This window comes from Microcaecilia unicolor, chromosome 2 (assembly GCF_901765095.1).
Source record: "Microcaecilia unicolor chromosome 2, aMicUni1.1, whole genome shotgun sequence".
NCBI lineage: Eukaryota > Metazoa > Chordata > Amphibia > Gymnophiona > Siphonopidae > Microcaecilia > Microcaecilia unicolor.
In genome coordinates, this window is record NC_044032.1 from 475,258,567 (window position 1) to 475,835,282 (window position 576,716).

The following is a 576,716-nucleotide window of genomic DNA, read 5'->3' on the forward strand; positions in this document are numbered from 1 at the left end:
TTTCTGCGCTTTGCAGTTCTGGGCCGACACTTCCAGTTCAGAGCCCTCCCGTTCGAGTTGGCTACTGCTCCGCAGACCTTCTCCAAAGTAATGGTGGTCATCGCAGCTTACCTCTGCCTATCTGGACAACTGGCTGATCTGAGCCCCCTCCTATGCGGAGTGCGGGAGAGCTACAGACAGGGTCAATGCTCTTCTGAGCTCCCTGGGATGGATCATCAACTGGGAGAAAAGCCAGCTGCGCCTGACTCAGTCCCTGGAGTATCTGGGAGTTCGATTCGACACCCAAGTGGGCAGAGTGTTCCTGCCAGACAACCGGAGCGTCAAGCTTCGGGCCCAGGTGGACCGGTTCCTAGCCTCCTCTACTCTTTGGGCTTGGGACTATGTGCAGCTGTTCGGCTCCATGACGGCCACGATGGAGGTAGTGCCCTGGGCCAGGGCCCATATGAGACCACTACAGCACTCTCTTCTGCGGCGGTGGACTCCAGTTTCGGAGGATTACGCTGTACGCCTTCCCTTGGATCCAGCGGTGCGAAAGGCGCTGAGTTGGTGGCTGAGGCCAGTCAAGCTGTCCGCAGGAATGCCTCTTACGACCCCGGAGTGGGTTGTCGTCACGACGGACGCCTGCTTGACGGGCTGGGGAGCCCACTGCCTGGGACGGATGGCGCAGGGCCTCTGGTCTCCTGCAGAGACGAAGTGGTCCATCAACCTCCTGGAACTTCGAGCCATTCGGTTGGCGCTTCTAGAGTTTTTCCCGGTACTGGTGCTGAGGCCTGTACAGGTCCTGTCGGACAATGCCACGGCTGTGGCCTATGTCAATCGCCAGGGAGGTACCAGGAGCGCCCCTCTAGCCAAGGATGCCATGAAGCTATGCCTGTGGGCGGAATCGAATCTGGAACAGCTGTCGGCGGCCCACATTGTGGGAGTCATGAATGTCAAGGTGGACTTTCTCAGTCGCCATACCTTGGATCCCAGAGAGTGGCAGCTGTCTGCTCGGGCGTTGCTGGACATCACAAAGCGCTGGGGCCAGCCGAGCCTGGATCTGATGGCGTCCTCGGCCAATTTCCAAGTGCCGCGTTTTTTCAGCAGAGGACGGGACTCTCGATCTCTGGGAGTCAATGCTCTTCTCCAGCAGTGGCCGGCACAGGAGCTTCTCTACGTGTTCCCACCCTGGCCCATGATGGGCAGAGTTCTAAGCCGGGTGGCAAAGCATCCGGGCCGGGTGATCCTGGTGGATCCGGATTGGCCTAGACGCCCCTGGTATGCGGACTTAATCAGACTCTCAGTGGACAGCCCTCTGCGGCTGCCAGCGGAGCGGGGCCTCTTGCATCAGGGTCCCATGGTGATGGAGGATCCCTCCCCCTTTGGTCTTATGGCCTGGCTCTTGAGTGGAAGCGTCTGAGGAAGAAGGGCTTCTCAGACAAGGTCATCGCCACTATGCTGAGAGCGAGGAAGCACTCTACTTCTACCACTTACGCCAGGGTCTGGCGTACCTTTGCATCGTGGTGTGAGGCAGGCTCTCTATCGCCCTTCATTTCTCCAATATCTTCAGTGTTGGCGTTCCTGCAAGAGAGTCTGGAGAAAGGTCTGTCGCTCAGTTCGCTGAAAATCCAGGTGGCGGCTCTAGCTTGCTTCAGGAGTCATCTGCAGGGGCTTCCCTGGCTTCGCAGCCAGATGTGGTGTGCTTTCTCAAAGGAGTTAATCACCTGCTCCTTTGCACTGATAGTGCCTACGTGGAATCTCAATCTGGTGCTACGGGCCTTGCAGAAGCCGCCCTTTGAGCCCTTGTCGAGGGCATCGCTGAAGGACCTGACGTTGAAAGCGGTCTTTTTGGTGGCTATCACTTCAGCCAGAAGAGTTTCCGAGCTCCAGGTGCTCTCGTGCAGAGAACCATTCCTGCGGTTCACTGAGGCAGGCGTGTCTATTCGCCCAGTGCCTTCCTTCTTGCCCAAGATTGTTTCTCGCTTCCATGTGAATCGGCAGCTTTGTCTACTCTCCTTCCATAGGGAGCATTACCCAGAGGAGTACCCTGCTCTCAAATGTCTGGATGTTAGACGAGTCATCATCAGATACTTGGAAGTGACCAATGATTTCAGGAAGTCGGATCACCTGTTCGTGCTGTTCGCAGGCCCTCGTAAGGGTCTGCAGGCATCTAAGCCTACTGTGGCACGTTGGGTCAAGGAGGCGATTGCGGCAGCTTATGTGGCTGAAGGGAAGATTCCACCTATTCAGCTGAAGGCACACTCTACTAGAGCACAGGCGGCTTCGATGGCAGAGTCCAGATCTGTCTCCTTGAAAGAGATTTGCAGAGTGGCAACTTGGGCGTCGGCTCATACCTTCTCACGACATTACTGCCTGGATGTGGCTGCTCGGGCTGAGGCCCAGTTTGGAGCTTCAGTGTTGCGTTCTGGGATTTCCATGTCCCACCCTGGGTGAGTACTGCTCCGGTACATCCCACCAGTCTATGGATTGATCGGCTTGATGATATGGAAGGTAAAATTATGTATCACACCTGATAATTTTCTTTCCATTAATCATAGTCGATCAATCCATAGCCCCTCCCAGATATTAGTATTTTACTGTTCTGGTTATATTTCAGGTTCCAGTTTAGTCTTCAGTTCCTGTTCATGAGGACTTCGTGTTCAAGTTCTTCCAACTGGATTTTCATCAAGTTGAAACGATTTTGTGTTACAGTGAGCTGCTGCTTCCTCTACCCCCGTTTCAGCGGTGGCTGGATTGATAACTAAATTATGCCGGCGCTCCCTCCCACTTCGTGCGGCTGTAGGTTAGCTTTGTATCCCTCCTGCTTCGGCGGTGTTAGGGTAAGCCAGCTCCTCCCGCGGTTGCGGTAGCAGGATAAGCCAGTTCCCCCCGTGTCGGCGGGTGTGGTTTCCCACCCACCACCCTGGTGGTGGTGCGCTGGAATATTTCCCCTCCCCCGCTTGGGCGGTGGTGAGCTGGGCAGAGTGTCCCTTTGTAGGTGTAATTCTCTAAGTGCTGAGTCCTGCGGATGGAGCTTTTGATATCGACATACTGAGGAGTTTCCGGCAGCACATGACCACATATAGGGAGGCAAAAGATTGCTCTCTATCTCCACCTGCTGGTAGATGGACACAACCCACCAGTCTATGGATTGATCGGCTATGATTAATGGAAAGAAAATTATCAGGTATGATACATAATTTTACCTTACAATGTTAACAGAATACATGATAGAATATTTTAATTGACAGTGTAGCGTATAAGCAAAGGTGGAATATATAGATAGGTAAGAGAAGTTAGAAAATAAGGTGACTAATTTAAAGAAAGTTGCACATGAGGTCAAAAAGATTGTTAACATATAAAGATAGGTAAGAGAGTAAGAGGAATTTTTAAAGAAAGGTGCACATGAGGTCAGAAAGATGGTTAAATATTATCTCAGCTAGGGTAGGAGTGGATAAACATGTCTTCCATATCATCATGCAGATCAAGCCATAGACTGGTGGGTTGTGTCCATCTACCAGCAGGTGGAGATAGAGAGCAATCTTTTGCCTCCCTATATGTGGTCATGTGCTGCCGGAAACTCCTCAGTATGTTCTCTATCTCAGCAGGTGGTGGTCACACACAGCAGCAGCTCTGGCTAGGTCTCCAAGCCTAATTGTTTAGGTTCTGTTGAGTACCTGGGTTTGAGAGATCTTTTGAGCAAGTGTAAACTTGGTGGTTCCAGGTCCATCCTTTTCTCCCCCCTCCCGCTGGCTCCGTTGAAAAAAGAAAATAAGAAAAACGAAAGCGCTATTGAATCTACAGCTTTCCTTGTAGCTGCTCACTGGGACATCCAATTCGTTGCAGCTCGGAGCGTGAAGCAGGTAATTTTACCTTTCTTGAGCAGGCAGGGGGTTCCCCGAACGTTCTCCTCGTGGCTAATGGTGTCGGAGGGTAAGGGCGCGAAAAGACGCTCTCCGGACCGCGTGCGCACGCCTAGCAGGGAAGCGGGGGGATCGGAGGGAGAGCCTTTTCGGAGTTGAGCGAGTTCGCTGGTTTGTCCTCCGGTTTGGTGGGTTTCCCGCCGTAGGCGCCCATCCCCCGTTGGCCACCTTCCGGTTTTCGCCGGCCACGCTGCTCGGCCGGCTTCTTCTTGGGCCGCCCTCGAGGTGGGAGACTCTAAAAAGATGGCCGCCCTTGACTTGGGCGGCGGTAAAAAGTTGGCGAATTTGAAGCGCCATTCTTCCCGTGCGGCTCCTTTGCCGAGCGACGCAGCGGACACCATTTTGAGTGCGCGCGCCTCCCCCGCTCTTAGGAGCGCAGGTTGAGAGTGCCTCTAGGGCTGTTGCCCAGGCTGCAGAGGGGCACAGGCTGGGGGGTTTTTCCCCTGAGTTCATTTTACTGCTGCATCAGGCATTTCTTATGCAAAACACTGCCCCGGTTCCCCTGTCTGACAAAGGGGATGAGGCGTCCATGGTTAAACGCCCTCAGGTGGATCTCCAGGCCCTAGGGGACTCTGTCTCCTCAGATGTAGATGAGGGCAGCTTATCTGAGTTTTCCCAAAGGTCCTTAGGGGATTCTTTGGAGGAGGCTGATCCCTGCTTGGAGAGAGCGGGTGACCCCTCTGCAGCACTGCTCTTTCGCTCAGAGGATTTGCCCAACCTGTTAGTGCAGGCTATGAGCATTTTAAACATCTCCTCTCCGGAGGAAGGCCCTCTCTCAGCCTCGGCAGGCTCAGCTATTATGCTGGGCACTAAGCGCCCTCCTAGAACCTTCCACGTTCATGAAGCCATGCAGACCTTGATTTCGGCTCAATGGGATGTCCTTGAAGCGAGCCTTAAAGTAGCTAGGGCCATGGCCCGTTTGTAACCCCTGCTGAAGGGTGAACGGAAGGCCTTTCTCTGGCCCACAGTGGACTCTGTAATCACTGCGGTGACTAAGAAAACGGCTCTGCCGGTGGAAGGTGGCACTGCCCTGAAGGACCTTCAGGACTGGAGGCGGCCGCCCTGAGTTTGCAAGCCTCGGTTTGCGGCTCTTATGTGGCCAGGGCATGCCTGACCATTTTGCAGCAGGCCTCCCCCTCGGATCCTTCCTTGAGGGCGGATTGGCCGGCCCTGGAGTCGGGCTTTGCCTATTTGGCAGACTTGCTGTATGATGTCTTGTGAGCCTCAGCTAAGGGTATGGCTCAGTCGGTCTCTCCCGTAGGTGTCTATGGTTTAAGCACTGGTCTGCTGACCATGCCTCCAAATCTCGCCTAGCCAAGTTGCCTTTTAAAGGCAAGCTGCTCTGGGGACGAGCTGGACAAGATCGTGACGGAGCTCGGCACGTCCAAAGGCAAGAGGTTGCCGGAGGTCAGGGTACGGGCTGGCAGTGCTCGCCCTGGTTCCTCCAAGGGCCGTTTTCAGGAAGCCCCTCGGTATCGCCCGGGCAAGTCGGGCTCCTCTTCCTCCTCCTCCTCCTTCAAGCGGAACTTTTCCCCCAAGCAGCATTCCTTTCGCAGAGATTTGCAGAGTGGCAACTTGGGCATCGGCTCATACCTTCTCACGGCATTACCGCTTGGATGTGGCTGCTCGGGCCGAGGCCCAGTTTGGAGCTTCAGTGTTGCATTCTGGGATTTCCATGTCCCGCCCTGGGTGAGTACTGCTTCAGTACATCCCACCAATCTATGGATTGATCTGCATGATGATATGGAAGGTAAAATTATGTATCATACCTGATCATTTTCTTTCCATTAATCATAACAGATCAATTCATAGCCCCTCCCAGATATCTGTACTGTTTGTGTTCTGGTTATATTTCAGGTTCAAGTTTAGTCTTCAGTTCCTGTTCGGGAGGACTTCGTGTTCAAGTTCTCCGATTGGATTTTCCTTGAGTTGGGACGAATTTGCGTTACAGTGAGCTGCTGCTTCCTCTCCCCCCTTTTCGACGGTGGCTGGATTGATATCTAAATTATGCCGGCGCTCCCTCCCGCTTCATGCGGCAGTAGGGTAGCTTTGTATCCCTCCCGCTTCGGCGGTGTTAGGGTCAGCCAGCTCCTCCTGCGGTTGCGGTAGCAGGATAAGCCAGTCCCCCCCCCCCCCCACGCCGGCAGGCGTGGGTTCCCCTCCCCCGCTTTGGCGGTGGTGAGCTGGGTGGATTCCTATCCCCCGCTTCGGCAGAGGTGAGCTGGGCAGAGTGTCCCTTTGTGGATGTAATTCTCTAAGTGCTGAGTCCTGCGGATGGAGCTTTGATATCGACATACTGAGGAGTTTCCGGCAGCACATGACCACATATAGGGAGGCAAAAGATGGCTCTCTATCTCCTCCTGCTGGTAGATGGACACAACCCACCAGTCTATGGATTGATCTGCTATGATTAATGGAAAGAAAATTATCAGGTATGATACATAATTTTACCCTGCTGCAGTATGTACAGCCCAGGTGTCACGAAACGTCTAGCCACCTGCCTGGAGTTACCTCATGACCACTTAAAGGGTTTATCCCCAGCACAGCTCAGGTATACTTGCACCAGCCGCTTGTGCTCTACATTAGCACCCTCCTCCCACCGACTGGGTCCCAACCGTCTCTGGGCAAGTCTCCCGCTCTCAAATTATCCCCAGTGATTTCTAGGTTACTGAGGTCACACTCCCAGTGGTTTCACAGTTCCCAGAAAGCACTCAGAGACCCAACACACAAACTACCAGGATTCTTTATCAGTCCAGATAGCAGCGGCAATAAACGGAAAATTGTTTATTGTCTTAAAAATATTGAACAATGAACCAAAAAAGTGTGATCAGCAAACAATAACAGGTAACTGAAATATGGATCAATTATAAAGATAAACATTTGTTTACTTTCTAAAAAGTACCTAGGAAGATCAGTGGGCAGTGGACCAATGACTCCAGGGAAACGGGAAAATGAATTCCAAAATACTACTTTAATCAATGACTCGACACAGTAACTGTGTTTCGGCCACGGCCTGCCTCAGGAGTCTTAAATGTGCCTTGTGATTCGAATAGGGGTGGAATCTTGAAATAAAATGGTCTTGAATGATCCTTATGGTTCCCAAAAAATTTTTGAAGTCGAGTGGTCTTGAAAAAGACCTTTGCGGTTCCTTGCTGACGTGGCGTCTCAATATATTCTGTATAATTGGCTTCGACTTCAAAAAAATTTTTTGGAACCGCAAAGGTCTTTTATGTGTTTTAATGTTGGCTTTAATGTGGAGCTCAAAAATCTGTTGATGTAGTGTTAACACTGCACATTACCTACTGCTCTAAACCAAATATGTAATTTCATATTAAGGGGTAGAAAAAGGAAGGGAGTACATCCTAAATAATCTACGGTGAAGCCCCAGGACACATAAGACTTGATCGACCTACCAACTAGAAACATATTTGAATCAACACAAACGTACCTAAACCTGCACTTCCCATGCTGCAAAGGACTCAAATACAAATCAACTTACGCATCCAGTTTTTCCTACATAAGCACACAACTGTGGAACGCATTACCAAAAGCCTTGAAAACTACATACAACCACTTACACTTCCGGAGAACACTAAAAACTTACCTGTTTAAAAAGGCATACCCTACCAATCCAACATAAATGCCTGATCTCTGCAACACAAAAAAAAACGTATTGGACATAACACAACCCTTCCGTGGCATGATTCCCTTATGTGGCTATACCACATGAACTTTATCTTACCACAACTTCACTATGTATTTGTTTACACCGGAGTCTGCAAACGCCTCTAGGTACTATGTAAGCCGCATTGAGCCTACAAATAGGTGGGAAAATGTGGGATACGAATGTAATAAATAAAATAAATGAAGTTAACCTGGGTAGTATTAACGTATATATGCCACAGTAATATATGTGGGTTTAATAGTGATAGTTTGGTGACACTGATCACACCACAGTGATGTCTAAAAATGAAATAAATAAATAAAAGTGAGGACACTATCCAGCTTATTTTCGAAAGAGAAAGACGCCCATATTTCGACCCAAATCGGGAGATGGGCGTCTTTCTCCCGTGGGCACCCAAATCAGTATAATCGAAAGCCGATTTTGGTCGTCTTTAACTGCAATCTGTCATGGAAACGGGCAAAGTTGACGGGGCCGTGTTGGAGGCGTGGTGAAGGCGGGACTGCATGGTTATCGGCCAGGGAGAGATGGGCGTCCTCGGCCGATAATCGAAAAAAGAACGGCGTTTTTAGCGCGAATTTGGATCACTTTTGTTGGACCCTGTTTTTTAACGAACAAGTCCCAAAAAGGTGCTCTAAATGACCAGATGACCACCGGAGGGAATCGGGGATGACCACCCCTGACTCCCCCAGTGGTCACTAACCCCCTCCCACCAAAAAAAAACCCACTTTACAAAGTTTTTTTTTTTCCAGCCTCTATGCCAGCCTCAAATGCCGTACCCACCTCCATGACAGCAGAATGTGTTCTATCCTGTAACAGCCTTTCCCTGGTTCTGATGTGGCTCTCGGGTGAGTGTGACACCTTTTCTGTTATGCACACTGCAGAGTCACATCAGCAATGCATTGTGGTGGGTGTAGGGTAGTGGGCTCCGTGATTCCACTAGCTTGTGTTCAATGCTCACAATGTTGGTAGTTGATAGGCTCTACTCCCATGGTGCTTTTCCCCCTGCGTACTGGGTCAGAGTGTGCCCTGTTGTGTTTCCGGTAGTCCATGCGGTAGTGGCCATTTTTATAAGCCAGTTTTAGCTCCCTTTCATGTGTTACCCACGTTACTGAAAGTGGGCATTGTATAGCATTCTGCCAGCTCTGACCTACTGCTAATCTCAGTACCAGGGAGACTCTTTGCCAGTGAGGCACAACCAGTGGTGTGCTGGAGCAGGCTCTCTCAGGCTCTTGAGAGCCGTTTGTTAAGTTTTTAAGAATTTTGGGAGCCTGTTCTCCATGGATACTTTAACAAATGGATCCCAAAATGTGGGCTTGGGCCCCTCCTGAATTCTCTTTTACTTTGCTGGTGAGAGAGAGCCCCCTGTTAACAATTTACCAGCACACCCCTGGGCACAACCTCTGATCTGCAGTTAACTGTCAGTAAACATGCTTATTCAAATAAAGGACTTTTTCCGAGAGATTAGTCTTCAGGTGTGGACTGGTGTGCCAAGGTTACACAGCAGCAACAAGTCCTGTCCCTGGAGCACTTTTAGTGGGTACTGCAGTGCACTTCAGCCAGGCAGACCCAGGCCCATCCCCCCCTCCCTGTAACACTTGTGGTGGTAAATGGGAGGCCTCTAAAACCCACATGTACTTGCCCCCTTCACCCCTAAGAGCTATGGTACTGTTGTACAGTTGTCCCTCCCACGACCAAATGGCTTGGATTAGGACGTTTCTGAGCTGGGCGTTTTTAGTTTCCATTATCGCAAAAAAAAAAAACCAAAAACCCTGCACATCTCAGAACCAAATCCATGGCATTTGGTCCGTACAAAAACCGTATTTTCGAAACGAAGGATGGACGCCCATCTTTTTCGAAAATATGGTTCAAACCGCCCCTTCACGTACCCATTCGCGGACATAGATGCCCATGGAGATGGGCGTTCGCATTTGATTATGCCCCTCCACGTAAAGCATGGGTCCTGGAATTCATTCCAATCCCTCTGCAGGGATGCAGCTTGTGGGCTGCTGGAGAAATTGTGAGGGTGGGGTAATACTGAGGGATAGGACAGTTTGCAGGGAGTGAGACAGCAGCAAAAAGGCAAGTTTTTGGGGTGGGACAGTTTGCAGGGTAGTGGGGAGCATGCAAATAAATTGTTCAGAAGGTGAAGTGTGGAAGATGTAAAATCATGTGAATGTAAAAGAGGGAAAATGGATAGAGCCTGGAACTTTAGGGAGACCTGACTATGGTTCAGAAACCATTCTGAAAATTGCAGAACTAGACAGTAGGGATGTCATGGAGAAACTTAACGGTTCGGGTCATCTTTCGGTTAGTTTTTGGCTGCCAAATAATTTGCCACCTCATTTCATTCATTTCCATTAAAGTCTAGAACAAACAATTTTTTTCTATCAGTGGGAGTTTCTATTCATTATCATTTAAACTTGATTAAAGCTTGTCTGGAATAGAGGCAACAGTACTGCAAGACACTGAGAGGGGCAATGGGCAGTAAGAGTATCATGAAGACTCCAAGGCACTGGGAGAGGAGCAAAGCAGCATTAATATTGGCTAGAAGACCCCAAGGCAAGGGTGAGTGGTGGGTTAAAGTGGTAGCAACATTGACCAGAAAGCCCCCAAGGCAGAGTGAGTGGGTTAAAGCAGCACTAACACTGGCTGGAATAGCCCAAGTAGAGAGAATGGATTAAGCACAGTTGATCTGCATGCCTCCAACTCATATTCCTGGCACTGGGGACTTCTATCCCATCATGGCGATCTGTAGCATAGAGCCCCATGGGCTGAGGCAAAATATATTCATGCCCTTCTTGGACAAGATCCTGTGAGATACAACACAGACACTGACTGCAAAGAAAAGTGGTCTCCTGTTGTGCAGTGCCTCCTAGCACTAAGACAATTCCTGGACTCTTACTTTCAATTCTGAGCCCGAAGAATGAATGACTGCTGAGCAGGTCAGGCTTTCATGATATGCTGTCAGGAAGAAAACAAGGCAGGGTGAGGGAGCGGTACTACTGGCTGGATGACCCCTAACGGTAGTACTGCAAGACTACCACTAGGAGTCACAGATCCATTTTGAATCCTGGCTGCTCTGGGGGAGGAGTGAAGAGGGACCACTCCCACCCTAGTCCACTAGACTACAAGGGAGATACCCAGGTGAGTCCTTGGAGTGCTTGGGGGACTTCTGTCTACGAGGGACTTGTATTTGTGGCAAGGGGGTTCTGATTGTTAGGCAGGACCTATTGGGGGGATAGGAGGGATGGTTCTTTGGGGGACTGGGCTGTTCTATTGAACTGATGGTGATGTGGCAGCATTTAATGTTACCTCCTTCTCCACCAGTGACCTGTCTAGATCCTGTCCCTACCCATGCTAAGCAGCTAGTGAGGGACTTTTACTGCACTTGCTGCTTTTAGTGTAAGGTAGCCATTAGCACAGGTGTGTTCTAACAGCTACGACATAACCATTCTAGCTGCTTAACATAATCAACATCACCCTAATATTTTATTTATTTGCAGCATTTGTATCCTCCATTTTCCCACACAATAGCAGGCTCAATGTGGCTTGCAAGTCACCGTATTTGGGAGCACCAATATGGCCGATGTTAAACAAATACAAATAGAATCAGGGTAAGGGAAGGTAGGGTTAAATGGGAACAATAAATGGCAAAGATATAAAAAAATAACAGTGTCTTTAAATCAGTGCAGAGTTGAGGCTGCTATTCAGAAACAGCGGGGTAGGCTGCACAAAACAGATAGGTCTTCAAAGATCGCCTGAATTGCAGATGATCAGGTATCGTTTTCACTGCTTTAGGTAATGCATTCCACATTTGCGTACTTAAATAGGTGAAATTGGACACGTAGATCGACTTATATTTAAGGCCAATGCAATTAGGATAGTGAAGATTCATATAGGTACGAGATGTGCGGATACTATTCCTGGCTGGTAGATCAATGAGGCCATTCATAGAACCAGGGACATCACCGTAGAGTATCTTGTGAACTATAGTACAAAGTTTGAAGGTTATGCAGAACATCATAGGGAGCCAATGCAGTTTCAGGCGAAGAGGTGTAGCACTAACATACTTTGTTTTGTTGTATATCGTTCTGGGCAGTCTGCAGTTTCTTCAGAAGCTGGACCTTACAACCCGCATACAATAGTCTATATGGCTTTGTAAATATACCTCTCAAGTCTTGTATACACCCATGGTAGATAAAATTGTGAGTAATTGTTTATTGATTGTGAAGCACATTGGATATAAAATATGCTGAACTAATACTGCACATTACAGTGCCTCTCACCCCTTTCCCAGAGGCACACTCAGGATGAAGGTGTACTAGATATATTTCCAGACAGTGGATCTCCAATATATGCAAATGTGTGTCAGGCATATTCATTGTTATGATCCCGAAAACCCAACTGGCTCGGTTTGCCTTCAGGAGAGAGTTGAGAAGCACTTAGCAATCCTATTGGTCTAATACTGCAAGAAGATTTTTGATTTTAGAAATAAAACAGAAACTTCTTTGTTCTGTCAGATTAAAGAAAATGTGTCCAGGGACTTGATTTCAGTGGCATAGCCATGAGGGGGCCTTCACCCTCACACTTTGGACTCAGACCCCCTCCAAATTGCAGCAGCAGTTTAATGGCTGGTGGGGATGCCTAAGCCCCTGCCAGTCAAAGAGGTTTCTGAGTTGAAGCAAGCTGCCACCCTCCTCGCTGCTTAGAGGCTCAGGCAATGAACCTCTGGGACTGACAAGGCGTGGGCATCAACCACAAGGGAAACATTCGGAACACTCCCCCTCCCACGGTGTATCCAAAGCACAACAGTCAATGTTTGGAAGTCATCCTCCACTGTAGGAGTAGCCTACAGGTTAGTGCAGTGGACTTTGATCCTGGGAAACTGGGTTTGATTCCCACGGCAGCTCCTTGTGACTCAAGGCAAGTCACTGAACCCTCCATTGCCCCAGGTACAAATAATTACCTGCATATACTATGTAAATCACTTTGAATATAGTTGCAGAAACCACAGAAAGGCAGTATATCTTTCTGTTGTGGTGGGGCTTGAGCATCCCCACTAGCAAAGGTATGCTTTTTAACATGGGAGGAAGGGAAGGGAGAAGAGCTTAGAGAAAATGTGGGGCCTGCCCTTTCCAGCCCCCCTCCCATGGATTTCTGGCTATGCCTCTGCATTTTTCACACCAGATAGTCTTTTCCATTTGCAGTCCTATGATATCCTGGCAGACTCCTTACAAGCAGCCAGTAAATGTAAGAGGTGAGATACCTCCTTAGACTTGCCATATCTGCACATTAGCATAGATTTTTGTGTTGAAACTCTATTGAACTAAGTGATATACATAAAAAGAGCTGTTACCACATGTGAAAAGTACTTATATGTGCAAACCCTCTCTCTAAGGCAGGATCTGAAATGGGCTGAGGGAGAACGCATCAGCAAGAGGTCTGTTATATTTAGCTTTCATGCAAAATATCATTATTGATTTTACTGACAACTTTTTCAGTAGTGGCTCATAAGTACATAAGTAATGCCACACTGGGAAAAGACCAAGGGTCCATCGAGCCCAGCATCCTGTCCACGACAGCGGCTCCAGGCCAAGGGCACCTGGCAAGCTTCCCAAACGTACAAACATTCTATACATGTTATTCCTGGAATTGTGGATTTTTCACAAGTCCATTTAGTAGTGGTTTATGGGCTTGTCCTTTGGGAAACCATCTAACCCCTTTTTAAACTCTGCCACGCTAACCGCCTTCACCACGTTCTCCGGCAATGAATTCCAGAGTTTAATTATGCGTTGGGTGAAGAAACATTTTCTCCGATTTCTTTTAAATTTACTACACTGTAGTTTCATCGCATGCCCCCTAGTCCTAGTATTTTTGGAAAGCGTGAATAGACACTTCACATCCACCTGTTCCACTCTACTCATTATTTTATATACCTCTATCATGTCTCCCCTCAGCCGTCTCTTCTCCAAGCTGAAAAGCCCTAGCCTCCTTAGTCTTTCTTCATAGGGAAGTCGTCCCATCCCCGCTATCATTTTAGTCACCCTTCGCTACACCTTTTCCAATTCTACTATATCTTTCTTGAGATGCGGCGACCAGAATTGAACACAATACTCAAGGTGTGGTCGCACCATGGAGTGATACAACGGCATTATAATATCCTTACACCTGTTTTCCATACCTTTCCTAATAATACCCAACATTCTATTCGCTTTCCTAGCCGCAGCAGCACATTGAGCAGAAGGTTTCAGTGTATTATCGACGATGACACCCAGATCCCTTTCTTGGTCCATAACTCCTAACGTGGAACCTTGCATGACGTAGCTATAATTCGGGGGGGGGGGGGGGGGGGGGGTTCCCCACATGCATCACCTTGCACTTGCTCATATTAAACGTCATCTGTCATTTAGCCGCCCAGTCTCCCAGTCTCGTAAGGTCTTTCTATAATATTTCACAATCCTGTCGCGAGTTAACGACTTTGAATAACTTTGTGTCATCAGCAAATTTAATTACCTCGCTAGTTACTCCCATCTCTAAATCATTTATAAATCTATTAAAAAGCAGCGGTCCTAGCACAGACCTTTGAGGAACCCCACTAACTACCCTTCTCCATTGTGAATACTGCCCATTTAACCCCACTCTCAGTTTCCTATCCTTCAACCAGTTTTTAAACCGCAATAGGACATTTCCTCCTATCCCATGACCCTCCAATTTCCTCTGTAGCCTTTCATGAGGTACCTTGTCAAACGGCATTTGAAAATCTAGATACACAATATCAACCGGCTCCCCTTTGTCCACATGTTTGTTTACTCCTTCAAAGAATTGAAGTAAATTGGTCAGGCAAGATTTCCCCACACAAAAGCTGTGCTGACTTGGTCTCAGTAATCCATGTCCTTGGATGTGCTCTGTAATTTTGTTTTTAATAATAGTCTCCACCATTTTCCCCGGCACTCAAGATGAGGTACTTTCAGGTACACTGGGTATTACCCTGTCCCTGGAGGGCTCACAATCTAATTTTGTACCTAAGACAATGGAAAGCTAAGTGAGTTGCCCAAGATCACAAGGACCAACACTGGGCACCGCTGGATATCTAACCATTTGGCTAGTCCTCCAGATCCGGTCAGTAAAAACAGTTGTTTGGATAATGAGTATATTCTAGTGAAAAGCATCAGTGCTAATACCTTTGAACTGCCCAAATCATGCCTAGAATAACCCTCTTTGAAACTGTACATCCAGTGGCAGTTCTACATAAGTACATAAGTAGTGCCATACTGGGAAAGACCAAAGGTCCATCTAGCCCAGCATCCTGTCACCGACAGCGGCCAATCCAGGTCAAGGGCACCTGGCACGCTCCCCCAACGTAAAAACATTCCAGACAAGTTATACCTAAAAATGCGGAATTTTTCCAAGTCCATTTAATAGCGGTCTATGGACTTGTCCTTTAGGAATCTATCTAACCCCTTTTTAAACTCCGTCAAGCTAACCGCCCGTACCACGTTCTCCGGCAACGAATTCCAGAGTCTAATTACACGTTGGGTGAAGAAAAATTTTCTCCGATTCGTTTTAAATTTACCACACTGTAGCTTCAACTCATGCCCTCTAGTCCTAGTATTTTTGGATAGCGTGAACAGTCGCTTCACATCCACCCGATCCATTCCACTCATTATTTTATACACTTCTATCATATCTCCCCTCAGCCGTCTCTTCTCCAAGCTAAAAAGCCCTAGCCTTCTCAGCCTCTCTTCATAGGAAAGTCGTCCCATCCCCACTATCATTTTCGTCGCCCTTCGCTGTACCTTTTCCAATTCTACTATATCTTTTTTGAGATACGGAGACCAGTACTGAACACAATACTCCAGGTGCGGTCGCACCATGGAGCGATACAACGGCATTATAACATCCGCACACCTGGACTCCATACCCTTCCTAATAACACCCAACATTCTATTCGCTTTCCTAGCCGCAGCAGCACACTGAGCAGAAGGTTTCAGCGTATCATCGACGACGAATGTGTAAATAACCACATTCTAAAATCATCATTTGCATGTGCATGCAAACTACATGTGTAAACTAGGAGTGTGCATTGATAAACACGCATTCATTTCATTTGAGCACCTAAAATTTTGAAGTGTGTACATATCGTGTATGCACATATGCCTCAATTAACACACGCACAATTGATTTCACATATGCAATGTGTGCCTAAAAATGTATAAGGTCAAATGAAGAAGAAATAATGCCTGAAAATCAGAAAAACAACTGTTGCAAAGAACCAAACTTTTTTATTTTTGGTCTGTGCACATCCCTAGTATAGATACCACTGTTTACACACACAATTGTCATACATGACATCTAAAATGGTTTTGAGTGTCACCTGTTAAGGGAGGCTATTATTATTAATAAATAATGTGCTTGATCATCCTTAGAACCAAAGCATATCAAGGTGGTTTAAAATAAAAGAACCAAGATTTGTTATCTTCCTACAGAAGACGTGCGGACATTGTAGATCAGGGAACAGCTGTGCTGCCTTCCCTAGATAATCCAGATAATGCTTGAGCAACCTCTGGTATAGATGAAGTTGATAGAGCCACTCTCCTAGTTTCATTTGGATTTTCACAAGATATTTATATGATTGTGAAATTGTATTTTTTGGAAAGCACCACACAGGTTTTCTTCTTAGGTGAAAGAATTTGGATTTTTCCTAATGCTACAAAGTTAACTCAACAATGCGGACATTTATTTTTTGCTTTGTGCCAACAGACTAGAGCTATTGGCTTTTCCTTTGCTTTGCATCTTCCTTGTGTGTAGTTAATTTTGCAAATCTATGATATGTTTTCTTTGATCCTGAGCAATTAAAAAAATATATTTTTTTACAGAATAAAAGGTTAGCCAGTGTGGAAGGAACTCGGGTTACTGGTTAGATCTTGACTTACTGTATAAAAATGTAGCAGGACCGTGTTAGGCCTTTTCATGGTACTTTCTTCTGTTACTGTCTTGTTTTTTTCTGTGATCTCTGCCCCCCCCTCCCCCCCCCAAAGTTTTAGGACTAATTTAGGAGCTGAACTCACTATTTTACCTTGTATATGGATCTTTTTCCAGATAATGATCTTACATGTGCTCCAACTCAATTTTTTTTCTTCTGTATCAATATACCTGTTATATCATTTTTTTTCAATGAAATATAATAAAGGACCCCCCCCCCAAAGATTATGTAATGAGGCCCTTCTAGCATGCAAGCTGTGACATAGAAGCGCTAGGAGCACTCTAGTAAATGGAAACGTTACTTCAGCTGAAGTGGCAGACTTGGGGCTTTTGTACAGTATCTGCTTGCTGACCCGTTGAATTTCCTAAAGGAACAGTCTGCATACTCAGTGCAGATTTCCCTTCAACAATTGCTATGACTGAACTGAATAATGTAGAATGTCAGCTGAGTTGGCTCCCAGTTCATTTTTGAGTTTCTTTCAAAATTTTGGTATTGGCCCAAAAAGCGTTTCACTCAGATGTTCCTGTTTCTCTCTCATCTTTGACTGTTCCTTGTACCCCTTCCCGTGCACTCCAGTCACTTGAGACCGATTGTTTGGCTCTTCCTGGGCCCCGGCAGGTATGTCTGGAATCCACACGACACTCTGCCTTTTATTTTATTGCTCCTAATCTTAGAATTCTCTCCCAGCTCACATCTGCTCCGAAGCCTCTCTTGCTCCATTTTAGTCTCTCCAGAAGACTTATTATTGTTCTTTAGCATTTCGGGATGGATCCTATAGAGTCTCTATCGGTAGTCTTGGCCTGTGGTGCCTGTTGACATTTCATTGTACAATTACGTTGATTGTGTCTGTGTGAAGATTGTTTTGCTTTCCTGTTTTAATGAAGTTCCTTTTCCATATTTTTGTGTTTTAGGTTGTAAACCGCCTAGTCCTCTTGTTTGGAATACGCAGTATAGTAAGATTTTAATAAACATAAACAAAGAAACAAACATGCCCTCACAGTATCAAATTAAGTGACCCTTCCATCCTTTCTCCTAGAGCAATGCTACCAGAAATGTGCTACAGCTGTACAGAGATTTCCCCCTTCCTCGAGCCTGCTCAGTTTTCTAGTTGCTTCTTGGAACAGATATGCCCAGTTTCACATGCTCAGCACGCGTGAAAAAAAACATTTGAAGTCAGTGAGGGGCCCTTTTACTAAAGGGTTGCTGTTGCCATGCACCAATCCAGAACTGTCTGACAGTAGTTCCCACCCCCAGCGTGCGCCATTTCTGGCGCTACAAAAATATTTTCTATTTTTGTAGTGCTGGTGCTTACCCAGTTACCACTGGGTTAGTGCAGGAGCCCTTACCGCCGCTTCAATGAGTGGCGGTAAGCGCTTCCCCCGAAATGGCCACGTGGCAAATAGTTAACTTACCATACAGCCGTTTCCTTTCCTGAACAAAGACAGTCTTTTACCTGCTACGGTAAAAGGGGCCTCAGCACACATCAAAACCACATGCTGACACTAGCACAGGCCCCCTTGTACCGCATCTTAGTAAAAGGACTCCTGAGTCTTTTCAAAAAGCACTATTCACTCTAATATAATCCACATTCTACAGTACAAATTAGCCAAACGCTTTTATGGACTGCCAGACTCGGGTAACTGAATGCAATCTCTGTAGGGAAATTAGCTTTGGTGGTTCTATCAGTGCCTCCCCTTTTTGCATAGTTTTTGTACTGTGAAACAATAGCAGTTCATCACTGTGGTGGACTTTCGGTAGTGGAACCAAGGTAGAAATGAAACGTGAGTACAATCTGGCAATTCCATGTTTCTCCGTTAATGTCTTAATAGTTGTGGCACTGAATTGATTTTTTAAAAACTATGTAGCATGCTTTATACCTCAAGCATTTGAAAACGCTAGAATGTGTACAGCAGTAATGCAGCAAAAACAAAATCTAGACATATCACATATGTAACAAAAAGTGTATTCCATTTAAAACCAGGAAATGCTATAAAGAACTTTCATGAGTCTAAAATGTGAGAAAAAGTAGTCTAGTATTCTACCTCACACTCTAATTATAAAAGTATAAACAACCCTAAAATATCCATGAAAATATCTTAATAATTAGAGATGAAAAGTTAAGAAATTCTAAAGTGTATTTATTTACAAGGAATCCTGGTTATTATACTAGATAGATCTACCTAGTTTAGTGTATAATAATGAGGATATCTAATACATGCAATAATTCCACCTGTCCATGATAACTAGAACTTTATATTCAATCTACACTTTAATTGACAAATACAGCTTTTAGCAAATGCAAATTGAACTTTAATTTCTATGAGGAGTAAATGGGAAGTAAACACTAGGGTGGACATTCAGTAAAGCAACCAAGGTAGAAATCAATTGTGAGTATAATTCGGTCATTTCATTCATATTGTTAATGTTTTAGATGTGTTTTTGTTGTTTTGGGGTGGTTTTTTTCTTTTTTTACAATTTTGTTCAGTTTTAGCTTTGAAGCCTTCTTCTCAGGTACTGGAAAATGCTAGAAAGTGTATGAGAGTAACACAGCAAAAGTAAAATATAGGCATATTGTATATGTATCAGAAAGCATATTCCATCTAGAACCAGGAAAGGTTTTTACATTTTAAAATGATGAAAATTCTTTATGAGATAATATAGTATTCTATCTCATGCTGTAATTATAAAAGTAAAAATGGCCCGATAATATCCATGAACATATCCTGGTATTAGGAGTGAAATAGTTTAGGAATATTCATGGTGACTCTGTCAAAAAAGACTCCTGGCTGTTACACTTGATGGATCCACCTAGTTACTTACCAGTGTAGTACAGTAATGAGTATATCTGATCAGTGTAATAATTCCATCTGTCCACAATAACCAGGAATATATTCCCTATGTATATTTTAATAGATAAATATTAATGAGTTTAATCTAAATCTAACTAATTTACTGGTATTCATATTTAACTTAGTAAAAATGTATAAAACATCAGATAACATGTAGAGAAGGATTTTGTACAGAGGGTGGATAGGAAGTAAGCACTGTGGTACACATTCGGGCAAGGAACCAAGCTAGAGATAAAAAGTAAGTAAATCTCCTCAGACATGTTATGCCCTCTCAGGTTTTCACAGTTTACAACCTTTTTAAAAATTTTACAAGGTAATCCACAGTGCCCCAATGGTCTTGGTACTGATTCAGTGTTGGTCTTACATGGCAGAGTTCAAAGTATTTTGACTAGAGACAAGATAAGGACTCTACTTTCAAAATGTGTTCCCTTTGAAATAGTCCAGAAAAAACTGACTTGAAAGTAAAGCCCTAGGTTTCTGTACATGTGGTAAGTAGAAAGCAGTCACTGTGGTGGACTTTCGGTGGAGGAACCAGCATAGAAATCAAACGTGAGTACAATTAGATCATTCCACGCATACTGCTAATTTCCCTAATAATTGTGGCATTTTATTTTCTTCAGTTTTAATTCTATTACCTACTTTATATCTCAGGTACTGTAAAGTGCTAGAAAGTATATGAGTAATGCAGCAAAAAGAAAATATAGGCATACTGCATAGGAATCAGAAAGGGTATTTCCATCTAGAACCAGGAAATGTTATAAAGAATTTTCATAACTCTAACATTTTAAAAAGGAATAAAACATTCTACTTCATGCCCTAATTATAAAAATAAAAATGGTCCTAGATTGTCTATGAAGTTATCTTGGCCTTAGGCATGAAATATGTCTAGTTTAAGAATATTCATAGTGAAACTTGTGCTTAAGAATGTCAGAAAAGGACTCCTGGTTATTACATTTGATGGCTTTACTTAGAGCTTCTTTTACAAAGCTGCGCTACCAATTCTCAGTGCGGCAAATGACAGAAAGCCCATTCAATTCCCATGGCCTTTTATTTGCCGCATGGTAATCGCCAGTTTCTGCTTTGACACTAGGATGCTTTCTACTCTTTTCTAATTTATTTGTGGGTATGTACGAATCAATCCTGACCATAAATTCTTAAACTGTTAAGGGGAGAAGTTATCAACATGAGCTGCTGTTAAGATGTGCGATTTTACTGTTAACCCCAATTATTGTAGGTCTCATTGCACGAAATGGGACCTGGGTTAAAAGAGAATGGATTAGTGGTAAAATAAGTTTTAATGGTAGCCCTAATTGATAACTACACCTCTAAATGTCCTTATCTTTAAGCAAAAGAATTAGATTGTGGCATCGTATGTCACTTTTCAGGTAAATCTTAACAGGGTTCTCTTTGAGTACAGAATTGTTTTGGTAGAGGAGATAGGGACTGAGTGATCAATGTGGTTCACTCTCGGTGACGGGACTTAAGTGAAGATAAAAAGTAAGTGTTTTCTCTCACTCTAAAACTGAATGCTGCTTTCAGTTTTGATAATTCACCTCATACATTTAGAAAAAATAATTCTTTTTTTTCTCTCATGCTCATTGTTTCATACCAACCAGTAGAGTAATTCCACATAATGTCATTGGATAAAGAGAGAGTCTATCCAAGAAAAAGTCTAACATCTCCACAATCTATGTTAGTACAGCTAATGAACTTGGCTGTAGAGGTTGTCAAATACAACTCTTCATAATCTCTCAGAACCACACTGCCAATGATGAGCTGAAATGGGATCCTTGGGCTCTCTGTAGCTCCTTGTTTTGTACAGAAACTGGTAGCAATAAGAGCCCCTTGATGATAAATTCATACCACTTCAGCATAGACTGCTGTTAGAAATACATCAGCGGTCTCTCGGGTTTGACAATGGATCTGAATTTTTAGTTCTTTGTTTCAGATCACTTTGGGGGAATGTTTACTACATGTTATCATGTACTGTCTGTGGCTGCACCCATGTTATTCCTGTGGGCACAGCAACAGATTGTGCATCATTTAGAAGGAATTTTTAGTAAAAACATATACTTTAAACTGAGAAAAACGGAACTGAAAAGGAATTTTTTTGAAAGGTTAATTCAGTCTGTATAAAAATCATAAATTTAAATATATATGGATAAAGTTATTATTCTGAATTGACTTAACAATAGAAGTTACGTTTTAACACCATAAAAATGTGTTTTGGTTATAGCTGAAGGGTTCGATTTTGTAATAAAAAAAACGAAATAATATTTGCTTAAAGTTTAAATCAGACAATTGGTGTCACTTTTAAAAGCTTACTGAAGCATCCAGATCCGTTATGCTAAATAAGGCCTTAAACATGAAGAGTAAAAATTACTAGTGATAGGAAATTTCTCCCTTATTGGCTATTTTGAATATAGACTGAGCATTTCCCATGTTAGTTTACTCATGGCTTTTCTTTTATAAGCTATATATCTAGTGCATACATATGCTTTTGTAGTAATATATTTACTCACAAAGTCCATGTGAAACATAAAAAGAATTATCTAGTTTAGTATATCACTGAAGTGGCTAGGAGTATACAGGGCTCCTGCTTACAGGTCCCTAACAACCTATTAACTTAAAAAAAAACCCTTTTCATTAAGTTTTTATCGTAGCCCTAAGATCTGTTATTAGGCTGGTGTTCTGCTCTACACCTCTTTGGACACCTGTTCCCCCGCTGTTTGGTATTTTGAGCATCAGCAGCTGTGTAACCAGACTGAAGAGCTCAAGAGCAGTCAGCCCTGGTTCCAGCAATTCTGACTGAGAATAATGAGCAAGAGAGGAGAGTAGGAGAGCAGATCCAGCCCCATTAATATACTAATTATGAGGTGCCCTGGCTTCCAAAGTCAATCGGTTCCAGAGCTGTGCAATACTGTTCTTTATTGTGTATGACTGGCTTAAAGTATTCACTGATAAAGAACACAAGAATGTGCTGATGATAAAAGTTCTTCAGACACTTTAAAAGTATTTTTACTGCACAAGATCTAGAGAGTCCGACATCATACAAGTTACAGTTTATTGAATTTACTACACTGCTAAGCTTTTAGACTTAAAAAGATCACAGCGGTATACAAATCTAAAAAAATTGCAAACAAGTACACATCTGTTTCAAACCAATCTGTATTTTCCTTTCATGTTATAGTAGAGCAGTGCTCTGATAATTGTTTCTCTCTGCTTGGGTTGTCATCTATAGTAGTTATTACAATAAAACTTCCATTTATCGCAGTCATTACTCCTAAGACCGCTGAAGCACTAAATAGCACTATTCTTTATTCAGGTTTTGCTTAAACTAATCAGGGGCAGCCCTGTCCAGTCCCAGCACCCTCATCATGGTATTTGTAGCCCAACTTTCCTCAGTCAGAAAAGATAAAATACAAAATCCCCTACATTCTCTCTATATATATTTTTAATTTTCCATCTATTCAATGTTTTTTGTCTTGGCTGTAATGCAGTTATTCTTTTATAAATTTCATACCCGGTATTACTGTCTGTCTGAACAGGATCTTGTCATTTCATTTTAATTTATTATTTAAAAAAATATGTTTTGTGCTTTCTTTTAGATGCAATTTTAGCTCATTCAGGGGATCTTTTACTAAGGTGCACTAGCGTTTTTAGTGCACGCTAATATTTAGGGCGTGCTAAACTTTAGAGACACCCGTAGGAATATATGGGCATCTCTAACGTTTAGGGCACGCTAAATATTAGAATGCGCTGAAAACGCTAGTGCGTCTTAGTAAACGAGGCCCTCAATCTTTTTGATATTATAGATGCCCTCATAATCTGTCAAGATCAATTCTCTACATTAGGTGGACTATTATAGGAATATCCTAAAAATTTGGCTGAACTTGGACAAGCCTGGTTTAATCCTTCCAGCAGGCTTTGGGGAATTGTTAAGCTTGAACCAAGAATACAATTTTCCAGTCCTTTCAGGTTAAATATAATGTACTAAGTATCTGGAGGGTCTTCTTGGCGCACATGGGTCCTTTTACTAAGCCGCAATTTAAAAAAAAGTGTCCTACGGTAGTATGGGCACGTATTTTTGGTGCACGGTGGGCCATTTTTTTATGGTGACTGGGAAAAAGGGCATTTTTTTTAATGGGCCGGAGAAATGGGCATGTGCTCAAATGAAACGTAGTGTGCGCCTATTTATGGCCTGAACCCTTACCATCACCCATTGACCTAGTGGTAAAGGTTCATGCACTACCTACACGGTAACCATGCAGCACGCGCCAACATGGCCATGCTGCTAATTATCGCCGGGAACGCTCCCCGGCACTAGAAAATTATTTTCTACCACTTGAATCGATGTACGCCAACTTCGAAAATACCACTGGGTGGGCACACTACCCGGGCAGTAGTGCTGATTTGACGCGCACTACCCTATGCATTAGCCCTACCACTGCTTTGTAAAAGGGCCCCACAGTGAGGAAAAGCCTTGAGGTCACCTGTATTCACTAAGGACCCTATGGAGTAGGTGTTTGCTCTCTTCTGCATTTGTGCAAAGTATCTTCAGAGAATACAGTCTTAGCTGTAACAGACATAAAACTTGTACTAAAGAGCTTTCATGAAAGGGGACCTTAATTTAATTTCAAAATGTTTATTCTTCCAGTTCAATGGCAAGAAAATATAGAGCAGGGTACAATAAGACATAGCAATAAACCTATAGTACAGTAAACCTGGATCCCCTTCAACTCCAAAGGAATGTTTTATATCTGTCAGTGCTACCTTAATACATATGCTAGATTCTTTTAGAAGCAGACAGAATATTATACATGGACACCAGCTCTGACCAGTTAGTTATTTATACCCATTGTTTAACTATCCACAATTGGAATGCATTCTGGTCCCTGTAGATAGGAATTACATCACTAAAGCCCTGAAGAATGCTATGGACAATATACTTTATAACAGAATTATTGACAAACCTGTCCTAACTCTAGCTTATTTTTTAAGACCATCTAGCAATTAGAGGTACTTGGAATTTATGTCTCTAGTGCAATGTATCAAATTATTAATGGTTTTGTAAGTGTTGTAGAGTGCATGACCCTTTTGTAAACATATAGCACAATGGGCCAGATTCTATATATGGCACCTAAAAATTCAGCACGGAAAACATTTCTGCCTAAGTGTATTCTATAAGCCTAGCCTAAATTTAGGCATGGTATATAGAATATGCTTAGTTGATATTATGTCACCTAAAACTATGTGTGGCCATTTACACCAATGAAAATATGGCATATATTCCTGCACATAGATTTATGCGAACGGGACCTTATTCTATAACTGCACGTGTAATTTTTAGAACACCCACAAAACACCCATTTCCATGCTTCTTTTGAACTGTGTGCAGTCATTTTGAACTGCACACTTTAGAATTTAGGCGCAGTTCATTACAGAATCGCTTTACGAGTTGTGCTCGTAAATTGTAATTATTGCCAATTAGTGCTCATTATTGCTTGTTAAGTGCTGTTAAAAATTTGTTAAGCAAATTAAGATATGCATGTGGTTATAGAATGTGCCTGGATTTCCACACAGAAATCTAGGCGCGCTATATAGAATCCCCAGGAATACATGTATGGAACACACCAGTAGGACAACCTTGGAAAATCTTTTCACCATGGAATACGTGTCTCATTCTGGCCCAGTTAGAAAATAAAGATACGACCTTTAGAAAAACTGTAAAGATGTGGCTCTTTAACTTAATTCGAGTACATTTTTGTCTTGATTATGTGGTCAAACATAGACATGTCCTTTAGACTCTGAGGGATTTTGTGTGAACATTTTTTTGTACTGTTTGTAGTTTGATACATAATTTTGTTTTCTGTTCCTTTTAATGTGTTCTGTTATAAGTGTTTGATCCTGATTAGTTAGTGCAAAGGGTTAAAAAAAAAATAATAATTACCTGGGCCGGGGGAGGTGCATGTCCGGAAGTTCCTGGGCCTGGTTTGGGGCGAATGGAACAGTTTGGGGAAGACTGGGTCCCCCTAGGATACTGACAAGTAGTTTGCACATAGCCCTATATTTTTAATTAAATAGTGATCTTTATTTCCAACAGTTGACTTGGAAAATAATCAGTAGAAAGAGGAGATGGAGGCAGTTAGACAAAAGACTCCATTACAAAGCTGGGCATTAGACATGCAGTAACTAGTAGAGTTGTTTGAAAATTGACCGTTGTGCAGGGGAATTAAAACCAGCAAGATTCACCCTCTCTCTATGGACCATGTCAGTATTGTGGGCAGTAAATATAAGACACTCAGGGTCCTTTTACAAAGGCGCGCTAACATTTTTAGTGTTCACTAAAATTAACCGCATGCTAAACGCTAGAGACACCCATATATTCCTATGGGCATCTCTAGCATTTAACGCATGCTTATTTTTAGCGCTCGCTAAAAAACTCTAGTGCGCCTTTGTAAAACACCCCCGAAGAAGTTATTTTTTTATACAGAGGGGAATCTGCAATGGCAAAACAAGGAGGGGGGGGGGGGGGAGACAAAATAGATGAAAAGTAAATAAGGGGAAAAAGAGTGAGTTCAAAGATCTCCAAAATCTTAAAGATATATAGTACAATGCACCATACAAATATTATTACACACCAATTTACAGCAAAGAAATTAGGGAAATGAAATTTGTTTTGACATTTTTAGGGATAATGCCCATCTTACAAAGTGGGAAATACGATAATTTCTGGAGAATACAGAGGAGAACAGAAGATCAAAAACACAGAGGTTGCTGTTTAGAAGCGCCTTAGAACTGACGATTTGTTTGCACAATTGTATAATTGTTGCTTTCTTCTCTCTACAATGTTTTTCATCATTAAAATGTTGCATTTTTATTTTATTTTAGCAGGAAAGGAAAATAAAGCACCTACTGTATCCATATTCCCACCTTCAAAAGAGCAGCTTGCTGAGGGGTCAGCAACTCTTGTATGTACCATTAACGGGTTCTATCCAAGTACCTTGGACGTGACGTGGCAGGTAGATGGAAAAACCATCAATGAGGGTGTGGAGAAAAGTGAGAAGATATCAGACACTGACCTCACGTACAGCCAGAGCAGTACCCTCACTTTCACTCGTGACAAATGGATGAGTCATGAAGCATACACCTGTAAGGTTGTACACGAGACTCAGGCATCACCTATCGTAAAGAGTCTAAAGAGATCAGAGTGTTCAGCATAGTTCTCTCAGGGAACAAGTAGCCATTCATTTCTTTCTTAGCCTTTTTTCTGCCTTTTTAAATATTACTGTATAATTCTTATCAGCAGTCAGAGTTAAGATCTTTGCTCTCTGTCAGTCGCTGAATGTATTGAATATAAGCTGTCTGCAATAGCCTTTAAAGTCTGTTTTCCTGTTTTTATCATGTAAAGTCTGAATAGTGAATACATGAATAAAAAGATGAATCTGCTCTATGTTTGTTGAATTATTTTAAGCAGGGAAATCAATGTTGTGTTATCATACTAGATATATTCTTATTATATTTATTTACCACCATGTTGTACCTTATTGGATACATCTTATGGGTGAAAGCTTTACTAAATAACATATGTTATTAACAATAGGTCCCATTTTTTGTAATGGGTCTTATTTACTAAAAATGGATGTGAGCATATGCTAATATGGTAATGCATTTTAGTAAGACTAGCTTTGAATTAAATCTTGGTGCCAAACCAAATAAGTGTCTATACAAAAATGTAAAATGATACAATAACCAGTTCCAAAGAACTCAAAGAATAATGTGAACATGATGGGAAATTCCTCTGTTACAGAGCAGTTTGCCAACAAGAGGTCTGTATTACTTGAAGGCAAATTTAAATATCAGACAAAAGAGAAATTGCAAGAAGCCCACAAGCCAGTTCGGCTTTTCAGTATGAAAACAGTACATCTGGGACTAAATTCTATAAATGTCGCTGAAAAAAATAGCGTTAAGACCTATTCAATACAGGGCACCTAAAGTTAGGCGCTATTTACAGAATAGCGCTTCCTGCCAGGAACCGAGACTGCATATAGGCCCGAGCATTTACACCAATGAAACCTTGGTGTACATCTCTGTGCATAATTTAGGTGTGGATCCCCTTTATTCTATAACAATGCATGTAAATTAAAGGAATGCCTCTGATCCACCCAAAAACCTCCCATGGTTGCGCCCCTGTTTGGACCTATACGTAAATTTTGATTAATTCCAATTAGCACCAATAATTGCCTGTTAAGATCTCAATTATCAGTGCTAACTGGCTTGTTATTCAATTAAGTTGCGCATGCAACTTGGGAACACACACAAATTTGTGCATGCAATTTTTAGCAACTTTTATAGAATTGGGGGCGGGGGGTGATATCCAAGGATTCAATTTCCTGCAACTTCAAGAGGAGGGGAAAAGAATCCTTGGAAGAAACTTGCAAAAGTAAAATCTTCTGCAAAAAGCTGTCTGATATCTGCCCGAGTGTTAAATTCAAAGATCAGGGAGCATCTCACAGCCCTCCTTGCACAAGTTGTATTTACATTATGCTGAACAGAATAAAGTAGCACATTTGACACAATAGATGTCATAGGAATAGTAACCTTTGTGTTCTCTAAAAGTCACTTAACAAAAGCTGTTCACTGAACGGGTGTGAAAAGTACACCATACAATCCTCCCATATATGAGCATGACACTCCCATGGGACAAAGTACTAAGGAGCTGATCCTACTGTTTGTAAAAGGCAGTTTGTGCCTGTGGTGTACTTTGGTGAGGCAGAGTGTCCATGTGTGGCTTGTACTTAACATGAAGCATTATACACAGGCCACAACTGACCAACATAAAGAGTATCAAAGTCAGTGGCCAACACAAAATGCAGGGAGCCTTGGATCCACCTGCAAAAGGCTATGAACCAGCTGATCTTGTATGGAACAGTGCCATGGCCAAAAAAAAAAAAAAGAGAGGTAGTAGGGAGTAGACCAAATGTCTGTCCAATCAGAAGATTTATTCAAAAATCAGTACCAAAGACGCAAGTTTATATAAAAAAATATCAGTGCCAAAAACCTACTGTCTGGACAGACATTTGGTCTACCCCCTAGCTCTCTTCTTTTCATATACACTGTGTGTTTTATGGTTAGGGGAATACTTTTGTTTGTTTTTGTGTTGTTACAGTGCCATGGCCAGTCGCAGTGGAAGTATAAACCGGGGGAGGGGGGCAAACACCATTCCCAGCACATGCCTTTGTAATGTACAACTGAGCCACCTGTCACTTTTGGTGGACTTTTATACTAGCTTCAAAACCATTTCTTAACAGCAATTGATGTTTCTGAGTTTGTGCCTTATTCGATAAAAGTTTGTTCCTTTGGCAAAAAAATTGAAACAGCTTATTTTGGAATAAGGCCCTTTTGTTTCATGAGATGATCAGACCCACTTCAGTAAGGGTCTCTCAATTTGTGTGATATGAAACAAAAGGAGATCTCTGCAAAATGGCCGACTTTCACAAGAAAAGTTCCCCAATTCCCTGCAATGCTTTGCTCTATGCCTCAAATGACCTTTCAAGGAGACAAATTCTACCTAAGGGAGATCATGTCAAGCATATCAGTTTCTTTGACTGGGTGATTAAAGAACTGAAATCGGGAGAACACTGAATGCTGTGCATTTAGATTTTAGCACTTTGATGAGACTTATTAGAAAAATGATAGAGATGGATTCTTAACTAATTGGTTTTAAAACTGTCCTAGACAAAGGTGATTATAAATGAACTTCAATCTAAGGAAAGAAGAGTCCATTGTGGAACGTCATCGGGTTCAGTTAAGGGTCCAGTTCTGTTTAATATTTTTATAAGTGACACTGCAGACAGGATAGTAGAGATGACATTTATGTTACAGATGATACTATAATCTGCAACAAGGTAGCAATACCAGAACGAGTCCTGAGCTAAGAGAATCTGGTAAATCTTTGTTGTGAAAATCTCAACCCCATAACGCAAAAAGTAGACATCCAATTAGAGCACAGAAGCTTAAGGGAACAATGATGTGCACCAAACATTAAAAGGATCAGTGAGTGATCATTTCTGATGATCTCAATGCTTACAACCAGAGCAACAAAGTAGTAGTGACTAGTGGCATAGCTACCGTGGGGCCTTGAGGACACAGCCCCCCCAATCTTGGCTCAGGTCCCCCAGTCCAGTGCACAGCATAGGTGCAAGGTATATAACTTTGCTTGCCTGCTACCTTACTCTCTCTCTCTCCCTCCACCCTAAGTGTCCAAGCTGGCATACAGAAGTTTCCTTTCTTGCATCCTTCTAGCTGCCACCAATGCTGGCCACAGTAATAATTACAAAGCACAGCCGTGGGGGACTGTGACTCTCTCCACACTGTGGCTGCTTCCTTCTAGCCAGCCCACCTCCTCTGAAAGAAGAAGTTGTACCAGAGGAGGTGAGGCTGGCCTGCAGGATGTGGTCACAGCGTGCAGAGAGCTGTGATCCCCCACAGCTGTGCTTTCATGGCCCTGGAGAGAAGGATTGAAAACTACTGCATGCTGGTTGGGGCAGTGGGCTTTGGAGGATGGAGGGAGACATTAACAATGTGGGGGCAGGGAGAAAGAGAGGGGGCAAGGGGCAGGTATAGAGATGGGAGCAGTGCCAGGAGAAGGGAGAGAGAGAGCAGTAGTGCGGGGTGGGGAGGGCATGGTGACAGAAGCACTGTTGGTAAGGGGCAGAGAGACAGGGGCAATGCCAGGTGGGGGTAGAGAGTGACAAGCAATGCTGATTGGTGTGGGAGAAAGAGATAAGGGATGGCATGGGGAGAAAAACAAAGGCAAATGCAATACTGTATAGGAGGAGGAGGAGGGAGAGAAAAAGATGGGGCAATGCTGGGTGGGAGAAGAGAGAGAGAGACATGGGCAATGTTGAATGGTGAAGGGGGAAGAGGGAAAAGAGTAGAAGATGGATGGGTCGTGGGGTGGGGGAGAGGAACAGTAGAAAATGGATGAGACTTGGGGGGGGGGGAGAAGGGGAACAGTAGAAGATGGATAGGACTTTTAGGGAGAAGGGGAACAGAAAAGAAGATGGACCAGACTGGGGGTGGTGGTGGGGGAAAGGGGAACAGAGTAGAAGATGGATGGCAATAGGGGGTAGGGGAGAGAAGGGGAGTACTAGGAGGAAGAAGAATAGGGAAGATAACCAGGACAGGTGTTGGAAAATAGAACAGAAGATGACTGGGGCTTGATTTAGCGGGAGAGTGTTGGGGAAGAGAGCAGGGAAATTTGGGTGGGAGAGATAAAGTGAGAATTTTGAGGTGATAGTGAGTACTTGGCAATTAGTAGGTACGAGTGGGGTAAGTTGATGGGCTGGAAGAATGAGTGAGGGTGTGAAATGGGGGCTAAGAGAGAGAGGATGAAGTGTGGGGAAAGGTTGAGACATAGTGTAACCTGGAAGAATGGAGAAAGGATGAGAGGCATAGGCGGTCGGTATCCCAACTGTTTGGGGAGGCTAAAGGGGGTGGGGTTATGGGTGTGGCCAGGGGTGGCGCTTACATCCATAATTGTCTGACAACACACAGAAAAAAAAAATAAGTAAAAATAAAATAGTCACAATTAATACCTTTTATTACATTTAAATATTAGATATGTATCATATGTCAAAGAATAAAGTGGTTGCTCAAAGCATATACTGTACCACAATTGCTCAACTGCAAAACACTATGCACAAATTTGTGCAAAAACACACTCAGAACCTTACTATACCATAAATATTACACTGGGCAGACCCTAATACACCAATATACCACCTATACAGAAAATGCAGACCATAAACAATATGAAACAAGGATCATAATATCACAATTCTCAGATAGAGCCACAAAACACCCTTTTAGGGTGGATAGTGTTCACAATAAGCTCCTTTTATTAATGACCATATGTAGATCCTTCAAGAGGTAGTGTGTCATGATTTAGGCTCTATACCCTTTCTGATGTTTTGGTGCCACCTCAGTAAGGCCAACATACAATCTCTCCACTGCAAAACACTATGCACAAACTTGTGCAAAAATACACTCATAACCTTACCAAACCATAACAGCAATAATTCCAAGGTCAGGACGAGCTACACCTTATGCGTGGAAAGGCAGCACTGTATTTACACCGGCCTCTAAAACACCAGTACAATACCTAGTGACAAAAAAACAAAACAAAAAGGGCTGCAAATACTACACACTAGCAGAATACTGCACCTTGATCACACATGAAAAACACATGACACAACAGATAAGACACAAGGAACTAGAAATAAAAAAAAATATGAAGGCAAAATACTGAACTGGAAAGTTACCTCAAGAAGTCAGACTCAGCAAGCAGCAATACTAGAAAAATTGAAACTTGCATGCAAAATATCACAGATGCACATTTCCAAAAGCTGACATATTCAAATTAATAAATTCTGAATAAAATACTTTTTTCTACCTTTGTTGTCTGATCTTTTAGTTTTTCTATTCACTTTGGTGCCAGTGTCTTCTGTTTTATGCAGTGTCATCTTTCCATTTGATATTTTTTCAGTCACCATGTCCACCATCCTCCTGTGTCCTTATGCGTCCTGTCAACCATCTGTAGCCCTGTCCCTGTCCTTCCTCAAGTTTCAGTATCTGCCCTCAAAATATTCCGAACCAGCCCTTATAGTCAGTAGTTTCCCCTCCATCCATATCCAGCATTTCTACTCACACCCCTCCCCTCCATCAATGTGCATCTACTTCCTGTCTTCCCTTCCCTCCATCCATGTCCAGCATTTCTCTTCTCTCCCTTCCCCTCCATCCTTATGCATCCCCTTCCTTTGTCTTTCCTTCCCCATCCTTTTCCAACATTTCTCCTCTCTTCCCTGCCCTCCACTCCATCCATGTGCATCTCCTTCCTGACTTCCCTCCCGTCCATCCAGTAGCACACTCCCTCCTCTTCAGTGCCACCTTCAAAATGGGCTGGGCAGGATGCACTGGGCAGTGCTGGGTGCTGCCCTTTTGAAGGTGGTGCAAAGGTACAGGAGGGCGGGAGAGGGGGGCCACTAGACCACCAGTTGGGGAAGGTTGGACTTGTGTCCTACTAGGTCACTAAGGCCTTATTTTTTGGGTGTGAAGGGGTGTTATTGGAGCTGGAGATCCGCTGGCTCTGATCATCAGGTGGAAACGCGGGTGATACTACGGTGCTATTGGCCTCTAGCGCTAGTGTTTGCTTCTGATCATCAGTCCATGGGTGATTTTTGTAGGCTTTGTATTACAAGTACTTCACAATATACTCGGAACTGGGGAGGGTCTATGTTTTTACTGAGATTACACTCAAATCAACTTTTGTCGTATGGTGAGTTCCTGGTGAAATGCCCTTTTTCTTTTTGCATCCTTTCTTAGAAATGAAGCTGAGGGTGCAAAAAAATATGTTTACATTAACAGCTTGATAGTCCAGTGTGCTGTGTTAGGGCAGGTATTTTTTTATATTGGATTTCTTAGGTTACGTGGAGGGGCATAATCGAACGCGAATGCCCATCTCCATGGGCGCCTATCTCCAAAGACGGGTATGCGAAGGGGCGGGACTATATTTTCAAAAAAGATGGGCGTCCATCTTTTGTTTCGATAATATGGTTTGTGGGATTTGAGCTGGGCGGTATCGGTTTTCAGCGATAATGGAAACCGAAGGCGCCCAGCTAAAAAACAAACAAATCCAAGGCATTTGGTTGTGGGAGGGGCCAGGATTCATAGTGCACTGGTCCCCCTCACATGCCAGGACACCAACCGGGCAACCTAGGGGGCACTTGTAAAAAGTAAAAAAAAAATTTAAAATAGCTCCCAGGTGCATAGCTCCCTTCCCTTGGGTGCTGAACCCCCAAATCCCCCCCAAAACCCACTCCCCACAACTCTACACCATTACCATAGCACTTATGGCTGAAGGGGGGCACCTACATGTGGGTACAGTGGGTTTTGGGGGCGGTTTGGAGCGCTCCCATTTAGCAGCACAAGTGTAACAGGTGGGGGGGGAATGGGCCTGGGTCCACCTGCCTGAAGTGCACTGCACCCACTAACAACTGCTCCAGGGACCTGCATCCTGCTGTGATGGAGCTGGGGATGACATTTGAGGCTGGCATACAGGCTGGGAAAAAAAGTTTTTAAAGTTCTTTTTTTTTATTGGTGGGAGGGGGTTAGTGACCACTGGGGGAGTCAGGGGAGGTCATCCCCGATTCCCTCCGGTGGTCATCTGGGTAGTTGGGGCACTTTTGGGGGACTTGTTCGCGAAAAAAAAGGTCCAAAAAAAGTGACCCAAATTTTCGCTTCTGGCGCCCTTTTTTTTCCATTATCGGCCGAGCGCGCCCATCTCTCGGCCGATAAACACGCCCCAGTCCCGCCTTCACCATGCCTCCGACACGCCCCCATCAGCTTTGTTCATTCCCGCGACAGAGTGCAGCTGGAAGCACCCAAAATCGGCTTTCGATTATACCAATTTGGGCGCCCATGAGAGAAAGACATCCATCTCCCGATTTGGGTCGAAATATGGGCGTCTTTCTCTTTCGAAAATAAGATGGATATTTAAACTGCTACTTCAAAGGTATTTACCTGTTTTATTAATACAGCTTTAAAAGGTGTTTATATTTGTTATAAAGAAAGTTGAAGGAATGTACCATTGTAGTAATTATTTTGCAGGATACTGTGACGTGTGTGGAGATGTTGACCAGACTCACGTCTAATAGCAAAGTTTAAGTTATAGGATAATGTGACTCTATGTCTGATCTGCGACTCTGAAAGGAAATGGCCCTGAGTACTTCAAGAATAAGATGACCTCTACACACCGCCCAGTGGTGTTCCTAGGGCGGCTGACACCCGGTGCGGATCGCCGATGCGCCCCCCCCCCGGCGAAATGACCCCCCCCCCCCCGGCGCATTTTTACCTGCTGGGGGGGGGGGGTGCCGCGCGCCTGTCGGCTTCATTCTTTCCATGTTCCCTCTGCCCCGGAACAGGAAGTAACCTGTTCCGGGGCAGAGGGAGCACGGAACGAGCGGAGCAGACAGGCACGTGGCACCCCCCTAGCGGCATGCACCCGGGGCAGGCTGCACCCCCCGCTCCCCCCTAAGAATGCCACTGACACCGCCAAGGACACTAAGGTCGTCTCAAGGACTATCACTAACCACACCCTCTCCAAAAGTCATTACGTGTGTGATACCAACCAAGCCTACTTCTGAGTATCCCCCTCACTCTGGAATGCACTGCCTGAAAGGCTCTGCTTAACACAAGACTATCTCTACTTCAGGAAGCAGGTGAAAACTTGGCTCTTCAACCAAGCCTTTAATGGAAGAAGTAAATAACTTGTTAGACTCACTCACACATACAAGGAGTGACTCGGGCTGCACATACCGCAGCAGGACATGTTTATCCACTCCAACCCTAACTGACATAATATTTAACCATCTCTCTGACATCATATGAAACTTTCTTTAAATCAGTCACCTTACTTTCTAACTCTTCTTACTCTCTTACCTATCTATATGTTACATCTTTGCTTTACCCTTCACTATCTATTAAAATGTTCTATTACGTATTGTGTTGATATTGTAAGTAATATACCACGCCATACTTTATTATTATTTGAATATTTTTACTGCTGTAATTGCCTATTGCTCATGTTTGATCTATTCTTACTATACACCACCTTGAGTGATTTTTTTCAAAAAGGCTGTAAATAAATCCTAATAAATAAATATTTTAAAATGTCAGTGTTTCCAAAATTTCCATAAGTGTGCATGAGGTTTATGTTGCTGCAGGGCAGCTGTTAGACACAGTGTTTACTTCAAAATCCATCAACTACACCAAGAACTAAGGACACCTAAATGCCTAGTCCCCCTCCCCAAGTTAAATCTGCCCACTCCCTCACCCCCCAAAAAATATCAGGTCTAGCTACACCACTGGTGGTGATGGTCAGAGTAATGCTTTGGTGCAGAGAGAAAAATCTTACAAACAAATAAAAGGAGGTTATGATACCACTATATAAAATTACTAGTAACCTAATCTAGAGTTCTTCCTACTTTCTTACTCATCTATATATTACAACTTTGCCTTACCCTTCACTACCAATTATAATGTTCTAGTACATATTCCAGCTTATTTTCGAAAGAGAAAGACGCCCATATTTCGATCCAAATCGGGAGATGGGTGCCTTTCTCTCATGGGCGCCCAAATCGGTATAATCAAAAGCCGATTTTGGACGCCTCCAACTGCAGTCTGTCGCGGGAATGAACAAAGTTGATGGGGGCGTGTCGGAGGCATGGTGAAGGTGGGACTGGGGTGTGTTTATCGGCCAAGGAGAGATGGGCGCGCTCGGACGATAATGGAAAAAAGAAGGGCGGCAGAAGCGAGAATTTGGGCCGCTTTTTTTGGACACTTTTTTTCACGAACCAAAAAGTGCCCCAACTGCCCAAATGAGCACCGGAGGGAATCGGGGGTGACCTCCTCTGACTCCCCCAGTGGTCACTAACCCCTTCCCACCAAAAAAAAAGAACTTTAAAAACTTTTTTTCCCAGCCTGTATGCCAGCCTCAAATGTCATACCCAGCTCCATCACAGCAGTATGCAGGTCCCTGGAGCAGTTGTTAGTGGGTGCAGTGGACTTCAGGCAGGTGGACCCAGGCCCATCCCCCCCCCACCTGTTACACTTGTGCTGGTAAATGGGAGCCGTCCAAACCGCCCCCAAAACCCACTGTACCCACATGTAGGTGCCCCCCTACATCCATAAGTGCTATGGTAATGGTGTAGAGTTGTGGGGAGTGGGTTTTGGGGGGGATTTGGGGGGCTTAGCACCCAAGGTAAGGGAGCTATGGACTTGAGAGATATTTAAATTTTTTTTTTATTTTTTACAAGTACCCCCTAGGGTGCCCAGTTCGTGTCCTGGCATGTGAGGGGGACCAGTGCACTACGAATCCTGGCCCCTCCCATGACCAAATGCCTTGGAGTTGTTCATTTTTTAGCTGGGCGCCTTCGGTTTTCATTATCGCTGAAAACCGATACCGCCCAGCACAAATCGGCACAAATCCAATGCATTTGCCAGGCACAAACCATATTATCGAAACAAAAGATGGACGCCCATCTTTTTCGAAAATACGGTCTGTCCCGCCCCTTCGAGGACCCGTCCTTGGAGATAGGCGCCCATGGAGATGAGTGTTCGCATTCAATTATGCCCCTTGTCATTGCAAGTAGTATACCATGCCATACTTTGTATTGTTCTTGTTCGAATATTTTTACTGCTCTAATTGCCTCCTGCTCATATTTGATCTATTCTTACTGTACACCACCTTGAGTGAATGCCTTCAAAAAGGCAGTAAATAAATCCTAATAAATAAATAGAGTGTTCTGGAGAATTTACCTACAAAAGAATATAAACAGAATAGAACCAGGCTAGAGAACTACCAGAATGGTATAAAGGTACCATAAATATGGCATCTTAATAATGGCTTATGGACTTTTCTTTTAGGAAAGTATCCAAACCTTTTTTAAACCCAGCTAAGCTAACTGCTTCTACCACATTCTGTGGCAACAAATTCCAGAGTTTAGTTACACGTTGAGTGAAGAAATATTTTCTCTGATTTGTTTTAAATTTACTAATTAGTAGCTTCATTACATGCCCCCTAGTCCTAGTATTTTTGGATAGAATAAACAAGCGATTCATGTCTACCCATTTCTCTCCACTCATATTTTATAGATCTCTATCGTATCTCTCCTCAGCCGTTTTTTCTCCTAGCTGAAGAGCCCTAGCCACTTTAGCCTTTCCTCATAGGGAAGTTGTCATATCCTCTTTATCATATTCATCGCCCTTCTCTGTACCTTTTCTAATGCCACTATCCTGTTTATTTTCGAACGAGAGGCCGGCCATCTTCCGACACAAATCGAGAGATGGCCGGCCATTTCCTAAACCCGGCCAAATCGTTATAATCGAAAGCCAATTTTGCCTGGCTTCAACTGCTTTCCGTCGCAGGGCCAGCCAAAGTTAAAGGGGGCGTGTCGGCAGGGTATGGAAAGCGGGACAGGGGCGTGGTGAAGACATGGCCGGCTTCAGCCGATAATGGAAAAAAGAAGGCCAGCTCTAACGAGCACTTGTCCGGCTTAACTTGGTCCATTTATTTTTAGGACCAAGCCTCTAAAAAGTGCCCAACTGACCAGAGGACCACCGGAGGGAATCGGGGATCACCTCCCCTTACTCCCCCAGTGGTCACCAAGCCCCTCCCACCCCCAAAAAAATTAATATCATTTTTTGCCAGCCTGAAATATCATACTCAGCTCCATGACAGCAGTATGCAGGTCCCTGGAGCAGTTTTTAGTGGGTGCAGTGCACTTCAGGCAGGTGGACCCAGGCCCATCCCCCCACCTGTTACACTTGTGGTGGTAAATGGGAGCACTCCAAACCCCCCAAACCCACTGTACCCACATGTAGGTGCCCCCCTTCACCCCTAAGGGCTATGGTAGTGGTGTTCAGTTGTGGGGAGTGGGTTTTGGTGGGGAATTTGGGGGGCTCAGCACACAAGATAAGGGAGCTATGCACTTGGGAGCTATTTGTGAAGTCCACTGCAGTGCCCCCTAGGGTGCCCGGTTGGTGTCCTGGCATGTGAGGGGGACCAGTACACTACAAATACTGGCTCCTCCCATGACCAAATGCCTCGGATTTGGCCGGGTTTGAGATTGCCGCCATTAGTTTCCATTATCACTGAAAACTAATAACTAATGCTGGCCATCTCTAAAGCTGGCCCAAATGTTGAGATTTGGCTGGCTCCGATCGTATTATTGAAACGAAAGATGGCCGGCTATCTTGTTTCGATAATACGGTCGGGACGCCGCTTTATGGGGACAGCCTTGAAGATGGCCGGCCCCGTTCGATTATGCCCCTCTATATCACTTTTGAGATGCGGTGACCAGAACTGCTCAAGTCTTGGAAGAGTGTAGGCATGACTCACTTGTGTGTGTAACTTATAGAACACTATAAGTTACATGCATATCTCTGGCACTTAGGCATGACCATTTACACCAGCTCTGTGGCTGGAGTGACTAATCACTCCCAAGCACATACTCATATAGATACTTGGTTAAGCTAATATCTTATACAGAAAAATAGCCATCTATGTTTCTTTGTAGACTAGACTCCCAACAGGCACCTTCTAAGAACTCATATATAGGTGCCCTCTTATAGAATTACCCTCCACTGGGCTCCTAAACCACAACTTAGTCTTGTTTGGGAATAGCTCATCATTTACCTAGCTGAGACCATTGATTGGACTTTCAGAACATAAGCAGGTTGAAACGGGTATATTGGCAAAACCACATGGTGGAACTTCAGCCATCTTCTCCCATGCCTGATCCATACTACTGATATTAGCATCTCCCTTTCACATACAATAAATTGATCTAAGTCAAACAATTAAAAAAAAAAGTCAATTAAACATGATGAGCCTGGATCTAAAAAGTAAGTAAAATGTGCATAAATCCTACATAGTCTTTCCATATTACAATGCCAAAATCTTTCCTGATTTAAGCTAGAAAATATTGAATTACTGAATAAATAACATGTTGCATACAAAAATTGTAGCCCTGATCTATCAAGCTTTCTTCTTCATAGACTAAGAATGGAAAAAGACCTTTAAAAAATCATAGGCCCTGATTTCCTATCACTAACACATTGAAGTATCGACAGAAACTTTACTATAGACACTTCTGAAACATCTTTCTGTTACTGAGGGTTTCAGATTGAATGGTCAAAAACGCTAAAAGAAAAGCACTATACAGCCCACAGGGAGAGCCCCAGCTATGAATATAGATGTTGCTATGCCAAAAGATAAAAAACACCACTCAACTATGAACTTCAGAGGAACTGAAAACAAGCCTGGAACGCAGCTGGGGTTACCAGAGCATGAAATGCACTCATCTCTTCACCATCCACACACCTGGCAATAGTTTCTGCTTCAGAACAGAGAAATGCAGGCATCTGTCAATCCACCCCTTCTCTGTACCCTTTACATTTCAATGGCATCACACTCTTTGACCTAGAAATGCTACTATTAGATTAAATTACATTTTTCTTAGCCACAATATAGAAAGATAGTATCAGACATAGAAGCTGCATTCATTTCTTTTATTAACAATATGAAATGACTGACTTTAATAACATATTCCCTCAGTTTCCAGCCAAGAAAGAACATACTTTTGGAAAGTAGATGTGCCAATATTTTGTGTGGGGCTAATGGGATTAATAATTATGTACAAAACATATCCCACTATGGTATATTTAACACTCATCTCTTTGATGCCCAAACACTTCACAATTATATTATTTTGTTTCCTTCTGTTTCCTCTTTTTTGTTTGTGTTTTAACTTTTTAATTAAATCCTCTATATCAGGGGTGCTTTTACCCCTACAGGGTGCAGAAAGAGCTCAAATGAGGTATGGAAAAGGATTGCGCAAAAAAATATTTTTACCAACAGCTTTTGATGATTTTTTATTCTGCTTCATCATGATGTTATTTATTTATTTTTTACAAGTTTGAGTTCAATGTGGCTTACAATAAACAGTATTGGATACAAACAAAGAATAATGCATAATAAAGTAGTTTGTTGATTTATTATGTACTGTTGATGTGTCTGTTTTAGTTGTGATATTGATATTAATGTGATTGTTATTTGGAGAACCGCCCAGAATGGTAGATGGTGTAGATTATACATTTTTTTAAATAAATACATTTCTATAAAGAATTAAGGCAGTTATTTTTCCAAGGAATTTGCCCGGGTAACATAATAGTTAGCTGAGCAAATTCCTTGGGCTGAAAACTGCACAGTATTCGCACAGGTACATTATTCAACAACATGATGTAGCTGTAGCTCTAAGTGTGACTTCTTTGGTAATATAACTATGTAGTACTGTAATTTAAGTGGCACTGTTAGTGGCCAATAGTCACTAGTGGACACATGGGTTAGGAAGGGGGTGCAAGGGTTTCACTGATCAGTTAAAAGGGTATGGAAACCAAAAAAAGGTTAAGAATCCCTGCTCTACATAATCCCCAGAATTCTATATATGACATCTTAATTTCCATGCAGAAATCAAAGTGTATTCTATAACAATGTGCATAACTGAATTGATTAGCTAATCAGCACTGTTAATTGGATGTTAACAATTATCAGCACTAATTGGCATTGATTTACACACACAACTTACTTGCCCTTGACCTGGATTGGCCGCTGTCGTGGACAGGATGCTGGGCTCGATGGACCCTTGGTCTTTTCCCAGTGTGGCATTACTTATGTACTTATGTATATTCTGTAACGTGGTGCACCTAAATTCTAAGTCGCGTGGAGGGGCATAATCGAAAGGGACACCCAAGTTTTGCTGGGGACGTCCTCGCAAAACGTCCCAGCGAAGGGGCGGGGAAACTCGTATTATTGAAACAAGATGGGCATCCATAATATCGATAATACGGTCGGGGACGCCCTTAGGTCATCCCTAGAGATGGTCATCCCTAGACTTGGTCATTTCTGATTTTTGGCGATAATGGAAATTAAGGACGCCCATCTCAGAAATGACCAAATGCAAGCCCTTTGGTCATGGGAGGAGCCAGCATTCATAGTGCACTGGTCCCCCTGACATGCCAGGACACCAACTGGGCACCCTAGGGGGCACTGCAGTAGACTTCAGAAATTGCTCCCAGGTACATAGCTCCCTTACCTTGTGTGCTGAGCCCCCCAAAATCCACTACCATAGCCCTTATGGGTGAAGGGGGGCACCTAGATATGGGTACAGGGGGTTTCTGGTGGGTTTTGGAGGGCTCACATTTACCACCACAAGTGTAACAGGTAGGGGGGATGGGCCTGAGTCCACCTGCCTGAAGTGCACTGCACCCAATAAAACTGCTCCAGGGACCTGCATACTGCTGCGATGGACCTGAGTATGACATTTGAGGCTGGCACAACATATTTCTTAAGTTGTTTTTTGAGGGTGGGAGGGGGTTAGTGACCACTGGGGGAGTAAGGGGAGGTGATCCCCGATTCTCATCAGTGGTCATCTGGTCAGTTCGGGTACCTTTTTGTGCCTTGGTTGTAAGAAAAACTGGACCAGGTAAAGTCGTCCAAATGCTTGTCAGGAACGCCCTTTTCTTTCCAGTATGGGTTGAGGACGCCCATGTGTTAGGCACGCCCAAGTCCCACCTTCACTATGCCCCCGACACACCCTCAGGAACTTTGGTCCGGAAAGCAGTTGGGGACGCCCAAAATCGGCTTTTGATTATGCCAATTTGGGCAACCCTGTGAGGACACCCATCTTCTGATTTGTGTTGAAAGATGGGCTTCCTTCTCTTTCAAAAATAAGCCTGATAGTTGAAAAGGGAACATGGCCATGGGTGGGGTGTGGGCACTTCTAAAATCTATGTACGTTGTTATAGAATACACCCATTCTCCTCTGGATTCTATACAGCACACCTAGAGATTGGCGCCAAAATCGGTGTGGATTCTATAACAATGTGTGTAATTTAACAACCCTAACAAGCTAATGAGCTTTGATAACAACACTTAACAAGCAATAATGAGCACTAATTGGCACTGATTAGAATTTAACATATATTAAATGAAGGCAGATTAAGACCTGTTCAGTCCATCCAGTTTGCCCAACAAGATAAACTCATTTTACATGGTATGTGATACTTTATATGTATACCCGAGTTTGATTTGTCCTTGTCTTTCTCAGGGCACAGACCTTAGAAGTCTGCCCAGCACTGTTCTTGTACTAAGTTCTGAAGCTAACGTCAAAGCCCCTTAAAATTTACACTCCAGCACATCCCTATCAATTCATTCACGATCAGGGTGTAGACCGTAGAAGGCTGCCCAGCTCCCGTTTTGTTTAGGCACACAACTCGCTAAGCATATTCTGTAACGATGTGTGCTGAACTTCTAATCTGCACAGGCAAAAAGGGGCATGGTTATGGGAGGGAAAATGGCATTTCATGGGTGTTCCAAAATTTATGTGCCTAGTTATAGAATATGGCCCAGTGAGCCTAAATCTATGCGCTGAGACTTATGCCATATTTTTGTTGGTGTAAATGGATGCACGTAGATTTAGATGCTGAAATATCAAATAAGCGTATTTTAAAATCAGTGCCTAAATCTAGGAACCAATTATAGAATACGCTTAGTCGGCACTGATTTCAACGCTGATCTTTTAGGCACCATATATATAATCTCCCCCTGTGCCTAATTTAAGCATATGGATTTATACCAAGTAAAACAAGGTGTAAATGGCCATGACTATATACATTTGGTCATGTGAAGAGGTACTTCGTGTTATGCTATATACTGTGCAGAAATTTAAGCCTATTCTATCAAATTTAGGTGTACTTTACAGAATACACCTAGGTGTATTTTTTTCTGTGTGGATTTTTCAGGCACTATATATAAAATCTAGACCAATATGGGAATATCATTCCTGTTTTTCTCTAAAAACATAGAAAATTATTTCTTTGATATTCCACTGATTCAAACAATATTTGTCCAAGAGGGATCACAAGAAAAGACATGTGTAAACATAAACAAAAAGTAATTACAAAGCAGTAGTTTTAGCACAGGAGTCAAAGACTAAACAAAGAACACATTTTTTAAATCTAAAAAAGTCTTCTTCAACCCAAATATTTACAGGTAATGCTAAAGTGTTGGGCTGCAAATGGAAAGGCCCAGTTGTGTGTAACAGTCAAACATTTCTGACTGCTGGGACAATTGACAAACTCAAACTAGTGTTGGCTGACTGCAAAGTATGAGAACTGACCTGGGGAAACAGCAGGAATTTCAAGTGAAGAAGGGAGTCAACCTATCCTGCTTATTTTCGAAAGAGAAGGGCGGCCATCTTCCGACACAAATCGGGAGATGGCCGCCCTTCTCTCAGGGCCGGCCAAATCGGCATAATCGAAAGCCGATTTTGGCCAGCCTCGACTGCTTTCCGTCATGGAGCTGGCCAAAGTTCAAGGGGGCGTGTTGGCAGGGTACCGAAGGCGGGACGGAGGCGTGCTTAACAGATGGGCACCCCCAGCCAATAATGGAAAAAAGAAGGCTGGCTCTGATGAGCATTTGGCCGACTTTACTTGGTCTCTTTTGTTTCATGACCAAGCCTCGAAAAGGTGCCCAAACTGACCAGATGACCACCGGAGGGAATCGGGGATGACCTCCCCTTACTCCCCCAGTGATCACCAACCCTCTCCCACCCCCAAAAAAATGTAAATAACATTTTTGTGCCAGCCTCTATGACAGCCTGAAATGTCATACTCAGCTCCATGACAGCAGTATGCAGGTCCCTGGAGCAGTTTTTAATGGGTGCAGTGCACTTCAGGCAGGCGAACCCAGGCCCATCCCCCCATCTGTTACACTTATGGTGGTAAATGGGAGCCCTACAAAACCCAACCGAACCCACTGTACCCACATGTAGGTGCCCCCCTCACCTATAAGGGCTATGGTAGTGGTGTAGAGTTGTGGGTAGTGGATTTTGGGGGGGCTCCACACACAAGGTAAGGGAGCTATGCAGCTGGGATCAATTTGTGATGTCCACTTCAGTGCCCCCTAGGGTGCCCGATTGGTGTCCTGGCATGTGAGGGGGACCAGTGCACTACAAATGCTGGCTCCTCCCATGACCAAATGCCTTGGATTTGACCGGGTTTGAGATGGCCGGCATTAGTTTCCATTATCAGCAAAAACTAATGCCGGCCATCTCTAAGGGCGGCACAAATATTGAGGTTTGGCCGGTCCAGACCCTATTATCGAAACGAAAGATGGCAGCCCATCTTGTTTCGATAATACACTCAGGTACGCCGCTTTCCCGGGCTGGCCTTAGAGATGGTCGCCCATTTAGATGGCTGGCGCCGTTCGATTATGCCCCTCCATATGATCTTAAAAATCAGCAGTAACACCTTATAATTAAGCTGCCAGTACTCCAGAAACCATTGCTGAGCTTTCAAGTGAGAGATAATGGAATCATAAGGGCTACAATTTATTATACTGCCCTGACAAGCCACAACACAGCCATTCAAATTTTTGTCAAAACTAAGCTAGCTCACTAGATGTCCTGTAGTCACTCTGTATTTCTTAATATGGAAGCCATTTAACATTTAGATGCATTTTCAAGCCTGTAGCAAAAGTCCAAAACACTATATCTCTTGATAAGTAGGAGATATGTTAAACCAGAAAAAAGTACTGTATTAATTTTGATCATGAATGAAAATGTCGTTGCTCTGCGGAGATCCAAGATGGCGTTGCTCTGCTAGGACGCTCTGAGCCTCATTCCCGCTGAGATGCCTAAACGAAGAGGGAGAGTAGCGGGCAGAGCTTCCCCACTTCCATCCCCCATATCGGGTCCAATAGACCGCTACACGAGACCAAGAGCAGCTGTACTTGATGGCGGAATGCCTCCGGTAGGGAACGCCAGTGAACGAGAGATTTTGGCTTCCCCCGGACTTGAAACAACATTGAGCCCCGCTGCACGCACTCCACCGCCTCAACCGCTCGGCGCAAGTTTGTTCCTCCTTGACCCGACAGGGTCTCCCTCAGAAGGAGTAGGAGACCCGGAAGAGCTTCGGGGAGAAGTTTCACTTTCATCGGAGGACGGAATGGAGGGCAGTTTGCCCATATCGTCGCCGAGCAACGGGGTGAGAGAAGCTGAGGGACAAAGCAAGACGAATGTAAAGTCTTCAGCAAGGTTTGTTTTTCCTACTGAATTAGTGACTAAACCAAAAGATGTGACTTTAGATTCCTTGTGGGATTTGATGTCTAACCTGGGACAATTTTTTCCTTAAACAATTTAATGAGGTTTTACCTAAGGTGAACAATATTGAAAGTGGCTTGCAAAAACAAGAGGAAGAGATTAAAGCTTTAAATGAAAAAATGGGGAAAATTGATCAAAAAGTTATGAACTTGGAAACGCAACAAACAACGATGATAAAGGACTTAACGAATATTAGGCAAAAAAATGGAGGTTTTTGATAATTATACTAAGAATCATAATTTGAGATTCGTTAACTTTCCCAGGTTACAAAATGTTCTTCCACTTGAGATGTTGAAACGTTATTTCCTTGAAACCTTGAATATTATGGAAAAAGATTTTCCACCTTTTTCTCAAGCTTATTATATCCCAGAAAAGAACACGAATCCAGAATCTGAAAAACCTATTGATGTTTCTCTTTTGCTTGAGTCCTCTGATTCTGAATTGGCGACAGCTGCCACTTTGGTGGCAACTGTCGCATTGATGCCTGACAAGAATTGGATTTTCCGTTTGTTTTTCCGTAATAAGGATAAACCCTTTTTGGGTTTTAAAGTAATGTTATTTCCTGACATCTCCAAGGAGACGAGACGACGGAGGAAACAATTTTTGCTCCTCAAACCTGGAGTTCTGCTCTTGGGGGGTACCTTCTTTTTAAGATACCCCTGCAAGTGCATAGTTAGGCTGGGGGGGGAAAGAAGTATGTGTTTACTGAACCTGGACATTTGTCTTCGCTAATCACCTCAGCTAAGATGGAGAAGCATTAAAGATAATGTATAGCCTCCTAGTAGAGAAGGATTTCCTTGTATTAGTTCCTGAGTTATAGTTCTCTCTACATTTAAATTCTTGGATCTCCAATTATGGACTTGAGTGTCTTATTAAGTGTAAAGACTTATTTGTCCTTTCCTTTCTTCTTTTTTTCCTGTTTAAAAATTATTTGTTAACTGACTCTTTCCTAAGCAAGATGGTTTCTTGTAAAAATTGTTTAAATGAATAAATAATAAATTTAAAACAAAATTTTGATCATGAATTACATCATGGGGATTTATTCAAATAAATCAGTTTTTTGGAGGTTTTCTTGTATTTACGCTCTCAACAGTTACTGTGTTTTGGCTTTTCAGGGCAGTATAAGCCTGGCTGGTTTTCTGCGTCAACTGGAGAACCCATGTCTCCTAAATCAAGCGAACTGCAATAGTCAATATGAGACAGAACGACAGGCTAAAGCACTGACCAGAAATTGTTCCTAGGAAGAATATACTCAAGCCACCATGCCAACTTTAGTTTATAGAAGGCAGTTTTATCTACTGCTCTAATCTGATTTTTTTTAAGTCAATTTTGAATCCAGTGTGATCCCTAAGTCCCTAACCTCAGAAGCAAAAGGAATAAGGAGTTCACCAGGAAACAAGTAGATAGTAATATCAGGCAGATGAAGGCAACTAACCCATAACATTTCTTCTTCCTGAGCACAAAAGAGTGACTTTGTTCTGCAACATCTACAAATGAACTCTAGCCTTACACTGAGAATAAATGGTTGTAAAGAAAAGTTTGAGTAGGATGAAAAAGCATGAAAAGCTGCACATCACCTCTATAAATTCTACAGTGGATATTCGGACATTGTAACAGCTGGCCCAAAAGATAGAGATAAAGTCTTGCAATACACCAATTCTAAGGGGTCCTTTTACAAAGCCACGGTAAAAAGTGGCCTGCGGTAGTGTGGGCGCATCTTTTAGGCGCACACTGGGCCATTTTTTACCATGGCTGGGAAAAAAGCTATTTTTTAATGGGCCGGGAAATGGGCCTGTGCTAATATTAAAACTAGAGTGGGCCTATTTACAGCTTGAGCCCTTACCTCCACCCACTGACCTAGTGGGTGCGCTGCCAGTTACCACCGGGAACGCCGCTCATGGTATAAAATTATTTTCTGTCATGGAATTTGGCGCCCACCAAAATCAGAATTACCACCGGGCACACGTGCTACCCCGTCAGAAGTGCCAATTGTGCACATGCTACCCACGTGTTAGCCCACCTGGGCCTTTGTAAAAAGGCCCCTAACTGACCTCCACAACTCATTCTTCTTCCCAATCTGAACTTTTGTTTTTCTACAGGACTCAGCCTACTTTACAACAGTCCCTGATATTCTCATAGTAACTAACCAAGCAACCAACATAGAGTGACTGACATGTCAAAAGGAGTGGAGATGTCATCACTGCTCCACTGTTATGAAGCCAGCACCACAGAGAATCTGACACAGAGATTTTCCATACTATGATTTGGACAAAACCCATCTAAAGCAATCAGAAAATCCTGGAGCTAGATTATAGCCTTCTTTGTCAATTTAGATAAATTGGAGTCAGAACAAAAGTTAGAAAATATGAGAGGATCTGGGGTGCAATGTCTCAAAATGGCTTAGTGTTGTGCATACCATGACAGCAATGAACTTCATTCCTAAGTCAATTTTTGTGGAATATTATCTTTATTATGGGGCAGACCGGTGAATGATGCATTAATTACCTTGGCAAAAGTACTTGTCAGAGGATCTACTAAAGTCCTCAATCAATAGCCTGGAACTTGGAATGCACATTTGTTAAACGCACTGGCAGTTATTCTGCAGAACTGAAACATGTGTAAAATCATATGCTTTGCAGTTCCAAGAACAGACCTGAATATCCTCTAAGCCTGCTTGAATCATTTTATTTCAGCATCACATACAAAATGCTATCATTCAAATATCTTCAGGTATTTGGTATTTACACAGCTCAGCAAATGTTTGCAGGATGGAGGTCATAATTCCTAGGACTGTGCACTGAAGCATACGTCAAGATTTAATTCAACTCCCAAATCTAACATTGTTACAGACCTCCAACACTGCCACTCGAGAGGACAAACGCATTATGATTCTGAGATCAGTGGCATTTCACAAGGGACTGTACAATAACGATCTAGAGGAAGAATCTGTACTGAAAGGAACCATTAGGGAAAAACACAAGTCATTTTTCAATACTGATATTACAACAGACAATGCCATCAGTAAGGAACAGTTATTTCTTTTTTAGAAAGGACTGGAGTGAGCATAAAGTTACTGTTCCATTACCATGTGAACAGCTAACAAATATATTACAACTGGATGGAAAAGTATATGGTCAGATATATTTAAATAAATCCATGACAACTGTCCTTTAAGAAATTAGCCTCACGATGGCAGACGTTTTCACTTAGAACAACAAAAAAAAGAGTCCAAATCTCCCGCTTTTACAGGCTTTTATTGTCTATGTTCCGTTTCGGATAGCATCAGCACTTCATGCCTTTCTACTCCACGAGAATTTTGGAGGAACATCCGTATACGTCAATTTGAAGACCCCTGAGGAAGGCCTTTTCGGCCAAAACACGGACCTTGTAGGGTCCCAATAAAACTTCTTTTGGTGCTCTTACCATCTGTGGTTTCAATCTGGTCTTTTTGGGTTTCTTCCGCTTTTCTAGACGTTTTTACTTAACATCTGCGGTAGCATTTTATGTTAAAACACTGGACATGGTTAATACTGATATTAAGATTTTTGGAGGGAGAGAAAGTTATCAATGTGGGCAACCATTAAGACGGGTTAGTTAACACGGGTCATTAGTAACTAGGTCTCATTGCATAAAACAGCACAAGTTGAGGTAAAATAATCCATCTCAATGGTAGCCCACATTGATAACTTTCCCCCTTGGCTGGAAATAAATGAAACCAAAAATCACTGTAGATTAAAAGGAAAACACAAAGAAACAACATGTGGAAATTTCTACACATATGACTATGCATTGAAACAAGAAAGCCATAAGCTATAGGAAAGAAAAGACAAGCAATATTTTATTTTTTTATTATATAGCAAGAGACAATATAGTTTAAAACAGAATGTGCTTTTGTTTTAGATACAACAAACCATATTGAAAATAATAAATCAACACACACATACAAGGATTCACTAAACTGGCAAAATCTGACTACTCAGAAATGAAGAGAAAGAATGCTAGTAAACAGAGTTTGACAGCAAACTTGACAGTGAGTCTCATGTTCAAATTCAAGTCCAGAGATGGTTACTATTGAGCCATTAAATGAACTTAAAAAGCGAATCTGTTTCCTTACTGCCAATGTATAATACAGAAAAATATCTCTTATTATTAAGAATGGCATAACAGGTATGTTTCACAGTTACAACAAAATACCTTTCGATGATACTCGGACTTTTTACCTATCATTTATATCCCAACTTTGCCCAAGGTGGGGCACACTAAAACATGTGAACAATATACAAAATTAAATGCATATATACAGCCAAGAACCTCAATTAAAAAATGACCCAATTAGAGCCAACACCCCACAGTCAGGTCCTATCCAAGTACTGTCTCATATGCTGCTCTAAACAGATAAGAATGTAAGAATAGCCATACTTGGTCAGACCAATGGTCCATCCAGCCCAACAGTGGCCAATCCAAGTCACAAGTACCTAGCAGAAACCCAGTTAGTAGTACATTCCATAATCCCAGGGCAAGCAGTGGCTTCTCCATGTCCATCTCAATAACAGACTATGGACTTTTCCTCCAGGAACTTGTCCAAACTTTTTCTTAAACCCAGATACGCTAACTGCTGTTACCAAATCCTTAAAGAATAGCTTAACTATTCCTTGAGTGAAAAAAATATTTCCTCCTATTTGTTTTAAAAGTATTTCCTAGTAGCTTCATTGTGTCCCCTAGTCTTTGTACTTTTTGAAAATGTGTAAAATTGAATCACTTCTACCATTCTACTACTACTACTATTTAGCATTTCTATAGCGCTACAAGGCATACGCAGTGCTGCACAAACATAGAAGAAAGACAGTCCCTGTTTAAAGAGCTTACAATCTAATAGACAAAAAAAAAAAAAAATAAAGTAAGCAAATCAAATCAATTAATGTGAACGGGAAGGAAGAGAGGAGGGTAGGTGGAGGTGAGTGGTTACAAGTGGTTACAAGTCAAAAGCAATGTTAAAGAGGTGGGCTTTCAGTCTAGATTTAAAGGTGGCCAAGGATGGGGCAAGACGTAGGGGCTCAGGAAGTTTATTCCAGGCATAGGGTGCAGTGAGACAGAAGGTGCGAAGTCTGGAGTTGGCAGTAGTGGAGAAGGGAACAGATAAGAAGGATTTATCCATGGAGCGGAGTGCACGGGAAGGGGTGTAGGGAAGGACGAGTGTGGAGAGATACTGGGGAGCAGCAGAGTGAATACATTTATAGGTTAGTAGAAGAAGTTTGAACAGGATGCGAAAACGGATAGGGAGCCAGTGAAGGGTCTCTAACACCACACAGGATTTTATAGATCTCAATCATATCCTTCCCCAGCTATCTCTTTTCCAAGTTGAAGAGCCCTAACCTATTTAGCCTTTCTTCAGCCTGGAGTGAAGGAGTAGCCTAGTGGTCAGTGCAGTGGACTTTGATCCTGCGGAACTGAGTTCAATTCCCACTGCAGCTCCTTGTGACTCTGGGCAAGTCACTTAACCCTCCATTGCCCCTGGTACAAAATAAGCACCTGAATACTTTGAATGTAGTTGCAAAAACCTCAGAAAGGCAGTTCCATCCCTTTATCATTTTAAAGCTCTCAAATATGGAGGTCTCGCTCGCAGTCTTATTGGCATTGATAAGTGGTTCCACTCCCTTGGTGCAGCAATCAGAAGAGTTCTTCCAAAGAAGAGAACTGTAGGTTAAGAACAACAAGCAATCATTCTCAATGAGAACAAACGATGATAAACCTGAAGCAATGATTTCAAATAGTGCAAAGAGGAATGGTACAATGCTTGATGCACCAACAATACCAGCTGATTACATTAATTCCAGGTTCGGTACTATTCAATGGTAATCTACACTGGATCTTAGCCATATAAATAAGGTATGAGTTTACTAGAGAAGTCCACAACAGGCCCAGAGGCAGGGGCGTAGCTACGGGTGGGCCTGGGTGGGCCTAGACCCATCCAGTCTTGGTTCAGGCCCACCCAGAAGCGCTACACCCAAACCAAAACATTCCCTCCCTTCCCTCCAACCTCACTCCCACATGTCCAGCACAGCGCCTCTTCCCTTCCCTCCACCCTCGCATGTCCAGCGCCTCTCACCCCTCCTGCAGTTCCGACACTTTCACATCTTTCTTACCCTCTCCCCATCCTTGCCGCGGCGCTTGTACTTCATGCTATCATCGCCAGTCGCACGGTACACCCAGCAGGAACTCCAAACAGTGCTGTGTCAGAGCCTTCCTCTGTGCCGCATCTCACGCAACTTCCTGTTTACGCAGTTTGGGTGGGACTCGGCAGCGCTGTTTGGAGTTCCTGCTGGGCAGTGATGATAGAATGAGCAAGCGCCGCGGCAAGGATGGGGGGTGGGTAAGGAAGACACTGAGGTGGCGGTGCCAGAATTGTGGGAGGGGAGAGAGGCGCTGGACATGGAGGTTGGAGGGGAGGGAAGGGGCCCTGGACATGCATGCTTGTGGGTGGGAGGTTGGAGAGAAGGGAGAGAGGTGCTGGGCATGTAAGGAGGTGCTGGAGGGAAGGGATAGAGATGTGGAACTGCGAGGGGAGGGAAGGGATAGAGTTGCTAGATACGTAGGGGGAGAGAAGGGATAGAGTTGCTGGATATATGGGTGGGAGGAAAGGGAGAGAGGTGCTGGATATGTGGGTGGGAGAGAAGGGAGAGAGGTGCTGGATGTGTAGGAGGGAGAGAAGGGAGAGATGTGCTGGGTGAGGGTGTGGGAGGGAAGGGAGAGAGGTGCTGGATATGTGGGGGAGGGCAGGCGGGAAGGGGGAGAGGTGCTGGGCATGCAAGGGAGGCTGCAGCAAAGGGAGAGAGGTGCTGGATATGCAGGGGAGGGCTGGAGGGAAGGGGGAGAGATGTGGACCTGCAAGGGGGGCTAGAACGAAGGGAGAGAAGTACTGGACCGATGAGAGGGGGGGGGGGTTAGTGTTAGAGGAAAGGGAGAGGGATGTTGGATCAAGGAGATAAAGGAATAGGGGGGGTCAAATGCTGAACCCACAGTGGAGAATGAACCAGATGCATAAGGGGGAGGGAAGAGAGGAGAGTTTCTGGTTGGAGTGGGGTTAGAGAGGAAAGGAACACATTGGTGTATGGGAGGGAGAAAGGAGACATAGAGAGGTACAAAGAAACAGAAGGGAGATGATGAGCATTGGATGGGAGCATGGGGACAGGGACACAGATGAGATGCTGTATTGGGATGGTATATGGGCACAGAGGGGCAATGCCTGACATGGGGGTGGGGAGGGAGATATGGGAATAGAGATACAATGGACATGGGGGGGGGGGGAGATATGGGAATAGAGATATAATGGACACAGAGGAGAGATACCAGACTAGAGGGAGAATAGGAACACAGATGGGAGATGCTGGGCATGGGGTACATGGGTGCACAAAGGAATGATGATGGATGCGGGGATATGAACACGGGAGATTCTGGATAAGGAAATATATGGACACAGAGATGGGAGATGGATGGTGGACATGGAGACAGAAGAAATGTCAAATGGACAGGAAAGACACAGGGAAGCAAAAAACAGAGACTGGGACCAATATGATATGAAAAATAAAATGACCAGACAACAAAAAGGTACAAAACATTATTTTTATTTCTATTTTGTGATTAGACTATGTCAGATTTGGCATATGTCAGACATGGCTGGGGCCCAGGGAAGAAATCTGGGAGAGGACCCCAAAGCCCATTACCAGGCTGCACCTTCTTCAGCTTCTGGCAGGCTTGGGGCTCTCTCTGGCCAGACAGCCAAGCACAAATGCCCTATTTGCACCCCCCCCCCCCCCCAAAAAAAAAAAAAAAATCCCTGGCATGTGATACCTTTATATTTTGCACAGAAGGAAATGCCTTTCTTTTTTGTTTCTTTACTGTTGTACTACATGCAAGGTCTGGTTTCTTGGGGTTTCAGTTTAATTTATATTTATAGAGTTTGTGGTCACTTATTCTGTATTTGGCTCTTGTGTTCTGTGTGCATGGCCCCGAGGTATTCTGTCACCATGAAGTTTCTATGTAGCATTCTGTAGTAATTTGGCTTGTTCAGTTTTCTTGATAGATGTATCAATATTTTAGAGCTGCTCTGTAATATTTAGGGCACTACGTTTTCATAGGTAGAGGATCCTTGTTTTGGAAGTTAGTGCTGGCATGGTAGATTTGCTCTAGATTCTTAGTAACTTTTTGTTTGTAGATTTTTTAAAATTACTTTACAACATGTCTATTATTGAGATTACCAGAATTTCTTTGTATGGTGAGTTTTATGGGGAAATGTCCTTGCTGTGCTCTGCATCCATTGTTGATGGAAGACCAGGAGGTTCTCTGGATGCGGAATGTGTTTGGCATTCAATGTTTGGCTTTCAATACCATATGTGTGTTGGAGGACCGTGGCTCAATGGGGGCTGAAGAAGCGTGCAGTTCCTTGTACTTCCTTTAGCTCTCAATTGGCCACTGAAGCCTGCACTGCTACCCTTATTGAAGTAATTGGGAGTGAGGTAGAGGTGGAGCATGGGGTGGGATAGGGGCAAAGCATGGGTGTATTAGGTGGCTGGGGTTTTTTCTCTTTCAAAAAGTTGGCAACTCTAGTGCCCACCCATCCAACTTGTTGGCCCCCCCCCCCAAAAAAAAAATTGCCTTCTGGCTACGCCACTGCCCAGAGGAACCAGACATGGTGACAGGTGTTGAGCTGACTGGTAAATAGAAGCAAACAAGTCATAAACAATCTTACAAAAGTAAATTAGGAAACCTTGCAGTCATTGATTTAGAGTTCTGCTGTGCTTCCACTAACTTGGTAAAGAAAATACACTGGGTAAAAGGTGTTAAAAGCTATGTGAATACTAATCACTAGCACATCAAGGCTTTACCATGCCAACTAAGCCCCTGTTTATACATCACAGAATGCCAGAGGGGGAAAACAGGTACCCACCCTTAGATTAAGCACTGGAGCTGATTGGGGGGAGGGGGCAGCAGTAGAGAGGACACTGCAGATGAAGGGAACATTCCTGCTGCAGATCATTGTTGTCAGGGTTGCGGTCTTCCCGCAACACTGGGCGGGTTTTCTGCGAGCAGCTGCGGAAAATTTTCGGCGGCTGCGGGGTGCGGGTTTGGGCTTTTTTTTCCTGTGGCCACTGTGCGCTTTTTTCCAGGGCTTCTATTGGTCCAATTTGGTCCAATAGAAGCTTTCCTGGGGCTTCTATTGGTCTGATGTGGTCCAATAGAAGCTTTTCAGGGGCGTGGTTGACATCAGGGGTGACGTCAGGGGGCGGGGTTAATGACGTGGGAGGCGGGGTTTGACTTGGGGCATTTTTTTGGGCGGGTTTAGGGCTGATTTTGGGCCCCACTGCAGCAGGACATAAACCACAAATATTTATAAAGAAATTTAAAACAAATAACTACATTAAGTAGACTCCTGAAGATAATGTGCTGTTATCTACTAAGAGTGAATCTGAGAGACTACAAACATTTCCAACACATCCTGGCATGGGATGAGATTCATACGCAAAGCACAGAAGTGGAAATGACCACTGCAATGAGCCAGATGAAGTAAAATAATTCTTTATTGTACAGCGCAGCAATATTTGCTTGAAGACAGTAAATCAGATAAAAAAAACAAGCTCGAGTGCAGCATGAACTCAACATGATCTATGTTTCGGCCTGTGCCTTCATCAGGAGTCCTTACAAAAAAACACAATGAAATAAATGTAAATATATGGTGTCCACAGAATTAAGAAATAAAATTAAATAAGTGAAATGAGAGGAAAAGTGAATTTGAGGAAAAACAGTGAACACTAGTAGAGTATGTGCGAGGTTCAAACCTTTCGTGGCATGTGCAAAATTAACCCATTTGATGTGTCAGTTTTATTAACTTCACCCCTTCCACTTCTAAATTCTTCCTAATGAGTAATGAATGCATCAGTTAAATCATCACTTTTTTCATTACAACAACAGATGACATGCTGCTGCTCTAATGCTAATGAATTAAGATGACAACTAGTGCAAAAAAAAGTCTTAAAAAAATCTAAACCAGGTGCACTGTCCAACAGGTTGCCAGAGATATTTGCCTCCATGCCCAACTACCTTTACTTCAAACCCACATTATAACATTAGATGTTTTATGTCTGTGAAGAGGACAGCTGCTGCATAATATGGTCTGGGGAGAGAAATTAGTCCAATTCAGTGTTACAGTATCTAAAGCAGTTTCTTACAGTATTATCCTGCTGGAATCAGTACATGACATCAAAATATGGACTCAAAGTGGGAACTACAGTCCTAGAAGTGATTCATTTGGATGGGGAGTGAAGTGGGTACCGGGTAGTCAGTGATTTGGTGTATTAGTAAGTCCTTTTTAAAAGTGTAAGGGTATATATGAAGAGATATATATGGTGTAGGGTGAATGAGTACGAGTGTGGGAGTGAATGATAAGGTAATGATATTGGTATTATGCGATTTTGTATTAAGGAATAAATAAAGGTGTAGCATAACTGATGTGGGTGTGGTATATCAAACATATAAACGGCGAGTGACCGAACTTACTCGCAAATGCGCAGTAAAGACCCTCTCTGTCCTGCCCCCACGTCAATACGTGATGACGGGGGCGGGACAGAGAGGGTCTCTACTGCGCAAGGGGAGGGACGAAACCGCCGTCGCTACCGCTTCCTCCCCCCAAGGTCGCCGCCGCCACCCACCCTCCACCTGGGCCGGGCCCTCGCTCCACTATAGAAACAGCGTCAACGCAGCACACAGCTCAGCTGAGCTGCCGTCGGCCTTCCTTCCCTGCCTGTGTCCTGCCCTCGCCCACGAGGGCGGGACACAGGCAGAGAAGAAGGATGGCAGCTCAGCTGAGCTGTATGCTGCGTTCCCGCGCTGTTTCAATAGCGAAGCGAGGGCCCGGCCTGGGTGGAGGGGTGGCGACGACTCCGGGGGGGCCGTAGCGGTGACCTCGGAGGGGCAGCGGCGAGCTCAGCGGCGGGGGGGCCTTGCAGCGGCGAGGAGAAGGGGCCTTTCAACCCCCCCCCGTCCTATACTAGCCCGTTTTTATGGGCTCAACGGCTAGTTGCTGTATATTTAAAGAGACGCACAAGGAACAGAATATGTAACAACCAACTTTCAAATAACTTCTTGGTAACATGCCATCGCCAACCCCACGATATTTATTAACAGCTTCAAATAATGGTTTCTAGAAATACTGCAGTTTGCTCAGCATAGAAAACAAGTTGTAAAGAACTGTTCTAAAATTAGATCACAGCCTAGTACTACCATCAGTCACACAGAGGCAAACAAGTACAGTTGTTTTGGGTTACTCAGGGGTCCTTTTACTGCAGTAGTGTAGGCGCATGTTTTGGATGCGCACATAATCATTTTTCAGTGCACCTGTAAAAATGCATTTTTTAAAAATTTTGACCGAAAATGGATGTGCGGCAAAATGAAAATTGACGCGCGTCCATTTTGGGTCCGAGACCTTACCGCCACCCATTGACTTAGTAAGGTCTCATGCGTTAACTGGGTGGTAAAGGCCTATGCACGTAGAATGCCTTTTAACCACCCGGTAGCGCCACATGCCAGAAAAGAAAAAGTATTTTCTGGTGCACATGGGGGATGTGCGTCAAAAATGAAATTACCACCCGGGCAACGCGGTAGCCGGGCAGTAATCCCAAACTGACCACATTGGGCACTCATAGGCGCCTATCAGGTTGAGTAAAAGGACCCCTCAAAACCCACATAAGCAGGCTACAAGTACCTTCTTGGGCACTTGACAATAAGTACATAAGTAATGCCACACTGGGAAAAGACCAAGGGTTCATTGAGCCCAGCATCCTGTCCACGACAGCGGCCAATCCAGGCCAAGGGCACCTGGTGAGCTTCCCAATGGGACAATGGGAGATGTCACCTCAGTATAGGTGTAATCCATGAAATAAACCAAACTATGCTATCATTTGTTTTTTAAGTACTCTGGACAGTATGCATGACTGGTATAAACCAAAGCTAACCCCAGCGGTATGTTCAAGGGTTCTTTCTAAATGATACAATATCTTTTATAAATTATAATAGCAAGTATTTGCAAAATGTGATCATATCTTTGAACAGGTTGTTCACTTTAAAAGAATCAAGAGGAACCGTGTGTGCTTAGACAAAGAAATAAGATTTTTTGACAAAATGTTATTTCATCAACATCTGATCACATAAAGAGGAACTGGTTGCATCAATTGCTTTCTAATTTAGATCTGTAAATAACTGACTTAAACTGTATCAATTTAACTTGAAAGTTAGCAAGAAATGAACCAATATTCAAGAAATCTTTTGTGAAAAATAGCTGCAGCTGTAAAGCTGGGCTCAACCATTAGAGTTCAAACTAATCACAGCAGATAAAAATTATGAGTGACACAGAGCATTGCGAAGACAATCAATTGGGTTTAGTCAGTTCAGACGCTGCAACAGCTAGACTATTAAATATAAAAATTCTTCTAGTGACTAATTTGTGGCAGAAGAGGAAGCATATTGCAGTTTGCTATTACCGGTGAAAATTCACAAAGGGGTGAGATTCATTCTAGCCAGTGTTCCTAATTCTCCCTAATAAATAATGAACACATGAGGTAAAAGCATTACTCACTCTTGTATTACAACTCTAATGGATGTACCCTAAAGGTTTACATAAAAAATGAGCACAGGAAGAAAGAAAACACAGCAATGGGTACTCATGGAAAAACGGAACCTCCATCTTGTCTAATAAAGTAAAAATTATTATGAAGGTAAGTCACAAGGAGTTTTAGATGTGGTGTGTGAGACTAGGCGGTAAACATTAATATTATTTATATGGAAACAGTGACAGGGAGTCTTGAGTGTGATGCGTGAAATTGGAAGGTATCATTGTTAGGATACATAAAGAATTATTGACTGCACTGCTACAATTTGGAAGTTTCACTATATGAATAAGTAATGGGGAGTCTATGATTGTGACAGTACATGATGGTCTTCTTAGCATTTAGCAAGCACTAATTCCGTTAGCATGCTAAGCTTTAGGAAAAGGTCACCACAGGCCGGAGATACAACAACAACATGCTGGATAGCAGTGTCTACCCTTATTTTCTATAGAGACATGGTAAACTTTATTTGTCTGTAGAATTTCCTTCTCTTACAAACTACTATTTTTATGTATAATTGCTTATTTTTTTTCCATTTCCTTTCTTCAGAGAATAATCTCATTTGCAATTATAACCCTTTGTATTATACAGAGCAGTAGATACATCTGTCCATTTATTTACTCTTTGTAAGGGGACCTACAACTCTCTCCCCTCTCTTTGGAGCAGCAAATTGTCAGTTATCTGGCTGTTAATGTTTAAGAGTCTTTTACTCACCTAACAATATGAGCAAAGAAACAAAGAAATATGTCTGAAAATGTATACAAAAAATAATGCTGACTTTTCACTAAGAACAATTTTTTTTTAATTTTAAATGCCTTGGGGTCTTTTTACCAAGCAGCAGTATAAGGTGGCCCACTGTGGTGTCAGCACGTGGGACTGCCGCACGCCAAGCAGGTAAAAGGATTCTTTTTCCCAGGAGGCAGTAGTCAGAAAAGTGGCGTGGCCATTTACTGCTGGAAGCAGTGAGGGCTCCAGCAGTAACCTGCCCGATTATCACTGGGCAAGCTTACTCCCTGCCCACCGGTGCTAGAAAATAAAAACTATTTTCTAGTGATGGAAACTGCACATGGCAGACCTGGAACTACTGCCGGGCTCCTGTGCGAGCCCAGCGGTAGGGCTGATTCACCACACACAACCCTGGCAGTAGCCCTTAATGTGTTGCTGTAACCTTCTCCTATTGGATAAGGGTCTCATTATTTTATATACATATATAGATATAGAACTAAATATAGATATATATTTAAATGGATTATGCAAGTAGATGTTAAAACAAAGGTATTAATTGCAAAGGAAAAGCATGTGAATTTTACTATACAAGAAACAAGTCTTTTTTTTGTAATTAAAAAAATTATAGATTACTTTTTTTACCAGCTATCCATATATATTTTACATGGGATTAAGTATAAAAACACTGTATACAAAGCATGGTCTGAGTAATATTAATTGCCTTTAAAATATTGCTGAATTTCCCCTGCAGCCTTTCTATGTGTCCTAGGTACTTCAGTACTACCATATTGTATCTGAATCAGGATACTGAAGTTCACCTTGGTCACTCCAAATCATTTATCGTTTATCATATTTGAAATACCGTTTCTCTTGTCAAAGATTTGTAACTGGGACTGAAAATCATTTTTGATTTTAAACATTCATTAGATCACTTGAAGCACATCACACTACGGCCCACTTCCTTTCCTTTATACAGAGTGATCTCACTAAATCTATTGATCAAGCATTCATATTTTATGACAGTGCATGTCATGACAGTAAAAAGGCATCAGTCAACAATGGATGGAATAAAGAAGAGAAGTGAAATAAGTGTATGGAACAAAGTGCTGAGGGCTTGCAAGATTTTAAGCAATGTCTAAAAATGTGGTTATTTGAGTGATGTAATTTGTATTAATAAATATTGATTGCTGTAGGACAATGAGATGGAATTATTGAACTGTTCTTGATGAGACCATAGGTATTTTATACAGTATTATGTTGGGGAAGTGGTTAATTTCAAATTGTATTTGTTTCATATTGTTATACATCTTATTTATTTGTTTATTTGTTTTATATTGTTATAAACCATTACCCTGAGCCACTTCGATATTCTTTGAAAGGTGACAGAGAAATTTATTAAATAACATTTTTTTAAACAATCAGGTTTTCTAAAAGTCTGACAACCAGCATGTTCACTCTTTTTAGAATGCTGCACATAATCAGCAGGCTTACAAAAATAGTTTTGGAACTTAACTTTTACATTGTGTGAAAGACATCCAATCTGATACAAATCTAGAACAGATCAACACATTGAAGGGGGTTAAACAAGCTAATGGAAAAAGCCATAAGTACATAAGAATTGTCATCCTCGGACATACCAAATATCCACCAAATGTGTAAAACTATTTTCTGTCTAAAAATGGGCCACCCAACTCTGCAAGAAAGGGTATTGTGTGTTGATTATATGCTTCACATATCGTTCTAACTATCTTAACATTGGTATGTCTACATGTATAAACATTTTGTTGATTTAGGACTTGCATACAGTATTCTTGAAATGGATCAGTTTTCACTAAATGTAAGCAGTGTGGCTGACAAGTTAGTCCACTTGAATGTATGGACATAAAGGTTAGCAAACAAAACTATATAAGGTGATAACATTTTCCTGGTCTATATTTCTTAACTAGTTTTCCCTACCTCAGTTCCAACACTGAAATCAAGTCTAGAAATGTATTGTTAGTCCAATAAAATAGAATCACTTTATATTATTTTGTTATGGATAATGTATAGAAAAAATAATTAATGACGGGAAATGCTTGTTAAACTGCACAAAGCAGCTAGATATATGAGTTTTACCATGTACTAAACTAGCCAGCATGAATTTAAAAAAAAAGTCAACTCTAGCTGCTTAGTGCAAGTAGGGACAGGTTCTGGATGGGACATGGCTGCTACTGACAACGCATGCAAGATGTTACCGTGTGCTACCTGTTTCAACTACCAATAATGCAGCTGCATTTAACCATACCTCAAGAGGGGGCATTAAGAGTAATCATGCTACTGGCAGTCCGGTGTTACTGCCACAGCCTCTGAAGAATCACCCCTCCGATCCACCCCAACAGAAGCCCCCACTTGGTTAACTCCAAGTTTGTGGATGGACATGCCAAGAATTGTTTGGGAAAGGTTGATTTTAAAAAGTTTAAAGTTGCTTTAAAGACTTATTTGTTTACTCAGGTTTTCACAGGCTGATGTTCTTGGGAAACACTGGATTTGGCACCTCCGTTTTCCATAATTGAAGTTTTGATAAATCTAGTTAAGGAACGATTGGTCTTGAATGAATGTTAACAGGTCTTTCCTATCCTGAAATGGAGTTCAAAAGTGTTTTGGTATTTTAAATGTTTTATTATTGTAAACTGCTTGGATTTGTAATATGTTAAGCGGTATATCAAATTTTTAAACATTAAACATCCCTGATTAACCTCCCCCCAATACAAACTCCTGATTCAGAAACGCACCCCCAGCAGAGCTCACCCTGGTAGTCTAGAGTCTAGTGAAAAGGTAGGAGCAGTCTTCCTCCGCTCCCACCTTAGAGCCACCAGGATTCAAAACTGTAGTTATGACCCCTAGTGATGGTCTTGTGGTACTACCACTAGTGGATCACCTTGCCGTAACAGGATGAAACATGGGCCTGTGCGGCACATTGTCGGGCCTGTGCAGTAATTTGTAGGACAGATGCTCGCATGCCCCCTGCATTTACCACATGGGCTTTGCACTTACCACAGTTTAAGTTTTGTATTTAGGATGCAGTAAGTACAAATATGTACTGAATTTTAGCAAATTGTATGTTCTAACAACTATACTTTTAATTGCACCAGCATAGGAATTACCCAGAGATCCTTCTGGACATGAGCTTCTGAGCTCACAGCAGTTTCCTGATTTACCAAGGTACTTATATGATCTCAAAAGTTCTTGTACAACATATCACACTAGCTCAGTGGTTGTCAACCTTTCATCTATTGTGACACACCTGGCAGACATTATTCACCTGCATGACACACTGAACACTACAATTCACAGCTGATCAAAAATGTAACACCCCCCATATATATAATTTAATTGCTGCTAACAATAATACAAGGAAAATACAGAAGCAATGATTGTGACTATAAGGAGGAGATGGAGTGATGCACGGGAAGCCTGCAACAACTCCATTTGGGGCTGGTGGCAGAAGGACTAATTATGAAGACGTCAAGCACCTGACTTCTAGGTCATCAACTCTTGCCAACCTGCTGTGCATACGATTGTTAAGGAAAGCACAACTCTGGTGTCAAATTTTTGGCAACACACCTCCCAGCTCTTGGTGACGCACTGGTTGAGAACCATTGCACTAGCCCTCTAAAATATATCACAAACTGTAAAGATTTGAGTTTTTGCTAGAATCAGCACAGCTACTGTAATTCTGCACCACTGGCAGACAAATACTGAAGCCAGAGCGCTGTGCAAGCAAACCCAGCCAAGATTGTAGCTGAATATTATATTTTGTTCATTCGTCTAATTTTCTACACTGCAAACATGAAAGATAAAAGGCAGACCACTGCACAATTCGTAAGTTATTTTGTTCCATTTTAATCTGATGCCAAACTACTAAACTTGACACACAAACATTAAACAATGTTAACATACATGAAGAAATTCATCAACCAAAAAAAAGGGGGGGATGTACTTAAGGCAAAACCCTTAACCTGCATTCAGTGACCTAAAACTTCCAAGTCATTTGAAAAATACAGATGACCGCTTTGTCTTGCTGCGTATACCTTGTAGCGCTATAGAAATGATAAATAGTAGTAGTAGTACTTTAACTTTGAGGTTGTACCCAGTTCACTCCAGAGCTCAGTTACTGTAATGCCCTCTGATCTCTCATCCAAGCAGTATCTAAGTTTATGATTTTGATATAGTAAAACTCTTCTTGTTTATATGTTCTTCTAATTACAGTCCAGACTTCTGAAGATTATTCGTATTTTAAGTTATAATGAGTGCTTTCTTTAATATGACGTGTACTTTAAGCGTATTTCAATTCTTTTTTTTTTTCAGGTGTCAGTTGGGAAACAGATGTCTCAGATGCAGATATCTGCTCATCAGGTTGAAGCTGGGGAGAATTTTCTGTTAGTTCTTTGTGGTTTTTTAACTACGTAAATTGGACTGATATAACTTACATCAAAGTTATTTATATCAGGTATGCTGGATTAAGAGAATGTAATTTATTTTAATCTGTTCTTCAATATCATCTTTATCTCCAGTATTCCAATAAACTCCAGAAGACCAAAGGCATAAAAATAAATGTTTCCTTGTTTTTGTTTTTTTTAATTTAAGGTTTATAGAAGGACTGTTGCCATCAATTCAAGTTTTTCTGCATGGGAGATGGATTACTAGTACACACTGTGGAAAAGGGAAACAGGTGAACTATGAAACTGAGAATTCACATCTTAGAGATCTTAAACATAATATAAAATATACACTATCTTTCTTATTGGTCCAGTTTGTCCTGGATAGATTGTAATCTGTCAAGCAGGGACTGTCTCTTATGTGCCGGTGTACAATGCTATGTACATCTAGTAGTGCTATAAAAATAAGCAGTCGCAATCTCCTTCAATCTGCTACCTAGAGGGACAAGGGCAGTAAAATATAGGTGATTTCTATATGGAGGCTAATTTTCAAAGCATATAGACTTACAAAGTTACATAGGTGACAATAGGGCACATTTTCGAAAGAGAAAAGTGTCTAAAAAGTGGCATAAAACAGCATTTGGACGTTTTCCTCACAAAAACGTCCAAATAGGTATTTTCAAAATATATTTTTCAGATGTTTTTCTATGCTTTTCATCTGCAGTGCATCCAAATCTCAAGAGGGTGTTTTTAGGGTGTTCCTAAGACTTGGACCTTTGTCAGCCATAACGGAACAAAACAAAACCTTCCAGGACTAAAACTAAGATGTTTTGAGCTAGACCTGTTTTTATAATGAATAAGGCACAAAAAGGTGCCCTGAAAATGACCAGATGACCTCCCCTTACTCCCCCAGTGGTCACTGACCCCCTCCCACCCCCAAAAATGTAATTAAAAACATTACTTATCAGCCTTTATGCCAGCCTCAGATGTTATACTCATATCCATTAGAGCAGCATGCAGGTCCTGGAGAAGTCTAATGGTGGGTGAAATGCAGTGCACTGAAGACAGGTGGACCCAGGCCCATACCTCTTCCTATCTGTTCTACTTGTGGTGGAAAATGTGAGCCCACTCACCAGGAACCGACTTACCCACATATTGGTGACCCTTCACCCATAAGGGCTATTGTAGTGGTGTACAGTTCAGGGTAGTGGGTTTTAGGTGGGTTTTGGGGGGACTCAGCAGACAAGATAAGGGAGCAACGGTGAGATGGTGAGCATTTATATGAAGTCCACTACAGTGCCCCCTAGGGTGCCCTACTGCTCTCCTGGGATGTCTGGGGGGGGGGGGGGGACCAGTCTAGTAAAAATGCTGGCCCCTTTACATCCCAATGGTTTGATTTTTACACTTTTCATTTGGGCTTTTTTTTTTTTTGTTTCAATGATCCAAAAAAACAAAACATACAAAGCACAAAACCTTGTTCGAGATGGTATTTTGGGGGAAAAAAACCAATCTATTCAGATTTTGAACATTTTGTGCAAAACATCCAAAGTCAGACATCATACCAAAAATGATCTTCTATATAATTTTGTAAGTCTATGTGCTTTGAAAATAAGCATCTTAATTTTATTTACATTTGTACCCTGTGCTTTCCCACTCATAGCAGGCTCAATGTGGCTTACATATTATATACAGGTACTTATTTGTACCTGGGGCAATGGAGGGTTAAGTGACTTGCCCAGAGTCACAAGGAGCTGCCTATGCCTGCAATGGGCATCAAACCCAGTGCCCCAGGACCAAAGTCCACCACTCTAACCACTAGGCCACTCCTCCACTTAATCTCGTTTCCAAAGGCATATAGAGGAAATCATTTCCAGCTGTGAGATGCAGCACGTTTCACTTAGATCCTGATAATATTCACTTTATACAGAATATTCTGCTTACAATATTGGGAAATAATTTGGAATTGGTGTATAATTTAGGAACTAGCTCCAAGACCTGAAGAAATGTACCTTACACCAAGGGGGCTTGAAAGTATGTAATGCAAGTATGTCTTAAGGAATATCTGTACCACAGTAGTCAGAAAAGTCAAAATGAAAAGAAAACTTTCTCAGTTCTGAATTATTAAGCTGCAAGCCTTCTCTCTCTCATTCCATTTGTCAATAGGCATGGAATGGTAGATGAGCCCAAGTTTTCAACTCTACTACACAGACAAAATCTGGATACAAAATAAAATAAATCCTTGAACACTATCCTCATAAGTAGAATAAGAAATTAAAGCTTGTAACGAAAGTGTTTTGTTAAACAATGGGAAGAAGTGAATGCAACTGCATATTAAACATACCTGTTATTCTAAAACCTGAAATATCTGTTGCTTAAAGTTTGACGTTTCAGAAAAAAAACATTCTAAGAGCTTTGAAATTATTCTTTACTGTACTAAAAGATATAATGTTAGGCTTTGGAAAAAAAATGTACACTGCACATGTACAAAGAGCATACCACAGAACAGAAGGTCTTATGAAAGCTGCAGCCTATATAGTCAAGATCTTTAGAACAGCAGTGCCTCCTACAGGATTGTCTCAAGAATCTGTTAAAATGTTATCCGTCACCAGAAAGATTTTCTGGATTTTTTTTTCCTTGCAACTTTAAAAAAAGTATTTATTGATTAAATTTCTTATTCTGCATAATACCAAAAGCATTCTAAGTCAGAGCCAACACAATATTAAAAGCAATATGACAACTAGAGCATTAAATAATAAACAGCATCAATAAAAAGACTACAGAGATAATATAGCAAGTCATCATCACATGCTCCAGAAAAATGCTAACGTAGAACATAAAGAGCATAAACAAATACAATACTTAATGCAACATTATCAAATGAATAACAATCATATCCAGAAAATCATAAATGCACATAAAAACAAATAAAACCACCTAAAAACTCATCTAAGTAAATAAAGGCTCCTTTTACAAAGCGGTGGAAAAAAGGAGCGGGTTTGCCACATGCCGAGGCCATCTTTTACTACCGGGGGTAAAATGATTTTTCTGGTGCAGGAAAGGAAATTGGCCATGGACTAAGCAAAGGCACTGTGTGCAGCCATTTCTTGGGGGTCTGCCCAGCAGTAACTGGGCAGTGTGTAGCGCTGTCGGATTACTGCCAGGCACACCTCGTGCCGGAAATGGCACACAGCGGTGATAGGCCTACTGCGCTTTGTAAAAGGGCCCCTAAGAGAGCAAAACTACCACAATAAATATGTAAGGGAGAAAACCAGCAGCAATAATAAACATCAGGATAAAACCAACCAACTAAAATCAGTCTCAAAACCGCATAGTTGTGAAAAACATCCGGCACCGGCTACCTACAATCTTTAAATCTAGAATTTAAGAGCATACTAAAAGATCATGTCTTAACCGGCTTCATAAAGACCAAACTGGAAGCCATCGTGAAAGCCGGATCCATTATCAAGGGCTTAAATATGATAATGCTTGATCATGGGTAGCCAAATGCACATCTCTCACAAAAGGTACAAAGCAAGTTCCTTGCAAGGATTGGAGAACACATCTTACAGCCCTTTCTGGTCAGCCCCAATGAGGAGGAAGATGCTCAAAGCAAATTTGGCTTGTAACATTTCATAAATAAAACATTATTTGCGGCTAATGTACAGAGGCTTTCGGCCATTGCTTTACTGATCACCACTGCGCATCCCCCCCCCCCCCCCCGGCCCGGCGCATCACCTCCATCTCTCCCATTGCTCTTATCTCCTGGGGGTTCTGGGAGCAGTCGTGTGGCTGTCGGCTCCACTGGTTCCCTGCCCCGGAACAGGAACATCAGAGGGAGCAGGGAAATGGCAGACCGACAGCCACGTGGCTGCTCCCAGCACTCCCCCTGCAGCGTGCATGGACCGCCCCATCCTCAGTATGCCACTGGTCCAGCATGAAAATACATTTCATAAACTGAAACATTTATGAATGGGGCAAAACAAAGGACATGGACATCTGTTTGGCAGCAGAGGAAAATCTATATTAAAAAATGGCCACGTGGCATAATCGAATGCGAACGCCCATCTCCATGGGCGTCTATGTCCAAAAACGGGTATGTGAAGAGGCGGGACAGACCGTATTATCGAAAAAGATGGGCGTCCATCTTTCGTTTCGAAAATACGGTTTGGACGAACCAAATGCCATGGATTTGGTCCCTTCTGAGATGGGCGGGTTTTTTTAAGCGATAATGGAAACTAAACATGCCCAGCTCAGAAACGTCCCAATCCATGCCATTTGGTCATGGGAGGGACAAATGTACAACACTACCATAGCGCTTAGGGGTCAAGGGGTACAGTGGCTTTTAGAGGCCTCCCATTTACCACCACAAGTGTTACGGGTGGGGGTGGGGGGTGAGCCTGGGTCTGCCTGCCTGAAGTGCACTGCAGTACCCACTAAAAGTGCTCCAGGGACAGGACTTGTTGCTGGTGTATAACCTTGGCACAGCAGTTCACACCTGAAGACTAATCTCGCTGAAAATGTCCTTTATTTGAATAAGCACCTTTACTCACAGTTAACTGCAGATCAGAGGTTGTGCCCCACTGGCAAAGAGTCTCGCTGGTACTGAGATTAGCAGTAGGTCCGAGCTGGCAGAATGGTGTACAATGCCCTCTTTCAGCAACATTCAAGGTAAGTACAGGGCACACTCTGACCCAGTAAGCAGAGGGAAAAGCACCATGGGAGTAGAGCCTACCAACTACCAACATCGTGAGAATTTAACACAAGCTAGTGGAATCACGGAGCCCAATACCCTACACCCACCACAATGCATTGATGTGACTCTGCAGTGCCCTTAACAGAAAAGGTGTCGCACTCACCCGAGACCCACATCAGAACCAGGGAAAGGCTGTCAGAGGATAGAACACATTCTGTTGTCATGGAGGTGGGTACAGCATTTGAGGCTGGCATACAGGCTGGGAAAAAAAGTTTGTAAAGTGGGTTTTTGTTGGTGGGAGGGGGTTAGTGACCACTGGGGGAGTCAGGGGAGGTCATCCCCGATTCCCTCCAGTGATCATCTGGTCAGTTGGGGCACTTTTTTGGGACTTGGACCTGAAAAAAAAGGGTCCAAATAAAGCGGACCAAATTCTTGTCAAAATCGCCCTTCTTGTTTCGATTAATAGCTAAAGATGCCCATCTCGGCCGATAACCACGCCCCAGTCCTGCCTTTGCCACACCTTCGACACGCCCCAGTGATCTTTGTTCGTCTCCGCGACGGACTGCAGTTGAGGACGCCAAAAATCGGGTTTCGATTATACAAATTTGGGCATCCATGGGAAACGGATGCCCATCTCCCGATTTGGGTCGAAATATGGGTGTCTTTCTCTTTCGAAAATAAGCTGGATAGGCATCTGTGTGAAAGAGTAGCCTAACTGTTAGAGCAGCCTGCAAAGAAACAGGACATAGATTGAGAGATTGTCGGTTCAAGTTCCAGTGTTCTATTGTGACTTCCCTTATTCAATTCAGTGGAGAATTGATCAGTTGGAGTGTCTTTCTGTAACCTCGATATACCAAACAGAGAGTGCCATGGTAATGAGAATTTTTAAAAAAATTATGCAGTAATGGTAAGATGTTATGCAGTAGTACTGCGGGAGCAGGGACTGCCATTACTTTATCCCCCGCAGTAATGGAGATAAAGATCTGGCCACCCTGCTCCCCCCTCTGAGCCTACCTTGACTTGCCCTGGTAATCTACTGGCCTCTTTGTGGCAGGAAAGAAGCCCATTCTTTCCTGCCCGCTGCTGCTGCTCTGCCTGAAATGGGCCACCTCTTCAAAATGGCTACTGAGACTTCAAGCGGAAGTCTCACAAGGCTGCTGCTTGAAGTCTTGGCAGCCATTTTAAAGAAGTGGCAGTGTCAAGCAGAGCAGCAGTAGCGGGAAAGAAAGAATGGGATTCTTTCCTGCCACGAATTGACTACTAGACCACCAGGGTGGTACTGGGCAGAGCAGACACAGAGGACAGCGGCTAGCAAACCAGCAAGTAAGCCAGCCAGCCAGCCCAGCAAACAAGCTAGCCAGCCAGCTAGCCAACCCAGCACAGTAAAAAGGCAGCCAGTTAGCCGGCCAGGGTGGGTGAGCATGTTATCCGTTTTGACTATTTTGTGTTATGGGAGTGGATGAGGAAAATGTTTAGATATTTGATCAGAGTAGATGCTTCGAACATTTACACCTCCTTTCTAAGCTGCTGATTCCATGGTTCCCTTTTTCCAATTTCCTCTACTAAATTCATGATTTGTGGTGAGAAGGGTCCATTGTTGCAAGAGCTCTTGTTGCAGTATAATTTGGATTGCTTCTATATCAATAAGATTTGGGTGTCTGCAGGTGTCTCCTTAACACGACAACAGATTAGCCTAATATGGCATTGATATTGTACTTGGTCAGTGGCGTGGGGGGGGGGGGGGGGGGGAATATTGATTGTTAATTACCCCAGAGCTCTCCAAATGCCACATTCTTTGTTGATTGTGACTGCTTTGATATCTGAATTGTGGATATCTTATGAATTGTTTGTGGTCATATGTGATTTTAACCTTAATTTGAATACCCAGTTTGGGAGTACAGGGGAATTTTTATGTCATATGCAGGATTTAGAGATGTATTAAATTGTGAGTGAGGCTACTCACTGGGAGGTTGCATGTTGGATCTGGTACTTGTTTTCTACCTCTTTCAAAAATTCTACACGACTATGGATTTTTTGGTATATATTTTTCTGTTTCTGGTCTCACTATGGCAGTTCACACATCTGTTCTGAAAGCATTTATGTACTACCTGGGATCACTGAATGGGCCAGCCACCCAGCCAGCCAGCAAGCAAGCCAGCCCAGCCAGCCTATCAGCAGTTCCACTGTTCCGTACAGAGGTGTACCCAGTACTGCTGCTCTTTAGCAACAGTCGTCTCACTTTTCTCACACCCATTCCAGCAAGTTATAACCAAGTGGCAGTGAATAATTACTAAATGATAACCGTTATTTTATGTTTCAACATTTTTTATTAAAGTTAACAGTGCAAACAACATATAACATGTATTAAGTACAAGCATGAATAAAAGTCTGGTTTACACCAAGCAAATGCCTTTTAACAGAAGGCGTAAATTTTTTGTTTTTTCCCCTCCCCCCTCCCCTCCCACTACCCAGCCCACCCTTTGTTGTTGCTTACATGATAAGTGTTCCCGTGCCCTCCCCTCAGTCCTTCCCCCCATCCTTTACTAATATCGATGTTCAGCAGTGACTATACCTAGAGATGACATCAATAGCTCACTTACATATAAATGCCAAAATAAGCGAGTGCTCCGTGAGCCATTTATAGCCCTCTAGTCTCAACCTTTCGCAAATTCCTTCCCAACTCCACCTCTTTGTACTCTTTCGATGGTTAATGAACAGGATAACACAGTCCAACATTGTAAATTGTACCTATAGAAGATGCAGGAGCAAGTACGAGGTCAGTACACCTCTACTAAATACCTACCATCAACACGGTAATTATGACTTGTGTGTTGTTCCCACTCTCCAACTCCCCCCCCCCCCCATCAGCCTACCTATTATCTATTCCCTTACTCCCCCCCCCAAAAAAATAAAAACTATAGGCCATTTAATATTGAACTGCGCGCGCTTGGAGACAGCGACTGAATATAAGGGCCCCAGACTTCTAGGAAGCGGGTTCTTTTCTTTGGGGAGGGTCCCACCGCCCTTCGCTCATGCAGTAATAGATCATGGAACCTATTCCTCCAATGCCAAAAATCTGGCGGGTCCGCTCCTACCCACCCATTCATGATCACTTTCTTCCCCATCAGGCAGGCCTTGCGGATCAACTGTCGCGGGCCCCCCCCCTTGATAGGCAAAAAGCTCGTACTTATCAAATATAACCCCCAAGGGAGTGCAGCTAATGCGGGTTTGTAATAAGCCCTCCAAATACTTCATAATCTTGTCCCAATACCGATTTATGAAGGGGCACTCCCATAGACAATGGTAGAGTGTGCCTTCACTCCGTTCACATTTGTAGCACAGGGGATCTGGCGCCCCTCCCATCTTAAACACCTGTGGTTTAGCCATATAAGCTCTGTATAAAATTCGAAATTGACATTCCCACAAACTTGCATTTACAGAAATCCCAGGTATACGGGAGACCAGCTTTGTATAATCTAACACCAAATCAGGTTTCTGCATGACCCGTGCCCAGCGTTTGGTAATTGCTGTTGTGTCTTTTTGCGGACTTCTAGCCCATAGTAGCTTATGTAGATTCGATATGGAGAGTCGTTCCCCAGGTATTGCCTTAAAAAATTCTCTCATTTTCCTCCCATGCCCCTCATTCAGATGTGCCATGTCAAGCGACCGAACATAATGTGCCAGTTGCTGGTAAGCAAATTCATGGCTTGCGCTAATGCCTACTCCCAATGCACCCAGGTTCAACAGGCCTCCTCTCAACCCCATAACATGTTCCAATCTTGTGATGCCTAGACATGCCCATCTGTGGAACACCCTATTTTCTGAGCCCGGCGAGAACGTAGGATTACCTTGCAGCGGCATGATATCTGATATGTCTGCTGCCACGCCCCATAGTCTAGTTAGATCTTTCCAGACTGCCCGCATTGGGCCTAAGAGTAAACTGCTCTTAAATTGGTTTGGCACCGAGGTCCGCGGTCCGTGAAGTAGATAATGCAAGTGGAAAGGTGCAAAGAAAGCCTGTTCCAACTTTTGCGGGGTAAAGTCCTGCTTATCTAGCAGCCAGTCTCCCAAGTGTCTTAACAAGCATGATTGGTTATATTTCTTTATATCGGGGAGCCCTATACCCCCCTCTTTCCATGAGCCCGCCAGCAATTCCAATGGCATTTTAGACTTTTTCCCTCCCCAGACAAAGCGTCTCAAATATTTATGGAATAGCTTGACATCTTTATTTCTCAAGTACAGCGGTAGAACTTGTAAGGTGTATAACCACCTGGGGAACTCTGTCATTCGGAAGAGTTGCACCCTCCCATGCAACGTCAGCGGTAGTATGGCCCATTTTTGCAACCTGTGCCTCATATTGTTCAGCAAATTTTGTATAATTAAGGCTATAAAAGGCCGTTGTTTTCATGGCCACCTGTACCCCTAAGTAAGTGAGACTGTCTTTTGCCCATTTCAATGGAAATTCCTCCCCCCATTCCCTTCTCACTGCATCTGTGGCTGTTAATGCTAAAGATTTTGAAAAATTAATTTGGAAGCCAGCAAAGTCCCCATACTCCCTGAATAATTCGAGTAAAGCCTCAAGCGACTTCCCAGGGTTAGTAAGGTGCACCAATATATCGTCCGCAAATACGGATATCTTAAAACCCATTTTACCCATTTCTACTCCAGTGATTTCTGGGTGTGTCACTATCTCTCGGACCAGGGGGTCCAACGTCAGAACGAACAGCAGCTGGGAAAGAGGGCATCCCTGTCTCACACCTCTCCGTATTTCTAATCTCGATGACCGTGCCCCGTTGACCCATAGAAAAGCTTGGGGGCTACAATAAAGAGCCCCGACCGCCTTTTGAAAGAGGCCGTCAATACCTACTCTTTCTAATACAGCAAACATGAAGTTCCATGCCACCCGATCAAAGGCCTTCTCTGCATCGAAACTTACTAGCAGAGAAGGTTGTCTCCGTTCGTCCACTCTCTCCAACGAGGCTATAAGGGCCCTCATGTTGCTTACCACTGATCTGCCCTTTACAAACCCCACCTGTGGTGACGCCACCAAGTCCGGTAACACCCGGGCCAGCCTATTTGCCAATATTTTTGCATATAATTTAGCATCGTAGTTTAACAATGATATTGGTCTATAGGAGCTTATATCTTCCGGGTCTTTGCCTGGTTTTAACAGCAGTATCATTTTAGCCATCCTGAAAGTCTCTGGAGCTGAGCCTGAGGTCGCCATAGAGTTGTATAAGTTCAATAAGGATGGGGTCACCTGTTCCTGCAACAGTTTGTAAAAGGCCATGCTATAACCGTCCGGCCCTGGTGCCTTGTGAATATCACTCTGTTGCAGTGCTAGAATTAATTCCCCTTCCCCTATAGGGGCGTTAAGTTGTGTTTTCTGTGACTCCGACAACACTGGGAATTTAATGTTGTCTAGGAACAGTGCGCTATCAGATATTATACCCGTGTCCTCCCTATAGTGTCTTGCGTAATAATGCCTAAAACTTTCTACTATATCCTTTTCCAGTCTGACTAGTTTTCCAGAGTGGTTTCTTACTTGTAGAATTTGAGTTATCCCTTTCTTCCCCTTAACTAAACGGCCCAGCAAGGCCCCCGCCTTATTCCCATACATAAATAACTGGTGCTTATAGTATAGGATAGATTTATTTGCCCTCTCCTGTAAAAGTTCATTTAATTCCCTCTGAGACTCCAGAAAGGCTAACTTCTGCTCTTCTGTCTGGGCAGCCCAATATTTCAACCTGTGCGTTCTAGTTTCTCTTTCCAGACGTAATATCTCGTTATCCCTCCGTTTCCTCTTCCATGCCCTATATGCGATTATTTCCCCTCTCATAACCGCTTTTGCTGTCTCCCAAAACAACCCATATTGTTCTTTATGGCCGCTATTATAGTACTCATAATCTCTCCATTTTTCCTGCAAGAGTTCCTGGAATTTTGCATCTCGGTACAACTCAAACGGAAATGTCCATCCCCCTGACCCTCTTCTACCTCCCACCGCCTCTAGCGTCACCCAAACTGGGGAATGGTCTGAAATCTCACCAGGCCCAATCTCCGCCCCGATCGTTTTGGAAAAGAGAGGCTTTGAGATAAATATGTAATCAATCCGGGACAAAGAAGAGTGGGCCCGGGAGAGATGTGTATAATCCCTACATCCCGGATGTAATACCCTCCACACATCAAGCAATTCTAAAGTATCGCACAGAAACAGTAGCCCCCTCAGATAGTGTCTGGGCCCCAGACCCCCTTGGCTAGTCTTGTCTATCTGCGGGTCGTAAACCATGTTAAAATCACCCCCTAATATTACATTGCTCCTCTGATATGGAGTTAACAGTGTCACAAGCTCTTTATGAAATTTCTTATTATATATGTTAGGTGCGTATATATTGCAGAGTATGTAAGGAATCCCCCCCAACTCCACCTCTACCAATACGTATCTACCCTCTGTGCTTCTCTTAATCGATTTTACAGTCAACTGCAGCCCCTTTCTAAATAGGATCAATACCCCCGCCTTCTTTTTTTGAGCAGGGGAACCCACCACTGCATCCACCCATCCCCCCTTGAATTTTTCATGTTCTGTAGAGGTCAAATGCATTTCCTGGAGGAACGCTACATCCACTGCATGGCGCTGCAAAGCTTGTAGAAGTTTCTTCCGCTTTATAGGCGATGAACCCCCCCCCCCCCCACATTCCAGGACAGCACCTTAACCTGCCCCAGTCTTCCAATTTATTGCATATCGCAGCTTTAACAGAGTTCTATTCTGTGGAGAGTGTACCCCCCAGCCCTTAGGTACCTCCCCTCATACTTGCTGTATCTCCCACAGCCCCCCTCCAATGCGCAAAGCTAGCAGTCCAATAGCTTCCAAAATAATAATAATAACATAACTAAAATAAACCCCCCAAACCCCCCTCCCACCACCCCTCCCTCTCCCTTCCCTACCCCGAAATCTGTCCGGAGCATGTCCGGCACCCTTCCATTCTAGGCTTGAAGCCCCCTAATACCCAGTGTATGTAAATAGCTTCAATCCCCCTTATTACCCGTCCTATTCAGAAGTCGTCTGTAAGCAACACAGACAATATACTTGCTACCCCCCACACATTGCCCCACAAACCCCCATATATCCTATCAGATGTCTTCCTCTTATGTTATTCCAGTCTTTGCAGGACCATGTTTGGTAGCCGCCTACCCTTGCTCCAGTCCTTCTTACCAAACTTGCAGTGAGTTTATCAAGATCTAGTTATTCCATTATATTGAGAAGGAAGCAACTATCATACTCAGCCGTAGCTGTCCACAGCCTGAGGTTTTCCTACTCTTATAGGCTGACACATCTCCTACCACATGCATACTTCAAACTGTACGCTTCCAACAAGCCGCAGCTGCATAAACTTTCCTCCAACGAATGTCCAACCAACCAAACTCTGTGCCATATCGCCATCTTCCAAGGTTCAATATTTCTTATGGGCCGCAGCTTATGTATCTCGCTCCCTCTCAGGTCCTGGCGTCCCCTGGGTAAGTTCACCTGCCTCCAGTGGCATGCTGCAAGTATTCCAGCTTTGTTGCGTGTGGCATCTGCAATCCATGCCTCCCACATAATCAAACATAGAAGGTTGCCATGTTCCCATCGAGGCAAAGGCGCCCTCCTTTAAGGGCTGCAAAATGTTCAACGACTTCAAAATGCTTTAACTAATCTTGTGTGTGCCCGAGTTACAGCTCGTAGCCTCTGTAAACATTAAAGTTTTAACTGATAAGTCCATCCATTTAGTTATAACAATGTTACCAGCCATGTAGACATTCGTCCATAATCCTAGCAGCTTCGTCCACCTCAGCCGCTGCTCTCCTTTTTTGCCAAATCGTCCAAGAATGCATTAGCGTCCTCCACCTGCTCGAACATGTGCGCCTTGCCATTAGCTGTTATTTTCAATTTTGCTGGATACAGAAGACTGAAACGAATCTTCTGAGCAAAGAGTTTGGAGCATACCGGTACAAACGCCCTCCGCGCTGCTGCTACCTTAGTAGAGTAGTCCTGAAAGCAGAGGATTTTGTTATTCTGGTAGCGCAGATGCTTGCCACCTCGGAGCGCCTGTAGGAGCTGTTGCTTGTGAGCATCGTTGAGTATTTTTAGGATTGTCACCCTGGGGCACGATTCTTCCACCCTTCGCGGCCCCATTCTGTGTGCACACTCCACGCGGAGCTCTCCCGCCAATTCCGGTAACTCTGCGGCCTCTGGCAGCCATTTTTCTAAGAAGCCCCTTAGGTCTCTCTCTCCCAGGGATTCCGGGAGGCCCACCAGCCGGATATTATTCCGCCGCGAGCGGTTCTCGATATCCTCCAACTTCTCCTCCAATTCTATTACTCGCTTTTGCAGCGCTGGGGCCTCTCCTGAGATTTTCTGTACCTCGTCTTCCACACTGCTGATTCTTTGCTGCACCTCTTTTAAGTCTGTCGCCATAGCCGCATACCTCTCCTCCATGCCGTCTAATTTGTCCAGGATTTGTTGAAATTTACCGTCCACCGTTTGTTCTACAGCATCCAATACTTCCCGTATAATCTCCGCCGCCCATTGCGAGCTCGGAGTCGGAGACGGCGGCTGGCTCTTGTCCGCCATCTTGGCCTCCGCTCCTTGCCCCTTCTCACGGCTGTCTTTTTTTACCGCTTTAGACGTCATGTCTATCAATTCTTTGGTTTTTCGCGGCTCTTGTTCACTACTACACACTGCAATGGATAGATTTTTCTTTTCGGGGGTATTTCAGCAGGTTCTGAACAATTGGCTCTAACGGGCGCTTCGGAGCAGCGTGGCCACGCGTCCTCACTCCTCCATAACCCAACCGGAAGCTCTCATGATAACCGTTATTTTAATGGAAACTGAGCTTGTTAATGGAGGAGTAGCCTAGTGGTTAGTGCAGCAGACTGCTGGGCAACTAGGTTCAATTCTCACTGCAGCTCCTTGTGACTCTGGGCAAGTCACTTAACCCTCCGCTGCCCTAGGTACAAATAAGTACCTGTATATACTATGTAAACCGCTTTCAATGTAGTTGCAAAAACCACAGAAAGGCAATATATCAAGTCCCATTACCATATCGTGCCTCATATACAGATGTAGATATCGCACAACTGCCTGTTACAAAAATAAATGGAATGGGGTCTTCTTGTTCAGAAATGAAGAAATTTGCAGAGGTACCACTATCAACTACAAAAATTTAACTTTAAACTGAGAACATATATATCTAGCAATTGGGCACCAGCAAGAATTTGACTCTCTTTACCTTGCATTGAATCAAATAAAAAAAAAATTGTCTGGCTCTTGTACCCTAGAATGTCCTACCATACCACACTCATGTAGGTTCCTTCTGCTTTCAAGTTTCTAATTCTCTCTCCATCTTATTTGTCCACATTATTCCATCCTCCCACTAATCTCTCTAGAATTGTCTCTCCATATAGATGGTCACTGACTGCAATGTTGAATATTGTGGAGGAGTGGCCTAGAGTGGTGGACTTTGGTCCTAGGGAACTGAGGAACTGAGTTCAATTCCCAGCACAGGCAGCTCCTTGTGTCTTTGGGCAAGTCACTTAACCCTCCATTGCCTGCCGCATTGAGCCTGCCATGAGTGGGAATGCGCGGAGTACAAATGTAACAAAAAAAAAAATGTTGAATATAGTAACATCATAAGAGGCTTAAAAAAAAATGGCCCAAGGAGTCTACTCAGAAAGGCTGCCAAGGCTGCACTTGCCATGCAGGTTACTTTTGCTCTTGGGGATGTACTTGCCACCCAGTGCAGGTTACTTCCCCCATGATTTATTAGAAATGCAAAAGTCACTTTATAGCTGAATTGCTCTATGAAGTGGTTTGCATCTTGCTTTTTAGGGATCCACTGTGTATATCGCGCTTAATTTTTAATTTGTGCAGTATTTTTGCTTCCACCACCTCTTTCCAGAGGGCATTCCAGGCACCCACCACCCTTTCCATATTTCCTGATGTTTTTTATTCTACCACCTTGTAGGTTCAAACTATGCCCTCTAGTTCTAGAGGTATTCCTCATTTGGAAAAGTCTCATTTGTTCAGTAATTCCTTTCAAGCATTTAAAAGTGTGAAATAGATCCTATACCCGCCAGAATTCTGCAAGACTGCGCAGTGCAGAATTTGCACAGAGTTCCACAGTCACACAGAATTTGCATTTTTCCCCGCAGAATCTACCGTGGTCATACCACAGGAATATTGCCTGGCTGGCTGGCCCCCACCACCAAGCCTCGGTGGGCCCTCCCTGGGCCTACCTTAACAAGCCCTGGTGATCTAATTGTCTCAGTAGAAGAAAAAAAAGTGAGGTGGATCCAAGGAGGATAACAAGAAAGTATTTATTAGGAATAGCTAAAATACGGCCTGAAGGCCTGCCTCAGGGGTCTTGATAAATCTACATAAAAACAGACATGAATATGTAACATCCATTAAATAAAGTAATCCAATTAAAGTTAAAATACTAAAATGTGATAAAAGTTTTGGGCGATAAACATACAGAAGCAGAACAGTACACATATTGTATATAGCAAACCATAAATTAAAATTGAATGAAACAAATTTGAATGGAATTTGAATGAAACAATGTGACACAATTGCAGAAAACACTGATGCATAAAAACTACATAAAGTTAATACATAAACCTATATGAAATTATCTAATATAATAATTTGCTCCTCCAACGTTCCAATGAGGCTACCTGCGTCAGTAACCATCTCCTGACGTCACAAACGCAGTGAGAGACATTGGAACGTTGCAGGAGCAGCTTCAGCCCTTCCTCCACACGCACCAACATCTCCACCCAGGGCTGCCGAGAGACTGGGCCGGGCCTGGGGCAAGGCCGTCCCCAGGGGCCCCGCCCTGCCGCCCTCGCCGCCATGCCCCCCCTGTCGCTGCCGCCGCTCACCCCTCCACCCCCCCCAAGGTCGCTGCAGCCACTGCTCCTCCCTCCACCCCCCAGGTCGCTGCCGCTACCCCCCTCCGTCCGCCCAGCCACTTTCCATCCAGGCCCGCCCACCCAACACAGACCTGCTAAGTCCCCCGCAGCGCCAGCTACCATTTCCGTCCACTGCTGCTTCTCCTGTTGAGCAGCAGCAGCCGCTACAAAAACAAAAAGAGCTAATTTAAACAACCAAAACTGTTTTCAAAAAGCAAGCGCGGCACCGCAGGCAGCCATCAAGCACTGGCTGTCGGCTCTGCAGCCGCTTCTCTCGCCTCCACGTCACTGCCCCTGGAGCAGGACCCCGGAGGAGCGCAGCGACGTGAGAAGTGAGAGGAGTGCCTGCAGAGCTGACCGCCAATGCCTGATGGCTGTCTGCGGTGCCGCACTTGCTTATCTTTTTATCCGGCTCTTGGAAAGCGGTCGCTAGAGCTGTTGCCACAACACAGATAGCTCTCGGCACTTAAAGCCGTGCGATTTAGATTCACGTTTTACCGGAACCCCTCTTAGAGTGTATGGCGGGCGTCTCACTCGAGGCAATGAGCTGGGGGCGCCTGGATTTAATGAGTAGCACTGTGGGTCTGGATGGAAAGAAGGGCATAGAGAGAGATACACTGGATGGAAGAATCGGGAGAGGGGGGTAGACGGATGGAAGGATGGGAAGAAAAAGAGAGAAAACAGATGGAAAGATGGGGAGAGAAAGGGGGAGATGGATGAATGGATGCAGAGAGAAAGGGAAGAGACTGGAAGGAAGTGGAGAGAGAAGGGACACTGAACAGAAAAGGGTATATATATATATATATATAGAGAGAGAGAGAGAGACACTGGGTAGAAGGAGGGGAAGAGAAACATTAGATGGAAGGATCAGGAGAGAGGGTAGATGGGTGGAAGGATGGGGAGAGAAAGAGGGAAGACGCTGGATGGAAGGGTAGGGAGAAAGAGGGAAGACGCTGGATGGAAGGGTAGGGAGAAAGAGGAGACACTGGATGGAAGGATGCAGAAAGAAAGAGAGGAGACATTAGAAGGATGGGGAGAGAAAGAGGGGAGACACTGGAAAGATGGGGAGAGAAAGAGGGGAGACACTGGAAAGATGGGGAGAGAAAGAGGAGAGCTGCTGGATGGAAAGGGGGAGTAGAGAAAGACTGGAGAATAAGAGGAAGGGGCATGGGGAGAACAAGGGTGAGAAAAAGATGAAAAGCCATAGGTAGATGAAGGAAAAAGAAGGAAATTAAACCCTGCCCCCCTCTCAGCAGCTCCACTCCCTCCCAGTTCAGCAGCACCCCCCCCAGGGGGGAGGGGGTCCTGAGACCAGAGATGGGGGATGGGGTCCTGAGACCAGACAGTGAGGGGGGAGGTATCTCTGTCACACACACACACTCTCTCTCTCTCACACACACACTCTCTCTCTCTCACAGTCAGTGTCTTTCTCTTTCTCACTCTCACACACTGTCTCTCACACACTCTATGTCTCACACTGTATCACATTCACTCTCTATATGTCACACAGTCACTCTCTCGATCTCATACACTCACGTTCTCACAGAGAGTCTGTGTATCGCATACATACTCTCACACGCTATCTGTCTCACACACACTCTCTCTCTCACACACACACTGTATCTGTGTGAAACACACTCTCACACTCACTGTGACTCACATATGCACTCGCACACACTCTCATTCTCACACACACACTCTCTCACAGACACACTCGCACCCACACTCACTCTCTCTCTGTCACACACACACATACACGCACATTCATTCTCTCTCTCACACAGTCACTCTCTCAAACATATACACTCCGAGGTACTTTGTCAAATGCCTTTTGAAAATCCAGATACACAACGTTGACCGCCTCACCTTTATCCACATGTTTATTCACCCTTTCAAAGAAATGTAGTAGATTGGTAAGGCAAGATTTTTCAGTCGACCTCTCCCCTGCACCCACACATAGCATCTACCTGCATCTACACTCACCAGTGTAATGTCCTACTGTGGATTAAGAACTGGTTAAAAGATAGAAAACAGAGAGTAGTTAAATGATCAGTACTCTCACTGGAGAAGGGTAGATAGTGGGATTCACCGGGGTCTGTGCTGGGACCGCTGCTTTTTAATATATTTATAAATGATCTAGAGATGGGAACAACTAGTAAAGCCATTACATTTGTTGATAAGAAAAGTTATTCAAAGTTGTTAAATCGCAAGAGGATTGTGAAAAATTACAAGAGGACCTTACAAGACTAGGAGAATGGGCATCCAAATGGTAGATGGCATTTAATGTGAGCAAGTGCAAAGTGAACAGTCACAGCAAAGGAGACAAGATAGATTTATTTATTTATTTATTGCATTTGTATCCCACATTTTCCCACCTCTTTGCGGGCTCAGTGTGGCTTACAATAAGATATGAATAATGGAAATACATTTGTTACAACTTGGTTATAGGTTACATTGTACAAGTTTTGTGAAACCATCGAAGTATCATTAAGAATATAACAATGGGACATCAACATTGAAACGTTGGAAAGAGACAATGGGAAGCTTAAAGGGCAGTGTTAAGACGCAGAGATATATGGTGTACATATTCCTGTGAGTAAATGTATGAGTGATGTGGAATTACAGGGGATGAGGGTTAGGAGTGGATGTATGGAGCATTGATGTTCAGTGAGTGTGGACTCTATGTGTTTTAGCTCTTGCCATAAATTGTTTCAAACAGATGAGTCTTCAGTAATTTGCGGAAGGAGGCTTGTTCGTAAATCGTTCTTAAGTTGCGCGGCAGTGTATTCCAAAGTTGCGTGCTCGTGTGAGAAAAGGTTGACGCGTGTAGCGTCTTGTATTTCACGCCCTTGCAGTTAGGGAAGTGGAGGTTGATGATGACAAAAAAACTTCTACTGGACTCAAACAGTTCACAGCAAAAGTTTAATAATGAAACCTGGACTCGACACGAGTCGTGTTTCGGCCACTCCTGCCTGCCTCAGGAGTACCTAGCACAGTACAAAACACATACATCATAAAAACAGTAAGTATATTAGCAAAAATCAAAATTAATCAAACAACATGAAATTAATAAAAAAAGACACAGACTTATTGTGTTTAAATTAATAGAACCTTAAATAAAATACATGTATAAAAGGTAGAAAAATAATAATCAATATCTCAGAATGACATTTGCATACATAAAATCAAATTTGTACACAACAATAATATATTTATACATAAATATCACCATAATGTCCATAAACTCTGCAACACAATGAAACCAAAGCACATAATGACATAACATAACTCTTCCGCTCTTCGATTCCCTAATGTGTCTATCCACATGAACCTTATTTTACCACAACATCACTTTGTATTTGTTCATACCAAAGTCGGCGAACGCCTCTCCGGTACTATGTAAGCCACATTGAACCTGCAAATAGGTGGGGAAATGTGGGATACAAATGTGACAAATAAATAAATGAAAAATAAATGAAAAACTAGGAAAAGTAAATATTCATACTGTACATATATAAAATGTAAGAAAGTAAAACAACACTGAAAGTATGCCCCATATTGAAATAAGGAGAATTTTAAGAAGTGGTCTATTAACATTGCAGATTTTAAATCTTTAGAAATGTCACTAATAAACTATGGAGTATATATAACTAAAAGTGTATAATAAGGTACCTATATATTATTTCTCTGGCAATTTCTGGAAGAAGGAATGGTCCTCAAAAAATGTGTAACTATCAAACAGAAAGGAAAATAAATACAAGGAAGTGTATAAAAATAAAGTTTATCACAACAACAGAAAACAACTAAGAGCAACAGGAGCCAGGGAAAGAACTGGAGATCAATAAATGCTCCGATGTTAATTGAACAGGCAGCAGTGGATTGCAAAGTCCTCAAATCCTAAGTAGATTGCTTCATGATGCTCTCGTGCAAAATATACACCATTTGTAAAAACTAGAGACATAAGGAGTGAAAAACACCCTAAAGACAGCAGAGGCATCTAAGATCAATGTTAGCAGTAGTAACTCAAAGGTTTGGATAATTTTCTAAAGCCATTATTATGATGGACTTGGGGAAATGCTTATTTCTAGGATAAGCAGCATAAAATCTATTCTATTGTTCTGGGATTTTGCCAGGTACTTGTGACTTGGATTGGTCATTGTTGGAAACAGGATACTGGGGTTGATGGACCTTCGGTCTGTCCCAGTATGGCGACGCTTATTGCTTAAATTATGTTAAGTTACAACATAAGAATTTGAGATAATAAGCTTGGAAATAATTCTACTCAGAAAGTGTGCTGGATTCATGGAATGGCTTTCAAGCCTAGGTGGTGGAGAGAGAAATAATAAGCAGAATTAAAGGAAACACAGAACATTACTAGATACAAAGAAGTGAAAGGAAAGAGATATAAACCACACTTTATGGGAGGACTTGGCAAACCCTGAGCAACACAGATAGTCCCTGTGATCAAAAATGTAGTCATGATGCATAGGGCCCACATAATCAAAGATGATCAGCAGCCTATTCGTCGAAAATAAAAAGCCTACTAGGCCAGAAAAAGGCATCCAGGTCAATGTGAGGAGCAGGAGGAAGTGGTGACATCAACACTTGGACAAGAAGAAAAGGAGTCACAGTTAGCAGCATGTTTAGGCTCAAAAAACAGTACTTAGCCTCTCCCCTTTTCCCATCACTACCATCCCCAAGATGAAACCACTGATTTTTTTTTTATTACTGTAAACCCCAGCTAAAAATAAAATATCAGACCCATTAGGCCCTCCATAGCAAAACTACCAGCTCTTTAAAATGGACATTGCCCCCAACAAAAAAATATGTTAGAGAGCATTTAAGTTAATAAATATTGTTTTAACCTAGCTCATATTATTATTGGCTGGAAGAACTTCCAGCAAGAAAGACCATGTTTGTGTGTGTGTGTGTGTGGGGGGGAGGGGGGGGGGGAGAGGGTATGTGTGAATAGTGAAAAAAGTGAAAAGAAGAAGACTGGTTGGGGGTGCCTGAGGAAAGGGAAGGTGTGAGGGGCAGTAAGGTGTTTCAAAGAGGAGGATACTAGTAGGACAAGGTGACAGATTGAGAAAGGGAGGCTGGCGGGGAATAGGGTACGAATTCAGAACTGCAGAATGAGACTGGTAGGTACCACAGCAACAGCCCCTAAGATTCATCTATCAGGGACAGTTGACACAGGCAGAGCTTTGTTCCCCATTAGCTTCTCTCTATTTCAACATAGTTGAGTTCAAACAACATTTGATAAGTACCTGGAATCTGGCCAGGAACTTGTGGTTTAGATTGACAACTATCAGAAACAGGATACTGGGCTTCATGCCATTGTGAAAGAACATAAGATGTACCATGAGGCCCAGCATCCTGTCTGACAGAGAGTCACAAGTGCCCAGCTAGATTCCAACATCAAAAGAAGTAAACTGCAGGTTAAATGGGCCTTACAATCCTTATCTGCCTATAACAGTCTAAGTATCTATGATAGAATCAAACATCTCAAAGGTATAAATACACATTACACAAGCATTTTTCAGAGGAAATGGCATTCTAGAGCCCCACCATTAACTAAGGAAATATTTCTTCACAGAAAGGATGGTGGGCAGTCTCCCAGCAGCAGCAGTACAGACAAAAAAGTATCTGCATTCAAGAATGCATGGAATAAGCATTGAATATTCTCAATTGCAGGGAGGATAATGCTATAAATCAAGTAGCCTCCATGGTATTTCAAGAGGAAGGAATAAATATTGACTAGAAATGTCTTGAAGCTTTATCTGCCATCATATTATATACTTCTATGACAAGGCATACCATGCCCTTAATGTTCATCACCCATAGTGAAAATTCCCATCACCTTGGATTTTCAGCAAGTTCTAAAACACCACAGATGTATGCTTATCCTGAAATAGTGATTGGCTGGAAAGAAAATCCCTACTGATAAGATGAATTCCATTAAAACTATGGCAAATTCACTGTAAGTAGATTCTAGTGTATTTGAAGAACAAATTTTTCATAAAAACAATTTTTTCAGAAAACAAATGTGCAACATCTGTGTAACCCCTGAAACCTTCAGGTTTAGAAATCACAAAACTATGAAAATAATCATTTTTGTAAAATACATCAGTTCTGAGTCACTGAAACCAGTTGACTAGGTTTCAGGTGGGTTTTTTTTTAAACTGCTTAACAAAACTGACACGTATCCTAAAGCAGTCAGATACAATCAAGTTGATTTATATAAAATGTTTTTTCCTATTTTGTGAATATAGGAATAGCTTGTTATTAAAATCAGGCAAAATCACTAAGAATTTACTCATGAAAATTTCTGGAGCTGGGTCAATGGATGAGTAAGTAGCGGCATGCTCTGATCAATAGCTTTTCTTTTACAGAAACAAAAATAGTAGACAATTTTAATTTATTGACACTGAAAATGTATTAGGACCACATAATTGAAGAGGAGATTTCTTTTATCGATAAATTCTAGCTCATGTTCCATTTCCTTCCACTGGTGCCTCTCCATCCTTCACTACCCTCCCCCTAACACCACAGACCTTTCATATTGTCCCTAAAAAAATACTTCAATCCTCAATGCCCCAATATTACATATTATTAATTCCTAAAGGAAGTTCTTTTTGGTACGAAGCAAGTACTATGGTAAGTGTTGGCAGTACATTTGAGAGACTGAGATCATACTCCACATACCCTGGCCTAGGAGTGAAGTTTGTTGTTAAGCACAAAACTAACTCATTTGAAGAAATCCCCCCACCTTTCTCAAGTCCCCCACCACATACAATTTCCCATTCTATTTAGCATTGTGCTCTTAATTCTCCCCATTGCTTTCACCAGCAATTGTTTTTCATTTTCACCTTGATCTAGGGTTACCATATGGCTCCAGAAAAAGGAGGACGGATTGAGCCAGCCGGGTTTTACTTCCATTGCTTTCAATGGAAGTAATTGAGCCAGCCGGGTTTTACTTCCATTGTTTTCAATGGAAAGCAATGGAAGTAAAACCCGGCTGGCTCAATCCGTCCTCCTTTTTCTGGAGCCATATGGTAACCCTACCTTGATCCCAATAAGATCTTATTTTAGGCCCTACACACCAGACAGATCAAAAGTGATTTCAGAAGCCTGTCTCTCTTTTCATAGAATAGATCTTTAGCTACTGAGCTTCCATGTTTTATTGCGGAGTCTGCAGATGCTGCTGTCACACTAGCCGTGACCCACCTGAGGGGACAAGAAGGCAAACTCTTTTATGTGTTCCTCAATGGGAGAGATCAGAAATGGAGGAAAACAATAGGATAATGGCCCAAGTCCAAGGTCATGCAGGTATGGCATGTGCAATAGAATTAATATCATCATTCTGAGGCGATTAGCAGAGAAGGTGCCTAAAAGAAATGTCTTTGACAATAGGAAGTACAAATGTGTAATTGCAGAACTTGATGAGGGATGGCTGGCTGGCTTGCCCCGCCCCTATAAGCCAGTTTGGAAAGCAATTTTGGACAATCAGAATTCTGGAGGGGGCACTGTAAGTATCTTTACTACATGTGATGAATATCCTTACATCCATTTTTCCACAAACTGTACATACACTATAAATTTAATGGAAAGTATTTTGACAGTGTTAAAACAACAAAACAAAGCAACTCATTTACTAACCTCCGCTGTTAACATGGTAATTAATGCAGCACCTTGGCAGTTAATGTAGAAATTACCACATATTAACAACTAAATGACAGCTGTTTAAATACGCATGATGCTTTGATCTTCCTCATAGAATTCATTGCCTGTCAAGCTGAGATTTAATAAAAATCCTTACCTTCCCAAAGCAACAAAAGGCTCTTATTTAGAAAAGCTTTTCCATCATATTCTTGAGTACAGATGATGTGATAATTTATCAAGCCATGCTAGCTGCTCCCGGTGTAGTAATGCTGACAAAGTCCATTCACTTTAAATGAGCTCTGTCGGCATTGCAGCGCAGGAACTGCTAGTGCAGCTTGATAAAAGAGGCCCTAAATCTGATGCTTTTTGCTTTGGATACAAGTGCTGAGAAAGCATGATGGTTTTTCTGTAGTGTTTATATTTTATTTATTATTTTACCCCTTATACAAAGCCACACTACTGGCTGACGATGCAGTAATGCAGTTTTGTAAAAAGGAGGGTTAATTTGTGTGATTGCTTTGTGTGTTTTAATTAAGTCTCATATTTTTACGTTGGTTGTCACCTCCTTAAATATTTAAATAATGCAAGCTATAAAATAAATAATTTCTCACTTGTCTTGTGTCTCTTGAATAGATTGTAAACTCTGTGAAACAGGAATTGTTTAGTTTAATTTTTTGGTAGAGTGGCTTTTGAACTGAACAAATCAGTTCATCAAGCAATATAAAATCACTGCGTAAATCTATCAGCACTAAAGGAAATAAGTAATAGTAGCAACACAGAATGGGGTGGGGAAAAGGGTAAGGACTGCACCTCACAGTTAGCATGGAAGTAGTTACCATACATTATTTATGCACTCTTGTATCCCACTGTTATCTGAAAGACAGGTTTTCGGTTCAAAGTGGCTTAAGTTTACATTTAGTGAAATTACATTAATGTTTACATTTAATGCGTAGGAACGTCATCCATAGCTCGTGTGGTTAGCTGTAGAATTTTTTGAAGAGGTAGGTTTTCAGTTCTTTTCTGACCAGTAGATAGTTAGTGATATTTCTTATGACTTTTGGTATTGAGTTCCACCATTTGGAAGCCAGTAGCTAAATCCTGCTGATTTATTAAGGCTTCTAAAGTCTGAGAAATCATCCCAGATACTCATTCCTACAGAAACGTTGAACTACTGAGAATTATCCCACTAAGTTATAGGGATCTTCACTTCCACTAAAGAGGCCATTAACAATTAACACACTTCAATAGGCTTAGCTAATTGCACTGCATTATCTGTAATTCAGTTAATGCATGATAAAGTATTTTCTGTGTCTCTTCTGAACAGGAAGATGCTTAGCGAATAACCCCCTGAGTCAGTTGAAGCCTTATGCTTAAGGTCTCATTTGTATGACAGACTAAAAACAAAAACTGGAATTTGATTATGGAATTTTGAGGGGGTGTGATTTATGCTGTATTTAATATTTCAATTTAAATGTATATAACGCATTTAACCAAAAGAGAAATGACAGCCACAAAACAGCCATAGTGAAACAAGTAATGCATATGCACCACACACATACGTATGACTAAGTAGCTGCCAGATTCCTCGATTTCAGAATTTTATTTTATAATTAACAAATAAAGTATAGAGCATGCAGGTTTAAAAGTATACCAGCCCTCTTGCATATTTTGGGGGCTCTTTAGACGCCTTCAGCACACAAGAAACATGCAGCTGAAGTGTCATGAGACCCGAAGGGGCTTTCCCATTCCTGAATGTATGGTTCTGAGGAATAGATCAGATGGTGGTGTGTCAAAACCAGATCTCAAAAATGCAGCTGTTAAAAAAAAAAAATAATAATAAATAAAGTTACATTCCCTAAGCTAGTAGTGTACTGTTTCACAAAGCACCTACAGTCCCACCTACATTTTATGGAAAAAAATAACCTGCACTCAATTGTTATCACACTGTTTTTAAAAACATGTCTTTGATATTTTCAAGTCTACTTTTAGGGAACAAAATAAAGAGATAAAGCACACTTGCTTAAGACATTTACTATTTTAGATCTAATGTGCATATCTGAATATAAAAATAACTCAGATGACTACAAATCGTTTTTAGATGTATATAATTTGCATTTTTGCTTTTAATAAGTGGTCTATTACAAATTGATCTACTTAGCAAAACAAACAAATCTTTAATATACACAAGTAGAAATGTATATGAATAAAATGTTGACAGAATTAAACTTGATCACTCATTTTAATTCCAGGCTTCGGTTGCAACAGAACTGCACTGAGTGACCTTCTGTAATATACAAAGTTAGAAGCTGCTGACACATGATTGATGGTTATGTAGCCCTCCAGCTCATATTGGCTCAGTTTTCCAATTTGTAATCTATTTCCTGGGTACCAGAATGCACAATGTTTAGAACAGGAATCACTAAGATGCTCATTTATTAATAGCTTGTCATAACATGGATTAACACAGGGCCTGTTGCATAATATAAGCCCCATGATCAATAACGCAGATTAGAAAATGACCCAAAATGTGGTATGCTTTCTACAGCAATGGACATCACCAGTAAGATGAGGAAAGTGGATTCTTCTCAGGCTGTCCACTCCTTTAAGAGACTGTTATTAAGAAGTATCCAAAAACTCTATTGATAAGCTTTCAAGATCACTTCCATTCAGTTGTGACAACTTAAGCATCCTATCAACCAGCCCCCCTAAAAGGAAAAAGAAAAAAAAAAGAATGACAAGCCCATGGCAATTCTGTTCCTAATGATGCCACGTGGACAAATGCAAAGCAATGAACATTGGGAAGAATAATCCGAATCATAGTTACCTGATGCTAGAGTTCACCTTCGGAGTCAGCACCCAAGAAAAAGATCTAGATGTCGTCGTAGACAATATGCCAACATCTTCTGCCTAGTGTGCGGTGGCGGCCAAAAAACCAAACAGGATGCTAGGAATTATTAGAAAAAGGGATGATAAATAAGACCAAGAATATTATAATGTCTCTGTATCGCTTCATGGTGCAACCTTACCTTGAGTATTACATTCAATTCTGGTCACCATATCTCAAAAAAGATATAGCAGAATTAGAAAAAGTTCAAAGAAGAGCGACCAAAATGATATGAGGAAAGGCTAAAAGCTAAGAGGTTAGGGCTCTTCAGCTTGGAATAAAGATTGCTGAGGGGAGATATGATTAGGGTCTACAAAATTCTGAGTGGTGTAGAACGGGTAAAAGTGAATCGTTTTTTTCACTCTTTCAAAAAGTACAAAGACCAGACGACACTCAATGAAATTACATGGAAATACTTTTTAAAACAAATAGGAGGAAATATTTTTTCACTCAAATAACTCTTTGGAACTCATTGCTGAAGGATGTGCTAACAGCGGTTAGCATATCTGGGTTTAAAAAAGGCTTGGACAAGTTCCTGGAGGAAAAGTCCATAGTCTGAAATTGAGACAGACATGGTGAAAGGCACTGCTTGCCCTGGGATTGGCAGCATGGAATGTTGCTACTATTTGGGTTTCTGCCAGGTACTTGTGACCTGGATTAGGCACTATTGGAAACAAGATATTGGGCTAGATGGACCTTGGTCTGACTCAGTATGGCTATTCTTATGTTCTTAAGAAGGCAGGTCTGATAGGACACTACCCTCAGGCTGAAAGTTTCAGCAGGAAAGAGGAAGGAGCACCTTTCAGTCTGGTATCCATAGGCAGCTGCCAATATGGTGCTGGCTTGGTGTCCTGTCCCCTGCTATGAAATAAGAGCATGCTGTTTTATGGCAAGGCCCTGGTTCTGCCCTTCTGTAGCAGAACATTCTGCCTTCCAAGGCTACCCTTACCTCCAATAACAAGAATACAATCGTGTGGGCCTGTGTAGTTTAAGGCCAGCGCAGGCAGCAGATGCATTTCTTATGGGAGCCTGTCTCAGTGACTCCTTAAAAAGATGCCTTTAGCCCACACACAGCAGGAAGGTGGATAGAGAAACAGGCTGATAAGAGATCTTCCTCAGCCTAAGAGAGAGAGTGGCAGTTAAGGAAAACAAAAGCGCTGAAACTAGTGGGGCTGTGAGAGAAGTGGCAAGAGAGCAAGAACTATGACAAATAGGTAGTGAAAGAACAAGAGACCCTAACCAGCTCATCCCCACGCTCAGTCTCACTTTGTGTGGCCTCCGACATCTGAAGTAGATCCATACATTGTTGAAACTCAATATTAAAAAAAAGTGTACCCAGAAAACTAATTCATTCTATAAAACCAAGGCCAGAATCACCTCAGGACATGCTGCATCTGCCATTTCAGGCCTGCTCCACTGTTCCATGTGTTTACGAGATTAACTTTACGTCCCCCTGCCTCTTACAGAAACAAACCTTAGTGATCCAAAAGGGAAAGAGCAAAGTGGGTTCTCTATTCGTCACATATCATCAGCAAAGAAACCAAATATGCTGGAGTAGGAAACTTGCAGTCCCCTGGATGATGCACAAAGGAGAAAGAACAGACCACTCAGCCAACATGGTTGTGCAGTATGTGGAACTGCTTAAAAAAGCAAAGCTAAGTCAGGATGACTATTAAGAAAACATTTATACAAGAGCAGGACTCCATTTACTTTTTTTTTTAAATTATGGTCAAACATCCCATTTGGCAGTCACAGAAATAATTGCATTGTGCAAAGGGTCATACCATGACAAATCATAGCCAAGCATCAATATGTTGCACTCATAGGACACTCAAAACTTATGCTTGTTCTAAAGGACAGAACTAGATTTTTAGATTTAGAGTTAATTCCTCGCTTTTCCAAATCAGAGTTCAAGGCACGTAACAAACAGGTACACACAAGATTATTTCCTTATAAGAATATAAGAAAAGCCATACTGGGTCAGACCAATGGTCCATCTAGCCCAGTATCCTGTTTCCAACAGTGACCAAGCTAGGTCACAAGTACCTGGCAGAAACCCAAATAGTGACAACATTCCATGCTATCAATCCCAGGGCAAGCACTGGCTTCCCCATGTCTGTCTCAATAGCAGACTATAGACTTTTCCTCCAGGAACTTGTCCAAGCTTACAATCTAAGCTGTACCTGAGGCAATGGAGGGCAAAATGACTTGCCCAATGTCAGGAAGAGAGTCAGTGAGATAAACAGTATTTCAATCCTGATTCCCTGGTTGATAGCCTTCCACTCTACTAGGCTATTCCTCCATGTCTCAACTTATTCCACGTCAGGACAAATGCACACAATATTGCATAGCTCTATTAAATTCAGGTCTTATATTACTTTAAAAAAGGAATTAGATTTCACACACACTATTTCTAGTCTTGCAAGCAAAAGCATCAGGCGATCTGAGGACCCTTCAAAATTTGCCTGCCAGTGCTGTAAACAGATGTTTTCCTACCCAAAGTTCAGCTACTTTTGGTAAAGGGTACCAGGTGGCAAAACACGCTAATACCTCTGGTGGTGCCAAAACAGGATATTTAAAAATGTATAATGGGAGTGATTCATTTCACACTAACTTCTACAAACAGGAAGTGTTGTGCTGACAGCTAATAAAATACAACACTATTTTCCCCTCCAAGTGACTACTACTGATCATTTCTATAGTGCTACTAGACATATGTAATGATGTACACAAACACGCAAGAGACGGTCCCTGCTCAACAGAGCTTACAATCTGTTCAAGACAAACAGTACAAATAAAGGATTAGGGTATTATTTATTGTGAGACTGATTAAAACAAACATGGGTACTGAATAGGGGAGTTAAAAACAGCCTCAAAAAGGTGGGCTTTTAGCCTAGATTTGAAAGACCAGATATGGAGAATGATGTACTGACTCAGGAAGAATATTCCAGATATACGATGCAGCAAGATAAAAAAGTGACAGCAGCTTAGAAAGCAAAGCTGTTTACCTGTGACAGGGGTTCTCCGTAGACAACAGAACTGCAGTCACACTTTCGGTGACATAATCTGACGAAGCTGGGTACCTGGAGCCCTCCTCCAGCTTGAACTTTTTTTTACTCAGTGTGAGTTAGCACAGATTTTTACATTCCCTTCAGCAGCCTATGATAACTCAGTTATCATGAAACCATTAGTGTGCGTACATGAAAAAGAAAGATAACATCATTGTTACTCTCCTACATAAGCACGAAGATGTGGAATGCACTACCAATCCACTTGAAAACGATCAACGAACTAAATAGCTTTCGCAAAGCCTTCAAAACCTCTCTCTTTAACAAAGCCTACCACGAAAATCCTTAATGAATAGAACACAACCCTTACACTCCTTTATTCAGAATGTCTCACTGTATAACTGCATAACCTGACCCTCCTGTCTTGATTAACCCTTTGTAACACCAATTGTATTTCTTCTCTGTTACGGTAATGCCATAACAGATTTCTGTAAGCCACATTGAGCCTGCAAATAGGTGGGAAAATGTGGGATACAAGTGCAATAAATAAATAAATTGTTGATGTCCCCCTTATCCCTTTTTTAAGGGGATAAGGCAGGAAAGAAAGTGTGGCTGCATTTCCTTGATATTTACAAAGAACCCCTGTTATAGGCAAATATAACACTGTAGACATACAGTGCAAATACCAGAACACTTTCTGGTGAATCCTGAGCTGAGGGCCACTGTGTTATCCTATGTTGTTGGTGGCCTGAGAATTGATCAGGATGGTGGCATAGAGTAAAAATTAATGTGCAATCAAGTTGTGTAAAACTACTTACTCAAATGCCATGACCTCGGCTGCCTATCAAAGAACCAGAGTTTAATCAGGAGGAGTCAAAGTAGATACAAGATTAATCAGACTCACTATGATTTACTAAAGGCGTAGGAGCGCTTCTAAACTGGACTAAAAATATTAGATCCGCTCCTGAAAGGATAAAGCACCAGTGATATCCCACTCGACCGGACTTAATATCGTGTATTGGATTAAACTTCATCTGTGAGTGGATCACCTAACTATATTATGCTAAGTGTCCAATTGATTATATTATATTGTTTTATAAAATGCAATATAGAGTATCTTAAAGACATTATTACAGCATATAGATACCTTATTGAGATCAAGATAGCAAGAAGGGAGTTGTACCTTCTCGATATATATAAAAAAAAATTTCTCACGTGTGTATGAGGTTGGACGGAGCAAAGGATAAGTGATTCAGACATTTTTAAATATCGAATTAGTTTATTAATTATATTGTGAAGAGAGCACGGGTGTGTATTTTGTTCACACATAAATAAAAATTGTGGAGAAGTTCCATGATTGAGAAGCTTGTCCACCCTTAGAGATATAAATCACTTCGGTGTAGTCTCGATTTGGTGAGTTTATACTCTGAGAACTTTCCATCATCTATAAAAAGAAATAAAAAAATTTCTGTAAAACTATTTGTTAAATACGTAAGTGTCTGATTAATCTTTTATCTACTTTGACTCCTCCTGATTAGACTCTGGTTCTTTGATAGTCAGTATTTTGATCTTTAGCAAGATTATTTTGGGATTGATATTTTTGATAAGATGACCTGGGCTGCAGCATGATCCAAACGTAGTGTTTTGAAAAAGTGTGTGCAGAGGCCTAAGTGGCTGCGCAGATATCCTGAATGGAAGTTGCTCTTGAATAAGCAATGGAAGCTACTTTATTCTCAAGTTGATGATCATGGATGCAGTTATAAGCCTGACTACATGTAACAAAAAGAAAAGTATTCTGATATCCAGGAGGAGAAAAGGTCTATTTTGAGGACTGTCGCCTAGGTAATTAGAATTGTTTGTAACAAACAACCGTGATGTCTTCCTTACATCTTTTGGTCAGATTGGTTGGAATGTGGCACTGGAAAAAACTTTGTGTAAATCCTCATACCCAAAATTAGGTGCAGATTCTGACGCCAAATGCTATTCTACAAACGTCACCCAACTCTGAGCACTGTTTATAGGATAGGGCTTAGTGGTAATTTTTATTGACACCCAAATTTGGGTATCATTGAGATCCATGTCTTCTTCCTTATCATCTTACCAGACCAGTCCAGACAAATGAGATGTAGCCAAGTAGTACCCCAATTCAGAAGGAGCCATAAGATGAAGGCAAGCAAACAAGAAAATTTAACTAAATAGACATATAAATGTGATTATGCCAACAGAGAGCAAAGACAAGTCACATGAAGGACATTCATAAAGATCCACCTATGGCCCATAGGTCAGGAAAACCAGAAGCATCTTCCATTGGGATCCCAAGAAGTAACCTAACCCCACCTTTCTGTGTCCTTTTTATCTCTGAGGATATTAAGAGAAAGGGAAAGAAGTAGAACAGTAGAAGATTACTTTAGGAAAGGCATCCATCCCAAGCGTGGAAAAAAAAAAAAAGCGTTAGGCCCATACACAGCCCTACTCCAGAAAAAATGCAAGGAATTAAGAATCTGTATTGTAGTCAAAATGCAACTAATAAAGACCATAATATACAAAAACTTAATTTGATACTTTTGATTTATTAATACAAGGAACCTCAACGGTGGTGCTTGGCGCCCCATATTTCTGTCGGCAAGCTTCACCCACCAACCTTTTCATAGCCTCCTTAAAATGAATATACATGTTACATGTTTAAACTGTTCTCAGTGTGTTCAAAACTTAAAACCGTTTTAGAAATAAGTATTTTATTTATCTGAATGTATATCCCCCCTAAGTCGACATTCACTCAGATAAGTTAAATATTTACTTCTAAAACTGATTCAAGTTTTGAACACACTGATTGAGAACAGTTTAAACGTATCTAATATAATAATTTGCTCCTGCAACGTTCCAATGTATCTCACTGCGTTCGTAACCATCTCCTGCCGTCACTCTCAGGAGATGTTCCTATTCGAAGCAGGGAGGCGGGAAGTGCTGCGCATGTGTCACGTCACATGTCTCTCCCAAGCCACACAGCGATTCTCCCCCTGCCCCCCTCCAGCCACCCAGCGATTCTCCTCACCCCCGATTACCTCCGTCGAAGCGGCCGCGTCATTGAAAGCCCTGCCCATCTCTAGCCTTCCCTTCGAGTTCGTTCCCTCAGAGTTCCGCCTTCTGACGTCATTTCCTCTTTCCAAGTTAGTGAAGGATCTTCTGTGATATAGCCAGAACCCAAAATTATACCTATACCATCTATAAAACTAAGTGTCATTAGTTCTACCTAATTTTTATGATTAATTTTTGACAAGATTTCATTTTTCTAATATGCTGTTTGTGTTCTGTATCAATTTGAGTTTTGCCATATTAAAAACAGCGAAACATGTACCGAAAAGTGTTTGTTCTGAACTTGCTGCTTCCATGTCTCCAAAAATACACATACCAAAATAAGACAGCACAATGACATGTAAGAATTCTTTATTTAAAAGTAACAAAAACATATTATTTGGCTTTTCATCAATGATTGTAAATATCTGACAGGACAAATAAAACGCAGCAAACCAACTGCTTCAATAGTAAGCCCAATGATTTCTCACAGAAAGTACCATGCATTTTTAAAAATTTTCTAAATGCACTTTATCAACCCTATAAAATTGGTAATAAAGTCAAATGGCCTATCACAATAAAGCCATGACAATGTTATTTCACATGGAAAGAAAAAGACCACCTCAGTCAAACAAGGCAGTTATGAGCACCACAGATCTAAAGCCAATTTACAGGCACCAAAACAGGGTTCAATTGCACTGCATTTCACTTCAAGGAAGTTTACCAATCAAATTCCATAGAGCTAAAAACAATGCCGTTTATAATATTTCTTGAGAATTCAGAGGTTCTAATTATTAGTTTTTTTTACCATTTCAAAGATCCAGAATTAAACCCCCTTCCCCCTCTTCCCCCCCAACCCCAAACAGTATGCAAGAGATCCATTTCAAGTTCTGTGTTCCGCAAGCAGGATCCAAGGGGAGTTCCTGCTCATAGTGCTAGTGCTCTGACTTTTCACGTATGCTGACCGAACCATCTTCCATTCCAAAGTACACCTTCTCTGCCATATTAATAAAGAGGCCAGTGTCCACCACACCTGGAAAGAAGCAAACACCATACACATGAATTTCTTTCATTGTGGTCTAGGGGATTTTTTGGTGTCTTTTGTTTTTTAATTGAACACTGTCATTCTTAACCTGGCCTGGGCTCTTCAAGTAAAACATCTGCTACTTTATAGTGGAAGAGTAACTTAATGGTTAGAGCAGCAGCCTAGGAACCAGGGAAGCCCAGTTCAAATCTCTTTAGAGCTCCCTGTGATTTCAGGCAAGTTATTGCAGGTAAACAGATACCAATTATGTTGGAAGGCTAAGTTGCTGGGCATTTTTTTTTTTGGATTCCCACTTGACATTGGATTCCTATTTGAATTTTCTGATTAAAAAAGTAGATGTGACAGTCTGTTGACTTTAGAGATATTTTCCCAGAAATGGTGACATATGGTCAGCTATGTCAGCCTAGGTTTACTATTAAACATTTGTACAGCGCTGCGTAAGCCTAGTAGCGCTATAGAAATGTTTAATAGTAGTAGGTTTATTAGGGTTTATTTAGATATACAAAGTTTTAGAACAGTAACTGAAGCCATGATTTTATCAGCCCTTGAATATTTTCACAGTGTATTAAGTCAGATTACGCAACTGCCAGCTATCCCGGCTATAAGTTTTAAAGAACACAGCAGCTAAAATGATTTTTTGAAGCTCTGAATGGAACAGTGCCACTGGCTCCAAATTAAAGCTACATTATAATTTAAACTTCTGTTTCTATTTAAGATCTTACAAGGCCTTGTGCCTAAATACATGAATAACTGAGTTGTCTGGTACATTCCGACACATTCACGGTGATCAGAAAAGCAATTAGTAGTTTGAAGAAGGAGAATATTGGAAGGCACTGGGCCAGAATGATGGAACATATTGTCTTGGGATTAAATAGCCTTAATATCTCTTAATTGTTTTGCATATTCTTACTTATATAGTATCAGTCAAAGATGTAAATGATTAATGATATATTTTTGTAGCAGTGTACATCTGGTATTTCACTAATAAATCTTTACTCAGTATGTCTACATTCTATTAATAGATTTTTGTATTTCTACAACTTCTCATAATATAACGATAGAATTGTTATCCACCTTGAGCCATTCTGGTGGTTAAGTAGAATAAAAATATGTAATCAAGTTAAATTTAATTCGGAGGCAGGAAAATGCCTACTGTAACTCTCCTCGAGCTACAATTGAAAAAAGGCGCGAGACAAATCTAACATCCCTTCCCAGAATATGAGGCAATATGGCTGAGTCTAAGCAAGCATTATTACAGAATCGGTTAACAAGATCACTACAAAGACTGGGAGATTGCTGAGACAATGTTTAATAATTAGGTGACAACATTCATTCCTTTCTCAAACATGACTTCTGAGCGCTTTTTCCAAGAAAGCATAAAAGGAGCCCCGATGGCTTCTATCTTGCCCCTTACACCAGACACCACAATATGCCTTCAAAATATGGAAAGTGATATGCTGTTACCACTGCCATACAGTAAAGAAAAAAAACTGATGGGAAAAAATGTGTTTACATTAAATAGCCTCTGTGTTTTCATCTTAAAGAATGTAACGACTTTTGGTGGTGTGCATAAAAGAAGGGTTCTTAGCAAGATATGCTAGGCCAGAAAATTTGTCCTAGCATAAGAAAGTTATCATAAAATGAGGCATATTTTCAAAGCACTTAGACTTACAAAGTTACGTGGAGGGGCATTTTCGATATAGCGTCTAAGTCCGACTTTGGATGTTTTGCAAAATACGTCCAAAATCTGAATAGGAAAGAAGGTCATTTTCAAAAAAGAAAAACATCTCTTTTTTTTTTTCAAAATACTGTTTTGAACAATGATTTGTGATTTGGATGTTTTGGTTTTTTTGGCCCAATTTCTTTTTTTTTTTTGGGGGGGGGGGGGGGGGGGGGGGGGAGGGAGAAATGACCAAATGCAAAACGCACAAAATCAAGTCATTGGGATGTAGGAGGAGCCAGCATTTTTAGTAGACTGGTCCCCCTGACATCCCAGAAAAGCAATAGGGTAACCTAGGGTGCACTTCAGTGGACTTCATAAAATGCTCCCAGGTAGACATCTCACCTCTGCTCCCTCATCTTGTCTGTTCACCCCTCAAAACCCGCTACCCCCAACTGTACACTGCTACCATAGCCCTTACGGGTGAAGGGGGCACCTATATGTGGGTACAGTGGGTTTTTCTGGTAAGTTTTTGAGGGTTCACAGTTTCCTCCATAAGTGTAACAGCTAGGGGGAGGTATGGGCCTGGAACCATCTGTCTGCAGTGCACTGCACCCACAACTAGACTACTCCAGGGACCTGCATGCTGCTCTAATGGACCCAAGTATTACATTTGAGGCTGACAAGTAATGTTTTAAATCGCATACTTTGGGGGTGGGAGGGGGTTAGTAACCACTGGGGGAGTAAAGAAAGGTCATCCCTGATTCCCTCCAGTGGTCATCTGGTCATTCAAGGCACCTTTTCGTGCCTTGTTCATTATAAAAACAGGTCTATCTCAAAACTTCTTAGTTTTAGTCCTGGATGGTTTTGTTTTGTTTCATTAACGCTGAAAAACGTTCAAGTGTTAGGAATGTCCAGATCCCGCCCCGGACACGTCCCCTTGTGATTTGATCACACTTCTGACAGACTTAAAAGAAAAACGTCTAAAAACTGGTTTTGAAAATACCAATTTGGATTTTTTTGTGAGAAAAACGTCCAAATACATGTTTATGCCACTTTTTCAACGTTTTTCTTTTTGAAACTGAGCTTCATAGTAACCTATGGAACTTTGTAAATCTAAGTGCTTTGAAAATGAGCCCCAATATCATCTCTGGATCCTTCTTTTGTGCACAGAAAGTGGTGGGTGTAGGGGGATTCCTTTATCTGAGAGGGGTGCACCTTGCAGGTGAAATCAGCAGCCTTTTAAGATGTGGTCCCAGAAGCACCAGACTGAAGTTTTACAGCCCGATGCTGTTAGGACTGGAAAATCACAACTTTTTTCTGCAGTTATTATTCCAGCTATAAGGCAACTTGTGGTGTTCACCACAAGCTGTGTTATAGAATTTATAACAATGAGGTGCAAAGCATACATTTGTATGCTTTGCTTCTGATTACTATGTACCATGGGGTAACCTAAACACTGTGTTTTAAGGACTCTAATGCAGGTTGCGGTGCCACAACATGCATTAAAGGGGCAAATAACACGGGTTAAGTGCCTTAATGCAGCTTGATAATGACCCCTCCCTCCTTAAGAGTCAGTCTGCGCAAAGGTCCTATTTGTATTTGAGACATGCATAAAACAGGCACTTTGACGTTTGTGCAAGATAAACGTTAAATTCCCCATTTTATAAAGTCAGGACATGCATGCCTCAAACCCAAGTGCGTGCAAATGACAAAGGGGTGTGGTCTGGGTGTGTTTTGGGTAGGACAAGGGTGTGCAAACTGATAAGACATTTAGTCCCCATTTGTCCTAAAAGACAGATGTCGGAAGTTACAACTGCTACCAAGTATGTTTAGGATTTGAGAAACAGCTGTAACTGTTGCACCCTTAATCTCTTAGTGGTTTCTGTACCCCCCTCCCGTGGCTGTTCTCTTGTCCCAACATGCTTCTCTTGAATGTAGAGAAGTGCCATCATATGTGCTTTGGCCAACTGGTCTTACTTTTTATCTCTTTTCTGATTTTTCTTCCTAACAGCCACAGAAACCAGAAAGCAAAACAGAACAAGTGACTCAAGGAACTATACACAAAAGTCCACCTAAATAAAACAAAATCCTCCACAACTGATCCACATATCACCCGATTAACTGAGTGAGTTCTGGACCTGTCTGGGAGGCCTGAAGGAAAGAAAGCTAGCAGGTAAAGCCCTAGTTTCTCCTTCCTAGGCAGCTCTCCAGACAAGTCCAAGCGTTTAGAAAGTACCAAAGCAGTAAACACTGAGGGCTTGACCTTCAGAGACCAGAAGCCATAACTCCCACACCGAAGGCCACATCCTGCTTAGCCTGCACATCAGTCTGAAAGTGCTTCATAAGAATATAAGGAAGACCAGACCACTGCACAGCAGACTATTCTCCATTTAAGACACAGTCATGCCTCTCATGGAATGAGCTTAAGAGCTGGTAGTACCTGACAGCCTTTAAGAATACAGGTCGACAAAATGGCCTTTTTAAGCCAACGGAGCTATAGACGCCTTAGAAGCCACTGTCTCCTTGTGCGCCATGAGGGTCAGCACAAATCTGTTCACTGAAATAAGACAGCAAGGCCCTCGACATCCAGACCTATCATTTTTGTTCTTTATCCCAGCAATTCCCAAACTGTGCGTTGCAGCACCCTGGTGCACCGCAGCAAACTCTCAGGGGTGCTGCAGAAAATCCTGACCTCCCTCCAGTCACTACCACCCAAACTGAGATGACAACCCCCATCTACCCACAATTCAGCATCGCTCCCTACTTTCCCCTCCCGCAGGTCCGGAATCTGCCGCTTCATCCTTCTTCCCCCGCTGCCACTGCAGTGCTTGCAGCTTACATTTTCGGGCTGTCCACGATTCATACAGGCACTGCAGGGACTTCCCTCTGCTGCATTCGGCCCTCACAATAGGAAGTTGCATCAGAGAGGGCTGGACACGGCAGAGGGAAGGCCCCGCACTGCCTGTGTAAACTGCGACAGCCTGAAAATGTAAGCTGCAAGCATTGCAGCGGTGGCAGAGAAAGGAGAAGGAAGCGGTAGCGATCCAGGACCTGCGGGAAGGAAGGTAGTGAACGATGTTGGATTTGGGGAAGGCAGAGGTGTGCTGGACTTTCTGGGAGCAGGGGGTCTGCAGAGAAGGGAGAGGTGCTGGACTTTCTGGAAGGAGGGGGTCTGCAGGGAATGGAAAAGCGTGTCGAACATTCAGAGAGGAGAGGCGTGATAGAGTGAGATGAGGGGGCTGCAGAAAAAGGGAGACCTATGTGGCTGGGGAGGTGGACACCTATGTGGCTGGGGGGAGGTGTGATGCAAAAAATTGATCGGGCACTAAGGGTGCTGTGAACTGAAAAAAAAAGTTTGGGAACCACTGCCTTATCCCCTTCGGAATCTCCAAGAATCAGAAGACATATGGTCTGACTCACATGAAAAACTGACACCACCTTGGCAGAAAAGAAGAAACCAGATGCAAGACCACCTTCTCACTGGAAAACAGGAAAGGCTTCCTACACATTAAGTACTGCAACTCTGAAATCCGCCGAGTCGAAGCAATGGCAATCATGAAGACATTCTTCAAGGTAAAATCTTTTAACATACATTAGCCAAAGGCTCAAAAGACGAGGATTCCAAGGCAGACAAAACTAGATTCAAGTCCCATGGAGGAACCAGAAAATGATGAGCTGGCTGAAGGAGCTTGAAACCCCTAAGAGAACTGATAACATCCAGCAAGGAAGTTGTGGACTTTCCCTTAAATCAGACTTCGAAAAGCAGTCAAAGCAGCCACTTGAATCTTCAATGAAGCCAACATCAAACTTTTATCCAAACTGTCTTTCAAGTCTAAAATTTTAGCAAGAGATGCATGCAAGGGACAGAAAATTTCTCCGACAACACCAATCCTCAAAACATGCCAGACTCACATGTAGGCCAAAGCACATGATCTCTTACGCAACCACAACATTGTATCATTGTGGAATAGGACACTTTCTTCCACAACCTTGCCCTCTCAAAAGCCAAGCCATAAGAGAATAGAGACAGTCTGGCATACTGACCAGCCCCTGCCTCAACAGACCCTCCCCATCTCCTGAAACTTGAGAGGGCCACCCACCTTCAGGAAAATCAAATCCCCATACCATGGCCTGTGGGGCTAATCTGGAACTACGAGAACCACAGGCCCAAGATGGCTCTCTATGCACTGAATAACTCTGCCCAGAAATTGGCCATGGGGGAAACACATACAGAAGACCTTGACATGGTCAAGGCTGCAATAGACTGTCGATGCCCTGAGATGCCTCCTTTCATCTACTGAAAAACTGGGGCACCTGTGCATTGCCTGCCATCACCAGGAGATCCATCACTGGCCTGCTCTAAGCATGAACTATTCATGCGAATGACCTTCTGACTGAGGCTCCACTCTGTGAGATCTGCTTAGGAAGTCCGTCTGGACATTATGCATACCCACATGAGCTGCCAAGATGTCTCAGGTGAACCTATGACCAGGCTGGAAGTAGTGAGGCCTCCAACACTACCTGAATGCTCTTTGTGTCTCCCTAATGATTAACATAGGCCTCTGCTATGGCACTGTTGAAGAGCACTCTCACTGGCTTGCCCTCCAGGATCCCCTGAAAGGACTCCAAGGAAAGACAAAAATCGCCTGAGCATCCAACCTGTTGATGAACCACTGCACTTCCACCATTGACCTGCATCCCTGTACCACCTGTCCTAGAAAGTCAGCTCCCCACCCTACCAGGCTGGCATCCATTGTTACCACTATCTACTATGGAGACTCCAGACTCACCCCCCCTGACATGAACTGTCTGGTTGAAGCCTCCACCACTCTGCGAAGAGGGAGCTGTATCTCCTGAGATTGGTGCTGGGGAGACTCCCTCAATACAGCATGCTGTAGGGGATACATATACGCCTGAGTCTACTGAACTACCTCCAGCAAGGCTGCCATCGACCCTAATACCTGCAGGTAATCTTTGGCCCTTGGTGTTTTGGAAGCCAAGAAATTGCACACCTGAGCCTGAAGTTTGGAGATTCCTTCCAGAGAAAGGTACATTCTGCCTATTCAACGGCTGAACCTAACCCCAAGATACTTGAAGGTTTCAGATGGGCATAGATGACTCTTGAGCAGGTTCAAAATCCAACCACGTGTTCCAGCAAACTGACTGTCCAAGCAGCGACTCTTTTGCTTTTTTGAAAAGAATTGGCGCAAATTAACCAGTTGTCAAGATGTGGTGCACTAGAACGTCTTCCCTGTGCAATACTGTCGCCACTACATAGTAAAATAGTAGATGACGGCAGAAAAAGACCTGCACGGTCCATCCAGTCTGCCCAACAAGATAAACTCACATGTGCTACTTTTTGTGTATACCTTACCTTGATTTGTACCTGTCCTTTTCCGGGCACAGACCGTATAAGTCTGCCCAGCACTATCCCCGCCTCCCAACCACCAGCCCCGCCTCCCACCACCGGTTCTGGCACAGACCATATAAGTCTGGCCAGCACTATCCCCGCCTCCAAACCACCAGTCCCGCCTCCCACCACCGGCTCTGGCACAGACCGTATAAGTCTGCCCAGCACCATCTCCGTCTCCCGCCACCGGCTTTGCCACCCAATCTCGTCTAAGCTCCTTAGGATCCATTCCTTCTGAGCAGGATTCCTTTATGTTTATCCCACGCATGTTTGAATTCCGTTACCATTTTCGTTTCCACCACCTCCCGCGGGAGGGCATTCCAAGCATCCACTACTCTCTCCGTGAAAAAATACTTCCTGACATTTTTCTTGAGTCTGCCCCCTTTCAATTTCATTTCATGTCCTCTCGTTCTACTGCCTTCGCATCTCCACTACAAATCTTTTGCAGACCTGTAGCCAAACCAAAAGGCACAGCGCAAAACTGAAAGTGCTGTTAAGTGCAAGATATGCTTCTGTGAGATCCAGAGAAGTTAGAAAAACACTCTGTTCACTCTTGAGATCCAGGATTCATCAAAAAGTACCCTTCTTTTTGGGAACCACAAAACAAAAGGAGTAGGTGCCAAAACCGAGCTTCTCTTGAGGAACCATTGCCTGACGAGACAAAAGCCTTTACAGTGTCCCCGACTGCCCTCACTTTTCAGCAGGAATGACAGGGAGACGGGACGCTCAAACTACAAGGCGTAACCTTATCAAATGACTTTGAGAACCCACTCATCTAAGGAAATCTGGGTTCACCTCCAGAAGAATTCTGCCAGGTGACCACCTAATGCCACCAGAAGATGGACCACAATACCTTCAATGCAAACCTTGGCCCTGACTGAAGGTGAAGAGAGAAGATTCCCGAGTCCTCTGAAAGAAGCGGCTGTGCTGTTCTGTTATCCTCGAAACAAAATGGGGTTCACAATTTCCACAAAAGTCCAATGAAACAGAAAGGGGTGGAAAAAAGAACAACTCCAAGAGATCAAACAGAATACCTGTTGGTGCGAGACAATATATCTTTCTACATTTCGAGACATCAATTAATGTGCTCCTCTTTCAATCAGTATACTACTGTGCACTCACTGATCGACCCCTGAGGAAGGCTTTTTTAAAAGCCAAAACACGGACCGTGTAGGGTCTGAATAAAGTTTGTGTTTTGGAGCATCTTATCCTGGTATTCTGTTTGATCTCTTGGAGTTGTTCTTTTTTCCACCCCTTTCTGTGTCGCTGTTCTGTTATCCTACCAGATTGTAACGGCAAACATCTATAAAACTGCCCTGAGGCGAATTATCTCTGCCCAGCCCAACCCAAGCCTTTGGGATTCTCTTCCAGAAAACAGGGTACTTTAGCTTCTCTCAAACCTTTCACTAACTTATCCACCTACTCTCCAAAGAGCATGGAACTTGCATGGAAATGTGGAAAGGAAGAGAACAAGCTTAGACTTCGAAGCTATGTCTGCCGTCCAACCACTGAGCCGCTACCACTAAGGCCCACAAGAGATAAGAATATAAGTACAGCTATACTTGGTCAGACCAATGGCCCATCTAGCCCAATATCCTGTTTTCCAACAGTAGCAAACCCAGGTCACAAGTACCTGGCACAAACCAAAGACTATGGATTTTTAATCCAGGAACTTGTCCAAACCTTTTTTAAGCCCAGATACGCTAACCAATGTTACTACATCCTCTGGCAAAGAGTTCCAGAGCTTAACTATTTGTTGAGTGAAAAAATATTTCCTCCTATTTGTTTTAAAAGTATTTCCAATGAACTTCCTTGAGTGTCCCCTAATCTTTGTACATTTTTGAAAGAGTTAAAAAAAAAAAATCGATTCACTTCTACTCATTTTACACCACTCAGGATTTTGTAAACCTCAATCATATCTACCCTCTTTTCCAAGCTGGAGAGCCCCAACTTCCTTAGCCTTTCGTCATATGCGAGGAGATCCATCCCCTTTATTATATTGGTTGCTCTTCTTTGAACCTTTTCTAATTCCGCTAAATTTTTTCTGAGATACAGCAACCACAACTGATACAATACTCAAGGTATGGTCACACCATGGAGTGATGCAGAGGCATTATATTTTTTTCGGACTTATTTATCATACCTTTCCTAATAATTCCTAGCATCCTGTTTGCTTTTTTGGCTTACACCGCACAATGACCAGAAGATTTCAGCATGTTATCCACGACAACACCTAGATCTTTTTCTTGGGAGCTGATCCCAAAGTAGCATCAGGTAACTATGACTTGGATTATTCCTCCCACTGTGCATCACTTTGCATTTGTCCACATTAAATTTCATCTGCCATTTGGATGCCCAGTCTTCCAATTTCCTAAGGTCTTTCTGCAATTTTTCACAGTCCGCATGTGTTTTAACAACCTTGAATAGTTTTGTGTCATCTGCAAATTTTATCACCTCACTCGTCGTTCCGATTTCCATATCATTTATAAATATGTTAAATAGCAACGGTCCAAGTACTGATCCCTGCAGCACTCCACTATTCACCCTCCTCCATTGAGAGAAATTACCATTTAAACTTATCCTGTTTTCTGTCCAATAACCAATTCCTAATCCACACCAGAACACTTCCTCCTATCCCATGACTTTTTAATTTTCTCAGGAGTCTCTCATGAGGAACTTTATTAAAAGCTTTCTGAAAATCTAGATACACTACATCAACCAGTTCACCTTTATCCACGTTTATTCATGCCTTCAAAGAAATGAAGCAAATCGATGATGCAAGACTTCCCTTGGCTGAAACCAGGATGACTCTGTCCCAGTAAACCACGTTTATTTATGTGTTCCGTAATTTTATTCTTTATAATAGTTTCCATTATTTTACGTCGGGCTACCAGTCTGCAATTTCCCAGATCACCACTGGAACCCTTTTAAAAAAAATCAGATTCCCCTTGGCCACCCTCCAATCTTCAAGTACTACGGATGATTTTAACAACAGGTTACATATTATTAACAACAGATCAGCAATTTAATGCTTGAGTTCCTTGAATACCACTGGATGCAAGCCTTCCAGTCCAGGTGATTTACTACTCTTTAATTTGTCAATTTGGCTCAGTACGTCTTCCCAGTTCACCGAGATTTCTTTCAGTTCTTTTGCAACATCACACTTGAAAACCATTTCCATAAAGAAAGAAACAAAGAATTAATTCAGTTTCTCCGCTATGGCCTAGTCGTCCCTGAGTGCCCCCTTTTGCACCTTCATGATCTAACAGTCCCATGGCTTCCCTCGCAGGCTTTCTGCTTCTGATGTACCTGAAAAAGTTGTTACTGTGAGTTTTAGACTCTGCGGCAAGTTTCTCTTCATATTCTCTTTTAGCTTTCTTTATCAATGCTTTGCATCTGACTTGCCAGTGCTTACATTGCTTCTTATTTTCTACATTTGGGTCCTTTTTCCATTTTTTGAAGGACATTCTTTTGGCTCTAATAGCCCCTTTCACTTTACCTTTTAACCATGCTGGCTGTCATTTTCTCTTCTTTCCTCCTTTGTAAATACAGTGCACTCAATTTAAGTGCATGTTGGATAAGTGCATGCTGTACTTTGGTCCCGTTTTTGGCGCCATCAATTTCTATGGGGACAAACTTTGGTTTAGCGCACCACTGAAAAGTGCAAGATTCGCTTATATGCATGGTTTAAGACCGCTCCTCTGCAGGAAAGACTACGCATAAGTGCACGCACGGAATATGGAAGCCGATTGGCACGTGACAAGGGGGTGGTAAATTTGAAATCTCGTTGGTTAACTGCCACAGGCAGAAGTGAAAGAATGTTAGAATGTACACTGGAGTCGCTGTTGTCGCGCAACTGTAAGACTAACACTGGCTGAACGAATATAAGTTCTTAAAAAATTAGAAAACAAAGTCAAGCATCTATTGCTAAAGAATATGGTGTCAATCCCAGTCAAATTTCACTTATCTTGAAGCAAAAAGACCAGCTTCTGGAAGACTGGCAAAACAATACAAATCCACACCGGAAACGTAAATGGGCTGGAAAAGCCGAGGATGTAGAAGATGCTCTTCTTCGGTGGTTTTCTCAAGTCAGGAGCAGACAGTTTCCTGTCAGTGTTATTAAGAAGGGTATGGAGTCCAGGTGTGCGGATGTTATAATGCCGTTGTATCGCTCCATGGTGCGACCGCACCTGGAGTATTGTGTTCAGTACTGGTCTCCGTATCTCAAAAAAGATATAGTAGAATTGGAAAAGGTACAGCGAAGGGCGACGAAAATGATAGTGGGGATGGGACGACTTTCCTATGAAGAGAGGCTGAGAAGGCTAGGGCTTTTCAGCTTGGAGAAGAGACGGCTGAGGGGAGATATGATAGAAGTGTATAAAATAATGAGTGGAATGGATCGGGTGGATGTGAAGCGACTGTTCACGCTATCCAAAAATACTAGGACTAGAGGGCATGAGTTGAAGCTACAGTGTGGTAAATTTAAAACGAATCGGAGAAAATTTTTCTTCACCCAACGTGTAATTAGACTCTGGAATTCATTGCCGGAGAACGTGGTACGGGCGGTTAGCTTGACGGAGTTTAAAAAGGGGTTAGATAGATTCCTAAAGGACAAGTCCATAGACCGCTATTAAATGGACTGGAAAAATTCCTCATTTTTAGGTACAACTTGTCTGGAATGTTTTACGTTTGGGGAGCGTGCCAGGTGCCCTTGACCTGGATTGGCCACTGTCGGTGACAGGATGCTGGGCTAGATGGACCTTTGGTCTTTCCCAGTATGGCACTACTTATGTACTTATGTACTTATGCACTGCTTATGGAGAAAGCTAATCAGCTGAAAGTCCTTGGACTAACTGAGTTCAAAGCCACTGGTGGATGGAAGGAGAGGAACAACATAAAATTCAAGAAATAGCATGGTGAGAAACAAGACGCTGATGACTTTGGTGCTGAAAATTGGGTTGTTTCAGTTCTTCCTACCATCTTGAACGAGTTTGCACCTTGTGACATTTTCAATGCTGACGAAAACGGTCTCTACTGGCGAGCGATTCCTGATGGAACACTTGCATTCAAGCCCCTGTGCTACCTTGGAGGAGGGAGGTCTCCTAGAAGGAGAGCATCACCCTGGTGAAGTAGGAAGTACTCCTGTAGCCAGGACCTGCCCACCAGGGGATGTATTATCCTTTCGCACCGAGGATATATCTCCAAATGTTGCCCGGGAGGGAAAGGTTAGGACAGCTGTTGTACTTGGTGATTCGATCATTAGGCATATAGATAGCTGGGTGGCTGGTGGACGTGAGGATCGCCTGGTGACTTGCCTGCCTGGTGCGAAGGTGGCGGACCTCACGTGTCACCTAGATAGGATTCTAGATAGTGCTGGGGAGGAGTCCGCTGTCTTGGTACATGTGGGTACCAATGACATAGGAAAATGTGGGAGAGAGGTTCTGGAAGCAAAATTTAGGCTCTTAGGTAGAAAGCTGAAATCCAGATCCTCCAGGGTAGCATTTTCTGAAATGCTACCTGTGCCACGCGCAGGGCCCAAGAGACAGGCAGAGCTCCAGAGTCTCAATGCGTGGATGAGACGATGGTGCAGGGAGGAGGGCTTTAGATTTGTTAGGAACTGGGCAACATTCTGGGGAAGGGGGAGCCTATTCCGAAAGGATGGGCTCCATCTTAACCAGAGTGGGACCAGGCTGCTGGCATCGGCGTTTAAGAAGGAGATAGAGCAGCTTTTAAACTAGAAATGGGGGGAAGGCCGACAGTCGCTCAAAAGAGCATGGTTCGGGATAAGGTATCTTTCAAAGATATCACCATAACAGGGAAGATAGAGTATCCTGATAGTGAGGTTGCAAAAGAGATTGTAGTAGATCGGGTATCTTTAAATAACAATAAAAATCAGACAAAAGATTGCCAATTAATACTGTCAAGTACTAAGCATGATGTACTTAGGAACAACAAACATAGTTTGAAATGTCTATATGCGAATGCCAGGAGCCTAAGAAATAAGATGGGGGAGTTAGAATATATTGCACTAAATGAAAAATTAGATATAATAGGCATCTCTGAGACCTGGTGGAAGGAGGATAACCAGTGGGACACTGTCATACCGGGGTACAAATTATATCGTAGTGATAGGGTGAATCGGATTGGTGGAGGGGTAGCATTGTATATTAACGAGAGCCTTGAATCAAATAGATTGAAAATTCTGCAGGAAGCAAAACACTCCTTGGAATCACTGTGGATTGAAATTCCATGTGCAAAGGGGAAAAGGATAGTGATAGGAGTGTACTACCGTCCGCCTGGCCAGGACGAACAGACGGATGCGGAAATGTTAAAGGAAATCAGGGACACAAACAAACTGGGCAACACAATAATAATGGGGGATTTCAATTACCCGCATATAGACTGGGGTAATGTAACATCTGTACACGCAAGGGACATAAGATTTCTTGATGAAATCAAGGACAGCTTCATGGAACAGCTAGTTCAGGAGCCGACAAGAGAAGGAAAAATACTAGACTTAGTCCTTAGTGGTGCTCATGATCTAGTGCAGGGGGTAACGATACGAGGGCCGCTTGATAACAGTGATCATAATATGATCGGTTTTGATATTGGCATTGAAGGAAGTGAAACTAGGAAATCAAGTACGCTAGCGTTTAACTATAGAAAAGGTGATTACGACAAAATGAGAAAAATGGCGAAAAAAAGACTGAAAGGAGCAGCTCGCAGAGTAAAAAACTTGCATCAGGCGTGGATGCTGTTTAAAAACACCATCCTGGAGGTTCAGGACAAATATATTCCACGTATTAGAAAAAAGGGAAAAAAGACTAAACGTCAGCCGGCGTGGCTAAACAGTAAGATAAAGGAAATCATTAGAGCCAAAAAACAATCCTTCAGAAAGTGGAGAAGAGAACCAACTGAAAGTAACAGGATAGATCATAAGGAATGCCAAGCCAAATGCAAAGCGGAGATAAGGAGGGCAAAAAAGGACTTTGAGAAGAAATTAGCGTTGGAAGCAAAAATACATAGTAAAAACTTTTTTAGATACATTAAAAGCAGGAAACCGGCCAAAGAGTCGGTTGGGCCGCTGGACGAAAATGGTGTTAAAGGGGCGATCAAGGAGGACAAAGCCGTAGCGGAGAAATTAAATGAATTCTTTGCTTCGGTCTTCACCGAGGAGGATTTGGGGGGGACACCGGTGCCGGAAAGAATATTTGAAGCGGGGGAGTCGGAGAAACTAAACAAATTCTCTGTAACCTTGGAGGATGTAATGGGTCAGTTCAGCAAGCTGAAGAGTAGTAAATCACCGGGACCTGATGGTATTCATCCCAGAGTATTAATAGAACTAAAAAATGAACTTGCGGAGCTACTGTTAGAAATATGCAATCTGTCCCTAAAATCGAGTGTAATACCGGAAGACTGGAGGGTAGCCAATGTTACTCCGATTTTTAAGAAAGGTTCCAGAGGAGATCCGGGAAATTATAGACCGGTGAGTCTGACGTCGGTGCCGGGCAAGATGGTGGAGGCTATTATTAAGAATAAAATTGCAGAGCATATACAAAAACATGGACTGATGAGACAAAGTCAGCACGGATTTAGTGAAGGGAAGTCTTGCCTCACCAATCTAATGCATTTTTTTGAGGGGGTAAGCAAACATGTGGACAATGGGGAGCCGGTTGATATTGTATATCTGGATTTTCAGAAGGCGTTTGACAAAGTGCCGCACGAAAGACTCCTGAAGAAATTGCAGAGTCATGGAATCGGAGGTAGGGTATTATTATGGATTAAGAACTGGTTGAAAGATAGGAAGCAGAGAGTAGGATTGCGTGGCCAGTATTCTCAGTGGAGGAGGGTAGTTAGTGGGGTCCCGCAGGGGTCTGTGCTGGGTCCGTTGCTTTTTAATGTATTTATAAATGACCTAGAGATGGGAATAACTAGTGAGGTAATTAAATTCGCCGATGACACAAAATTATTCAGGGTCGTCAAGTCGCAGGAGGAATGTGAACGATTACAGGAGGACCTTGCGAGACTGGGAGAATGGGCGTGCAAGTGGCAGATGAAGTTCAATGTTGACAAGTGCAAAGTGATGCATGTGGGTAAGAGGAACCCGAATTATAGCTACGTCTTGCAAGGTTCCGCGTTAGGAGTTACGGATCAAGAAAGGGATCTGGGTGTCGTCGTCGATGATACGCTGAAACCTTCTGCTCAGTGTGCTGCTGCGGCTAGGAAAGCGAATAGAATGTTGGGTGTTATTAAGAAGGGTATGGAGTCCAGGTGTGTGGATGTTATAATGCCGTTGTATCGCTCCATGGTGCGACCGCACCTGGAGTATTGTGTTCAGTACTGGTCTCCGTATCTCAAAAAAGATATAGTAGAATTGGAAAAGGTACAGCGAAGGGCGACGAAAATGATAGTGGGGATGGGACGACTTTCCTATGAAGAGAGGCTGAGAAGGCTAGGGCTTTTCAGCTTGGAGAAGAGACGGCTGAGGGGAGATATGATAGAAGTGTATAAAATAATGAGTGGAATGGATCGGGTGGATGTGAAGCGACTGTTCACGCTATCCAAAAATACTAGGACTAGAGGGCATGAGTTGAAGCTACAGTGTGGTAAATTTAAAACGAATCGGAGAAAATTTTTCTTCACCCAACGTGTAATTAGACTCTGGAATTCATTGCCGGAGAACGTGGTACGGGCGGTTAGCTTGACGGAGTTTAAAAAGGGGTTAGATAGATTCCTAAAGGACAAGTCCATAGACCGCTATTAAATGGACTGGAAAAATTCCTCATTTTTAGGTATAACTTGTCTGGAATGTTTTTACGTTTGGGGAGCGTGCCAGGTGCCCTTGACCTGGATTGGCCACTGTCGGTGACAGGATGCTGGGCTAGATGGACCTTTGGTCTTTCCCAGTATGGCACTACTTATGTACTTATGTAAGCCGAAACTACAGGAAGCAAAACGTCGAAGGACCAACTGATGATCCTCCTTTGCTGCAATATGGATGGGAGTGAGAAGTTGGAACCACTCGTCATTGGAAAGAGCAAACAGCCCCGTTGCTTCAAGAATGTTAAGTGACTTCCTGTGTCATACAAGGCTAACGCAAATTCCTGGATGACTGGGGAAATTTGGAAGCAGTGGCTAAAGAAGTTAGACACTAGAATGTTGGCACAGGCGTCAGATTTTGTTGCTTTGTGATAATTCTGCTGCACACAGTGATGATGTCATGCTAACGTCAAGGTGGTCTTCCTGCCACCAAACACTACCTCTCTGATCCAACCTATAGATTAGGGCATAATAGCCAATTTCAAACAACATTATCGGGCACTTGTGCTACGTCGTCTGATGAGCGTTATGGATGACCAGACTGGCAAGGATAAATGTGCTGTTGAACTGGCTCGTAATCTATCACTGTTGGATTCCCTACATATGCAGAAAGAAGCCTGGAATCATGTTACACAGGCAGCCATTGTGAACTGCTACAAGCGGGCAAGCTTTGTTAGGGATGTGGAGAGGGACAAAACAGATGCAGCTGTTGCAAATGCATCAGATGAACAGGCTACTGACATCCCAGCCGGTGTTACTGAAGAGGAGTTTCATCACTACGTAGCTGTTGATTACGATCTACAAACAGCTGACAACAGCACTGATGTCCAGTTATGCGCCTACACACAGGCAATGGCTGATGATGAAACAGATGATGAAATGAGCAGCGAGGCACATGCTGACGAAATTCAACAACCTCCTGTCACTTTTGCAAGAGCGCTGGAGAGTCTCAACACCGTGCGGGCCTATCTGGAGGCCACTGGATGTCAGTGCTATGACAGTTTTTACCGTCTGGCAGACGCAGTCTATGGAACTCACAGATACAAGAGTGTACAGAGGACTATGACTGATTAGTTCAAGTAAGCCTAACATCAATTAACGGAGACTGTATACTGTACGTATAATAAACAGTACTGTACATATGTTTATCAGATGTCAAGCTTCTTTGGGTCACAACTGTTAAGTGCATGCTCTGGTTAACTGCATGTATTTCTTTGGTCCCAGACCCTTGCACTTAAGCGGATTGCACTGTACGTGGAATGCATCTGGTCTGGGCTTCCAAGATGGTATTTTTTAACAACGTCCATGCCTGATTTAGTGTCCTAATCTTTGCAGCTGATCCTTTTAGCTTCTTTTAAAAACATTTTCCTCATTTTATTATAGTCGCCCTTTTGAAAATTAATTGTAGCTACAGTAGAATTCCTTTGTGGCTTCATTCCAGTTAGTAGTTCAAACTTGATTTATGATCACTGTTTTCCAGGGGACCCAACACCGCTACCTCTCGTACTATGTCCTGCACTCCACCAAGGACTAAAATCTAAAATGGCTCTTCTCTTGACAGTTTCTGGACCAGTTGCTCCAAGAAGCAGTAATTTATTAAACCTAGAAATTTTATCTCCCTGGCACTCCTTGATGTAACATTTTATCTAGCCAATATTGGGGAACTGAAATCACTCAAAAATAATCACTTCTACAGTAATAATCTGTATCAGAAGGATTGCTCAAATAATATGAAGTGGAGAAAAAGGACCTCAGTAAACAAAAAAAAGAGACACACCTATTCGTAAGGCAAGCCTTCAATATATAGGTGGCTCACAATAATCATCAGAACAAAACTCCACTCATACATGGACCCAAAATAGTCCTATGTAGCAAAAACACTTAGAGGCATATTTTCAAAGCACTTTGGGAGGCTAAGTTCCATAGGTTTCTATGGAACTTTGGGAGGCTAAGTGCTTTGAAAATATGCCTCTTACTGATACAGAATAAGCTTTGGAAAAATATTCAAAATTCTCAGTTGCCACATCTATATTATCACACTATACTTATCTTGGAAACAAAAGTCTCTTCAATCCTGGAATGAACCAACATTACCACTCAGATCCTGACAGGGGTTCCCTGTTTCGCCAATCTAAACTGCTTTAGGGGAAAAAAATTCTCTCTCATCCAAGAAATATTGCAACTTCCAAACGGCTTTTCAGCTCAAGGCACTCTCAAAATGGCGGAAGACACCACAAGGACGCCCAGATTTACAATCCGGCGTCACACGTCAGTAAAGTTGAAAGTCTTGACATCACAACATCTGTCACAAAAAAAATTCCAAAAGCTCTGCAATTCATGGTATTCCCGCTACTGGTTGATAATTATCTACCTGAGATAGATCAGCATTAGTAGATTTAGGAATGGGTGTAAGCGCCATATTAGAAACAGAATCAGGCTAAACCCCGTCTAACAAACAATATTCCATTAGCTTAGTCACCCAAATAGCAGCAGTTGATGGAATTGTTCTTAGTATATAAGTAGGACAGATATCTAAATGACATGGAAGTTCGTAAACCACTTCCATACTGATTGCATGAAATGAGTTGCAAACTCTATCTACAGGGATCTCATCTAACAAATCAAAAACACCTGGAGTAAAATTTAAATATGCAACTGGTTCTATATCAAAATTCTGTCTAATTTTCAGAACTTTAGTCTGAAAAAAAGATAGTTAATCTACCTACCGATGGTTGTGATTCTTGAGTCAAAGGGCTAACAATACTCACACATCAGTGATTTTCTTAAAAATTTGAAATAACTCTTTAAAAGAATTATCAGCCTGTAAAACTAATGAATCATGAAAATTAGCCTTAGCTTCCTTATATATTTTTTTAATACCAAGAGTACGATGTAATTCATCTCTGGTTTTCTGCCACTGTCTTTCTGAAGTGCTAAGATTTTTTGTATACCAAGGATTATTTCAACATAAAGCCTTTACAGGTTTTAGTTTAGACAATTTAGGAAGTATTTCATGTACCCCATAATTAAACAGAATCAGATAAATTACAAACCATTAATTCTAAAAACTCATCTGCATATCTTTAAGAGAAACTGCCAAAAAAAACCCCACCTCCTCCTCTCATCTAATCGTGGACAATTAAGAACTTTATATCCTAATGGACATAAATTAAAAAAAAAAATCAGACCAGTCTGATAGCTTTCTATCAAGTCATTAACTATAACATAGTAGATGACGGCAGAGAAAGACCTGCACAGTCCATCCAGTCTGTCCAACAAGATAACTCATATGTGCTACTTTTTGTGTATACCTGACCTTGATTTGTATCTGCCATTTTCAGGGCACAGACCGTAGAAGTCTGCCCAGCACTAGCCCCGCCTCCCACCACCGGGTTTTGTTACAGACTGAATGTGCATTGAAGTACTGAATAGAAACAGAAGTGTCCTGATTAAGTTCAGGTAATAAATTAATAGGGATCTTATAAGATTGTCTATTTCTTACTATTGAACTCCTCTACTTTCTAAGCCCAGTATATGGTCCATATGAAATCGGAAGGGAACCCCACTACCAACTGAGGAAAAGTACTGGGCAAGGGATTTTCCAACATTAAATGTGGTGATGTCTCAGAGGTTCGTGCAGTGTCAGCAATGTTGACAGTTCCCAAGTTTGAGCCCGCCACAGCACAAGGCCCTTTCTCCAGAATTCAGTGCTAAAACGGCTCCTCCTGTGAGCTCCTTGCTCACACTTTTCACTGCAGCACTGACTGCAAAATTGTGCAGAGATCCAGGAGACTTAACACCTTTGCAGCCACATGCCCATCACCAGAGATATTATTGTACAGATATGTGAAGGAAATTTTACTTTTGGATAATGTCAATTATATGTGTATTACTGTTACTAAGTTTTCTATTCTCACATTGGCAAGTGTGAAGGAGCTCAAGAGATGGCTGTTGAACCTGATGATTTTCTGGATTTAATACATTTTTGGAAACACCTCAGAAGTAATTTCCTCTAGGGCCACTCCCTTGGTAACTCATTTGAACAAGAGAAAATTCAGGTACTTAAGGTGTACTTTCATAGGAAAGACGTACACTTTTGTAGCCAACCCATCCAGATTTTTCCAGGTGTGACACAGGCAGCTCAAGTTTTATACACGTTTTAACTCTTGATAAAAGTTTCTATTTAGTATTTCAAAGAATAGGATGGTATGTATGTTTTTGAGATGTCTTAGCAGCCTGGGATTTATATTTCATCTCCCTCTCAGTGCACAATGATTTACTTTGTTCTGCCATCTAATCCTCCCTTTTCTGTTGAATCTCTATATACTGAAGGTTTGGAAGAGGAATATACATTTTTTTTATTATACGTACAAAAAAAGATTCTTCCATTTTTATTTAATTCTGTAACATTATTCTGTGCATGTATTTTATTTATAAATTAATAAACTTTTAAAAACTTTTGTAGAGTGTGCAAAGAAAAAGGAAATGCCTAGACTTTACTTTCTCAAATTCAAGATTCATACTAGAAATACACAGTATATGCACTGCATTATTTCCAACTAATTACACAAAAAATGAAAGTGGATAATGGTTTAACTCTTATATCAGCTGTAGAGAAATTTGGTCAGTATGCTAGGCTAAAAAGGTGTCATTAGTACTTAAAAAAAAAAAAAAGTAAGCTATTGGTGGTAGTAGAAGGAAATGTGCACTGGAGCCTGGACACACTCACTGTAAATCTGTGAACAACTGTGGAATAAGGGCACCATCTGGTGGACACTTCAATAAATAAAAAGCCTCAGCTAGCTTGAGCAATGCTGGCAGTGTGACATCTATAATTCATGGCTGCACAAATGCTTAGGATAAAGAAAGACCAAAGGACCTTAACATAGTAATATAGTAAATGAAGGCAGATAAAGCGAATGATACATACCTGTAGCAGGTATTCTCCGAGGACAGCAGGCTGATTGTTCTCACTAATGGGTGACGCCCATGGCAGCCCTGAGATCCAGAAATCTTCCTAGCAACAAAGTTTGCTAGAGCCTTTGGCAGCGTGTGCGCATGCGCGGCCATCTTCCCGCCCAACGCGCGGAGACATCAGTTAAATCAAAAAGCAAAAATGAAAAGAAGGAACAACTCCAAAGGGGAGGAGGGCGGGTTTGTGAGAACAATCAGCCTGCTGTCCTCAGAGAATACCAGCTACAGATATGTATCATTCACTTTCTCCGAGGACAAGCAGCTGGGTATCCCTAGACCCCAGGCCCACCCACTTTCCCTCCAGGCCCACCCAACATCCATCGCATGTGTGGCGTGCTGCAACGAAAATGCTTGTCCTCCCCGCCGGCGCTGCCTCGGCCCCTGCACGCTACCCTGCCTCTGCCCCTGCCTGCATTCTTTTCTTCAATCGTCGCGTCGCCGGCAGCGCTGCCATTCACTCAGGCAGCTCCGCTCCCCTCTGCCGCGTCAATCTGGCCTTACGTAAACAGGAAGTGCGTCAGAAAGAGCCGGATGGACGCGGCAGAGGGGAGCGGAGCTGCCTGGGTGAATGGCAGCGCTGCCGGCGACGCGACGATTGAAGAAAAGAATGCAGGCAGGGGCAGAGGCAGGGTAGCGTGCAGGGGCCGAGGCAGCGCCGGCGGGGAGGACAAGCATTTCCGTTGCAGGCGCGGTGGGACGCAGGGGTGGTGAGAGAGGCAAAGAAGGGCATGAAAGCTGCCTTGCAGCAATTCCTCAAGGCCGCCACACTACAGCAGTGGCCAGGAGGAGAAACTAGTGGTTGGGCATCAGTGTCCTTGCCCTGGGCCTGCCCCGTGAGAGGGGGTGGGGTGGAGAGAGTGAGTGAGTGAGACGGTGGGGTGGAGAGATAATTGTTTGACATGGGGGAAGGGAGAGATGCAGGAGGAAAAGAGAGGGAGAATTGTTTGATATGGCTATGGTGGGGAGAGGAAGGGAAAGGCTGCAGAGGAGTGGCAAAGGACGATAGAGGAAAAAAGGGAGTGAGAGATGAGAGAGGGAAATATTGAACATGGCTGGAGGGGAGAGAAAAAGATGTTAGACCAGGGGCTCAAGGCAGGGAGAGAGAGAGAGAGAGAAAGAAAGAGATAGTGGATAATATGGGAGAGATGTTGGACATAGAGGTGGAGCAAAGGGAAGGAGAGGTGCTGCACAAGAGAGGGGAAAGAGGGAGATATTGGATCCAGGGGCAGAAGGGAGATATGTTGGACAATGGGTAAGAGAGAGAAATGCAGGACCGTGGAGGGAGGGGGTAAAAGGGAGATGTCAGGCTATGAGAGTGAAGAGAGGATAAAGAGAGAGGGGAGATGGTAATAAAATGAATGAGAGGATAGTGATTACAGGTGGTAGAAATATGGTAATGGTGCGTAGATTGAGGATGGAAGGGAATGGAAGGCTGGGAAGGAATGAGTTTGGATACGGGTGAGGTAGTGGGTGAAAGGAGAAGAAAATTTGATAGATATCTGAAAAGTAAAAAGGAGGAAAAAGTTTAGAAAGAGGGTTAAATTTGAGTAGACAGAGGCAGAAAAGAACAAAATACAGAAAGGAAAGAGCTAAAATGGAAAGATCAATATTTCAGAAGCAGTTGTAGTGAGGAAATGGAACGAGAGGAGAGAAAAGACAAATGGACAACAGTTGCTTGAAGAATTAGCAGAAGATGACGGGAAAGTGGGAAGGAGAAACTGAAACCAACATGATAGAAAAATAATTTTATTTTGAATGTTTTAAATGGAATATGTTCAGTTTTATTGTGTTCCGTAGAAAAGGAAATGCATTGTTGTTTTTATTTCTCCAGTGTTGCACTAAATGTTGAGGTTCTCAGTTCAATTTTTGTCTACATATTTTTATTTCTAATTTGTAATCCCTTGTTCTGCATTTGGTGATGGTCTGTCAGTGTGAGACTGTAAGGGCAGATGTGGAGATTAAAGAGGAGAGGGCTTCTTTATTTTCTGCCCTGGGCACCAGCATGGCTAACAGCAGCCCTGAGCCTTGCTGTAGCTGGTGGGGATCCCCAAGCCCTGCTAGCTGGGGACCTCCACTGAAGGTGGCCAGAAATCCCTTCTGCTGAGCTTGGCAGATGGGGGCAGCATCCTTGAGCCACTGACAACTAAGCATGCATTGGGTGCCGCTGTCGGTGGCTCAAGGAGTTGTTGCTTCCGACCAAGCTTGGTAAAAGTAAATTCTGGCAATCTTTGTTGGAAGTTTTCAGATGACAGAGGTTGGGGATCTTCATCAGCTAAAGTATTTATCTTTTGAGTTGGGAAATGCTGGGGGAGGGGGTTAGAGAGAAAATTTTGTGCCCGCCCACTTTGGGTTCAGACCCACCCAAAATTGGCTGTCTGGCTACGCCACTGCCCCAGGCTCACTCAAAACAACAAAGGTAGGTCAATTGAGCTTCGCAACGACGAGGACATAACAAGGATTGACCTACGAAGAAAACATCTGAGAGTGCAGCCTGGAACAGAAGAAAAAATGGGCCTGGGGAGTGGAGTTGGATCCTAAGTCCCAAACAGATTCTGCAGCACCGACTGCCCAAACTGACTGTCGCGTCGGCTATCCTGCTGAAGGCAGTAATGAGATGTGAATGTGGATTGAAGACCACGTCGCAGCCTTGCAAATCTCTTCAATAGTGGCTGACTTCAAGTGGGCCACTGACGCTGCCATGGCTCGAACACTATGAGCCGTGACATGACCCTCTAGAGTCAGCCCAGCCTGGGCATAAGTGAAGGAAATGCAATCTGCTAGCCAATTGGAAATGGTGTGTTTCCCGACAGAGACTCCCCTCCTATTGGGGTCAAATGAGACAAACATTTGGGCGGACTGTCTGAATGGGCTTGTCCGCTCCAGATAGAAGGCCAATGCTCTTTTGCAGTCTAATGTGTGCAACTGACGTTCAGCAGGGCGGGTATGAGGACGGGGAAAGAATGTTGGCAAGACAACTGACTGGTTTAGATGGAACTCCGACACCACCTTCGGCAAGAACTTAGGATGAGTGCGGAGGATTACACGATTGTGATAAAATTTAGTATAGGGAGCATGGGCTACCAAGGCTTGAAGCTCACTGACTCTACGAGCTGAAGTAACAGCCACCAAGAAAATGACCTTCCAGGTCAAATACGTCAGATGGCAGGAATCCAGTGGCTCAAAAGGAGGTTTCATCAGCTGGGTAAGGACCACATTGAGATCCCATGACACTGTTGGAGGTTTGACAGGGGGCTTTAACAAAAGCAAACCTCTCATGAAGTGAACAACTAAAGGCTGTGCAGAGATATGCTGACCTTCTACACGTTGATGGTAAGCACTGATTGCACTAAGATGAACCCTTACGGAGTTGGTCTTGAGACCAGACTCTGACAAGTGTAGAAAGTATTCAAGCAGGGTCTGTGTAGGACAAGAGCGAGGATCTAAGGCCTTGCTATCACACCAGACGGCAATCCTCCTCCATTTGAAAGAATAACACCGCTTCGTGGAATCTTTCCTGGAAGCAAGCAAGACTCGAGAGACACCCTCAGAGAGACCCAAAGATGCGAATTCTACACTCTCAACATCCACGTCATGAGAGCCAGAGACCGGAGGTTGGGATGCAGAAGCGCCCCCTCGTTCTGAGGGTCGGAAAACACTCCAATCTCCACGGTTCTTCTAAAGATAATTCCAGAAGAAGAGGGAACCAAACCTGAAGCGGCCAGAAGGGAGCAATCAGAATCATGGTTCCTCGGTCTTGCTTGAGTTTCAGCAGTCTTCCCCACCAGAGGTATGGGAGGATACGCATTCAGAAGACCCTCCCCCCAATTGAGAAGAAAGGCATCTGACGCTAGTCTGTTGTGGGCCTGAAGTCTGGAACAAACTGAGGGACCTTGTGATTGAGCTGAGTGGCAAAAAGATCCACCAAGGGGGTGCCCCACGCTTGAAAGATCTTGCGCACCACACGCGAGTTGAGTGACCACTCATGAGGTTGCATTATCCTGCTCAATCTGTCGGCCAGACTGTTTACGCCTGCCAGATACGTGGCTTGGAGAAACATGCCTCGACGATGGGCCCAAAGCCACATCTGGACGACTTCCTGACACAAGGGGCGAGATCCGGTGCCCCCCTGCTTGTTGACGTAGTCCATGGCAACCTGGTTGTCTGTCTGAATTTGGATAATTTGGTTGGAAAGCCGATTTCTGAAAGCTTTCAGAGCGTTTCAGATCACTCAACTCCAGGAGATTGACCTGGAGACCTGATTCCTTGAGGGACCAAAGTCCTTGAGTGTGGAGCCCATCTACATGTGCTCCCCACCCCAGGAGAGATGCAGCCGTCGTCAGCACTTTTTGTGGCTGAGGAATTTGGAATGGGTGTCCCAAGGTTAAATTGGATCGAATGGTCCACCACCAAAGAGAGTTGTGAAACCCGATGGACAATTGGATCACATTCTCTAGATTCCCGATAGCTTGGTACCACTGGGAAGCTAGGGTCCACTGAGCTGATCTCATATGAAGACGTGCCATGGGAGTCACATGGACTGTGGAGGCCATGTGCCTGAGAAGTCTCAAATTCTGCCGAGCTGTGATCTGCTGCGACGCTCTGACCATGGAGACGAGAGACAGAAGATTGTCTGCCCTGGTCTCGGGAAGATAGGCATGAGCTGTTGTTGTGCTGTCGTTGAGTTCAGCAGAGCTCCTATGAATTCTAGTCTTTGAACTGGAAGGAGATGGGACTTTGGGTAATTTAAAACAAACCCGAGTAGCTCCAGAAGTTGAATAGTCATTTGCATGGACTGTAGAGCTCCTGCCTCCGAAGTGCTCTTCACCAGCCAATCACTGAGATAGGGAAACACATGCACTCCCAGTCTGCGTAGCGACGCTGCGACCACTGCCAGGCATTTTGTAAAGACCCGGGGTGCCAAGGCCAGACCAAAAGGCAGAACACATTACTGGAAATGTTGGGTTCCGAGACAAAATCGAAGATACTTCCTGTGGGCTGGAAGTATCGGAATGTGGGTGTAAGCATCCTTTAAGTCCAGAGAGCATAGCCAATCGTTTTCCTGAATCATGGGAAGTAGGGTGCCCAGGGAAAGCATCCTGAACTTTTCTCGGACAAGGAATTTGTTCAGGGCTCTTAGGTCTAGGATGGGACGCATCCCCCGTCTTCTTTTGCACAAGGAAGCACCTGGAATAGAATCCCAGCCCTTCTTGCCCGGGTGGAATGGGCTCAACCGCATTGGCGCTGAGAAGAGTGGAGAGTTCCTCTGCAAGTACCTGCTTGTGATGGGAGCTGAAAGACTGAGCTCCCGGTGGGCAATTTGGAGGTGTAGAAGCCAAATTGAGGGTGTACCCCAACCGGACTATTTGGAGAACCCACCGATCGGAGGTTACGAGAGGCCATCTTTGGTGAAAAAATGTTAACCTCCCTCCGACTGGTAAGTCGTCCGGCACGGACACGTTTACTGTGGCTATGCTCATCTGGAGCCAGTCAAAAGCCCATTCCTTGCTTTTGCTGGGGAGCTGCAGGGGCCTGTTTAGGCACACGCTGTTGACGAGAACGAGCGCGCTGGAGCTGAGCCTGAGAAGGCTGTCGAGCAGGTGGAGTGTACCTACGCTTATTATAAGAATAGGGAGCACTCCTCCTGCCCCGGAAAAAACATCTACCAGTTGAGGTAGATGCTGAAGGCGCCCGGTGGAAGAGATTCTCGAGGGCGGTTACCTGCTGGTTGAGCTGCTCTACAACCTGCTCGACCTCTTCGCCAAAAATGTTATCCCCCCGGCAAGGGATATCCGCAAGCCGCTGCTGAGTCCTACTCTCCAGGTCAGAGGCACGCAGCCATGAGAGTCTGTGCATCACTATACCTTGAGCAGCGGACCTGGATGCAACATCAAAAGTGTTATAAGCACCCCTGGACAGGAATTTACGACACGCCTTCAGCTGCCTGACCACCTCCTGAAAAGGCCTGGCTTGCTCCGCAGGGAGCTTATCCACCAGGTCCGCCAGTTGCTTCACATTATTCCGCACATGGATGCTCGTGTAGAGCTGGTACGATTGGATCTTGGACACGAGCATAGAGGACTGGTAGGCCTTCCTCCCAAAGGAGTCGAGAGTTCTAGATTCCCGCCCCGGGGGCGCCGAGGCAAAATCTCTAGAACTGCCAGCTCTCTTCAGGGCAGAATCCACAACCATAGAGTCGTGAGGTAACTGGGTCCTCATCAACTCAGGCTCTCCATGGACCCTATACTGAGACTCAATTTTCTTAGGGAAGGTGGCATTAGATAAGGGTTTCGTCCAGTTCCTAAGCAAAGTCTCCTTGAGAACCTTAGGTGGTGAAGGATAGTCGAGGACCTCGAGCATCTCAGTCCTGGGCTCATCCTCAGTAACCACCGGGAAGGGAATGCCCACAGACATTTCCCGGATGAAAGAGGAGAAAAAGACTCTCTGGTGGAGAAAGCTTTTGTTCAGGAGAGGGAGTGGGGTCAGAAGGAAGACCACAAGACTCCTTAGAAGAGAAATATCTGGGATCCTCTCCCTCCCCTCCCCCCCCCCCCCCCCCCCACCCCACCCCCACGAGGCCTCCTCCTTGGTGTCGGACAAAAGCTCCTGAACAGCAGTCCGAAACCGGGCCCATCTCGACTCCGAGGAACGATGTCCTCGATGGTGCTGTTGAAAAGTCGACTCCCTCGACGGTGGCAACAGAGCTTAACTATTCATAGATTTCCCCAAATCCATCTTAATATTGGCTTATGGACTTTTCTTTCAGAAAATTATCCAAATTTTAATCCCGATAAGCTAACTGCTTTTACCACATTCTCTTGCAACAAATTCCAGAGTTTAAATACACATTGAGTGAAGAAATAATTTCTCTGGTTTGTTTTAAATGTACTAGCTTCATAGAGTGCCCCCCTAGTCTTTGTATTTTTGGAAAGAATAAACATGCGATTCACATCTGTTACACTCTACTCAAGTATTTATAGACCTCTATCATATCACCCATCAGCCATCAAAAAAGATATAGCAGAATTAGAAAAGGTTCAAAGAAGAGCTACCAAAATGGTAAAGGAGATTGAACTCCTGCCATATGAGGAAAGGTTAAAGAGGTTAGGGTTCTTCAGTTTGATAAAGAGACAGCTGAGAGGAGATATCATTGAGGTCTACAAAATCCTGAGTGGTGTAGAATGAATAGACGTGAATCAATTTTTTACTCTTTCAAAAAGTACAAAGTCTAAGGGAGACTCAATGAAGTCACATGGAAATACTTTTAAAACAGGACATATTTATTCACTCAAAGAATAGTTGCTCTGGAACTCGTTGCCGGAGGATGTGGCAACAGCAGTTAGCTTATCTGGGTTTAAAAAGAAGTTTGGACAAGTTCCTGGAGGAAAAGTCCATAGTCTGCTATTGAGATAGACACGGGAAAACCACTCCTTGGCCCTGGAGTTGGTAGCATGGTATGTTGCTACTATTTGCGTTTCAGCCAGGTACTTGTGACCTGGATTGGCGACTGCTAGAAACCGAACACAGGGCTAGATAGACCTTTGGTCTGACCCACTAAAGCTATTCTTATTTCAAACTAAACTTGGCCTCTGCAATTTTTTTTAGACTTTTCAGACTTCTGGATCACTTAGGAACATCCATTCAGCTTTATACAAGGAACCATTAAAATAATGTTCAAATACAAATCTGATGATGAACAATCTGGCATTCTTACAAAACAAAAAAAATGCTTAACCTTCAAGAAGGAATGGGTGAGACTGATATGCCAGACCTGACAGCAGGTCTATACAACTCAGACATTTTCAAATACCTTGAAACAGGTAATGTTATCTGTGAATGTGCTGGAAACTGAATTATATAAAGCATCATACAGGTCTTGATCTGCTGTCATCTACTATGTTATGTTATATTATATTATATTAAATCATAAAACCCATGTGGATGCTGTTACAAAGCGTCAATATCTGAACAGATGACTTGAAAAATCTAATAACTAAATCACCAAACACTAGAAACAGAAAAGAATTTGTGCAATGGAATATACATCAACTGACATACAGATTTTAAACTTGCAATTTCCTGCTAGCTGTCAAGCTAAATTCACGTCCATACAGAAATCTATGATCACTTAGCAAAATACGCAATATTTCTGGCCAGCTGGAAAAGCAAAAATTATGCATTTGAATTTGTCAAATGCAAAAACAGCATTATCAAATCTGAAGTATTCAAGGTAATCTAATGAAATTAAGTTAGCAGCTTGTCAAAATCTCCATTTTTTATCAAGTGAAAGAAAGGAAACTAATAACGTAGAACGCTATCCAATACTATCTTTTAGACGTTTCCAAAAATTCTTTAAGATCTGGACTATCTGATTTTGATCATTTGAATTCACCACCCTCTTGATTAGGCATCATTTCTCTATGAAGATAATACGTGAATTTGATATCTGATCATTCAAAAGTCATCTGCTACATCCGACATGAACATCTTAAAAAAGTTCCACAGGAGAAAGATAGTGGGTGACTGGAAAATTCAAGATCCTCAAATTACTTGCTCTTACAGAATTTTCCAAATTCTGCAGTTGAGAATGCATCAAAAGGTTATCCTTAACCGAACAGGCAACACTGCATGGCAAGAAGCCACCTGATTCTCTAATTTCTCAATATGTTTTGAACAGTATTTAACTTCATATCACGCTCTGCCAATTTATCAACAGTCTCTTGAGTGAAATTACTACACACGGATAAATTATCTAGCAAACACTCATCAAATCTGTCCATAGCATCATAAACATCTTTAAAAGAAACTTCCTGATTACCTTTAAAGAAATCAGTCAGAAATTTATAAGAAAAACTACCAGTGGAGTAGGAATCTTGACTAATGTGGAACAAGAACTTTCCTTTGGATTCCCATGAGTCTCAATCTCAATAACAGGGGTTAAAGGTAAAACAGGAGAAGCAACAAAGCTCACCTGCACCAGAGCCTCAGCTTCTTCTGATATCACCGCTGGTTGTGGAGGTGGGGTGCGATCCCCAGAAAAAAAGGAAACATCAGAGAAGGAACGAATACTCACAGCAGCAGAACTGACGTTAGAAGCCGTTGCCATCTGCAAATGCAGGTCTATAGGTTTTTGGGTTTTTTTACCACTACCAACTGTGCACTCTTCTTCCCTACACCTTTAAGTTTCCCCATTGGAGTGCAGCAGAGTCCCACGCTCGCTCTACGCTCCTCAGTGGCTCCACAGAGGCATGTCCACGGTAAGAGACGCCAAATATAGATGGAGTACAGCAGGTCCTACAGCCTCAGCTGATCCCGAAAGGTACCCAGTCCAATGCCTGCACCTTCACAGCAGGCTCACAGTTCTTCCACGGAGCCGATGTAAGGGACGCCAAATATAGATGGAATAGAGCAGGTCTTACAGCAGCAGCAGGTCCCAAAAAGCACCCAGCCCAATGCCTGCAGCTTGTTCCATGGAGCTTTGGTAAATGACGCCAAATTCAAGCTCACTGTGCCAGAGGAGGAGACCGCTCAAGTCCATGCCATTTTTGGATCCTGTATCTGGTATTTCAGATATTTTAACATCACTAAACACTACTGAGCATGCTTCTTTATGTGGCTGGCAGGGGATTAATCTTGAGGATAATAGTGTTAGAGCTTGATTGAAGAGATTAGGCATCCAATTTGGCACACAAGGTCACCAGCCTCTTCAACTACTGATCATTTTAGTAGCCACCCTCTGGACATAATCCCATCCAGCTTATGTACTACTGAAAACACAGTCTTCAGAATTGTTCACCCTACTCCAAATTAGGAATCACCACAGGCTTATACAAAGGCACTAATCATATTCTTCTTATTAGCCACTCCTTTCCCTTTGCACCCAAGTATCCATCTGACTTTTTTGTCAACCTACTTGTTTGGCTATCTTAAGGATCATCAGATATGATCACCCCAGGTCCCATTCTCTTTTATGCGCAAAACAACTTCATCCCTTATACTGTAATCGCTTCCTTGGGGTTTTGCAGCCCAGATGTTTGACCCTGTATTTCTTAGCATTAAGTCTATATTGCTAAATTCTAGATCATTCTTCAAGCTTTGCTTGAATGCTTCTCATGTAATCAACACCTTCCAGGGTGTCTAACCCTTAGAAGATCATGGTACCATCCACAAGAATGTAAATCTTTCCAAAAGTCCTTCAACAATATTGCTTCCAAAAATTCTGAAAAGAAATCAGACCAAGAGCCAATCCCTGTGGTGCACCCATCAGTAACACCTCTACCTGCAGAACAAACTCCATTTATCAGTACCCTTTGTCACCTCCCGACTGAGTCATTTTAAGGCCCATACCAAGGGTGCAAAGCTTTAAGTTGCCTATTTGGAACCATGTCATAAGCCTTGCTGGTCATCCAGTCAAAGAAATCTATCATATTTGTCCAAGACCACCTGTGAAATATAATTTCGGGTGAGGCAAAGTATTTTGAATTCAATAATAAAGCTAATAAATTACTGTTACATTTAAGAAACAGCACTCCATGTTAGAGACTGACTGAAACTGCTTTTTTCAGTTTTGGTCAAAACTGCCACCAAAATGGTCTGAAAGCTTTTGCCGAAACCAAAACAGCAGCCGGAACTTATCACCTGGTTTCGGCAGAAGCCCAAACCAAAAACTCAAGTTTTGTTTGTGTGATTGTAAACCAGTGAGGGCCACCGAGGATGGTCTGAGCCTGCAGTTTGTATCCCTCTGCTAAACCCATAGTATCCAAGCCAGAAACAATTTAAATAATGAAAGACCATATTTTACCTCCAAGCAAAATAGTCTCCACACACGGACCACAGATAATGAAAGCTGAAACTAAAAACCATGGTGCTTTTACAATGGCTGACTTTGTGCTACACTCTGAGTGACAGCTAATGTTAAAACTCCACAGAGAGGCTAATTATTAAGGAGCCTATCATCCCAAATTTACAGACTTAAATTCCTGCTAAAATTTAGTATCACTCCCGAACTACCTTTCTGTCCCTGATGGTCTAGTCATTTGACCCAGTCACTGTAGCCATTTTTAGAGCACAGCCGGAATGGGCAGGACTAACTGGGGACCATTCCTGCTCTGGTTACACCCCTACACCACCAGGGAGTGTAAGATGGGCCTATGGGTAGAAGGGGGGAGGCAAAATGGGACAAAGCAGAAATTTTCTGCTTCCACCAAAAACACGTAGAGGCTCATTTTCAAAGCACTTAGCCTCCCAAAGTTCCATAGAAACCTATGGAACTTAGCCTCCCAAAGTGCTTTGAAAATATGCTTCATGGTCATTTTTGGCTGAAACTGAAAACATGGCCAAAAATTAAAATAACCTTTCGGCCGAAACTGAAAATCTGGACAGAAAAAGGATTTGGGGCCAGTTTCAGGCGCATAATCGAAACTGAAACTCAGTCAGACTCTACTCCATGTACTACACACTTCTGCATAGTCACATATTGCATGACAATGCTAGTTTATAACCTGAGCTAGGAAATCAAGGTTCTAAGGTGTGAAAGGTTACCTGGTATCATTTTAATGGCAGTGTTTACTGTGCTCCAATTGTGCACCTTGTCAAACTTCCAATCTAAAAGAAAATTTCCATTGTCCGTCACCACTGGTCCCTAGGAAAACAAAGTACAATTACTGTAAAGTTTTAAAGCATTCTACCACTCATGAGGAATAAGAATCATAAAAAAAAATATGGGAACCTGTAGGTTACTGAATTTCCCATCTTTAAGCATGATATTGATGTACTCAGCCAATATACACTTGGTACTTACAGCTTTACTAACTGCCATTCTGAGCTCAGCAACTCCCCCAAACCTGCTGGCTAATCTTTTGGCCACTGGAACGTATGCCATTGGAACAACTTCTATGGGAATGCCCTTCTTCCATTGTTCCCCCAGACTCAAAGAATCCTTCCTGTGGTGGCAATTGAAAAGAAAAGGCTGCTTAGCCACAGCAAACACAATCATAACCAACTATTTCCAGGTAATCAATAGAAATAAAACAAAATAAAACATGGAAAAGAAAATAAGATGATACCTTTTTTATTGGACATAACTTAATACATTTCTTGATTAGCTTTCGAAGGTTGCCCTTCTTCGTCAGATCGGAAATAAGCAAATGTTGGTAGATGACAGTATATATAAGTGAAACATCAAAGCATTCCAGTGACAGTCTAACAGGATGGGGGTGGATAGGTGAGAGACAGGAAGAGGGACAGGGAGATATGCATGGAGACAGGAGGGTGACAAAGCAGTACAATTTTATGGTTTATAATGGGCTAGAAAACCCAGATCTTTAAGTCCTGTCTGGTGGGTGTCAAAATATTTAATCATTGTGACTTCAAAGGTCTTATGTGCCTGTATTGTTTTAAAGTTCCCTTTCAGGATTCTTACCATGAAATCACTGGTACAGTGTTCTGGTTTTGTAAAGTGCGGCCCACAGGCATGACATCTTTATTGGTACTGGCATTTTTCATATGGTGTCTATGCAAATTAAATCTCTCCTTTAGCATCTGACTGGTTTCTCCAATGTAGCAGCCTTCATTGCATTTTTTACACTGAATGATATATACCACATTGGAAGATGTGCACGTAAAAGATTCCTTAATGTTGATTATTTTTCCTTTGTGAATGACCGTGGGGACCTGCGAAATGTTTTGGCATAGTTTGCAGCTGGATATATTGCAAGGATGTGTGGCATTCTTTTCTATAAGGGTTCACCTAGCTCTCAGAGTTTTCTTTGATCTCCCCACTCCCTTTTACACTTTTTTTTTTTGGTTTGATGGTCTAGTAATGGAGTAATTCCTAACTTAACAGCAGCTGGTTGCACTGTAAATTGTATTACTCCTATTTCTGTTCAAGTCAATGCTTGTTAAATATATTTGAAAATACATATTTTTAATAATGGAAGGCTGCTCTGCTGCAAAACATAAAATCATTGCTGATTGTCAATGGTATTTAGGTAACACACTTTGGACAATGGTCAGCTCATGATCCAGAGCACTATCTAAATGCAAGACTGGCCGGGGGGGGGGGGGGGGGGGGGGGTCCCTGGGCTATCACAAGACTGCAGACTCAGAAATTTTTCTAATCCATTTCTTCATCCACAATTGTTAAAACGTTTTTCCCCCCATACACTCTCTCTTTCATTGGCCTCCAGCTCAATTGTAACCAAGGCTGGGATCTTTTGCAATGATCCGAGGGGTTATTTTTCCCTATTTTATATCTTCACTTCATGTGCTGTGCCCGGGCACTGCAGTGACTGTCCTAGGCTGCAATTCTGCATCACATCTCCTTCTGGTCCCTGAATCCATTCACTAGGATGTCACTAGGCTGTATAGAGAGAGGTGTGACCAGCAGAAGAAAAGAGTTGTTGATGCCCCTGTATAAGTCGTTGGTGAGGCCCCACCTGGAGTATTGTGTTCAGTTCCGGAGGCTGTACCTTACTAAGGATGTAAAAAAAATGGAAGCGGTGCAAAGAAAAGCTACGAGAATGGTATGGGATTTGCGTTACAAGACGTATGAGGAGAGACTTGCGGACCTGAACATGTATACCCTGGAGGAAAGGAGAAACAGGGGTGATATGATACAGATGTTCAAATATTTGAAAGGTATTAATCCGCAAACGAACCTTTTCCGGAGATGGGAGGGCGGTAGAACGAGAGGACATGATATGAGAGTGAAGGGTGGCAGACTCAAGAAAAATGTCAGGAAGTATTTTTTCATGGAGAGAGTGGTAAATATTTGGAATGCCCTCCCGCGGGAGGTGGTAGAGATGAAAACGGTAGCGGAATTCAAGCATTCGTGGGATAAACATAAAGGAATCCTGTTCAGAAGGAACGGATCCTCAGAAGCTTAGCCGAGATTGGGAGGCGGGGCTGGTGTTTGGGTGGTGGGGCTAGTTCTGGGCAAGACTTCTACGGTCTGTGTCCTGAAAATGGCAGATACAAATCAAGGTAAGGATACAAGAAGTAGCACATATGAGTTTATCTTGTTGGGCAGACTAGATGGACCGTGCAGGTCTTTTTCTGCCGTCAGCTACTATGTTACTATCCTGCTTATAATCGAACGAGAAAAACGCCCAAGTTCTGACCTAAATCAGGAGATGGATGTTTATGTCACAAAAACGAATAACATGGTATAATCGAAAGCCGAACTTGGACGTTTTCAACTGCACTCCATCGCGGAAGCGTACAAAGTTGACGGGGGCATGTCGGAGGCGTGGTGAAGGCGGGACTGGGGCATGGTTATCACCCGAACAGAGATGGGCGCCTTTCGCCGATAATGGAAAAAAAGTATGCGTTTGTAGCTAGAATTTAGGGCACTTTTCCTGGACCCTGTTTTTTCACGAATAAGGCCCCAAAAAGTGCCCTAAATGACCAGATTACCACCAGAGGGAATCGGGGATGACCTCCCCTGACTCCCCCAGTGGTCACTAACCCCCTCCCACCACAAAAAATGATGTTTCACAACTTTTTATTTTCACCCTCAAATGTCATACCCACCTCCCTGGCAGTATGCAGGTCCCTGGAGCAGTTGTTAGGGGGTGCAGTGGACTTCAGGCAGGTGGACGCAGGCCCATCCCCCCCTACCTGTTACAATTGTGCTGTTTAATGCTTAGTCGTCCAACCCCCCCAAACCCACTGTACCCACATGTAGGTGCCCCCTTCACCCTTTAGGGCTATAGTAATGGTGTAGACTTGTGGGCAGTGGGTTTTAAGGGGGATTTGGGGGGCTCAACACACAAGGGAAGGGTGCTATGCACCTGGGAGCTCTTTTACCTTTTTTCTTTTTTTTGTAAAAGTGCCCCCTAGGGTGCCCGGTTGGTGTCCTGGCATGTGAGGGGGACCAGTGCACTACGAATCCTGGCCCCTCCCACGAACAAATGCCTTGGATTTATTCGTTTTTGAGCTGGGCGCTTTCATTTTCCATTATCGCTGAAAAACAAAAACGCCCAGCTCACAAATTGTCGAATAAAACATGGACGTCTATTTTTTGCGAAAATACGGTTCAGTCCGCCCCTTCACGGACCCGTTCTTGGAGATAAACGCCCATGGAGATAGACGTTTTCGTTCGATTATGCCCCTCCACGTTACTCTTGAGCAACAACCATGACTCCCTCCAACCAGCAGAGAGCTGTGAATGTTATCCTCTACAGCATTCTTAGCTGACAGTAGAATCAAACCAGGGACTGTTCAGTTGGCAATTCCAAGCAGTACTGGTAAGCCACTGAATTAGACCTTCTCACAAGGATACTTAAACTACAAAGACATGCAATAGGTTTACTTTCTGGTGATTTTAAACTGATTTGTATGCCCCTCTGCTTAAACATGGTAAGTTAGTAGTAACCTACAAACAGATAAATACACGGGTAAATAAATGCAAGAAAGCTGAGGATTGGTATATGTCCTGCAACTTCCAAAGGTGGCACCAGATGTGGTTCCTTGTACAAAACCACCATAAAAATGATCCAAAGATGATATTTAGGTCTGCACACATACAGAAAGGATAAGAGATCCAGAGGAAGCATATATACACTGTGTGAAGCATACAGAGCCGATCTTAGCAATTGTGTGGCCCTGTGCAGACCAGTTCAGTGAGTCCTCCATCCCTGCCCACCTGCTCCCGCCACCATAAGCCATAGAATGTTATTGAATGGATGAGGGAATAATACAGTATTTCTAGGATGGGTGGGACAAATTGCTTGTTCTTTTGGCCGCTGTTGGTGACAGGGTGCTGGGCTCGATGGACCCTTGTCTGTCCCAGCGATTTTCATATCCCGTCAGCAGCCAAGCACAGAGCCTCCTCGCTGCTGCATCCCGCCCTTGGGGAAGCAGGAAGTGAGATCAAAAGTGGGCGGGACGCAGCAGCGAGGAGGCTCTGGGCTCGGCAGCTGACGGGATATGAAAATCGCTGCCGCTGCCTGAAGCTCTCTACTGAAATGTAGATGCACATTAAGGTGCGCAGCAGGGAGGTGTTCCAAGACAGACATACCAGAGATGAGGGGCCCCTAGGAGCGCGGGGCCCTGTGCGACCGCCCCTGTCTCCCCTGCCGAAGACCGGCCCTGCAAGCATAATTTGTAACAAGTCACTGAACCTCTTAATACTTACATAATCTAAATAGTCAGATCCATAAAAGATCTAAAATAATCACCCAATAAGTCTTATTTCACATCATGGTAGGAAATTCTGCATTTTATGGGATAAATTCATAACAAGGTGCTTATGTGAAATGAACAGAAAGGGTCTATTTCATGTAGTCAACTTAAGTGCCTACATGCCTTTATAAGAGAAACTCATTTAATGAGACCCTAGTAACACAAATTTTACTGCACAAATTTACCCCTGCTCGTCAAAAAAGTGTAAATGTGTGCATGAACGTATACATTTTGTAAAAATAGGTGTCTATATTGCAACTCTGACCAACATCACCCTTATAAACTTCTACATGTAGATCATGAAGAAAGTAGGCATGACCTTAAACACTTATATTTATAAAATTACATGCAAAGTATACATGCATAGCAACCATTTTTTGTATGAAAAACACGCACAAAATTATAAAATTACTCCCTATATGGGCATTTCCAGATCACGCTCTGAAATTAACGTGCTTGTCAGAAAAAAACAAAACAAAGATTTAATGAGAGAACAGATCATAGGATCACCAGGTCTGCTTTGAACTGCCAGAAGGTTTAACTATCATCAGGTTTAGGGCCAGTCTTGGGGAGGAACTTCATACCTATAGTCAGCAATGACAATAAAAGATTTGGCACAGCCAGCAACAATCTTCTCTTGGGTCAAGCATCCTCTAAGAGAGAGAGAGAGAGAAAATTAAAAAACAACTCAAAGGCAGAATACAAATCACTAGCCACATTGAGCCTGCAAATAGGTGGGAAAATGTGGGGTACAAATGCAATAAATAAATAATCTGTACGCTTCTGCAGGCTGTGTGACAGCATTACCAGAGGCGGTGCAGGACAGCACATTCCAAGAATTACTCAAACTAGCAGAAGCATTAGAAGAAGGGAAGGGCACCCTCCGGAGCGAAAACAATATGCAACCCTGGTATTAACAAACATACCTGTTTCTACACCAGAAAAAGAATAGTACACAAAACAAGATCATCATATTTAGATTTTCTTGGCAATACTGTAAAATACTAGAAACAACTCTTACAGTCAAAGCACTAAATTAAGTTTGTGCAGAAAACTGCTCAACACAGTCAATCTGGGAGTCAAAAGAAAATTTGTTTTGATTCACAAATAAAATGCTCAGCTGGAAAAACTTGAAATTAAGTTTTTCCAAATGTATCAAGAGATACTCAGAAGAGACATCAGTTTCTACTCTTAAACCCAGGAGTACTCCAGATTGGTGCTACTTTTTATTTGTGTTATCCTTGCAAATGTGTAGTTCAATATCAATCTGCTGAGTATGTGTTTTTGAATCTTCCCATCTCACTGATTTTCTCACAGCTAAAAGGGTAGTGGGGGTTAAGTGATATCTGTTTTGCTCTGTATTCTAATTTAGGCATTCTGTATTATGTCAGGTTTACTTTGGTATAACTTTTTTTCTTGTATAGTAGTTCCACCTTATAATCTTGGATCTATATTATGTGGACTTGAGGGTAACTATCATATTTTCTGTGATGTATAAGAAAGGTTTTTCCTATTATTTTGATTTTGGCTGATACTGATCCTTTTCTGTACAAGTATTTACTTGGTTGTAAGATTTAAAATGATACAAATAAAATAATGCTCAGCTTGCTAAAATGGAGAAAAAGTGTTACTAATCAAACTTCTGAAAATGATACATGTCTGGACACTTCCTGTGGATTTTAAATGTGTTTTCTATAAATAAATGGAGAGGCTGCTGCAACTGTGGCCTCCAGAAACATAAAAATTGCCCATTACTCAATTCAGCACATATAGGTAGAATGCTCACGATTCTAATTCTACCCAACCAATGTCACCTCAACCTGCCTACACCATGTTTTCAACATAAGCTACTAGAATCATAACTGAAATCATAGTAGCAAAACAAGAAAAAAAAAAAGCAGAAAAGGGTTTGCTTCAATATGAAAAACAGAATATGGGGTTTTGGATAAAGATACTCAATCAGAACAAAGATGCTGCCTAGACCGTGTAAACAACCGCTCAAAACAAATAGGTCTGGCTATTAGTGACAGTGTAAAATCAACATTACAATATATTCAAAGTTTACTTTTTCACTTTTTTATATATAACTAGTAAAAAAGGCCCGTTTCTGACAGAAATGAAACGGGCTCTAGCAAGGTTTTCCTCGGAGTGTGTATGTTTGACAGTGACTGTGTGTGTGTGAGAGAGAGTGAGACAGAATGAATGTGTGAGTGTGTGAGAGAGAGTGAGACTGTCTCCTGTGTCCCCTGCCCCCCAGCGATTGTTATCTCCCCTGCTCCCCTTCCAGGCACCCAGCGATTCTCCTCTGTCCCCTACCCCCCCTGTAGCCACCCAGCGATTCTCCTCTCTCCCCTGCCCCCACTCCAGCCGTGTGTGTGTGAGAGTGAGTGTGTGGAAGAGAGAGAGACAGTGAAAGTGTGTGTGACTGAGAGTGAGTTAAGAAAGAGAGTGAGAGTGTGTACATGTATGTTTGTCTTTGTATGTATGAGACAGAGAAAGTGTGTGCGTGTGTCTATATATGTGTGTGTGCGCGTGTCTGTGTGCAAGAGAATGTCCAAGGCTAGTGTCAAAATGAAGAGACAGCAGCAAAATTTTGCATAGCAGAGCACAATCATTTGAGCCAGTTGTTACCTTATCTCCCCTGCTGTCCCCTCCATACCCAATGATTCTTTTTTTTTTATCTTCCATCCCCTCCGTGTCCTGTGTGAGAGAGAGAGAGAGAGAGAGAGAGAGAGAGAGAGAGAGAGAGAGAGAGAGAGAGAGAGAGAGAGAGAGAGAGAGAGAGAGAGAGAGAGAGAGAGAGAGAGAGAGAGAGAGAGAGAGAGAGAGAGAGAGAGAGGCTAGTAGTCCCTGTGACAGTGGAGGGTCAGTTGCTCCTTATAGGCAGTTAAGAGTGAGAGAGAGTGTGTGCATGTGGTGTTTTTTTTCCTCCCCTCTCATCTCTTCCGTGTCCTTGTGTGTGTGTGTCTGAATACAACGTTTTGTTTTTTTTTATTTCTCAAGTGTAGTGAGAATGTGTATATGTGTGTGTGAGAGACAGAGTCAGAGAAAGTGTATGTGTGTGTGAGAGTGAGTGTGTTGAAGAGAGAGACAGTGAAAGTGTGTGTGTGTCTGTGTGAAAGAGAGACTGTGAGAGTGATTTAAGTGAGAGAGTGAGAGTGTGTATATGTATGTGTGTCTGTGTGTGTTTTTGTGAAAGAGAGTGTGCAAGGCTAGGGTCAAAATGGGAAGACAGCAGCAAAATGTTGCATAGCAGAACACAACCATTTAAGCCATTTCTCAGTTATAGCCAGTTAAGAGAGAGAGAGTGTGTGTACGTGGTAGTTTTTTTCCTCCCCTCTCATCTCCTCCCTGTCCCTTGTGTGTGTGTGTGTTCTAGAGAGAGTGTGAGAGAGGTTAGTTTGGATGCTAGAGATGCAGTGAGAGGCAGCTGTGAGAGGGGGGAGTATTTGAGGGAGTCTGCCACTCTCCTTGTACTTGTTCTGTGTGCCACATGTGATGTTACTGAGGTGCAGCCCATCGTCAACTCCTTGTGAGAAACGTCTCTGACCTGCCTTCTGTGATGTGTGCTGCTGTTGATCGTATCTGTGGTCTCGGGACAGCCTGTCTGCTGACACCATCACCGAGCCTGTCTGCGTCGCTTGAGTGTTGAAAAGCAGCAGCAACAACAATGAAAAAGACCTGCCTCTCTCCTAGCCCGATCGTAGCTACTGTTTAGTGGTTTTTTTTAATTGGTGGCTCGTGCCAGAAGGCAGATTAATGATGGTGTGAGGACGACATTTTCGTGCAGTTGCTAACAGTAAAAATAAAGACGTATGGTGCCCTCGAGATGAATTAAGTGTATTGTTTTGAGATGTCAGTGTTCAGGCTGCATTTTTACCTTTTTGTAGAAATCCCGAGTTTCATCAAAAGGAGATCAGGCAGACAGGCGGTCTCAGCGTCTTGTTCTTGAGGACATACCTTTGACACCTTTGCTGCATCATCAAGCGCTAGTTTTTTTGAGTGTTAGGGAACTTGTTTTAGTTATCTCACATTGGTCGTCTGTGCAGCCGCTCCTCCTCTCCCCTCTGACGTCGATGGCTGCGCTTATCCGGGGTTTTCTCCAGGGGCAGTGACGTAAGGAGAGAGGCTGAGCGGCTGCAGGGACCTGGCAATCTGAGATGGTTCTCAACGGAGGTGCGTTGTATGAGTTGTTTGTTTTCTTGTTGTGTTTATGTACTGGCTGCCGTCGCGGGTGGGGAGGCGGTGGATTGGGGGGGAGGGGTCGGATGATGTGTGGAGGAGGGAAGAGGTAGGGGGCGGGGCTTCGTGATGTAGCGTCGATATTTTTACCTGGGGCAATGGAGGGTGTGTAGCAATTTGTAGTCAGGGGGAGGAGTAGGGAAACACGTGCCTCCCCCTGCCTGGTTCGTTGTTTGTTGGAGGGGGTTGCAGTCCCTTCACTCTCTGTGTTCTGCCCTCGACGTCATGACGTTAGACGCGAGGGCGGGGCATAGAGATGGTGATTTTGAAGGCTTCACCACCATGAAGTTACGAACTGTTTAGGGATGACTTTCAGCAGGTTGTCTTCAGAACGTTGAGGTAGCGTTTTATGTCCAGATGGGGCGTGGCTGGGGGCTTGGCTGAGGGCGGGTCTATGAGTTAGGGTGAGTGGTCCTGATAGCCTAGCCTAAGAAGACTACAGGAGTTCAGTGCTTCACTGCCTTGCAGTGAGCTTCAGAATGTCCGAGGTGGGATTTATTTATATAGATAGGGGAAAGGACCGACACCAGTAGTGCAAATATTCAATTTTTCAAAATTGCACCTCAACGTGGTTCCAGTCTCATTCATCGGTCCTAACAACCCCTGATTTGACAATCTTGTTCATCGGTCCTGAAAACCCCTAATTCAAAATGAGACTGGAAATGCAATGAGATGCAATTTTGAAAACTGAATATTTTTACTACCGGTGTCTGAAGTCCTTTCCCTATCATCTTTTAAAAAAGTGAAAGAGTGAATTTTGAATATAAAAAAGTAAAAAAGTGAACTTTGCATATATTGTAAAGTTAAATTTACACTGTCACCGATTGCCAGACTTTCTATTTGTTTTGGATAGAGATCCCAGAAGTACACAGAGAGCATCTGCTCTTTAAAAAGACTATACACTTTTCTCTGCCTCCTATTCTCTCTGAAACAAGTCAGGTCTGCTGGGAAGATGCTGTGTGAAGTAGAACCCTACTCTCCTTCTAGTGCTGTAATGTGTTACTGCTGTTCACAGAGCAGAGGGAGAATGAGTAATGTATTGGCTCACTAATCCTTTCTCCTACACTTCTTGCCCCACCCCCACCCTTCAAAAGGTAATCTTTTCACCAGTGGTGGGTCATAAATGTTGCACAGAATCACTGAGGACTGTGTAAAATTATATATTTTCTTCTAAATGGAAGGTGGAAGGAAGAACTACATTATTAAAACCATATTTCAAAACTCTTGAGTAGATTCCTTCATAAAGTGGTGCATCATAGACCTGAATACAGAAAAACAGCAGAAACAATGTCCTTGACTGCACAGTGAAAGCCTGCTATCAATGACCAAGTAGAACCTATAACAGTGCTATCTGAACTGCGGCCCTTAGAAACCTCCAGCTCAGAGTGCCAACCTACCTTCCCTTCTAGAGCTGCATTTCTATTTACTAATGTGATATGTTTTAATGCTGATAATAGGGAGAATATTAAAGAAAAATATTTTTTTTTATTTTGTTACACTTGTACCCCACACTTTCCCACTCATAGCAGGTTCAAATACTACAAATCAAACAAAAATCAACCAAAAATATATATAAAACAACGAAACACAAAATCTTTTTAATACCTCTTATGTAATAGAAGACTTAAAGTTCACCGATTATATACCATTAACCTTACTAGGCATAAGTCTCATTAACCAAGTGTTTCATCGTTTTCTGAACAAGAGACAGAAATGATAGCAAAATTAAACCACGTGAGACACACCCCATAATACAGGACCAAAAATCTAAACACCCTACACATCTCAGACATTAAATAAATTGCAGCCAGAATTCTTGCTGGATAGACCAAAAAAAAATTCATTAATATCTGCTAACCCATTCAAGTCATAACTGTGAACCTCTGTGTACACATTTAAAAAAACAGAGATCTAGACCACACATCTAGTCAGCGAAATTAGTCTGTGCAAAATAGAATATGATCAAATTGTTTACCACCACAGAAAAAAACAGACTAATATGTTTTGCAATACCTGTAACCTTTTCATGTTTGTTTCCTAATAAAAGTGAGTGACAGTAGTCCAGTTTACATGCTAGCAAAGAATAAGTAACCATAGCTAAACTTGGTATATTATGATACAAGTGTAATTAACATATTAAACATACCTGACTAAAGTAAAAACTGACTCACTGCTGAGATCTAAGTAGTCATAGACTTCTAATATAGTGCTTCCCTTCACTCCCCTCATATTTCATCTAATTCCTCCCCTGTCCCCTACTTATCCAACGCATGAAGGCAGCAGCAGCCAGCGCTAGTGGTGACAGCAGCAACAGTATCAGCAGTCAGCACATGACCCAGGTATCGGTGTGCACTCACACACTTCAGTACACTGTGTGGGTTTCCAGTCTAACAGGAAGTCCAAAGGTGCTGGTCCTGTGAAAATTACTAGTTCACAAGCTCCATGTTGACTGCCACTACTAGATGTAAGTCCAGAGCAAGCAGAAGCATCTGTGTTTCTGAGACACCCCCCCCCCCCCCACACACACACACTGAAGTGACCCCCATTTGGGGTCCTGATCCATTTTTGGAATCACTAGTTTTAAGAAAAACACCAGTGGTTAATGGTCTATTTGCTGTCAACAACAGCAGAGAGTCTGCCTCTCAGGGTCCATTTTCCCCTCCTTTCAACCACCCAGAATGACACAGCCAGCTGTTCCTCCCTTAACTAGAGCACCGTTACTGCCATGACTAGCCCTTCTAGTGGGTCTACAGCAGCATCAGCAGTACCACAATACAGAATGGGGAGAAGCCAGTGGAAAGCAGCAGCAGTAGCAGCAGCAGCAGCATGTCCTGCCTTGGAAGGGGGGGGGGGGGGGAGGCTGCAGATAACTGCAAAAAATGCTGAACTGCTGCACCACCACCTCCTGTCCCTGTGACCATTGGTGTGCTGGAGCCGGCTCATACCGGGTTATTAAATTTTTTAGCATTTTGCGAGCTGGTTGTTCTGTCATGGCGAGCTGGTTTGCCTCTCCTCCCCTTCGAGCTGCAGGGTCCCAGTGCATATCTGAAGGCAGCCACCCTGGTGGTCTAGTGCAGGGGTAGGCAACTCCGGTCTTCAGGATATCCACAATGAATATGCAGGAGATAGATTTGCAAGCACTGCCTCCATGGTATGCAAATCTATCTCCTGCATATTCATTGTGGAAATACTGAAAACCTGACCTGCCTACGGCTCTCAAGGACCGGAGTTGCCTACCCCTGGTCTAGTGGATTCTTCAGGGCAGGAAAGATCCCCAGTCTTTCCTGCCCGCTGCTGGCGCTGACCCTCCTGCAGCTGCATCGCTCTTTAAAAATGGCTGCCGAGACTTTTGCTGAAGTCGTTTGGGAAGCTTGCCAGGTGCCCTTGGCCTGGATTGGCCGCTGTCGTGGACAGGATGCTGGGCTCGATGGACCCTTGGTCTTTTCCCAGTATGGCATTACTTATGTACTTATGTCTTGCAAGGCCGCCCTTGTAAGTCTCGGCAGCCATTTTAAAGAAGATGCAGAAGGAGGAGGGTCAGTGCTGCTCCTCCTCTCGCCTTTCACGTCACTGCGTGCCTCCGGGGTCTTCCTCCAGGGGCAGTGACATGGAGGCGAGAAAAGGAGCGGCTGCAGAGACTGCATTTTAAGACTCTGGCATTTGCGAATGATTTGTCCTGGGTTTAAAAACATTTATCGCTTTTTTCCTTTTTGTAGCGGCCACTGCTGCTCAACAGGAGAAGCAGCAGCAGCCGGACAGCGTTACCACTGGCAGCTGCGGGTGGCGAGGGGGTTTGATGCGCTGGGGGGGGGGGGGGCTCACACTCACTCACTGTCTCTCACACACTCCCTCTCACACTCTCTCTCTGTCACACACACACACACACACAGTCTCACACACACACAGTCTGTCTCTCTCATTCTCCCTCTGACACACACACTCTCTCTCTCAAACATACACACTCCGAGGAAAACCTTGCTAGTGCTCGTTTCATTTGTGTCAGAAACAGGCCTTTTTTACTAGTTTGTTATAAATCGTAATCAGTGTGTCATTTGGAGGGGCTGGTTATAGGGACACCCTACCCTGTTATTGGTGCAGAGATTTTTTTTATTCTCCTGGTAAAGGGCTTCTAAAACAGACATCATGTTATGAGAATCAGGTGCTCAACGTTCAGAGTTTCTATGTATTTACTTATTTATGGCATTTTATCCCACATTAAACATGAATTAGATTGGAACTTGGGAACATTTAAAATTTTTTTTTCCCGGACAGAGTAATAAATTTCCCTCCCCAGGCTCTCTCCCCGGGTATAGCCAACTCTGCAATTTTGGGGGGGGGGGGGGGGGGGGGGGGGGGCGCAGAGGTGGACCGGGGAGAGAGCCTGTTAAAAATTTACCAGCACACCACTGCCTGTGACCCACACATGTGTTCTGAATTAGAAGCACATGCTGCAGGAGCAGTTTATTCTCTGTTGTGGCATGGCTTTAAAGGCATTGTCACAAGGTGGAGATGGGGCATGAAAGGGCAGGAGTACAGACAAGGGGCATGAAGCACTGGGTGAAGGAAATCAGACTTGAGGAGAGAGACAGGAAAATGGGAAGCTGGAAAGTGGAAGAAGGGTAAATGGGGATCGCGAGATGAAGTGAATCAGACATGGGGGAATGAAAGTTTGGGCAGATAAATTGTAGGAAAGAGGAAGGCAGAGTATAAGAAGCAAGGAAAAAAAAATGTGGGTTAGAGGAAGAAGTAACAAATGAAAACAAAGGGCTAGAAATTAACAGAATTAGGCTAAAAGGAGGCTGAGATGGAGAAATACATGAAAAAATGAAATAGGAAAAAAGACAGAATCTGAAAGATAAGGTTAAAGTTGTAGAGTAGAGGTGTGCAAGGGGACAGGGAAACCTGGGGACAAAATCACTTCTACCACAGGAATGGAAGGGGATGGATTGGAAATAAATGGGAGGGGATGGGGAGCAAATTATGTCCCTGTGCATACCTTGATTCAGAAACATGACACCAAACACCTCTCCTTAAAAACAATTTGAAAGAGGCGCTCACCTTGATGAAAATTTATACATGTTCAAGAATTTTGGAAATGAGGAAGACCACTGATCAACTGGTGAGAACATTCGTCGATTTGTTTCAAGTGTTTTGGCAGGCTATGATCTCAACAGAACTAGTCTCATCTATGTGACTGATAATGCAGCTAATATGAAAGCAGCAATTCCAGATGAGGTCTGGATAGGTTGCGCAAGTCATAAGAAAAATATAAGAGTAGCCATACTGGGTCAGACCACTGGTCCATCCAGCCCAGTATCTTGCTTCCAAAAGTGACCAATCCAGGTCACAAGTACCTTACAGAAACCCAAACAATAGCAACATTCCAAGCTACCAATCCCAGGGCAAGCAGTGACTTCCCCTATGTGTATCTCAATATCATACTCTCTCATGGACCATGTGACAGTCCTGAAAACACCCGGTCCAGGTGATTTACATAGTAAAATAGTAGATGATCGCAGATAAAGACCTGTACGGTCCATCCTGTTTTCCCAAGATAAACTCATAGCATAAGGTATGATGTGAAACTACATAATCATACTTGATCTTGATTTGTCCTTTAATTTGTCGATTTGGCTCAGTACATCTTCCAGATTCATCGATATTTTTCAGTTCTTCCACATCGTCACCCTTGAAAACCATTTCTAGTACAGACAGATGTCTTACATCTTCTTCAGTAAAGAATGAAGCAAAGAATTCATTCAGTCTCTCCACTATGGCCTTGTCCTCCCTGAGTACCCCTTTTGCTCCTTGATGATCTAACGGTCCTACAGATTCCCTGCTTCTGATGTACCCAAAAAAGTTATTATGCATTTTTGCTCCTGTAACAAGATTCTCTTCATATTCTCTTTTAGCCTTCTTTATCAATCTTTGCATCTAACTTGACAGTGGTTATGTTGCTTCTTATTTTCTTCATTTGGATCCTTTTTCCGTTTTTCGAAACATGTTCTTTTGGGTCTAACAGCCTCTCTCACTTCACATTTTAATCATTCTGGCTGTCATTTGCTCTTCTTTCCACATTTATTAATACATGAAATACATCAGATCTGGGCTTCCAAAAAGGTCCTAACCTTTGCGTCTGATCCTTTTAGTCAAACAACTTAGTCAAACAGGAGGCCTCATGCCCTTTAACAATGAGACATGTCAGGGTACATTGACAAGCTCCCAAAAACACACAGCAGTGCCACCTGCATCTTCAAATAACAGAAAGTCAAAGCCCTCCTGGAGGAAGGTCAAAATATAAGGAATGGAAATCCTGAAAAAGAGAAAACCCTCTCTCTCTGCACTACTACACCTACTAATCACTCTATAGCACTACTAGATGTAAGCAGCACTGTACAAAAGAGGAAGTTCCCACTCAACAGAACTTACTATATATTCAAGTTCAGTGGAGGAGTGGCCTAATAGTTAGTGCAGAGGGTTGCAGACCTAGGGAACCAGGTTCAATTCCCTCTGCACCTCCGTGTGACCCTGGGCAAGTCAATTAGCCCTCCACTGCCCCAGGTACAATATATAACTTAGATTGTAAGCCCATTAGGGACAGTGCAAAGTGCCTGTAATAGAAACTGTAAACTGCATAGTTGCCTCAGGGATCACTTGTGGTATATCAAGTGCTATAAATAAGACAAAACAGGACAAAAAAAGAGATTAGGGAGTTTCATTTATTATGGGAACAATTAAAAGATGGGAATTAAATAGGCTCAAACATTCTCCAAATAGGCTCAAACATTCTCCAGTGTAAGCCAAACAGGTGGACCATTTATGTTCCTGGAGCAGGGACATGATCACATCAGTGGAGTAGCCTTTGCAACTCAGCTGAGGCCATTCAAAAGCAAAGCCATAAGACAAAAGGGCAATGGGTAATCTCTGAGCACCATGCCCTGCAAGAAATCTCTCTACTCTGGAAATCTCAGCCCCTCTCCTACTTTGAGCCTTAAGAAGCCTGCAACCCACAGGGCTGGTGGTTGGGAGGTGGGGATAGTGCTGGGCAGACTTATACGGTCTGTGCCCTGAAAAAGACAGGTACAAATCAAGGTAAGGTATACACAAAAAATGGCACATGTGAGTTTATCTTATTGGGCAGACTAGGTGGACCGTGCAGGTCTTTTTCTGCTGTCATTGACTATGTTACATCTGGGCCAATCTGGCACCACTAGAAGAGTCAGGCCTAAATAAGCTACAATCCACTGAAGAACTCAGTCAGCAAGGACCACAGAGGACAGATATATGAACACACTTCACTGCCCACAGCTGCAGCATCGCTGGCCAAGCTGCACTTATGTCTACAGCAGACGAAACAAGCTTTCAAATTCATTCTTATGGCCATAAAGTTCACGGATGGATAGCTCACTGGTCCCTGACAAAAGAGAAGACTTCCACTGACAACTCTGACTCCCTAGAATCATCATCTCTGCTCAGAAAGTCTGTTTATGCATGCTGGTCCCCATCACGTGCACTGCATATAACACCTACAGATGAACCTCAGCCCACCTGATTAGAAGGGCTGCTTCTTGAGCTATCCTTAGTGGCCAGTGCTTTCCTGCACTGTTGTGGCATGGTCAGGGAGATTCTTGACAGCTTTCCCTTGAGCCAAGGGTTTGACAGCATGCAGCACCCAATGAATGGTTCCAGCCTTTAGCCTATTTATCCACCACCTGGCTTCAGACATCATCCATTACCCCTGAGCCACCCAACGCTGACAATGAGCTACCCAAAAGACAAGACTAGCATCTGTAGTTATGACCATCCAACAGGAGGTCTTCAGATGAATCTGCTCTCCTCAAATTCCATGATTCTAGTCACCAAGGGAAGCTGGCAAGGACCTCTGGTGTCCAGTGAATTGTCGTCTCATATGACCAACATTGTCAGCAAGACCGCTGCAGGGGTCTCATAAGTGTTTGAGCTCACAGCACTAAGTAGATTACCGATTCCATTGACTTCACGACCTACAGATAATCCCCAAACCCATAGAGTGCCAGAAGGGCTCTTATTCAATCCTGGATCTTGGGCATATTCTGCTCTGGAAAGAACATCTTCCCCTTCTATCAAACAAGATTTTGTGATGGCAAGAACCTGCTCTTCATAGAATTCACCACCCAACTAAGAGCCTGTAACATTTTAATCACTTGCAATTTGCTTAGTTGGTTCTCCAAGGCTGACTTCACTCTGACAAGCCAATCATCTATATAAGATTGCCTCTCAAAGGGCTGCTGCTGCAATTTTGAGAAGCTGTGTGAAGTTGTACTTGGGCCAAAACAAAATCCCTGAACAGATAACAGCTCCCTATCACTGAGAACTTTCTGGTGCTCTTTTCAAATAGGAATAGGTAGATAAGCCTCTGGGGTCCAGGGACATCAAAGTCAACCTCTCTCACTGCCACAATGATCAACTGTAATGTCTCCATCTTTAAGAATGAGACTCACAAGGTCCTGTTGATGCTTTTCAGATTCTGAATAGGTTGAAAAGATCCTTCCTTCTTTGGAGCAACAAAAATACCTGCCTTTTCTGCATTCTTCACTGGACATGGACACCACCGCACCCAAGTGCAGCAACTTCGCTAATGTGGCTTTCATCACTAATCCCTTGCCATGGACATGACAAGGAGAAACCATAGAAGTGTTGGTGAATGGGCAGGAAAATGCTAGCATGCAGCCCTATCTCACAACACTAAGAATTCACAGGTATGACATGACCAGGGTTCACTCCTTAAGAAACTAGGATGGTTGGCCTCCTATTCACTCATTCAAAAGAGAGGAACCTGTGTTCATTAGCACTTCTGGGGGGCTCTGGAGGACTTAGTCGCCAAGATGGCCCTCTTCCTGTTGAGCCAGAAAAAGACTGATGTGCTGAGGAAGCAAAAAGCACCAGAACTATCACCTCCTGCCTAGGCAACAATGTTACCTCCCAGAATCTCAACTTGCCAGACACAGAACCCACTCTACATTTATCCTCTGGCAACCTCTGAGGTTTAAACTCACCCAGATCCTTCACTAAATTTTCCAAATCTTCTCCAAAAGGATACTAAACCAGATCTAGATGGCTGCATCTGCTGCCCAAGAATCCGTGGAGGCTCAGGAGTAGGTACCGGACTGCCAAGAGACCAACACATTGGCACCTCCTGTACCGAGGGGCAGCGGTCCTCTCAGCACAGACGCTTCTCGGGTGCCGACTCTCTCAAAGCCCCAGTGCATCAAAGGAGAACGATGACGATGCTTCTTAGCCTTCGCTCGACGCCCATCATCGAGACTCCTCGGTACCGAAGAGGAAGACATGGAATCCTCACGTCTCCTCGGGGCCGGGACCGACCTTCTGCATAACAGAAGGCCTCGAGACAGGTGGAGACCCACTCGATGCCTCACTGCTCCCAGTGCGAGTTGGTCTCTCAGCAGCCATTACCTTGCTCCCCGACGACGATGCTCCTGTCAATGTCGATGCCACTGACCTCGGTACCGATGTCAAAGGTCCGGACTGAACCCCAAAACACTTCCCATTGAGCTTCTCGAGGCGCTTGGGTCCGTTTCTTCATACGAAGACACAGACTACAAGCGGCTGGGCTTTGGTCGGGCCCAAGGCACTGGATACACCAAGCGTGGGTATCGGTACCTGAGATGGTCCAGTTGCACAGAGTACAACGTTTGAAGCCGCTGGGTGTCTTCGATGACATGGAAGAAAATACGGCCTCGGCGAAATCAAATGATGCAATTGTGCCAAAAAAGATGGGCACAAAAAGGGAAGAACCTGACCGTGCGGTCCAAACGCTGGCTGCGTCGAAAAAGAAAGCAAACTTTAAAATTGGACAAAAAAATAAGAAAACTACAGGAATACTAGTTTTTTAAAAATATATTCAGGATAAAAAGAAAAGAAAATGAAAGCGAAAAAGAATCGCGAGAGAAATCTTCTTCCTGGGCCTGACGGAGTGAAAACACTGCCGCACCTAACCGCGGAGAAAAAAGAACTAAACAGATACGCTCGTGCAGCGGGCGGGAAGTTGTTCGCGCATGCGCGGTGCGTGCTGCTCGCATGACGGAACTTTCCCGAAAGCCTTTATTTTTGCTTGCAAAATTTTTTTACCAATTCCTGGGCCGCCGTGGACGACGACCCAATTGTGTGAACAAGCAGCCTGCTTCTCCTCGGAGAATCAAGTTTACAACAATGTTCTAGAAGCAAATACTTCACTGAACTCCTGCACAAGACAGATATTTCAGATAGCATTGAAAATTACTGCACATTTTAGAGAAGGACTATGAACAGATATGGAAGTGTATGGAGAAAGGGTTGGTTGTACTATAATTCTATGGGATCGTCTGATTATATATAAGGTGCAAGGAAAATTATTTCAGTACACAGAGAAATTCGACTTGCATCTACGCTGTACACAACTCACTTTCCAAGGAAATAAAAGTAGCTATATATTTAAGAATGCCTACAGACAACATCTCTGGACAGTTATGTTTATTTTATAGACACTATATAGATAAACTTATGTTTTATAAACTCATGACATTATGTTCTAGATGACACCCTTCCCCAGGGGGTTATTACAGCTCAGACATTCTTTCAAGGTCAATAAGCATAACCCAACGTCTCAGTTCTCAAGGAAGGGCAGCAAGTTTACTCACCCTCCACCCTTGATGAGATTCAGATCAGAATCAACTTCATCTGCACCATCGATGGCAACATCCAGCTGCACGTAAAAAGAGAGTGAATGTGAGTGCATATATACATGTAGCCGAGACAGGAGGAAAGCTGTCAGATGGGGTAAATTTTTATGAAGGAGCCATCTACTTTTAGGGACTAAGAACGCATGCAAATGACCTCTTACTAAATAGCACACACAAGTTTCAGGGGACAAACGTTCACTGCAGATGTGCACAGGGCAGAATTTGGACAGTCTGCACTTACACCAATGTTCACGCCAGTCCTCAAACTAGTATGTGTGCTAGTGCATACATGTACATGTTCTTTCACACCTACACTAATATTTTCTGAAGCAGCACATACCTGACTTTATAAAGTCATGCTTACAATGCCGCCTGGTTCTTGCTGATTGGTCCTGAAAAACAGCTCCACATCTACTAATACACAGGAATCTGCTCAGGCAAGTTGTTCAAATTGTGAATGCCCACCATCCTCTCATTGCTAAACATCTTTTCAAATCTATCTATATGAAGCTGCTCCATACCTCTTGATTCTCAAGTATTCTGCTTGTTACAACTTAATTTTTTCTTTCCAAATATGAAAAGAATACAAAAAGGGGTTATGTCCGTCTGTCTGAGGGCATAATAACTGAAAATTTAACAAAAATGGTATGAAACTTGGAATGGATAAACACTGGTAAAGGCCCAAATTTCAAAAATAAGACTGATCAAATCAGGGGTTCCAGGGAAATACCCCCTCCCCAATGCATTTCTGTACGAGAAGCAGTTCCAGTTTCTGCAGCCTAGAAAACTGCACAGAGTTCAGAACAGCAGTTAGGCAACTGCTCCTTTCAAACTGCCTCTGTTCTCTACTCCTCCTCTCCCTCCCCCCCCCCAAAAAAAAACTGCCCCCAATCCATCAATCCTCAAAATGCCCTAACTCCAAAAACTACCCTGAGTTACTGCCTCCCCAAAATAACTCCTCACAATGTTCCCACCACCCCAAACCACTCCCACATAACTGTCCAACACCCCCCAAAATTACCCACTGCAACTGTTCCACCACTCCCAAGCTGCCCTTATCTTTCAAATCTACACCAACTATTCCAACCCTCCCCCCCCATTACCACTTTTCCTCACACCAAGCTCCCTCAAAACTCCTAAAGTGATTCCCCCAGCAACTAAATCCACCCTCAACCATTTACCCACCCCCGCTCTCCAAAACCTACCCTTTCATCCAGAAACAGCCAGCCAGCCACCTTCCCAATTAACAAAACTGCAGCCATCTCCCTTCTCTCAAGTCAAAGTCACATGCAGAGACAGAACAGCTATGCACATACACAGGCAGAGGGATTGGAAAGATTTGCATGAGATATGCTCTGCAAGCATTTACCACTTATAGCAGCGATTCCCAAACCTGGCCTGGGGGTACCCCATGCATATGAGAGAGTTGCATACCAAGGAGGCAATGCATGGAAATCAATCTCATGAATATTCATTATGGATAACCTGAAAACCTGACTAGCTGCGGTTCCCTCAGGCTAGGCTTGGGAATCACTGACTTACAGTGTCTTGCCTTTTTGTGGATGATACCAAAGCCTGCAATAGAATACTACTACTCATCATTTCTATAGCGCTACTAGACGTACGCAGCACTGTACACCTGAACATGAAGAGACAGTCCCTGCTCGACAGAGCATACAATCAATAGATACCCTAGAAAAATGTGGATAACATGAGGAGGAATCTAGAAGCATTAAGAATGGTCTAGAATAGAATGCAGCATTTAAGATTTAATGCTAAAAATCACAGGTCATACATTTGGGCTACAAAAACCTACAGAAGTCATATAGTATTGGGGGGATGAAATACTTCTGGCACAAAGCTGTGTTTTGTTTCCATCTTCTATTTATGCAACCCTGTTTATCCCATGCATTTTGGAATTCCTCACCTTTACAGATAGGCATTCCAGGCATCCACTACCCTCTGTGAAAACGTCACTTTGGCTTATCTACTCTATACCTAATTTGCTTCCTTGTTGCACACTCCTGTCCAGCACCCCCCCCCCCCCCCCACTCCCCGATACCTTTGTCTAGGGATGCCACAGCAGAAAGTATCACTGTAATGACTGAACTAGGTGAGCTCAAAGACAATGCAAAACATGGAAAAGCGCTCATGTACTGCAAAGGAAGACTCTTGGTACTGGATCCCAGCAAAACACTATTCTTTGGTAAGAACAGAAAACTGAAGTATAATTTTGGGAAGGTCATTGTTTTGGTTATCTACTCTGCAACAAGAAAAAAAAAAGTAATTCTTCTAACCTCAGGATGTCTGTCTAAGTCAGTGAGAGTCAATCCATTCTGCAAGATTAGCTGACGTGCCTACAAAACAATGTTTAAGACAAAAATTAGAAATAGCACCATTATAATTTAAACTCCCCTTTACTGTATGCAGGATTTTACAACAGTAGCAGGTTTCTACATTTGGCAGTCCGGTCCAAACTGGAAAAAGTAATTTTTCACTCACTACAAAATTACATTATGGAATTTGTTGCTGGAAGATGTGGTCAGCATACGTGTTTAAAAAGAAATTTAGACAAGTTCCTGGAGCAAATATCCATAAACCGTTATCAGCTGTGTAGGCTCATCTCTGAATATGTGAAATTAGAATGAGTCTACTCCTTGGAATCCTAACAGATACTTGTGTCCTGGACTGATCACTATCAAAGGCACAATACTAAGCCCAATGAACATTTAGCACAAACTAATATGGCACATCTTATATTCTTATAGTGGCACAATCTAGAAGTTAATTATATTACACATGGCTCTGTCTTTCCTGACTGGCACATGTCTGCTGGGCCCCATAGAATGAGGAAAAATACAAGTTTGAGAATGGAAAAGGAAAAAAAAAAGTGGGGGAGAAAAGAGTAGACTGAACAACAAAAAAAGGGGTACAATATAGCCGAGGACTGGGCAGATAGCAACACTGCACATTCTACTTGATCTCAAACTCTAACCTCACTCCTCCACACTTAAGCATCTGTACATAGACTCATATTTTCTTCAATTACAATATGTTTTTTGATCCCACCACATAAAAGGGTTCAAAGCTTTGCACCCAACTACTGCAAGTGTGCCTCCAAGGGCAGAAAGTAGCTGGGGTCATAAGGGGGACAGGGGAACTCATACCTGAAACGATGTAGGAACACACACCACATTCAGATTTTCCTGCTTTACTCGTTCAGCTGTAAAAGAAATATACACCCCACAAAAGCACATCTAACAAAGAATAATACAACACAGTGCTCGCAAATATTTCTGTTCAAAGAATGTGCTGAAACAATCTCAAAATGTTGCTTTATGGCTTTTGCATTTCCCATAGACCAATTGACAAGTTTAGCTCACAGTATTAGGACCTTAATGTATGCAGTACTTCATGGAAACCACCACACAGAATATGGAAAACAATACAGCTTTTTCAAATTTCACTCAGAATTCATCAAAGGCTAGGGACACTGACAGCATGGAAATACATTTTTAATAGCAATGGGTTCTGAAACAAAATTCAGGGAGAGTATTCCAATTTAGTCTTTGAAAACCTCCAGCAGGTCTGGGTTTTACAGAGATCAGAGACAAGCAAAATGTACCCAATTCTAACACTATAAAAATATAGATACTTCATCATGGAAATCTTGAAAACCAAGTTGCTGGAAATTCTTCAGAAGCAGTCCTACAAGTCCTATCATACGGCAGTGTGGGGTTATCGGAACTGTTCAAAGCTTTTAATATATTTGTTCCTTCATCTTCAGCAGAATTCAAGGCGGCGCACAAAGAACAAAATCCACGAGATGTGGAAGGACAGTGGTCCAGGCTGAAAGGAGCTATAAATAGGGCCACAAACCTTTATGTAAGGAGAGTAAATAAAAGGAAACAGATATGGTTCTCCAAGCAAGTGGCTAAGAAAATAAAGGCTAAAGAGTTGGCGTTCCTGAAATACAGAAAAACTCAAAAAGAAAAAACACGGAGAGGAATACCGGATGAAACTGAAAGACGCCAAGAGAGAGATATGTCTGGCGAAAGCACAAGCAGAAGAACAAATGGCTAGAAAGGTAAGGAGGGGTGACATAAATTTCTTCAGGTATATTAGTGAAAGGAGGAAGACTAAAAAGGGAATTGTGAGACTGATGCTGCGAACCGCTATTTAGAAAATGATGAAGAAAAAGCAAATTTGCTAAACAGATACTTTTGTTCTGTTTCCACAGAAGAAAATCCTGGAGAAGGACCGCGATTGACTGACAAAAGTACATATGAGAATGGAGTGGATATAGCACCGTTCATGGAAGAGTGTGTGTATGAAGAATTAAAAAATCTAAAGGTGGACAAAGCCATGGGACCGGACGGGATCCACCCCAGGGAAGAAGCTGGAAAATACAGGCCAGCAAGCCTCACTTCGGTTACTGGAAAAGTAATGGAAGCAATGCTGAAAGGAAAGAATAGTGAATTTCCTGGAAGCCAATAAGTTGCAAGATCCGAGTCAACATGGTTTTTACCAAAGGTAAATCATGCCAAACGAATCTCATTGAATTCTTTGATTGGGTGACCGGAGAATTGAATCATAGACGTGCTGTAGATGTAATCTACTTAGATTTCAGCAATGCTTTTTTACACGGTTCCCCACAGGAGGCTCTTGACTAAACTAGACAGGCTGAAGATAGGACCCGAAGTGGTGAACTGGATTAGGAACTGGTTGACGGACAGACGCCAGAGGGTGGTGGTAAATGGAATTTGATCGGATGAGGGAAAGGTGAGCAGTGGAGTGCCTCAGGGATCAGTGCTGGGGCTGATTCTGTTCAATATATTTGTGAGTGACATTGCCGAAGGGTTAGAAGGTAAAGTTTGCCTTTTTGCGGACGATACTAAGATTTGCAACAGAGTGGACACCCGGGAGGGAGTGGAAAACATGAAAAAGGATCTGTGGAAACTAGAAGAATGGTCTAAGGTTTGTCAATTAAAATTCAATGCAAAGAAATGCAAAGTGATGCACTTAGGGAGTAGAAATCCACGGGAGACGTATGTATTAGGCGGTGAGAGTCTGATATGTACGGACTGGGAGAGGGATCTTGGGGTGATAGTATCTGAGGATCTGAAGGCGACGAAACAGTGTGACAAGGCGGTGGCCATAGCTAGAAGGTTGCTGGGCTGTATAGAGAGAGGTGTGACCAGCAGGAGAAGGGAGGTGTTGATGCCCCTGTATAGGTCGTTGGTGAGGCCCCGCATGGAGTATAGTGTTCAGTTCTGGAGGCATTATCTGGCTAAGGATGCAAAAAGAATAGAAGCGGTGCAAAGAAAAGCTACAAAAAAGGTATGGGATCTGCGTTACAAGACATATGAGGAGAGACTTGCTGACCTGAACATGGAGGAAAGGAGAAACAGGGGTGATATGATACAGTCGTTCAAATATTTGAAAGGTATTAATCCGCAAATGAACCTGTTCCGGAGATGGGAAGGCGGTAGAACTAGAGGACATGAAATGAGATTGAAGGGGGGCAGACTCAAGAAAAATGTCAGGAAGTATTTTTTCACAGAAAGAGTGGTGGATGCTTGGAATGCCCTCCCGCAGGAGGTGGTGGAGATGAAAACGGTAATGGAATTCAAAAATGAGTGGGATAAACATAAAGGAATCCTGCTCAGAAGGAATGCATCCTCAGAAGCTTAGCGGAGATTGGGTGGCAGAGCCGGTGGGGGGAGGCGGGGCAGACTTATACGGTCTGTGCCCTAAAAATGGCAGATACAAATCAAAGTCACACATAAAGTAGCACATATGAGTTTATCTTGTTGGGCAGACTGGATGGACCGTACAGCTCTCTCTCTGCCATCATCTACTATGTTACTATGTAATAAAATTATAAAACAATGCAACAGATAGTACAGGACAAGACTCTGTATACCCCACAGGAAAAGAAAGGATAAAAGCGACAGGCTTAGAATCCGAGTGCAAATTCCCTTACAGAATGGACTGTATCTGACCTATGATATTTTTGGAGAGGCTGAGCAGCTACTCTGTACCACACAGCAGTCCCTCTGGCTGGTGCACGGCAAATGTTCAGCATTAATCATTTCTTTTCGATAGCAGTAGGCTTTGTATCTGGCAAATAAAAATGCCTGTGAATCAATTCAGCAACATACCTAGTCGATGTACTGCATGGACAATTGTGGAGCCACTTCCAATACCAAGGGCTTGATTATTCTGCAAACAGAAAAATACCATTTTTTAATAGCATGTTACCAGACATACTAATGTGATTAAACTTTCTTCCTAACCTCAGCTTTCCTGGGTATTTGGAAAAGAGGAGGAACAATACAGCCCCAGTCTACTGTACACCAGCTCCAGTTCTTCACTACAACTGAGAAGAGTCTGAAACGGAACTATCACACTTTCTAAATTAAGTGCACTTTGAAGTATAGTAGCATTCCTTTAAAATAAACAAGCAGCAATTTCACAAAAAGCTTCTGGAAGCATAGAGAAGTCTCCAGTATCTGCAGGTTGAGAGGAAGATTCAGCTTGCCCTATGCTCTGTTGTGAAACTGATCACAAATTGGAAAGGACTACCATAGTAGATAAAAAAATGAGCTGCAAACCTGGGAGACCAAGTTTTAAATCCCACTAACAGTTCTTGTGACCATGAGCAAGCACTGCATTGGGCACCCACTTTGATTGCAAGCTCTTTGTTTCAGGTATAAGTTGTTTCTGATCCCAGGGGAGGAAGTGATGTCAGCATCTAGGATAGCAGCCTAAGACTGAGCTCTGTCCCAGCACAATCAGTACTGGCTCTCAACTCATTTGCCAACACTAAATCAATATATTGTAGCAGTCTGACTCTAGAGCAGAAGGAAAGACGTTGACAGTGTTTCTTATAGAAAACAGACTTACTTGCCCTTTGGAATTTGGCGTTCTTCTTATCAAACTGACTGCGTGTAACCAAGATGGCGCCAATTCTATGAAGAATCAGAGGGCAATTACAGTACTGACGCAGAGCATCCTGAGCTGCCTCGTAACTTACGCAATCTCGACAGATGGATGTCAGAGCTTAAAGAATTCATAAAGGTGAAGCAACACATCAAAACTGCACTTGATATTAAACAGGAGATCAGGTCTCTACAAAATGGAGGAACCCGTGGTAGGTGAGGACCAGGTACATGCGCTAAAAACTTCAAGCAATACTAACATTAAAGACTTACAGGCACTGTAGGATAAGGCAGAGGACCTAGGAAATAGGTCCCATCGTAATAATATCAGTATCAGAGGTGTACCAGAGGAAACAGCATGTCTGTGGTCCAGGAATTGGTAAAATACATTAAGTTTGGATGGCGCTGATAAAGGTGAGCATGCTATTAAAAATTAATCAGGCACATAGAGCTTTAGTCCCATGCAGAGAACAGCAAGGTAGATTTTTCTCTGAAGAAGCAAACCTTATCCATCCACTATGAAGGTAATCTCAAATAGAAAGAGATGTCAACTGAATTATATCCTGATCTCTCCCAAGTGACACTTCAGAAAAAGCTGAGAATTCAGAGGAATCACTGCTTTAAGATGCAAGCAAATTCGATGTAAGAGGTGCTTACCATCTGGATTAATGCTCACTGTGCAAGAGAATACTCGTAGGGCAAAGGATCCTGCAGAAGCACAGAAACATCTTATGGATGTTCAAGTAGCCAATGTCCCAGAGGACATCCAATCAGCCAAAGAGGACCCTAAACGGACTGCTGCACCCTCTAAATGGCAACAGCTGGACAAGGGCAGCAGGCTTTCCTGACTATTGGATGCTACTGTCAAAAATAAGGATACATGGCTTCTCAAAAACAGCGCCTCATTATACTGATTTCACCGATTTTACAAATGTAACGTTTATGCAGACTTTCAGATTCTAGCATGCTATGAAACAAGTAGTTGAGGTTCATTCATACTTACATTAATTTTGTACACACTAACTGTGCAATATTTGTGAATATTAACTAATGTTTTGCTCTGATTATAAGTTAGAAACAATTCTGTGCATTACAAAACAATTCTGTGCGTTACAACAGAATATTAGTAACAAGTACTATAGTTAAGTGAGAGCACTTATTTATTTTAGTACATTTATACCCCACCTTTTGCCATAGCGTTACAGCCCCAAAGCGGCTTACAATGAACTAATTAAAATAAATACATTCCAGTTATATTTAGTAATTAGAGTGGGAGAACAGGAAAGGAAGGGAAAAAAGACAAAGAAGACCGGCAAAAGTCCTGGTGGGCCAAGGAGAGAGATGAAAAACCAGGCTGACACAGAGAAGACCAGCAAGATGAACCCCAATTCGGGACTGCAGCAGGGCCCAGATGGAACAAATGAAGTTGGAGACAAACATCCACAGCGACACAGCCATCAGAGCAGGAATTAAGATGGCGGACCAACGGTCGTTCTCCGCAACCTCAACCGCCGGGGCACTCCAGCCAGGGACCTCCATCACTGCAACTCCAAGGGAACAGCTGATTAGCGTCGAGATGGGGCTCCTCCTCCGCAACTCAGAAATGGAAACTGAAGGATGCAGCGCCGGAACCACTCTCAGGCAGGGAGGCATGCAGGGAAAGACAACAAGAAACAGTCCAGCAGCCCCGGAAAGGAAGCGCAATGTACAAGTGAAGGGAAGCACGATGTGCAAGCGGTGACCCGATGTAGCCCGGAATCAGCTATCAGCGTGATGTTTCGGCTGAGCCCGACTGTAAGCCAGATCCGCCACAATGACACTAACCATGTCTTTCTTATTCTGTGTTATTTTACAGCGTACCATAGAGAGCTACGTAGATAAACGCATGGGCAAAACATATGGACCACCTTATTTCTGGTGGTCAGCTTCTTAGCTGGCTTCTGTTTCTTCTGTCCTTTCTGAGCTAGCTCTGTCTCTCTGTGCTAGCTGCTTCCAGCAGCATGACTCTAATTGATAAACACTCTTATCTATTTATCATTTTATATATGTACGGTCAAGACCTTAATCATTTTTAGTAATTATATAACTGGGATACTGGCGGGTACTACCTCATGGGCTTTGCATCACCTTTGGTAGTCGCATTTAAAGAGCAGAAAGGATGGGGGGGGGGGGTCAGGTGAGGAATGACTAATTTATGAGTGTCTGTACATGTTATTTAGCAACATTAATTTCTGAATAGTGGGTAGTTTATACAAGTTGGGACACACAATGTTAGAGATCTCAAATCTCCTCGCAAGCACAGACTGTACAAGGAACTAAACTAGATTTCAGTTAGATGCAGCTCTTATACAGGAGAGACACTTTAATAAAAGAGGTCATAACATTTTGCACCATAAATATGATTCCTAGGTTTATCACTACACTACATGAGATGGAAGAAAAAAAAATTGTGGATCATCAATACTAATTCCTAAGAATTTATCCTTTCCCCTACTAGACGAAATACAAGATGAGGTTAGAACTTTAATAGTGATTGGTGATTTAAAATGGGGAGAGTATAACACTAGCTAACATTTATGTGGTACCTAGTGACCACCAAAACATCTTTTGGAAAGGATGTATGACCTGTTGAGAGTTAAAGCCCAGGGCCATATACTATTAGGGGGAGGTTCTAATTTTGTAACTAATCCTTGGCTGGATAGGCTACCAGGCAGAAATAAGGATCAGCTTAAATCCCCCCCCCCCCCCCCCTCACGAGTATATCTGAAACTTTTGAAAGACCATGGTATTACAGACTTATGGTGTACAAAGTAACCTAAAGAGAAGCAGTTCTCTTACTAGTCAGCTGTACATGACAGCTACGCTAGGCTCCATTTGTTTCTAAGAGATTCATATTGGATAGAACATCTTCATGATGTCAGAACTGAGTCCCCTACTTAGGCTGATCATGCTCCAGTCCGGTGTATATTTAAACTATCCAGTACGTATAAAGGCAGAACTTTGATATTGCATGTTATCTTCTTTAAGTTGCAAAAAAAGGAAAATAAAAAAATCTTCCACATTTGACATTCTACTAATGCCTCTAAAAACAATTGCTATACCATCAATATACTTTTCCTGGTCAAAAGAAATAACTGCAATGGTGCAGTGCCTCTCCGCCATCTTTGGTATTTATTTATTGCATTTGTACCCCACATTTTCCCACCTATTTGCAGGCTCAATGTGGCTTACAGAGTTTTGTTATGACATAGTCATGACAGGATCTTAGATACAATCAGTAATAAGCAGAAGTTGGATGAGGACTTGGAGAAGAAGGTGTTAGATAGATTAGTATAAGAGCTGGATTTTGATATCTGGGTGGGTTAGTGTGGTAGTCTTGTGTAATTAAGGGTTCTCTTTGTAGGCTTTGTTGAAGAGATGTGTCTTCAGAGATTTGCGAAAATTAATTAGTTCGTCAATGGTTTTCAGGGCCGTGGGTAGTGCGTTTCATAGCTGTGTACTCATGTTTGTATTTAATTCCTTTGCAGCTGGGGAAATGCAAGTTAAGGAATTTGCGAGCTGTTCTTTTGGCGTTTCTGGGAGGCAGGTCCAACAGGTTTAGCATGTATAGTGGGGTATCTGCATCTGGTTTATAGTTTTATTAAAAATGTACTGTGCTGCTCGAAAATGTCTTGCAGAGCTAAGTGGTGTACAGGCTAAAAATAGAAACTGTAAAGGAACTCCATCCAATATGACAGAAAAGAAGACCATTCATACAAAAACACTACACAGAGAGGGAAGGAAGGGACAAGAGGGAGAAAGTCTTAGCATACCAACATGATGATAAAATTGATAATAGCTACAAGAAGTAACAGTTTTATCATAACCACCAAGTAAAAAAATACCATAGCTATCCTCTATTAAAAGCTTGATGGAATAACCATGTCTTTATGCCCGTTTTAAACTTTTTAAAGGCAAGGTCACAACAGATGGATAGAGGAAGGTTATTAAGGGGTTAAAAAGTAGAAGGCACAATGTCTTGTAATTTCTAGTTGTGCAGACTTAAGGGCCAGAAAGTACCAGACAATAGTCGTTTAGAGAATGTAGAGTAGGGAATGGTGAGTGCTGACAAATTATCTGGTAGGCCTACTCTAAGGGCTTTGAAAGTGAGAATCAGAACTTTGTATGTAATTCTTTGTTCCAGTGGCAACCAATGATGTTTTATGAACAGCTGGGTAACATGTAACTTTGAAAATAAGCCTCCATATAGTCTATCCAGTCTGCTCAACCATGCCACCTACTCTCCCTTAGAGACCCTATGTACTTGTCCCAAGCTCTCTTGAATTCAGATAATGTTTTCATCTCCACCACTTCCACTGGGAGGCTGTTCCACAAATTCACCACCCTTTCCGTGAAGAAGTATTTCCTCAGGTTACTTCTGAGTCTGTCCCCTTTCACCTTCATCCTATGCCCCCTCATTCCAGAACTTATTTTCAATGAAAGAAACTTGCCTCCTGTGCATTTATGCCACAGAGGTATTTAAATGTCTCTATCATATCTCCCCTCTCGCCTTTCTTCCAATGTATACATATTGAGACATTTAAGTCTGTCTCTATATGCTTTACGACAAAGACCTCTGACCATTTTAGTAAAGTGTAAAATTTGTTTACCAACTCTTCTCAGATGGACATTGGAAAACTTACACGTCCCTACAAGCAGATTTATCAATTACGGTGTTCAGACTTCTATATCTTTCCTTGTATTTAACATGGTTTATCTTCAGAGCTGTTTCAAAGGATAATGCAAAAGACAATGTATTATGTGAAGGAACTATGGTCTTAAACCTCTACAGGCTTAATATCTAGTCTCTATAAAATAATCAGACAATTTGAATTTACAAAGCTTAAATATATGCTTTCATCGGCAAGAGAGTTATGTATTGACCTTTCAGATTACATGAGTGGAGATATTACAATGCACTAATACTTATTCTATTTCAGCTCGTCTCAAGAATGGTTTGAAACCGTTACTTCACTGGCAAATTACTCCTCAAGCGATGCATAAGAGAAGTTTGAAAGATGAGCCACTGTGTTGGAGGCAATGCAAAAAAAAAAACAGGTACCCTAATACGTGTGTGATGGAACTGTCAGACCACTCAGCTTTTCCGGACACCTATTCAATCCGAACTTAACATCATCCTGGGTTTCAATACTGAACTTACTAAAGACTGTGACTATTGAATTATTACCCACATCATTTGGATTTACATATCTGATTGATATTAAAATGCTGCATATACACAGCTTGATTAGTTATAGCTGCAAACTAAAAAAACCCTTAACTCCATTACCCACCACCAGATGGCGACAAACACTGAAGTTTATGATGAAGAAACTTACACCCCTCAAGAGGAACAGGATACATAGTTTTCATTCTTCTTAATATTTTATTTCAAGGATATTTGGATGCTTGGGGAGTGGGGGTTGGAAGGGTTTTCTAGAAAGTTTGCAATGTTCTCATGACCGACTTCTGAGAAAAATAATGAGTCATGGGACAGGAGGCAATGTTCTGTTGTGGATTAAGAATTAGTTATTGGACAGAAAATAGAGGGTAGGGTTAAATGGCCACTCCTTTCCATGGAGGAGAGCGAATAGCGGAGTGCCACAGGAATCTGTACTGGGACTGGTGTTATTTAATGTATTTATAAATGATCTGGAAATCGGAACGACAAGTGAAGTGACTACATTTGCAGATGACACAAAGAGGCATATTTTCAAAGCACTTAGCCTTCCAAAGTTCCATAGAAACCTTTGGAACTTTGGAAGGCTAAGTGCTTTGAAAATGAGCCCCATAATATTCAAAGTTGTCAAAAAACATGCGGATTGTGAAAAAATTGCAGGAAGACCTTAGGAAACTGGAAGACTGGGTATCAAATGGCAGATGAAATTTAATGTGGACAGATGAAAGTGAGTAACATTGGGAAGAATAATCCAAATCATAGTTAATTGATGCTAGGATCCACCTTGGGAGTCAGTACCCAAGATCTAGCTGTCAATGTAGACAATATGCTGAATCATTAGGAAAGGGATGGTAAATAAGACCAAGAATACTATAATGTCTCTGTATCATGCCATGGTGTGACCTTACCTTGAGTATTGCGTTCAGTTCTGGTCACCGTATCTCAAAAAAAAAAAAAAGATATAGAAGAATTAGAAAAAGTTCAAAGAAGAGCGACCAAAATGAAAAGGGGATGGAACTCCTCCCATATAAGGAAAGGCTAAAGAGGTTAAGGCTTTTTCAGCTTGGAAAAGAAATAGCTGAGGGGAGATATGATTGAAGTCTACAAAATCTAGAGTGGTGTAGAACAAGTAAGTAGAAGTGAACAGATTTTTTTAAATTTTCAAAAAGTACAAAGACTAGGGGACACTTAATGAAGTTACATGGAAACACATTTAAAACAAATAGGAGGAAATATTTTTTCACTCAACGAATAGTTAAGCTGTGGAACTCTTTGCCAGAGGATGAGGTAACAGCAGTTAGCGTATCTGGGTTTAAAAAAGGTTTGGACAAGTTCCTGGAGGAAAAGTCCATAGTTTGCTATTGAGAAAGACATGGGAAAGCCACTGCTTGCCCTGGGATTGGTAGCATGGTTTCTACCAAGTACATGTGACCTGGATTGGCCACTGTTGGTAACAGGATATTGGGCTAGATGGACAATTGGTCGGACCCAGTATGGCTATTCTTATGTTCTTATATTATTAATCTTGGTCTCCTTTATATTTTTCAATAAGAATCTGAAGTATAATGAATTCCTGCCGGAGAAAGCTGTAACTCACTTAGAGCCAAGACTGGAAAGATGATGGATGACATATTTTTTTAAAGCTACTATGGACCTCACTTTCAAAAGAGAAAAATATCCATAAAGTGGCATAAATTTGCATTTGGACGCTTTTCTCACAAAAACATCCAAATTGGTATTTTTAAAACCAATTTTTAGATGTTTTTCTACAAAGTCTGCAACTTAAAAGGGTTGCTCATAGCACGTGCAAGGTGCCCTCCTCTCAAATAAAGGAATGGCCTAGTGGTTAGGGTGGTGGACTCTGGTCCTGGGGAACTGGTGAACTGAGTTCAATTCCCACTTGAGGCACAGGCAGCTCCTTGTGACTCTGCACTTAACCCTCCATTGCCCCAGGTACAAATAAGTACCTGTATATGTAAGCCGCATTGAGCCTGCCATGAGTGGGAAAGCGCGGGGTACAAATGTAACAAAAATAAAATAAATAAAAAATACACCCACCACTTTCTGTGCACAAAACTAAGAAGGATCAAGAGGTGATATTGGGGCTCATTTTGAAAGCACTTAGACTTACAAAGTTCCATAAGATATTAGGGAGCTCATTTCAAAAGAGAAAAACGTCCAAAAAGTGGCATAAATCTGCATTTGAACGTTTTTTTCTCACAAAAACATCCAATTTGTGGACGTTTTTCTATGAAATCCATCAGAAGTGCATTCAAATCATAAGGGGGAGTGCCAGGGGCATGTTAACGGCGGGATTTGGGCGATTTCAGCCATAAAGGAACAAAACAAAACAGTCCAGGACTAAAACTAAGAAGTTCCGAGCCAAACCTGTTTTTATAACAAATAAGGCACAAAAAGGTGCCCTAAATGATCAGATACCCACTGGAGGGAACCAGGGATAACCTCTCCTTACTCCCCCAGTGATCACTAAAATCTCCCACCTCCCAAAAATGTGATTTAAAACATTACTTGCCAGCCTCAGATGTTATAATACTCAGGTCCATTAGAACAGCATGAAGGTCCCTGGCGTAGTCTAGTAGTGGATGAAGTGCACTGCAGACAGATGGACCCAGGCACATACCTCCCCCTACCTGTTACACTTGTAGAGGAAACTGTGAGCCCTCCAAACTCACCGGAAACCCAATGTACCCACATATAGGTGCCCCCATTACTTGTAAGGGCTATGGTAGTGGTGTACAGTTGGAGATAGTGGGTTTTTATTTATTTATTTTTTTTTGGGGGGGGGGGGGGGGGGGGGGCTCAGCAGGCAAGATAAGGGAGCAAATGGTGAGATGTGTACCTGGGAGCATTTTATGAGGTCCACTGCAGTGCCCCCTAGAATGCTCTATTGTTTTCCTGGGATGTCTGGGGGACCGGTCTACTAAAAATGCTGGCTCCTCCTGCATCCCAATGGCTTGATTTTGTGCGTTCTGGACTTGAACTGATCTTTTTTTCCAAAAATGGACAAAAAACAAAACGACCAGCAATACCACACCATAACAAATAACACCAAAGTGGGTACTGTGACCTGCAACTCCCCAGAAGCCCTAATGGCAATGGTGGGAGAATGGGAACGGGATACCCTATGGTTGAAACCAGCATGTCTCAAGTCTATTTTTGATTACCTTCAGCCAGTCTAGCTATATAATATCCACAAGGTATATGCATAAGAGACATGTGTACATAAGAACATAAGTGTCATATTGTGACAGACCGAAGGTCCATCAAGCCCAGTATCCTGTTTCCAACAGTGGCCAATCCAGGATACAAGTACCTGGCAAGGTCCCAAAACAGTACAATACATTTTATACTGCTTACTCTAGAAATAAGCAATAGATCTTCCCCAAGTCCACTGTAATAATGGCTTATGGACTTTTCTTTTAACAAGTTATCCAAACCTTGTTTAAACCCTGCTAAGCTAACTGCTTTTACGACATTCTCTGGCAATGAGTTCCAGATTTCAATTGCACGTTGAGTGAGGAGAAATTAGTTCTTTCCTGATAATTTGCTTTCCTTTAGTCCCTCCAGACTGGCCCAGAATGTGACTGATGGGTTGTGTACGACTCCCAGTAGGTGGAGACTGAGACCTCTGACTCTAGAGAGAGAGCCAATAAGAGCCCCGGCCAGCTAGAGATAAGATTCAGTATTAGTGTCCCAAAGCAGAAGAAAAAAAAGGAAAAGGAAAAAGCACCTTCTGTGAACCCGGGTAACTCGAGCAATCACCAAGACTTAATAAACATGAGCATTTCGTCTTGTGCAATGTACCAAACTGGCTGCCCCTCTTATCTTTGGGTTTCTTTTTTTCACCTCAAACAAAGAAATTGCAAACACACAAAGCAGCTCTTTAGGAAAACACAAACTTAAAAAAAACAAGGAGAACTATACTACATTTGATCAAACTGTAAGAGGGAGGGATCTGGGCCAGTCCAGAGGGACTAAAGGAAAGCAAATTAGCAGGTAAGGTCTAATTTCTCCTTTCTTAGCGTCCCTCCGGACTGGCCCAGAACGTAACTGATAGGAAGTAACAAAGCAGTGTCTTCATGGGAGGGACCCTAGCAAGCCTGCAGTGAGCACATTCGTACCAAACACGGCTTCCTGACAACACTGAACATCCAATCTGTAATGTTTTTGAAAAGGAATGCAAGGAGGACTAAGTTGCTGCCTTACAAATTTCAACAGGAGGAACCAGAAAGTACTCCGCCCACAATGCAGCCTGCCCCCTGGTAGAATGTGCTTTCACCCCTGGTACAGCTTTCCATGAAAGAAGGTATGCGGAAGCAATCATCTCCTTAAGCCACTGAGAAATGGTCGACTTAGATGCCGCTAACCCTTTACAGGAACCTCCAAGCAGCATGAATAGACAAGCCGTCTGTTGGAATTTCTCCGTAGTTCTCAAATAGTGCTTCAAATCTTCCTGACATCTAGATACCTCAGACGCTGCTGATCCTTCGACCTGGAGGAAGAACCTAGCACAGGTAACACCACCATGTTACTATGTTACCACCAATTGGGACAAATGAAACCTCGACACGACCTTAGGGAGAAAGGAAGGAATGGGGCGTAAGACCACCCGCTCCTTAGAAAATTCTAAAAACGGAGACAGATAGGAAAGAGCCTGCAGCTCCGACATTCTCCTGGTCAAGGCAATGCCTACCAAAAATAAAGTCTTGAGTGTCAATTCTTTCAGAGTACAGGACGCCAAGGGTTCAAAGGGTGACTAAGAGAAATATCTGGATGGCTAGCTAATGACCTCCCTTGAATGTGCCCCCCAAAACAAGACAGAGCACCAATTTGCACTTTAAGAGAAGCCAGAGCCAGACCTTTATCATACCCCCGTTGTAAAAAAATCCAAAACCTGTGCCACCGAAGTGCGAAACGGAGAGATGTTCTGATCCACACACACAAAGCCTCGAAAGACAGAAGCATTGTGGTCACCGCCGCAGCGGAGTAACCCCTCTTCATCATCCGAACCCACTCAAGAGCCAGGCTGTAAGACAAAAATCGAGCTGGGTCTAGCTGAACCACCAGACCCTGAACCAGAAGATCTTCAGACTCTGGAAGTTTGAGCAGAGAGCCAATAAGACGGCACTGGAGATTGGCATACCAAGGCCTGAGGAGCCAATCCAGCGCCACCAGGATTACTCAACCCCTGTGCGCCTCGATCCTCTGAATCACACGCCCCATCATAGCCCATAGATGAAATGCATAGAGAAGTCTGGACGGCCAAGGCTGGAGAAGAGCGTCCACGCCATTCACTTTAAGATCTCTTCCTTGACTGAAAAGGCACTTTCGCACGGAGACTCGAGGCTAAGAGATCCCTGACTGGAAGCCCCCAGTGAGCTATAATCTCCTGAAATGCAGTCTCGCCGAAAGCCCATTCCGCCCCGAGTCTACAGCGTTGCAACTGAGAGTCCACCTGAACATTTGCCACTCCTGCTACATGAGACGCCGAACATTTGCCACTCCCGCTACATGAGACGCTGAGAGGGCGACTAGATGAAGTTCCACCCAAGACATGAGCTGCACCTTCTCCAGTTCCAGCTGCCAACTCCTCATCTCCCCTTGCCGATTGACATAAGCTACTGCTGTGGCATTGTCTGAAAGGATACAAAACGACTCACTTATCAACAGCGGACGGAACACTTCAAGCGCCAGCCGAATTGCTCTAGTTTCCAAGAGGTTGATTGAGCAGGAAGTCCCCTGTAGAGACCAAAGCCCCTGCGTATACCATCCCTGACAGTGAGCTCCCCAGGCCTTGAGGCTGGCATCTGTTGTGATCCACCGTGATGAATCCAAAGGTATGCCCTTGGACAGATTGGCTGTGCAAAGCCACCAGCGCTCCTGAGCTCGCAGAGGCAATCTTACCTGTAGGGAGTCCTTCTGAGGCGACCATCTGGCCAGGAGGGACTTCTGCAAAGATCTCATGTGTGCCCTGGCCGAAGGCACCGCCTCTATCGTTGCCGCCACGGAGTCCAAAATTTGAAGATGGTGTTGAACACAGCACCGACTTACGAAGAAACATTTGAATTTAAGTCTGTAACTTGAGAATTCTGGGCTGGGGGAGAAATACTCAACTCTGCAGAGTGTTGATGGTCACCCCCAGATAGTCCAGCGACTGAGACAGCACTAGGCGGCTCTTCTGAAAGCTGACCACTGTAACCAGCTCACCCTTCCAGATGGGACCAACGTCATCCATGCTTAGCTTCCAGCGCCTTCCGTGAGCTTGCTTAGCTTCCAGCGCCTTCCGTGAGCTTTGCTAGCCAGACACCCCACTTTTCCTCTCTCGCTCCTTCTTGTAGATTTTAAGAAACTCTTGCACACTCACAGCCGTTAGAAAACAATCAAAGTTCTTTATTGTTCCAGCTCTCTTAATACCAGATTAATCTGGCTTAAACACCTCCTTCAATCAGTAGACATTGGGTCGTCCTCCCATCTTTACATATTGCAGACTCATTTTCCCCTTGACAATTGCAGTTTTCTGCTTCAAATCCCACCAAACCTCCAGCAGCACTATCTTATCAGCAGACAGTTTTGGTGATTAGGTGATGCCACATCATCTTTTACACAATACAGTCTGAATTTTCCAGTGCACAATCCTGCTCAGAAACAATCTAACTTCCAACAGCACTACCTTCTGTGAGCAGACAGTACTGTAGCAAGTTGTGCTCTCCAGTCTCTTCTTCACTGCTTTACTCCCAGCTTTCCCCAACTCCACAGTCGGGGCAATGCTGAGGCCACAAAAGCTTTCACCGTGTCTGCCCGGGTTAGAGCAAAACCAGCCACTTCCATGCACTCCTCCTCCCCTTCTTTTCCCACCTCCTCTTTATCACAAACCATATCCTCCTCCTCCCTAAGCTCCCCCAGCTGTTCCTCATTTCCAGGATCAGACCTCATCTCCCAATCAGTTATTCCCCCCTCCCTCTCCTGGGAGTCCAGCTGACCCTGCATTGGCTTCTGGGGAGAGTAATTTTCCTCCTTAACTAAAGCTTTCTTCACCAGTTTGGCCCATAGAGGGCGCACTGCTCTCCTAGCTGGGCTGAAAGACTGGGGATGCTGACGGCTAAAAGAACCACTATCCCTCTTTCCTCGCACCAGCACTCCAGAGTGCTCACACCACCCAACCGAGGGACTGAAGGAAGTGAACCACTCAAGCTGTGATTTCCAGACTCTCAATGATACAACTTCTCCCTGATTAGCCAATCGTCCAGGTAAGGATGAACGAGAATGCCGTCTCTCCTAAGAGTTGCTGTGACGACCACCATAACTTTCGTGAACCTGCGAGGGAGCTGTAGCGAGACTGAATGGCAATGCCTGAAACTGGTAATACTTGCCTAACACTGCGAAGCGAAGAAAACGCTGGTGCATGGGTCGAATCAGGATAGGCAGATAGGCCTCCGTCAAGTCCAGCACAGTCAAGAAATCCCCAGACTGCAATGCCATAATGAACAAACGCAGAGTCTCCATGCGAAAATTGGATACTCGGAGAGCCCGATTAACATCCTTGAGATCCTGAATCAGCCGAAAAAATCCTTCTTTCTTTGGGACGATAAAGTAAATGGAATAACTTCCCTGTCTGAGCTCTGAAGAGGGAACTGGACAAATAGCCTGAAGCTCTACAAGCCTTTTCAGAGTATTCCTGACTGCGCCCACCTTGAGGTGAGAATGACAGGGAGACTGCAAGAAAGCGTCTGGTAGATGCTGCATGAATTCTAAGGCGTACCCGTCTCTAGTACCCACTGATCTGAGGTAATCTCGGCCCACCTCCAATGGAACTGTGTTAACTGAGCTCCCACAGGAAATCAGAGGCTGGACCCAGAAACTTTCATTATGCAGGACAGGCAGTTGACGGGAAAGAGGCTCCTGCCTCTCTGCCTTCCCATCGACCTCCGTGAAAGAGCTGATTTTTTTTTTTTGCCCACTTGTTTGAACTGTCAATAAAGACTTCTGGCAAATTTAAAAAAAAAAATTTCCCTGGTGGTCCAGTGAACTGGACCCCTTTCCCCAATGCATGCACACCCTTCCCTCCCCATCCCAACCTCACCCCTCCCTGTACCTTTACAAGATGGAGGCAGGAGGGCAGGAGCAACAGCTCCTCCCTCAGGCCTACCCGGAACACAATGGTAACACCCAGGGAAGGGGGGGAGGGTCAGGGTCCACTGGACCACCCAAGAAAATTAAAAAATAAATTTAAAAAAAAAAAAAAAACTGTGACGGGTCAGGAAGGTCCAGTGATTCAGAGATGTCAAATTTGACAGCTCAGACTTGCAAACTATGAGCGATGCACAAAGGGAGATAGATCCGTGCAGCTCATTTGCATGCGATCCTCTTTGTGAATCGCTTGCTGTTAGCAAGTCGCTAAGTTTTACCGAGGCAGCTGTATTTTACCACTGCCTTTGTGCATCGGGACCACATTTCAGCACACAGCATTTCTGCAAAGTACTGTTCAGTTCAATGTCAGCTATGCTGAAATGCTGCATTGAGAGTGCACAGTGAATAAACCGAACGTCTACCCAGTAGTTAGTATTCTGGTTACAACATAACAAGAAGATTGCCCATACAGTAAATGAGAACCTACCTTTACATGGTTATTCACAGCCGCATAACCAGCCAGCTTCTTTGCTTCTTCAATCATCCTGCCGCCAACACTGCTAAGCAGCCTACGCTGGATCATGCACTACTTGGCTCTGTTGTCCTTACTACTGTTTACCCTGTGTTCAGGCACAAACAGGACAAGATTAAGTTTCAAAAAGATCTGCAACGTGAAAGACTATGGCTAAATTCCACCTATTTTATGAAATCGTTAAAAGCTGCTTAAAATAACATATAATGAAAATACTGGCTAAAGGTTCACCAGAACAGATTTTGGATCAAGTGTAAGAACATAACCATACTGGGTCAAGCAGCTTCTACTTGCCATATCCTGCTTCCAACAGTGGCCAAATACCTAACAGAATCCCAAAGAGTAGCAAGATTCCATGTAATGTTAGGACGAGGATCATTAGAAAACACCAAGAAGGTTGAAGAAAACAGGAGACCAGGTGCTCCTATCTAGTTCATTATATGGGTTGAAGCCAGTAGGTGGAGCTTTCCGGCAGTAGACGGAGCTTTAGTTCACCCAAAATAGCAAATGCTATTGAAAGCAATAGCAAAAGATTATTAAAAATAAATGCGTGGCTCATCTGTAAAACGTCTAAAGCTGTTCCAGTTGGATACGCAGTGCCTTAAAAAGTGGAGGACAAAAGATTTAGGTTTTCTTTTTTTTTATTCAACAGTTTTTATTTGAAAGCTTCACATATCTAGATATAAATATCACAAAATAAAAAAATAATCACTAAAATAGCATTAAAAATTATTATAGCTGGTAGAAACAGCAGTTATAACCATTATATTTTGTGCTCATTTTTCTACACTGTTCTATACAATACAGACGGTGAGATTTCAGTGAGGATAACCTGTTTCTTGATGGTTTCTTCTTAACAGTTGTTTTAATCTACCTTGGGAAGCCTGGTGTTATAAAGTTGGAATATACTGAAATTAAATGGAAGTCAAATTAAACTCTCCTTTCACTGGGGCACATGGAATCACATCTGCATCTGTTTTGTAGAAGTTTACATTTTAGATACACAAATGGATTATTCAAGTTTTGAGCACATTTCGGGGACAAGTAGTTTTATAAGTCAAAATAAAAATAAATATTTTGTTTCATGTAGATCTGTCATTTAAGCATAACTAAATGGGCTATAAGCCCTTAATGCAGTCCTATGACAAAACACCAGCAGCGCGAACGGTGCAGAGTAGACAGCGATTGAGAGAGGCTGACAGCGTGGGAACTTCCCTCTGCGAGTCCCACCTATGCGGAAACAGAAAGTTGAAACAACGTAGGCGGGACTCGCAGAGGGAAGCAGCCACGCTGCCAGCATCTATTACTACTTAACATTTCTGGAGCGCTACTAAGGTTACGCAGCGCTGTACAGTTTAACAAAGAAGGCCAGTCCCTGCTCGAAGGCGCTTACAATCGCTGCCTGCACCGTTCGCGCAGCCGCGTTCGTAGTAGGTGAGAGGAAGGGTGCAGGAATCGGTGGGGTGGGGGGGGGGGGGGAGGGAGAGGTGCTGGTACGCCGTACTGGCACAAAAAAGCCTTATGTCCCAGTTCGGGCGGATCCCACAGTATCCGTCGTCTATCTTTTGCTATTCCAAAGCTATAATTTTAATTACATAATCCAGGAAACAAGTACACGTACAGACCATGCGCATGAGCAACGCTTTCCTTTCACTTTACTCCGAGGATTACCTCACCCCTAGGCTCGAGATCGAGACACTCAAAATCGGCCACGTATTAAATGCCAGAGACATCCAATCAGTAACATCTACGGACTCGCGAGACCAGAACAACCTTTTACAACAACTTCCTCGTCCTTTCATTGCTCCAATCAAAATATTGCTCTAAGGTCACATGATAACAAACGATTTAACCAATCAGATGGAAAGAACTGAGGCGACGAATTTTTGCGCATTGAAAAGGCGGCGCTTAAGCATGATCCTGCTAGCTGATTGGTGGAGATCCGGTTCGGCCACCCACCAAACCCTTAGCTAAACAACCATACAAACAAATGTTGACAGTCGATGAGGACACGCACGCCCTATCCCATTGGGCCCTTCGAACTTTTGACAACCGGGAGGGAATTCGCCAATGGACAAGAGAGGTCTCGAAGAGTGACGTGTAGGAGGACCAATCGTGGTAGTCTCAGTGTGGCTCAGGCGGGTGACAGGTGACAGCTGTGGTTCGGTCAGTCTGCATTGCAAGCGGAAGGCTTGTGGGCTGTATGTGCTCGTATGAAGTCGGAATGGCGATGGTGGAGGTGATGAAGTTGGCGGTTGCGGCAGAGATGCTGCTGTCTCAGTAACTACAAAGGCGACTCCGGAGTACAGAGTGCGGCGGCTGCACGGCGGGGGTCGCGCCCGCCTGTCCATGCGGGATCGCCGATGGAAAGCGGCGCGTGGCGCGGGGCTCTCGGGCTCTCCATGTTCGCGGTGCTCGTGCTGCAGGCGGCGATGGCGGATCTGTCTCCTGCGGCCGGGCATATCCCCAGTGTGATCGGTGGTGGCCGGGGAGAGCAGGAGGGCGTGTCCGGGAGCAGTCTGGGGTTCGGCGCCGCCGGCTCCGCTTTCCCGGCAGGGGACGTGACGGTGGAGGACGATGAGCCCGGGCCAGCCGCCGAACAGGAGTTCTACGATAGCGGTGGCAACGAGGAGATGAAGCCCCGGTGAGAGGCTGGGAGAGGTTGCATATGTGTTTGTAGATGTGGCTATTATACAGTTTCATTTGACTTGTATTGTTTCTGTTACACCTATCTTTATACGTACGAATACTATATATATTCCCGTGTTCAGCCCCGCTTGTTTAACTGCTGTGCCGGCCTCGCTGAGCCCTTTACTGTGGACAGTAGCGACAGCAATACTGAGCCTTCTTTCTGTTTTTGTTTGTTTGTTTTAAATCCCGAGTGCGCTACCTTGGCCTATTGCAAACTTATGATGTGTTTGCTGCTTTCCAGCTGTGCGCGATAATGCAGCGGAATCTATTGTGTGGTGGTGGTAGCTGCAGCAGCAAACTAATATATTTTCTTCACTCTGCGCTGGATGGAAACACCATAGTCTGTCATGGCGTAATCACTCGGAGATGTGTATTGCTGAATGTTTACTTTAGGGTTTTTTTTCCCAGATTGTCTTTTTTTTATTATTAATTTTCAGGTTTCTTTTGATAATGAGAGAAGCATCGCCAGAGTTTGTTTTATACTCTTGTTCTGTGAAACTTCTACTCTTTTGTTCTGTCAAATGTAACTGGGGTTCTGAGTTGCTGGACCAGTCTATACCTTTTTGCAGGAAAAAGAAAAATATCTTTCCCAGTTGTGTACTGAGCTGGTTGCAATACTCAGTATAGTAATTAATCTCCTGGATTCATCTATGAAGCTAGATTGACTACTTGTGAAAATTCTGGTTAGGGTTTACCTTTGCTGTCCTGGGAAGGTTGCCTTTTTTGTGTGTATTTTTATTTTATTAGGTTTGAGACATAGGTACATAAGTGTTGCCATATTGGGACAAACCAAAGGTTCATCAAGCCCTGCATCCTATTTCCAACAGTGGCCAATCCAGGTCACAAGTACCAGGCAACATTCCAAAAAAGTACAAAACATTTTGTGCAGCTTATCCCAGAAATAAGTAGTGGATTTTCCCCAAGCCCGTTTTAATAATGGTCTATGGACTTTTCCTTTAGGAAGCCAGCCAAACCTTTTTTTAAACCCCGCTAAGCTAACTGCTTTTACTGCATTCTCTGGCAGCGAATTCCAGAGTTTAATTACACATTGAGTGAGGAAATATTTTCTCTGATTTGTTTTAAATTTACTACTTTCTAGCTTCATTGTGTGCCCCTTAGGCCTTAGGAAAGAGTAAACAAGTGATTCATGTCTACTCATTCCACTCCACTGGGTGTCGTCGTCTATAATACGCTGAAAACTTCTGCTCAGTGTGCTGCTGCGGCTCGGAAAGCGAATAGAATGTTGGGTAATATTAGGAAAGGTATGGAAAACAGGTGTGAGGATGTTATAATGCTGTTATATCGCTCCATGGTGTGACTGCACCTTGAGTATTGTGTTCAATTCTGGTCGCCGCATCTCAAGAAAGATATAATGGAATTGGAAAAGGTGCAGCGAAGGGCGACTAAAATGATAGCGGGGATGGGACAACTTCCCTATGAAGAAAGACTAAGGAGGCTAGGGCTTTTCAGCTTGGAGAAGAGACGGCTGAGGGGAGACATGATAGAGGTATATAAAATAATGAGTGGAGTGGAACAGGTGAATGTGAAACGTCTGTTTACGCTTTCCAAAAATACTAGGACTAGGGGGCATGCGATGAAACTACAGTGCAGTAAATTTAAAACAAATCAGAGAAAATTTTTCTTCACCCAACGCGTAATTAAACTCTGGAATTCGTTGCCGGAGAACGTGGTGAAGGCGGTTAGCTTGGCAGAGTTTAAAAAGGGGTTAGACGGTTTCCTAAAGGACAAGTCCATAAACCGCTACTAAATGGACTTGGGAAAAATCCACAATTCCGGGAATAACATGTATAAAATGTTTGTACGTTTGGGAAGCTTGCCAGGTGCCCTTGACCTGAATTGGCCGCTGTCGTGGACAGGATGCTGGTCTTTTCCCAGTGTGGCATTACTTATGTACTCTATCATATCTCCCTTCAGCTGTCTTTTCTCCAAGCTGAAGAGCCCTAGATGCTTGAGCCTTTCCTCATAGGGAAGTCGTCCCATCCCCTTTATCATTTTTCAGGCCCTTTTCTTTACCTTTTCTAATTTCACTATTCTGCGGTAACCAGAATTGAATATAATGTTCGCGGTGCGGTCGCACCATGGAGCGATGCAAAGGCATTATAACGTCCTCAGTTTTGCTTTCCATTCCTTTCCTAATAATACCTACTATTCTATTTGCTTTCTTAGCAGCAACCACACACTGATCAGAGGGTTTCAACATATCATCAACGATGATGCCTAGATCCCTTTCCTGGTTGGTGACTCCTAACGTGGAACCTTGCATTACGTTGCTATAATTCGGGTTCCACTTTGCCACTTGCTCACATTAAATGTCTGCCATTTGGATGCCCAGTCTCGTAAGGTCCTCCTGTAATTTTTCACAATCCTCTTACGGTTTAAGAACTTTGAATAACTTTGTGTCGTCAGCAAATTTAATTACCTAACTAGTTACTTCCATTTCTAGATCATTTATAAATACGTTAAAAAGCAACAGTCCCAGCACAGACCCCTGGGGAACCCCACTATCTACCCTCTCCATTGAGAATACTGACCATTTAAGCCTACTGTCTGTTTTCTATATTTTAACCAGTTTTTAATCCTCAATAGGACACTACCTCCTATCCCATGACTCATGACTCTCCAATTTCTTCTGGAGTCTTTCATGAGGTACTTTGTCTCTATATATTTAACCCTTGAACAGATTTGCTAAAGTAAATGCTCAGTCACGTATGTAGGACTCGTGTATAGACCAGTTTTCTCAGGCCTGAAGATGTATATGTACTGATAGCCTTTCATATAGGGGCCAGATGACCAGTGCTAGGAATCAGTAGATGTAAAGTCAGTCACTTTAGGAGTTTGAATGAGATCAGTAGTTGGAGCCTCTTTTTTTTGTTTGTTTATATTGTAGACATATATTGGCTATAATTTGCTGATAGCATGAAGATGTTTTCAATTAAAATTGTGTAAATCAAGCTTGTAAAGCATGTATTTTATTATCGGGAAGGCTTAGTCATTTTTAGCACCTGCACTTAGCTCAGCTTTCTCTCAAATTAGCAGTTCTTCAGTTCTCTTATCTGTGAATGTAAACTTGTTTTTTTTATACTACTACTACTGTCCAAGGCTACCTCTTTGTACTTGTGTTCACCTGTGTAAACCTGACCTCTGAAGCCTGCTTAGACTGAGCCTACTAATGCCTTACGGCAGATTTTTCTGGTACACTAACATGCTTCTCCTCAGCAATTATTGTCTGGCTGTTACTGCACCATATTATTGAAAAGCTGTTTACCCAGGGATGTAGGGAGGGCCAGGAATACCACTTAAATTCAACAGAGATGCCAAGTTACCCAGTTCCAGGATGGAGACTTTTTGGACAGTTCTAGTTTTGAACTTACATCTCAAAGCGCAGGAAATCCAGAACTGTCCCAAAATCTCCAGCCTGGATCTGGGTAACTTGGCACCTCTGATTCAACTGTCCTCCTGTCCCTCATTAGCCCAGGTCCGCTCTTGATGCAAGAATCAGCTGGTTCTCCTCTGTTGGGGGGGGGGGGGGGGGCTGGGCTGATTATACTGCCTTCTTTTCCTTTGGTGGCAAGGTCCTGGAATTCAAACTGGTACATATAGATAGTCAATAAAATCTGGGAGATCTATTAGTGAGGGCCCAAACATAACTTGTCCTAATTTTTGCAGAATTCACAGTTTTAAAGCTGTGAATTTGTTATCTGTCCTGGGAAGACTGGACTGCCAATGAGCAATTCTCTTCTTATGTAGAACACGGCAAGGAGATTTCTGCCTTCATCACAGTACTGAAGCCATAGTTACATCTCTTCTCAGTGATCTGCATTCAGTTCTAGACCTGGAGAAATGGGAATATTGCTTTGGTAGTTTCATTAGATCTTTGTGCCACCTTCAGTTTTTAGTAGACGATGCACTCTTATTAAAGCGTCTTTCTGATATAGGTTTATCTGGAACTGTTTATAGGTGGTTTAAATCAGTGTTTCCCAAGTCCAGTCCTGGAGTACCCCCTTGCCAGTCAGGTTTTCAAGATATTCACAATGAATATGTATGAAAGAGGTTTGCACATAATGAGATAGAATATGCAAACCAAGTTCATTGTGAAAACCTGGCTCTCAAGGGGTACTCCAAGACTGGACTTGGTAAACACTAGTTTAAATCATTCTTGGATGGGCAGACCTGTATGGTAAAATTCTCTGGCACCACTTCACCTCTTGCAGTTCCCCAGGATTTGATTCTTTCTCCTCTACTTTTCAATATTTATCTGAGTTTCTCTACCTTCACTCATTCAGTCCTATGATATTAATATTTTTTCTCTGTGCTGCTGACATCTTGTTAATTTTCCTGATTTCTCTCAATATTAATCTGCAACCATTACAAGACTGCCTGAAATCCCTGGCGTACTGGCTTTACCATCATAAACTGGTCTTGAATCCAAACCCAAACGGTAGCTTTCTGGATTACAGGGTTATCATCCCCATCACAGATTAAACTGTCTCTTCTATTGAGCCACTTCGCTGGGGATTCTTATTAATTCGGAGCTGACTTTTGTAGATCACGTTGGTGCCGTGGTAAGAGTGTTTGTTTGTTTGTTTTTTCCCACTACACAAACTTTATTTGCATAGTTATCTGGACTTTGCCACTCTTCATACTCTCTTATCCATGCATTTCTGATGTCTCGTCTAGATTACTGCAATTCAGTGTATGCAATTATCTCTAATCATCATAGCAAACGTTTTCAACACTCCCAAAATACTGCAGTGAGACTCTTATGTAGGGCCCGTAAACATGATCAACTTGCACCTTTATTCTAGTGACTTCCTTGGCTTCCTGTTCATTTTCGTGTTTGGTGTAAAACCTTATGCCTTGCACACAAGTCATAATGCTTAGAGAAGATAAGTAGGATGGGGTCCCAAAAAAGTAAACAGGATGCTAGGAATTATTAGGAAAGGGATGCAAAATAAGACCAAGAATATTATAATGCCTATGCAACCTTGCCTTGAGTATTGTGTTCAATTCCGGTCGCCGTATCTCAAAAAAGATATAGTGGAATTAGAAAAGGTTCAAAGAAGAGGACCAAAATGATTAAGGAGATTGAACTCGTCTCATATTAGGAAAAGCTAAAGAGTTCAGGGCTCTTCAGCTTGGAAAAGAGATGGCTGAGGGGGGGGGGGGGATATGATTGAGCGCTGCAACATCCTGAGTGGTGTAGAAGAGGGCAAAGACCAGGAGACACTCAGTGAAATTACATGGAATTACTTTCAAAACAAATAGGAGGAAATATTTTTTTAATTCAAAGAATAGTTAAGCTCTGGAACTCGTTGCCAGAGGATGTGGTAACAGCGATTTAGCATATCTGGGTTTTAAAAAAGTTTGGACAAGTTCCTGGAGGAAAAGTCCATAGTCTGTTATTGAGATGGACATGGGGCCGCTGGTTGGCCTGGGATTGGTAGCATGGAATATTGCTACTAATTTGGTTTCTGCCAGGTACTTGTGACCTGGATTGGCCACTGTTGGAAGAAGGATACTGGACTAGATGGACCATTGGTCTGACCCAGTATGACTATTCTTATGTTCTTCTTCCATTAGAAGATGCTAATTGGCTGGTTTTAGCTGGTTCTAAGCAAGCCTGTTATGAAACAACACACACCATTCTGCCTTTTATTTTTAGCTCCCAAATTATGGAATGACTTTCTTGGACATATTTGTGCTGAGCAGTCCCCCAAGGAGTTCAAAAGCTTACTTAAGATGCATGTTTTTTTTAGCATGTCGTTTGGAGAGTGACTGTTAAATCAGCTGTTCTGATCTGGTGCTTGTTTTTAACAAGTGTATAAACTACAGTGGAACTGTGTGAATGCCTGTCTTCTATTTTGATAATTTGGCATTCCTTTTTATACCAAGATATTTTTTTTAACTATTTTTGACTTGATATACCGCCTTTGCTGACTATCAAAGCAAATATAAACAGTCGTGTCCATTAAACAAACACATTTGTACTTCATTGTAGTGCTGGTGTTGGTGATATTGCTAGAGTATGGTGAAAGTTCCAGGGCTGTTTTTCTCTGTTTTGATTTGTGATGTGCACATGAATTAGCCAGTGGTTTAACACATGTATATTTACTGTGCTTTGGCTTAAATTTTAGACAAAAAGGAAGTGGACTTCAGAATGGAGGGTGGGCAGGAGGTAGATGTGAACTGTCTTGCTCTGAAAAATCTAACACACACACCTAAATCTCTTCCTTCTCCTTATTGTCATAGATTACTCATGAGTGAAGGATGCCTGGGGATAGTGGAACTTTGGAGTAAGCAGGAGGAGGAGGGTAGGGAATATGGGCTTTATCTCACTGCCCTTGTTCTTGTTACCATTCCCCCTCTGAACGCTCTCCCTCGCAGCACTCTTTCCCATTCCCCTCTGATTACACATTTTGAATTTAAAGTTTTGTTTATAGAGTTTCTAAACTGTTTTACTCCTGGGAAGATGAAAACTTTTGAAATGGAGCTTCCTGTGAAACCTTTTCCCCAGTTTTCAGGGTGTTTAGCGCATGAATCCCTTTTTGCAGAAGTTTTCACAGTGCATTAGTGTCTCTATGAGATTAGAACAAGGTGTGCATGCTGTGCTGCATTTATCTGGAATGGTAGCAAGCTTTCTTACTAAAATGTCTGAAAACTTCAAACAGATTCTGAGGAGTACACATTTTCAAACCTGTTTTTATTTAAAACATTTGAGTAAGAGAGTCAAACTTGAAAATAAGTTCAACTAGGTCCCAGAAGAAAGAGATTGAAGCAAAAAACTGAAATAAATTCAGCGTATATACCAGAAATATGTACAGTTCTTAGTAAAACAGATGGTACTATCACAGCTGTGGGTTATTTAGGCCTATGATTTGCCACACAATTGCTGATGAAATTGTTTAATATGAACCCTTTGCTGTCCAGGAAATTTCTCCCACCACTACCATTGTCCCTATTATAAACTTTAAACATTTTTGAGATCTTGTTGAATGAGTGGTGGAAAACATTTGGGTAGCTTCTTTTATATTTATATAAAATTCACTCGTACAACCACTGCAATCTTAACCACGTACAGGCCCTGACTTGCTCTACAAAAAAGTTGAGTGGTTTTTCATACCCTCTAATTTATTCACTCAAAGCATGTTCAGATTTTGCATCTGCACAATTTACAGGCACTGCTAATCCTCTAAGCAACTGGAGATGAGGAATACACGTTTTGGTAAGACCCGTGCCCTCTATTATTTTTATTTTTCAGCAGTAGCTGAGTGAACTTGGATGTCAGAGATCTGCACAAATATATGCTTCTGCTGTTAGTGAGCTAACAGGTTTGAGAGATGAAGTGCCATTTCTTTATTGCTTCTCTTCTAACTACAGTATTTATATTGAACCAGCAGACATATCGGCACTTTACAGAGACACAGCCTGTTTTCTGTAGAGCTTCCAGACTAGTCAAGTGTTAGAGGAGAATCGGGATTTAAGAGTTCTAGTATGAGTGGATTAACCGAGGACAGGGACCTCTGTTTTATAGAGTAAAACTGCAAGAAATAAGGCCTCTAATAATCTGTATAAGAAAAAAATGGGAAATGAAGGGAGGTGTGGGCGTCCAAGTAGATCAAAAGCATTGACATTTTAAACCTGTAAAAGTAATTGTTAAAAGGAATAAACAAGTGGTTCCCAAACCTGGTCCTGGATGTACCCCAGCCAGTCAGGTTTTTGTGATATCCACAATGAATATTCATTAGTGAAATGTGCATACCAAGGAGGCAGTGCATGCAGTTCTCTCTCATGAAAACCTATCTGGGGTGCCTCCAGGACCAGGTTTGGTAACCACTGGAATAAACTGAAGAGATATTTAGGAGGGAAAGTATAAGCAAAATAAGTCTTAGAAATCAACTAGGCTTCCACTGTTAGCGAGCTCTGGTTACCTCCCCACTCATGGGCCACTGAGAAAGCATTGCTACTCTCCTCTTCAGTGGATGGTGTGTGACCTCCTCTTGAGACAGCATGCACTCCAGCTTACGAAGGAGGTTCATTACTGTCATGGTATGTGCAAAACTAACTCATTGGGAGATATTGCCCCTCAGGAGAGAACCTCTGGTAAGGGGTGGCTTCTTGGCCCATGCATTGTGGAAGGGGGACCGACACTTTTATGGTCTCAAGTCCTACAGTGGGGCAGGTGAGCTTTGTGCTCTTTGCACTCATTGAGAATTAGTTGTGCTCTTACGTCTGTGCATTATTTGGTTAAATTCCTGTTACAGATTTATCTTGTAAGCTCTAGACTGTGTGTTAGGGCAGAAATTGTCTGCTCTGGTGTGAAGAAACAACAGGGGAAGCTTGATGGGGGTTTCTTTAACTTCAGAGATGGGAATCCCTCCTTCCCTCTTAGTCCTTCAATTCCTCACTCAATCCTGCTTAGCCCCATTCTTACCAATGAAGAGATTCTATACCAGTATGGGAAAACAAAGGCCGCAGCTTCTTTATTGGCAACAGTTTAGATGTCAACCAAATGACAAACAGCTTAACCTCGAGCTACACCAACAATGTGCAAGAATCAACATTTTGCACCCTCCAACCACTTGCTCTCTCAGCAAAGTGGTGTGAATTAACATAGCCCCGATTTAGCCGAGCAAGGGCCCTTCAAGTCGGGATTTACCTCCATGCCAAATTTTAAACCAGGTCATCTGACCCATTAGTTACAAATCCAGCTCATCCCCCATTAGCCTGAGACCCTGTAGCTCGGGTTACTGCCACAGGGGCCAGCTGGGACCTCTTGCTATCCCCCCCCCCCCCCCAACCACCAGAAGCTGCGGCTTTGTACATACCTACACCCAAAGAAGAACAAGCAATTGCTATCCAGACTGCGTGCCAATAACATCCAGCCTCCTCCCCATAGCAAAAGGAGAAACTGACCCTGGCCAAACCATCCCACATCTCCGGGACCCCTCCCCCCCCCCCAGCTGCCCAACAACAGATAGCCACACTGGGCTACAAGTCAGTTACCAATCTGCCACCTGACCTGTGTCAGCTCGCTGGTCCACTCCTGGAGATCAACACAGTGGGGCCCTGCGAAAAGAGCTGCCCAGACACTCTGCATGGCAGGGAAACCAACCAAAGGACCAGTCTTGGAGCCTTTGAACTGAAGTAATCAGCCACTGCCCAGGAAGCATATCCACCGCAACCCTGCTAAGACGTACAAGTACACCCGGGTGGTGCAGCACAGCACGGATCCCACTTACGAAGAAGCGGCAGCCTCCCAGCGCCCACACATGCCCTCCGTGCTCAACCAGGAAAGCCACAGCTGTCCATGAGTCATTTTGAAGCAAACTCCCTCAAAGCCCACTCAGTACCCCATGACCTGCCCAGTGCTTGCCCTAGCATCCAAACCAGATGTGACAGGAACCCTATCCGGAAAAGAGGCCTGAGCAGCACCAGCATAGAAGCAGCATACCCGACCTGGGTCCCCAAAAAGAACCCTCAACAGCCCCCCTTTCCCACTCCCAATCCACCCCGGAGCAGCCATAGGCAGAAGGAATGAGGTCCAACACCTCGCTTGCCCCCAAAACAGCCACCAAAGCGTAGCACCTCACCTCTTCCAGTTGGTTTCTTGTGTACCCAGGCCAACTGTCAGGAACACTGAAAAGGGGTCCCCACCCAGAGGACCAAAGCTCCCCCACAAGGGGCCCTGAGTGACCCCGGGCCTGAGAATGTTCCGTCCACTCTGCAAGACACAAGCTGACCCCTCAGCACCTAGCCTGTCCCAGGGCGCACCAGAAACACCAGCATAGCGCCTGTATCCAGTGACACGCTCCAACCAGAGCTTCCCACTACCCTGCGCAACTGTGGCAACTGTGGGGGAGTGAGAGAGCAATGCCAGACCAGTGGAGAGGGGAAGAAAGAAGTGGAGAGACCAGATTGGGGGTGGGGTGGGAAAAAATGCTTAACTTGTAGACCAGGTGAGATCAGAGGCTGAGTATTTTGGTGCCCTTAATCACTGGCCCCGTCCCCCATAATAAATACAGCATTTGTCTCTGTCATATATAAGTACACTTTCATGCAGGCCTTGTGAAACATTTGATCCCCTTCTGATGTTTACCTAGAGTCTGGTTTACCTTCTAAGGGAGAAAGAGTTTAATAACTTGGGCTCTTAGTATCATGAGGTGCTGCCTGTGGCCAGTTGTAAACACCTACGGCAAGGCCTGAAACAGCCAAGCCAAGTTCTTTCAGCAAACGGCTGCTTTCTCTTCCTTTTAACATCTATTCCTTTACAGAGCACTGCAGTTTCACAACGCCTGAGGCATCATGCTCAATTCAGGTATCTACAGAAACATTTAATCCCATGTTGATATAAACTTGCGCTGGAAACATCCTTCTTGGCTAACTCTTGACATGTGGCTGGCTGTTAGCAGCGGGTTATTCAGTCCTTTGACTGAGAGAGCTCCTTTTGGAGTGTGCTGTGACTGGCCTCTCATTCTCTGCTAGTGTTCTGCTAAACAGTGCAGACTCCATTCTCTCCAGGTAAATTCTTAATTAGCTTCACCTGTATTCTCCAGTTACTCTCACATTCCTCTGTGGTAGGTACCTTTCTGCTGATTAGCTTTACTTAAGACTTGCTAGAACTGTATCTCTCAGCAGCTTTCTCCTTGCAGTCCCTGTTGGGACTAGTTTCTAGCAGCTTCCAGTTTCCTCTCTGGCCTATACTGGCATTGCCCCTAGGGCAGTGGTTCCAAAACCTGGTCATGGAGGCATCCCATCCTGTCAGGTTTTTGGTATATCCACAATGAATATTCATGAGACAGATTTGCATTCAGTGGAGGCAATGCATGCAAATCTCTCTCATGAATATTCATTGTGGATATCCTGAAAACCTGACTAGCTGGCGTGCCTCCAGGACCAGGTTTGGGAACTACTGCTCTAGGGTGCTCTTTACAGCACTCTGGAACCGATGCCGAATGCTTGCTCAGATGGAAGCATGTGATTAGCATGACATCCACACACAATTTTCTGGGTACATGATGCAGAAAAGGGTTTTGCACAAAACTTCGCATTTAGACACTAGTGCACAGTATATTAAAGTCAAGTGGTAATGAGGCTATAGGCTATTCTGACCCATTACAGAGACAATTTTAAGCTGAGCACAATGCAGGAACTTGAAGGCCAGGTCTGAGGAGATAGGTAGAAGGGTTAGCTCATTCTTCTGCAGCAGCAGCAGCATCTGAATGGGGTGGCGATGGTTCTACTCGCAGATCTGAATAGAAAACAATTGTATTTTCACATGTGCTGGAACGTTATTCTGTGCATATACATTTTCATGAACAGACATTTTTGTGATACCAATATTTATGCACAGAATAGTAATCCAGCATATGTGCAGATACGTTCCAGCAACAAAAAAAAAAAGAGTGCTGCTGCGGCTCGGAAAGCGAATAGAATGTTGGGTATCATTAGGAAAGGTATGGAAAACAGGTGTGAGGATGTTATAATGCCGTTGTATCGCTCCATGGTGCGACCGCACCTTGAGTATTGTGTTCAATTCTGGTCGCCGCATCTCAAGAAAGATATAGTGGAATTGGAAAAGGTGCAGCGAAGGGCGACAAATGATAGCGGGGATGAGCCTGCAAATAGGTGGGAAAATGTGGGATACAAATGCAAAAAATAAATAAATAAACATGGCAACATTTTACTTACACCAATACCTAAAAACCCCAAGAAACCAGCGAGTGATGTCACCAACTACCGTCCTGTTGCCTCCATTCCCTTGCTAATTAAATTGATGGAAAACAGAGTGACCTCTCAAATCAAAGCACCACTTAAAACTAAATTTAAAGCTGTTCGCAAATCAGACAAATGGTTTGATACTGAACTAGTGGCTTTTAATTGAGATTATAGAAAAAGTGAAAGAGCATAAGAGGGTCTGGCACTCTTTGATATCTTTGCATAAGCAGCTGGTAATCGGAAAGAAGAAGGTATTTTATTCAAAATTGATAGGAAATGATATCCTCGATACACACAGACTTTTTAATTTAGTAGAAAATCTTCTAAATACTGATAATTTATGATCAGACAAAACAAGTGGTATTTTGTCAGCTGATATGTTTGTCAGCTATTTTAGGGATAAAGTTCCAATGTTGTGTGGACAGTTGAATTTAGACTCTGTTTGGGATTCTGAGGTAACTGATCGGCAAGATAATATTCATGTGGATCATATGTGGAATAATTTTGAGATTATGACTGTAGATAAGGTTAAACAAACCCATGTCCAACGTATTTGATGAGTTCTACAAACGATATGTTTGTCAGCTTTGACATATTAGGTTAATGACTGTTTAACCAATGGGAAATTTCCATCTCAGTGGGGGGAAATTACCCTCAGAACAACCCCGAAGAACCCTAGTGAAGATCTATAGGCAGTTTGGTATCCTGTCTTCCAATTGCCTTGATACCTTAGATTATTAAACTCATGCAGGATTATGTGTCTAAATTTAGACACTTACCTGGATAGATGTAACATCTTTCATCTAGCCCAGTTGAGCTTTCTTAAAAATTATAGCACCGAAACAGTGATAACTGCTATCATTGCACATGGAAAAGCATTATTGAGTAGAGTTCAAAATGCTGTTTTAGTTCAGTTTGACTTATCTGCTGCATTTGATCTAGTAGATCATAATCTACTACTGTCTAGGTTAAGTATTAAAGGACCGAGCAAGAATGTATTGAGTTGGTTTAATGGCTTTCTTACTGCTTGAAGTTATAAAGTGCATAAAGCAGGCAGTTTAATCTGTAAATTGGACTCCGGGTTGTGGTGTCCCACAGGACTCCCCATTGTCCTCATCATTGTTCAATGTGCTGCTTCAACCTGGTCTTAGTGTTTGAGAGATTTAGAATATCTTTTTTTTTTAAATTTACGCAGATGGCATCACTCCTGACAACTGGGTACCGGAGTAGCACATTGTAAGACATTGGGAATTATGTACAAGTTATTGGGAATTAGATTTTAACCCACAGACTTAAATTATACCTGGAGAAAACTAGGTTTCTCTGGCTGGGTCTGTTTCACTCTTCAAAATTTCCCTTACATTTTTCTATTGGAGGGAACACCTTTACTTTTGATTTTTGTTCTGGGGGTGGAAGTGGATAGTTTACTAACTTACTCTACTATGTAAAATCTTAATTAAGAAATCCTTCCACACATTGAGAAAATTGAGAATGATCTGGAACTATTTTGAATCCGAAAATACAGACTGTTGGTTTAAACTTTGACCCTGTCCAGACTGGACTATTGTAATAATAATATTTTCAGTGGTTGGACAAAGACGCTCATTGGACGACTCCAGCTTCTTCAGAGCACAGCAACGTGATTGATTTTTTTGAGTTGGCATATTTGCATCAGCCACTTTGCTGCTGTTGAAGCTGCATTGGCTGCTGGTTGAGGCCAGGGCACAGGTCAAACTGTGTATCACGGTGTTTCAGATTATTTATGGCATTGCACTACCTTATTTATGTGACTTCTGCATCATAATTCTGTTAATACCATGAAAACTCATGATCAAATGCTGTTAAAATTTCTTTTGGTCCATTCTGTTACATTAAGGAAGTTATTTGACTCTTCTTTGTAGTATTGGATTGTTTCCTTGTGGAATTATTCCATGCCTTCAGAGATCTGCCTGCTAAGGAATTATCAAGTATTTCAGAAAACTCTTAAAACCTTTTTTTATTTCAAAACATTTTTGGGATAATCAGTTGAACTTTTTTGTTTTATAATTTCTTTTTACGTTAATTGGGGTTATATTTTATGTGTTTTGTGTTAGCAGAACTTTTGGAATATTCAGTCTCAACAAAATATGTCTTCAAAACATCAATTGGAGACATTATGGGCACTCATGAGGAGTTGTCAAAGGAATCTAAATTTAAGCTTTGTTAGTTCTCAAGTGTCTCAAATTTCTGTTGGGAAAACCGGCCTCTTCTTGGCTACCATTCCAGTAACTGGTGCTTGTTTCTGTAGACTGCTCCAAAGCACCAGTCCTCCTAATCAGAGTACCCAGCTTTTATTGTTGCTCTGCTCCTTAGGACTTGAGCTAGCTGATGGAGCACTGGGTAATTGAAGCTTCCATTCAGATCCAAGCTGCCCATAATATATCCAGTGTGACCAGTGGAGGCATTACTAAACAGGCTGCTAACAGGCACAGAAAAGCTTAAAACTGACTCAGGTGGATATATGTTACTCGTCCCTGAACCACTAGTGCCCATAGATGTGTCCTTGTGCCCCTGTTCAAAAATTTCATTTCCACGGGCCACTGAATTGGACTCCAGAGGCACCGCCATAGTGGCTGCATCTAAGACAGGCAGCAAAGAAACTTCCACCACTCTTTTCTGAAGTGACATAGACCTAATTTCCTTTAGCATTTCACTGTTTTCTCTTTTTGGAAAGTTGGGTAGTGGTGTACCCTCACTGCTGCATTCTTCCGCATCACACATAATTTCTTTCAGTTTCAAGTATTTTTATTGAATTATTTGCATATAACAAGAAAAAATATATAGTGACCAGATACATAATCATTAAATAATAACGATGTTTAAATCATCATGCATAGAATTGAACAATGATAACTAGAAGTTATATAAGAAGAAATTACATTTGTTGTGAACAACCCTGCATCTTAGGAATAGTTAACCAAGTACCCACAACTATGCAATGTATCTGGTAAAATAGATTTGAATTTTAAAAAAGAAAACAAAATAGAAGATGCTGAAAGAAAAAGAGAAAAAAAGGTTTGGATTGCTTCCTAAAGGAAAAGTCCATAGACCATTATTAAAATGGACTTGGGGAAAATCCACTGCTTATTTCTAGGATAAGCAGCATAAAAATATGTTGTACTGTTTTGGGATCTTGCCAGGTACTTTGTGACTTGAATTGGCCACTGTTGGAAACAGGATGCTGGGCTTCGTGGCCCTTCGATCTGTCCCAGTAGGGCAACGCTTATGTTGTAGAAGGGTCTATAAGAAGCCGAAAAGGGCAACAATCCCCAGCTTCTGAATGAAGTTGTAACTTGCTGGATTGAAGGAGCAGATATAGTAGGGGCCAGGATCAGCAGCAAGCGTGTAGGCCTAATGCAGAAGTGCCTATAAGTTCAGGAAGAGCAGTGTACTGGTAATAGATAAAGGAAATGATAAGGAATGCTAGTGATGAGAGACATTGATTCAGTAGGATTGGGGAAAATAGAGAGAGAATCTTGAGAGTGGAATAGAGGAGGGATGGGTGAATGGAACAGATGGTGGTTTTCCTTGGTGCATAGTGAAACACTGATTAGTGACGCTGGGGGAGTAGCAGCATAGGAGAGAGCAATAGGGACTGGTTGTGTTGGGGAAGACAAACAGTTGGGGATGGACTTGCTTGTGTGTGTGGAGTTGGGGGGGGGGGGCTGACTGGAAATTTTTATGAGGGATCTGTCTAAATGGGTAGGAACTTCTGATTTAGAGCACTGGACTGGCTTTTGAAGTTCTATAAATGCTTTTCAAGACTCCAGTGTCTGACCTTGGAGAACATTGTTTACCTTTCTTTGGCTCCGGGATCCATTTGACACCAAGGTATGTGTCTTAATCTTCTTTACCTTGGTTAATTAAAATGGATACTCTTTTATGAACATTCTACAGTTAGTTACCATGGCATTGGAAGAAGATATTTGTTTAGTAGGTGAGGTCTGTGAAGTCAAGTCAGTGTCACAGCAGGGATTAAGTGTGACATTTACTTGCCATTTATAACCACTCCTATGGATCTTTCAGTGAACTTGATATGAGTGTGCCTTAAAGCAACAGAGCTGCCAAGAAGTTTAATATACTTGAGTAGCACTGTTTGTTTTTGTTACATTTGTACCCCACGCTTTCCCACTCATGGCAGGCTCAATGCGGCTTACATGGGGCAATGGAGGGTTAAGTGACTTGCCCAGAGTCACAAGGAGCTGCCTGTGCCAGGAATCGAGCTCAGTTCCCCAGGACCAAAGCTCACCACCCTAACCAGTAGGCCACGGTTTGTCTTTTTTTTTTTTTTTTAATCTTGAGGAGAGTGAAAACTCTTCTTGTGTAGTCATTTTTGGTCATGAAAAATACCTGGATTCAAGGTCCATACATCTGTGATTTTTGTTAGAGAAATCTAATGGTCTTGTTTTAGGCACTGTGTGACAGCTGGAGCAGCTGCTGCACACCTGAACATAGTGCTTCATCTTGCCCACATCTCTTGCACTTGCATGTCACTCACTAGCCTTCACTTGATATTTGCTAGCTAGCAATCTTGGATTTCGCATCCTGCTTTTATTTACGTATCTAAGTTTTTCAGCCCTGGTGTGTAGTCATGTGCATTGCTCTGAAGAAATAGGTTCAACCAAGTGATACAAGTGAGTCATGTGGCCTTGTGTGTTTGAGTGAAAGGAAAATCAGTTTTCTGGAAAAGACTAGAAGTCTTTTTTTTTTTCTGCTTATGTTTTCCCTGCTATAGTGCATCAACAGGAAAAAGTTCCTGTTTCCTGTTTGTTTGATTTTCTTTTTGTTTTTCTGGCTTATCCAATTAGAAGTGTGCCTCCAAGCAGTATAGCTTTCCCTTCTGGCCTTCAGAAATGTTGTTTTCTGTTAACTCCATAATCTGTGAGAAAATGCAGTTTCTAACTGGGTAGTAGACCACATCTTCTTTTCTATGCCTGGGTGGGATTGACTTTAGAGCTTAGGGTCTGTCTGTTGCCCATCTTAAGGTCAACTCCATTGAGGAGATTTATAAGACTGCCAAGGAGTTAGTCCATATATTTATATATCATTTTTGTCTGGATATGACTTTATATTAGGATAGTAGATTTACCCTCTATGGCCCTTTTAGAAGGCTAGAGCCCAGCTCCTTCTCTCCTGGGGCTAACATTTTTGTTTGCTTTTCTTTATAGAGTTTGTTCTTGGATATTAATAATGAAAAACCTCCAAAATCCAGAAGGATTATTTTAAGTGACAAATATATTACTGCTGATTGGCAGTTTTTCATGTCCCTCCACCTCCCCTTTTTAAAAAAAATGTTTGTTGATGCGGCCCTTTGCTACTGAATCCACTTAGGTGGCATGATGAAGCTGCTTTGTCTTCAGAGAACGCACAATTGTTCACCTTTTTAACTGCTTTTAACAGTCACACAAACCTTACATCCTCTACCTGGAAGATGTTTTCTCTTGTGTTGAGTGTAATTTTATAAGGGGATGCTTATTTAGTTAAGGCACTTGTGTTGAGCCATAAAGGCAAGTTGATACCTACTTGTTATTGTAAAGTGTTAGTATGAGTGGTAGGTACAGATGTTTACCCTAGCCTTAGAGCAGGGAGAGTGTCAGCACCAAAGCTTGCCAAGTAAATACATAAATTGTAGTATTTTATAATATGTGCATATATATGCATACTTTACCCCTGTACATTCCAATCATAGTATGTGTCATTTTAAACAGTGTACTTTTGCACCAGGTTGTATTTTATAAGAGGTGTCATGTGCTACTGTCAGTCTGGTAGCATGGCCGTGATATTTGTATCATCCAGTCTGATTACCCTCTCCCTCTCAAGGCTCCCTGATCCTTCTCCACCCTCCGCTGTACATGGCAGCCATCCCTCCATCCACAAAGATCCCCCCCTACCCCAGAGCAGAACCCCCCCCCCCCCAAATCACTGATCCTTCTCCCACCCCTTGGACTTACCCGAGGGTCTTCCTGGTAATTAAGTGGACCAAGATGGAAGCAGTCTTCCTCTGTTCCCATCCTAGTACTGCTCTGGGTTCAAAATGGCAGATTTGACCCACTAGTGGTGGTCTCACAGTACTTAGGCTAGGTGGTCAATCTGCCATGTAAGGCACAATTGCCCTTATATAACAAATTTATCCACCAGTGGTAGTACCATGAGACTATTGTTAGGGCTTAGATTACTGCAGCACTTTTTTTTTAAATTCTGAAGTAGAGGAGTGTGATAGCCGTGTTAGTCTACTCTTAAGGTTATCAATAGAAATCAAACAAAATAAAACATGGAAAAGAAAATAAGATGATACCTTTTTTATTGGACATAACTTAATACATTTCTTGATTAGCTTTCGAAGGTTGCCCTTCTTCCTCAGATCGGAAATAAGCAAATGTGCTAGCACATTTCCGATCTGAGGAAGAAGGGCAACCTTCGAAAGCTAATCAAGAAATGTATTAAGTTATGTCCAATAAAAAAGGTATCATCTTATTTTCTTTTCCATGTTTTATTTTGTTTGATTTCTATTGATAATTTTAAAATTCTGTAAATGAAAAAACACATAATTTGAAGAACTTTAGCAGTGCATAACATTACTGTAAATATATCCATCAAGTTTATTATTCTGGTCAGCCCTCTTTTAGACTAGTATTTCATCAGCCATAAGTACATAAGTATTGCCATACTGGGACAGACCGAAGGTCCATCAAACCCAGCATCCTGTTTCCAGCAGTGGCCAATCCAGGTTACAAGTACCCGACAAGATCCCGAAACAGTACAATATACTTTATGCTGCTTATCCTAGAAATAAGTAGTGGATTTTCCCCAAATCCATTTTAATAATGGCTTATGGACTTTTCTTTTAAGAAGTTATCCAAACCTTTTTTAAAACCCCGCTAAGCTAAATGCTTTTACTACAATCTCTGGCAACGAATTCCAGTGTTTAATTACACGTTGAGTGAAGAAATATTTTCTCCAATTCATTTTAAATGTATTACTTTGTATCTTGATTGCATGCCCCCTAGTCCTAGTATTTTTGGAAACCGTAAACAAGTGATTCACGTCTACCCATTCCACTCCACTCATTATTTTATAAACCTCAGTCATATCTCCCCTCAGCCATCTTTTCTCCAAGCTGAAGAGCCCTAGCCACTTTATCCTTTCCTCATAGGGAAGTCGTCCCATCCCCTTTATCATTTTCATCACCCTTCTCTGTACCTTTTCTAATTCCACTCTATTTTGAGATGCGGTAACCAGAATTGCACACAATGTTCAAGGTGCAGTTGCACCATGGAACGATACAAAGGCTGTCCATTACGTTCACTCCCACTATTACAGGACGAGTGGGTGGGTATGTCCATCGACCAGCAGGTGGAGATAGAAAATACAGAACTGAACACCACTACATAGCTCCCTGCTAGCAGCTCAGCTCCTCAGTATCTTCTATCTCCAGCAGGTGGATAGACAGACTTCCTCTGTCTCTAGTTCTGAGACCTTGCTCCTGGTCCAGTTGATCAGCTGGTTCCCAGTTGAGCAGAGTGAGCAGACATACCTGGTGGTGCTGGGTCCCTGTCGTGCCTTCCTCCTGGGGTGTTCTGCACCCTTTCCCTGTTTGTCCTCTGTGTGAGAGCCTGCTCAGCAACCAGTCTACTCAGAAGATGAGGAATCGCATGCAACACAGTGAGTCTGGCAGGCTGGTGCTGCTGCCGTGCCCTGCTCTGAAAGGGGGGGGGTTGTCTTTGTCCCCGGGTACTGTGAACCCAGGGTGGTGGGTCCTTTCTGCTGTGCTAACTCCAGACTTCGTTCCTTTTATCTTGCTGCACCTTATGCCTGGAACCGTCTTCCCGAGCCCATACGTCTAGCTCCATCTCTACCTGTTTTTAAATCTATGCTGAAGGCTCACCTTTTTGCTGCTGCCTTTGGCTCCTAGCTGCTACTCATTGCCCTCCTTCTCCCTTGTGCCTCTTTACCATGTAATTCCCTTGCCCGTAATGTCTTGTCTGTCTGTTTTACCTAGATTGTAAGCTCTTTGAGCAGGGACTGTCTCTTTATGTCAAATGTTCAGCGCTGTGTGCATCTGGTAGCGCTATATAAATGCTGTTAGTAGTAGTAGTAGTAGTGCTTCAGGCTGTGGGACATCAATGGGAACACTGTGTGTCGGTGCTATGAAAAAAAGAAGAAGAAAAAAACATGGAGGAAGTGGAGCAGTTTAATGATCAGTGGAGTGAGAACCAGGAGAGCCTGGTTGAAATCTCACAACTGCTCCTTGAGGTCTTTGGCAGATACAAACAGACTGTGTTTCCTCCGAAGACAGAAAACTGCCTAATCTACCTGAATGTTTAAAAAAAAAACCAAAACATATTTTTTTGCTTGTTTGTACTGTGCTCTTGTTTTTTAAAAAAAGCGGGTGTGTAGCACGCTGCGCCACATGTTTTCCTACGCAGCGGCAGTCTCTGGCCATGGTAACCCCCACTTAGTGTGCGACCTGCTGCCCGTCTTGCAGTGAGCGGTGTTCCTCCTTGGGCCGCTGCACGGTGTGCAGTCCGTCCGTTTCCCAAGTGGAGGAGCTGATTCGGGGCTCGCACATACAGGGCGCGCTCTGTCATAGCGTCGCGTTTCGGCTCCGGTCCCTGGTGCAGGGCCTTGGCACTTCGCCTCAGAAGGAGACGGGAATGGTGGCTATTTTGTCTTTTTCGACAGAAGCGAAGCCCCTGCCTAGGCAGCTGTGTAGGTGGGGGGCCCTTCGGGGGGGGCCCTGGGTCAGGGCCAGCCCTTTGTCTGCTCTGCCGGGCCTTGGGCTGGTGCTAGGAGCCTCTTCTCCAGCAGGCCTAGCAGCTCCGGGGAGAGAGAGGAGATGGGGATCTCCATGCTTGTTCCCAGGGGATCACAACTGCTGCCCCGTGGAGACTTAGTCTCAGATTTTGCTGCAGTTGGGCTGCTAGGAGGCAGCCCCCTGATTTCAGAGGCACTTGCAGCGCTCCCTTGGGGAGTTTCCGGAATATAGTCAGGCGGCTAGCCTTATGAAGAGCCTCAGGGGCCCGTCCAGGGTATTTTCCCATTCACCTGGACATTCAGGTCCTGCTTGCTGCAATGTGGAGTGCGTCTGACACAGGCCTACTGGTTGGGAGGACCGTGGCCCGTCCTTTTTCTCTAGTGCTAGAAGGAGGAGATGTTCCCTTACCTAAGTTGGACTCGGTGTCTGCAGTCACCTAGAGTACTACCTTCCCGGTGGTTGGCGGCCTTGCCTTGAGGGATCTGCTAGATAGGAAGCCGAAACAGGCTTTGCAGCACACCTTGAGGTGACTGCTTTGGAGCTGCAGGCTTCTATTTGTAGCCTCTTGGTGGCACAGGCCTGTTTGCAGTGGCATCAGCAGTCCTTTTCCCAGGGCAGTCCCGGGCTGCCTGGATGGAGGCGGGCTTAGCCTGTCTAATGGCCACTCTGTATGTCATTCTTAGTTTTTCAACCACAGGCGTGTCATTGACGCTGTCTGCGAGGTGTCAGTTCTGGCTGCGGGCATGGGTGGCCGTTGCCACTTCAAAGGCCTGCGTGGTCAGGTTACCCTTTTGAGACATTTCAGTTTGGGAATGACCTCAGAAATTTGGTTCAGGAGCTGGGTAAGGGTACCCCAGCATTCTCCAGAAGATGTTCCTTGTTCTGCTTGCCTTGCAGGCTCAGCAGATACCCTGTTTCATGACAGCTTCATGTGTAGGTCTGGTCGTTAGACCTTTGGCCAGAGGGCTCAGTTTCGGGCCCGGCTATCTTGTTTCTGGCGAACGGAGAGCCGGCAGGGCACTGAGAGTGAGTGGCTGCTGTCTCCTGGCAATCCCAATGTAGCCAGGCCGGATGGTCCCTCCGGGCCTACAGGGGGCCGCTTCAGGCCTTCAGGACGTTTGGTGTATCTTTTTCCTCAGCTCTGCTGCTGGTTATTCTGGCTGATGGCTTCCAGTTGGAGTTCTCCCCTCCGGTACAGTCTCCTTGTCGGGGGGCCTCTGGCAGCTCAGAGCAGAAGCTCAGTTGAGGTTCTGCTGGCCCTTTGGGCCATTGTTCCCATCCCTCCCGCCGAGAGCGGTCTGGTCGGTTCTCCTCCTATTTTGGGGTTCCCGGGAAGATGGGAGCAGTGCAACCCAATCGGGATCTCTAGGGGTCCACCGGTGTCCGTTTTCGGATGATGACCCTGAGGTCTGTGCGCCCGTCCATTCAGAGAGAGAGTTGTCTCTGCTCTTGAGACCAGAGAGACGTAATTACTTTCCCCTCTGCGGGCTGCTTCTGCAGTTCTTTTCCAATTCCGGTCCCGACCATTTGGTCTCCTCACGGGCCCGGGGACCTTTTCCTAGGTCGTGCATGTAGCGGTCTTCCTGCGGGGATGAAGGTTTATTTTCCTCCTGTACTTGGACAGCTGGCTAATCAGAGCCTCCTCTTCCCAAGCCTGTATAGAGGCTCCTTCTAAATAGTTTGCCTCCTGTTTTGTTTTGTTTTTTTTCTGCTTTGGATGTTCAATTTCAGTGGGGCACATGGCGCCAGCACACCAACTTTGAGCATCTAGGTGTTCTTTTTGATTCTCTGTGAGCTTGAATGTTTCTCACAGAGGGACAACGCTTTAACTTAGCGCACTGGATTCTTCGCTTCTGCTTCATTCCCAGCTTCCAGCCTGGGATTTTTGTGCAGCTCCTTGGTTCTGTGACAGCGGCCCTGGAAGTGGTACCCTATCCTCTGATTCGGCCAATTTATAGGGCCCTGTTCAGCTCCTGGTCTTCGATTTCAGAGGGTTACAGCCTCTGGCTTCTTTGCCCCTGGCGGTCAGACAGACCTGAGGTGGTTGCGGCTTCACCAGTCATTGGCCCTAGGGAGGCCCTCCCCTCTCCTGCCTTGGGAAGTGGGGTCTACAGTTGACAGTTTCTTTGGCTGGAAGAGAACTCTCTGGGTCTGGACACCCTGCTCCATTTGTGTCTGAGTGAGGGACTCCTGTAGGCCTTCCCTCGTGCTGAAGTTATGTGGGGAGTGAGGGATAGTGGCAGACCTTCAGGATACAGTGCTCCTGTTCTCCAGCCTGGACACGGCTCCAGTGCTATGCAGATGTCGTGAAGCTCCTAGTTGGGGAGCTACTGCGATTCCCTCAGGTTCGAGGTTCTTCTGGTAGGGCCTGGTGGTCATGGAGGATTCTTCTCCCTTTGTTCTTATGGCCTGGCCCTTGAGAGGGCTCGGCTGAGGAGGAAGGATTGTTGGATTCAGTCCTGGCTTTCCTGTTGCAAGCTAGGAAGTGCTGTTCTTCCTTGGTGCCTGCCAGTACTTTGCTTCCTCCCTAGGCCATTTCCTAACAATTTTGCGGGAGGGAGTATCAAGGGCTAGCACTGGGTTCCTTGTGCGTTCCACTGGCAGCCCTGGCTTGCTTTCAGGGTCGTTGGCAGACCTCTTCTTTAGCGGCTCTTCCAGTTGTGATTCGTTTTCAGAGAGGTATGGGTCGCTTATGCTGCCCTTTGCGTGCCTTTTCCGAATGGGGTTTTATGCTGGTCCTTGCTGCAGCACTCCCCATTTGTGCCCCGTTGCTAGGTGATCCTGATAGTTCTCATGTAGAACGCGTTGTTATTGGGGTGCTTCTTGCAACTTCAGGCTCCTTCTTAGGCCCTTTCTCCGTCTTTGTTTTGGTGGCGGGGGTCTCGTTTCGGGCAGTATCAGCCTTCTTGCCCGAGTGCTTGTTGTTTTCTTTTTATTTAGTTGTCTCTATACCTCTTGCAGGCTTCTGGACTTTCACAGGGCTCTCCTGTGTTTTTTCGAGGTTCCCGATGTCTTCCGCCTTTTGTATGGACTTTTTGTGCAGTTTGGTAAACAGCAGTTGGGTCTCATGGCATCTAGGGCTTCCTTTGCCCGGTGGGCGAAGGTGGCCGTGGTCTCGGCCTATATTCTGGGAGGCTGTTCTCCTCGAGTTGGAAGGCACACTGCTGGACAGGTGACTACGTCTCGGGCAAAGGCTTCTCTGCTTTCCTTCAGTAGCATGATAGTATAGCGGGGGCCACGCAGGCAGCGGCTGCATTTGGGGTATCAGTTCTGCTTGTGGCAGGTTCGCCCACCCTCGTAGGGTTAGCTTTTGAACATCCCACTCATCCTGGAATGGTGGGAATGAACTTAATGGAAGGAGAAATTAGGACTTATCTGATAATTTTCTTTCCATTAGTTCTTCACACTATTCCAGGAACTCTCCTATTCCAGGAGCCCTCCCGTGGTTCGACGCCCTGATTGGTGGCTCTATGCACGGTCTTTGTATCCTGTTTTCCAGGGACCTTGTCTTTGGATGGTTCTTAGTACATAAGTACATAAGTAATGCCATACTGGGAAAAGACCAAGGGTCCATCGAGCCCAGCATCCTGTCCACGACAGCGGCCAATCCAGGCCAAGGGCACCTGGTGAGCTTTCCAAAAGGGCACCTGGCAAGCTTCCCAAACGTACAAACATTCTACACATGTTATTCCTGGCTGGATGTGTTGGTTGCTGACCATGCTCCTGATTGGGGGTTCTTTCTTCCTTGCTTGAGGACTGATACTGAGGAACTGGGCTGCTAGCAGGGAGCTATGTAGTGGTGTTCAGTTCTGTATTTTCTATCTCCACCTGCTGATCGATGGACATAACTCATCCTGGAATAGTGTGAACAACTAATGGAAAGAAAATTATCAGGTAAGTCCTAATTTCTCCTTATTTCATCTTCATTTTTGTTTCTGTTGCTTTCTTAGCTGCCTCCGCACACTGAGCAGAGGGTTTCAACGTATCGTCAACGATGACGCCTAGATCCCTTTCCTTGTCGGTGACTCCTAATGGAACTGTGCATTACATAGCTGTAATTCGGGTTCTTCTTTTCTACCTGCATCACTTTGCACTTGCTCACATTAAATGTTAACTGCCATGTGGATGCCCAGTCTCCCAGTCTAGTAATAGGTCTTCTAGTAATTTTTCACAATCCTCTTGCAATGTAACAACTGAATAACTTTGTGTAATCAGCAAATGTAATTACCTCACTAGTTACTCCCATCTCTAGGTCATTTATAAATATGTTGAAAAGCAGCGGTCCCAGTACAGACCCCTAGGGAACCCCACTATCTATCCCTCTCCATTGAGAATACTAACCATTTAACCCTACTCTGTGTTTTCTAATTTTTAACCAGTTTTTAATCCACAATAAGACACTATCTTCTATTCCGTGACTTGCCATTTTCCTCTGGAGTCTTTCATGAGGTACTTTGTCAAATGCCCCTTGAAAATCCAGATACACAATATTGACTGGCTCACCTTTATCCACATGTTTGTTCACCCTTTTAAAGAAATGTAATAGATTGGTGAGACAAGATTTCCCTTCACTGAATCCATGTTGGCTTTGTCTAATTAATCCATACTTTTGAATATGCTCTGTAATTTTGTTCTTTATAATAGTTTCTATCGTTTTGCCCAGCACCGATGTCAGGCTCACCGGTCTGTAATTTCCTGGATCGCCTCTGGAACGTTTTTTAAAAATTGGCATTACATTGGCCACTGTCCAATCTTCTGGTACCATGCTTGATTTTAAAGATAAGTTACATATTACTAGCAATATTTCTGCAAGTTCATTTATAAATTCTTTTTTTACTCTGGGATGAATACCATGTGGTCCAGATGATTTGCTACTCTTCAATTTGTCAAATTGTGCCATTACATCATCCAGGTTTTTAGTGATTTCATTCAATTTCTCTGACTCATTGGCTTTGAATATCGTAAGTAAAGTGATTGATTACTTTATGTGCTGTAAAAACCTGCCATTGCTTGTGGCACCCATTACTGTTACCTGATATGTATTAGATGTAAGTTTATAACTGTTGTTTTAGACTTCCTTTTCTGTCTATTTCCACTTTGTTTTGTGTCCCATCACCCCGTGCTTATTTTAATATAAATTGTAAACCGCTTTGATAAAAATTGTTGTTGTATTGCAGTTTATTAAGTAAAGTTATTACTTCATATGTTTCTAAACCAGCATGTTATTGCAAACCTTCCTCCACAAATCAGAATTCAGAAAGAAGACAGATGAGAGAAAACCAGATCTGTTGTAGATGCAGTAGATTTCTGATTACAACATTTACTGCTTTGAGCTATAGCCATTACAATGAGAAAAGGAAAACTGCATAGAGCAAGTGAGGAGACAACAGAAATTATAAACAAAGAAAACTAGTCTAAAAGGCTGATAATTTTATAAAGGACTAGAGTGTGTAGGAACAGCATTTTACATGCTCAGACTCTTATAAAATTGCCCTGGGCATGTACACACACACACACATGTAGTTTCAACATACAGATCTTCTGGCAAGTGTTTATTTTTAAATGCCAGGCACAACGTATATTGAGGTGGCATGAAATCATCTGTATTTGCTGTGGTAACAGTTAAGAAATGGTAAGGTACCACCTGTTAACTAACTGCAAGGCGCAATCCCAGCCCTTTCCATTTTATGCCCTAGGTGTCAAGCCATTGTGATACTTGTAGCATAGCCGTGTATTAACAGTAAGAGCATGCTGATTTTCACATTAACCCCCCAGATTCTATATAGCACAAGTTAAGATGCACGTACAAATCTGTTCGTATTTTGGATTTGCACACTCAGTTAAGCCATTCAGCGCTGATAATTGCCAATTATCAAGTAATTATTGGCACTAATTGGCATTAATTAGAATTTACACACACAACTGTTTAAGTGTATCCTGTAATGGATATGTATAAATTCTAAGTCGCATAGCTGAAAAGGGGGCATGGAATGGGGGAGTCATGGGTGTTTCTGAAATCTATGTGCGTTGTATTAGAATACACCCAGTCTGTGCCTAATTTAGTCGTTGGAATTTACACCAAGTTGTACTTGACGCAACTGCCTGCGACTAAATTTAGTCGTGTGGTCAGGTGCTCGGTGTATTCTATAAACCATGCCGAAATTTAGGAGTATTCTATAAAGTACACCTAGACATTTTTTTTTTTTTGTGCTGATTTTTTTAGGCATGATATATAGAATCTAGCCCTAATTGCTTAGGTCACTTCAGTAAAAGGGCTCTTTAAGACTTTATGCACTATGCATTATTCACACATTTTTAACATCACATAACAGACTTCATGGATAAAACTCCAGTTTGTTTTTTGACATGGATATCTTGCTTTGCGTTTAGGTGTTTGGTGATAATCAGCACATTGGATGGGCGGATAGCAGCGCTGGACCCAGAGAACCTTGGCAGGAAGCAGTGGGACCTGGATGTGGGATCTGGATCACTGGTGTCTTCCAGCCTTAGCAAACCTGAGGTCAGACTTTTTCTTTTTTAATCCTCATAGGCCATACGAGTCCAGCTAAGTAATATACTTTTCCTTTTTCAGCTTTTGCCTTTTCATTTTAGGGGTGTCCTACTTATCTAAGGAATATGGTTACAGCTTTCTATATGAAATACATGTTTTGATGACGTGAGGCTTATCAGACCTTAGTTTCCTACTTCTCTGTTACCATTTAGAAGAGGGATCACATCTACTCTTCTCCAATCCTGTGGAACCTCTCCTGTTTCCAAGGATTTATTAAACAAATCTTTGAGGACTCATCAGAACATGAGCTTCCTCAATATTCTGGGTTGGATGTCATCCGGTCCCATGGCTTTGTCTACTTTCTGATCTCTCACGTTGCACTTTTAGCGTATGGCTGTATGCTATGGTGGATCATCCTTCACTGCTATCATACTATCTGTCTGTGTACCTCAGGGCTCTGTCTTGGAACCTCTTCTATTATCTCTATATACTTGTTCCCTTGGTGCTCTGATCTCCTCCATCTTTTCACTGATGATTCCCAGGAGTGGAGGAGTGGCCTAGTGGTTAGGGTGGTGGACTTTGGTCCTGGGGAGCTGAGGAAATTAGTTTGATTCCCACTTCAGGCACAGGCAGCTCCTTGTGACTCTGGGCAAGTCACTTAACCCTCCATTGCTCCATGTAAGCCGCATTGAGCCTGCCATGAGTGGGAAAGCGCGGGGTACAAATGTAACAAAAAAAAAATCTACCACTGGGAATCCAGGTCCAAGGTTGCTTGTCTGGCATTGCTGTCTGAATGTCCCACCACTATCTGAAACTGAACATAGCCAAGGTTGAGCTTCTTGTCTTTCCCACTAAACCCACCTCTCCTCTTCCCTCCCCCCATTCACTATTTCAGTGGATAACACTGTCATCCTTCCTGTCTCCTCAGCTTATAATCTTGGGGTCATCTTTGATTTCTCTCTTTCTCTGCACCTATCCTACTGACTGCTAAAACTTGTTTCTTCTTTCTCTGTAACATCACCAAATTTGATCCCTTCCTTTATGAACAAACTACCAAAACCCTTATCCACATTTCTGTCATCTTCTGGTTAGATTACTGTAACATTCTCCTCACAGGTCTCCCACTAAACCATTAAAAATTGGGGTTAAAAATTGGTTGAATAGAAGGAGACAGAGGGTAGTGGTAATGGAGCTTTCTCAGAATATAGGGATGTTATCAGTGGAGTACCACACGGATCAATCCTAGGGCTGGTTCTTTTTAACATCCTTGTCAGTGATATTGTGGAAAGGCTGTCTGGTAAGGTTTGTCTTTTGCGGATGATACCGAACTCTGCAACAGGGTGGACATCCTGGAAGGTTTGGATGACATGAAGAAGGACCTAGCGAAGCTTGAGGAATGGTCTAATATTTGGCAACTAAGATTTGATGCTAAGAAATTGCAGGGTCCAGCACTTGTGGTGAAGTGCTTCTGTGTACAACGGAAGAGCGGGACTTCGTGGTTATTGTGTCTGATGACCTTAAAGTTTCCAAACAGGTAGAAAAAATGACGGTCTTAGCCAGAAGGATGCTTGGGAGCATAAGGAGAGGGATGACCAGCAGGAACAAAGAGGTGATAGTGCCCTTGTATAAGTCTTTGGTAAGGCCCCATTTAGAGTATGTGTGTAAATCTGGAGACCGCACCTACTGAAGAATATAAACAGGATGGAGTCGGTCCAGAGGGCAGCTGCGAAATTGGTTGAAGGTAGGATTTAGATAATCCCAGGTATAAGAAATTGATAGTCCATTCCATTAAGGACTAACGAATGACTTAGGGAACAGAAGTCTTTAGGACACAAAAGAAAACAAGGTTTATGCACACAACATCCTCAAACTGGAGCTAAGCTGGTGCTTGAGTCGATTACATAGTAACATAGTAAATGACGGCAGATAAAGACCTGTAAGGTCCATCCAGTCTGCCCAACAAGATAAACTCATTATTCATGATATGCGATACTTTATATGCATACCTGAGTTTGATTTGTCCTTGCCATTTTCAGGGCACAGACCATAGAAGTCTGCCCAGCACTGTCCTTGTACTAAAATTTCTGAAGTTAACGTCAAAGCCCCTTAAAATTTACACTCCAGCCCATCCTTATCTATTCAGTCACGATCAAGGCACAGACCATAGAAGTTTGCCCAGCACTGGTTTTGCTTCCCAATTACCGGTGTTGCCACCTAATCTCCGCTAAGGTTCTGTGGCTCCATTCTTTCTAAATAGGATTCCTTTGTGTTTATCCCATGCATGTTTGAATTCCATTACCGTTTTCATCTCCATCACCTCCCACGGGAGAGTATTCTGAAAAAATACTTCCTGACATTACTCCTGAGTGTGCCCCCCTTCAACCACAATTCATGTCCTCTAGTTCTACCACCTTCCCGTCTCCGGAAAAGTTTTGTTTGTAGGTTAATACCTTTCAAATATTTGAATGACTGTATCATGTCACCCCTGTTTCATCTTTCCTCCAAGGTATACATGTTCAGGTCGGCAAGTCTCTCCTTGTACAGTTTGCAACACAAATCCCATACCATTTTTGTAGCTTTTCTTTGCACTGCTTCCAGATTGTAGGGGACAGTCCTTGAAATAACCCATGGAGGCAAAACATGCCTGTCAAGCGTTGTGTCCCCCCGTCTGACATTTTTCTACATAAAATTTTAAGATGAGTATTAAATAGTTGAAGATAATAAGTGAATTCAGATTGCATAAGTTTTTGGAAACCAATGACGAGGTGGGTTCAGATAAGTCTTGCAATAGTGTGAAGTTGCTAGCAAGTTGCACCGCTGAGGTTTCCAATATTGCTTTAGATATATTCCTCCAACTGTCCCCCTGTCTCACTCTCAAGTTGTCCTTGAGCTTCACTTGTGGGCATCTCCTCTCCGCTTCGTGGCGGAGGCCCCATCGATCCTTCAGAGGGAGAGCTAGTCAACTGCGGCTGCGGGGGCGGAGTTCTCTGATCAGGGCTCAGTGTAACTTCCCGCCACGAGGATGCCGACAATTCCTCCATAACGCCGGCGCCTATCAGGGGTCCACTCCCGATCTCACAGCTCTGTCCTGGGGTCCTCACAAAATGGTCCATTGGACCAACAGGCAATGGGGAAGGCGGCAGGGAAGCTCCTGCTGCAGCCCTTCCTTGTCTTTTCGGCATAATGTGTATTGTAGATTGTGAGGTCCCCTAAGTGTCTAAGTGCTGGCGGCCATCTTGGAACCTCCTTTTCCTCTATTTTGAGTTTATTAATTAAAAAATGTTAGTTTTGGGGAATGTGCATTGCAGGTGTTTTTATAGGAAATGCATTTCTGTTTTTATATCTCCCATGTTGTGGTACAAGCCTAGTTTGACTTCCTGGGGTTCTCGATTCTTTTTTTTTTTTTTTTTTGTCTTCTTATTTCTATTTCTAATTTGTGATCCCTTGTTCTGTAGTTGGTGATGGTCTGCCTCTTGTTTTGCATGTAACTGAGATGTGGTATTCTGTTTGCATGTGGTTGCTGTGTAGAACTTTGTACCAGGCTCACTTGTTCTGTTTTGCCAGTAGTAAGTGTGCTGGTGTTCTAGGGCCCCGTGTGATATTTGTAGTGCTGCCTATTCATGGCTTTAGGGTTCATGCTGTTTGAATCATAGGAATTAGTGCTACTGTTGTATGGTTGGTTTGTTACATATATATATTGAGTTAAATCAATTTGTGAAATACAAGACCTGAAAAAAAAATCTTATGTTGCTGTTTCTCAGATAACATAAGAATCAGAATTTATTATTTTTTTTGTAGGGTAACTTCCATGGAGAATTATGCTAGTTCTGATCTTCCTTTGTTAGGGAGAGACAGAGTTTTTGTGATTACAGAGAATTCATAAGAACTGCCATACTGTGCCAAACCAAAAGGTCATATATGCAGTCACATAAGCGAGCATCGTCTGTCTTTGTCCTGACTGAAAAGAGGTTGAGAACCACTTTGCTATTGTAATGGGTGTCCAGAGGGTTGTGATCTTGTGACAAATCCTGACAACATATAGAGACAAAAAGAGAGAGCGAGCCTTCATTATGTACCATTTTCCTTACATTCCCACTAGGGATTTCTTTATATTTCATATGTGGGTAGGCGAGAGAGTCACTCAGTGAAGTTATTCTACTTCATTTGTACATGTTCACCAGTCGGAATTTAAGGGAGCTGATCTAACATTAAAAGTTACTAGTTAAAGTGCCATAGGCCATGTCGTTTTTTTTTTTTTTGTTTGTTTGTTTTAATTTTGTAATTTATTAGCCATTTAAATTTTTACAAGCGATAAAACAACTTGTTGGAAATACAGAGAAAGTAATATATAGGAATTATTTCAGTCAGGTAATTCTATTCTCTTCCTTAGACCACTAAATAGGGAGAGTGAAACAAGACAAGGAGATCAATTAAACAATAAACAGAAAAAAAAACATGGTATTAACCTGATTATCCCCAGATATTACTCGTGTAATTCATTATTCCACATTGATCATCTGGTTGGCTTCTTCAAGGCCAATACGGTGTAAAGTCAAATCATTTCATTTAAAACATACTTATTGTCCAATATTAGTTAGAAATAATACACTGATTACATTCTCTCTCTTTTAAAAAAACAGAAGTTATTTAACAATACATATACTTAAGTCTCTATTTCAAATCTCACTGATTAAAGTAATCCCAGTTTTCACAGGCTTCACTCCTTTTAAAGTAATAATTGAGGAAATATTTCTGAGGAAAACTTTAGGAGTCATACCCGGAACTCTGGGAAAAATAATAATCTCGATATTAATCACCTATAATAATATTCATTTTATTATTCAAAGTTTCTGGTCTATTATCATTTTCAAAATCATAACCACTTCTTGCTCGTGTAGAATCATTTGTTATTTCAATTTTTCACTCTCAAAGGGTTGTTAAATTGTCCATGTAACTCTCTAATAAAATTATATCTGAAACAAAATTATTTACTGCCACCGTTAGGTCCCGAAACGCCTTCCAGATGATATTCAATGTAACCTCCACAGGAGCCAAAAACTCCAAGTTGATTTCTCTTAGGTGTTTAGGAGTGATTCCGCCGATTCGGGTTCTGCTGTAAACGTCCTCCGTTTCAGCATATGCTTCTAACTCACTCCTCCACTCCTTTGGACATGGTGGTTGAATAATTCGGGAGCGATGGAGTTGTTTTTCCAGGTCCAAGAGTGTCGACGCTCCTTCGCCGGCGCTAATCAAAGGACTCGCCAACCCTTTCATCTGTGGGCAGTTTGTTCTGCAGCGGTCCCGCACTTGCTGCTCAGGGGACAAAACGATGGCCATCGGCGGCTGACCACTGGTTGTCCCCTTCCTCTCAGTTAAGGTAACTGCAATTGCAGAGAGGAAATTTACGTAAAGAAAATGAAACTTCAGAGGGCAGCTAGGCCATGTCGTTTTTAAGAAAATGGTTTTCAAAAAAAAAAGGAGAGATCAGGTCACAGCTGTGATAAAACGAGTTTGTGGTGTCCAGTATCAAAAATAATTTAGCAAATACTATCATATTCAAATACAATCTATTACTGCTGGAATAATTTAGCAGAATTAGTTTGACTTGAATAATGACCAGTAGGATAGACTTTCCTTTTTTCATATTACTGCAAAAGATTTGAGACCCAAAGGGCATTTTTGAACTTGGAGGTCCTCGTTATTATAATGACTGAAAATATGAAAGGAAAAAGCTAGCTACTAAGTTTTAGATTGGATATCTAACATGGTTTAGATGCTGTTATTGTTTAGGCTTCAAGCACCAACTGCTTCTGCCATCCTTGAATCTGTCTGTTTAAAGCATTTTCCTCCCTCCCTTCCTTTCCTCTCCTGTTCTCGCTTGCTTTCGCTCTCTCTTGTCTCCTTGGTGTTGTCCCCAGCTGTTGTATTCCCAATCGTGTTTGCATTGTGAGCTCTTGCTTCAATTTGATGATCAGTATTTTTGGTGGTGGAACTGCGATAAGAAATGTAAGCTGCTGTCTTTTCAAAGAATTAATGTGCAAAATATTATAGATGCTGAGAGACTATATATAAAACATGCAGACAAATATGGAAGGAATTCTCTAATTTCTGTATCAAGATAATAAGCAGGCTAACGTTTGGTAAAATGATTAGATATTCATAACCTAATTAGATAGAAACTCAAAAACAGAATTTCCTTCAGCATCTGAAAGCAGGAAGATTGATAACAATACATTTCATACAGAACATTTGAAAATATGCCTCTTAAAATATATTTTATTAAAAAATATTATTATACTTATTAATTTTTTAACAGTGCACATGCTAAAAAAGCATAGTTTTTACATTAAATTGACTAAACAAAAACTAGGAGAGACAGTTTTTTCCATGCTCAAATCTGTCTTTGACTAGTGAGCTGTAGGATATTACAAACCCCTGACCTGCAAAGTCTACAATGAAACTGTTGAGAGGTTCTTAGCTGTACTAATAGCCTTGCTGTCATAATACATTGTGATTTTTGTGAGAAAATGGAGTTGGATTGTTAGTCATATTTTGAACAACTGCATGCTTAGTGACTTGCAATAGGAAACTGTGTGTTTAAGGAGCTTGGTCTTAGAGCTACAGACTTCTGACCTATTGTCCCCTGTAATGAATGCATGACAGCATTGCCCCCATCTCACTGGCTCTCCTGTTGTCTATCACAGTATATTTATTGACTCACATACCTTAGGAATGATATCACCAAACAGTGATGCATCAGAGATGATAGATATGATTGATTCTTTTCCCTTTGCTGTACGCCTGTAGTAGGTCACGCTTTTTGGACATGTAACTAATGCATTCCTATGCCTCTTTGAGTTGTCGGCAGAGAGATGGAAATCATGCTTATCAGGGGGGCAGTATTGAAAGAGACACCCTCAGGGTTGACATAATGGGAAAGCTAATTAAGAAGCAGGATGTTGTTACTGTGTTGTAGTTTTATGCCATTTTACTGTAGTTTATTGCTGAAATTTTGCTTTTTTTATGTATGTTTTCGGAGTGATTATATTGTGATATATTGCAGTGTCTTAAGTCTTTTTGAACAGGTTTTCTTTAATTTTTTAGCTCAGGGCAGTGGTTCTCGGCTCAGCCTTAGAGACACATCCACCCAGTTCTTTCTTAGTGCAAGTATCCTGAAAACTTGGGGATGAGGATGGTACTTGATATACCTCCTTTCTGTGTTTACAATCAAAGCAGTTTACATATTATATACAGGTACTTATTTTGTACCCGGGGCATTGGAGGACTAAGTGACTTGCCCAGAGTCGCTAGGAGCTGCAGTGGGAGTCGAACCCAGTTCACCAGGATCAAAGCTCACTGCACTAATCACTAGGCTGCTCCTCAACTTGATTGGGTACATGTGGCCAGAGAAATATAGAAACCGATTGCAGATAAAGGCCATGGAGTCGATTTATTTAGCCGGCGGCAGTCGGTGGTTTGCTTTTATTCCCAGATATTCAATACTGGGGCCATGTCCGGGCACTGGCGTTGAATATCCGGATATACGCAGCCAGCTAAAACACAGCCGGTTAATAAGTGTGACTTTCAGCACTTACCTGTCTATGATAAACCGCATAAAGATAAGACTGTTTTATGCAATATCAGTTATTCAGTTATCTTAGCTGCTTAAAGCCCAGGGGTAAAGGGCCATAGATTTGATATACCATCTTTCTGTGGTACAACCAAAGTGATTTACATTTATTATATACAGGTACTTGCTCTGTCCCTAGTTGCTGAATATGCTCGGTTAACGCCGAAGAATTGATTTAAACAGTCAGGAGCCATTTCTGGCTGTTTAAATTGCTTTGAATATCGGCCCCCATATGCTCATCCATACCGGGCACTAAGCTCTACAAAAGAAAGGGTTAAGAATTCCTGTTTTGGGGAAGCTGTTGTCCAGGGCTTAATTTCTGGGGAATGGCCTGGAACAAAGTTCCACCACTTCCATTTATTCACTGTTTGATGTTAGGCAGTGAAGTTTAGAATAGGAAGTGGCACAGACATTGTTAGTGGCTACCTTAGATCAGATTTATGTGCATTTTAATAAGGGAGTACCAGGGGATTTATATATATATATATATCTTTAGATTTAATGGCAAAATTTGCACTTCTGTTAAGTCTAAAGACATTTCTTGCCTCTTAATTTGGTGGAGCCTAGGCTGTTGGTAGATGGGTGTAGGAGGTTGGGATTGGTGGAAGTGTTATAGCTTGGATTAAATCATTATTGGTTGAGAGGAACTTTAGAATGAGGACTTAAGGGTGTGTGGTTGGAGGAGCATACCTGGCCCGGGGGGGGGGGGGGGGGGGGCAGAGGAAGAGGGTTTTTCATTGTCGTTCCTTTTATTCAATATTTATTTGAAGCTACTAGGGGAGCTGGTTCCATCTTTTTAGGGTGACTTTCTATTCATATGCGGATGATGTACAACTTGTAGTTGCATTAGCGGGTCTAGTTGATGTGATCATTGAACAGTTGCATTGTCTTGTTGGTAAAGAATGGGTCGCATGGGTCAGTGTTGAATGTGGAGAAGACCCTGTGTTTGTGTTTTGGGGACCTAGAAAAACAGTCCTTGTGGGTAAGCACGGTGATTGATGATTTAGATATCTCTTGGTAGGAAGAGTTAAGGTCTGTGGAGGTGAATTTGGCTAGAGGTGGAGTTGAGTATGCACATGTTATGAGGTCTGTTTATTTTAAGCTGTGTCTTACAAGGCAGTTCCATCCTTATTTAAAGGTGTTTTGCAGACTGTTGTACAGTTGTTAGTGCTTAGCACTCATGATTACTGCAGTTCATTTTATTTTGGTTTACTACTGAAACTAATTCAGAAGTGCAACAGCTAGGTTAATTACAGGAGTCCAGAGGCAGCAGGACATTCCACTCCAGCTTCTCCTTTCTAGGCAGCCCGCAGAGAAAAGGAGAGGAGCCTGAAGGATAACAGAGAACAGCTACTTTACTCCTTAATCTAGGGGCTGATGCTCAAAATTAATGCTAGCGCTAAGAAGCAGTTAGTGCTTGATTTGCGTGCACATCATTGTGTGCAGCATGCCCAAAGGGCTAGAGCGTGAGTGTTAACATGTATGCTAAAGATTGTCGCAAATTGTATTGAAATGGATGCAAATGAGGTCAGTTAGTATTCTTCACAATGCTCAGATGACAGCGCTGCAATGCCCAAAGCAAATGATGGATTATAATGCTGAAAACTTACCGCCAGCTCAGAGGCAGCATAGAGGGGTTTGGAGAGAGGATTTCTTGTCAATTTCTCAAATTAAAGTTCTGGTTTTGCCATCTTTTGGAAGCGGAAGGAAGCCCATGCAGCTTCTAAGTGCTGAAAGTGAGAAACAAACATTTGTTTGAGTCCAAGCAAAAATGAAAACACACATCTGTGTCTGTTTTTCTGTGCTTAAATATGAGCCTTTCAAAGTTTTTGAAAAGCTCATATTTAAAGGTGCAGAAGAGTGGGTCAGGCTGTTCCTCCTTATTGACAGTGGAGGGTGCAGCTCCATAATTTACTGCTGTTAGAATTGCAAGGTGCCAATCAAACCTTTAAGAGGAGGAAAATATTTTTATGTGTAGATGGATTACATCCAAGGGTTACATCCCAGAGCATGGAGTTTTGTCCTTAACAGACTGTATTTTAACTGAATGTCAGGACTTCACTAGGTTCATTTGCTGGCTTATTGTTAGGGGATATAAGAAACCAGTCTCCTGACAGTAATGATGGTAATCCATGGGAGTGGGATGGGATGCTGGTTGGGGGGGGGGGGGGACAGGAGAAGGGAGGATGTGGCCTAGTGGTTAGAGCACCAGTAGACATCCAGAGGTGGCCAGTTCAAATCCCCCTGCTACTCCTTGTGATCTTGGGCAAGTCACCTAACCCACCAGGGACAGAGAAATACCTAGTGCACCTGAATGTAACTCACCTTGAGCTACTACTGAAAAAGGTGTGAGCAAAATCTAAATACATAAATAAATTAATTAACAGTGTTACAATAACCTGTTGTGGGAAGCAGAAGAACAGTGCCAATGTGTGCTTGCACTTTGGTTTTGTCTATCGTGCACAAGAGCCGTGCTTACCGCAAAACGTTTGTGCACATGCACCAGGCATGTTCCTCCACTTACTTTTGGTTTAATAACACAGATTATCCATGCATAAAATTTGAATGTCATTTGCTTAGAGCATTGGTTAGGTGGTTTTCTGCACTGTTGTTGTGCAAAGAGATTTGCATTGTGGGCTTTAGCACCTGGGCTTTGACCATCATCCCCCTAGTCCCTGTTTTGTTTCTGTTGCTCGTGCCCTTGGTACACCTGTCCCCCTCCCCTGGGTTCCATAGTTCCACATCCTATTCTCTAAAATTAAGCCTTACTAGTGTCCAGTGGGGTGTCTGGTTGCATAGGAAGATAACATGACTGGTCCAGAGGTCACACACTTGTATTTATTCAGAGTAACATGATGTGGCATCTCTCTCTCTCTCTTTTTCTCTCCCCCTCACTCCTCCACACACATTTCATTTTACAGGATCTCTCAACCTTGCTGCTTTAGTCTCCATGGGCCTGATAGTCAAAGGATTTATGCTCGTAAATTGGCTATTCTAAAATCTTTTTAGGAGTGAGTGCCTAAGTGTATACTCAAAATTTCACTTAACTAAATTTAGGAGCCCAAAAACTGGGTAGCAACAGGTGGATTTAGGGCAGGGGGAAAAGTTAGGAGCTTAGCATTCAATCAACACATCTTGAACATGGTGAAAAGCTCATACTCGGTGCTGAGAAAATTAAGACGAATAAAGAAGTTATTCGAGTCAGTACAATTCAGATTACTGGTACAATCATTAATACCTTTCACTATTAGAAGCCCCCCAAAAAAACAACTACGCAAACTACAATCCTTTCAAAATACAGCAATCCGTCTAATCTGTTCCCTGAAGAAACATGAATAATCAAAAACAGCGAAGATGACGCAAAAAAGGAAAGGAAAAGGAGAAAAAAAGAGAAAAAAAGAGAAAAAAGCAAAAACGAGAACAAAATTAAGGAATAAAAAATAGAAAAAATAGATAAGGAAAGAAAAAACTAAAAAGTGAAATGGTGGATAAAATATAAAAATCAGAAAAAAGACGACACAAGCAAAATGAAAAAGATAAAAAAATGATGCATTTATTAGGGTGATATGACTCGACACAGCTGTGTTTCGGCCCAACTGGCCTGCGTCAGGAGTCTAAATAAAACAAATTAATTTTAATTTAAACATGTAAATATACAATAATATATTTTTAAACAGTGAAGTAAAATAAACAACAAAATAAAAAATGTACTACACTCAATGGTACAGAATTTCTTATAGGACGTTTTTGTAAAAGAAGAAATCTAACTTAATACGATATAAAAATCACAAAGAGTGAACACAGAAAGTACATGTTATAAAGAAACTGATAAATGAGTACCAATGACTATACTTTAAATTTGTCTATCAATGAATTTCATATTATCAGCATGGATTTGTATCCTTAACAGAAAATTTTTATTTTAAAATTTATCTATCAATGAATTTCATATTATCAGCTTAAATTTTATCCTTAACAAAAAATTTTCTTAAAAAGAACAATTTTTGTATTTTGCATTTAAATTAACAAAATTTCTAAATATCTTACAAACCTAAACGTTCTGTACATATATATGTATTATAATGCAAATTGAGGGTCAAAATAGTATTTAAAAAAATATTATATAAAACCTTAATATAGGGTGCAAATTAAGAAAAAAGAGGATGATCTTAATGTCTAGTTTTAAATTTTACCTGTTACACCATATATGTATTCTCTGATAATGGAAGTCCTTGTGGAGTATTCAATTAAGCACGCTTAAATTCAGTAACACTCTACCTTTAAAAAGGCTGTGTGCACAGTTTAAAAAGAGTCTGTGTAACGAAAGAAAAAGCAATATGTAAACTATACAGTAAAAGCAATATGTAAACTATGAAAATAAATTGAAACTATGTAGAAAAAATATTTTCAATTTTGCTAAATTTATTGTTGTGCGTTGTTATAGATGATATGTCACATATCTGTTGTCTCCCCGCTTCAATGAGATTCTAGTTTTTAAAAAAACATTTGTGGAAATAATGGTGGGACACGATGTTTTTATAATGTAACGAGCGGATTAAGATCATCCTCTTTTTTCTTAATTTGCACCCTATATTAAGGTTTTATATAATATTTTTTTAAATACTATTTTGACCCTCAATTTGCATTATAATACATATATATGTACAGAACGTTTAGGTTTGTAAGATATTTAGAAATTTTGTTAATTTAAATGCAAAATACAAAAATTGTTCTTTTTAAGAAAATTTTTTGTTAAGGATAAAATTTAAGCTGATAATATGAAATTCATTGATAGATAAATTTTAAAATAAAAATTTTCTGTTAAGGATACAAATCCATGCTGATAATATGAAATTCATTGATAGACAAATTTAAAGTATAGTCATTGGTACTCATTTATCAGTTTCTTTATAACATGTACTTTCTGTGTTCACTCTTTGTGATTTTTATATCGTATTAAGTTAGATTTCTTCTTTTACAAAAACGTCCTATAAGAAATTCTGTACCATTGAGTGTAGTACATTTTTTATTTTGTTGTTTATTTTACTTCACTGTTTAAAAATATATTATTGTATATTTACATGTTTAAATTAAAATTAATTTGTTTTATTTAGACTCCTGACGCAGGCCAGTTGGGCCGAAACACAGCTGTGTCGAGTCATATCACCCTAATAAATGCATCATTTTTTTATCTTTTTCATTTTGCTTGTGTCGTCTTTTTTCTGATTTTTATATTTTATCCACCATTTCACTTTTTAGTTTTTTCTTTCCTTATCTATTTTTTCTATTTTTTATTCCTTAATTTTGTTCTCGTTTTTGCTTTTTTCTCTTTTTTTCTCTTTTTTTCTCCTTTTCCTTTCCTTTTTTGCGTCATCTTCGCTGTTTTTGATTATTGTTGTTTTGTGCGAAGACAGGTTTCTTCTGTATTTTTTATACCCTGAAGAAACATGACCACATTTCCCATCTTTACAAACAGCTACACTGGCTACCAGTGGAGGCATGGATTTGATTCAAACTAGCCTGAACACTATTCAAAATCCTCACGGGAGAATGTCCAAGCTACATGCCTACACATGTAGAATTCAATGTTAACAAAAGGTTGAGAAGACATAATAACTGTTCCACTTTTGCTCTGCCTTCCCCTAAAGCAATAAAACAAATTAGTATCTATGAGCAACTATTAGCATACCAAACACCCAGAGTCTGGAAAGTCTTGGTCTTAAACCTTGGCTATTTAAAAGACTATAGGGTTCATTTTCAAAGCACTTAGACTTACAAAGTTCCATAGGTTACTATGAGGCTTATTTTCAAAGCACTTAGCCTCCCAAAGTTCCATAGAAACCTATGGAACTTAGCCTCCCAAAGTGTTTTGAAAATATGCCTCTATGTAACTTTGTAAGTCTAAGTGCTTTCAAAATACACCTCTGTAGGCTTTTCAGAAAACATATAAATAGCATCTCTCTTTAAACAATTCCTATGTTAATCTCTCTACAATGTCTGTCTGATCTCGTTAAGTCCCGAGGTATTGTTCAGCCCACTCTTTCTACTCAATGTCCAATAAGTAAACCACTTTGAACTCATTAGGGTACAAGCAGTCTAGAAATTAAAAATAAATAAAAATGAATACATTTACAACACCAGGCTCATAAATCTAGGCAGATGAATGGCAGACCTAAATTTATAAGCAAAGTTTTTAAGCTCTTAAATTAAGATGAATTTCAGCTTAAAACATAGGCTGGATCTTGCCAGGTATTTGTGACCTGGATTGGCCACTGTTGGAAACAGGATACTAGCCTTGATGGGTCTTTGGTCTGTCCAGTGTGGCAATACTTACGTTCTTTTGTAAGTTTGACTAAAAATAGGGCACACATTTTAGGAACATAGTTTTAGAGCTCATCTTTTTTGGAATATCGGGCTCCATATCTTTCACACTGCTCTGCTGAAACTGGAAGAAGAAAGCTTCAAAGAAAAAAATATTTGTTATGTTGTATTTAAGCTTTCCAAGAAAACGAGATCATGTTTTATGAGTCTGCTCAAACCTCTGGCTATATATGTGTTTGTTTGTTTTTTCTCAGCAGTGTGGCAGCAGATTCTTGTAGCAGCTACTGCCCAGTCTCTTACTTCCCTATGCCTTTGCACCCTGTTTGTGAGCACAGTTCTTGCCATTTGCCCTTAATTAGCGACTCACTAGTCTGGGCTAGCAGTGAAGCTGCACTAATAGCCCTTTTCATTACAAGGAGAGGAATGTGTGATTGTCTGGTAACCTACATTCTCTCTCTTATTAATGGATGACTCAGTGCTGAGATTAGGCGATGAGGTAATGCTCCGAGAGGAGGCTGATGTCATTTCTTTACCTGCAGTGCCTCCACGTGCCTGCACATTTCATCCCTGCCGTCCAGCATACTTGGGTTTACAGATCAATCCGATGCAGCAGTATTTACAGAGAGGGAGCCTCTTAGCACACTTGGGGCTTAATTTTAAAAGGCATATGACATAATTGAGTTTATTAACAAACGGGGGGGGGGGGCAGATGATTAGCATATGAATAAACCATTGAAGAAATCTGTAAGTAGATGAGATCAGCCCTGCCAGAGACTGCTGAGGAGCTACTTTATTTACAGTGATAGAGTTTCTCAGAACAAACTGGACTCCTGTCACTGCATGTAACCCAAAGTCAAGACATTCTTTCAGCCTTTACATTGGTGGATGCTTTTCTCTTCCCTTTTTTTTTTAATTGGCAAAAACAGAATACTAAGTACACGCATTTGCTGTGGAACTCTTGAGGTTCTAGAGAAATTGCCAGATGAGCACAGATTGTTTGTAGAGTCATGTAGGTGCATTTCACAGTATATTCTATTAAACTTTCCATGTTCCTCTTCTTTTTTACACTGAAAAGTACAGCTTTGATTATTAGAAAGTGAGGAATTAAAAATAAAAAAAGGTAACATATATACATAAAATGCAAAAACAACAAACCATACTTCAAATTAGCATAGTGGCATCCATGAATAGATGGTAGATTTGGGGGCAAATCACTGAAACAATTTTCAAAATACCATCAAGACATAATCACATGTCTCTTTTTGTGTAGTCCAGGTACTGTTGCAACATGTTCTTCAAGTAGCTCTTGCGACAATTCACATTATAAGGCTTTAATTTACACTCCATCCTCCTCGACCTATCCGCCACTTTTGACACTGTCAATCACAGTTTACTTCTTGCCACTATCCTCATTTGGGTTCCAGGGCTCTGATCTCTCCTGGTTCTCGTCTTATCTCTCCCACCGTACCTTCAGAGTACATTCTCATAGTTCTTCCTCCACCCCATCCCGCTCTCTGTTGGAGTTCCTCAGGGATCTGTCCTTGGACCCCTTCTCTTCTCAATCTACACCTCTTCCCTGGGCTCCCTGATCTCATCTCATGGTTTCCAATATCATCTTTATGCTGACGACACCCAGCTTTATCTCTCCACACCAGACATCACTGCGGAAACCCAGGCCAAAGTATCGGCCTGCTTATCCGACATTGCTGCCTGGATGTCCAACCGCCACCTGAAACTGAACATGGCCAAGACTGAGCTTATTGTCTTCCCTCCCAAACCCACTTCTTCTCTCCCTCCACTCTCCATCTCAGTTGATAACACCCTCATCGTCCCCATCTCATCTGCCTGCAACCTTGGAGTCATCTTTGACTCCTCCCTCTCCTTCTCTGCGCATATCCAGCAGATAGCCAAGACCTGTCGCTTCTTCCTCTATAACATTAGCAAAATTCGCCCTTTCCTCTCTGAGCACACCACCCGAACTCTCATCCACTCTCTCATTACCTCTCGCCTTGACTACTGCAACCTACTCCTCACTGGCCTCCCACTTAGCCATCTATCCCCCCTTCAGTCCGTTCAGAACTCTGCTGCACGTCTTATCTTCCGCCTGGACCGATATACTCATATCACCCCTCTCCTCAAGTCACTTCACTAGCTTCCGATCAGGTACCGCATACAGTTCAAGCTTCTCCTACTAACCTACAAATGCACTCGATCTGAAGCCCCTCCTTACCTCTCTACCCTCATCTCCCCTTGCGTTCCTACCCGTAACCTCCAATCTCAAGACAAATCCCTCCTTTCAGTACCCTTCTCCACCACCGCCAACTCCAGGCTCCGCCCTTTCTGCCTCGCCTCACCCCATGCTTGGATTAAACTCCCTGACCCCATACACCAGGCCCCCTCCCTGCCCATCTTCAAATCCTTACTCAAAGCCCACCTCTGCAATGTCGCCTTCGGCACCTAACCACTTTAACTCTATTCAAGAAATCTAGACTGCCCCAACTTGACATTTCGTCCTTTAGAATGTAAGCTCCTTTGAGCAGGGACTGTCCTTCTTTGTTAAACAGTACAGCGCTGCGTAACCCTAGTAGCGCTCTAGAAATGTTAAGTAGTAGTAGTTGTAGTAGTGGAAGACATGACTAAAATGTGGACAACAGTGAGCCAGTTGCTGAGCTGGCTCGAGGGATTGTGGTGCCGTGAGCCAACTTCTGTTTTGTGCCTTCATCTTGGAGCTGTTCTTGTGGTATGAACCATGCAGATACCCGGAGATTTTTACCGCAAGAAAGGCCTCACACTAGAAGGAACCTGTATTATCTGCTCGTTTTATTTTTCCTGTTGGGGTAGTCCTGGCCTCTCTCTACCATTTGCTCTTGCTGATTTTCTCCTAACTCCTTTCCAGGATCTCATTTCCATTTTTTCCCCTGCTTTTCTTCCTCCCCATTCCTCTTTCTGATGTTGATCCTTTTGTTTCATCTTTTTTTCCATTCCTCTTTGTTCCCCCTACAGTCTGCAGTTTTCTTCTTTTTCCCTGTTCACCTACTTACCAGTTTTCCATTACCTACTCTTGTTTGTTTGTTTGTTTATTTATTTATTTGTTGCATTTGTATCCCACATTTTCCCACCTATTTGCAGGCTCAATGTGGCTTACAATGCTCCGTTATGGCATTCGCCATTCCAGAGTGAGAAGAATACAAATTGGTGTTACATTAGTCCTCCCATTCCCCACCTCTCTGATTCCTTCCCTATCTTTCTGTCCCCTTCACCTTTCATCCACTTTCCAGTCCAGTTCCACCCCCTCTGTATTTATTACTTTACCAGCCTCAGCTTCTTTCGTGTCTTCCAGTCCTTCCTTATCTGCAGTTCCTTTCATGTCTTATGACCTTCCAATCTCCAACTGCCCCACTTTTACCTCCCTCATTTCTATCCTTTCTCACCTCTTTAAAAGATAAGTCCTTTGTCTTTATCTGTCCTATTCAACTCCCTGCCATTCCCTCCAAATCTTCAAACCATTGTTCCTCCTCATTTTTCCCCATTCAGTCTTGCAGCCCTATTCATACCCTCACCTAGTCCCCATTGTTCTCCCTATTCCATGCTCAGTTTCTTAGTCCCCGCTATCCTGCCACCTAATTCCTAAGTCTCCACTCTTTCATCCTACTTCAGTCCCTGAGTCCTTCCTCAGACATTTAAATACTGGTTAGGGGGTAGAGGACACATTCAGTAGGTGGACAAAAAAATCAAAGGGGGTAAACATTTCCTGTCAGATTCCAGACCTCATTAACCTAGCCCAAAGCATGGACATAAGGAGGAATTTGTTCAGGGAAGGGTGTGTGGTGGGGGGGGGGGGGGGGAGGGGAGGCAGAATAGGGAGTCAAGTCAACTGAAAAACTGCAGCTGAAATTCATCACCTAGTTTCGATCAAAACCGAAAACTGCAGTTTGGTTGTGTGAATGTGAACCAGTGAAGACCACTGGGGATTGTCAAAGCTTGCACCTTATGTCCAAGCAAAATAGCCTCCACACACATGGACTGCAGCTAATGAAAACTGAAACTAAAAGCCATGGTGCACCACACTCTGTGACAGCTGATGTCATAACTCCACAGAGAGGCTAATTCCTAAGGAGCTTATCATCCTACATTTACAGACTTAAATCCCTGCTAAAATTTTGTATCAACAGCATTTATTTGGAGCACTCTGTTTACTATATAAACTATTGTGCGAGATCATAACTGCATTACTTGCAATCACAGTACAACAACAAAAAAAAGAGTACAAAGAATAGCCTCCCCTAGGACTACGCCACAATCCCTGATGGTCTAATGGTGTAGTTAGGGTAGGAGCGATGTCCCAGTCACTGCAGCCATTTTGAGAGCAGAGCTGAAATGAGTAGGAGTAACTGGGGATCACTCCTGCCCAGTTTCACCTCTAGACCACCAGATCCAAGGGGGCCTATGGGGGGGGGGGGGGTCAGAGGAGGGACAACTCCTGTTCAGGGGAAAGAAGGGAGACAATTGGGGCAAAGCAAAAATTGTCGGCTTCCCCTGAAAACACATCATTTCCTCCAAAACCGAAAACATGACTGAAAATTAAAATAACCTTTCAGCCGAAACTAGGCAGAGAGAGGATTTGGGGCCGGTTTTGGTGTCCTAACCAAAACCAAAATTCAGTTGGCCTCTAAGGCAGAGTGACTCTGATGAAAATTGCCTTATATGTGGGTAGAATGTTTTTTAGAGTGCTCGAGTAGAGATATGATAGAAGTGTATAAAATAATGAGTGGAATGGATCGGGTGGATGTGAAGCGACTGTTCACGCTATCCAAAAATACTAGGACTAGAGGGCATGAGTTGAAGCTACAGTGTGGTAAATTTAAAACGAATCGGAGAAAATTTTTCTTCACCCAACGTGTAATTAGACTCTGGAATTCATTGCCGGAGAACGTGGTACGGGCGGTTAGCTTGACGGAGTTTAAAAGGGGTTAGATAGATTCCTAAAGGACAAGTCCATAGACCGCTATTAAATGGACTGGAAAAATTCCTCATTTTTAGGTATAACTTGTCTGGAATGTTTTTACGTTTGGGGAGCGTGCCAGGTGCCCTTGACCTGGATTGGCCACTGTCGGTGACAGGATGCTGGGCTAGATGGACCTTTGGTCTTTCCCAGTATGGCACTACTTATGTACTTATGTACTTATGATGTCAGAAACTCTCAAGGGCATCAGCATGCTTTAATTGTCCCATAAAACTTACAATACAAAAAAAAAGTTTGATTCTAGTGTCATCTTAGTAACAGAAACATAAACCCTTTCAGTACCAGGTATATTGTGAAATAATATAAACCTCTACAAGAAAAAAAAATCACTTGGTACCTACAGAAAATCTACAATTACAGTACTAATTTCCAAAACTCAAACAGCAAGAACCATACCTAGGAAATGGCTGAATTGTGTTGTCTTCTAATTCTTCTTTTCAGGGTCTCCTGTTCATTGGTCATTTCTCTCCAGTCTAACACTTACTTCCCACGTCCATCTCTAACATTGATCTCTTCCATTCTATTTCACAATCCTGATCTCATTCCTCAAGTCTTCCTCTTTTTACTTACAGCTACCTACAGCTTTCCATCTGTTTCCTTCAACCTCACCCCACACTTTATTATTGTTGTTTATTAGATTTGATATACCGCTTTAACTGCACAGCAGGTGTAAATGGTTTTCTGTAGTTCTAAAAATTCAAGAATGCCATTTATATATAGAATAGTTCACAAGCACTGAAGAGTAATCTATATCTCAGGTAAAGTTCCTATCAACTGGCCAGCAACTTAGACTACACTACTTACCCAGTCTCTCACTAACTCCCTCTTTTCTCTCTTCCTTCTTCTCCCCCATACTAGCATTGCCCCTTTTTCTTCCTCTCCAGATCTAGCACCCCCTTTCTTTCTTTCTTTCTTTCTCTCCCTCCCACCCCCCATCCAGTGGCATGCATTCAGCATCCCCTCTCTTTCTCGCTAGTCCCCTCGCCCCATGCCCAGATCCCAGACATGTTTTTTCCCCTAGTCCCTTCTGCCCAGGTGGTCCAGTATCTCCTGTGCCCCTTCCCCCACCTCCTTTGTGGTCCAGCATGTGCCTCCTCCGTCTGTCTCCTGATCTCCCAGCTCCAGCATCAGACCATTCTCCCACCCTACAGTTCTTTCTCTCTCCCCCCCCCCAAGCATATTTTCCTCTTTTGTCAGTCCCACTCTGTTCCCCTCCACATTCAGCTTTTCCTCTTTCTGTCCCTCTCCCTACCCATATGATTCAGTATCTTCTATTAGTTCTGCCCCTCCTCCAAACATGGTCCATCATTCCTACTCTCTTCCTCTCCAGCTTCAGTCAGATCTCCCTGCTTACCAGGCAAACTGAGAAGACAAAGTGGTAGTCTACAACAAAAGGGAATGTGCACACTGCACAGCCCATTGCAGAACTTCTTCAGGCCGTAAAGTCCATTGAACTTTCTGATGTTTTCTGCCCTACCTGACATACCCTTCCTTTGGTGGCTGGGACACATCAGAATGTTTAAATGCTTTCAGGGCTGGAAGAGTTTCTATGACAGGCCATGCACATTCCTGTTTGTTGTGTAGACAGTATCAATTTCTTGTCTTTTCAGTTTGCCTGGTAAGCAGAAAGAGCTGCAGCAAGGATAGAGGTGCTGAATCTGGGGGTGAAGAGGCTAAGAAATCTGAGGGGGGGGGGGGGGGGGGAGGAGGAGAAATACTCTTCTTGCACCCCCTCCCTAAACCCATGTGAAAAGCCATGTTTTATTCCAGTTTCAAAGTAGGACTAAACATCTCTGATCTTAGTTCAGCAGGCATTGAGTTGGTGCTGTGTAGCAACATGTTGTACGACAAGTCTGTTCTAATCTATTTCATGTAGTGTTAAGTACATAAGTAATGCCATACTGGGAAAAGACCAAGGGTCCATCGAGCCCAGCATCCTGTCCACGACAGCGGCCAATCTAGGCCAAGGGCACCTGGCAAGCTTCCCAAACGTACAAACATTCTATACATGTTATTCCTGGAATTGTGGATTTTTCCCAAGTCCATTTAGTAGCGGTTTATGGACTTGTCCTTTAGGAAACCATCTAACCCCTTTTTAAACTCTGCCAAGCTAACCGCCTTCAAGTTCTCCGGCAACGAATTCCAGAGTTTAATTACGCGTTGGGTGAAGAAACCTTTTCTCCGATTTGTTTTAAATTTACTACACTGTAGTTTCATCTCATGCCCCCTAGTCCTAGTATTTTTGGAAAGCGTGAACAGACGCTTCACATCCACCTGTTCCACTCCACTCATTATTTTATATACCTCTATCATGTCTCCCCTCAGCCGTCTCTTCTCCAAGCTGAATAGCCCTAGCCTCCTTAATCTTTCTTCATAGGGAAGTCGTCCCATCCCCGCTATCATTTTAGTCGCCCTTCTCTGCACCTTTTCCAATTCTACTATATCTTTCTTGAGATGCGGCGACCAGAATTGAACACAATACTCAAGGTGCGGTCGCACCATAGAGCGATACAACGGCATTATAACATCCTCACACCTGTTTTCCATACTTTTCCTAATAAAACCCAACATTCTGTTCGCTTTCCTAGCCGCAGCAGCACACTGAGCAGAAGGTTTCAGTGTATTATCGACGACGATACCAAGATCCCTTTCTTGGTCCGTAACTCCTAACGTGGAACCTTGCATGACGTAGCTATAATTCGGGTTCTTTTTTCGCACTTGCTCACATTAAACGTCATCTGCCATTTAGCCGCCCAGTCTCCCAGTCTCGTAAGGTCCTCTTGTAATTTTTCACAATCCTGTCGCGATTTAACAACTTTGAATAACTTTGTGTCATCAGCAAATGTAATTACCTCGCTAGTTACTCCCATCTCTAAATCATTTATAAATATATTAAAAAGCAGCGGTCCTAGCACAGACCCCTGAGGAACCCCACTAACTACCCTTCTCCATTGTGAATACTGCCCATTTAACCCCACTCTCTGTTTCCTATCCTTCAACCAGTTTTTAATCCACAATAGGACATTTCCTCCTATCCCATGACCCTCCAATTTCCTCTGTAGCCTTTCATGAGGTACCTTGTCAAACGCCTTTTGGAAATCCAGATACACAATATCAACCGGTTCCCCTTTGTCCACATGTTTGTTTACTCCTTCAAAGAATTGAAGTAAATTGGTCAGGCAAGATTTCCCCACACAAAAGCCGTGCTGACTCGGTCTCAGTAATCCATGTCCTCGGATGTGCTCTGTAATTTTAAGAATGGTAAGAAAACTGTTTTGGAAAGACCTCAGGAGGGTGGGTGAACCAGAGAGTAAATAATCTGAAAATCAGGATGTAGGTTGGTGAACCATTGAATTAGTACATAATGAGCTAACATTTTAAAGAGGCCCTAATTAGATGTACGTAACCAGTGTTTCTCTTTGAGCAAAAGGGTGTCATGGACAATTTTATTTATTTATTCTTTTTAATAGAAAATCTTGATATCTGTATCATTTGTAGATGTCTAGTAAGAGAGCCTTTCTATCCATAGTACAGGTTGAAATAGTCCATCGATATAAAGATAAGCATGTGAACTGAGGAACTGAGTTCGATTCCCACTTCAGGCACAGGCAGCTCCTTGTGACTCTGGGCAAGTCACTTAACCCTCCATTGCCCCAGGTACAAATAAGTACCTGTATACAATATTTAAGCCGCATTGAGCCTGCCATGAGTGGGAAAGCGAGGGGTACAAATGTAACAAAAAAATAAAAAGAGGATCCTTAGTTCTTTAGTGCCAAGTAGTGATAACATCCAAGCTGGAACGTAAAACAAATCATCAGGATGCAGATAATATCCTATGGGGCCCTTTTACAGAGCGGCAGTAAGCCCAATGCGGGCTTACCGCCGGCAGTAGTTCTGAGTTGAGCATATGCCAGTTCCGGGAGGAAAAATCACCCAGAAATTGTTAGTGTGACGGTAACCCAGCAGTAATTGGGCATCGCCACGTGCTGCCCGGTTATCGCCAGGTTACCACAGGAGCCCTTACTGCCATCTCAGTGGGTGGCGGTAAAGGCTCCCTGCCATATGGCCACATGGTACATGGTAAGAGTTATCTCACCACATGGCCATTTTTTTTGGCCGGAGGGGGGGGGGGGCTTTTACCAGCTGTGGTAAAAAGGGCCCTGGTGCACAGGACCCCCCCCCCCCCCCCCCGCTGCTACCATAGGGCCCTTTTTCCCCGCAGCTTAGTAAAAGGACCCCTAATTGTCTTAGGAGCTGCAGTTTGACAAAAGCAGTGGAAATAAGGGGTTTAACTATTCTTTAAAGGTAACCTGTGAGTCAAACAGGACTCCTAAGCTTTTAACACACATGTGCAATGATGATTCATTAAGAACTGGCATAGACAGGAGTTCTGACACATGTGAATCAAAGCTTCCCAGAGAAATTTAGTTTTATGAGTGTTAAGCACCAGTTTTGTAACCAGGAGAGTTGACACAACATATGGCTTCCCTGGTAAGAGGCACCAGTTTTACATTGTTGCCTGTGTAAAGACTAATCGGTTGAATGCTATCTGCATACACTGGATAGCGAATGCCCCTAGATTAGAACAGATTTCCCCAACAACTGTAGATAGATATTAAATATGACAGTGCAGATCCTTCTAAAAAAAAAACCCCAAAACATCTGCACTCTTATCTACCACATAAGACTCAAGCCAAACCAAAACACTGCAGCTGTATTGCTTGCAGCTGTCACATTAAAAATGTTCCAGGGTGACCGAAGCTGATCTGAAGTTAAGTAATAACAACAGAAGTAGTGAACCCTTCATATCGATGCCACTGTAGAGCAAACTGAGCAAAGAAATAAGTAAGGTTTCAGTGCTATGGCCTCTTCTGAAGCTACACTGAAAAATTATCACACAAAGCATGTTCATTTAGAAAGTCTCAAAGTAAACAGTTCTTGAAAAGCTCTCATACACTTTATATATAAAAAAAAATTGAATAAGGAAGAGACCTCATAAAACTGTGGCAAGCAACTTGGTTGATGTGGTAAATCACTATGGGGCTTATTTTCAAAGCATTTAGACTTACAAAGTTCCATAGGTTACCATAGAACTTTGTAAGTCTAAGTGCTTTGAAAATATGCCTCTATATCAGTGATAAATCTTGCTTACAGTTTAAAAAAAAAAAAAGTAATCATAGATCAAAAAACCTCCATAGTGTGAAAAGTGTCCAAAACCAAAACCTTCAAAACATGCAATTCAAATTGTCATTATATAGTAACACTTATCTTGTCATGAACTCAATGGTGTAATGTCCCACAGTCTCTGATAAGATAGTTAAACTCAGCAATATAACATCACACAGTCACGAGCAAAAGAAACTAGACAGTGCTGTCCTGACGGGGACCTGTTTCACTTCAGGCTTCTTCTGGAGATCTCACTGTGTCATACATTTAGCTCGGCACTTTCTATATCTATCTATCTATCTATCTATCTATCTATCTATCTATCTATCTATCTATCTATCTATCTATCTATCTATCTATCTATCTATCTATCTATCTCAGCACTTCCTATATATATATATACACACACACATCTTCTATGTTACTATGTAATTATATATCCTATTTTGTGCTTGAATAAGTTCATTCAGAAAGTCTACCTGCTGATGCAAAACACATTTCTCTATTTATCTTACCTAGAAAGTGAACATTTGAGTCCTCGGGATCTAATAATGTTTTGTTTTTAGGGTGATGAATGCAATAGCTCCTTTAGGTGACAAGGGAAACGTTCCCAATCTGAGGAACATGTGTACAATGTGAACAGTTTCTGAACATGATACTGTGTCCAATTGGTGGCTCAGCCAAAAATGGACAAAAAACAGAAGCTAGTTTAAAATCCAGGTGGAGAACACTTAAAATGTTCAATTTCTGTCATCTTTCACCAGATGTATTTATTTCCTATTGTCTTCAGGTTTTTGGGAATAAAATGATCATCCCCTCTTTGGATGGAGACCTTTTCCAGTGGGATCGGGATAGAGAGAGTATGGAAGCTGTTCCATTCACTGTCGAATCGCTGCTGGAGTCTTCCCACAAATTTGGAGATGATGTGGTCCTGGTGGGAGGAAAATCTCTGACAACGTATGGACTGAGTGCACACAGTGGGAAGGTGAGTGACTTGAGCATTCTGTAGTAAGCATCATGTAGAGGAACAGTTTAGTGCAGTTTAGTGCAGGACTTACAAACCTGTCTTAGAAACTGGAAATTGATGTACATACTTTACCTTCTGTGTATTCATTGTGGATATCCTGAACATCCAATGAGCTGTTGGGTCCCCAGGTCAGGTTTGAGATGCCTGGAGCCTAGTGATTAAAAGAAGCTAAAGTCCTGGTTGAATTTTATGCATATCTCCTTTAATGATTACTAGTAAAGACTAATTTAATAGGTGGTAGATTTTAGATAACCAGTTTCATTTTAAGTATTAAGGGATGTGTACTGTCCAGATAAGTTTTGGCCCTGAGTCCTGACCTCATCTTAAATGGATAAATTCTCCTTCATATTGTTTGGCCAAAGCTTAATTTCAACAGCTAGCCATCTTAAGTAGAGGAGTGTGGTAGCCGTGTTAGTCCACTCTTAAGGTTATCAATAGAAATCAAACAAAATAAAACATGGAAAAGAAAACAAGATGCCTTTTTTATTGGACATAACTTAATACATTTCTTGATTAGCTTTCGAAGGTTGCCCTTCTTCGTCAGATCGGAAATAAGCAAATAAGACATTTGCTTATTTCCGATCTGACGAAGAAGGGCAACCTTCAAAAGCCATGTTTTATTTTGTTTGATTTCTATTGATAACAGCTAGTCAGGAATTTTAAATCAAAAGCGCTCATGCAGTTGGCACCCAGTGTCAATGTCATAAATGTTTATCAATATTGGTCTGGTTGTTTATGGTAGCATTTATACACAGTGCAAAGTGCTATAAAATAACTCAATTTATAGGAAGAATACCGGTGATCTAATAGAAGCAAAAATGTGCAATATAAGCAGTGCAGTACAAAGATATTAAAACAAATATTCAATACGGTGTGATAATAAAATGAAACAAATTATTATACAGTGTTGTGATCAAATGGGTAGTCTGTTTAGGGAGCTAATTTCCCAGAGTGGCATTAGAAATAGGATGACATTGCATTATTTAGGAGGCGCCAAAGTGAGTCTCTTGTGTAATGCCAGAGACTCTCTATTCGGGCCAAAACTTATTTGTACTGAAAACCATAGGTAGTACCTTGTCCATCAGAGGCTGCTGCTCAAGATAACATGGGCCTAGGTAATTCTGCAGTAGCCAAAAGGTTAAGGCTCTGATAATTTCTTTCAGCAATACATAGAAGCTGTGTGGATAAACTGGCTTTTCAGCTATTATGCTGAAGAAGCACAAGATTCAATTTTTTGTTTTTAATTTTAGTATGGAATGTAGAGTGTGCTTCTCATTAGAACTCTACATGCTATGGAAGAATAGTATGCAGACTTTGAGATGAGAAGGGTGTATGCATCTGATGGTTGCCCTATGGTAGTAGCTTGCTGCTTTATTCCTGTTGAGTCATGTTGAAGTGCTCCTGGTACTTCTTGTAGGTGTATAATAGCAGGATAGGAGCCTATACATTTGGGAATGAAGTTGCAAGGTCCTTCCTAGACTAGAGCGGGGACAAAGTTTGCCCCTGCCCCGTCCCCGTGGGTTCTGTCTCCGTCCCTGCCCCGTCCCCGTGGGGTCTGTCCTTATCTGCAGAAGCCTTGAACACTTATGATTTTATATTTCAATCTTTTTATTTCAAACATATAAACGGCGAGTGACCGTACTCATTCGCAAATGCGCAGTAGACTTCCCTCTCTGTCCCGCCCCCACGTCAATACGTGATGACGGGTGGGCGGGACAGAGAGGGAAACTGCACGAAGGGGAGGGAACCGCCGAGGTCGCCACCGCTCCCCCCCCCCCCCCCGAGGTCCCCGCCACTGGTACACCCCCCCCCCCCCCCCGGAGTCGCCGCCGCCGCCACCCCTGCTTACATCTCCGGAGCAGGCAGATCAGCTGAGCTGCTGTTGGCCTTCCTTCCCTGCCTGTGTCCCGCCCTCGCCGACGTTAGGTCACACGAGGGCGGGACACAGGCAGAGAAGGAAGGCCGACAGGAGCTCAGCTGATCTGCCTGCTCCGGAGATGTAAGTTGAATAGCGAAGAGACGGGCTGGCGTCGGCAGCGGCGAACTCGGGGGGAGGGGGCAGCTGCGACCCAATAGCCCGTTTTAACGGGCTCAACGGCTAGTTAAAGTATAAAAAGGACCAATGTGATGTGCAACTGTTGTGTATAAATTACAAATAGAAAACAATAACAATGAGCAGCTATAATAACCCTCCTTCCCACCACCATCCTCTATCCTTCCAACCCCAACAATAGGTGATTTCTACTACACCAAGGAATCCTAATTCACACTGTTAAAATATCCAGGGGCATAAAATGCAACCCGTTTTATATGCCCTAGAGGGGAAACATATGCCCTATGAAGCACTGTTATGGTTTTTAAATCTGTGGATAAATAAGAAGTCATCAACAATCTCAGGATTCAATCTAGCTCTCCTTCTTCCACAGTTCTTCCTGGAATAGAAGTTGTCTTCTTAGAAGATGTGCTGGTAGCAGGTTGTATAGGATTCCCCATGCAAATTTTGCTAGTTGTGGCCAGTATGTTGCTTGTTTTCTACAAAATCAAAATATCTTTGTAGGCATCACTCAAACATAACAGTCCAGTTCATTAACAGGCTTCAAAGTAGAAAATGACACGGGGACAAAGTTTGTCCCTGCCCCCATCCCTGCAGTTACTTCGGTTCCCTGTGTCATTCTCTATCCTAGACTTAATGTGGTTGGTCTTTTTCCACCATTGATAACTATTAGTTGGGGCCTTATTAGCAAAGCTTAGGATCAGACAGGTCAAGTACAGAAAATTTGTGACTTTAAAGGTTGTTATTGTGAACCTCGGAGTGAACATCCGGGTTTTTCCATTACATAGCTTCTCACTATTACAGACTCTGTGGGATAATTGTCCATCAACCAGCAGGTGGAGGTAGAGAACTGAAAACTGAGCTGAGACGTATCTCTCATGGCATCTTGTCCAGCTCCTCAGTACTTTTTCTATTTCCAGCAGGTGGAAGAATACACTTTTCAGCCTCTGGTTCTGGAGTGCTTTATTCCTGGTTCAGTTGGTCAACTGGTCCCCAGTTGAGCTTGCGGGGTGGCTTGAGTGCAGAGTCATATCTGGAGGGCCTTCAGGTCCCCCCCTGTTCCTGGTGCCCCATGAAGTTACTTCTTCCCTCTCTTCACCTCTCCCCTTTTTCCTGTGGAGATCTCCTTTTAGAAACATAAAAACATGACGGCAGATAAGAGCCATCCACAGCAACCACTATCGCCTCCTTTCCCTAAGAGATCCCATGTGCCTGTCTCATGCTTTCTTAAATTCAGGCACAATCTGTGTCTCCACCACCTCCACTGGGAGGCGATTCCACAGGCCTACCAAAAGTATTTCCTTAGGTTACCCCTGAGCCTATAACCTCTTAACTTCATTCTGTGCCCTCTTATTCCAGAGTTTTCCTTTATTTGAAAAAGGCTCACCTCCTGTATATTAATGTCACAGAGGTATTTAAACGTTCTATCCTATCCCTTCTCTCCCGCCTTTCTTCCAAAATATACATATTGAGAGTCTTAAGTCTGTCTCCTTACGCTTTATGAAAGAGACCACTGACCAATTTTGTTGCCACCCTCTGGATAGATTCCATCCTGTTTATACCTTCCTTGGTGTTGCGGATTCCAGAATTGCACACAATATTCTAAATGGGGCCTCACCAGAGACTTACACAAGGCACTATTGTTTCTTTTTTTTTCCTGCTGACTATCCCTCTCCGTATGTATCCGAGCATCTTTCTGGCTTTGACTGTCACCTTTTCTACCTGTTTGGCCACCTTGAGATCATCAGACACAATTTTTCCAGCACAATGACCTAAAAATCCAATCAATAGTACTAAGCCAGGTAGAATATTGCATGGAATTTATGCGGGATGCAAAGAACAAACCTTGAGGAAACTTCAGGCCACTCAAAACACGGCGGCAAGACTTATCTTCGGAAAAAACGCGATATGAAAGCACTGCACCCCTCCGTGAAAAACTACACTGGCTGCCTATCAAAGAACGCATCGCCTTCAAAATCTGCACTATGGTTCATAAAATCTTCTACCGAGAAGCACCAGGATACATGACAGACTTGATCAACCTACTCACCAGGAACACTTCTGCATCAACACGAACATACCTAAATCTGCACTACCCTAGCTGCAAAGGACTAAAATACAAAACAACTTAAGCATCCTGTTTTTCTTACAGCACACAACTGTGGAACGCACTAGCAAAAGCCGTGAAAACCACATACGACCACCTACACTTCAGAAAAACACTAAAAACTCACCTGTTTAAAAAGGCATACCGTTCCGAGCCAACTTAAATGCCTGATCTACGCGACAAAACAACACTAAAGTTCGTAACGACCATTAAACAACTACACCCAAGTACGATTCCTTTATGTGGTCCTTCCACATGAGCCTTACTTACCACAATATAACCTTGTATTTTGTTTACCCTCCGGAGGCTACATACACCTCTCATGGCACTATGTAAGCCACATTGATGCTGCAAATAGGTGGGAAAATGTGGGGTACAAATGTAACAAATAAATAAAAGGAAAAGAAGTTTGCTGAAGAAGCGTGGAACAGAGTATCAGTCCTGAGGCCTTATCATCTGTGGTAAGACTTGTTGATACTGTGGCACTTGGGGGGGGGGGGATCAGCCGGCAGTGGTTAAGTCCAACTAAAGTTTGATTCGGAACCACTTGGAGGGCTGCAAGTTCTACTTGGGGCAGGGGAGGGATCCTGACTAACCGCTTGGGACACATGCTGTGCTAGTGAGAGTCGGGGGTGAATGGCGACTCCCGCAGATGCAGTTAAAAGGTGTTTTCTCTGTGGGACCCCTGGCCTGCATTGGGGTGTTGCAGTGTGTGCAGCCAGGAATCCACGGGCATAGAGGAAACGGTCTGTGACAGCACATCTTTGGATTTTGCACAGCATCCTAATGACGGGGGTCTTTGGGCTCTCGGGTAGGGCTGGTGCGCAGTGCAGGAGATACGTTGGGAATGGGCGGCCGTTTGTCGAGGCCAGCTCTCAGTGAGGAGTAGATTTCTGTCTGATCATGTGCAGATCACAGCCACCATTTTACAGCCTTAGGGCCTGGCAGAGCATTCAGCTGCATTGGGATCTTTGTTTTTTCCAAAGTTTATATTGCTCTTATACCAGTCCTATTTATTGAAGCAGGGACAGTCAGAATTGTTGCAGGGTGCTTTAGTTTCTCTTCCTGCTGCCTCTCTGGGTCATAAGAGATCTTGTTTAGACCTCCAGGAGTGGGCAGATGAGGCTATCTCTGCTTCTCCTCCTTACCTGATGTGTCTTTGGTCTGTTCATTGGAGCTATCATGGAGGGAGAGCTCCTTCCCAAGGAGGGGGATGATGTGAAAGTACTGAGGTTGTTTATAAAGAGAAGCTCAGTACTCATTTCTGAGGCTCTGGCAGTACTTTCCATTGAGGAGCCTTCTGCTTTGGTGTCAGGAGTTCTATCTTCATCGAAAATAAGGTGCGTAGAGGTCCTTCTAAGGCCTTCCCAATGCATCCAGACATTCAGGACCTGATTTTATAGCAGAATGGGTCTTACCGGACGAGGAGCTGAAAGTGGGAAGAGCCATGGCTCGCCTCTACCCCATTAATTCTGGAGGAGAAAAATAAATTGCAGCTTTCCAGAGTGGATTCCCTGGTTACGGCAGTGACTTTAGAAAACCACCTTGCTGGTGGAAGGGTGTATTGCCCAAAAGACCTACAGGATAGGAAGCTAGAAGACTCACTGAAACAAGCTTTTGAAGTGGCCTTTTTTGACTTTCAAGCGACAGTGTGCAGCTCATTCATGGCAAGAGCATGCCTGAAATGGCATCAGCAGTCAGCAACATAAGATGGGCATAAAAAACCCAGCTGGAAGCAGGGTTGGCCTACTTGGACGGATGCTATTTATGACGTTACGGCCCACAGTATGTCCTTGGCTGTCATGCACATCAGCATTGGTATTGAGCAAGGGATGCAGCGTCTAAACTGCCCTTTTGGGGTAAGTGGCCATTTGGAGAAGATCTTAATAACTTGGTGAAAGAACTGGGGGAAAACTAAGTCACAGCAATTGCTGGAGGATAAGTTGAAAGCCTCTGGTCATCCTTTTTCAGGGGGCTCTTGATTTTGAGACGGCAAACAGTACCAGCCTGGTCGTCAGCAATATAGTCAGAAGTCCCACTTTCAGGCATGCCAATCTTCCTTTTATGCGGGCAGGAAGTCCTTTTCTCAGTCAGCAAAGGCACCCAGTGCCCCCAGAGCTTCACAGTGATGCAAGGCTGGTCTACTCTTCTCTTTCTTCGGTAGGAGGACATCTTCAGGATTTTGAGGAGGAGTGGACCAAAATAATGTTTCATAAGTGATAAAAATTCAATTAATATACTAAAACATTGATTTTAAAAAAATCTTTATATAAGTAATCAAATCTAAACAGTTTGTAATTGACAAGTAAATAAGCTAAAACATAAATCAATGTTTGAAAAAGTAAAAAATATGACGCAAAACACATTTTAAAGTCATATAAACTTTAAAACATGTACAATACCAAAATAATATATGAAAACAAATTATGAAAATCCATTTGGTCATACCATTAGAATGTATCTATTTCGGAGCTTACAAAAAGACTGAAAGATAAGACTCCTGATTCAGACCTCTAGGTTTAACTTTATTTATTTAAAAATGAACTTCTGTTTCTGAGATGTTCAGTTGGTGCAAAGTAATGGGTCAAATAATGGATGTCACCTTGCATAGTTCTTTCTTCATATCTCTTGATCTCTACAAGTTGTCCAGAGATGAGAGGTCCACACATGTTTGCTTGTCTGGTTAGTGTTAGGTTAGCGAGTTGTTTAAGGTTGTTTATTTATTTGTTTATTGGGATTTATTAACTGCCTTTATGAGGAGATTCACCCAAGGCGGTGTACAGCAGGTACAGTTTAACATAAAACTTACAATTTCATTAACAGCATAACAATAGTAAAATGACCAAGTATAAACATAAATAAAATTAATTAGGTAAACTTGAAAACAGCAAATTGAAGCCTAATAATAGGACTACCGTGAAACTGTATCAAAAATATACACATTGCCCACATTGCTGTGTTTATTCTGAGTTTCTCCTTACTACTTGTCTAAGTATATACTGAGAAGCTGGGCTGAATGCCAAGAGATATGTCTCAGCTCAGTTTTCAGTTCTCTACCTCCACCTGCTGATTGATGGACACAACTATCCCACAGGTTTTCCAATAGTGAGAAGGACTAATGGAAAGCAAATTATCAGGTAAGACCTAATTTCTCCTTCCTACATTTCAAGTATACTTTATTTGTGGAAAATGTTTTATGAAATTACACTGAGGGGGTGTTTATGTAACTGTGTTCCACAGGTTAGATTCTTTACACTGGGCAGTAGTTCTATAATGCCATGTGGGCACTTGGATTTCATTATAGAATACTAGTAGAGGAGTGTGGTAGCCGTGTTAGTCCACTCTTAAGGTTATCAATAGAAATCAAACAAAATAAAACATGGAAAAGAAAATAAGATGATACCTTTTTTATTGGACATAACTTAATACATTTCTTGATTAGCTTTCAAAGGTTGCCCTTCTTCCTCAGATCGGAAATAAGCAAATGTGCTAGCTGACAGTGTATATAAGTGAAAACATTCAAGCATTACTATGACAGTCTGACAGGGTGGGAGGAGGGGGGTGGGTAGGAAGTATGCATGGGGACATCAAAGCATATCATTGATATTCTAACAGGATGGGTGTGGATAGGTGAGGGGAGGGTGATCAACAGAGACATACAGCTTTATGGTTTATAATAGGCTAGGAACCCCAGATCCTTGTTAAGTCCTTTCTGTTGGGTGTTAAAATATTCAATCATTCTGACTTCAAAGGTCTTACGTTCTTGTATGGTTTTAAAGTTACCTTTCAGGATTCTCACTGTGAAGTCACTGGTACAGTGTCCTGGTCCTGTAAAATGTTGACCAACAGGCGTGGGAACCCTGCTGGCACTAGTATTGTTCATATGATGTCTATGTAAAATGTAGAATACTAGTGTAAGTCGGCAGAAACGTGCCTATATTTAGGCATGCCTACTTAACACCATATCTATAGCAGACGTAAATGCTACGCAATTAAATGAGTCACTTTAGCGTGTAACTTGCACACATTACTTACAGAATACTGTAAGTGGAAGCCCTACCTATGCTCTGCCCATGTATACACCCACCTTTGCATTTACATACTAACCCACTGATTCTGTGAATGGTGCTCAAAATTGTGCACCCAAGTTGCGCACACATCTTGAGTAATGAGCTAACTAGCAATAATTGGGCACTAACAACCATTGGCTCCAATTAGGATCTGAGCGTGCATCTTGATAAGCACTATTCTATAAAGATCCGCGCACAAATCTTTTTAGCGTGCAACTCGAAAGGGTGCATGGCTATTGGAGGGGTATGGGTGGGTCAAGATTTGCACAATATTATAGAATTCAGGGGATTCATGCCTAACTTAACTTCGTTCTATGTCCTTTTATAGATTTATACCAGGTTTCAGTTGGTGTAAATCCTTGTTTCCAAAATTTGGTGTGGAAATCGGCTCTAAACGTTATTGTATAAATGATGTGCAATTCGGAGTGCCGTTTATAGAATAGTGCTCCGTGTGGATGTCTTTTGGTGCCCAGATTTACTGAACCTAGTGCAAAGCAAGTTGCGTGCATCGCTTAGCATCCAATTATCATTTAACATGCATGAGTATATTTTCATGCCCCTAAGTGCTAGTATTCTATAATTGTAGTTCGCATTTGGGGCTTACATTTAAGCACTAAAGTTATGGAATAAAGGGGGTAAATGGGAGCATAAATGAGCAATCCTACTAAGTTCCCTTATGGAGTCCATGAGTGAATGAGCGTCTTTAAATTGCACTTTCACTCAGCAATGGCAGCGCAATCTAAAATATATATATAATGCTGGTCACCAGAAACGGCCCAACACTGAATATCCGGACTGACTGTGGGAAGCAGCCGAGCTCCCTCCTAGAGTCTGAATATCTGGCCAGTTAAATGGTTTTGTGTATCAGGGGATAGTGATCAACTTGTCTCCTCAGAAGCACCAAATTCAAAGCTCTATTCACATTTTGAAGTTCCTTTTGTGTCAGGCTGGAAAATACAGGATTAGGATGAAAAATGTTTTAGAAAACTGCACCAGGAAAAATTCTTAGGAGTTAGAAAGAGCACTATGCAGATTTTCTCTTCATCTCTCTCTCTCTCTCTCTCCCCCTCTGCAACCCAGTAGTGTCTCATCCACTCATGCCTAACCTTGTCAAGGGCCTTTACTCCTGAAATAGGCACTGAATTATGCGTGTTAGATGAATAATTTACCATTTAAACAGTAAACTGGTTTATCTGTGCAGAGTGAATAAAACATTTCTTGCTGCTCCACAGGTGAAATACATTTGTTCAGCCATGGGTTGTCGTCGCTGGAATGAGGAGGATACTGAACAGGAAGATGTTCTCCTACTGCATCGAACACAAAAGACAGTACGTGCAGTGGGACCACGCAGTGGCAATGAGAAGTAAGTATTACCAGAACCTCCAGGGATGTTGGTAGAGCCATGGTATGGGAATGTCTCATGAGTTCTAATTGTGGAAACAATTAAGGTCTCTTGGAGAGCAGAGTTTGGCCACTTTGCTGCAGACAGTAGCACGTACTCTAGCTGACCACTTATATTGTATATCTTTGCTGTGCTTTGTTTTACACAAGTTGCTGTATGCATTTTTGTATTGCTGTCCCAGAGGCCCCGAACGCGCTAGATTAGCGCCCCCCCCCCCCCCCCCACACACACACACACATCAGCAGAAGTGAGACGTTAGAATCACAGTATAAGTTTTGTTGCTTTTAATTCATGGCACAGCTGAAGATGTGTGACAGAGGAGCATAGCACCAACTTTAGGTATGTTTAATTAAACTTTATTTTCTTTCTCCCCAGTATGTCGGCTTCTTCTATACCTACTCTGATAATTTGGCATTGCTATTTTGCTCCCCGACTACAATATCAATCCTCTTAGATACAGTTCCACTATCTAGTTGCCTTCCCCCCAGAACATTATTACTATTTCATGCAGGCCTTTTGAACACTTGCTCAGCGTGTCACAAATCGCAGTTTATCTTCTTCCAGACCTCAACTTGGACTTTCTTTGCCTTACAGAAACATGGGACAGATTCTCATCTTTTCTTTCTGGAACAATCTTGCCCACCTGTTTTTCACTTTCTTTAGCCGTTCCCATAAGCGTGGTGGTGGACTAGCTATTCTTTTCTCTTAATTTTACTATTTTACACCAATATTCCTCTACTTTCTTGGAGGCTATGGCTTTGTCTCTGAACTCATCCCCTTTTATAACACTTCTTGTTGTGTACCTACTTCCCCCAGTTTCTCATACATCTCTGCAAGCACTTTATGATGTCCTTTCTCCCTATCTTATCGATTTCTCTCCTCTTCTCACAGGTGACTTTAATATTCACGTTTCTACTCATGCTGATTCCTTTCATTTCTCTGTGAAATAAATTAGCACAACATATGTCCACTCCTACATGTTGTTCTGGTCAAATTTTAGACCTTATTACATCCTCACCTGATGCACCTATCTCTATTTATTCTCTTTCTGTCCCCAGGTCAGATTATTGTGTCTTTACATTCTGTTATTCTCTACCTTCGACCTTAGTCTGACCCACTTGCAGCTCCCCTAAACTGGTCAGGAAGTTAAGACCTCACTCATGACCACTTCTTTGCTTCTTGTGACCCCTTTCCTTTTGAATTCACATTTTCCTCACTGGAGTCTCAGCTGTCTACATGGGATGCGACATTATCTTCTGCCCTGGCAAATACTGTCCCTCTGCTACCTATTAAAGCATCTCATCCCTGGTATCATCAAGGGCTCCACCTTCTGAAATTCTATAATGACTGTAGATGATGTAAGTCTAGGTGCTCATCAGAACTTGCTTTTTTTTTAGGGATACAGGGGGTGTTTGGTCACTGGGACCACCTTTGTGGACATACTTGCTTGTCAGGTCCCTGCCTCACCTCGATAACACCCTTCTCCCAGTGATTCTCAGGCTTCTTGTGGCTGCTCTGTAAACTTCCTCACAAAAAAATTAAAAAAAAAGTTCAGCTGGCATAGAGAGAGATTTTTAGCTTTTGGCCTGTAAAGTGCGGGATATCTGGTCTGACTGAATACTGTGTTGAAGGAGCTTACTGGACCATATTGGGCAGTGAGCTTGTAGTTGGGAGGCTCCGCAGCTGAGCGGCACTGTATGGTGAGTGCAACTTGCTTCGTTTCCCTCTGTTCCTCCGACGAGCGGTTTCTTTGTAGATTTATGGCAGCGGAGACTGTAAAAAGATGCTCGTGTTGCAGGAAACGTCTGAATGTGGCGGGGCAATGCAGCACAGGATGTTCAGAGGCTTTAGTGGGGGATGGTGTTTCTTTGTCCCCTGGCATGGCGGTTTCCCATTTGGTAATCGCTGACGCGCATGCCATGTTGGATTTTCCTTTGGTGGCAGTCTCTGTGCTGCTGCAGTTCGTGCCTCCCAAGTTGGCCCATGCAACTTTGGATTTGGTGGTGGGGGAGACCTGCAGATTTGGTGGCGGGGGAGACCTGCAGTATTGCTGGGGGGTCCCTCTCTACTTCTAGGGCAGGGACCGGCAATGTCAGTGGGACCAGCTGCTTCGGTGAGTTGTTTTTTTTTTGTCACCCGATTTTATACTTCTCCTACATCAGGCCTATTTAATGAAACAGGCCCTTCCTCCCTCTCAGCCAGTTCAAGGTCTGGGGACCCCAGGGTGAGGGGGAGGTGTCCCTGGGTGAGTTAAGGCAGAGCTTACTGCCGGTCTTGGATGATCAGGCTTAAAAGCGCAGACGCTTGGACTCCATGTCAAGGGGGAGTCTGTGGGCCCCCTTTCGCTCGCCCCTTCACTGGCAGCGGGTTCGGGGGACTCTAGTTTACCTCTTTTGTTTACCTTACTTCTGATTTAGCATACATGTTTATTTTGTTGGTTTTTCATATAATTAAATTATTACATCAAAAGTAGAAAAAATGTATAGGGCAGAGGTTAATTTAAAAAACACATTAAAAATCTAGTGCTGATTTTTAACACAGTTTTATTACATGAGGCAGAAAGGCTACTTAACTCATCTGCCTATTTTCTCTAACTCCTGCTCTCTCAGGTGCTATACTTACTGTGTTTCCCAGAGGAGAGCATCCTGTTTGCTTATTGGGGCTTAATTTGTAGATGAAAAAACTGGAATTGTGGAGCCAGGGGAGGGCCCAACAAAACACGGGCAGGAATAGCAGTAGAAGAAGCAGGGCCAACCTAACCATTAGTCAAGATGAGGCAGTTGCCAAAGGGGATGAAGGGGCAGCAAAAAGCAGTCAAAGCGCTAAGATGCTGCTTCATGTATCTAGCAACTGTTTTTTCTGAGCAGACATCCTCAAATTACTCCTTATACTAATGTCGCCTCACAGATTATATTGTGCAGATGTTGCAGTGTTTTGGTAGGCCTCAGTTGCATCTCTCTGTATCTTTCCAGAAGTGTGATACTACCAGAAATTACCTCAGCTGGAATAGGATTTGATTCACATATTGTGACTTGTAAGTGATGTCATTTGGGACGTGATAGGAAAAAATTTCCAATTAGTGAGTGCAAGTAATGTGTTCCTCTTTTTAATTTGGAAAATTCTGAGACTTGTGAAGGAGCAAAGAATACCAATAATCACAACAGAACAACAAATGATTACTGTTTGTATACCTGAAAATACTACTTATTATACAAAGTGCATGGCTAATTTTAGTATCTTTCTTGATGGCAAGCTCCTGCGGTTGTCCAGATAAATGGCAGCTACTTGTTGACAGTCTGCAATGAAAATTGAATTGATATCCGTGTAAAACAGTGTCAGAAATGTGTTACAAATTGAGCTTTTTATTAGGCTTTTCATCAATTTTTGTGTTTCTGTGTTCAGGTGGAATTTTAGCGTTGGACACTTTGAGCTGCGTTACATCCCGGATATTGAACCTAGAGTTGGGTTTATTGAAGGCAATTTTGAATCAAGCATCAGCACAGATGAATCCAAAATAATTTCTGAGGTGGATGAGCAGGAAGCTATGACAAAAGACTCTGTTATCAAGGTCTCGGTGACAGACTGGAAGGTCATGGCCTTCAGTAAGCAAGGAGGCCATCTGGAGTGGGAACACCAGGTATGGAAGAAGACACCATTAGTTCAAGATGTGCATGGTCCACATCGCAGGTGATTTGTGTTGAATAACTGGCTTTAGGTTTGTTTGTTTGTTTGTTTGTTTGTTTTTAGTTTAAATCTTTTATTAGCATGACAAATCCAGAACAATCTCTACAAATATTTGAACACTGTCAAACATTAAACAGAGTTTCCAGTGAACCATCCTAAATCTTTTTCATGCTAAATACCGTGACTCTACAAATCTTAATATACCCCCCTTCACCTTACTTCCCCACTACTTACCCAATCTCCGTCATCCTCCCATCCCAACTCTTCTCCTCTTATCCCAAAAAGCAATTAAATCTCTTGTTGCCGTGTGAGGAGAGCTTGGTTTCTTACAGCCCCTTCCCACTACCCCAGACTCTTGAAAATGTGCCCTAAACCCATGCTCAGACTGTTCCCCCCTCCCCCACTTCCTCACCATCCCTTTTGTTGTTCAAATTCTTCTAACAGGGCATTCAGTAATGCTTCTCATCCATCAATCTTTTTAGTTATCTGGTTGGTTCACATTTAATTTGTAACTATGTTCCCTGGGTTGGTTTTTAGGTTTTATTTGTAACTATTTTTTTTTTGGGGGGGGGGGGGAGATATTTATATTTACATATTTCTACAAAGCTTAATGAGGTATGCAACTGCATGTATTGGAGATTTTTGCTATATTTAAGCATGGGCCAGTTTGTCAAAATAGTACAGTGAGAGAGCCAAAACCATCAGGGGACAAAGTGGAAGACACCTTGTCAACCTCCACTATCCTGTCTCCACCCCCATCTCCTTCAAACTTGTCTCTCTCTGTAACCGCCCCCCCCCCCCCCCCAAAAAAAAAAAAAAAAAAAACTGTTTTTATTCTTCCCATATACTATTTCTGGAGGTTTGTTTATGGTGGCAGCTTTTGAACAGGTATTCAGTTTTCTTCCAGCATCATATAGCTCGCAGTAAGTGAACAGCATGGTGCTCTCTGTCTGAGACTACAGAGGAATTTTGGGAATCACATAGCTCAGATTCACTGAGAGCTGCTTGTTATGGATATTAAACAGAATAACTGTTATGGAGGTGTGCCAACAGCAAGGCTGAGGAAGATGTGAGGAAAAATTGTGTACTGGGAAGAGAGTCAGGGGGCCACACTTCGGGTTAGTGGGGGCTGTCACTGGCCCCTGGGCCTTGCAGTGAAGGCCACTGGCATATATTATACATTTCCATTGAAAATGCTAGATAAAAAGAAGACTGTAAGTTGGATTTGACTTGCAGTTTGCTAAAATTGTAACTGTGTGACTTTGGAAAATCTTTTTTGGGGTCCTTTTACTAAGCCACGATAAAACGTGTGCTGTGTATATCCTGACTGAATATCAGTTGGGATCTGCATAAGAGTTGATGGCAATACAATCTAGTCATATCTAAGTATTTAGTGCCAGTGACCAGAACGGTCCAGCATTGAATATTGGGGCCTAATATTGCCCACGGCAGTCAGTATGTAAAAAACTGCTGACTTCCACTGTCTGAATATAGACCAGTAAATGGCCAGACAACGAACATAGAAAAAATAATTTTATTTTTAATTTAGGGTGAAGTAGTGTGGTAGCCGTGTTAGTCCACTTTAAAAGTTAATAAATAAAAATAAAACAGAAAATAAGTTGATACTATTCTGACCTGAGAGAGGAGGTTTTAGCCTCTGGAAGCTAGTCAAAAAAATGTGTAAAATTAGTCCAGTATAAAGGTATCCCTTTTTTTCCTTTTTTTTGTTTTAATTTTTATTAATTTTTTATTTACCAAATGGAATGTTTCAGGTTTTTTTTTAAATTTATATCTGCTGTCTTTTATTTTGCACAATATAAGGAGACATGCATCACTGTTTCTATTTCTCTGATGTTGCTATATATGCAGAGTCTGGCTTCTTGTTTGTTTTGGGGGGGTTTTTTTGTCTACATATTTCTATCACTTATTCTAGACTGTGTGAAGAAGCCAGGTGTTCTGTTAGCTTTGAATGTGGAGGAGTGGCCTAGTGGTTAGGGTGGTGGACTTTGGTCCTGGGGAACTGAGGAACTGAGTTTGATTCCCACTTCAGGCACAGGCAGCTCCTTGTGACTCTGGGCAAGTCACTTAATCCTCCATTGCCCCATGTAAGCCGCATTGAGCCTGCCATGAGTGGGAAAGCGCGGGGTACAAATGTAACAAAACAAAACAAAAAAAAAAGGGAGGAGGACAAGACATTGCAGCGCTTGAGTGCAGGCTTGTGTTTATAGGGGTCCTTTTTATAAGGTTCTCTAAATGCATGCAGCCCATTGTATTTCTATGTGCTGCACGGCATTTAGTGTGTGCTAAATCCATTAGCATTCCTTAATAAAAGGACCCCTAAATGTAGGTTAAATTTCCAACTGGCCTGGGAGCAGTTAAAGGGGTGTTTGTAATAGGCCTGTCAGGGGGATGAGAAGTGAGGAAGGCTTTCTTATATGCTGGAGCTGTGCCACTGCCCCCCCCCCCCCCCCCCCCCAACCATTCTGCCGCCATAGGCAGAAATCTAGTCCGCCTAGTGGCAGGATCGGTCCTGCCCCTTATTTATTTGTTTGGTGGACAGAATGAATCTGCATGTAGTCCCAGAGGTATGATTCCCATCTCCTCAAAAGTTACATATTTGGAGGTAAGACTGGACCTCCAAATTATTCAGTAGAATTGCAGTTATTACAAGTTGAAGCTACGTCGTCAATTAAAAATTGATTTGAAGTCTTCAGCTTTGGTATATTGATCTCTAAAATGATACAAACTAACTAATTGTTCTCTGTCTTAGTTTTTCACTCCAATTGCTTCTGCCTGGCTTGTTAAAGATGGCAAAATCATTCCTATTAGTTTGTTTGATGATACCAAATATACCTCACATGATGAAATCTTGGAAGAAGATGAAGATATTGTGGAAGCTGCCAGGGGAGCCACAGAGTCCAGCTTTTATTTAGGTGAGACAGTCATCACCTTTGCTTTATATTTTTCAAGCTCATAGTTCTCCAAACTGGATATTGGCATATGCAGGTCTTAAATACAAAACCCTTAAACCATTTTCACTACGTTTATTAGCCAGACAGAGCCTGGAAATCAGGCGTTTCTGCCAGGTTCTTCAGTGAAGAGGCTGCCTCCAGGATTTGTAAGGTCCATTACTTAGGATCTGCACTCTTCTTCCTGCCCATTTTCTTTCCATCTTGAATCAAGTAATTAGGGCCAATTCAGTCTAGGAATGAAAATACCCTTGGAATTGTGTTCAGAGTCCTGTGTATAGATTCAGATCGAAAGAAATTCCATATAGGTCAGCTGCTGAGAGATTTCTTTTCCCATTTTATACCTTGACTAGAACATCATTAATTTCTCTTTGAAGTTTCCTTAAATGTCCATTTAGTCCTAAATTTCATGAGCACATAAATTCCTTGTTTTGCCTGACACCAAAAATGGTGGATCAGTACAAATTTGTTTGGGTGGCTTTCACTGGAAATGCTGATTTTTCTACTTATGCCTCTTTTGCCCTGAAAAGTGTGTATAAACAGTGTGATGATTTTGCTTTTAACATTGAAAAATAGCTGTTTTGGTTTTCTGCTTTCTCGGACAGGAATGTATCAAGGCCAGCTCTACCTGCAGTCCTCTGTCAGGATTTCAGAAAAATTTCCTGTTGGCCCAACAGCTTTAGATACCAGAAGGAATGAAAATGCAATAATTTCATTGCCCAAAATCAAATGGAAACCACTGATCCGTAAGTAAAGGTCTTAATCCCTGGGAATCTGTTGGCACTTTTACAAGCTGATGATTTAGCAGATTTAATAGTAATTAGGTACAGTGAAAACAATCCTGAAAAACAAATTATGGTGGCAGGGTTGTGACTTAGTGTTTCTCATCCATTTTCAGATTCTCCTTCCAGGACCCCTGTGTTGGTGGGATCTGATGAATTCGATAAGTGCCTCAGCAATGACAAGTTTTCACATGAGGAGTACAGCAATGGTGCCCTTTCTGTACTGCAGTACCCATATGGTGAGTATGCATGATCATCATCATCCAGTTTATCTGTTCTAGGTCTGTGAACCCATTCAGTCTTTGATGAAATGTGAAAGGTACAGGTGCACCCTAAGGAGAGTTTTAAAATATTATTTCAGCAGAAGGACTGCACCATGGGATTGGGGAAGTGGAAGGGTCCCATGTCCCTGACAGTCCCTTTCCTCTCTGAGCACACCACCCGAACTCTCATCCACTCTCTCATTACCTCTCGCCTCGACTACTGCAACCTACCCCTCACTGGCCTCCCACTTAACCATCTATCCCCCTTCAATCCGTTCAGAACTCTGCTGCACATCTTATATTTCGCCTGGACTGATATGCTCATATCACTCCTCTCCTCAGGTCACTTCACTGGCTCCCAATCAGATACTGCATTCAGTTCAAGCACTCAGTCTGCAGCCCCTCATTACCTCTCTACCCTCATCTCCCCTTACGTTCCCACCTGAAACCTCCGCTCACAGGACAAATCCCTCCTCTCAGTACCTTTCTCCACCACCGCCAACTCCAGGTCCGCCCTTTCTGCCTCGCCTCACCCTATGCTTGGAATAAACTTCCTGAGCCCATACGCCAAGCACCTAACCTTTATACCCATTCAAGAAATCTAGACTGCCCCAATTTGGATGCCCCTATTTGACTGACTGTACATTTGTCCTTTAGATTGTAAGCTTCTTGAGCAGAGACCATCCTTCTATGTTAAACTGTAAAGAGCTGCACAACCCTTGTAGCGCTTTAGAAATGTTAAGTAGTAGTAGTAAATGTGTTATGTTTTTGAGAGGTGGTTGTTTTCGGTAACTAAAAGTCGCATACTGAATGTAACTGTTTTGATTCTTCAGATAATTGTGTGTAAGACATAAGCAGAAGAGTATATTGTGGAAATTGCAAGGTGTGTGAATATTACATTGCTTTTCTACGTCTGTAGGGATAAGCGTGGTCCTTATGATGTGGAATTTGTAGTCGGTGGTTTTTTTGAGATTAAGAAAGTGAAGGCTTATGTCAGCATTAGGTGCCGCAGCACAGGACTACATTTCTCTTCAGCTACTAGGTGCAGAAGCTTCCAGAGGTAACGCTGCTTTCTCTGAGGACAAGCAGGCTGCTTGTTCTCACGGCTGGGTGACGTCCGCGGCAGCCCCCACCAACCGGAAGAAGCTTCGCGGGCGGTCCGCACACAGGGCATGCCCACCACGCATGCGCGGCCGTCTTCCCACCCGTGCGCGACTGTTCCCGCCAGTCTTGTTTTTTCCGCGCCTGGAGAGAGTCGTGCGTCACCGCTCTCTCTTGTCAGCCCCGGAAAACCGCCGCGTTTTCGCGTAATTTCTTCGTTTTTTCTTTTGTTTCTGGTCCCCGCGCGTTCCGGACCTTTTTTTCCTTTTCCAAAAAAAAAAAAAAAGTGAAGCGCTTGTTTTCCCTCGTTTTCTAGCGGGGGCGTCGCGTTGCGGCCTGGTGGCCGCGCGGCCGTTTTATTTTTCGAGGTGTGATTTACCGCCACCATCGACGACTAATTTCGCCGACGCGATTTTTCCGTCGATGTCCTCGAAGGTCCCAAGTGGATTTAAGAAGTGTGGTCGGTGCGGCCGGTCTATCTCGCAGACCGACACCCACGCTTGGTGCCTCCAGTGCCTCGGGCCGGAGCACAATATCAAGTCGTGTTCTTTGTGTCTCGGTCTCCGGAAACGGACTCAGGTTGCGAGGCAAGTTCTACGGGACCGTCTTTTTGGAACTTGCGCCGGCCCCTCGACGTCGACCTCGACGGCATCGGTATCGACGGCCGGCCCTTCGGGACCGGTATCGATGCCCGCGAAATCGGCACCGATGGCATCGACCCCAGGAGAACAGGTCCCGTCGGCCCGCCGGTCCTCCGGTGAGGGTAGGGGTGAGAGGCCGCGTGGGCAATCGGCCCCGGTCACTCCCTCGGCCCATGGCCCTCGGGACCGAACCCTGTCTGACCCGGCTCCTCGGGACCGAGGGGGATCGACCTCCTCCTCCTCCATTCCCACTGGCACCGATGACGGGCACCGCAAGAGATCCAAGAAGCACCGTCATCGGTCGCCTTCGATGCGTCCGGCTCTCGGTGCCAGCGAGGAGTCGACGCCGAAGCGTCCGCGTCGAGAGGAGAGATCCCCTTCGGTAGTGGAGGTACCGACGCGTCAGGGTCCCAGCACTTCGGTGCAGTCTCCTGGACCCGAGCAGCTTCCGGCACGACACCTCTACCGACCCCCCCCCCCCCCCCCCCCCCCCCCCCCCCCCCCCCCCCCGTCTTCCCGGTAGCGGGCCTGGACGAGTGCCTCCGAGCCATCCTTCCGGGAATCCTGGAAGGGCTGATGCGCCAGGCTGTGCCGGCGCCGGGGGTGCTTGCGCCCTCGGCGCCGTTGACTGTGGCGCCGGCGAGCTCTAGCCCGGTGCCGAGGCCGTCGACACCACCGCCGCTTGCGGCGCCGTTCTCGACCACCATGCAGGTGGAGTCCCCGTCGACGTCGATGGAGGGAGCTTCGTCCCCGCCGGCGCGGGAGTCCACCGCTCGACGACACCGAGGCCTCGGTGCCTCGACGTCGAGCCGGGCCCGGTTAAGGACTCAGCTGCATGAGCTTATGTCCGATACCGAGGAAGAGGCCTCATGGGGGGAAGAGGAGGACCCCAGATATTTCTCCTCAGAGGAGTCTGCGGGCCTTCCCTCTGACCCCACGCCTTCACCAGAGAGGAAGCTCTCGCCTCCTGAGAGCCTCTCCTTTGCCTCCTTTGTAAGGGACATGTCCATTTGCATTCCCTTCCCCATGGTCTCTGTGGATGAGCCGAGGGCTGAGATGCTCGAGGTTCTCGACTATCCATCACCACCTAGAGAGTCCTCCACGGTGCCGTTGCACAATGTCCTCAAGGAGACACTGCTTCGGAACTGGATGAGACCATTATCTAATCCCATCATTCCCAAGAAGGCAGAGTCCCAGTACAGAATCCACTCGGACCCAGAGTTAATGCGGCCCCAATTGCCCCATGACTCGGCGGTCGTGGATTCTGCTCTCAAGAGAGCACGGAGTTCGAGGGATACCGCCTCGGCGCCCCCGGGGCGGGAGTCTTGCACGCTGGACTCGTTTGGGAGGAAGGCCTACCAATCCTCCATGCTCGTGACCCGCATCCAGTCGTACCAGCTCTACACGAGCATCCACATGCGGAACAATGTGAAGCAACTGGCGGACCTGGTCGATAAGCTCCTGCCGGAGCAGTCCAGGCCTTATCAGGAGGTGGTCAGGCAGCTGAAGGCATGCAGAAAGTTCCTGTCCAGAGGTATCTATGACACCTGTGACGTGGCATCTCGTGCTGCGGCCCAAGGGATAGTGATGCGCAGGCTCTCATGGCTGCGTGCCTCTGACCTGGACAACCGCACCCAGCAGAGACTGGCCGACGTCCCTTGCCGGTGGATAATATTTTTGGTGAGAAGGTCGAGCAGCTGGTGGACCAACTGCATCAGCGGGAAACCGCCCTCGACAAGCTTTCCCACCGGGCGCCTTCAGCACCCACCTCAGCAGGTGGACGTTTTTCCCGGGCACGTCAGGCTGTACCCTATTCTTTTGCAAAGCGTAGGTACAACCAGCCGGCCCGAAGGCCTCGACAGGCACAGGGACAGCCCCAGCGCGCTCGTTCTCGTCAACAGCGTGCGCCTAAGCAGCCCCCTGCGCCTCCACAGCAAAAGCCGGGGACGGGCTTTTGACTGGATCCACGGGAACATAGCCGCCCTCAAAGTGTCCGTGCCGGACGACCTGCCGGTCGGGGGAGGTTAAAATTTTTTCACCAAAGGTGGCCTCTCATAACCTCCGACCAGTGGGTTCTCCAATAGTGCGGTGCGGATACGCCCTGAATTTGGCCTCCCTGCCTCCAAATTGTCCTCCGGGAGCTCAATCCTTCAGCTCCCATCACAAGCAGGTACTTGCAGAGGAACTCTCCGCCCTTCTCAGCGCCAATGCGGTCGAGCCCGTACCACCCGGGCAGGAAGGGCAGGGATTCTATTCCAGGTACTTCCTTGTGGAAAAGAAAACAGGGGGGATGCGTCCCATCCTAGACCTGAGAGGCCTGAACAAATTCCTGGTCAAAGAAAAGTTCAGGATGCTTTCCTTGGGCACCCTTCTGCCAATGATTCAGAAAAACGATTGGCTATGTTCCCTGGATTTAAAGGACGCATACACTCACATCCCGATACTGCCAGCTCACAGACAGTATCTCAGATTCCGTCTGGGTACACGGCACTTTCAGTATTGTGTGCTGCCCTTTGGGCTCGCCTCTGCCCCACGAGTGTTTACAAAGTGCCTCGTGGTGGTGGCGGCGTATCTACGCAAGCTGGGAGTGCACGTGTTCCCATATCTCGACGATTGGCTGGTCAAGAACACCTCGGAGGCAGCAGCCCTCCGGTCCATGCAGTGCACTATTCAACTCCTGGAGCTGTTGGGGTTTGTGATAAATTACCCAAAGTCCCATCTCCAGCCAACCCAGTCTCTGGAATTCATAGGAGCTCTGCTGAATACCCAGACTGCTCAGGCCTTCCTTCCCGAAGCGAGGGCCAACAACCTCCTGTCCCTGGCTTCGCAGACCAGAGCGTCTCAGCAGGTCACAGCTCGGCAGATGTTGAGACTTCTGGGTCATATGGCCTCCACAGTTCATGTGACTCCCATGGCTCGTCTTCACATGAGATCTGCTCAATGGACCCTAGCTTCCCAGTGGTTCCAAGCCACCGGGAATCTAGAAGATGTCATCCGCCTCTCCACCAGTTGCCGCACTTCACTGCTCTGGTGGACCATTCGGACCAATTTGACCCTGGGACGTCCATTCCAAATTCCGCAGCCCACGAAAGTGCTGACGACGGATGCATCTCGCCTGGGGTGGGGAGCTCATGTCGATGGGCTCCACACCCAGGGTCTGTGGTCCCTCCAGGAAAAGGATCTGCAGATCAACCTCCTGGAGCTCCGAGCGATCTGGAACGCACTGAAGGCCTTCAGAGATCGGCTGTCCTGCCAAATTATCCAAATTCGGACAGACAATCAGGTTGCAATGTATTACACCAACAAGCAGGGGGGCACCGGATCTCGCCCCCTGTGTCAGGAAGCCGTCGGGATGTGGAGTTGGGCCTGCCGGTTCGGCATGCTTCTCCAAGCCACATACCTGGCAGGCGTAAACAACAGTCTGGCCGACAGACTGAGCAGAGTCATGCAACCGCACGAGTGGTCGCTTCATTCCAGAGTGGTACGCAAGATCTTCCGAGAGTGGGGCACCCCCTCGGTGGACCTTTTCGCCTCTCAGACCAACCACAAGCTGCCTCTGTTCTGTTCCAGACTACAGGCACACGGCAGGCTAGCGTCGGATGCCTTTCTCCTCCATTGGGGGACCGGCCTCCTGTATGCTTATCCTCCCATACCTTTGGTGGGGAAGACCTTTCTGAAGCTCAAGCAAGACCACGGCACCATGATTCTGATAGCGCCCTTTTGGCCCCGTCAGATCTGGTTCCCTCTTCTTCTGGAGTTGTCCTCAGAAGAACCGTGGAGATTGGAGTGTTTTCCGACTCTCATTTCGCAGAACGACGGAGCGTTGCTGCACCCCAACCTTCAGTCCCTGGCTCTCACGGCCTGGATGTTGAGGGCGTAGACTTCACTGCGTTGGGTCTGTCTGAGGGTGTCTCCCACGTCTTGCTTGCCTCTAGGAAGGATTCCACTAAAAAGAGTTACTTTTTCAAGTGGAGGAGGTTTGTCGTTTGGTGTGAGAGCAAGGCCCTAGAACCTCGTTCTTGCCCTGCACAGAACCTGCTGAATACCTTCTGCACTTATCAGAGTCTGGCCTCAAGACCAACTCAGTAAGGAATCACCTTAGTGCGATTAGTGCTTACCATTATCGTGTGGAAGGTAAAGCCATCTCTGGAGAGCCTTTAGTCGTTCGATTCATGAGAGGCTTGCTTTTGTCAAAGCCCCCTATCAAGCCTCCTACAGTGTCATGGGATCTCAACGTCGTCCTCACCCAGCTGATGAAACCTCCTTTGAGCCACTGAATACCTGCCATCTGAAGTACTTGACCTGGAAGGTCATTTTCTTGGTGGCAGTTACTTCAGCTCGTAGGGTCAGTGAGCTTCAAGCCCTGGTAGCTCATGCTCCATATACCAAATTTCATCACAACAGAGTAGTGCTCCGCACCCACCCAAAGTTCCTGCCGAAGGTGGTGTCGGAGTTCCATCTTAACCAGTCAATTGTCTTGCCAACATTCTTTCCCAGGCCGCATACCCGCCCTGCTGAACGTCAGTTGCACACATTGGACTGCAAGAGAGCATTGGCCTTCTACTTGGAGCGGACACAGCCCCACAGACAGTCCGCCCAATTGTTTGTTTCTTTCGACCCTAACAGGCTAGGGGTCGCTGTCGGGAAACGCACCATCTCCAATTGGCTAGCAGATTGCATTTCCTTCACTTACGCCCAGGCTGGGCTGGCTCTTGAGGGTCATGTCACGGCTCATAGTGTTAGAGCCATGGCAGCGTCAGTGGCCCACTTGAAGTCGGCCACTATTGAAGAGATCTGCAAGGCTGCGACGTGGTCATCTGTCCACACATTCACATCACATTACTGCCTCCAGCAGGATACCCGACGCGACAGTCGGTTCGGGGAGTCGGTGCTGCAGAATCTGTTTGGGGTGTAAATGCAACTCCAACTTCCAGGACCCGAATTTATTCTGGTCAGGCTGCACTCTCAGTTAGTTGTTCTTCGTAGGTCAATTTCTGTTATACCCTCGCCGTTGCGAGGTTCCATTGACCTGGGTTCTTGTTTTGAGTGAGCCTGAGAGCTAGGGATACCCCAGTCGTGAGAACAAGCAGCCTGCTTGTCCTCGGAGAAAGTGAATGATACATACCTGTAGCAGGTGTTCTCCGAGGACAGCAGGCTGATTGTTCTCACCTACCCTCCCTCCTCCCCTTTGGAGTTGCGTTTTCATCTTTTTGCTTGTCATTCAACTGGCGGGAGCGGTCGCGCACGGGCGGGAAGACGGCCGCGCATGCGCGGTGGGCGTGCCCTGCATGCGGACCGCCCGCGAAGCTTCTTCCGGTTGGTGGGGGCTGCCGCGGACGTCACCCAGTCGTGAGAACAATCAGCCTGCTGTCCTCGGAGAACACCTGCTACAGGTATGTATCATTCACTTTTTGGAAGTGCAGTGTCTGAAAGAGCAGAGGTTTAATGTCCGTCCTTTCTCTGTGTTACAGCATAATTGACTTGATTTTGTGCTGCATTTCAAGTTTTGTGTGATTTTATTGAACATAGATTTTTCTGATTAATTAACTGCATGTTCTTGATGGCCCTTGAATTAAGAACTGTTAAGAAAGGTTAATATGCCAGTTGCATGGCTTTGTATTATTTTCTGCCTCTGTGTCAGTATATCTAGTTCTGGCTTGAATGAACTTGGGGCTCCTCTTGTGTTTTCTAGTGATGGTCTCCTAATTAATGCCTGATTAAAGTCCCTTACAAAATGGTGAGCTGTGCTACTGAGGTGCAGTGCTCACGTTCTGAAAGGAAGCTCTGTACATTACTTATTAACCTAGGGATATGCAAACATTTTGGCCTCATGGCCACTTTGGGGACTATTACTGGGGATGGAGATCAGTGGAATCAGGGGTCTTGGGGGTCTGAGAGGTACCCCCCCTCCCCTGTACTCTCCCATCCAGATCCCAGTATCCCATTCTCTGTTCCCATCCTGACCTCTTGACAGCCATCCCCTCCCCCCTCCAACACCTCCCAACCAGGTCCCAGTATCCACCCCTACCTACCCAAAGAGCACAAAGGCTGCACAGGAGTAGCTTTTTACGTTGGTTGCTTTGGTGATGTCATCACTGAAAGGCTCCAAATGGCCACATTTGACATGCCGATCTCGGTGCATCAAAATTGAATATTTAGGGCCCTTGGTGATGATGTCACTAGGACATCCAGGAAACCAGCATAGGCAGACCAGATTGTATGTAAGTTTAGGACACAAGAAATGAACTGGGAGCCTTGGCCTGTGGACAAGTACATTCAACCTTGTGCTAATCCAGTTTTTAAGTATACATACGACATATTTCAGGCGCATGTTTTTCCTGGTGAGAGTAGGTGATGGAGTAGCTTGTAAAAGGAACCAAGTTAATTGAAACTGATATTAAGTTTTTAATTATTGTATTTAACAATTTATCACTGCATTTATTTATATGTAGTTGACAGTTTGACACACAATATTGAGTATTTGTTTATTTGTAGAAAGGTGTGACCAAACTGAAATTTAGTCTCAAGATCTCCAATATCCATTTTATTGCAACTCTTACATTTGTTCTAGTGCCCTAGAAATTCAATACTGATCCCCAAAACTAAAATAACAGAGAGTCATTGTCCCCTATGCTATCTGGAATCCTAAGTGTATGTAGATGCTAACAGTGCATATACTTATTTTTGCAGTGGAGCATGTTCAAATTAAACAGAAATTCTAGACGTGAAGTCTAGATTGTGGGTTACTTTGCTCATCAACATCATTTTTTTGAACCTCCTTGAAGATCAGCTCTTTATTTCCTTATTTGCTTGTAAGTGTAATTTCATTGATCACATTAGTAGGGTAATGTGTCTTTCTTTGGTTTTATAACCTTTAGCTCAGATTTGGCTATCTAAAGCCCCTCAGAATTGCCATCTTCAAAAAAGAATTTGTTGTTTACGTTTTGGATTTCAGCCAGAACAGAATGAAAATGAGTAGTGTTTGAGCTCCAGAATATTCATTGTGATTTGTTTCAAAATTTGTTAGGCCAAGTATTTCCATCCATGAAATTTTAGTTTAATTCCTATGATCTATCTACAGGACAATATCATGAAAAGTTATGAAAACTGGATAGGCTAGAGTAAAGGATCCATCATGAACACCAGTTGCTATCTATATAGCTAGAATTTTAAATAAAAATTAAAAAAATAGAAAGTTGAGGTACCTTTTCAAAAATATTTAGGACTTGAATTGGGGTGAAGGTCATCAGTTGAAATATCTGCCTTATTTTCAGCAGCTCCAGGCTGGTCAGAGCTTGGGGAGACATCAAGAAAGGAACTATACAGACTTCCTGAGCCTGTTGTAGCATCGGTTGGCTCAGCTGGAAGACCATACCACCAAATTCCAACATTTGCTACTGGTATAACACTATCCTGTATCTTGTGACATTTCACCCCATTCATCTTATCACTCAGATGTTTTAACATTTGTCTCTAGAAAAGAGCAAACGGTGTGTGTGTGACCTGATCCTGTAGATCTCGATCACAAAGAGGCCTCTTTACTAAAGGTTTTCTCTCATGGTATATTGGAAAAGTGTTTAGGGCCTAATTGTACCCATAGGCCTACATACTAAGATCAGATATCCCTGCTACTGATTTAGAGCCAGAATTAAGTTTCAGACAAGTAGAAAAAGCATGGAGAGCATGGCATATGGAATTTCACTATATATGCATGTGAGTGTATGTATTTCTGTGTTGCCTCTGGGCTAGTGGTTGTGGGTATGTTTATTTGACTTATGCATGTTTTGCTTTTAAGTTTGTGAATGTATGAGTAGGCTGTAGGGGGTATTTAGTAAGGGTAAAGTTAGTTTTGGGAGTGATAGGTTTTGGAGGGTGGGACAGTTGGCAGGGGTTAAATTTAGGGGATGGAAACAGTTTCTGTTGGTAGGGCACTTGCAATGAGGTAGTTTTGTGGGTGGAAGCAGTTTGAGAGTGGTAGGGTAGTTTTCCAGGGGTGGGGGGAGGCAGTTGTGGAGATATTTTAGGAGAGTGGGGCAGTTGTAGGGGATAGTTTTGGGAGTAAGGCCATCATGGATAGAGTTAAGTTTGAAGTAGTAGTTTTGTGGGGTAGAGGCAGTTGCAGGGGGCTAGTTTTCAGAGGTAGTTAGAATTGAGAACAGGAGAGAGGCATTTTTGAAAGAAGCAATTCCCTGTTTGTTTCCTTTATCTTAGTGTCTGTGGTAGAGAGCTGGAACTGCTTTTCCCATAGAACTGTATTGGGATTTTTTTTTTTTTTTTTTTGGGGGGGGGGTATTTCTCTGGAACCTTGGTTTGATCTGGCCCATTTTTTTTTAATTTGCTGCCTCTCTTCACTGGTTTTTACCCCATGCCAAGTTTCATCCCATTTGGAGAATGCTTTTTGCCTCTAGATGGACAAACATTTCTCAACCTCCATCCCCCCCCCCTGTATAATTCTTTTCAACATCTGTAGGGTTGGAAAGAGTAACAAAATCAATACCAGCAAACTACAAAGAATCTGCAGGTCAGTTTGCACAGTTTTGAAGCTTAGCTTGTTGAGGCTAATGTTACCTATATAACGGGGCACCTAGGCTATCAAGCGACTTAATTTATAAACCACCTTGTTTACGAAAAACAGTATATCAAACCTAATTAATCATAAGTAACATATGCACCTATATGTCTTTATAAAGTTACCTCGGTGAAACTAGGAACACTTGTTTACACCCGTTTTGAGGCAAGTGTATTGCGTGTATATGTATTGAGAAGAATAAATACATAGCTGTAGATTTTATAAAATAAATGCATAAGTACCATAGGAATGTGCATGCATATATTGCATAAAAATAGGCAATATGGAGGTGACTGTATAATACTTCACCTATAATTAGGTACCCAGAGGCCACCTGGTAGGAGCCTGTTCTGTAAAGGAATGTAGGCACCTTCTTTCCTTTCTAGACAACTAGCCTAACATCAGAAATACGTGCCTATAATTTAGGCGCCAGCACTTACAGCAGGCATAGAGCTGGCGTGCTTGCACCCAAATGCTAGGGATGCACATAACATAGTAACAAAATAAATGACGGCAGATAAAGACCTGAACGGTCCATCCAGTCTGCCCAACAAGATAAACTCATAGTATGTAAGCGTGAATGCTAGAGGGCATGGGCCTTGATATACCACTTTCTGCGGTAACAATCAAAAGCGGTTTACATATTATATACAGGCACTTAGGCCCTTACTTCATCAGTTGCATTGGCTTCCAATGGAAGCTTGCTCCGTTTTTAAACTGTTGTGGTGTATTGTTTTGTTTTTTTTCATTTTATATGGTCTCTCCCCTCAATATATGTTACCTCATATTAAGATGTTGGATAATAATTATTCTCCAAGGAAAGTAGGCTTCTATATTCTCACAAGTGGGTGATGCCGATTCACATCACCCAGATCAGCATTTGCCAAAGTAAAAAAGAGAGCTTTGTGGAGCTCAAGCCACGCTCCACCATGCATGCTTGCGTGCCTTCCCTCCTGTCACGTGAATGTGGTCTCCTCAGTTCTTCTTTTTCCACATGAGGAGAAGGTATTTTTCTTGTCCTTTCCTCATTCACTTGGTCTTGGAGAGCTGTTTTCTGTGCCTTCCAGCAATTTTTTTTCCATCTTTATTATTGGGCTCCTATTATTGGAACCTTTTTTCCCCTCCTTTAATTTCTTTAGACTTGTTTTGCCCAGTTTTTAATTTTTTTTTTCCATTGTGCCCAGTTGCCATTAGTTGTGCACCAGCGTTTACATCAGGTTTCAGCAAGTAAGTATTAAGTGCTGATGCCCAAATGTAGGCGCAAGATCCATGCTAAGCTTTTATTCTGCAGGGGGTGCTCTGTGCAGAGCATCCTTTGCAGAATACTAGTTTAGCGTGGATCTTCCCAGTGCCTAACTGCTGTTTATTGAATTCCCCCCCCCCCCCACCCAAGATACTTAGATTAGATGAGTTTGGATTTCAAGTTGTATTGAACATGTATATATTTTGCCTCTAGTTGTATTTCACATGTACCCTGTCATCCATTTCATATGTTTGTATATTTATGTGGTTGTAAATATTAGTACAATATAGAAACATAGTTATGAATGAAACCCTTAAGACACGTTAAGTAGAATGGATGTCCAGCAGTACACAAAAGGATGGCTAGAAATGATTGGCTGATGCTGTCACACCATTCAAAGGTCAATATGTCTCCCAGTGTTGAGAGAGGATAAGGAAAAGAGTGAGAGAGTGTGTGTGTGTCTGCGGTATTGATGGGGGAATTCAGAATAAGTATAGAATTGATGTATATTAAAATATTTGTTTTTCCTGAAGCGGAACAAATTAATTCATATTGTTCTCTCTTTATATATTTTAAAAACTTTCCAGTCACTCTACATTGTCAGACTATTGAGCATAAATCTTTTAAATATAAGACACAGTATGATATGTATATTTATTTGGATTTATTTACTGCCTTTTTGAAGGAATTCACTCAAGGCAATGTACAGCAAGAATAAGTTAAACATAAGCAATAGGCAATTACAGCAGTAAAATTTATTCAGTCAAAAATATGGTACCTGGCTGGTTAAATGATATTTAATCGGCTACCCGGCAATATTCAGCGGGGGATAGCCGACTATCTCCCACTGCATATCCCCAGTCATCGGATAGTGACTAGCTGAAAATATTCAGCGTCAGGTAAACAACCAGATGTGGTTATGTGAATAGGTCGGTGTCAAATGACGCCTGCCTCAGGGGTCAAACTTGTGTTTCTGCAGTGGATAAATTGTGTAGGTCAAATGCCTCAACACATTAAGGTGTTATTATACAAAATATTCGCTAAAGCGCAAAAAAGTGGGCTCTTGCAACAGCCTTCTGTGCACAAATAGCCGTTTAAAACTTAACTGGCTAGTGCTGAATATCAGCTTAGCCAGTTAAGTTCAAACTGGCCAAAAATAAACCGGCTATTCAGTGCCGGTCACTAGAAATGGCCTGGCATTGAATATCCATGCTCGGCGCTGATCACAGGAGGCAGCCCAGCTACCTCCCTTGGTCTGAGGTTCGGCTCCATAATGTGTATTTACAAGAGGGTGTACACATGGGTAGAGCCTGGGTGGAACTCCGGCTTGCATACTGTAAGTTACGAGCATATCTCCAGCATCTAGGCGCTAACATGCCAGCACCTAACTTTTAAGCATGTATGCCAGGTTATACTAATATTCTATTAAGGAAAATAGACACCTCTGCTCCTTTATAGAATAGGCTCTGCCAGGTGCCCTGTTACAGAATTGCCCTCATAGGCACCCTTGTGTCATAAAATACTAACTCAAATCCTGCATATATCTTGTCTACATTAAAGGTGCAGACATTATTCCTCCCGGAGAACCGGTGTAAATGTTAGTGTGTATTTGAAACTCCATCCTCATTCCACCCCGAACATGCAGATGTGAATTTGTCTTGGGCAGATGTGAATTTATGTTGCGCTTTTCAGATGTTAATATGGGTAGTATTCTGTGTTGTTTTAGTGATTGTGTGACAGTTTAGCGTTTGGTGTTACTGATATTGTGAATGTTATTATGTACTTTGCTTTGGTAAAAGGTGGAATTTAAATAAATAAACAGTATTAATGTCTATTAGACAAGTATGCACTGGGTTGCACTGTGGGTAGTTAGCTGTGTCTCAATTTTATAGAAGATCGTTTGCACATGTTAGCTTTTATTTATATTATAAATGATTGACTATAAGCAGAAATATTGGCTGAAAGGTGTCTGCCATTGTGTGTGCTGATATTCAGAGTAATCCACCAGTTCTAACTTTTCCTCCTTTGGTTTCCTTCTCCAAGACAATGGTTATTATTTACCCTACTACAAGCGCGAGAGGAACAAACGAGGTACACAGATCACTGTCGGCGTCATTGAAAATCCACACTACAGGAATATCCGCAAGAAAGATCCCGTGCTACTCCTGCACTGGTGGAAAGAAATCATCGGCACTATTCTGATCTGTATAACAGTAACCACTTACATTGTGCGCAGACTCTTCCACCCCCACCCTCTCAGTGCCAGGGTAAGCAACTGTTATTGAGGTGCAGAATAATTTGATTCCACACATGTATTTTCTCCATTTACTCTGCTGTAACTTCTCACTCTTAAGCTGTTATATATCAGTCTTTAATGAAGAAGTTGGCATGCCCAGCCTCTATTTTCTTTTCACATTCCCTTACATGCATAGGAGGTTTCTGTAGTAGTTCCATAGGGACAGTTGGAAGCTTCTATCTCACCCTCTTCCAGTGGATTGGATTGGATTTATTGATTTAATATACCACTGTATACTGATATGTCTGAGCGGTTTACAACAAAAAAGGTGAAAATGCAATATATATCGTATAAATCATACCAAAACTATATAAATTTAAAAAAATACCATATAAGATGTTAATAATATTAAATCAGTCTGATAATATCTAAACCTGGCAATTTGAGGAGTTCTTTCTGAGAAGACTGCAATTCGCTTGAAGGAGACCACCTAATTAGTTTTTTAGACAAATATTCAGGACTTTTCAAATTTAAAGCTTTCAAAGTAAGACACACCAATTTTTTTGTGCTTGTTAGCAGTCTTGCTGCGGTACTTTGTACCCATTGTAAGCGTTATAGACTAACTTTACTATATCCAATTAACAGAGAATTATAGTCTAGCCTACTAGTAATAAATGCATGTACCAATTTTGTTAGATTATCCATGGTGAGAATCTGTTTCAGCTGCCTTAACATACGTAAAAAATGGAAACATGATTTTACTACATGACTTATCTGTAGATGGAAAGAAAGTCACTGTCATATCGAACGCGCACATTAACTATATTCTGGGAGCATGACAAAAGATGACCACCAATCTATGAAGGACCCTCAAAACATTATACTTATGTGACAGCCACATAGCTGTACACGTTTCTACATTTAGAATTAACTCTTTTGAATTCATCCAGCCAGCTAGAGATTGAGCAAGTCCTTTAGCCGATTAGTAGCTGTCATCATACTTAGATTAACCTCTAGAGCAGTGTTTCTCAACCCAGTCCTTGAGGCACACCTGGTCCAGTCAGGTTTTCAGGATATCCACAATGAATATGCATGAGATAAATTTACATACCAGGAAAGCAGTGCATGCAAATCTATCTCCTGCATATTCATTGTGGATATCCTGATAACCTGATTGGGACTAGGTGTGCCTCAAGGACTGGGTGAGTAGCACTGATCTGGAGGTAATAATAGGTCATTTTAGTCACCAGAATATGAACCAGAGCTTTAATAGCTTCTGTAGTAGAATAATAATGAAATCTTTATTTCTAGTAACCATTTATTTTGAAAGCAGTTAGTTGAATTTCCTGAGCAGCTGCAAGATAAAATCTTTACGCAAAACTGTCGTTTGTGGCTTATCTAATATTGACACGTTTTTAATTACGTTACCAAATGCTTTGCTGTGTAAGGATATCCACCAGTCTTGGCTTCAAAGTTAATGACTTGATTGATGATTTTCATCAGCAGCGGAAGGAATCGGAGACCCAGTGCCAGACTGACAGTAAATATGACATCGAGAGTAGAGAGATCAAAGATGACAACTGGAATGATTGTAAAACCTTTGGATACGTATCAAGGTATGATTCTTTTACCTCCTCCACCTCAGTCAAAATCATAATCTTTTCAGTTAGTAGCAATATCTAGTAAATGAAAGTAGGTCCCTTTTAGTAATTCTGACAGATTTCTGACTACACAGATTTCTGACTACACCAGTTCTAATGATATATGTACTTATGACTTTTATGTTTACAGCCTTAAAAAGCATTAAACATGAGCATCTTACAGAGTCTCTTTCAACTTAAACATGTTTCCTTCTTTCGTTTGAAGAGCTTTAGGTATAGATCTAGATACGCCTGCTTTAGAAGATCTTCAAATCAAGTTTAATATGCACAAGTTGGAGGACTTTGTAATAAGCTACTGTGTGGTAGGAGAGAAGCCTAAAGTGAGGGAAGTATGAGAAAATAGTTAATTTAATCAATGTCCCCATCTTTTTTGCTAATTTCAGTCAGTATGACTGTACAGTGTGAATTAAAACAAGTAAACACAAATACACGTACATTTTCTTATCTCCCTATCTGTACCTTGTAGGGTGAGATAAATAATACCTAGGGCAACAAGTACCCACAGATTACTTATACCAAGATTCCCTGATGCATAAGTCTGCCTAACAGACTCACTAGCTCTGTCTAGGGTGAGATACAGGAATCTTGCTTCTGGCACCTCTCCAGGTGTTTTGGTGTGTAGAGTGAAAAAGAAAGACACAGCTGATAGATATATATATTAGCTTTATTATGGATAAGAAAATAGAAATACTCTGCGCTAGCTTATGCAATAAAAATATCCCTTACTGATATGAGCACTACCGAAAATATATTGTCTAAACTACACTCTGATTATCCTGAGACTAAGTACAGTAATGATTAGAACAGTACAAATGATAACCTAATAATCCTTATGAAACTTATCACATCTTATGCAAAATACACATTAGCTGCTTTCCCTGACCAAGAGCTGACATAAACCAGTCGTACTTAGATAAAACCACTGCCTAACCCCAGACCAGGAAATATATCACTGTGATCTTACCACGCTGTCGTGATGACGGCTTCAGATAAGACCGGAGCAGAATCTCCCCAGACGCTATTTTAGCTGTCGGTGTCTTAGGTAGTGCAGGTCTTTATTAGCCCACGTAGGTTCCCGTCACTCCTTTGGTTATCAGAGCCAATATCTCTGCCACAGGTATTTGCACCAGGATGCAGGTCACGATGTTGGTATCATACAAAGTCTCTGGCTCCCCCCGAGCCTTGCTGGATCTCTCAGGTCTTCTTACCAGTTGCCCCTCTTCCAAGGGTCTCCGACTCACTTCTGTTCCCGCTTTCCCCGTCCCTCTCGGTCAGGTGACGGTAGAAACCAATCATGATCATGTCCAGTTCAGTACATGGGCAAGAAGAGTTCTTTGTTTTGTGACCTTGGAGAATGGTAACTTCTGGAGCCATGTCTGCCTCCCTACTCCGTTCTCAGGGTGATAGAAGGGGGTGTTTAGAACACAGACTGTCCTTGGCTTTAGCAAGCCTGTCAGTGATTTTCCACAAGTTGAAGCTGGATCTTGCTGACACAGAGATGTTGCAGCAGCCATCTTATTATACCAAGATGTCATAGGCTTGTATAGGCCCAGACCAGCATAGGCTAGATCACAGGGAAATACCCCTACAGATTCCCCCCCTTGGAGATGGAATTTACTACAAAGGAGTAAAAGCCTTCTCCAACCTAACTAATAATACAGCTAGACGGGTTGACATCAAGACTCATGGTCAGGACCAAAAATTAAGAACTGTAAATGTCAGTAACTCAAAACTAACACTCTGGTACTGATAACTGGAAGCAAATAATTCAAATACTTCATGAAATCATAGAAATGTTCAAAAGTATACCAAAAACTAAATAGCAAATCACTGATACTAGAACAAACATAGGGTGTTAGCTGTTATGTCCTAACACATGAAAACATAATCAAAAATCAATTATCATACTATTATAAAATGCATGGCAAAGCATAAGCAAATCAGTCCTTAATATGATAGTAGACTAAAACTGTTGCATCGTGGAGAGTTACTCATGGTTGACCTCCACAAAGTCTAACAAAGTCAATGATATGAGAGTCTTTAGACTGTAAACGACATAATGTCCAAACCATAGTCAATAGGGTGGACCGTGATGAATGATGAGGTGTGAATGGACAACTTCTCACATCAAGAAGACATCAAACAGGAACAAAATGGTCCACGTAATGGTGATGATGAAGAAAGTCTTCAAACATAAGCATTGGACACAGTTCAAAAAGAAAGTCAATGAAATGTCCCAAAAACAAACAAACACACATCCAAAACTTCACTGTCAGGAACACTGGATCGGTTGAAATAAAAATAAAACCAAACAAATTCCCCCCCAACAAGAAGAATGATTCTTGGGAAAAGAAAAACTCCAACAGTCATGACTAAACAATGGAAATCATGAGGAACAAGGGGAAGGGATGTTGAAAACCACCAATGGATTAGGAAGCAGGGCGTCAGGAACATCGTGAAGAACGACATCAGGAACGGAAACAGGATCAATCTGTTAGGCAACTGCACCGGATCTTCAAGGTTTTGTTTTTTTTCTTTGTAGCTGAAAAACAAAAGAAGACGAAGCTATTCTGCTTCATGGTTAGTTTGTGTCATTTCAACAATGCATGTATCTGGAACCAAGTGACTGGGATGACATGGTCTCAACTGATTGATGTGGACCCACTTAAGGTTATCTTCACCTTGAGAATTTTTCCTGAGGCGAATTTGGTAAGCCACAGGTGAAGCTTTTTCCACTATAGGGAAAGGACCATGCCAACTGGGTAGAAACTTCTTTTCTTTAACCTTGTTTCTGGCAAAATTGAAATAGAATACCTTGTCGCCAATTTGGTACTCTTTGGAGGTAGTCCCTTGATCATAGTAGGCTTTTCTACCTCTAGCGCTACTTTCCAAGTTCTTCTGGGCAAAGGCAAAGGCACTTTGCAAATGTTGACGCAAATGGGTGACATACTCATGAGAGGAAGTAGCACTGGACAAGTTCACATCATTAGTCCTGTAAAGCAAATGAATTGGTAACATCATTTCCCTACCTGTCATCATCTCAAAAGGCGACACTCCTGTAGACCGATGGGGTGTGGCACGTATGGCCATGAGGACCAATGGTAACTTCATGTTCCAATCCTTACCTGAGGATGACACGTACTTCTTCAGAATGGTGATGATGGTCCGATTAGCTCTTTCCACTTGGTCTTTCACCATAGCGTCAAACTCTGAGAAAGGCTGGTTGGTTGGAATTTCCACCTGCTCTTCAATGTCCTCCTGCAGAGATGAAGTTTCAACCGCATTCACCACTCTAGACTTCTGGGGTAAAGACATCTTTCTGGACAAAATCAAGTAGTCGTCTTCCATCTGCACTTGCGAACCCGTTGCATCATATGGCCAAACAAACTCCAGCGAGATGAGGCCTCTGGGAGAGGTGAACAGACATTCAGGTGTCTCCCCCCCCTGGCAGGTGTTCCAAGAGGAAGGCAGCCTGCCAACAATGGGCAAACTTACCTCGACATCAGGAAAAGAGTCTCCCACTAGAAATCCAAAAGGGTCTCCTGCAGACACTTCCACTTCATCAAACTGTGGATTGGTGACTAACAGGTGAAAAGTCTCACCAATTACCTCTAACCATGGCAGAACGCCGGTGGACAGCCCTAGGTCACGAAAATGAGCATGAGGGTTGAAGAACACCACTTGGTCCAACAGACGCTGTCCCTGGGCAAGACGGAGCTTGATGGAAAAGTCCCTCACTCTAGCTGGAATGGTCACATTTGTATCACAGACTACTTCACAGACCTGGGGTATGGTCTGTCCAGACTTCAAGCTAACAGGCGTTACTTCAGATTCCACTGGGCTGCCATCAAGTCTACTCCACAAGACCAGGTTCACCAGATCCACATAAACTCCCAGTCTCACAAGGCAATCGGAGCCCAGATATAAGGGCTGTGGTAGGCCTCTCACAACAGAGAAGTGGTGGGTGAACGACTTCTGTCCCACAGTCAAAGGAAGGCTACACATTCCCACGAGCGTCTTGGCACCTAGTCCAGGTACCTGCACAGAAGTGGGCGAACACTTACCGAAGTGAAGTTGCACAGACTTGCGAAGACAATAAAACAGAGTGTCACTGATGAAGGAAATGTCACTAGGCAACAGCAACGTGGACTGAAGTGTTTGGATGTCAGCTATCTGGACGGGAATGGTGTAAGCATCATCCTTCTGTCGAATGTCCGTCAACTTGCGAGGATGCGGTGAGTCTGGACTGGAAGTGGAAACAGAGGCCTCGTGGGCTATCTCGGCAGCAGCATCTGGGGAGTCACCGGTATGAGTCGAGTCAGTCAAAACAATTTCCAAATTGTCATCCTGGAGAACAATGTCAGCTATCCGGTCCGTTTGGACGCGGATAACTTCACCACGCTGTTCATCCCCCCCCTGGTGCACCACACAACTGGAGCTCCCAGGTGTGAGGGTCTTCTGACTTCCGGAAATTCATTAGAATTGGGGAATCCCTAAGCCCCACGGAGCTGGAACCACTGACTCTGCTCATATGCTTTACTTTCCCATACGGGAGGGGACTTGCGACTTGGGCCCAGATGACTTCATGGCGATAATCCAGATCAGTCTGCAATCTCTTCAGAAGATCGTTCCCAATTAAGAATTCTTCACCAGCACCAGTAGTAATGATAGCAGGGTGTTTGACAAACAACTCGCCGAACTGCAAGGAAAGCCAAACCCGTCCCACAGTACCGATGCTTTGATTGCCATAGGCCACCAGTGACAAGTCACACGGGGTGACACGCAGCGCCTCTCCACCTCCCCCCAGAAAAGCCTCAAGTTTCTGAAACATGCCATGGGTGATCAACGTCACCTCTGAGGCGGTATCCAGTAGACCCTGACAGGAAAATTTCTGTTGAATCAACAGAGCTACGGTATATCTGTACCCTTTAGGAATAAGTTTACCAAGAAAATACCTGTTTTCCTCATTCGAGTCCTGTAAGAGAGGCCCTTTCGGGTTAGAGGGCTGGGCATCAGCATCGGTCACGGAGGACTCCTCACTGTTGGACGACAAAGCATTCACATGAACTGTGGACATGATGGTTGGTGAAGGAGGGTCCGAGTCTAGTCATGCCAGGTCTTCCTCACAAGAAACCGGATCTTCCAGTAATTCAATGGACTTGACACTCGGCCTAGGCCCTGTAATTGGCCCGGAAGATTTCTCTTTGGGCTTCTGAAAGTTGCCTCCTTTGTTCGGTGACGAGGATGGGTGGGGTGCGGCTGCAGGATTTGTTCGTTGAAGTTGCGCCATCAGTTGCTCAATCTGTGCTTGTTGGGTCCGGATCTTTTCCGCTGCCCACTGTCTCTTGTTAAAACGCTTCCTTTTCGGGTCCTGTTGTTGGCCCTCCGGCGCAGTCGGAGGCGTGGTGCCCTTTTGCTGGTAAGATTGGGTATTGCCAACCCGGGCGGGTGTAGAAGGACTTGACATCTTGTTTTCCAGAGAAAGCGTGGATGTAACAGCACAAACACTAGGTGGAGCCACTTTGCTGCGATTCTTAGGAACTACTTGGGTGGTCACCGCATCAGGCTGCTCACGACACATATCAAAAAGCTCCTCCGCCCGCTTTAGCAGAAGGGAAAAAGGTTCACTTTTTTTTCCTGCTAGAGACATTTTCACTTGATTGGGCAGACCTTTCACAAAAAGATTCCTAAATTCCCCAAACTCAAGTTCTTTGGCCTCTGGGTCCGCCCCCCCATCGAAAAATGCGCGCCTCAGGCGATAGGACCATTCATGTGGACTCTCATTCAGCCCGCAGCGCATATTATATGCTGCCCTTTTGGCCTCGGTGGGGTCCGCAAACAGTCCATACCGCTTTTTCAACGCTTGTTCCACGGTGGAGAGATCATTACTCTCAGCCAAAATTGCCTTTAAATACGGTTGGCACTCAGTCGCAAACGTCCACTGCAGTAAAGCTCTTTTATCTGAGTCGGCCTGAACCTGTAAGAAATTGAAAAGGTCATGCACGCTATCCAGATGTGCATAGATTGTCACCTCAGAAGACTCTTTAAAAGGTGTAATCATCGCCCGAAGTGTTTTCATTACTTGTGAATACTGGTCCCTAGATAAAGGAATGACTTTGTGTGTCTGAGTGGAGTTCCGCTGCTCTCCAGTAGGGGACTTAAACAGTGGTGCTGTGGTGCTGCTGATGTCATCAAGAGGTGCCGTGAGCTGCGCCCTTCCTGGGCGGAGCATAGGCCCAATTGTACCGGTGCCCTCCTCAGGTGTCACCATAAGCTGCGACCTTCCTGGGTGGGGCCTAGGTGCAACTGTCCTGTTAACATCATCAATTTGCACAGTGTTCTGTGGCCTCCCTGGGCGGAGCCTAGGCTCCTGCTCTACTTCATTTCTCGGGGACCATTCAGGCAGTTTGAACTGTTCTAGCATAGGACTGGGCGACCTAGAGTCAGCCCTATTCTGTGATTCCATGGGTGTAGCAGTAGCCTCTTCCATAGAGTCATATACCTCCTGCTGGACCGTATCTAGTTCTGTCCTATACTGGGTTAATGCCTTTACACACATCTCTCTGTCCTGCCGAGCCTGTGACAACTGTAGTGAAAGCATATTATTCTTCTCCCATAACTCCACCTGTCCTTCTTCTGCCTTGTGCCAAGCCTGCCGGGCAGAGCGGACACTCCCTTTTTCCTGTTTCAACTCCCTACTCAAGGCCGTAATCCTATCCTCATATGTTTCTCTCACTTGCTCTTGCCGGGAGTGAAAGTGATCAGCTTCTTTCTTTCGCAAACGTAAAGTCTGCATCATCTCCTCCAATTGATAAGATTTAGAAGCAAGGGAATCGTTTTTCTGCCTCATATCTTTCTCCAAGGACTGGGCGGTCAGTTCCCAATGCTCTTTATCTTTCTCTAGGGCTGCACACTTTTCTTTCAACACTGCACAAGCGGAACATGGAACATTGCCCTGTGGACCTGAAGCACCCTCCCCTCCTCCAGCCGTTGCCTGAGAAGTGATGCTCTCTAACCTCAATTGTAAATCCAATCGTTCTGTTTTCAGAGCATTAACTTCATCACGCAGTTGTTGGAGTTCAGTTTGGAGGTCAAAGGTACTACAAGCTGCACTTTCGTTCTTAGCTAGTAGGGTACAGCCGAGCTCCACTAGTGCTGCCACGGTCAATCTATTTTTAACCTTCAACACTGAATGCAATACAAAATCATATGCCTTGTGACTTTCAGGCGAGTTTTTCCTAAACAATTTCAACAGAGAGTTTATAGAATACTCCGGTACTGCCTTATTAGACTGTCTTGCACTAATTAAAACTTCAAAAACAGTGACTTCTAGCGCGGAGAGCATATTGCTAGGTGACGTCATACTGAAGAACTGAAAGCTGCTAGCAAGTAACACAACTAGTACTGAAAAAAAAACCTTATCTCACTGCTAGGTCGTAAAGCTGGCAGAAGCAGCAGATTTACGACTACCAGTGTCTATAGCACGCTTCACAGACACTTTCCAGTGCACACACAGAGAGAGAAATTTAAAGTTCAGAACTATACAGCTAGGATTTCTTTCTTTCTCCAGAAAAACAAACGGATTCTTTCCTCAGCTCTTTGAGATCCCGCCACGAGCTCCCATTTGTAGGGTGAGATAAATAATACCTAGGGCAACAAGTACCCACAGATTACTTATACCAAGATTCCCTGATGCATAAGTCTGCCTAACAGACTCACTAGCTCTGTCTAGGGTGAGATACAGGAATCTTGCTTCTGGCACCTCTCCAGGTGTTTTGGTGTGTAGAGTGAAAAAGAAAGACACAGCTGATAGATATATATATTAGCTTTATTATGGATAAGAAAATAGAAATACTCTGCGCTAGCTTATGCAATAAAAATATCCCTTACTGATATGAGCACTACCGAAAATATATTGTCTAAACTACACTCTGATTATCCTGAGACTAAGTACAGTAATGATTAGAACAGTACAAATGATAACCTAATAATCCTTATGAAACTTATCACATCTTATGCAAAATACACATTAGCTGCTTTCCCTGACCAAGAGCTGACATAAACCAGTCGTACTTAGATAAAACCACTGCCTAACCCCAGACCAGGAAATATATCACTGTGATCTTACCACGCTGTCGTGATGACGGCTTCAGATAAGACCGGAGCAGAATCTCCCCAGACGCTATTTTAGCTGTCGGTGTCTTAGGTAGTGCAGGTCTTTATTAGCCCACGTAGGTTCCCGTCACTCCTTTGGTTATCAGAGCCAATATCTCTGCCACAGGTATTTGCACCAGGATGCAGGTCACGATGTTGGTATCATACAAAGTCTCTGGCTCCCCCCGAGCCTTGCTGGATCTCTCAGGTCTTCTTACCAGTTGCCCCTCTTCCAAGGGTCTCCGACTCACTTCTGTTCCCGCTTTCCCCGTCCCTCTCGGTCAGGTGACGGTAGAAACCAATCATGATCATGTCCAGTTCAGTACATGGGCAAGAAGAGTTCTTTGTTTTGTGACCTTGGAGAATGGTAACTTCTGGAGCCATGTCTGCCTCCCTACTCCGTTCTCAGGGTGATAGAAGGGGGTGTTTAGAACACAGACTGTCCTTGGCTTTAGCAAGCCTGTCAGTGATTTTCCACAAGTTGAAGCTGGATCTTGCTGACACAGAGATGTTGCAGCAGCCATCTTATTATACCAAGATGTCATAGGCTTGTATAGGCCCAGACCAGCATAGGCTAGATCACAGGGAAATACCCCTACAACCTCACCAACTTTATTACGAGCAAAGAACCCAAAACTCCCATAAAGCAGTACACACATAACATCCACATCTCCCTAAAATATTTTTTATTTTAATATATTTATAAAATTTATAGACCACATAATCTACAATTCTTAGTGGTTTACAAAGAACATTCACAATATTCAAACACATAATTTCAGTATACAATAAAACATAGTTATTACTTATCATTTCTCCATTCAATTTAACTCGTCATATCATCACATTAAAAGCACACTGATACAATTGAGTCTTTAAAGCCTTTTTAAACTGATCAAGCTTATCAATTTGCCTTAAAATACAGGAAGATCATTCCAAAAGATAGGTCCAATCACATAAAAAATTGTCGACCTGTATTCTTCCAATGGAACCATTTTAAATGATGATACATCTAAAATCTTAAGCGATGCTGAACTCAAAGACCTTATTGGTGTATGTAAATAAAATGTTGTGGAAATTACTGATGGCATTAAATCCATTAAAACTTTAAAAAACAATAAAAGTATCTTACATCTAACTCTAAATTCTACAGGCAACCAATGTAACATTGCCAATGCTCCTGAAATTTGATCACATGGAAACAGTTCACATAACACTCTAGCAGTAGCATTCTGTGTCAATTGTAGAGCCCTCATTGCCTTTCTTGGGACACCTATTAACAAACTGTTTAAATAATCAAAAAGTGGTATTATAACACTTAGGGACTTATTTTTAAAAGAGAAAAATGTCCAAAAAGTGGCATAAATCTACATTTGGACATTTTTCTCACAAAAACGTCCACATTGCTATTTTTGAAACCAATTTTTAGACATTTTTCTCTGAAACCGTCAGAAGTGCGTTCAAATCATTAGAGGGCATATCAGGTGCATGTTAAGGTTGGGATCTGGGTGTTCCTAACACTTGGACATTTTTCTGCCATAATGGAACAAAACAAAAACATCCAGGGCTATAAGTTGGATGTTTTGGTCTAGACCTGTTGTAATGAATAAGCCATAAAAAAGTTCCCAAATGACCACTAGAGGGAATCAGGGATGACCTCCCCTTACTCCCCCAATGGTCACTAACTAACGCACTCTCACCCTTTAAAAAATGTGATCAAAAACATTTCTTGCCAGCCTCAGATCCTATGCTCGGGTACACTAGAGCAGCATGCAGGTCCCTGTAGTAGTCTAGTGGTGGGTGGACTGTACTGCAGACAGGTGGACCTGGGCCCATAGCTTCCCCTACCTGTTACATTTGTGGTGGAAACTGTGAGCCCTCTAAAACTCACCAGAAGCCCACTGTACCCTCATATAAGTGCCTCGCTTCATCTATAAGGGCTATTGTAGTGATGTACAGTTGGGGGTAGTGAGTTTTGGGGAGCTTAGCGCACAAGATAAGGGAGCAACAGTGAGATATGTACCTGAGAGTATTTAGTTGAAGTCCACTGCAGTGCCCCCTTGCTCTCCTGGGATGTCTGTGGGCCAGTCTACTAAGAATGCTGACTCCTCCTATATCCCAATGGCTTGATTTTGTGCGTTTTTCACTTGGACATTTTTTTTCTTTTCGAAAATGGACCAAGAAGATAAACACACAGAGAACAAAAACATCTAGCAAATAGCCATTAAAAAAAAAAAAAAGACTATTTTCTGTTTTGAAAATGGCTATATACCCCACTTGAATTTTGGAAGTTATTATTATTAGTATTTGTATAGCATTACCAGACGCACGCAGCGCTGGAGTTAGCAAAACATCAAAAGTTGGACTTCCATATCATCAAGCTGATCAATCCATAGACTGGTGGGTTGTGTCCATCTACCAGCAGGTGGAGATAGAGAGCAAACTTTTGCCTCCCTATATGTGGTCATGTGCTGCCGGAAACTCCTCAGTATGTTCTCTATCTCAGCAGGTGGTGGTCACACACAGCAGCAGCTCTGGCTAGGCCTCCAAGCCTAATTTTTAGGTTTTGTTGAGTGCCTGGGGTTGAGGGCTCTTTTGAGCAAGTGCAAACCTGGTGGTGCCAGGTCCCTCCTTTTCTCCCCCCTCCCGCTGGCTCCGTTAAAAAAAAAAAAAAATTTTTGAACGTCCTTAAAGGCGTTTATTTCGACGTTTATTTAAGCGTCTATTGCAGCTACTCACTGGGACACCAGGTCGTTACAACTCGGAGCGGACAGCAGGTAATTTTTACCTTTTTATAGCGGGCAGGGGGTTCCCCGATTCTTCTCCTCGTGGCATATGGCGTCGGAGGGCGAGGGCGCAAAGGGTCGCTCCCCGGGTCGCTTGAGCACTTCTAGAGGGGATGCGGGGGTCTTCAAGCCTGATTCGCCCTTGTTGGGTGACAGTTTCGTGACCGATGAATGTCCCGGTCCTTCCTCCGGCGTGGCGGTTTTTCCCGCCATAAACGCCCATCCCCCGCTCCTCGCCTCCGCCATCTTGGCCGGCCACGCGGCTCGGACGGCTTCTTCTTGGGCCGCCCTTGAGGTTGGAGACATTAATGCCATGAACGCCCTTAATTTGGGCGACGGCACAGAAGCGGCTAAAGTTAAGAGCCGTTCTTCCCGCGCGGCTCCTTCGCGGAGTTTCGCGCCGGACGCCATTTTGGATGCGCAGCATGTCTCTCCCCCGCTATTGCGAGCGCCGGTTGAGGGTGCGTCTAGGGCTGTTGCCCAGACTGCGGAAGTGCACAGTCTGGGGGGTTTCTCCCCCGAGTTTGTTTTGCTGCTGCATCAGGCCTTCCTCATGCACAACGCTGCCCCTGCTCCCTCGTCTGGTAAAGAGGTTGAGGTTCCCAGAGGTAAACGCCCTCGGGTTGATTCCCAGGCCTTGGAGGAATTTGTCTCCTCCGATGTAGATGAGGGCAGCGTGTCTGAGGTCTCCCAACGGTCCTTTGCGGATTCCTTGGAGGAGACGGATCCCCGCTCGGATGGAGCGGATGACCCCTCTGCAGCGCGGCTTTTTAGCCCAGAGGATTTGCCCAACCTGTTGTTACAGGCCATGGACACTTTGAAGATTTCCTCTCCGGAGGACGTCTCTCCCTCAGCCCCTGTTGGCTCTGCCATTATGCTGGGGACGAAGCGCCCGCCTAGAACCTTCCATGTGCATGATGCCATGCACACCTTAATTTCGGCTCAATGGGATGTTCCAGAAGCGAGCCTTAAAGTGGCTAGGGCTATGTCCCGCCTCTATCCTTTGGCTGTGAGTGAACGTGAGGCCTATCTGTGGCCTACCGTGGATTCTTTAATCACTGCGGTGACTAAGAAAACGGCGTTGCCGGTGGAAGGTGGCACGGCCCTAAAGGACGCCCAAGACAGAAGATTGGAGGCGGCCTTAAGGTCGTCCTTTGAGGCGGCTGCTTTAAGTTTGCAGGCCTCAGTTTGCGGCTCCTATGTGGCCAGGGCGTGCCTGACTATGGTGCAGCGGGCTTCCCCCTCGGATCATTCCTTGAGGGCTGATTGGCCGGCCCTGGAATCGGGCTTAGCCTATTTGGCAGACTTGCTGTATGATGTCTTGAGGGCCTCAGCGAAAGGCATGGCTCAGACAATCTCTGCGCGGCGGTGGCTTTGGCTGAAACATTGGTCTGCTGACCACGCCTCTAAATCCCGCCTGGCTAGGTTGCCTTTTAAAGGCAAGCTGCTCTTTGGGGTCGAGCTGGACAAAATCGTGACCGATCTCGGCACGTCTAAGGGCAAGAAATTACCAGAGGTCAGGGCTCGGGCTAGTACTCGTCCCGGTACCTCCAGAGGACGGTTGCAGGAAGCCCGTCGGTACCGCCCGGGCAAGTCGGGCTCTGCCCCCTCTTCCTTCAAGAGGAATTTCTCCCCCAAGCAGCATTCCTTTCGCAGAGACCGCCGTCCCGGAGGTGCTCCCTCCGGTCCTCCCCCAGGGTCTCGTACCCAATGACGGGGTCTTGGTCCACGCCCCAGTGCAGATTGGAGGACGGCTGTCCTCGTTTCTGGGCGAGTGGACCACAATAACTTCAGACGCGTGGGTGCTGGAAGTCATCAGAGACGGCTACAAACTAGAGTTCTGCCGACCCTTAAAAGACGGGTTTGTACTCTCTCCCTGCAAGTCTCTGGTCAAAGCTGTGGCAGTGCAGCAGACCTTGGACAATCTGATCCGCCTGGGCGCGGTCGTTCCGGTGCCAGAAAGTCAGCTTGGCAAGGGACGTTACTCCATTTACTTTGTGGTACCAAAGAAAGGAGGTTCTGTCCGGCCTATCCTCGACCTCAAAGGGGTCAATCGGGCCTTGAAAGTGCGGCACTTTCGCATGGAGACTCTCCGCTCTGTTATAGCGGCAGTGAAGGCAGAAGAGTTCCTGGCATCCTTGGACATCAAGGAAGCGTACCTGCATATTCCCATCTGGCCTCCTCATCAACGCTTTCTGCGTTTTGCAGTCCTGGGACGACACTTCCAGTTCAGAGCCCTCCCTTTCGGGTTGGCTACTGCTCCGCGGACCTTTTCCAAAGTAATGGTGGTCATCGCGGCCTTCCTACGAAAGGAAGGGGTACAAGTCCATCCTTATCTGGACGACTGGTTGATCCGAGCCCCCTCTTATGCAGAGTGCGGCAAAGCTGTGGACCGGGTAGTTGCTCTTTTGAGCTCCCTGGGATGGATCATCAACTGGGAGAAGAGCCAGCTGCGCCCGACTCGGTCCCTGGAGTACCTGGGAGTTCGATTCGACACCCAAGTGGGCAGAGTGTTCCTGCCAGACAATCGGATTGTCAAACTTCAGGCTCAGGTGGACCAGTTCCTAGTAGCCTCTCCCCTTCGGGCTTGGGACTATGTGCAGCTGTTGGGCTCTATGACGGCCACGATGGAAGTTGTGCCCTGGGCCAGGGCTCATATGAGACCGCTTCAACACTCTTTGCTGCAGCGCTGGACTCCGATGTCGGAGGATTATGCTGTGCGCCTTCCCTTGGACCCAGCAGTGCGCAAGGCGCTGAGCGGGTGGATGCAGACAGACAAGTTGTCTGCGGGAATGCCTCTGGTGACCCCAGAGTGGATTGTCGTCACGACGGACGCCTCGTTGTCGGGCTGGGGAGCCCACTGCTTGGGAAGGACAGCGCAGGGGCTCTGGTCTCCTGCAGAGGCAAAGTGGTCTATCAACCTCCTGGAACTCAGAGCCATTCGGTTGGCGCTTTTGGAGTTCATCCCGGTACTGGTGTTGAAGCCTGTACGGGTCCTGTCGGACAATGCCACGGCTGTGGCCTATGTCAACCGCCAGGGAGGTACCAAGAGCGCCCCTCTAGCCAAGGAGGCTATGAATCTTTGCCAGTGGGCGGAAGTGAACCTGGAGCAGCTTTCAGCTGCCCACATTGCCGGAGTCATGAATGTCAAGGCGGACTTTCTCAGTCGCCATACCTTGGAGCCCGGAGAGTGGCAGCTGTCTGCTCAGGCGTTCTTGGACATCACGAAGCGCTGGGGCCAGCCGAGCCTAGATCTGATGGCGTCATCGGCCAATTGCCAAGTGCCGCGCTTTTTCAGCAGAGGACGGGACCCTCGATCCCTGGGAGTAGATGCTCTTCTCCAACAGTGGCCGACACAAGAGCTTCTCTATGTGTTCCCGCCCTGGCCCATGTTGGGCAGGGTGCTAGACCGGGTGGCAAAGCATCCCGGCAGGGTAATCCTGGTGGATCCGGATTGGCCCAGGCGTCCCTGGTTTGCGGACTTGATCAGGCTCTCAGTCGACGATCCTCTGCGGCTGTCAGTGGAGCAGGGCCTGTTACATCAGGGTCCCGTGGTGATGGAGGATCCCTCCCCCTTTGGTCTTACGGCCTGGCTATTGAGCGGCAGCGTCTGAGGAAGAAGGGCTTCTCAGACAAGGTCATCGCCACTATGCTGAGAGCGAGGAAGCGCTCTACTTCTACTGCTTACGCCAGGGTTTGGCGTATCTTTGCAGCGTGGTGTGAAGCAGGCTCACTTTCTCCCTTCACTGCTCCAATTTCTTCAGTGTTGGCGTTCCTGCAAGAAGGTCTGGAGAAAGGCCTGTCGCTCAGTTCCCTTAAAGTCCAGGTAGCGGCTCTGGCTTGCTTCAGGGGCCGCCTGAAGGGTGCTTCCCTGGCTTCGCAGCCAGATGTGGTGCGCTTTCTCAAGGGAGTTAATCACCTGCGCCCTCCTCTGCACTCAGTGGTGCCTGCGTGGAATCTCAACCTGGTACTAAGAGCATTGCAGAAGCCGCCTTTTGAACCCTTGTCGAGGGCATCTCTGAAAGACCTGACGTTGAAAGCAGTCTTTTTGGTGGCTATCACTTCAGCCAGAAGAGTTTCCGAGCTCCAGGCGCTCTCATGTCGAGAGCCTTTTCTGCAGTTCACTGAGGCAGGAGTGACTATTCGCACAGTGCCTTCCTTCCTGCCCAAGATTGTTTCTCGCTTCCATGTGAATCAGCAGCTCTGTCTCCCTTCCTTTCGTAGGGAGGACTACCCAGAGGAGTACTCTGCTCTTAAATATCTGGATGTGAGACGAGTCATCATCAGATACTTGGAAGTGACCAATGAGTTCCGGAAATCGGATCATCTGTTTGTCCTGTTTGCAGGTCCTCGTAAGGGTCTGCAGGCTGCTAAGCCTACAGTGGCAAGATGGGTCAAGGAAGCCATTGCAGCGGCTTATGTGGCCGCGGGGAAGGTGCCGCCTATCCAGCTGAAGGCTCACTCCACGAGAGCTCAGGCGGCCTCGATGGCAGAGGCCGGATCCGTCTCCTTGGAAGAGATATGCAAGGCGGCAACTTGGGCTTCGGCTCATACATTCTCCAAGCATTACCGTTTGACTGTGGCTGCACGGGCGGAGGCCCGGTTTGGAGCTTCAGTGTTGAGGTCAGGGATTTCAATGTCCCGCCCTGGGTGAGTACTGCTTCGGTACATCCCACCAGTCTATGGATTGATCAGCTTGATGATATGGAAGGTAAAATTATGTATAATCATACCTGATAATTTTCTTTCCATTAATCATAGCTGATCAATCCATAGCCCCTCCCAGATATCTGTACTGTTTTTATTCTGGTTGCATTTCAGGTTCAAGTTTAGTCTTCAGTTACTTCAGAAAGACTTCGTGTTCAAGTTTTTTCACTTGGATTCTTCAAGAGTTAAGACGAGTTTGTGTTACAGTGAGCTGCTGCATTCCTCTCCCCTCCGTTTTACGGGGCTGGATTGAGACTTAAAATTCTGCCGGCACTCCCTCCCGCTTCGTGCGGCTGTAGGGCAGCTTTGTACCCCTCCCGCTTCGGCGGTGTTAGGGTCAGTCAGCTCCTCCCGCGGTTGCGGTTGCAGGATAAGCCAGATCCCCCCGCATCGGCGGGTGTGGTGTCCCTCCCCCGCTCCGCGGGGATGAGCTGGACGGATTCCCCTCCCCCACTTGTGTGGGGATGAGCTGGGTTAATTCCCCTCCCCCGTTTCGGCGGTGGTGAGCTGGGCAGAGTGTCCCTTCGTGGGTGTAATTCTCTAAGTGCTGAGTCCTGCGGATGGAGCTTTGATATCGACATACTGAGGAGTTTCCGGCAGCACATGACCACATATAGGGAGGCAAAAGTTTGCTCTCTATCTCCACCTGCTGGTAGATGGACACAACCCACCAGTCTATGGATTGATCAGCTATGATTAATGGAAAGAAAATTATCAGGTATGATTATACATAATTTTACCTTAGAAGGCGTATTGAAAATGCCCATCCTGAAATTCTCAGCAGAAAGCAAATCCTTTAATTGGCTCACTGTTTTCAGTTTATAAAAAATACTCTTTACCATTTTCTTAACTGATTTCTCATAGTTAAATTTGAATCAACAATTACTCCCAATGTTTTTAACAGTTTCCTAAAAGACAAGTATTCTGTGACATTCCTAATTTTAGCCAGTAATTGGTTTCATATACAGTGGGGGAAATAAGTATTTGATCCCTTGCTGATTTTGTAAGTTTGCCCACTGACAAAGACATGAGCAGCCCATAATTGAAGGGTAGGTTATTGGTAACAGTGAGAGATAGCACATCACAAATTAAATCCGGAAAATCACATTGTGGAAAGTATATGAATTTATTTGCATTCTGCAGAGGGAAATAAGTATTTGATCCCTCTGGCAAACAAGACCTAATACTTGGTGGCAAAACCCTTGTTGGCAAGCACAGCGGTCAGACGTCTTCTGTAGTTGATGATGAGGTTTGCACACATGTCAGGAGGAATTTTGGTCCACTCCTCTTTGCAGATCATCTCTAAATCATTAAGAGTTCTGGGCTGTCGCTTGGCAACTCGCAGCTTCAGCTCCCTCCATAAGTTTTCAATGGGATTAAGGTCTGGTGACTGGCTAGGCCACTCCATGACCCTAATGTGCTTCTTCCTGAGCCACTCCTTTGTTGCCTTGGCTGTATGTTTTGGGTCATTGTCGTGCTGGAAGACCCAGCCACGACCCATTTTTAAGGCCCTGGCGGAGGGAAGGAGGTTGTCACTCAGAATTGTACGGTACATGGCCCCATCCATTCTCCCATTGATGCGGTGAAGTAGTCCTGTGCCCTTAGCAGAGAAACACCCCCAAAACATAACATTTCCACCTCCATGCTTGACAGTGGGGACGGTGTTCTTTGGGTCATAGGCAGCATTTCTCTTCCTCCAAACACGGCGAGTTGAGTTCATGCCAAAGAGCTCAATTTTTGTCTCATCTGACCACAGCACCTTCTCCCAATCACTCTCGGCATCATCCAGGTGTTCACTGGCAAACTTCAGACGGGCCGTCACATGTGCCTTCCGGAGCAGGGGAACCTTGCGGGCACTGCAGGATTGCAATCCGTTATGTCGTAATGTGTTACCAATGGTTTTCGTGGTGACAGTGGTCCCAGCTGCCTTGAGATCATTGACAAGTTCCCCCCTTGTAGTTGTAGGCTGATTTCTAACCTTCCTCATGATCAAGGATACCCCACGAGGTGAGATTTTGCGTGGAGCCCCAGATCTTTGTCGATTGACAGTCATTTTGTACTTCTTCCATTTTCTTACTATGGCACCAACAGTTGTCTCCTTCTCGCCCAGCGTCTTACTGATGGTTTTGTAGCCCATTCCAGCCTTGTGCAGGTGTATGATCTTGTCCCTGACATCCTTAGACAGCTCCTTGCTCTTGGCCATTTTGTAGAGGTTAGAGTCTGACTGATTCACTGAGTCTGTGGACAGGTGTCTTTCATACAGGTGACCATTGCCGACAGCTGTCTGTCATGCAGGTAACGAGTTGATTTGGAGCATCTACCTGGTCTGTAGGGGCCAGATCTCTTACTGGTTGGTGGGGGATCAAATACTTATTTCCCTCTGCAGAATGCAAATAAATTCATATACTTTCCACAATGTGATTTTCCGGATTTAATTTGTGATGTGCTATCTCTCACTGTTACCAATAACCTACCCTTCAATTATGGGCTGCTCATGTCTTTGTCAGTGGGCAAACTTACAAAATCAGCAAGGGATCAAATACTTATTTCCCCCACTGTAAATGGGGCCACTGCTAAGTGTAAGCAAGCCTAATCTGTACTCCTTAGCTGAAGGCAACACCAAATTTACTGAAAGGTTAGAACAAAGATTTCCAGTTGAAGAAGCTATAATTAGCTTGTCAGTCAAGTACTTAGGCTCAGTGCCATGCGCCGCCTTAAAAATCAAGCAGAGCATTTAAATCATCTGGAGTTACTGCTTTTGGGGGTGAGGGTGGGTGAGTTACTTAGATGAGGCCTGAAACTTACCCATTCTTACAGATTACATCATCTCTTTTCTACCTGTGTGTAGGCGATATGAGCAGCAAGGTCGTGAAGTCAGGTTTGTAAAAATGTACCGACTTGATTCCAGCTTCAGAATGTAAAAAAACAAAACATAATGTATGGCAAATTGTGTCTTTTTTTTTTTACTTATATACCTTTGTTCTGGATCTAAAGTGTTTCTAGAACAACAAAATTAAAGCCTAATACAGTAGGAGTCGGAGCTAGAGTTGAAGTCAGACAGTAGAAAAATAGAGGAATCAAAGGTTTGGTGTACCAACTCCACAGTCCTGATGAGTTGCAGAGAGCCACATGCTAACAGTGCAGTAGGAGCAGGAGAGACTTTCAGTAACATATTTTAGTAATAGTTCAAGAGAAAGCCACATATAATATTCTAAAGTGCCAAATTGCACAGGCTAGAATGCACAGAATGAGATGTATAACCATACCAAATAAGAAGTAGTGATGTCACTCAATAAAGGATTGATGGAACCTCTCTGGAGTATTGTGTCAAGGTCTTCAGGGGCAGGTGTCTGATGGTAGAAGCAGCTCAGAAGAGAGCTGCCAAAATGGATCAAATTCTCTGCCAAAAGTGCTAGAAAGTCAGACTTAAGGACCTAAGAGGGTCTTTTACTAAGGCGTGCGCTAAAATTGGTGCGCTAAACATTAGTGATGCCAGTGCTTTCCTATGGGCGTCTCTAACGTTTAGTGCGCCCACAATTTTATTGTGTGCTAAAAACGTGAGCGCGCCTTAGTAAAAGACTCCCTAAGTATGTGTAACCTGGTGGTGAGAGAAAGTACTAGAAACGAGGTTAAAAACATTTTTCAATAGGCCATGATTGCAGGAGTTCAGGCCTTGAGTGCTACAACCAGGATAGGTTTTCAGGATATCCCTAATGAATATGCATATGAGAGAGAGATTTGCATGCAATGGAGGCAGCATCCAAGAGATCTATCTCATGTATATTCATTATTAATTCACTAACTACCACACTTTTAATTGTTTAATTCTTGCCTTTATTAAATCTTGTATATAATACTGATCTTCTCACCATTCACTCACTTATACCTTTCATACTACCACCTAGGTACTCACTACCACCTTGCAGTTATTAAATTGTACTTATAACCATTTCCATAAGTTTACATCATTATCAAACCACACAATGCACCATTGTTATTTATACTGATTTACAACGTTCCTTTCTTAGCAAATGTATATCTCCACTTGATTACTGCGCATTTATGTCCACTTATCTCATTCCAATATCGCTGCGGGTTATTCCCCATGTGGATTCTCATAACCAAATTTTCCAATAGCTATATTCTTAATCCAAAACCGACCAGTTTTCCATTTCCTTGGTTCCTCGCCACTTCTCAATTCCCTCTATTGCATTTTGTTCCCAAAGCTAGAGGTAACTATTTATCAGCTTCACACTCGCTTAGGACTCCGTCAAACCCTACACAGGACTGTGTTTCACAAACTGTGTCATCAGGGGTTTTGACTAGAAAATGTAGATCAATATTACTTACAATCTATAAATTATATCCTCCCTATTTTAAATCCTTAATTTACAGCATCTTCTTCTTCCCTTTTATTCTTAAATCATAGTTTTGGCTGTATAACCCGGGCGGACTTCCACCTGATGGCAGGAACAATGGCGCTGCTCAGCACTACAACACTGTGCATGCACAGATCTTCTTCCCTGTCCACTCTTAAACTCTGGTGAACTATGTCATACTCAGTAGTCCTGCCCACTCCACTTCCTTGTTTAATCCTGAAGGGGGTCACTGTTCTCCATTCATATATTAATTTCTGTTCCATGCAAAACATTTTTTGCAATATATTACCCCCCATTTGTTCATCAAACTGAATGAGAACTACAGATTTAAAATCCAACAGGCTGTGATGTTCTCTGATCCAATGTTCTACTAATGGTGTATCTAATTTCTGCAATTAATATTGCTTAAATATTGAGCTAAGCTGTGTTTATTGTTTTTAATCGTCTGCCCTATATACATTAACCCACATGGGCACTGAATGGCATATATCACAAAGGATGATTCAGAATTTGTTTTAGATCTCAAATAACATTTTCTTTCTTTTCACTGATTAGTTATCACAACCCATTGGGTTTTTATAGCATGTATACGATGTCTACATCCTTTGCACTATGTGTGACCCCCTTCAATTTTTTTTATATATATTATCTGTTGTTAACAAATATTTCCCCCAAAATTTTGCTCTCGTCAGTATGCAAACCTAGGCTTTATCTGAAAACCTGGATGTAGACTTAATATCACCCAGTGCTTGTTTATATTATGTCTTTGTTATACGGGACTCTTGATTTTACCTCTGTCTGAAGTAACCATGACCTGATGCGCATAATACGCTCGTTTCAATGCTCTATGGACCACCCTTTGAGGATCTCCTCTTTGTTGAAATCTTAACTTTATATCTTGTGCTTGTTCAACAAAATCACTTTTATCAGAACATATTCTATAATACGGTCAAGGACGCCCAAATCTTGACATTTAGGTCGTCCTTAGACATGGTCGTCCCTAGACTTGGCCGTTTCTGATTTTCAGCGATAATGGAAACCAAGGATGCCCATCTCAGAAATGACCAAATGCAAGCCCTTTGGTCATGGGAGGAGCCAGTATTCGTAGTGCACTGGTCCCCCTGACATGCCAGGACACCAACCGGGCACCCTAGGGGGCACTGCAGTGGACTTCAGAAATTGCTTACAGGAACATAGCTCCCTTACCTTGTGTGCTGAGCCCCCCAACCCCCCTCCCCAAAACCCACTACCCACAACTGTACACCAGTACCATAGCCCTTATGGATGAAGGGGGTCACCTGGATGTGGGTAAGGTGGGTTTCTGGTGGGTTTTGAATGGCTCACATTTACCACCACAAGTCTAACAGGTGGGGGGGATGGGCCTGGGTCTGCTTGCACTGCACCCACTAAAATTGCTCTGGGGACCTGTATACTGCTGCGATGGACCTAAGTATGACATTTGAGGCTGGCATAGAGGCTGGCACAAAAGATTTTTAAAGATGTTTTTTGACGGTGGGAGGGGATTAGTGACCACTGGTGGAGTAAGGGAAGGTGATCCCTGATTCTGGTGGTCATCTGGTCAGTTCGGGCACCTTTTTGTGCCTTGATCGTAAGAAAAACAAGACCAGGTAAAGTCGTCCAAATGCGGGCGACCCTGTGAGAAGAACGCCCATCTTCCGATTTGTGTCGAAAGATGGGCGTCCTTTTTCGAAAATGAGCCTGTTAGTGATTCTTCCAACTTAGAGATGGGGAGAGGGCCGTCTCTAAATTTTCTGGAACTGAGGAACTGGGAAAGGCTCTTGGAGTTGCAGAGAATCATTTCAAATCAGGTCTCTGATGGAAATATTTCCAGGCATACAGTCTGGCACTCAAAACACTGCCACAGGAAGAATAGAAGTATCCTGCATATTCATAGTTTGTATAACACCAACCGTAATAGATTTGGTTTGGGCCCCAGGATTCTTTTCATTGGTTAAGCAATGATCTCTTTCAGAAAATAAAATAGTTTTCCAACCTTTGATACATCTGGTTTTATTTTCTGTTCTACTTCTCCTGGTTTATATATCTTCTATTGTTTCACTAATTCATCTCTCTGATATTTGTGCTCTACTTCCTTTAGTTTCCATTTCAGTTCTATTTGTTCTTTTTTTTCTTTAGAAATGCTTCTCTTGACATTACTATCTCTCTTCTCCTTTTTTTTTTTCTTTCTCCTTCCTATCCTTCCTTTATACTTCAGCTCCCTTCATCCTGTAGGGAGTAAAGAAAAGGAGACAGATGGGAGACGCAAGGAGAGACAACCAGTTGGATAAATAAAGTAACCTTTGACTTGTGCTAATAGAGGCGGGAGCTGCCAAAAAAGATTTTTCAAAAAAAGCTTCTTGGTAAAATGTTCAGTGTGACAGGCAAATAGCACAGCTCCTACTTTTGCTTTCTAAATGTTACACAATATTGCAAATCTGGTTTTCAAGAATTGTAAATCTTAAAGCATTCTTGATTAGTTGTATTTTCAATCCTTTGATTATAAAATATACATTTAAAAAGCGGTAAAGCCCATTACTATTGATTTCATGATTTGGATTTTATCATGATATTGCTAGTTTTAGCCGTTATCCATTTCAAGAAATAGGCTATGAGCTCAAATGGAAAGCATTTTATTTCAAAGGGTTTTGTCGGTAACTTAAGTAATATTTTTGTTCACATATCTTCATTTTGTAATAGTATTTTGTTTTGTAATGATGCTTTAATTACATGAATTCAACTACTAATTCATTCTATATGCTAAATATAGGTAACAATATATTTTCAGTAAATTGAAGGCTAACCATTTATAGGTGTGCATTTAATTATTGTTTCCAAGGTGTGATAGAGTTCTGAATGTAGAAATGGTGCTTTCTGCTTTGCTTACAGATATCTGACTGACTTCGAGCCTGTCCAGTGTCTAGGTCGTGGAGGGTTTGGAGTGGTCTTTGAAGCAAGAAACAAAGTTGATGACTGCAACTACGCCATCAAGAGGATACGTCTACCCAATAGGCAAGAAGCAGGGGAAAGGTTTGAAGGCTATCAACAATGATTTTGCATGAAACAGGTTTGCATACAAGGGACACGATGCATACAGATCTATCTCATGCATATTCATTGTGGATACTCTGAAAACTAGATTGGCTGAGTGTGTTCCAGGTCTGGGTTGAGAACTACTGGTTTAAAGAAATGCATTGCTTGGTGCTGCCTCTTTTTTGTAGGGTGTTAGATTGACCCTTGGATGACAGCAGTAGCTCAGTCTGTTTTCCTCTCAGAAGTGTCTTCCACCAATACCCGAGGCTTGACCAGCAGCATTCTTCTTGGCCTAATGGATTAGCCTAGGACAGAAATTTTGAGTAGTGGGAACTGCCCATAAGTGATGTTGGGAATCCATCTACTTGGTCACAGAGATTGAATAACACTTTGAGTATGCAATCTTCAAATTCCATTGGGTAAGCATGTACAGGGTCAAATTTTATATGAAAACGGTAACGGAGTTCAAACATGCGTGGGATATGCATAAAGGAATGGATCCTCAGAAGCTTAGCTGAAATTGGGTGGCGGAGCAGGTGGGGGGAAGAGGGGTTGGTGGTTGGGAGGCTAGGATAGGGGAGGGCAGACTTATACGGTCTGTACCAGAGCCGATGATGGGAGGCGGGACTGGTGGTTGGGAGGCGGGAAATACTGCTGGGCAGACTTATACGGTCTGTGCCCTGAAAAGGACAGGTACAAATTCAAGGTAAGGTATACACATATGAGTTCGTCTTGGGCAGACTGGATGGACCATGCAGGTCTTTTTCTGCCGTCATCTACTATGTTAGTATGTTAAATGGTTGGCATTCTTCTGAGCAGAGCAAGACCTGGAAAAACATAGGTTATTGCCAGATGTATGCACATCATTCTGTATATTGAATAAGCCCAACCTGTTCTTAGGTAATTTTTCAATGTCCAGGTGACAGCTGTGGGGTAAAGGTTCTAGTTTGTCTACTAGCAAAGCCTTTCTTTCAGAAGGTGTCATTAGATCCCCAAAACATTTGCTGCATAGATGTCCATTTTCAAACTGGCGATCAGAAATATTGTCAGGATTAGATTTGTGTGTGTGTGTATATATATATATATATATATAGATATATATAGATAGATAGATAGATAGATAGATATATACATACACACACACAGCTACATATTCCAGCTTGAGGTTATGAGTAGTTAGAACTCATGTTTTTCTTATGCTGCTAGTGACTGCACACCTACTTATTTGAAAATATGGCTTAATTAACTAGGTTCCACCACAGCAGTACAAAGGAACAGAAAGTGAAGATACCAGTCCAGAAAACAAGCAAAGGCCAATCAGCATCAATATAAAAGCTTTATTCTAAAAGAGATTAAAAAGACCTGACAGTGGCCATGTTTCAGCTACATTGCCTGCATCAGAGGTCATATCTGCTATCAGGTCTTTTTAATCCTTCCTTTGTAGAATAAAGCACATATATTGATGCTGGTTGGCTTTTTCTTGTTTCTGGACCGGTGTCTTTGCTCTTTGGTTTATCCAGACCTTCAGTGGGACAATCTGTGTGAAAGAGGTCATAGCCTAATGTCGAAGGGATAAATGTGTGGTGAACTCACTCCATATACAGTCTTAAGGGCTTCTTTTACAAAGCCACACTAGCAATTCCTCTTGTGGCAAATGAGAGGAAACCCACTCAATTCCTAACAGCTTCCTCTCATTTGCTGTGCAGGAAATTGCTAGTGCGGCTTTGTAAAAGAGTCCCTAAGAGAGGTACTCTTTCCAGTTTGTGTCATCTAGAAAATTAGGTTTATTTGCTATTCAGTATGGGAGTAGAGTTGTTTAACCTACATTACAGCTATTTTTTTTTGTCTCTGCTGACCAGCTTGTTAGCTTATATGATTGCTTGCTTTGGTTACTTATATGAGACATTTCTCCTCTCCAGATCCCCTATTTAATTAAAATTTTAGATTGTAGGTATTTCAAATGTCGTATCATATTTTTTATGTAGTAGCATGTGTACAATTTTCAGATTAAAAAAAAATACTCCACATATTTACTGTCGCTTTTGTCTGTAAGTGAAGCTGTTTCTTTTTTCTAGTTGTCAGTCAAAAGACCTTATCAGTACAGATTGCAGAAATAGAAAAAGAAATGCTGACCTCTTATTTTATGCAAGCCAGTCCTTTATACTTGGAAGGCACGTGTTACTTTCTAATTTTCAGAATCGCTGGAAAAAACACCGCTACTTTTCGAGCTCATTAAGTTCTAGTGTGTTTAATTCGAAACTTGGTGGCATTTTCAGGACTGATCTTTGCTGACAGGATGTGTGTTTTTATTTTGTGACAGAGAGTTGGCCCGGGAGAAGGTGATGCGTGAGGTTAAAGCTTTAGCCAAGCTCGAGCACCCAGGTATTGTCCGCTACTTCAATGCCTGGCTTGAAGCACCGCCTGAGAAATGGCAGGAAAAGATGGATGAATTGTGGCTCAAAGATGAAAGGTAAAACACAAAAGGCCTGGGATAACTCGCTAAGGAGATCTGTGTAGGCTAGAGGAAAGTTTGTGTTCTCTTCTGTTGTTCTTAAGACTGATTATTAGAATGGCTGCTGGGAAGTATAAAGACTTTTTTTTGTGTGTGTGATTTAATAAAATGTGTGCATTAGCAAACAATGTCAAGGTAGTTGGTACAGCCTTCATAGCCTGCTTTTCTTGCTTTTTAAAATTCTGATAAGTGAAGCCCTGTGACTGTAGGTAGTACAGCACAAGATAAGCTAATGAATTAGAAGGTTAGGAGTGGATCCCTTTATAGTAAGAATCTGATTCTTACAAGGTCATGCTTTATGCAAGAACCAGGGGTGCTTGGGGGTACTGAGTACCAGCACCTTTTCCATTGTCTTCGAAAATTGACCCATGGTCCCCAAGTTTTAACAACCGCAAAACCAAATGGGGTTCACAATTTCCACAAAAGTCCAACAACATGAAAAGGGGTGGAAAAAGAGACCAACTCCAAGAGATCAAACAGAATACCAGGATAAGATGCTCCAAAACACAAACTTTATTCAGACCCTACACGGTCCGTGTTTCGGCTTTTAAAAAAGCCTTTCTCAGGGGTCTAAAAAAATTGGTACATAAAAATTAAAATCAGACACAATATGTATAAAAACATATATAGAAAAACAAACAATCAATATATTAGATAAATAATTTTTACTAGAAAAATTCACTGGTAAGAACATGCAGTGAACATGACTTTTTTGGGGTTGCAACTCTGTGCCAAATACTTCTGTAATATCAGTGTTAAAGGAGCATTGCATTTTTGTTTGTTCTGGTGATATACTACTAAATGATAAATTTGTTGAAGATTTAAACCCAGGAGCTATGTACATGTGTGTTTTCTTTTGATTATTACTATGTCCGGTATATGTTACTGGGCAGGTCAATAGAAATAATAATGGGAATGTCTTTTGCACTCAATTACTGGCATTTTAAATGAAAATTTGAAGTGAAAATTCAGTCAGTAGAAAACCTAAACTTGCAATCTGTATAGAGAAGTGAACAATGGGACCATTTCTGTAGAAAACAGAAAATAAGAGGTTTTTCACTTCACAGCAAAGGGATCCATGCCAAGTTATTCAGGGCCGAAAGCTGGTCTTCTTTTTGGGATTATCCATAAAGTGTGTTCACCAGCCATATCTGCATAATTATGGTCTAAAAATCAGGGTAATTTGCATATTTGGGTTAACCTGGAAATCCAATGTACTAGTGACTCTCAAATGAACTCAGTGAATACCCCTTTCATGTAGTCAGTAGATAGGATTCAGAATTTTCCAGCATCAGTTTGAATAATTTCTTTGTAAAGCTTTACTTTGATCTCTGTACTTTTTCTTCTAGTACTGACTGGCCATTCAGCTCTCCAACGCCATTAGATGCACCATCTGTCAAAATCCCTGGCACCGAGCCGTTTCCTCTGAAAGAACAAGTGGAAGTTCTCACTCCCTCATCCGAGAGCTTTAGCTCAGTCTCTGCTGGAATTGCTACTGGACTGTTGGAGCAGTCTAAGAGACCGTTCTCGCCACTGGAGTCTTCAGCCACTGAAAATAGAGACATTGACCCATCAGTCGATCCCATACAAAACATGCAGGACAGTTTCCTGACTGACTGTGATGTTGAGGATATTACTGTGGATGAAAGCGAGTCTTCCTTACCACTCATTCCAAACACAGGGTTGCGAGAGAGGACCTCGTCTTCCATAGTATTTGAAGACTCTGGTTGTGATAACTCATGTAATCATGAGGACAACCAAATTGAGGAGTTAGACTCTAATAATGACCAGTGTGTAAAAGAAATTTGCACTAGAGAATCAGAGAGCAAATCTCCATCAGGAAGTCCTCTGTCTGTTTCCCCTCCCAGACCAAAAACATTGAGCTTGGACCTGACCAAAAACCCTGGGGAAAAAGTGAAAGTCAGCTCACCAAAGGTGTACCTCTACATCCAGATGCAATTGTGCAAGAAGGAAAACCTCAAGGACTGGATGAGCGGAAGATGCACCCTGGAGGAGAGGCCAAGCACAGAGTGTTTGCAGATATTCCTGCAGATAGCAGAAGCAGTTCAGTTTCTGCATAGCAAAGGGTTAATGCACAGGGACCTCAAGGTGTGTAGAGAACATCAACATCTTTATTTGTTTTGTTTTGTTTTTCGGAAATAGAATTTCACCAACTGGGTTTTAGAATGACCAGTTGCACCTTCTTCAGTGTTTTTGGATGTTCAGTGAAATGTGTAGGGTGATTTGGATGACAAAGTTACTTTGTCTTGCCTAATTTGTAATGTACAACTAAAAATCACAAATCTCATAAATTAGGGAAATTAGAAAAATGGTGGCTAGTGTAGACATTCCCCATTGTATTATCTTTAGTACTTCTGTGCTTGAGTCATGGGGCATTTGGAGGTTCTGTTTCACAGTAAACCAGAAGACTCTTTCTTAATGATTTCAAAGCAGTGACCTTTCTGAAGGGTTCCTCTGATTGGATAAGAACATAAGAAATGGCATGATGGGTTAGACCAATGTTCACCAAGCCCAACATCCTGTCTCCAGTAATATCCAGTCCAGGTCACTTGTAAGTAACTAGCAGATTCAAATGGTGAGATCCTTTTCCTTCTGCATATTCCCAGAAACAAGAGGAGGTGGTCGCCCCTGTGAATGTGGCTAATAAACATTAATGGAACTGCCCTTCAGAAACCTGACCAAATTTTGAGGCTGATCCTCTAAATTGTGTTGCCATGTTAGTGTGTATTGATGGTAAATAGGCCCAATTTGAAATCCTAGGAGCTGCTGTACACTTTAGTGAATCAGTCTCCTGTAAGAGTAGTGTAGATGTATAATAAAGTTTATATGTATAAAGTACTTTATACTTCTTGTTTCTGCATTTTCTTCTACTAGTCCCAATGGGTGGGATAGCAAATGACTAATAAACCTAGAAACCTTGAATATATTTGGTGCCCTGTACCTTTTCTGTAAAGACAAGCATCCTGTGTAGTCACACACGTGAGCTACTATTGCATGCTATTTCATGTCTGAAACTTTCAATTTTTATTCTATATGGAAACTAGCTGCGGTTGCCTATTCTGACTGTTCAGGAAACTTGCCATTAGAGGAAGAATAACTATTTTCTCCACAGACAAGCAGAAAAGAAAGTCCTCACAGCATGGGTGATGTTACAGTTGGAGCCGACATGCAGGAAGCTACTCCAGCTTAGTATTACCAAAGCTTTTGAGCTGCTTCACCATACATATATGCCATTTCCTGCCCGCTGCCAACATGCGGAGTCACCTCAGTCTTTGTCTTTCCATGGAGCCGGTCGTTCACCTGTCACCAAAAACTTGCGTCGCGATTTGCATTTCATTATACAAAAAATTCTATTTTGTAAGTTTTCTGCTGTTGCTGTCATGCAGTTATTTTCCTGATAGCATCTTAGGTTATCAGCTGTTTAAGTTTCCTTTATTTTTCGCTTTCAGCTCCGTGTATGCCTATGTGCCTTATTCGTAATAAAACCAGGTCTGCACCAAACCATTTAGATTTTCGCCCTGGTGAAGCAGCTCAAAAGCTTTGGTAATACTAAGCTGGAGTAGCTTCCTGCATGCCGGCTCCAACAGTAACATCACCCATGCTGTGAAGACTTGCTCTCCTGCTTGTCTGTGGAGAAAATAGTTATTCATCCTCCAAAGGCAAGTTTCCTTTGGCAGACTGGATGGACAGTACAGGTCTTTCTCTGCCGTCATCTACTATGTTCCTGAACAGTCAGAATAGGCAACCGCATTAGCAGCTCAATGTTCTTATGTACATCAGTGCTTTACTCTTTTTGGAACTTTTTTTATTTGTGGAAACAGTTTTGTATTGTAACCGCTTATTAGATTAGTTCATCTTTGCTGGTTTGGTTGGTCCATTCAACTAATTGAGCTTTGCCTCCATCAGTATCTGCCTTCACATTGTGGACCCCTGATGCAGGCAAATTGTTGCCGAAACACCGCCCATGTCAGGTCTTTCTAAAAAAGAATTTCTTATTGTCCCGCTCCTGAAGATCCTGCTGTGCCTTTTGTTTTGCTTTGGTTGGATTGCTGAACTTTTGGACCCTCTCTTTTCTCCTTATGTGCTTATCTCAGACACATGCACATAATCCACCCGTACTCCTATATATCCGCCCCCTCACGCTTAAGCGCTAAGTAGATTTGGCAAATATGTTATAGAATGCTGCCTAGTACTTAGGCGCGTAAACGCTAATTAGTGGCACCAATCCCTCGTGGAAGTGCCACTATTCTATAATGTAGGTGCACAATTGGTACCATTTTTAGATGCCAATTTATAGACTCACCCTTCTTGTGTAAAGTTTTACACAGGTGATGAAAGATAATTGCATGAAATTCAACACTTTTACCGGCTGTACTGCAGGACATTTGCCCATTTGTTATCTTGTGTTAATAATTGTGTTTTTCTCCCTTATCTTTCAGCCGTCAAATATATTTTTCACAATAGATAACATAGTAAAAGTTGGAGACTTTGGCTTAGTCACTGCAATGGACCAGGAGGAAGATGAGGACACAGTTCTTACTCCAATGCCAGCGTATGCCAGGCATACTGGGCAAGTGGGAACAAAACTGTATATGAGCCCTGAGCAGGTGGGTGTTTGGGGTAATTCTGTAAAGGTGGCATCAAGTGAGTGTGTAAATGAACAGGACCCTGGCTTATCCACTTGTGAATGCCAGCAGCCCGGCAATGGGCTATTTTGTAACTGTGCACGTATATTTGATAGCACTAGTACTGAGCGGACTTTATGGACCGTATCCCAAATATGGCACATCAGAGCAGACTTTTTATGGTCTCTGTCCTGATTGTGCACAGTCGGATTTGGATAGGCTGCATTGCGCTTTGACAGCAACTCCACAATTGGGAAGTAGGATCAGTGTCGGGCAGACTTCTACGATTTGTGACCCAAGGATAGCAGGGACAGATCAAGCACAAATTTTTTTTATTTTTTTTTTTTTGGGGGGGGGGGGGGGGGTTGTGTCACATTCATATCTCGTGCTATGAGTGCAACTTAGAGGGGGATAAGAGATGCCTTGAGGTTGATAGCAAGTAAAATGCTGTCAGTTTACAACATTGTAGGATTGCTGGTTTAATCAAGTATTGCTATGCTATATTTATTTTATATACCGCTCAATTATCCATGATGGACTTCTGGGCAGTATACAATCTGGAAAAATAAAAGAACTCTTCTCTTGAAGAGGAATTACAGCAATAACAATAAATAGAAAAAATAATCAGTCTTTTAATCTACACTACTTTTCAACTCCTCAAACTTAAGACTCGGGGGGTGTGGGGGTGTATATATATGTGTGTATGTGTGTGTGTATATATATATATATATATATATATATATATATATATATATATATATATACAAAGTTTTTAAAAGTTTCCAGAAAAGAGTGCTATATCACTTATTTTAAATGTTTAGGTAATAAATTCCAAAGTCTAGCTCCCTGGACTGAAAATAAACTGTCATGAATAGACTTAAAACATATATTTTTAAATGAAGGAAAACCCAGACAAAAAGTTCTACAGAAGCAGAGTTTGATGGAAACTTCAATAATTCTCCAACTCCCTCAGAATTTAATCCATATAAGGATTTATGAATAAAAGTAATCATTTTAAAATGTATATGTTTTTGAACAGTCAACCAATGTAAATCATTCAGAACAAGGGTAATTCTATCAAATCTATTCAAGCCTAAGATCAATCTTGCCGCCATATTCTGCAAAAACTGTAAATGTCTCTGCAGTCCAGTTGAAACATTATTATAAAGAGAATTGCAATAGTCTAGTGAAGCAGAACTGCCTGAACAATAATTACTACTGGAAAAAGTTCATGAACAAGGTGTCACATGAGTGACACACATGAAAGAAATACGAGAAAATAGTTTTCTGTCGAGAAGCTGGTGCACACCTGGTGCGCATTTCCAGTGTAGGTTATAAGATCCACAGTCTTGGCAGCGTTCAAGCATTTGTGGGATAGATGCATGGAGATTTAGTGGCAGAATGAGGAAGATGACAAGAGAAGCAAGACCTTTGAGAAGACAGGCAGGTACAAATGGGCCGACTGGATGGACTGAAACGATCCTTTTCTGCCAGTTTTTTACTGTGTTTCTAACCTGATTCTGGCTGATAAGAGTTTAGGGAAAACAAATATTCTCTAAAGACAAGAAGTTCACTGAGCTTCTGGGGAGCTGTCTTATGCAGCTTCCCAACTGGTTTCTCTGAGGCCCCTTTGCCACTAGCCTCTGCTTCCCTTATCAGTGGCTTATTTTTTTTTTTAATTAGTTTTAAGTAAAACATCCATCCAAAGTCATTGCAAAATATAATGTAACTTCCATTCCACAAGAAGAACTATATGATAACAAACATATAACCAATTAAAATTAACTAATTAAAATTAAGTATACAGCAGGTATACAAAAATGGAAGTTGTATAAAAATAAATAATAACTTGGAATAATAACTTAGAGGGAAAAACGAAGGACAGAGGGTAAAATTAAGAAAGGGAAGAAAGGGGGAAAAGGGATCATAATAGTGTGCTCAGATGGCTAACTAGTGGGGTTTGATTCCAAATATTGCTGCAATGTTAACCAAACTTTGTGATTAGACATCTGGAAATGATCAGTATTGGCTGTACAATATTTATGACTTTGTAAAACATTATTCCACCAAAAATAAATGTTAAGTTGTGAATTATTCTTCCAGTTTGATAAAATATATTTGAGAGTTATTGCAATCAATGTGTCAAAAAGTTTAGAATCATAACCCTCCAAAGAGTGATCCAATGTTATTGAACCAAATATTATCTTTGTAGAGGTTATTTTCCTCTGGTCACCTTTTGCTCTCATGGGAGTGACTGACAGGTTATTTGCAGTATTGCAGCCTCCTAACTTTTTTCCTTCCACTGGCCTCCATACCTGTGCCAAGCATAGATGAATTTGTTTGAAGTTTTTGGCTGGAGCTACTTCTACTGATTGGCTATTACAGGCAATTGCCATTCTGTCACAGAAGAGAAAGTATTTTCTCACATTGCCTTTGAACGTTCCTTTGGTAACGTCAGATCATAACACTCATCCTCTAGATTGTTCACTTGTCTTTAGATTGTTCTCTTGTCTTTTAGATTGTAAGCTCTTTGAGCAGGGACTGTCCTTCTATGTTTAAATTGTACAGCGCTGCGTAACCCTAGTAGCGCTTTAGAAATGTTAGTTAGTTAGTTAGTCCTTGTCCTTTTAGTTTCCTTTTCCAAAGAAGAATTTCACCTTTCCATATTTTATTGAAGCTTGTCAAGTATTTGAATGTTTGTTTTTATCTTATTCCCATTCCTTTCCTGTTTTGAGTGTCTTGGGCTTTATGTCCGATTGAATTACAGGTCTTTGACCATTTTAGTAGCCCTTTTCTGAACCACTTCCATTCTCTATGTTCATATGAAGGTACAGGGAGACATGAACACAAGGTGGTGTCTTTCTATGGATTCCCATAACATCTACTTTTTTACTCTAGCAAGATCATCAAACTGGCTTAAATAGCAACTCTGGCATAGCTCAGCTGCCATAAAAGATCCAAGCAAATGGAAAGGGCACTTGTCACTTAGTGGTGACCCCTGATGGCACAAGAACATTAGGGGATTTCCATTAGAGGCTTTACCCCTTTGTATGCCCGTTCATGCACAACTTAGGGTAAAATTTCGGGTACACTTTAGGCACAATTTCAGACGTTTTGGAAAGTAATTAAGAAATTTGTATTGAAAAAGGCTTGGACAAGTTCCTGAAGGAAAAGTTCATAGTCTGCTATTGAGACAAACATGGGGAAGCTACTAATTGGGTTTCTGTCAGGTACTTGTGACCTGGATTGGCCACTTTTGGAAGCAGGATACTGGGCTAGATGGACCATTGGTCTGACCCAGTATGGCTATTCTTATGCTACTATAGTGAGTATTTCTAACTTTTTATTTAGGTAGCAGACTCCAACCACATTCCAAAATGCATTGGGTAATTTTTTACCTGTGTACAGTGCTCCTGTTTGAAGGTTGGAGTTCCTTATGCACCTCTGTCCTAACAGCCAGTTATATACTTTCAGTAGAACTTCTGGTAAATTGTGCCGATGCCAATCCTCGACAGATTGATATTTTATTAAAATTTTTCTAGGCCTTCATTTACTAAAAATCAAAATAACTTTTTCCGGAACTATTCTCAGTCTAATTTGAAACTCATTAATGTACTGAGACGTCAAACCCTCAAGTGGTCCCTTGTTCCATATTACTATTTGAATATCAGATTGGTAGGCAACAAAGCACATTTTGGTTAGAGGAACACCAACCTTGCTGTTCTTAACTGAAACCTGGATCTTTTCAGATGAAAACCCTGTACTTATTGAACTTTGTCCTTTGGGCTATAAGATTACTACATTGTCTAGAAAAGGGAAGAGAGTGGGTGGACTCTCAATAATTTATAGGAATTTTTCAGCTTTAACATGTATTTGATCCTATTAATGTACCAGAACTTGACATTTTTTTCATTTCAACTGACAGATAACACCCTTAATAGTATGCTTGGCTGCATTGTAATTTATTGTCCTCCTGGTAAATGGCCCCAACTGCATTAGAAATACTCTTCAAACAAGGAACAACCTACTCTTAGGTGATATTAATTTACACTTAGAGCAGTATTCTGATTCTAAAGTATTAGACCTTCTTTCTTTTTTTATCTAATCATGGTTATTATTTACCACCTTTACAAATCACTCATGAAAAAGATCATCAATTAGATTTACTAACATTTATCACAAATCACGATAGCACTATAGTTTTTTTTCTGATATAAAATTGTCTCCATGTCTTTGGTCTGACCATTATATTTTTCAGTTTAAATTAAACCGGCTACAAATAATGAAAAAACACCAAATCTGAAGAAAGATTTTATGCCTGAAAGAAATTGGAAGGGACTTAATATTGGGAAGAGTGTAATCTTAAAGATCCTCATTTAGATTCTGTATCATTTATGATAATTGGAATAAATATGGGGAAGAAGTTCTAAATAGATTAGCCCCTAAACAGAAGAAAACTAAAGTAGTAAGATCTAGTAATGATTGATTCACTCCAGAACTTCTGCTTTTGAATAAGCCTATCGCAAATTAGAAGGACACTTGTAAAAAGTAAATGATAACTCAAATCAGATTACGCTGGCAGAAAATGCTTTCTCTTTATAAGCACAATCTAAAAGAAACTAAGAAATCATTTCACTCAAACTTTAACATCTCCTCACAGTGTGAGGCTCACACTATTTGCCAACTTCAAATCAACTGGCGCCTTTTTTTTTCAGGATAAAATTGCTAAGATCAGAAATCAATTTACTGATAATGTCAATAAAACTACTATATTGGAGATCTCAAGATTGGGAGAAATAGTGCCTTCCGATAGGGTTTGGTCTGATTTTTCACCAGTTGAATGGTCAAAAATAAATATGTTAATTCTTATCATATACTTGATTCTTACCTTCTTTATCTTATGAAATTTGCTCCTGCAAACTTTAAATCTATACTCTTTGATTGGTTATGTGCTTTATTACAAACTGGAAAGTTTCCTGTTAATTTGTGTGAAATCATTCTTACTCCAATCAAGAAGAATCCCAAAGAGCCACTGTCACAAAACGCCTAGCCACCCACCTGGGGCTATCCCGCGGCCATTTAGAGGGTCTATCCCCAGCACAGCTCAGGTCTGCCTGCACCTGCCGCTTGTGCTCTACATAAGCACCCTCCTCCCACTGACTGGGTCCCAATCGCCTCTGGACGAGTCCCCTGCTCTCAAATTATCCCCAGGCCACATTCCCAGTGGTCCCACAGTTCCCAGAAAACAATTGCAGACCCAACACACAAACCACCAGGATTCTTTATCAGTCTAGACAAGCAGAGGCAATAAACTAAAATGTTTACTGTCATGAAAAAAAAAAAATAGAACAATGAACAGAAAATAATAATGGATCAATTATAACACTAACTAAACATTTGTATACTATCTAAATAATACCAGGGGAGATCAGGACATATAGCTGCTGACAAGTTATCAAATATAACTTTTCAGAGGGCCTCAGCAAAGAGATCCTTCTCCCTGGCTAAAACTGGAGATTCTAGATGAAATTGAGCTCCTGGACCAATCAGAGCCCAGAACAACAAGTTTTAAAAATAACTGACCACATCACTTCAGCTTATCTGTTATCTTTGTTAACTAAAGAAGGAACAGTCAGTTCTCTGTAACAGCTTTACACATAAACATGCACCACCTGCTGGCCAAACTAGAGAAAATACACGTCAAGAAATAATAAAAGTTACAGGCTTAAAACCCACTGTTTTATCACAGCCCCAATCTCTTATATCTAACTACAGGCCTATTGCTTCCATTTCCTTATTTGTTAAAATTATGGAAGGCATCACTGCCCTTCATTTAGGATGATTTCTGGAACAGCATAATACTTTGCATAGCTCTCAGTATGGATTTTGTTCGGGTAACAGCACAGTGATGGTGGTGGATTCTCTTTGGGATACTACTAGGACATTAAATAGTATAGCCAAAATAGCTTTGATAATGCAGTATGATCTACCGTCAACGTTTGTTTTAATGGATCATGAAATTCATTTACAGATATTAGACAGCTTAGGAATATCTGATAATGTCTTTCTTAATAGAACCTACAAGGTTAGAATGAATGATGAATTTTGAACAAGCAGGACAAATCCATGTGGGGTGCCACAAGGCTCCCCACACTCACCCATTTTATTTAATGTTTTCATGTTCTCTCTTGGTTTTATTTATTTATTTGTTACATTTGTATCCCACATTTTCCCACCTACTTGCAGGTTCAATGTGGCTTACAAGTTTCCGTCATGACTTATGCCATTTCAGAGTACAGATACAATTGGTAATATATATAGAAACATGGATGATGTAATGAACAATCAGGTAAAAAAAAAGGGGGAAACATGCAATTGGTATCATATATTGAACATGGATTACATAATAAATTAAGGCAGTATGATATAGGAAAAAAATAATCCGATTGTTAAGTAGATGATGGATAATTACGGTTCCAATTATGAGTCATTATGGTATGTCATGTTAAAGAGATGTGTCTTCAGTGCTTTACGGAACTTAAATAGATTGTGAATTATTTTCAGGTCAAGTGGTAAAGCATTCCACATTTGCGAACTCAAGTATGAAAAGCTGGACGCATGTATTACTCTATATTTTAGAACTTTACAGCTGGGAAAATGAAGATTTAGGAATGTACGAGCTGATCTTATAGCATTCCTGGGTGGTAGGTCAATGAGGTCTAACATGTAGGTCGGGGCATCACCGTGAATTATTTTATAAACCAGAATGCATATTTTGAAAGTTATACGTTCTTTAAGAGGAAGCCAGTATAAGTTTTCTCTTAGGGCTTAGCACTTTCGTATTGTGTTTTTCCAAATATAAGTCTGGCTGTGTTTTGGGCAGTTTGAAGTTTTTTAATGATTTGTTCTTTACAGCCAGCAAGAAGACCATTGCAATAGTCTAAGTGACTCAGTACCATTGATTGTACTAGATTATGAAAGATTCCCCTAAGGAAGAAAGGTTTAACTCTTTTGAGTTTCCACATTGAGTGGAACATCTTCCTTGTAGTATTCTTAATATGGCTTTCCAGTGTGAGATTCCGATCAATGGTTACTCCAAGAATTTTCAGAGTATTTGAAATGGTTAGAAAATGCTGGTTTTCAATCTTTTATTTATGCGAGCGATATAACTGACCTTGTTCCTATTTCATCTTCTCATGCATTGTCTAAAAATGATATTCATTCCAATATATGCTTAATAGAGGGCTAGATGCAAAAACATCATCTGAAGTTGAATGTGGAGAAGACAAATGTCTTAGCCCATTATAGGAAAATTCAGTAAGAATACAAGATAAAGAATATAAGCTTTCACAGAGATAAGGATTTGGGGGATTTAGTTTGACAATACTCTGGCCAGTAATCCACGTATGAACATCCTAATTAAAAAAAAAAAAATAAAAACTTTCTCCTTATAAGAGAATTGTATTTGCAAATTTGTTATGGATAACTTCAGGCTCTCTTACTTTTGCAAATTGATTATTGTAACATCGTTTTTGTTGGTTGCTCTAAACAGTTTTGAAAAAATTAGAAACAATTCAAAATACAGCTGTGCAATTCATTTTTTTTCCTTTTTTCAAATACTGATCATATTTTTTAATTTTTCCATATCCCAGGGGAAAGAGGTTGAAACGATTATTAGATTCCTCTTTTGCATATCAGGCAGCAAAATTATGGAAATAATTACCTGTTGGTTATTTAGGAAACATTAGAAATTTTTCTATTTCAAAAATGCATAACATTACTTTTTACAGTTAGATTTATATTGTAATTTTTGAAAAAATGTCCTAATCTTGATTTTGTGATCCATGTTGAACCTTATCAGGTATATGCAGCATATAAGAACTACTGCTATGCTATGTATCCTTTGTATGCCCCTGATACCTGCAGCCCATAAAGGAAATCTGTTTATTCAGTGCTCTTGGGTGGTAGAGGAAGGAACAGCCTGAAAAATAAAACCTGTGTAACTGGTGGTAGCAGCTTGCTGCTCTTTCCTTGTACATATTGTATTTATTTCTCTGTGCTGCTAAATGCCTTTATAAGAATTTCTCTGCAAATTTTATCTCTCTCTTTTTTTTTTTCAGATTTATGGTCAGAGTTATTCGCACAAAGTGGACATCTTTTCCTTGGGGTTGATACTTTTTGAGCTGTTATATCCATTTAGCACGCAAATGGAGAGAGTTCGAGTAAGTGTACTTAAGTAATAGATCTCCTTCTCATATATAAAATATAGAATCGGTGATTTCCAACGTGTGAGCGGGCATCCAAGAGGGGGGTCCCAGAAAGAGGGCTACTTCCTATTCCTCTGGATTTTCACTGTGACCTGTAGTAGTCAGCATGGGGTCTGTGATTCTGTGATTGTTCCCATGTCCTGTCCCCTCCTCCCAAGAAGACTTCCGGAGACCACTACTACTACAAATCATTTCTATAGCGCTACCAGTCGTACGCAGAGTAGTGGGATTTATGAGCATATCAACAAGAAATGCGAGTCCAGGAAAGAGAGGTTATTTGCTACTTCATTTAGCTAATTATAAAAACTTAGCGCGCCTTTGTAAACCAGGCGCTAACTTAGGGCCCTTTTACTAAGCCATGTAAGCATCTACGCACACCAAAATGGAGTTACCACCCGGCTACAGTGTGACTCGTGCAGTAATTTCATTTTTGGCGCACGTCTGAAAGTTTTTTATTTTCAGGCGCGTGCCAAGTGGCGTTTGACGTGCGTAGGTCATTACCGCCTGGGTACCTCTAGGTCAGTGGGTGGCCGTAAGGTCTCAAACCCAAAATGGACAAGCGCCAATTTTGATTTTGCCACACGTCTATTTTCGACAAAAAATTTTAAAAAGGCATTTTTTGCAGGTGCACTGAAAAATGGATCTGCGTGCGCCCAAAACAAGTGCCTACACTATCGCAGGCCATTTTTCAGCTCACTTTAGTAAAAGGACCCCTTAATTTACAAGACTATTTACACTGCTGGAATTCAATACCAAGGGACAAAAGTATTGCAAATTACATTCAGTGTAGAAAAGAATTAAAAACCTACCTTTTCAAGAAATCTTATGGTTAATTGAATCTGTTACTGATGTTTCAACACCGATATGTAATTTTGTAACTAAATTGTAATTTTTTTCTAACGATTGTAAGCCGCATTGAATCAAAACTTGTTTTTAGATAATTGTGGGATATAAGAACGAATGAATGAATAAATAAATACACTAACACACAGGACCCTGTGCTGCTTCTGCTTGCTGCTGCCTTCATGCTTTGGTAGGTTAGACAGACGTGAATGAAAGAGAGGAAGCAAGTGGAGGGCTGCTATTCTATTTTCATCATTTGGGGTCATGGGGATTTTTTAAGTGTTAAAATGCAGCCATTTTGGGTAAAAGGTTTTGGAATGTACTGCTCTGTCTATATCTAAGGAGAAAGAGATCTATATTTAGTGCTAACTTAGAAGCCGTGCATCAGGTTCCATGCAGTGCTGGATATGCACCTGCTGTAACTTCCAGATCTTTTGCTCAGGTTGCTAGTCTCTTCAGATCTTTTTAAGTTACTGTTACTACACAAAGGAGATATCTTAAGCACTCAGCTTTTTCCCTTCTGATTACACATCATGGGATGGGAATGGTCTGATCACACCTTGTGTGGAAACAGATGCTGCATCCCTAACTGTTTTCAGTGGGCAGTACTCTGCAAAATTCTATCCCTTATAGAAGTGCCTCAAGGTTCCTCTCCCTGACATTGCAACATAAAGGCTTCGGTGGTATAATGTTGCTTTTTGTGTTAAGATTGGCAAAAGTTTTAAAAATCTGTGGCTGTACTTTTGCATATATTTCCAAATCAGTGCACTCAGCCTCTGCACTATTATTGAATATCCTCTTATAGACTGTAATTATTTTATTTGAAACATTCTTATAAACCACAAAGCTGATCTTTGACTGTCCTATATGGTGCACATTGTAAGATAACATACATGAAAAGGCTCACTTTACATAGAACATAAAAGATTGGAATTGACATCTAGGTCAGGACGTGCACAGAGGTTTTTCTAAAGTACCAGCATGAGTACACTTGTATTTGCTAGCACATGCAGCAGGAAGAGCTATTTTAGAAGTGTACATGTGGATAAAATGAGTTGCATGGATAGGGTGGGGTGGGGGAGGAGGGAGGTCCAAGATGGCCACAAGCTCCTGAAGTGGGTCAACAGCTTCTCTTCTCCTCTGAGTTTGTTTTTTCTTCATGCCTAAATGAGGGGGTAAAGCTGCGGCTCAAACCTCCCAAAACCTGGTAGCCTGTATTGCGAATCCAATAGATCATCTCTTGAGAAGCACCAGGTTAGTAGACAGGTCGGGAGGTAGCCTGCTTGAGACACCAAGTCTTGAGGGAGGATACGACGGCGTCTCTTGGGCTTGAAACCACGCTGAGCCCCGACCAAAGGGCTCCTCCTCCACAGCCACAAGGATCTAGCTACCTGCTCCTGGAGTCAGCGGCACCTGTGCCTGGAAGTGCAGTTGATGCTAGCCTGGGTGGTGGTCAACAACATCAAGCAGGCGTTGAAGGGGCTGTTTCAATAGTTTCTCCTGGGATGAGCATTACCGTGACAAGTTCCAGCGACGGGAAGTTTTGGAAAATGTTTCCCTTCAACACCTCAGTGGTGCCGATACTGGAATTTTGGAGTGGAAACCCACGGAAGTGACTCTGGATTCTCTATGGTCTTTAATTTCAGATTTAGCTAAGTCCCTTTTGCTTCAAGATTATAGTCTTTTGCAAAAAATTAATTGGCTTGAAACAAAAGTGGTTAAGACTGATATCGAGTCAAAGGTGTTGACCACTCTCATAGATCTAATGGATAAAGATTTTATTGATTCTAAAAGTTTGCAGTCTGTTCTAGTGAAGGGTATGGCTAGTCTGAGAAATAAACGTGAAGTTTTAGAAAATTATGCTAGGAGTATCAATCTTTGTTTTCTGAATTTTCCTCGGCTGTTTGCAGTAACACCCAGGGATATGATGGAAACTTCGGGAATCCTGGAGAACAAGCTTCCCCCATTCTCACAAGTGTATTATTTGCCTGGAAAATCTATGGGACAACAGCAGTCTCATTTGGATATCTCAGCGGTGTTGAAATCTTCAGATTCGGAGGTGGTCACGGCTGCTACTTTGATGGCCTCTGTAGCCTTGGCTCCTGCTAAAATGTGGTTAATGAAAATGTACATTAAAATAGAGAAAAGATGTTCATGGGCTTTAAGATTCAATTATTTTCTAATGTTTCTAGGGATAGCCCAAAGCAGACTCAGTTTTTGTTAAAACTGGGCGTTCTTCAAATTGGGGCTACCTTTTTTAAAAATGTTATCCTTCTAAATGCACTCAGGAAAACAGGGAAGATGGCTCAAAAATGAATAGACTATTTATTTATTTGTTACATTTGTATCCCACATTTCCCCACCTATTTGCAGGCTCAGTGTGGCTTATAAAGTACCTTATGAGTTTGCCCAGTCGGTTGATAACAAATACAAGCTGTGTTTCGGCCAGTAAGGCGATTGTTGGCAGTAAAATTCTCAAGGATATTAGATTGTATCATCCACTTTAAACAATGTCTGCCACCACTAGAAAAAACAAAACGCGCTATGTGCCAAAACAGTATCTTCCTCACAAACACTTCTCATCTCCAACCAGTAATGGCTCGTAGTTTGGCTCCTTGTAAATTTTTGCATCATTAGATATAAATCCAAAAAATATATATATATTAGATATAAATCCAAAAAATATATATATATTTTTTGAACCTTCTCATCTTTCAGCTTTTTTGGCTACTAAACCCGGTGTCAGGAGACTAGCCTGTGATCCTTCATGTTTTAAATTGCCTTAAAGATTTTCTTTTTATACTTGTTGTTTTTCCTCTCCTGAAATCATGGATTCAATTTAATGTGGACTTGAGTGATGATATTTCTTTAGGTCTTTGTTTTATTATTGAAATACTTTTCACAGTCACTTTTCTGTTCAAGTCTTGGCTTGGTAATATTCTATATATTTATAAATATTTGTTAAAGAGTCTCATGAACCCGGCAGCTTCCATGTGGAAGTGGCACTGATTCTATGTGTAGTTGCCCTGTTTTACAAACTTGCATGTTTAGCTGTTGCCAATTAAGTACTAAGGCTAACATTTTAATGTGGTTTTATCATAAAGGCAGAAATAAAAAAATAAGGGATTAAGGAAAATGACTCCCTTAATTCCTTGTGTAAAGCCAAGGCCAAAACCAACACTTTTTCAAAATCTGTGCATGACTCTGAACTAGTGTAAAACCCCATGGGGACTTTCCCCCCATAGATGAGTATTCCGTTTGTAAAATGGGGAAATGCAGGTGTCAATTTTTTTTCCTGCTCAAACCCTTCCAGAGCCACACTCCCTTAATTCCTGCATGGTGTGGAACTCCTTATGTAAATAGCAGGTTTACATGTGTGTGAGATCTACATGTGTAAATACTTTTTAAATAGAGGCCTGTATGTCCCAGGATAAATAGATCAAGAATAAGAGGGCAGTTCAAGCTTTATCGTCAGAGCAGGTGTCCTAAGTTCAGAAAAAAAAATACTTCTATATCATTTTACAAAGTTTTCAAGCAGCAACTGCATGGTTATCAAAGAATGTCTGAAAAGTCAGCTCAGTTAGGTATCCTTGCATGTGACAACATCGTGATACTCTCGGAAGAGTGAGTACTTCCAGAGAGTGAGTGTGACGGTAGAACTGGTCCTTTAAACTCAAACACAGATGAAGGGACATTTTTTAAGGTTGTACAAGGCGCAGTATAAATACACCTCATGTGAACTGTTCCCACACAAGAAGGTATGAAAAGGTTTTTTAGAAAATTCATGGTGTTTAACTGTGAAAATCCACACAGTTTACAGGAAAACATGGCGCGTGAACTGTTAGAGCTGAATGATGGCCAGTTTGCCAACTGACCATTTTCATTTATTTGGGAACTGTATACACCTGTTTAGCATTAGACCAGTGTTACTATGACATATGATCTGCAGCATTGTATCACAGACCATAGCACCACTGTATCCAGAAATGTCCCAAGTTGAAATCGCCCCCTGTATGACGCATCCCCTAACGATCCACCCCGACCACTGTGCCATGGCCAAGCAATGGAGACGATGGAGTGGGGAGTGATTTTTTTGTTTGTTTGTTTTTTGCTCCTCGCTCTCCCTTGCACCCTGCGGGCCACATCATTCGCACAGCCCTTGGGATGGCGTTGACTTCATCTACTAAGTGGGTAATTCTATAAGTGGACACCTCCTTTTAGATGCCCTGATGCCGCTCAGTGAGAGCTTATTCTTATAATGGCATTGGGACACCCAGATTCTTTTATAGAATACTGTCATTGCAAGGCATCGTCGAGCCTACATATGTATAACTGTGGTTGTGTAAATCTAGCAGTGCACGTTTAACTGACAGCCCTGCTGTTGTCCCTCCGATATTTCACCCTTACATTTGCACACTGTGCCACTTGCATGCGTAAGTTTAGCATTATCTGCAACAGTACTGTATTCTATACCTTTATGTGCTCAAGTGGTGCATAAATGCAGGCGCCCAGTTATAAAATGCCCCTTTATATGGCACACGCTGCTTTCTATGATTAATCACAGCCTTTCCCACTCTGTGGAAGACTTCAGTTGTTCATCCAGTCCTGAAAAAGTCGAACCTCAACCCAATTCCTCTTCAGTTACAGATCAAATTCTAATCTTTCCTTCATATTAAAATTGGAGAAATTTGTCCTTTTGCAGCTTCTTTAGCACATTGAAGATTCACACATTCTTCACCCTTTCCAATCACGTTTTGGGTCTAATCACAGTACTGAGACACTACTTACAGCTTTATTTAGTCATCTCCATAATAATTTTGAGGAGGGCAGGGTTGCTGTGGCAATCTCATTAGATCGCTGTTTTACCTTTTGATCTTGTGGATCATACCTTACTACTGAACGGACTCTCTGACATTTGGATCACCAGCACAGTTCAGTGGTTATGCTCTTATTTATCCAAAAGAACATATACTTTTGTCACCTCTTCTGCTTTTTCAATCTTTGGCCTCCCATGTGAAACCCCGCAGGAATCTGTTTTGGCTCCTGTCCTTTTTAACATCTTTTTAAGTCTTTGATCCAAGCTTACAGTATTGATGTCTACAATTATGCATATGATATCCTACTCCTATGCTTCCACTACCATCCTCATGTTGATCTTTCTCCTATGCAGTCTTGTCTAGTTGCTTTTCAGAGTGGCTTAGGAACAATTGCTTAGTTCTTAACCCTTCCAAAACCACCTCTTGCTGGTTCACACCTCGACCCACTCGCTCTCCTGTCTCACCTTTGTTACAGGGTACACTAATTATGTACCTCATTCAGATACCTTGGGGTACACCTGGACCAGCAGTTAAACTTTAAGGTGCACATTGCATTAGTTACTATGAGGCCTATTTTCAAAGCACTTTGGGAGGCTAAGTTCCATAGGTTTCTATGGAACTTTGGGAGGCTAAGTGCTTTGAAAATGAGCCTGTATGTCTTTTTTTTTTTTTTTTTTTGCCCTTTGCCGATTTTGCTCTTTACGAAAATGCCTAGATGCCTCCAGCTCTGACTTCTTTATGCATTAGTTATTGCATGCCTTGATTACTGCAATGCAGTTTATGCAGGCCTTCCAAATTGCCTTATAAAACATCTTCAGTCTGTTCAGAACACTGCCATCCACATTTTTTTCTCATGCTAGCCAATTTGATCATGTCACTCCCCTCCTAGCACATCACCACTGGCTTCCGATCCAGTACAGAATACAATTCAGGATTCTAGTTCTGATCCACAAGATCTTTTTCCCATAGGCTCCCCTCATTTATGCACCTTAATTGTTCCATATGTTCCTACCTGTTCCTTTTATTCAGCTTACCAGTCTCATTAATCTAGTCCCTCAGTACATTTTGCAAAATTAGCATCCATTAGACAGTCGACTTTCTTTGATGTTACCTCTACTTTATGAAATACTCTCCCTGTGGCCTTGCAGTCTGAGCCCTTGTACTTAAATTTTAGATCTGTTTTGTAAACCTTTTTATTTCAAACAGCATTTGGGACACACAGACTGTGAGCTGAGTCTGTGGTTGGTTTGGCCTAGGCTGGGTTGGTTCTCTGTTCTGTTTCTGTCATGTTTTCATCTTGCTCTCCCACTTTCCTAGCCTGTTGACTGATGATGTTTCTTTCCCTGTACTAGTATGTAAACTGCCTTGTGCGTCCCCTCGTTAGGCAGTATTATGTATTGTATAAACAATAAACATTTCCAAACTCGAACCTATACATATTTTTTCTGGTTTCTTTTCCATGTAATTTTCTAAGTTCATTTTAATGTTCTGTTCTCATAGAAAACATTTGGATGCTGCCAGAACAGGGATGGCAAACATTTTGGCTTGGGAGCTGTACTGGAAGCCACATCTGGTTGGAGACCAATGTGGTTTGAGGAGTGAGAGAAAGGTCCACCAATGAGTCTGGGGGATGAGTCTGAGGGTTAGTGGTGCAGATGTTTTCCTCACCAGCCTTTAATGACGTGCTGATATTTCATGTCATTGATGGCCTACGTTGAGGACCCTGGGTGATAACAGCAATAAGTGTCAGGTAACTATTACAGTGTTGATCTAATACTGCAAGGAGGGCTAAAATTTTGGTGATGGTTGGGTCCGGCTCTGGCTTACAAGCTTTAGTTTGTCCATCCCTGCTAGAAGATTGGAAAGAGATAAATCTTAAGTATCGGTTATATCATGCCGTTTTTATGGCTACCTATTTATTATCACCAATACCTTTACATTAGGAATGTAAAAAAAAACCCACAGTTTTATTAAAATTAAAAAAATGATTTCTGTGTGGGGTTTTATGGAGCGAGTGTATATGGATAGGTGCAAATTTGAAGTATTCAATATACAGGTGGGCGGGCAGTTGTTTTGGGGTGAGTGTGTGAATATGGGTGTATGTTGCCTGTATGGAGGGTTGTGGAGTTACTCCACAAACAGACGTTCATCCCTTTTACAGAATGTTTTCCAGTATTTCTTGTGTTTGACAACACCATACAGGTTGAGCTCATTTGTCTGTAAACAGATGGTATGAATGATCGAGCCATATTGCAGGGTACATGATAGGTGATAAGACTTTCAGTATTCCTCACTAACACTTCCAGTTCTGTAATATATCCTGTCAAATTGCTTTCACATGGTGTGATATTCTGGGAGAGTTACAATGTGGAGAGAAAAGTATAAAATAGTAATTTCCTTACATCAATAAAACAAACACACTTTGTAAGACTGTAAAATAAAATTCACATTTTATGTCCTTACTCTGAATACCATGAATAGCTGGGGTGGTATTTTGTCTGAAGGGACATGGGTGAAAAATTTGAGCATATATTTCTTCTTTTTTATCTTAACTGCTTTTATAGGGATTGTGCATACAGACCCACAAAAAGCTCATCTTACCATGATATCCTTGTTTAATTGAACCCTGCCTTTTTTTTCTTATGCAATAAAAAGAGTATCAAACCAGCTCTATGTTTTTGAGACATAGTAATGTACAAAGTAAAACAGACTAATTCAGAATCACCTTGCAAATTAATAAGTGAACCTCTAATTTCCTTAGCATAATTAATTGACTAATTATTAAGTTCTTAAATAATTTGGTAACAAGTAAACTTCCCTGCAGAGTAAATTTGCACAATTGAGTCTGGGCATCCTTTTATATCAGAGTTCAAAAGATTTTGAGTTTGGTCTTCACCATAAAAGTTACTAGGATCTCATCCTGCCACAGTCAAAGAAATTTCAAAGAACTTGAGGAAAGACTCATTTCATTTGTCTGGGTATGGTTACCAGATTGTTTCTAAACATTTGGGGCTCCATTCATCCTCCGCTGAAGGAAAAAGTTGAAGACTACAATCGGAGCTTAATTTGTAGACAAGGAAGAAGTAGAACTGTTATGGAAGGATGCAAGACACATTGAAACATATAATTAACTTCTGTTTTCTTTTCAGATATTAACTGAAGTGAGAAGTTTAAAGTTTCCACAGCTGTTTTGTCAGAAATATGGTCAAGAGGTAATTTTAGTCATTTTAAAATGTCACTGTGTGTGATTTCAATTTTTACTTGTTAACTTTTGAGAGAGACACTGTCTTTCTTTATATATTAATCTAGTACTAAGGCTTTTTTTTTTTTTTTTTTTGGAGACTTCCAGGGAAGTGGCATATCTCAGATGTCAGATTGCATCTGCTCTTTTCTAGAAAGTGCTTCCATGAGGTTACATGACCTGTCTCACACTGCTCATGTCATAGTTTATTTCAAACATTAGGCACCCTTCTTTGCCCTGTTGAGATTTCTGCTTTAGGAGCATAGTTATAAACGCAGGCTACTGTTATGACACATTATTTTACCTCTAACTCATGCTATTTTAACACAGGTTCGATTTTTATGCAGTGAGACCTAGTTACTAATAAGTGGGGTTACCAGTAAAATAACATACCTTAACAGTGACCCACAGCGAAAACTCCCCTCCTTAGTCTTCTTTTCGTTTAGGGTTTTATTTTTTAATTTAGAATTGAGCACAAGTTTTACTTACCCCCCCCCCCCCCCCCCCCCCAAAAAAAAAAAAAAAAAAAAATTCTACATTTTAAGAGAGAAATCTTCAGGTACCCCCTGCAGAGGGCATTTTATTTTCATGGAATGTGCTAGGTGTTTGCAGAGCCACTGACCTGGTAGGTACATACATATCTCCTCTGACTGCCTCTTCAGTTTGAAATGTTCATTTGGTTGCACCTTTCACACCATTTCGGCACTTCCTGTTTAAAATCCTTTATCCCCATTCTCAAGTTAGAATCAAATCCCTCTAATTTAGTTCATGCTTCTCAGTCATTCTCCCCTGGATTCTGTATATGGCCTCAAAAGTTGCACGCCCAAGTGTGGGCTCGCTTCCGAGATGTGTGCACAAATAAATCTGATAATGAGCTTTAAACCATCAATAATTGGGTGCTAACAATCAATTTTTAATGTTAACTGGCACTCATTAAAATTAGTGCATGCTATTCCATAAAGCATGGTGTCTAACTCCTATGGTGTATATCTCAAAAGAGGGCGTGGCCATGGGTGTGTGAGGGGTGTTTTGAAAAGTTGCGTGTGAAACTACAAAATACTTCCTAACCGTGCCTAAATTGGGTGCCAGCATTTAGATCAGGTTTCAGCAGGCATAAGTCTGGCACGCAATCTGTTCTAAACACTATTCTGTATAAGGCACACACCCTTTATAGAATAGCACTTAGCACTGAATTTTTCTGCGCCTAAATTTCAGTGAGGTTTATTCAGTTCCCTCCTCTGTGTACTTCAGGATTTGGCAGCTTATATGAAAAGAATACTGTCACATCACTAGTCAACTCTTCATATCCTTTGATCCTAACAGATTAGGAATCGCAATAGTTAAAAACTTTATTAAAAACCGGTTAGCCGAATGCATGGTCCATCCCATGTTGTGGCCTAGCAGGATAAAACTGACTGATACAGTGAAAGCAGATCAAGTTGGAGCATGGAAACATCAGTTGCCTATCTCTGTTTACTTTCCAACAAAGAAATATGTAAAGCAACGACGTGGTCATGCATTCATATCTTTATATCTCTCACTAGTGTCAGGAAAATGTGACAGTGCATTTCGGCAAACCTCTACAGGGTCTTCTTAATTAATAGTCAGCATCCGTCAACCCACCACCTATATTGTCTGTCCAGGTTGCCCTCCAGAGATCTGAACACAGGGCATCCCCAGTTGTGAGAGTCCCTACTTGGCAGGCTGATTGCTTCCTCCATTCACAGGCAAGACGAAAGCTGCTTACCTGTAACAGGTTCTCTGTGGACTGTAGTATAAATCTGGCACACATACCCACCCATCTTCCAGGGGAGTTGATCGGAGCTCTATATTAGACTGAGAGGACTGGGAAAGGTATCCATGGCAGCACTGCTGGATGTTACAGTTCGCTTGCTTAGCTTGTTTTTGTTGTCTGTGGAGAATACTGTTAGCAGGGAAGCAACTCCACTTTAATAAGTGCTGTGACTTAGCACATTTGTAATTCATCTAGGTCAGAAAGGAGCTGATCAGATAAACAGTTGGCTGTTGATAAGCAGAGAACACTAAGCTCAGGGCAGAACAAGACATTTGGCCCTTCCATAGTTTGAGGATATTACCTTTTAGAAAACAGGAATTACAGATATTGTTTTTGTAAGTAGAGATCAGTTTTAAACATGTTGAAAGGCACATGCTACAAGCATTGCACAAAGGTGTGTTTCACTGAGCGGTTGGATGTGTTGGGGGGGGTAGGACTGTGTGGATATTTCCTAGGTGGCTATGAGTGCAGTGAGGTGGGGAAATATGAGTGTAGGCGAGTGTAGCTTTTGTGAGAGTGACATGGATTGTGGCTGTTTAGTACATGTAGGGGTGCCGTGTGAGTGCAAAGAGGGTATAATGGGGTGTTGCAAGGAGGTGAGGGGGAGGACTGTTGTCTCTCTTTTCTCGTTTCCCTTCTGCCCTCCTCCTCGTATGTCTTTTCTTACTCCTCTGGGGAACTTCTGGAACTTCCTGCTGTGCCATCACCTGCCTGGCATCAACTTTGCTGGCAAGGGCTGGGAATTTCATCTGGCATTTCCAGCTACGCTGTAAACACAGAGGAACAGAAGTCTTCGCACACTCAATCACAAAGAGCACAGCGAAGATGAGACAAAGATATGGTCTCTAGACTACTTAAAGAGTCCAAATTTATTGTGTAGCTATCAATTATAATAGCACTAAAAAAAATTAATGGATATGGTTGATAGCATTGAGAGGGGAAGTTATCAACATGGGCTACTGTTAAGTTGGGTTATTTTAACACAAGTCAGGTTATTTTTGTATAGGGGATGGGGCAGGGTTGGAGGAGATTACTTGTGGGGACGGACGGGGTTGGAGGAGATTCCAGTGGGGATGGGTGAAATTTCTGTCCCTGTACAACTCTCTAAGTTGAATCCCCTCCTTCTAGAACTGATATTCTTTCCATACAGAGTAAGTGATGCATCTGATTGCACCAAAACACCAGTGTAGGAGGTTCTGGCTGTATTCAATGTAATAAGATGCATCATTTAGCAATTAGAATAGAAATAGTGAGGGTCCAAAGTACACCAATCAGACGGAGCAGAGCAAAATGCACAAAAGACCTTCAGGAGCAGAACAATGGGAAAAGACCCAATTTCTTTATTAGAAGGACCTGACATGACCCATGTTTCGGCGACTGTTCTCCTGCATCAGGGGTCGCATAAGTTGGCAGAATTCTCTGTAAAACAATAGCAAGTCTGCCTCAAATGGAGTGCTTCAATACAGTCCCGCATGTATTATCAAAAATATGAGCTCTCAGGGCATATAAGATAGATAAATGTCTTAAGCCTGTAGATGCTGAAAATATTTTTATAGTGTTTTCAGCGTCTACAGGATTAAAACATTTATCTGTCTTACGCCCTGAGATCGCATACTTTTGATATTACCAGCAGGACTGTATTGCAGCTCCCCATTTGTGGCAGACTTGCTACTGTTTGACAGAGAATCCTGCAAACTTTGGCCAGTGGCGGGGGAGGGGGGGTGGAGCTTCAATATTGTGTTTTCATTCGCTGGAGTCTGGCAGAATTTGTCTGTCCTTCACCACTGAAAATGTGATAGTGAAACAGCACCCCTTACTGTCAGGGCTGCTCCCACAGAGCTTAGAGGGAACAGTGCCACATATAAAATGTTTAGAGTGGTTTGTAAGAACATTTAAAAGTTGATTTATGTGACAGACTATGAAATCTGACATCATCTTAAAAATGCATCATATCATACATAGTTAAATATAGGCAATTCTATAACATAGGCACAACATTTGCATGCACATGTTTAGAATACTCAGTTCTGCATGTGATTTCCACTATTAATTGATACCACAGACCTCGGCAGTGCAGTGGAGGAGTAGCCTAGTGGTTAGTGCAGCAGACTTTGATCCTGGGGAACTGGGTTCGATTCCCACTGCAGCTCCTTGTGACTCTGGGCAAGTCACTTAAACCTCCATTGCCCCAGGTACAAACTAAGTACCTGTGTATATGTAAACCGCTTTGAATGTAGTTTCTAAATACCACAGAAAGGCGATATATCAAGTCCCATTTCCCTTTCCCTTACTTGCCAAACAATTTAAAAGTCAGTAAGCCTTATGCACCCACCTTCTAATCAATCTAATAAGCATAGACTTTTAACTTCATCTTATAGTTTAATAAATATTTAATAATTATTATACTTTCAATATAGAACTTTTTTCCGTTTTTCACCATCACTTTAGTGATACTCAACAAATGATACTCCTCCTGTCGGTCAGGGGGATGTAATTCTGACATAGGCTGTGTTTTGCTGACTAGCTATTTCAAAGCAAGCCCCCTTAATTACTCCGTTGACATCTCCAAGCCTTCATTCTTACTTAGGTCTCTGGTAATATGGAAATCACATGCAGAGTTGGGTGATTTGGTTGGATTTCCCAAGAATCTTTGCCTATTCAAGTTTAGAATACTAGCATATACAAGTACCTAAACACTATTCTGTAAATACTCACTTAACGTACATACCACATATTCGTAAAGTTGTGTACACGGGCACAGCATGGGTGAAACAGACAGGGCTTCCAGTTATATGTGTAACAGAATATAGAATGTATTGTGTTATGTAAAATTAAAAGTGGGTTTTTTGTTTATGTTTTAGCACAATATGGTAAAGCACATGCTTTCGCCAAACCCTAATGAAAGACCTGAAGCTGTAGACATCATCGAAAGCCCATTATTTGAAGACCTGGAACTTCCGGGGAAACAGGTGCTCAGGCAGAGGTCACGGACATTGAGTACATCTGGAATGAAACACACGCGACAGCCCAGTAAATAAGGCACAGTGACCTTCATCAGATCAACATATCACAAGAAATTTCCAGAAACATCTGGTGGAAACTAAGACTCTAAGACTTCATTTCTTCATAAATGGTGTTTAGTTTGATTAACAAAAAGTATTGGTGTCAAGATCGTGGCAAATCATCTTGCTTACAAAGTTGGGTTTATTTCCTAGTAGAGACAAGTTCCGAAATGAAGTCATCTTCAGTTTCTCTTTCCATCATAATCTGCTGTTCTTTCAGTCACAAATAGCTGCTTACTAACTTGTTAAGACAAACTGATAAAAGGAAAAGATTTATCTGAGAAGATTGGAATTATATTCATAAGATGTAAAGTATTTTTATAGAGTAAATCACAGTCGCAACAATCCTTGGGAAATATGTAGTCCTAAACATGTGTGAGGAATTGGAAGGTGCTTCTGATATGTTTTTAAAGAATTGTGACTCCATTTTGTTCTTGTAAAAAGTATGTCTGCACTATTTTTGAAGGCTGAATATCCCATTTGTATCATACTGTCAGATTTTTTTGGCATACATATATATTTTTTTGCCTTTTAGACAGCTTTAGAGAAAGTAAAGTATATTTTGCATTAACAAAAGCCAGACCTCTAGAAATGAAGAAAGGATAGCTACTGGTGTACTGCTTTACTGTACTTGGTAACATTAAGCACATTATGAAAATGAAAATATTTCAATGATGAAATTGTTAAAGGATAATGAAGTCTTAAGTGGCCCATTTTATTAGATTTTACTCTTTTTAAAAAGTTAATGATCAGCATTTTTCTTGAGCCTATTACTACACATCAGATGCCTAATTTCACTGTAAATATGTTCACTTTATTTATAATGCAGAATCAATCCATGTGGGTTGGTGGTGTACAGAAAGCACTTATTGCAAAAATGATCAAGTGCATTGAGTATTGTGACTTCTTTCAAGTCTAAATTTAATAAAAACATGTTTATTAAAGTGTTGTGTTTCAAAAATGTTTGAAAAACCTTTCACGATTCTGATGATATCAAGTGACCCATAAACAATATCCATTAAGCACAATGTCTGTGCATAAAGTACATTTGCATAGAATGGGTGTCCAATATATGAAAGTATTTCATGCATGCTCACTATAGATATCTGGAAAATCCAACAAGCTTGGGGTTTAAAGAAAAGAGTTTGGGAAGATCTTAATAAGAGCACATGCTGTGAGTGGGATAGTTAGACGTGAAGGAGAAGAACACACAATTGACTTTTTTTGTAAATAATGTTCTCTTGTGTCAATCGGTTACCTAGTATTTCTGAAAATGTTCATATTATCTTCAGGCTATAAGAAGAATATGGGAAAGGCAGGAATGTTTGGGGAGCTTCACTGAGGCTACAATTGAAGGGCAATGTCCTGGATAAAGAGAGGTAAATTTTTTAAATCAAATACATTTTCTAATCAAATAAATAAAGACATGTTTTATAAAGCTGCACTAGCGGCTACTGGTGTGGTAATGCCGACAAAGCCCATTCACTTTGAATGGGCTCTATCGACATTGCTGTGCAGCTTGATAAGAGGCCCTAAATCCTGAACTGACAAGGAAGATCTAGTCCTTAGTGGAATGCAGGACATGGTGCAAGAGGTAAAGATGTTGGAGGCCATTTGTAAGTGATCATAACAAAGACAAATTTGAGTTAATAACTGGAGTGAAGACAGTAAGGAAATCTATTGAGTTGGTATTTAAATTTTAAAAAGGAAGATATAATAAAATGAGGAAAATGGTAAAAAAAAAGGTTAAAAGAAGCAGCTACAAAGGTTGAGTTTAAATTAGGCAGTGACATTGTTTAAAACTACTATCTTGGAATATATGTATTCCATATATTATAAAGGTGGAAGGAAGCTGGCTTGGTTAAAAGGTGAGTGAAAGAGGCTGTTGTAGCCAAAACCATTTTCCAAAAAAGGAAAAGGAGCTGAATGAAGAAAGTAGGAAACAGACGATTTTTTTAAAAGGTTCCAGAGGTGATTCGGGAAATTCTAGACTGGTGAGCCTGACGTCGGTGCTGGGTAAAATGGTAGAGACTATTATAAAGAACAAAATTACAGAGCATATTCAAAAGCATGGATTAATGAGACAAAGCCAACCTGGATTTATTGAAGGGAAATCTTGCCTCACCAATCTATTACATTTCTTGAAGTGGTGAACAAATGTGGATAAAGGTGAGCCGGTCGATATTGTGTATCTGGATTTTCAAAAGGCGTTTGACAAACTACCTCATGAAAGACTCTGGAAGAAATTGGTGAGTCATGGGATAGGAGATAGTGTCCTATTGTGGATTAAAAACTGGTTAAAAGATAGAAAACAGAGTAGGGTTAAATGGTCAGTAATCTCAATGGAGATGGGTAGATAGTGGAGATTCCCCAGGGGTCTGTGTTGGCCACTGGTTTTTAACATATTTATAAATGATCTAGAGATGGGAGTAACTAGTGAGGTAATTAAATTTACTCACGACACAGTTATATAAAGTTGTTAAATCACAAGAGGATTGTGAAAAATTACAAGAGGACCTTACGAGACTGGGCATCTAAATGGCAGATGATGTTTAATGTGAGCAAGTGCAAAGTGATGCATGTGGGAAAGAGGAACCCGAATTATAGCTACGTTATACAAGGTTCCACATTAGGAATCACCGACCAGGAAAGGGATCTAGGCGTCATCGTTGATACTTTGAAGCCCTCTGCTCAGTGTACGGCAGCAGCAAAGAAAGCAAATAGGAATGGAAAACAAAACTGAGGATGTTATAATGCCTTTGTATTACTCCATGGTGCGACTGCAGCTCGAATATTGTGTGCAATTCTGGTCACTGCATCTCAAAAAAGATATAGTGGAATTAGAAAAGGTACAGAGAAGGACGACAAAAATAATAAGGAGATGGGATAACTTCCCTATGAGAAAAGGTTAAAGAGGCTAGGGCTCTTCAGTTTTGAGAAAAGACGGATGAGGGGAGATATGATAGAGGTCCATAAAATGAGTGGAATGGAACGGGTAGATGTGAATCACTTATTTACTCTATCCAAAAATATTAGGACTAGGGGGCACGCAATGAAGCTACAAAGTAGTAAATTTAAAACGAATCCGTAAAAATATTTCTTCATTCAAAGTGTAATTAAACTGTGGAATTCATTGCCAGAGACTGTAGTAAAAGCAATTAGCGGGGTTTAAAAAAAGGTTTGGATAGCTTCCTTAAAGACAAGTCCATAAGCCATTATTAAAATGGACTTGGGGACAATCCACTGCTTATTTCTAGAATAAGCATAAATTGTACTGTTTTGGGATCTTGCCAGGTACTTGTAACCTGGATTGGCCACTGTTGGAAACAGGATGCTGGGCTTGATGGACCTTTGGTCTGGCCCAGTATGGTAATACTTATGTACTTAAGAGCTGGGAAGTTAGATGCAAAGCATTGATGAGAAAAAAAAAATAGAGAATTTGAAAATAAGCTTGCTGTAGAGGCAAAAGCAGAACTTTTTCAGGTACATTTGAAGAGGAAGGCTTGTGGGGGGGGGGGGGGGGGGGGGGTCAGTTGGACCATTACATCATCAGAGTAAAACAGGCACTTGGGGAGGAGTAGGCTAGAGTGGAAGGACTAAATGCATTCTTTGCTTCGTTCTTTATTGAGGAAGATATACGGGAACTACCTATCCATGAACTATATGTTATAGGCCAAATCGACAAACAGAAGAGCATTAAATCACCTGGACTGGATGCATATACCCCAGAATACTAAAAGAACTGAAAAATGAAATTGCTAACCTATTATTAGTAATCTTGTAACCTATCATTATCACAGTACCTGAAGATTGGAGGGTTTTAAGAGTAATCCGGGAAGCTACAGACCGGTGAGCCTGACGCCAGTGCTGGGCAAAGTGGTAGAAAATATAATGAACAAAATTACTTAACACTGATACCCCATGAATTCTATAATGGTCACCCAAATTTGGGCACGAACCTGAGATACATGTGCAAATAGTTAACGATACATTAACAATCAATTACTGATATTAATTGACACTTAGGATTTGGGCCTGTATCTGCCTGCATGCTATTCTATAAACTGGGCACATAAATCCCGGAGTACACAATCCAAAAGGGGGTGTGGCCAGGGGAGGGGCAAGAGCGGGCCAGGGGCATTCTGAAAATTTGGGTGCAATGTTATAGAATACCTGGGATACGCACCCAAGTTGTGCACCAGGATTCACACCAGGTTTCAGCAGGTGTAGGTCCTAGTACCCAAAGTCGGGTTTAGGAATCGGCGCTATGTGCTATGCTATAAAGGATGCTCAGCCTGGTGTGTCTTGTCAATTTTTTGCAGTGCCAGTTTTTGAGTGCCAGTTTTTGAATCTGGCCCATAGTATTTAATGGGAGAGAGTCAACATGGATTTAGCCAAGGAAAGTCTTGCCTCACCAATCTGCTACATTTTGTTTTTGAATGTTTGACCAAACATGGAAAAGTGTGAACCAGCTGATATAGCATAGCTGGATTTTCAGAAAGCTTTTGACAAAGTCCCCCCATTTGTATCAGTTTGTGTGCGTTTGCTATACTGCCTTTCATGTTAGTCAAAACAAAGCAATTTATATACCAAATGGTAGACTCCCGAGGAAATTAAAAAGCCATGGGATTGGAGGCAATGTTCTGTTGTGGATTCCGAACTGGTTAAAAGATAGAAAACAGAGGGTAGGATTAAATGGCTAAGTCTTTCAAAGGAAGAAGGTGAATATTGGAGTACAAAGGAGATCTGTACTGGGATTGGTGGGGAAGGGTTATTTTAAGAAGTCTTTATTGAAATTCCAAACACAGTGAACAGCAAAGCAAGCACAACAGATCGAGAGAGAAAATATCAGGTCTTGGAATAGCAAGAGGAATCCCTAATACAAAACTGGGATTGGTGGTGGTGGTTTGTTTTTTTAACTTTGTAAATGATCTTGAAAAGCAGTGAAGTGATCAAATTTGCAGAAGACAAAAATTTATTTAAACTGTTAAATAGTATATGGATTGTGAGAAATTGGAAGAGGAACTTGGTCATTCAAAATTTAATGTGGACAAGTGCAATGATGCATGTAGGGAACAAAAATTCAAATTATAGCCACCTAATGCTAGAATCCACATGCGGTGTCACCACCCAGGAAAAGGGATCTAGGCGTCGTCATGAACAAAACATTGAAATCTGCTAAGTGTGCACAGCAGCCAAAAAACCTAAAATGATAGGAATTATTAGGAAAGGAACAGAGAATAAAATAAAGAATATCTTAATGCCTCTGTATCGGTAACCACACTTGAATATTGTGTGCAATTCTGGTCACTGCATCTCAAAAATGATTTAGTGGAATTAAAAAATACAGAGAGGGGTAACCAAAATGAATAAGGGGATGGAATGACTCTTCTATGAGGAAAGGCTAAAGAGGTTAGGGCTCTTAAGCTTGGAGAAGAAGTGATTGTGGGGAGGTGAGATAGAGGTTTATAAAATCCTGTGTGGAGTGGAAGAGGTACACACAAATTGAATGTTTACTCTGAAAAAGTACAAAGTTTAGGAGACATACTATGAAGTTGCTAAGTGGTGCATTTAAAGAAATCAAAGAGAAAGAGAAAAAAATATATAAAACACAATTAAGCTCTGGAACTCATTACCACAGGATGTGGTGTCACCTGACATAACTTGCTTCACAGACATCCAGCCCACCTGTCCCTTCAGGTCTGTCTATTATATACCTATGTTTTCACAATGCTGGCAGTCATGCACATGAGACCATTTTCCTGCATCACAGGAATTATGTGGTTGGGGGATCAGGGTGTGGGCTGACAATGTTTCCTAACAGGTAGAAGTGTCACTTATCATCCTACAAAGTTTCAGCCTATGCCATCACACCAGCATGCGTTGTGAAAGCCATTCCTTCACTCGCAGGCCAGGGCTACAGCAAATCCAGCAGACCACAGCATATTAGTTATGTGCAAGCAATGATGCCTTGATGGGGCTCTTGTTCATAGTCGAGTATCTGCCATGCCCTGGATTGCCATAGTTGGAGCAGTTGGAATACTTGGGGAGGACAAGGAGAGGGTTTGGGGACTAGGTAGACCTGGTATTGTGCATGATAGAAAGATATAGAGATTCAAGAGAAGGGTGGCATGTGCAATCTGTTGGGGGAAACAGTATATATGATGTCAATTGCTGACTATGGGCAAAAGTACTCCTTGTTTGCCTCATTTTGCCTTTTCTGCTTTTACCTATAGCAGAAGGACAGGATGGGGATATGGAAGCTGGGATGATTTCATAGGCTGCTGTGGCAACACAGCATGTTGTGCTGCCTGATCACGGCACCCAGGAAGGTGTGGTTGAACTCATAGGAGCCAACTTTTCAATATCATTGGGGGTGCTAAGCCCAGTGGAAATAACCCCTCCCTGGACACATACAAGAATATTGGGGGTGCTCAAGCACCCACAGAGTCGGCTCCTAACTTATCGACAACCCGGTCACAATGCGAGAGATAATGAACTTGATGCAGAGCTTGCAGCTTGGGATAGTGCTGATGTGGCCCATCCAAGGAGGTTTGATAACAGGAGATGGCATAATGACACAAGGCCAAAGCTGGACTCCACCTAAGGCAGTTTTAGTTCTCCCCAATGCAGCTGCCACCATCTTGGTACACCCAAAACAATGAACTTGATAGGGTGACGAGCTCCACCTACTGACTTCAGCCCATATAATGGGCCTGATAGGCTCATGCTGTCTCCTGTTATCAAACCTCCTTGGGCCTGACAATACCAGCCAGATGCCAACAGGAACTCTTGATGTGTGTCTGCCAGTTTATGGCACAAAACCATGAGATCATACAGGACCTGGATCCAAGAGGCTTGCCAGAGGCACCTGCCTTGGACCTGTGCCAAGGATTCCTGGGGTCATTCATACCACACCGGCTGCAACACAGAACCAAATGGCACAGCGACAGGAGCCACGATGCCCCTCAGTCTTTCCGACAAAGGCAGTGAAAGAGGCAGGCCTAGAGACTGAGACTTCATCCTCAGGTTCAGAAAGTACAGATGGCTTGGGCCAGAGTGAGGGCAATGAGGACAATGGTTCTGGCTTCCAGAAGGTAAACAGAGTACCCTAGAAAGGGAGGGTGAGGAGAAGGGCAAAATGTAGTTTGCTGGAGACTGGGGAAGCATGGTGCCGCATGGTGGAATATGTAGGAGAATGTAAAGAGTGGCCTTTGGGGTGGAGGGGGTTCTTATTGTGCAGGTGGCTGTAGGGATGGGGGTTAGTTCAAGTGTGTGTGGAAGGAGAATGTGAGGAGGGAAGGGGAAGGTTTGAGGGTGAAGGGAGTTCTTAATGTGCAGGTGGTGGGCTTCTGATGGGGGGAGAGGGTTCAGGTGATGGTGAAGGGGCCATGGTGGACACATAGGGATGGTGGTGGGTCTGGCACAGTGGAAGGGCATAAGGAAAGGGCTATCAAATGTGGAAAAGTCAATGTATATACTGCACACTGTGAGAATAAATGATACCTTCACAGAAATGCTTGGCGTATGAGTTGATCCTTTGCAGCATAGGCATGTTGGTGTGGTTGAGTGTGCTCTGGAGCAGACACTCAGTTCCTCCTCTGTTTCACTTCATGTAGCTGCTGTCTCTCAGGGAGTGATTTTGTGGTCATCAGTGCTAGATTGTACAGGCTGCAGCAGGCCACAAAGATCTTGCAGACCTTTTCAGGTTTTTACATCAGCTCCCATCCAGATCTATCCAGACACCTGACTCTGATCTCGAGCAGTCCAAATGTGCATTAAGTGATGGCCCTGGTGTCCCAGGGTGCTCTGTTGTAGCCCTCCTCAGCTTCATTGCTGGGCCATCAGATGCTACCTCTGAGAGTAGCCTTGATCACCTAGGTGAGATGGAGAAAGTAGCAGAGTAGATCTATGTGCTGGGGTGCTGCCCCAAGTGCCTGCAGATATGAGAGAAGTTAGGCTCTGGCACAAGGAGCTTTGTGGTTCTTTAGGTGTCAGTTTGTTCACTTCTTATCTAGGAGCCATCCAGTGGTGATCTCTCTGCTCTCAAAGCAGTCATGTATCCCAGAATTTGCCAGGCTGTATGAGTTGTGATAGGATCCAGAAAATCATGGGAAAGCATCAATTATGTGCATTTCACAAGGCTTACATATTCATGGAGTGGAAGGCTTTTGTAAGTGGTCTCTCTCCCTTTGGGTGGGGACCGGAGGGCCATGTGGATGTAGTCTATGATAGAGGGGGAATGAGCTATCTCATAGAATTGGATCATAGTATATTCTCTGCTGCAAGGTCTAGGGGAATGCAATGTAGTCAGCAGTGTGTGTGAGAAGGGTTTTGAGGAACTGTGTGATGTACTGCAATTAGCTGACTGGCTGAGGTCAGTGGTGGCTGTAAGAACAGTCTGGAAACTGCCAGTGGTGAGAGAGGCTAGTACAGAGAGGTGACCTTGAGGTATATGGGCACTGGCGGTCCCCTGTGAATGATGAGGCAGAGACAATGAATGGCTGCCTTATTGAAATGGAAGTGCCCTATGCATTGCTTCTCAGTGAGATCCTATGATAGGGATCTGTCGACCTTACTCTCCTCCCAGTTGTCTCATGTGCAGGATGGCCTCAACAGCCCAGATGTTCAGGACAGGCAGCTCATGGTTTCCACCTCCCACCACCAGAGGGAAAGGAAATTGGAATGGAATTTGATATACCACTTTTTTGTGGTTACAATCAAAGCAGTTTACTTATTATATACAGGTGTGCTATTTTGTACCTGGGGCAATGGAGGGCTAAGTGGCTTGCCCAGAGTCACAAGGAGTTGCAGTTGGAATTAAACCTGGTTCCCTAGGTTCTCAGGCTACTTCAGTAACCACTAAGATACTTCTCCACTTTGAAATGTAACAATGTGACACAGCACAGGCACAACAGGACACAATTCTCAGATCACACTGAACTTGCACACACACACACACTAGCAGAGACACAGACTTCATGTGGGGCTGTGAGTGAGAGGTGGCACAGCAGATGCTGACAGAGGCTGGGTCATGGAGGGACGCGGGGGGGGGGGGGGTTCACAGGAGCATATGACAGTAGAGGGTTTGTGGTGGCAGGGAAGGAACTGGGTGGTGGCGGCCAGGTGATAAGGGTGGAATCAATAGGAGTTGAGGACAACAGACCCAGGTGGACAGAGATGGCAATCAGGCTTACAGACGCTCTAAGCTCTCCCCCAGTCATCAGTAACACAAGCAGTCACAGGGATATGCTGTGGTGGCATTTATTCATCCTTTAAAGGTGGTCTAAGTCTCGAGGTTTACCATGAGTTGCCTGTACATCAATGTGCTGCCCAGAATCGGGGATAGACATTGAGTATGCTGTGACGTCCCTGACACACCTCTGGCAAGCCATAACATTTTTGTACCTTAAATATTTTGCCCCAGACTTTTTTTTTTTTTTTTTAAATACCGCTTTCTATGTTTTGGGGGTTTCTATATTGATGGTCTGGGATATCAATGTTTATTTTGTAAACAACACTTCTAAAATGACCACTATAGTGTCATTTAAAAGAACCCTTCTGAATATCATTGTATACATATTTCAGGGAATAGATATCAGGGGCCCTTTTACAAAGCAGTGGTGCATGTGCCATTTGCCACACTAGGGAAAACAGGGCCCTATTTTTTAGCGCAGCAGTTACCCAGCAGTAATTGGGCAGTGCCATGTACTACCTGGTTACCGCTGGGTTAGCGCAATAGCCCTTACCGCCATCTCAATGGGTGCCGGTAAGTACTCCCTCCAGCATGGCCACACGGTAAGTGAAATCTTACTGCATGGCCATGTCTTTTTTTGGCCTTTTTACATGCTGTGGTAAAAAGGGCCTCAGCGCACGTCAAAAATGACTGCCACCACTACCACAGGGCCCTTTTTTTACTGCAGTTTGGTAAAAGACTACTACTACTACCACTTAACATTTCTAGAGCGCTACTAGGGTTACGCAGTGCTGTACAAATTAACGAATGACGGTCCCTGCTCTGAAGAGCTTACAATCTAAAGGACGAAATGTCAAGTTGGGGTAGTTGAGATTTCCTGAGAAGAGGTGTAGTGATTAGCCCCTTAGCATCCTGTCATTACTGCCTGGACCACTTTAGATATAGAATTTTGATATGATAAAATCTAATGTATCCCTAAAAAAAAGCCCTACTGTTTACTACTAATCATTTCTATAGTACTACTAGACATACACAGCACTGTACATATTATGTACAGGTATTTTCTCTGTCCCTAGACGGCTCACAATCTAAGGTTCTTTTAACTGGGGCAATGGAGGTTTAAGGGACTTGCCCAAGGTCACAAGGAGCTGTAGTGGGAATCAAACCTAGGTTGTCAGGATCAAAGCCTGCTACACTAACTATTAAGCCACTCCTCCACCTGGCTCAGAGTTGAGCTGTCATTCCCCTATGAAACAAATATTTTGGGAATTTAAATGAAAAAACAAACAACTAATTATTGAATGACATTAGATATTACTTCTTTAGTAGGGTGCCCTCCTCCTGCCAGAAAGTACACAAGGTAACATTTTTTCTCTTTTCCAGAATTTATCATTGGAAGAAATAAGGTATTAAGATAATCCAATAAATGTATACTTCAGATCCCAGACAAATGCACTCAACACAGGCCGTGTTTTGGCTTAGCAGCCTTCATCAGGAGTTATCTGCTGAGAATCCCTTGAATACAACCTCCATATCTGTGCAATAGAATGTAAAAAAGCAAACCTGCATGAACAATGCGTGGTTTCTGATGAAGAAAATGCAAAGACTGCAAGTGCCAGAGTAAATTGTAAAGCTCCTCACCAACAAAGTGGGATTTGGCTGCTTGTGCTGATTTGTGGAAGCCTTTGTTTTTTTTTTCTCCTTGTTTTGAACCCAGAATTTATCATTTTTTGGGATCTTGCTAGGTACTTGTGACCTGGATTGGCCACTGTTAGAAACAGGATGCTGGGCTTGATGGACCTTCGGTCTGTCCCAGTATGGCAATACTTACGTACTTAGGTGTGTATTCTTTTCAATAGAAGGAAAAAAAATGTTCAGCTACAGTTAAAACGAATAACTCTATACAAAAATTGGATGCTGCCACAATGATTAGAAACAAATGCAATTCCACCACCCGAAGTGGCCAAATGTGATTGGGCAGTTGCTATTTGTGTTATTGGAGGAAAAAGCCTCTGTATTCCTGATTCAGAACATAGTAACGTCTGTTAGACCGGGGTGGAATCTTCATCAGCTAAAAAACCTCCAGGTGAAACTTTAATTAGCAAATAATCACATCAAAAAAACGAACACTTATCTTAGTGCCGCAGGTGTAGTATGGTTTCACTCTTATACGCCCGATGGGGTCCCGTTTTGCCGTAACCCGGGCCCTTTAACAACTTAACTTTGGGTTCCCTTTAAATATGTCAACCAATAGCACAGCAGTGACATGATCGGGCGGCAGATTTAAGACGCCATTTTCTAGTCAGTACCGGTTTGTTAAGAGAAACCACACAGAACGACAAGTAGGCTGGACACACGAGTGCAAACTGGAACCTGAGCATATGAGAGTGGTATTTTTGCAGGGGCTAATTTGCTTTTTTCGTTTACAGATTTCACATTGCAGTACAAGGTTGTTTCCTTGACAAAGCCTGTGATGGCGAAACGAGACCCCGTCGGGCGTACAAGAGTGAAACCATACTGCACCTGCGGCACTAAGATAAGTCTACAGTTAAAATGGACAATGACTTTCATTTGTGAACAGAAATATCCATATGTCAAAAGTTGTAAATTAATTGAGTTACATCTGGTGGTTCAAATAGTTTAAGTTGTAAAAATTATGGGGCCATTTACAAAGGCGTCTGAGAACCTACGTGCATCCATTGTGCGCCAAATCGGCATTACTGCCTGGCTACCGTGTGCCCCGGGCGATAATTCTGAATTTGGCGCATGTCAAAACCACACAGCAGTAATCAGCAGTTGGCATGCACTGGACAGTTACCGCGTGGGTAACTCATGAGCCCTTATCGCTAAGTCAATGAGTGTCATTAAGGGCTCAGGTTATCATTTTGCCACACATCCATTTCCTGGCCTAAACCACCCCTTTTTTTTTCCAGACTTGATTGAAAAATGGTTCAGTGTGTGTCCAATACACATGCCCACATTACTGCAGGCCACATTTTGATGTGTCTTTGTAAAAGGTCCCCTATATGACAGAGTAACTGTTACATTATTAAAAAATATATGATGGGTAAATGATTTTCTGCTGATTTACATGCAAAGTTTAACCTTTAAAAACATGCATTAAAGATGAAAAATATAACCTGTTATCAAACATATTTCTGTAACTCATCCTTTAACAGAAAAGCTAAAAGGATCTGCCTGGTGGCTTAGGGGTAGTGTGGTTTACAGTCATATGGAGGACCTAGGTTCAATTCCCAGGTCAAGCTCCCAGCTCTCCAGTGTTTCCAGTTCCTGGGTGGAGGAGCAACACTTACTGTAGAGGCTAGATTTAGGAAATAGGTTAGCCAAGGGCGAGAGAGTGTTGGGGTTTGGTGGGGGGGGGGGGGGGGGGGGGGGGATTGCCTTTCTTCAAGGACTGCTGATGTGGCGGTTGCTGATATGGATGGCTAGTCTCAGGAGACAGTTATGAGTCAGCACATCAACAGTTGGGCAAAAAAACAAAACAAAACCCTGCAGAACTCTGGCTCTTGGCTAACCTATACCCAAATCCAGTCCGTAGGTGCTGGAAAAAATGTGAGGAATTTGAAATTAAAGCTTATAAGGCCATTTCCTAACAGAGGCTAGTGGTGGCTGGCATTTTAAAAACACTGACTTCTTCAGGCTGAATATTGACCTATGAGGTGTTTGTTTTTCAAATAATTAAGGGTTCTTTCAGAAGACTACAACTCAAGTGTTTTCATGGCATGAGCATTAGTGATGTGTAAATTTTGAGTTCATTCATTCAAACAGCAGATCAGAGGAAACAACAAACACACACACACACACACACGTCAGATGTTGGTCTTAAGAGTATAAAGCTTAATACAGTTAGTTTGGCCATAATGTTATAATCATTGGAGACAGCCAACTCGCACTTATCAAGCTCTTGAATGAACCAAACGTCTCACCAGATGTAGCCCCCGATTCTACCCCCTGAATCTTCATACCATGGCCACTTATTTTAAAGTAGTTTGTACTAACAAACACTTTGAATTTCAACTGGTATATTGGCCCTCATGTGTTGCTGATTCTTTGAACCCTTGACTCAACATTGGTTAGAATGAACTACCACTGTGACTTTTAGCTTTCTTTTTCTCATTGTTTTGGCTACCCATATTTGATCTAGTTTTTAAATAAAGTTCTGGTTTTCCTAAACTGTCTACTTTCTATTCTAAGTGCTGTTTTTGTTAAAAAATATATTACTGCTAATAAACATTATGACTAGATCCCCTTGGCAGACACTTAAACAATCCCAGACTCTCACAACTTTGAATTTTCTTAAGTATCATCTCTACCTAGTTATTTTTTGTAAACTTTTAATACAATTGAGGTGGATTAATATGGTGTTTCTACTTCGTATATTGAAAAAGGGTTTAAGTAATGAGTTTTGCTTTTGCTTTTCTATGTAGTGATTCACAGAAGCCCTCTGTGGTGATGACTTTGATACAACAATAAGGTTTCCAGCAGGAATACATCACTGAAAAAAATCACTCTTCTAATTCTGGAAAGTTGGTTGTGTCCCACTGGGCAGTTCCTTTCCAGAAAACATGTTCCTCTTTACTAGGCATGTCATTTAAACAGTGGTTAGCAGGGAGTGATTAATCTTTGAATAAAGTTGGCTTTATTTTTAGAGATGTAGCATGTCAGTCCAGAACTTATCTTTGATTTTTAAGAACAGAGGAGAGTTAACTATAAACAGATTCCTTTATGGCAACCTATATCCAAGAAGGCTCAAAATCATATACATGGAATAGGAAACAGCCACATGTTAAAACTTTTCTGATATAAAAAACCCCCCACTCATCCCACATATATATATATATACCCATTATAACAAAAACATTTATTTAAACATACCTACATAATTATTAAAGTTCTTTTGGAAAACAAATGTCAATATGGCATATACAGTATTGTGATTCATATAAAAATATATTTTAAAAATTGTATATAAAACAGTAATGTATTGTTGTCCAAACGACACATCTGGTAGCATGCCTTGGGAGTAATTAAGTGAAATGGAGAGTTCAAAAATAATATTTTAAATTGTTAAGATTACTCGGTGCTGACCTTTAAAAATTTCTTCCCTTTATCATGAAGTAATATCCATGAAGATGAGCTTGTTCAATCCATTTAGGAGTGTTGAGACTGGACAGACGTATACAAATATTGTTCATAAAATAAGAAGGAAACAGGGCTGATGGAGGAAGCAAAACATTTAAGGGAGGTCAGTAGAATATCCCATTATTGCATGTCATACAATAATTTCTTGCTATAAAAGGAATGGACTCTCACACATTCAGGATAAAGAAAAAAAAATTCAGCAGAGAAGAAAGCAATTAAGGAATATTTGTTATTGGAATTCATCCAGAGTACTCACAGGTATGATCAGTAATGTAACATGGGATTGCATTTAATGGTTTGTTTACTTTTTAAAGCACAGTTGGTCATTGGCAACTTGATGTTGTATTCTGGATCTTGAGCTGTCTTTGAAAACGTTACTATTGAAACCATATCCTCCCCAATGTCTACCTGAGACCTCCAACGCCTGCAGATAAGCAGCTTTTTCAAAGCCCGCTGGAAGTCCCGGTTTAAAAAGGCATACAACATAGGATTGATGGTGGAATTGCAATAACCCAACCAGGTAATGACTTTGAAGGTATCAACAAGGATGGCACTGGTTGAATTGATGCCCTTCGCAGCTATCCACACATTCAAGACAAAATACGGTAGCCAGCACATCACGAAGACAGAGATGATAATACTCATAGTTCTAGTTGCCTTGTTCTCAAGGTGCAAATTGTTTTGTCGCTTACTATTTGGATGGTAATGGAGATCTAAGGTCTGGGATACAATCCGGGTGGCTTTGAGTCGAGAAGCTCTGTAGATGAAGAAATACATGCTGCACATGATCATGAAAGGTATATAGAATGCCAGAGCAGAGGCCACCAGAGCAAATGTCCAGTTGGTGACAAAGATGCACTCCTTGCTTGAATCAAAGTCCATCCCAGGTATTTCATTCCAGCCCTGCATGACAGGCAGGAACGATATTAAGGAAGAATAGACCCAGATTGTTATGGTCATTATAATACACCTGGAAATGAAATAAGATGTGATTAATTTTATTTATTTATTTAGATTTTGCTCACACCTTTTTCAGTAGCAGCTCAAGGTGAGTTACATTCAGGTACTCTGGATATTTCTCTGTCCCAGGAGGGCTCACAATCCAAGTTTGTACCTGAGGCAATGGAGGGTTAGGTGACTTGCCAAAGATCACAAGGAGCAGCAGTGAAATATAACTGACGTTATTTAGACCTTAATAATCTATATAAATAATTCTCACCTCCAATATTCTGAAGCTCACTGTGTGGCACGGAAACACTGAAGCCCTGTACTGTTGGTAGGCTATGCTGTCAGCACCACTCACTCTCACTCATAGACACGCCCTGAGCCACGCCCCATCCAGACATAATTCACAACCCCAATGTTCTAATGAAGCCGGAAGCTGCAAAGTCTCCAACTTCCGTGCTGGTGTAGATCGCTGTTCCCCCATGAGTGTGTGCCCCGCGCTCTCATCACAACGTTATGATGTTGAGGGTGGAGCACTGACACTCACTGAATGGGCTGCAGTGTAGCTCCGCCCTCGCGTCAAAACGCAATGACGTCGAGGGCGGGGAAGGCACAAGGCACGAGTCACAAAGAAGGTCCGATGAATGCAAAACCACAGAAAACTGTGAGCCAGGCAGGGGGAGGAGTAGGGAAACTCCTCTCCCTGCCTAGGAATCAGCTGTCAGTGCCCCCCTCCTCGGTGCATCACCCAAGCCCCTCCCCCCCAAGCACATAGCTCCCAAGGAATCTGTACAAACGAGCCCCAACATTTCGCCACCGCGGGCCGTTTCCGACTCACAGCCCACCACCGACCACCTCCACACTCCGCCCTTCTTTGTCAGATCTCGAAAGTGACTTCGCCACAGCCCAAACAGAGGCCCACCAGCAACTTCGGTGGGCAGAGAGCTAACAATCAGATGCCTAGGAAAGGCGGAGCTTCGCAGCAAGCAGGAGTAGTTGGAGGTGGTGTTGAAACAGAAGTTAACGGATGCCGGTCATCAACACTAACAACAGTGCGCACGTGAACTCGGAGCTTCACAACGTTAGAGGTCAGAATTATTTATATATACATGGGTGTCAAGCAAGTTTAGGAGATGATAGTGTCTTCTTCCTCCTCCCCCCCCCCCCCCCCCGCCCCCTTCTTTTTACAAGAACAAAAAAAAATCTTGCTATAAAGGAGGACAGGCTGAGTTCCAATGGCAGACCCCAGAGCGAAAGCACACAAGTTACCCAGCTCCACCAGACTCCCTCCCTCCCGCCCAAAAGCATCTATCTCAGTCACACACACACAAACACACACTGTGCCATGCCCAGACAGCATCTCTCTCACTCACACACACACACACAAACACACACACCTATGTAGCTCAATCACCCCCACACACACCCTCTGACCCCCCCCCCAACCCCTCCACAAACAACAGAAACACATACAATTATGTGGAACAATGGTACCCTCCCCCAGACAAACCCCCAACATCAAAATGGCAGCACTGATTGCTCATGCAACTCACACACTCACCAACAAAACAATAACTAACCCACGCTCAAAATCCACCTTCTGCTACAGAGGGGAGGGGGGGTCCTCAGACTTGAGAGGGGGGAGGGGATCCTGACACCAGAGGAGGGGGTGCACAGACCACAGAGGGAGGGGGAGCTATCTCTGTCACACACACACACACTCTCTCACAGTCAGTGTGTTTCTGTCTCTCACTCTCATACAGTCACACTATGTCTCACACTGTATCACATTCACTCTCTATGTGTCACACAGTCAGTCTCACACACTCTCGGTCTCACACACTCGGTCTCATACACTCGCTCTCACAGAGAGTCTGTGTATCGCACACAATAGTCTCTCACTCTGTGTCACACACACACTCTCTCTCTCACACAGTGTATCTGTGTGAAACACACTCTCTCTCACACACACACACTCTCTCACACACTCGCACCCAGACTCACTCTCTCTCTCTCTGTCACACACACACACTCGCACATTCATTCTCTCTCTCTCACACACACTCTCTCAAACACACACACTGCGAGGAAAACCTTGCTAGCGCCCGTTTCATTTGTGTCAGAAACGGGCCTTTTTTACTAGTTTATTTAATAATACACATTTGAATAGAGATGTTTTTCTTATCGATCAATGACATGTGAAAATATTTCATGATCCCCAGTTTCCTTATCGGTAGGAATTTGAAAATGGCCATGGCTACTAATGACAGGATAGCTTTCAAAATACTTGATATCTCAATCGAACTGATGTGCTTCCTAATAGAAGTTTTAAGAAAGGGCATTCTAAGTCCTGGGGACACTGAAGGAACATGGAAAGTCTGAGCAGTCCACTGGATACAACTATCCAGGGCAGAAACTTGAATGAAATTGGATGAATGGTTAAAAGTGATGGGAGTGGGAGAATGGAGATGACAGGATGAAAGATTTTATATGGCCAGTTTTCCTCTAAGAAACTAGGTTAAACATAAGAGGCACTTGTATGCTGCATTGGGAAAAGAATTATGAACCCTCTAGAAATCTGCATTTTTGCAGAATTTATACTAAAAACATGATTAGATCATAATTTAAATCCTGATATGAGAGCAAAATAACCCCAATGTATAAATAACTGTGACAAAAGGATATATTTTGATTACCTATTTTAGAGGCTCATTTTCAAAACAGGGCCATGTGCTGAGGCCCCTTTTTATGGTAGAAGGTAAAAGGCTTTTATTTTTTAAAAAAGGGAAATGGCCCTGCAGTAAGTGAACCACTCACCGAGCGGCCATTTCCCGGGGACCCCTTACTGACACCCATTACTCTGTGCTGACCCTGGTGCATTTTCTAACACTGGAGTTGGGGCACGGCAGAAGTGGTTGGTCCGATTTGTCACATGCCATCCTCTCCAACTTACACCTTCTCCAGGCACACCTCTTAGTTCATAATAAATTATTCCAATTAAAAGGACATGAGCAAAATTTGTCACCACAGGATATTTTCATTAGCAAGTGTTTCAGCTTAAACAATAAATTATTTATTGATCACTGAGAAGCAAACACAAAATAAAAGCATAAAATATGCCAAATAATCTTAAGGCTCTTTAAGCTTTAGCAATTTTAAATATCTAAACAATTTACCAATATTAAGATGCAGCAAGCAATGAAATGGGTATATTTGATTTCTAAGGGGTCCTTTTACTAAACCGTGGTAAAAAGTGGCTTGCGGTAGTGCGAGCATGTCTTTTGGGTGCGTGCTGGGCCAATATTTTTACCGCATCTAGGAAGAAGGTCCTTTTTTTTTTTAAAGGGGCCAGAAAATGGATGTGCGCTAAAATTGAAACCAACGTGTGTCCATTTTTGGCCTGAGACCTTACCACCACCCATTGACCTAGTGGTAAGGTCTCATATGCTACCTGTGCAGTAAGCATGCAACACACGCCAATTGCTGTTTATTGCTGGGTAAGCAACCCGCGGTAGAAAATAGAAAATTATTTTCTACCGTTGGATTTGGCACATGTAAAATTTGGAATTACCGCCCAGACGGCACGTGATCTGGGCGATAGTGCCGAAAAACGCTGAAAAAATGGATCTGTGCATGCCCAAAACATGCATCTACAGTAGTGCAGCCTATTTTTCAGCGCACCTTAGTAAAATGACCCCTCAGAACAGAACAGCAGAGCATTTGTGTCATATTCGAAATAATCATCAACAAGCACCATTAGTACAACATTGGCACAAATTTCAACATTCCATAAAAGTTCTGTTGCAGATCTCCATAAAGAGAGGAGGAGATGCATGTAAAATACTGTTAAACAATGAACAAAGGCTAATATACACTTGGGATGCAGTAGAACCGGAAGGTTTAAACAGAGAGATTGAGTGGCTATTGGTATGAAGGGTTCATGTGGCAAACAATAGCGACAGAGCAACTTAACACTGATAATCAGCGCATGCACTAGCGTTTTTTTTACAGGGGAGGCTAAGAGGGGCATAATCAAAAGGGACGCCCAAGTTTTCCTGAGGACGTCCCCAGACAAGGGCGGGGAAACCCGTATTATCAAAACAAGATGGACGCCCATCTTTCGTTTCGATAATACGGTTGGGGATGCCAAAATCATGAAATTTAGGTCGACCTTAGAGATGGTCGTCCCTAGAGATGGTCGTCCCCGATTTTCGCCGATAATGGAAACCGAGGACGCCCATCTCAGAAATGACCAAATCCAAGCCATTTGGTCATGGGAGGAGCCAGCATTCCTAGTGCACTGGTCCCCCTGACATGCCAGGACACCAATTAGGCACCCTAGGTGGCACTGCAGTGGACTTCAGAAATTGCTCCCAGGTGCATAGCTCCCTTACCTTGTATGCTGAGCCCCCCAAACCCCCTCAAAACCCACTACCCACAACTGTACACCACTACCATAGCCATAAGGGGTGAAGAGGGGCACCTACATGTGGGTACCGTGGGTTTTGGGGAGGTTTGGAGGGCTCAACATTTACCACCACAAGTGTAACGGGTAGGGGGGATGGGCTTGGGCCCGCCTACCTGAAGCGCACTGCACCCACTAAAACTGCTCCAGGGACCTGCATACTGCTGTCATGGAGCTGGGTATGATATTTGAGGCTGGCATAGAGGCTGAAAAAAATATTTTTTAAAATTTTTTTGAGGGTGGGAGGGGGTTAGTGACCACTGGGGGAGTAGGGGGAGGTCATCCACGATTCCCTCCAGTGGTCATCTGTTCATTTAGGGCACATTTTTGTGGCTTGGTAGTAAGAAAAAAAAGGACCAGGTAAAGTCGTCCAAGTGTTTGTCAGGGACGTCCTTTTCTTTCCACTATCGGTCGAGGATGCCCATGTGTTAGGCACGCCCCAGTCCCACCTTCACTATGCCTCCGACACGCCCCCATGAACTTTGGTCGTCCCCGTGACAGAAAGCAGTTGAGGATGCCCAAAATCGGTTTTCAATTATGACGATTTGGGCGACCCTGTGAGAAGGACGCCCATCTTGCGATTTGTTTCGAAAGATGGGCATCCTTTTCTTTCGAAAATAAGCCTGCTACTAACCCAATCTGTTCCCTCCCAGCTACAGCCAAGAATTTGAATATATTACTTGATGTTTTGGTAAGATAGAATAAGATCTAGCAAAGTGAAGAACATATTTAGTAGAGATTGAACAGTTGGAGGGTTATTATTATTTTGCAACTCAATCTCCTGAAGACGCTACTGCTACTACTACTACTATTTAGCATTTCTATAGCACTACAAAGCGTACGCAGCGCTGCACAAACATAGAAGAAAGACAGTCCCTGCTCAAAGAACTTACAATCTAGTAGACAAAAAATAAAGCAAACAAATCAATTAATGTGCAGAGGAAAGAGGAGAGGACGGTAGGTGGAGGCGAGTGGATACAAGTAGTTATGAGTCAAAAGCAATGTTAAAGAGGTGGGCTTTCAATCTAGATTTAAAGATGGTCAAGGATGGGGCAAAACGAAACATAGGACTATGTCGGGATCGGAGTTTTGAGAATTATATTCAATTCACCAGGGTTGGAATGGAAATACATATTTGACTCCACCTGATTTGGCGAAACAAGATTGCAGCCCTCTACAATCAAAACTGACATCATACATTAAGCTAAGTTCAGCTTTATATTGTTTTTTGATCGTGGACTGCTAACATCCTTTTAGGGCCGCTTGATGTAATGATTGACCCCTTTTAAGAGTTCTGCTTTTATCTGAATCGGGTTGGAGAGTCTGAGCACCTTTACATTTATTGATTCATGATATTAATTATTGATTTCATTTAATTCTTCATAGAGTATAGAAATCATTTATGCTAGCAATAATCATTGCATCAGCAGCATTTAAGCGGATCCTTATGCTCCAGATGAGGTATCAGTTTTTGCATCATATGAAATTGTAGAAAGGAAGATCTGAATACATTCATGATTTGCTTTTGCAGACTCATTTCACAGTCCAGACTCGTGCCCAAAATTCTCCGTTCTGATTTCACAGCAAGAGCTATTCTGACTATCATTATCTGTGGGGGAGAAGGAGGTTTAGCAATTTTCCTCACACAGCCTCTTCCTTTGAAACATTTTGCTTCAGCTTATTCAGGCTTAACCATTTGCTGATGGCCTCCAAGGCAACCTTGCATCTTCTGTCTGTTTGGTACTCTTGTTTTTTTCTCCAAGCCGCAGCATACCCGGATGTCATCAGCACATACATGTAAGTCAGACCCCATTCTCTAATCTGTTTGTACAGAGACTGCACACAGATATTAAACAGCACAGGGAACAGCATAAATCACTGGGGAACTCCACAGTGTAATTCACAGGGAAATGATAGTAACTCATCCATTTTCACTTTTTGGAACTGAGCACTTTAAAATGAGATAAGCCATTCAGCACAGTGCCCTTGATATTTAGAACCTGTAACCATTTTGAATGGACTTGCTCCATGAAAATGGTACAAACTGCATTAAATAAATATATGTATAAATGAATGAATGAATGAATGAATGCTCTAATATAAAACCATGGTCCATGCAATCAGAAAGCAAAAAGAATTGTTAATGAGTCACAACCTCTGTCTACTGTAAGTGTCTCCTTAATTCAGCCATTTAGGGTGAGCAAAACAGTATCCATGTTACGATTAGCAAGAAACCTTGTCTGATTAAGAGGGCAAATGTAATGTAATGCATCTCTTGTATCCCGCCAGCTCCCACTATCAGTGGTTCAAAGCAGGTAGCAAAATTTTAAAAATAAAAAAGTGGATCAGTTAATAACGAAAATGTTTAAACAAGTAAGTCATAAGATTTCTACGAAATTGCAAAGAACTAAAGTTCAACAGGAAGACTATGCCAAACCTGAGGAGCCAAATAGCAAAAAGACATTTCTAAATTTTTCTTATATTTAACACCTAAAAAAGATGGCATTAACAATCATAATGGATCTCTAACTTGAGATAAACCACGAGCTCAAGGGAAAAAAATCAAGTTTAAAAGGTAGTCGGGAGACGAGCCATTAAACATTTTAAAAATAAAACAAGCTACCTTAAATACTGTAGGTCTCTACAGTGAAATGGAAGCCATTGCAAAGATATCAAGGTAGCAGTAGACAGGGCGTTTTTTGAGGGGGTACTTGGGGGTACTGAGTACTGGCACCTTTTTCATTGTCTGCTAAAATTGACCCATGGATTGCAAGTTTTAATGAAAGAGCTCAGGCTCTATACACCAATTCTTCCTTGTCATAGATTCTGTGACTGGTTGCAGGGGCCCTGGCTATTGTGGGGTGGGTCCTTCAGTGATCACCCCACCCCTGAAGGGTGGCCTAGCATTTGAGTACCGGCACCTTTTTTGCTAGATAAAATGCACTGGCAGTAGACGATCACATCTTTAAGACCTCAAATCAGTTTAGCTGCTGTGTTCTGCAATAACTGTAATCTAGGCTTTAACTTCACAGAAACGGAAGAATATAAAACATTACAATAATCAAGATAGCTCAGGACATGCTCAAACCAGAGTAGCAAAATGTGTGTGTTTGTGAGCACCCTGAGCGCTAATCTATAAGGGCATGTACAGAGGGCAATTGCAAAGGGAGTGTGCATGTGTGTGGAGAATGTGCATGCAACACTGAGACATGATTTGCTTTCTCAATGTAAGGGGAGAGGCAGTGTAGTTGTTGCAAATGATAGAAGCAGCTCATGAAGGTTGCTTTGATTTGGGGGATCAGAATAAGTGTTGAATCTAACTGTATTCCAAGGTTCCTGACTGGTGATTTGAGGGGGGGTTCGTATTTCCCAAAAATGTTTTTGATTCAGGTATGTGCCTACTTGTGTTAGGGACCTACAGAAGCTCAGTTTTACTTGAGTTCAGGCAAAGTTTGCTGTTTTTAGCCCATTCTTGAATTGATGTTAGACAGGTAGTCAGTATATTCAGGGCTGTGGGTAAGTCAGGTTCAATAGCTGCATATCATCCACATAGATGTAGAACTGTGTGTCCATCATTCACCATTTTTTTTTTTTTTTCGAAAATGGCCATTTGCTAGACATTTTTGTGCTCAGTGCGTCTATCTTTTTGGACCATTTTTGATAATAAATGTCCAAGGGAAAAACGAACAAAAACAAGCCATTTGGATGTATGGGGTGGGAGGCAGAATTCTTAGTAGACTGGCCACACAGACATCCAAGCAAACCAGTGGGGCACCCTAGGGGGCACTGCAGTGGACTTCACATAAAAGGTCCCAGGTACACAGTTCACCATTACTCCCTTATATTGTATGGTGAACCCTCCAAAACCCACCAAAAATCTACTTTACCCAACTGTACACCACCACAATAGCCCTTGTGTCTGCAGGTGTCACCTATATATGGGTACAATAGGTTTTTGATGGGTTTTGGAGAGCTTACACTTTTCACCATAAGTGAGTGAGATTTGGGCCTGGGTCTCCTTTTCTACAGTGCACTGCACCAACCACTAGGCTACTCCAGGGATCTGCTTCCTGCTTTAATAGGACTGGCCATAACATCTGATGCTGTCATAGAGGCTAGTATGTACTTTTTCTTTCACATCTTTGGGATGTGGGATGGAAGAGTAAGGGGGGGGAGGTCATGCCTTAATCTCTCCAGTGATCATTTAGAGCACCTTTTAACCCCGGGGCCACAGTGTTTTTCCTTCATTGCAATATGACAGAAAAATGTTCAAGTTTTAGGAATGCCCAAATCCCACCCCCAACACACCCCCTTGTGATTTGGACACTGCATAGAAAACCAACTTAAAAATGGGTTTCAAAAATAGCAATTTGGACGTTTTGGCAAAAGACGTCAATCTGCCGCTTTGTGCCGCTTTTTGGCTGTTTTTCTGTTGTGAAAATAAACCCCATTGTGTGCTTTATTGAATTCCAATGCTTCTGTGTTGGTTTATTTATTTATTTGTTACATTTGTATCCCACATTTTCCCACCTATTTGCAGGCTCAATGTGGCTTACATATTACCGTTAACGGCGTTAGCCGATTCCGGTATGAACAAATACATGGTGTGAATAATACAAAGTGATATTGTGGTGGAATGAGGTACATATATGGTAGGTTGGATTGGGGGTGGGTCTTAGAAAGGGAGAGGGGAGGAAGAGTCAGGTAATGTTCATTAAGGTCTTTGGTTTCATTGTGACGTAGGTGTTTGTTGAAAAATCATAATAAAGATGTTTGAACTAAAAAAAAGAAATGGGCAGATAACACTTTTTGAAGGACAGGATGAATGCTCTTTTGAAAAGGGACAGCAATAACGAAGGTCAAGGGTCTAACTAGCAACTGGTTCATATTGCCTTACTGAACCCTACCCAAGGCCAATGCAACCCAAAAGCATGGTATGCATGGAAAGGGGCGCCGACCTATGGAGGGCACTATAAACCATGCTTACTGGCCCCTCCCAGTTTCAGCCCTAGTCCTATTCTCAGCTGCTAGTTCCAGCCCCAGCCACAGCCCCCAGTCCCCATCTGCACGCCTTCATCTCCCACGACAGCCCCTTCTCATTCCTGCTGCCATGTATTTTGGGGGTGTTACTACTTATCATTTCTATAGCGCTACTAGATGTAAGCATTGCTGTACACTTGAACATGAAGAGACAGTCCCTGCGCCACAGAGCTTACAATCTAACCAGGACAAACAAACAGGACAAATAAGGGATAAGGGAAATACTTAAAGTGGGAATGATAAAACAGACATGGGTACTGAACAAGTGAATAGGGGTTAGGAGTTAAAAGCAGCCTCAAAAAGGTGGACTTTTAGCCTAGATTTGAAGAGGGCCAGAGATGGAGAGACAGAGTCGGCACTTAACCGGCCAAAGTAACCACATAAATAGTACTGCATAAAAGTTAGTCCTATCTTTATGCATCAACCCATGATCGATTAAGTTCTGAATACCGACTTAAGTGGCCATGTGTTAGCAAGCGCCACCGAAACCTGGACATGGCCCGGCATTGACTATCTGGGAATAACGCCACCGGCTGAATATTTACCCCAAAATATATATTCATTTCCATGCACACTCCAATACTGTAGAAGAGAAATAAGGACATTACACAGTGCCAGTGATCTTCAGTACTGTCTGTGGTTATATCAGGTTTCTGGCCCACTTCCATGAGAAGACAGATTTGCTGTTATAGCTTCTATTTCTCCTGTTTTTCTCACAACATTTTGCCTGCTCTCTTTTCTGTGAAGGTTTTCTTTCAGTTTGCAATCTGTATAGTGCATTAATGTTCCTGTTTCTCCTGTTCTGTACTGCATGCAAAGTTTGGGGGGGGGGGGGGGTCCATTTCACTAGCTGCCTGCTCTTATTTCAGGGTGACTTATTTTACATTTCATGAGAGTCTGTCCGGCCGATATTTGTGCTATTGAATGGCTAGGAATGACTCCTGGCCGCTTCAATAGCACTTAACTGGCTATCCGCAAATATTCAGCGGGGGATAGTCGACTATCTCCAACTGAATATTCTCGGGGTCAGCGCATAGTGGCTGACCAGCTATATCTACTACTACTACTAATCAAGTCTATAGCGCTACTGGATGTACACAGCACTGTACACATTATATGCAGGCACTTTTTCTGTCCCTAGAGGGTTCACCATCTAAGTTTTTGTACCTGGGGCAATGGAGGGTTAAATGACTTGCCCAAGGTCACGAGGAACTGCGGTGGGAATTGAACCCAGGTTGCCAGGATCAAAGCCCACTGCACTAACCTTTAAGCTGCTCCTCCACTCCGCATGATATAGCCGGCTAGCTGTGAATATTCAGTGCTTTGCCAGCTAAGTTAAGTGGTAATATTGGACCATGTAAATAGCAGGCCTTTCTTTGGCTGCTATAAACTTAATCAGCCAGCGCTGAATATTAACTTAGCTGGTTAAATTTGTAGCCGCCTTCAAAAACCCGGATAGTCAATACTGGATACTGAATATCCGGGCTCAGCGCCGACTGTGGGACTTAACCGGAATGCCTTCTGTGGGCTATATATCGGGCCTGATGTGTTTTGCATTGGCAAATAAGATGAGGCAGTCTCTTTCAATCTTTCTCTATATTTTCTTTAATCTTCTCCAGTCTTCTGGCTTCCAATCACCAATTTCCCACTCTCTTTTGTTCCTAGTGTCTCTTTCCTTTATATTAAATTTGTTTTATCCTCTTTCTTTAAACATCTAATTTTCCTTGTCTGCCTCTCACCCAATCTTTATACTAGTCTTTCTTCTTGAGTTCCCAATTTTCACTGTCATTCTCTTGCTTGTCTTAGATTGTCACTCCTTCTCCTTAACCCATTCCTCTCTTGAGTGTTTCTACAGTCTGTCTCTCTCTGATGTCCCTTAATATTCCCTTTCCAATTTTAACCTCTGCCTCTTAAGATCAATGTGACCTATATCAACCTGCAAAAGTTATGAGGTTTAATTTTGTACATACTGAGAGAGAGGTTAAAGTACTCCTGCTAGAGTGGCTACCTTCTCACTCTGCATATGAGTTACTGCCCAAGATCTAACATTTTATCATCAAACATGGTAAACATGTGGGTTGGCAGCTACCCAAAAGTCTTCTGTTGATCCACAGAACAAGCAATAATAGCTTTCCTACTCTGCACTGTATGTAACTAAACTCTAATTTGGAAGAAACAACTTTATCCAGTTTCTATGCTTAATCTTTGATTTCCCTGATGAGATGATAATCAGTGTTTTATCTCGTGGTTTCAGTAATATGAACACCTGCCTATTGGAAATTGAATGGAGACACCAAACTCACTTTACGAAAGCTACTAAAGTATTTTCAAATGGTAGTAACTTTTGTCACTGCTGCCCTGAGCCAGATTTGAATTGAAGACTTGACGGTAAGCAGCCAAACCCCAGAAATACTCACTTAATAAATATTGGATTCTTTGTAGATCATGATATCTACCACAATCTTCAGAATTTTAATGCTAATTCTGTAGTTTCACATTAAAGAAGACTAGAGGTCACTCTAGTGTCTTCTGTTCTGTGGTGTCCTGATAGGATATGTATTTTTGTCTACCAATTGCATCTGAAAATGGGCTTATTTGGTTTTCAAAGCTCATATACTCATGCATCTTTGATGTATTAATTCATAGGTCCAATACAATATATTTATAATGTATTTTTGTATTTTGCATTACTAAAGATACACAAAGGGGATATCACAACTTACACATACTGTAGTTCTTTCCAGGACCAACCTAAAGTCTGTTCTTCATTAATACTTAGTCACTTGAAGAAGCAACATACTCACCGTCGGCGTGACATTCTCTTCGAGTAATGATAGGGAGTCACGACTGAGCAGTATCTGTCCAAACTGATGAAGCACAAAGTGACAATTGAAGCAGTGCAGAACATGACATCAAAAGATATCCAGACTTTACAGAACCATTTTCCAAACAGCCAACTCCCTGTCACTTCATAAATTATACTGAAAATAAACAGAAAAAAATTTTGTTTTCAGTTCCTTAGGATTTTTTTTTTTAATTAATCAATCTTTATTAAACACTCTGGAGTATTTACACACTTATAAATTAGTGCAGTCATACAGTGGTGACTCTAAACATAAATTTTGGGTGGCAACAGGGGAGCAAGCTACATATGGAGGGGGGCAAGACAAAACTACATTTCTGGACATCATGCCCTTCACCACATCACCCCACTCCCAACCTCTTTAAAAAAATTATCAATATAAGACACCATGAACTTCTATGCATAAGAAAACCCTCCCCCTCCAGCTAGTTTCAGCCATTATAATTGACAGCATCATTCAACAAATTGTACTGTGTAAATGATGTCTGCATTTTGTATAGGATTGGTCAGAATCTCAATATAACCCCTGATCCTCTAGTTCTGTATCACAAACTCCATATTCCTCCAATAACAGAGCTATCCCTCTTACAACATACTATACAACAAATATTCAACTTATGATTATCATCTTAGGAATGGCACACACTCTTTCCACTGCCAGACACTTTGTTTAAGTAGATGGGGTTTTGTTTGTGTGGTGACTCTACAGGATGTGGAGTCCATTAATCTTGAGCATTTTTATTTTGGGTGCCAAGGGCTTGCTTGCTTTCACATAGGGCTGGACACTTTGCAAAATAATACAAACCCTGCAAAAAGACACTCAAAACTTATATAGAAACTTATCAGACCATAACAGGCTTAACCCACCAGATAATGATGTAAATATTACACTGGGCCCTAGAGCAACAATAAATCTATTACTGGGCAACTGAAACAAGCTGTACTGTTACAGATTCCTATCCAGATATTACATGCTAGCAGAATCCTTCACCTCAATTGCACATGCAGAACATGGACAGACCCTCACCTCATACAAAATAGAGGACCACAAAAACTGAAATGGAGACCCTCCCTCCCCTCTGTCCAAGAAAGCCAGATTCTATAAGCAGTGCAGTGCTGGTAAAAGAGAAACAGAAATGCATTTTCTCCTGTATTCTGCAATGTACAGAAATAGAAAAAATGTACATTTCCAAAGTGAATACATCCCCATTCTTAAAAAGTATTTTAAAATATTTTTTTCTAACTTTGTTAGCTGGTCCCAGTCTCTTTTCCACTTTCCTTGAGTCAGTCTTCTCCTAAATTATTTCCCAGGTTTGCCTTTCTTTCTTTTCTCGTGTTTTCTTCTTTTCCTTCTCTACATCTGTCTGCCACTGATCTATGATTTTTTTTTCACTTTTATCTTCTCTGCCTTTATATCCACCTATTTGATTTTACCCAGATTCTCCCTTTCTCTCACTCTCTTTTATTCTCCTCTTTTTTATTTCTCATTTACCTACCAGCATTTCCCATCTTCCTCTCATCCTCTCTCCAGCACTCTCCTTGCTCTCTCTGTCTCTCTCCCTAGTCCTCCATTTCATAGTAGCATAGTGAATGATGGCACATAAAGACCTGAACAATCCATCAATATCCTCTGTACTCTCCCTCTCAGCCCTCACCTACCCTGCACTGCATCTTATCCTCTCACCAGTCCTAATTCCATCCCTGTCTCTCCTTTTTTCCCTTTCTTCCAGGCTATTCTTTTAATCTCTTACTCTCTACCCCATTCATATTGCCTCTCTTTCAACACTTTTTTTAACCCCATTTCTACCCTCACTCAACCCCTTCAGAGACCCATCTCCTTCCTCCAACACCTCTTCGCAGGACCCCATCCCTTTTCAATGCCACTTATCCTCTCTCCAGTCTACCAAGTCATTCACATTATGTTTCAGCTTTCCCTCACATTTCATTCCCCCTCTCTCTACCCCCTCAATTCACATCCTCACTCATTCTTCCAACCCTTCAACACACTACCACATTATTAACTACTAATTGCCAGATCCTCACTTTCCCCTCAAAAGTATCTCTCCATCTTTCCCATCCATGGTCCCCACAAACACTCCCCAACTCACTAATTCCCAGTCATCTTCTGCTCTGTTCCCATAGCCCCTTCCTCTACTTCCATCCATCTTCTGCTCTTCCCACTCCCCACCCCAAGTCCCATTTTCTGCTCTTTCCAGGGTCTCCAGCCCATTTGACATTTCTTCTTTCTCCATGTTCACCATTATTCTCTCAGCATTCCTGTCTGTTCTGTTTAGCACCTGCACACTGCATCCCCATCCCTCTCCCTGTGTCCAGCTTTTCCCTTCATCCCAGGGCAGGTATATCTCTCATTTTTCCTCTCTCCATCTTTGGTTCCAGCATCTTTTCAACTCTTCCCTCTGCTCACCTGCCTCCTCCCTCCCAGCATCTCTCTCTCTCTCTCTCTCTTTCTCCTTTCCCCTCTAGCCTTTCTCCCACTCTTCCCCACTGCCTTATCCAATCTCTCTCTTCTCTCCAGGCCAACACCTCTCCCCTCGTGGTCAGGCATCTTTTGTTTCCCTCCCTCCTGCCCCACTCTGTTATGCTGATGTGGCATCTTTTTCTCCTCTCTAACCCTCTCCTCCCAGGTCAGGCATCTTCCACCCTCACCCCCCTGAGGTCCAGCAACACTTTGTATTCCCTTCCTCCTTCCCCTGATGCTCTTCCAACCTTCTCTTTCATCGCTGGCAAGCAAATAAACAAACATGCAAAGGATCCTTCTATATGATAAGTATAAACCAAAACCCACTATCCTGCCCCACCCCCCTAAATATTGTATGGCAAAACAGTCCTCATTGTCAGTGAAAAGCTCAACAAGCAAGTCCTCTAGAATAATGATAGATAATTCACAGAAAAGTATAAGGTGATACCTTTTTATTGGACTAACTTAATATACTCCTTGGGTCAGAACAGAAAAAGCAAAGTTGATAATACAAGAAAATATAAATGAATTATGAAAAGCATTCCAAGGACAGTCTGAATGGGAATGGTTGGGGTTAAGGTGGGGAAGTTGATCACAAAGTGACAGAGAGTAGAATTTTATAGCTTATAAAGACAGCCTAGCCACGGAAAGGACTTTGGCTTTACAACATGGTTGCTGTCCTTGTCATTGTTAAGCAGAACAGGGCAGGCAGGACAAACATTAGGGGAGAAGGTAGGGGAGAAGAAATGATACAGCAGTTTGTTCAGGAAGGCACGTCACAACAGAGGACCATAGTGAAGGTTTTTATAGGAAGGAAAAGAAGGAGGAGGCAGTTCTGTGGGAAACAATCCTTCCTTCCATCCATTAACCAGAATAAAGGCAGGACAAGGTATTGTAAGAATGTCACAGCTAGGGACCTCACCAATAAAAGAGGGGGTATAAATGCATGGAGGCCTAGGTGTAATACGACTGGCACCTGAGTCTGAAAAGAATGGAGGTCCAGGTGTTGATGTGGGGCACCTGGGCCTGAAGAAAAAGGAGGCCCAGGTGTTATACATGAAATGCCTGGGCTTGGCAAGAATCATATCATAACCTTTAATAAAGGGGATGGGATTTATATAGCCATAAGCCAACCCATCTCCATGAAAATGGTCAATTAGGTTGCACAGAGCAGTAGTTAGCATGGACAATAACTGTCTTAGTCGCAGAATAGGCTGAAACAGGTATCAGATCCAGTCAAATGAACAGTTCAGACTGGGTGAAGACAATCATTACCCCCTCAAAAGGTGAGCTAAGGATATCAGCTATGATTTTTCTTATTCCTCTTCTTAACAGAGAGCTGTGGCTGGTTCTTTTCACAAATAAAATATTTGGCCTTCTATATTGAGTGAAGAATTGGAGAAGTGGTGGTGGTGGGGGGAAGGTCAGGGGAACATACAAAATGCCAAACAGAACCTGGGAATGCAGCATCCCTGTGTTATGAGTTAACCTTTATTTTCTGTGAACTGAAGTAAGACATAAGACATATTGGGACAGACCAAAGGTCCATCTAGCCTAGCACCCTGTCTCCGACAGTGGCCAATCCAGGTCACAATCACCTGACAAGATCCACGGAGCAAAGCATTTTATACTGCTTGTCCCAGGAATAGTGGATTTTTCCCTACGTCCATTTAATAACATTCTATTGCCTTTTCGTTCAGGAAGCCGTCCAAACCTTTTTTACTCTGCTAAGCTAACCGCCTTAACCACATTTTCCGGCAACAAATTCCAGAGTCGAATCACGCGCTGAGTAAAGAAAAATTTTCTCTTATTTGTTTTAAACTTACTGCACTCCAGCTTCATCGCATGCCCCATTGTCCTAGTATTTTTGGAAAGCGTAAACAGGCGCTCCATATCTATCTTTTCCACTCCACTCATTATTTTATATACCTCTATCATATCACCCCTCAGCCGCCTTTTCTCCAAGTTGAAGAGCCCCAGCCGCTTTAGCCTTTCCTCCTAGGAAAGTCATCCCATCCCCTTAATCATCTTTGTCGCCCTTCTCTGCACCTTTTCTAATTCCAGTATATCTTTTTTGAGGTGCGGCGACCAGAATTGAACACAATACTCTAGGTATGGTTGCACCATGGACCGATACAGTGGCATGGGGTTTAGTACACCTTACAGAATGGGAATGGGAGGATCAAGGGTATCCAAAGCAGAGGACAGTTTAGTATTATAGGAAGAGACAGCCTCATTGACAGACTTGGATAACATAGAAGTTGAGAAGAGGGATGAAATACTGGTAGAGAGAGTACAAAAGTCAATAGCCTGAAGATTCCTAAATGTATTGATGGAGGTTGGACAGGACTGGGGGGGGGGGGGGAGGGAGTTTAAGTGTGAAGGTTATCAGATGATGGTCAGAGAGGGGAAGAACTGAGGTGTAGAAACTGGAGAGTGAGAAGTCCAAAAAGAAGACAAGATCAAGATAGTGGCAAATCTGGTGAGTAGGGTTAGTGGAGCACAGCTGAAGATAGAAGGCAGATGTTAAAGCAAGAAACTGAGAGTGAGTCAGAGGGATCATTAGCATGAATGTTAAAATCCCAAAGAATGAGGGAAGGAGATGTGGTTTTGAGAAATAAAGAAAGCCAGGAGTCAAAGTTGGTGAGAAAGGAAGAAAGGGACTTATAAGGGGGTCAATAAATGACTGCTACTCGGAGAGATAGAGGAGTGAATAGATGGCTGGAGTGGACTTCAAAGGAAGAAAAGCAGCAGGACTGAGGTGGAAGAAGAGGTTGAAATCTACAAGAGGGCAAGAGTAGTAGCCTGACACCACCTCCGCGGCCAACCTGGCAAAGTGTGTGGGAGAAAAGGTAACCTCCATGACACAGGACGGCAGGTGAAGCAGAGTCTTCAGGGCAAAGTCAAGTCTCAGTTTGTGCAAGCATATGAAGAGTATGAGAGATAAAGAGGTCATAGATGTAGGAAAGCTTGTTGGAGACAGAGCGGGCATTTCATAGGGCACATGAGAAAGACAGAGAAGAACTATTACTACTACTACTTATCATTTCTAAAGCGCTACTAGACGTACGCAGCGCTGTACACTTGAACATGAAGAGACAGTCCCTGCTTGACAGAGCTTACAATCTAATTAAGGGGAGAGGAGACAAAAAGGTGTAGAGAAGGGCAACGAAAATGATAAAGGGGATGGGACGACTTCCCTATGAGGAAAGGCTAAAGCAGCTAGGACTCTTCAGCTTGGAGAAAAGGCGGCTGAGGGGAGATATGATAGAGGTCTATAAAACAATGAGTGGAGTTGAACGGGTAGATGTGAAGCGTCTGTTCACGCTTTCCAAAAATACTAGGGCTAGGGGGCATGCGATGAAGCTACAATGTAGTAAATTTAAAATGAATCAGAGAAAATATTTCTTCACTCAACGTGTAATTAAACTCTGGAATTCGTTGCCAGAGAATGTGGTAAAGGTTGTTAGCTTAATAGAGTTTAAAAAAGGTTTGAACAGCTTCCTAAAGGAAAAGTCTGTAGATCATTATTAAATTGACTTGGGGAAAATCCACTATTTCTGGGATAAGCAGTATAAATGTTTTGTACTTTTTTGGGATTTTGCCAGGTAGTTGTGACCTGGCTGGATTGGCCACTGTTGGAAACAGGATGCTGGGCTAGATGGACCTTTGGTCTTTCCCAGTATGGCAATACTTATGTACTTATGAATATTGGCTTTGCTGGCTATGTTCTTAGTAGCCAAAAATAAACCGTACATTCGTTGTCAGTCACCAGAAATGGCCCGGCATTGAATATCCAGGCTTGGAGCTGACCACGGGAGGCAGCCTGGCTACCTCCCGTGGTCTGAATATTGGGCCCTATGGCTTTTGCACACCCAATTTGTAGAATCCCAACAAAAGTCAGTTATGTGCATAACTGCTAATTAGCACCAATTAACACCAATTATAGTCAACAATTGATTTCTAACACAAATTGGCAGTGAATTATTAAATTAAGTTACGGGCATAACTGATGTTATTTTATAACTTTGCGCAATGCAAAGCAAAAAATTGTGGGCAAAAGTTTACAGAACGAGGGGAATAGTCTAATGTGGTTTATTTTCACTGTAAATACTGAAGACCTCCCCCCTCCCCAATAAACTTCATAGAAATATTTTCTCAGTCCCTAGACATTTAGAATCACAATCCATCTACAAAGAGGACATATAGGGTGTATCATTATCATTCTCTTATTTTTCATATGTTTAGTAAACCGTGACAGCCTCGTTTTCATGATATCCATAGTTAATATGCATGAGATACATTTGTAAATGTGGTGTGTTCAATGCATGGTAATTTGAGGCTAATTATAAAAGGCATTGGTAAAACAGGTCATGGGTAAAAGAGTGTTTTACATGAGGAAATAGTCTTTTATAAATTTTTTCAGACTGTGGCCTTTATTTTAGAAGCTCTGTTCAAGTTTTGGATGTCTAAAAACCAGCATTTAGACATCCATATTAAATGGATGTCCAAATCCTGATTTTTATAAAGCTGGGATATGGACAACTAAAACTGCAGTATATCTTTTTGGTAAGGGGAGTGGTCTGGGCATGTTTCAGGTAGGACTAGGGAAGGGTCTATAATATGGACATCCAACTCTGATTTCAAAAGGGGAAAGGGAATATTGATATTTAGACCTGGTACCGGGTACATCCAGGTTAAAGGGCTCCACTTGCATGGCTGTTCACTGGAGGGATTAAGGAAAGTTACTCCCGTAATCTCACAGTGGTTGCTGCCCCCATCTCTTCCCTTCCCCACCTAAAACTGTGAAATTGACAAGGAATACTGGGCTCTGTGTCAGCTTCAGGAACTATGAATGTTCATGGTACTAAAATCTAAACTGCTATTCCATGTATCTAAACATATATGAATACAACCTGTATGTAAATTTTTATCTGACCTACATGAAGGCATTCCTTGGGGGGGAGGGAGTTCGGACATATGCAAACTTTATAAAATTTGCATGTGAAAGAAAGGGATCATATAAAAAGACAGTCTTTAATGGAGTAAAATGCTTCCTGGTTAACAATCATCTGTGCCCAACATGGCCATGTTTTGCCAGTAATAGCAGCATCAGGGGCAGAATCAACTAAAAAACAGAAATAGAAAAAAATATATACTCACTAACTTAAAAGGACATCTCAAAAACATTTACATAAAAACACAAGGTAAAACATAAATGAGCTGTGTCTACCACAAACTTCATAATCTTAAAAAACAGTAGTAAGTTTAATAGCAGCACTCTCAATATATATATGGAATCTTCCCTTATAAGCAAACAAGATGGGGGGGGGGGGGGGGGGAGAGGAGTGTGGCTTACCCAGTCAGTGTATACAGCACACTTCACCTGGTCTGGTCCAGCAAAGTCATTCCATATAGGCACTGTTAAATACAAATTAAAAAAATAACAAGTCTAAAAACCAAGAGCTGCTAAAAGACCATCTTAAAAACTAGAAAATAAAACTTATAAAAAAGGAGGCAAACTTACATGTTGCCTCCTTTTTTGAGTTTTATTTTCTGGTTTTTAGGATGGTCTTTTAGCAGCTCTTGATTTTTAGACAAGTTGGGCTCCTTTTACAAAGCGACAGTAAGCCCAATGTGGGCCTACCGCTCGCTAAACAGGAAGTACCATCAGGCTACCACAGCAGCCCGGTGGTACTTCCCACCCCCAGCACGCCGTCATATCTGGCGCTACAAAAATATATTTATTTTTGTAGTGCTGGTGTGTACCTGGCAGTAATTTGGCAGTGCCGTGCACTGCCCAATTACCACAGGGTTAGCGCAGAAGCCCTTACCGCCACCTCAATGGGTGGTGGTAAGGGCTCCCCCTCCTGAAATGGCCACTTGGCAAGTGCTTTAGTTGCCGTATAGGCATTTCCTGCCAAAAAGAAAGACTTACCCTTTTACCCACTGTGGTAAAAGGGGGCTTCAGCATGTGTTTTGCCACAGCTTGGTAAAAGAGGCCTGTTGTTTTTTAAATTTGTATTTAACAGTGCCTATATCGTATCACTTTGCTGGACCAGATCAGTTGAAGTGTGCTGTATACACTGACTGGGTAAGCCACACTCCTCTTTTTTTTTTCCCCTTTCCCCATCTTGTTTTTGGTAGACACTGCTCATTGATGTTTTTACTATGTGTTTTTATGTAAATGTTTTTGAGATGTTCTTTTAAGTTAGTGAATGTATATTTTTTGTATTTCTGTTTTTAGTTGATTCTGCCCCTGGCGAAACATGGCCATGTCAGGCACAGATGATTGTTAACTTGGAAGCATTTTACTTCATTAAAGATTGCCTTTTTATATGATCTGCCTCCTTATTTTATAATCCTCCACATTGAATTTGGTGGACTCTTTGCCTTGTTGTTTTCTGTCTGTAAAAGAAACAGGAAAATTTGCTCGAACTAAGAAGCAGGTGTAAATGTAATTCTGAAAGGGACAAAATGAACATCCTGAAAGCCCAGCTGACTCTGGAGTCATAAGAACTGGGACAGAACAAAAGTCCATCAAGTCCAACAGTGGCCAATCCAGGTCACGAGTACCTGACAAGATCCCAGAACAGATTTTATGCTGCTTATCCTAGAAATAAGCAGAGGATTTTCCCAAGTCTTATCTTAACCTTTTCCGAAGATGGGAAGGTGGTAGAATGAGAGGACATGAAATGAGATTGAAGGGGGGCAGACTCAAGAAAAATGTTAGGAAGTATTTTTTCACGGAGAGACTAGTGGATGCTTGGAATGCTCTCCCGCGGGAGGTGGTGGAAATGAAAACGGTAACGGAATTCAAACACGTGTGGGATAAGCATAAAGGAATCCTGTGCAGAAGGAATGGATCCTCAGGAGCTTAGTCAAGATCGGGAGGCGGGGCTGGTGGTTGGGAGGCAGGGATAGTGCTGGGCAGACTTATACGGTCTGTGCCAGAGCCGGTGGTGGGAGGCAGGGATAGTGATGGGCAGACTTATACGGTCTGTGCCAGAGCCGGTGGTTGGGAGGCGGGGCTGGTGGTTGGGAGGTGGGGATAGTGCTGGGCAGACTTATACGGTCTGTGCCCTGAAGAACACAGGTACAAATCAAAGTAGGGTATACACAAAATTAGCACATATGAGTTATCTTGTTGGGCAGACTGGATGGACCGTGCAGGTCTTTTTCTGCCATCATCTACTATGTTACTATGTTAATAATGGTTTATAGACTTTTCTTTTAGGAAATAATCCAAACCTTTTTAAAACCCTGCTAAGCTAACTGCTTTTACCACATTCTCTGTCAATGAATTCCAGAGTTTAATTACACATTTAGTGAAGAAATATTTTTTCTGGTTTGTTGAAATACACAAGTTCATAAAACTCTGATGTTGGGATGATTTGGTCAATTGTAGGTTTTGTCTGTTTCTGCCACACAATAGTAGAGCTGTATTCAAAGTCAGTAGCATGAACATGAATTAATGAATATATCTGTGCCATGTATTCTAAAGAAATTGAAAACAATTCTTACTTAAAAGGCATGACCATGCAAGCAACAAGTAGATCTGCCATGGCTAATGACATAATAAACATGTAGGTGACAGTGCGCAGTCTCTTTTCCACCACAGGGCAAATAAACACCACCATGTTTCCCAAAAAAGTCACAAGATCAATAAGAGTTAGCAGCAATCCCACGGCTACTTGCTGAGGTGCAAATTCTGCTCTTGTCCCATTCCCATCTCTTTTCAGCAAATAGGAGGCAACAGAGAGATTGGAGAGTGAAGACACGTTTTTATCAACCAGCATCATCCTCCTTCTGCTGAGAGACCTGAAACATAAGGCGGAGAACTGGTTTCAGTCAAATTGTGTTTGTGACAAACCATGAAATTACATTACAAGGCTCCCATTAAAAAAAAACTCTTTACAAACCATCTTCCACCATATTTTACAGGTTCACATTAAATGGTTTTGTCTCTCTGAATATAGGGATGAATTCTATAGATGGTACAGAAAAACTTTGGCACTGAAAAAAGTACTATTCTATAAACCATGCTTACAGTTAGGTACGATTTATAGAATATCACTTATGCCTGGGAATCGCACCTAACTTTTCATGTGACCATTTGCACCAACTAAAATGTGGTGATAATCTTTGCACCTAAATTAGGCGTGTTTCCCCCTTATTCTATAACTACGTGCATTAATTTTAGGAACACCCCTGTTCCGCCCATGACTCTCCAATTTTGTTGCCCCCTTTTTGAACTCATGTGTAAAATTTAGGCATGGATCCTGTGCTTAAATGTCCTTTCCTTTATTTCTTATTATTCGCCAATATTCCTATACAGAGTTCAGTGTGACTTACATCAAGAAATGAAATACGTCCATCCAAAATACATGATAAGATTTGGAACAGATTAAGATCTTAAATATCATCTGAGGGGGCAAGTTCCAACAGACTTTGATTAGTATACATTCTGTAACACATATCTCGTGAATAAGTGGACTCTCAAAATTTTACGGAATGCTTCATAATGAGTCACTGTTCTTATCTGAATTGATAACTCATTCCAATACTTTGCTGATAGATAAGGTAGAGTTAGTGCATGTAGTAACCTGAATCTGATGTTTTTTGGGGGAAGGAAAGAACAGATCCAAGAAATTGCCAGCAAGACTCCTATTCCTAAATTTAGGTAACAATTTCCATTGATTTAAATATTCAGGTAGATTTCCATGCAGAATCAGATAAGTCATGGTGCAGAGTTTGAAAATCCCTCTTGCCTCCACCAGGAGCCAGTGTAATATGATAAACAGTGATGTGACTCTCTGAAATTTGGATTTGGAGAAGATCAGTTTGCACCAACTGTAAAATCTTTCTCACTGACACATTGCAACCTATATATAACACATTACGATAATCGATTTGTGATAAAATGAGGGATTGAACCAGCAGTCTAAAATTGTCAATACTGACACAAAGTCTTATTTGCCTGAGGGTCCTGTTTACTAAGCTGCACTGTAGGCACGCTAACCTTTTAAATGCATGCTAAAAATTAATGCGTACTAATGACAGAGACACCCATTATATTCCTATGGGTGTCACTAGCGTCAGTGCCTACTAATTTTTAGCACACACTAATAAATTTGTGCACCTACAGAGCGGCTTAGTAAACAGAGCCCTTAATTTTCTAAGAACCCTGAATGCTATTTTTACTACCATTTGACAGCGTTTTTTCATATGCAGGTGCTTATCTACCAGGATCCCTAATATTCTTAATTGTATTTCAATTTTCAAAGGGTCATCATTAAAATTCAGCTGTATTTCTGAGGTATCAATGTTAGGTGCTGACACAATTAATAACTTGGTCTTATCACGATTTAATTTAAGACGTAAACATTTTGCCCATTTATCCACCAAGGTGAGGCCACAGGTGATCAGCATGTTGTCCTTAAAAAAAAAGGAAAGTATAGTGTAATGTCATCTACGTAAGAAACAAAATGGTAGGGGAACCGCAGAAGTGGAGGACTGTGATTCACTTCGTGTAGAGAAGTAGAACAGAGGAGTAGTGAGACCAGCAGAGAACCTTCTGGAACAACAGGACGACTGGATAATAGAAGAAAACTTTTATTGATAAAGCCCGACACGGCACCGTGTTTCGGCCAGATGCCTGCTTCAGGGGCCTAACTAAAACAGGTAAAAAGACATCAAATAATCAACAATGAAAAAATAATAACAAAAAAAATTATAATAATCATGAGATCAAATGATAAAAGGTAACATTGCTTGACGGACAAATCATATGGGATAACATATACAGTATAAATATTCACAAACATATATATATATATATGTGTGTGTGTGTGTGTATTGTAAAGAAAATAAATCTAGAACGTCAATAAACATGTGACATTGGAACATGTGAAGATGATCATGAATAATGCATGAATACAAAAAAAAGCTACTTTTGATCATGTGCAGAGAAATAAAAGACAGTAAATTTACATGTTGTAACAGAATAAAATTTGATTAATGAAACAAAACCGACATATATGATACTAGAACATATGTATATGATTATAAAATAAACATTAATACAAAAGACACATTTTTTAAATGAAAATTATCATCATGTGCAGAGAGATCATACTAAAGATCATGTGTTGAGGAGGGGTCATGTATAAAACGACTACATAAAGATAAAAATTACAAAAATGAACATAAAAATAAGTACAAAAACGATGAGAGGTCATATATAAACTGCGCTGAGAGGACATATATTGAGGAAGGCGTATATACAAGAGACATACCTTTATGTTGGAATTGTATCTACTGTACACAAACAAACTTGATTTTTTGAACCACTGGTGTCTATAAAAAAATGAGTAGATTGAACACTCGAATCATAATGTGCATTTAGAAAGAGGGCTAATACGGAGATACTTACTACTTAGGACGCTGTTGTCCGTGAAAAAATGGTAGACTGAACACTGCATCGTGAGATGCATAAGAAAAAGCGTATGCGAAATTTCTTACTGTTTAGACGGAAAACTGATAGGAGTAAAAAAAATATATACACAGATCAAGCTGATGTACGGTAAACTAAAGTAAGAAAAGCAGTTCACCCCCTCTCTTTCCATAAGATAACCTAAGGAGGCCATCAAAACACTGAATAATATCGGGGAGGGGGGATCCCTGTGGTACTCCAGTGTGTATCTTCCATTCATCTGATAACATTCCCTTCACCTTCACATTATAAGATCTATACCTAAGGAATCCCCGTTTCCAATTTAAGAACTGACCCCCTATACCAAAGGAATCTAAAATTTCCATTAACACCTGATGGTTTACTACATAAGAGCAACATAGAGAGTCCAATTCTCCCGCAAAAACACACAAGGAAACAACAGTCAAGCGGAAGATATTCAGAAGGACCAGACTGAAGTCGCAGATGTTAACAGCCAAAAATGATTTATTAAGACTATATAAAACATGCTGGAAAGATCAAATTGCATAATCACAACTTGTTGACCATAAACTATCTACATTCGTTGAATAATGTACCCAGGAACCCAGCATCTCTCTCCTATGGCTTCTTCTAAACCCTGCCTGATTGATGTAATGGATTAAACTGTTCTAGATATGTAGTAAGTTGCAAGGCTGCTATACTTTCTAGGACCTTGATGTGCAAAGGTATGGAGGATACTGGCCTGTAATTGTAATGTTTCCCAAATCTCCTTTCTGATTTTTTGGGATGGGGGTAAGTACAATCTTGCCTAATTGTTTGGGAAAGATGCCATTGTTTAAAGACTCTGTTATACATTGTTTTCCAAATTTCATATAACTAGCCAATGGATATTTTAGTAAGTAGACTGGACAGTTATCAAATATACATTGAGATTTGGAGTATTTTTTCACTGCCCTTCTTTAAAATCTTCTTCCAGGATTGGAAGAACTCCATCCCAATGCCTATCTGCTGCACATTCTGATTTCGACCAACACATCATATCCCCACTAGAGAGAATTTCTTTCTATTGCTAAACTCACATCTGTGATCTTTTTTTCAAAGTGACGGGCCAAAGCCTCTGCAGAGGGGATAGAGCAACTCACTAACTCTTTGGGTTTCGTTAACTGTTCCAATATGTGATATAATTTCTTTATGTCTGTTTTTCTCTTTTAATCTTTTTTTTGCAAGTATTGGCTATCTTGATTTGATATTTATAGACATTTACCGATTTTCTCCATGCTTCTCTATCTGATATGCTTTGAGTCTGTCTCCAGATTCTGTCTAACTTTCTGCAGGATTTTTAAAAATTCAATAATAGTTCGTTAAACCAACACATTTCCCTTGTTTTCTAACTTTTTTCCTTTTTGGCGCTATTTCATCTCATACTGCTTCAGTAATGTCATTTCATTGATCCATCGAAACAAGATAATCTAGTTCTCTCAGTTTGTCTTCTATAGTTAACCAAAAAGACTCATAATCAATTCTATTACATCCTTCGAGCACATGAATGTTGTTCTGCCTCTTCTTTCCCACATGAAGTAAAAAGTGTGATAAAAAGTAGTCAGACCATAGTAGGGAGCCCAGCCTCTACCTTCTAATTTCATGAGATTCTCATTTCCTGTGCCCCAAGCCACAAAATCTAACTGATGACCCTTCTAGTAGGTTCTCTGAGAGGAGGTGATCCTTGCATCTATACTGTCTAGAAAAAAATTTTAAATCCTGTACTGAAGCATCATTAGAGTCCTCTAAATGGATATTTATATCACCAACAATTAGTTGTCCGCCAGGTTTCAGTGCCAATAACTGCTTGTTAACAAGCCAATTATTGGCACTAATTAGCTTATTATTCAATTAAATTGCGCACGCAAATTGGGCACATGTAATTTTTAGTGACTTTTATGGAATTTGGAGGAGTGGCCTAGTGGTTAGGGTGGTGGACTCTGGTCCTGGGGAACTGAGTTTGATTCCCACTTCAGGCACAGCTCCTTGTGACTCTGGGCAAGTCACTTAACCCTCCATTGCCCCATGTAAGCCACATTGAGCTTGCCATGAGTGGGAAAGCGCGGGGTACAAATGTAACAAAAAATTAAAAAAATTAATATGCTCCTCAACATGCCAGTTATAGCTATGTAGCAAGCATATTTTGATGCAGGCTGTGGAGAATAAGATATATCATGGTTTTTTTTGTTACATTTGTACCCCGTGCTTTCCCACTCATGGCAGGCTCAATGCGGCTTACATATACAGGTACTTATTTGTACCTGGGGCAATGGAGGGTTAAGTGACTTGCCCAGAGTCACAAGGAGCTGCCTGTGCCTGAAGTGGGAATCAAACTCAGGTCCCCAGTGCCCCAGGACCAGAGTCCACCACCCTAACCACTGCTCCTTACAGGTTAATTGCTAAGTCCAAGTTCGGCAATACTAAACGGTTTGCTTAAGATTACACCATGAGTACAGTGGGGACTGCTAATCATGTAGCTACTATTGGTCTGTTGTGGGGAGAGAAAGAGAGGGGAGAAGGGAGGCAGGCTATTACCTATTCTGCCCCAATGCAGAGAAGTGAACACTGATTTTACTGCTAGCCCTGAGGCGGTTTAGACATGTTAGCTCACCCTTCTGCATTGAGGCAGAAAAACTAGTGGGGTCCACAGGCTCCCCCAATCTCTCCATTTTTCAAGATAGTGACGTGAAGGCAGGAGCAAGTAGACATTGCTCCTAACCTTTTTAAGGTATGCAATAGAGAGGGGATCTTGGAGGCCAGGGAGTTGGGGGGGGGGGGGGGTCAGGATGAGAAGTGGTCTGGAAGGGAAACCAATATTTTCCTTTTTTTAGGGGTGGGGGAGGTGGGGTTCCCTAGACACCGGTAATATTTTATGGTGATGAAGGGGTAGGGGGCATTGCCCTTGACAAACAGAGATATTTTTGTGGTGGGGGGGTTGGGGGCCTTAGAAACCACAGATATTTAAGGGGGGATCTGAGAATCGGGGTTCATTCCTGGGGAGTGGGGATCAGACTGGGTTGCTAACATTATTGTGGGAATCGGGGTGATAGGGGGGTCAGTATATGATTATTTTTTTAATGAGGAATTGGTGAGGTTGGGGAATCATTTTGGGGAGAGAGGGATTGGGATGCTGAATTTTTTTTATTAGCTTTTCTGCCCCGATGCGGAAGAGTAAGCTAGCCCTTCCATGCCACCTCCGACCATACTGTGTTCGCTTTAAAATCAGCTGTTTACTTCTCTGCATCGGGGTGCAATAACTAATATCCTGAGTTTAATATGCTCTGTGTCAATGCCTACTATAAGTGCCATCTCCTGCACTGAACCTATTTCAGCATTGTGTGGCTGATATCCTGCTTTCATATCCCGACTTGATCCCATACTGCTGTCCCTGAGTGTGTGTATGTTCTCTGCTGGTACTGTGGTACTGAGCATTCCTTCCCGTTATTTAGTTTAAGTGCTCCCTTTCCTTTCATTGATAAAAACTTCAGAATGAACTGAACTGAGCTCAGCAAATCAGAGAGCAGCAGGGGCGGATTCAGTTCCACACCCTGGCATTCTACGGTCTTGTATATATATATCTGTGCTCTTATCCATTACTCTGCGCTGGGGAAAGTCTGGCTGCATCCTAGGTGTAGTGTCCCCACCTGCTGCTGCCCTTAAACTGGCAATTTGCCTCCCACATAAACCTAATCACCATTTTTTTCATGAACTTTAAACAGTTTACCTCTTGCATTAAGAAGATAGAATAACCCTGCTGATTAAACCCCATGCCACTGAGTAGGAGACAGTGTGATTACCAGTTTACGTTTAAACCATTCTGTTCATTTTGCTTTTCTTCCATCCAAAGTGTATCAAAACTGATTGTACCGGCAGCCTGCATTTTTACCTGGATTAAGCCTTTTAGTATGAGGGCTATGAATTATCTGAAAGCCTAAAAGGTTCGATCTATTTACCTTGAGGGTATTTTTTAAATTCTGTATTGATGCCACATGTTTTATTAGGTTATTTACCAACTAGCTAATCTTCGTCAAATAGATACAGAGACCCAGCGGAAGCTGGTCTCATAAAGGCAGCTGCCGAACTGGTTGCTGATATTGCGAGGGAAATGTCTTCTCTCCCCCCCCCCCCCCCCCCCCCTCCAGTTTGCTGTACAGTCAAAAGAGCATGAGAAACATCCAGGAAAAGAGATTAAGGCACTATTCCAACAAATAGAAATTATATCAATAGCCTCACAGCACAATTTTCCTTTAATTAGGTTTCTGGCGAGATGAACACTAACCACACTGTTAACACTTAAAGGGTAATCCTATGTAACATGGCATATTGAAAACATGCTAAACCAGAGCTGCATTTTGAGTTCAGGGTTTTGTTTCAGCATACTTAAATTAGCTAGGATCTTGAAACCCACTGTATATATAAAACAGGAAAGACAATGCGATCAGGAAAAGGTAGGTAGAAAATATTACCTGTAGCTTTTGTCTCCCCAGTAGTCCAATTTCAGGATTAGATGAATATTATGTATGATAATCAGATATTGCTGTTACTAGTAATATACAAACTGGCTAGCACTCCCGATCAGGACCAAGACAGGAGTTCTAAACAGATTTCCTCCATCGTTAAAGTCTGTCCAAGAAGCCTTCAGATTTTCTGCTTAATAACAAAAACGTCCTTAGGTATCAATGTACTCTACGAGATTGACAAGAAGACTCTCCTACACACACACACACATAGAGAGAGAGAGAGAGAGAGAGAGAGCATGAATGAATGAATTCAGGTACTACTTCCAATACGCCACTAGAGGGTGCACTGTCACCACAGTCAACAATGAAGCAAGCAAAACATTGACCTACGACTATCGGGTTTTATTCAATTTGGGATTATCAAACAGGCTCTTTAATGTTGAAGGAGCGGGAGTCATATTTCTTTGATACTTCTGAGCAGCCCGTCCTTCTGGGTCGTCACTAACAGATAGAGAAGGACTCAGCCGAAACTAGTTCTGGGTAAGGTTATTCCACTGGATTGCATAGGCCATCAGTCTTCCCTTTCTGTCTAGATCATTTTCAGGAGAGCAAGAAGAAGGGACATTTTTGGCACATTGATTCCCCTTTATCAAGTGTTGAAAAGGGAGGCAGGGAACCATTGACTCGACTGGCTCCAGACAGACGGGCAGGTAAGATCGGGAAAGAAAACAATCTTGATTTACAAAGTTTTAATAAAAGAAGAAAAAAATGATGCCAAAAGAAAAAAAAAATCAAGAATGCCATTATGCAGCATCAAGGTAACTCTGGAAGTGTCCTGTTCTGTTTATAAGGCATCTCCTCCTACTCTCACACGATGTGGTTACAGATAAAAGGGGAGATGTAGAGAACTTTTCAGCATAGGGTTAACACCATGTAAGTATGCAGGCTACTAGCCACACGATGCAGAAACAGATTCCGCATGGGAGGCAGCTGTGCAGAAGACATTCGTGTATGCAATAGTAAAACCAAGCAACTACGTTGGTAGTCTTTTTTGCTTGGATGTAAATATGGTTTTAAGACTTTTTCCAGCATTCTAAAGTTCCTTTTGGAGGCCAGAAGATTTGGATTTATTCTGGTAGAAAACAAGAAACTTTAAAAATTGGAGCATCCTTTTTGTTGGTTTACCCCTGCAAATGCCTGGTCAAGTTTGGAGGGTCTAAATATACCTTTTATGCTCCGGAGCAGCTTAAGGCTTTTCTTGACATGGAAAAAATAGTTTGATTGCTATTGGATATAATAGTAATATTGAGTGCGTGCTCATGTTAAGCCTTACTTAAAAAGTTTATACCTTGTTTTATTCTCCTAAATTCTATTTTCATTCCTCCCCCCCTCTAATATTGGGGTCTAAGAAAGATGCTTCCTTTTGGGAGTGTATTCTCTGTTATTTTCTTGGTTCTTTTTTTTTTTTCACCTTTCTGTGTTACTGTAGCAAGAGTTGTTGTCTTGTGATTATATTTGAAACTGCAATTTTAAAAAACCCCAAGATATTAGCTATTCCACCCTGATGCAGAGAAGTAAACATTTGATTTAAAGGTGAGCACAGTGTGAGAATTTTACTGCCAGATCTGAGGTGGCATACAAGAGTTAGCTCATCTTTCTACATTGGGACATAAAAGCTAATAACCCCTCAAAATGTCAGTACCCCAATCCCCTTGGCCTGAGATGACCCCTGACTTCTTTAGTGCCCCCCCCCCCACAAAACTACTAGAACTCTGAACCCCTCCCCTGAGATGACATCTTTTATCCCAATCCCCACAAAATGTCAGTACCCTGATCTGATCCTTCCCACATGACCCCTGATCTCCCAATTCCTTTATGGAATATCCATGCTGTCTAGGACACCCCTACCCCCAATTTTCCCCAAACTATCTCTGGTGTCTAGGGCAACCCACCCTCAAATTCCATAAAACATCCCTGGTGTTAAGGCACCCCACTCACCCTCTAACCCCTCCAAAAATCCCTGGTGTCCAGGGCACCTCAACCTCATGATTTTCCAAAAACATCTCTGCTAGGTGGAGGAGTAGCCTAGTGGCATAGTGGTTAGAGCACTGGTCTTGTCAACCAGAAGTGGCCAGTTCAAAGCCTACTGCTGCTCTTTGTGATCCTGGGCTAGTCACTTAACTCTCCATTACCTCAGCTACAAAATTAGATTGCAAGCCCTCCAGGGACAGGGAAATACCCAGTGTACCTGAATGTCACTCACCTTGAGCTACTACTGAAAAAGGTATGAGCAAAATCCAAATAAATATTCCAGTCAGTGATGGCTGTAGACATAATGGGGCCCAGGTAGAAATTTTAGAAGAGTCTCTTTCAGAGCTCCCATCTCTCCATGGCTCCTTGATTCCTCTTCCTTTTACCCTTCCCACCATGTCCTCTTTAGGGCTCATCTCCCTTGTATCCCCATCTTAGTTCTTCTCCCTCCTTTCTCACCTCCCCTATAGTTCTCATTTGAGTCATTTATCCTGTGTACCTCATGGTTTTTTTCTTTATACCCCATACTTCAACCATATGACCTTTTTCTGTTTTGTTTTCACCCTCCTACCACCCCATTCCTCACTGCCTCTTTTAGGCAACTCTCTTTTCTTCCCCCATGACCCCTTTCCAACTCATCTCCATCCTACCACTATGGGCTCCTCCTTGACTTCTCCTTGACAGCCTCTGCACGGGGTCTTTGGAGAGAAAAACACATATCGCTCCAGCGCTCCTATGGTTTTTTTCCTTTTACCGACTCTCCGGCACTGATTAAACTGAACTGCTATGACCCCTGAAGAAGGCGCTTTAGCCGAAACACGGCCTGTGTAAGGTCTTTTTTGGGTCAGCTGATTTTTATTAATACATTCTTGGACTCTCTTACTCCTTGTTTGCCTCGGTTCATTGGACCTGTCCTCACTTTCATCTGTTTTGTGCTCGATTCTTGTTTAATGTCAGTTACAACATGATACTTAAGTTCATATACAAAGCCCATTTACTGATAGGAAGATCTAACACATCTCAATAGACCCTGTACCTGATTCCTATTTCAAGTGTTCATTTTACTACAGATGTTCAGTGCTATTCCAAAAATGTAGCCACAGATAGTCTTATTTTAAAAGCCTTATGGTGCTTGAAGAGGTAAAATATCCATCTTATACCCTACCCCAATGTGAATATTGCATAACTTCATCTCTTGATGCTTATTTCAAAGGGGTTTGACCAACTCATGCTAACCACATCCTATGTCATGTCATAGCAATTAGTTTACTTGAATACAAGTGAGAGGAAATTTTATAACAGGTTGGCTACTGTCAGTGGCGTTCCTAGGGAGGCTGACACCCGGGGCGGATCACCGATGCGCCCCGCCCCCCCCCGGGTGCAGTGCCCTCCCCTCGGCGAAAGGACACCCCCGGTGAAAGAACCCCCCCGGGTGCACGCCGCTGGGGGGGGGGGGGGGGTTGCCACGTGCCTTTCTGCTTCGTTCGTTTCCATGCTCCCTCTGCCCCGGAACAGGAAGTAACCTGTTCCGGGTCAGAGGGAGCACAGAACGAACGTAGCAGACAGGATCGCGGCACCCCCCCCAGCGGTGTGCACCCGGGGCGGACCGCACCCACTGCCTCCCCCCCTTAGTACGCCACTGTCTACTATAGGTAGGAAGTCCAAATAGGCACATAATTTGTGACTATTAAGACATTTGGAGTAGAATTTTAGAAAGGTTGTCCAACTGAGAAAATGGACGTCTATGTCTCTGTGTTTTAGCACAGTTATCTGCTGACATACAGCCTGTTCTAAAATACATGAGAAATGGATGTCCGAGTTCTCGATATATCGACCATGAACATCCATTCTAGAAACTGAAATGTCCAAACTGAACAAGGCAAAACAAGGGATATGGATGTCTGTGTGGCAGCAGAGGAATGTCCATATTATGAAATGGCCACAGAGACCTGAATGAGGAGGAGTAGCCTAATGGTTAGAGTAGCCTGTTGAGATCTGGTAGCGCTATACAAATGCTAATAATAATAATAACCAGGGCAGAGATTGCCTGTTCAAATCTCATTGCAGCTTTTTGAAAATTGTTGTTTTTCTTTTTAATTGTGAGCCCTCCAGGGACAGGAAATTACCTACTGTGACTTCACTTACTACTTTCAGTGGAGAACTGTTCAATCAGATCACTCTTCTGTAACCTGGACGTGCCAAGCACCAGGTCTAAATACAGATGTCCATCATTTTGAACATGGACATTCCTTCCCCTTCTGCAACTGGAGTTGGATGTCCATCTTTTGGCCCCTCCCTAGTCCCACCCAAAACATGCCCAGATCATGCCTCCTTGCCATATGGATATACTGCAGTTTCAGACATCCATATTCCATCTTTATAGAATCGGTACATGGATATCCATGCAATATGGATGTCTAAATGCTGGTTTTCAGATGTTCAAAACATGAATAGAGCTTTTAAAATAAGCACCATAGGCGCCTATCCTGCTTATTTTCGAAAGAGATCGCCGGCCATCTTCCGACACAAATCGGGAGATGGCCGGCCATCTCCCAAACCCGGCCAAATCGGTATAATGGAAAGCCAATTTTGGCCGGCTCCAACTGTTTTCCGTCGCATGAGCCGGCCAAAGTAAAAGTGGGCGTTTCCGCAGGGTATGGAAGGCGGGACGAGGGCATTGTTAAGACATGGCCGACTTCAGCCGAAAATGAAAAAAAGAAGGCCGGCTCTGAGGAGCATTTCACCGGCTTCACTTGGTCCATTTATTTTTAGGACCAAGTCTCAAAAAAGTGCACCAATTGACCAGATGACCACTGGAGGGAATCGGGGATGACCTCCCCCTGCTCCCCCAGTAGTCACCAACTCCCTCCCACCACAAAAAAAACCTTTTTTGCCAGCCTCTATGCCAGCCTGAAATGTCATACCCAGCTCCATGACAGCAGTATGCAGGTCCCTGGAGCAGTTTTTCGTGGGTGCAGTGCACTTCAGGCAGGCGGACCCAGGCCCATCCCCCCCTACCTTGTGGTGGTAAATGGGAGCCCTTCAACCCCCCCCAAACCCACTGTACCCACATCTAGGTGCCCCCCTTCACCCATAAGGGCTATGGTAATGGTGTAGAGTTGTGGGGAGTGGGTTTTGGGGGGGATTTAGGGGGCTCAGCACACAAGGTAAGGGAAGTATGCACCTGGGAGCAATTTTTGAAGTCCACTGCAGTGCCCCCTAGGGTGCCCGGTTGGTGTCCTGGCATGTGAGGGGGACCAGTGCACTACAAATGCTGGCCCCTCCCACGACCAAATGCCTTGGATTTGGCCGGGTTTCAGATGGCTGGCATCGGTTTCCATTATCGGCGAAAACCGATGCCGGCCATCTCAAACCCGGCCATCTCTGACATTTGGCCGGCCCCAACTGTATTATCGAAACGAAAGATGGCCGGCCATCTTTTTCGATAATACGGTTCGGGACCGCCTTTTGTGGCGCCGGCCATATAGATAGCCACCCATATAGATGGCCGGCGCCGTTCGATTATGCCCCTTTATATAACTTTATAAAATAGCTTCACAAAACCTGGAAGAGTCACAAGTAAATGCATCCATGTATGCTTATACCTGCTCAGGAGCTGGTGTAAATGTATGTGCTTGAATTATGCACGTTTTATAACCTATACATATACTTTGTGGTTTCATCAGCACACCACTCAAACTTCTTTCCCTACCATGCTTATATTTGGGTTGCATAAAAGAACGTGCAGTTATTTTGTCTGGATTAATTTTATAAAAAACCCTTTTTAGCAGGTAAAACAGAATTTAGGGAGAAAATTTATCTAATTACTCTATAAGGGGCCCTTTTAGCAAGCTGCGGTACAAGGGGCTGAGCGTTAACGGCAGCACTTGTTTTGGCCGTGCGCTGAGGCCCCTTTTACTGCAGAGGGTAAAAAGGCTGAAAAAGAAAAGGCCGTGAGGTAAGTTTGTACTTGCTGTGCGGCCATTTCGAGAGGGAGCCCGGCGGTAGTTCCGAATTGACATGCGACAAACATAATTTGTGCCAGCCCTTTAGTAAAAGGGCCCCTAAGCGAACGCATTAAAAAAAAATCCCTTTCTAGATGCATTTATTCTCTGCATGATATTGTACATTGTATTCACAGAAAGTTACCCTTAATTGCTTTTCGTAAAAGCAGTCTCTTAATGTTTGGTCATAATGTTTCTCCTGTTCAGAGATTGCTTTTACAAAAAGCAGTTAAAGATAACTTTCTGTAAATGCCATGTGCAGTGTCATGCAGAGAACAAATACATCCGGAAAGGGATTCTTAAAATATATTCACGTAGGGAGTAATTTGATAAATTTTCTCCCACTGGTAAATTCTGTTTTAAGGGCAGAAATTTCCAGGAAGATTGGGATTATAGGAAACAGAAATGGGCCAGAAACCTAAGTACCTTGGATACATCATCTGTGGAGGGGTGGGAAATAAGCCTGCATGCAATGCAATCTCAAAGAAAGCAACAACAAAAGGAGAGGAACCGTAGGTTGCATAAGAAAGGATTAATGCACTAAGCTTTTTCCTTTTATCACCACAGTGGGCAACCATCATGCAGAACACAAGTACAGTAGAACAGGAAGTGTTAATATTTGTGTTTCTTGCAGCATTCCACGGGGAGACTCATCTTCTGCCTTGCAAAACTACAAAGAAGGTATCTAGTCTTTGTGAAGAAAAAGCAAACCTTAAACTCTATTAATATTAATTGAAGGGGGGCAGACTCAAGAAAAATGTGAGGAAGTATTTTTTCACGGAGAGAGTGGTAGATACTTGGAATGGCGTCCCGCGGGAGGTGGTGGAGATGAAAACGGTAGCGGAATTCAAGCATGCGTGGGGTAAACATAAAGGAATCCTGTTCAGAAGGAATGGATCCTCAGAAGCTTAGCTGAGATTGGGAGGCGGGACTGGTGTTTGGGAGGCGGGGCTAGTGCTGGGCAAGACTTCTACAGTCTGTGCCCTGAAAATGGCAGATACAAATCAAGGTAAGGTATACACAAGAAGTAGCACATATGAGTTTATCTTGTTGGGCAGACTAGATGGACCGTGCAGGTCTTTTTCTGCCAACATCTACTATGTTACTATGCACCTTGTTTCTCTTTAATCATCTCTGCAACCCCTGAAAGAGTAACCAGAATGAGAAATGAGCTACAAAAGCTTAAGGCATGGTTGAAAGCTTGGCAGTTAAATGCAGAGTCAAACACTTGGGGTACAGGAATCTTCAGGAGCAGTATGCAATATATGATGAAAGGCTAATGTGCACTGGTCTGGAGAGAAACCTCAGGGTGATAGTGTTTGATGAAGTGAGGCAAACTGTGATAGAGCAATATCCAGAACCAGAGGAATGCTACATAAGAAGATGCATAACAGTAGGAAAAAAGATGTGATAATTCCTCTTTATAAGTCCCCGGTGAGGTCACACCTAGAATACTACATTTAGTTCTGGAGGCCATAGAAAAGCTAGAGGCAGTCCAGATAAAGGCAATCAAAATGGTGACTGCTCTGTATCAGAAGTCACATAAGGCGAGACATAAGAATCCAAATATGTATGTATAACTCTTTGGTACCCTTGTCTTCTTTGCATAGGGCCTGTGCCAGGGCAGGGCAGCCATCTTTGATCCTATGCCTCTGGGGCCTCGTTGAGTTGTGGGGGGGGGGGGGGGAATGGGTTTTTTCAGAGCTCCGACTCTGTGAAACATACTCTACCAATTTCCAGAGGTAACACAGTAACTGCAGAAGAAATACAATACCCAGAAAGATTGGGCTGTACAAGGAAAATCAAATTTGCGAAAAAATACTGTCAAATCCAGCAGTAGTAGCATACACAAGCTTATCGGAGTCTTCTAAATGTGGTCAAGTCTCAGGTATCTCAGAAAAGGGAAATCAAATTAAATTTTGTTGACTGCCTGCAATTCTGTAGTTTTTCCTCCTTGGAGGAAACCTCCATTCCTCAATGACACAGTACAGTCAGCCTCAAGGCTATAATAGTTTTAGCTAAACTAACTAGCCTCTTCCTCTGCAATAAAGATCATCTCTTCCCCATGGCTTCTTGATTTTTCCTTCTGGGAGTGGCTAAGAAACAAATCCAATACCAAAAGATATAATTTCCTCATGTGGATAATTTCTTCCAAGCTCTAGGTCTCAATGGTTATATGGACCCCTGTGTCTGTGTCCAGGCGTTGTCCCTGAGCCTAGGAATACTGGAGGAGGTATTAGAGATGAAAATATTTAGACCACACCCAATTGCTAGGTCTTATTTCTCCTCTTCTGATACTCTCCCTCTGAGAATATCATCAGAATATACTCCTCTTATATACTTCTATTGTGAATACATTACTACCAGAGACTGTAAAACCAGTGTAGCCCTAGATAGTAAGGGAAATGTTATTGATTTTCTTACACTCACTGCCAGAAGAAATAAATACTGGGACAGACGTCAATGATCTTCTCAATCACTGTTGTGTTATTACATTATCATTCATATTCTGGCAGGACCACTCCAGATTTTCACAGGCTTATCAGATCCATGGAAATAGATGATGACCTTGTTAGATCTCCCAATCACTCAATTTCTCTTGCATTCCACTCTAAATTCTTCAGAAGTCTAATTCAGCAATTAATAGGTGGGAATTCACTCCAGTAGCGCTACACTACTACTACTACTTATCATTTCTAAAGCACTACTAGACGTACTGTACACTTGAACATGAAGAGATAGTCCCTGCTCGACAGAGCTTACAATCTAATTAGGACAAACAAGAGATAAGGAAATATTAAAGTGAGGGCTCTCTCTTATCCATCACCTGTTTTTTTTTAACACAACCCAATTGAGTACCAATTTATGTAATTCTTTCCTTCTTTCGTTCTTTCTTTTTTTTTCCAGATTTGTGTCCTGCTCAATCTAATATCCTTCAAAAAAAGAAAAGGAGTAATGTGAACATGGCAAACAAACATTTACATAGAAAACCTCAAAATCGAAGCAAGAAGGGCGAACAGACATCAGATGTTTTCTTAAAAAGGCTATTGGACCTCTTATAGTGCCAGCTATTCCAGGGCCGCAGCCTAAATCTCATACTCAACCCAGCCTATCTCCCTTACTTTTATTATTTCAAAAAACAATTTTATTGAAAGTTTCACATATTGGCAACCAATGAAGAGATTTTAGGATGGGTAACTATACCGAGAAACTCCTGTTAGAACTCTGGCAGTAGTATTTTGAGCAGATTATAAAGCTTTAAAATAATCCTTAGGAACCCTAGGGGCGTAGCCAGACAGCAGATTTTGGGTGGGCCTAGGCAAGAAGTGGTTGGGCACCAAGTGTTCTCCCCCTCCCCCCCAAAAAATATCTAAGCTGGTGGGAAAATGTTTCTCTCCACCTTGGCAGTCTGCAGCAGGCATGCGCTGAAAACGGAGCATTCACAGGTGCCAGTAATGTGGAGCACACCATTTACATTACCATCAGGGGGAAGTCTTCAACTGGTAGAGCTTGGAATCCCCATCAGCTACTGCTAAACATGTGCTACTGTTGGGTGGGCCTGAGCCCTAAGTGGGTGGGCCCCGGCCCACCCAGGCCCACCTGTGGCTACGCCACTGCTAGTGATAGACTGTTACAATAGTCAAAACAAGGGAATGTCACAGGTTATATTCTCAATATCATCACCCTGATCCAACTGTCTGGTCAACTAGTCAAAGAAATTGATCAGATTTGTCTGAGAAATCCTATCTCTGGGGAAATCATACTGTCTGAAATCCTGTAATCTGCTGGATTCCAACAACTGCGCTATTCGGTTTTTTTTTTTTAGCAAAGATGCCATTAGTTTTCTGTCACAACTGAGGTCAGACTAATCAGCCTGTCATTCTCTGCTTCCCCCTTATATCCACTTTTGGTAAAGAGGAACCACATAAAACCATCTCCAGATTTCCAGAACCACTCCTAATTATTGTCTTTTGCTATTTGCACTTCATCAGATCATGTTCAGGTGGGGATACCTTTGATTTATCATTCACCAGACCATACATATGAAACTTTGTATTCCTTATGGGAACTGATTGTACAACATTGTTTATGATTTAAGAAAGTTTGTTGCTAGGTGATTTAAATCTCCATTTTGATGGTCCCTTGGATGTCCATGCAAAGTCATTTAGACTAGCTTTGTATGATATTGGTCTAGAATTGGTCAGTGATCATTCTACACATGTGAGTGGACATTGATTAGCCTCCAGGTTCTAGGAACGGTGACTAAAGTTGCATGCGCAAATCTGTGTAGCTGATTTGCGCATGCAAGTTAATTGTTTAGCAAACTAATCAGCAACAATAATTGGCCAATAACAAGCAATTATTGGCAATAATTAGAATTAATTAGAATTTATGCATGCATCTTTCTAAGTGTATTCTGTAAAGTGGTCCATGTAAATTCAAACGCACGGATCATAAATGGTGGTGTGACCATGGGAGGGACATGGGTGGGTCATGGGCAATCCTGAAAATTATGGGGCCCTTTTACTAAGGTGCACCTAAAAGTGGCCTGTGCTGGTTTTGGATGCATGTAGGTCATTTTCCCAGCACACCTAGAAAAGCATTTTTTTTAGGCCGAAAATGGACGTGTGGCAAAATTTAAACCAGCGCACATCCATTTTTGGCCTGAGACCTTACTGCCACCCATTGACTTAGAGGTAAGATCTCATGCGCTAACTGGGCAGTAGGTGGCCAGAGCGCGTAAACTGCAAATTACTGCAGAGTAAGCGCCACGTGGTAGAAAATAAAAAATATTTTCTACTGCATGTTTTGGATGCGTGTCAAAAATGGAATTACTGCCCAGGGTCCAAGAAAACAACAAAGCAGATGATCTGCAAACTCCAAAATAGAAAGACAAAAGAGCAGACCAGTAGAAAACTTTTTTATTAAATGACAACCAAATATTCAAATCAGCCTGACACTGGCCATGTTTTGCCCAACAGGGCTGCGTCAGGGGCTACACAATGTTCCTTTGCAGTTGAGGTTAATATTTGTATTGATGTAAAAAAAATGTAAGGAAGTCTGAAATCTTAAATCTTCAAAAATGGGGTTAAAAAAACAGGATAACCAAATGATCATAAATGGTAGTGACATGAGTATCGTCCTGCACCTTTGCAACTCAGGATGGCCATGACACGTATCCTATAAACCGCATCTAACTCTAGGCGAGGTTTATAGAATATAGAATGATGTAAATAGTATATCTAAGGCCATATTCCATATATGGAGCCAAAATATTTAGCGGTTTGGGGTTAGTTAATAATTCAAATGTTTCAATATTAATTTGGTCAGATCATTTTAAAATAGAGTTTGTGATGAGGCTTGAAGGCACATTATGTGGGAAAATGATTGAAAGCAGGATAGTGCATAGTCGAGGTAAAATTGATAAGTACTCAAGACAGTAAAAATGTCAGAAATGCTTCAATCGTTGCAGAGTGAAGATGTAGATAATATGATAGGGAATTGGAACCTTATATTAGGTGAGGCTAGGAATGATATTACTCCAATTAAGCAGATTAAGCTTTGCCTTGTTAATTCTCCATGGTATGCTGATGATTTAAGGTGTCTAAAACAAGAGTGTAAGAAACTGTAAAGAATTTGGATTTCTTTGAATTTTGAAGTGATAGATTGCATTAGAGACAATGTATTGCTTGTTATAAAGCAGAGATTACAATTGCAAAGAAAACCTATTATACAAATAGAATACATACTCATGATAATAAATTCAAAGCATTATTTTGTGAGATTAATATGTTGTTTAATAGCTCTGTTATTTGGATAGTACTTACGTACCAATGGCTAATTAATTTGCAGAATATTATTTATTTATTTGTTACATTTGTATCCCACATTTTCCCACCTATTTGTAGGCTCAATATGGCTTACATAGTACCGTAGAGGTGTTTGCCTTCTCCGGTGAGAAACAAATACAAAGAGTTAATATGGTCGAATAAGGTTCCTGTGTTGTAGTCATAGGGGAATCGGATGGAGGAAGAGTTGTCCAAGGTCTATTACAAGCTTTGGTTTTGTTGTGTTGCAGGGTTTAGGCATTTAAGTTGGGTTGGTAGGGTATGCCTTTTTGAACAGGTTGGTTTTTAGTGATTTCCGGAAGTTTAGGTGGTCGTACATTGTTTTCACACACAGTTGTGTGCTTATGTAGGAGAAGCGGGATGCATAAGTTGATTTGTATTTGAGTCCTTTGCAGCTTGGGTAGTGGAGATTTAGGTATGTTCGAGTTGATCTGATTGTGTTTCTTAATGGGTCCTTAGAATTGTTTTGGAACTTTGGAAAAATCTGAATGTGTGAATATTACTGAGGAAATGTCACATATTAAAGTGAAAGGTGGTACACTAAAGTAGAGGAACACTGGAATTCCACAGGAAGCACAAAATACAATGAAAGTGGGAAGTGGACAATGGCTTTCCTGTGACAAACCAGCGATACTTCGAGGATTCAAAAAGGCAATCTTTATTAGTGGTTGGAGACTTGACACAGTACTGTCTTTTGCAATAATGCTTTCATCTGTAGTCTTCAGGCTTAGTCTGGAATTTAAACCATCTAATTGGTCAAGAGAGGTTGAAATGAATATGGTCTTTAAAAAGACCTTTGCAGGTTTGTTGCTGACGAACAGCGCAGTGGTACTCTCCACGAATATGAGGAAAAGATAGAAATTTAAGAAAAGATTCCAGTTCAGAACCATTGAATATTTTAAAAATGAAACATGCTAGTTTAAACATAATCCTAGACTGGATAGGAAGCCAATATAAGGTAGCTAGAGCAGCTTTTGAGCTGTCAGATCTCTTGAGGGGATGTTGGTGGAACTGGGGGTCCTCCCTTTGGATGGAGGATTGGGGGGTCATCTCTGAAGTTGGAGATGACTGGAGGTCCACTAGACCACCATAAATTTTGAGGGTGTGTGTTGGGACATGGAGGGGAGGGGACTCGGAGGGAGGCAGCATGATTTTTTTAAATGTATCCCTTCCTGACAATGCATAAGCCCGTCACTGCTCACACACTGGCAGGAAGGCAGTCATTTTACTCATGGGTGGGGGATTGGGGGGATCAGGAGGTAAGGAGTCATTTCTGAGGTTGAGGAGTGGGGGTCAGGTGGGTCATCTTTGGGGTTGACAGGTGGGGGTCTGGAAGGATCAGTGATCTGAGATCATTGAATCCAAGTTGTAGGTCCAGGCACCCTCCAAAATTGTGGCACCAAATGTGTGGCTGGCAGGGATGCTCAAGCCCCACCAGCCAAAGAGGTTCACAATCAGAGCCCCTACCCTGCTGTCTGAGCAGGGTGCTCCAGCCACCAAATCTGGCACCTCTGCGTATGCTTTATTCATGGAATTGAACTGAGCATGCGCAGAAGTGCTGGCATTGGAGGCTAAAGCAGCCTGCTTGCTTCATTGCTCCTCAGGCTCCGGAAGAGAATGTCTTCAGCTGACAGGGATTGATCATCCCTGGCAGCAAGGGTATGATGGATGGGAGGGGAGGGGGACTTTGAGGAAATGATTGGTCCCCCCCCCCCAGTCCTCCTGCAATCTGGGTCCTAAGCACAGGCCTAATTTACCGATGCTTTAATCTGTCACTGGCGGGTCATGCAGTTGGACTTGTAACAAATGTTCTTCCATGTGCATACAACTGCAAATTTTTCTCTTGTGCTTTTCTCATTGATCATGGTGATATTTTCATTGATAAACACTCCTGTACTGGAAATAACATTCAATTAAACTGCTTCTCATAGTTATACAACCTGAACACGCATTACTGGTATGTCCAAAGCGTACAATTTTTATTGCTTCCGAAAAGTCTTTTCTCAGCATTTTCTACAAATTTCACTAATCAACATTGAACAAGGTGCTTCTTCTGTATCCTAAGGGAAATTCCACTGTGGTTTGAATCACTGATAATAAACCAATTTTTACTTTTATCTTTAACGACAGGAGTGATGATTTATTGTTGCACTGTTTCTGTTTCAGATATGTGAGTCTGCAGTCAAGCATATTAAGAAACATTTCATTCATCTATTTTAGAACACATTTTACTCACTTTTACATTTAAATTCTTTACAATCGTATCTCGTTATGATTTTCTACATAGGGCCTGATTCATAATAACCTTTTCCCAGAGGGAAGAAAAAGCTATTCAGGATTTCCAGTGCAGCTCCTCATGACTCTGAACAAGTCACTTAAGGGTCCTTTTACTTAGCCGCATAAGTGTCTATGTGCGCCTAATGCACGCCAAAATGGAGTTACTGATTGGCTATCATATGGCTCTTGCGGTATTTTCATTTTTGGCGCATGTCTGATACATGCATATAAAAAATATTTTTTTCTTTCAGCTGCATGTATCGGTCATGCGCCAAGTGGCATTTGATGCGCGTAGGTCATTACCGCCCGGTTACCGCATGAGCAGGGCCGGTCTTAGGCAGAGGTGACAGGTGCGGTCGCACAGGGCCCCGCGCTTCTAGGGGCCCCACCTCTCTGGCATGTCTGTCCCTGCTCCGTACTTTAATGTGCATCCAGATCTCCTCGCTGCTGTGACCCACCCCCTTTTGATGTTACTTCCTGCTTTCTCAAGGGCAGGATGCAGCAGTGAGGAGACTCTGAGCTCGGCAGCTGAAGGGATATGAAAATTGTTGCCACTGTCTGCTGCTTTCTACTGAAACATGGTGGATGCACATCAAGGTATGTGGTAAGGTGGGGTTCCGAGAACTTTAAACCTCCTTTTACACTCTGATAAATTATGTCTTGGTGGCAGGCAGGGACGGGAGGGGGCCCACTGAACTGGTTTGCACAGGGCCCCACTATTGCTAAGACCGGCCCTGCGCATGAGTCTTTATCGCTAGGTCAATGGCTGGCGGTAAGGTCTCAGACCCAAAATGGACACGCAGCAATTTTTATTTTGCCGTACATCCATTTTCAGCAAAAATTTTATGTTTAAGTCTTTTTTATTGACATAAAGATCAATAACATAAGTGTAACACTTCACCGTCAATAAATGCCAATACAATACAATAGACAACATCCAATCTTTCTTATGTCATCAATGAATTTTCTATTTCAACCCCCCTCCCCTCAACCCCCCCTTCTTCATTGTATAAGTAGATTGCTTAGTAATACATTCCAAACTTCAGGACATATACATTTATCTAATCCAAATTCGACACTCACAATATCATATAGTCAAACATGTTATCCATCCCTCCATCCCTATTTCCCCCCTTGACCTGCTGCCTAGTTACCCTTTTTTAAAAGTTCAGCAAAAGGCTTCTACTGCGTGGGGGGAGAGTCAACCATAGAGGTTCCCACATCATTCGAAATTTAAGGCCTGGAGCGCTATCAAGGTCTTGGGTTTCGCATCTTTCTAAACGCATCTGCTGTATTAATTGTGACTGCCAGGATTGTAATGAGGGCCCCTCATGGGAGCACCATGAGAGTAAAATAGAGGTAATCCCCTGGAGTATGGCCATCTTAATAAAAGCCCTAAATCCCTCTGGGGGGGGGGGGGGTCTGATGAGAAGGAATAAATATTAAATATCAGCAGAGGGTTATATATTAAAGTACAGTCCCACATTCCCCTCACACTTTTTAGGATGCCTTTCCAAAAGAGTTTTGTAAATCTGCACGTCCAAAACATATGCCCCAGTGTGGCTGACCTTTCAGCAAAAATTTTAAAAAGGCCTTTTTTTCAGGCATGCTGAAAAATGGATCGACGCGTGCCCCAAACCCACGCTGAAAAATGGATCGACGCGTGCCCCAAACCCACGCCTACACTACCGTAAGCCATTTTTCAGTGCGCCTTTGTAAAAGGACCCCTTAACCCTTCACTGCCCCACATACAAAATAAGTACCTGCATATAATATGTAAACCGCTTTGATTGTAACCACAGAAAGGCAGTATACCAAGTCCCACCCCCTTTCTCTTTTTCCTGTTTAGTGAATTGGGCTGTTAGTCTAGGACTAGCAAATTGAATAGAATTCAATGCGATCATTCAGTCAGCATTATTACATAAAAACTACAGCATTAGTATCCAAGGAAACACTACGGTTTCTGCACTTACAAATGGCATTTCATTACATTGATAGACTGTTGGGATTATTCAGACATGCCCACCCCTCTCTGCAAATCAACAACCCCAACAGATGCTTAAGTGCTTTGCCAGTCTCTCCTCTTACCTCCCGTTTCCTCCAGCAAGTTATGAGCAAATTCAGTGTTGTATTTTAATTAATGAACATCTACGTTTGGAATATAATTTAGTGTAATTATACATAACTACAAAAATCATCTATAATGCACTTTAGTTCTGACAGAACATGCTACAATTTCCATTTCAACCTCCTCTGCAACATATTCACACACCACCCACACGATTAACCAACACAAACAAGTCACTCCTACACATTAGACTTTCCTCCATCCTGGGCTTCATAAAATCAAAATAAGAGATAATAAATGCATACAAAAACAATGGCGATCAAATTCTGTATTTCTTTAGGAAAAATATTGAAAGTTTTTCCATAATTTTATTTACTTTTCTATCCAATGCTTGGCCTGGGGTGGCAACCATCTCTGACATCACATCCAAGGAGAAGGAGTCATTAGTAAGGTTATTTTTACCTATTTATATTAGGGGACCCATCATATGAGAACAACTGGTGTCTGCCCCATGAATCCAGTAGCCAGGAGCCCAGTCCCTTCCAGGCATATGAAGGAACAGAAGGGGAGGGGTGAGCCTGGAGCAGACAGACCACGGAGCCCTGCAAAGAAAAAAGTTGTAACCCCTGTTAGTTTGGGATTACTAGAAGAGTAAGTCCCTGTAGAGAGTCACTGGGGGGAGTGACTGGGAGGTCCCTGGGTGGGAGGAGGCCCAGCTTAAGGGGAGTAGGTTTGAAGTAAAATGCAGAGAAATAGTGCCCTGAGACTGAAGAGTGACGGGGGGGGGGGGGGGGGCAAGATTGAAAAGAGATAAAGAGGAGTGTTTGCCCTTGGGGGGGGGGTCTTTCATTGCCACTTAGGAGAAACAAAACCACAAAGCGGCAACTGGGGAAAAAGTGAGGGCTATGGGTGGGCAGAGGAAAGACCCAGCCCGGGAGTTTGGGATTGGAGTCAGGGAGTGCCCATCCCAGAGCCAGGGTAAGTCAACATAAACGCAGGGGTGTGCTGGTAAATTGTTAACAGGGGATTCTCTCTCACCAGCAAAGTAAAAGAGAATTCAGGAGGGGCCCAAGCCCACATTTTGGGATCCATTTGTTAAAGTAGCCATGGAGAACCGGCTCCCAAAATTCTTAAAAACTTAACAAACGGCTCTCGAGAGCCTGTGAGAGCCTGCTCCAGCACACCACTGCATAAACGTCACCTTGGAAGGAGGTCAGGCCACGGAAGGTCTGGACCTGTGAATTGAGAGGAGCACAATCTTTGGGATATTATTCTCTGGGATAGGCATAGACAGGAGCATGTAAAAAGTGTAATTACACCGGGCTCTAAAACACCAGTACACAACCTAGTGAAACAAACAAACAAAAAAAAAAACCAAAAAGGGCTGAAAATACTACACGCTAGCAGAATACTGCACCTTGATCACACATGAAAAACACATGACACAACAGATATGAAGGCAAAATACAAGAAGTCAGACTCATTATGCAGCAATACTAGAAAAATTGAAACTTACATGCAAAATATCACAGATGCACATTTCCAAAAGCTGACATATTCCAGTTAGTAAATTCTGAATAAACTACTTTTTTCTACTTTTGTTGTCCGATCATTTAGTTTTTCTATTTGTTTTGGTCTCAGTGTCTTCTGTTTTATGCAGTGTCTTCTTTCCATTTGATATTTTTTCTCTCACCATGTCCATCATCCTCCTGTATCCTTATGCATCCTGTCTACCATCTGTAGCCCTGTCCCTATCCTTCAGTGTCCCAATCCAGCTCTTAAATTCAGCAGTTTCCCCTCCATCCATATCCAGCATTTCTCCTCACTCCCCTCCATTCATGTGCATATACTTCCCTCCCCTTCATCCATGTCCGGCACCTTCCCTCTTTCTCTCCTACCCTTCCATCCAGTGTCATCCCTCTTTCTCTCTCCATCCTTCCACCCATTACCCTCTCCCAATCCTTCCGTCCATTGTCTCCCTCTATCTCCCCTTCCTTCTAGACAGTTCTCTCTCTCGATCCTTTTCCATTCAAAATGTCCTCTCTCACCCCATCCTTCCAGTGTCTTTCCTCTTTCCCTCCCTACCAGCGTCTTCCCTCATTCTTCCCCCTCCTTCCAGCATTTTTCCTCTTCCCCCATCCTTTCATCCAGCATTTCTCAGTCTGACTGCTAGGGTCTCCCCCAGTTTCTCCCCAGCAGCTTCTCTCTCTCTCTCTCCTGCCCATGTCCCCTCTTTCTCACTCATCTCTCTCTCTCTCTCTCTCTCTGTACCCCTCTTCCATCCAGCATCTTCTCTCTGGCTCTCACCTGCTCTTTTCCATGTCCTCTCTTTCTTTCACCATCTCTCTCTAGCTCTCCCCTGCTCTTTTCCATGTCCCTGGCTCTCCCCTGTTCTTTTCCATGGCTCCTCTTTCTCTCCCCATCTCTTTCTGGCTCTCCCCTGCTCTTTTCCATGTCCTCTCTTTCTTTCACCCTCTCTCTCTAGCTCTCCCCTGCTCTTTTCCAGAGGAGTATCAAATTGTCAATGAAAAATAAACTGTGAAACAGAAATAAGCATAAACTTGGTATTTCATAGTGGAAGCTATTTTGGAGTTACACAAAATAAGAAAATCCTTAGTGTGCTCAGTGACTGTCAGCAAACCTAACAGTATAAATGATTTTATATCAAAATTTTATGAATTCAACACAGGATGCATTTCACTCTATTAGGCTTTTGCTGATGGGTTGACACAATTAGATATGATCTGGAGGGGTATGGGCATATTGGGAGCATAGGATATGTATTCTTGTCCTAGCTAGTTTAATTAAACAATTTGGAGCTTGTGTAAAATGTAAAAGCTCATATCTGTGGAAACACTGTTTAGCCTTGGATGTTCTCAGTGTCTCTTGGGGAAGAGATGTAAGTTCTAAAGGTCAAATAACCTAGATGACCTTTCTGCATGTGTTTGTATCTGTTACCCAGAAAGTCATCACAGCCAAGTAGAAGAAGGGCCCTGGGCTGTATAAGTCTGACTGTGTCTGGTTTGAGATCACCTTGTTTCTTTATAACAAAGGGGGAAGCTATAATCAGAGTTAGAATTGAAGCCAGAAAGTATAATAGTATTTGGTTCTTCTTTGACAATATTCAAAAATTTGCTGACTGCACAAATGTTTGTTTTCACTGTATTCTGGACAGATACACATCAAGGTAAGGTATACACAAAAAGTAGCACATATGAGTTTATCTTGTTGGGCAGACTGGATGGACCGTGCAGGTCTTTTTCTGCCGTCATCTACTATGTTACTATGTTATATGTTACTATGTTATTTCTCCTTGCCATGCTACGAGTGTATAACTTTCTAAGGCAGTAGTGTACCTAGGGTATTTGACACCTGGGGTCAGTCATTTTTTAACACCCCCCTCCAAAATCCAGTACTAGGCATACCGAGAATACAAAACACTCAGGACCTATTGGGTACTTCTACCATACCATAAGCAGTCATTTCTATGAGTCACACAAGGAAAAGGAAAGCATCTTAAACACTACAGTGAGCACTAGAACATCAATTCACCTATTGTAAAACAAAACCAGACAGAATAGTACATATCATTGATCCTGCACAGTCAATGCCAACTGAAAGCCATGTCTTTTTCACAGACACAGATACACCCTAATCCACTATACCATAAGTAACCATAAACTTTCTATTTAGGCAAAAATTAAACTGAACCCCCAATGCCAGATTCTGCATACAATGCAACACCACAGAAAGAAAATGTCCCCTAGTACTGTGCAAAATATAAAGATGGTAAATGTAAATTTGAAATAATTAACAAATACCAATCACCACTTTACAAATTAACAAATAGAAATAAAACATAGAAAATAAAATAATACCATTTTATTGAACTAATACAATTAGCTTTCAGAGGCCAAAATCTCCTTCCTCAGGTCAATACAGTATAGTGCTGTTACAGTATCCTATCCTGACATGAGGAAGGGGGTGGGGGGGGGGGGGGGTTGTTCTCTGAAAGTTAGTCAAAATGTATTAAAATTAGTCCAATAAAAAGATTGCCTTATTTCCATGTTCTATTTAAAAACATTTATTAACACAGCTACAATACTACTTTATCCTAAAGCAAAAAAAGAAAAAATATATAATTTATTTACAGTTTGTTGTCTCTGGTTTCTGCTTTCCTCATCTTCTCTTCACTCTCTCCCTGTCATCCAGTGTCTGCCCTCTCCCTCCTGTCGCCTCCATCCACTGTCTGCCCTCTCTCTCTTGTCCCCTCTATCCACTCTGCCCTCTCTCTCCCTGCCCCTTCCATCCACCATCTGCCCTTTGTCTCCCTCTGCTCCTTCCAACCACTATCTGCCCTCTCTCTCCCTTCCATCTAACATCTGCCCTCTATCTCTGCCCCTTCCATCCACCATCTGCCCCTGTCTGCCCTCCCTCTCGCTCCCTTCCAACCACTGTCTGCCCTTTCTCTCTGCTCTTTCCATCCAACATTTGCCCTCCCTCTCCCATCCATCCAGGGTCTGCCCTCCCTCTCTCTCCCTTCCATCCAGGATCTGTCCCCTCTCTCTCTCTGCCCCCTCTTTTCAGCTCCCAGTTCCAGCCCCATTATCCTACCTGCCCCTAGTTCTAGCCCCAGCCCACTTTTCCCACCTGCTTCCCCTTTTCAGCCCCAGACCCTTTCTCCTACCTGCCCCTGCCATGGCCCCATTCTCCCTCCTGCCCCCTTCTCAGACCCCAGCTCCAGCCCCATTCTCCCATCTGAGCCCCCAAAGTCCACACCTGCCTATCCTCAGCTCCCTCAACAACCCGCTTCTCTCTGCCACCCGGCCCCCCTGCATTTTAAAAATCTCTGAATCGGTGGTGCAGCGCCAATGTGCAGCGCCTTGCGCCTGCCTGTGAAAGAAGCGGATCGCCTCGTTGGACCTTCTCTCACTGTGTGTCCCACTCTTGCGGAAATAGGAAATTACATCAGAGGAGGGCAGGATACAGTGAGAGAAGGTCTGACGAGGCAATCCACTTCTTTCACAGTCAGAAGCGAGGCGCTACACCCTCGATTCAGAGATTTTTTAAATGCAGGGGCCAGGTGGCAGAGAGAAGGGGGCTGTCAAGAGAGCTGAGGTTAGGCAGGTGGGGACTGGGGACTGCGGTGCCAGCGGCCTTTGGGTTGGGAGCAGTGGGAGCGAAGCAACCCCCCCCCCTCGAGTTTACACCTGGGGTGGACTGCCCCCACCGCCCCGCCCTTGGTACGCCACTGTTCTAAGGATTTACCCTACTGTGTCTTCTCTGTGCAGGTTTCACTGGGTGTTATGTTATAAAAGGCTGTGTGATGGAGTTTATAGGAAGTTGCCGGTTCCCCTTAACAACACTCCCTCAGAGGGCCACATTAAGAGGCTGGGCTCTAGTGGGTTTAGTAGGGTGGGTGTTACAGTGGTTTAATGGCTTTTCTGAACTCTAGACAATACATGGTGTTGAAGGATAGAGTTTTTCTGAACATTGGGTGCCCCCGTGTGGTATCCCCAAGGGCTCACCAATATCCCCTTTCTTATACAACATCTATATGAGTATATTGTATATGATTCAATTGTTGCTAGGAGAATGGATCTTCTCATGTGCTGATGATATATTTTTATTAATGAACAACAGCAAGGGTTGGAAACAAAACCAAGTCCAAATGACCAGCCCAGATAAGAAGAGCATTGAAAATGTTTATTGGCACAAAGGACTCTACACAGTCTGAGTTTTGGCAACAAGCCTTCCTCAGGGGTCAAATGCTTGGGAGTACAAAAGTGCCACATGGGGCGTCAAAGCCCCTATAACACAAGCAAAAATGCACTGCATCCTAGGAGAAAGCGGTCTCCAAAAGACTGGTAGGGTCTTTTGTGCCAATAGACATTTTCAACGCTCTTACTTCTTATCTGGGCTGGTCATTTGGATTTAGTTTTGCTTCCTTCCCTTGCTTTTGTTCCATATCCTGTTTTGTGGAAGGTGTGGACCCCCTCCTGCTTTTTTTTTATATTTTTATTAATTCCTATACACGTGAAGCTTCATTCAATTTAATTCAATTTAGGTCTTATATTCCGCTAATATCCCCTATTTATGGTTTAGTGCATTTACAACATTAGTAGAACGATTTACAGCATTAGTAGAAAAATGGTTACAGTTTTATCAGTAAGACAATGGGTGACTACATTCTTGTTGGATCAATATGATGTATAGAACGTTATACAGTGTAATTATAGTCTGTGTTAGATTTGATATTACTAAAGTCCATTCGTGAATCAGGGTTTGGTGAGCATCATATAGCAGTCTATGAGAAGAAGAAAGTTCTTAGATTCTTTGGAAGCTGAGGTAGTTGTTCTCTGCTCTGATAGCCAGAGGGAGTGAGTTCCATAATGCGATCCCTGACATTGAGAAGAGTGAGTTAAAGATCTTCTGAGATCAGATTTCCCTGTGAAACGTTGGGGCTGTGATCAATTGTTGCTTTAGCCTGCTGGATTGAACATTGCGAATGGATGAGATATTAATCAGGAGTGTAGAGGTAGTACCTTGAAGAATCTGGAGTCCCATTCAGATTTTACAGATTCTTACGTGGAGCTGTCAAGGTTAAGGGAGTTTTTTAGTTTGCTCCATAACCTGGGTTTGTCGATTTTTCCTCTGGTGGTTATCAGCTGCACAGGGTGGTGATTGGGGTGGTTTGATAGGCAAATATTAATGGTAAAGTCCAGTCAGAAGTGATCAGTCCATGGTATAGGCTTCCATGTGGAAGTACCAATCAGGTTGGTGGGTTAGGACGTAAGGAAGTCTAAAGAGTGGCCTAGTTCACGGGTTGGACCTCCACAGTATATAGTTCAATTGTTCTCAAGAATGATTTAAAGTTATGAACATTGGTGTCCCCATCATTCTCCAGGTGCAGGTTTAGAGCTCCTAGGACAACTACTCTAGGGAATTGGGACATAGTGGATGAGATGACCTCCAGTATGGTAGGGTTGGCCTTTGTCTAGGCTCCTGGTGGACGGTAGATAAGGAATAGGGTGATCTGACTTGCTCCTTTGGAGTTGTCTTGGAATTTACAAAGCATGTATTTTAGTCCTGGGAACACTCCTGTACTGACTAAGGATATGTGTAGAAAGCTCTTATAAATGAGTGCAAGACTTATTTAGTCTTGGAGAATGGAGAATGTCGTATCCAGGTGGGTATAGGTGGGGTAGTATCGGGCTGTTGACTTCTGTGAGCCATGTTTCAGAGATAAACAAAAAGCCTAGATCAGACGATTCTAATAATTCCATTAATAAGGTCTTGTTAGCTACGGATCTTGCATTGATGTAGATTGCTAGTGCAAGAGATGGATGGGACCTATGGTCTGAGCAAGGTGGTTGTTTGGTCAGGTTGAGAAGAGAGTGCGTTTTGGGTTGAGCACTGAGTTTTGTGAGCGGGTTGTGGGTTTTGGGTTGAGCATTGGGCTTGGTGAGCTGGCTGTGGGCATAAGTGTGCTTGGAACTCTGTATCCAGGTGTCAGAGATCTCAAGAATGCATCTGCTAGTGGGTCTTGGTTGTTTATAGGTGTTGGGTTTCCTGGGTAAGTCACAGATTACTGGAATTTGTTTAATGTCAACGTCTTCATGTAGTTTGCCCATCATGACGCCCAAGAGGGTTAGGCAGAATATTAGAGGTCACCTCATTGTGAGATGAAGATTGGTAAAGTGATTAGGACAGGTCACGCAGGGTTTGGTCATTCTCACCCTTATTATGTTTCTTCCCGGTGGTGTGAATTAGACAACCTGGGGCTGTTATTTTCATCCTGCTTTTTTTTTTTTTTTTGTGAGTATATGTGTGTGTGTGAGTATGTCTACTTTAGTGAGTTCAGGTGGTGTTCAGTTTCATTCTTTACTTGGAGTAGGCCTGGTCACCCTCCTTGGGTGGTCAACCGTGGGGGGTCACCCCTGCGCAGCACACTCTACAGGGGGTTGTGTCATCTGTCAGCAGTTGTATATGGGTTCATCATTTTCTTTTGAGGGTATTAGAATTAATGGAACAAATTAAATATTGGTCTGTGAGTTAAACAATATGGATAAGATGAAATTTTTATGGTTTGGGTTGAAAAAGGATATTATTCCAGAATCTATTCAAGTATCTGAAGGTACTCTTTTTAAGACTAACAGTTTCTAGAGTATTGGGTGTCCTTTTGGACTCATTAACTTTTGAAACACAGGTTAATTTAGTTGTTTAAAAATCCTTTTTTAGATTAAAACAATTATGCCTTATCTGATCCAGTTTTTATCAAGAGCATTTTAGAATGTTATTGCAATCAGTGATCTTATCGTTGTTAGATTATTGCAATGCTTTATATACTGGGTTATCAGTGAAACTTATGAAGAAGTTATGCTTGATTCAAAATACAACAGCAAGATTGATATATTGAAGATCTAAGTCTGACCATTTGACTCCTTTGTTTTTGGATCTGCACTGGCTGCCAGTCAAAACATGGGTTAAACTTAAATTATGTTGTTTAGTATTTAAAACAATATGTGGTGATACTCCTGATAATTTTCCTCTTTTGGTTAGTTTGCTGGGTAGTCAGTCCAGAACTTGCAGTTATGAGGGTTAGATGTTGTCTTTTCCACCTGTTAAGGGCATTTTAGAGCAGTTGTTTTCAAACCTGCCCTTAGGGACCACCATCCAGTCAGGTTTTCAGGATATCCTTAATGAATATGCATGAGAGAGAGAGAGAGATTTGCATATAAAGGAGGTTACAGGCATGCAAATCTCTTCTCATGGCTGCTAGCTCAATATTGCATCAAAGGCACTTTAGAGCAGTGGTTCTCAAATCTGCCCTCAGGTTTTCAGGATATCCTTAATGAAAATGCACGAGAGAAATTTGCATAGCATGCAAACCTCTCTCTTGCATATTTATTAAGGATATAAGCAATGTGTGCAGAAATGGCTTGTAAAATTAGTCTCCCTATGGTCATTATGTTCCTGTTTGCCCAACACATTTCCACTAACCAACAACACTGTCATGGATTGCAAGAATGATTGGAAATATTGTCCTATGGTGGTATAGGTACCTGGTCAAAATAGCCTAGACAAGGAAAAAAAAAGACAAAAAAGCCCCTGACAAAATAGCCCTGCCAAATCAGCCCCTGACAAAAGGACCTGCCCACAATTTGGACCCTGACAAATGAGCCCCCTGACAAAAGGGTCCGCCTCAGAGTATTTTATCTGTTCTGCTGCTGCTCCTGCAACTGTGTGTCATTCTGAGTCTCACTGCTGCTTTGAGCCGAGGTATGTCTCCCCCTTTGCCAACCCAGTTTCAATGCTCACTGTCTGGAATGTCTCCCTCTTCCTCCTGCCTGCCCTGCGTGGTCCGGTATAGCTCCCCCCCCCCCCCCCCCCCCCCCGGCGATCCTCCAACATTCCTGTGGGCCACCAGCATCATTACTAAGAAAAACAAGCTGCTTCGACTGGCCCTGGAAGCATTCCCTCTGTTGCAGGAGGAAGAGGGAGACATGCTGGACTACATTGGGAGGTGGGTGGGAAGGAAGGGTAAGAGATGTATTTCCAGACCATGGGAAGGGGAGGAAGGGAGAGAGATACCAGAATGCAGGGAAGGGGTAGTGGGACAGAGATGACAGAACACGGGGGTGAGGAGAGAAAGATGCTGCACTGGAAAGGGAGCTGAAGAAAGAGAGAGCTCAGATGAGTGAGTAGGGAATAGAGGGGGAGACGTGATACTGGACCCCCAGATGGAGGAAGACAGAGTTTTGTTATTCTTCTTATTTTTGTGATGTGCTATTTTGTTACAGGAGCTATTTTGTTAATGGCTATTTTGTCCAGGCTATTATGTCGGGGTGCAGGTGGTATAATGTTCCAGTGTTGGTCTTTTTAAGAAGTTGGGAGTGACTCATCTTTCGGATATGCATGGCAGTGTTTCTAGAATATGCTCTGGATGCTTACTGCCATTCTGACAAGATTTATTGTCCTGTCTGAATTCAAATTCTAGAGTTGGCAACTGACTATATGCAATGCCTGACCTAATAAATATTTTCATGTGGCTAGTTGTGAATCCAGAAGATATGCAGGAAATCCATAATTCACAAACCTGAAGAAAAAGCTATGCAGTAGGGTTTGATGCATAAGAGGCTTACACACTAAAACTTGCACTAAAAATTTGAATGTGCATGCCAAAACATAACTTATCTGCTGTTGCACTAAATATTTTAGTACACATAGAGGGGCATAATGGAACAGAAACGCCTATCTCCATGGGCGTTTATCTCCGAGAACGGGTCCGTGAAGGGGCGGGGCGGATCGTATTTTTTAAAAGAAAAAGACGCCCATGTTTTATTCGTCAAGGTGTGAGCTGGGCGTTTTTGCTTTTCAGCGATAATGGAATATGAAATCGCCCAGCTCAAAAACGAATAAATCCAAGGCATTTGTTCGTGGGAGGGGCCAGGATTCATAGTGCACTGGTCCCCCTCACATGGCAGGACACCAACCGGGCACCCTAGGGGGCACTTTTACAAAAACCAAATAAAAGGTAAAAGAGCTCCCAGGTGCATAGCACCCTTCCCTTGGGTGTTGAGCCCCCCAAATCCCCCTCAAAACCCACTGCCCACAAGTCTACATCATTACTATAGCCCTAAGAGGTGAAGGGGGGCACCTACATGTGGGTACAGTGGGTTTGGGGGGGTTGGACGACTAGTAGCATTAAGCAGCACAATTGTAACAGGTAGGGGGGGGATGGGCCTGGGTCCACCTGCCTGACGTCCACTGCACCCCCTAACAACTGCTCCAGGGACCTGCATACTGCTGCTTGGGAGGAGGGTATGACATTTGAGGGTGAAAGTAAAAAGTTGTGAAACATCATTTGTTGTGGTGGGAGGGGGTTAGTGACCACTGGGGGAGTCAGGGGAGGTCATCCCCGACTCCCTCTGGGGGTCATCTGGTCATTTAGGGCACTTTTGGGGGCCTTATTCGTCAAAAAACAGGGTCCAGGAAAAGTGTCCTAAATTCTAGCTCAAAACTGTTCCATTATCGGCGAAGGGCGCCCATCTCTGTTCGCCCGATAACCACACCCCAGTTCCGCCTTCGACACGCCTTCGATACGCCCCCGTCAACTTTGTCCGCATCCGCGACGGAGTGCAGTTGAAAGCGTCCAAAGTTCGGCTTTCGATTATACCGCTTTATTTGTTTTTGTGAGAAGAACGCCCATCTCCCGATTTAGGTCGGAACTTGGGCGTTATTCTCGTTCGATTATAAGCTGGATATTATAACATATTCTCAATGTAAAACCAATAAATATAGGGTCTATACCTTGAGGCTGATATATGGGGGAGAGGGCGCAGTAGCTGCCTTTTAAAGATATCCGGATAAGTTGTTTGGATATCTTCAAATGTATTTTCAGCCATACTATCTATTACAAGTTTCAAGTTTTATTAGAGATTTACTATCCTACCTATCAGAGCAGGTGTCTTAGTGGCGTACAGGCTAAAAACATAAAATAGATAAACATGTACATATTGACAATATAAGATAAAAGAGGGAAGAGGGTAGAACTACAATATCCTGATAGGAAAGAAGGGAGTAGAACTGCTGAATACACAGTCCTAAGCTTAAACAGATAAGTTAACTGTTTTAACCTCTCCCCCCCCCCCCCCCTTTTACAAAGCCATGCTAGTGGCTGCCAGTGCGGTAAATCCGATACAGCCTATTCAAAGTGAATGGGCTGTATTGGCATTACCGCATGGCAGCTGCTAGTGCAGCTTTGTAAAAGGGGAGGGGGGTAAAGTTAGCACAGCTATTTATGCATTATTACTTAAATAGATTAAGATAAATGGAGTCCCACCTTTGGAATGCTTCCAATTCCTCCCTCTTCCGTCCTCATAATTTCTGGCCCTCATGCAATTATATAAAATGTGTATTCCATGTGTATCATAGGCTTACATGTGAACAAACCTTTATAAAATGACCCTCCACATTTCTCTATGAGGGGCTGCATTTATCTGGTAAGAGTTATTATTCTGACTTCAAGCAGCCTGCCAGATGCTCTTGGCTAGGTTTTGCACTCTAAATATCGAGTCCTTCCCAAGAACCGTAGGATATTCAGATCTATCGGCACAGGATATGCGCAGTTCCAAGCAGCACAGCATCCTACAGTTGACAGATGGTGATGTCAATGCTCAGTGTGTTCAGATGTTATTTCAGGTCTTTTGATATTGCTCCAAGGGCACTAATTACTACAGGGACCACCAATGCACGTTTTCACCAGAGTTGCTCCATTTCAGACTTTAAACCTTGAAATTTTGTGATCTTCTCCAACTGTTTGTCTTCAGCACAGCTATCTCCCGGTATTGCCGCATTTAATGCACACCTGCTTCTTTTCAGCCACACTGATATCAGGCATAGTGTGTGGCAAGTATTTGTCAGCCTGTATCCTAAAGTCCCAGAGAATTTTGGCTCGTTCATTTTCTTCCATGGTTTCAATTTTGTGGTCACACCAATTAAAGTCAAATTTATTTATTTATTGCATTTGTATCCCAAATTTTCCCACCTTTTTACAGGCTCAATGTGGCTTACAATACTTCATGAATAGTGGAAATATATTAGAAAATAGACATTTAGTGTTACAGGAGAATCTTGGGTAACATGATAATGATAAAACATGATAGTAATATAACAAGCAGATATTATAAGACAGTTCTGAATATATGTGGAGGAGTGGTGTATGTTCACATTTGTTGATCTTTGTGGTATGCCTTATTAAAGAGATGAGTCTTCAGTAGTTTGTAAATCGTTTTTAAGTTGCACGGCAGTGCATTCCATAACTGTGTGCTCAAGTAGGTGAAGTTTGATGCATGCATTTGTTTGTATTTTAGACCTTTGCAGTTGGGGAAGAGCAGGGTAAAGAATGTGCGGGATTATCTTTTAGTATTCCTGGGTGGTAAATCTATCAGGTCTGGCATGTAGGCTGGTGCTTCTCTGTGAATGATTTTGTGAACTAGGGAGCTTATTTTGAACGTGATGCGTTCTTTAAGTGGGAGCCAGTGTAGTTTTTCTCGTAGGGGTTTAGCACTTTCATATTTTGTTTTACCGAATATGAGTCTGGCTGCAGTGTTCTGGGCTGTCTGGAGTTTCTTGATTATTTGCTCTTTACAGCCGGCGTAGAGTGCGTTGCAGTAGTCTAGATGACTGAGCACCATTGATTGTACCAGGTTACGGAAAACAGTCCTTGGGAAGAAAGGCCTTACTCTTTTTAATTTCCACATTGAGTGGAACATCTTTTTGGTTGTGTTTTTCGCGTGGCTCTCAAGTGTTAGGTGTCGATCGATGGTAACTCCAAGAATTTTTAGGGTATCCGAAATTGGAAGGTTCAGATTTGGTGTGTTAATGGTGGTGAATTTGATCGTGTTATGTTGAGAGGTAAGTATTAGGCATTGGGTTTTTTCTGTGTTAAGTTTCAGCTGAAATGCATCCGCCCATGAATGCATGATATGGAGACTTTGGTTGATGTCATTGGAAATTTCCTTTAAATCTTGTTTAAATGGGATATAGATCGTTACATCATCTGCGTATATGTATGGGTTGAGGTTTTGGTTTGATAATAGTTTGGCCAAGGGTATCATCATTAAGTTGAATAGAGTCGGTGAGAGGGGGGATCCCTGTGGTACTCCGCATTCAGGTATCTACGTGGCTGAAGTAGTTGAGTTAGAAGTCACTTGGTATGATCATGTGGTAAGGAATCCCTTGAACCAATTGAGAACATTATCTCCAATTCCGAAGTACTCAAGGATATGTAGTAATATTCCATAATCAACCATGTCGAAAGCGCTTGACATGTCAAATTGTAGGAGTATTATGTTTTTTCCAGTTGCAATCATTTGTTTGAATTTAGTCATGAGTGTAACTAGTATTGTTTCAGTGCTGTGGTTAGCCCTAAATCCTGACTGGGAGTCATGGAGAATTGAGAATTTATTTAAATAGTTTGTGAGTTGTTTGGTCACCATTCCTTCCATTAGTTTGGTTATTAAGGGAATGGATGCTACTGGCCTGTAGTTGGTTAGTTCACTGGCACTTTTCTTTACGTCTTTGGGTATGGGGGTGAGTAGAATGTTTCCTTTCTCCTTCGGGAAGAGTCCATTTTGTAACATGTAGTTCAAGTGTTTCGTTATGTCTGTTATAAATTGTTGAGGAGCAGATGTCATAAGGCTGTTTGGACATATGTCTAGTTTGCAATGAGATTTGCAAATCTTTAGAGCGTTTGGGAGATGATATCCTCTGATAATGTCTCGAAGTTGGTCCAGGTTCTGTCTGCTGGGTATACCCAAGGGTCTGGGTCTAGACAGTCAAGGAATTCAGCATAGTCGGTGGTACTGGCAGGTAACTTACGTCGCAATTGTACGATTTTCTCGTTGAAGTATCTCGCAAGATTATACTTGCTCCTGGTGCATCTTTGCTGTTGGTTGTGACTGGTGTAATATCTAGTAGTTTATTCACAAGTTGGAAGAGTTTATGTGAGTCCTTGTAGTTTGTTCCAATTTCAGTTTTGTAGTATAGTCTTTTAGTTTGTCTTATAGTTTGTCTCAATGATACTTTCAGAAGATATTTCACTTTCACATCATACCTGCTATTTGTTTGTGCCTTTCCTTGTAGTCAGACAGGTGATCCACAGTCTCTGGCTTCTTTTCGCTTCATTCTATTTGTTGGAAGTGCTTGTTCCAGTGTTGCCATGATAAGTCCTTCAGTTTCTTTCTTCAGGGTTCCTTTTTTCAGCTGCTGCCACATTTTGGATTTAGTGACTTTTCCTTCCGTGTCTTTTATATACTATCCATGGAGTGGTCTATTATGCCACTTTTTTTTTGTACTTGTTCTCGTCTGTTGACCTGCTTGGCTTCTTTGGCCTTATGCCTTGTTGATTTACTTGTTGTAGAACATTACATCCACGCTTCGTTTCTCCTCTTCCACTGTTGGTAGCACTTGCAGCAGTCCTCTTTCACCTATCCTTCAAGGAACATAAAGCTGGCCAATATCACTGTGAGAGTGATTATTTTTTGTGTTGTTTTTTTTTTTGTCCAAAGTTTCTAGCTCTGCCTTAGCTCAATTTAAAGTTCCTACACTGTATCTAATGACACATATGGCCCAGATATTGATGGCCTTGACGATATTTCCACTACTAAGTGTAGTCTTCAGGATTTTTCTAGCCCTTCTGATGTATTCTTTAGTGATTGTGTTCTTTACCATGGTATGTTTGTCTGCCTGTAGGATGCCTAGATACGTGTAGGCTCATAAGCACAAGGCTAAGCCTCCCTAGCCTCAGCCACTACCTTCCCCTACCTGTGGCCACTAGCTCTCCTGAAACAGCAACAAGAAATCACTACCGTCCACTCTGTGCATCCTATCCATTCTCTCACTTGCTCACTCTGCAGCTGGGCTGCCGACTCCTCGACTCCCCAACCTGGTAGCTGCAAACAATGAGAAACCGCAGGATCATAGCCCTCTGTGCGCCACTAGCGGCTCTGCAGGTTGCACCTCTTATGATGTAACTTCCTATTTTGGAGGGGCAGGATCAACAGAGCCACTAGTGGTGCACAGAGTGCCTAAGTTCCTTTACAGCAGTAGTTCCCAAACCTGGCCCTGGAGGCACCCGAGCCAGTCAGGTTTTCAGGCTATCCACTGCATGCAAATCTCTCTCATGAATATTCATTGTGGATATCCTGAAAAATCTAACTGGCTGGGGTGTGTCCAGGACCAGCTTTAGGAAACACTGCTTTACGGAATAGGCTCTCACTGTGCACCCTCAAGAAACCTGACACAGAAACCCCTTTCTACAACTCTGTTGTACACTCAACATCCCCTGAGTCCATGACACTCAAACTCTGCCTCAGACACCCCCCCTACTGTGTCAGTGACTCAGACACCCTGCCCACAACAGATACCTCCACAGTTTTAGAATCGCCACCATAGTGCTGCTGAAAATTCTTACAGACTGTCTCAGACTAAGCAGTAATTCTATAATAGTGTACCTAACTTAAGAGGATAAGCAGGCACCTATTTCAAGCTTTTTCAATCTATGCGGGATGCAAGGATCAAATCATAAAGAAACTTCAGACCGCCCAAAATACAGCAGCCAGGCTTATATTTGGAAAAACACGTTTTGATAGCGCCAAACCACTCAGAGAAAAATTGCACTGGCTACCAATCAAAGAACGCATCACTTTCAAAATCTGTATGACTGTTCACAAAATTATTTACGGCGAGGCACCGGGATACATGACAGACCTCATCGACCTGCCCAACCAGAAACTCCACAAAATCTGCACGATCATATCTAAACCTCCACCACCCAAGCAGCAAAGGACTCAAATACAAATGCACCTATGCAACCAGCTTTTCCTACCTAAGCGCACAACTATGGAACGCACTGCCAAAAGCAGTAAAAACTACGCTCAACCACATAAATTTTCGGAAAGCACTAAAGACAGACCTGTTCAGATGAGCATACCCCACTGACCCAACATAAAAATGCCGGTCACTTGCGACACAACATAACCAAAGACTGCAACGGACATTACCTGACTCTTCTTCCCCCTTTCCCTTTCTAAGTTCCCCCCAACTGTTTCCTACCATACATATACCTCATTATACCACAATAACACTTTGTATTCATTCATACTACTTATTTGTTCAAACATTAATCAGCTAACACCGTTAACGGTTATATGTAAGCCACATTGAGCCTGCAAAAGGTGGGAAAATGTGGGATACAAATGTAATAAATAAATAAAATAAAATAAATAAATAAAAGAGAAGTCAGTGCCTACTTTTCATTAAGGAATACAAGTGGCAGAAAGTGTGCTTACATTTATGGCATGACCACTGTGTGTAAATGCCTAAACCTAGATGTTAGCCAGACCAGAGGTGTCTCCTGTTTGGTTTCAACTGGTAAATTATTCTTTGATCTCAGATTTTATAGCTGATTCTCTGAAGCAGGAATATGTTTGACCGTTACTTGAGAAGGTATCATTGGATCCAGCATTAGTTGTGAACTATAGGCCAATGTCTTTGTTACCTTTTTTTTAGTTAAGATCTTGAAGAAAGCAGTCTTGTGCCAATTTAATTCCTTTATTGAACGACATGACTTTTTGGTCTGTGCCAGTTTGGATTCTGTTATGTTCATAGTACAGAATTATTGTTAGTATCTAGTTTGAATATTTTGCAGAAATAGGGTTAGGAGGGACTGTTTTAAAGAAGTCAATTAGTGGAAGTAAATGGTAGTTTCTCTTCTTCAGTTTGATTGAGTTCCGCCCATTTTGCCTCGCCTCACCCTATGCGTGGAATCAACTTCCTGTGGCCCTACGCCAAGCCCCCTCCCTACCCATCTTCAAATCCTTGCTCAAAGCCCACCTCTTCAATGTTGCTTTCGGCACCTAACCTTAGACTGCCCCAATTTGACTGCCACTACTTGATTGTCTGTACATTTGTCCATTAGATTGTAAGCTCTTCAAGCAGGGACTGTCCTTCTATGTTATATTGTACAGCGCTGCGTAACCCTAGTAGCGCTTTAGAAATGTCAAATAGTAGTAGTAGTAGTAGTAGTACTGCTGTTTCTCAAGAATCTGCCTTGTCAGCATTTATTTTTAAATTTCAATCTTTATTATAATGTTAGAGTAGCTTACATATCCACCAGACATCTCATCTGGGTATAAAATAAAAAAAGAAAGCAACAACAAAGTTATCTTACAGCTAGCAAAACCCTTCCTTACCCCCTTCTCCCCCCCCCTCCCCACCTCTAATATTAAACTAGAAATAAGAGATTTAAAGCTAAGCAAAAGAGAACCAAAAGTGATCACTCATAATGATACCAAACAGTTTTGACAGTGCCTGCCTGTTCTACCATATTTGCTTCAAATCTGTAGAGTAGGCAAAGCGATCCTCACCAGAGGTGGCTATTTAGCTATCACCACACTTCCACACCCAGATCACCATCTGCATATCTACTCCAGTCATAATCGTCAGCAGTTGATCTTTTACTTCAGTCAGTAGATTCTCATCAGCAACATGACCAAATTGAACACTTGCATATGAGAGGTGGATCTGACTTCCCAACACCTGGATTCTGTGCCATGTCTGCTGTCAAAAAGGACACACAACAGGACAATAGAAGAGCAGATGATCCAGTGCATCAAACTCTATCTCAGTGGCGTAGCCACAGGTGGGCCTAGGTGGGCCGGGGCCCATCCACTTAGGGCTCAGGCCCACCCAACAGCAGCACATATTTAGTGCTAACTAGTGGGGATCCCAAGCTCCGCCAGCTGACGACCCTCCTCCCCCCCGATGGTGCTGAAAACACTGCTTTCCACTTCAGCAGTCTAAGCTTCCTAAGCTGCTGATACTGGCCTCATTGCATTGGGGGGGGGGGGGGGGAGGAGAACACTTGTTGCCCACCCACTTCTTGACTAGGCCCACCCAAAATCTGCTGTCTGGCTACGCCCCTGCTCTATCTCACAATTCCAGTATCTATCTGTGCTAGATGTATGCAACTTATGGAGTTTAACCGGTGTCCATAATATCCTCTACACTACAAAATATAGTGATTGTCTCAGAGATGCAAAAGCCATGCAATGCACCTGAAATTTCCAGAAAGATTGCAAGAGGTGTGACGACATTTCTGTGCTAGTTTCCTTGCACCAAATAGTACACAAACTATTTAAAGACTGTTCTTTTTGCAAGAGTTTCTAGATTTTGTGATATCCAGAGACTTCATGGCTTTACTGTCACAGAATAGAACACAGAGTAGAAGTACGCCAGGTTGCTCCTGCAAATTTCTAAGCTAAGGATTCCAATGTAGAATTGCATGATGCAATTGAAGCCACTTGAAACATTGCAAAAAAGATGGTCCAAATTTGTCCTGTAAAAGTAAATAAGTTTCCTGCAGAGTTTTTTCATCTCTAGTAGCTCATCATTAAACCATGGATGAGGATGTTTTTTTTTACTTCTTGTTTTCATTTTGAGTGGTGCTATTTTGATCAGTGTGTTTTTGCTAAATTCATCTCAATTTCTCATAAAGTGGGTGTTGTTGGGTGATATTTATAAGATTGATTCTACAATGCCATCCATGTATTCCATGCTACACCAATTGTATCTTCTTACTCTGGAATGGCAAATGCCATAACGGAATATTGTAAGCCCATTGAGCCTGCAAATAGGTGGGAAAATGTGGGATACAAATGCAATAAATAAATAAATATGGTTGTTTGTTTGATCTGCATTGTTAGCCAGAAGCTAAGATTGTCTACCTTTCCTCTGGTTGTGAAATTGTGTAATATTCTTGGTTCTCACTCTTGCCATTTTCTTTCCATTGAAGTGTGAATGTGAATTTGCTATGGTTTGTAGTTTGGCTCTTCTAATTGATAGTGTAGGCATTGTCTATCGGTGATAAGTATTAGTATTTTGTTCCTTTCATTGGGTGCGGCAGCTTGTAGCCCGGTTATCCATAGTATTATCAAACAGTGGAAAAGCAGTGCCCTTATATTGGCTATATTTTGAGTTATGTTAAGACTCAGGTAGTAGTGAGTCAAGTAATATTTGTTCAGCTGGTCTAGACTAACTATCTATTTTAGGTTTTAATAAGAGATTTATGATGCAATTTGTTCATCATGCTTGCATATTGTTATTAAACAACCTTTGATTATTTTAATCTAAGTTGATGGTTCTGACTTATTAGTGTTCCTACCTTGTGCTTTTATGCATTTGGTGTCCGTGCTAGTGCTCCCACTTTTGTCGTTGGTGCTGGTAAGGTTGTGGGTCAGTTGACATCGTCATGCTTGCGAATTTGCTGTTCTGGACTGGGCGTTGCTTCCTTTTCGTTGGTGGGTTGTTCGTCAGCACTGTGTGAGTGTTGCCTTGGTGGCAGCATTGGAGGTTATTGCAGGTGTCCTGTGCACGGCTGTTCCCAGAGGTAGGAGGACTGGTCCTGGTGCAGCAAAACCTCTTTGTGTGAGAGGTTTCAAAAGATGTCATTTTTCCTTCACTATTAGCTTTGCTGCTAGCACGGTGTGTGTGCAGACTCTCTCATATCGTCTGGTCCCAGTGCAGCAAAACCTCTTTGGTGTGAGAAAATTTCAGGAGATGTCATTTTTCCTTCACTGCTATCTTCGCCACTAGCATGGTGTGTGTGCAGGCCCTCTCATCTGCCCAGTGAGTTGGGGGGTTCTCGGGGGTAGCGGCGTGCAGCACACTGGCCGCCCCAGCCATGTGGGGTCTCTTCCTCTGGTTGGGAGTCTGTTTCAATCTCAGAGTCCATGGCGAAGTTTGTGGTCATGGGTAGCGCTTGTGTTCCCTGGGTCTCCTGTTATAACACGGGGGAGCCCCTAGGTGGAAAGGCCATGTCTGGACTCAGCCATGAGCTGCTGGTTTGCTAGCAAGGTCGGGTCAGACTTGTGATTGTTCAGGGCGATGTGAGGCTGACTAGGGAAGATTCAGCATCCCCTGTGCTTCTGTCGCTGAATTCGCTGCGATGCTGCCGTGGGTACCCCTGGTCACGTGGTTGCTCTTCCTCGTTTCGGGTTCTGTTCTGCCTCAGGAACTTTGTCTGTGTGTGCTCTGGCACGTCTGAGTTCTGAGCACCTTGAGGTCAAGGCCAGAGGGAACTGTCCCCTGTCCTGTTCGCCGGTCTGGATGCTATACCTCGGTCCTGCTTGGCAAACATCAGGCTTGCCTTTTGCTTTTTCAAGAATCCCAAGACTTTTTTCCTCCTAATGGGATGATTCAACCGATTCATGTTAAGCAAGTATAGCTTAACTCCTTGTATTGACATACTAGAAAATGATCAAGAGTTCAAGGTCTAGGAACCCAAGTATGTTGCAGTAAACTGTTCCACTATGGGATAAGAATAAGCAAAAACACAGCACTCATGTAATTCAGGATGTTCTCTTGCCATGGTCTCACAAAATGCTCATTTTTCATAGTATACCCCCTCCCAAAAATTTAACCCTCACCCCCTCTGTAGCTCCTCCCACCTCCCATTGACTCTGTCATCGACCCACCACCCAAAGGTTAGCTCAGACACATTTGTTAGGACTAGTGAGCCTACCACTTCTTCCTTGCCCCCCCCCCCCCCCCAGCTATTGTGAACATAGTAAATGCAGAGTATAAAAATCACAAACATTCCCCCACAGTATTTTAAATTATTTATTAAAAAAACGTATATACTGCACCAATCACAAAAAGTTCTAGGTGGCTTCCAACTACATACATATTAAAATCAACATACAATCACAGACATAATTACCATACAGTCCAAGACATAGAAAATTTGTCAATCATTTGCTGAAAACTGTATGCCATGAACACTCAAACTATAAACGGTTTATCAATTAAATTATTTAACATTATTTATACTCCTTCAAAGGCCTCCACAAATAATAATGTTTTCAACTCTTTTGTAAAATCAATCAAATTCTGCATTAATCTCAACCTTATTGGGATTGCATTCCACAAAATAGGACCTGCTATGTGAAAGATCATACTCCTATATTCCTCCGATTTAACCAATTGATATGAGGGAACATCAAACAGACATTGACTTCCAGATCTTAACGATCGTTTTGGTTGATATATGAGCAATTTTGGTGCCAGCAATGGTGAAACCTGTTTGTTAAATACTTTAAACAACAAACAAAGGAGCTTAAATTTAATCCTATAGCAGTTGGCAGACAATGTAGCTCTTTCAATACAGGAGAAATATGATGAAATCTAGTTTTACCAATTAAAAATCTTGCTACAGTATTTTGTGCCACCTGTAATGCAAGTAATTGATTCTTCTTCACTCCCATAATAGACCATTACAATAGTCGAAACATAGTGTAATAATGCTCTGAAAGAACAATACAGACTGATCATCTAATAGAATAGCCCAATAAGGATATTCCCCCCAGAAAAGGGGCACGTGTGTTGGTTAAGTAAGCAGAGTCTGCATAGGAGCAGATCAAGTGGAAGAACCTTGCAGCTGTTGGAGAAATTCCCGCAGCACCACTTGGTCATCATAATTAGTTCTTTGCTTTTGATACCTGACCGTGATGGCCGGGTAGAACAGGTCATATTGGGCTCCAAGTTGCCGTATTTGGGGGCACGGTGCTAATAATTGTTTCCTCCAGATTGCTGTATCCTTAGCAAAATCAGGAGCAATAGTGAGTTTGGCACCATTCTACTGTACGTTTATCTCGGCCCTAGTCTTAGTTAAGATATTCAAGGCTTGTTGATAATATCTGAGAACTTTAATGATAATGAGCTTCGGACCACTAGTGCAGTTGGCCATGCGGCTGGGTATCCTATAGGCCTTCTCTATCTCTAGAGAGTATTTGAAATGTAAGTCACTGTCCAGCAGCTTTGGTAAGAAATCCTGTACGAATTCAATGGGGTTTGCTCCCTCCAACCCCTCAGGCATCCCCAGTATGCAGATGTTATTTTTTCTATTCCTATTACTGGCATCTTCCAAGTCTTTCTGTAGCTGCATAATCAGCTTGTGTTTTTTATTTTTGTACTGCAGCCCATCATCCTCAATGTTTGACACTCTGTTCTCATGATGTTCTGTGTGGGAGGTACACACAGTGAGTTGGAAAGAAAGATTGGTCATCTCAGCCTGAAATGAATTTATTTGCACCGCGCTCTCTTGAATTAAGGTCTTTATTGTCTGTAGCTCTCCCATAACTGGCTCGAGCAATTCAGCCAAATCACGAGCAGCTGCCATGTTAAGTGATGTCAGTAGATCTGGTTTAGGCCACTTACCTCCCCCTATGGCCCCAATCTCTGCTTCAATTCTGTTCTGTTTACTGCTAACCATCTGAGAGCTGTGTAACTAAGGGGTCCTTTTACAAAGGCGTGCTAGCGTTTTTAGCTCGTGCTAAAAATAAGTGTGCGCTAAATGCTAGACACCCATATATTCCTGTGGGTGTCTCTAGCATTTAGCGTGCGCTAAAAATGCAAGCATGCCTTTGTAAAAAGAACCCTAAGTTAGTACAACCTGTAGTGAAAAAAGTCAAAAATTGTCACTCTGGGGGAATTAGAGTATGCAAGGAGAGAGAGCAATAGGCTCAGAAGTCCATCTCGATGCGATACTAAGCTCCAACCCCACCTTGTCAGCATTTCTATTTAACGTATGCATTTCATCTATTTATAGGCTGCTTGCTATAAATAGTATTGTGTTTTTTGCTGATGACATACACATTTATTTCCAGTCACTTCTCCATTATCCATTGCTTTGTCTCAGGCTGGCCATCAATGTGGGGAAATATGAGGTGATCTTACTTGGGAAATATCGTATGGATACTTGCTCTGAAAGTATCCAAGTGGGTACCCATTCAATTAAGATTGCAGACCAATCATATCTTTTGATGAAGGTGCACATTAACGAGATTGTGCAGCCAGCATTTTAAAAGTTTCATTGTATAAGAGGATTAAAGCATATATTCATGCCAGATGATTTTAGAATCACGTGTTTTGTAGTGTCTCAATTATTCAAAACATGGAAAAGTAGATAATCAGAACCAGCTAGAGTTTCAAAGCTTTATTCACATATAGACATTCACAAAAGATGACACCTATTCACAATAAATATCATTGTTTTAACTAATCCATATGTCTCCCCCATTGTTTGAATAGAGCCTATTTTCCCCACCCCTTCTCTGTTTTCTCCCTTTTGTCCTGTGGGGATCAAGTGCACCTCCACACTCCATGTGGTTTTTCTTTAACTAGAAGTCAACACCATAAAAGGTGAGGGCGAGAGATAGAATTATAAAATCAGCCTCTAACAGTAGAACAAAAAATAGGTTAAGGAAAAATCCCTAACTGCAAAATCAATTCCTGGAAAGAAAGGCAGGGAATTGGGAAGGGCTGGGAACACAGGCAGTCAATTAGGGTCACTCAATCAGGGCCTGGGGTGGGACCTATAAAAGAGAGAAGAAAGAGCTGGGTCTTCCTGCTTGGGAGGTTGAATGGAGACAGAGCTGCAGACTGGAGTGATTCCAGTATTGTTTAATGTAAAGGACTGTCCTGATTTGTGTTTTCTGTTGGATTTGAATGGAGAATAGTGGAGCTATGAGGGTGGTGTCAGGTGGTCAGTCTCTTTCCAAGGCCTGACTCTATGTCCCTCTATTAGGTTTTTAGATTGGATTTGAAGAACTCAGACATAAAGGAGAATTCCTCTTTATTATTTTGATGTTTGTTGGGCCATATATTTGGACTATATGAAACTCTAAGACTGAAAAGGAGACAGACTTCCAGACTCCAGTTTCTCCAGAGACGATCTGGTCTCACACCCAGGACTCATTCAAAAAGACGTGGAGGTCCATTTTCAATATGATTTCTAAGTCCTTGAAACTGTCCAAAATTCAAGTGGGGAATATAGCCATTTTCAAAACAGAAAAAACATCTTTTTTTTTTCTAAGATGGCTATTTGCTAGATATTTTTGTGCTCTGCGTGTTTATCTTTTTGGTCCATTTTTGAACAAAAAATGTAAAGTGAAAAATGCACAAAATCAAGCCATTGGGATGTAGGAGGAGTCAACATTCTTAGTAGACTGGCCACACAAACATCCCAGGAGAGCAATGGGGCAATGCAGTGAACTTCAAATAAATGCTCCAAGTACACATCTCACCATTGCACCCTTATCTTGTCTGCTGAGTCCCCCAAAACCCACCCAAAACCTACTATCCCAACTGTACACCAGTACAATAGCCTTTATAGGTAAAGGGGGTTTGAATTGTACAGCGCTGTGTAACCCTGGTAGCGTTTTAGAAATGTTAAATAGTAGTAGTAGTAGTACTATACATGGATACAGTGGGCTTCTGATGAATTTTGGAGGGCTCAGAGTTTCCACTACAAGTGTAACAGGTAGGGGGAGGTATTGGCCTGGGGTCCACCTGTTTGCACTGCACTGCCCCTACTACATGCAAATCTCTCTCATGAATATTCATTGTGGATATTCTGAAAACCTGACTGGCTGGGATGCCTTGAAGACCAGGTTTGGGAACCACTGGTATATGACATTGCCACACAGCTTTGCACTATTTCTCTGGAGTACTTTGATAGGAACAATTTATTTTTTAGGATTTATTTACCGCCTTTCTGAAGGAATTCACTCAAGGCGATGTACAGTAAGAATAGATCAAACATGAGCAATAGGCAATTACAGCAGTAAAAATATTCAAATAACAATAAAAAATGTGTCATAGTATACTACTTGCAATGTCAACACAATATATAATACAAGGTCAGGAAGCTGCCCTGTCACTTGGATCTTGAAATCTCCCCTCCCCTGTACATCCTCAAAATAAAGTGGTTACTATTACTACTACTACTACTACTACTATTTAGCATTTCTATAGCGCTACAAGGCGTATGCAGCGCTGCACAAACATAGAAGAAAGACAGTCCCTGCTCAAAGAGCTTACAATCTAATAGACAAAAAATAAATAAAGTAAGCAAATCAAATCAATTAATGTGAACGGGAAGGAAGAGAGGAGGGTAGGTGGAGGCGAGTGGTTACAAGTGGTTACGAGTCAAAAGCAATGTAAAAGAGGTGGGCTTTCAGTCTAGATTTAAAGGTGGCCAAGAATGGGGCAAGACGTAGGGGCTCAGGAAGTTTATTCCAGGCGTAGGGTGCAGCGAGACAGAAGGCGCAAAGTCTGGAGTTGGCAGTAGTGGAGAAGGGAACAGATAAGAAGGATTTATCTATGGAGCGGAGTGCACGGGAAGGGGTGTAGGGAAGGACGAGTGTGGAGAGATACTGGGGAGCAGCAGAGTGAGTACATTTATAGGTTAGTAGAAGAAGTTTGAACAGGATGCGAAAATGGATAGGGAGCCAGTGAAGGGTCTTGAGGAGAGGGGTAGTATGAGTAAAGCGACCCTGGCGGAAGATGAGATGGGCAGCAGAGTTTTGAACCGACTGGAGAGGGGAGAGGTGACTAAGTGGGAGGCCAGAAAGAAGCAGATTGCAGTAGTCTAAACGAGAGGTGACAAGGGCGTGGATGAGGGTTTTGGTAGAGTGCTCGGAAAGAAAGGGGCAGATTTTACGGATGTTATAAAGAAAGAAACGACAGTTCTTGGCAATCTGCTGGATATGAGCAGAGAAGGAGAGAGAAGAGTCAAAGATGACCCCAAGGTTACAGAGTAATCTATTATCTGGGCCATGTGCAGGAGTTCAAGAGAGGTTGTTTCACTTTGGAAGAGTTCCTTGGAAATAAAGCTCATTACTTGTCTTTTCCTGTGATGTGTAAAATGTGTAAAATGCAAAAGAAGAATGGAAAACATAGTATATCCAGTGCATGTCAGTGGGCTTACATGGCACTTACAGCACTGTGAAACTAAATGACTTGCACCATGGCAACTAATAAATTCTAATATAACACTTCAGAGAATGCAAAATAATTGTATCGGGAGTGTGTTCCTATGCAATTATTAACTAAGCATACATAACTGCGATTGCAGCTGGAGCAGAAGGCAGTCATAAAAATGTCTCTTTATGTGAGTTGCCTAAACAATACACACAGCAATTTAATTGACTCACTTTCCTTTTGATTGTCTTCTTATCAGATTTTAAAAATCAAGCTTGGAATAAAGCACAGAAATCAATGCCCAATGCTAGTCAATTCTCTGTCTTAAAGCTTTTATTATCCTTCTCTTTGTTTTGCCTCTGTTCCTCGTGTTCTTTTTCTTCCTGCTTCCTCTAGTGCCTCTGATCTCTCTGCTTTTAGTAATTGCTACATAAAATGAATTTGCAAAAACGACATTTTGAAGAGGGTATTCAAAAAGTTCTATAACCAAAAAAGGTTTACATCCTTGTCTACTTATGATAATACAAATTCCAGGTATTTCAATGAAACACATAGCTGGAGCTAGAATTGCAATGTGTAAGGATCTGACCTCCTGCTTCCTGCCTCTGTTCAAAATAAAAGCCAGCCTGGAATTAAATTGAAGTATTCTTCTGCTTTGTTTTCCAATTTTCTTCACACTATGATACTCAGATCCCCTTAAGCTCTGTGTGTATGTAAAAGCAAAGTCTCGCAGACTATCAAGCACAAAATAAAGGGTGACATAGAGCTTGCAAGCGATCCTTCTTTATTGAGCTAACTATACATTTGTACATAGAGATAAAACTTTCTGCAGCAGGTCAGTGCAAAATAACCCCAGGATGGTTTTAGCTGAACATGCAGCTTTGGTTGTTGTTGATTATTTTTATGAATCTATGGACTTGCATAATATCCATATTACTTTAGTCGATCCTAACTCTCTGTTTTAGGTCTTTGTTCTAGGTAGTTGATTATCTGGGCATCTGATAATCTCCTATTGGTTCATTTTATATATCTGGTATCAAACAGGACAGGAGGGTAGCCTTAATAAATACATAGGTATTGCCATACTGGGACAGACCGAAGGTCCATCAAGCCCAGCATCCTGTTTCCAACAGTGACCAATCCAGGTCACAAGTACCTGGCAAGATCCCAGAACAGTACAATACATTTTATGCTGCTTATCCTAGAAATACCAAATTGATAAGGCACTACTCTACAAATAATATTATACGTACAAAACAAAAGTGGTAGAGATCTAACTAGGAGTGAATCTAAATCACATCTGCATATTGGTTTTCAGGGGAAAGTCTCATATGGTTATCACGGCAATTTTCACTTCACCTTTCAGGTGAACCTCTGCTCGTGCCAGTTTTAATCATAGACTAGATACCCAAACTTCCTAGCTGAGTTCAGCAGAACTAAACAGTTTATAACTCAATATTTGATCATTTTTAATTTTCATTCATTAATTATAGAACTGTATCTCTGCTTATAATTCTCATGTCTCCCCTACACATTCTTTCACTGTTAACATTGGTGGCTCAATAGCACTTATCTGTGTATGCCGGTGTGCTCATAGTCCCCGACAGGTGCCTGTTTCGCTTTCCAAGCTTTATCAAGGGGGAGTCATAGCACCGGACCTGCAAAAACACAACAAAGCTCATTAGCCAACATCTTCTATAAAACACTCCCACATATGAAATAATTCTCTTGGCTCACAGTCTTACTGCCTCCTTCCTGCCACCTGCCAAGCAGACCAACATGGCAGCGGCTTCTCATCTATAGTAACTGCACCGGAAACAGCTGGTGGTAATAAATGCTTCCAGAAACTTCGGTCTGTGTTACATGAAACACCCCCAATGTATATATGTGTTCAGCCTGTTAGGTTCCAAAGTATCTAAGTGGTAAATCCAAAAGGTTTCTTGCTGTAATAATTTCCTATTGTGATCACCGCCTCTAGATGTTGGACTCATGTGATCAATCACCATATATTGTAAAGCATCTACCGTATGACCATTTTGCACGCAATGCTGGACTAACGGGGCTCCCAGGTTCTGCGCCAAAATCTGTGAACGGTGTTCTGTCATCCTTGCATGAAGTGATCTACTAGATTTTCCTATGTAGACATTATTACATGGACAAATTATGTAATATATAATTCCCAAAGTACGGCAAGTAGTATGATGTCTTAAATTGTAGAGCCGACCATTAGGTGTGAAGCTTGTTGCCTCCTTTATTAGGTCACAAGTTTTACAGTGTGTCTTATTACATTTAAAATGGCCCGTTGCTACTTCTGGGGTAACTGCATCCACATCAGGTAACTGCGCAGGACTTAGTATCTCCTTCAGATTCTTAGCTCGTGAAAATGCCGTCCTCAGATGGTGCTCAGCAAACAAAGGGTGGGACTTCATCAATGTTGCCTAATAATGCCAGCCGCTGCTTCCCCTCCCGGGGCAAATCTCATGACAAATGTCATCACGGGATCCACTCGGTCTTCATGTTGCTTCACTTGCTACAGGAGATCCCTGTTGTTGAATTTTGCTCTACAATACACCCGCTTCAGTATTTTCCGGGGATATTTCCTCTGTGTCAACTTGTCACAAAATTGCTTAGCGTATATTTTATAGTCTTCATCTGCTGTACAAATCCGCCTAAGGCGGAGGAATTGTGAGAAGCATTGGAGCCGACTCTGTGGGTGCTGTGGGTGTTTGAGCACCCCCAATATTGAGAAAATTCCTTGTATGTGTCCAGGGAGGGGTTATTTCCATTGTGCTTAGCACCCCCAATAATTTTGAAAAGTTGGCTCCTATGGTGAGAAGGGAAGACTGCCGCGCAACGCCCTAGGGTGACAAATACCATATTCTAAGATCGTGTTCTTATCCATTGGTTTGGTGAACATGATCTTAGAATATGGTACAATAAAGTCTGATTAGAGTACAATAAGGTTTGGTTAAGCCTTTTAGCTTTGAGTACCTTGTAGTGTAGTGGGCACATGATTGATTCCATTATACAGGCTGGGATTTGAAATGGCATAGGCCATGAGAGATCCAATGGCCTTTTATAAATGAATTTCTGATGCCCTCTTGCTTGGATGTTTAAAATTGTTATGAACTGCAACATAGGTTCGATTCCTTTTTTCTATTTTGTTTGAGGGCCTTGAAATTCAGACATAGTATTTGAAATTTGGCCCTGTAGGCTACTTGTAGCCAGTGCAGTTTAGCAGGAAAGGTGTGATATGGTCACCCTGTTTACAACTTTCTATTGTGCTGCAGCATTCTGAATTAGATAGAGCTGGTACCAAAACAATTTATAAAAAGTTACATTTTTCATTATACTATAGCATAGACATCTTTGTTTTCTGGCTGTTCTTCCTACAGCCTTTTAACAACAATAATTTTACGCTTAATGTGTGAGTCACAGTTACCATTTTTTGTTCTGATTACATAATACGTAGGATTTGTTCAGCAAGCTTTCATAGGGAACAACAAAAGCAAGCTGTGCGGGTTGCAGTCAGTGGCCACATTACACACATTCAAATTTCTACATTTTTTTCAAACAGCAGCAAGCATTTTTTAGCAGTTTCGATTCATTTTTATCAAAAATAGCTCACAGAGTTCTTTTTGCGTTAATAAGGGTGGAACTCTCCCTTTAATTTAGTTTTCAGCTTTGCCCTAGGGATTAGTCTAAAAGCTCTCTCTCTCCACATATCATCAGACACACACAGATGAGCTGAACTTGGGCTAAACCAAAAGAGCTCATTATCTTTCCAACAAAAATAGAGGGATCTAGTGTTTTTTTTTAAATTCATGTCTAAATACATCAAGGAGCTCATTTTCGAACAGAAAAACATTCAAAAAGTAGCACAGAGCAGCAGATGGACTTTTTTTTTTTTACAAAAATGTCCATATCGTTGTTTTGAAACCCATTTTTAAGACGTTTTTCTAAGCAGTTCTTCAACAATGCGTTCAAATCACAACGGGGCATGTCAGGGGCGTGATTTGGGCCTTCCCAAAACTTTGTATGCTTTTCTACTATAATTAGTTCACATATGATCCCAAACACGTGTATCTCATATCCAATATTTTTACCATTCAAAGTAGTGATACCTCCAGGAACTACACGTCCTTTAATGTCTCGTTCCTATACGAATTGCACCTCGAAGAATGTTGTGTATGCCATTGTTTGTCCTTGTCAAATGATATATATAGGGCGCTCTAGTCGCCCTATTAAAACTAGGCTCAATGAACATAAATCTCGTATTAATAACAAAGTCACGTCTGCCCCAATTGTTCAACACTGGATAGATAAAAATCATCATATAACTGATATCAAATGGAGAATTATAGATCATATCCAGCTGGGCTGGGAGGGTGGTAATGCTGGATCTCTGTTGAATTATAAAGAACAAAAAATGATTTTTCAATTACGTTCTCTGCAACCTTATGGGTTGAATTCCGAATTGGATTGGTGGTCTCTTATCTGATTGGTGGTTAACAAAAGCTAAGAACCCAATCAGAGTAGAGAATTCAGAAACAGCTGAGGTCTATTTAAATTGTAGTAGCGTTAGAGAACGCCGCAGCCATTTTTTTTGGAACACGGAAGTGAACATACGATGGTAAATAGTTATGATAAATAAGAATGAGTTAAATTAGAAGGTGGTGATACGATTAAGATTTGAAAATATTTCTTAACGTTCTTGTTTTTGTTGTAGCAAACCTCTTCCCTGACGAAGTATACACGAAACCTGGCCAAGTCGGCGGAGGTTTGATTAGAAAGAAAATTTGCTGCTCTACTGCTATCTAATTGAAGCTAAGTAATGTTAACTACTAGATAAGATAGAAAAGACAAATATTATAAGATACTGTAAGATCGGGTGGATCCATGAAGATTTGTAAAACACCATTAAGAACTGGGGAAGATTCCCCGTATGGTGGAAATGAGTTTGATATCTGAAGATCCCCGAAAATATATATGTTAAAGTATACATAAAGACAAAAATATATATACATAAAAAAATAATGTTTGATTAATGCTTGTATGATATCACTACTTTGAATGGTAAAAATATTGGATATGAGATACACGTGTTTGGGAACTAATTGAGAAGAATCCCCACACTTTTAATTAGGTCTACTTAATAAGAATTTCTACTATAATGGCACAAAGCAAAAATGTCCAGAGCTAAAAGATAGACGTTTTGGTCTAGACTGTTTTTTTTTTAATTAAAATTTGAAATTTTCCTAAAGAAAAAAAATATAGCCTGGCTGACGCCTGCAAAATAAAAGACCTTTACATCGATTCAATATTCACATCACATAATACATATTTAAGGAAAAAAACATTCACAATGTAAACCTGAGTCCACAATACAGGATCCAAGAATAGAAAAAAATCAAGGATTAACAGACAACAATTCTTCAATTAAAAGGAAAAAGTCAAGAAAAAGAGAGAAAAGGGCGGTGAATCATTTTAAAACGAGAACTTAGGGGCCCTTTTACTAAGCCTTGTAGGCGCCTACATGTGCCCAACGTGTGCCAATTTGGAACTACTGCCCAGCTATCGCGTGGCCTGGGCGGTAATTTCATTTTTTTATGCATGTCTACTACATGCGCCGGAAAATATATTTTTCAGCGCATGGTGCTAACGGGTGGTAATCGTCATTGTATGTGCACTGTTGATTACTGCCCAGTTAACGCGTGAGACCTTACTGCTAAGTGAATGGGTGGCGGTATAGTCTCAGGCCCAAAATAGACGCGCACCAATTTTCATTTTGCCGCACGTCCATTTTCGGCCAAAAAAAGGGTCTTTTTTGCAGGTGCGCTGAAAAATAGACCTGCGCACATCCAATACACACGTCTACACCAGCGCAGGCCACTTTTCGGTGCACCTTAGTAAAAGGACACCTTAATGAACTAAGAAGGACCTAAAGGAGAAGATACAGCAACTGAAACTGGTTTCATTCTAGCCTCCAAAAAGGTTTTCAAATGATGTGGTTCCACAAAAACATAAGTATTACTTTGATATTTTACAATACATTTACAAAGAAACTGCAGGAAATATATAGCACCCAAAGCTGAAACTTGCTGGCATGTTGCCAAAATGTCTTTGTGTCTGCTCTGTATTGCTCTGAATAAATCAGAAAAAATCAACACGTTTGAACCACAAAACTTAACATCCTTATAATGGAAATACAATCAAAGAATCCAAGTTCTAAAGCAAAAGTAGCAATCAAAGTTGCCTTGGTTGATATTAAAATGGACTATGAATTTTCCAAAAAACCCATAAGGTCTAAACTCATTGCTTCAGTTTTCCTTTCACCTCCTTCTCTACCACCATCACCCATGGTAACACAGAAAACTCTTGTAAGGGAAGGCATGGAATCTTTAGGTACATGTAGAATTTCTCCAAAGTATTTCTTCACCATGTCCATAGGTGTAATTAAAGGAGACTTGGGGAAGCTCATAATCCTCAAATTTAGTCTTGCCCCATCCTTGACCACCTTTAAATCTAGATTGAAAGCCCACCTCTTTAACATTGCTTTTGACTTGTAACCACCTGTAACCTCTCACTTCTACCTACCCTCCTCTCCTCTTTCCTCTACACATTAATTGATTTGTTTGCTTTATCAATCGGAGAAAATTTTTCTTCACCCAACGTGTAATTAGACTCTGGAATTCGTTGCCGGAGAACGTGGTACGGGCGGTTAGCTTGACGGAGTTTAAAAAGGGGTTAGATAGATTCCTAAAGGACAAGTCCATAGACCGCTATTAAATGGACTTGGAAAAATTCCGCATTTTTAGGTATAACTTGTCTGGAATGTTTTTACGTTTGGGGAGCATGCCAGGTGCCCTTGACCTGGATTGGCCACTGTCGGTGACAGGATGCTGGGCTAGATGGACCTTTGGTCTTTCCCAGTATGGCACTACTTATGTACTTATATGTACTTATGTCTATTAGATTGTAAGCTCTTTGAGCAGGGACTGTATTTCTTCTATGTTTATGCAGCGCTGCGTACGCTTTGTAGCGCTATATAAGTGCTAAATAGTAGTAGTAGTAGTAGTAGTAGTACTATTAAAGTTCTCCATTACTTCCATTTTCTGACGTACTCAGTTCTTATCTTTAATTAGTTCCTGCTAACAATTTTGAATTTTCCCAGCTCTATCAATCCTACTGAATTCCCCTGCATGTTTCTCCAAGAGCTGGGGTCTGACTTTACAGAAACAAACTCTCTAGACCTCAAATCTAGAATTTTCTCAAATCAGTACCAATGATGATACTGGATTACATAACCACCCTAAAAGACACCTTTCTGACTATGGGATGTTTCCCAAAAGAACTGGGAGGAATCATACTTAACCCACTAATGAAAGGAGAATCACTCAACAAGAATTCCTCCAACAACTACTGTCCAGTAGCAAACATTCCCACCATGGCCAAGATCATGGAAGCCATGGTCGCCACCCAACTACAGGACTGCATGGAACAACACCAACTCCTGGATCCAGTGCAATCAGGATTCTGCTCTAAATACAGTATAGAAACAGTAATGGCAGGCCTTGTCTCAGAACTACATCTCCTTCTGGGTAAAGATCAGCAAAATTTTCATTTGTCAGCTATACCTGTCAGCCGACTTTGACCTGGTCAGCTATGAAACCCTCTTAACAATGCACGAAGATGTGGGAATGGGAGACAGAGTCCTTAACTGGTTCTCAGAATTTTTAAAACACAGAACTATTCTGTGTTTTAAAAATTCTATTCAAAACTATTCTATTTAAAAACTATTCAAGTCAAATGGCACTAATCCTGATCTCAACCAAGGCCCATGAAATGTGGAGCCCCTGAAGGCTTTCCACTCTCCCCTGTTCTTTTCAATTTCTACCTCAGAGACATAGGGAAGATATTGGTCCCTTATAAAATCACATATTATGCCTATGTGGATGATGTCATCCTATTATTCCCTGGTATCTGTGCAGAGCAATGCAGTGGAACCAAATATAGAATTCAGATCACAGCATTGGTGCGAGTATCAAGCTTGGAACTACTGAAGCTCATGGCATTCGTACTGGAGGCCCTGTGATGGTTGCAGTCCTCTGATCCTTGGGGGCATTGTCTCCACATGGGTTAGTTTTGCACATACCATGACAATTATGAACCTCATTCCTAAAGCAGGGTCTGTTTGCTGTGGTCTCAATCTCTCAGACATATTGCTATTGTTTGCTGTAGTACTTGCATTGTGCCAAAGGAAAGCTTCCTTCTAGATTTCATAAGATGTAACATGTATAAACAATCTATCAAGGTATGCTTGAAAATTCCTTTTATTCAAGCCTGTGGCATCCAAAATGATAGGAAATATTTCTGTATCTTTTCCCCCTCGTTTTCTTGGTCTCCAACTGCATTTCTTGGTACTTGGGGGTTTTCTCTCTCTCTCTACACTATGTACGGAATAATCACTTTGCACTGACACCTCTACTATCAATGCGGTTCTTGTGTTTTCCTCCTTCACCACTTTGTTCAGTTTTCTTGTATCCAAAGGTGTAGCCATATGTGAGTCTGGGCAGGCATAGGCTCATCCACTTTTGGCTCAGGTCCTCCCAGCAACAGCACACACCATCAGTGTAGCTAGCAAAGATCCCCAAGCCTTGCCAGCTGAAGACATACCACAGTCTAAAACCCTTGGCAGTCAAAACACTTTGGCAATCAGCGACCACACTCCCAGCTGCCAATGTGGCACCCCAGGCATTCTCAGTTCTCACGGATACTCAGTTCATGCACAAGTAAGGCCGCTGACTGCCAAGATGTTCTGAGGACCAGGGGTTTCGGGCTGAGGATGTCTTTAGCTGTTGGGGCTTGGGGATCCTCATCAACCAAGGTATTTATTTTTGTAAGTTTTTTTTTTTTTGGGGGGGGGGGTGCATGGGGAAACTAGAGAAGCAAGGAGCAGGGAGAAGGCAGGCGGTACAGGAAGCAGGTGAAAGGGGGAAGGGTAGAGAGGAAATGTCTCATGCCCACTGTGACAGGCACAGGTGGTGTCCTGTCTCAGAGTTGCCACAGGGAGGAGCTCTGGCTCCTTGGTTTCAGGTTAAAGCTAATATAAACATGCTAAGTAGTAGTAGTAGTAGTAGTAGTAGTAGTAAACAAAAGAAAGGGTGTTTCCCCTTTAAGTTTTGACAGGCATGGGACCTGTCAGGGAAAGAGAGGATCATTACTCATTTAAGAAAAGAAAGAAGAGGAGTAAGGCCCTTATCCTCATTGGGGAGGAGGAAGAAACAAACTTACCCATAGCCTAGGGAGTTAACTAGTTGAAAAAGGTGTAAAACCCAAACTCCCATAAAAGTGCTCTCTAGAAGGGCACACAGGCAGAAGAAAAAAGGGAGAGAAGAAAAAGCCCACTGGCTGCTGCTGCAGGAGGAGACCCTGACCCTGAAAGCCTGGGGACCTTGATTTAAGGAAGTCCAAGCATGCTTTAACCATGAAATCTGAACTTTGTCTGTGAACTGGAACAGCTGGGGGTGGAGGACAGGACTTTAAAGTCATGATGATTTGTCCTGTCCAAGTTGTTGGGCTGAAACTCCTAAATACATTGCCCAGAAGGAGTCAGTCTGTTTTTGATTTTTAAAGCTGGCTAAAGAACCCCCCACTCCCACCCCCAAGAAAGTGCCAATCTTTAGTGGAGAATGTTAATTTGCCTAAGATGTGGAATCTGAAGAGTCCAATTTGCACAAACCCATGAACATAAACCCTTGTTTTGTGTACCTTTGCCGAAAGAAGTACAAACGTCTATTGGCTAGTCTCCAAGCAGGTGCAATATTTGTTGCATTGGGGTTTGTTTGGGTAGGTGGTAAGTGAAACCCTGATCGCTACCCTGATGTTGTGATCACCCTTCTGATTCCCCTGTCTTGATCTGATCCTCTTCCTAATTTTTTTTCAAGCCCTCAGCATGTATTCCCTCCCCTTGCCTCTAACTCACCACGGACCCCTGCACCCAGCCTGGGACCTACTTGGTGGTAATCCTGGTGGTATAGTGGCAACAGGTGGGAGCAGTTTCCCTCCACTTCTGCCCATCCATCTCTGGGACCAAAACTGGTATTACTGCTAGGGGTATACCTTCGATATAAAAGCAAAACGGGTAAAGGATTGTGTGCAGGGAGGAGCTAAATCACGAAGGGCATGGAAAGAATGATTTGTGTTAGTCACTTATTCCACCTTTGCACTGACAGCAGGATGTAACTTGCATAGTGCAGCATTCACTCTCAGTGGGAAAACACAACTAAACTTATCTGCAGTTCTACAAACATCGAGTAGGACGGGTCATGCAGCAAAGAATGTACACAAGATCAGCACTGAAACTGCATTTAGAGAAATCTACAATTTTTTTTGAAGAACATACTGTATGGGAAAGAATTCAGATCAATAGTTCATAGAGCAGTCATTCTGCTTCTGTGCAACTGGTGGAACACTTAGTAGTTACTTATTTTAGGACAGTCATTCCGGAGTCCTTTTACTAAGGTGCGCTGAAAAATGGCCTGCGGTAGTGTAGGCGCGGGTTTTGGGCGCGTGCAGAATCATTTTTCAGTGCACCTGTAAAAAAGCCTTTTTAAAATTTTTGCCGAAAATGGACATGCGGCAAAATGAAAATTGCCCCACGTCCATTTTGGGTCTGAGACCTTACCGCCTGCCATTGACCTAGCGGTAAAGTCTTTAACTGGGCGGTAAGGGCTTATGTGCACCAAATGCCACTTGGGGCACGTCCGATACGTGCGTCAGAAAATATTTTGGCTGCGCGTATCGACTGCGTGGCAAAAATGAAATTACCACAAAAGCCACGCAGTAGCCATGTGGTAACTCCATTTTGGCGTGCGCTGGACACACATAGATGCTTACGCGGCTTAGTAAAAGGACCCCTCTCTGTGGTAGCACAGTAAGAGCAGCATTGTAGTGTGACAAAGTATCCTAGAAGAACAGCAAAATAAAATTAAACACTGCAGTTCATTATCTATAATCCTACTTAACAGATTTTTTAAACCCCAAGAGCAGCAGAATTGCTTGCTAAATGCCACACCGTTCTCCTATTGGAATTGTGTTTTCGGCTATGCCATTTAATAATAGCACAGAGGCAGTGCCTCTTTTCACACTGAAAAGAACACAGCAGTAGCTTTTTATGCTTGTTGCAGATGGTTAGTTTTCTATTCTCCGTGCTTAAGTATGAGTCACACCAAATCAAACCCCGTCGGTAAATTAACGTGGATAATTTACAGCCTTTTTGTATTTTCAAGGATCTACTTTATCAATTGCGATCATTGTTATTGTCACTTTTATGGTGCACTTTCAAAAAAGATGCCGTGTTAAACGCTTTTTTGTTTTTTTATTTAATTCCATACAAAAGATTATTTTGTTACTAATTTATATTTGAAAGTGGTACTGAGTACAGGAAAAGCTGAAGTTCTGGAAATGGAAGTCCCTACTAAGAAAGGAAACACAGCTTGTACATCTAAGAAATACTGTAATGCTATATAAAATGTATCTCGGATATGGTAAAAAGAATGCCCTCTTCAAAATTATACAAGTTCTGTTTTTATTCTTGAATAAAGCAATATGGTTGCCTTGCAATGTCAATCCACTTAGAAAGGTGGATATAACAATCAGATAAATTACAGGTAGCACTTTTTCACTGGACTAATCACTGATAGTAAATAGCTTTGGAGAGTCATAATCCCTTCAACTATCATCACATTCTTCTGTTTGTGAATGAAAGAGAGTAGCTCATAACAGTTACTTACAAATGTGTTGTTAGTTCAATAAAAAGATACCACATGTACTGTAACTTGTTTACTGATGGGGGAGGTTGGGGGATCAGATCGTTGTGCGTGTAGGAGAGAGGGGTCACCTTGAGCTACTTCTGAAAAAGGTGTAAGCTAAATCCAAATAAATAAATACAAATATTTATTTACTTATTTATGTGTTATCTGCAGTGACAGTGCTGGCGTTCGCATGCTGGCATTGTATGTAATGCAATCCCTTGCAGTACATCTCTGCCCTGTGCTTAGACGTTCCCTGCATTTATCACACAGGATTGCTATTTACTGTCCACTAGTTTTTGCTACTAATGGAAAACCTTACTGCACTTTAGTAAAAGTGCTCCATAGTCTATTGTTAAACTGGCTTCTTTCATCAATATAAAAAATGTTAGTAAATGGAAATGGATATACGATTAACCTTTTGTCCTCAACGATCTCGGTCCAACCATCTCATTTTAGTGAGAGAACCCCTCTTTTGTGCCCTTATAAGCTACTAAAATTATATGACACGAAAAATTTCATTAAAACAATTTTCAAAGATGAAGGGTTGCAACAAAGGTTAAAAATTACAAATGGGCGGGATCACAGAAACTCAAACCACTGCCTTACAAACAATAAAACAGAAACTGCTTGCTATTAGTATGTAAGAAATTCATATGGAACCCCCCCCCCCCCAATAAATATATACATAAAACTTAACTAAACTGTGAAGGATTATAATCATCATTAAACAGTCTCAACCACATTATTCCATTACAGGCATTTGCTATGTCACTATTTCCAAGGAAACAAATCCCCACAGTGTTGATCAGGTTACATGATAACATGTTAAAACCTCAACATAAATCCACTTATCAGCTATTATCAAAGACTCAAAAGTATTTTAAAACAATCCTTAAGTTTCTTAGAAAACTGCTCTTAAGGTTAGCAAATTGCTAAATTACCTTACTGTACAGAGCAGCCACATTCAACTGATCTGCTGCCCAAAACAAGTTTGCAAATAGCATCGCCTTTCATTGGAGAGATTCCTGCACTGAACTGTGATGACAGCACATGCCCGTTGGACATGTTGAAGTAGTGGGGTCATGATGTGAGTGTTTGCCTGGGGTCTGTTCTACAAGCAATGGAAGACAATTTTGAAAGGATCATACCCAGTTGAATATTTTACATAAACCTTTTCTGTTCACGCTAGGTGTGACATGCCTTTAATTTTCCTTCTTACATTCCATCCTCTGGATTCTTTGTAGGTCACCCAAACTTGGGCATGGAGTTCAGATCAATAGTGTACTAACAACCAATTATTGAAGTTAATTAGTTAATTGGCACTAATTTGGATTTATACGTGCATCTGCCTTTGCTCTGTTCTATAACACTGGGCACCCAAAGTGTCTCGCATGCAACCGAAAAGGAGGCATGGCCATGGAAAGGGCATGGACAGGTCAGGGGCATTCTAGTGCAGCGTTAGCACCTGGAAAATCCACGGCTTATTTCTAGGATAAGCAGCAGAAAATGTATTGTACTGTTTTGGGATCTTGCCAGGTACTTGTAACCTGGATTGGCCACTGTTGGAAACAGGATGCTGGGCTTGATGGACCTTCAGTCTGTCCCAGTATGGCAATACTTATGTTCTTATATAATATCGGGTTATGTGCCCAACTTGTGCACCAAGATTTAAAGCACATTTCAGCCAGGGTAAGTCCTGGTACCCAAAGTGGGGCACTTAGCCCATAGCGCCCTTTACGGACCAGTGCTTAACATGATTTTTTCTCGGCAGACTTTCTTTGCTGATGCTCCATTCTAAATGAAGCAAGCTTTGACTGTTTATCCACCAAGGTGTGTATCGAGCTCAGAGAAAGCTATGCGGCTTTCTACTAATGATGTAGTGTGGCTACGCCATGGAGATTTACGAGCTTCACCTTTAGCTCCAGCTGGAATTTCTTTATGGAATGCACTTCCTGGTTAGCTTCATCACTGTGGTAGTTTAAAAAACTTTTGAAGATCCAATTATTTGTGACAGCGTTTGTTTGACCATAAATGGACAGGTCTTCTTTGCGGCATAATAATGAGAAGTTATTACTGTTTACTTTTTGGGCCCTGTTTACTGAGTTGCATTATAGGCACGCTAGCATTTTCAAGGTGCATTAACCATGTATGAGCATTAAATGTTAATGCACCTAAAATATCCCTTTAATGTGTATTGTGTACACTTTTGTTTTGTCTGTTTTATCATGAATGTTTTTATGGAACTACATTTGGGTGCCATTTAGAGGCCAACTAAATTTCAGTTTCAGTTATGGTGCCGAAACTAGCTCAAAATTCCTTTTCTGCCCAGTTTCAGTTTTGGCTGAAACGAACCGTAGTGTGGTTTTGGTGGAAACTGAAAATTTGTGCTTTGTCTTCCTCCCTCCCCCTCCCCTCTGAACAGGAGTTGCCTCTCCCCCCTACCCACAGGTGCCCCATAGGGCCTATCTTACAATCCCTGGTGCTCTAGGGGTGTAGTGAGGACCTTCTTTTTTTGTGTGTGTAATGCGATTGCAAGTAGTGCAGTTATGATTTTGCATAGAAGTTTATATGGTAAATAGTGGGCTCCAACTAATGCTTTTGAAACAAAAATTTAGCAGGAATTTAAGTCTGTAAATTTGGTATCATAAGCTATTAAGGAATTAACCTCTCTCTGGAGATACGACATCAGCTGTCACTCCAAATATGGTGCAGTATTTGCCTGTTTGCATGTGCTAATCGTGGTTTGTTTGTTTGTTTTTTTGGTATTTTTTTCAGGAGGGGGAGTAGTGTGGGTGGAGAATGGTGTTTCAGTGTTTTGGAGCTAGTGGGCTCTGATTAGTGCACACTAACCTGCTTATTTTCGAAAGAGATCGCCGGCCATATTCCGACACAAATCGGGAGATGGCTGGCCATCTCATGAACCCGGCCAAATCGGTACAATGGAAAGCCGATTTTGGCCAGCTCCAAATGCTTTCCATCGCAGAGCCATCCAAAGTTAAAGGGGGCATTTCGGAAGGGTATGGAAGGCGGGACGGGGGCATGGTTATGAGATGGCCGGCTTCGGCCAATAATGGAAAAAGATGGCCAACTCTGACAAGCATTTGGCCGGCTTCACTTGGTCCATTTATTTTTAGGACCAAGCCTCAAAAAAGTGCCCCAATTGACCAGATGACCACCGGAGGGAATCAGGGATCACCTCCCCTTACTCCCCCAGTGGTCACCAACCCCCTCCCACCCCAAAAGAAAATTAAAAAACAATTTTTTGCCAGCCTCTATGCCAGCCTGAAATGTCATACCCAGCTCCCTGACAGCAGTATGCATGTCCCTGGAGCAGATTTTTGTGGGTGCAGTGCACTTCAGGCAGGTGGACCCAGGCCCATCCCCCCCCTACCTGTTACACTTGTGGTGGTAAATGTGAGCCCTCCAAACCCCCCTGAAACCCACTGTACCCACATGTAGGTGCCCCCCTTCACCCCTTAGGGCTATGGTAGTGGTGTAGAGTTGTGCGGAGTGGGTTTTGGGGGAGATTTGGGGGGCTCAGCACCCAAGGTAAGGGAGCTATGCACCTGGGACCAATTTTTGAAGTCCACTGTAGTGCCCTCCCCCACCCCTCTCTCTCCAACACTTGAACAATGTTACATCACATGGTATAACCACCCCATCCATTTAACCCGAACAAGCTTTGACAAAAGGATTCCACACTCGCTCCCACTTAGTCAAGATTTTCTTTTTCTCCGCAGTCAAGCGTTCCATCTCGCATATGTACCATACTTTTGTTATCCACTGCCTCACTGATGGGACCCGAGGAGACTTCCAATTCTATGCTAGATTAATACGAGCTGCATGCAAGACCCCCTTAAGCAACTTATTTTGGGGATCTGTGAGACCAGACGCTCTCATCCCCAGCAAAAAGACTGCAGGGTGCCACTGCATTGACCTTCCCACCCATAACTGGACCCGAGCCTGAACACCCTTCCAATATGCTCTGGTCTTAGGACAGGTCCACCAAATATGGCCCATGGTCCCCAGACCACCACAACCTCTCCAGCATCTAGAGGATGCCGTACCAAACATGCGGTGCAAGCGCATCGGAGTAAGATACCACCTATAAAAGACCTTGATGGCGTTTTCCTTCACAGCAACTGATATAAACGATTTCAAAAGATTTCGTTCTAATTGTACCCAGGAGGCCTCCGGCAAAGCAAAATCCAATTCCTGCTCCCAATTTTTCCGACGCAGAATGTACGGCCGAATACGTTGCAACAAGTGACCATAAATTGTTGTTATCATTCCCCTTGTACCTCTGTTATCAACACACAGCTCCTCCAATAGTGTAACCTCTCGAGTCAAAGCCAACTTATGAACCGGGCTTTGCAAAAAGTGCTTTATTTGCAAGTACACATATTGATCCCTCCTCGGAATCCGATAATCTTCCCTCAACCTCTCAAAAGAAACCAACTTGTCTTCCTCATATAATTGCCCCCATAGTTTTAATCCCAATTCCCCCCAACTCTGGAGTACTGCATTACCAATCCCCGGTTCAAACAAAGGGTGATCTCCCATGGGCGCAAGCCTATACAACAGCAGCTTCCTCTCCGATAGTACCAAATCCCAATAATGAAAGGTAATCTGCACATTAGGTGGAAACCTCTCTACCCGACCTCTAAATCGTGACGGCAGCCACAGCAACTGACCCAGTGGACGACTTCCCACTAAGTCCTGTTCTATATGGACCCACAACTTGTGGTCCTCCTTCCGGAACCACTCTATGGCCGACCTCGACTGTGCAGCACAATGGTACCAAAATAAATTTGGCACCCCTAATCCTCCATCTCGCTTTGATTTGTACAGGAAGGTTTGAGGTAATCTTGGTCTTTTCTGATTCTATATGAAGCGAATTAATTTATCTTGCAAATTCAAGATATAAGCACGCGACAGGTGTACCGGGAGTACCTGAAACAAATACATTAGTCGAGGGAGGATATTCATTTTAACCACCGCGATTCCTCCAAACCAGGAGAGTCCCATTGAATGCCAACGCTCTAGGTCCCTACCAATGGCTTGCTGTAGAGGCAAATAGTTAAGTGCAAACAATTCTGATAGCTTCCAGGGTATCTGAACCCCGAGATACCTTATGTCCCTTGCGGACCATTTAAATGCAAAAAAAATCTTCAAATTGTCCATCAACTGAGGTGGTATCTGGACTGCCATCCCAATGGACTTACTCACATTTAACTTGTATCCTGACACGGCCGAGTACGCCTCAATTTCCTGCAATAAATTTGGCAGAGAAATCTGTGGTTTAGTCAGAGATAAAAGGACATCGTCCGCAAACAAAGCAATCTTGTATTCCTTTCCCCTTACCGCCACCCCTGTAACATCCACATTGTCCCGGATCGCTGCGGCTAAAAGCTCCATTGCTAAAGCGAAAAGAAGAGGCGATAGCGGGCAATCCTGTCTCGTGCCTCGTTCCAACTCGAAAAGACCCGAATGATCCCCATTAATTCGAACACAGGCTTTGGGAAACTGATAAAAAGCCTTAATCCAAGATGAATAGAAGGACCCTACCCCAAACTTATTCAAGACCTTATCCAGGTATCCCCAATGGACCCTATCGAAGGCCTTTTCTGCATCTAACCCTAATAAGACCACCGGCAAATCCTTCTGCTGGGATACATAAAGTAAGTCCAGAGTCCTCCTGATGTTATCCATTGCCTGTCTATTGGCCACAAAGCCCACCTGATCTGGATGGATCAGAGTGGGGAGCACCCAAGCCAATCTGTTTGCCAGCACTTTAGCCAATATTTTAACGTCCGTGTTTAAAATGGAGATCGGACGGTATGATGCATACAAAGATTTGTCGTTCCCCGGCTTAGGAATAACAGCCAACCAAGCCTCCATCATGGACAACGGCAAACGATCCCCATCCCTCACTGAATTGATCACCCTAGCCAAATATGGAGCAATCTCCGATGCGTAAACCTTATAAAACTCGTTCGTCAGTCCATCCAATCCGGGTACTTTACCTGCCGGCAAATCTTTAATTACCTTTAGTACCTCCCCAACTGTCACCTCAGCATCCAAGTCCTCTCTCTGACCATCCGTTAACACTGGGAGCTGTCTGTCTGCTAGGTAAGCCTCAATCTCATCGTCCCATACAGTGGCATCCTGCCTATATAATGCCTGGTAAAATTTTGCAAAACAATCCCGAATTTGAGGGGAGCTAGTGACTTGACCACCCCCCCGTGTCATGCACTCTCAATATGTGTCTGTCAGCCCGCAACTGTCTCAGTTTAGTCGCCAGGAGTCACCCAGGTTTATTTGTACATTCGTAGTGAACCTGCTTCAGATGCGCATGCACAAAGCTCAGACTTTCCTCATGCAATGATGCCAATTAGATCCTCACCTCCTGGAACTTCCGCAGAACAGATACCGACCCAGTGGCATTGTATCCATCCTCTAGTGCCCCCAATCTCTCCATACACATCTGCAAGCATACTCCATGCTCTCGATTTCGCTTACTAGCACATTTGATAAAATATCCCCTAGTTACAGCCTTAAAGGCATCCCACACCACACCTAACTTAGGGCCCGACTCAAGGTTCAACTCAAAATATTCCTTTAAAATAGGAACAAATGCTGAACTATTTCTGAGTCTTGCAATAAGCAGTTATTTAGTGACCACCTCCTATCCTTTATCTCCTCCCTCAAGGATGGAATGATCACCCATACTGGGGCATGATCTGAGATAGTTATATGCCCAATGAACGAATCCCCTCCCCCTTCTGACAAAGTTTTATCTAATAACACATAGTCCAATCTGGAGTGAGACAAATGGACATGAGAATAAAAGGTATAGTCTCTAGCCCTTGGGTGGCTAAAACGCCACACATCATACAGCCCCATGGAGTCCAGAAATCTCCCCAGTGCCTTAGAGAGTCTATAATCACCGGAGACTGGCTGAGCTGATTTGTCCAATCCAGGTTGCATAGTAGCATTAAAATCCCCTGCCACTATCAATTTTCCCCGTGCAAAGCTCTGTAGGTCTCTCTGAAGGCGGACAAAAAATTGATCCAGCCTCTCATTAGGGGCGTAAACATACCCCAAGGTAAACTCCTCGTGCTCTAAGAGGACATGCAAGAACAGATAACGACGCTCAGGATCTCTCTTCAAATGCAAAAGCTGCACCTGCACATCCCTATGGAACATAATGGACACCCCCCTCTTTTTTGCTCCCTTGGTATCAGAAGCAAAGTAAACTATGGGGTACTGCGAAGAGCACACCAGACTCTGTGCCCTCTTAAGTAGTGGGTCTCCTGCAAAAAAATAACCTGGGGCTTAACCAGTCTCAATTCCTTAAACAAAGCATGTCTTTTATAGGGTGTGTTTAAGCCTTTCACATTATATGTCAAGATCTTAAAATCAACCATGTGTTTGATCTCTGATATAAGAGAAAAGAAAAAAAAAACAAAAAAACAATGGAGAGCACTCACCCCTCCCCCTACCCCAGACAACTTCCCCCCCACAACGACCCCTCCCCTCCTCCAAAAGTCCGCCCCCCCCATTCCAACCAGCCCCCCTAACAGAACTCAACTGTATCTTAAGTATATACTCAACAATCCCCACCTCCCCTAATCCCTCAGCCACCCCCTAGGAGACGCCCCCTTCTATCCCTCGAACTCCCCACCAGACAGTGCTCTACCACACTGAATGGGACAAATAGGAGCAAGATAACCCCAAGAAAACCAAACAGACTTTCCTCCCCCCCTAAATTCTTCCCCCTACACATAACCCCGCTCACAATAAGGTAACAGCCATAATGTCTAACATCCACAGAACAAACTTCTGTAGGTCTAATGCAAGACATGTACATACAGTATCCAATCCATCGCAAATTAGCCCTGCATTGCCCACCTAAATTCAGAACCCCAAAGCATTAAGCCCTTAAACAGTATCAGTTCCATTCTCATCTTTTCTTATCCTTCACTGGGATCCTTTTCCACTTCTGTAGCTGCGCTCTTGTTGCCGGCGCCATTGCTCCCGGTGGAACGGTCGCTGCTGTCAAACCAGCCTCCTGTAGTAGTTTCCAAACTTCCGCCAGTTTACGACATCTGTGCTGTTTTCCATTCAAGACAAAGCACAAAGCAAAGGGAAAAGACCATCTGTACGCAATTTTCCCCTTCGATAAAATGTCCAAAGCAGGTTTCATCTCCCTCCGTTGTGCCAGAGTAAATGAGGACAAATCCTGATATACCGACACTTTAGCTTCATTGTAGTCTATGGGCGGTATCTGGTGCACTTTCACCCATAGTTTGTCCTTAAAGGCGTATGATGAAAAACACACAATAATGTCTCTGGGCTGATTATCACGCAATCCTCCAATAGCCCTGTGTGCCTGATCCATTTCTATGGTGCTAGGATCTATGGTCTCTCCAAGAAGTTTTTCACACAGCACACGCACCACAGCTGGCACGTCTTCTTTGTTGTCGTTCTCTGGAACCCCGCGAAACCGCAAGTTATTCCGCCTTCCGTGGTTCTCCAAATCATCCATTTTATATTGAAGCTCCTCCGTCTGAGCTGAAAGCTTTTGAATGCGTGAGTCCATATTTGTAAAGCCTTCAGCCTGCTCGTCCGCCCTCTCTTCCAGGCTCTCCACCCAGCCGCCCAACTCTCGCAGATCACTACTAATGGCGTCCATATGCTCCAGGATTTCTGTTTTAGACGCTTTGATCTCCGCCCGAATCTCTTCAAAATATTTAGCTAATGTCTTAGAATTGTTGCGCTTTAACGGGCTTTCTAATTCTACCCGTGAAGCTGCCGATTCGGAGTCAGATGAGTGATCTGGGACGGGTGACACGTGGCGGGCCGAAGTCCTCACAGATTTTCGCGCCGAACTGCGCTCACTCTCTCGGGGGTGCAGAGCCAGATGCTTGCTCATCCTAAGCTCGCTTATTTCACCGATGATCCCAATAGATTTTAATCGCAAGTGGGTTCTGATAACAGCTAATTGTAGCAATTATTATGCAGGGAAGTGCAGGAGCTAAAGATTCAGGCATCCATGTAGTCTCATGACGTCACTTCCTCCTTCAACCCCCATTTACTTTAATTTGCGCTGTAGGTGCCTCATAGAGACACAGCAACCAGCAGATAAATTTAGGGCCAAAGCCCATAAAAGACAGTACTTCCCAAAAGTAAGCTTAGTCCACCCTTTTGAATGCTTTTTCGGCATCCATGGTTAACAAAGCCAAAGAAACCCCCTGCGATTGCGCTTCCCAAATTATGTTCAAGGTCCTCCTTACGTTATCTGCCACCTGACGACGGGGCACAAAACCAGATTGATCTTCGTGTATAAGTTGCGGGAGTACTTTACTTAAACGGTCATCCATTACCTTCGCTAAAATCTTCACATCTAAATTCAGGAGGGATATCGGCCTATACTACTACTACTACTTGACATTTCTAAAGCGCTACTAGGGTTACGCAGCGCTGTACAATTTAACATAGAAGGACAGTCCCTGCTCAAAGGAGCTTACACGAACCACAGGCCGTCGGATCTTTACCAGGTTTTAAAATGACTGAGATCTCTGCCACATGCATACTAGGAGGGAGAGAGTGACCCAAGAAACAATCGTTACCTACCCTCCATAGTAGAGGGATCAGGTCCTGGGCAAAGATCTTATAGAATTTAGCTGTATATCCATTCTGGGGCTTTACCCTCCCTTGAGACTTTTGACCACCCTTAAGATCTCTTTGGATGTTATCGGCAGCTCTAACCCATCCCAAATGGTATCAGGCAACTCCTTTAACCCAATATCAGCTAAGTACTCTTTAATCCTTATTGATGGGGCTCCCGCCCCTCTAGAATATAGATTAGTGTAAAACTGGACAAATTGCTTTCTAATCTCCCCATCTGAATAGAAAAGAACATCTCTAGGCCCTTTAATTTTGGCAATGGTAAACGCAGACTGGCGCTTCTGGAGACAACGGGCCAACATTTTCCCCGACTTATTGCTAAATTCAAAACATTTCTGTTGTATCAACCGCTTATGAAACTCCATCTGCTCCACCTGAAACCTCTGTAACTCCAGTCTGCTTGCCATGAGTTGGGGCAGTATGCTGGACCCCCCCCCCCCCCCCCTTGCTGCAGTATCTCCAATCTTGCTAGCGGCTGGCGGAGCTCTAGCTCCTGAGCACAGCGTTCCCTCTTATGTCTCACTTTACAAGATGATCCCTCACCACTATTTTAAGGGTATCCCAGAGGATACCATCAGAAACCTCACCAGTGTCATTAAGTTCAAAGTAGTTTTTGATAACTGTCCTCACGTATCTCTTTACAAACTTTCACATCCCCCAGAATGGATTCATTCAACCTCCAAAAAGTATGGCGATCCTCCCCACCCAGGCCACGTAGATGAACCCACACTGGGGCATGGTCAGAAGCATGGATACTTTAAATGTCAGTAACTTATACCTGACCCCACAAGGAGTGGCTACACCAGAGGGCATCACTCCGTGTACAGACCTGTTGAGCATGTGAATAAAAAGAATAAGATCTCTGCCCTGGGTGTTGCAATCTCCAAACATCAAGCAAATCAAGATCTTTAGCTAAATGTACAAGTTTCTTTCTATGCGCCATACCACTGCCCCCTACCCCTCCTGAGTGGTCCAAGGGTGATAAAGTGGAGTTAAAGTCACCTCCCAAAATCACTCAACCAGAAGCAAATTGAGAGAGGGGTGCCCGCAACAATTCAAAATAATCACCCTGTCTCACGTTAGGAGCATATAGATGAATAAATGTGACACATTGATCACTTATTTGATTTTATCATAAACCGCCCTGCTACTCCTCAGCTTGATTGCTGATATATCGAGCCTTTGTACAAAGTAAATAAATTAATAGATAAATTACAGAGATCTTAACTTCATCCTTACATCCCTTATGAAGCCACCTCTTGAGCCATTGGAGTGTGCATTCATTCAGTATCTCACACAGTGGCGTAGCCACAGGTGGGCCTGAGTGGGCCAGGGCCCACCCACTTATGGCTCAGGCCCACCCAACAGTAGCACACATTTAGTGGTAGCTGGTGGGGATCCCAAGCTCCATCAGCTGAAGACGGTAACGAAAATGGTACTCTCCACAATATTGGCACCTGCACATGCTCAGTTTTCAGAGCATGCCTGCTGCAGACTGCCAAGATAGAAAGAAGCGTTTTCCCGCCAGCTGAGATATTTTCTTTGTGGTGGTGTGTGAGGGGAAGAACACTTGGTGCCCACCCACTTCTTGCCTAGGCCCACCCAAAATCTGTTGTCTGGCTACACCCCTGATCTCACATGGAAAGTCTTCTTTCTAGTAGCAATTATCTCAGCTATGAGAATAATGAAGCTCAAAACTTCAGCTGCCAATAAGTCTTGTACTCAATTTCATTATAACAAAGTAGTTCTCTGAGCTCATATTAAATGGTTATAAATGTAATGCCTTGTCCTATAAAAGAGGAAACACTATTTCTTATTTCTGCTCAAAGCCTCATAAGAATCTGCACGAGAGAGTCCTCTGTATTCTGGACTGCAAACAGGTAATCACTTATTACCTCAAAAGAACAGAATCCATAAAAAAATATCTACATGACTACCTCATTTGATCCAAACAGAATTAGCATTCTAGTCACAAAATCAACTTTAGCAAATGGGTCGGCTTCATGCATCCAATTCTGTTATGAACAAATTGGTCTTCTTACCTTTAAAGTGAAATCTCATTGGATCACAGCTATTACAGAAACTGCAGCTCTTCTTAAACTCTGCTTTATGGTGCACCGTTTGTAAAGTGACTACCTAGTCCTTATTTCATACATTTACATCATATTATTGCTTTGAGCAATCTATTTTAAAACACACTACACCTGGTACAACTGTGATGGCCAATCAGTATGTGTGACATTGCAATTCTCACACTTTTTAATGTGCAGGTTGATCCTGGGTTGTAGAGAATACAGAAAAAGATAAGAAACCCTGAGCTTGATGCAGAAAGGTGCTGGAGGCTGTGCGCAATTTTGCAGGCACTTGATGCAGAAAGAGATTTTGCACAGCAGCTAACCCCATGCAAAGCCCTGTGATGTATCAGCTAAACCGCACCAGTGCAGGGACATGTGCAAAAGAATGACTGGCTGAGTGCAATGGCAGAGCTGTAATGTCAAGTCTGAGGAAGCATACAGCCCACCTTGTATCAAGACTTCAGGTCATCTGAGGTGAAGTGTAATGACCCAAGATCCCTAGTGGGATAGTGGACTGAATCTCTCCCTTCCCTTTCCTGGACTGGACCTGACCCGACCCCTCCCTGCCCCCAACTCACTAGTAAGCCTTGGTAGTCTAGTGGACCTCCCTTCACCAGGGGCATAGCCAGACAATAGATTTTGGGTGGGCCTAGGCAAGAAGTGGGTGGGCACCAAGTGTTCTTCCCCCATCCCACCACCACCAAAAAATATCTCATCAGGTGGGAAAATACTTCATTCCACTTTGGCAGTCTGTAGCAGGCATGTGCTGAAAACTGAGCATGCGCAGGTGCCAGTATCGTGGAGAGTAGCATTTTCTTTACCATCAGAAGGAAGTCTTCATCTGGCGGAGCTTAGGATCCCCACCAGCTACCACTAAATTTGTGTTACTTTTGGGTGTGCCTGAGCCCTAAGTGGGTGGGCCCTGGCCCACCCAGGCCCACCTGTGGCTACGCCACTGCCCTTCACTCCCTCCCTATCTTAAGCTACTTGCCCTGACATAAAGGATAAATCCCTAGTAGTCTTGTGGAATTCATACCCTCCCAGAACTCTATGGTTAAAACAGAGAAAACAGCGAGTAGGGTTAAATGGTCAGTATTCTCAATGGAGAAGGGTTGATAGTGGGGTTCCTCAGAGGTGTGTGCTGGGAATGCTGCTTTTTAATATATTTATAAATGATTTAGAGATGGGAATAACTAGTAGGGTAATTAAATTTGCTGATGACACAAAGTTATTCAAAGTTGTTAAATCACAAGAGGATTGTGAAAAATTGCTAGAAGACCTTACAAGACTGGAAGGCTGGGTATCCAAGTAACAGATCATATTTAATGTGAACAAGTGCAAGGTGATGCACGTGGATCCAAACTACAGCTATGTGATGCAAGTTCCACATTAAGAGTCACCCGCCCAAGAATTGGATCCAGGTGTCATCGTTGATGATACATTGAATCCCTCTACTCAATGTGTAGCAGCAGCTAAGAAAGCCAATAGAATGTTAGGAATTAGTAGGAAAAGAATGGAAAATGAGAATGTTATAATGCTTTTGTATCGCTCCATGGTGTGACCACACCTCAAATATTGTGCGCAATTTTGGTCACTGCATCTCAAAGAAGATATAGGAGAATTAGAAAGTTACAGAGAAGGGCGATGAAATTAATAAATCTGAGGACAATTTCCCTACGAGGAAAGGTTAAAGCGGCTAGGGCTCTTCAGCTTGGAGAAGAAACAGCTGAGGGGAGATATGATAGACGTCTATAAAATACTGAGTAGAATGTACCTGGTAGACATGAATTGCTTGTGTACTCTTTCCAAAAATACAAGAACTAGGGGGCACGCAATCAAACAACTAAGTAGTAAATTTAGAACAAACTGGAGAAAATATTTCTTCACTCAATGTGTAATTAAAATCTGGAATGTGTTGCCAGAGAATATGGTAAGAACAGTTAGCTTAGTAGAGTTTTAAAAAGGTTTGGGTAATTTCCTAAAAAGTCCATTAATTAGATTTATTTAGGATATTTGCATGTCAATTTAGGCGCGGCATGCACACCTAAGTTTTACATGTGAGTTGAAAAAAGGGGCACGGAAACGGGAGGGTCATGGAAGGAATGGGGGCATTCCTTACATTTATGCTCATTGTTATAGATTCTGAACCCAGTCCTCGGGACACACTTAGCCAGTCTGGTTTTCAGCATATCCACAATGAATATGCATGAGATCAATTAGCATACAATGGAGGTAGGGCATGCAGATCTATCTCATGCATATTCGTTGTGGGTAGCCTGAAAACCTGACTGACTAGGTGAATTGGTTGTGAACCCCTGTTATAGAATGAGGGGGAATAGGTGCATAAATTTGCACTACATTTCAGTTGGTGCAAATGATCACGGCAAAAGTTAGGTGTGATTCCTGGGTGTAAGCGCTATTCTATAAACCACGCCTAACTTTAAGCTTATAGAATTTCGCTTTTTTTCGGTGCCATGTATAAAATTCAGCCCCTAGTGTCTAATTTGTCAGGGGTCATTCACAAGGGAGGAGCATGGATGGGTCATAGGCAGGGCTTAACTTACAGAATACACTAAATAATGCATGTCAGTGTCACATTCAGGCACTAACATTTACATCAGCCATAGTCCAGGTGTAACTGTTAGCAGGGGCTTGGCTACGTGGGGCCACGGGGGCCTGGGCCCCCCGTAGATTTGGCCCTGGACCCCCCTGCTGATGACCCTCTCAATCCCCCCTTCCCGCCGCCAACCCGCCATCGCCGTCTGCTACCTTTGCTAGTGGGGGGCCCCCAACCCCGGCAGTCGAAATCCTCTTCTTCCTTCGTTCTGTTTCTGAGTCTGTACATGCAGGACGTCAGATCCACAGAAACAGAATGAAGCCCTGCAGATCGTAAGGCTTCGTTCTGTTTCTGTGAGTCTGATGTCCAGGACGTCAGACTCAGAAACAGAACAAAGGAAGAAAAGGACCTCAGCTGGAGGGGGTTGGGGTCCCCTGCCAGCAAAGGTAGGCAACGGCGATGGCGGGGGAGGGTTGGCAGTGGGGAGGGGGGTCGAGAGGGTCATTGGGGGGGGTCAAAGTTGTTGTTGGTGGTGACGGGGTGGTGGGAGGGGGTCGGCAATGGCGGGAAGGGGGTCGGCAGTGCCGGGGAGGGGCTAAAATGTGCTCCCTCACCTCGGGCTCTGGACCCCTCCCCCCCCCCTCCAGCCGAAGTCTGGCTACTCCCCTGACTGTTAGTGCCTAAATGTAGGCACATTGCTGCTGACACACTAGTGTTCTATAACTCCATTTTGGTGCACAGTTGTCATTATAGAATTGGTGCTCACTGTGTGCTATCAGCTCACCTAACATGAGGCACCCAGTTTTAGAACTGCCCCCTCAGTGTCTAAATATAAGCACATTCCCCTCCAATACTCAAGACTATGTAACCAGCCATGAACGACTCCTGGCCAGTTAAATAGGGTTTAAGTGCCTACCCGCGGATATTCAGCAGGAGATAACTGGTTATCTCCTGCTGAATATCCTGGTTAGTGGCTAGCCACTTACTGGCTATATATCATGCAACATAGGCAGTTAGGCACAGATATTCAGCAACTAATCGGATATGTTGAGCAGTTAAAATAGTCCACTTAAATAGCAGGCCTATCCTTGACCACTAAAGAGTTAACTGGCTATTGCTGAATATTGGCATAGCCAATTAACTTTTTAGCAGCCAAAATAAACCTGGATATTCAATGCCAGTTGCTGGATACAGCCCAACATTGAGTAACTAGGTTTAATGCTGCTGGCAGACAGCAAATGTGCTGCCTGCTGCCGGCTGAATATCGGGCCCTTTAATATTGAATTGCCCTCTAAGGGGATAATTCTATAAGGGGTTGCCTTGTTTTAGGTGGTAAGAATGCACATTAATGCTGCTATTCTAGTGATTTACAGGCATATGTGACCATACATGTCCATGAAGGAGCGAACTGTGCGGGTAGGCATTCACATGGTCGGGGTTTGGGCAGAGCATGAGCAAGGTGCATAACTATGAGCATAGATTATAAAATCTTATAATCTACATTAACACAACAAAGTTTTCCAAATTAACATAGTATTCATGTACATCAATAGCCAATGATAATACATTAATATACAGGTTCCTAAACTTGGTCCTGGAGGCACCCCAGCTAGTCAGGTTTTCAGGATATCCACAATAAATATTCATGAGAGAGATTTGCATGTAGTGGGGGCAGTGCACGCAAATCTCTCTCATGAATATTCATTGTGGATATCCTGAAAACCTGACTAGCTGAGGTACCTCCAGGACCAAGTTTAAGAACCACTGCATTAATACATCAGCCCCCTTGGAAAGTCAGCAAGATACTTAACATTGGCTTACTATCGGGTCACGTCTCATTATGCAACAGGTTGGTGCTTGAACAGAAGATACTTTCTGACAAATTACATTAGAGTGTATTTTTATCTGTCTTGTGTACCAACACATCCTGTTTTTAACATTGGAGAATGAACCTTTAAAACACTCTTGGATATCTTGGGAATTTGTTCCTTTGGGATCTTCCATTCTTTCGGTCTGTCTGATTTCCCTTGTGGAAGTGTTGGTCTCCTCTAACCTGGCCTTTTATCTTCTCAGTTGCTTAAGTATTAATAATGCATTTGGGTAGATGGAAATCTGGAACTACTAATATCATAAGCCTATTAACATAAAAGATAAGCCAAACATAAATAAGATTTTTCTATTTTTAGTCTCTGCTCTTTATACTGGATTGATGGGAAACTTTGAAGCATCTAGGAAATCATTCTCTGCAGTTTGGGTATTTCTTTTTCTCATCTGGGTTGCCTGTTCCAAATTTTAGTACCAATTTTATCTTCCATGTCCAAAAAAAAAAAAAAGTGTTGGGCAAAACCTACCAGCTGCACCCTGCTGTAAAAATATCCTACATACACAATACTTCCCTAATTACTACTACTACTACTACTACTATTTAGCATTTCTATAGCGCTACAAGGCATACGCAGCGCTGTACAAACATAGAAGAAAGACAGTCCCTGCTCAAAGAGCTTACAATCTAATAGACAAAAAATAAATAAAGTAAGCAAATCAAATCAATTAATGTGAATGGAAAGGAAGAGAGGAGGGTAGGTGGAGGCGAGTGGTTACAAGTGGTTACGAGTCAAAAGCAATGTTAAAGAGGTGGGTTTTCAGTCTAGATTTAAAGGTGACCAAGGATGGGGCAAGACGTAGAGGCTCAGGAAGTTTATTCCAGGCGTAGGGTGCAGCGAGACAGAAGGCGCGAAGTCTGGAGTTGGCAGTAGTGGAGAAGGGAACAGATAAGAAGGATTTATCCATGGAGCGGAGTGCACGGGAAGGGGTGTAGGGAAGGACGAGTGTGGAGAGATACTGGGGAGCAGCAGAGTGAATACATTTATAGGTTAGTAGAAGAAGTTTGAACAGGATGCGAAAACGGATAGGGAGCCAGTGAAGGGTCTTGAGGAGAGGGGTAGTATGAGTAAAGCGACCCTGGTGGAAGATGAGACGGGCAGCAGAGTTTTGAACCGACTGGAGAGGGGAGAGGTGACTAAGTGGGAGGCCAGCAAGAAGCAGATTGCAGTAGTCTAAACGAGAGGTGACAAGGGTGTGGATGAGGGTTTTGGTAGAGTGCTCGGAAAGAAAGGGGCGGATTTTACGGATGTTGTAAAGAAAGAAACGACAGGTCTTGGCGGTCTGCTGGATATGAGCAGAGAAGGAAAGAGAAGAGTCAAAGATGACCCCAAGGTTTCGAGCTGAGGAGACAGGGAGAATGAGAGAGCCATCAACAGAAATAGAAAACGGGGGGAGCGGGGAGGTGGGTTTGGGGGGGAAAATGAGAAGCTCGGTTTTGGTCATATTTAATTTCAGGTGGCGTTGAGACATCCAGGCAGCAATGTCAGACAAGCACGCTGAAACTTTGGTTTGGATGCAAGGTGAGATATCAGGGGTAGAAAGGTAGATTTGGGAGTCATCAGCATAGAGATGGTAGGAAAAGCCATGGGATGAGATTAATGAACCAAGGGAAGAAGTGTAGATAGAAAAGAGGAGGGGACCAAGAACAGAACCCTGAGGTACGCCGACAGGCAGAGGGATAGAAGTAGAAGAGGATCCACCAGAGTGAACACTAAAGGTGCGGAGGGAGAGGTAGGAAGAGAACCAGGAAAGGACAGAGCCCTGGAATCCAAGTGAGGACAGGGTATCGAGAAGTATGTTGTGATCGACAGTGTCAAAAGCAGCGGAAAGATCAAGAAGAATGAGGATGGAATATTGACCTCTGGATTTAGCCAGTAATAGGTCATTGGAGACTTTAGTAAGCGCAGTTTCGGTTGAGTGGAGAGGGCGAAAACCAGATTGTAATGGGTCAAGAATAGCATGTGAGGAGAGAAAATCAAGGCAGCGGCGGTGAACAGCACGCTCAAGTAATTTGGAGAGAAAAGGAAGGAGGGAGATGGGTCGGTAATTAGAGGGACAAGTAGGGTCAAGTGAAGGCTTCTTAAGGAGAGGTGTGACCACAGCATGTTTAAAGGCAGCAGGGACAGTCGCAGTGGAAAGTGAGAGGTTGAGAATGTGACAGATAAAAGGAATAAGAGTAGGAGAGATGGCATTAAGAAGGTGGGTGAGAATGGGATCAGAGGAACAGGTGGTACATTTTGAGGAAGAAAGGAGAAGTGTAGTTTCCTCAATAGTAACTTCAGGAAAGGAGGAAAGGGAATGAGGGGAAGGAGAGAGAGGGGAACAGACTAGTGGAGGGAGAGCTGGTGAGGTAGAGAAAGCAAGGTTTATCTTTTGAACCTTGTTGTGAAAGAATTCAGCAAGGGTCTGAGGAGATAATGAAGGGGGAGTTGGGGGAGGGGGCACCTTGAGGAGAGAGTTCAATGTGGTGAAGAGAAGTCGAGGATTAGAGCCAAGAGAGTTGGTCAGTTGGATATAATAATCCTGTTAGGCGCGTGAAAGAGCAGATTGGAAGGAGGTCAGCATGAACTTAAAGTGTAAGAAATCAGCAAGGGCCCGAGATTTCCGCCAGAGGCGTTCGGCAGAGCGGGTACAGGAACGTAGGTAGCGGATATTAGAATTCAGCCAAGGTTGGGGTTTTGTACGCCTTACAGGGCGGGTCATCAAAGGTGCAAGAGTGTCTAAGGCAGAGGATAGAGTATGGTTGTAAGAAGAAACAGCCTCATTGACAGACGTGGATGGTGCCACAGTAGAGAGGAGGTTTGAAACATGGGAGGATAGAGATGAAGGGTCAATATCGTGAAGATTCCTAGATAAATTAGATAGGATAGGACGGGATTGGGAGGGAGGAGATTTAAGTGTGAAAGTTACAAGATGGTGATCAGAGAGGGGAAGATCAGAGGCAAGGAAACTAGAAGGTGAACAGTTGGAGGAGAAGATGAGATCAAGACAGTGACCATTTTGATGAGTGGGGGAGGTGGAGCATAGTTGGAGATTAAAGGAGGACGTTAAAGCGAGTAACTTGGAAATATAAGAGTTGGAAGGATCATTAGCAGGAATATTAAAGTCACCAAGGATGAGAGAGGGGGAGGAAGGATCATGGAAGAAGGCAAGCCAGGCGTCAAAGTCACTGAGAAAGGATGAAAGGGACTTATCAGGGGGACGATAAATGACCGCTATTCGAAGAGGCAGAGGAGAGAAAAGGCGGATAGAGTGGACTTCAAAGGAGGAAAAACAGTGAGGTGGAAGAAGGGGTTGAAATCTGGAGGAGGGAGAGAGAAGTAGTCCAACACCGCCCCCACGGCCAGCAGGGCGAGGAGTAATTCTGTACAAGTTGCCAAAATTTGCACGTGCAATTTAATTAAATAAGCTAATTAGCACCAATAATTGGCTTTTTATCAAGCAATTATGGTATTAATTAAATTTGAATGGGCTTTATACACATCAGTGGCGTAGCCAGACCTGACATTTTGGGTGGGCCCAGAGCTTATATGGGTGGGCACTATGTATATAAGTATGAGTAGTATTTCTTGGAATACTACAAAATAATGCCTTAGAATGCATTTGATCCTGAATTTCTAAGTTGTCTGCCCAACAGCTGCCCTGCATCAACATAAACCATAAACATACTTAACAGAAAAAAAACAATATTTTTATATAGTTACATTATTCCGTATCTTAAACTTGACCAGACATAAGTCTACTATAATGGCAAACACCTCAACATATGACAAGATCTCCACCATCCATCCTGTAGCCAGGCATTAGCCCTAACCTACCCCCATCCCTCCCTGTAGCCCAACATCAGCCCTGTCCTAAGCCCTACCCATGCCCTGTCTTGCATCTCCCCTGCTCTTCCTAATCTCATCCCCACCCCACCTTAAAGCACACTAGCATTAAATATAAAAGATGTTGTATTTTAATGTCCTGCGCATGGCAGAGCCCACCTCCACCCAGAAACCCACCTACATTAATACAAAACGTGTTTTGTTTTGTTTTTAATCCTGGGCTCTGCAGTACCCAGGCCCAGGTTAAAATAATTTTTTTAACGTTTTTGTATTTAATGTTGGTGGGTTTCTAGGTGGGGATAGGCTCTGCAGTGCCCAGGTTAAAATTAAAAAAGCGACCATCCACACTAACATGAAATCTACAACCTTTTTTTTAATTTTATTTTAACCTGGGCACTGAGCCTATCCCCACCAGCAGTCCAGCATTACACATAATAAAAATTAAAACATTTGTTTTTACCTGGGCTTGAATGTTGTTGCAGTTATGCACACTATGCAGTCAGTGTGCATGTGGAGCAGAGCACTGCAGACTGCGCTGGATCCTGCACCTGGCCCTGTTTGTGGCAGCACGGGAGTGCTGAGGCCCATCTGAGGCTGAAGTGACACAGCATCGTGGATGCTAAAGTCGCTGCTGCCATAGTGCTTTGTCTGCACTCTGCATCTACTCTCACCGGTGCCTGCTCAGCACTTATGTTATTCCAATTGTAGCAAAAGCACGCCACTGCCGTGGGGCAGCCCATCAAATCAAGTCGTAGGTGAATAGAAATCCAGAAAGCCCAAAAAGATCACAGTCACCAAATGAATAAACCAGTCAATATAATGCTTAAAAACCCAGGTAGTCCTCCGCATCTTCATGTAGGTTGCAAGGAGACCTGTTGCTGTGAGACTCTGGTTGCGGCATCACTGGAATTGGCACACTGTTTGGCCTTGGATACCCTAGGCCATCTAGCAGATGTGCGAGTGGCTTCCTATTTCTGTGGCAGAGCCATCACCTCAGATTCGGAAGGTAAATTTTCCACATGTAGCTGCTGTAACACCTGCCACGTGTACTCTGGGGTTTGAACTCACTTAGTTATTCCAGTAAAACTCAGGCAAAATGGAGAGCCCCACTTATATTGGCCTCACAGGAATTTTGTCACACCTGAAAAAAAGTCTTATCGTCTCCTCAGCGTTAATGCAAAAATATCTTTACAAATGTCAGCTTCCAGGGCCTTTCGTTGAATCAGGCTGCATAACCTACTCAGTTTCAAAATTTTTTCTTTCAGAGGAAACTCAGAAAAACATACCAGTGTATCATGTGGCACACTGTCGTGTTTGGTGCCCAATGATCTGTGTGCTCTATCAAGTCTAATCTCTGGGGTCTCCTGGGTCTAAGATTCAGTGGATCTATGCAAATGTCGCACAATTTCTTACACCACTACAGTGCAATCTGCAAAAACAGGCTCTTCGGGTATGCCCCTAAACCAGAGACTATGGTGCAGCTATTTATTTTTAGCCTGCCTGCCCTGTGCCCTCAGATGCCACGACCACAAGGCACGAGCGAGCGGACGGAGCGAGAGCGAGGCTGAGCACGCCGCCGCACACAGCCACGTCCAGACTCCAGTCATTAGCGCTGCTACCGCTACCGCGTAGGTACTAGGATCGGATGGATGATCATGATGGAATCCAACTACGATGCGGCGAGCTGCGCGGCCCTGCAAGTTAGTGCACCTGCATTCCCGAAGGTAGGGTGCCTAGGCGGGCTGATGTTGTCTGAGCCTGATCACCTGAGTGCTAGGCTTCCGCGTGTGTGTGCTTGGGTGGTGTGGGTGGGCCTGAGTGAGACTAAATCGGGCTTGACTCTGTCGGAGCCTGAGATCAGCTGAGCCAGAATGGGTGCGCCATGCGGGTGCCATCACTGCCGTGCCGTGCTGCTGCTGCCGCAATGTGTGTGCGCTTGGGTGGGCGGGCGGGCCTGGGCCGAAATTGGGTGGGCCTGGGCCCACCCAGGCCCACCCGTAGCTACGCCCCTAATACACATACATTTAGGTGTGGGATCTGCACCTAAAATGTATGTGTGACATGAAAAAGGGGGGCATCGAAATGGGTGGGTCATGGGTGGAACAGGAACATTCCTAAAATTAACATGGATTGTTATAGAACGGGGATTTTCAAACCAGTCCTCAGGAAACACCTATCCATTCAGGTTTTCAGGATATCCACAATTGATATGCATGAGATAGATTTGCATGCCCTACCTCCTGAGGACTGGGTTGAGAACCCCTGTTATGGAATAATGGGAATATGTGCCTAATGTAGGTGCATACATTTGGACCAAGTTTCAGTTGGTGCAAATGGCTGGTGCCTAAAGTTAGGTGTGATTTCTAGGTGTAAGCACTATTCTATAAACCACGCCTAACTTTAAGCACAGCTTACAGAATTTGTGAGCACCTCATCTGCATGCAATTTTCATTGAGAATCGCTCGCTATTTCCAACTCGGTAATTTTTACCGAGTTAGAAATAGCAAGTGTTTATTTTGGGGGACTTTTGTGCTTTGGGCCCTTAGAGTGAAATGTAGCTGTTAGAGAACAGGCAAGACAGTTTCAAAAGTGGAATAATGCCCTACCTTTCCAAACCCCCAAGGTGCCCCTACCCCCAAAACTTCACCACCTCCCCAAATTGCCTCCACAGCCCCAAAGCTACCCACCTGAAATTGCCCCACCACCCCAAATACTGTCCCCACACTCCAAAACTACACCAGCTGCCACACCAAGCCCACAAACTGTCCATCCCCAAAACTAACCCTGCAACTGCCACATGCCCAAAAAAAAAATACATCTACCACTGCCGCATCACCCTGCATACTGGCCCTACACCCCAACAATATCTCTTGCAACTGCCACACTGTGCCAAAACTGCACCTTGCAACAGCCCAACCACCCCAAAAATTGCCCTACCCTCAAAATAGTCCCCCACAACTACCCCTACATGCTGCAAACTGCTCCACTCCCTAAAACATGCTACCCAGATACCTCCCCCACAAACACAGCTCATGCCCAGCTCACACAACACAGAACAGAGATGCAAACACAGACACACAGACCCCATAGTTATATGCATAAAGAGAATGCATATAATTCCCTATCAGTGAAGGGCGATATATCAAATAAAGATAACCTAATCTAACCCTATCCCTTTGTTTTATATTCTTTTTCTTTTTGTTAATTCTACTCTGAAGACTACTTCATTAATAATTTTTTATTGGTTTCTATGGGGCCGATATTCAAAACAATTTAAGCATGTAGGAGCCTTTCCAGCCCCCTTAAATCACTTCCCGCTGCCTAAGTGGGGATATTCAGCAACACTTAACCGGAGAGTGCTGCTGAATATCCCCGTAGACCGCCCAAACAAAAAGTGGGCAGGTCATGGATGGCACTGGGGAGGAGCTTGAGGTTAAGCAGGTGCTAGCACTGAATAATGCCGGACCCCCTATAACTTAAAAAAAACAGAGCCCCCTCTCAACCCCTGAGAATGCCCTCTCCTTTCCTCCACCTCCCCCCGGAAATAAGAAGTATCCTAGAATGTCCCTCAACTCCCACTGTCAAGGTAGGCTCCCCTGGGCCTACCTGTATCCCTGGAGGTCCAGTGGTGGTTGTTGGTGGCAGGAGCGCAACTTCCTTGCTCCTGCCCCTTGCGGTGGCTATTCAAAATGGTTGCCGTGACCTGAGCGGTCACGGCAGCCATTTTGGATAGCTGTCACCACAAGGGATACAGTTAGTCACTTTAGGGCCCATACTGAGGGCACTCAGTTTATTTATTATTTGTCTATATAGAACTGTGTCATAAAGCTTTCCTAAAATCGAAATACATCACATGACATATAGCACTCTCCCTCGATCTAACTCTGGTTACCCAGTCAAAGAAATTAATCAGATCTGTCTGACAAGATCCACCTCTAGTGAAACCATGTTGCATCGGGTACTGTAATCCACTGGATTCCAAAGACTTTATTATTCTATGTTTTAAAAGTGTTTTTATTAATTTACTTATCACAGAAACCAGATTTACTGATCATTAGTTTCCCAACCTCTTCCGTATTTCTGCTTTTGTGGAGAGGGATCACATCTGCTTTTCACTCAGACCTCTACTCTGTATTCAGTGAAGTGGGAAACCCATTTCACCCCAAGCTCTAGACCAAGTGAGAAAGATGAGGCTGTGCCAACGTATTTGCTCCATCATTTGGGCAGTGTAAAGTTTCTATCGCCGTCTAAACAGGCTTGGGGAAAGGAAACAACTATTGCTTTTGCTTCTGCAGTCTTTCAGCTGGGAAATGAAAGGCCTCCCATACTCTGCACCACGTCCACAAAGGCTCAGGATCTGCCTGCTCGACACTGTTTTGAGATCTTCAGAACTGTAACTCTGTTTCAATTTAACATCTAATTCTCCAAAGACAAGCAGGCCAATATTCTCACTGATGGGTGACGTCACGTCGGCCCGGAGGACTTTCCAGCAAAGTCCATGACAAAGTCTAAAATGTCCCCCGTCGCGCGGGCGGATGCAGTGCGCATGCGCGCGTCCACTTTCCCGCCCGTCGCGCGGGCACATTCCTCAGTTTTTTCTTCTCCGCGTCTGAGGTGACACGGAGCTCGACTGTTCGTCTTCGTGTTCCTCCTGTGCCCGGAGGTGAAGAAAGAAGAAAAAAGCGAAGTATCCTTTTTTTTTGTTATCTTAGATTGTTTTCGTTTATTAAGTTTCCTTTATTTTAGTCTGCGATTTTATTTAAATCGCTCGGTCGGGTATTTTTCCCGTCTTTTTCTTTTGTTTTTCTGTGTCATCTTTTTCTAGACACAATCGCGTCTTTTGATTTGGCAGGGACAATTTTTCCCGAGATGTCAACGAAGACGCCCAGCGGCTTCAAGCCTTGTGCCCGCTGCCATCGGGCCATCTCTGGCACTGATACACACTCGTGGTGTATTCAGTGCCTTGGGCCGGATCATCGCTCGGAGAGTTGTAAATTGTGTCTCGCCATGAAGAAGCGGACACTGCTCTCTCGAGACGCCCAGAGAGAAAAGATTTTTGGGCCCGGTGCTTCGGCGTCGGCGCTGACGCGACGTCGTCTAAGTTGGCGCCCTCCAAACCGGCGCCGGGCAAGTCGGTGCCGGTGAAGTCGGTGCCGTCGAGGATGATGTCTTCGAGGCCGGCGTCGTCGAGGTCGACGTCGAAGGAGGCGTCGGCACCGGGAGACAGGGGACAGGCTGCCATTAGACCCATGCACGCTGGGAGCAGTGATGCATCGAGTGGGTCTCCACCCGCCTCGGCGCCTCCTGCTGTGCAGGCCCCCCGGGACCGTCCTGCGTCGGACCCGGCCCCGAGGAGACGTGTGGATTCCACGTCCTCCTCTCCGGTGCCGAGGAGTCTCGATGACATGCGTCGGGCGAAGGCCAAGAAGCATCGTCGTCGATCTCCTTCGAGACACGGCACCGGGAGCTCCGGGTCATCGATACACTCGATACCCGAGAAGCGTCGGTGCCGAGAGGATCGCTCTCCCTCTATTACTGAGGTTCCGACGCGTGGGGTCACTGGCAGCTGAGTCCCCACTCCCCAACCTCAGCAGACTTTGCCTCCGACACCTCAACCGACCCCGCAGCCTTTTCCGACACCAGCTCTGGATGAGAGTATGCAGGCCATGTTCCCATTTTTCATGAACATGATGCAGCAGTGGCAGTCGGCATCGAGGTTGTCGGTGCCGACGGTGTCGACGGGGCCGGTGTCGATGCTTTCAGAGGCACCGGTGCCGACGGCGTCGAAGGTGTCGACATTGCCGATGCCGGATGTTCCTGCATCAGGCCTTCAGCCTGTGGTGAGGTCTGTCTCACCGGTGCCGCCTCTGGTGCCGGTGTCTTTGACTTCCCGAGTTGACTCTCCCGAGGCATCGGAGCAGGAAGCTTCCCCGGAGCCTCAGGGACCATCAACTTCTCGGCACCATCATAGAGGCCATCAAGCCTCTTCGTCGAGATGGGCTCAGATTCGGGCGGCTCTGTCTGAGCTTTTAGCCCCATCTGATGATACCTCATCCGAGGATGATGAAGGAGTGCATGGGGAGTTCTCTGGCGAGGATTCTCAAGGCATTCCATCTGACTCCACTCCCTCGCCACAAAGGCAGCTGTCTCCTCCCGAGAGCTTGTCTTTTCCATCGTTTGTTCGGGAGATGTCTGAGGCCATCCCCTTCCCCGTGGAAATTGTGGACGAGCCCAGAGCCAAAATGCTTGAGGTTCTGGACTATCCATCTCCACCTTCATCTTCTGCCACAGTTCCTTTTCATGAGACTCTTAAGGAACTTATGCTGAGGAACTGGGAGAAGCCTTTTTCTAGTCCAACCGTCCCTAAAAAAGTTGAGTCCCAATATCGGATCCACGGGGAACCCAGTCTCATGCAGACCCAATTGCCTCATGATTCAGCGGTGGTGGATTCTGCCCTCAGAAGAGCCAAGAGTTCCAGGAATTTCTCCTCGGCGCCCCCGGGGAGAGAATTTGCAACTCTGGACTCTTTTGGGAGGAAGGCGTATCAGGCTGGTCTGCTCGCTTCCAAAATCCAGTCTTACCAACTCTTCACGAGTGTGCATTTACGGAACTCTGTGAGGCAACTTGAGAGTTTAGTAGATACACTCCCTGAGGAGAAAGCTGAACCCTTTCGCCAAGTGATCAGGCAGCAGAAGGCGTGTCGCAAGTTCCTGTCCAGGGGCATTTTTGACACTTGCGATGTGACATCTCGCTTTTCCGCTCAAGGTATAGCGATGCGCAGGCTCTCATGGCTGCATGCCTCTAACCTGGAGGAAAGAACTCAGTGGAAGATAGCAGATATCCCATGCCGGGGGGATCACCTTTTTGGAGAGAAGGTTGAAGAGATGATTGATCATCTCTACCAGCGTGATAACGCTATGGACTCTCTCTCCCGCCGGGCACCTTCTGCAACCACTTCCACGGCTAGGAAGGTTTTTAAGGGGAAAAGAAGTGCTCCCTACGCTTCTAGAAATCGTAGGTACACTCCTTATTCCCGTCAGCCGGTTCAGGCTCGACCCCAGCCCGCTCGCTCTCGTCAGCAGCGGGCACCGAAGCAGCCCCCTGCAGCTCCCCAGCAAAAACCAGGGACGGGTTTTTGACTGGCTCCAGCAGAGCATAGCCGAAGTCAAAGTGCTTGTACCGGACGATCTGCCGGTCGGAGGGAGGTTAGAATTTTTTCACCAAAGGTGGCCTCTCTTAACCTCCGATCGGTGGGTTCTTCAAATAGTCCGGTGCGGGTACACCCTCAATTTGATTTCCAAACCTCCAAATTGCCCACCAAGAGCTCAGTCTTTCAGCTCCTGCCACAGGCAGGTACTTGCAGAGGAACTCTCCGCCCTTCTCAGCGCCAATGCGGTCGAGCCCGTACCACCAGGGCAAGAAGGGCTGGGATTCTATTCCAAGTACTTCCTTGTGGAAAAGAAAACAGGGGGGATGCGTCCCATCCTAGACCTAAGGGCCCTGAACAAATATCTGGTCAAAGAAAAGTTCAGGATGCTTTCCCTGGGCACTCTTCTTCCCATGATTCAGAAAAACGATTGGCTATGCTCCCTGGACTTGAAGGATGCTTACACTCACATATCGATACTTCCAGCCCACAGGAAGTATCTTCGATTTCGGCTGGGATCACAGCACTTTCAGTACTGTGTTTTGCCTTTTGGCTTGGCGTCTGCACCCAGGGTTTTTACAAAGTGCCTGGCAGTTGTAGCAGCGTCGCTATGCAGACTGGGAGTGCATGTGTTCCCTTATCTGGACGATTGGCTGGTGAAGAACACCTCCCCGCAAGAAACTTTGCAGTCCATGCGGATGACTATTCAGGTGCTAGAGATGCTGGGCTTTGTCATCAATTACCCCAAGTCCCATCTCGTCCCAGTTCAACAATTGGAATTTATAGGAGCTCTGTTGTGCACACAGACAGCTTGTGCTTATCTCCCAGGACCCAGAGCAGACAGACTTCTGTCTCTGGTTTCCAAAGTACAAGCATCTCAGCAGATCACAGCTCGGCAGATGTTGAGATTGCTTGGCCACATGGCCTCCACAGTTCATGTGACACCCATGGCACGTCTACACATGAGATCGGCTCAATGGACCCTAGCTTCTCAGTGGTTTCAAGCCACAGGGAATCTAGAGGATGTTGTCCGGCTGTCCACCAATTTTCGCAATTCCCTCACTTGGTGGACCATTCGATCCAATCTGGTCTTGGGGCGCCCATTCCAAATTCCTCAGCCTCAAAAAGTGCTGACAACGGATGCATCCCTCCTCGGGTGGGGAGCGCATGTAGATGGGCTTCACACTCAAGGAGCTTGGTCTCTTCAGGAGAAGCATCTCCAGATCAATCTCCTGGAATTACGAGCGATCTGGAACGCTCTGAGGGCCTTCAGAGATCAGCTAGCCAACAAAATTGTTCTCATTCAGACAGACAATCAAGTGGCAATGTATTATACCAACAAGCAAGGCGGGACCGGATCTCGTCCTCTGTGCCAGGAGGCCGTGCAGATGTGGCTATGGGCCTATCAAAACGGAATGTTTCTCCAAGCCACTTATCTAGCCAGTGTAAACAACGGTCTGGCCGACAGGCTGAGCAGAGTTATGCGGCCTCACGAGTGGTCCTTGAACATGACTATTGCCAAAAAGATCTTTCGAGTTTGGGGAACTCCATCGATAGATCTTTTTGCTTCCCAGGATACTCACAAGGTTCCTCAATTCTGTTCCAGACTCCAGGCCCACGGCAGACTAGCGTCGGATGCCTTCCTCCTTTTTTGGGGGACAGGACTCCTGTACGCTTATCCTCCCATCCCTTTAGTGGGGAAGACTCTCCTGAAACTCAAGCAGGACCAGGGAACCATGATTCTGATAGCGCCTTTTTGGCCCCGCCAGATATGGTTTCCCCTTCTTCTGGAACTTTCGTCAGAAGAGCCATGGAGATTGGGTTGTTTTCCGACCCTCATTACTCAGAACGAGGGGGCGCTTCTACATCCCAACCTCCGGTCTCTAGCTCTCACGGCCTGGATGTTGCGAGCATAGAGGTTGCCTCCTTTGGTCTCTCTGAGGGTGTCTCCAGAGTTCTGTTTGCTTCCAGGAAAGATTCCACACATAAGTGTTACTCTTTTAAATGGAGGAGGTTTGCCGTCTGGTGTGACAGCAACGGTCTAGATCCTTTCTCTTGTCCTGCACAGACCTTGCTTGAGTACCTTCTGCATTTATCCGAGTCTGGTCTTAAGACTAACTCGGTCAAGGTTCATCTTAGCGCAATCAGTGCTTATCATTCACATGTTGATGGCTTGCCGATTTCTGGACAGCCCTTAGTCATGCATTTCATGAGAGGTTTGTTTTTGTCAAAGCCCCCTATCAAACCTCCTCCAGTGCCATGGGATCTCAATGTCGTTCTCACCCAGCTGATGACAACTCCTTTCGAGCCACTGGATTCCTGCCATCTGAAGTACTTGACCTTGAAGGTCATTTTCTTGGTGGCCGTTACTTCAGCTCGTAGGGTCAGTGAGCTTCAAGCCCTGGTAGTTCATGCACCATTCCTTGTCTTTCATCATGACAGAGTAGTCCTCCGCACCCACCCAAAGTTTCTACCGAAGGTGGTGTCGGAGTTCCATCTGAACCAGTCAATTGTCTTGCCAACATTCTTTCCCCCTCCTCACATGAGCCCGGGCGAAAGCAAGTTGCACACTTTGGACTGTAAAAGAGCACTGGCCTGTTACGTGGAGCGGACGCGCCCCTTCAGAAAGTCCGCCCATCTCTTTGTTTCTTTTAATCCCAACAAGAGGGGAGTTGCTGTCGGAAAACGCACCATCTCTAATTGGCTAGCAGATTGCATTTCCTTCTCTTACGCCCAAGCCGGGCTGACTTTGGACGGTCATGTCACGGCTCATAATGTTAGAGCTATGGCGGCGTCACTGGCTCATCTAAAGTCAGCCACCATAGAAGAGATTTGCAAAGCTGCGACGTGGGCTTCGATCCACACATTCACATCACATTACTGCCTTCAGCAGCATAGCCGATGCGACAGTCGGTTTGGGCAGTCGGTGCTGCACAGTCTGTTTGGGGTTTAGAATCCAACTCCACCCTCCTAGGCCCATGTTTATTCTGTTCCAGGCTGCACTCTCAGTTAGTTGAATTTGGTTTCAGGTCAATTTTGTTTTTTGTCCTCGCCGTTGCGGGACCCAATTGACCATTCTTTGTTGTGTTGAGTGAGCCTGGGGCTAGGGATACCCCATCAGTGAGAATATTGGCCTGCTTGTCTTTGGAGAAAGAGTAGTTACTCACCTGTAACAGGTGTTCTCCGAAGACAGCAGGCAATATATTCTCACAACCCTCCCACCTCCCCTTTGGAGTTGTATTCCTCTAATTCTTGTAATTAACTGAGGAATGTGCCCGCGCGACGGGCGGGAAAGTGGACGCGCGCATGCGCACTGCATCCGCCCGCGCGACGGGGGACATTTTAGACTTTGTCATGGACTTTGCTGGAAAGTCCTCCGGGCCGACGTGACGTCACCCATCAGTGAGAATATATTGCCTGCTGTCTTCGGAGAACACCTGTTACAGGTGAGTAACTACTCTTTATGCTGGCTATTACAGAGATTGACAAAGGAGATGAAATATTAAAATGAAAGAGGAATCTCCACAGAGTCTTACCTAATAGGAGTAAAGGAAGTGGAACACTGTATGCAAAGAAGTGTAAACATTTTCTAAAGCCTCTACATTGTTGCTACCTCTGCTTACTGTCCCAAGAATACTTCTAATATCAAGTTCTTCAGTAAAGGCTTTTATGGTTCAAAGCTCATCCAATGGTGTGGCCTGAGTTTTTATGTGGAAGGAGTGTGCAGTGTGTGCATGAACTAAACCTTATTTGGCCTCCTGACCTGGGGAAATCTCCAGACTCAGCCTATGCCCTAAAATCAAATAGTAACATGGCCAGCTCTCATGTTTCACAGTGCACAATACAACTGGCAAGGCCTTACATGCTCCCTGTCTAATGCATCCCCCAAATACAGAAATAAATTACCCCACCCAAAATCCTGCTGCTGTGCTACTTCTTGACCTTATTCTACCTCCTTTGAGAAATATTTGTGAGTTGAGTTAACTAACTATTCAGCCATCTAAGTGAACCTGAATATTCTTCTAAAGAAAACTTATGTGAACTGTGTCAGCAATCTTGTGTTTTTGAATATTGGCAACTTTACTGTACAGAATAGCATAAATATTTGCAAATCTTTGTTTCTTTCAGTGCCATTGTTACTGGTATCATTGAAACTGGAACTTCATTGTTCCCCTTCCTCTCACCCTGCACAGAAGTAAAATCGTCTGTTTATTTCTAGCTTCTTAATCTAGGTGATGAAAGTGCCCATACAGCCACCATTCTTCACATGATGTTCATTATTTTCATTCAGGCTGATAAATTAAACTGGGTAATATTTAACATCATAGTGTTGAAGTACTTCATAAATTTGAGTGCTTTTCTAAGCATTGTATACATTTGGCCTAAGACAAGTTGTCCCCACAATGTTGGGGGGGGGGGGGGGGACAGGTTCCAAACACAAAAGGGCCAGACGGTCTCCACCCTAGAGCTCCTGAAAGCATTGACTTGGCTTCCTGCAGGAATCATTGATCTGCAGAAATGAGATGGCCAGTAAACCTATTGCTTCCTGCATGAGTTTCCGTGGTAACAGAAGGCTTGTGGAGGAAGCTTAGATGGTGCCAGGCTTTCTAGTGATTCCTATTAAACGTGAGAGGAAACATAAGAGGTTTTTTGCCAGTTTTCTGTATGAAAATGGGTCTGCTGCTTTGTGGATGGATTATTTTCCTCTACCTTCCAATTCATCCAGTATACCTAACTTTGCAATTTTCACTAAGTTGTCTAGCTGCAAGATAGACACTCTTGTACATTTGTAACTTTAGCAGACGTTCAAAGAACTACCTGCATAGCTTCTGTGAAAATTCACTAAAGTGTATGCAGATACATTAAGTGAGGAAACCAAACAGAGCATGACTCATGGAATTCTTTCCAACCCTTCTGCATATAAATGCATGTTTGTGAGGGGTGTTGGTGGGTGTGTGGTGGGTACATGTTTGAGTGTCTGTGTGCATGTGTGTGTGTGCGTTCTGTGTATTTGATCACGAGAGGAGATGAGAAAGGAAGGCTTTTTTGAAAGTTGCAGTTCCTCAATCACTATTTTACAGTGAATCAGTGTACGTATTCTGTAGCTGTTCAAACTACTTCTCCCATATAAATATATTGGGGCATTTTTTTAGAAGCAGTTCATTTTTCTTCCACCCTCCACTACCTGCAGAAACTTCACTTCTGCAGCTTAGAAATTTCCTCCAACTCATCTTCTCCCTACCTGCGACTAGAGCTGCCTTGCAGTCCTCCACCCCACTGCCTTCCCATTGGTTGCATTCAACTTATAGTCTCTGCTGCTAGTAATAGTAGAAGCAAGCAGGGCAGGCTTACCTAGACGAAGGGACTAGAGGACTGCAGAAAGAGTTTTTAAACTCTGAAAAATATTAATGTAAAATTTTGCTGACTTCTGAAAAAGCCACACAATTGGCAGTCCTAACCTACTGAGTCCTGAACACATCTTAGAGCCTCTTAAATATATGGACACAAAGTATGTGCAAAGTTTGCCAATGGCTTAATCAGGCTCTTCCCACAGCAACAAATGTTACTTGGTAATACACATGCCTCCTCCTCGATATTCAGCTGGCAGCAGTCAGCATTTTATAAGACACTGATTGCCGCCGGTTAATTATCCCCAATTATCGCGGAAAAGGATTGTAACTGGTGGGTTTGTGGTTACTGGTACTCGAGGGATTGAGCGCTGCGTTCCGTCCAAGCACTGTTGAAGCAGGAACGCCTAGGCTGAGTCCCTCCACAGGTCTACTAAAGAAAAAATCTTACAGGCCCGTGACTTTAACCTGAACTTCAGTGTGATTGATCTGTTGTGACATTCTGATGCAGCAGAATGAGGAATGGGCGTGAGTGGGAAAAACAGAGTAACATCGTGTAGCAACATTGTAGTCACAGATGTTTTGGTGAAAAATAGAACAAGATGGCTTCTCAGGAAGATGACTTTTAGTTTTCCAGTAAAAGCTAGTCTATTATTAAGCTTTCCCAGTAAATACTAATCAACTTTTTACCATAGCCAATCAGTGTTAACCATCATATTAGAATATCCAGTAGATGGGGTTTTTGTCAGATTGTCTATGTATGACCTATTATGTTAATGAGCGTATATAAGTGATTGTACTTCCTGCTTCAATGGAGGGAGACAGTCACAGCTGGTACCTTTGTACAGGCCGGGCTGCTATCTCACATGAGAAACCAATCAATTGTATCTGAATTGGCAAGTAATCCAATTGCTTTCTCATAAGTAGCCTTGAGTCTTTTATATCTACTAATTGGCTTTGGCTGGTAAAATAAAACATTAGAGACTCAGACCCAGAGAACACCTATGTGTAGCTGTGGTACTATATTCCCTTAACCAATTGATCGTACATGTTGCTTGTATATTCTTGGAGTCTCAGATATGGAAGTAATTTCATGAAGCAATATTCTATACTCCCATTGAGATATCACTGATCTGCTAATTGTGCAAATACTTGATAAGGTATCTAATAAAGAGCAAACTGATGCAGCCTTGGGTGATTTATTTCTTCCTAGGTATTAGTGGGTGGATCACTATATTAGGAGAGATAAAAGCACCCTAAAAAAATACAAAACTCTGCAGGCATGGAGTTGGCACTAGCTTGTGAGAGATGGCAGGGGGAGGGGGTGTCACAAACTGAGAGATTAGTTAAGCCTGCAATTAGTTATTGGACAGAAACGAGAGGGTAGGGTTAAATGGTCATTTTTCTAAATGAAGGATGAATAGTGGAGTGCCGCAGGGATCTGTACTGAAATCGATGCTATTTAACATATTTATAAATGATATGGAAATCGGAATGACAAGTGAGGTGATTAAATTTGCAGATGGCACAAAACTGTTCAAAGTTGTCAAAACACATGCGGATTGTGAAAAATTGCAAGAGAATCTTAGGAAACTGGAAGAGTGGGCATCCAAATGGCAAATTAAATTTAATGTGGACAAATCCAAAGTGATGCACATTGGGAAGAATAATCTGAATCATAGTTACCTGATGCTAGGGTCCACCTTAAGAGTCAGCACTCAAGAAAAGGATCTAGGTGTCATTGTAGACAATATGCTGAAATCTTCTGTCCAATGTGTGGCGGTGGCCAAAAAATAAACAGGATGCTAGGAATTATTAGGGAAGAGATGCAAAATAAGACCAAGAATATTATAATGTCTCTGTATTGCTCCATGGTGTGACATCATCTTGTATATTGCATTCAATTCTTGTTGCCATATCTCAAAAAAGATATACTGGAATCAGAAATGGTTCAAAGAAGAGTGAACAAAATGATAAAGGGGATGGAACTCCTCCGAAATAAGAAAAGGCTAAAGAGGTTAGGGCTCGATATGATTGAGGTCTACAAAATCCTGAGTGGTGTAGAATGGGTAAAAGTGAATCGATTTTTCACTCTTTCAATAAGTGCAAAGACCAGGGGGGCGCTAGCGAGCTCTGCAGGAAATGGTGGCTTAAAACTAGTGCTCCAAAGGGAAGAAGAATCGAGATCATCTGTCTAAGAATCAACTTTTCTTGCTGCTTTCGGTGGTAACATGGCTTCAAACAAACTAGGCAAAAGAAAATTGCTGGAGCCTAACTCACCACAAAAATCAACATCTAATAAAGTGGAAGAGGGACTTACCCAGGTGATTCTAGACGAATTTAAAGACCTATGTGATGTCCTTGCTGACACCAAGCTGGGCACCTCTGAGATTCTGCAAGATATAGCCTCCCTGCATGAAGACATGGCTCAATTTAAAATGAGAATTTTAGCCATCTCTCTCTTCTGCAATCTGTTCAAAATTCTGCTGCATGACTAATATTCCACCAGTGTCGTTATGCTCATATTAGCCCTCTCCTCAAGTCACTTCACTGGCTTCCTATCCGTTTCCGCATACAGTTCAAACTCCTCTTATTGACCTATAAGTGCATTCACTCTGCAGCTCCTCAGTGCCTCTCCACTCTCATCTCTCCCTACATTCCTCCCCGGGAACTCCACTCACTGGGTAAATCTCTCTTATCTGCACCCTTCTCCTCCACTGCTAACTCCAGACTCCATTCATTTTATCTTGCTGCACCATATGCCTGGAATAGACTTCCTGAGCCAGTACGTCAAGCTCCATCTCTGGCCATCTTCAAATCAAATCTAAGCTAAAAGCCCTCCTTTCTGATGCTGCTTTTAACTCCTAACCCTTATTCACTTTGTTCAGAACCCTTGTTTTATCATCCTCACTTTAATATTCCCTTATCTCTTGTTTGTTCTGTCTGTCTGTCTGTCTGTCCTAATTAGATTGTAATCTCTGTTGAGCAGGGACTGTCTCTTCATGTTCAAGTGTACAGCGCTGCGTACGTCTAGTAGCGCTTTAGAAATGATAAGTAGTAGTAGTAGTAGAATTGAATCCCTTGAAATTAAAGTGGCAGTAGCGCAAAACAATATTTTGACCTTGTAACGCCAATCCAAAACAATTGCTTAATTGGAACCTGACTTTAATTGATGCCAATAATTGTGTGAGAAGAAATAACTTTTGGATCCTGCAGCTACCGGAGGGATTCAAAGGTCAAGAGCCCATTAGATATTTAGAGAATCTTCTCCCTTCGTTGCATAATCTGAAATTTTCGAGACGCGTGGAAAATGAATGGGCCCACTGGATTACCTTGCATCTGCTATCAAATAGTAAATACCTATGCCCCCATGGTCATCAAAATGCTGTGCTATAACCAGTTACTCGAAATTATGCAAAAGGCAAAAGGCATTGTGCCGATTAAATATGATGGAAATACCTTACTTTTTGCCCTCAATTTGTCTCAACAGTCAGCAAAACTCTGCAAACAACTCTTAGCAGTCAGTCCTCAGCTAAAAACTGTATAACTGCCTTTAACTAAAGTCAGTATTCATATACCATGTAGCTTTACCGCTGTTTGAAATGTCTATTCATACCTATATACCTCGTCTGTAGCTACAGAACTTGCCAGTATACTTAGTTAAAAATTGATGGTAAAACTACTCCCATTATGAACATACCAAAAACAGGAAAGCAACCTGCTAATGGTGCAAAAGATAGGCCAAATTGATTGCATCTCTGATCCAACAATCTAATGAAGACTTGGACGCTGTTTCACCCTTCCACAGACTACTGGCCTTATATGGAAGGCTAACCTCTAGCTGTAGTACTGCGAGACTACTGCTAGAGCTAGTGGCAACCATTTTAATTCAGGCAGCCTACAGAGTCAGAAGCGAGAGGTGATTGCTCCTACTCAGAATATATCCCTGATGGTCCAGTGGGGGTGGGGTGGGGGAGGGAGAACTGTATCGGTAGGAAGAATTGGGAGAGAAATTTAACAGGCACTTAAGCAGGTCGCAGCCAATATTAAGCTGGGACCAACGGATGGGACCTGCATAAGTTTGGGCAGCCAGCAGTATGGTCAGACTTGGATATTCAATGTCAGTGCCCGGACATGGCTCGGTATTGAATATCGGGGTCTAACTTAGCCAGCAATGGTCAGCATTTAAAAACATACTGACCACTACGAATCATTTATATAGTGCTACTAGATGTATGCAGCGCTGTACACATTACTCTGTCCCTAGAGGGATCACAATCTAAATTTTTGATCCTGGTGCAATTCAGGGTTAAGTGACTTGCCCAAGGTCACAAGGAGCTGCAGTGGGAATCGAACCCATGTTGTCAGGATTAAAGCCTGCTGCATTAACCATTAGGCTACTCCTCCACTCATTGACTGGTTTGTTTAAAGTTCACAGGATGTCTGAATTTTTCATGCTTTTTTTCACGGCTGATTCTATAACCACAGAGCTGTCTAATCACCGAGTCTTATTAAACATTAGAGGTAGGCTGTACCTTAAAGGTCTAGCCTCTGAGGAGCCGATGCACAGCCGTACCCATTAAACTGCTTCTAATCCTCTATTGTCTCTCCGTAACCCATCACGCACTGACAACCCCTGTCATAGACAATAATTTACCCACAACACATAAACCTTGCACACAAGCCAAATACAATACACCTACCCAAAAGATTAAAAAATGGAATGGAAAACCTACCACCTACGGACACAACCAACAGAAAAGAAAGAAGGGATGCAACAAACTCAAAAACCAAGAGGACAGACAACTAATAAAAATCATCACAGCTTCAACCCCAACTGAACCCCACCAACTAATACAAATGGGGTATATAAATGCCAGATCTGTAGTTAACAAAACTACGACAATAACCGATTGGATCATAACAGACAATCTTGATTTCCTACTTATCAACAAAACCTGGATCCATGCTATACCGAGCTTCTCACAATGTCACCTTCAATAACAAAACCAAAGGTTTTCTTAAACCTGATAATCTGGCTGAGTGGCCCACTAACATTGATAAAGTGTGATGCATGCTTTTGCCATCTTTGCTGCTACTCTCTCCCAGGAGGGAGGGAGAGGAAGCAGCTGTGGAAGCCTGGACTGGGAAACTAACCGGCTTGAGAAAGGTGAACGATAACTGTGCTTTGTTTTGTGTTTTGGTGCCACAACTGAGGGAAGGAGGGAAGCCCCTCCTAGGCAATAAAAAGCTTCATTGTTCTGAGGAAAAAAGGAGCAGTACTGGAAGGTGTTCTTCAGGTTGTGGAGAGCTGCAACCGCTGAGAAAAGAGGATCCACTTTACAATATATATATATATATATATATATATATATATATGTTTGTTTGTTGCATTTGTATCCCACATTTTCCCACCTCTTGGAGGAAAAGTCCAGAGTCTGTTATTGAGGTGGACATGGGGGGAAGCCACTACTTGCCCTGGGATTGGTAGCATGGCACGTTGCTACTAATTGGGTTTCTGCCAGGTACTTGTGACCTGAATTGGCCATTGCTGGAAGCAGGATACTGAGCTAGATGGACCATTGCTTGGACCCAATATGGCTATTCTTATGTTCTTAAGTCCTCTTCAGTCAGTTAGCTAGTCTGCTGTGGAAGACACTTCACCCCTTCTCTGCTCAGCAGTCCTTAGAAAATCATCCCATTGTTCAGGAAGCCAAACTGCTATGATACCATCTGTGCAGCATGCATTCATCTCCAGGAAGTGAGCCTCTCCCTTGACAAGGAGGATTGTTGAGAACACCTATCTGTTCATCCTCTCACCCAGAGCCATGAAATCACTTTTGATACATTCAGAGAATTTTCAGCCATTTTACTTATGCGGTAAAAATGGCCTCAGCGTGTGGGAAAGACCCGTATAAGTGCGCACTGAGGCCACCTTTTACCACACTTTGGTAAAAAAAAACCTTTTGGTTTTCTTCTCTGGTGTTATCTTCCATGAATGCCCCATTTATTCCTCAGTTAAGTGACTCCATTGCAGATTTCTTATTCTTAATGCCTCTTTAACAAATCTTTCCTCAAAATCTGTCGACCTTCTTTCGTAATGTTTTATTTTCCTAATTTGCCTTCCTGTTTTCTTAATATGGTCCAGCTTTCAGTTTTCCAAAATATGCCTTTTTGGCCTTGATAGTCTCTTTTAGAGCCCTATTTAATGCTCCCACCCCTTCTATTTCCCCAGTAGATGCCTGTTCTTCCTTTGACCTTTAATATGTGGAATGCATTTTATCTCAGCTTCCAAGATAGTATTTTTAACCATTTTCATACCTCATGCATATGTTTAACCCTTATAACTGCTCCTTTGAACCTTTTTAAACTAGTTTCCTCATTTTATCACAATCTCCCCTTCAAAGTTAGATTACTTCAGTCATTTTATTGCTGCCTAGCTAGTGATTATGTCATAGTTGTGTCATGTCCCCTACCTCAACGCAAGCGGCATCCTTGGGCTTTGTGGGGTCTCATTGACATGCACACTTGACTGGCACAGCCCTGAGCTATGTGTGTGTAGTTCTTCTCTAGGTCGGTTCAGAGAGATGGTGGTTGCAGGCTCCTTGATTGCTTTGCTTCTGTGCACCTGTGTATGCTTTCTCTCTGCCTGGCTTCCCTTTCCCTATCAGCTGGGTTTCCTGTGCTCCTTCTCCCTGCTGGTTCCTGCTGATGTCAGAAGCCAGCACTTTATTAGCTGAGCTCTTCCTGGACTCCATGCTTCAGCTTCTACTTTGGTAGGTGTTACTTGCTCTGTAGTTTGCTTCTTATCTACTTGTCCCTCGTTGCTGACTTTGCCTGTACCTGAATTACTCTCTTGCCTGCTGCCTGCCTATTGACTTTGCCTGTACCTGGATTACTCTCTTCCCTGCTGCCTGCCTAGTGACTTTGCTTGTACCTGGATTACTCTCTTACCTGCTGCCTGCCTATTGACATTGCCTGTACCTGGATTACTCCCCTGCCTGCTGCCTGCCTGTTGACATTGCCTGTACCTGGATTATCTCTTGCCTGCTGCCTACCTAGTGATGCTGCGTGCTTCGGGATTATTCTCCTTTCTGCTGAATTCCTGGCCAAATCCCTTGGCGCCCTTTTCTTGTCTCTCCACGTAAGTCCTGCCGGCTGCCTGCACCTGGGGGCTCAACCTCCGAGGAACGGTGGTCACCGCAGGTGAACCTTGGGGTTGACCAGCCGCCAAGTAGAATCGGGTTCATTACATCGGACTCGGCAGCGCTCTACTTGGTACAAGAACTCACGTACAGGACAGTTGACTGCATTATAATCACCATTGCCAAGTAACTCAATTACCCCTTACCCCCAGATCCTACATTCTAGTACACAGCTATACAGCACAATAGCCCCTGCACCATGGTTGGCCAGAAGAGTTTTGAAAATGGGACTAAGGAGGTGCAGGAGCAACTGGGGATCAATTCTGCTCCATTTGGAACAGGTGACCACATTTTCACAGTGGAACTTTTTGGGACAAGAATGACTGGGGAATGTTCCTGCCCCATTTGGACTATAGTGATACCACAGGTGGGATAAGTGGGTTTGGTGGGGGCATTAGGCAATCTTTATATTTATTTTTTTTCATAAAATGAAGTGAACTGAAATAAATTGAAAATGAAACACATACAATAAAGAAAAGAGCAAAGGAAATGGAAAAATAAACAAACCCAAAAACCAAAACAAAATAACATTTTTACCATGTGCTGCATTATAGAAAGAGTCTCCCCCTCCCAACTGAGAGCAATGCATGGAAGAGGAGAAAGGAGTGATGTAAATTAGGGGCTGAGGGATGATCACCACTGAAGATTTTTATTTTGGGGCAAACACGCTACACTAAAACTAAAACAAACTTTCATCTAGGAAACATCTGCAAGATGAATAATTAATTTCTGTTTTCATCCTCCATCTGTCCCTTGATGGCATCACTAGGCAGTGATGCATGAGGTACACCCTCAATGCTGGCAGCTGACTGCTGTGGAGGAGAACAGTGAATTACATCATTATCATCTTTTCTGCTACAAAATTATAACGCTCCATTCAACCAGATTCATTCTGGCAGCTGGTAAGCAAATAGAGAGGAAAATCAAGTATCATAAAGACAGATGTTTGCTGAAGATTTGACTAAAAGAATACTTGGAGGAGTTCAGAGAAAAATATAAGGGTCACCACAGACACATCGCTAATACCTCCACTTTGTATCAGCCTGTCTGCAAATACCCTTTCAGTCAAATATATGATTTTTGTATGCACCTCTAAGGCACAAACTCCTTTGGTACTGTCTAAATAGGTGTAACTGTGGGCCAGAACTCTTGCTGCTACAGACCATTAAAATGAGAGTAAATGTGCACCATAAAAATGTGTCTAACTCTGGGTAAAACCAGGAAATAACTTAGTAAAACTAGGTCAGCGTTCACATTTAAAACTAACAACAAATTCAATTCAGAAATAGTTTGAAAAATTGCTATGTAACTATATTTCTGAATGCTTTTTTTTTTTTTTTTTGAAACATCACAGGGATTATGTGTAGTTAAAGTATCCCATTTTTAAAAAATGCACACAGACAAGACAAAGCAGAATGCTGGTGATTTAGAAAAGAGAAAATGGGTTCAAAACAAAACAGTACAAATTATTTCTTTTAAAATCAAAGTCCCTTTTAAAGTCCACTTTAAACATGCAGGTATTTTTTCTCACATCTTTGTGAAGTTGGGCTGATTTTTCAGTGTGGCAGCTTTCTCGCTGACTTAGGGCTTCTTTTACAAAGCTGCGCTAACGATTCCCATGCAGCAAATGAGAGGAAGCCCATTGAAATTGAATGGGCTTCCTCTCATTTGCCGCACCGAGAATCGGTAGTGTGGCTTTGTAAAAGAAGTCCTTAATTGATAAAATCCACTTAGCATTTACTAGGACCCGACACCAACATGGGCCATGTTTCGCATCAGCTGCCTCAACATTTACCAAACTTGCAGGGTTGTTTGTTTATTTATTTATTTGTTTGTTGCATTTGTATCCCACATTTTCCCACCTCTTTGCAGGCTCAATATGGCTTACAATACATCATGAATAGTGGAAACAAGAAGCAAATAGACATTTGGTATTACAGAAGGATTTTGGGTTACATGATAATGATAAAGCATAATAGTGATATAACAAAAAAACATTATAAGACAGTTCTGGATACATGTGGGGGATTTCACATGTGTTGATCTTTGTGATATGTCTTGTTGAAGAGATGGGTCTTCAGTAGTTTGCGGAAGCTGGTTAGTTCATAGATCGTTTTTAGGTTGCGCGGCAGCGCGTTCCAGAATTGTGTGCTCATATAGGAAAAGGTTGATGCGTGCGTTAGTTTGTATTTTAGACCTTTACAGTTGGGGAAATGAAGATTAAGGAATGTGTGAGATGATCTTTTTGCATTCCTGGGTGGTAAGTCTATCAGGTCTGACATGTAGGCTGGGGCATCACCATGGATGATTTTGTGAACTAGGGTACACACCTTGAACGCGATGCATTCTTTGAGTGGGAGCCAGTGTAGCTTCTCTCGTAGGGGTTTAGCACTTTCATATTTTGATTTTCCGAATATGAGTCTAGCTGCAGTGTTCTGGGCTGTCTGGAGTTTTTTGAGTATTTGCTCTTTGCAGCCAGCGTAAAGTGCATTACAATAGTCTAGTTGACTGAGTGCCAATGATTGTACCAGATTACGGAAGACGGTCCTTGGGAAGCATGGTCTTACTCTTTTTAATTTCCACATTGCATGATTTATTTGCAACTGGACCCATAGGAATAAAATGGGCTCTGCTGCAGATAACGCAAACAAAGTTTTAGTAAACAGGGGGGTTATTTTTTCTACTACATGTTCAAAATGGCCATACCCTGAGGCAGCTAATGTGAAACAAAGCCCATGCTGGTGCCGGGTCCTAGTAAAAGCTAAGTGGATTTTATTAATTAATTCATAAAAATATTAACAATACAAAATATGTATAAATCGTGTTGTTAATAGGATTTTTATCTACATTTTATACATATTTTGTACTGTTAATAGGAGACTTTGTTTTAATGACTAATCTGGGAATACGTATGACATGATACATTCCTAGGTATGTTTCCTCATGTTTTATATATGTTTTAAAAATGTTTTTTAATGCATTATTTGTATAGTTTTAGAAACTTATTGGTTTGTATATATTTTTTGTAATTTTAAACCCCTGATGCAGGCTGGTAAGGCCGAAACACAAGCCGTGCCGGGTCTCCCTTAGTTTTCTGATGTTTTTTGTTAAAAAAGACTTTCTTGGACACCATTTGTGAGAGGTGCCTTGTAGTGCTATAGAAATGATAAATAGTAGTAATAGTAGAAATAGATTCTTCTTTTTTTCTCTACTGTTTTATGCCTGGCGTTTTTCCTGCAGTGGAATTCTTTTCTTCTGTTGGTGACTGACACACATTTGGGCAGTACATTTTTTGTAGCAAAAAGGGTTCCGATACTCAAATGCCAGGCCACCCTTCAGGGACCCACCCCACAATATCCAGGCCCCCTGCAACCAGTCACAGAATTCATGACAAAGCAGAATTGGGGTGTAGAGCCCAGTGGCGTAGCCAGAATGTAATTTTTGGGTGGGCCAGTGGGTAGGTTGGGTGGGCATGCATTTCTTCTTCCCTTCTCTCCCCCCCCCCATGAACTTTAAAAGTTAAATACTATAAATTTGAACCCCTCCCCACCCCACCCCGACATCCCATCTGAGCCCCCCTGCACGACCCAGTCCCCACCTGCCTACCAGCTCCACGATCGACGAGCAGACGACCCTCGTCTTCCATCCGGCATCGAGTCTTAAAAAAAAAAAAAAAAAAAGCCCGGAGAAACGCCTCGTGTCTGCTGTGCACTGCTGTAAAGCAAGCAGCAAATCGTCTAGTCGGTCCTTCCTTCACTGTGTCCCGCCCTCTGATATAACTTCCTAGTTCCGCAAGGGCGGGCACAGTGAAGGAAGGACCGACGAGACGATTTGCTGCTTGCTTTACAGCAGTGCACAGCAGACGCGAGGCGTTTCTCCGGGCTTTTTTTTTTTTTTAAAGACTCGATGCCGGATGGAAGACGAGGGTCGTCTGCTCGTCGATCGTGGAGCTGGTAGGCAGGTGGGGACTGCAGCGCCAGCAGAGCACCCCCCTCCCCACCTGCTGACACCCGGGGCTGGGCGGGCCTGGAGGGAAACTGGCTGGGCCTGGGCCCGTCCAGGCCCACCCGTGGCTACGCCCCTGGTAGAGCCTGAGATCTTTCATTAAAACGTGGGGACCATGGGTCAATTTTAGCAGACAATGGAAAAGGTGTTGGTACTCAGTACCCCCAAGTACCCCCTCAAAAAAGCCCTTCATTTGGGGGACCTGTGCTAGGATAGGAGGAGCCTGGAGACATATCAAAGAATGTTTTAAGTTCTCATGCCTTGAAGTGTTTCTGCTTTGACCCTCTCCTGGTGCCTTGGGGTCTTCATGCCACTGTTGGTGTTGCTTTGCTCCCTTTTGCTGCTTTTAGAACTTCATACATCTATTGATGCTGCCTTGCTCTATTGCTGACACTGTCGGTGCTACTTTACCCTTCCAGTGCCTTGAGATGTTCTTGCCTCCATTAGCATTCACTCACCTCTCCTCAGAAGTCTTGAGGTGTTCTCTGATCCCTGACCTACTTAGTATTTGAAGAACAATACTAGGCATACCCAAGAAAATGGCAAAATTGATGAATCAACCACTGGTTGTTACAAAGTGTTGCATAGCAACAAAATGTAAGGGTGTAGAACCCCTATTTCAGCAGGAGTTATTGAGTATGTATTTATTTTATTATTAGGATTTATTTACCGCCTTTTTGAAGGAATTCACTCAAGGCGGTGTATAGTAAGAATGTGAAAATCTTCTAGAAGGATACTGAGGAGCCAGGCTAAGCTGTGGCTTCTACACAAGGGAAGGGTAACTGAGCAGGGGTGGGCTTTGGTGTTCAGAGGCGATGTGTGGTTTCACGGTGGGGAAATGTGGTGAATCCTGTAGTCTAGAGCTCCTTATAAAGAGCAGACATTATTCTGTTTATTGTATACTGTTCAGTACCTCTTTGTTTTTTTCATATATCACATCTTTATCCAATAAAAACATTTACAATAAAAAAATACATGCATAACACACAAAGTATAAAAGTTAACAATTTATAGCAAATGACAAAGAAAATACATGTGTCTTTAGGTTGTTTTTTTTTTTCAAACTATTTCTAAATCTATTAATACTAGCTAGTATCTCTCAACATAACTTGTATTCATGCAGGCCGAGGCCCCCGTTTACCGCAGCAGGTAAAAGGGAAGTCTCTCTTTCCTTCAGGAAGTGGCCATGCATCAAGTAAAACACTTGCCGCGTGGCCATTTCGGGGGGGGCCCTTACCGCCACACATTGAGGTGGCGGCAAGGGCTCCTGCGCTAACCCGGTGGTAACCGGGCAGCATGTGGCACTGCCCAATTACCACCAGGTACACTCCAGTGCTACAAAAAATATATATTTTTGTAGCGCCGGATATGACGGCGTGCTAGGAGTAGAATGTACTGCTGGGCTGCTGCGGTAGTCTGGTGGTACTTCCTGTTTAGCAAGCAGTACCGCCGCTTAGTAAAAGGGGCCCTCAGTTCTTTCATGTGATCTTCCTGGGACTGTGACAGAAAATAGTTTCTTGCCCAGAAATTCTCCTGGTCACCCTTGTCTGTGGAAAGAGTTGGATACTCCTTCATGCACACTCAAATTATCTCTTTGGTGCTTTGGGGTGTTCATACCACTGTTGATACTCCTTTATTTCTCTTTCAGTACCTTGGGGTGTTCATGAAGTTTGGGGTAAATTTGCTTTTCATTTGGTGTTTTGAAGTGCTCTGACACTGTTGGTACTACTTTGCCCCTCTACTGGTGCCTTGGGGTCTTCAAGCCACTATTGGTGTTGCTTTGCTCACTTCTGCTGTTTTAGGTCTTCATACCTCTGTTGGTGATGCCTTGCTCCTCTCTCTGTGTCTGCAGGTGATTCTGTCACTTTTGGGGCTGATTTGCCTTTTGTTTTGTGGCGTTTTGCTCTATTACTGACACTGTTGGTGCTGCCATAGCTGTCTCCCAGCACCTTGGGATCTTCACGTCTCTGTTGGTATTCACTTACCCCTCTGAGGTATCTTGTGGTGTTCTGCCACTGTTGCTGTTTTGTTTATTCCCTGTGATGGGGGGGTCTTCATGCCTTTGTTTGGGCTGCTTGTCACTTTTACCTACTCTCTGTACCTTGAGGTGTTACTGCTACTAATGCCTGTTGCCCCTGTTTTGCTGCCTTGGTGCCATTCTACTATTTGTGTCCCACTTTTTTCTGTCTTGGGCTGTTCTTGCATTGTTGATGTTTTGTTCCTCTTTTGGTGTCAAACAGTATTTGTGCCACTTTTGGTGTCTTGGCTTGCTGTTGCTTCTGCTGATGTCTGCGAACAGATTAAAAAAAAACCTGAATGAGTCTAAAATTCGTTCCCCCATTGAGTTTAACGGAAACAAATGGATCAAGTAAACAAAATAGTTCCAGTACCCAGTACACAAGATATTTTTTTCAGTGCACATCCCTATCTTATATAGGATGTGATTTTTGTTAGAGATTCACTTGTACATTCATGTTTCTTTCATTATTATTATTATTATTATTATTATTTTAAGAATAGCTTTCTGTTCAGAGCACCTCAGTTCCACTTAAGCATTCTAGCCATCTCAAATGCTAAAGGAGCTCAATATAATTTCATTATCTGTATAGCAAGCTAGATTACAGTTTTTGCTTTCCAGGGAAAAATCTGTGGTATGTGGTTATGTTTCAATTATATGCTTTTAGTTTTCTGGTCATTGTATAAAGGGAAAAAAACATACTGCGTCCTTCTCGCCAGCTGGAAATTAACAGTTAGCTATCTAAATTACCGTTTCAGAATGTCTGCCTCTTGGAAAAGCTCACATTATGCAAAGTGCTCTGCATGTTAAGAAGTTAGTTTCCACAGTACCTTTCTCTACTATGTTAAAAATCATTTTGTCCATGTTTCTGCATCTTTGTTTTATATGCATTAATGAATTATCATAACAGTAATTTAATATTATATTTAGGGTTTATCTTGTATCCTCTGCTCAGATTTTGTGTCTTTTCTGAGCTGACAACCCGTAAGTGACATAAATATATGTATTTTTGTTATGTAGGGGGAAAGGTACCCAGCAAAAGTATCTATGGCATGTAACATAGTAACATAGTAAATGACGGCAGATAAAGACCTGTACGTTCCATCCAGTCTGCCCAACAAGATAAACTCATTTTATATGGTATGTGATACTTCATATGTATACCCGAGTTTGATTTTTCCTGCCTTTCTCAGGGGACAGACCATAGAAGTCTGCCTAGTACTGTTCTTGTACTAAGTTCTGAAGCTAACATCGAAGCCCCTTAATATTTACACTCCAGTCCATCCCTATCTATTCAGTCACGATCAGGGCGTAGACCGTAGAAGTCTGCCCAGCTCCCGTTTTGTTTCCCAATTACTGGTGTCACCACCCAATCTCCACTAAGATTCCACAGAACCATTCCTTCTAAACAGGATGTCACTTTGTTTCTTCACCTTCAGATCCTCCGACACCAACACCCTAAGGTCTCTCTCCTGAGTCGAGCTTACTAATCTCTCCCCTCTTATCCGGTATCTCTCATTTGGGTTTCCGCACCACAAGTGCATCACTCTACACTTCTTGGTATTAAATTTTAACTTTATATTAATACAGTCCAGAAACCAAAAATTATATCATTACTATTTTATTAAGTTTTTTATATATATGCTAAATAGTGCTCAGTAACTGGGTTGCCACTCGAATTGACTGGCAGTTCTGATTTACTGTTATACCCAAACAGCCATCATAGCACCAAGACCTCCTACCTCCCTTATGTCTACAGGGTAGGATGATTCTAACTAGATTCCCACATCTTAATGTACAAATAAATCACTTATCTTCTGTAGAGATGGCTGTGGGTGCCATGACGTTCGGCGGCTGCCCTATGTGTTTTGTGAAAAAAACTGTGATCAGGCTTAAAAGAATAGTTCCCTTCCCATTATTCAAGTTCCCGACATGCTGGCATGTTTCGCATAACTGGCGTCATCAGGGGAACGTAAATCTAGAAAATAGATTCATATAGGTATCAGTTTTTTAATATATATTTCTCAAACAGAAAGAGCTATACTAGCATATCAATCTCATCTCTTATACTCCATATATAAAAAATAATCATTGACCTACCTGCAGTGGAAACTGCTCACTCAACCTCCCAACTGGCAAGAAAACGCCGGTGCATACGAATATCATCAATCCCGCCCATCCCCTGTCATTTAAATACTACAGAGGGAATGACGTAGACCACCAGTCAATGTCTTTATTTAACCCGGCAGGAATAACTGTCTGCCAGCGATATATGAATTGCTGCTCTTTACGCTTTACGCTTCATCCCCCTGCTGATGAAGTTAGCTGAAATAAAACCACAAACTGCACATCCTTATCCTCATGTTGCATTTGTATCCAGTGATCAACTAATGGGGCCTCCCTCTTGTGATGTCATAGATTACTAAGATGCTCCACTATACGGTTCTTGATCATACGCTTTGTCTGGCCTATATACCATTTCCCACATGGGCAGCAAATCCTGTATATCACCTGGGAGGACTCACAGTCGGTGTTACCCCTTAGTACAAAATCCCGACCAGTAACAGGATGTTTAATAGTAGACGTTATCCAGGCATATTGACAGTATACACATTTATGACATTTCTTGTGACCTCCTATAGTGTCAGGAGGAGTATAATCATACTTATACTTCAATAGTTCTCCTAGATTGTGCCTTTTATATACGCAAAACATATATCGGGCGGTACATTGAGCAGTTGTAAAATCGGCCAGTGTTTATGGATAATGTTTTTGATGTATTCTACTTGTGAGGAAAATGGTAAGAAACAGATCATCCATTCCGGTTGTTTACCCGTAATGTCTGGTGGGCTTAAAAGCCATTCACGATGAGCATACCTCGCCTTCTTGCGGGTCTTCTTGATCGTATTCACAGGATACCCTCTCTGCCTAAATCTGTGATATAAATCAGAGGCATGGCTTTCAAAACAATCAGTGGAATGGCATCACTCTCCACATAGCCATTCTCATTATCTTTCAGTCTCGCAATTCCATTCCTATCTCTTCTCCTTTCTCCAATATATCTGAAAAATGTCTTGTCACCTCTCTTTACAACTTTAGCCATTTTTTCTTCCACTCGCGCTTTCACTAGCCGTATTTCTCTCTTCGCTTCATTGAGTTTAATCTGATAATCTTTTCCGTGATCCTCTTGTTGCATTCTTTTGTATCTCTTGAACAAAGCCTCTTTTGCTCTTATTTTTTCAGCTACTTGTTTGGAGAACCATATAGGCTTCCTGCTTCTCTTGTTTTTGTTTACTTTCCTCACAAAAAGATGAGTTGCCATATTTATAGCAGCCTTTAGCTTGGACCACTGTTTTTCCACTTCTCCTATGCCTTCCCCTGCCAACAGTTCCTTCTTCAGGTATTCCCCCATTTTATCAAAATCAGTACGTCTGAAATCCAGTACTTTGAGTTTTGTGCATCCACACTCCGCCTTTGCCCTTATATCAAACCATACAGTGTGATGATCACTATTACATAGGTGGGCACCCACCCAGATATCGGAAACACTACCTCCATTTGTGAGCACTAGATCCAGCATCGACCCTTCCCTCGTGGGTTCCGTCACCATTTGTCTGAGCAAGGCACATTGACAGGCATCCACTATCTACCTACTTCTTTCCAATTCTGAAGACGGGGCATTCCAATCTATGTCAGACAAATTGAAATCTCCCAACAGTAGCACCTCCCCTTTCATACCAATCAGATCCTTGTCTAACTTCTCCGTTTGCGCAGGAGGTCTGTACATAACCCCCGTGTGGATACAGGTTCCGTCTTTTCTTTCCAGGACGATCCATAAAGCTTCTTCTTTTCACCAGGTTTCCCGCATTGTAGCCACTCTGATATTCTCTCTCACATACAGAGCCACTCCTCCACCTCTCTATCCTTCCTAAAAAGATTATAGCCCACTAAGGTCACATCCCATTCATGAGAATCATTGAACCACATCTCCGTAATAGCAACAATATCCAAGTTTTCTTCAAACATCAGGGTTTGCAAGTCTTGAACCTTTTTACTTAGACTACGAGCATTTGTGCACATAGCTTTCCATGTGCTTAGTGAGTTTGGGTGTTTTTTTTATGTTTACATGACCTTTCCCTCTGCCATCATGTTTATTCTGGGGGTGACTTTCCGGAATCCCCTGTTTCCTTTTGTCACCCCCACCCTCTAGTTTAAATGTCTAGAAACATACTGTCTGCATTTCTCCCCAAGGATCCTTTTTCCCATCTCAGAAAGATGTAGCCCATCATTACAGTATAGCCTGTTATTTTTCCACATATTACCCCATTCTCCTATGTATCTGAAACCTTCTTCTTTACACCAAGACTCAAGCCACTTATTGAATTCCTCTGTTTTGCATAGCCTTTCCTCTCCCCTCCCCAACGTAGGAATTACTTCAGAAAAAGCCACAGTCCAAACAAAAGATTTCAGTCCCTCCCCAAGCTTCTGGAACGCTCTCTGTGTTGTAATATTGCTATTGTTGGCCAAGTCATATGTCCTCAGGTGAATTACAACATCAGCGTTTGAAGCCTCGCTCTCTTCTCGGATCACTTTCAGTATTTGGCCTGTACATCTTGTAGCTGAAGATCCTGGAAGACATTTCACTACGTTGGAACCCCTGAACTGTGTTCATAAGTTAATGCCTCTGATAATGGAGTCTCCGAGCAGTAATAATTTTCTGCTTTTCACAATTCTGTAATTAGTTGAGGGATGTTTCTGGGGTTCTGCTACTTTCATTGCCTCTGGTTCTACCACAGTACTTCTATTTTCGCCAACATAATGATGCAACACTGCAAAGAATTTGACAGGGGCAAAGCTTGGAAGGGCGAGTGTTTCTGTGTCCCAGATCTTAGTCTACCAGAGCCTACTGTGACCCATCTATTCCTCTGATGTTTCATTCTCTGAGGCAGTGGTGGTGGTAAATTAGCTGGGAAATGAGTAAACCTGGACGCTTCTGTAATTGTATCTAATTCCTTCTTGAGTTTGTTGATCTCTTCTTTCAAGGCTGATATTTGGAGACAGATAGGACAAGCTGTAAGGTTCCAGATAGTTTGCCTTAGGATTAAAGCAGAACATATATTGCACTGAATAAAGGTCATAATGATGTGATTCACAAGTGTGAAAAGATAAACTAGGAGAAGGAATAACAAGAATTAGGATTGACCAATTAAGTGTAATGAACACACTTGTCCCTTGATTGCCCTATATAAAGGGAGTTTACCTAGGGATGGGTGAGTGGGACTAGGACACAGGTAACCTCAGTTACCAATCAAACCAAGTCTGAAAATGCCCAGCTCAGCTCCCAGCTAACAAGGTAAATTTAGGTTCTACCATACAGCTCAAAACAAAATTGCCCCTCCTCCAGAGCTATGAGTCACCGGATGCTATGTAACCAAAATTGATTGAATTAAGTCTTTGGTAGATTCAACACACAATTCTAATGAAAACAGACACCAGATTCAATGTAACCAGATTAAGTCACAGGTTTAAAACACTTGGCACAGGTTAAAACACAGTTCCAATGAAAACACCTTTAAGACAATTCCAGCATAAAAAGATCAAATCACAGTGCATTATAGGCAATAGGATATAGACCGATAAGGAATTTATACAGGTCAGACCCTCTGCAAGTGAAAGGACAGGTTTTTTTGGTGTTAATAGGATAGAATAAAAAAAGTGGTGAAATAGAATAAAGGAGTCAATAGTTTATCAGGAAGATATTAAGAGCAGGACACAGGTAACCTCAGATACCAATCAAACCAAGTCTGAAAATGCCCAGCGCAGCTCCCAGCTCACAAGGTAAGCACTGATTTTCAAAGAACCTTGAATTAGCTGCAAAACAATTTAGTTTATAAACACCTACAAATAGAAACCCTGGAGTCAATGTTCAGCATGGTCTCAAATCATGCTGAGAAGACTGGTTGCCAATTTTCAATGGCACTTAACTGGGCAAGACTGCTGAATATTGGCTCTGACTGTAGCAGCACTGTCTAGCTAGTGCTGGGGCAGAGCTTTGGGGAATATTTAAGCTACTAACCGGTTAAGAAGTGCAAAAAGGCTGTCCTAACTAATATCAGCCAAGTTAACCAGGCACTGGTCTGAATTTTGGCCGGTACCCAATTAATTTTTGGGTGGCCACACTGACCAGGATATTCAACGCCAGAGCCCAGACATAACCTAATACTGAATATCTAGGCTTAATATGGCTGTCAGAAGCTAACATTTAATAAAAATAAAGATTACAAAAACAAACTGCTGACCGCTGCAAGCTGAGTATTGGGTTCAATGGTGATATTGTTGATCTGTATAATAGTGCTCTGCATACATTTATGTGTTATGCTGCCACCTGCTGACCATTTTGAGAAACTGCACCTGTATCCCCTTTACTTCCCCTGGCATTGAGGCCAGTGCTCTGGTTCCTGACTGATCGAAGGGTGATAGAGAGGAGTGAGAGAATTGTAGGATTTTTCTTCTGTGAATTAGAGTCTCCATTTTGTACACTAGAACTCTGAAGACTCTGCAGTTTAACCTTCTTGGCCTGCTTCTCCAGAGCCTTTAGAAGGCATTGTTTTTTTTTTACTGAATAATTCAGGCTTGGCATGGGTTATAAATAGAAATAAAACAAAACATAGACAAGAAAATAAGATGATACCTTTTTTATTGGACTAAATTAATACATTTTTTATTAGATTTCGAAGGCAACCCTTCTTCTTCAGATCAGGCCCAGTAATTCTGAAAATGTAAACTAAGGACTCATTTCAGCTCCAGACAACTTGAGGACATTAAGATGGTTCTTAAGTACTTAAAGTACTTTAGTGAACAGTTATTTAAATAACGTATTTTGAAAAATTGAGAAAAAGAAATAATACTATAAAAGAGAATTAATATGAAGAAAAATCAATATGAGGATCAATGAGGATTGCGGTCGTGCCCCTTGAAAACTGCAGGGCTCAGTTAAGCCAATACGGAAGCACACATGCTGATCTGATGATCCCATAAATAAAATAAAACCTGAGTAGATCTGTATAGAGTTATCAAGCTTTATATTGATGTGAAGTTGAGCATTCTGAAGTTATTAACTCTACCATGGCACACTCACCCTTTTTTTCTGCCCCCAACCCCCCTATGGCACAATCACCCTGTGATTGTGCTGGTTAAGTCTGTCTGTCCTACAAATGTTGGCATTCTTTTCTAGCAAACTTTCATATTTAATATATTGTAAACCACTTTGACTATGTAAGAAAGGTGGTATATCATATACTTTTAAACTATTAAAACTATGAAACTTGTATCTTCCCCCTACCCACCGCATGGCATACTCGCCCCTTTTGTCTGCCCCTATACACCCCCATGGCACACTTATCCGTTTTACTTTGCCCCAATCCCCTCCATGATGGCACACTTACCCTTTTAGTCTGCCCTAACCCCTCCCCCATAGCAAACTCACCCTTTTACTTTGCACCCAATCCCCACCCCCTGTCTCTCCCCTTCCTCCCACATTTTGTGCAGCACCCCCCACACTGGAGCCAGTATTTCTTTCTCTTCCCACCCCCTCACAGTCCAGTATTTCTCCCTCTGGAGTCCAGTGACTCTCCCCCCATTTCCACCCAGCATCTTTCCCCCTCGTACTCTCCCTCAGTCCAGTTTATCTATCCCCCTCCCCTCTCCTGTGCAGCACCGCTTCCTGTCTGTCCTTCTCCAGCACAACAGAGGAGCTCATCTCAAACCCTGTGCCCAGCAAGCCACTCTCCCCCCACCCCACCCCGCCCGCAGGTACCAGCATCTCTCCTTCTCCCCGCAGTCCTTCTCCATCCTTGATCACCTGCGGTAGCTGAACTACAGCGAGTAAAGCAGGGCTGTCTCAGAGCCTCAGCCTTCTCTGGGACTCATCCTGCCCTCCTTTGATGTAACTTCCTATTTCCCCAAGGGCGGGACACGTCCCAGAGAAGGTCGAGGCTCTGAGGCAGGCCTAATGTTTTTGCTGTAGTGTAGCTACCGGCAGGTGATCAAGGACAAATAAGGACCGTGGGGGAGGAGAGACGCTGGTACCTGTGGGTGGGAGGGGGGAGAGTGGTTTGCTGCACCCGGGAAGTGAGATCTGCTCCTCTGCTGGACCGAAGAGGGATAGACAAGAAGAAGAGTGATGCTGGCACCTGGAGCGCCTCTGCAACAGCCTGGGACACTGTCTAGAGCTGTCTGCGTGCAGGGGATGTCAGGAGGGCTCAACAACCAGCTCACAAAATTCATGAAAATTTTACAACTGGCTCTTGCGAGCTGGTGCGAGCTGGATCCAGCACACCACTGGCACTATACAATGCTGCTAAATGCAGTGAGGACAGAATACACTGTTCAAAAAACCTATGCTTGCTCCCTCCTCGCCGGATAGATATCGGCCAGTCTTTAATTTATATATTCTCTCCAAAATCACAGAACATGTCGTTTTTGATCAATTGTCTACTAAGGTCAACGATTTGTCTATTGTCCACCCTCACCAAACAAATTTCCGTAACTCTCATAGTACTGAAACTACTATTGCAGCACTTAAGTGAACTTCATTCTACTCTGGATGCTTGTAAGATCACTCTTTTATTTTCACTTGACTTGTCTTCCGCTTTCGACTTGGTTGATCACTCAGAGCTATTTTCTCTTTTTGTCTCTATAGGTCTTTCTGGCATGGTTCTTTTGTGGTTTACCTCTTTCCTCTCTTCTTGCTCCTTATGTTGTTACTGAATATTTATCTTCTTCTGCTGATGTTTCTCTGTCCTGTGGGGCTCCTCAGGGATCTATTCTTTTTCCACTGCTTTTTAATATTTTCCTTAGCTGTCTTGCAACACTAATTTAGTTATAAAGTTAAATTTTTCATCTATGCAGACGATATACAATGGCTTTTTCCAGCTTCCTCCACTCAACCTGATCTTACTCAATTACAGACTTGCTTGGGGCTATTTCTGACGGGCTTTTGGATCACCGCTTGGTTCTTAATACTTCAAAGACTGTAGCTTGTTGAATCTCAGGTCCTTTCTCTATCCCTACACTGGTACCAGTTCTCATTTAATATGCCATTCCCTACTGTTCCCTCATTCAAATATATTGGTGTCACTTTTGATTCTGGCCTCACTTTTTCTGCCCAGGTTTCTTCTGTTCTTAAGCATGTCTTCTTTTCTTTTAGATGTCTACGCTCCATTTCTAAATTCCTTGATTTTTCAGATCTTCATAACTTGTTGCACGCATTTCTGATCCCCTGTTCAGATTATGCTAATGTGGTTTATGCGGGACTTTCCTCTTTTCACCTTCGTCGGGTTCAGACATTACAGAATGCAGCTACTCATTTTCTCTGTAAAGCATGGTGTTATGATTCCATTACTCCCCTTCTATCTTCTCTTCATTGGTTGCCTATCAAATATTAATCCTGGTTCAAGATTTTATGTCTAACTCACAAGACATTGCATTGTGGTTCTCCTGCTTACCTTTCCTCCCTCATTATTCCTTACACTCTTTCTCGCACCCTTTGCTCACTTGATTCTAATAGTTTGGTTCTCCCTTCTTCTAAGCAGGCTCATTATGAGTCAACATGTCACACTGCCTTTTTCTTTCTTGCACCTAACTCTGGAATGACCTTCCACCTGGGCTATGTTCTTTCCCAAGTTCCCCTCACTCTTCTTTGTCTTTCCCTAGCAGTCACACTCACTCTCTACTCAGCACATCCTCACAAGCCACTTTCTCTCCCTCCAACCTGCCCCCACCTTATTAGTCTCCCCCCCCCCACTTAGCTCTGCAGAATAAAGAGCCCCAGTGGGGCCTAGTAAGGCACTCTCTTGCTACTTTGCCTGTACAGCAGGGCCTAATACATGATGGCTATGCTGCAGAAATACACCTGAACTCCAGGTATGCTGATTCATGAAGTGTTGTGACTCCTCCAGCAGCCTGTCACTGCTATCGCAAGCTTCAACCTTTATTTCCATTTTAAACTTGTCATCTCTTCTGCAAGTTAAATACCCTTGAAATTGATACAAGTATTGTATTATGGCTGAATATAAGCTTATAAAGGGCAATTGTTCAAACTAGGTGCCTGGCTTTTACCCCTTGCATGCGTACATGTATAGAATACTAGTACTTACACGTATAAGGATACACTTTCCTGTGAAAGCGCCGCAAGGTGCCTAAGCGCTATTCTATAACGGCGTGAGTAACTTACAAAGTGTGCAAATGCAAGGGCCGTATTTATGTGGGTGGAACATAGGTGAGGCATAGGCAGGGCTCCCAGTTACACGTAACTTACAGAATACTGTAAGTTATCTGTGTCCCTGCTGCATTTAATCACCCACAATTATGCCAGGTCTATAGCTGGTGTAACTTTGGGCACATAAATGTTAGGCCCACTGTTACTAGGTTACACGACTATTCTATAACGGAACTTGGGTGCCAGGTGCTGTTCTAGAATAGGCTTTCTAGGAGTAAACAATATCCGCACCCCTTGTTGGGCAGTGTAGGTAGAGGTGTGCAAGTAGAAATTATGTTATGCACTCTGGAAGTTATTAGGTAAACCACATATCTCAATTAGCTGTACTGAGTTCAGACTCCTAAGATATGTTTATACTACTAAACCAGGGGTTCTCAACCCAGTCCTCAGGACACACCTACCCAGTCAGGTTTTTAGGATAACCCACAATGAATATGCATGAGATAAATTTGCATTGCCCTGCCTCTATTATATGCAAATCTATCTCATACACGTTCATTTTGGGTATCCTGAAAACCCAACTGTGTAGGTGTGTCCTGAGGACTGGGTTGAGAACCCTTGTACTAAACTAAAATCACAAAACTAATAGAAATAACAAAGAATTTATTTACTGTACATGAAGAATAGAATTATTTACAATAATAAAGTATAAGCAAATGAATGCAATCAGAAATTACTAGAATATGTAACATATGAACTTTAGAATATCACAGAATAAAAGTAAAATATTGACTCTTTAAATGCTAGAATGCACACTAACCAGCTTATTTTCGAAAGAGAAGGACGCCCATATTTCGACCCAAATTGGGAGATGGGCGCCCAAATCAGTATAATCAAAAGCCAATTTTGGGCGCCTCCAACTGCAGTCTGTCGCGGGAACGAACAAAGTTGACTGGGGCATGTCGGAGGTGTGGTGAAGGCGGGACTGGGGCGTGTTTATCAGCCAAGGAGAGATGGGCGCCTTCAGCCGATAATGGAAAAAAGAAGGGCGGCAGTAGCGAGAATTTGGGCCGCTTTTTTGGACCCTTTTTTTTCACGAACAAGTCCCCATAAAGTGCCCCAACTGCCCAGATGACCACCGGAGGGAATCGGGGATGACCTCCCCTGACTCCCCCAGTGGTCACTAACCCCGTCCAACCAAAAAAAAAGAACTTTAAAAACTTTTTTTGCCAGCCTGTATGCCAGCCTCAAATGTCATACCCAGCTCCATCACAGCAGTATGCAGGTCCCTGGAGCAGTTGTTAGTGGGTGCAGTGGACTTCAGGCAGGTGGACCCAGGCCCCCCCCCCCCCCACCTGTTATACTTGTGCTGGTAAATGGGAGCCCTCCAAACCGCCCCCAAAACCCACTGTACCCACATCTAGGCGCCCCCCCTTCACCCATAAGTGCTATGGTAATGGTGTAGAGTTGTGGGGAGAGGGTTTTGGGGGGGATTTGAGGGGCTCAGCACCCAAGGTAAGGGAGCTATGGATTTGGGAGGTATTTTAATTTTTTTTACTTTTTACAAGTGCCCCCTAGGGTACCCGGTTGGTGTCTTGGCATGTGAGGAGGACCAGTGCACTATGAATCCTGGCCCCTCCCACAACCAAATGCATTGGAGTTGTTCGATTTTGAGCTGGGTGGCTTCAGTTTCCATTATCGCTGAAAACCGATACCGCCCAGCTCAAATCCGCCCAAATCCGATGCATTTGCCTGGCACCAACCGTATTATCGAAAAAAAGATGGACGCCCATCTTTTTCGAAAGTACAGTCTGTCCCGCCCCTTCGCGGACCCGTCCTCGGAGATAGTCGCCCATGGAGATGAGCGTCCTTGTTCGATTATGCCCCTCTAAATGGATATTAGTTTGAATAAGCACATTGAACCCTAAGACATAGAAATAAGTGTTACCTGCTGTAACCCACAAGTGATTACATTAGCTTGGTTTATGACCAGGATCGAGAAGCAGGTCACTTCCCTTAGGAACAGCAGGGGCTGCAGGCAGTGCATAAGGTGTTCCGATGCTGATCAGTCTGTGAGATGATGTAAATGACAGCAGTCGTTATCTGAAGAAAGTTGTAGCTGTATTTGGATGTGGAAAGATAAGTCCAGATGAGCTGAGGACGAGGTGATGTCTTTTATATCACTTTGTTATCAATACTGTCTCAGATGGTTTGATAAGACTGTATAAAACACCACAAATTACATTTGAAATAGGATCTCTGTCAAGAATCCTGATGGCACCTCTTTGAAGCAGTGCTGTGACATGCCAGATGTGTTAGTTTCACCATCGCTCTGCCAGCAGTGATGGAAACTTTATTTGCTGTGTAACTTGTGCACCATGAAGGCTAAGTATCCAGTGTTATTTATTACAATTTTACTTTTGATATGTTGAGAAAATAATTGAATAAGAAAAATTAGTGTGGTTTTTTGCACAGTGTGTTACTGGAGTTTTTCTGACCATTGATGATTCCCTTAGGTAAGCTGTTAGCATGACAACAGTTTTTTTTCCCCTTACTTTCAAGGATTACTGAGGTCTTTTCTCCAATTTTTTCCTTCCTCTTTGGGAGTTGTTTGCAATATCTTAATATGATTTGTGGTGTTCTATATGTTTAGCATTCAGCTCCTATTTTTCTATTGATTATATTGATAAGATTGTGACAGGTGATTGGCTGTGCCCTTTATGCCTTTCTGACCTGGAGTAGTCCACATTCTTTTGTCTCATTTTTAGCCAGGTTGCTTAACAAGGACACAGGCATGCTACTACTACTACTATTTAGCATTTCTATAGCGCTACAAGGCATACGCAGCGCTGCACAAACATAGAAGAAAGACAGTCCCTGCTCAAAGAGCTTACAAGCTTACTTTTGCTCAGGTATGCAAAAGTCTTTCTTTAGTGTAAGCATGACTCAGCAAATTTTAAATCGCAGCAAAGTTTTTGTCTTAGAGCACAAAGCAGTACAGACTCAGCAATCCACATCAGGTGTCCCACAGGTGCAAAACGGTCAATCCCTGCAATACACTGGCCATTCTGTGGCAGGGGCTTCCACCCCCATGGTTCCCAGTGTGTATCCTTGGGGTGCTTAAATGGAACCTCCCAGTTGTAGAATTGCTCCCATAGAGGACAGTGCTGAGACTACAGTTCAGACTCAGAAAGTGCAGAACAGCACTAGACTTAAACATACTGTTATATTATCCTCAAAGGGCTAGGAAAACTATGAAACAGAGAAGTACTACGAGAGGTTACATATATTATGGGAGAAAACCGAGCATGACATGTTTAACATCTCAAATGCATATACAAACACTGAACCCACGATAAGGCAATGCAAGTTCAGCCATTAGTACTACCAATTCTTATTAGAAAAGTCTGAGTTTACTAACAAAATCTAATGCAGAAAAATACCTTGAAAAAATTATTTCAGAGGGTTGTAGTTCAGGAGCATGACAGCTTGGTGAAAGACATAACGCAAGCAGAGGATGGTTTACAGAATCAAAAATAACATAGATAGAAAACCAATAAGCCTGAAAACCTCCACACCAATACCTATCTGGTTAGAAACAGATCACTTACTTATAAGACAAGACTGCCCTTCAATCAAGCAACATAACTGATAGTGATAAGATAAAATAATAAAACGTTAACACTTTGCTGCCAAGATCTTTTGTCTGCTGAGGGCAAGGTCCTTCTGGTTGCTAAGGTTATCTCCAAAACTGCTTTCTCTGACACAGGGGAAGCATGTGCCTTGTTTCTGGGCAATCTTTGATGTTGCAGATTGGCTTGAAATGAGATAGTCACAAAAAAGAGGGAAAACAGCATACAAAAGCAACCAAACAAACAAACAAACAAAGTAAACACTGGGCCTTCAGGATTGAGAAAAATGTAGTCCTTTATTTATGATGAAAACCCGACAAGGGCTGTGTTTCGGCGTATAAACGCCTGCATCAGGGTTCAAGGAATTCTTCTAGGTCAGCTAATTAACTAGTTGACAAGGATGTAGAATAAACAATCAGGATATATTTCCCGCTGTTGATGCGACTGAAGGTGTCCTACAAATGAGCTGTCCAAACAGCAGGAAATATATCCTGATTGTTTATTCTACATCCTTGTCAACTAGTTAATTAGCTGACCTAGAAGAGTTCCTTGACCTCTGATGCAGGCGTTTGTATGCCGAAACACGGCCCGTGTCGGGTTTTCATCATAAATAAAGGACTACATTTTTCTCAATCCTGAAGGCCCAGTGTTTACTTTGTTTGTTTGTTTGTTTGTTTGAAATGAGATAGGAAATGTTAACGTTGTGTGTTTGGTTTAAAAAAAAAAAAAAAAGGAAAAGAAAAAAGAATCAAATGTTCATGTTTCATTTTGTGCCACCATTTTTAAACTGCCTCCTCTACGCCTTCCCAACCCCCTTGCCTTGCTGTTCCTCAGATTCCTCCAGTCTCCCCCTTAACTAACCAATGATCCTAGGATCTTCCTTGGAAGCTGGAACGATTCCCAGTTCTCTCTCCTTTTCGGTGTGTATTTCAGAACGGCACCAGGTGACCTAAGGCCAGGGCTATTCTGATATACGGGGGGAAATATTGAGCCCGTGGTGGTCAGTGTTTTTTTTTTTTAATCCTGACAGCTGTGGGCAGAATTAACCCCAGATATTCAGTGCCTGGCCAAGTCCAGTCACTGGCACTGAATATCAGGGGCTACTTTAAGTGGTCCTGGCCACTGGAGCTTATGCGGGTCCCAGCTGATATTCTTGTAGTACTGTGAGCTGCCATGAGAGGTTGTGGCAGCCATTTTCTTTAGGGAACCACAAGGAGCAGGAGCGAGTGATCCTTGCTTCTGTCCCCGTCACCTGCACTGGACCACCAAAGATGGAGGGTAGGCCTCAGGGGGTTTGGGGGGGGGGCATTCTGGGGAGAGCACGGTTGTAACTCTTATGGGCTGGGGGAAGGAGAAAGGAGGGCGGGAGATTCCAGGACTTAAACAAAAAAGTTATGCAGGTCCTGGCCAATATTCAGTGTCAGGATTAGTGGTACTGGCCTGGAATGCTACCAAGTCTTAATTTCTGCAAACACAGTAACAAAACTGAAAAAAAGCATGGGAGAGAAAAGAGACACTTCTTACTGATTAGGAAACCAAAGTAAAGTTAAAGATCAGATAGAATCTGAAATACTGCAGTTAGAATGGGGACAGAGTATATTAGGTAGGCCCTATGTCTGTTAATAGGTGTCATGTGCTTTATTCTTAGGTCTTGGACATGAAAATTTAAGTTAGTAAATTGCAAAACAGTTAAGAGTAAACTTGCTTTTCATTCATTGCAACCTGAAGGTCATTGTTTGGCACAAAACTAAAGAAAACACATTCAGCTTTTGACAGCTGCAGACACCTATCATTGGACTGGAAAAGCCATGGGATTTGATTCAGCTTATTAATTTGTAGGATGATGCTCAGATGACAGTCTGTGTCTTATACAGCAAAATTGCTAAGAGGATTTGCTTTCACACTATAAACTAGTAGCACTGTTCCCTCTAAGCTGAGTGGGAGTCCTCCAACTGCATTGCTACCAGTAGGGGTGATGCTTCAATATTGTGTTTTCAATCGCTAGGGTCATGCAAGTTACATACATGGAGTCCTGCAGAGCTTGTCTGTCCCTTACTATTGAAAATATGATAGTGAAACAGCACCCCCCCCCCCCCCCCCCACTGGCAGGACTATAAGCGGAAGACTCCCACTCAGTTTATTATTATTATTATTATTATTATTATTATTTATTGCATTTGTATCCCACATTCCCCCACCTATTTGCAGGCTCAACGTGGCTTACATAGATTTGTTAGTATTGTCATTTCAGGATATCAGATACAGTTAATAATGTGTAGTTATTAAAGAAGGGGAGAAGAAGAAGGAAGAGATTGGTTAGGGTAGATATAGGGTTTGATTGTTGATAGTTGAGTGGGTTGGCGAGGTGACTTAGTGAGGCTGTAGGTTCTCATTGTAGGCCTTGTTGAAGAGGAATGTCTTCAGAGATCTTCAAAAGATAGTTGTTTCGTTGATTGTTCTCAGGTCTGTTGGTAATGCATTCCATAACTGCGTGCTCATATAAGAGAAGGTAGTGGCATGCATTAGCTTGTATTTAAGTCCTTTGCAGCTGGGGTAGTGCAGGTTGAGAAATTTGTGGGATGATCTTGTGGCGTTTCTGGGAGGTAGGTCTACGAGGTTTAGCATGTAGATTGGGGCGTCTGCGTGAATGATTTTGAGGGGCATAATCGAACGAAAACGTCGATCTCCATGGGCGTTTATCTCCGAGTTCGGGTCCGTGAAGGGGCGGACCGAACCGTATTTTCGCAAAAAAATAGACGTCCATGTTTTATTTGACAATGTGTGAGCTGGGCGTTTTTGTTTTTCAGCGATAATGGAAAATGAAAGCGCCCAGCTCAAAAATGAATAAATCCAAGGCATTTGTTCGTGGGAGGGGCCAGGATTCGTACTGCACTGGTCCCCCTCACATGCCAGGACACCAACCGGGCACCCTAGGGGGCACTTTTACAAAAACAAAAAAAAAGGTAAAAGAGCTCCCAGGTGCATAGTACCCTTCCCTTGTGTATTGAGCCCCCCAAATCCCCCTCAAAACCCACTGCCCACAAGTCTACACCATTACTATAGCCCTAAGGGGTGAAGGGGGGCACCTACATGTGGGTACAGTGGGTTTGGGGGGGTTGGACGACTAAGCATTAAGCAGCACAATTGTAACAGGTAGGGGGGGATGGACCTGGGTCCACCTGCCTGACGTCCACTGCACCCCCTAACAACTGCTCCAGGGACCTGCATACTGCTGCCTGGGAGGAGGGTATGACATTTGAGGGTGAAAATAAAAAGTTGTGAAACATAATTTTTTTGTGGTGGGAGGGGGTTAGTGACCACTGGGGGAGTCAGGGGAGGTCATCCCCGACTCCCTCTGGTGGTAATCTGGTCATTTAGAGCACTTTTTGGGGCCTTATTCGTGAAAAAAACAGGGTCCAGGAAAAGTGCCCTAAATTCTACCTACAAACGCATACTTATTTTCCATTATCGGCGAAAGGCGCCCATCTCTGTTCGGGTGATAACCACGCCCCAGTTCCGCCTTCACCACGCCTCCGACACGCCCCCGTCAACTTTGTCCGCATCCGCGACGGAGTGCAGTTGAAAACGTCCAAGTTCGGCTTTCGATTATACCGCTTTATTCGTTTTTGTGAGATAAACGTCCATCTCCCGATTTAGGTCGGAACTTGGGCGTTTTTCTCGTTCGATTATAAGCAGGTTTGTGTACAATCATGTAGATCTTGAAAGCAATGCGTTCCTTAAGTGGGAGCCAGTGCAGTTTCTCTCTTAGGGGTTTTGCACTTTCATATTTAGTTTTTCCAAATATGAGTCTGGCGGCCGTATTCTGGGCAGTTTGGAGTTTTTTGATTGTCTGTTCTTTGCACCCGGCGTACAGTGCATTGCAGTAGTCCAAATGACTTATTACCATTGACTGTACTAGAGAGATTACTCATCTGGCTAGTGCCAAAGATGAATACATTCCAGAAGTTCAGGTATATTACTTGTTCTTCACATCATGCAGAGGCAGATCCCCAAAATAGAGTGCACTTTGGCTGCTGTTTTATACTTATTTTTTAACGTTGTCTGGGCTGTGTTGGCATTAGCATGCCACCAGTTGCTAGTGCAGCTTAGTAAACAGAGGGGTAAGTGCATTGAACTGATTTCAAAAACCAAGTTTATACAAGCGTGGCAGTCGCAGACCATATCTGTACATTCAATACCTGACTCAGATATCTAAGATTGCATCCGATGCTTCCTTACACTCCTCTACTTTTATTTTTCTTGGCATTCACTGATGATCTATTTTAATGAGTCTTCAGAGCTTACTTGCTTATCTTGCTTTAACCTACCAGTAGCACTGCTACCTTACTGGGTTGCAAAGAGTTACCTATGTGTGGCTGATTTTATCCTGCTTGTCCTTGGAGAAAATGAGGTTGCTTGCCTGTATCAAGGGTTCTCCATTGACAGCAGGCTAATTCAGTCATATCTTCCCCCACCTCCTCCTTACACAGTGGTGTGCTGGAGCCGGCTCGCACCGGCTCGCAAGAGCCGCTTGTTAAAATTTTGACAGCTCTTGCGAGCCGGTTGTTCTTCGAGGCGAGCCGGCTCCATTGCACGAGGTAAGCATGGCAGGAGGGCGCCATCACAGGCCATGCTTACCTCCCCTCCTGCTCCCAAACATGTCCAACGATGTCCTTGGCCCCCACCCTCCCCTCCCGCTCCCATCCATCAGTTTGTATTACCTCTGTGAAGCGCCGCGTTATTTAAAGCCCTGCTGCCCATCTCCAGCCTTCCCTGCTTGCGTCTGATGAGTTTGTGCCCTTAGTCCCACCTTCTGACGTCATTCTGATGTCATTTCCTTTTTCCGGGAAGGTGGGACTGAAGGAACGAACGAACTCAAAAGAAGCAAGCAGGGGAAGGCTGGAGACGGGCAGCAGGGCTTTAAATAACGCGGCGCTTCGACTGAGGTAATACAAAAAGATGGATGGGAGTGGGAGGGGAGGGTGGGGGCAACGGAGAATCGCTGGGCATGGATGGGTAGAGGGGGCAGGGGAGAGAATTGCTGGGCATGGATGGGTAGAGGGGGCAGGGAAGAGAATTGCTGGGCATGGATGGGTAGAGGGGGGCAGGGGAGAGAATTGCTGGGCATGGATGGATAGAGGGGGGCAGGGGAGAGAACAGAGCTTCAGGACATGGATGGAGGGGAGGGCAAGAGAAATTCTGGACATGGATGGAGGGGAGGGAAGGGAGTGAGAAGAAATGCTGGACATGGAGGGAAGATAGAGGAAGGAGATTAGATGAGGGAAAAGGAAGTGAGGAGAGAAACTGCACATGGATGGAGAAAATAGGCAGAAGCTGGATCCACTGAACAGTCAAGTCTGCGGAGGACCAGAAATGAAGAAGAAAAGAGGAAAGAAAAGAAATAAATGGAAAGGAAGCCCTGGAAACGGAGTCAAGGGAACAGATAGAGAGCAGCAGAATCAGATACTGGGCCAGCATGATCAGAGAAACAAAGTCACCAGACAACAAAGGTAGAAAAAAATAATTTTATTTTCATTATAGTGTTTGGAATATGTCCACTTTGAGAATCAGGTGCTGGACGTTAAAAGTTTATATTTATTTACGGCATTTTATCCCATATTAAACATGAATTAAATTGGAATCTGGGATCATTTAATTTTTTTTTCTGGAGAGAGTAATGCATTGCCCCCCCCCCCCCCCCCGGCTATAGCCAGCTTTGCAATTTTGGGGGAGCGCAGAGGTTTGTGGGGGGCGCAGAGGTGGATGGGGGGTGGCGCAGTGGTGGACGGGGGGCGCCGAGGTGGACCGGGGAGAGAGCCTGTTGTTAAAAATTTACCAGCACACCACTGTCCTTACAGTCAAAGCCATGTAATGCTTTTTTGTCTAACCATGCAACTGACTCAGGAGGGGAGTAAGCTGGTGCACAAGTCAGAACATTCACGAATCGCAGAAAGCTTTTTAGGCTTTTCTGGACTCTGGGAGGAAAGGCCCAGACTGGTGTCAGCATGAGATGCTTTCACCTATGTGTGGCTGATTTATCCTGCTGTCCACAGAGAACCCCTGTTAGAGGTAAGTAACCTCAATTTGGTTACTTACTCATTGTGGTTTGGTAATTATAAAAATAGATTGTTTTTTTTGTGACAGACTTTGGGGGGTTGTTGTAGGGTTTGGGGGAGTTGAAAGAGATTATATTTTTTATTTTGAATAATTTATTGCGTTGATTGGGAAGGAGTGTTATGTTTTGAATTATGATACATACTTTTCTATTTTTCATTAGTAGAACAGGGGATAGGATAGCTTGTTCTATGAATTTACGTTATTATTATGATCAAAATAGTATGTGTAACCCCAGGGGGGAGGGGGGGTCTCACATCTGCCTCAGCTCCAGCCCAGAGGTCTCACTCAGGTCACACAAACAGATATTCTTCCCTTACTGCCACACTCTCAGCTCCCATGGCAGGGTTTCGCAAGCCGAGCAAGAGCTGAGGCCAGAATACTCCGGTAGGCCAAAAGGTACTCTTTCTCTAGGCACTTACTCCAGAAGAAAAGCCAGCAGTCTCATTTTGCAGAAACAAGAACTTGCTTTACTAGCAGGAATTCAAACAGAGTTCATAACAGTTAACTTGGTCTTAACACTTCAGGGATCCTTCAGCTCCAACCTAGTTTCCAATTCTATCAGGGCTCTTTTCTAAATTCACATTTCAGTCTTTCCCTGCAGTGTTTATCTTTCCACAAAAAAAAAAAAGGAATCTTACATGGGGTGATTTTTCTCCTCTTGATAAGTTTCAGTCCACACATGTTCCTGAAGGAAATGTTCATAGTCTGTTATTAAGATGGACATGGGGAAAGCTGCTGCTTGCCCCGGGTTTGGTAGCATGGAATGTTGCTGTCATGGCCATAGGGGCCTTTGCAATCTGTCATGGATTCCGGTATGGTGAACCCTTGGGCCACAGCCAGGGCTGTGGCAGACAAGTCACCTGGGCTGACACAGGGCAGAAATCAGGACTAGGCAAGGCAAGGCAAGACGGCTAGACAAGATGGCTAGAATAAACCAGGAGACTAGACAAGGCAAGGCTAAACTAGGCAGGACAGAAGTAACAAGATACAATAGAGAAGACAAGGACCAGATGCAGACAAGGTAAGGAAAACAAGGCAAAGGGGCTAGAACTGGAACCCAGACAAAACAAGGCAAGACTTGGAACTAGATTAAAATTGGGACCAGAACCCAGGTAGTACAAGGCAAGGCACAGAACTAGATTAAAACTGGGTCCAAGGCAAGAACTGGATCTGGACAAGACTGGACTGGATGAGACAAGGCAAGACTAGGCACAACTGGACAAAACAGACAGGCAAGATAGAAGCTGGATCCAGACATGGCAAGAGCAAGGCAAAGAGCTAGAACTGAACCAAGACAAGAGCACAGCAAAACACAGGAACAGGGCTAGAACTGTATTCAGACAGGGCAAGGCTAGGCAGGGCAAGAAATGGATCCAGACACGAGAAAGAGCAAAACAAGACAAGGCACAAGACACAGAAGACAAAGCAGGGCAGGAGCTAGGCAACAGGAACAAACAGAAGCAAGACTATAGACAAGGCAGGAGTAGGATTTTGGCTGTAGCAAGAAGCAGGAACGGATCTTTGGCAGTAGCAGAAAGCAGGAACAGGGTTTAACTGTAGCAAGAGTCAAGAGCAGGGCTAGATTGTAGCAGGAGTTAGAAGTGAAGTCAAACTGTAACAGAAACCAGGAGCAGAACTTAGACCAGTTCCTTATATCTTGATTAACTGTACAAAGAACTTGCCTTTAGTTTAGCTATCCATTTATTTATCCCAACTGACTCTGCACCACCCATCTTGTCCCCATCTATATATCTGCACTTTGCCCTCAGGCTATGGTAAGCTGTATTGTAGAAAAGCATTAGTATCATAGCAATGTTATTTGAATGTTCTAATTGTGTGCTTATTAGTCTATCACTATTATGCTTATATTGTATTATATCTCTGTTATCTGAATTTCAGTGCTGTTAAATGTGTATATTTTTGATCCTGTTTCATGGTAGACCTATTATTAGGTCTCAATTTGCTGCTTTCAAGTTTTCCTCTTCTATGCCTATACTTGTTCATGTTACTATTGTTATGCTGTTAACAAAATTGTAAGTTTAATATTAAACTGTACCTACTGTATACCTCCTTGGGTGAATTTTCTCCATAAAGGCAGTTAATAAATCCCAATAAATAAATAAAATAAATGCATATATGCATCAGTGCTGTGTTATGATTTCTGATTATGTATTGTAACATGCATGGAATAGACGTTTATTCACAGAAAGACATAAAACAATATTCAATTCAGTTCAATTTTCAGACCAAACCTGGATTAGTGGGATTTTACCACATTAATCTGGGTAGTGTTTTTTTTTTCATAGTGAGACTAATGTAATTCTTTGCTAATGGGGCTCCTTCAAGAATCTACTAAACATTTGCATTCAGAATATACTGCAGCTGAGAGACTATTAAGAGGTGCTTATGGCTGAGAAAAAAAATGTGTTAAAAAATTATACTAAAGGTGCTGACTCAGTACCAAATTAATGGGTCATTTTACTAAACTGGGGTAAGCACTATACTGCAGCAAAAATGGCTTTATCACGGGGTGTGCTCAAGCATCCCGCAATAATTTTGTGATTGGCATGTGCTTCCTACATGCTACAAAATATATTTTAGGTCAGCTCTCATGGCAGAGAGTACGCAATTTTGTCTCGGTTTTCCTCTTGTTTTCACTGCCATTGCTGATGCTGGGCTGGATTGCATCTTCTGAAAATAGCATTTCCCCTCAGCAATTGAAATCATCTGTGATCGCACCAGACCCAAATTCTTAAAAGAATTATTGTAGTACAAATATATTACTAGATAGCAGGAGGAAGAGGATTAATTAAACCTGTAAAACAGAGAGCCAGAACACAGAAAACAGCATTGGAGCTGTAAAGGCCAACCTATTTCTAGTTCCATTTTAAAAAAATGTAGTTTGCTTAATGGCAAAGAAATCCCCCTCCTTAGCTACTGGGCACATCCATGTTATGCTCAGTAGCACAGTCTGTCTATGCTATAGACCCAGAGTTTTCCAAGTCGGTCCTGGAGTAACCCCTTGCCAGTCAGGTTTTCAGGATATCCACAATGAATATGCATGAAGAGATTTTTATATAATGGAGGCAGTGTATGCAAATCAAGTTCATGCATATTCATTGTGAATAGTATGAAAACCTGACCGGCAAGGGGGTACTACAGGACCAATCTGGGAAACACTGCTCCATTACATTGAAAGGTACAACCATGATAACTTCACTGCTCCAGCAGCTCAGAAACAGTATGTTCATTTCAAGCCAGTCTAATGGCCAAACCTTTTCTTTTAGAGGTCCTTTTACAAAGGTGCGCTAACAGTTTTAGTGCGCGCTAAACACTAGAGACGCCCACAGAAATATATGGGCGTCTCTAACATTTAGCATGTGCTAAAAATGCTAGCATGCCTTTCTAAAAGGACCCCTCAGTTTGTATTAACTGTTATGTAAGGGGACTCATTCAACTGAGGGCAATTAATTATAAGGAAATGTTAACGGGCATTTACAATTTTAAAAACTGAGGCCCCCTTTTACTAAGGTACGTCCATGCTTTTAGCGTGCGCTAAAATTGTAGGTGCACTAAACCTTAGCATTGCATTGCATTGAGTCTCTAATGTTTATCACACCTACAATTTTAGCGTGCGCTAAAAACGTGAGCGCACCTTAGTAAAAGGGGCCTGAATTATTAAATCTATGTTAGTACAAGTAGACTAATATTATTCAGTGGTGAAATATGAGAAGAGCACACAGAAAAGGAAAATTATGGCAAAATACCAGAGTAAATTTATTTCATTCATGGACAAGAGAATCTAGTTAATTGAAATCTCCAGAAGGCACATTTCACCTCATGAAGGCTGTGGGAAACTGAAGTTTCTGATGTTGAATATAGTTTAGAGCATCTGGAAATTCATTAAGTCTGTCAGAGTCAAGTTCTCTAAGGATTTCTGATGTGGCCATTAAATAGGAAAAACCTTTTATCAAATATGATGCATTGCAAAAAGATTTAGTGGAATTTCTAATAGACTTTGTTTCACCTATTCAAGGTCTCAATCTGACCCATTCGAGCAAAGTCATCTCACTGTGAAGTTATGTCACATGTCATTACTCACAATATTTCAGTTCTGGGTCTGTTAGTAACACAAGATACCCACTAGATAGCAAGTTAGAATGTACAAATTATTGTGAATGTCACCAGTGGAAGAGAAACAAAATTCGCTTTCATCTCCAAGACGCCACAGTGACATTTCTGTCTGGCTGAATTGAGCGATGTGTCATCTACTAATTCTAAATCTAACGGAGAAAGCAAAGCAGTGTAATGAGAAGAAAGAAAACATATTCAGGGAATATTCAGTCGGAAACCATGTTTTTTTCACTGATTATTACAAATCAGTATTCATTGTTGTCTCATTTTCATTTTTTTAAATACTTTGGTGCTCCATCATTTTATTCTGTCATATTAGCTTAAACACAGTATTTAACTTTGAATGCCCAAAAGCATCATACTATTAAGTAGAGGTGCTATTTCAAGCAGTATATTTTCTCATGTAGTGCTGGGCAGTCACAGGAATATAGTAGGTATTAAATTGTGCTGAAGTATTTATTGCTTATTAAGGCAACTTAACTTGCAACAGGTTATCCCCTGGATCCTATATATGGTGCCTAAAAATCCACATGGAAACTGAAGCGTATTCTATAACAATGTGCATAACTTAATTGGTTAACTAGCTAATCAGTGCTGTTAATTGGAAGGTAACAAGCAATTATCAGCACTGATTGGCATTGAGATTTACGTACACAACTCGCTAAATGTATTTTATAACGTGATGCGCCTATATTTTAAGTTGCATAATTGAAAAGGGAGCATGGCCAGGGGCAGGGCGTGGGTGTATCTAAAATCTATGTGCATTAATATAGAATACACCTGATGTGTGACTAATTTAGGCATCAGGATTTATACCAAGTAAAACGTGACCTAAATGGATGTGAACAAATTTAGTTGTGTGGCAAGCTGCTCGGTATATTCTATATACAGCATGGAAATTTAAGTCTATTCTATAGAATGTAGGCGTACTTTAGAGAATATGCCTAGGCGTAATTTTTTCTGCGCAGATATTTCAGACATCACATATAGAATCTAGACCTATATCTGGTAAAAGTTACCACTTATATCCCAAATTTAGCTCTTAGGTTTTGTGCAAATGAAAACATGTTTTCATTAAATATTTCTGTGGTACATACTAAAGTGTGACGTGGTGGTCTATGCAATAAAACACTTGTTAAGATGCTATACCAAATTTATATATGTGCACTAAAATTCTATCTCAAATAGAACCAAAAAACAAAAGGCAAAAATCTGCTTGCTAAGGTAGATACAAACTAGAAAAGCAGACTGGGTCAAAGAAAAATAGTTTATTAAAACAAAACCCAGAAGTGGGAAATTAAAACAATACCCGACGTGGCCACGTTTCGACTTCAGGCTGCGTCAGGGGTAAAACTATAAAATAAAAGCATAAACATAAAATCATCATATAAAATCATGTAAATAGTATAAAATTAAATAACAAATACTCAAACAATATTTTAATTATAACATTAAAAAGCAATGCAAGAAATGCCTAATACATTCAAATATAACAAAAAGAGAGCTTGGAAAGAAAATTATGAATCTATATATTATTCAAATCCATGCCAAATGTGCAGAATGTGCAGTGTAACATGCACTTGCTTTAACGTTTTGTGAGCTTCTCAAATATTCATTGCGAACATGCTTTCAAATATAGTGTATACATACCTAGAAAGAAGGGGTTATTGAAATACACCCCTTAAAATTATATATATATATATATATATATATATATGTGTGTGTGTGTGTGTGTGTATATATATATATATATATATATATATATATATATATATATATATATATATATAAAACATCCTATTCTATTTATTGAATTATTAAAGGAAAGCAACTACAATGCTATTCTTCGAATGTACAACAGCGTCGGAATATAGCTGATTCCACTGTGTCTAAACATCCTATATAATAATTCTCACCTCCAACGTTCTGACTTGCTGCCTGGGACCGTGGCTCATTCCGAGTTGGTCTGCTAGGCTCCGTAGATCAGGCTGACATCACCATAGCCATTATGATGTCAACTTCAGAACCGGGGGGGAAAAAAACATGCCTCACAGCTGATCCATGTCCAGAGGAGGGTCGCTGGACATGGGTGGCTGGAGGGGGGCAGGGAAGAGAGGAGGGTCACTGGACATGGATGGCTGCAGGGGGGGCAGGGGGTCGCTGGACATGGGTGGCTGCAGGGGGTCTCTGGACATGGGTGGCTGGAGGGGGCAGGGGAGAGAGGAGGTTCACTGGACATGGGTGGCTGCAGTGGGTGCAGGGGGAGAGGAGGGTCGCTGGACATGGGTGGCTGCAGGGGGAGAGGAGGGTCGCTGGACATGGGTGGCTGCAGGGGAGCCGAGGAAAACCTTGCTAGCGCCCGTTTCATTTTTGTCAGAAACGGGCCTTTTTACTAGTTAAATATATGATCTACCAGTTCGTGAACGGGTAAAAAAAACCAGAAAAGGTTTGTAAGGAAAGTTTGTTTGATGGGGGAAAAAGGAGTGCTGCTGGCCTGGAGAGATGGATGCCTCCATCTTTTTGAAAATGGAGGGAGAGAAATGCACAATCTTGTGTTGATGATTGATAGTATGGTGGAGGGGAAACCTGTGAGAAGAGCGAGCCTTTTGTGGGCATGAGGAAGTTAGGTGTAAATGCTAACTGAGCACTCAGAGTGATGTGTTGAACTGTGTATAAAAGAGGAATAGGTAGGGGGGAAAACTTGCTTCTGGAATTCTATTGATACAGTGTGGGAGAAGTCGGGGGGGGGGGGGGTAGTAGGAAGGGAGGATAACTGTAGGGTATAGGCTGTCATGCGCTGTTATGGGTGCAGTGAGTGGGTGGGGGGAGGGGAGGGAGAGATAAAGGACGGGGACATGGCCATATCTTGTATTTCTTCATGTTTGCTGCTATATGATGGGGGTTTAAAACCTTTTAGTGTCCAATGTTCCCATAATAAGCCATATGGGAACAGATTGATGGGAACATTGGACACTAAAGGGTTTTAAAATTAGAGGTTACAATAGACTAACATACATTTGAAAAATATGTTGGCAGAGTAAGCAGGCCTGCCTGATTGGGACAGAATACTTACAATTTGGGACTCAATTATTCTGTCTTTGAAGATGCAAACTGAGATTATTTTTCCTTTGTAAGAGTAAGTAATACTCTGATTCAATACTTAATAGGTAGTAGGTAGGAGTACATGAGACTAGTAGGTAGGGTGGGAGAAAAATATAATCATATTGCATATGTTTATTTCAAATGTTATCCTAAAAACTATAATCAACCCACAATCCCAATTTTAAGCACACATATATAAATAGTAGGTATGGACCATCAGTGGTGAGTTTCCTTGAATACCACAAGAGAAGATTATCTTTATCTTATTTCTTCATCAGTCCTTTATCCAATCTTTAATCTTTAACCAAAAGTTCATCCTTGTTATTATTTTTCATTCTATATATCTTAAAGCATTGTGTATATATATGGGAGTCAATGCCGACACAATATTTCACTTGGTAGCTGTTTCAAGGTATTACCTTTTACCAAGCTTCTCACTGATTCACTGCTCTCTCTTGATTATAATTTTTGGTTTGGCACTTTGTGAACCCAATAATCATTTTATAATAGTTATGATCATAGTCTTTTGGAGACTATTGCAAATGTTATGACATGTTGATTGAATAACTGAATATATTTAAACTTAAAAAAAATATATTGCACAGTTCCTCCTTGTATAGTAACAATTAGCAACACATAACGTTCCCCAAGAGACTGAGGTGAGACATAGTTATGGAAATATAATTCTAAAGATAAAGATTTAATAAAATTAATGGGCATGTGCTTTTGTTTGAAACAAGATAGGAAATGTCAACAGCATATCTTGACATTGGTAAACTAATATATACAGTATAAGCAAAGAAAACAAGAAATGTAATGTTTTTTTTCATGGCATCAATAGTGTGAATTCTTCTGAAAAAAGTGTCTATTATTTATGGAGAATGTGCACTATTCACAAAGGTCCCTGTTTACAAAGGCGTGCTAGCGATTTTAATGCACACTAAAATTTAGCACGCACTAACCGTGTAGATGCCCATAGGAATATTATGGGCATCTATACGGTTAGTGCATGCTAAAAACGTTAGTGCACCTTTGTAAACAGGGTCCAAAGTGTAAGTGGAGGGGCATAATCGAACGGAAACGTCTATCTTCATGGGCGTTTATCTCCGAGAACGGGTCCGTGAAGGGGCGGACCGAACCGTATTTTCGAAAAACATGGACGTTTATCTTTTTTTGAGCTGGGCGTTTTTGTTTTTCAGCGATAATGGAAACCGAAAGCGCCCAGCTCAAAAACGAATAACTCAAAGACATTTATTCGTGGGAGGGGCCAGGATTCGTAGTGCACTAGTCCCCCTCACATGGCAGGACACCAACCGGGCACCCTAGGTGGCACTTTTACAAAAAAAAAAAAAAAAACAAGGTAAAACAGCTCCCAGGTACATAGCACCCTTCCCTTGGGTGTTGAGCCCCCCAAATCCCCCTCAAAACCCACTGCCCACAAGTCTACACCATTGCTATAGCCCTAAGGGGTGAAGGGGGGCACCTACATGTGGGTACAGTGGGTTTGGGGGGCGGTGTGGAGGGCTCCATTTACCAGCACAAGTGTAACAGGTAGGGGGGGATGGGCCTGGGTCCACCTGCCTGAAGTCCACTGCACCCCCTAATAACTGCTCCAGTGACCTGCATACTGCTGCCAGGGAGGTGGGTATGACATTTGAAGGTGAAAATAAAAAGTTGTGAAACGGCATATTTTGTGGAGGGAGGGGGTTTGTGACCACTGGAGGAGTCAGGGGAGGTCATCCCCGATTCCCTCCAGTGGTCATCTGGTCATTTAGGGCACTTTTTGGGGCCTTATTTGTGGAAAAACAGGGTCCAGGAAAAGTGCCCTAAATTCTCGCTAAAAATGCATATTTTTTTCCATTATCGGCGAAAGGCGCCCATCTCTGATCGCCCGATAACCACGCCCCAGTTCCGCCTTCACCACGCCTTCGACACGCCCCCATCAACTTTGTCCGCATCCGCGACGGAGTGCAGTTGAAAACGTCCAAATTCAGCTTTCGATTATACCGCTTTATTCGTTTTTGTGAGATAAACGTCTATCTCCCGATTTGGGTCACAATATAGGCGTTTTTCTATTTCTATTATAAGCAGGATAGTCTTTCCTGAATAGTGCATGCATGTGTAAACCATCATGCATGTTCACACTCTTTGTAAATAGCGCACACACTTTTTTAAAAGAGCGAGTGCTTTTGAATGAATACATACTCTTTCTGAAAAAGCATGCACTCTTAATGACATTGTTCCCATAACAGAAAGAAAAAGAACCCCAACAAACTCCCCAAATGTTTTGGAAACAACACGGGAATTGACTCAAAATAAACTTTTTCTGGCTGCACATCCTGAAAATTGAGAGAATCAATTTACAAATAATTTGCATTTATAAGGTAAAATCTGTTAAAAATAGAGGGCCTGATATTCAACTAAAGCTGAGCGCCTAATTTTTTTAACCTATTTTCAGTCTCACGCTTAGGAGCATACAGTTGGGAGTTTAAAAGTTCTGTTTATAAATTTAGGCCTTCCATTCATTTGCCTAGATTTATGATTCTAATTTATGACCCTAGTGCTGAAAATTAAAACTAACTTCCTAACTTTTTCTCCCCACTGTAAATCTTCCCCTGTTGCCACACACTTTTTATGATCCTACATTAAGGGGCCCTTTTACTTAGGCCCAATAGGCCTAATGCGGGCCTACTGTGCGCTAAAAAAACACCCAAGGGACACGCTGAGGTATCCTGCAGAAGTGTTCTGCTTAGCACGTGCTAATCCCACACTGGAAAATATTTTTTGATTTTCCAGCACAGGAGGCGTGCCCACAGGCAGAGAGTAGGCATGCATGCACTAATCGGGTAGTGCAGACACATTACCATGCGCTATTCAATTTGCACAGGAATAGCGAGGGAGCTGTTACCACCTCCTAAGTAGTTGGTGGTAAGGGCTTCCACGGTAAAGGCGACACATGCGGCCATTTTACTGGCATGCTACAGGAGGCCACAGCACATGGTAAACCCACACGCTAAAGGCAGCGTGAACCACCTTTAAGTGCACCTTAGTTAAAGAACCCCTTAGGAATTTATTGAAGTTTTGATTATAAATGTAGGCATTCAGCCCTATTTTTAAAATGTTATTAGGATTTAATACACCACCATTTGGAAACCATCATGGCGGTATACAATCAAAAATGAATGGTAGTGGAAAAGCAAAACCCAGACAATACACATATGAACAAACCCAAATAGTCAAAAACAGGGAAAGGAGAGTAGTAGCACAACAATAATGTAACAAAAAGACAAAATACTGCAGAACACACAGGAAAGGAAAAAAAACCCCAAAACTGCAGATCAACCTGATCCACAAAAGCTCACCTAAAAAGCCAAGTTTCCAAAGATCTCTGGCTACGATAAGCCTGCAGCAGCCGCTCTTTTTCTGCCTAATTAAATATGCAGGCCAAGATGGGTCATGGGCGCTGATCTCGCTCATGTGGTGCGCCCCATCTGTGGACTCTTTCGACGCAAAATCTCTTGTCCGCCATTTGCAAAGTCAGATGGTTAGGCAGCCAGCTTTCAACAAAGTCCCGAAGCTCTACATCTTTATAGCCGCATTGAGCCTGCCATGAGTGGGAAAGCGCGGGGTACATATGTAACAAAAATAAAATAAATAAAATAAACAGCCTCCGGCAGACCTATAATTCTGATATTATTACGTCTACCTCGATTTTCCAGGTCGTCGATCTGCTGAGTGAGTTATTGGCAGCATGACTCTAGAGCTACTATCCTCGCGTTCACCTCCTCCGCCCGGTCTTCTTGGCAGGATATTCGCTCTTCCGCCTGCTGCAATCGGGCACTGAGTCGCTCGAGCAACTCTTTGAGTCCACTGGCGCTTGCAGCTTAGTTACTTTTTTGTCCAAAAGCGCCGTGATCTGTTGGGTAATCTCTTGAATCGCCCCAGCTGGCAAAACCATTGGTGTGGGGCCTGCTTGCTGCGTCGCCATCTTGGGGCTCAGAGTCTGCACATGATTCTTCCCCGTATGCTGAGCCTTCACAGGCATAACACCTCACCGCAACGGTGCAGAGACTTCTAAATGCGTCATATTAAGCCCCTAATTGTACAGGACCCGATCAGATGTAGTTGACGCAAGTTTGGGGAGTTTATAGCAAAGAAAAATGAAGGGTTTAAAGCGGTGGGAGTGGAGCCAAGCTATGAGACATCCACTCAGCCAGCAAGCATCACCTGACCCCGGCTGTTCTTATGTTAATTAAATGTCATCATTTTCATAGAGGCCAGTTTAGGAGAGCTAAACCTAAAGTGTCTTGCAGTAATATCCCTGTTGGCATGTGATAATTGCATACTATTTTTTTTCTATTTATTTTTGGATAGGGTGCATGGCATGGATGGGGAATGAGTGTGGTAGCATTATTCAGCTAGCACGCTCACATTACTGCATGCTAACTGTTTAACAAGGACTTAACGTGGGAGCATTTACCACTTCCTAAATAGGAGACGGTAAGTGCTCCAATTTTTGTATTTTTGCTGGTTCCATATGCTAATGGAAAAACCTAGTAAGCCATGTGTGTAGCCAGTTGTGACAGCATGTGGGTGAGTACCGCTCACTAGTCATCACAACTGCCAGTAGGAGGAGGTGGTAAGTGTTGCTGTGCTACCAACAAGCTGGTAGTGTGGCCACAGCTCTAATCCTAATTCCCTCCCAATCCTCTGATTCTCCCTCCCGCCTCAGATCCAATCACCTACCCACTCTAAACCCCCTTGATCTGGTGCCCTGCCCCTCCCAAAGGTAAAACCATTCTCACCTGTCACCAACCTGACACTCCCTCCTGGACCCCCCACCCACCCCAGGATTTACCTGGATATAAACCTCAGTGGTCCAATAGCATGGTGTGGGAGTGCTCCCCCTCTGCTCTCACTCTGTCTGACTCAGGGTTTAAAATGACATCAGTGGCCCCTACCAGTAGTCTTGTGGTACTACCATGAGAGGTTAGCCCTCTCTGTATATGAAAGTCTGACCCCTAGTGGTGGTACTGTAAGATTACTACTAGGGGCCAGTGATGCCATTTTGAACCCTGAGCCAAATGAGGCAGAATTGGAGGTGCATTCCTCCTGCTCTATACCATTGGACCACCAGAGCTTACCTCCAGGTAAGTTCCAGAGGGAGGTGGGACTCTGGGGTGTAGGGGAAGATTTGGGTTGGTGACAGGTGGGAAGGGCTTTACTTTGTGAGAGGGGGTTGGTGAGGGGTTCGGGGATCAAAGAAGCAGATTAGGGTTTGAAGGGATCAGAAGGGGAATCGGATCAGGGGGTCTTTGGAGTGGGTGATTGGATCGGGGGGGTGGGGGGAATCAGAGGATCAGAAGGGAAAACTGATTGGGGTGAAGAGTTATTGGGGGTGCCAGGAACCAGTAGCACTGCTGCAGGTCTCTGACCTGGGGGAAGTTAGCACCTGGGCTGTGTTACATGCCTGTACAGGAACCGCAGAGGACCCACACAATTGGCCGAGGCATGTAACTTGCTGCCTGTGCAGTAACTGTCTGTCCTGTGCAGTAAATGCAGAGCAGATTTAGGGCATGCCTCCTTCATTTACTGCATAAGCTTTGCATTTACTGTGTGTTACTTTTTGCTGTTAATGCGCAGTAAATGGGGTGAAACACCATAGAGGCAAGTACAATAATGACCCCCCTCAGTTACTGGTTGAGACCCCAGATCCAAGCATACAAGTAGCTGGCACAATGCATTTCTCAGAGCAGATGTGAACGCCAATGCATCAAGCAGGAATGTATTTCTCCCCTGGTAACTATTGCCCTCAAGTTACATCACGATATGTTAACATCATGCTTTTTGCAGTTTGTTTATATCACTATTATTTGAAGAGAATACCTTCAAAATGTACTAAAGCTGTCATTAAAGACTGTGAATCCAAAATAGCTTCTCTGGCAAATGAGTTTCAGAATTTGAGTCATGCAAAATATTTTTGAAACATTTAATTGGGCTTTTTAAAAAATATGAGTTAATTGCATTATCCCAACTGCTGATACAAAAAAGAAATTCATTTATGAATCATTCTTTAAAAGGTCAGAAAATCAATTAATGTAGATGTACAAATCTACGGAATTTTATTTAATTCTTTCTGTCTATTCACTCTATTAATAAATATACTCCCTTACACTGGCAATTGAGTGCCACCCATAACTGGGGAGGAATAAATGCTATTCTCATCCTATTCCTAAAAAACAAACAAACAAAAACAACAACAAAAAAGAAACCAAAAAAACAAAACAGATACAGAAAAAGAAGCAGTGTAGGAAGAGCTGAAGAGTTGATAGGATCAGCATTACAGGTGAAAGAGGTCAAGGAGGAGGGGAGAGGTAGTACTCAGGGGGATGCCATATAATCACTAGCAAGTACAGGATATCACTGAGACGGGGACAGGGCAGGGTCAGGGCGGGGATGGGGACAGAGCCCACAGGGACGGGGACAAACTTTGTCCCTGTGACATTTTCTATTTTGAAACCTGTTAATGAACTGGACTGTTATTTATGTTTGAGTGATGCTGATATTTTGATGTTTTGGAAAAATAAGCAAACATGCTTGCTGGCCACACCTAGCAAAATTTGCATGGGGGATCCTGTACATTCCTCCTACCAGCATATCTTCTAAGAAGACATCTTCTATTATAGGAAGGACAGTGGAAGACAGGAGAGCTAGACTGAATCCTGAGATTATTGATGACTTATTCATCCACAGATTAAAACATCTTAAACGATGCTTTATAGAGCATATTTCTCCCCAGCTAGGGCATACAGAACGGGTTGTATTTGTGCCCCTGAACATTTTAATAAGGTGAATTAGGATTCTTTGGGGTAGTAGAAGTCAGCTATTGTTGAAGTTGGAAGGGTAGAGGGGGGTGGTGGTGGTGGTGGGGTTATTATAGTTGCTCGTTGTTGTTTTCTGTTTGTGATTTATAAACAGTTGCACAGCATATTGTTCCTTTTTATACTTTAATAAAAATATTTAAATATAAATTCATAAGTGACTGAGGCTTCTGCAGATGAGGACAGAGCTCATAGGATGGGTCGGGGACGGAGACAGAACCTGCAGGGATGGGGTGGGGACGGAGACAGAACCCACGGGGATGGGGACAACCTTTGTCCCTGTGTCATTCTCTACTTGTAAGTGTACCATGAACCTACAATGCTAGAAGCTTCTTGATTAGTGTCATCATTTTCATCATTCATCCTCTGTTATATCTATGTAAACCTTTGGACTTACTACGTTAAAACTATTTCATAAGCCATAGGCAGTATACTCCAGCCTCAAAACAAGGATTGATAAAGATACAATCCTGTGAACCTCTCTGGGCATGCAATGGTTGGGTCCTACTAGTAACATGTAACTTTGGGTGGTATTTGTATTTTTTTTTTCAGGATCGCTGAGAGACAGAGGGTATAAAGACATGCATAGGAAAATCTCCAGTTTTGATCTTTCTTAGGAGAGGAATAGATTTTCAGGAAGAAAGAAAGAATGCCTTAGGAGTACATAATGTCTGTCTATCCGTGATCCTCTACTAGTGCGAAAACTAGCAGGAGTGGTGTCTATATGACCTCTCTAGTGTCCTCTCTGAGAGGTTATACTGGAAGTGTTTGTGTTTGTATTTTAACATTGAGAGAGTAGCCCATTTTTTAAGGCAATTTTCTTGTAATGCAATGTTTTTGTGTTTTCAAAGTTCACTCCCCTCCCCCCCCCCTCCCCCCCCCCCCCCCCCCGGGATATCTGTATACTTGGCAGCAAGGAAGAGGGTGGCAGATTTGAAGAAGTAAAATGATAGTATTCCTCTGTGGTTCTAAGTAGGAAATAGTGTGTGTGTGTGTTGTGGGGGGGGGGGGGGGGGGGTGGCATCTTCTTGAAGGTAAAGAGAGAGCATCTGTGAGTTCCTCTAGTTGCACACTGCTTGGGAACCCACTCTTGACGTGGATATCGAGTGCTCACTTGCTAGGAGTGTGCATTCTTTAATTCATTAGTACCTCTGAAAAGAAATTTACATGCATAAATTGGTTTAATACACATTAAACTACACAATGTGGCTCATTTTCAAAGTCTTACAAAATTCCATTGTGAAAATGCTCCTCTGTGTGTGTGTGTGAAGTAGATCAAAGCGCATTAAAAAGTTCTGGCATGTTAAAATGTTTTTTTTTTTTTTTTTACAAAACAGTCTGAAATGAACTAAGAAATGTCCAAAAATCAGGAAAAGAGTCAGAAAAATGACTCAAAGTATTTTCTGGGCACATCCTTACCATTTCCCCTCCCACCTATGCTCAAGGGATACAGGCAATTCACCACATCAGAGAACAGTTGAATTTTCCTTGCAAGTGTGTTATAAAACTTAATTGTTAAATATGTTTTCTTTGATCCTGAAGATTTGCTTGCATTTTTGAATACTAAATCTGTTGGTTCATAAGCTCCTTCGGAGCCGGTACCTTCTACATATACTCCAAAATTTTGAATTGCTTGAATCAGTGGCATATTTTAAGACCCCATTCAAAATTGTGGCACCCATGGAATGGCTGGCAGGGATTTAGTACATAAGTACATAAGTACATAAGTAGTGCCATACTGGGAAAGACCAAAGGTCCATCTAGCCCAGCATCCTGTCACCGACAGTGGCCAATCCAGGTCAAGGGCACCTGGCACGCTCCCCAAACGTAAAAACATTCCAGACAAGTTATACCTAAAAATGCGGAATTTTTCCAAGTCCATTTAATAGCGGTCTATGGACTTGTCCTTTAGGAATCTATCTAACCCCTTTTTAAACTCCGTCAAGCTAACCGCCCGTACCACGTTCTCCGGCAACGAATTCCAGAGTCTAATTACACGTTGGGTGAAGAAAATTTTCTCCGATTCGTTTTAAATTTACCACACTGTAGCTTCAACTCATGCCCTCTAGTCCTAGTATTTTTGGATAGCGTGAACAGTCGCTTCACATCCACCCGATCCATTCCACTCATTATTTTATACACTTCTATCATATCTCCCCTCAGCCGTCTCTTCTCCAAGCTGAAAAGCCCTAGCCTTCTCAGCCTCTCTTCATAGGAAAGTCGTCCCATCCCCACTATCATTTTCGTCGCCCTTCGCTGTACCTTTTCCAATTCTACTATATCTTTTTTGAGATACGGAGACCAAGCCCCGCAAGCTGGAGTGGTCCACTGCACGAGCCCCGAGCTCCATGCTGACTGAGAAAGTCGATGGCATGCTTAAGCTGCCACTGCCAGCATTCTCACACATGTTTAGTACATGATGGAAAAGAAACATCTAAGCGTCTCAAATGTTTACACAAAGGTAGTAGGTAACATTAAGTAGTAAAGGAGATACTAGAGGTCCTTGTGGTATGCCTGTAGTAAGCTGTATCCAGTCTGAAACATTGGTCCCAACCCTTATTTGTGCAGAATGATTGAATATTTTAACACCCAACAGAAAGGACTTAACAAGGACCTGGGGTTCCTAGCCCATTATAAACCATAAAGCTGTATGTCTCTGTTGATCACCCCACCCCTCACCTATCCACACCCATCCTGTTAGAATATCAATGATCTGCTTTGATGTCCCCATGCATACCTCCGACCCACCCCCATCCTCCCACCCTGTCAGACTGTCATAGTAATGCTTGAATGTTTTCACTTATATACACTGTCAGCTAGCACATTTGCTTATTTCCGATCTGACGAAGAAGGGCAACCTTCGAAAGCTAATCAAGAAATGTATTAAGTTATCTACTATAATAAAACTCACCCTCAACGTTCTGAAGACAACGTTCTGAAGTCACTCAGTCACTCCCTGAAGGGTTCATGGATTCATGGTGGTGAAGCCACAACACTGACCATGTCTTTCTGCCCCGCCCTCGCATGACGGACCAATCAGAAAAAACACCCTCAACATTCTGAAACACAAAGGACCATCACAACATCGTTCCCAGGCAACACTAGGCAACGTAAGACGGACCAATCAGAGGAAACTACGTGACAATAAGGGAGGAGCATTCCCCAGCAGAATGGCTCATTATCTGTGCAGCACGGAGAGCACAGAACCACCGCTAGAACGAGAGAAGAATATTCCTGCTGTGGGTATGTGCAAAAATAGACCGGGGGGGGGGGGGGGGGGGGGAGAAATTTTTAAATGCCTAATGACAGTACTGAAGAGTGCCAGAGGGCCTATAGCAAAGACTATATTTGGGATCGCTTGACATGGAGTCGGAGGAGCCGGAAAACAACGTGCCCGTCACCATCTGGGACGTGGGCGAACAGGACAAGCTGCGGCCCAGCTGGAAGGATTACCCGCGACCCAGCCAGCAGCAAACAGCGACCAAGGAAGGGGGAGGAGTACTCCTTCCCTGCCTAGGAATCGCTGGAGACTGGCTGCCAAACTAACGAAACAACCGCACATCGACGCACCACCTCCTTCATTCGAAAGGCATCCACTCTTTCTTCAACAGAAATGCAAACTAATAATACAAAACAAACAAAGAATACATGGTTTCTAAGGTGGCTGCAGGTAACTCCCCACCCCCTTCCTCTTCCCCTTTTGCCGAAGCGGCCAAGGACGTGCCCAACCATCCCCAGCCTCAGGCAAGCTGTCTCCCACCTCGGGGATTCCCCGAGCACCCGGAAAAAGACGGCACTGATTCCTGCAGCGCATAAATGTTCCAGCATTCCCCTGCAGCCGGCCTGAAATGGACCAAACATACCGGATCACCCCCCGATGGCCCGAGACCGTGCTCTTCTCCCTTCCGCCAACTTAAAACAACCATCCCCATCCTCAGGCAAGCCGTCACCAACCTCCAGGATGCCCAGAACCCCAGCCCAATGGAAAAAGATGGCGCTGCTTCCAACAGCACATTTCTCTTCCAGCGTTCCCCTACAGCAGCCCTGAAACGGCCAAAAAATACCAACAGACAAAGAACGTGCTCCCCTACCTTCCGCCCATCTAAAACAACACTGCTGCCTCAGCACAACACAAAAAAAAAGACCTGGAAAAAAAAACCACCACTCAGCAAAGGCTGACCCCCCTACAACCACATTTACATTTCACCAACAGAAAGACCCCCCTCCACAAACCTCCATGACAGACAAAACCACACACACACAATACAACAGAAACAGACCCTCAAAGCCACACACCAATCCAACCCACTTTGCCAGCACAGCACAGCACAGCACATCCCACAACCCCCAAGCAAAAAACAAAACAAAAAAAGACACATATGCACACACACCGCACCCTCACAAAGTCACACACACACACACACAAAATAACTCTGTGACACATACACACACACACAAAAAAAGCCACATGCTAGCGCCCGTTTCATTGGTTTCAGAAACGGGCCTTTTTTACTAGTGTCCAATAAAAAAGGTATCATCTTATTTTCTTTTCCATGTTTTATTTTGTTTGATTTCTATTGATAACCTTAAGAGTGGACTAACACGGCTACCACACTCATTTACATAGATGAAATCTTTATTTTAATTCCATAGATTTTTATTTATTTATTTGTTGCATTTGTATCCCACATTTTCCCACCTATTTGCAGGCTCAATGTGGCTTACGTAGATGATGAGATCAAGTCCAAAATACAATTTTGGCATTTCTTTCATTGAGAAATGGATGCCAAATTTTTATTTAAAATTAAACAAAGAAAAGACCAAATTTTTGTTGTTTGGGCCAAAATGTTTGTCATATCAGGATAGTTTTATTATTCATAAAACATCTTTTAAAGTAGAAACTACCCTTAAGATACTTCTTGTGTCCTTTGATTGCAATCTAATGTTGGAACCACAAGTAAATTTATTAACTAAAAATTGTTTTTTGTTATTTTACAAGTGAAGGCATATTTGGAACCTTATACCACAAGATACATTCAGACTACTTGTTCAATCTCTTATTATCCAAACTAGATTATCAAACATATAAATGGCAAGTGACCGACTCACCTGCAAATGCGCAGTAGAGACTTCCCTCTCTGTCCCGCCCTCGCGTCAAGATGTGATGACGTCAGAGGGCGGAACAGAAAGGGAAACAGAGTCGGACTGTCGGACGCTGCCGCTGTAGCCTGGAAATGAACATCGCGCACACCAACTTCCACCCTCCCCCCCAACCCCGCCGCCGCTCCCGCCCCCTCCGTATCAGGCCCCCTGCACTGACCTGACAGTGCCTCTCACCTCCATGTGGAAGTGCTGCTGGAGGCAGCAGAGCGATCTGCTGCTGCCTGCAGCGCTTTCACACGGAGGTGAGAGGCGCTGTCAGCTCAGTGCAGGGGGCCCAGCACGGAGGGAGGAGGGAATGGCGGAGAGGAGGGTAGCTGGAAATCTTGCCCGATTTAACGGGCTTGACAGCTAGTTACAATATAACATACTTAGGATGCTCAAAATACATCAATAGAAGACTGCAAACAGTACAAAATATCGCTCTGAGTATTAATTTATTCCTTTAATATATATGAGAGGGTAACACCATTGTACTTTCACTCTCACCGATTACCTATGTAAGCTAGAATTCTGTTCAAGCTCTACTGTATAATTTTTAAAATTGTTAAGGCTCAGTGCCATTTTACATATATACTTTAATCTCTTCTGCTCACTCATCTTCAAAACACTTGAATCGAAATCAATTTAAGCTGTATTTTCCAAACCCAAGAGGCATAAAATCTATTAAACATTTCACTGCATCATTTTTTTTTATCAAGAAGAGAAATCATGGAACCTACTGCCGATTAAGATACGGCATAAAACCAATTATGCTCTTTTTGAAAGGGCTATAAAAACTATTTTGTTTTGAGACCATACTGTATTTTTGTTAAATTACTGGAATTTTCTACTTTCTGGCATTACATATCATTATTTTATGGTCTATTCCTAGGTTTTATACTGTAGCTTTATTTTTGTAATCTGATTTGAACCCTGTGTGGGTATATGAAGAATATAAGAGACAAATGTGATGTAATGTAAAGTTGTCCCTGTGCTGTCTGACCTCTGAGCTGTGACTGGCTTCAAGTATGATGATCTCCTGAATGGAATACTATTTTATCTCAGTTCATGCACCCCTAAAAACATACTAGGTGGAGCCTTGTCAATACTGGATAGACAAGTTGATGGGTCTTATAATGTGGGTGTGTGGTAGCAGTTTGCAGTCTCTCAGTGGCGTACCAAGGTCTGGGCGGTGGGGGCGGTCAGCCCCGGGTGCACGCTGCTGGAGGGTGCAGAGAGCAGCCGCGCGCCTGTCGGCTCCACTGGTTCCCTGCTCCCTCTGCCCCGGAACAGGTTATTTCCTGTTCCAGGGCAGAGGAAGCAGGGAGCCAGTGGAGCCAACAGGCGCGCGGCTGCTCTCTGCACCCTCCAGCAGCCAAGAATGCACCGGGGGGGGGGGGGGGGGCGTCATTGTGCCAGGGGGGGTGTCGTGCTGCACCCTTGGGGGATGGACGCCGCTGCACCTGGGGGGGGGGGGTGCACAGCGGCGATCTGCCCCGGGTGGCAGCCGACCTAGGATCGCCACTACAGTCTCTGATCTGTTCCAGCAAAGAAATGCAGTCGCTTTGAAAAGCAAGATGAGCATTCTCACAAAAGCAGCAACAGTGATAGAAAGCAGTGTTAATTTCAGCTAGTGTAAGCAAATGTTTTAGATGCACGCAGATCCATTTTTCAAAACAGCTGTAAAAATGCCTTTTTAAAAATTTTGACCAAAAATGGACGTGCTGCAAATTCCAGAGGTTAGCGGCTACACAGTTGAAGGATGACTCAGAAATAAGAAGTATCTTTCCAAGGGGCGCTTTTACTAAGCTGCAGTAAAAAGTGACCTGTGTAGGTTTGGCAAGTGAAATTGGCGTGTGCTGGGCCATTTTTTAATGTGGCAGAAAAAGGTCTTTTTCAAAATGCGGAAGTAAATGGCTGTGCACTAATATTAAAATTAGCGCATGACTATTTACTGACAGAGTCCTTATCACCACCTATTTAGATGGCGGTAAGGACTCACGCGCTACCCTTGTGGTAATTGGGCAGCACATACTTTCTCTATGTGGGTTCAGTTTCCACAGCTCTTCCCAACAGCAAAGGACCAGAAGGCTCATCTGCATATGTCTCCCAGCAGCCCCCAGTAGGAGACTCGGAAGTCAATGTGAGCCATCTAAGCTTCAGCATCCACACTGTTGAAGGGATAATTTTAAAAACTTCTTTTACTTGTAAAACTAGGTTTAATAGAGGATAGAGTTAAATGGCCATTTCTCTCAGTGGAGGCTAGTGAGTAGTGGAGTGCCCCAGGGATCTGTACTGGGACTGGTGCTATTTAACAGATTTATAAATGATCTAGAAATGAGAATGAGTGAGGTGATTAAATTTGCAGAAGACGCAAAACCATTCAAAGTTCTTAAAACGCATGCAGACTGTGAAAAATTGCAGGAAGACCATAGAAAATTGGAAGACTAGGCATCCAAATGGTAGATGAAATTCAATCTGGATAAATGTAAAGTAATGCACATTGAAAAAAATAATCCAAATCATAGTTACATCATGTTATGTTTTACCTTAGGAGTCAGCACCCAAGAAAAAGATCTAGGTGTCAATATGGACAATATGCTGAAATCTTTTATCCAGGGTGCGGCGGAAGCCAAAACTCATCAGGATGCTAGGAAAGGGATAGAAAGTAATGGTGCAAACTCATCTTGAATATTGTGTGCAATTTTGATTGTCATATCTAAAAAAACATATAGTAGAATTAGAAAAGGATCAAAGAAAGGCAACCAAAATAATTAAGGGGATGGAACTCCTCATATAAGGAAAAGCTTAAGAGGTTAGAGTTCTTCATCTTGGAAAAGAGATGGTTGAAGGGGGGATATGATAAAGGTCTATAAAATCCTGAGTGCTGTAGAACGGGTAAACATGAATCGTAATAAGACTAGGGGACAGTAAATGAAGTTACATGGTAATACTTTTAAAATAAACAGGAGGAAATATTTTTCATTCAATTAATAGTTAAGTTTTGAAACTCATTACCAGAGGATGTGGTAACAGCACTTATTGTATCAGAGTTTTTAAAAAGTTTGGATACATTCCTGGCGGAAAAGTCCATAGTCTGCTATTCAGATAGAAATGGAGAAAGCCTCTGCTGTCTCTGGGGTTGGTAGCTTAGATTAAGTACATAAGTACATAAGTATTGCCACACTGGGACAGACCAAAGGTCCATCAAGCCCAGCATCCTGTTTCCAACAGTGGCCAATCCAGGTCACAAATACCTGGCAAGATCCCAATAAAGCTCAATACATTTTACGATGCTTATCCCAGAAATAAGCAGTGGTTTTCCACAATTCAATTTAATAATGGTTTATGGACTTTTCCTTTAAGAAGCTGGCTAGACCCTTTTAAACCCTGCTAAGCTAACCGCCTTTACCACATTCTCTGGCAACGAATTCCAGAGTTTAATTATACATTGAGTGAAGAAAAGTTTTCTCTGATTCGTATTAAATTTACTACTTTGTAGCTTCATCGCATGCCCCCTAATCCTAGTATTTTTCGAAAGAGTAAACAAATGATTCACGTCTAACCGTTCCACTCCACTCATTATTATATAGACCTCTATCATATCTCCCCTCAGCCATCTCTTCTCCAAGCTGAAGAGCCCTAGATGCTTCAACCTTTCCTCATAGGGAAGTCGTCCCATCCCCTTTATCATTTCCGTCGCCCTTATCTGTACCTTTTCTAATTCCACTATATCATTTTTGAGATGCTGTGACCAGAATTGAACACAATATTCGAGCTACGGTTGCACCATTGAGCGATACAAAGGCATTATAACGTCCTCACTTTTGTTTTCCATTCCTTTCCTATTAATACCTAACATTCTATTTACTTTCTTAGCCGCCACAGTACACTGAGCAGAGGATATCATCAACAACGACACCAAGATCCCTTTCTTGGTCAGTGACTCCTAACGTGGAACCTTGCATTACGTAGCTATAGTTCGGGTTCCTCTTTCCCACATGCATCACTTTGCACTTGCTCACATTTAAAGTTATCTGCTATTTAGACGCCCAGTCTCCCAATCTTGTAAGGTCCTCTTGTAATTTTTCACAATCCTCCTATCCCATGACTCTCCGATTTCTTCTGGAGTCTTTTATGAGGTACTTTGTCAAATGCCTTTTGAAAATCCAGATACACAATATCAACCAGCTCGCCTTTATCCACATGTTTGTTCATCCCTTGAAAGAAATGTAATAGATTGGTGATGCAAGATGGCCCTTCACTAAATCCATGTTGGCTTTGCCTCATTAATCCATGCTTTTGAATATGCTCTGTAATTTTGTTCTTTATAATAGCCTTTACCTTTTTGCCTGGCACAGACATCAGACTCACCGGTCTATAATTTCCCGTATCCCCTCTGGAACCTTTTTAAAATATTGGCGTTGCATGGACTACCCTCCAATCTTCCGGTACCATGCTTGATTTTAAAGATAAATTATATATCACTAACAATAGTTCTGCCAGGTCATTTTTCAATTCTATCAGTACTCTGGGATGAATACCATCCGGTCCAGGAGATTTGCTACTCTTCAAATTGTCAAATTGCCCTATTACATCCTCTAGGTTTATAGAGATTTCAGACTTGTTACTATTTGGGATTCTGCCAGGTACATATGACCTGGATTGGCCACTGTTGCAAGCAGGATACTGGGCTAGATGGTCCATCACTGTGCCCCAGTATGGATATTCTTATGTTCTTATATTGACTTGGGTCTGTGGTATTCCAATTTGACTGTAAAGTGGCCAAACTAAATGGGCCTAATGGATCTTATCTACCATCAAATTTCTAAGTTTCTGTTGTCTGTGGACATGTAGGTGGCCAAACTTCTGTCCAAGTATTCAGCATTTCTCAAACTTTAATGTGCAATTCTACACCTACGGTGCTGAAACTAAACCATTGATTTGTCATTCAAAATTCTTCTATGTAACATAGAAAATTATAGATTTGCAGAATTGTACAGCTCTGTATTCCTTTGGTGCTCTTCAGCCCTCATGGTTAATGTTTATTTTTCTTTTATTAGTGCTTCAGATTATTGCTAGCTGTCTGTCATTTCATCAGTTTACATGAAAGATGAACATTTTCAAAAACAATGGGAAATGTAGGAGGAAAACACAAAAGCTAGCAAAACAGGCTGTTATCATTGCAATGCTGTGAGCACAAAAAATATTAAGGTACAAATGACAGGAAAAAGAAAAACAAATGAACATATTTTCAGTGTGATGACAAAAAAGACTGGATGGAACATAGGGTAACAATCATAAAACATAACGAGGTCGATATTCAACCCATGGTGGTAAGTGGCTGGCAACCTGCTTCCAGAAGTGGGCTGAACTAACCCTGGATATTGAATGCCGAGCTATATATGGCTCCCGGCACTGAATATCAGGGTATGACGGTTGATCTGGATGTTAACCAGGCACCGACCAATATTCAGGCTAGTACCCGGTTAACTTGCTCATAGCATTGGCCAGTTTGCAAACTGAAAATTACTGCTAACCTACTAAGTTTCTGCTCTGTTATAACTCTACCCCCAGACCACCTATAAACTAGCCAGTTTCTGCAAAGGTGGCTAGAGAGGATATTCAGCGGCACTGTCCAGTTAACTGCCACTAAATATCCCTCGATAGTCCTGCACAAGTGATTTAAACAGCCAGGAGCCTTTCCTGGCCATTGAAATTGCTTTGAATATTGACCCTGAAATTATTTATGCATTTATTTATTTGGATTTATTAACCATTTTTTGTGAAGAAATTGAACCAAAGCAGTGTACAGCAAGTGAAGTCTGACAAGAGCAGACCCATTTTAGATAATTCAGGTGTATGAGGAAATAAATGTGTTACTGTAGGTGTGTACATTTTGGCCATAATTTTAGAAGAGCAGGAATGCACAGGTAGACATGATGCAAAATCGACATACCACCACCCCTGGAACACACAAAAAACAAAACTGGCATCAGATGATATACATATAGAAACCGAAAAATGAAGGCAGATAAAGACCATTTGGCCTATCCAGTCTGCCTATCTACTATTATCTGGAGTGGAGGAGTAGCCTAGTGGTTAGTGCAGTGGCCTTTGATCCTGGAAAACTGAGTTCAAGTCCCAATGCAGCTCCTTGTGATTCTGGGCAAGTCACTTAACCCTCCATTGCTCCTGGTACAAAAAGAAGTACTTGAATATATGTAAACCGCTTTGAATGTAGTTGTAAAAACCTCAGAAAGGTGGTATATCAAGTCCCATTTCCCTTTCCTTTAGAAAGCCTATGTACTTGTCCCAAACTTTCTTGAATTCAGATACAGTTTTCATCTCCACCACCTCCACCGGGAGGCTGTTCCATGAATTCACCACCCTTTTCATGAAGAAGTATGTCCTGAGGTTACTTCTGAGTCTATTACCTTTCACCTTTATCCTATGCCCCCTTATTTCAGAGCTTCTTTTCAATTGAAGGAGACTCACTTCTTGTGTTTACATGCCTTGTAGGTACTTAAATATCTCTGCCTTATCTCTCCTCTCCCACCTTTCTTCCAAAGTATACATATTGAGACCTTTAAGTCTGTCCCCATGTGCTTTATGATGAAGACCATTGACCATTTTAGTAGCCACCCAGAATTGTACACAATATTCTAAATGAGGTCTCACCAGAGTCTTATACAAAGTCATCATCACCACCTTTTTCTTACTGGCCATTCCTCTCCCTATGGACCCAAGCATCCTTCTAGTTTTTGCTATTGCCTTTCCAATTTGTTTGGCCACCTTAAGATCGTCACATATGATCAGACCCAAGTCCCCACTCCTCTTCATGAAGAAAAATTCTTCACCCCTGTTTTGGCTTGGAACGATGCCCAGAAAGGAAGAGAGAGAGAGATCACACAAACTCTCCTAAAGATAAATGCAGTTTATTTACAGCTAGCACCAAGCTTTTAAAAGCAAATGTAATATATTTATAGCTAATATCAATACATCACTGCAACAAATGATGACATCCTGACACATTCACTTCATTCAACTTAAGTTGGGAAAGTTTCTCTGACCAGCAGGCAAAGTCAAGAATGATGTTATGGGAATTCTCTGTCAACGCGTCAACTCTGGACATGATACTTCAACTTCTGAAACTTTGCAGCCTAGTTAAATAATGGTGTCTCTTCCTGATTCACATCGACCTGTCTGGGTCAGCTGACAATGACCCAGATGAGCATGCTTTGTTTAATTCCTTTTATGAGTTATCCCCTCAGTGAGCATATAGGGGGAGATTCTATATATGGTATCTAAATAATCATTGTGGAAATCAGTGCCGACTAAGCGTATTCTATAAGTGGCGCCTAGATTTTGGCACAGTATATAGAATACAGTTAGTTGATATCTCAGCGCCTAAAACTATGTGTATCCATTTACACCAATGAAAACATAGCGTAAATCCCAGTGCGTAGATTGAGGCGCAGAGGGTCATATTCTTTATGTGTAAATTTTGGAACACCTATGGAATGCCCATTTCCCTGTGCATAACGATGCCCCTTTTTGCTTGCGCATGTTAGAAGTTCAGCACACTTCATTACAGAATATGCTTAGCGAGTTGTGCACATAAATTCTAATTAGTGCCAATTAGTGCTCGTTCTTGCTTGTTAAGTGCTGTTATCAGTGCTCATTAGCTTGTTAAGCTTGTTAAGTTACTTGCGTTGTTATAGAATCTGCTTGGATTTCAGTGCAGATCTCTAGGTACACTATATAGAATCTGGGGCTAGTGATCATGTGTATACTGCATGATCTGAACAAAATAACATATAATATAAAGCAACAGAGCACAAAATACAAGTGTTATTTAAAGGACAGAATTGACTACCCAGGAATAATGCTAGAAGCAGTCGGCAAAATGCTAAGTGCCACTGGCTGAATATTGACTCCTTAGTTGCTTTATTCTCCAGCTATTGAATCATCTTCCTATGTGTTTTAAATGTAGTCTCTACTTCAAATCAATCAGTGTGGATAGTATGTACTGCTCCCCTTGGTTTTCTGGATACAAAAACTAAGGGTATTAGTCTATGAGAAACAATAATGTTTCTCTCCTCTTCAATCTAGAAATGATAAGTAGTAGTAGTAGTAAACAGCACATATATAAAGCTAATGGGCTATTAGGCGTAACGATACTCAAGAGTGAGACTGTGAGATATAGTCAGAAGTTCACACTGGAGTTTGAGTTTCTACAAACAAATCTGATGGAAAGACACTGTAAACTAAAATTTTCAGCTTTGGATCCAGAAGGTAGCTTAGAGATCTACAGGTTTGTGGGTGTACACAGACAACAACCTTTTGGGTGTTATTGGGGAACCTGACACTTAGGTGCCCTTTTACAAAGCCGCATAAGCGTCTATGCGCACCCAACATGCACCAAAATGGAGTTATTGCATGGCCCTTGTGGTAATTTCATTTTTGGCGTGCATCCGCTACGCATGCCTGAAAAATATTTTTTATTTTCTGGCACACGTCGGCTATGCATGCCAAGTGGCATTTGGTGCATGTAGGTCATTACTGACCGGTTACCGTGTGAGACTTTACCGCTAGGTCAATGGCTGGTGGTAAGGTCTCAGAACCAAAATGGACATGCGACTATTTTAATTTTGCCGCATGTCCATTTTTGGCAAAAATTTAAAAAAGGGCTTTTTTAAAGGTGCGCTGAAAATGGATTGGTGCACGTCCAAACCCGCACCTACACTACCGCAAGCCATTTTTCAGCTCACCTTAGTAAAAGGACCCCTATGTATAGATTATAAAAAGAATAGGACTCTGCAACATTAGATAAAGTAGTGTCGGAACCAAATGTTTCCCCTTATCTCTAGATCCAAGCCCACAATGCCCAAATAATAACAGAACTAACTCCACAACCAAGTATTATAAACAGAGTGCTTATTTATTTACAATAGCAGCAAGAATAATATGAAAAGGTAAGAATGAAGACAATGAAACTTTTATTATACTAACAGTTCAGAGTGAATGCAGATGGACTTCTAACTCTGGGGGCCCTTTTACTAAGGTGTGTAAGTGTCTACGCACGCCCAATGTGCGCCAAATGGAGTTACCACCTGACTACTACATGGCTGTTGTGGTAATTTCATTTTTGGCGTGCATCCGATAAGCACATTCAAAAATAATTTTTATTTTCCGACGCGCATATCGGACGCGTGCCAAGTGGCATTTGACATGCGTAGGTCATTACCACCCATGCATCTGCATCAATCGTATTCTATGGATAGCTTTTTGGGTTATCTATAAATTGCATTAGTCTAAATTAAATGTGACCAGTGCTGGTGTCACTGTTTTAAAATTATCAAGAACAAGAGAACAATAGGACAATGAGAGTAGACAATAGGATAATGATAGTAGATATAACAAAGAAATGTAACAGACAAGGAAAGAAACAAAGAATCTAAGAAAATTAATACAGCAATATAGTAGAAAGAGGCAAATGGAAGGAATGCAGGTGCTTGATATATAGGGCCTCGCAATAGTAATTTCATAAAATGGATTGCCATGGCCACAGCTGAATTTTGAAGACAATTAGATCTAATCTCCAACAAACACGCAAATGGTGATCCATTTTGGAAAAACAGTTGAATTATTTGAGGACTGCAGTAATTAAATAGCCTTATTTATTGATTGATTGATTGGAATTGTAAAAGGTTTCACATCCTTGTACAGTTTTCACATACTGATATCTAAAAAAAACTACAGTTCGAAATGCATGAAAGTAGGAGTTGGTTTCACTGGTCACAACACATTCTACACTTACAGCATAAAAGAAAATTATAGAAATACTCAAAAGTAATTAAGACTAAGAAACCAAAAAGTCGTGATTACATAAGCTTTCACACCATTTGTCAAAGCAAACCCAAATTAGCTCCATTTCCTATAATCACCTTAACAAGGCCCCTACAAAGTAAAATAGAGTCTACCTGTGCCCAGTCACAATAACTGAACTGATCCGAATACTCCTGGATGAAGAAGTAAGATGTTTCAGTTGCATGAAGTTAACCAGATGCAAAGGTCTAAACATGTTGAACGAGTTGTCAAAAGAATTCCAGGATCAAGTTATTTAAAATTAAAATTGGAGGAAGGCTATAAGAAAATTACAATGTGTTTGAATATACCTAGGGTTGGAAACATTTTGCCACTAGCAAGGCATTGCCTTGGTTGGACTGTCTTCCAAAGTTAGTACCCTGGATTAAGTAAATTGCTGAGGAAAGTCACTTGAGGGCTAAAATTATCTTAAAAGAACTACAGAGGTCTCTATGAGGGGCATTTTTGAAAGAAACATCCAAATCCGGGGGCGGGGAAAACGTATTTTCAAAAAAAGGTGGACGTCCTTCTTTTGTTTCGAAAATACCAAGGACGTCCTTAGATTTGGATGTCCCTAGACATGGACGTCTTTGACTTTCGGTGATTTTTGAAACCAAAGACGTCCATGTCTAAAACGTCCAAATGCAAGCCATTTGGATATGGGTAGAGCCAACATTAGTAGTGCATTGGTCCCCCTGACATGCCAGGACACCAATCGGGCACCCTATGGGGCACTGCAGTGAACTTCATAAATTGCTCCCAGGTACATAGCTCCCTTACCATGTTTGCTGAGCCCCCCAACCCCCCCCCCAACAAACCCACTACCCCCAAATGTACACCACTACCATAGCCTTTACGAGTGAATGGGGGTACCTACATGTGGGCACAGTGGGTTTGTGGTGGGTTTTGGAGGGCTCGCTGTTTCCTCCACAAATGTAACAGATAGGGGGGATATGGGCCTGGGTCCACCTGTCTGAAATGCACTGCACCCACTAAAACTGCTCCAGGGACCTGCATGCACTGTCATGGACCTGAGTATGACATCTGAGGCTGGCATAGAGGCTGGCACAAAATTTTTTAAAGATGTTTTTTTAGGGTGGGAGGGGGTTAGTGACCATGGGGGAGCAACGGGAGGTCATCTGGTCATTTTGGGCACCTTTTTGTGCCTTATTCGTAAAAAAAAACACATCCAGGAGAAAACGTCCAAGTTTTACTTTAGGACGTCCCTGCTTTTTTCGATTATGGCTCAAAGACATCCATGTCTTAGGCACGCCCAAGTCTCACCTTCACCACACTTCCAATACGCCCCCCTGAGATTTGGACGTCCTTGTGACGGACTGCAGTTGGAGACATCCAAAATCGGGTTTCGATTATACCGATTTGGACATCTCTGGGAGATGGACGTCCATGTTCCGATTTATGTTGAAAGATGGATGTCCATCTCTTTTGAAAATGAGCCTGTATCTGTGATGGAGGAAAATGCTGACTGTTCCACAATTTCAGGATTATTTTACTTACATGGCCTGTATGGAACGGTGGCAGGAAGTTCAATTTCACTTAACTACTATTTCCCAGCAGTTCAAGAAACCATTGAAAACACAGTATTTTGTTTTGATGTGTACTACAGCTTTTGGGAATGATGAAAGCAGTGGTTTCTGTTTGTCTTATGGAAATTATGATTGTGATATCTTATTTTTGTTGTAAGTTTGCTAATTGAAATTGTTTTGTATGTTGTTATTGAAGCCGCCTAGTTATTAGGCAGGTTAGAAAATTTTCAAATAAATAAATAATGTAATGCATGATGTTTGAAAAAAAAAAAAAAGACTTAAGGGATACTGCATATAGGTTGGAGGAAGGTTTTGTGGTCTGATGACACAAAAATGGAATTTTATTGGTCTCCAATATAAATGATATACAGGGAATGAAACAAACACAGCACATCACCCTTCTAACATTGTCCCTATAGAGATTCTTTGAACAATTACAGACAGAAGAGCTTGTGAAGATCAAGAGAAAGATGAATGGTGTGAAAAACAGCCAGACTTAAGGGGAAAATCTGTTCCATTCTTGAAAGAAGCTATTAGATTCATGTTTCAGCAGGAAAATGATCCTAAGCACAAAGCAAAAGCATCAACAGCTCAGCAAGGAGAAAGTGAATGCCTTTGAGTAACCCAGACAAAGCCCAGACCTCAATTAAATAGACAATCTGTAGCGAGACTTGAAAACTGCAGTTTGTAGACAATCCCCAGCCAACATGAGAGTGTTTGAGCTATTCAGCCAAGAATGGGCAAATCTATACCATCCCATTTTACAAAGCTAGGAATATTCATCCTATGTCTATGTGACCATGACTAGCCCTGATGTTAGGAGGACTAGGTGTCTGCCTAGGGCAGTGGCATTGGCTGGGGGTGGAGGCAGTGCTGTGTGACAGGATAGCATTCCTCCTCTCATTCCTTCCCATAGTCCCCTGGCCAGTAACTTTTCCCCCTTCTCTTCCACAAGCTGCTGTCATCACCCTCTGTTTTCTGGGGCCACTAAAAAAGTACTCTGCATCATTACAGGGACTTTCAGTAAAGGCATCCAAATGGCAGATTAAATTTAATGTGAGCAAGTGCAAAGTGATGCATCTGTAAAAGAAGAACCCAAACTATAGCTACATGATGCAAGGTTCCACATTAGGATTCACTGCCCAGGAATAGGAACTAGGTGTCATCGTTGATGATACGTTGAAACCCTTTGCTCAGTGTGCAGCGTTGGCTAATAAAGCAAATGAAATGTTAGGAATTACTAGGAAAGGAATGGAAAACAAAAATGAGGACATTATAATGCCTTTGTTATCACTCCATGGTGTGACCGCACCGCGAATACTGTGTGCAATTCTGGTCACCGCAACTCAAAAAATATATAGTGGAATTAGAAAAGATACAGAGAAGGACGACGGATATGATAAAGGGGATGGGACGACTTCCCTGTAAGGAAAGGCTGAAGTGTCTAGGGTTTTTCAGCTTGGAGAAAAGACAGCTGAATAGAGATATGATAGAGGTCTATAAAATAATGAGTGGAGTGGAACAGGTAGACGTAAATTGCTTGTTTACTTTTTCCAAAAATATTAGGACTAGGGGGCACGCAATGAAGTTGCAAACTAATAAATTTAAAATGAATCGGAGAAAATATTTCTTTACTCAACGTGTAATTAAACTCTGGAATTCGTTGCCAGAGAATGTGGTAAAAACAGTTAGCTTAGAGAGGTTTTTAAAAAAGGGTTGGCTAGCTTCCTAAGGCATTATAAGACAGATTTGGGAAAATCCACTGCTTATTTCTAGGATATGCAGTATAAAATCTGTTATACTGTTCTGGGTTCTTGCCAGGTACTTGTGACCTGGAATGGCCATTGTTGGAAACTGGGCTTGATGGATCTTCGATCTGTCCTAGTACAGCAATGTTTATGTTCTTATGTTCTAAAGGCCTACATTCAAGATTTGCCACATACCACCCTCCCTCAACAAGAAATGTGTCAGAGGAAGGTGGGACATGGCAGCACTTGAGCATAGCCTCTATGGAAGGCCACACACTGGTACAGAGTACTTTTGGAGCAGCCCTGAAATAGGTAGGGTGACAGTGGTAGCATGGGAAAGGGAAAAGGAAGGAATACTGGACTTGGGTCCAGGGGAGGTAATGGGAGATGATATTCTGGGCCCAGGGAGAGAGGGGATTGGGAGAGGATGGTAAGATGCTGATCCAGAGTGGGTGGTTACAGAAGGGAAGGGGAGATGCTGGACCTGACAAAGGTGGGAAGGGTATTGCTGGCCACCTGGGGTAGGTAGGAAGGGGAAGGGGATGGTGGGGCTGCTGGTCTCTTGGGGTGAATAAGAAGAGAAAGGGGGGATGCTGACCACTTTAGGGGGTTTGAAGAGGGGATGCTGGCTATTGTGAATAAGGAGATGAAGGGAATATACTGGATATGGAGTTTATGACCATGAGCTGTGTGTAGAGATGTGGGGGGGGGGGGGGGGGGGGGGGGGGGGGGGAGAAGTGCATGGTTGAAGGTTAACCTAGAGCTGGCCCTGTAAACAATTTATGCCTTTTAAAACATTTTTCATTATCAAATAATCATACAAAAAAAACTGTTACAGAAACAAAATGGAAAGAAACAAATTATGAATTGTACCATATAGAAAGAAGAAAAAAAACAATCCTTCTTAGATCACTACATATGATGGGAGAGCTACAATATGACAAGGAGGTCAATTATAAGAAAAAGAAAATGTTAAAGAAAGGCTACTAACATGAGAATCCTACACTATTGCAATTTACTTGCTAATTATCTAGTAATGATCTTCAAATCCACGAAAATCTTTAACTGCTCTGGTTGAAAGAAAATGTATTTTACTCCCATATACTTAATTAAACATTTACAAGGATAGGCTAGCAAAAACAATGCTCCCAGGGATAATATATCTTTACGCAATGCCAAAAATGCTTTCCTACAATCTTGAGTAAATCCAAATCTTCTTCCCACAAAAATAGAGTTTGAGAGTTAAGAAAATATAATCTCTTTATGGTATTAAGATCAACTACTGAGTCAAGGGGTTTGTTTATTATTCATAATACTTTTTGAAGATTTCTATAGTTGTCCTATGCTGTGTGGATGAGTGAAAAAGCTATTTGTTTTAAATTATGTTTTTTAGACAGCAGAATGTGATACACTTACAAGTGTGTGAAGACTTTTTACAAGGTGCTATATTTGTGTATATACTACCTACAATTGCTTTGATTTTTTTTTTGTTACATTTGTACCCTGCGCTTTCCCACTCATGGCAGGCTCAATGCGGCTTATATGGAGCAATGGAGGGTTAAGTGACTTGCCCAGAGTCATAAGGAGCTGCCTGTGCCTGAAGTGGGAATTGAACTCAGTTCCTCAGTTCCCCAGGACCAAAGTCCACCACCCTAACCACTAGGCCACTCCTCCACTGCAACTACAGCACAGTCTCGATTATCCGACATAAATGGTGAGGTCAGACATTCTCTATCTTGATTCAGACAGCACATGTCCTGCTACCCCCCTGCAGTGAACTCATCTTTTTACCTAACCCATTCTTTTGAGATATTGCACAAATCCAGCACCCCATCTCTGAACTGCCTTCATCTAACGGACCACTCTCTTACCTCTTCAATAAAGCTTCCTTTCTTCAGATTTCCATCTCCACCTAGTGACACAGCTCTCAGAACTACGAGGCCTCCTGCCTTGGTGCAATAACTTCTGAGGAACTGCTAACTTTGAGTAAGTTACCTACATTTATTCAATGATAAGGGGAATGTCCTGCTCACACCTATCCCAAAAGACACCAAGAAAAACACTAACGATATCTCAAACTATAGCCAGTTGCATCCATTGCAGCCACACCACTAATGACCAAGATGATGGAAGGTGTAGTGGCCAAGCAACTAATGGAATGCATCACCAAATTCTTCATATTAAATAGAGTGTGGTAGCCGAGTTAGTCCACTCTTAAGGTTATCAATAGAAATCAAACAAAATAAAACATGGAAAAGAAAATAAGATGATACCTTTTTTATTGGACATAACTTAATACATTTCTTGATTAGCTTTCGAAGGTTGCCCTTCATTTCATATTAAATGAATTCCAATTAGGCTCAGATGCCACAACACAGAAATGGTGCTGATCACACTGCTGACTAGATTCAAACATGAAATCTCAATAGGCAAAATCATCCTCCTACTCCAGTTTAACACGTCAAGTGCATTTGACTTGGTGGACCATGGGGAATTGGAGGGAAGGTACTTCCTTGGCTCAAGGGCTTCCTAACCACCAGGTCATACCAAGTAAAGATAAACTCTGAAATCTCCCCACCTTGCAAAGCGGAATGCGGAGTCCCACAGGGCTCACCACTCTCACCTATACTTTTTAATCTAATGATGGTCCCACTAGCCAAGTTCCTTTCTAAACAAGGCTTTAACCCCTTCATCTATGCTGACAAGATTACAATTTTTATTCCCTTCAAAAATGACCCATCAGAAATCACCTCCAAAATATCGATCAGTATGAACACCAAGGAATCCTGGGCATCAGCCTTCAAGCTGAAAGTAAACAGGGAAAAACACACTGCCTGCTATTCTCATCCCTACACAATACTGAACGCTTCACAAATATCACCGCATTGGGATAATCTCTCCCCATCTCAGACAATCTGAACATCCTCGGAATCAACTTAGACCGTGACTTATCTCTCGAAAACCAGGCTGCAGCCATAACAAAGAAAATGTTCCACACAATGTGGAAACTTAAACATTTAAAACAGTACTTTCCAAGAGAAGTTTTCTGCACCCTGATCCAAACCATGGTCCTAGCCCATGTGGACTACTGCAATGGAATATATGCAGGATGCAAAGACCAAATCATTAAAAAAAAAAAATGGTTTGAAAGCTCTAGACCCCTACTCCAAAGACTACACTAGCAACCTATCAAACCACACATGTTCTTCAAGATCTGCTCCCTGGCATACAGAATAATCTTCAGCCTCTCACCAGACTACATGACCAGCCTAATAGACCTACCAATTCACAATGCAACTAAGGCAGCGAGATCCTACCTGACCCTCCACTTCCCTAGATTCAAAGGCCTTAAAACCAAATCTACATATGCTACTGGCTTCTCATACATCTGCACTAAACTGTAGAACACACTACCAAAAGACCTAAAACTAAAACACCTGAAAGCCCATCTATTCAGAAAGTGTAAAATTGCTCTATATAAACTGCAACTGGAAGCCACACTACAGTCTAGGACAGTCACTCTTTCTTTACTCCATTTATAACCTGGAACTGATGCAAGAGTTTTTGATGGTTAAATTTTTAACCCAGTTTCATCACAATTGTATATCTGGTCACTTGTTGTACCTTCGTTTTTAAGGAGAGGCTGAAAGTTTGCTTTGAATGTGACAAATTCCTCAGAGTTCGCTGACAGCTTTCCCCCAGCAATGTAGAGCTGCCTTATTCCATAACTTTTCTTCCAACGATCAAGCCACCTGATCCAGCAGTGAAATTAGGGTCACCATCATTGAATTCCTCTTGCAATATAGGTATGTCCTTGTCTCTGCTGTGTGAACCACAGGAATAAAGCTTCGCTCACCTTCTCATAGTCACATTTTTTCATAGTTTCTCTAGTGTCAAGTTAAAACGTAGCGGCACGATTTGATTCTATTTCTTCAGCTCACTGCATTGCCTTTTCCAGTCAAGAACTGTTACTCTCCCCACTCCTAGTTTGTTGCAATTTTTTGGATGACTTCAACCTTGTCAATTCTTTTTAAAGTGTCAAGTTTCTGCTCTATATACAAAACAACTTTTTTCCTCTTTTGACTGGCCATTTAAGAAGTCATCTTCTACAGATGTGAAGGATAAAAATACAGTACTGTAGTGTATTGTGTACCTATAAAAACATTGTAGAATGTTGCAGAAAAAGAGAGTAAAACTGATTGTGCAGTAAAAGCAGTCCCAGCTCACAACGGTACAGTTTTGCATTAAAAGCAGGGTCCTGGCTCACATTGATGCTGTTTTGCATTAAAAGCAGGGTCCTGGCTCACATCAGTGCTGTTTTACGGGAAAAGCAGGGCCCTGGCTCACATCAGTGCTGTTTTGCGTTAAAAGCAGGTTCCTGGCTCACATCAGTGCTGTTTTATGGAAAAGCAGGGTCCTGGTTCACATCGGCGCTGTTTTGCATTAAAAACAGAGTCCTGGCTCACAATGGTGCTGTTTTGTGGTAAAAGCAGGGTCCTGGCTCACAATGGTGCTGTTTCAGTGGTGTAGCCACAGGTGGGCCTGGGTGGGCCGGGGCCTACTCACTTAGGGCTCAGGCCCACCCAACAGTAGCACACATTTAGCTGTAGCTGGCGGGGATCCCAAGCTGAAGACTTCCCCATAATGGTAACGAAAACGCTACTTTCCACAATACCAGCACCTGCACATGCTCAGTTTTCAGCGCATGCCTGCTGCAGACTGCCAAGGTAGAAAGAAACGTGGGGTGGAAGGGTGTGGAAACACCTGGTGCCTACCCACTTCTTGCCTAGGTCCACTCAAAATCTGTTGTCTGGCTACGCCCCTGTGCTGTTTTGCATTAAAAGCAGGGTCCTGGCTCACATTGGTGCTGTTTTGCGTAAAAAGCAGGGTCCTGGCTCACATTGATGCTGTTTTGCATTAATAGTAGGACTCTGGCTCACAGTGGTGCTGTTTTATGGTAAAGGTAGGGCCCAATGTCCGAAACAAATTATCTGCAGTGTGAAATTTCCCTCTGTGCTACACTGGAAAATGGAAAGAGAAGCCACACGCTTCTTAATGGTGATGCAATGATGTCACCGCGGGGGGGGGGGGGGGGGTGGTCTGAACAATATTTTTATATTCATTTTATTCTCTCCTTGTTTTTCACAGGTAGGTAGAGATTGTACCATATGGCATAATGACGACGTGTCAGACAGTTCTGCTGCATCTGAGTGATACATAAGTTTGTATCCTTTTATAGCATTTGTAACCCTGAGAAAGGTCCGGTAAAGAAGGAAGAAAAAGCACCACAAGCACCACCGCTTAGCACTAAGCCTACCAGTATCGTAAGAAGTTCAGGTGGAAGGAGCAGTTGAGATCAAGGCCAGTGGTGAGAGATGGGGCCCCCTTAAATGGTGCCATCACCCAGCCAGGGTCCCCCTCTGCTTTACAGCAGCCATTTCTGTGCCCAATACAGCTCTTACCATCACTGTATTTTCAGCAGTGGCATGGAGCACTGGTGCCCAGTCCTCAAGGCATATTGTGACCTTCCAGGTTTAGCACCATTAGTCTGTCACCTATCCAGTTTTTGAAAATGAGCAAACAGAGCAACCACAGTGGCTGATGCTTGTGGAGTATGCAGAAAGCTTGGATGCATAGGGTCATAACGGCTGCAATCCTTCTCTCCTAAATGGGGATGGGAAGCCTGCCTGAAGGGCATTTATAAGGTCCTTGCGCTCCATCCTTCTGGAAGGGGATTAAACATTATTGCCAAATAAAAATAACCACTTCCAAGTAAAATTAACACATATATATTAGCACCAAGACAGTCTACTAAAAATTTTGGAAAAGTGCAATTAACAAAAAATATAACTGGAAGAGAGGCAGGCCATCCAGAGTTGCATAGGACCAGGAGAAGGTGATAGGCCTTCTCAGGCCTGGGTAGCAGACTTTCAGGAGGAAGGCTAGCCTTTTGTGAATGCTTAAGTTCAAGCAAGGAGGGAAATGTGTTTTCCCATGAATTTTAATGGAAAGGTCCTCTGACATAGCTTAAAACACAATTGTGTTTGCTATTCAATACATGTTTTTTTCATTGAACAGGTGCCAGGAGAAGGGAGAAACAGTGGGAACTCAAGAGAGGACAGTTTCCTTCATTAATGAAGTGCCAGAGCAGGGAGGTGGATCATTTATCTCATAGAACAGGTGCTGGGAAGGAAGAGGATCAGAGTTTGGGAAAGGAGCTGTAGCTTCTTCATTGTTCAGGTGTCAGGTCCAAAATTTAAAAAGCAGCTAGATAATTGGCTGTAGCAGAAGATCCCCAAACTATGGCTCAGGAGTGCTCATTTTTCCAGCCCACCATGCTTTTCCTGTCTATGGCTGAAGCCAGCCTATAAAGGCCATTTTATTTTTTCTCAATTGCAGCTGCCAGTAAACACTGCTTTACTCACATAAATGCCGTTGAAAATTACCCTCTTTGGGAGCATTTTTCTACAGATTATTGTGCATATAAAGCCTGATTTAACTATTGGAAAATGAGGCTACTGCTCCAGTCATGAACGTCAGTCCTTCATTGCATTCCAAACTGCAATGATTCAGCGCCACCTGCAGGAAAGACTCTGCATTATGAACTTGACTGTAAGAAAATTGCTCATGATACCACTATCTATAAATGGCACCGAAAACCCCTCTGCACTAAGCGCTATTCTATAAACAGTGCTGAAAGTTAGGTGCCATTTACAGAATAGCACTTAGTGCCAGGAACCAGCCCTAACTTTAGACGCGCAATGATTTACACCAACCAAACCCTGGTCTAAATCCTTCAATTGTAAAGCGCTGCGTACGACTGGTAGCGCTATAGAAATGATTTGTAGTAGTAGTAGTTATGCCTAAATGAGGCGCAGATACCCCTTATTCTATAACAGCGTGCATAAATTTCAGGTGCACCCCTGATTCGCCCATGACCCTGCCATGACTGTGCCCCCTTTTTGGAGCAGCGCATAAAATTTACACACAGATCCCTGGTGCCTAAAAATAGGCATGTAAATTTTAATAAATGCTAATTAGCACCTATAATTGTTAGACCTAATTATCAGTGCTGATTGACTCATTATTCAATTACATTGTGCATACAAATTGAGCACAGGTCCAAATTTGCATGTGCAGTTTTATTGGGGGATAATTCTAGCATGATTTAATTTAATTCCACATTCATATGTTCTTCTTTTCTAAGCAACTATAGGACAAGATGGATTACATTGTTTATACAAATAAGTATGGAATAACATAGGAGTCAACTTTTAAAAATGATTGGGGGTGCTAAACCCAATGGAAATTATCCCATCCCTGGACACAATCCAAGAGTTTGTTCAATATTGGGGTTGCTCAAGCACTCAGAGAGCTGGCTCCTATAAATGTTGAAATAACAGCACAGAGCTCATGAAATAAAAACTGCTTGAGACGTAATAAAGCATGTTTTGTTCTTAGCCCTTTTTAAATGTATAATAATGTTTCCATTGTCCCTAAAGAGGATGCCCCCTCTTAGCAGAAAGACAGCCCGTGTTCTTCAATTACTTTTAAAAACTCTGAAGTATCACTCAAGGAAATCCAGTTTCACTATCTGAGGGTTATTTAACTCCTTAAATCATTTTTACAGTGACTGAGATTACAATGGAGTCTAAGGTTTCAAAGTCCAAGAATTTAACTCCTTCAGGTCTGCCTTCTTTAAAAAGCCTATTGAGTCATACAGCTGGAAACCTGTACAGGTTCCAAAAGAGGAGCAAAGCATCACCAATAGTGACATGAGCAGCCTGAGATACCAGAAGAGGGCCAAACGGCAATACTGGTATGATCACCCAAGGCATCGGTAGAAGAACAAAGCAGCACTGATAGAAGCATGAACAGTTCAAGGCACTTAGAAAGGCGACGAGGCAAAACAATTAAATTTATTTTTATTTATTTAACACATCTGGCCTGAAGCCAGTAGGCGGAGCTTGATACCATATAAAGAAATGGATTTTGAGTGTATCAAGATGGCGGTGGCGGCTGCATAGGGAAGCAATTAAACCTCCTTGATAGAAATTAAGTGCTAAGTTTGTGGAATAGGGGCCTAAGTCGTTTATGCACATAACTACAAATTAGTGTTTGGTACTTATTGCCACTTTAGCACCAATTAGCTAATATATCTATGCGAGTAAATGACTGCTGCACACTCATTTTCAGCATCCTTTATAGAATTTGAGGGTGAGTGCCAAGCAAGGCAGCAAAAAGAGTCACGAACCCCATAAGACACTGAGGGGCTCATTTATTAAACTGTGTTAAGGTTTTGCACCTAAAGCACACTGACTGCAAAAACTGATTCACGGTAGCTGCAAAACCTCGCATTTCTTTGGCGGCTTTAATGGCTTGCTGGGTTTTCACCACAGTTTGACGCTGCAGGGTGCTCTTCCCCTGATGAAGCCTTAGTTGGCGAAATGGGACTGTTGGGGAGCCCCTTGTTTGAGCAGCAATAAGCTAAGTAGCTGTGGTTATTAATATTTATTTTGGCTGTGACATTTAGCTCTGATAAACATTAGAAGCGCACAAAGGAATACTCAGGGAGGAGGTCGGTAGAGGAACAGTAATTATACATTTGTGACCACACTGATATAATCTTATTGATTAAAAGGTGTCACTGGTCTGAGGTCCTCTCCCCCTCCGTTATCAATTCGCCATTTCACAATTTATGCATAATACCCGCTGTGTTTTGGTTGTTATTACATTTATACCCCACATTTTCCTACCTATTTGCAGGCTCAATGTGGCTTACAAAGTATCGTAAAGGCGTTTGCCATTATGGTTGATAACAAATACAAGATTGTGTTGTGGTCACATGAGGTTGAAGTGTATCAGGCGTCATGGGGTTGAGGGGGCACTGTCCACTTAAGTGTCATTGAATATTGGTGGATGACCATCTCAGTAAGGTTTAACTGGTCAGGAGCCTCTCTTGCTTGGTTAAACCCTTTTGAAGATCAGGTCCTTTATTTTCTAGGTAGCTAGACACACAAAATAAAGGCATCTGGTTCATGAAGAACATTTGTCTTAGTTTTAAAATCACACATATTGAAGGGGGAGAGAAGTTTCTCTTGTTTATATGCTTAAAGATAGAATAGTAGTTTTCAAAAGGGAGATGGAAATCTGGTAGATGAGGACTGAAAAGAGGGAGACTGAGGACTGAAAGGTAGTGAAGCAGAGAAGAATGAAATGAAACAAAAATATGAAAGATGTAGAGAAAGAAGGGAAGAAGGCATGAGGAGAGAGAAGAAATGTAAAGGAGACATTGAAGAATGAGTTTAGGAGAAGACTAACAGCAGGAAAGTAGAAAAGAGACTGGGAACAGTCCAATTAGAAAAATAACATGCTCAGACAACAAAGATAGAAAAGAAAAACAAATCCTTTTTAAAGATTGGAACATGTCCACTTTTGGATCCGGGAAATTATAGACCGGTGAGTCTGACGTCGGTGCCGGGCAAGATGGTGGAGGCTATTATTAAGAATAAAATTGCAGAGCATATACAAAAACATGGACTGATGAGACAAAGTCAGCACGGATTTAGTGAAGGGAAGTCTTGCCTCACCAATCTAATGCATTTTTTTGAGGGGGTAAGCAAACATGTGGACAATGGGGAGCCGGTTGATATTGTATATCTGGATTTTCAGAAGGCGTTTGACAAAGTGCCGCACGAAAGACTCCTGAAGAAATTGCAGAGTCATGGAATCGGAGGTAGGGTATTATTATGGATTAAGAACTGGTTGAAAGATAGGAAGCAGAGAGTAGGATTGCGTGGCCAGTATTCTCAGTGGAGGAGGGTAGTTAGTGGGGTCCCGCAGGGGTCTGTGCTGGGTCCGTTGCTTTTTAATGTATTTATAAATGACCTAGAGATGGGAATAACTAGTGAGGTAATTAAATTCGCCGATGACACAAAATTATTCAGGGTCGTCAAGTCGCAGGAGGAATGTGAACGATTACAGGAGGACCTTGCGAGACTGGGAGAATGGGCGTGCAAGTGGCAGATGAAGTTCAATGTTGACAAGTGCAAAGTGATGCATGTGGGTAAGAGGAACCCGAATTATAGCTATGTCTTGCAAGGTTCCGCGTTAGGAGTTACGGATCAAGAAAGGGATCTGGGTGTCGTCGTCGATGATACGCTGAAACCTTCTGCTCAGTGTGCTGCTGCGGCTAGGAAAGCGAATAGAATGTTGGGTGTTATTAAGAAGGGTATGGAGTCCAGGTGTGCGGATGTTATAATGCCGTTGTATCGCTCCATGGTGCGACCGCACCTGGAGTATTGTGTTCAGTACTGGTCTCCGTATCTCAAAAAAGATATAGTAGAATTGGAAAAGGTACAGCGAAGGGCGACGAAAATGATAGTGGGGATGGGACGACTTTCCTATGAAGAGAGGCTGAGAAGGCTAGGGCTTTTCAGCTTGGAGAAGAGACGGCTGAGGGGAGATATGATAGAAGTGTATAAAATAATGAGTGGAATGGATCGGGTGGATGTGAAGCGACTGTTCACGCTATCCAAAAATACTAGGACTAGAGGGCATGAGTTGAAGCTACAGTGTGGTAAATTTAAAACGAATCGGAGAAAATTTTTCTTCACCCAACGTGTAATTAGACTCTGGAATTCATTGCCGGAGAACGTGGTACGGGCGGTTAGCTTGACGGAGTTTAAAAAGGGGTTAGATAGATTCCTAAAGGACAAGTCCATAGACCGCTATTAAATGGACTGGAAAAATTCCTCATTTTTAGGTATAACTTGTCTGGAATGTTTTTACGTTTGGGGAGCGTGCCAGGTGCCCTTGACCTGGATTGGCCACTGTCGGTGACAGGATGCTGGGCTAGATGGACCTTTGGTCTTTCCCAGTATGGCACTACTTATGTACTTATGTACTTATGTACACCTTTTGAATTTTGAGGGCCTTTTACTAAGCTGTGGTAAGCATTAATGCATGCTTAACTCAGGTTAAAAATTACTACTGCGGACTGTGCTGAGGTGGCCTACTGTAGTTTTGTCATCTGCACATGCTTTCCATGCACTAAAAAATATGTTTTATTTTTTAGCACTGGGGGTGTGTTTGGGGGTGAAGGGTAGGTCTGCCAATGTTAATCAGTTAGCATAGCTGCATTGCCGCATGCCGATTAGCAGGTGGTCAGCATGGGAGCCTTTACTGCCTAATAAAATAGGGGTTGGTAAGGGCTCCTGCATTAATGGCCACATACTAACTGAGAAATTAGTATGTGGTCAATAATGGAGGAAACAGGAAATGCAGCCATTTTACAGCTATGTTAAAAGTGGCCTCAGTGTGTGGGAAACCCACGCATTAATCATAGTGCAGGCCACTTTCTAGTGCAGCTTAGTAAAAGGACCCCTTTGTATTTTGCAGAGGTCATGGTGGCCATTTTCAAAGCGGGTCCACAAGGGGCAAGAGCAAGTGGGGGTTTCTTCTGCCCCATAGACCACTGGATCACCAGGGATGATAGACAGGCACAGGGAGGGGGTCTGCTGGGTCTTGGAGCAGGAGTGGGAGTGGGAGGGATGACTTCCCTATGAGGAAAGGCTAAAGCGGCTAGGGTTCTTCAGCTGGAAAAGAGATGGCTGAGGGGAGATATGATAGAGGTCTATAAAATAATGAGGGAGTGGAATGGGTAGATGTGAATTGCTTGTTTATTCTTTCCAAAAATACAAGCCCCCCCTGTTTACTAAGCCGAGCTAGCGGCTGCAGTGTGCTAATGCTGACACAGCCCATTCACTTTGAATGGGTTGTGTCTGCATTGCCATGCTGCAGCTGTTAGCATGGCTAAGTAAACAGGGAAGGACTAGGGGGGTGCGCAATGAAGTTACTAAGTAGTAAATTTAAAACAAATGAAAGAAAACATTTCTTCACTCAATGTGTAATTAAACTCTGGAATTTGTTGCCAGAGAATATGGCAAAGGCAGCTAGCTTAGCAAGGTTTAAAAGAGATTTGGACAGTTTCCTAATAGTAAAGTCAATAAGCCATTATTAAGATGGACTTGGGAAAATCCACTACTTATTTCTGGGACAAGCAGCATAAAATCTGTTATCCTCTTTTGAGACTTGCAGGTACTTGTGACCTGGATTGGCCACTGTTGGAAACAGGATACTGGGCTTGATTGACCTTTGGTCTGTCCCATTATGGCAATGCTAATGTTCTTATGGACTTCTGATGCTGATTGTGGGGGTGGAGGGAGTGGAAGTGGATTCTGATGCTGATCAGTAGGGCAGAAGGGAGGCTGATGCTGAGCGGGGGGGGGGGGGGGGGGGGGGGGGGAGGGAGGGGGGGCATGGGAGGCTGACTGCCACCAACTGAATATTGACAACATAAATTTATAATCTAAAAGATAGGGATGCATTTCAATTAAAAATTTTAATTGCAATTCATTACATGATTTATCACACAATTAAATGTATTTTATTTATTTCCCACTGCTGCTCCTTGTGACTCTGGGCAAGTCACTTAACCCTCCATTGCCTGAGATACAAAACAATGCCTGTATATAATATGTAAGCTGCTTTGATTGTAACCACAGAAAGGCAGCATATCAAATCCCATCTGTCTTCCCTTCCCTAAAGACATAACAATTTCCCTCCCTACTACCCCCAGATCCAGGGCCGTGCCAACACGGTAAGCGAGGTAAGCATGGCAGGGGGGCGCTTCCCTCTGGGGGGCGCCGCCGCACCATGCTCACCTCGCTTGCCCTCCCCCCCAACATCCCTTTTCTTTTTTTTTCCTTTTTAAATGTACCTCCGTAGCGGTTCCGGCAGCACAGCGTCAGTGAAGGAGGCGGCGCTCCCGACGTCGCTAGCCTTCCCTTCGCTGTGTTCCGCCTTCTTCTGACATCAAGGAAATGACGTCAGAAGAAGGCGGAACACAGCTAAGGGAAGGCTAGCGACGTCGGGAGCGCCGCCTCCTTCACTGACGCTGCCGGAACCGCTACGGAGGTAAATTTAAAAAGAAAAAAAAAGAAAAGGGATGTTGGGGGGAGAGAAGAGGGCGGGCAGTTGAACAATGGGAGCGGGAGGGCAGGGGAGAGATGAGAGCATGGATGCAAGGGGGGTCATGGAAGGGAGAGAGGGGAATTGCTGGAAAAGGATGAATGGAGGGGGCAGGAGACAGAGGAGCATGGATGGGCATGGATTGGGAGGGCAGGGCTCAGGGAGAGAGGGGAATTGCTGGAAAGGGATGAATGGAGGGGGCAGGGGACAGAGGAGCATGGATGGGCATGGATTGGGAGGGCAGGGCTCAGGGAGAGAGGGGAATTGCTGGAAAGGGATGAATGGAGGGGGCAGGGGACAGAGGAGCATGGATGGGCATGGATTGGGAGGGCAGGGCTCAGGGAGAGAGGGGAATTGCTGGAAAGGGATGAATGGATGGGACAGAAGAGCATGGATGGGCATGGATTGGGAGGGCAGGGCTCAGGGAGAGAGGGGAATTGCTGGAAAGGGATGAATGAGGGGGCAGGGGACAGAGGATCATGGATGGGCATGGATTGGGAGGGCAGGGCTCAGGGAGAGAGGGGAATTGCTGGAAAGGGATGAATGGAGGGGACAGAGGAGCATGGATGGGCATGGATTGGGAGGGCAGGGCTCAGGGAGAGAGGGGAATTGCTGGAAAAGGATGAATGGAGGGGGCAGGGGACAGAGGAGCATGGATGGGCATGGATTGGGAGGGCAGGGCTCAGGGAGAGAGGGGAATTGCTGGAAAAGGATGAATGGAGGGGGCAGGGGACAGAGGAGCATGGATGGGCATGGATTGGGAGGGCAGGGCTCAGGGAGAGAGGGGAATTGCTGGAAAGGGATGAATGGAGGGGGCAGGAGACAGAGGAGCATGGATGGGCATGGATTGGGAGGGCAGGGCTCAGGGAGAGAGGGGAATTGCTGGAAAGGGATGAATGGAGGGGCAGGGGACAGAGGAGCATGGATGGGCATGGATTGGGAGGGCAGGGCTCAGGGAGAGAAGGGAATTGCTGGAAAGGGATGAATGGAGGGGACAGAGGAGCATGGATGGGCATGGATTGGGAGGGCAGGGCTCAGGGAGAGAGGGGAATTGCTGGAAAAGGATGAATGGAGGGGCAGGGGACAGAGGAGCATGGATGGGCATGGATTGGGAGGGCAGGGCTCAGGGAGAGAGGGAAATTGCTGGAAAAGGATGAATGGAAGGGGCAGGGGACAGAGGAGCATGGATGGGCATGGATTGGGAGGGCAGGGCTCAGGGAGAGAGGAGAAATTGCTGGACATAGAGGGGAGGGAAGAAAGATGAAGGAGATGAAATGAGGGAAAAGGAAGAGAGGAGAAAAACTGCACATGGATGAAGAAAATAGGCAGAAGCTGAGGACCAGAAATGAAGAAGAAAGGAGGAAAGGAAAGAAATAAATGGAAAGGAAGCCCTGGAAACGGAGTTAAGAGGACAGATAGCAGCAGAATCAGATACTGGGCCAGCATTATCAGAAAAAGAAAGTCACCAGACAACAAAGGTAGAAAAAAATCATTTTATTTTCATTTTAGTGTTTGGAATATGTCCACTTTGAGAATTTACATCTGCTATCTTATTTTGCAATGTATAGCAATCTGTTTCTAAGAATATTGCTGACAATTCCTGTCAGTGTGGCAAGTGGTGAGCGATCATTTTCACGGGGGGGGGGGGGGGGGCCGCCGCCGCCAACTGATAGTCTGCGGGGGGGGGGGGGGGCGCCAACTGATAGTCTGCAGGGGGGCGCCAGAGACCCTAGGCACGGCCCTGCCCAGATCCAGCATATCTCCCTTTCTTTTCCTTCCCTCCCTCTCCTCTTCCCCCAGGTCCATTATCTTTCTTTCTTTCCTAGGGTCCATTATCTCTCTCTCTCTCTCTCTCTCTCCACTCCATTGCCCAGCATCACTCCACCCCCATATGTAGCAACAGATACTTGGTGGTGAAACTCTTCTTGTGGCTGCTGGAATTCACGGCCTTGGTCATAGCTTCCATTGGTGGCCCCTCCAGTTCTACCCCTCCCCCCACATGGGTTTTAACATCTGCCTCCCCCCCCCCCCCCAATCCCCCTGCCGGTCTACCTTAAAGGTGGTCTTTTGCTTGTCCCTGGAAGTGGCAGCTTTGCACATATGCTGCTGTGGTCTGTTCCAAAGCTTTCCCTCTGGCCCATCCCACTTCCTCTGACATCACTTGCTGTTTCTGTCTGGGTGGAATGGGTCAGGAAAGCTTCAGACCAGGCTGCAGGCAGCATATGTGCAGTGCTGCCACTGGCAAGGATCAACAGAAGAACACCTTTAAGGTGGACTGAGGAGAGGGTGATGTTGAATTGTGGATGAGGGGAAGATGTCTGATTGCACAGAGGACAGAGGTTGGGAGAGGAAGAGATGTTTGGCAGAGCTAGATGCCGCAATGTGATTAGTCATGATTAATGTTTAATGCATTAATCACAGAGTTAACTGCGATTAGAATGCAACCCTACTGAAAAAAAGTGTTTAAAAAAAAAAATTAAAGTAGCTGCATAGGATTATAAAATTTCTATTATTTCTATTATTCGATCAAGTTTCAAGTTTCAAGTACTTGATATACTGCCCTTAGAGTACTTTTCAGTACGAAGCTGCCATCTTGCAAAACCTTATTAGCTTCAAAAATTGAAAGATTTGAAAATTTGGACTTATAATATTTTGATAATTATTTTAGAAAAATAAGAAAAAGAAAAGAAAACTAACAAAGTGATAGTGAAGGAGGTTTTTAGCCTTATGATGAAGTGACCCAGCAACAAAAGAAATGTTTGGTTGTGCTCGGAGTCGATAAGCTAACAAGCTTCTGAAGGCTTTTCCTCCGTGAAATAAGTAAATTTAATAGAAGTCTAAACAGTTAAGTTGATACATTTTCTTGTGTACTAGAGAAAATTGGTTATTTTATAATGTTGCATCCCAATGATTGATTGGTCTTCCTATTTGTTATACACAATCAACAGCATGACTGTAATTGCATAATATAAGTACGTACTGTATTGTATTGTATTGATCATACATACATACATACATAGTAGATGACGGCAGAAAAAGACCTGCACGGTCCATCCAGTCTGCCCATGATTCTTCAGTTTAATTATAAATATCTTGAGGGGGCTGCAGTCCAGGGGAATGAAAGCTAATTGATATGGAGGAGGGTATAACATTGAAGGTTCACCTAGAGTGCCCACCGCCCTTGCACTGGCTCTGGGTATGCCTTTATTGGCAACCACAAAGGATTTTCTTTCTTTATTTTAGACATGTTCTTATCTAATTTAGTTCAATCACTGCGATGATAGTCATCAGCCAGGGGCAATGCACCAAGCTCCTTCCAGAACATTGTAATCATGAGTCCTAAATCTAGCCACTAAGCCATGCTATTGTGTGATTGCTGTGACTCCCACGCCCTGTGAGCTATGAACAGTGCCTCTGCAGTATCACCAGCCCCAATCATCCTGGGAGACAGGCAAAAAAGTCTCCAGCCTAGAACTTGGTAACTTGGCATCTCTGATATTTTAATTTTCTTTGAAATAAACATGGTCAAGGGACACGGCTCTACAAGTAAATTAATGGGTAACATCTTGGTGGAGAAAAGAGCTGAATTTATAGACTTGACAGCTACCACCAGGTGCAAAATAACCACCTGGCGTTGGGTGTATTAAGCACTTTCCCATTTGCACATACTTTGGTCCTTGGTCTTGTTCTTGGCATTGCTAAGTACAGTGAGCATGCTCAGAAACAGCATCCACGGTGACATTAAAAATATCATCAATTAACACACTTTTATCCATATTTTTTATGCCATATTACTATTAAGTCATTATTAATGGGAGAAAATGCATCTCCTCAGCAGTACAAATCACTATTAAGTAAGAAAACACTTCAAGTGAAGGAAATTCCACTAAGAAATGTGACCTGTTGTCATGTTCCTCTGCACTTCCCTTAAAGGGATTACAATCTGTTTCCTTCTTACTGCAGCTAATGCTCTATGGGAAGCCCTTAGGCCAGGGATTATAGCGTTTATTCCATTAATTAAAAGTAAACCTTCTTTTAAAGTCATAGACACAAAACCCATGTAAACAGTGGAGAGCTCCATCCCTTTAGAGGTTTAAAGTGCTAATCTCTTTCCAGTGTAAATAAGTACAATCTGGTTTCTATTGTTTCCTATAACAAAGTGATTTTTTAAGCTCAGAAACTTTGCACTGATTTACAGAAGAATAAAGCAAGATTAACTAAAAGGAAATATCTTCTTTATATTTCATTACTTCTTCAAGAAATATATGTTTATTACAGTTGCTGCAATTTAAAAATATGTTGTATTCGGACAGGTAGGAAAAGGTCTATTCTATTTATCAATCTACAATTTTCATTTTATTTTGTTTAATAATTTCATGGTTGTGTATTTTATTGCTTTCTTGTGATTGATGTATAAATGAGGGAAGTTCCTGTGATGATCTGATTTCTTCTCAAGCCTGACTTTTTCCTGTGCTGCTGATGAGATGATGGATATCAGACCCAGTTTCAGACGAAGTGGAAGCCCAAAGGAGCCAGAAAAAACTCCCAGACAAAACAGATATACTGTACATGCAATTACATGTAATTAGATAAACACCTCTTCATTCTATAACAGATCGTCTAAAGTAAGGTGCCAAATGTGTGAGTTATAGAATTCTAGCACTTACACACGAGACTGTTATAGTTAATGCTTAAGTGCTGGTTGGACACTAAGGGCCAGATTCTATATAAGATGCCTAGAAAATCTATGCAGAAAATATTTCTGCCTAAGCGTATTCTATAAGTGGCGCCTAGATTTAGGTGTGGTATATAGAATATGCTTAGTTGATATCCTAGTGCATAAAACTACGCGCATCCATTTACATAAGTGAAAATGTGGGGTAAATCCCGACACATAGATTTAGGCACAGAGGGCCATATTCTATAACAGCGCATGTAAATTTTGAAAAGCTCATGAAATGCCCATTTCCCTGCCCACCACCAGGCCCCTTTTTGCCTGCATGCTTTAAAATTTAGGTGCAGTGCATTACAGAATATGCTTAGGGAGTTGTGCATGTACATTCTAATTATTGCCAATTAGTGCTCATTTATTGCTTGTTAATTTATTTTATTTTTATTTATTTAACACATTTATACCCCACATTTTCCCACTAGTAGTAGGCTCAATGTGGCTTACACAAGACTGTAGGGAAAACTACAGTGCATTAAAATACAATTAAACAATGTAATAGTAAAATAGTAAATGTTTACATATCGTAAAGACAACAAAGATAATAAGAGTGAGTAAGAAAGATAGGGTCCATGGATTTTGCTGTAATAAAAGAAGAGGTAAATTAGGTTGAGTCAGGAAAGTAGGCCTTCTTGAACAAGGTGGTCTTCAGTAATTTCCTGAAATTTAGATGGTTCTGAGTTGATTTTAAGAATTTAGGTAGTGCATTCCAGAGCTGTGTTCCTATGAAGGAGAAACTGGATGCGTAGGTAGACTTGTATTTAAGACCGTTGCAGACTGGATAATGTAAGTTTAAGCAAGAACGGGAAAGACTGGAACTGTTTCTGGGTGGTAGGTCAATTAGATCTAACATGTATCCAGGAACTTCACCATAAATAATCCTGTGAATCAGGGTGCAGACCTTGAAGGCAATTTGTTCCTTAATGGGGAGCCAATGGAGTTCTTCACGAAGGGGTTTGGCAGATTCGAATTTGGGTTTTCCAAAAATCAATCTTGCTGCTGTGAACGCTGATTGGCTTGTTAAGCCAATTAAGTTGCACGCGTTGTTATGGAATACCCTTGGATTTCAGTGCAGATCTCTTGGTGCACTATATAGAATCCAGGGGTAAGGGCTAGATTCAATCTATGGCACCTACAAAATCGATGCCAAAAAACACTGTTCTATAAACTGTGCTTAAAGTTAGGCACGGTTTATAGAATAGTGCTAATGCCAGAGAATCGCGCCTAACCTTAAGGTGTGACCACTTGTACCAACTGAAATGTGGTGCAAATCATCAGCCCTAAATTAAGTACATATCCCCCTTATCCTATAATTATGCACGTCAATTCTAAGGGGCCCCCAATCCACCTATCACCATCCAGTGGCGTACCAAGGGGGGGTGGTGGGGGCGGTCTGCCCCAGGTGCACACTGCTGGGGGGGGGGGGGTGCCGTGGCGCGCGCCTGTTGGCTCCGAGTTCGCTAACTTTGCTCGTTCGCTGCAGCTCCCTCTGCCCCGGAACAGGTTACTTCCTGTTCTGGGGCAGAGGGAGCTGCAGCGAACGAGCGAAGTTAGCAAACTCGGAGTCGACAGGCGCGCGCCGCAGCGTGCACCCGGGGGGTTGTCATTTCGCCGGGGGGGGGGGGAGGTGTCATTTCACAGGGGGGGTGCGCTGCACCCGGGGGGGGGGGGGGCACATTGGCTATCCGCCCCGGGTGTCATCCAGGCTAGGAACGTCACTGTCACCATCCCATTTCCATGCCGTTTTTAGACTCGTGTGTAAAATTTAGGTGCAGATCCGGCACATAAATTTACATGCGCATTTTTCAATTAAATCTAATTAGTGCCAATAATTGTTTGTTAACAAGATAATTATCAGCATAATTAGCTCATTATTCAATTAAATTGCATGCTCAATTTTTAGTGCTTTTTATAGAATTGGGGGTAAGTGCTATTCTGTAACTTTAGTATAGAATTTGCTTAGCATGTAAGTGAAAGAGGATGTGCACAGGGAGAAGCGCACAGGCAGGGCATGGGTGTTCCCATACATGCACATGTAACTTGCAGAATACTATAAGTTACGTACTAAGGTACCACATTTAGGCACTCACATTTACACCTGCTATTGACATAGTGTAAATGGACCCACCTAAAGGTTGGCACCTAAATGCTGATTTATGTTAATATTCTATAAAAGAATAGATGCCTAGATGCTGGTGTAGAATTACCCGCTGCAGTGGGTAAAAGGCTGGCCATTTTTGGGAAAAGGAAATGGCCGTGTGGTAATTGAACCACTTACTGCAAGGCTGTTTTGGTGGGGAGCCCTTACCACCACCCTCGAGATGGTAGTAAGGGTTTCCCAAGCTAACCCAGCGGTAACTGGGCAGCGATTACTGCCAGTTAAGTTCAAGAGCTACAAAAATATTGCTGGTTAGTAAAAGGACCCCTTAAAGCACTATGCGGTCTTTTTATTAAGGTGAGCTAACAGATTTAGCACATGCTTAGTGCACAATAAGGACCAAATTCTATAAATAGTGCTAAAAAATAATGCACTAAGCATTATTCTATAACACGCACAATTGACACCTAACTTTAGACGATCTGTTATAGAATGAGGAGGTGTTTATTTAATTACATGTAATTACATATACAGTATATCTGGTTTTGTTTGGCAGTTTTTTCTGGTCATTTATGGAATATGCTTAGCGCCAGGATCAGCACCTAACTTTAGATGCAAGGATTTACACCAAGAGGGGCATAATCGAATGGGGATGACCATCTCTAAGGGCGCCCATCTCTAAGAACGTCCTCGGGAAGGGGCGGGGAAACCCGTATTGGCGAAACAAGATGGGTGTCCATCTTTCATTTCGATAATACGGTCGCTTTCCTCCCCGTTGTCTTCTCCCGATCTCAGTGCTTGTCCAGCCGGGGTCTTTTCCGCTGTAGCCGGTTGGCGGCCTCAGCAGTGCGGCGGCGCTGAGGTTCGACAGCCAACGTTGTGCTTTCCAGCAGCAGGAGCGGGGCAGGCCGGCGGATCGTCCACGAGGAGGTCTGTGGGGCTGCTCATCCTTCTGTGTCCTCGTTCAGCCCTCTAGCACGCTTCCAGAGTGATTCGCAATCAACCGGCGATCTCGGGTTACTGCTGGGCACCGGTCTTGGCAGCGTGTTGTCGGGCTCTTTGGGTAAAAGGGGAAGCCACTACTTATTCATGGCAATTCACCACATCTCGTCCGGCGGTTTGGTCTGTGTGGTCACGTGGCCAGGCAAAGTCACCAATGGCGCCATGCCTAGGTGCCGGTTTTGTCGCTGGGTGGCCGCCTGAAGCCGCCAAAACACGGCTATAAATGTATCACATGTAAACAACTGCAACAAATATCTATGGCTGTGTAGTATCTACATATCATAAATTGTGTAAATATATCAAACCATATTTAAATGAAACATATAGATATATAAATCACCATATGTTTTTATACATAAAAAGTATTTATAGCTAAAAAAAAATTTTAATAATAATAAAACGACTTCAACATCATCTCCCGAGTTGGTCTGCTTATCAGTCAGACTCTACTTTCATTGGTTTGCTTCATTTTTCTTGGAGGCTACTCCTGCCCCCTTGGTTCTGCGGTAATGTAGATGCATGTTTCGGGCACATGCAGAATTATTTTTCAGCACTCCTAAAAAAAATGCCTTTTTTTGCCGAAAATGGACATGCAGCAAAATGAAAATTGCCATGCGCCCATTTTGTGTCTGAGACCTTACGGCCAGCCATTGACCTAGCAGTAAAGTCTCACACGGTAACCGGGCGGTAATGACCTACACGCGCCAAATGCCACTTGGCGTGTGTCCTATAGGCGTGGCAGAAAATACAAATTATTTTTCGATACATGTGGCAAAAATGAAATTACCGCAAGAGCCACGTGGTAGCCATGTGGTAACTCCATTTTGGTGCACATTGGGCGCACATAGACGCTTATGCTGAGGGACCAAAAGCAGATATACGATGGGAATGAGATGCGTGGTGCAGTTGGGATAATTTGATGGTTAGCTAAAATCAAGGGAAGTTCCTTGTATAGTTAAGCAAGAGGTAAGAAGGAACTGATCTAAGTTACAGTGTGTGTAGCAAACATTACATTACATACGTTATGTAAGATTAACAATACTTGAGGCTTAAGGCTGAAATTAAGTATAAAGTCTTTGCCTGAGACTGCGCACAAAGAGAGGCACAAAAAGGTGTGCCTCTTTGGCATGCCCCTTCGGCATGAATCCTGAGGTATGATGTCCCCAGCAGTGGTCTTGCTATTGAAATTATTATTAATTATTATGTATTGAGTGAAAAATATTTTCTCTTGGGACGGGTGAAACTTGGGTTGGGCAGATGGGAATTAAATATGAAGGTTTTGCTACTAAGCTTTGGCTGAACTGAATATCTAAATAAACATAGTTTTTTAAACAGACACAGAATTTATCAATTTAACCCAAATCTCCCTTTTTACTATGTTTTGAGACACGTTCCCAGCAGGTAAATACTCACAGCTGGAGATTTCTTCCCAGCAGTAGCGGGTCCTGTCTCAGCACTCCATCAAGTGTATCATAATTCTGCCTTTTAAAGTTAAATGCAACTGCAGTAGTTTTCATTAAAGTCATTCCTCCAGTGATTATAACAAATTAGATTGTATTATGATCACTATTTTCAAGTGATCCCACTACTGTTACTCCTTGTGCCAGGTCCTGCACTGCAGTGAGCACTAGTTCTCTCCCTCTTGTGCTCATGCCCAGGCAAACCCGGAAGTGAAACATACATTGGCACCATTCCTCTGTGCTTTTAAATATAAACATTTCCAAATGTTTGTTTGACTGGAAGGCTTATATTTAAGTGCAGAAAACAGGCGCCAATGTGTGCTTTCATTTTCAGCTTTCTCGGACTCTCACACATGTGTTTCTCACTCCCAGCACTTAGACCTTTCAGGGACTTCCTTCTCCTTTGAAATTCAATCAAAACTGGCAGATTTTAAGGAGAAAATCATGAAAAATCCTCTCTTCAACTGCTCTGGCATTAGGTTTCCAGCAGTAAGGGTGGTTTTGGTTTCGTGTATGGTTCTCTGAGCATTGGGGAGGGAATAGGATGTAACCTGGTGGTAATTGGGCATTGCTGCGTGCTACCCAGTTACCGCCGGGTTAGTGTGGGAGCCCTGGTAAGGGCTACCTGTCGCATGGTCATGCAGTGAGTTCTCTTGTGTGCCTGGGGTCTTTTTACTTGTTGTAGTAAAAAGGGCCCTGGCACACGGGAAAATGGCAGAGCCTTTTTCCCACCCTTCAGTGGAGAACTGCTCACTTGGAGCCAGGGGCGTAGCTATGTGGGGCCACGGGGGCCTGGGCCCCCGTAGATTTGGCCCTGGATCCCCCTGCTGACGACCCTCTCAACCCCCCCTCCCGCCGCCAACCCTTCCCCGCCATCGGCTACCTTTACTGGCGGGGGACCCCAACCCCCGCCAGCCGAGGTCCTCCTTTTCCGGCGCGGCCGTGTTGCTGGCTGATATGCAAGGTTTCGTTCTGTTTCTGTGTGTCTGGGTCAGACTCACAGAAACAGAACGAAGCCTTGCAGATCAGCCAGCATCGCGGCCGCGGTGGAAGAAGAGGACTTCGGCTGGCGGGGGTTGGGGTCCCCACCAGCAAAGGTACCCAATGGCAACGGTGGCGGGGGAGGGTTGGTGATGGTGGGAAGGGGGGGTCGAAAGGGTTGGCGCCGGGGGGGGTGGGTCAAAGTTGGTGGTGGCAGCGGCGGCAGGGGGGGGGGGTCAAAAATGGCAGAGGGGTCGGCAGCGCCGGGGGGGGGGGGGCTTAAATGTGCCTCCTCACCTCGGGTTCTGGACCCCCCTCCTGCTGAAGTCTGGCTACACCCCTGCTTGGAGCACTTTTCTGTGACTTGGATGTGTCAAGCACCAGACCTAAGTACGGATGGCCATCTATTTGAACATGGACATTCCTTTCTCTTCTGCAATCCAAGCTGGACATCCATTTTCAGCCCTCCCTAATCCCTCCCAAAAACACGCCCAGACCATTCCCCCTTGCCATTTAGACATCCATATTCTGGCTTTACACAATCGGTATTTGGACATCCATGCAATATGGATGTCTAAATGCTGAGTTTCAGTTGTTCAAAACACAATCAGCGCTTATAAAATAATCACCGTACTGTCTTACAGGGATGTGCATTCAATTGAAATGATATGGGAAATGTCAATGAAATTTCCCAGGTCTTTTCAAGTTGTTTTTAACCTGAAGAGACAGGAAAGCAAAATACAATTTCAGGGGTTTTTTTTTGTATCATCCCCTATCCTTTTTAATATCTATATGTACTCCTTAGGTTATATTCTGGAACAACAGGGAATTAATCTTTATAGTTATGCCAATGACATAACAGTGTTAGTTCCTATTAACACTTTGGTTTCCCAATAGTCTGGTCTATTACAGAATGTAATAATCCTATGGACTATGAAATAAGTTTGAATCTATAATATTTGGCTGTGTTTTTAGTTCTGTGTGATTTATGTATTTTATGTATGTATATTTTGTACCTCCACCTGGATAAAGGCGGGCTATAAATAATAAATCTAAATCTACATCATTGGATGCAATCACATCAATTAAAACTGCAGAAAAAAAACAAATTTCATGCTTATTAGTAATGCATTAGTAGAAGAGGAATTAGAGGTGACTATAAATCAAATAACACATCCTTTTTCCCTCTACAATTAGAATTGTGGGAGTTTTTCTTGATTCTAGATTAACATTACAAATGCAGATTAAACACTGTAACTCAAAAGGCCTTTTTTGCTATGCGAAACCTTCGATGTTTTCAAAACTATTTTGACCAGGAAAACTTCTGTCTATTAGTACAATCTCTTGTCCTAAGTCTTTTAGACTACTGTAATATCATTTTATCTGGGCTGCTCCAAAAATGTATTCAAACAGCTTCAAACTGTACAAAATACTGTTCCTTGAATAAATATGACAGTTTATTACCTTACTATATAAAAATTCACTGGCTACCAGTATATGCTAGAGTTTAAAAAAAATTCTTATGTCTAACTTTAAAGACAATTTAATATTTGAAAAGAATAATGGGTAAGTAGGTCTAATGATACAATACCAAAAAGACAATTTTTGGTATTGCACCATTAGACCTACTTACCCATTATTCTTTTCAAATATTTAACAAATCAACTAGGAATTTTACGGGTTTTTTTGCATAACTCTCTTTGAAAAACAAAAAGAGAGCTAAAATTGTTAATAATCTTCTTTCCATTCAAGCAGCAAGATTACATAAGGAGCTCTTAGGGCTTTTGTGAACTGCAGCTCATTATATGCAATTCAAAAGCAACCTCAAAACACATTTATTCAAGAAATAGGTCCTGAATGCTTAAGAGAATGATATCCTAAAGTGTGTTAGTATACTGTTTTTAGAATTGTGGTTCTGTTAGATTCTGAGTGATTGTACTTAGCTTTTAGCACTGTGTGTTGCTGGTGACTATCCAGCCTCCCATAGAACCGAGAGGTTAACTGCGGAATATAAGTCATGCTGTAATCCTATATAATAATTCTCACCTCCAACGTTCTACAGTTGCCTGGAACCGTGGCTCCCCGAGTCGGAGGTGGTCTGATTCCTGCTGTAGATCATCCCACTGATTGGCTGCGCCTCGGGTGAAGTCACCAGCCCGACGCACAGCAACAAACAGCGACCTAGGCAGGGTGAGGATTAGGGGAACACATGGAGCGTGTTTCCCTACTCCTTTCCCTGCCTAGGAATCACTCCAGACTGGCTGCCAACCTCCCGAACCACCCGCGCACACTAACCGCCCTCAACCCCCCCCCCCCCTCTCCTCTCCTGATGGGATCGTGAAACTGGCACTAGCAGTAGGGAGGGAGAGCGGGCGGTCGGGCGGTCTCCGCCAGTCCACTTAAGCCTTTCTTTTTTTTACCTCAGCGGGGAAGGTGTTCATTTTCGAACACCTTCCCCGCTGAGGTAAAAACAAAAGGCTTAAGTGGACTGGCGGAGACCGCCCGCCCGCTCTCCCTCTGTACTGCTAGCGCCGGTTTCACGATCCCATCACTGATGGAAGGGGGATCATCAGCTGACAGCCGCATAGTGCCTTAAAAGGTGGAGGAGCCCTCGCCACAATGCCATGCCCCCCCAGGTCACCGCCCCCAGCCATGCAAGCAGATGTTTAATAGACAGGAGTGGAAGTGAACCAATCAAGTCCAATGTAAGCAAGGAAGCACGTTGGTTAATCTCTGTTTCCACTCCCCCACGCAGCCATCATTGCCATACACTCAAAACAAAGCAAGCAAACCTAGGAGCTGCTGCAAAAGCTGTTTTAACTAGATAGACAGTACCAAAAAAGGGGGGGCCGTAGAGAGAGGGGAATCGCTCGGTGCCTGGAGGGGGGGCCAGGGAGAGAGGGGAATCGCTGGGTGGCTGGAGGGGGAGCAGGGGACAGAGGAGACTCGCTGGGTGGATACAGGGAAGGGGGACCCTGGCACATACTTTCATTCTCACACACATACTCGCACCCAGTCTCACTCTCTCTCTCTGTCACACACACACTCGCACATTCACTCTCTCTCACACACACAGTCACTCTCACACACTCTCTCTCAAACATACACACTCCGAGGAAAACCTTGCTAGCGCACGTTTCCTTTAAAACAGAAATGGGCCTTTTTTACTAGTGTAATATAATATAATGTAATATTACTAGAAATTATGCAGGTAGTATTCAATGCTGTACCTGCATACATAGCCAGGCAAGTTGGATTGCAGAAAAGGCAACTTTGCCTAGTTAGGTATGCGGGTACAGTACTGATTATCAGCCATACCCACACAAAATACCCACATACCCCCAGATTCTATATATCACACAGATCTATGCTGAAATCTAAGCATATTCTATAACGATGTGCATAACTTAATTAGCTTAACATTGGCTAAGCTCATTCTGTAATGCGGTGCACCTAACTTCTAATGCATGCAGGCAAAAAGGGGTGTGGTTATGGACAGGGAAATGGGCATATTGCCCGCATTCTGAAACTTACGCATGTAGTTATATAATATTGCCCAGTGCACCTAAATCTACACACACCGGGATTTATGCCAAATGTTTATTGGTGTAAAATAAGAGGAAAGTGAAGGGAAATGGGACTTGATATACTGCCTTTCTGAGGTTTTTGCAACTACATTCAAAGTGGTTTACATATATTCAGGTACTTATTTTGTACCAGGGGCAATGGAGGGTAAAGTGACTTGCCCAGAGTCACAAGGAACTGCAGTGGGAATTGAACTCAGTTCCCCAGGATCAAAGTCCACTGCACTAACCACTAGGCTATTGCTCCACGTAGTTTTAGGCCCTGAGATAACATATAGTAGATGACGGCAGAAAAAGACCTGCACGGTCCATCCAGTCTGCCCAACAAGATAACTCATATGTGCTAATTTTGTGTATACCCTACTTTGATTTGTACCTGTGTTCTTCAGGGCATAGACCGTATAAGTCTGCCCAGCACTATCCCCGCCTCCCAACCACCAGCCCTGCCTCCCAACCACCTGCTGTGGCACAGACCGTATAAGTCTGCCCAGCACTATCCCCGCCTCCCAACCACCAGCCCCGCCTCCCGATCTCGACTAAGTTCCTGAGGATCCATTCCTTCTGCACAGGATTCCTTTATGCTTATCCCACAAAATTAAATGTATTCTATATACTGTGCCTAAATCTAGGTGCCAGTTATAGAATATGTTTAGTTGGCAATGATTTCAGTGCTGATTTTTGAGGCGTCATGTATAGAATCTCTTCATAACTTCCAGGTGCAGCTGCAATCAGGGCCTGGCATTAGAAAATCTCTGAGCTTCAGGGGCGTAGCCAGACTTCGGCGGTAGGGGGGTCCAGAGCCCGAGGTGAGGGGGCACATTTTAGCCCCCACCCCAGCGCCGCCGACCCCCCGCCATTGCCGACCCTGCTGCCACCACCAACTTTGCCCCCCCCTACCGACGACCCTCTTGACCTCCCTCCCGCCGCCAACCCACCGTTGTCTACCTTTGCTGGTGGGAGACCCCAACCCCTACCAGCTGAGGTCCTCTTCTTCCCGCAAAAGGCTTCCTTCTGACTCACAGAACAAAGACTGAGTATTGACTCTAAACCTTTCATAATGTATCCAAGTCAAAAGGCAGCAGAGCTGAGGAAAATTATATTGATTATTGAATACTCAAGCTGTCAATATTCATCTCGGTGAGCTCCAAATAAAAGCACAAGGCAAAATGATTTGTTTAATTTTACTTTGAACTGCTTCCCAGGTATTACAGAATCTCAGAGCTAATATCAATGGGGTCCTTTTACTAAGGTGCGCTGAAAAATGGCCTGCAGTAGTGTAGGTACAGGTTTTGGGCACACGCAGCTCCATTTTTTAGCGCGCCTGCAAAAAAAATGCCTTTTTAAAATTTTTGCCGAAAATAGATGTGCAGCAAAATAAAAATTACCGTGCATTCATTTTGGGTCTGAGACCTTACCACCAGCCATTGACTTAGCGGTAAGGTATCTCATGTTAACCATGCGGTAATCGCCTATATGCACCAAGTTGGAGTTACCGCCCAATTTTCACCACATACTAGAAAATAAAATATATTTTCTGGCGCTCATAAAAAATGAAATTACCGCACGAGCCATGTGGTAGCTGGGCGGTAACTCAGAATCGGCATGCGTTGGGTGTGTAGGCGCAAACACAGCTTAGTAAAAAGGCTCCAGTGTGGACTTGAATTATAAATAAGTTTGCAAGTTCTGTGGTAGTTGGGTGGCAGGAGTGAAGAATTTAATTTAATATCTTTTTTATAGTCCAGCTTTCAGCCCTAAAACTGTACATAGCAGGTTACAATACTTAAAAATAAAGCACAATATACATCACAGAAAATACCCCTCCCCCACCCAATCATAATCTGAGAGACCCATAATATTCTGTAAAATGCCAAGTTTTCAAATATCATCAAAAAGTTACATAATCAAACAGGCTCTTCAATTCCACTGGAAGCTTAGTCCAAAGAACTGGTACCGCAACTGCAAAACATTGCAATCAGATCCTTAGCAACCTAAAATCTTTAGATGATGGAAGAATCAGGTCTTATAGGCCTCTTATGATTCAATGTTGATGTTTTACTTTGGTCAAGTGCCTTTGGCATGTAAATACGGCTCTGTCTCGGGCATGGTGTATTTAAATGTTGAAAGAGCAGAAAAAGCCTTCCCACTCTGCAATTCAACCCATCTCAGAGCGAAGCGAGTAATCTGGGAGAGGATCTCTATTCATGCTATCACCAAAGGAGAATAAAGTGCTAAAGAAGGTTTCCACCAAATAAGTGCTGACAGATTATCCAGTCAGCTAGAGGTCAGCATCTCTTGGCATTTAAGTTGCAGCAAAGTTAAAGAGGGTTTGAAGAGCATTGTCATTTCTGATCCACTTCACCTAAATTGTATATTAGTTTTATATTAACAAGATTGGAGAAATGGATCTTTTTTGCTACTGTTCTAGATGATTAGTTCATATTTTTCCCCGTTTCCTTGAATTCACAGAAATCCGAGATCATATTTGTTTAAAGATAACAATCTGAAATAACTGCACCAGATCAAACCATTTTTGTACCCTTCTCAATTGCAGCTAGGGCTATGAGCTATTATTATAACCCAACTGGACTACTGCAATATCTTTTTGCTTGGTTTACCAGACTGACAAATGTGCAGGCTTCAGATTGTTTAGAATATTGCTGCCAAGGTTGGGAAATCAATGGATCGTGTTGCTCCATTTCTTGTAAAATTACACTGGTTTACTACCAAAGCTAGAATTGATTTTTTTTTTTGTTAGGTTTGTACCTTGTGCTTTCCCACTCATGGCAGGCTCAATGTGGTTTATATGGGGCAATGGAGGGTTAAGTGACTTGCTCAGATTCACAAGGAGCTGCCCATGCCTGAAGGGGGAATTGAACTCAGTTCCAAAGTCCACCACCCTAACCACTAGGCCACTCCTCCACTCCTATTGCCATTCCTATCTCTTATTTTTAAAATTGTACCTGGCCTTACGTCTTGAATATCTTTGCGTGACAATCTCTTTATTCCTCAGTTAAATCTTTGTGTTCATCTCAAGAAATTTACTTAACTATTACACCTAACTCTGAATGTCAAAAATTCTCTACAAGAAAAAGATGTATTGTGGGTAAAGGACCTGAGTTGTTGAAATAGGTTACTGTGTACTCTGAGAGCAGTTGCATGTTATTATTCCTTTAGACCAGGCTTGTCCAACCTACGGCCCGCACACCAGAATCTGGCACACCAAGTACTTTTTTCTGGCCCTCGGAAGCTTGCCAATTCTTGTGGTTCTTACAGCGGGATTCCTGTTTCCTCACCATTACTCAGCTTTCTCTAAATTTGAGTAATGTGGCAGCAGAAGTTCGGATCGGTCTTGCAGTTTCAAGTCTCACGAGACTTGAGACCGTGAGACCAACTCAAACTTCCTGCACCAGGTGGCTGAAGCTTGCAGAGAGCCATGTCACAGTGGAGAAGCAGGAATCTCACTGCTTCTTCTGCAGCTGAAGCCAGGTGAAGAGAAAGAGACTGAGTGAAGACTTGGGATGGGGGGTACATAGAAAGAGAGAGAGAAAGAGACAGTATGTGTATTGGCCCTGTAAATGTTACAAAATATAAAATGTGACCCCTGACAGAAAAAATTGGACAAGTGTGCTTTAGACATTATTTGAAAGCATATATTTTCCATCAATATTTTCAGAGAAATTAATATTTTTTTGTTACATTTGTACCCTGCACTTTCCCACTCATGGCAGGCTCAATGCGGCTTACATATACAGGTATGTATTTGTACTTGGGACAATGGAGGATTAAGTGACTTGCCCAGAGTAACAAGGAGCTGCCTGTGCCTGAAGTGGGAATTGAACTCAGTTCCCCAGGACAAGAGTCCACCACCCTAACCACTAGGCCACTCCTCTACATATTTTGGTGTAAAGCCATGTTTTCCTGGGACTATTGCCCAAGTCTGTCTGGTAAGGTTTGTCTCTGCGGATAATACCAAACTCTGCAACAGGGTGGACACCCCAGAAGGTGTGGATTACATGAGGAAGGACCTAGCGAAACTTGAGGAATGGTCCAATGTTTGGCAACTGAGATTTAATGCTAAAAAATGCAGGGTCATACACTTGGGTCACAAGAATCCGAGGGAACGGTACAATATTGGGGGTGAAGTGCTTCTGTGTACAAAGGAAGAGTGGGGACTTGGAGGTGATTGTGTCTGATGTCCTAAAAGTTTCCGAACAGGTGGAAAAAGTGATGGTCATAGCCAGAAGGATACTTGGGTGTATAAGGAGAGGGATGACCAGCAGGAACAAAGAGGTGATAGTGCCCTTGTATAAGTCTCCGGTGAGGCCCCATTTAGAGTACTATGTGGAATTCTGGAGACCGCACCTACAGAAGGATATAAACAGGATGGAGTCAGTCTAGAGGGCGGCTACAAGATTGGTAAGCGGTCTTGGATATAAAACATATAGGGACAGGCTCAGAAACCTCAACATGTATATGCTGGAAGAGAGGAGGGAGAGAGGAGATATGACAGAGGCGTTTAAATATCTCAGGGGCATTAATGCACAGGAAGTGAGCCTTTTTCAAATGAAGGAAAACTCTGGAATGAGGGGACATAAGATACAAGAGGAAATAGTCTTAGGAGGAATCTAAGAAAGTACTCGTTCAAGGAAAGAGTGTTGGAAGTGTGGAATGGCCTCCTGGTAGAGGTCGTGGAGACGAGGACTGTGTCAGAATTTAAGAAAACGTAGGACAAGCATGTGGGATCCCTTAGGAAAGGAAGAGTTAGTGGTTATGGAGGATGGGCAGACTGGATGGGCTATCTGGCCTTTATCTGCCTTCGTGTTTCTATGTTTCTATGGGGTTTGGACTGTTGTATTACAAATTGCTTGCCCTAACAGAATTCATTAAAACCTCATTTTTTTTGTTTCTGCTGACATTAGTCACCTTTTCCTAGAGATGGTAACGTTTATATTGTCTCTCCCTTTCTGGAATTCTTTTGTCTTGTTTTTCTTTTGCGTGTAAAGCTTCAGTCAAGGCACACCAGGTAACTAGTTAGTTACTTACAAATCCTTTGAAACTTGTCCCTCCTTATGTAAAGTCAAGCGAAACAGCTTAGACCTTACCAAGGGAAACCCAGCCTTCCTGTTGACTAAGAAAACAAAATCCTCTAATTGCTAGAGCATTGCCAGGTTAGGACTATGCTAAGAAGAAGGTAGAGAAAATATCTGAAAGAAAATCTTGCTGTATTCAAGCAAAATTAATTATCTTTTCTTTTAACTGTTTATTTAACTTGGCAGCCAATGCACTGTACAGCGAACCAGTGATATGAGATTTTACAACAAACCTTAACCGATCTCATGCTGGGCAACACATATCAACACAAAACCAATCGTTGCCAACATTTCCAATATTTAGACCAGACATTATTGTTTACATCAATTTTCCTTTCAGACGTATAACTTTATAATCAATGCAATTTTCAATTGTGAGAAGCAATGAGAAGCGGATGACGCCTCCTTTCAAACGGAATAATGTATGTATGGGGCCCTTTTACTACTACTACTACTTATCATTTCTAAAGCGCTACTAGATGTATGCAGTGCTGTACACTTGAACATGAAGAGACAGTCCCTGCTCGACAGAGCTTACAATCTAATTAGGACAAACAAGAGATAAGGGAATTTTAAAGTGAGGATGATAAAATAAGGGTTCTGAACAAGTGAATAAGGGTTAGGAGTTAAAAACAGAATCAAAAAGGTGGGCTTTTAGCTTAGATTTGAAGACGGCCAGAGATGGAGCTTGACGTACCGGCTCAGGAAGTATATTCAAGGCATATGGTGCAGCAAGATAAAAGGAACGGAGTCTGGAGTTAGCGGCAGGGGCGTAGCCACGGGTGGGCCTGGGTGGGCCTAGGCCCACCCAGTTTGGGTTCAGGCCCACCCAGCAGCGGAGCGGAAGGAGCAGGCTGAGCTCCGTTCCTGCATCTGCCTCCCTATCCCAGACACTGCCTACCGCCGCCATGATCGCAGGATCTACCTCCCTCCGTCTCTCAGCACTGCCACTCATCATCATCAGCAGCGCCGGTAGCGAATCATACACGCTGCTTTCTTCTAACCCGGAAGCGTCTTCTCTGCCGCGTCCAGCCCCAGCAGAAACAGGAAGTTCTGATAATGGGGGCGGAACGCGGCAGAGAAGACGCTTCCGGGTTAGAAGAAGGCAGCGTGTATGACTCGCTACCGGCGCTGCTGCTGATGAGTGCTGAGAGACGGAGGGAGGTAGATCCTGTGATCATGGCGGCGGTAGGCGGCGGTAGGCAGCGGTAGGCAGCGTCTGGGAGAGGGAGGCAGATGCAGGAGCTCAGCCTGCTCCCACTGTAAATTTTGGGGGGGAGAAGAGGGCGGGCAGGTGGAATTGAATGGGAGGGAAGGATGGAGCCCAGAGGGAATTGCAGGGGAGAGAGGAGAATCGCTGATGGCTGGAGGGAGGGGACAGGGGAGAAAATAGAATTGCTGGGTATGGATAGATAGAGGGGGGCAGGGGCAAGAACAGAATTGCTGGGTATGGATGGATAGAAGGGGGAAGGGGCAAGAACAGAAATGCTGGGTATGAATGGATAGGGGCAGGGCAGAGATGAGAATTGTTGGGTATGGATGGATGGAGGGCAGGGGAGAGGAGCGTTGCTGGCATGGATGGATGAAGGGGAGGAAAGAGGAGATAGGAAGGTTGCTGGACATGGGTGGATGGAGGGCAGGGGAGAGGAGGGTTGCTGGACATGGATGGATGGACGGAAGGGCAGGGGAGAGGAGGGTTGCTGGCATGGATGGATGGAGGGAAGGGCAGAGGAGAGGAGGGTTGCTGGACATGGATGGAGGAGAGGGAAGGGAGAGAGAAGAAATGCTGGACATGGATGGCGGGGATGGAAGAGTGAGGAAGGCGAATAGAAGAGATGAGGGGAAAGGAAGAGAGGAGAAAAACTGCACATAGATGAAGATAATAGGCAGAAGCTGGATCCACTGGACAGTCATCTGCAGAGGACCCAGCATTTACTTAAGGATGTAGGGCAAGAAATGAAGAAGAAAGGCGGAAAGTAAAGAAATAAATGGAAAGGAAGCCCTGGAAACGGAGTTAAGAGGTCAGATAGCAGCAGAATCGGATACTGGGCCAGCATGATCAGAAAAACAGTCACCAGACAACAAAGGTAGAAAAAAAATCAATTTATTTTCATTTTAGTGTTTGGAATATGTCCACTTTGAGAATCAGGTGCTCAACATTAAAAGTTTATATTTATTTACTTATTTATGGCATTTTATCCCACAATAAACATGAATTAGATTGGAACCTGGGATTATTTAATTTTTTTTTCCTGGAGAGAGTAATGCATTGCCTCCCCCCCCCCCCCCCAGGCTCTCTCCCCAGCTATAGCCAGCTCTGCAATTTTGAGGGGAGGTGCACAGGGGGGGGGGGGGGGGGTGCAGAGGTGGACCAGGGAGAGAGCCTGTTGTTAAACATTTAGCAGCACACCACTGTCTAGTGCCCACCCATCCAACCTGTTGGCCCACCCAAAAATTGACTTCTGGCTACGCCACTGGTTAGCGGTGGAGGAGAAGGGTGCAGATAAGAGAGATTTACCCAGAGAATGGAGTTCCCGGGGAGGAGTGTAGGGAGAGATGAGAGTGGAGAGGTACTGAGGAGCTGCAGAGTGAATGCACTTATAAGTCAATAAGAGGAGTTTGAACTGTATGCGGAAACAGATAGGAAGCCAGTGAAGTGACTTGAGGAGAGGGCTAATATGAGCATAACGATACTGGCGGAATATTACTAAACCAAGTAAGGTGCTAATGCACACTTAGGGGTCTTTTACTAAGCCATGCTAGAAAGTGGCCAGCGCTGCAAGTAGCGCGTGGGTTTGCTGTGCACTCTGGCCACTTTGTAGCGTGGCTGAAAACTGACAGCGATCGGGGATTTTTTTTTATTGGCTATGTGCTAATTTTCCCAGTGGTGTTCCTAGGTCAGCTGCCACCCAGGATGGATCCCCACTGCACCACCACCCCCAGCTCATCACCCACCCTCAACAAATCACGTCACCCCCTCGGCGCATCACTTCCACCCCCCTCAGCACATCACTTGTACCTCCTGGGGGTGCAGGGAGCAGTCGTGTGGCTGTCAGCTCTGCTGGTTCCCTGCCCTGGAACAAAAAGTAACGTCAGAGGGATGGGAGAATGGGCGTAGCTGACAGCAGCGCGGCTGCTCCCTGCACCCCCTTGCTGCGTGCACCCAGGGTGGACTGCCCCCACTGCCTCGCCCTTGGTACGCCACTGAATTTCCCCATTACCGTGTGTCCATTTCTGCCGGGAGCTCTTACCGCCACCTATTTAGGAGGCGGTAAGGGCTCCTGCACTACTACTGAGCTAACTGGATAGTGTGTGGTAATGTGCCAATGGTAGTGCTCTTTTACCATGCAGTAGACCTGCAGTAGGCCTACCACACTTTAGTAAAAGGGCCCCTTAAAGCAGGAAAGAAGGCTTACCGCAATACATGTTAAGGGCTAGATTCTATATATGGCGCCAAAAAAAAAAAATCAGTGCCAAAAAAAGCACTATTCTGTAAATTTTGCTGAAAGCTACGCACGGTTTATAGACTTGCACTTATGTCCAGGGGTCATGCGTAAATTTAATTAGGTGTTGCCATTTACACCAACAAAAACATGGTGCAAATGTCCACACCTAAAATTATGTGCAGAGCCCCCATATATTCTATAATTACATGTGTAACTCAAAACCACGCCCCCAATCCACCCTGAAATGCCCATGACTCTACCATTTCCATGCCCCCTTTTTTGGGCTGAGTGTAAAATTTAGGCCCCCTAAGTTCTAATGCAATATAATTAGTGCCAATAATTGCTTATTAAAAAGCCTATTATTGGCACTAATTGGCTCGTTATGCACAATTTTCATTGAATTTGGGGTAAAGGTTTTTCGGTAATTTATCTGTCAGTGTGTGCTAATTGTGAGTTAATTTTTTTTTTTTGTAATTTTTTTGGGGAGGGGGTATGAAAACATTATCCGGCTAGCGCATTTGCATTAGCACATGTTAACTGGATAATACAGAGTTAATGTGCTCCTGCGTAAAATTTTTCCAAATCATATGCAACACAACATAACTAGAGTACGTAATGGACAAAACCCAGCTATTCCGCTAGACGATTCTCTAATGTGGCTGTGCCACATGAACTTTATCTTATCACAAAATCACTTTGTATTTGTTCTCACCGGAGTCTGCAAACGCCTCTCTGGAACTATGTAAGCCACACTGAGCCTACAAATAGGTGGGAAAATGTGGCATACAAATGTAACAAATAAATAAAATAAATAAATGAACATGATTTGAAAAAAACAATTAGTTGAAAAATGCCTTAAATACTGCCATGTTAGAAACGGGCTTAGCTTACAGGAGAGTTCTGCATTAAAAACCTATTACCTAAGCATTTTAGTAAAAGAACTGCTAAATAAAGTGTCTTTATTAACTGATAGAGATTTCAGAGACCTTTTTCATTGACTGTTTTACTTTTACATCGAGTTTTTATTTACTGATCTAAATTATCTGGAAAGCAATCTGGATTCTAGTGCTGAGCATAACCATTATCCAAATGTTGGCAGCGATTGGTGGAATACATGGATATTCAGCGCCGATATCTGGTTAATAGCCAAAACTGAATTTCTGGATATATGTTTAAACACCTACCATCAAGTAGAGGCTGAGGGATCCTTTTGCTAAGCCACGGTAAAAGGTGGCCTGTGAGAGTGTGGGAGTGTATTTTGGCTGTGTGCTTGGCCATTTTTTACCGCAGCTGGGGAAAAGGGCTTTTTTTTAATGGGCCAGGAAATGGGCATGTGCCTATGTACGGCCCGAGCCCTTCCCGCCACCCATTGACTTAGCAGTAAGGGCTCACGTGCTACCCGTGCAATAACCATGCAGCGTGCGCCAACTGCTGATCACCGCTGGGAACGCCCCCTGCAGTGGAAAATGATTTTCTACCGTGGGATTCGGTGCACAACAAACTCAGATTTACCGCCGGGCGCATGCACTAGCCTGGCAGTAGTGCTGATTTGGCACACGCTACCCATGTGTTAGCCCTCCTGTGTCTTAGTAAAAGAGCCCCTGAGTGAATTTTGGTTTCAGTTTTGGTTACGCCGCCAAAACTGTCCTGAAACCCTTTTTCTACCTGGTTTTGGTTTCAGCTAAAAATGACTGTATTTTCTGAGGAAGCCAAAAATTTGTGCGCTTTCCCCATTTGTCCCCCTGACTACGCCACAAGGCCACCAGTGATTGTAAGGTAGTCCTGGGTCGGGGGCTACACTTTGTACTCTTTCTTTTGTACTACAATTGCAAGTAATGCAGTTATGATCTTGCACAATAGTTTATATCGTAAATGAGCGCTCCAAATAAATGCTTTTGATACAAAATTTTAGAAGGAATTTAAGTTTGTAAATTTGGGATGATAAGCTCCTTGGGGATTAGCCTTTCTGTGGAGTTATGACGTTAGTTGTCACTCCGAGTGTGGCACAAAGTCAGCCACTGTAAAAGCACTGTGGCTTTTAGTTTCAGTTTTCATGTCTGTGAAAGCTATTTTGCTTGGAGGTAAAATGCAGTCTTGTATTATGACTTGGATATGATAAATTTAACGGGGGGGGGGGGGGGGGGGCAGACTGTAACTTCTGACAATCCCCAGGGGCCTCGCTGGTTCACATTCACACAACCAAACTTGAGTTTTCAGTTCCAGCGTCTACTTCAGCCAAAACCAGGTGAATTTTAGCTGTAGTTTTGGTTTTCGCGGAATGATTCTGACAGTTTTGGTGGTAGTTTTGGTTTTGGCCAAAACTAAAAAAAAAAAGCAGCTTAGTTTGGCCTCTACTACCAAGTTTATATATTGACCCACAATTTATTATGTATATTGTCTAAATTAAATACAAAGCTTTAAAAGAGAAAGCCTATTAAATATCTAATGCAACATCTTGAATACCATGAAAACTGTCAATATAAAATAATAATAGTAAAATCACATTCTCCAGCGATAACAGACAAATCTCTGTTTTTGTTATGTGCTATACAGAACCATCATCATGAAAAAAATCTGAAGATAAATGAAAAATAATGAATGGATCCTTTTTTATATTAAAGATGAATCAATATAGAGAATCTACTTTATTTTTCAGCAGATTTACTACTACTACTACTAACTAACATTTCTAAAGCGCTACTAGGGTTACGCAGCGCTGTACAATTTAAACATAGAAAGACAGTCCCTGCTCAAAGAGCTTACAATCTAAAAGACAAGAGAACAATCTAGAGGGCGAGTGAACAGTTAATCTGATAGGGTGGATAGATTTCAAATATATAGGGTATTCTGCCCCATGGAAGGAACAAGAAAGAAAATCATAATTTTGTTACACGTAGGAAATGTCCAACCAATATTCTACCCTCAGCAATCAGCGTTTTAAAAAAAATGTTTATCGCTGTGGGCAGAATTAGCCCCAGATATTCAGTGTCGGGCCATGTTTAGGCCTCTGACATGGAATATCAAGGGCTAATTCGGCCATTTCTAGCTGCTGGGTCTTAGGTGGCTTCTGACTGATATTCAGCCAGGACCTGTGTAAGAAATGTAGGCCCCTGTTTACAACGCTAGCGGCTGGCAGTGCAGTACTGCAGACACAGCCCATTCATTCTGAATGGGCTGTGCTGGCAATGCCAAGTGGCAGCCACTAGCGTGACTTTGTCAACAGGAGGTCTGTTTATTTATTTAGTTTTACATTTATAGCCTGCTGTAATCTCAAAGCGGGTTACATAAAAAGATTCATAAAAATATCACAAACACCAGATTATAATCCCCAAAAAACCCAATGTTGCATGCTGCAAGAAGGGCTTTAGGATAGTCCATGGACTAAAACTACATAAATGCCTGTACAAAATACAAAGTCTTTAAACATTTCTTAAATTGTTGCTTGCTAAGGCATAATCTTAAGTAACCAGGGGGCCCTTTTACAAAGGTGCGTACGGGCCTACACATGTCCAACGTGTGCCAAATCAGCATTATCGCCCGGCTACCACGTGCCTCGGGCAGTAATTCTGAATTTGGCGTGTTGGTAGAAAATATTTTCAATTTTCTACTGCATGGTGCTTACCCGGAGGTAAACAGCAGTGGGTGCATGCTGTATGCCTACCACCTGGGTAGTGCATGAGACCGCACTGCTAAGTCAGTGGGTGGTGGTATGGTCTCAGGCCAAAAATGGACGCATTCTGGTTTTTATTTTGCCGCACACCCATTTTCCAGACCCTTAAAAAAGGCCCTTTTTCCAGAATGTGGTAAAAACTGGCCCAGCACGCGCCAAAAAGATGCACTCGCACTGCCGCAGGCCACTTTTTGCCATGGCTTAGTAAAAGGGCCCCCAGGTAAATTATTCCACAATTCTGCAGCTGCAATAGAGAAGGATCTTCTGAATGAAGACCTTGATTTGGTCTGAAACATTATTGGTAACCAGTGAAGACTTTTTAAGGTCGGCATAATGTGTTCTGACTTTTTCAGTCCAGTTAGTACATGAACTACTACATTTTGAATAACTTGCAGAGCCTGTACCCTAACTGCTGATATTCCAAGGTACAGATAATTGCAATAATCCAACATAGATATTAAAAGGCTCTGCAGGACTGTTCAAAAATCACACAATGGAATCATAACTTTCAATTTACTGAGAATACGAAGCTGATGAAAACATTATTTTTGGTTACTAATCATTTCTATAGCGCTACTAGACGTACGCAGCACTGTACACATTATATACAGGTATTTTCTCTGTCCCTATGGCTTTGTGGCCCAATGCTCCCAGGCCACTGAAATAATACTGCTTGCGTGTTTATCTACTCCTACCCTAGCTAAGATAATATTCAAACACATTTCTGACTTCATGTGCAACTTTCTTAGATTAATCTTCTTATTTTCTTACTCCCGTTATTCTATTTTACCAATCTATATATTCCATCTTTGCTTATACTCTATGCTGACTATTAAAATGTTTATCGTATATTGTGTTGACATTGTAATGTAGCTTACTATGCCATATTTTTACTGCTGTAATTGTCTGTTGCTTATGTTTGACTTATTCTTCCTGTACACCACCTTGAGTGAATTCCTTCAAAAAGGCAATAAATAAATAAATATCAAGGTGTGGTAAAAGACCGCCTTCTAAATGGGGCTTATGCTCCCTTTCCATTTTTCTCTTTATTCCTGTAAACCTCTGAATTTCACAGAATAGAGGCCTAAAGAAATTGTATATAATACAAAAGCAGAGAACTGAGTAATTATTGTCTAAGTGGCATTTTTGGAGCTGTTTTTTTCTCCTTCCCAAATATTTCTGTTGCCTGAGACAAAATACCCTTCTCAAATGCTTTCAGCTCACATTCAAGATAAATGCCCCTCTGAGAACACTCTTGCAACTAAAGCTGTCAGTGTTAAAAGATCCAGCGGCTGTGCTAAGAATTTGAAAGTTTCTAAAATGATGTCATGCCCCTTTACTGCAAATAGGTCACAGTGGAGCACTGGCTGCTTCCTTCAGAAACATTCCGTTCCACATATTGCTTGAAGTGCTAATGAAGATTTCTAGAATGTCTGATGTGTTTCTTTCTTATTCAGCACCTCAGGGAATAAAGAGAAATAAAGGAAAATAAGGTGATACCTTTTTTATTGGACTAACTTAATACATATTTTGACAAGCTTTAAAAGGCAAAGTATTTTTCTTCAGGTCAGTTAAAGGACCTGAAGAAGACAGCTCTGTCTTTAAAGGCTTGTCAAAAAAATGTATTGTTAATCCAATAAAAAAATGCATCACCTTGTTTTCCTTTCTTTTGTATTGTTGTATTTCTTTATTACATTTAAAGTGGACTAACATGGCAACCTCACTGCTCAGCACCATAGAGAATGCTTAGACAGATTGCCTTGCACCTATGCATATACACCTCTAGATGGCAGTGCAGCAATTTTTTTGTCATAATTTTTAAAGATCTGATTTATAAATCATTTGGTCTCACTTCATGTTCTCGCAGTCCTCTGGTGTCAAGCAATATGTCTTAGCTGTGATATATTTTTCCACTTTAGTTTTAGCCAAGCCAGGACCTACTTAAAATTAAAGGCAGGACTGTTCCGAACTACCAATCCTAGGCTACATGGCAAACCACACGCATTTTGCTGCTATCTTCGTGACTTCTACAATTAGGCCCCTGGAGGATACTTGGTAGCTATATATTCTATAAAGAAATATAAACATCTACTTTCCTTTATAGAATACTAGCCTGACCAGGTACATACAGTACACTCCGGATTCTATATATTTTATTTTATTTATTTATGCATTCTTGGATCCCCCAAAAATGTTTTGGTTCAATGTGGCTTACACAATTAGGTGAAGTCACAATAGTGTGTTTTAGTCATAGAGCGGAGTCTCATTAGTGATTTACAGGCACAGAGTGGAATGTGACAACGTTATGGTGCCTGCTAGTGCATGTAGCTCCATTGGTTGCACATTGTGTTGCCACCATTCATAAGTTTGAGCAATTTCTTTTATTATTGTTCAGGTTGCTCCCACTATGCGAGGAGGTGACCAAGATAGAAAGTAACTCCAGCGAGAACAGCGCTGGATCTACAGATTGAGTTGTATGAACCTTACGGATTAAATGGCACTGTTGAGTTGACAGCTTTTTTATAAAGACAGAAGGGATTGCTATGCACAGTCATGCTCGAAAGATGTAAGTGTATGAAGAAAGCGCAAGTTGTAAGTTATTATTAATGCCATGTTTTATTAGAAGAATTAGTGAAAATGTATACTGATGTCAGTTTATTTTGTTTTTAGAGAAAGATGAAGTATTACTCGAACCCCTGAAGAAGCCTCAGGTGAAACGGGCCTCCATTGGGATTGTGGCTCTAAACATATCAGAAACATCACCTCAAGATAAGTGTTTTATGTCAAGTATTTTTAATTGTTGAAGTTGTGAAAATGCACATTTCTGCACTTTTGAATATTTTTGTACTGTGGGGGGTTTTTTGGCCAATGACTAGTCTATAATATATAATATTATATTTGTATTTTGATCTTTATACAGTATATGGCTTTTTTAAATTCTAATTATTTCCATATTCTATTTTCTGTATAATTTTTGTAGCTTTTATTGCTGTATATTTATTTATTTTTATTTGTATATTGATTTTAAATTCTATGTTTTTAGACCCCTGAAGAAGGCTTTTCTGCCGAAATACGGACCGTGTAGGGTCCCAATAAACTTTGTTTTGGAGCTCTTACCTCTGTGTTTGGGCTGGTCACTTGGACTTGGCTTTCTTCCACCTTGTATTTGTTTTGCTTGAACCCCACTAGCTACCAGGAATTAGGTTCTGGGCCTTTTTATCCTTTGCCGAGTATCTTCTCCTCTTCCTATGTTGCCTCTCTCACACTGGAACTACATCAGGCTCACATTCAGGGTAGCTATTAGCACCACTCCCAACACCCACCTCAAGCACCACGCCATTACCCACCACCAGGAGTGGCACAGCCTCAAATACACCACACAGAAACACTCACACAGGGACACACTCACATATGCTAACAGAGAAATGGTGACATAGGGAGTCAGCCACAAACACAGAAACACTAGGTATGCATCTTGAAACACCCCTCGCCCCAATGCCTACCCCCCCCCCCCCCCAACACACACACTCTGAGCAGATCAGTCTTGCTCTAGGGTGCAGGGGGAGGGAGGCCTGGAGAGAAGGGCATTAAACAGCAAATGAGGGGATTCTGAGGGAGAGGGTGTTAGGAAGAGTGCCATAACAGAGGTGAGAGGGTAGGAATGAGACAGCAGAAGAGAAGATTGTTTGAGGAAAAAGATGTCAAATTCAGCACCAACCAACACTTCAGATCAAAAAGACATTTCCATTCTGGCTGGTAAATTTAAGTGCCAACTTTTGCTGATGTACACATGTCTGGCACTTATAGAATACATCATACATGTGTATTTTCCTGCCCCACACAGTACACTCCCATTCTATGCCCCAAACATGTCCCTTTTACTGGTACCAACTTCCTTTCCTCCATATCCAGCATCTCCCTATCTCTATCCCTCCCAGCATCTCACCTCTTCCCCCCCCCCCCCCCCCAGCATTTCTCCTCTGTCCCTACCACACCATCTCCCCATCTGCCCTCTTGCCACTTCAGCTTCTCTCCTTAGCATTTCTACATCACCTCCCTCCCCCTTCTTAGTATTTGTCCCTGAAACAATTCCCTTATCTCTCCTCTCAGTATTTCCTTTCTCTATCCCCCCCACCCCCTGCACCTTCCCATTACCCTCCACTCCTAGGATCTCCCTTGTCCCTTCCCCTTTCTGTACTTCTCAGCCCAGACCCTGGAACCTGCTGATGTGGATACCGTATCTTTCCCCTCCTTCAGACAGGTTTCATGTTAAGGAGGAGCAGGATTCAGCAGAACTTTGAGCATGCACATGAGCTCACAGGCCCTAAAGGCTTCCTGTTTTATAGCTACAGTACTATGCTTGCTCCAACAGCATGATTGAATCAGACTAGTGTCCTGGAGCTATGCCCCTCCCACCCACTCGCTCCCACCCTTTCCTTGCCATCTCACTGAACATTGACCTTCACAGTGATGTTTTACAGTAGTTTATTTATTTATTTATTTATTTATTTATTGCATTTGTATCCCACATTTTCCCACCTCTTTGCAGGCTCAATGTGGCTTACAATACATCATGAATAGTGGAAATATATAAGAAAATATACATTTAGTATTGCAAAAATATCTTGGGTGACATGATAATGATAAAGCATGATAGTCATATAACTAGCAAAAATCGTTAGGCAGTACTGGATACATGTGTAGGAGTTTCTTTAATTCATGGCTACTGATTTTGGAGACACATCCCAATTGAGACAGTCCTTTGGTGGTACCAAACTGTTTCCAGTTGACAATGTGGACCTAACAGTACCCCAAGGAATATTCAAATACATTGATATTTCTTTTAACCTTTCTCCATCTGTACCTACATTATGAATAGCTTTATCCGAAAGTTCTTTTGGCAGCTCTGTGTTTGGCATCATTAGACCTTTGCTTCAAATGTATTCTCTTCGTATAGTAGAAACTCATGATTTTTCATTCAGGAATATTCAAATAAGCTCAACAATAGTGATTTGACATACATGTATTTTATTAATTTATTATGAGCTTTGTTAAGGAGCTAATTTGGGTTTCCTCTGACAAACAGTGTGAAGGGTATCATAAACTTATTTTTAAATATATTTATTCAATAGTCATTGAGCATCAAATCCAAAACAACAGCGGAAGAACAGAATATTCCAACTCAAGTATCCAAACCCACCCACCACCCAATCTTCTAAACTGTCCAATGGAATTCCATCCAATGATTGCAAGTCCTCCAGGCTAGCCATTCAAAATATGGCTGTGAGACACATGGGGTAATGTAGTCCAAAAAGGCTCCCAGGTCAAGGTCAGCTGATGCCTGGCCCTCGACTCCCAATCTTCAATACCCATCCACTCCAAAGATAAGAATTGAATCATAGTAGAGCGCCAGTGGAACAAAGTAGGTAAATCTGGTAAAATCCGCTTTGACAAAATGACCTTGATCCCCAGAAGGACAGCTCGCTTCAAAAAACCCTTCAAGTCACTAGGAACAGTAACGTGTAACATAGTAAGTGACGGCAGAAAAAGACCTGTACGGTCCATCCAGTCTGCTCAACAAGATAAACTTATATGTGCTACTTTATATGTATACCTGACCTTGATTTATATCGCCATTTTCAGGACACAGACCATAGAAGTCTGCCAACCACTAGCCCCGCCTCCTAACCACCGGTGCTGCCACCCAATCTCTGCTAAGCTTTTGAGGATCCATTTCTTCTGACCAGGATTCCTTTATGTTTATCCCACGTTTTATAGGATGAGATATATATCAAATATCTAAAACAACCTGTAAGAGTTCAGGTGCCAGGTAACATGCCACATAAGTCCCACATGAAGAAAAAGGTTTTTCCAAACTGATGAATCCACGAACCTCTCCAAAACATTTGGGCCAAGATGGCATGGGGCCCATGGCACTTGGGGCAAGTACCAATGCTATTAAATCCCGCCCAAAAAACCCGCCAAGGTGAAATGTAAACACGAAACAAGCACTTGTAACCTGTTTCCCAATGATTCACATCTATAGTCCAATTCCGCAGTGCACTGAGATACCTCCTCAGGTGCTCAACTGTTATATCCACATGAAGATCTGCTCTCCAGGCCCTCGCCAGTGCAGCATAATCCACATCTCTTTCATATTCTTGCAAATACTTATGATAACAACATAAAGGCACCAACTGCTGGGCATCTAGACAGTAGAGTTTATTTAAATTCTCATAGAACTCTGTAGTAAATAGAGATGAAGACAAAAATGCAACATAAGGTCGCATCTGTAAATAAGCAGACATCAACATTCTGCAAACTATATTGAGTTTACAAAACAGACCAGGGCTGCAAAGTACCATTTGTTACCATTTGATACAAATATCTGAGACCCTTGGAAGCCACTGCTGAAAGACCAGGGATGTGTAATCCAGAGGAAAAACCCCATTGCCCTGCACTGGCAATAATGGGGTGGTGCAATAAAGAACCCCATGTCGCTACAGAGCCAATCCCACATATAGCGTGAGGGCTGGTACAAGAAAAGGTAGGGTACCAAACTCCTTACCCCAGGTAGTGAAGGTGCATGGAGTACATAACTAAAGTGATAAGGCTTCCTCAAGCTAATCTCCAGTGAAGTATAAGAAAAATGCTGTGTAGCTCGAATCCAGTCATTAATATGACGCGTATTGCTGGCCAGAGACAAAAGCCATATATTTAAAAGGCCCAGGCCACCCTTTTTAGGGAGGCACACCTGATGAAAGGAAACCCTTGCTCTTTTCCCATTCCACAAATATGTACGGACCAATCATCCCAACTGGCGCTCTATAGCTCTTGTGAGCACTGGGGGTAACATCTGACAATAATAAAGCCATTTTGGCATTATTAACATGTTGTAGAGTGTTATTTTGCCCATCAATGACAAGGTGTAAATCTGCCAGTTTTTAATTCGTTCATGGGTAGACATTACCAGGGGCTAAATATTCTGCAAATAGAAGTGGGACAGATCTTGTAGGAAAACAACTCCTAGATACTTAATGGAACCTTCCTCCCATGCCAAAGGAAAATCAGCCCCCCATGAGCAATGTAGGGATTCATGAAAGGGCAGCACCACAGATTTACCTTTATTGAAGGAAAACCCAGAATAAAACCTGTATTCATCCACTGCGCTCAGCAGGTCCATCAGAACCAATAAAAGATCATCGGCAAATGTGAGCACTTTCACTGTATGATCTGCCAATTGTACCCCTGCAATTTGATCATCTTTAAGTAGTGTGCAAATCAAGTGTTCTAGAGTGAGAATAAAGAGGAAAGGGAAGAGCCTGCATCCTTGCCTGGTGTCCCGAGCAATAGATAAGGACTGTGTATGAAGCCTGTTGATCAGCAATGAAGCCTGAAGCCTATGATAGAGCACCTGTAGACCCTGCAAAAATCAACCCACAAAGTCCATAAATTGCAGGTTGGGAAGGACAGTCTATCCACCAGTATATGAGCAAATATTTTAAATCCACGTTTAACAGTGAAATGGGATAATAAGATTCTAAGGAGGTAGGTGACTTACCCGGTTTGGGTATTAACGTAATAAGTGCCGCATTTGCCTCGACAGGAAAAGCTCCTGTATCCACCACTCCCCAAGTAAGATGCCTCCAGGAGTCCCAGCAAATGTGTATTTGATAACTTATAATAATCTGGGCCTAAGCCATCAGGTTCGAGCACCGTAAAAAGCTTCAAAGCCGTAATGACTCTTTGTATTTCCAGTGTATGTAATGGTGCATTAAAATGGGTGAGCATGTCGGGGGGGGGGGGGGGGGGGGGTTAAACGAGACATCCCAGGACCTTCTAAATAATCAAGTATAAGGGAACTCTGGGGCAGAGGTAGGGATGCATAAAATTGTTTGAAATAATCATAAAAGGCCTGTGCTATCTGGTCTATCTTATCAGAGTGGAGGACTAGCCTTGTGGTTAGTACAACAGACTTTGATCCTGGGGAACTCGGTTTGATTCCTACTGCAGCTCCTTGTGACTGTGGGCAAGTCACTTAACCCTCCATTGCCCCAGGTACAAATAAGTATCTGCCTATACTATGTAAACTGCTTTGAATGTAGTTGCAAAAACCACAGAAAGGAGGTACATCAAGTCCCATTCCCTTTCCCTGCCTGAGTAACAATAGTTGGAATAAATCTCAATCCAGACCAGGTTTTTGTTATCCATGCCAATAGGCGACCAGGCTTATTGCCAAATCGATAGAATTTATAATAGACTACATTTAGTACATTCATGAAGAAGCAAATTTAGAGCCACTTGTGCGGCCATAAACACCTCCTCATGTGCTGGGATAGAATTCACTATATATAAGCTTGTTTCTTGTCTCTCAAATCCCTCTCTAACAACACAGTGCTATGTGCTACATTGTGCGCCCTGTCTAAAGTATAGGACAAGGTAGTACTCTGAAGAACTGATTTCAAAGTCTTCCAAAAGAGCAGAGGATCAGATGCAATCTGCTGGTTAACGTGCACATAATCAGACCATTGCTCACCAAATATTAATGAAAATGAGCATCTTCATAAAATAATGAGGGAAATCTCCAACCCCCACCCCAAACCAAGAAGAATCTAGATCTACCCAGATCAGTGTGTGATTAGACACTATTATGGGGCCAATCCCCATCCTGGTAACTAAAGGGACTAAAGAGTGTGACAAAAGGATATAATCGATCCAAGAAAGAGCGCCGTGTGCCCAAGTCATGTGTGCATAGTCCTGCTCAGTGAGATGCAGCAATATCCAGAGATCTACCAGGACTAAAGCAAAGCAAAGAAAATGCACAGCCTTATAGAGCCCCAGAGACGCCACCAATGGGGAAGTCCTATCTATCATGAGGGTCAGACACTTGGTTTTAAATCACCCACAAGCAACAAAGGTTTAGTGTTACCACTCAGTAGAGTTTGTACTAGTCCCTTAGTGCATATACCACCAAGAGGTTAAACTCTACCCCCCATAACTGAATATGTAGGAATATGTATCGCCCCTGTATCTGACATGGCAAGTGCTTTCGCACTAAGACGGCAACTCCCCCTCGTCTGTGCACAGTGGATAAATAATAACCCTCCCTGATCCAACCTGTCTTAAGCTTAGGATGTTCCACATCTGTAAGTTTAGTTTCTTGCAAACATGCTATGTCTGCTTTGCGGTGCTTTAATTGGGTTAACAACTTGCTACTCGTCACTGGAGGTTTTACCCCTGAAACATTCCATGACAATAAATGCTCGTTATCAGCTACCATTCCTCAATAACTCAGATAGAACTTTATATTGGCACTAGTAGGGTGGCTAAAATAAAAAGAGGATCCCAAGGTATCTAGCCCCACCCGGGAACTCCTAGAAAGTGTACCTGCATGGCCCAGCAGCCCTATAACAGTGGGAACCCAGAACAACAATAAGTTTAAAAGGGCAAAAAAGAAAAAACACACACAAAGGACAGAACAATGCAATGAATTAAAAACATTATCCCAAACCCATATTCCCCCACTCTGCAATGATTTATTTATTTGCTGCATTTGTATCCCACATTTTCCCACCTATTTGCAGGCTCAATGTGGCTTACATTATGTCGCAAAGGCGGACATCATTAACAGAATACAAAATATTGTTGCAAATAAGGTACAAAGAAAAACAGGTAAATTAGAAGTAATAAGTAAGTAATTCGGAATATGTGAGTGGGGGTAAGACAAGGTATAATGTTCAGTAATGATAATGTGGATTAAAGTGTCTTAATTTAGAGAGTTCAATATTGGCTAGTACTGATGTAGATTAGTCAAGACATTATGGAGGATTCTCTTTGTAAGTCTCTATGAACACAACTCCCAACTCAAACACCAGGGAAATGGTAACGTATAATGAAAAAATGACATGGGGCTACCCCTCTCCTCCATCACACAAAACTGCAAAGTACAGTACCTTGCTGATTACCAAACTGCGAGCAGAACATGAATACACCAGAGCAGTAATTAACTTGTAAAACTATATTTTCCAAGGTGCAACAGTACTTCAGGGTTAGAGCCCCCAATCTACAATACTTCCATCAGTCAACCAAACAGATAATTATGGTTAACTCTGTGTTAAGAAGCAAGCAGTTACCCTTCAGGTACTAAGCCAATCTAGTGCCTCTTGTACTGTAGTGAAGGATCTCCAATGGCCATCTGCAAACACTTTAAATTGCGCTGGGTAAAGAAGCATAAAGCACTGCTTCCTTTCAGAGAGCATGATGCAAACTGGCGTAAAGATTCTGATAAAAAAATCCTCATATTTAACTTCATCTCTATTTTGCTTGTAAAGGCGAAACAGTTCTGCTTTTGGGGCATAGCTATGAAACTTAGCTATAATTGGCCAAGTCCGCACATCACCCTCTCTGCGGTGACCAAGCCAGTGTATCAGCTCTAAATGATACGACCACGCACCATGTGGAACTGGAAACTTAGCCACCATCCACTTCTCCAAGATGACCACCAGTCAGTGATTCAGGGAAGTCAATAAAGCAGATATTATCTGTCCGCAAATGTTTTTCCAAATCATCTATTTTGGCTGCTTGTTCTTTTACTTGGTTAGTGAGTGCTGCAAGGTCATGCTGGTAATTTTGAGTGTTATCCTCCAAATCAGACACATGGACCTCCAGCTCCTCCTGTGTGCTTCGAGACATCTGATGGCAGTTGATGCACTGATGCCAATTGCTCCAACAGGAGTACCACTGCAGCCGTCATCTGGTGGACGTTAGACTAGGAGGTGAAGGTAAGGGCTCCAACACCTTGCTTTCTGTGGCTTTAACATTATCCTTATCTCTCTTCTGTACCTTGCTCGACATTGCATCTACTGCCTTAACCACAAACTTGTCCATATATTAAACAGAAGGTTAGGGTAATATTTACCGGGTCGGTGATGATCATAGAAGCAGAATAAGGTGGATTTAAGGGGCGCCCCTAAGCAGTCTCAAGCAACCACATCCTGCTCTGCTCACTGCATCACGTGATCCAAAAAGCTTTTTTTTTTTTTTAAATTCTTAATTACTTTTTGAATATTTCTATAGTTATCTCTTCAGGTTGGAAATGTAGATAGTCTATTATTTAGATCAGTTTAACAAACTCCTACTTTAATTAATTTTAAGTTGTATTTTTGAAGACAGCAGAAGATGTAAAATGTACAATAGCGTGAAGACTTCTATAAGGCACTGTATAATGCTATTTACTATAAGCTCATTGAAAGCTTTATTTGCATGTGTCCCTCCATCTTTTGCTTGCATGTTGAGAAGATGTAAGTTGATAGGACCTTCTTGCATAATACTTAGAGCCATTTTCAAAGAGATTTATTCTTGGTAAAGGGCATGCTACCTTTCTTAATCTGCTATCTGAAATCTGCCCTCCCTCAATATGGCCAAAAGTCAGTGCCTTGTTACATACCATAGCTACATTGAAGGGAGTCATTCCCAAGGGTATACATAGATCAAGGATGGAAAAACTAAGCATTTCAAATCTTTGTGTATCTTTTTTCCAGAAAAAAAAAAAAAAACCAAAAACCCGAAGCATAGTTAAAACATGTACATGTGACAGCTTACATTGTGTACATGTGACAAGTTTCAAAGTGAAATTATTTGCATATTTTCACTTTGAAGATTGATAAATTGATGCAGTCTGTGGGTAAAATGTCCACATGTTCTTTCTCCCAATGCAGACAGATTGAAAATTGTTCCTTATATTTTTAGTGCATACTAAAGACCCTTAGCATGAACACCAAGTTTTTCTTATATAGATCCCTTAGCTATTAAAATTATTTGTAGGGAAATGAAATGTTTTCATGCTGACAGTTGTCCACTGTCAGGCTTATTTTCGAAAGTGATCGCCGGGCATCTTCCGACATAAATCGGGAGATGGCCGGCGATCTCTCAAAAGCGGCGAAATCCGTATAATCGAAAGCTGCTTTTTTGACAGCATCCGCCGCTTTCCTGTCGCCGAGCCGGCGAAAGTTCAAGGGGGCGTGTCGGCGGCGTAGCAAAGGCGGGACATGGGCGGGCATGGGTGTGGCTACCAGATGGCCGGCTTTTGCGGATAATGGAAAAAAAGTGGTGTTAAGCAGTATTTCGCTGGGTTTACTTGGTCCTATTATTTTCACGACCAAGCCTCAAAAAGGTGCCCCAACTCACCAGATGACCACCGGAGGAAATGGGGAATGACCTCCCCATACTCCCCCAGTGGTCACCAACCCCCTCCCACACTAAAAAAATAAAAATAAAAACCTTTTTTGCCAGCTTGTATGCTAGCCTCAAATGTCATACCCAGCTCCCTGACAGCAGTATGCAAGTCCCTGGAGCAATTTTTAATGGGTGCAGTGCACTTCAGGCAGGCAGACCCAGGCCCATCCCCCCCTACCTGTTACACATGTGGTGGTAAGTGTTGAGCCCTCCAAACCCCCCCCCAAAACCCACTGTACCCACATGTAGGTGCCCCCCTTCACCCATAAGGACTATGGTAGTGGTGTAGAGTTGTGGGGAGTAGGTTTTGGGGGGCTCAGCACCCAAGGTAAGGGAGCTATGCACCTGGGAGGTATTTGTATATATTTTTTAAATTTTTAGAAGTGCCCCCTAGGGTGCCCGGTTGCTGTCCTGGCTTGTCAGGGGGACCAGTGCACTACGAATGCTGGCTCCTCCCATGACCAAATGCCTTGGATTTCGCCGGGTTTGAGATCGCTGGCATTTTATTCCATTATCGCTGAAAAACAAAACCGGCCATCTCAAACCCGACGAATTCTGGCATTTGGCCGGGCTAACCATATTATCGAAAAAAAAAGATGGCCGGCCATCTTTTTCGATAATACGGTCCAGCTGTTGTGCCACCGCCAAAATAGATCGCCGGCGATCTATTTCGCCAGCGATGTTCGATTATGCCCCTCTGTGCCACCTACCTGATGGTGCAGAGGGAGTTAGCATAGTTTTAAACTTGAACTTTCTACCAGAGGTAGAAACTTAATTGTCACGACCTACAGCAATAACAGATAGCCTCTAGAAAGCACAGCAGGGCCTAGTTCAGTCTTCACCCCCTCCCCCCCCCCCAGCACATCTCTTCATTTATGGTCTTAATTTATAGCCAGTTATTCTAATTAGGATAACAAGAGGGGAGTTTTCAATACAGAGTTTTAATTACATTTTATTACTTTTTAAGAAGTAAACACTGAATAAACCACACAATATTCCATATAATCTTAAAGTTCTAGTACCTTAACAAATTTTAATTAAATAACTCAATAATTCTAAGATGCAGTCAGCAGTCCAGCAGCAAGTGAGGTGCTATCCAGTCTCTTGCATTGAGTGTCACATGTATGATTATCTCCCAGTTGGTTAGAGGTTATTTGTGTGTGCTTAATGCAAAGAGCTTCTAGCTCTCAGAGAATGAGTCCATTCTCTTGAGACTAGAGTAACAGACTTGGAGGAGCTGAGGGAGACAGAGAGGTATAGAGAGGAGACTTACAAGGATGTTGTAGAGAAGTCCCACCTTCAGTTTTGCAGCCCCTGTGCTGCCTTGGAGAAGGGAGGTTTCCTTAAAGGAGAGCATCACCCTGGTGAAGTAGGAAGTAATCCTGTAGCCAGCAACTGCCCACCAGGGGATGCAATATCCTCTCACACTGAGGATGTATTTCCAGGAGCTTCTGCCCAGGAGAGAAGTAAGGGCAGCTGTTGTACTTTGGATTTGATCATTAGGCATGTAGCAGAAGCGTAGCCAGGTTCTGATTCCAGGGGAACTGGAGAGCGGTCTATGTAGGTGCACATGTGCACTGTGTAGGCGCGATGGGCTGCCTGAAAAATAGGCACAGTCACCATCAAAAATCCATTTGGGGGAGCTGTCACTCTCCTGGCATCCCACCTAGCTATGGCTCTGGCATGTAGATATCTATGGTTGGTGTGGAGTATCCTTGAAAGATACTATTGAAACAGGACATTTAAGGAATCCCAATAGAGAGGTTTCAACAATGGTGAAAGAAAGGCAGGAGTGTTTAAGGGACGGGCAGAGTAAAGGATGCAATTTATCTCAGTCAACTTCTAAGCATCTTGTAGATACAAGGAAAGAACACAATTTATTTGTGTATCATTGGTTGTTGCTCTTTCCTTGGACCACTGTTATTGGTTCACCTGTTGGTTCTGCAGAGGTTACACTCCTGTCTTTTCACTGTCATTCGTGATGACATAAGAAATGTCAATGATATATCCCATGTCATTGCACGTCATTAACAAACAAAAATGAGCAGAAAAATTCATTAACAAACAAAAATGAGCACTAAAATTCTACGTAGACGCAACCCATCTCCATGGTTTAATGACCTACTAAAAAAACCTAAAATCACAAACCAGGAAACTAGAAAAAACATGGAGTAAATAAAAAAACAACCTCACCTATAACGCATGGAAGCAATCACACAGGAATTACAAAAATGCCATCAAACGAGCCAAAAGATCCTACTACACATAAACAATTTCTACTAGCGGCACAGACATAAAAAAACATTATCAGTTCATAAAGAATCTTCTCAATACCAACCCAATCACATCATCACCCTCAAACTACCCATCTGCTAACTAACCGGCTAAATACTTCAATGACAAAATTACCAATCTTTGCAGCACGATTCCCCTGGACCGTGCAAATATCGATACCTTTCTTGACGAACTGGATCCCTACATAGACGAAATTCCAGTTGACAGCTCATGGACAAATTTCACCCTCCTCACTACTAAAGAAGTTTCTATGGCGATCACCAAGCTCTCCAAATCTCACTGCCATCTTGACCCATGTCCCAACTACCTAATGAAAGATGCCCCAGAACGCTTTATTACAGATCTCACCTCCCACCTAACCTTCCTGCTACAACAAGGCTCATTCCCTACTGAGCATGGCAATATACTACTTACACCAATACCTAAAAACCCCAAGAAACCAGCGAGTGACATCACCAACTACCGCCCTGTTGCCTCCATCCCTTTGCTGATTAAACTAATGGAAAACAGAGTGACCTCTCAAATCAACGAATATATACAAAAATTCTCCATTCTACACGAATTGCAATCCAGTTTCCGTCCAGCTCACTGTACAGAAACCGTCCTACTCACTCTAATATCCAAATTCAAACAGGAAATCTCATTTGGAAACAACATCCTCCTTCTCCAGTTCGATTTGTCCAGTGCATTTGACATGATAAATCATAATATTCTAATCAAACTGCAAGATAAACTTGGGATCGGCGGAATTATCATTAAATGGATAAAAGGCTTCATCACCTCAAGATCTTACCAAGTTAAATCAACCTCAACTATCTCATCTCCCTGGTCACCAAACTGCGGTGTACCCCAAGGATTCCCTTTGTCCCCGATCCTCTTCGATCTTATGATGATCCCCCTAGCCAAAGCTCTATTCAGACATGGTCTCAACCCTTTCATCGATGCTGATGATGTCACCATATTCATTCCCTTCAAATCTAATCTAACAGAAATCTCCGACAAAATATCCTTGTGCATGAACATCTTAACCTCTTGGGCTAATGCCTTTATGATGAAAATAAACAAAGAGAAAACACAATGCCTAATCCTCTCATCCCAACACTCCGCGCTCCTCCCTACTAATCTTATCACCTCCGACATCACAATCCCCATATCTGACAACCTGAAAATCCTTGGAGTGACATTAGACAACCATCTCTCACTTGAAAGTCACGCAAAATCTACTACAAAGAAAATGTTCAACATGATGTGAATACTGAAACGCGTAAAACCATATCTCCCCCTGAAAACTTTCCGGAATTTGGTACAATCCACGGTACTTACCCACGCCGACTACTGTAATAGTATTTTCTTAGGCTGCAAGACCCATATCCTGAAAAAACTTCAAACTGCCCAAAATACAACAGCGAGTTTCATTTTTGGCAAATCTCGATTTGAATGCGCAACTCCTGTTCGTGAAAAACTTCATTGACTCCCTATCAGAGAACGAATCAACTTCAAGGTCCACACATTAATCCATAAGATTATCCACGGTGAATCTCCGGGCTATATGATTAATCTGATTTACCTTCCCACCAGAAACATTTGAAACCTCACAAACTTACCTCAACCTACATTATCCCAATTGCAAAGGACTCAGATACAAAACCTATTATGGATCCAATTTCTTTTTCTTAGGTAGCCAACACTGGAATGCCCTCCCCAGACCTATCCGATCAATTAGTGATTATCTACCCTTCCGGAAATCACTAAAAACCCATCTGTTCAAGCAAGCCTGTCCTAATGACCCAAACTAATCCTATGAACTCTACTACCCAACACAAATCCAGGAGACAACGACAATGACCTAGACTACTTCTCCCACCTAAATTCTCTATGCTAATCCCGTATCCATCCCCCTCCTGCCTCCTCTACTCCTCCTCCAATGCTCACCTACCCTTGCTTATATCTCTCCTACTCCCTTCACCCTTGCCTTCTCTACCTACTTATCTCTTTGGTTATGCTGCTATACTTAACTTATATTCTGTCTATCAATACTCTGTAATCCCTATTACTATGTAAGCCACATTGAACCTGCTTTGAGAGGGCAAGTGCGGGGTACAAATGTAATAATAAATAAATAACACATTTTGTATTCCCACAATAGCAAAATGGCCAAAAAATGTGAATAAAATGAAAATTCCCATAAATGATATGAAATGAAAATTCTGGCTGCCCATCACTACTAAGCTTTGGACCCCCTGCCTCCTTCCACTTCTAGAAGGCAATGAGTGATCTTCTGCAGACTCTGAATGGGCTGAAAGCCTAAGAATGAGGGGACTGCATGAAAAACAAAATGAAACCCACTACTTCTCTCCTTTGTTTATTCTTAATAGAATAATGTTCATAACAAAACACTCTTTTTGGTTGCAGACAGCAGCAGGTACTGAAGCTGAACTCACTTTCCTTTGGCGATGTAATTTTCAAGCAGCGGCTCCATCTTCAAAAGAAACCTGTCCAGAGCTGTATCAGAGAGAGATCAAAAATGACAAACAGCTTCAGAATTTCCAGTTTGGGTTGTTTAATGGTACAGGTAACCTAACCCTACTGAAGAGACTACAGTCATCCTTTAAAAGAACCCAAATGTCAGGAAAAGTTAAAAAAGATCAAACCAGGCCGGGAGGTGAGAATTCAAACAACTGCAGAGATTGTCTCAGAAGCCAGTGTAGTTACTTTGATCTGTGTTGCAGACCTTGCTACATCATAGATCACAGGGTCATTAGAGGGAGAGTGTTGGGTGCAAGGCAGAACCTGCATTCCACCTTGAAGTCTGAAATGTTTGCCTTTCTCTCTTCTTCTCCACCTCCTTCCTCTGCCTGTGTCAACTGACCCTGTGGCTTTCCTAACAGTACAGTGTTACTTTTCCTCCTTAGGGGTTTTAGGTTGTTTGGGTAGAAGGGTGGGGGAGGTGTTTGGAGGATCTTATGTGCACAGTTAATTAGCTGGTCCGTGTTTACTGATTCTCTCCGAAGGTGGAAACACGCTTTGGAATACAGGGGGTAATCTTTACTTACCCAATTTAATAGGTTTTGTATCATGGGAAAACAAGTATAATAACAAGACTTTTACTTGTGAATATTAGGAGCAATAAAAAAATACGTAAGAGACAAAGTTGGTTTCACCATAAAGGAGCTGTTACTGGTCTAGGTGACAGCCTTCTTGCCTAATGTTTTGGCTCTTTTGGAATTAACCCCAGTCTTCTGCCTACTACTAATTTAAGGAATGGTGCCGCTGCTTGACAAGGACAATGAGGAAGAAACCCCACAGGACTGCTGGAGGAGGTACTCTGCAGGAGTGGATCCCAGAAAGGAAAGACTGCAAGTGGATCTTTGTGGATCACTGTAAAGATCCACTTTGACAATGTGGATCTTTACAGTGTTTATTTGATGCTGTACAACTTCAGGACAGAAAAACTACCTCAAAGCAGTAATTGATTTGCACATAACTTCAGGAATAAGGAAAAGAGAAATGGGACTTGAAATACCACCTTTCTGAGGTTTTTGCAACTACATTCAAAGCGGTTTACATATATTCAGGTACTTATTTTGTACCAGGGGCAATGGAGGGTTAAGTAACTAGGCCAGAGTCACAAGGAGCTGCAGTGGGAATGGAACTCAGTTCCCCAGGATCAAAGTCCAGTGCACTAACCACTAGAACCCCTATTTGTCTCTGAGTGATTGTTTGAAGGGACCACTATGTCAGGGCTCTGAAGGGAAACCCTCCTGCAGAAAACCTGCTTACATTGGCTAAGAATGTGTGTGCTGAGAGCAAAGCAGGGAGTGGACTGTGAAGAACTACATTTTATGTGGGGTCCCTGCAATGCAAATTGACTGCCCCAAGACTGGGACCCCCACCCCCTTTATAAGTTCTCTGTCTGTCTGTCTGTCTCTCTCTCTCTCTCTCTCTGTGACACATAACTACATAAAAACATAAGAATAGCCATATAGGGTCAGATCAATGGCCCATCTAGCCCAGTATCCTGCCTCCAACAGTGGCCAATCCATGTCACAAGTACCTGGCAGAAACCCAAATAGTACTACTACTAATCATTTCTATAGCTTTACTAGATGTACATAGCGCTGTGTGCATTATATGCAGGTATTTTCTCTGTCCCTGGAGAGCTCACAAAAGTTTTTGTACCTGGGGCAATGGAAGGTTAATTGACTTGCCCAAGGTCACAAGGAGCTGTGGTGGGAATTGAGCCCAGGTTGTCGGGATCAAAGCCCGCATATTCCATGCTACCAATCCCAGAGCAAGCAATGGCTTCCCCCTTATCTATCTTAATTACAGACTATGGATATTTCCTCCAGGACCTTGTCCAAAAACATATTTTTTTCTTTTATGCCTATGTTGTCTGGGCACTTTTCTAATTGGGTTGGTCCCAATCTGTTCCACTTTCTGTGTCGGTTTTCTAAATGTTTTTCCAGGTTTGTCTTTCCATTTCTTCTTTCTCTTCATGTTCTTCTTCCCTTCCTTCTCTATATTTGTCTGGCACTGATCTTTCCTATTTATGTTTCTTTTCTCTTTTCTACATCTACTGGAGTTGAGGAGTGGCCTCGTGGTTAGAGCATCCAGAGGTGGCTGGTTCAAATTTCACTGCTGCTCCTTGTGATCTTGGGCAAGTCACTTAACCCTCCATTGCCTCAGGTACAAATTTAGATTGTGAGCCCTCCTGGGACAGAGAAATATCCAGTGTACCTGAATGTAACTCACCTTGAGCTACTGCTGAAAAAGGTGTGAGCAAAATTTAAATCTAAATAAATAGATAGATAGATAGATAGATAGATAGATAGATAGATAGATAGATAGATAGATAGATAGATAGTTTCCTATCCAGTTCACCACTTTCAGTCTTAAGTTCAACCCTTTCAGCTTATTCACAAGTCTTCTGTGGGGGACTGTATCAAAGGCTACTTGGATTCAGCAAAGCCTTTGATACATGTCCCACAGAAGACTCGTGAATAAGCTGAAAGGGTTGAACTTAGGACCAAAAGTGGTGAACTGGATAGAAAACTGGTTGACCGACAGGTGGCAGAGAGTGGTGGTAAATGGAATCCGCTCGGAGGAAAGGAAGGTGAGCAGTGGAGTTCCTCAGGGGTCGGTGCTGGGGCTATTCTGTTTAATATATTTGTGGGAGATATTGCTGAAGGGTTAGAAGGAAAGGTTTGCCTTTTTGCGGATGACATGAAATTAGCCAATAGAGTGGATACCCTGGTGGGAGTAGAAACAATGAGAAGGGATCTCCGAACCTTAGAAGAATGGTCGAGGGTCTGGCAGTTAAAATTTAATCCCGTTCACACAGGGGTATATGGCTTTATATTAGAGTACGATCAATCTCTATTGTTGGTCACACAGTACTCCACTAAAAAATTCAAACAAACATGAATACATTTATTGTTACCCATATATATGCATACATTGTTCACAATAACCCTCGATTCCCATGTAACTATCTTCCACGTGCCTTTCACAGCGTCATCCACGCAGCCAAACCACTCTCATATATTGTTCACCACACACTACACATCACTAAAATTACATTACAATACTTGCTCTTAAGTTTATTGTGAACAATGTATGCATATATATGAGTAACAATAAATGTATTCATGTTTGTTTGAATTTTTTAGTGGAGTACTGTGTGACCAACAATAGAAGTTAAAATTTAATGCCAAGAAGTGTAGAGTGATGCACTTGGAGTGCAGAAACCCAAAAGAGAGATACTGGATAGTAGGAGAGAAATTAGTAAGCTCGACTCAGGAGGGAGACCTTGGGGTGTTGGTGTACGAGGATCTAAAGGTGAAGAAACAATGCGACAAGGTGACGGCCGTGGCCAGAAGAATGCTAGGCTGCATATAGAGGGGTATAACCAGCAGAAGAAAGGAGGTGTTGATGCCCCTCTACAAGTTGTTGGTGAGGCCCCACTTGGAGAATTGTGTTCAGTTTTGGAGGCTGTATGTTGCTAAAGATGTAAAAAGACTGGAAGCGGTGCAAAGAAAAGCTACAAAAATTGTATGGGATTTGTGTTGCAAATCGTACAAGGAAAGATTTGCAGAAAAGCTACAAAAGTGGTATGAGATTTGCGTTGCAAATTGTATAAGGAGAGACTTGCAGAAAAGCTACAAAAGTGGTATGGGATTTGCATTGCAAACCGTTCAAGAAGAGACTTGCAGAAAAGCTACAAACGTGGCATGGGATTTGCGTTGCAAATCGTACAAGGAGAGACTTGCAGAAAAGCTACAAAAGTGGTATGGGATTTGCGTTGCAAACCGTACAAGGAGAGACTTGCAGAAAAGCTACAAAAATGGCATGGGATTTGCGTTACAAATCGTACAAGGAGAGACTTGCAGAAAAGCTAGAAAAGTGGTATGGGATTTGCGTTGCAAACCGTACAAGGAAAGATTTGCAGAAAAGCTACAAAAGTGGTATGGGATTTGCGTTGCAAACCGTACAAGGAAAGATTTGCAGAAAAGCTACAAAAGTGGTATGGGATTTGCGTTGCAAACCGTACAAGGAAAGATTTGCAGAAAAGCTACAAAAGTGGTATGGGATTTGCGTTGCAAACCGTACAAGGAAAGATTTGCAGAAAAGCTACAAAAGTGGTATGGGATTTGCGTTGCAAATCGTACAAGGAGAGACTTGCAGAAAAGCTACAAAAGTGGCATGGGATTTGCATTGCAAATCGTAGAAGGAGAGACTTGCAGAAAAGCTACAAAAGTGGTATGGGATTTGCATTACAAACCGTACAAGGAGAGATTTGCAGAAAAGCTACAAAAGTGGTATGGGATTTGCATTGCAAATCGTACAAGGAGAGACTTGCAGAAAAGCTACAAAAGTGGTATGGGATTTGCGTTACAAACCGTACAAGGAGAGATTTGCAGAAAAGCTACAAAAGTGGTATGGGATTTGCGTTACAAACCGTACAAGGAGAGATTTACAGAAAAGCTACAAAAGTGGTATGGGATTTGCATTGCAAATCGTACAAGGAGAGACTTGCAGAAAAGCTACAAAAGTGGTATGGGATTTGCGTTACAAACCGTACAAGGAGAGACTTGCTGACCTGAACATGTATACATTGGAGGAAAGGAGAAACAGGGGTGACATGATACAGACATTCAAATATATGAAAGTTATTAATCCACAAACGAACTTTTTCTGGAGACAGGAAGGCGGTAGAACTAGAAGTCATGAATTGAGGTTGAAGGGGGCAGACTCAGGAGTAATGTCAGGAAGTATTTTTTTGCAGAGAGGGTGGTGGATATGTGGAATGCCCTCCCGCGGGAGGTGGTGAAGATGAAAACGGTAATGGAATTCAAACGTGCGTGGGATAAACACAAAGGAATCCTGTTTAGAAGGAATGGATCCACGGAATCTTAGCGGAGATTAGGTGGCAATGCCGGTAATTGGGAAGCAAAACCGGTGCTAAGCTGACTTCTACAGTCTACGCCCTGAACGTGACTGAATAGATATGGACGGACTGGAGTGTAAATTTTAAGGGGCTTCGACGTTAGCTTCAGAACTTAGTACAAGAACAGTGCTGGGCAGACTTCTACGGTCTGTGCCCTGAGAATGGCAAGGACAAATCAAACTCGGGTATACATATGAAGTATCACATACCATGTAAAATGAGTTTATCTTGTTGAGCAGACTGAATGGACCATACAGGTCTTTATCTGCCATCATTTACTATGTTACTATGTTAGACAGATAGATATAGATAAATATTTTTTAACACTCATTCTCCCTTTATTGGTTGCAAATGATAGGGGTGTGTGCCAAGCACAGTACAAATTACCCTTCCCTGGATGCAAACAAGGAGCTTGCACAATTATGGGGGTTTCAGCACCCACAGAACTGGCTTCTATGAACACAGATGATTAGGAAAATAGCAGACCTTCCCTCTTATTCCATTTCCAGTTTTCTTCACTTATCCAAAGCATGAAGGCAGCAGCTACAGCATTGGTGGCAACATCAGCAACAGTCAGCCCAGGACCTGTGTGACAGAAGCCCTCACAGAAGGAGGGAGGGGGAGCAGAGTTTGTAAACATTCACTGACTCTACAAGTGAGCACAGGTCACAGCAGAGGTAGAAAGGGAAGGAGTGCAGTCCTATTTCTGTGGCCCTCATCTAATGATGATGTGACCCCCATTTGGGATCCTGACCCGCAGTTTGGAAAATGCTGGATTAAGGGGATCATTCTCCTTAATCCCCTTTTGTTTTATTTCCACTTACAAAGTGAAAAATAAATCAAAATAAAAGCTGCAGCCTCTCTACTTACTTGGTGACGCTTATTTGTGTAAGTTTGTAAAAAGGGCCTGCTAAATATGGAAGTAATGCTTCTTGCTGTATATGCAAAATTGTTGGTTTCACACGGAAGCTGCCAAGTTCATGCTGCTCATTTTTTACTCATGTATATTTGTGAAATGGCTGCTCCCACGTTGCGTGCTGGAAAATACACATGTACTCCTGCATATCCTTGTGTGTATTTTACAAAAGGCTCTTGTATTGTGCCTGTGAAGGAGTACAGAACATCTTTCTGAAGAACCATCCTTCCTCAAGGCACCATCTGGGCTGGGGCAGCCTACATCTCCCTTCTGCCCAAAGACTTCTGGTTGCAGTGAGCAAGCACAGCCCGGCTCCTGACAAATACCGGAGGTCAGTGCTGGAAGGATGTGGTGGAGAGGAGAAGTAGAGAATTTTTACTTGTGCTGCATCCAAAATTACAGCCACCCAAAATTCATATGCCTTTAAGTTCAGCGCCATTTTGGTGGTGCTGAAATGGCAACGCCAAAACAGTAATGCCAAAAACCTCACATACCTCCCACCCAATCATTTTGAAATGTGGGCATCTATGTCCCTGTGTTCAGCATTTCCCCACTCCCCCCCCCCTTTTTACCTTCCATGTCCACCCAGCTTTCTACATGCCTAATGATTGAATCATCAACTACAACAGCTGTCCTAATCCTTCTCTCCTGGGCAGAAGCTCCTGGAGGCACATCCTTGGGAACTGAAGAACTGAGTTCGATTCCCACTTCAGGCACAGGCAGCTCCTTGTGATTCTGGGCAAGTCACTTAACCCCCCATTGCCCCATGTAAGCCGCATTGAGCCTGCCATGAGTGGGAAAGCGCGGGGTACAAATGTAACAAAAATAAAAAATAAAAGGATATTGCAACCCCTGACACTCTGGTTCTGTAGCTCCAGCAGGACTGGATGTACTGTCAAATGTGAATGTTGCCCTGTATGTTCAATAGAAATATTCAAATTCTGGTGTCAGTTCAGTAAATATGATCTAATTGCCTTCCCTAACTAAGCCCTTTCCAGAAGCACCCAAAAAGTCCAGATGAAGTTACTTATTCAGTTAACTGTAACTGGGATATTCAGTTAACTATCTCCCAGTCTTTCTACTTTCTGAAAGAGTGAAAAATCGATTCACTTTTACCCATTCCACACCACTCAGGATTTTATAGACCTCAATCATATCCCTCCCTCAGCCGTCTCTTTTCGAAGTTGAAGAGCCCTAACCTCTTTAGCCTTTCCTCATATGGGAAGAGTTTCTTCCTCTTTATCATTTTGGTCACTCTTCTTTGAAGCTTTTCTAATTCCACCATATCTTTTTTGAGATATGGCGACCAGAATTGAACACAATACTCAAGACAAGGTCGCACCATGTAGCGATACAGAGGCATTATAATATTCTTGCTCTTATTTTCCATCTGTTTCCTAATAATTCCTAGCATCCTGTTTGCTTTTTTGTTTACCGCCACACACTAGGCAGAAGATTTCAGAGTATTGTCTACAATTAGGCGTATTTTCAAAGCACTTAGCCTTACAAAGTTCCATAGGTTACTATGGAATTTTGTAAGGCTAAGTGCTTTGAAAATGAGCCCCAATGACACCTAGATCTTTTTCTTGAGTTCTGACTCCTAAGGTAGATCTTAGCATCAGGTAACTATGATTCGCATTATTCTTTCCAATTTCATCACTTTGCATTTGTCCACATTAAATTTCATCTGCCATTTGTCTCTGGCATAGCATGGTATCCCTCTCCCTCCTGCTGCCAGTCTGGTATCTCTTTTCCTTCTCTTTCCTTCTCTCCACCTTTTGTCTGACATCTCTTTCCTTTCTCTCCCAGCCTGCCAGTGCTGCAGTCTTCTGACCTTCCTGCAGCATTACAGATCAAGGGAGCCTCATCCCAGCTGGCCCCAGAAGTCTTTCTGCAGCAACATTTCCTGTTTCTGTGTAGGCAGGATGATGCAAAAGGAAGACTTTTGGGGCCAGCAGGTGATGAGACTGCCTTGATCTGTGATGCTGCTGGAAGATCAGAAGACTGCCATTCTAGGTGGAGGAAGAGAAGGGGAGAACACCAGACCATGGGTGGGTGAAGGAAAGGGAGACAGATACTGGGCTATGGGGGAGTGAGAACATATGAGGGGGAAGGGGGGAGAGAGATATTGATGATGCACCTGTGGGAGGGGGGAAGGGGAAGTCCAAAGGGGGGAGAGAGAGCTTTGCACTCTTCCCACAAGAGGGGGAGGTACAAGAAGTGGGGAAAGAGAGAAATATGGATGATGTACACATGGGGGGGGGAGAGGAGAGAGAGAGATGGATGATGCACTTTTGAGGGGGGGGATGTCTGAGGAGGGATAAGAAAGGAAGAGAGATGGATGATGCACCCATGGTGGGGAAGAGAGAAGAAAAAAGAAATGCCACACTGTGAGGGTGGGAAGAGAGAGCTTGAATGAATGGGTAGGGAAAGATGCTGAACCTACAGAGGAGGGAGAGAGAGAAGATGGACCCACAGACTGGGACAGAGAGAGAGATCCTGGTATGGGGGTAGTGAGCAGAGAGAAAAGAGGAAAAGAGTAAGAAACTGGATGGGGAGGGGGAGATGCTGTTTCATGGGGAGGGTCCAGGGGAGAGATGCTAGCTCTGAGATGAGGGTTGCAGAAGATAGAGAGGAGAAGGGGAGAAGCTGAACACAGGGAGGGACAGGGACATAAAGGGATATGGGCAGAGAAGAAATATCAAAACAGTCAGGAGAGCCTGAAAAGAGCAGAAGATGGATGGGACTGGGGGGGGGGGGGGGGAGAGAGAAGGGGAACAAAAAAAGAGATGGATAGGACTTGATGGGAGGAAGAAGGAGATCAGAGTGGAATGTGGATGACAGTAGGAGGTTGGAGAAGGGAAACAGTGGAAGATGGATGTCACTAGGGGGTAGGGGAGAGAAAGAGAATAGAGTAGATAATGGATGGGACTACGCATAGGAGCCGACTCTGTGGGTGCTATGGGTGCTTGAGCACCCCCAATATTGAGAAAATTCCTTGTTTGTGTCCAAGGAAGGGTTATTTTCACTGGGCTTAGCACCCCCAATAATTTTGAAAAGTTGGCTCCTACGGGTTGGGGGGAGAAGGTGTACAGAGCAGAAGATATATGGGACTGGGGGGAGGGAGAACAGAGCAGAAGGTTGAGGATGAGAAATAGAGCAGAAGATGACTGGGACTTGATTGAGTGGAATAGTGTTGGGGAGCAGAGCAGGGAATTTTGGATGGAGTGAAAATTTTCAGGCAATAATACTTGGGCACGAGTGTGGGGGCACCCTGACATAATAGCCCCGACAAAACAGCCTTGTAACAAAATAACCCTTGACAAAATAGCCCCTAGACAAAAATAGCACATCACACAAAAAGATGATAAACTACAAGTGAAATCTTCACTGATAAAGGCTCCTACCAGCACTGCATTGTATAAAGCATATATAAATAAAGAAAATTATATAGCTCCCAACTCGTATTCATGATCTGTTCTGCTGTTTAAGGAAACTATTCTTCCATCAACATGCTATTTAAAAAAAAACAATATTGTCATCATTTTCTTAGTCTTACCAACCCTATCCTGTTTGGCAAGGTAAGATTATTAGGAAAAAAATGCAGTGCCATATTCTAGGCATCCTGATTGGGCCCTTTTGTTGGGGGGCTAATTTATCAAGGGCTATATTGTGGGCAAGCCATTTTGACAGTGGCTATTATGTCAGGGGCTATTATGTCGGAAGCTTTTTTGTCGGGGCTATTTTGTCAGGGCTATTTTGACTGGGTACCAAGTGTGGGTATGTTGATAGGCTGGAAGAATGAGTGAAGGTGTGAAATGGAGGCTAAGAGCAAGGGAATGAAGTGTGGAAAAAGGTTGAGACATAGTATGAATGACCTGGAAGAATGGAGAGAGGATGAGAGGCATTGGAAAGGGATGAAGGCACAGTGGAGGGATATGAGAGGAAGGGGATAGATCTCTGAAGGGATTGAGTGAGGGCAGAAATATGGTTAAAGAGAGGCAATAGGACATGGAGTACAGGGTAAGAATGATCTGGAGGCAAGAGAAGAACGAAGAGACAGGGTTGGAGCTGGGGCTGATGAAGGGTTTGTTGCAATGAAGGATAGATGAGGACTGAAAAGGTGAGTACAGAGGATGGAAATGAACTAGAGAATAGGTGAAAGATTGGGAGGGGTAGGAAACTGGGGAATGAGAGAGATAGAGAGGGAAATGGGAGTGCATGTGAGGGGATGACAGGGAAATGGGAAAAAACCAGTGGGTATATGCAGAGGCAGTGGAATACTTTTTTGTTTGGGGTGCCCAAGATCCATCCCAGCCCTTCCATACCATCTTAGTCTCCTCCTATGGCATCTGACACATCTCTTCTTTCCTCTGTCCCTCTCACCCCCCCCCCCCCCCCCCACGGTATCAAGCATTTCTTTCTTTTCCTTCTCCCTTCCCCCCATCTTATCCAGCATTTTCACCTTCCCTCCCTCTCAATTCCTCATGGTCTACAGCATTTCTTTCCCTCCCCCATAGTCTGCAGCACCTCTCTCCTTCCCTTCCCCTTCAGCATCTCTCCTTCCCTTTTCCTGCCCCCCTGCCTGTAGTGTCTAGTATTCTACCTCCCAGGTCTCCAGCATCTCTCTCTCCTTCCTTTCCTCTCAACCCCCCGTGTTCTACAGTATCTCTACTTCCCCCATGGTCTGTTGCATCTTTCTCCTTCCCTCCCCCTTCAGCATCTCTCTCACCTTCCCTTCTAGTCCCCCTGTCTGTGTTGTCCAGCATCCCACCTGCTCCTTGGTCTCCCCCTCAATATCCCATGGTCCCCAGCATCTCCTCCCCTCAAAATCGCATAGTCTCCAGCATTTCTCTACTTCTCTCTGCTCTTCAACATCTCTCTTTCTCCTTCCCTCCACCTTCAAAATCTGTTTCCTTCACTTCTCCCCCCCCACCTGTGATGTACAAATTCTATCCCCCCCCCCCCCCATGGTCTCCAGCATATCTCTCTTTCCCTTCTCTCTCCCACTACCTGTGGTGTTCAACACTCTACTCCCCCCCCCCCCCCATGGTCTCCAGCAGGGGCGTATCTGCGTGGGGCCATAGGGGCCTGGGCCCCCGCAGATTTCGCCCTGGACCCCCCTACCACAGACCCTCTCCACCTCCCCTGCCCGCCCGCCACCAACCCGTCGCCGATCTTTGCTGGCGGGGGACCCCAAGCCCCCCCCAGCCGAAGTCCTCTCTTCCGTGCAGGACGCAAGTTTCAATGTTTCCTGTTCTTCTGAGTCTGACGTCCTGCACGTACAACGTGCAAAACGTCAGACTCAGAATTTGGAATTCAGTCTGACGTCCTGCGCGTTGTACGTGCAGGACGTCAGACTCAGAAGAACAGGAAGCGTTGCAACTTGCAGCGGCTCAGCCTGCATGGAAGAGAGGACCTCGGCTGGCGGGGGGTTGGGGTCCCCTGCCAGCAAAGGTAAGTGACAGCAGCGGGGGAGGGTGTCATTGGTGGCGAGGGGGGGTCCGGAAATGGTGGGGGGGGGATCGGTGGCGCCGGGGGGGGGGGCTAAAATGTGCCCCTCCCTCTGGCTCTGGCCCCCCCTACCGCCCGAGTCCAGATACGCCCCTGGTCTCCAGTATCTCTCCCCTCCCTTCATACTTTTCCGCATCTCTCTCCTTCCCTTCCCTTCCCCTGCAGTATCTCTCTCCTTCACTTCTTTCCCCTCTGCCTGTGGTGTCCATCATTCAAACCTCCGCCCCCCCCCCCCCCCCCCCCCCCCATGTTCAGCATTTCTCTTCTTCCCTGTTGTGTCCATGAGGTATTATTCTCTTACCACATTCCCCTGGGTTAGCAATTCTATAAGCTACATTGGAGACATTGCAAGGCTGGTCCGATGCAGGGCCTTCAGATGTGCAAGGCCTGCTGGCTCCCTCCCCCCTTCAAACTTCCTGTTTTTGAGGGGACAGAGGCTGGCTGGCCAGCCTTGAGTATGTGCAGATACAAGGTAAGAGAAGCAAGGTAAGTGAAGAAAGGCCTCATGGGAAGAGAGGAAGGGTAGCAAAATTCTGTGGGTGTCATGGCACTTGTGGCTCTCCCTGTTCCGGGGCCTATGGGTATGTGTAGGGTTATCATATGGCTCCAGAAAAAGGAGGACAGATTGAGCCAGTCTGGGTTTTACTTCCATTGCTTTCAATGATTGATCCAGTCTGGGTTTTGCTTCCATTGAAAGCAATGAGAGTAAAATTAAATGGACAAATATAAATGCAAGGAAGAGAAAAGTGGAAACCTCCCCATAAAAGATCAGAGCCAGACAGATATAGAGAATGAAAGGAAGAAGGCAAAAGCAGAGAGAAGAAATGGAAAGTAAAACCTGGAAAGTAATTTATAAGACGGACACAAGGAAAGTAGAAAAGAGACTGAGACCAGCCCAATTAGAAAAATAAAATGCCCAGACAGCAAAAGGGGACAGAATGGGATATAATGGGCAGGGGGAAGTATGATGACAAAACAGAGATTCTGAATTGGGATGGGGGAAGGGAAGGGAAGTACTGGAATGTTATGGGGAGAGATGCTGACTTGGTGGAGGGGGAAGAGAGACGATGCTGGACCAGATAAGGAGTTAAAAGGGATATTGGAGGAAGGAGCTGCATAAGCGCTAAATGCGCCCTGTGCAACATGCCCCCCAACTGACATGGTGTGCTCCTGCCCTACCTACTTTGTGACCTCAGCACAAGAGAAACCAATAGATGACTTCCCTTGTGCTTTCTATGGCCACGTTGCTACAGCCCTGATTGGAGGATGCTGGACATGGGGTGAGTAGGAAGGCAGGGGAGATGCTGCACATGGGGGGAGTAATAAAACAATGGAGGGTGCTGAACATTGGATGAGGATGAGAACAGAGGGGAGGTATGCTGGACATGGGAGGAGAAGTGATATAGATGATATGCTGACATGTAAGGGACAGAGGGATGCTGGATATGAGGGGGAGTAGGGTGACAGGGAGAAAAACTGGATGGAGGTGAGGGAAAGAGGATGGAGAGGGTAAGAGAAAGAGAGAAGATACTAGTCAGAGAAGTGAACATAGAGAGAGGGTACTGTACAGAAGAAAATGTGCTGGAAGAGAGGGGAGAGTTAGCTGAAAAATGAGAAATAATAGGATGAAGATTGGGAGGGCTGGGGTGAGGAAGATGAAAAACTGTAGGTAGATGTAGTAAAAAATAAAAAGATTGAAGACTGAAAACAATAGTAAGAATGAATGAAGTATGAGCAGATAGAGAGGCTGAAAAATATATGAAGGAAAACTTAGAAGAGGAAGGGAATAAGACAGGAAGGAAGAGAAGAAGTGTCTGATGGACTAGAGATCTTGTAAAGCAAGTTAAGAAAAGATAGAGAAAAACCTGAGTGGAAAAAACAAAACAACCAAACAACAAAGGTAGAAAGATTGTTATTCTTAATTCAGTGAATGGAGAATGTCTATTTTCCAGTAAATGTACACTGCTTTCTTTATATTTTGCAGAGTACAGGGTTCTGTTTATATTTCTCTTTCTCTAGTATTGCACTGCCTGCAGAGTGTGGCTTCTTGGGGTTTAAATTTATTTTTTGTGTACGTATTCATATTTCAACTTTGTGCTCAATTATTCTGAACCTGGCAAGGGTCTGTTTCTGTTCAGTGTTTGTGACTTAGGCCAGGCACTGCATGGAGTTCTGTTTAAACAGGAAAAAAGAGGGGGTCTACAACTTCCACAGCAGAAGCAAAAACAAAACAAAGGGGTGAAGGCAGAACAAAATCCAAATGACCAGTGCAAACAAGGAATAAGAGCGTCCAAATGTTTATTCGCAAAAAGTCAACTGACCCAAAAGACCCTGCATGGGCCGTGTAACGGTAACAAGCCTTCTTCAGGGGTCTTGTAGAAACAGTCTTGCTGAGGCTGTTCAGGTTGCACATATAGGTCCTTGAGCTACGGGGTAACTCTCTCCCGTGTTTCCTCCGCTGGTGTCTCACAGATCAGCAAG

At 43.0% G+C, this 576,716-nt stretch overlaps 3 protein-coding genes and 1 gene segment (V, D, J or C); 2 read left to right on the plus strand and 2 right to left on the minus strand.

The window, feature by feature from the left end:
• The window catches only part of LOC115461302, a 1,201,995-nt gene extending 1,175,123 nt beyond the window's left edge, over window positions 1-26,872 (plus strand). Inside the window, 2 exon segments of the V gene segment in view lie at window positions 19,934-19,968; window positions 26,314-26,872. Coding sequence covers window positions 19,934-19,968; window positions 26,314-26,642 — 364 coding nt within the window.
• A 61,575-nt stretch (window positions 26,873-88,447) lies between these two features.
• Window positions 88,448-170,947, minus strand: RPIA (ribose 5-phosphate isomerase A). 6 transcript variants are annotated; one of them, XM_030191037.1, is made up of 10 exons: window positions 170,790-170,946; window positions 169,124-169,256; window positions 154,491-154,551; window positions 151,494-151,549; window positions 150,624-150,683; window positions 148,285-148,349; window positions 133,951-134,019; window positions 128,982-129,123; window positions 128,723-128,822; window positions 88,448-89,013 (listed from the first exon to the last, which is right to left on the minus strand). In XM_030191037.1, the coding sequence occupies exons 2-10, from the start codon at window positions 169,217-169,219 to the stop codon at window positions 88,925-88,927; spliced, it is 738 nt and encodes a 245-aa protein (XP_030046897.1). In that variant the 5' UTR covers window positions 169,220-169,256; window positions 170,790-170,946; the 3' UTR covers window positions 88,448-88,924. The 6 variants fall into 6 exon arrangements, with proteins under 6 accessions (XP_030046897.1, XP_030046894.1, XP_030046892.1 ...); XM_030191034.1 differs by lacking the exon at window positions 88,448-89,013 and adding an exon at window positions 95,628-96,305 and having other exon boundaries at window positions 170,845-170,947; XM_030191032.1 differs by lacking the exon at window positions 88,448-89,013 and adding an exon at window positions 95,628-96,305 and having other exon boundaries at window positions 170,794-170,943.
• Window positions 170,948-171,307: 360 nt separating this feature from the next.
• On the plus strand, window positions 171,308-310,018 carry EIF2AK3 (eukaryotic translation initiation factor 2 alpha kinase 3). 3 transcript variants are annotated; one of them, XM_030191038.1, is made up of 18 exons: window positions 171,308-171,812; window positions 198,780-198,909; window positions 223,831-224,025; window positions 233,530-233,660; window positions 237,102-237,336; window positions 240,154-240,316; window positions 240,958-241,098; window positions 241,251-241,373; window positions 250,414-250,539; window positions 254,995-255,218; window positions 256,691-256,803; window positions 279,782-279,904; window positions 282,246-282,395; window positions 283,787-284,546; window positions 286,898-287,065; window positions 295,204-295,305; window positions 304,160-304,222; window positions 308,908-310,018. In XM_030191038.1, exons 1-18 carry the CDS (start codon window positions 171,532-171,534, stop codon window positions 309,082-309,084), a joined length of 3,405 nt encoding a protein of 1,134 aa, XP_030046898.1. In that variant the 5' UTR covers window positions 171,308-171,531; the 3' UTR covers window positions 309,085-310,018. The 3 variants fall into 3 exon arrangements, with proteins under 3 accessions (XP_030046898.1, XP_030046899.1, XP_030046900.1); XM_030191039.1 differs by having other exon boundaries at window positions 256,694-256,803; XM_030191040.1 differs by lacking the exon at window positions 250,414-250,539.
• Window positions 310,019-323,731: 13,713 nt separating this feature from the next.
• On the minus strand, window positions 323,732-347,061 carry LOC115462149 (octopamine receptor-like). Its single transcript, XM_030192177.1, has 3 exons — window positions 346,784-347,061; window positions 336,722-336,898; window positions 323,732-324,437 (listed from the first exon to the last, which is right to left on the minus strand). Exons 1-3 carry the CDS (start codon window positions 347,059-347,061, stop codon window positions 323,732-323,734), a joined length of 1,161 nt encoding a protein of 386 aa, XP_030048037.1.
• Window positions 347,062-576,716: the final 229,655 nt, after the last annotated feature.

What these genes read in the sequence shown, in the direction of transcription:
- RPIA (XM_030191034.1), bottom strand. Translation starts at nt 169,219, where the DNA reads ATGATCCAGCGTAGGCTGCTTAGCAGTGTTGGCGGCAGGATGATTGAA. An exon ending in ACTTAGACAGACATCCTGAG is followed by an intron (nt 148,350 to 150,623) that starts GTTAGAAGAATT and finishes TTTTACGTGCAG; the next exon opens with CTGGATGTTGCCATCGATGG. An exon ending in AATCTCATCAAGGGTGGAGG is followed by an intron (nt 134,020 to 148,284) that starts GTGAGTAAACTT and finishes TCTCTCTCTTAG; the next exon opens with AGGATGCTTGACCCAAGAGA.
- EIF2AK3 (XM_030191038.1), top strand. Translation starts at nt 171,532, where the DNA reads ATGGAAAGCGGCGCGTGGCGCGGGGCTCTCGGGCTCTCCATGTTCGCG. An exon ending in TGTACTGCAGTACCCATATG is followed by an intron (nt 241,374 to 250,413) that starts GTGAGTATGCAT and finishes CCTTATTTTCAG; the next exon opens with CAGCTCCAGGCTGGTCAGAG. An exon ending in TTGTGGCTCAAAGATGAAAG is followed by an intron (nt 282,396 to 283,786) that starts GTAAAACACAAA and finishes TTTTTCTTCTAG; the next exon opens with TACTGACTGGCCATTCAGCT.
- LOC115462149 (XM_030192177.1), bottom strand. Translation starts at nt 347,061, where the DNA reads ATGATGCTGGTTGATAAAAACGTGTCTTCACTCTCCAATCTCTCTGTT. An exon ending in TGCATGGTCATGCCTTTTAA is followed by an intron (nt 336,899 to 346,783) that starts GTAAGAATTGTT and finishes GTTTATTTTCAG; the next exon opens with TATAATTTATGAAGTGACAG. An exon ending in AAGAGAATGTCACGCCGACG is followed by an intron (nt 324,438 to 336,721) that starts GTGAGTATGTTG and finishes TTTCATTTCCAG; the next exon opens with GTGTATTATAATGACCATAA.